Source organism: Bos grunniens, chromosome 20 (assembly GCF_055505025.1).
Source record: "Bos grunniens cultivar Pamir isolate PY7600 chromosome 20, Bosgru_T2T1.0, whole genome shotgun sequence".
NCBI classification, from domain to species: domain Eukaryota; kingdom Metazoa; phylum Chordata; class Mammalia; order Artiodactyla; family Bovidae; genus Bos; species Bos grunniens.
In genome coordinates this window covers 27,962,869-28,539,584 of record NC_141184.1, presented here as the reverse complement: position 1 = coordinate 28,539,584, position 576,716 = coordinate 27,962,869, and the positions used below count along the sequence as shown (strand labels likewise).

Below are 576,716 nucleotides of genomic sequence, written 5' to 3'. Positions count from 1 at the left end.
AATTCAAAAAAGCAAAATGGCTGTCTGGGGGGGGGGTGGCGGGCATTACAAATAGCTGCGAAAAGAAGAGAAGCAAAAAGCAAAGGAGAAAAAAAAAAAAAAGATATAAGCATCTGAATGCAGAGTTCCAAAGAATATCAAGGAGAGATAAGAAAGCCTTCCTCAGGGATCAATGCAAAGAAATAGAGGAAAACAACAGAATGGGAAAGACTAGAGATCTCTTCAAGAAAATTAGAGATACCAGGGGAATGAACATTTCATGCAAAGATGGGCTCGATAAAGGACAGAAATGGTATGGACCTAACAGAAGCAGAAGATATTAAGGAGAGGTGGCAAGAATACACAGAAGAACTGTACAAAAAATATCCTTATGACCCAGATAATCATGATGGTGTGATCACTCACCTAGAGCCAGACATCCTGGAATGTGAAGTCAAGTGGGCTTTAGAAAGCATCACTACGAACAAAGCTAGTGGAGGTGATGGAATTCCAGTTGAGCTATTCCAAATCCTGAAAGATGATGCTGTGAAAGTGCTGCAGTCAATATGCCAGCAAATTTGGAAAACTCAGCAGTGGCCACAGGACTGGAAAAGGTCAGTTTTCATTCCAATCCTAAAGAAAGGCAACGTCAAAGAATACTCAAACTACCGCACAATTGCACTCATCTCACACGCTAGTAAAGCAATGCTCAAAATTCTCCAAGCCAGGCTTCAGCAATATGTGAACTGTGAACTTCCAGATGTTCAAGCTCTTTTTAGAAAGGCAGAAGAACCAGAGATCAAATTGCCAACATCCCCTGGATCATGGAAAAAGGAAGAGAGTTCCAGAAAAACATCTATTTCTGCTTTATTGACTATGCCAAAGCATTTGGTTGTGTGTATCAAAATAAACTGTGGAAAATTCTGAAAGAGATTGGAATACCAGACCACCTGACCTACCTCCTGGGAAATCTGTATGCAAGTCAGGAAGCAACAGTTGGAACTGGACGTGGAACAACAGACTGGTTCCAAATAGGGAAAGGAGTACCTCAAGGCTGTTTGATGTCACCCTGCTTATTTAACATGTTGAGTACATCATGAGAAATGCTGGGCTGGATGAAGCACAAGCTGGAATCAAGATTACTGGGGGAAATATCAATGACTTCAGATATGCAGATGATACCATCCTTATGGGAGAAAGCAAAAAAGAACTAAAGAGCCTCTTGATGAAAGTAAAAGAGTGAAAAAGTGGGCTTAAAACTCAACATTCAGAAAACTAAGATCATGGCATCTGGTCCCATCACTTCATGGCAAATAGATGGGAAAGCAGTGGAAACAGTGACAGACTTTATTTATTTATTTATTTTTGGCTCCATAATCAATGCAGATGGTGCCTTCAGCCGTGAAATTAAAAGACTCTTGGTCCTTGAAAGAAAAGTTATGACCAACCTAGACAGCATATTAAAAAACAGAGATATTGCTTTGCCAACAAAGGCCCATCTAGTCCAAGCTATGGTTTTTCCAGTGGTCATGTATGTATGTGAGAGTTGGACTATAAAGAAAGCTGAGTGCCAAAGAATTGATGCTTGTGAACTGTGGTGCTGGATAAGACTCTTGAGAGTCCCTTGGACTGCAAGGAGATCCAAGCAGTCCATCCTAAAGGAGATCAGTCCCGGGTGTTCATTGAAAGGACTGATGCTGAGTCTGAAACTCCAATACTTTGGCCAGCTCATGTGAAGAGTTGACTCATTGGAAAAGACCCTGATGCTGGGAGGGATTGGGGGCAGGAGGAGAAGGGGATGACAGAGGATGAGATGGTTGGATGGCATCACTGACTCGATGCACATGAGTTTGGGTAGACTCTGGGAGTTGGTGATGGACAGGGAGGCCTGGCGTACTGTGGTTCATGGGGTTGCAATGAGTCGGACACGACTGAGCGACTGAACTGAACTGATGAAGTTTAAACTGCATTTTGAATTTGTAAATATAGATTTTCTTTGGTTTCTTTTAAAAACCAATACTTTATTTTCTTTTGTATAAATTTACCTTGTCTGAACTCAAACAACAAATCTGTGCTCTTCAGACAGGTTAAGTTCAGTTCAGTCACTCAGTTGTGTCCCACTCTTTGTGATCCCATGGACTGCAACATGCCAGGCCTCTCTGTCTGGCATCAACTCCTAGAGTTTACTCAAACTCATGTCCATTGAGTCGACGATGCCATCCAACCATCTCATCCTCTGTTATTCCCTTCTCCTCCCGCCTTCAACCTTTCCCAGCATCAGGGTCTTTTCAAATAAGTCAGCTCTTTGCATCAGGTGGGCAAAGTACTGGAGTTTCTTCTTGAACATCAGTCCTTCCAATGAACACCCAGGACTGATTTCCTTTAGGAAGGACTGCTTGGATCTCCTTGCAGAAGGGTAGAAGCATTCAGTTATTTTATGTACTGCACTTATTGCCTGCTCAGTGCATGCCTAGTTTAGGGGTCAACTGGAATTTAGAAAGGATTCATATGCAGAGTCTCTTCTGTAACAAAATGATCTTTATGAAATATTCTGTTTTATTGGTATGCTATCTTTTTGCTATGTAAGGTCACATATTCACAAATTTCAGGGAGTTGGATGCAGACCCTTTATCAAGGGATAATTGTTCTGACTACTATACTACACTATCCCACATGCATTCATGACATATAGAAACTCACTTATCAAAAGGTAGGGATCCAAATTATTGTTGTTGTTGTTGTTCAGTTGCCCAGTCATGTCCAACCCTTTTCGACCCCATGGACTGCAGCATACCAGGCCTCTCCTTAAATTCCCCCCCTTTAAAGCTGGGTACTCCTGTGACTCACATGGAAGTTGAAATAGTTTCATATGTCAACTTGACTAGGTTAAAGGATGTCCAAAGGTAGCTAATAAACACTATTTTTGGATCTATAAAGATGATTCTGAGAAGAGATTAACATTTGAATCAGTAGACTGAGTAAAGAAGTTTGTCCTCCCAGTTCCAATATCTGGATATTGCTTGTCAATTCCTGATTTCTTGTTTGAATATGATCATCATTTTTAGTACTATTCTTCCTTAATATATATGTGAAGTGAAGTGAAGTTGCTCAGTTGTGTCCAACTCTTTGCGACTCTGTGGACTGTAGCCTACCAGGCTCCCCGTCCATGGGATTCTTCAGGCAAGAATACTGGAGTGGGTTGCCATTTCCTTCTCCAGGGGATCTTCCTGACCCAGGGATCAAACCTGGGTCTCCTGTATTGGTGGCAGATGCTTTAACCTCTGAGCCACCAGGGAAGCCAATATATATGTAAAGAAAATTAATTTACTCATCTTCAACCAAATTTATTGGGATTCCAAAAAGTTATGTAGAATTAATTTATAAATCTTCATAAGGATAACTGGAATTTTGGGTATGATGTACCTAGTAACAACTCTAAACTATAAATGCAGTTTAAAATGAATAAATGTTATCTATGAAATATTGTAGATACTCTCAAAGCTAAGAAACAGTAAATATCTGTCTAGTACACTCAATAATAATTCTGCATTTCCCCCAGCTCCCAGCCTCCAGCAATCTCTGGTGTATTATCTGCTTCTATGAGTTTATCTATTTTATATAACTCAAGAAAGTGGAATCATGCAATATTTGTCCTTCTGCAACTGACATTTCACTTACCCTCCAAGTTCATCTATGTTGTCATAAATGTCAGGATTCCCATCTTTTTAAAGGCTGCATGATATCTCCATTATATGCATATATCATGTTTTATTTAATATTCATCTGTTAATGGATACTTAGATTGTTAAATCCACAATAATTTAAAAAAAGTGTAATACTGGCATTAAGACAGATATATAGACCTTTGGAAAGGATTTATTGTTGTTTAGTCACTAATTCTAAGTGTTTGACTATTTTGTGACCCCATGGACTGTAGCCCACCAGGTTCCTCTGTCCAAGGAATTTCCCAGGCAAGAATACTGGAGTGGGTTGCCATTTCTTTGTAAAGGGATCTTTCTGACCCAGGGATCAAACCCATGTCTCCTGCATTGGCAGGCAGGTTCTTGACCACTGGGCTACCAGGGAAGCCTTTGAAGAGGATAGAGTCCAGAAATGAACTCATGCATATATAATCAACTAATCTTTGTGCCACGGACTAGGAATGAGGAAAAGATCGTCTCAAATGGTATTAGGAAAACTGTATATCTACATACAAAACAGTTAGGCTTATACCTCACATAAAAATAAAGGCAAAATGAATTAAAGACTTAAACAGAAGACCTGAAACTGTAAAACTCTTGGAAAAAAGCATAGGGGAAAATCTTGACTTTGGTATAGGCAATGGTTTTTGGTTAGGATGAAAAATATAAGCATTGAAAGAAAGTATAGCAAGTGGGACTATATCAAATGAAAAAGACATTTTCCTTTTAAATGGTGAATTTGGATCTCTCTCTTTTTTAATATTTATCTTCCATTTTCCTCTTTATTACCTTTATGTATTTCTTTACAATCTTTATTTTATTTTTAATATATGTTTTTATATGTTTGCCATCTTTTTCACCTTCTCTATCATTTGAGGTTTCTTTCTACTCTACTCGGAGAAGGCAATGGCACCCCACTCTACTGGTTATTTTTCACACTTTCCTATGTCTTAGCATGTCTAGTAGCTTACTCTTGTTGAATGTCTCTGAATCTTTTAGACTTCCTTTGATAAATGCTTGGCTCTTTATTTTGGTGGGCTTTTGAGTTTCTCCCAGGTCTGTGTGTTTTTTATGAGGTTTATTTTAACATTTTAAGATTTTCTAAAAGAGCACTTACTTTCTGAGTAATGTATTTCCCTTACTTAGATATGATCCTTCTGGAATTTCTAGTAAATGCTGCATTTGATTGCTGAAGACTCTGATCTGGGGTTGACAGAAATTATTCCCAGCCTTTTGTGACCTCTGGGAACATTTCAGCTCCTATCTAGTTGCTCTACTGAATCACTTTCTAGAGTTTGACCCTCTATATGAATAACTTAGTTTTCAATAAAGATCCAAGGGAATACAAGCTTTTGAAACTCTTTTCTTGACTGCTTTCTTCTCTTCAGAAACCTGTCTCACCACCTCCAGCTATATCCATGAACTCTGATCTGGATCGCCTCATTTTAGTAAGACTGGCACAATTTATTGATCTCCTTTACCACCCCAGGGTGGTAGTGGTAAAGAATTTACCTCCTTACGTGAAGCCTGGACAGTTCAAGGGTTTACCTAATTTTTCCTTTTCACAGCATCACAGCCTTGTGCTCTGTATTTCAACTGTCTGAAAAAACTTCAGTATATTTTCTTAAGTTTTCTACATGTTTAAGACAGGAAGCCAAATTCAGTCCCTTTTGCTCCATCATTGCCAAAATGGAAAGGAGTAAAGGTAAACAAACCTATTGAGTCTACTCTCATAATTTAGTAATTTTAGTCCTTTTAATTTCAAAATATAAAACACATAAATGTAATAAATGATCATGACACATTTCATAAAATAAATTAATGCTATATGTTAAGATCAATTAACCCATTTTAAAATTAAAATATCTATGAATCTGAATATTTCATCTACTAGATAAATACAAACATACCAGTGTAAACAAATATTTGTGCCAATTATAGTTTATTCATTTACTCTAGGTATATAAGTTCAGTTCAGTTCAGTTCAGTCTCTCAGTCGTGTCCCAGTCTTCGCGACCCCGTGAATTACAGCATGCCAGGCCTCCCTGTCCATCACCAACTCGCGGAGTTCACTCCGACTCACGTCCATCGAGTCATTGATGCCATCCAGCCATCTCATCCTCTGTCGTCCCCTTTTCCTCCTGCCCCCAATCCCTCCCAGCATCAGAATCTTTTCCAATGAGTCAACTCTTCACATCAGGTGGCCAAAGTACTGGAGTTTCAGCTTTAGCATCATTCCTTCCAAAGAAATCCCAGGGCTGATCTCCTTTAGAATGGACTGGTTGGATCTCCTTGCAGTCCAAGGGGCTCTCAAGAGTCTTCTTCAACACCACAGTTCAAAAGCATCAATTCTTCAGCACTCAGCCTTCTTCACAATCCAACTCTCACATCCATACATGACCACTAGAAATACCATAGCCTTGGCTAGATGGACCTTTGTTGGCAAAATAATGTCTCATCTTTTCAATAACCTTAAGCTATTTAGAAAAAATATTCAGTCAGATGCAGCCAAAGTTTAGATTTTTTTCCATCAGATAGTTTTAGAGAATTACGTTCATCAACTGGCAATTTTCTTACTGTGTAGAAACTATCCAATTATAACAAAACCACAGCAAAATTAAAATGTGTTTCCTTAAAAGATTCACTTGAGAATTTAGCAATTTAAAATTTTATCTGTCAAATAAGATAAAGAATGCCATACCCTTTATAAAATTCTTCTGCTTGTAAAATAATTAACTATGAGGTTTAAAATAATATTGACCACATAAAATTAATTTGCCCATTAACAGACATGTAATTACTTTTATCTTGTTCTAAGAGAGCACATTTTCAAACATCTAAACTGTACTCTAGCCATTGAATAATGGACAGGTTAATTTACATAGGTTAATTTTTCTTCATTAATACATAATTGTGATAATTAAAGACTGTTACTGAAGCTGCTGTATCAGATATCTATCAATTTAGGGAGAAAATACTAAACATCGCATGTGAGTGATATTTGAATTATATAAAATGAAGCTATAGGTATGACCTAAATTAAATCCCTTTATGATTATATAGTGAAAGTGACAAATAGATTCAAGGGATTAGATCTGATAGATAGAGTGCCTGAAAATCTTTCGATGGGGGTATGTGACATTGTATAGGAGGCAGTGATCAAGACAATCCCCAAGAAAAAGAAATGCAAAAAGGCAAAATGGTTGTCTGAGGAGGCCTTACAAATAGCTGAGAAAATAAGAGAACCTGAATGCAAAGGAGAAAAGGAAAGACATACCCATGTGAATGCAGAGTTCCAAAGAACTGCAAGGAGAAATAAGAAAGCTTTCCTCAGCGATCAATGCAAAGAAATAGAGGAAAAGAATAGAATGGGAAAGACTAGGGATCTCTTCTGGACAATTAGAGATACCAAGGGAACATTTCATGCAAAAAGTATCCTTGAGAGTGAAAGTCATTCAGTCGTGTCCAACTCTTTGCAACCACATGGACTGTACAGTCCATGGAATTCTCCAGGCCAGAATACTGGAGTGGATAGCCATTCCTTTCTCCAGGGGATCTTCCCAACCCAGGGATAGAACCCAGATCTCCCGCATTGCAGGCAGATTCTTTTACCAGTTGAGCCACCAGGAAAGCCCATTTCATGCAAATTTGGGTATAATAAGGGACAGAAAAGATATGGATCTAACAGAAGCAGAAGATATTAAGAAAGGTGGAAAGAAGACACAAAAGAACTACACAAAAAAGATCTTCATGATCCAGATGACCACAATGGTATGATCACTCACCTAGATCCAGACATCCTGGAATGCAAAGTCAAGTCAACCTTAGGAAGCATCACTACAAACAGAGCTAGTGGAGGTGACAGAATTCCAATTGAGCTATTTCAAATCGAAAATGTGATACTGTGAAAATGCTGCACTCAGTATGCCAGCAAATTAGGAAAACAGTCCTGACACAAGACTGGAAAAGATCAGTTTTCATTCCAAACCCAGAGAAAGGCAATGCCAAGGAACGTTCAAACTACAACACAATTGCACTCATCTCACACGCTAGTAAAGTAATGCTCAAAATTCTCCAAGTGATGCTTCAACAATATGTGAACCAAGAACTTCCAGATGTTCAAGCTGGATTTAGAAAAGGCAGAGGAACCAGATATCAAATTGTCAACATCTGTAAGAACATAGAAAAAGCAAGAGAGATCCAGAAAAACAAACAATCAAACAAAAAAAAAAATCTACTTATGCTTTATTGACTATGCCAAAGCCTTTTACTGTGTAGATCACAACAAACTGTGGAAAATTCTTAAAGAGATGGGAATGCCAGACCACCTGACCTGCCTCCTGAGAAATCTGTATGCAGGTCAAGAAGCAACAGTTAGAACTGGACATGGAACAACACAGGAGTTCCAAATTAGGAAAAGAGTACATCAAGGCTGTATATTGTCACCCTGCTTATTTAACTTAAATGTAGAGGACCTAATGTGAAATGCCAGGCTGGATGAAGCACAAGCTGAAATGAACAATGCCTGGAGAACCATCAATAACCTCAGAAATGAAGATGATACCACCCTTATGGCAGAATGTGAAGAAGAAATAAAGAGACTCTTGATGAAAGTGAAAGAGGACAGTGAAAAACTGGCTTAAAACTCAACATTCAAAAAATGAAGGTCATGACACAGTCCTATCACTTCATGGAAAATAGATGGGGAAACAATGGAAACAGTGACAGACTTATTTTGGGGGGCTCCAAAATCACTGCAGATGGTGACTGCAGCCATGACATTAAAAGACACTTGCTCCTTGGAAGAAAAGCTATGACCAACCTACACAGCATATTACAAAACAGGGACATTACTTTACTGACAAAGGTTTGTCTAGTCAAAACTACTGGTGTTTCCAGTAGTTACGTATGGATGTGAGATTTGGACCATAAAGAAAGGTGAGTGCTAAACAATTGATGTTTTTGAACTGTGGTGTTGGAGAAGACTCTTGAGAGTCCCTTGGACTGCAAGAATATCAAACCAGTCCATCCTAAACGAAGTCAGTCCTGAATATTCTTTGGAAGGACGGAGGCTGAAGCTGAAACTTCAATACTTTGGCCACCTGATGTGAAGAACTGACTCACTGGAAAAGACTCTGATGCTGGGAAAGATTGAAGGCAGGAGGAGAAGGGGACGACGGAGGATGAGATGATTAGAGGGCATCACCGACTCGATGGACATGGGTTTGGGTAGACTCCAGGAGTTGGGGATGGACAGGGAGGCCTGGCGTCCTGCGATTCATGGGGTCGCACAGAGTCGGACGTGACTGAGCGACTAAACTGACTAAACTGATGCACAGCATAGTGCATAACATTTTACAGCTTTTCCCTCCTACAGCAGACTTTTATGGAGGAATTTATCATTTCTTCCTCATTCTTTGTCTTTTATTGAACCGCATGTCTTTCATGCAGTGTTACCTATTTCACACTCTCCTAGTCTTCTAAAAAGTAGATCCTAATCCTCAAGCATGTTTGAGCCTTACTGTAAAGATCTGTTATTTCAATTAAGTATTGTTTTTAATTTTTATTGGAGTACAGTTGATTTACAATATGGTGTTATTTTCAGGTGTACAACAAAATGAATCAGTTATACATATCCATATATGCCCTCCTTTTCAAATTATTTTCTCATATAAGCTGTTAAACAGTATTGAGTAGAGTTACCTGTGCTATATAGCAGTCCCTTGTTAATTACCTATTTTTTATATAGTAGTGCTTATATATCATCCCAGTCTTACAATTTATGTCCCCCTCCTTATCACCAGATAATCATGTTTATTTTCTACATCTGTAACTCTATTTCTGTTTTGCAGATAAGTTCATTCATATCCTTTTTATATAGATTCTACATATAAGCAACAGCATATAATATTTGACTTTGTTGAAATATTCTGTTCCAAACAACAACCTTCAACTCTTCTAGTTTGAATAATTGTTTTTTTAAAAAAACTAACATAGTCGTCGGCCCTTTGGCAGATAGACGAGAGGGTTGCTTGAGTCAGCACTTCTGCCTACTATCACTCTTCTCTCTCCATATTGATGAGAGATCTTACAACATTTTAAAATATGTACAGACATGCGATGCCCTTCCGTTTCTTGGATCTCTTCTGAGAAGATGGGACATTTTCCCCCAAAAAAGGCAGAAACTCTTGCTATCTATATCAGGATTTGGTTTACAAGTCCAGTGCTGATTTTTGTGTGTGTGTGTGTCCTTGTTGGACCCAATCAATCACTGGAAATGAATTGGATACTATGGAAAGTTCTGTGGCTGTCATTCTGCCCATAATTAAGTAAAGGGTCATGGAAGTGAAAATATATAGAGACCCAAAGGTTAGGAGGATTAAAATCATGCATAGAATATGCTCCAGGAGTGGCATGAGTGGTGGAATTGCAGGGGAGAGAGAAAGAGAGAAAATGTGTGCGTGTGTGTGTGTGTGTGTGTGTGTGTGTGTGAGATAGAGAGAGACAGGATACAGGAAAATGGGGAGAGAGAAACACAGTTGGAGTTGTTTGGCTGATTTGATTGTTGATTGAATTATTTTTGAAATGTGAAGAAGGAAATGAATAGCATTGGGGAGCTATGGTATAGAAGAGCAGGGAAAATGTTAAGAAAGAATACTGGAAGAAGTCTGACTGTAGTTTTTATTTGGTTGTTGTTTATATAACAACCAACTATTTCTTTGGTTCTCTAGAGAAACTTATAAAATTTGCATTAAAGTTTTGTTGAAATGTTATTTCCTAAAGGATATGTGATATTTTTATACTGGTTGTGTCACTAATGTCTTTGACTTAAAGTAAGAAAATAAAAATTATCTTAAATGCCTAGAAGTGAAATTTCTGAGTCAGAGATTAGGCATGTGTTTGATTTTATTGAAAGCTGTCAAACAGTTTTTCCAAATAATTAAATGAATTTACATCTTTGTCAGCAATGTGAAAGTTCCAGTTGCTGGAAGTTCTCACCAACATTTGGTATCACCAACCTTTTAGATTTTAGCCATCTTGTTGCTTTATAATATTATCTCATGATTTTCATTGCATTTCTTACATTTAACAGTATGAAAAACCATTGAATATACTCATAGCCCATTGAGGTATCTTCTTTACGAACTATATACTTATTCCAATATTTCCCATTTTAATGACATTATTTGCCTTCTTTTTACTGATTTTGCCTATGTAAAAATTGCAAAGATATCGTCCTAAGATAGCTTTGAGAAGCTTTAGTTTGACACTTATCTTTCAGTCTCAGATCTGCTACACATTTTTATACATTGTCTGAAATAGGTATAAAGATTTATGCTTTTCTACATATTTGTTCAGGGTTTCTTCCAGCATTATTTGTGTAAAACATTCCATACTCAATGTTGAACATAAGATTAAAAGTTACTAAACTAGTTTAAAAAAAATACAGGTTAAGGTAATGCATGATTTAGAATAGGAGCTGACATGAGCCAAATTTTGTGATTAGCAAAATTTTAAAGCAGCTATGTTAAACATATTCAAATATTCAAGGAAAATATAATTGTGATAAATTCTATGAAAAATAATAGGTGAAAGGATAAATTTAAGAACTTAAAATTATGTTTTTCCTTCTGGCTTACTTCACTCTGTATAATAGTCTCCAGTTTCATCCACCTCATTAGAACTGATTCAAATGTATTCTTTTTAATGGCTGAGTAATACTCCATTGTGTATATGTACCACAGCTTTCTTATCCATTCATCTGCTGATGGACATCTAGGTTGCTTCCATGTCCTGGCTATTATAAACAGTGCTGCGATGAACATTGGGGTACACGTGTCTCTTTCCCTTCTGGTTTCCTCAGTGTGTATGCCCAGCAGTGGGATTGCTGGATCATAAGGCAGTTCTATTTCCAGTTTTTTAAGGAATCTCCACACTGTTCTCCATAGTGGCTGTACTAATTTGCATTCCCACCAACAGTGTAAGAGAGTTCCCTTTTCTCCACACCCTCTCCAGCATTTATTATTTGTAAAACATAAATACAGTATACTAACGCATGTATATGGAATTTAGAAAGATGGTAACGATAACCCTGTGTACGAGACAGCAAAAGAGACACTGATGTATAGAACAGTCTTATGGACTCTGTGGGAGAGGGTGGGAAGATTTGGGAGAATGTCATTGAAACATGTGAAATGTCATGTATGAAACGAGATGCCAGTCCAGGTTCAGTGCACGATGCTGGATGCTTGGGGCTGGTGCGCTGGGAAGGCCCAGGGGGATGGTATGGGGAGGTTGGGAGGGAGGAGGGTTCAGGATGGGGAGCATGTGATTTTTTTAAAAAAAAATAAAATAAAATAAACAAACAAACAAAAAAAAAAAAGGGAAAAAAAAAAAAAAGAACTTAAAATTATAATATGGGAAATGAAAACTTCCTAGAGGGTCCTTAATAGCAGATTGATGACAGCAAAAAAATAGTTTCAGTTAATAGAAAGGCAGATCAGTAGTTGTTTTTCAATCTTAAGAATACAAAGTCACAGTCATCAAGACAGTATGGTACTGGCACAAAGACAGAAATATAGATCAATGGAACAAAATAGAAAGCCCAGAGATAAATCCACAAACCTATGGACACCTTATCTTTGACAAAGGTGGCAAGAATATACAATAGAGAAAAGACAATCTCTTTAACAAGTGGTGCTGGGAAAACTGGTCAACCACTTGTGAAAGAATGAAACTAGAACACTTTCTAACACCATATACAAAAATAAACTCAAAATGGATTAAAGATCTAAACATAAGATCAGAAACTATAAAACTCCTAGAGGAGAACATAGGCAAAACACTCTCCAACATAAATCACAGCAGGATCCTCTATGACCCACCTCCCAGAATATTGGAAATAAAAGCAAAAATATACAAATGGGACCTAATTAAACTTAAAAGCTTCTGCACAACAAAGGAAACTATAAGCAAGGTGAAAAGACAGCCTTCAGAATGGGAGAAAATAATAGCAAATTAAGCAACTGACAAAGAATTAATCTCAAAAATATACAGGAAACTCCTGCAGCTCAATTACAGAAAAATAAACGACCCAATCAAAAAATGGGCCAAAGAATTAAACAGACATTTCTCCAAAGAAGACATACAGATGGCTAACAAACACATGAAAAGATGCTCAACATCACTCATTATCAGAGAAATGCAAATCAAAACCACAGTGAGGTACCATTTCACACCAGTCAGAATGGCTGCGATCCAAAAGTCTACAAGCAATAAATGCTGGAGAGGGTGTGGAGAAAAGGGAGCCCTCTTACACTGTTGGTGGGAATGCAAACTAGTACAGCCACTATGGAGAACAGTGTGGAGATTCCTTAAAAAACTGGAAATAGAACTGCTGTATGACCTAGCAATGCCACTGCTGGGCATGCACACAGAGGAAACCATAATTGAAAGAGTCACGTGTACCGCAATGTTCATCACAGCACTGTTTATAATAGCCAGGACATGGAAGCAACCTGGATGTCCATCAGCAGACTAATGGATAAGAAAGCTGTGGTACATATATACAATGGAGTATTACTCAGCCATTAAAAAAAGAATACATTTGAATCAATTCTAATTAGGTGGATGAAACTGGAGCTTATTATACCGAGTGAAGTAAGCCAGAAAGAAAAACACCAATACAGTAATACTAACTCATATATATGGAATTTAGAAAGATGGTAATGATAACCCTGTATGCGAGACAGCAAAAGAGACACAGATGTATAGAACAGTCTTTTGGACTCTGTGGGAGAGGGCGAGGGTGGGACAATTTGGGAGAATGGCATTGAAACATGTGTAATATCATATGTGAAATGAATCGCCAGTCCAGGTTCAATGCATGATACAGGATGCTTGTCGCTGGTGCACTGGGATGACCCAGAGGGATGGGATAGGGAGGGAGGAGGGAGGGGAGTTCAGGATGGGGAACATGTGTACACTCATGGCGGATTCATGGTGATATATGGCAAAACCAATACAATATTGTAAAGTAATTAGCCTCCAATTAAAGTAAATAAATTTATATTAAAAAAGAATACTAAGCAAAAGTATTTAGAAAAATAAGAGGCAGAGAGTTTGCTGCTGCTGCTGCTAAGTCGCTTCAGTCGTGTCCGACTCTGTGAGACACCATAGACAGCGGCCCACCAGGCTCCCCCTTCCCTGGGATTCTCCAGGCAAGAACACTGGAGTGGGTTGCCATTTCCTTCTCCAATGCATGAAAGGGAAAAGTGAAAGTGAAGTCACTCAGTCCTGTCCGACTCTTCGCGACCCCATGGTCTGCAGCCTACCAGGCTCCTCCATCCATGGGATTTTCCAGGCAAGAGTACTGGAGTGGGGTGCCATTGCCTTCTCCATATAATATCAGATAAAAGGACAATAGGGTAGAAATATTCTGAAAGAAATAATAACCTCTATTTACTAAATTTAATAAAATACAAAACATACAGTCATGAATCTCAGCCAACTCAAAATAGCATAAATATAAAGAAAAGAAAGGGGCATCAAGCCTTATGCTAAAAGCTGAGAAAAACAGAGAATAACGAATGCAGACAGAGGACAGAAAAATTCTAGTCAGAGAAACATTGCTACACATGATATCCAAAGTCTTATCATAAATAACAGAGGCCAGAAGACAGTAGATTAATATTTTTAAAGCAATGAACACCAATTTCACAAACTCAATCAACCCAGAATTCCATGTCCAATATAATTATACCAGTACAGTAGTTCAGTCTCTTTATTATTTACATTATAGATACAGGATTGTATCCCTTTTTCTAGTTAATTAAAGTATCTTTTATTTTTTATTTGTATTTAGTCTTCAGCAGTTTTATAATGATGTTCTTTGGTTTGGCTTTTTTTGTATTTCAGAAACTTTGGACTAGTAAAGCTTAATGAGGACAAATATTGGTGTTTTCATCACTTTTTGAAAACTGCCGTCTATTACCTTGAGATGTTGCATGTCCTCATTTTCTCTTTCCCCTTTCTCTGAGATTCCAATCATATATGATTCATGGAAATATTCTCTTTTTCCACATTGTTTGTATATGACATTCACTATGTTTTCTAGCATTTTTTTTGTCTTCATGCTTAATTTGGATCTTTTCATCTCATCTATATCCAAGATTACCAAATGCCTTATTTTTTTTTACCCTGTTGACTCCAACCATTAAATCTTTAATCTATGTTTTTCAATTTATGAGTTTAATTTTTTACTGTTTTATATTATCTAGATTTTTATCTTTTAATTTTGTAAGCATGATCCTTTACAGTCAATGTGTGATATCCCTAACTGGAAATCCAGAGAATTCTTTTTTTATAGTTTTTTATTTCTACTTTCTTGGCTTTTAATCATTTTCCTTGTTTACTCTTATTTCTGTGCATTTCTCATTTTACCTGAGAAAGTGTTCTGATAATTTGTCCCTTTGATAACATTTTGCTAGAGCAAGGATTCACCTATTCTAATAGGTAGCCAGGCTAGTGGTAGAATCACTTTCATATTACCATAACCAAATCAAGGATTCAGATAATTGACAGTGAGAATTCAGTTCCTAACAACAAATTTTACTCAAAATCTGGGTATTTGCCATGGATCATTCCTCTTGTTGGGGTCCTGAACTTCAGTCTTTCTCCTTTGTTGAGTGTACTGGAAACTTAGCTCACATTCTCAGCTTCTCAGTCACACCATTGGAATAAGAAGATGTCTACTGTGTCTAGCAGCTCCGTTCTGTGCTCACCTCCATGCATTAGTTCCCTATAGATTGGGGCAGCTTTCTCATATATTTGATTAAATGTGCTTTTTCCATTTACATTCAACTCTGTTGGCTTTCAGCAAAACATTTGACACCAGTCACCTACCTATTCCATCATTTCTGGAATGAAAACTTGACTTTTACATATGCTTATATTTGCAAAACATTAAGATGAGCTAATTGTTGCTCTTAAAAAATTGAAACATGCACATACCATACCACACACATATACACATACACACTCCTAAATGTTTCTATTAACTCTGGGGACAGTAAATCACATGGTTAGGAAGAACATAGAAATAAAATTATTTTTGCAATTAACAATTTGATTTAGAATATTATAAAAATAATGTGACTTAAATGTATAAATAGGGTTTGATCATTAATTTTCACATAATAAATCACTGCCTTTACCAATATTTTTGTGATTCTTTGTGTGGATTTATAAATAAGATGGCATGTATAATTAAATCATTGTACAATAAATTTTATTTTTTGTAACCAACAGCCATTGAAAACCATCTTATTCTTTAACTTTTTCTTTAGTAAGATTATACCATTACGTGTAAACAAATTTACTGTTAATATGTCCATCATATAAAAAATAACATGAAACATTGTCACACTTGTCATCTCGAAAGTCTAATTTCCCATTATTGTAATCTCATATCCTATGCCTATGACCTGAGAATTCATAGTGTTAGTTTCATAGCACAGGGAAATATTCCATTTCCAGGATAATACCATTCCCTGAGAATTCGTATGGGACAAGTCCAGAACAAGGAAGCCATCATCAAGATTATGTGTACTCTATACAGTGGACTACAGAATTCAGACAATTTGCTTATATAAAATGTCCTCTTGAGTGACAATACAAAGACAAGAATAGAAAGAAGGGAAATTGTAAATTTGTATTATGAAAATTTATAGTGGATTGTAGTTTATACAGAACAAACATTGTTAGTGCTAATTTTACAGTATTCATTCATAATGGGTTACCAAGGAAAGGGTAAAAATAAATAAATAGATCTTGTGTTTATAATAGGAAATGGCAGCCTGCTTCAGTATTCTGGTCTAGAAAACTAAATGGACAAGAGGAACTGGTGGGCTACAGTCCATGGGTTGCAAAGAGCTGGACTCTACTGAGCACGCATGCACATGTATGTATAATGCTATTTTAGTTCAGAACCTAGTCTCCAATTTTCATGTAGTCAAATGAATCATTTTTTCATTTATAACTTTATCTTTTTTTTACCACTGAATATTATAAAAAATATCCTTCTATATTTCAAAGCCAGTTAGTTCCACAGTAGACTTTATTATTTATGTACTATTATATAATTGCTTAAACCACTGTAAATGTGAAGTGAAATGTTTGTAACTAAATGAATTCCATGATCCTGTAACTCAAGAGTAATACATGCGGAAAAGTCAAATGACCTAGAAATGTATTTACATTCTGACAATGAGAGTATTAATGAAGTATAAACATTTTCTTCATTTTAAAGGCATTCTTATTGGTTAACTGCACAATACTCTTGTATCTTTTGTAGAAAGACTGTTTTTCCTAACAGAGTTTGGGATTAAGTCAATAAGAATGGACCAGTTCTTATGTAAGGGAGACGTAACTGATTACATTAACATGTGCCATATGGTTTTGAGACCACTATAGTCATGAGGATGTAAATGAGGCAAAGCAGAATAATTTGTTATCACATAAAAGAACAGAAAATTCCCAGGAATTTTTAAATCATAGAACTGAAAAAATAATCTTATAAAAATGGTAATTGTAAGCTAGAGCAATATTGTTTGTGTACAGCTAACATCTACAATTAAAAATGTCTCTTGATGCCAGCATCATCGTAGTGATCACTTTGTATGTCAGTGCCCATGTGGTGTGTATTTACTGTGGCCTGTGTTAGGAACCCATGTTTGCAGACATCTGACTGTGAGCACAATGATAGCAAATCATCTCTACACATTCAATGCAAACAAGATGCCAAGAAAAGAACTCTTGCATATGCAGTTCCACGCAGATTCAAAGGGTTTAAATCTATTTACTTTTTCAGCTGTGATCTAAATGATAAATTCTAAGCAAATCTCTCAACTGTGATTTAACTGAATGATGAAAACTTTTCTTGGGAGGAATCCATGATTTATAGAGCTTAGTACCAAATAGAATTTCTTGAAAGCATGAGGATTAATCATTTTTTGTAGATTTGCTTTTTTTGTTGTTGTTGTTTAAAAGCATGTACTTCTTTTCTCCCACCCCAGGCAAACTTCCTTGCTACTCATTACTCACTGCTGTGTACAGGTGCCCCCTGGTTTAAGCATCTTTCATAGCACTAGCAATAGATAGGGTAGACATTCAATGGTATTGACTAAATGTGATTGTGAAAAAGCTGACTGGACTTAATATAGTGGGGGGAGCGTAAAATATGTTCTCTCTTTCTGATCACTGGAGTATATCATTTTCTGCTACTTGCTATTCTAGGGGACACTTTTTTCTATAGTGGAATAAGCCTTCATATTTTGGAAGCCTAAAGGGAAGAATATATGTCCTAGAATCTAAGACGTCTTTAATTTCTAGCTTAGAAGTGGTAGATTTAAGAATTGTTTTCTCTTTGCATGGTTTTGTATTTACAGCAGATGTAATTTTTAACATGGAGTAAATAACAAACCACATATGAAATTTAGGTAACCATAGTAGGTGGCTTATTAAACAAGATGAATTGTGAGGATGTTAGGAGAGCTCAATGATCAAAACGTCTCTTCTCTCAGGCTAATGCTTTTTACTAGGCTTGTGCTTTTAAACATAAATAAGGCAATGGCACCCCACTCCAGTACTCTTGCCTGGAAAATCCCATGGATGGAGGAGCCTGGTAGGCTGCAGTCCATGGGGTTGCAAAGAATCGGACACGACTGAGCGACTTCACTTTCACTTTTCACTTTCATGCATTGGAGAAAGAAATGGCAACCCACTCCTGTGTTCTTGCCTGGAGAATCCCAGGGGTGGGGGAGCCTGTTGGGCTGCCGTCTATGGGGTCGCACAGAATCATGGGGTCGCACAGAGTCAGACACGACTGAAGCGACTTAGCAACAGCAGCAGCAGTATATCTATAGCCTATTTGGACATCCCTAGTGGTTCAGCAATAAAGAATCTGTATGAAGTGCATGAGACACAGGAGATGTGGGTTTGATCCTGGGGCTGGAAAGAAACACTGGAAGAGGGCATTGCAACCCACTCTAGTATTCTTGCTGGGAAAATCCCATGGACAGAGGGGTCTGGCTGGCTATGGTTCATGGGTTGGCAAAGAGTCTGATATGACTGAGGCAACTGAGCATGCGTGCATGAAAACCCTGTTTAGAAATCATTTACTCTAATGCTGGCACTACAGATTAAGCAATTGTACAGATTAAGAAATTTTAAAGAGAGTAAGTATAGAAGCCAATAGACTTGGGTCTTGCCAGAGTCATCCAGTTTTTGTTTAGGCCAGTTGATCAATTGATTTATATGCTTTTCCATTAGTTTAAAACTTTTACCATTTCAATTCACAAGGAAATATTATTGAAGAGTTTAAGACATCGCAATAGTGTGAAAACCAATGCCTTGTTGTTGTGGTTCAGCTACTAAGTCATGTCCAGCTCTTTGTGACCCCATGAACTGCCAGCTCACCAGCTTCCTATCTTTCTCCATTTCCTGGAGTTTGTTCAAACTCATGTCCATTGAGTCGGTAATACCATCCAATCATCTCATCCTCTGTTGTCTTTCTCCTCCTGTCTTCAATCTTCCCTAGCATCAGGGTCTTTTCCAATGAGTCAGCTCTTTGCATCAGGTGGCCAAAGAAGACTTAGCCCTTCCAATGAATATTGAGGGTTGACATACTTCAGGATTGACTGGTTGGGTCTCCTTGCAGTCAGTTCTTCGCATCAGGTGGCCAAAGTATTGGAGCTTCAGCTTCAGAATCAGTCCTTCCAATGAATATTAAGGACTGATTTTGTTTAGGATGGACTGATTGGATCTCCTTGCAGTCCAAGGAGACTGGATTCCTCCTTAAATAGGAGCTCATATTTATATCATAGAAAGGCCACTCTAGCTGTAGCTGTAGAATGCATAAGGTAGGGACCAAGAAAGGTCAGGAACACCAGATAGGAGTCTCTGTAGCAGTCATAGTGAGCCTATGTTTGTCTGAAGAGAATACGACAGTGGGAAAGAAAGCTGTGGTTAGTTTTAAGAAGTATTGAAGCAGAAAAATGGATAGGAATCTGTTTAATTGGGTACAGAAAATGAGAGAGAGTGTGGAATCATAAATATTTTCTATGTTCTCATGTTTCTGATTTGAATGCTAGAAAGTGGAACTATTCACTGGATAGAAAAAGATACTCACTGGATAGAACAAGGTTCATGGTTTATTTGAGGTGAGATAATGAAGTTCTGAATTATCTTAAGACCATCCAAGTAGAGATGATAGGATCATACTGAATTTTGTTCTGAAATTCTGTGGCCTCTTATGCCTGGAATTCATTAGCTTTGAGGCTTTCAGTTAAAACTCTACATATAAGCTTTCTATGTTAAAAATAAATTACCAAAAACTTAGCAACTTTAAGAATATCCACTTATTTTCTCACAGTTCCATAGATCAGATGATTGTGCAGGACTCAAATAGTTCTCTATCAGGGTTTCTATAAAATCTTTATCCAAGCCAACATCAAGATATTGGCCAGGGATACAATTACATCTGAATCTCAGGGATCTCCTTCAATAGCACAGTTTATGACATCATCTAGTTTCTGAAGGTTGTGGGACTGATTGTTGTACCCACTATCTTCCCAACTGTGAATCTTCCAAGATGTCATCTGCCATTTCCTTCTATATGGCCCTCTCAGGACAATTTCTTTCCTTCAGGCCAACAGGAGAATCTTTTCATTTCGATGAACTCAAAGTCAGCTGATAAGGGACCTTAAACATATCTTCCAAATCCCTTTGACTACATAACATAATCAGGAGACTGATAGCTCATTGTTTCACAGGTCTGGCCCATGCAAAAAGGGAAAGGATATACAGCAGGAGGCAGGAATTCTGGGGGCCGACTTTGATTCTGCATATAACATTATGGGTGGGGCAAGTTCCCTAAGAGGCAGAGCAGAGTCAGAAAGGTGAGGATTCAGGAAGAAGCCTGAGAACACAACGCATTAAGGATGATTGATAGGAAAAAATTCTGCAGAAGAGATTGTGGTCTGACAGTACAATGAGACAAAGGCAGATAGATATATGATTAGAACCTCTAGCCATACATCCTTAAAGTTGTTAATTAAATTTGTACCTCACTTAACTGAACATTTCTTTGAATATCTGTCGTCCTGTCACTAAATCATGACCAATGTATGATGCTGTTATGAAATATTAATTTGACTGATTATAATTTAGAATTCAAAAGAGTATTGATACCAACTAATAACTGCAGTCTCTTCAGACCATGAAAAGCCTGTATTTGACTGCCTCTGAAGCTATACATAGCATTACACAGAAACTGAAAATGTATAGAAACTGCATTGATATTGTCACTTAAGGATTGGTTCCCACAAGTGATATATATCATATTTCTGTTGAATGGCCTTCTATATTGTATGCTTAAGAATATATTCAATCTCCGTTATTAGGCAAAGACCCCAGAGAGCACACTTCACTTCTTACCCACCTTTTGGGCCTATACCTCATACAATGCCATGAAAATACTAAGTACTTATATACTTGGGATTTCCCTGGTGGCTTAGATGGTAAAGAGTCTGTCTACAATGCGGGAGACCCAGGTTCGATCCCTGGGTTGGGAAGATCCCCTGGAGAAGGAAATGGCAATCCACTCCAGTACTATTGCCTGGAAAATCCCACAGACAGAGAAGCCTGGTAGGCTATAGTCCATGGGGTTACAAAGAGTCGGACATGACTGAGCGACATGGCTATAGGGCTATACTTGTTGAAAAAACAAATGAAAGGAAAAGAAAGTTGTTTTGCCTGGTAATAAGACTTCTAATATATTCCTGTATTAGATATTTTCTCTTGCAAATTTATATCATATTTATTTAATTTTAGATGAAATAACATGGATGTAAAAGTGAACTATTTTTATAGAATGCTGCTAATGACAATAGATAGACTCTTTAAAGCATTAAATGAATTCAGGGGACATTTAACAGGATTAATCTTTAAGAAAAGATTGACCTGAAAAAGTGTTCAGTGTCTGCTCAGTGTCACTTCACCTGGGAAAGAAAAGGCCCATTTAAACTGACAGAAATTGATGCAATGGCCCAAATTAGTAAAATAAGGCCAATTTTAAATCAGGTTAAAAGAAGATTTTTTTTTTAATATAAAAAGTTCACTTTAAAAGGGAACAAAAAAATTTCAACAATAGGATAGGAGCCCAAATACAGTTAAATGTACATCGAAAGTTTCACAAGAAGCTAGGAAAAAAATTTCCATTATGTATCTCCAGAAAATACAGAGTATCCGACACAATGAAATGGAACTGTACTGATAAATGTTTTCTGGAAGATCTATATCTCAAATTCACAGAACCTAAATATCATATTATTTTAACTAAATAATAATTATTTTAAAAGATTGGAAAAACCTAAGCAAAATAAAATAAGGTCGACATGCTGCTTAAAGAGTCTTAAGTAGTTAACCATGTTCACTCAAGTGTAATGTTAGAAAAATATATTAGCAATGATTATGATGAGCTATTATTAATTTTTAAATTGCATGATTTTCTAATTAAAATAATAATATACCCAGTAAAAAATGGTATGTTACTAATTCTGCTTCATATATATTTGCCTTACATATATTAAATATATGAAGAATACAAATGTATTAAATATATCCAGGTTATGGCTCAAATAGCATACTGAACTTCTGAAATTATTAGTTTCATTCTGGGTAAGTTCTCTGATTCTTTTGAGTCTGATCTGAATGTTCTGCATCATTCTATATCAGTATCAAAGAACATATAAAATTATTAATTACCTCATCTGGCTATTGCTTTTGATTTATTTATATTTTTAGCACCAGAGATATTTATTTTTATTTTTTATCATTATTACTACAGTAGTATTACAAAAGTACTATTTTGACATGCCTACTTTAGTTTTCATTGGTTCTCTTACCTCTGAATACATACTGGTTAAAAGACCAATTATTTTCTACTCTGTTTCCAAAATTCTGAATAACATGTGGAAAAAAATCATGATTTGTAAATTCTCCTTAAAGTATAATTTCTTATTTCTGAATAACAGTATTTAAAATTAAAGTTAAAAATTCTGACCCAGATACATATTTGAATCCTGGGAATGAGCGTTTCATCTTTCTTCCCTGAAAAGGTAAAACTTGGATGTTCATTAATTTTTAATAATTTATAGTTATTAATTTGTCAGTGATTGCACATATCTACTTGGAGGATGTTCAATTCTATTCGCTAAATATAGCTATATTATCCTCTTTAATGACGGCAGCATAAATATTTCATGAAGTTAGAATTTCTTGAAGAACTGTGGGAAAAAAAAAAAAAAATTGTGCTTGTGATTCTGAAGGTTTGTGTCTTCTCCAATAGTTGAGAAGTTCTTTAACTTCAGAAGTTAGCCCTAAGGCCAGGTCTTGACCTACTTCAATTGTTGTTATGCTTTAATGGATTTTACACTGCAACATAACTTATATAAGGTTGTGTGTACTCTCTGCTATGTGAATGCTATGCATTTATAAGATGTGCCTATGAACAGTAATTGATTTTTCTTATTCAATACCTCAGATTCAGTCAAATTATTAAAAAACTTTGAATATGTTTAGAGAATCAATGATGAAATTTTCATTTTAAGTTTATGAATTATATTATTTTTACATACTGCTCTATTATAGTGCTACATTTTGCAGTATAATACAACTTTTATCTGGAAAGGGATTAAAACTTTCACTGAATTTTAAATAATTTTAATGAAGTTATAAAATCTCATGTGTTCTTTGAAGTGTCTTTTAAAAATAATCCATTCCTCATTCACTTCAGAAATTTCAGTGATTACAAACATATGTATGGTAATTAAAATGGTGATGGCACTTTATCTTCGATGTTTGTTTTTCTGTGATTAATATATACATATATATATATATCATAAATTTTTCTAAGAACACATTGCCATTTAGTTTTTCATCTCTTTACTCATGCTTTCTGCACAATTTATTATACAATGTAGCACTTATTAACACTATAGATGCATGACTTTTACTGGTAATATATTACAAAATGTGTTCTCAAATACATATCTCTAGGTTAAAAGGCTGCAGTTTGATGAAAATTTCCTCTCAGGCAGGTACTACTATTGGACGGCTTATTCTCTATACATTGCCATAGCTAATGGCTGTATGTTAATACAATTTTATGAAAAGTAGAAAGATAAACTTTTATAAATTCAGTGTAAGAAATAATCATAATATTCATGTGGGATATAATATAGTAAGATTTTAGTCACACAAATACATCTGTAAAATGATGATTTTAAAGACAAATAATTTGGATTCATGTGAACACTGAAGACAGGAGCTCTTGTATTCATCTTTTAATTAAGAAGATGCAATTTGTGGGTTTGTAATTTTTATATATCAATCTATACTTGGTATGGATTATATAGTATTTTGGGCTTCCCTGATGGTTCAGTGGCAAGGAATCCTCCTGCTAATGCAGAAGATGTGGGTTTGATCCCTGGGTTGGGAAGATCCCTGGAGAAGGAAATGATAACCAGCTCCAGTATCCAAATCACGATGGTGTGGTCACTCATCTAGAGCCAGACATCCTGGAATGTGAAGTCAAGTGGGCCTTAGAAAGCATCACTAGGAACAAAGCTAGTGGAGGTGATGGAATTCCAGTTGAGCTATTCCAAATCTTGAAAGATGATTCTGTGAAAGTGCTGCACTCAGTATGCCAACAAATTTGGAAAACTCAGCAGTGGCCACAGGACTGGAAAAGGTCAGTTTTCATTCCAATCCCAAAGAAAGGCAATGCCAAAGAATGCTCAAACTGCTGCACAATTGCACTCATCTCACACCCTAGTAAAGTAATGCTCAAAATTCTCCAAGCCAGGCTTGAGCAATACGTGAACCGTGAACTTCCTGGTGTTCAAGCTGGTTTTAGAAAAGGCAGAGGAACCAGAGATCAAATTGCCAACATCTGCTGGATCACGGAAAAAGCAAGAGAGTTCCAGAAAAACATCTATTTCTGCTTCCTTGACTATGCCAAAGCCTTTGACTGTGTGAAAATCAAAATAAACTGTGGAAAATTCTGAAAGAGATGGGAATACCAGACCACCTGACCTGCCTCTGAAGAAATCTATATGCAGGTCAGGAAGCAACAGTTAGAACTGGACATGGAACAACAGACTGGTTCCAAATAGGAAAAGGAGTACGTCAAGGCTGTATATTGTCACCCTGCTTATTTAATTTCTATGCAGAGTATATCATGAGAAACACTGGGTTGGAAGAAGCACAAGCTGGAATCAAGATTGTCAGGAGAAATATCAGTAACCTCACATATGCAGATGACACCACCCTTATGGCAGAAAGTGAAGAGGAACTCAAAAGCCTCTTGATGAAAGTGAAAGTGGAGAGTGAAAAAGTTGGCTTAAAACTCAACATTCAGAAAACGAAGATCATGGCTTCTGGTCCCATCACTTCATGGGAAATAGATGCGGAAACAGTAGAAACAGTGTCAGACTTTATTTTTTCGGACTCCAAGATCACTGCAGATGGTGACTTCAGCCATGAAATTAAAGGACGCTTAATCCTTGGAAGGAAAGTTATGACCAACCTAGATAGCATATTGAAAAGCAGAGACATTACTTTGCCAACAAAGGTCCGTCTAGTCAAGGCTATGGTTTTTCCTGTGGTCATTTGTGGATGTGAGAGTTGGACTGTGAAGAAGGCTGAGCACCGAAGAATTGATGCTTTTGAACTGTGGTGTTGGAGAAGACTCTTGAGAGTCCCTTGGACTGCAAGGAGATCCAACCAGTCCATTCTGAAGGAGATCAGCTCTGGGTTTCTCTGGAAGGAATGATGCTAAAGCTGAAACTCCAGGACTTTGGCCACCTCATGCAAAGAGTTGACTCATTGGAAAAGACTCGGATGCTGGGAGGGATTGGGGGCTAGAGGAGAAGGGGACGACAGAGGATGAGATGGCTGGATGGCATCACTGACTTGATAGACGTGAGTCTGAGTGAACTCCGGGAGTTGGTGATGGACAGGGAGGCCTGGCATGCTGTGATTCATGGGGTCGCAAAGAGTTGGACACGACTGAGTGACTGAACCGAACTGAACTGAATGTTCATTTGTATACAGATTCCCAGGTAGTGCTGGTGGTAAAGAATCCACCTGCCAATGCAGGAGATATAAGAGATATGGGTTCAGTCCCTGGGTTGGAAACATTCCCTGGAGGAGGGCGTGGCAACCCATTCTAGTATTCTTGCCTGGAGAATCCCAGGGACAGAGGCGCCTGGCATGCTACAGTGGACAGGATTGCAAAGAGTCGGACAAAACTGAAGCGACTTAGCAGCAGAAGCATTTAAAAGTTTAAAATATAAGATACTATGTTCAGTTGGCTATCAACAACTGTAGTCTGGTTTTCTGAAAGTAGCCCTTTCTTCAAAATTACTTCTTTATCTTGCTCAAGAATTATTTTTCTCTGTTACTTAAATTTCTTGTTATATTATTCTGTAGCTTTTCACATAAACTTTCCTTCAATGTATTATAAATAAGCCATGACTTTCCAATAGAAACACTATATGCTTAGAGAATCCTTCATTGTCTTTAACTACTATAGGAAAAGAATCATAAGAACCATGTTTTCTAATTGTTTGACCTTTTCATTTCTATCACAGTGTTCATATAGTCCATGTAGTATACATTATGATTAAACATCTTATTTTTTCCTACTCCACCATTTCTTAGGAAAAATAGCACTGACAAATTCAATACTCTTGATTGATTCTTCAAAATTATCTGTAACCCTCTCAATATTTCAGCATCTTTCCTTTGAAACTCATTCCAAGAACTTTAATGGTAACATTTGAAGTTATGTTGATATTAGCTATTTACCTTTTCCCATTATATTCAGTTATTAGTGCTCCTGATTGTAATTTTTCATTCCATTCTGCCAATATTTCAGAGACTTCAATTAAGCTGTTGATGATTCTCTCAATTCTTTGACCTTGCGGGTCTTTGTATACCTCAAGTAGCTTTGGTATCTACATTTAGAGTTAAATCTAACCTTAGATCTCACCATTGTTTAAAATCACTCTATCTCCAAGCTCTTTTACGTAGAAATTATAACAACCGCCTAGTGTAGTTTTTTTTTTTTTTTCTTTCTTCACCATTTTTCATTATTTACTCTTAATTTTCAAAATATTCTTAGCATTTGTCTTATTTAATTGCCTTTCAAACAGTATTTACTTCTGACACAGGTCAACCACTTTTGGTGGGGTCAAACTTACTGTTTTATTTCATTCTTATCTTGTGTGTGTGTGTCACTCAATCGTGTCTGACTCTGCGACCCCATGGACTGTTGCCAGGCTCCTCTCTCCATGGGATTCTCCAGGCAGGAATACCTGAGTGGGTTGCCATTTCCTCCTCCAGGGGATCTTCTCAACCCAGGGATTGAACTTGGGTCCCCTGAATTGCAGGAAGATTCTTTGCCATCTGAGCTGCTAGGGAAGTCCATTCTTATCTTAGGTAACTGGATTCTGAAGGGAGAAAAAAAAAATCTTTAAAAGATTGAATGACAGATGTATCCTCTCACGATATTTTGGCTCTTTTGCCTCTCATAAATTCCTTTATTAAATTCAAAATTATGGTTTACATTCTGAAAATATTAATTCACAACTTTTGTTCTGTCTTCAATCCCACAAATCCATCTGACTTCTTAACACTGCAAAAATAGTGAATATTGCTTTATGAAGAATATTAAGACAATTGTTAAAGTTCTTTCAAACTATACTTTTAGTACCTTACTAATACCTAGAACTTTCTCCTTTTGTCTCTCCCATTAGATCTTTCCTTGAAGAAGTGATGGTTTAATTGTCTCCCACATAAATCATAGTAATAATTCTCTATTACTATTCCCAGTCAAATTGCTGCTTCCCAATTATGATTTATGCCTTCCTTCTTTATTAGATTATCAAGGTTGTTCCTTTCTGATGGAATGTTCTTTTTCCCCTTCAAATTATACAAATTACGCCATCTTAAATTTCCTAACGCCAGTTCTATGAAGTCTTTTATAATCTTTCCTATTGCAAAATGCCTCTCTTTTTCTCTGAACACATATTGAATATTTTTGTTTTCTATTTATGAAATTTTACATGTGATGGTATATGTGCTGTGCTATGCTTAGTCCCCCAGTCATGTCTGACTCTTTGTGACCCCATAGACTGCAGCCCTCCAGGCTCCTCTGTTCATGGGGATTCTCCAGGCAAGAACACTGGAGTGGGTTGCCATGCCCTCCTCCAGGGGATCTTCCTTACCCAGGGATCAAACCCAGATCTCTCACACTGCAGGTGGATTGTTTACCAGCTGAGCTACCAGGGAAACCCATGATGTTGTAAACATGTATAAATATTTTAGATTTAAAAACCAGACTCTGTGCCTGACTACCATGTATCCTTGTTTAGCTGATGGGTAATTTCCCTTTTGGCTTCCCTCGTGGTCCAGTTGTAGAGAATCAACCTGCTAATGGAGGAGACATGGATTTGATCCTTGAGTTGGGAAGATCCCCTGGAGGAGGAAATGGCAACCCACTCCAGTACTCTTACCTGGACAATCCCATGGATGGAGGAGAGTGGCAAGCTATAGCCTATGGGGTCACAAAAAGAGTTGGACACGACTTAGTGACTAAACAACAATTATTTTCTTTTAGCATGCTAAATATTAATAAAGTGTAAGTAAATATTATTGTGGAATATTGTGTGTGAATTATGTTTCACTGATAGAAAGATCTTAAATATTTAAAATTATTTAGGCAAAGTAATAGTATCCAAATGCCACATTTAGTAACTGTAGCTTTAAATTCCAAATGTGCAATAAAATTAGTTGAAGTATAAAATATGGATGATAATTGGGCTGATGATTAATCTTTCATTCTGAAATACTTAATAACTACTTTCATGAATGATAGGAATCACCTGGTGTTATTTTTCAAGTAGTAAAAGAGAGACATAACTTTAATTTCTTATCTTTATTGAAATTCTTTTTAAGTTTGATTTCAGGGATTTATCTAAGAGCCAAAGGTTATTATTTTGTTTCAAAATTTGGATTGCCCATAGTCTTTAAGTACATAGAGGAGCAGACTTGAATGCTGTTGCACTTGCTCTGTTCTGCTCTTAATGGGAAGAGGAGCCAATTAATATGTCTACTATATTTCTTAGATTTTGACATATGTGGTTTCGGTACTGTGGTAGGCAGAATTCTAAGATGTTCCCTGGTGACTCACATTGTTATATAATATTCTTCCTTTGACTCTGTAGTTTGGCACCTGTGAAAGTGATGATAGTTTATTCCTGCAATTGCATTACCTTGTATGGTAAAGATGAGGGGGTTTTGCAAATGCAATTAGGGTCAACAGTCTTATGCCTGGAACTAGGTGTGCTTTCTGCTGGGCTTTTGACAGTGTGGGGTGAGGAGTTAATCAAGTTAAGAGTTGGATTGGGTTTCAGTTTGTGGTTGATAAGGTTACTCAGTTCATCATTGTCTTCAGGTTCTTCAGTGATAGTGTATTTAAGGTGGGGCTGGCTTGCCCTTTAACTTTCTTTCTTACCCTTTAACTCCTACTCTACCATTCCAGCTTTCAGCTCTTGTTTGTACTTTGCTTGTCTTAGACCTGCAGCATGGCCCTGATCTGTGGTGTTTCTGTTAGATGTTCCTGGTGTAGCTCAGTCCTGCTGCTGCTGCTAAGTCGCTTCAGTCGTGTCCGACTCTGTGTGACCCCATGACTCTGTGCAACCCCATAGACGGCAGCCCACCAGGCTCCCCCGTCCCTGGGATTCTCCAGGCAAGAACACTGGAGTGGGTTGCCATGTCCTTCTCCAATGCAGGAAAGTGAAAAGTGAAAATGAAGTCGCTCAGTCGTGTCTGACTCTTAGCGATCCCATGGACTGCAGCCTACCAGGCTCCTCCATCCATGGGATTTTCCAGGCAAGAGTACTGAAGTGGGGTGCCATTGCCTTCTCCGAGCTCAGTCCTACCCGTATGCTTTTGTCCACTCCAGAGGTAGAATGACTGCTTTTGGTAAAATGATCTCAGTTGGTGTTTATTAGTACCTTAAGGATGATAGTGTTGCTGGCATTTCCCTAAGAGTTTAACACTTTCAATTTTCCTGTGTTTTTAATTGTTAATGTAAACTCTGTGAGGAATCGACAAGAATAACAATGACCCTGCCAGTCAGAAGGTGATAAAATGACTTTTAGTGATATGGATAATAGGAATTGTTCTGCCTAGTGTGATTTATTTGTGATTTCAGCCTTTATGCTGAAGGGAATACTTCCCATGTGCTTCACCTGACATCCTGTTCTTCCTCTTAAGTATAATTCTAAGAAATATCATCTTTTAAAAATGCCTTTCTCCCTTATAGGGCTTATCTTTATTATAAACCCAGATATGCCATGGAAATCAGCAATGAGTTGGCCACAATCACCTGCTTTTGAAAATTTTCTTTATAGAATCATCAGCTTTCATCCAAGCAACCCCCAATATTTTAAGGAAATAACTGAGAACTTTTACTTTCAAATTTTTTCTGTTTTTACCTCAGTCTTGAATGCTTAAAGGAAGCATCACATTCTCCTGATATTTTTCTTCTTTGAATTTTAGGACAATAAAAATGCTATCAGGGGTACTGCAGCCCACAACAATGAATCAGATCATGCATTACTGCCATAGGATTTATACTGGAGGTGCTGTCTCTGACACACTATACAGCATATTGAAAAAGGGCAGAAAATAAGAATATTGGAACACTGGCAATAAAGTCACACTATTAATTGAGTTTTCCATTAGCCACCAGGAAACTAAAGGAAGAGCCCCCATTCTTATTCTGTATTAACTCAAGTTAAAGATGCTATTTGAGACCATCTAGATGGCTGAGAAACATATTGTCTCCATACTTTGCTAACAGTTGAAATTAAGAGATGTACTTGAATTCATTTAAGATATGTCAGTTTTCTCAGTGTGGGCTTCTAGCTCTGGGATTGTCTTCCTTAATACTGAGTGGGCTCCTTGGCCTTGTTCAGCGGTTGCTGAGGCAGGTAATTACACTTTCAACAATCAGTCATCTGGATGCTATGCCCATGGAGAGGAGAAAATGAGACATTGGACGAACCTAGCCACTACCTCAGGCTTCCCTGGGTGCTCATTGGTGAAGCATTCGCCTGCCAATAGGAGACACAGGTTCCATCCCTGGGTAGGAATATCCCATGGAGAAGAAAATGGCAACCCACTCCAGTGTTCTTGCCTGGGAAATCCCATGGACAGAGGAGCCTGGTGGGCTACAGTAACGGGGTCACAAAAGAATAGGACATGACTGAACAACAACAACATCAACTTTATCAAGTAGCTCATAACATAGCTTCTTTTGTCATCCTCAACAAACAAATTACTTTTTAGGTTTATATTTTTCCTAACTACTGTCTATCTAAATAATGTTATAATTCCTCTTGTAATTTTCTAATAATTCCTTAGATTTGGAGGGGTGGGGGGCAATGAGGAATTGAGCATGGGGGCTACATTATAATGTTTACACTTCCTTCTCAAAATTAATTTACCTTTCCTTTAGAATTGCTTTCTATATAAGAAAAATGGACCATCCATGTGATCCTCTTTGTAGTTATTGCTAAACAATATTGTCCTCTTCATTCATATTATCTTTTATGTATTTATAATGAGTTCAAGAAGACTATTTTGAAAGAACATGTTGGTCTCACATTTCTATAAATAAAGTCCAAATGTTTCCTGAATCTCATTTATCTCGGGAATAAATTGATTCAACAAAGTTATGCAGATTTCCCCATTTATATTACCATGTCTCCTAGTATCTTATATCTTATTTTTTTATATCCAAGGTTATTGCCACCTTTATGGTTCAGTAAGTGAAGGCAGCCTTATTCAGAATTTCAATAAGGACATCAAGGGAACATCTAGACTCTCTTGAAACCATAGTTGCATTCATCTCCCAGTAATAGCCAATCCATCATAAGGGCTTGTCCTATCTGACCTCATATATGTCTTGTCTTGGGAATTCCAGATTGGCCTGGTAGTTTGTCTGAGTCTCTTGCCATTCTCAGGTAAAACTAAGAGGACTATTAGAGTTATTGTCAAATCAGGATTTAAAAGACATAAACTTAGTCTTTACCTAATTTTATAAGCTTTCCTATGTTTTAATTTCAGAGATGAAAACTGTGACAGAGAATATAAACATTCATCACGGAAAAAAGAAAAGCAAAGTAAGGTTTAAATGACTTTGTTGATTCCAAACTATATTTTAGCTACAGGTTAATTATCATATTAATGAATTTAATTGAATCATTATTTCCTTCAGGTGGGTTTATGTGTATAGCCAGCTTTAGTAAAAAAAAAAAAAAAAAGAAAATGAATAATTATCAAGGTTAAATAAATAGACAAATACTGTGAGGTAAAACAGAGTTTGAGTGTCTAAATTATTTGGTGTGATCACACCCACTGACAACAAAGTTCTCTTCTTTGTGTGAATAATTAGGCAGGATGCCATTTAAACTACATGGTGCTAAATGAAATGGACTTTTGTTTTTATTTCTGGCAAATGTGATTTAAGTCAGATGATTTAGTGATGAACAAACAAGATAAAAAGACAAAAATAATGACAATAATGTTTCAGTGCCTTGATTAATACTTGTGGTGGTTCTATTCATCATATTGAAGTTAAAAGTATCCAGAATATCACTTCATTTTGTGCCGTGAGAATTGAGGCTAAAGTCTTTTAGACAGAACAACAATTAGAAGATCATGCCATGCTAACCTCTGCTTGAGGATAACTGGAAGAGACTTAGAAGCAACAGAAAGGAACTCTACTAGACGGTTATTTGTTAAGGGGAAAGCAGTTCAGTTGATTTATTACAGGTGGTGAAAAATTTCAGTTCAGTAGGAACATGCAGGGATGATGTTTCTTCTAACACAAGAATAGTCTAGGATTGACTCAAGGTCATGGCCAGGAAAGGCCATCCTTTCCTCACACAGAGTGACAAAAGGAACACTTTCAAATGTATTTGAGTTTGGAGATCCATGAGGAGAAGCTCAGACGCTGCTTATTTGGATAAATCTTTTAAGGTTTAATGATAAATGTGAAAACCTTAAAAACATTGTCTAAACAGATAAAAAAATCTAATCGTATTACCCATGCTAAAGAGATTACCCTGACAAATGAGAAAATGTTTTCATCAAAGACCTGTAGAACACGTTTTATATATTCACAAACATTGGCAAAATTCTTAGAGTTTTAAAAAAAGTTTTATTATAAAGGTATTTTATTATTTGAAATGGTGCTTCTCAGTGGCTAAAGGTTTGTGATGTTTCAGAACACTATAAATTGCTAAAAATCATCAGCTCCAACACTGAAGTCAAGAAGGTATTACAGTTGAATGAATCTTTAGTAAGTACATTGAAATAAATGTTAGCCAAAACTCCAAACTTGTGCATTGAAAGCTTTAATTGCATTACCTTCAGAGCATGATTTCTGAGGAAATGTCAGTGTCGATACAGACTTTACAATAGCATATATTCTTAGGATTTCATTTGGATACATTACCAGCTTTCAAACTGTATGAAATATAGTTTATGTCTTTTGAGTTTTTTTTTTTTTAAGTTTTGACTTCCTACATTAAAAGAGGTTGAAAATAACTATGTAAATAGGATCCAGCTGAATAGTATATGTACTTTTTTTATTCCTAAGGGTCACATTCATGACATAGCACTGAATTTATGTTAAAATATTGTTCTGAGAGGAGTGTTGACATAAGATAATGTGATTTATGCTTCCCATCCATCATATTGACAGATTGTAGACAGATGTCGCTGTTTGTCAAACATGGGACAAAACAAGGCAAAACCTCATAATATCATTAAAACTGTTTGCCTTTATCACCATCTCATCCATCTTTCATTCCTATGAAAATTTTAGCTTTAGAAATAATGATTGATTCAATAGGAAATTTTAAAATATGTTTTTGTTAAACAATTTTCCCCTGAAGACACTTAACACTTGTCACTCAGTTGTCATTCAAATATAGTGTGATAGTTTAATATCAGTCAAATAAATATATAAAATGTATTACATATGAACAGAATGAACATGGCTTGAGAGATTTTGTTTTAAATAAATGAAACAAAATAAATACCAGGGAAACAAATGTCCATCAAGTGATTTTTTCTTTCTCAGCAAACCTTAAACGCTGGTGATAAAATGGTAACCCTTCCAACTCTCTGAAATTCTCTTTTAAACATTCAGACAGTGTTTTATGTATATGAGCTGAATCTCTTTTTTTGTGATACGTACAAATGTGCATTAATAAATCACTAAATGTACAGTATCAGGCCCATGAGGCAGGTGGGAGAACGTTTGAAGCCATCTTTTATGAATAGCAAATACCTATATCATTTGTTATATAAGACAGCATCAGAAAGGTCATTCATAAGACACTAGAAACCATTTTCTTTGCTTCAATTTGTATAACTTTTGCCTTATAATCATTTTAGCTTCACATACATAGGGTACATGTACACACCCTTTTATATTGCTTGCTTCAGGTTTTGGATTGGGTTTTCACATGGAGAAGTTTCATTATACTACCTGGGTGTTCATAAATTTATCCAATACAACTCAAGGAAGCAGAATATTTTCCTACTCTCTAGGAGAGCTATCAATCTTGGAAACCTTTATCAATTACTGCTTTCATGTAATGCTTAGTATAAACAGTACTTTATTGGTCTCTGAAGATCATATAAAAAAGGCTTGTGAGTTGGACTAAGCTTTCCAGGTGATTGCATTTTAACTGAAAAAACATGCGCAGGTGTAATCTGAAAGTTTTAAAAACAATTTGAGTTAGCATAGTATCAGATGAATATATAAACTAATTACACTAAAGCTTTACTTACAAGAGTGATGCATAGAAAGTAGCAGTGGTTTTACCTAGAATAACTATTCAAATGTAGATTTCTTAGAATCTGAATCAAATAACCCCAAATTGCTGTTTGAAAATCACAGTCATAAGGAAAGAAAATATTAAACCTTTATATGACTAGAATTTAGTTCTCTGTGAGTAAGCAATTAGGGCCATCAAATTCTGAGGTTCAGTATCAGAGGTTTTCCCTTGTATACAGACCTCAGGACTCTTCATCTCAAACTAGCATCCCAGTCTCCTTGTTATCAGAAATACCTGGGAGAAGACTTTTCAAATATTAAAATTAAAAAATACAGAAATGCCTAATAGGAAGTAGTATCTACATTACTATCAGAACAGACAGGTGGTTATGTTTGAAGGCAGACTAATTACCTTAATTAATGGGGGCTTATTGTTTGAGTACATGGAATATACTGAAAAAGTAAAATTGTATCAATAAATGCACCACCGATTATCATGGATATAGTGTGTACATAAGAACGTATTAGAATTCAGACAGAATGGTTAAGGCTGTCTTTTATTTTTCCCACAGATAAACTGCTCCTGACTGTAAGGCACCATTATGAAGCCCACCCATATCCTGTCTCTTCCAGTGTTTCTACTTCCAGAGATAACTTCCTCTAACCCAAGTCTTGATTTACTCATGGCTTCTGCGGTCTCAAAATATTGCTCCTCACTGTGTGCTTCTTTTTTCAGCATTATTGTATTTATTAAGAAAATGTATAGCGTATGTTGAATGGTTACTTTATGCCAAACACATCTACCTACATGGTCTCATTTACTATAATTAGTGTTTTGAGTCAGAAACCTGAAACTTAATAAAGTTAGCTAATATGCCACTTATTACAAATGTAATATTGCTGAACATATGTCACTGATTCCAGATTTAGTGCTTAACCCCAACCAGCTCTTTCTCGTCACAATATGTCCTTTCTTTTTTTGTCTGTCATAGAAAGGATAGGATATGTTTGGACACTACTCAGAAGAGAATTGATATTAAAGAGATTTTGTTAACTGAACTATGTTCATTGGCCAGAAAGGACCTACAAATGGCTTTTACCAGTCCAATCAGTTGTCACCTGGAAAGTATGTTCACAGATTTCAAGACATGATATCCCATTTGTAAAGCTCACCTTCATACAGCTGATGTAACACAGATTCAGAAGAAAATATAATGTGAGATGTTGATTTGAACTGAAATACTTTAGACTTAAGAAAAGCCTAGTAGTCATTACAGTGTGCATTTAAACTAATTTCTTCTGTTTTCGAATTTGTGTCATGAATTTTATAGTGCATATTTGGAGTTTTACTGTGCATACAGTATTATAACACAATTTTAGTAAAGATCCATGAGTGATCTTATATATAATTTCCTCAACATTTCTCAAAAAATATAGGAATAACATATAAAGTATTTTAAAATTTCATTAAAATATTATACCCATACTGATAACAAGAACACAAGATTTTTTGCTCCAGAACACAGGACAAATATATTTGTATATTCTAGAGTTTTCCTTGTTGATGGGATTTCACATTGATTCAACTCTCATAAAATGTGAAATTTCAGTCTTTCACCTTCAGAATCTTTAACTTCTGGCATTGTTAAATCTATTAATTCTTTCTAGTATAATTTGTATCAATTGAGTCTATTTTAAAAATCTTTCCCTATATCCAATCTAAATGTATCCTCATGTATTTTCTTCTAATAAGTTTAGGATTCTCTTTTCACATTTGGGTTTTTATCTCTTTCAGAATATATTCAGTATGTGGAACTATGTCTTTTTATTTCAATGTAACTTTATTTCTTTTATTTCAGGACAAATTTCTATATACTGAAGCATATTTTCTTTCACTTATTGTTTTTTATATATTATTTTGTCTATATTTGTCTTCATTTCTATCTTTTGTTCTTATACTTTCTTTCCATTCTGAGTATTTTTCATCAGGTCTAGCTAGCACTTAATGCATACTTTTCCAGGTTATTCATTTTATTTTTACTGTTTTTAATATTGAATTATTTCTCTATTTGTTATATTACTTTTTTCTTTTGAATGACTCTCAGCTTCAGCGTCTCATTTTTTATCAACCTTTGTCTTACAACCTTTCCTCTTCTGTTTTGATCCTTCTGACCTCTTCTTTCAGATTTTACTTTTAAGTGTTTATCTTGTCTGTAACAAATTTTAGGATACAAAATACTGTGTGAAACTCATGTGTTTCTTAATCTACTTCTTTTATTATTCTTTGATTTTTTTTTGCTGTTTAAGCACTTTTAGAAAAGTTTACTGTTTTTTCTGAATAGTACTGTGGTTGAATTCTTTAGGTCACTCCTTTGAAAGTGGCTTTTCACATTATCTTCCAAATAATTGTGGGATGTGTATGTGTGTGTGTGTGTGTGTGCGTGTGTGTGTGTGTACGCGCATGTGCATTCCTGGTGAGAGGGGAAAGGGAAACAGTATCTCCTCTGTTAACCTGCCACATCCATTTGGGATTCTCCCTTGGCTTTCACATTCATGTGCTGGCTTACAGCAAAAACTTCCTGTCTATTTTTTGTCTCCAGCTTCATTTGTAGAGTTCTTTCTATGCAAGTAAGTTAGGTTGTAACGATATGCATTTCTTTAGTTGTGATGTCTAAGTCAGCCATATCTTTATTACCTAGAAACTTGTTAGAAATTCACATTTGCACCTGCTGAATCAGAAACAATGTGTTTAGGGAAAAACTTGTGTTTAAAGAAGTCAAGTGATTTTCAGATCAGATCAGATCAGTCGTTCAATCGTGTCCAACTCTTTGTGACCCCATGAATCGCAGCACGCCAGGCCTCCCTGTCCAACACCAACTCCCAGAGTTCACTCAGACTCACGTCCAACGAGTCAGTGATGCCATCCAGCCATCTCATCCTCTGTCGTCCCCTTCTCTTCCTGCCCCCAATCCCTCCCAGCATCAGAGTCTTTTCCAATGAGTCAACTCTTCGCATGAGGTGGCCAAAGTCCTGGAATTTCAGCTTTAGCATCATTCCTTCCAAAGAAATCCCAGGGCTGATCTCCTTCAGAATGGACTGGCTGGATCTCCTTGCAGTCCAAGGGACTCTCAAGAGTCTTCTCCAACACCACAGTTCAAAAGCATCAATTCTTCGGTGCTCAGCCTTCTTCACAATCCAACTCTCACAGCCATACATGACCACAGGAAAAACCATAACCTTGACTAGACGGACCTTTGTTGGCAAAGTAATGTCTCTGCTTTTGAATATGCTATCTAGGTTGGTCATAACTTTCCTTCCAAGGAGTAAGCGTCTTTTAATTTCATGGCTGCAGTCACCATCTGCAGTGATTTTGGAGCCCAGAAAAATAAAGTCTGACACTGTTTCCACTGTTTCCCCATCTATTTCCCATGAAGTGATGGGACCAGATGCCATGATCTTCGTTTTCTGAATGTTGAGCTTTAAGCCAACTTTTTCACTCTCCACTTTCACTTTCATCAAGAGGCTTTTTAGTTCCTCTTCATTTTCTGCCATAAAGGTGGTGTCATCTGCATATCTGAGGTTATTGACAAGTGATTTTAGTGCATAGTAAAATATGAGAACTCCTGATAACAACAGAATTATCTGCAAGGTTTTGTTTCCCTCCTCTCTGGTAACTTACCTGTTCTAGAGTGTTTAATGTATGTCCTGCTCTTGAACTCTTTCATGTACCCACTCAATGCTCTTCAGCTCAGTGCAGCCTCTCTATGTCCAACTCTTTGTGACCCCATGGATTGCAGCACTCCAGGCTGCATCACCAACTCCTGGAGCTTGCTCGAACTCATGTCCATCAAGTCATGATGCCATCCAACCATCTTATCCTCTGTTGTCCCCTTCTCCTCCTGCCTTCAATCTTTTCCAGCAACAGGGTCTTTTCCAATTAGTCAGTTATTTGCATCAGATGGCCAAAATATTGGCGTTTCAGCTTCACCATCAGTCCTTACATGTTATCACTCATTTATTCAAAGATTGAAGGCCATATTTCAAGACAGTGAAGCACACTTTGGAGAATATATATAGCGTGCTCAAGGTCTAAGGAGACAGTGTCAGCTTTAGGATAGCAATCTCATCAAGGTCTAGATTCTCCCACAGAGTTTGTGTTTGGGGTCATAGCATGTATATTGTCTTACATAACATGAAAGGTTTTTTTGTTTGTTTGCTTTCTAGTTTATTTCTTATTTCCCTACAACTTCCTTGTAGTTTAAATTAACAGTCCTTGGAGAGAAAATACAATGAAAATAAAAGAAAATAAAAGATAAACTTCAAGTGCTTGCTATTCAAATCCAAAAGTACAAAGAAAAGAAAAACACCAAGGCACATTTACTTTTTTGGATCAAAAACTGAAATAAATAGGACTATACTTTAAGCTTAAAGTAGCACATTATTACAAACATGTGCCATAAATCAACTTAATATTTAAATTTAATTGAGTCAAGAATAATAATTTTAAAGTATATTTTAAGGTAAAATTTGTCCATAATATTCATACATATATCCTGTAAGGTAGTCTCTCACTATAGTTAAAATAATACTAATAGATCTTAAGTGAAACCATAAGTAAAATCATGGAATGACCTTTTTTAGCAGAACTGCAATTTTAATGGGTAACTCTTTATGAACAATGAAGAATCATCAAATGGTGCTATTCCAGGAATAACATTTTCTTAGCTAGGATAAGAATGAGGTTAATATCTACTAGTCAACAAATATTGGAGACTTGGCAGTCTGTGGATTATATTTGTGGAATTAGTAAATAATATATACTTATAATGACCAGAATGTCAGTAGGCTTTAAAAATTGATCAGAGACCTGCTATTTCTTGTTAATGAAGTGACTTTGATGTTAAGATGCTTTGCTTTGTCTTTGAGTCAAAGTTAAAAAAAATCACAATGCTATAAATACTCTTTAATAAATAATAATCATCATAAACTTCTTAGCAGTTTATCCTTGTAAAGCTAATGTTTTCTGGTAACAGAAGTCTTCATAGTCCTTTAGCCATTGATTCATTTCAATAATTAGTAGTGACTTTGATAGTTAATCCTCAAAGCATGCATTTCATATTAATATTCTGACTCTTTTAAGCAGAAAATTAACAAATTTTGTAATCCAAAGGGAGAATGAATTCACAATTATTTGGCAAACAAAATGTCTTCCCAGTAGCAAATCCATGAATATATCTCTCAGTCAAGATTTTTTGTTGGCCATTTATCATTACTAGCTTACTGAGTTTTATTTTGATCCTCCTGTTCACTTTCTCATTCTTTTTTTTTTTTTCTCTTTCTCCTGTATTTGCTTTCACTACTATTGTTTATCAAGTTAGTTTTCACATGAGACACTTTCAAATCATTAGAAAATATGCAACTACAGTTATATAGAAAATAGTAATTTCTTCATTAGTACCCTTCCCTCCAAAATCTCTTTTTAGACCTTTCATAATAATTGGCTGCCTTTCCTTGACTGTGGGCTTCCCTGGTAGCTCAGTTGGTAAAGAATCCACCTTTCATGCAGGAGACACCAGTTTGATTTTCTGGGTGGGGAAGATCCACTGGAGAATGGATAGGCTACCCACTGCAGTATTCTTGGGCTTCCCTTGTGGCCCAGCTGGTAAAGAATCCGCCTGCAATGTGGGAGACCTGGGTTCGATCCCTGGGTTAGGAAGATCCTCCTCCAGTATTCTGGCCTGGAAAATTCCATGGACTTTATAGTCCATGAGGTTGCAAATTGTTGGGCATGACTAAGTGACTTTCATTTCACTTCACTTCCTTGACTGCAGTATGTACTAGAACCTGTGCCAAGGACTTAACTATCTCATTTAATCCTACAATTTCCTTTTAAGGAATGTGTTATCTTATCCACTTAATGATAAAGTAATTCATAGTGATTAACTCAGTGTATAATGCTCTATTAGGATTTTAAGTGTGATTCTATTTTAAAAAGCCTTCACAAAACAAAGAAATAATTTTTACAAAGAAAATTGTATACAGTTTTCTAAAAACATGAAGAGGCATTTCCAAGTCAACTTCTTTTTGCATTTGTGCAAATAATTTTTTTGAGATATAGTTTTCCTTTGAGGCTGTTTCTTGAAGTATCCTTTGTTCTCTGAAAGAAGACAAATTCTTGCTTATAGCTCTTTGATGTTCATGATATATCCCATTGGGGCCCTAAACTATGAGACTGTTTTGATAAGAATGTATTACACCATACTAGAAAGGCTGCATCAAATTAAGAATGTCTTACACTATTCTAAGGACTTTACATTTTTTCTAAGTTTTTACAACTTTTTACATAAAAGAGGATACTCCTAATTTAAAACATTAAACTTTTATTCATTTAAAAATCTGTAGGGCTGTCTTTGATAGAAATGAGAGGCTTAATTGAATTTCAGCTAAAGTAAGTCTTCTATCTCTTTTATACTTTACTAGTTAAAACTTAAATTCAGCAATAAAAAGGCCAGAGTAACAATAGTTCCATTTAAGCTGGACAAATAATTATCTCTGCACTGTGAATATCATCAAATCTGAATATTTCATGACATCATTATTGCTATTTTCCATTCCACTTAGTTCCATTCACTGCATTAAAGTGTATTTTTAGCTCCTCTTATGACTATATGAGTTCACAGTGGTTCACTATTTAAATTGCTATGGAAACATTAACCAAGTGAGTGGAAGTCAGAGGGCAAGAATATGGAATAGAAGAGGAAGAAATGTCGATGCAATGTAATGCAGGTGCAAGAGTGTCAGTGCTTACACTATGAGGAAAAGACATTAAATATGTTGAAGACGTGCCATGTTCTCTCAACACTGGCTGTTAGTATTGTGGACAGTCTTGACTGGTTTAGATCTAAATTGGGGGCAAAGATCTTTCTCATCTTCAACAGATGAATAAGGGAGTATAACAAGATAGTCTTTCTACTGTTCTCTATATTAACTTCTTCTCTGCTCCACTTGTCAGCTGGATGCAGCATATTCATCACTGTATCAACTTCTGATTAGACAGGGCCAATGCTATTAACCTTACATGTTCTGATGGATAGATCAGATAGACATACAGATAGATAGATGGAAATAATAATTTCTAATTGCTAATTATATTTCTTGATATTAAAAAATAAAGAAATCAAACACACCTAAATAAAGACACCTATATGTTAGATAGATAAGTAGTTTATTGTAAATATAAAATAATTATTTTTGTTGATATAATTATTTTTTGATACATATCATTGCCTCAGGAGTCCCTCAAAATAAAGTTTCTTCTACTTGCTTAACCATAAAAATACACATATTTTTATTTTAGAAGGTAACTGAATTTGCTCATCAGAGTGACTTTGGATATAGCGTGCATGCATGCCAAGTCACTTCAGTCATTTCTGACTCTTTGCAACCCTATGGACCATAGTCCACCAGGCACCTCTGCCCATGGGATTCTCCAGGCAAGAATACTGGAGTGGGTTGCCATGTGCTCCTCTAGGGGATCATACTGATCCAATCCAGGGATCAAACCCAAGTCAGTCGGAAATTTCAGAGATTATTTCTAAATGAAAACAGAGATCTACAAATATTTGGTTAAGCTTTGGAAACTGTTAACACTTCATATCATCATCACATTGCAAAAATGATGTGAACAAAAACTCCCAGAAATCCACCAGAACTACTCTTGTTTTCAATGAGTATTGATGTAGAAAAGAATGTAATAGAGAAAGGTTTGATTGAGCATGGGACTTTCCAGGTGGCGCTAGTGGTAAAGAACCGAGCTGCCAATGCAGGACACATAAGAGACAAAAGACACAGATTTGATCTCCAGGTTGGGAAGATCCCCTGGAGTGAGGGAATGTCAACCCACTCCAGTATTCTTGCCTAGAGAATCCCATGAACAGAGGATCTGGTGGGCTACAGTTCATAGGGTTGCAAAAAGTCAGACATGACTGGAGCAACTTAGCAGGCACGCAGACTGATTATGCTTCAGAATTTGTTTGCTTAACAATGTAGTACATACTTGGTGCATGGTGAAAAAAGAATATTAATTACAAGTAAATTCATCTGCTAAGAGAAGTTTTTAATATTAAATAAATCTGGAATCTCCTTGTAAGAATGATTCATAGCTAAGTCTGAATGAGGTAGACAATAGTCTTTATATGGAAGGCATTACTGAAGCTAGATGTCTTTGTTTGGGCTGCTATAGCAGTAGTGTTATACAGACTGCTTGGATAAACACAAATATTTATTTTTCACAGTTCTGGAGACTGGGAAGTCCAAGATCAAAGTGCTGACGGTTTCTGTGTCTGGTAAGGATCTGATTCCATAAATGACCCTCCTCCCACTCTCTTTACATGATAGAAAGGTGAGGGAGTTATTTGTCTTTTATCAAAGCACTAATTTCATTCATGAGGGCTTCACCCTCATGACATAATTAACTTTCAAAAATCCTGTCTTCAAGTACCATCACATTGCAGGGTCAAGATTTCAACATATGAAATTTAGGAGCATGAACATGGCTATGTTTAGTTTATAAATACTGTACCTACTTGAAGAATGGCTGGAACATCACTAGTGATCAGGGTGATATGAAAAACAATCTCTCAAGAAACATTAAAAGAGAAAAACACTAAAGAAGATTGTTAACTTGACTAAAATGTCTATCATGTGTCAAGCAGTTTGCCATTGCTGTTTATTTTAATACTATCTGTAAACCTATGTGGGCTTCCCTGGTGGCTCAGCAGTAAAGAATCCACCTGCAATGCAAGAGACAGATTTGATACTTGGGTCAGGAAGATTCCCTCAAGGAGGAAATGGCAATCCACTCCAGTATTTTTGCCTAGGAAATCCCATTGACAGAGGAGCCTGGAGGGCTACAGTCCACAGCATCACAAAGAGTTGGACTCAACCGAGCACAGACTCATGTAATCCTATGTAATAAGTATTAGTTTCTTCACTTTTCAAGTGAAAAGTGGAAGTTTAAGAGCTCCAGTAACTTGTTCAATTTAGTGAGTGCATTGCTAGGAAGTGGCTGCAGCATGTTCTATCTCTGTGGGTCCTGTCCTCCTTCTCACTAGGAGGACTCCTTTAAATAGTTTGGCCACCTGAAGAGAAGAGCCAACTCATTGGAAAAAATTCTAATGCTGGGAAATATTGAAGATGGAAAAAGAATGTGATGGAGAATGAGATGGTTGGATGGTATCATCAACTCAATGGACATGAATTTGAGTGAACTCGGGAGATAGTGAGGGACAGGAAAGCCTGGCAGGCTGCAGTCCATGCAGTCGCAAAGACTCAGACACAACTTCATAGCTGAACAACAACAAAAACTATCCCTCAAAAAAAAGGGAATTGGGAGGAAGAATGCACTTTGAATATCAAAGTGAAAAACTGTAATTTATCAATTTATCATGTGCTTATTGGGTATATAATGGCCAAGAACACGGTCCCTCCTTGTAAGGATCTTGCTATCTTATCAGAAGAAACATACATATAAACAGTATGAGAACATACCAGGTATTCTGATTACGAGTACATGTTTTTATTTGTTTTAAAAATAATCATTCTAATGACCACTTAGTACATTTAGTTTTACTGGAAATACATTCTATAATATCAAACATATTAGTGTTATTGACAATAAAATGATTATTCTATTTAATGTGATTTAATAGAGTGACCTCTGGTTTTTCATGAATGTTATTAATAACACCCCCTGGATTCCCACAGGAAATAACCAAAGAATTAAAATAGAAGGATGGAAATTTTGTAACAAGATTGTGTTAGCTCTTTGCCTCCAATCTACTTGGAGGGAAAGAGAAAAGACATTATTTCCTATCACTGATACAATGAGTATTATCAGAAATTTCCTTAACATCTCATTACCTATTTGACTTTAAGGCAATTTTACATTCTTTTCCCCTCTGTTTGGAAATGGAAACATTTCTGTTATTACATTATTTAATTATGGAGTGTTACTTGCCTGACTGAAGAAGAAAAGAATATTCTTGTTCATCTGAAAACCAATGTACCCAACATATAATTCTTCTAATTTGAAATAATTATACTACACAAAGTGTGAAGCCATTTATTATATTTAATTCATCACATCAATTTTCCTTTAAATTGTTTAGATTATAATATGCCTTGCAAGAATCATTTCTGTAATATGTGACAAAATTTTAAACAAAGAAGTGAAAAATGTATGCACTTTATTTACTTCTGAGCAAGCATTTTAACAAAGGGAATTCCCATATATTTTTACAAGGAAAAAAAGGCAGTAAAGGGAACATTGGAGAAGGAAGCTATATGACTCCTTTAGGAATATAGAAGTTGAAAATGTGTTAAATCTCCTAATTACTTGCTTTCCAGTTACTTCTATATACCTTCCAAATGCTAGTAGCAAAAAGTCACACTTAGAATGACTAATTTGGCTTAACCACTCTATTCTTAGACTGGACATAGTTGCAGCTCAGAACTAAATTACTGAGGTGGAGAATTGCAAAGCTTTTCTTATCTCAGGAAATACACTTTGTCTAATTCTGAAGGGAACATGTGAACTGAGCAACTAAAATGTTTCTCTGGTAAGCACGTATATTTAAAAGGCATTTAGGTAGATTCCCTGATAGCTCAGTTGGTAAAGAATCCGCCTGCAATGCAGGAGACCCCAGTTTGATTTCTGAATCAGGAATATCTGCTGGAAAAGGGATAGGCTACCCACTCCAGTATTCTTGGGCTTCCCTTGTGGCTCAGTTGGTCAAGAATCTGCCCGCAATGTGGGAGACCTGAGTTTGATCCCTGGGGTGGGAAGATCCCCTGGAGAAGGGAAAAGCTACCCTCTGGCCTAGAGAATTCCATGGACTGTGTAGTCTATGAGGTTGCAAAGAGTTGGACATGACTGAGCGACTTTCATTTTCACTTTAGCTAGATTGATTAAACATTTTAATAAATATCTGATTTTGTGACATGAACTAAGTAACAGGAGTAACACCACTGTATTAACAAATGCTAGTTATTCTTGCATATTATAAACCATTTAAGATAGAGAAAAAAATATGAAAGCCCAGTGTTTCTGGACCTCCCATAAGTTATTTCACTGTTACTCCTGGAAAATCAGCACTACAGCACACTATTCAGGAGCATGATGTCTGTGCATGTGTGCTTAGTCACTCAGTCATGTCCAGCTCTTTGTGACCCATGGACTGTAGCCCACCAGGCTCCTCTGTCCATGGGGATTCTCCAGGCAAGAATACTGGAGTGGGTTGTCATGCCCTCCTCCAGGGGATCTTCCCAACCCAGAGATTGAACCCAGGTCTCCCACATTGCTGGAAGGTTCTTTACCAGCTGAGCCACCAGAGAACACAACCCTGATAATGCCTTTGTTCCCATACCTAACCAGCAGTGATTTCTTGGAGCACTCAATTTCTATTATGTAAAATGAGCCTAGTAATGGTTTCTATCTCCTAAAGTTTGGGGGAGGACAGATGAATTTTGAACAGCATCATCTGCATAGCCAGCAACAAGAAGTATATTTTGGCCTATATTTTACTAAAAAGGAAATCTCAGACATCTAAATCTATAGTAACAATAAAATGAATTGTCATTTTCAAATCCTCTGTAACACAGCCCAGTTTGATTGGTGAAATCTTTCCTAACATTACCTAAGTTAGCTAAACTGTATGGATTTAACTATTGGCCAGAAACTCAGGATACTTGTTCTCAGGTCCAGCCTCTGGAATTGTAGAGTTTAGACTATGACAGTGACATTCCTCTATTTTCAAATTGAGAAGTCTCCAGGAAACCTTGATATCTATAAAATCAGGTGACTCTATGGTTCTATGCAGAGGTACCATTACATTGAAATATATAACAGCTTTTGCAGTAAGGCAAGGGAGATGCTACTGTCCAAGTCTAGTGAAGATATACCATGGTAATCAAGACTTCTCTTATGCTTTCTAGAGTACAAAAAAACAAACAAAAAAAAAAACCCATGAACTTAGAATAATAATTCACTTCGGGAAAAAATATGCAAGGGAATGTGAAAAATTAAATATTCTCTTGATTACTTTTTAATATTTTCTAGGGTATTTTTGGAAAAGGCAATGGCAACCCATCCCAGTACTCTTGCCTGGAAAATCCCATGGGAGGAGCCTGACAGGCTGCAGTCCACCGGGTCGCTAAGAGTTGGACATGACTGAGCGGCTTCACTTTCACTTTTCACCTTCATCCATTGGAGAAAGAAAGGGCAACCCACTCCAGTGTTCTTGCCTGGAGAATCCCAGGGATGGGGGAGCCTGGTGGGCTGCCGTCTATGGGGTCGCAGAGTCAGACACGACTGAAGTGGCTTAGCAGAGAGAGGGTATTTTTATTTATTTGATATTTATTTATTTGATTTATATTCAAAATGATTCAATGGAACAATTACCCTTTTTTATTATAAAAAAAGAGTGATTCAATAATTGGACTGGCCACAGTATATAATTAGAAAAATTATTTTAGAAAAATTTAAGTAGCAAATGTATTGAGATCCTTATTAGGCTAGGAAATGACAGACTATAATCCAGAGACCCATTCATATGAGTCAGTCTTCACATTTATTCAAATAATAAAAATGTCTTTAAGTTAAAAAAATGTTGTGAAAGAACAATGAAAGACTTCCTTCAACTATGTAATTGATTAAAATGCAAAATAAGTTTTGAATAGTCTTCAGTAGAGAGGTATATATAATTATATTATTTTCAGCTTTAGTCTGATAGTTTTTGGTTATATAAAATAATCAGTATGATCCTCTGTACCTGACAGATAATTCAACACTCATTAATTTTGCATTGAAATTCACTCAGAGACACCCATGCAAATGAATAAATACTATGAAGCATCTTTTTCTTATACAGAGGTAGAAAGTCAAAGACTTTTTTATATACTCCTACATCCTTTTCTTGTCTTCATTAGATGAAATAAAAATGAACTGTTATATATTGCAGCTAGAGAATTCTGAAGAGTGACTAGTTGTACTACTAGTCACTAGTCAAACATTTGTTCTCTCCAATATAAAATGTAAAAATGTAGAAAACAGTAAAATGAAAGAGTCATATAATTTTTGCTCTATTGTTTTGTTTCCTGTTGAGATGAATGCTGCTGCTGCTGCTAAGTCGCTTCAGTCGTGTCCGACTCTGTGCGACCCCATAGACGGCAGCCCACCAGTCTCCCCCATCCCTGGGATTCTCCAGGCAAGAACACTGGAGGGGGTTGCCATTTCCTTCTACAGTGCATGAGAGTCAAAAGTGAAAGTGAAGTCGCTCAGTCATGTCTGACTCTTCGAGACCCCATGGACTGCAGCCCACCAGGCTACCCCGTCCATGGGATTTTCCAGGCAGGAGTACTGGAGTGGGGTGCCATTGCCCTTCCGTTGAGATGAATAGGAAATATCTAATTAATGTATACATATGACAAGATACTTTTTTTCCCTAAACATGTACGATTGAATTCATATCATTTTTTGAATAGTGTAGCCTTTTTTCACTAATTTGAAAGGCCATGCTTTTTATATAAAACTCATTGTTTATGCAAGAATCTATGTCTGGGTTTTTTTTCTGAAAGTCCATTCTTGAACTTGGATTTCACTCCGGATTTTCTGAGTTTTCCACTGCAGATAACCTATGAGCTCAGTTCTACTCTTTATTCTTTCTTATTGTGGTTTTGTTCATTTGTTTTGGCTTTCTCATCATTTTTTTCCCATGGATTTAGAGCCAACATATATAATTTCATTAAACAGATTTTTAAATGTATTATATTTAATTAATATAATTGCCACTTTTAAATGTTTTTTTCATTCAAAAACAGCATTACTGTTGATCATTGAAGTATTTCTTGTGAACTAGAGCAAAATTTGCATTTTTGTCCATGTATAAATCTTGTACTTTCAGTTAAATTGATTTTTATATATTCATATTTTCATTTACAAATGAGGTATTTCTATTAAGTTTCAGTTCATTTCTGATTAATGTGAACATTCTCATTATTTAAAGTTAATTTTGTTCCTATGTGCCTTATTGAGCTTACACATTATAGTGGTTAGAGTATACACTGAGCAACTAGGCTACTTGTGTTCAAGTCCCTGATCTGTCACTTTCTCCTGTGTAACTTTAGATAAAATGTGCCTCAGTCTATTCATCAGTAAAATAGGAGCAATAAAAGATAACTGCTTCATAGCATTGCTTTTATAACCAACAAGTAATTTATTGAGACCATCTGGCATATATATATATATATATATATATATATATATATATATATATATTGCTTTTTACATTTGGATGAATGTCAAACCTTTGAATTTCTAGGCATAATATTAATACAGCTTTCTCATGGCATGTGCGCTCAGTCATGTTCAACTCTTTGCAAACCCATGGATTGTAGTCTGCCAGGCTCCTCTGTCCATGGAATTTTCCAGACCAAATACAAGAAAGTGAAAGTCACTCAGTCATGTCCAACTCTTTGGGACCCCATGGACTGCACAGTCCATGGAATTCTCCAGGCCAGAATACTGGAGTCAGTAGCCATTTCCTTCTCCAGGGTATCTTTCCAAGCCAGGGATCGAACCCAGCTCTCCCATACTGTAGGCGAATTCTTTACCAGCTGAGCTGCCAGGGGAGCAAGAATACTGGAGCAGGTTGCCATTTCCTCCTTCAGAGGATTTTCCTGACCAAGGGATCAAACACTTGTCTCTTGCCTCTCCTGCAGGCAGGTTCTTAAGTTGAGCTACCAGGAAAGCTGGGTAAGAGCATAAAGAATAAAAGCAGAATCATCCCTTTCTTTTAAATAATAAGTATTGTTCATTATTTATCTTATTGCTTCAGTTTCTTGCTAGGACCCAGGAAGTGACTTTATGCTTGTTACATATTGTGGTTTAGTTGCTAATTTGTGTCTGACTCTTGCAAACCCATGGACTGTAGCCCTCCAGGCTCCTCTGTCCATAAGATGTTCCAGGCAAGAGTACTGGAGCGGGTTGGCATTTCCTTTTCCAGGTCCTCTTTCTGACCCAGGGATCGCATCTGGGTTTCCTGCACTGCAGGCAGATTCTTTACCAACTGAGCTACCAGGAATTGCATATAACACTGTTTGTTGCATTTTCTTTACATATAAAATAGTTTGGTTAACATATGGAATTTACCTTGATAACATCTCTAAACATTAATTGCCTGAATTGCCTGGGGAAATATAGTCATTTTATTCAAAGGGTACCCAAACTGGACTACAGTAACAGATTTCTTAAGAAAAGCTGGGCCTATTCAGTAAGTCCATTTTTTTTCCCCAGAATATTCAGGACTCCTTTTTGTTTAACAGGGAACAGACACCAGTCAAGTATGTCTCCTAGCATCACTCTTTATTCTTTGGATGTGCAGAAGGAACATACTAAACATAAGTTTTAATTGAGTATTATAACCAACCACAAATTTCCAGCAAGCGACAGTCATTTTGGCTTCCATAGTTTATTGCCTTTAAAATACACATTGATTTTGCCATTGGTATCTTGGAAATCTCACCATGTCTTATAATCAGTTGCATCCTGGATTCAGAAAGTATACTATATATCTTGAGATTTTTCTCTTTTGTTTTTATTTTAATACAACTTCCAATAATGTAAATTTATTCACTTATTTTTTTTTCCCCTAAGAGGATCACAAATTACATAAATGGGTTTTAAGTTCAGTAGGAGAGGCCTAGCATTAACATTCTTTTCTGTTTAATTCTCAGACACTTCATTCCTTTTCCCCTTAGAGTTAAATTGAAATAGATTATCTGGTCATTCCAGAGGTCATGGAACATTGTTATAATCCCTCCATTCTGGTAACTTTGGTATAAAGGTTTCATTCTCTGCTACAGGGTAGCTTGATGATGCCAGGGCAAGTTTATGACAAGCTGTGGTTAATTGTACTGAGAGAATTTTCTTCTATGGCAAGGAGGTTTAGGTCTTATAATTTACTACTTACATAGGTTTAGAATTTTAGTGTGTCATAACGCACATTTCATTTGTCTTTCAGATGCATACTTGAATGTCTAATTTTAGAAGCACATTTATTTGATTAAGCTTTACAGTGTACATGATAAGCACACTCAAGTAAATCAAGTTCTAGGTACTTAAACATATGGAAGTTCTTCCATGTAGGGAGAGTCATCAGACAAGATATTTTCTCTCCCTTTATGTCCATGATTTTATCAGGGTTATGGACTTTTATCACATTTCTTTCTTATCTTGCATTGCATGAAAAATGGATAGCAATCAATTGTTATGTGTTATGAGTGATTAAAGGGCTTTATTTTCTTCAACAGGTATGAGGGGCCTCAGGTTCCATGAATTCATGATATTGTCTGGGGAGATGAGAATAATGCAATTATACCATAATCCTACATGTTATTGATCTATGTTCACCTGACGGCCTTAGTTCAGCTGACCTTTTACAATTTTCTGTATGCAGAGCAGGGTTCTTATGTATATATAAAAGAAAGATGAATACAGAGAAGTTGACCTTTGTGTATCTTAGTGGTGGACTAGAGGAACCCTGCAGGTTATGTGCCCAATACTGTCTTTGCTTGGGTAGGTCTCATCATACATCTTGGTTAAGCAAGAGTTTACTCCAAGTTTACTCCAATCTTGGTGACAGACAGGGAAGCCTGGCATGCTGCAGTCCATGGGGTCGCAAAGAGTTGGACAGGACTGAGCAACTGAACTAAACTGGGTCATGATTAGAGCTCCAAACACAAGATTATTATAATTATACCAACTGTGGAGCTACCTCTGTTTGGTAGAACTATTATCGACCAAATAAAAGTTCCTTGTCTCTCTCTTGGGTAATGACCTATGTAATAAGTGTGCATGATTGGTAGTTGTGAAGTGTCTAGTTCTCCATCCAGCTGGCATGCAAGACTCAGATTTCCTCTGTACTATTAGGAGATATCCAGACCAAACTGAGACTGTACCATATCACAGATCACACATATAAGGACATATCTGGCCCAGTGAACCTTGGCCCAGATTTCAACCAGGTGTCCAAGGCAGTTCTTGGTCTAAAAATTTTTGATACAATTTATGGTAATTATTTTATGGTCATATTTCAGCTTTACCTAGCAGTGTACCTGCCCACAGTAGATGTTCAAAAATATTACCTGTAGTGGATTAATCACAGGATTGCTAACAAAAGAATTCCTATAATTCAGCAAGAATTACATTGTTAGGTACCTTTTAAAAAATGTTCTGTTTTGTTTTTATATTTTCTAATCTATTCATTTTTGGTAGTGAGTCATTTCTTTATTAAACTTTGAATTTACAGTCCTAGCAAAATGACTATTTTTTCTCTGTGAAGTTAACATTTCACTCAAGCTTTTCTTCATAGAAATGTCCCTAAATGCTTCAGCATTCAAGAAATCTATTGGCTACACATGATTTTACTTCTTATAGATATCTACAATTTGTTCCTGACTCCAAACATGGGTTGATTCTAGAGGAGATACTGAAGTTGGGAAAGGAATTTTGGCTCCCCCAGTAAAGTGTCTACTTTTACAAATGACTTTAATAATTTTTGAAAATAATAATTTCCAATGTCCATTATACCAATCCATTAGGTTTACCAAATACAATGCATTTTCCATTACATATCACACAGCCTCCTGTGTTAAGTGAATGCATGAGTGGGTGCTCAGTCACTTCAGTTTTGTCCGACTCTTTGCTACCCCATGGACTGTAGCTCACCAGGCTCCTCCATGGAATTTTCCAGGCAAGAATACTGGAAACGGTTGCCAATACCTCTTTCAGGGGTTTTCCTAACCCAGGAATAGAACCTGCATCTCTTATGTCCCCTGCATTGCAGGAGGATTCTTTCCCACTGAGCCACCAGGGAAGCCCATGTTAAGTGGATACCTTGCTCAAATGTTACAAATCATGGAATGTTTATGAACAAATTATGTTAAAAGATTATTGAAGAATTGTACAATCCACAGTTTTCTGAATAGGCAGAATTCTCAGTACTATATGAGGTAGAGTGATAAATTGGGGGGCATTTTCCATTTTGGCAAAAAAAGGTCTGTCAATATTATTGACTCATTGAAGTCCAAGAGGTACTGATTATTTGTCTTTCCTGAAAATGTTACCAACATTAGGGAAGACAGATAACCAAACGCCCTGGGATCTCACTATAATATTGCTAGACTTCTAAAAGTATAAAGGAGCCATAGCAATACATTCTAGTTCCTGTGGACAGGAACTAGATATATATATATATATATATATAGATAGATAGATAGATAGATAGATATAGTGATAGAGAATTTTTCTTTAAATGTTATTTACTATTCATAATCATCTTTAAATTTATCCCTTCTCCAACTCAAGGAGTGACATATTTTCAAATGTAGTCTAACACATACTTCTATAAATGATCTCAGTCGCTTATGTAATTAACTGGTTACACTATAGATAAGAGAGCCCCTGTTAACTGCTTATTCATATTTGATGACAGTATAGGTCATAAGTGGATCAAAAACACAGTTGAGCAGTTTGTTGAAAGTATAAGACACTACTGTGTAGGAGTTCACAGGTCAACGAGAAGTGGCCAGATGAGATGCCCCAAGGCATGGAATGCATTCTGTTGTCCTTGCTGACACTGGAATCTAACTCAGTCAAGAAAATAATTTACCAGATGTAGGACCTCAGGATAGAACACAGATCTAATTATCACCACAATCAAAGATAATGCTAATGTCACTCAAGTGGAAACAGTTCCAGCACTCTTTTCTACTAAAAGGTGAATTGTGTTTGCTGACCCATTTTGGAAAAAAAAAAAAAACTTAGGTTTTTCTACAGTACTTTTAGTGTTTAAAGCAGCTTTTTGGCTACTTAAGCCTCCATTTCAGCTCTGTGAAAGTAGCAAATAATGCAATCTAAAAGAGTGCACAAATAATGTTGCTGATATGGTTCAATGCTAGAATAGGCATTTGTGAGACAAACACAACAATATCAAGAATAATGTTTGATATTAAGGAATATTGGTGGCCCACAGTTTTGTTTTTTGCTGTTTGTGTAGCAGGTACAGTGTTTAAATTGGTCTATTTTTTGTTTGTTTCCTTAAATATGATTTTGGTGGGTAAACTAAGGCAAATCAACTGCCATTATTTTATTATTGAATAGATGCCAATGAATATTATGTTATTGTTTTAGAAACATAAGCAATAGGGCTTTGTAATGGGACTATAAAAATAAAGACTGCTGAAGGATATATTATTTTATAGTGAATTCCCTTTTAGTTAATATTGTGTTAGTAAGACCTGCATTATGGAAGAATTGCAAAGCACTGAAATGAAAAAGTTTTTCTTTTCTTTCTCTCACATTTTTAAAATACAAACTTGTCAGGATTTTCTATTAGAAGAAGGCTATAGATGGTCTATGCTCTAGATTTTAGGATACTAATCCTAGCTTATTGACAATATAAAAAAATGCTTTAATTTCTTATGAAACATACTTATTGCCAGCTTCCAGGAAAGTAATTCTTAATTGTCTCTACAATCCTGTTGGTGATCTAGATGTCATCATCTTTTCAATTTTTTTCTGGAAAGGTTGTTTTCTATTTATATTTTAATTGTAGTGATCAATACCATTCAATGATATGAAATATAAATTTTAATATAACTCCAGTTTGAATAAGGACACAGAGGTTGAGTAAAGGAGAATGTTTCATTTTTGAGAGGGAATATTTGATCCTACATTGTTATACTGTAGTTATTAGTGAAACATTTCATTATAATTTTAAAATATTATTCATCTGAATTATATACTTCATTGTATTATGCAAGGCATAGCTAACCCAGATACTTAAGACAGAAGAAGGCAAACATAGGGAAAATGAATTCATATAAACTTAGATTTGTTAATAAAATTCTAAAATCAAGTCCCACTGAGTTAGAGAAGAGTGACAAACCTTATTATAAATATTTACCAAGTCTTTGTCCATGAAACAATCTTAATAAATTTAAAAGGATTTAAATTAGAGAAGTCATATGGAATACATTTTCTGTCTGCAATGAAGTTAAAATTGAACTTAATAAATTACCTCAAAATAATCAAACACTTGGAAATAAAGAAAAGTATTTCTAAATAAACCATGTGTGTAAGAAGAAAGCACAAAGGAAATGTTTTTAACTATACAAAAATAAATAGAAAACATATCCAAAGTTGTAGAACATAGCAAAAACAGTCCTTACAGAGTACGTCTTTAAATATTTAATTTAGAAAAGAAGGGTCTAAAAATTAATGTTCTCATATTGTACCTGAGGAAGTTAGAGAAGAAGATGAATTAAACTCAAGAAAAATGAATGCAAAATTTTAAAAAGGAAGGAAATCAATTAAATTGAGAAATAAAAGCTAGAGTAAGCAAGTTAAAAAGTGGATTTTTGAAATTAAGAAAATTAACAAATCTTTATGTTAAACAACAACATAGATAACACTATTGTTAAATATCGAGAATTATAGGAAGAATATCATTATGGCATAATCAGATATTGTCATTATAATAAGGGAATATTATGTACAGCTAATGACACTAAATTTAAGAATTTAGGTAAAATTTACTAATTTCTTAAAGGCACAACTTGCCAAAGCTTGGATGGGATAATTAGAATATGTATATGGCCATATAGTTTTTAAGGAAATTTAATGTATTATCAAAAATCTTATCACAAAAATAAGTCAGAAAAATTTTACTTTACTAGTTGTTCCTATCAAATACTTGAAGAAGAAATAATGCCTACAAAATGTAAAGTCTTTCATAAAATATAAAGGAGAAAACATCTAACAAAGTATTTTATAAGGCTAGCATATCTCTGATACCAAAACCTGACAATGTATTTTATGAGAGAGCAACAGACTAATTTACAGACTAATATTTCTCATTAACCTTATACAAAAACTTGCAATAAAATATTAGCAGTTTGAATTCAGAAGTGTGTGTGTGTATACATGTATAATCTAGAAGTATAAACATCAAGAGATATAAAATATATATGTCACATGACTAAATAGGTTTATCTCAGAAAGGCAGGGTTTACTTTTAACATTTAAAAATAAAACAATATAATTGAAGATGTTAAGAAGAAGAAAGAAAAGATATAAAACAATATAATTGAAGATGTTAAGAAGAAGAAGAAAATGATACTATAATATCCATATATGTAAAAAATTGATTTACAAAAGTCAACACTAGTTCATGATAAGAACCTTCAGCACACGGGTATTTAAAGGATCTCAATTTATCATCTAGAGGCCATCTATGACAAACATACAACTAACATTATACCTAATAGTGAAATATTGTACATTATTCTCCTAAGATCCAGAAGCAGATATAAATATCCATTGTCCAGACTTTCATCAAAATTGTGTTAGAGATCCTAACTAATGACTAAGTCATGAAAAGAAAATTAATAACATTAAGATTCATTTCAATATTTGGCAAAACCAATACAATATTGTAAAGTTTAAAAATAAAATAAAATTAAAAAAAAATAAGAGCAAACATTAAAAAAAATAAAATGAGCAAGTAAAACAATCTTTATTTTAAAAAGACATGATTGTTTATATTATATGTTACCAAAGAACCTACCAAAAAATAACTAAAATAAGTGGATTTAGGGCCAAAACAATCCATGGACTGTAGCCCACCAGGCTCCTCCATCCATGGGATTTTCCAGGCAAGAGTACTAGAGTGGGTTGCCATTTGCTTCTCCAGGGGATCTTCCCGATCCTGTGATTGAATCTGGGTCTCCCACATTGCAGGCAGACGCTTTACCATCTGAGCCACTAGGGAAGCTCAAAACAATCTTAGAAAAATAATAATAGGGGAAATATACTAATTTTATTTTGAAACTTGCCACAAAGCTATAGTAATCAAGAGAATGTAGATATCATATATGGATAAACATATGTATGGTAAACATATCAAAGGAACAAATTTCATGGAGGAATTCATTAACTCAAAAATTAAATGATAATTTTTATAGCATATGATGTCTGAAAAGCTTTTAAATTCATATGAAAATAGGAAATGTTAACACTTTCTCACACACAGAGAAAAATATTAATTTGAGATAGAAAATAGATCATAATATAAGTAAAAACTAACAATTTTAAGAAAATGAAGGAGCAAAACTTTAAGAATCTGAGGTAGGCAAAGAAAAAAAAAAACTATAAATTAGACCTTAGCTTTTATTTTATTTATTTTTAAATTTTATTTTATTTTTAAACTTTACATAATTGTATTAGTTTTGCCAAATATCAAAATGAATCCACCACAGGTATACATGTGTTCCCCATCCTGAACCCTCCTCTTTCCTCCATCCCCATATCATCCCTCTGGGTCATCCCAGTGCACTAGCCCTAAGCATCCAGTATCGTGCATCGAACCTGGACTGACAACTCGATTCTTACATGATATTTTACATGTTTCAATGCCATTCTCCAAAATCTTCCCACCCTCTCCCTCTCCCACAGAGTCCATAAGACTGTTCTATACATCAGTGTCTCTTTTGCTGTCTTGTACACAGGGTTATTGTTACCATCTTTCTAAATTCCATATATATGCGTTAGTATACTGTATGGGTGTTTTTCTTTCTGGCTTACTTCACTCGGTATAATAGGCTCCAATTTCATCCACCTCATTAGAACTGATTCAAATGTATTCTTTTTAATGGCTGAGTAATACTCCATTGTGTATATGTACCACAGCTTGCTTATCCATTCATCTGCTGTTGGACATCTAGGTTGCTTCCATGTCCTGGCTATTATAAACAGTGCTGCGATGAACATTGGGGTACATGTGTCTCTTTCCCTTCTGGTTTCCTCAGTGTGTATGCCCAGCAGTGGGATTGCTGGATCATAAGGCAGTTCTATTTCCAGTTTTTTAAGGAATCTCCACACTGTTCTCCATAGTGGCTGTACTAGTTTGCATTCCCACCAACAGTGTAAGAGGGTTCCCTTTTCTCCACACCCTCTCCAGCATTTATTGCTTGTAGACTTTTGGATCCCAGCCATTCTGACTGGTGTGAAATGGTACCTCATAGTGGTTTTGATTTGCATTTCTCTGATAATGAGTGATGTTGAGCATCTTTTCATGTGTTTGTTAGCCATCTGTATGTCTTCTTTGGAGAAATGTCTATTTAGTTCTTTGGCCCATTTTTTGATTGGGTTATTTATTTTTCTGGAGTTGAGCTGTAGGAGTTGCTTGTATATTTTTGAGATTAGTTGTTTGTCTGTTGCTTCATTTGCTATTATTTTCTCCCATTCTGAAGGCTGTCTTTTCACCTTGCTAATAGTTTCCTTTGATGTGCAGAAGCTTTTAAGGTTAATTAAGTCCCATTTGTTTATTTTTGCTTTTATTTCCAATATTCTGGGAGGTGGGTCATAGAGGATCCTGCTGTGATGTATGTCAGAGAGTGTTGTGCCTATGTTCTCCTCTAGGAGTTTTATAGTCTCTGGTCTTACGTGTAGATCTTTAATCCATTTTGAGTTTATTTTTGTGTATGGTGTTAGAAAGTGTTCTAGTTTCATTCTTTTACAAGTGGTTGACCAGATTTCCCAGCACCACTTGTTAAAGAGATTGTCTTTAATCCATTGTATATTCTTGCCTCCTTTGTCAAAGATAAGGTGTCCATATGTGTGTGGATTTATCTCTGGGCTTTCTATTTTGTTCCATTGATCTATATTTCTGTCTTTGTGCCAGTACCATACTATCTTGATAACTGTGGCTTTGTAGTAGAGCCTGAAGTCAGGTAGGTTGATTCCTCCAGTTCCATTCTTCTTTCTCAAGATCACTTTGGCTATTCGAGGTTTTTTGTATTTCCATACAAATTGTGAAATTATTTGTTCTAGGCCTGTGAAAAATACCGTTGGTAACTTGATAGGGATTGCATTGAATCTCTAAATTGCTTTGGGTAGTATACTCATTTTCACTATATTGATTCTTCCAATCCATGAACATGGTATATTTCTCCATCTATTAGTGTCCTCTTCGATTTCTTTCACCAGTGTTTTATAGTTTTCTATATATAGGTCTTTAGTTTCTTTAGGTAGATATATTCCTAAGTATTTTATTCTTTCCGTTGCAATGGTGAATGGAATTGTTTCCTTAAGTTCTCTTTCGATTTTCTCATTATTAGTGTATAGAAATGCAAGGGATTTCTGTGTGTTGATTTTATATCCTGCAACTTTACTATAATCATTGATTAGTTCTAGTAATTTTCTGGTGGAGTCTTTAGGGTTTTCTATGTAGAGGATCATGTCATCTGCAAATAGTGAGAGTTTTACTTCTTCTTTTCCAATTTGGATTCCTTTTATTTCTTTTTCTGCTCTGATTGCTGTGGCCAAAACTTCCAAAACTATGTTGAATAGGAATGGTGAAAGTGGGCACCCTTGTCTTGTTCCTGACTTTAGAGGAAATGCTTTCAATTTTTCACCATTGAGGATAATGTTTGCTGTGGGTTTGTCATATATAGCTTTTATTATGTTGAGGTATGTTCCTTCTATTCCTGCTTTCTGGAGGGTTTTTATCATAAATGGGTGTTGAATTTTGTCAAAGGCTTTCTCTGCATCTATTGAGATAATCATATGGTTTTTATTTTTCAATTTGTTAATGTGGTGTATTACATTGATTGATTTGCGGATATTGAAGAATCCTTGCATCCCTGGGATAAAGCCCACTTGGTCATGGTGTATGATCTTTTTAATGTGTTGTTGGATTCTGATTGCTAGAATTTTGTTAAGGATTTTTGCATCTATGTTCATCAGTGATATTGGCCTGTAGTTTTCTATTTTTGTGGCATCTTTGTCAGGTTTTGGTATTAGGGTGATGGTGGCCTCATAGAATGAGTTTGGAAGTTTACCTTCCTCTGCAATTTTCTGGAAGAGTTTGAGCAGGATAGGTGTTAGCTCTTCTCTAAATTTTTGGTAGAATTCAGCTGTGAAGCCGTCTGGACCTGGGCTTTTGTTTGCTGGAAGATTTTTGATTACAGTTTCAATTTCCGTGCTTGTGATAGGTCTGTTAAGATTTTCTATTTCTTCCTGGTCGAGTTTTGGGAAGTTGTACTTTTCTAAGAATTTGTCCATTTCTTCCACGTTGTCCATTTTATTGGCATATAATTGTTGATAGTAGTCTCTTATGATCCTTTGTATTTCTGTGTTGTCTGTTGTGATCTCTCCATTTTTGTTTCTAATTTTATGGATTTGATTTTTCTCCCTTTGTTTCTTGATGAGTCTGGCTAATGGTTTGTCAATTTTATTTATCCTTTCAAAGAACCAGCTTTTGGTTTTGTTGAATTTTGCTATGGTCTCTTTTGTTTCTTTTGCATTTATTTCTGCTCTAATTTTTAAGATTTCTTTCCTTCTACTAACCCTGGGGCTCTTCATTTCTTCATTTTCTAGTTGCTTTAGGTGTAGAGTTAGGTTATTTATTTGACTTTTTTCTTGTTTCTTGAGGTATGCCTGTATTGCTATGAACTTTCCCCTTAGGACTGCTTTTACCATGTCCCATAGGTTTTGGGTTGTTGTGTTTTCATTTTCATTCATTTCTACGCAAATTTTGATTTCTTTCTTGATTTCTTCTGTGATTTGTTGGTTATACAGCAGCGTGTTGTTCAGCCTCCATATGTTGGAATTTTTAATATTTTTTCTCCTGTAATTGAGATCTAATCTTACTGCATTGTGGTCAGAAAAGATGCTTGGAATGATTTCTATTTTTTTGAATTTACCAAGGCTAGCTTTATGGCCCAGGATGTGATCTATCCTGGAGAAGGTTCCATGTGCAAGCAACATTACAAATATAGAAAAGTAAACCACAGATTTCAATCTTGACCATCTGGCTGAAGAACTGATGCTTTTGAACTGTGGTGTTAGAGAAGACTCTTGCGAGTCCCTTGGACTGCAAGGAGATACAACCAGTCCATTCTAAAGGAGGCCAGTCCTGGGTGTTCATTGGAAGGACTGATGCTGAGACTGAAACTCCAGTAATTTGGCCACCTCATGTGAAGAGCTGACTCATTGGAAAAGACCCTGATGCTGGGAAAGATTGAGATCAGAAGGAGAAGAGGACGACAGAGGATGAGATGGCTGGATGGCATCACTGACTTGATGGATATGGGTTTGAGTGGACTCCAGGAGTTGGTGATGGACAGGGAGGCCTGGCGTGCTGTGATTCATGGGGTCGAAAGAGTCGGACACGACTGAGCTACTGAACTGAACTGAAACCACAGATTGCCAGAACATATCATTATATATATATACGTGTGTGTATATATATATATATATAATCTGACCAAAGTTTTCAAACCAGAATCAATATTGAATTCATACTATTCTAGGGTAAAAATGTAAAAAAAAAAAAAAAAACCCACTAAACAATTTAAATATAGGCAAAATATTTGAATAGATAACTTATAAGAGATTCCAAATGGAATGCAAGCCCATGTAATGATGCTTAATATCATTAAGCTGATGGAAGTATAGGTGAAACCATCATTTTTGAAAACAGTTTGATAGATTTATATAAAGTTACATACACTTACGTTTTGATTCTGAAATCTTCCTATATATTTACACAAGGAAAAGGAAAATATGTCTGTACAAACTCTTCTATATGAATTTTATTGGGGGTTATATCTAAAACAGCCAAAATTGGGGGGGGGCAGGAAACAGAACTTTTGGGGATGCAGGAAATATATTTCTTAATTGGGGGTACTGGTTGCATTTATTCATATATTTGGCAAAGCTTATAAAATTGTATGAAAATGTACATTTTAGTTTATACGAATTTATACATAAACTTTCAAAAAGTGAAGTTCATTATTTATGTGTTACCAAAATGGACTTGGAAGGAGAAATCTAGATGATCACCAAGTTTCAAATCTACATGTGTATTATCAGGAAGGAAGAACCATTTATAAACTGTAATATTACTATAATGACATGTGGCATTAATTATACTTCCTTATGAAAACATTTCAGAGAAATGAAGGCCAATGTGTATAATGATTAAAAAGAAAAAACATCCTTATATCCATAGTTTTCTCCCCAAACAAAAAAGCAGTGTTTATATTAGTGGATAATCTATATTTCATCTGTGCTTTGAAATTTCCTAATTGTAAATCAGTTAGAGTGTTAATGTACTAATGTGATAGAAACTTGATATTCTTTGAGAAAAATTACTAAGGTAGTTATCACATATTTAAAAGTTTGCCTAAATTTTATAATGTGGTGTTTTCACACACACAAAAAGAAAACATTAGATTTTGTCCAGTAGCTTCATTGTCAAAAGAAAAGTAATCAATAAAATTTGACTGTCCCTTCTTCCAAATAGAATCACTCTCCACCAAAGGCCAATCCATGAGTTTCTGTGAGGTCTCAGTGGAAGTGTTCTGAAAGCTACCAACAGTATTCCTATATAAATATACAACACGGTATATTTGATTGAGAGAATGACTATTTGAATTTAAGGTACAGTCAATAAATCTAAGTGTTTTTTTTTTTTTTCCCAGAGTTTTATGGGAAGTGCAGTGTCCTTGGATGGTTGAAAATGCTGTGAGAAATTAAGGCAAAAAATAGTTTTTGAGATTGAATCCTATCATACATCTTATCCATTGCTTACTCTCACAGAGCTGAACACAAGAAGCAGAAGTATTTATTCCTGTTCACCAAGGTGGAAATCACAAGCAATGACAGCCCACACTCTATCATGTATTCTCAACCGCAAAAATGAGTGCTCCATCAGTAACTACCAAATCAATGAGGTGTGTGCCAGTACTTTCAAGAGGCAAAAATTGCTGCCCAAGGAGAAACATATATTGCAAATAAGCTTGATGAGTTTGTTCACAGATTTAAAGTTCTGTGTTATATCAGCAAAAGAAAAGAATTGGTGGTTAAGAGAAGAATTTAAGGACTTCTCTGGTGATACAGTGGTTAAGAATCTACACTTACACTACAGGGGACATAGGTTCCAACCCTAGGCAGGGAACTAAAATTCTGTATGCCTTGCAGAGCAACCAAAAAATAAAATAAAATATTTCTTTTTTTTTTAAGAGAGAGAAGAATTTATTGAAGATCTTGAAAATGAAAATTTTAATTACTTAAAATTTTAAATATCAGTAATTGGGTTAAGTAGCAGAATGTATAAACCTGAACAAAAATTAATCATGTGAAAAATTAGAGGGAAAAATTTTCCCAGAACACAACCCACTGGGATAAAATGTAAAGTAAATAGGCAAAGGATAGAGAGGTGGAGAATATTAATAGATACAGAGGTGCTAACTTCTCTCTGGCAGTTTCAGAAAATAAAGGTAAAGAGAGTGATGTGATTATTGAAGACATAAAAGCTGAGAGTTTCACACAATACAAGGAAAAATGGGATCATCAGATTACAAGACTTTATTGAGCACCAGTTAGGTTAAAGCTAAAACCACACATTTCAAAACATTCTGAAAGTGTTTTTCTCAAGACAGGGAGAAAATCCTAAAAGCTGGTAGAATAAAGACAAAAATTACCTAAAGAGCAGTTAAGAGTAAAACTGACTTCAGAATTAGTATCATCAGTATTTGAGTTTACAAATCAGAGATATATTCCAGAAATTTTAAAGAAAATATTTGACTTTATAAATTCATCAAATTGTTTTTCAGTGCATGATTTGATGACTAATACAATTCTAAATAGACTACTTAGCAAATGTATCTACATCAGAGTCTCCCTGTAAAACTCTGGCAAATGTATTCCATTGAAGATAAGTAGCTGAATACAGAAGGAAGAAAACAAATACAAAAGCAGTGTTAAGCAAATAAATTAATGAACTCATTTTTGTACAAATAAGCATTTAAGGCAAACCATTCAATATCACAGTAATCCAAGTCTATGCCCCAACTAGTAACCCTGAAGAAGCTGAAGTTAAACAGTTCTATGAAGACCTACAAGACCTTTTAGAACTATCACCCCCAAAAGATGTCCTTTTCATTATAGGGGATTGGAATGCAAAAGTAGGAGGTCAAGAAACACCTGGGGTAACAGGCAAATCTGGCCTTGGAATACGGAATGAAGCAGGGCAAAGGCTAATAGAGTTTTGCCAAGAGAACACACTGGTGATAGCAAACACCCTCTTCCAACAACACAAGAGAAGACTCTACACATAGACATCACCAGATGGGCAACACCAAAATCAGACTGATTATATTCTTTGCAGCCAAAGATGGAGAAGCTCTATACAGTCAGCAAAAACAAAACCAGGAGCTGACTGTGGCTCAGATAATGAACTCCTTATTGCCAAATTCAGACTTAAATTGAAGAAAGTAGGGAAAACCACTAGACCATTCAGGTATGACCTAAATCAAATTCCTTATGATTATACAGTGAAAGTGTGAAATCGATTTAAGGGACTAGATCTGATAGAGTGCCTGATGAACTATGGAATGAGGTTTGTGACATTGTACAGGAGACAGGGGTCAAGACCATCCCCATGGAAAAGAAATGCAAAAAAGCAACATGGTTGTCTGGGGAGGCTTTACAAATAGCTATGAAAAGAAGAGAAGTGAAAAGCAAAGGAGAAAAGGAAAGATATATGCATCTGAATGCAAAGTTCCAAAAAATAGCAAGGAGAGATAAGAAAGCCTTGCTCAGCAATGAATGCAAAGAAATAGAGGAAAAGAACAGAATGGGAAAGACTAGAGATCTCTTCAAGAAAATTAGAGATACCAGGGAAACATTTAATGCAAAGATGGGCTCAATAAAGGACAGAAATGGTAGGGACCTAACAAGCAGAAGATATTAAGAAGAGGTGGCAAGAATACACAGAAGAACTGTGCAAAAACGATCTTCACGACCAAGATAATCACAATGGTGTGATCACTCACCTAGAGCCAGACATCCTGGAATGTGAAGTCAAGTGGGCCTTAGAAAGCATGACTATGGACAAAGCTAGTAGATGTGATGGAATTCCAGTTGAGCTATTTCAAATCCTGAAAGATGATGCCGTGAAAGTGTTGCACTCAATAAACCAGCAAATTTGGAAAACTCAGCAGTGGCCACAGGACTGGAAAAGGTCAGTTTTCATTCCAATCCCAAAGAAAGGCAATGCCAAAAAATGCTCAAGCCACCACACAATTGCACTCATCTCACACGCTAGTAAAGTAATGCTCAAAATTCTCCAAGCCAGGCTTCAGGAATATGTGAACCATGAAATTCCAGATGTTCAAGCTGGTTTTAGAAAAGGCAGAGGAACCAGAGATCATATTGCCAGCATCCGTTGGAACATGTAAAAATCAATAGAGTTCCAGAAAATCATCTATTTCTGCTTTATTGACTATGCCAAAGCCTTTGACTGTGTGGATCACAATAAACTGGAAAATTCTTCAAGAGATGGGAATACCAGACCACCTGACCCACCTCTTGAGAAACCTATATGCAGGTCAGGAAACAACAGTTAGAACTGGACATTGAAATACAGACTGTTTCCAAATAGGAAATGGAGTATCTCAAGGCTGTATATTGTCATCCTGCTTATTTAACTTATATGCAGGGTACATCATTAGAAACTCTGGGTTGGAAGAAGCACAAGCTGGAATCAAGATTGCCAGGAGAAATACCAACAACCTCAGATACGCAGATGACACCACCCTTATGGCAGAAAGTGAAGAGGAACTAAAAAGCCTCTTGATGAAGGTGAAAGAGGAGAGTGGAAAAGTTGGCTTAAAGCTCAACATTCCAAAAACTAAGATCATGGCATCTGGTCCCATCACTTCATGGGAAATAGATGGGGAATCAGTGGAAACAGTGTCAGACTTCATTTTGGGGGGCTCCAAAATCACTGCAGATGGTGACTGCAGCCATGAAATTAGAAGACGCTTACTCCTTGGAAGGAAAGTTATGACCAACCTAGATAGCATGTTCAAAAGCAGAGACATTACTTTGCCAACAAAGGTTCATCTAGTCAAGGCTATGGTTTTTCCACTGGTCACATATGGATGTGAGAATTGGACTGTGAAGAAAGCTGAGTGCCGAAGAATTGATGCTTTTGAACTGTGGTGTTGGAGAAGACTGTTGAGAGTCCCTTGGACTGCAAGGAGATCCAACCAGTCCATTCTGAAGGAGATCAGTCCTAGGTGTTCATTGGAAGGACTGATGCTAAAGCTGAAATTCCAATACTTTGGCCACCTCATGCGAAGAGCTGACTCATTGGGAAAGACTCTGATGCTGGGAGGGATTGGGGGCAGGAGGAGAAGGGGACGACAGAGGATGAGATGGCTGGATGGCATCACCGACTTGATGGACATGAGTTTGAGTGAACTCCGGGAGTTGGTGATGGACAGGGAGGCCTGGCGTGCTGCGATTCATGGGGTCACAAAGAGTCAGACACGAGTGAGCGACTGAACTGAACTGAAGCTTTTAAAAGAACATAGTTTTCTGCTAACCTAGAAGTAAAATGTAGACAGGTCGGAGGGCTAGAGGACATAAATCCTTGATGAGGTACTTTCCCAAGAAGGTAATGTTCTTTACAAGTGTATTAGCATGGTTAGGTTTGGATGAGAGTAATAAAAGAAATGCAAAACTGCAATAGTTTAAACAAGGACAACATCCATTTTTGTCAGATGCAAGTCTGTAGTTAGACAATTCAGGGTGTTCAGGATGGCTCTACTATACTTTCCCTGGGACCTAATCTCCTCTCTTTTGCCCTAACCTACTATCCAACATTCCCAATTCACCTCATGGCTTAAGTTGTTGGTTCTATTCCCAAATATCCACCTATAGTCCATCTGAAAAGGGGGAAGAGAGATGAGGGCATAGGATACTGGCCATTTGTCTTTTAATGAAGCTGAAATAAGATGTTTGGCTTCACTCTGGCAAGACTTTAGTCAAGCAGCAGTGACACAGACCTGCTTCTGACATGTAGGTGCTTATTTTCCAGCCTAAAAATCAGGGGGCACATTACTAAGGAAAAGATGAACAGTTATCACAGAACCAACAGTCCTATCTACCACAGGGCAAGTGCCAAGGAAGATAAAAAATTAGAAGAAAACTAATTAATCCAGTGGGAGACTTGAAGACAAAGACAGAAAACAACAGCATAAAGCATGATAAATAAAAAACACAGAGTATGAATATTTCCCCATGTACATGTCTAAGTTTTTAATGTTACTTGTTTTTCCTTCAGCATTTATCACTGCTTATCCCCCACCTTTTGTATCTTCACGTAAATCCTGGAACTATATTTTCAATTCTCTCTATTACACTGTTATCAGTGTGGGATCATCATCAATTTTTTCTTATCATTCCTTTAATAGAGTAGGCACCAATTAAGTGTCAGAGACATTGGGCTTGAGAAGGACAGCTCTCTGATTACTAAGAAAACAACAGAGAGTGGGCCATGCTATTTTAACTGCTGTAGCATAAAAGGGGTGATGTGTGTGTGTGTGTGTGTGTTAGTTGCTCTGCTAAGTCGCTTCAGTCGTGTCTGACTCTGTGCAACCCCATGGACTGTATTTCACCAGGCTTATCTGTCCTTGGGATTTTTCTAAGCAAGAGTACTGGAATGGGTTGCCATTCCCTTCACCAGGGGATCTTCCTGACCCAGGGATGGAACCCAGGTTTCCTGCATTGCAGCAGATTCTTTAATGTCTGAGCCACCAGGAAAAAGTATCATCAAAGGTGACTTTTTCTCAAAGTACAAATTATAAAAATTTCTAATCCAGTGGATAAACAAGTCACATGGTTTAGATTATTAAGTAGATGTTGGGCGTAAATAGGAACAAAAGCTGTTGCATTCTTTGTCTTCAGGAATGTAGATAAACCATTGGTTTTTCCTAACATACCCTAGCTTTAGGAGCTCATGACTTTTCTCATTAGACACGGCAAATAAAATTTAATTTTTCTTGGAGGGGAAGTTATAATTATAGAGGTTGAAAAATGAACAGATTTTTGAATAAATAAAATTTCTAGTGAATTAAATAAAAGTAATGAATGATGGCCGACTCAATGGACATGAGTTTGAGTGAACTCCGAGAGTTGGTGATGGAGAAGGAGGCCTGGAGTGCTGCGATTCATGGGGGTTGCAAAGAGTCGGACACGACTGAGCAAACTGAACTGAACTGAACTGAATGAATGATGGAATTGTTGTTCTGTCCTGTCAGACTCTTTGTGATCCCATGAACTGCAGCACACCAGGCTTACCAGTCCTTCACCATATCCCAGAGTTTGCTCAAACTCATGTCCATTGAAATAATTGATCCCATCCAACCATCTCATCCTCTGTCACCCTGTTCTCCTCTTGCCCTCAATCTTTTCTAGCATCAGGCTCTTTTTCAAGGAGTCAGCTCTTCTCATCAGGTGGCCACAGTATTGGAGTTTCAGGGTCAGCATCAGTCCTTCCAATAACTATTCAGGGTTGATTTCCTTTCGGACTGACTGGTTTGATCTTGCTGCCCAAGGGACTCTCAAGTGTCTTCTTTAGCACCACAGCCTGAAAGCATCAATTCTTTGGCGCATAGCCTTTTTTATGCTCCAAATGTCACATCTGTACATGACTACTGGAAAAACCATAGCTGTGACTGTATGGACTTGTTGGCATGCTAGCACGATTATGCTCAAAATCCTTCAAGCTAGGCTTCAGCAGTACATGAACAGAGAACTTCCAGAAGTGCAAGCTGGATTTAGAATGATGGGATAGGTCTGCACATTTTTGCAGCACATCCCTGTAATGTGTATGTGTTTATATAAGAGCATGTGCATGTGTGTGTAGGCGGGGGTGGGTGGATGTGTATTTTCCTATGCATATATAATCTCTACTCTAGAGAAAAAATATAACTCAGATTTTTATGAATAAAAAGGCTTATGCATTCCTGCTTTTGGCAGTGTAGTAATAACATATTTCTATTACACACAGTATATTCTTTACTAATCCTGTTGAAGGTACTGCAGTTGATGATTTCAATTAGGAAAGATACTGAGGCAAGGCTTCCAAGAAAACCTTTTGCTATCAGGGACATATAGAAACCCTCAAAGTTCAAAAGACAGGCAGCCAAAACATAGTTGTGTTAACAGAGAGTGCGTGTAGTTATAGCACACATGAAATAGAAGAAAAGGAAAGACGTAGGCTATGTGATGGGGGTTCTGAGTTTGTCCTGATTTTGGCAGTGATTTCAAGAGTGAATCTATCTATCAAACTCAGTGAATTGTATAATTTAAATGGATATAGTTTATTGGCCTTTAATTATTCCTCAATAAAGTTTAGAAAAATAAAATAAAAATTTTACTTTCCCACCAAAAAAGCTTTCCTCGGATTACACAATAAGATCATAGAAAAATTAGAGATTTCCCACTTATTATTAGCTCTAAAGTGGCAATAAGGTGATGATAATGGGATGGGGAGTCCACCAGTGTGGACTTTGCTGATATTGGCAGCAGGAGGAAGCCAGCACTTCAGATAGGTCTTTAAATTGAGCATTACCCAGGTCACTTCGCTTATGTTGTAACTCAAGAATGGAAAATATTCATGTACTTGTCATTTCTACGAGGCGTATTTCTTTTTAAAGTAATAAAAATTAAAATACACAAGCAGTTGTTCGCTCAGCTATATTTTTATTCGTTCCATGTACTATACCATCATCTTTCCCATAAGTCCTGCTTTTCCTTTCCATTCTATATAATTCACTTTAACATATATAAACAAATAGATTTAGAAATAATTATGTTTACACTTCATGCAAAAATGCGCTCAATAAAGGACAGAAATGGTATGGACTTTACAGAAGCAGAAGATATTAAGAAGTGGCAAGAATACACAGAAGAACTGTACAAAAAGATATTCATAACCCAGATAATCACAATGGTATGATCAACTCACCTAGAGCCAGACATTCTGGAATGTGAATTCTATTGGGCCTTAGGAAGCATCACTACGAACAAAGCTAACAGAGGTGATGGAATTCCAGGTGAGCTACTTCAAATCCTAAAAGATGATGCTGTGAAAATGCTGCACTCAATATGCCAGCACATTTGGAAAACAGCAGTTGCCACAGGACTGCAAAAGGCCAGTTTTCATTCCAATCCCAAAGAAAGGCAATGCCAAAGAATGCTCAAACTACTGAACAATTACACTCATCTCACACATTAGTAAAGTAATGCTCAAAATTCTCCAAGCCAGGCTTCAGCAATATGTGAACCGTGAACTTCCTGATGTTCAAGCTGGTTTTAGAAAAGGCAGAGGAACCAGAAATCAAATTGCCAACATCCGCTGTATCATGGAAAAAGCAAGAGCGTTCCAGAAAAACATCTATTTCTGCTTTATTGACTATGCCAAAGCCTTTGACTGTGTGGATCAAAATAAACTGTGGAAAATTCTGAAACATGTGGGAATACCGGACCACTTGACCTGCCTTTTGAGAAATTTGTATGCAGGTCAGGAAGCAATGGTTAGAACTAGACATAGAACAGACTGGTTCCAAATGGGAAAAGGAGTAGATCAAGGTTGTATATTGTCACCCTGATTATTTAACTTATAAGCAGAGTACATCATGAGAAATTCTGGGCTGGATGAAGCACAAGCTGGAATCAAGATTGCTGGGAGATATATCAATAACCTCAGATATGCAGATGACACCACCCTTACAGCAGAAAGTGAAGAAGAACTAAAGAGCCTCTTGATTAAAGTGAAAGAGGAGAGTGAAAAAGTTGTCTTAAAACTCAACATTCAGAAAAGAAAGATCATGGCAACCAGTCCTGTAACTTCTTGGCAAATAAATGGGGAAACAGTGACTGACTATTTGTTTGGGCTCCAAAATCACCGGAGATAGGGACTGCAGCCATGAAATTAAAAGACGCTTACTCTTTGGAAGGAAAGTTATGATCAACCTAGACAGCATATTAAAAAGCAGAGACATTACTTTGTCAATAAAGGTCCATCTAGTCAAGGCTATGGTTTTTCCAGTGGTCATGTATGGATGTGGGAGTTGGACTGTGAAGAAAGCTGAGTGCCGAAGAATTGATGCTTTTGAACTGTGGCATTGGAGAAGACTGTTGAGAGTCCCTTGGACTGCAAGGAGATCCAACCAGTCCATCCTAATGGAGATCGGTCCTGGGTGTTCATTGGAAGGACTGATGCTAAAGCTGAAACTCCAATACTTTGGCCACCTGATGCGAAGAACTGACCTCTTTGAAAAGATCCTAATGCTGTGAAAGAGTGAGGCCAGGAGGAGAAGGGGACAACAACGGATGAAATGGTTGGATGGCATCACTGACTCAGTGGACCTGAGTTTGGGTAAACTCCGGGAGTTGGTGACGGATAGGGAGGCCTGGTGTGCTGCGGTTTGCAGGGTCGCAAAGAATTAGATGAGACTGAGCAACTGAACTGAACAGAACTGAACTGATGATTACAATTATGACTACGTTATATATGTAATGTACTTATATTCCCTGGATGTTTCTACTGAGAATTCATAGAATCCATGATTATACTGAACATTCAGATCTAAATTTCTACTTAGCATCCTTTACTAAAATCAACCATTATTCCTGACAGAAATGCCTAGTTTCAGGACTGTAGTAGAAATGAATCTAGACTATCTTGTGGGGTCATAAAGAAAAAATATGTTCAAAGAAAGTTGAGACACATCAAAGTGAAAAGAAAGCTCCTTTAAAGGGGAACCTCCCTGGATAAATTGGCTTCCCTGGTGTGTTAGATGGTAAAGTACCTGCCTGCAATGTGGGAGACCCGAGTTCAATCCCCTGGAGAAGGGAATGGCAACCCACTCCAGTATTCTTGCCTGGAGAATCCCATGGACTGAGGAGCCTGGTGGGCTACAGTCCATGGGGTTACAAATAGTCTGATGCAACTGAGCAACTAACACTTCCACACTTTCTAGCATCGAAGTAATTAATGATGCTGCTGCTGCTAAGTCACTTCAGTCATGTCCACTTCTTGGTGACCCTATGGACTGTAGCTTGCTAGGATCCTCTGTCCATGGGATTATCTAGGCAAGATTACTGGAGTGGGTTGCCATGTCCTCCTCCAGGGGATCTTCCACATCAAGGATTGAACCCACATCTCTTATGTCTCTTGTGGTTAATAATAGTGGTGGGTTAAATCCCATGGAATAAAATAGGAGTTGAAGACTCCATACATATATAAATAAATATTTATGGTAGGACTGTCATAACAAAATGCTAGATACTCAGTGGCTTACTTAGAAGAAATATATTTCCTCACAATTCTGGTGGCTACATGTTCAAGATTAGTATATTAGGTTGGTTTCTTCTGAGGCCCTCTCCTTGACTTGTAGATAATAGTCTTCTTCTTATGCCTCACATGGTCTTCCCTCTGTGCAATGTCTGTGTACTAATCTCTTATGAAGACACCAGTGATATCTGATTAGTACCCACCTATACCACCACATTTTAACTTAACTACCTCTTTAAAAATCCTATCCACATATACAGTCATATTATAAGTGAAAGGTTAGGACTTCAACATATGAATTTTGGAGAACACAATTCAACCCATAACAAATAAGAACGAAGGCTCATTAGCAGAAAGAGCCTTAGCATGATCTTCCTGTAAGAACACCAGTCATTACCTAATCCAATGTGAGTCCATATTAAGTAGTTGTATCTGCAAAGACCTTGATTCCAAATAAGGTCACATTTGATACTTCAGGTGGACATGAATTTATAGATAACCCTGTGTAACCCTTTAAAAAGACTTTCCATTGAAATTAAGGCTATGTTTTTCCATTGGCTTTGCAAATGTTAAAAATATATACAGTATTTTTTATGTTAAATCAAGATAATAGTGAACTGTTTTATAAAAGAGGACTTCAACATTATATCATGTTCCGCTCACACTCATTTTAAATATTAGTAAATATTACTAGAAGCTTATATATTCCAATAATTTATATAGAATTAATTGCTTCTAAAATATATGTTATAAATATTTTTTTGTTTTAATATTTGGAAAGTTTTTTTTCAAATTTTATGTATTCTGATGGTTCTTCACACTAATGTCCTCTATACAAAAATAGATTAATATTACTAGATTGCTATATTCTATAATAACTTTTGGTAGAATTCTTGGGCCAAAGTGATAACACACTATATAAAATGGTGCAGAAAGTTATATTTCATCATATTTCTTTAAACTTCTTTGAATGTGAAAATATGCAATATCTAAATTTAAAGTTTGTCATTAAAGTAATAAGATTAATTCTTTTACTATGATTCATTATTTAGAAATTTATTTCATTTTTTGCAACAAAATTTTTTGATATGCTCATGTTGAAATAAGTCCTAGATATATTTTGTTTTTAAGGCATAATTAAATAATCCATATTACATATAAATAATATTTCTATATTTTAGGATTATTTATCACATTAAATTATTTGTCAAAGCAAAATAAAGTTAGGAAACAATGAAAAATAAAAATGTTCTCTTTCAAGCAAAATGATGTGTTTAGTTCAGCTTGAGTAGAATTAATTATGTAGCTAACAGCACATGTTCTACCCAATAGATACCATCAAAGTTCACAGCTAATCAGTGGAAAAATAGACAAACTGTCTAGATGTTTGTTTTCATTTTTTATCGATATTTTTAAAATTATAGTGCATAAAACAACAGCAGATTTATTTTTCACTAAATGTCAAATGAGTGAGGATTATTTATTTCAATTGACTGGTGAATAATGAAAGAAAAAAGCTGATTAGTGAATGCATTATTTTGCAGAAAACCATTCTGACATAACAGAAACACAGTAATTTACACCATACTAATTATGAAAAATTTGACAATTAACATAATACACAAAGTAATTGGAGGCATTTTGCCATTTATTATTGAGAGACACATATTTGATTTATCAATATATCATTGAATTGTGTGTGCATTCACACTCTTCCATTGAAATGTATTTTTCTAGTGTAATTTTCCTTTTTATTGAATTAGCACCCAGGGAATATTTAGTAACTCTGAATGATATTCTCTATACTTTATTTTTACAATAAACAACTTTATCAAGCACATAATTAGTTGGGAATATATCTTAAATAACATATTTAGAATGAGCATTTAACTTTTAATTCCTAAGACTCTATGCAAATTTATGTTACTCAGCACAGCTTGCTGTTAAATACCTTTTTCTTTTAAATTAAGAAGATTTGGTCATGTATATAACATTATAATGCACCTTAATCTAATTTCTCTGTGTTAAAAATTGCTCTGCTATATACCTCTGTTAATTAAGTTATCCACTAAACTTCAGAAACACATGATAAATGCAAAGTTTAGAAAATATTAAGGTCAGGGTTTTGAGAAAGTTTTCTATTGTTTTTAAGTTGAAATGTTATAAATGAAACTTACTGTGAAATCTGGAAAGTATTCATATTCCAAAGAAACATCTCTTAAAACAATACTGCATATGAACTGCAGACTTTATAATTTCAATTGTTCAATAAAAGAACACATAGATGATATTTCTAAATGTAAGCTTAATCCTGTGCCAAACTAAGTAGGAAAACCAATTTTTAAATGTGATCAAATTAAAGTTTTGTTATGTTTCAAAAGGAACTCTTGAATACAGAAAAAAAAAAAAAAAGGAAAAGATCTGTTCCATGCACAACATCAAAACTTAATTTTTGGGAACTTTCATTCCAGGTAGATGGAATAGATGGACTTTTCCTTATCCTTCTGCTGAGTACAAGTAAAAACCCTGCACATTACGTACACATCAAACATAAGACGGCTTTGGAAAGTATTCTTTGGAAATAGTCTCCTAATTTGTTTCATAAAGGTGGTGATTTTTCTTCAATTTGTATAGTTTATTGACTGATGTTTTTAAAAGAATTAAGGCTTTACAAATCTTCAGATGATTTATGAAATGATTAGAACATCGATAACTATCTAACATTAGATAATATTCAAACACTTAAATTTTCAAACGGATTTTAGTTATAGGTGAAATGAGGATTTGTAATCATGCACTGAATAATTTCCTCATCATTGATTGTTTGAGAGAGTAGGAAACCCAGGTCATCTATACATTCATTCCCCAAATATTTATAGTGTACCGTGTGCCTTTCATATGCTACTTGTTATGATGAGTTCAAGTACAATGGCAAAGAAGAGATGCAAAATCTTGAGGTCAAGCTGTATATAGGATCATAAGGGATTGAGTCTGAGTTAAATGAGGCACAGATGGCAGACGCGAGTGAAATGTTGAAAGAAGAAAGACTGGGCCTAAATTCCTGCAGATTGTGTCCTAGAACTCATGGGTTGGGGTTTCCTGAGAGAATAACTCTTACAAAAGGAAAGAGAGTAGTTAGGTCCCCCATGGGATGAATTAGAGGACTAGGTACCCCAGTTGACAGCAGTAAGAACAAAGCCTCTTGATACTCATGGGTTTTAAAATACATATGAAAGCTTTAGGATTTGCTGCAAAATAATGCCTGCTGCAAAACTGAGTGAAATTCTGGCCCTTTATAAGAAATCTCTACCTTTACACCTCCAGCCTCCATTCACTGGCACCCTATTTTTCAGCTACTCTATGAAACTGAGTTTTAATGTTTTATAGAAGAGAGTACCTCACACTGCCCTTTCCCGACTTAATCACTGAAGGAATAATTTCATTCTCAGATCTTGAAAAACATATTTATTCTTGCTCCTAGAACAATCAGTTTTCTCAAGGAACTTTGAAGAATACACTGCTTTGAAAGATGATTATAGAATGTACCACATATTTTAAATATTCAGCTGATAGTATAGCTGATAATAACCTTCAAGTTTTTATCATTAATTTTAAATTGTCTATTAGAAAAGAAATGCATATTCAGCATAGGTAGGGCATCACTGCTTTATTTACACATATTTCAAGGTAATATGAAAAAGTCCACTCAAGCTTTAATGGCCAGTTGAAAGAAAGGGCATTTTAGATAAGATCATATGGAAAGAGAATACAAATTAAAAGCTGTAATATCCTCCACACTACTCACAAAAAAACCCTCCTACTAAACATGTTTTTCTACATTTAATTCTTGGAATATTTAAGCCAGTCTTGGACAAAATGGTAACATAAAGCTGTCAAAAAAGCTTCTATTCAGGCCAGTAATTTTAGTGGATTTTGTTCCCCCACACAGCAGTTAGTTGGTCTTAATTATGGAGTAATATAAATTATTTTTCACATGATACAAATTAGGTTTGTTTTTTTTTAAATTTGAAAAAAATACAGAAGTGAAATTGGTAAATATGGTAGTAATTGGTTGAGCAAGAGACTATTTATAATGAAAAGTGAAAATGGTTCAATTGAGTCCAACTCTTTGTGACCCCATGGACTGTACCGTCCATGGAATTCACCAGGCCAGAATACTGGAGTGGGTAGCCTTTCCCTTCTCTAGGGGATCTTCCCAACACAGGAATCAAACCCAGTTCTCCCGCATTGCAGGCAGATTCTTTACCAGCTGAGGCACAAGGGAAGCTAAAGAATACTGGAGTCTATCCCTTCTTCAGCAGATCTTCCCAACTCAGGCATTAAACCGGGGTCACCTGCACTGCAGGTGGATTCTTTACAAACTGAGTTATTAGGGAAACCCCTTATAATGAAAAGAAAGCATTAATTGACTGCTTTTTCCATAGTCTTCTTTTCTTTCTTATTTATTAATACCAAAACTTGAGGAAAATATAACAAATGCCTCTGAGATCTTACCTCAAAGAATAAAACTTAACAAGGTATTAGTTCTTGATGATTATTAAAACTGCATTCACTTTGTTGCCTTTCTGTAGTTCATTCTTGTACTACCCAGCCCCAAATCAAAGTTGATTACATTATATTTGTAGTAAATACTTTTATGTATTTTACTAAATGCATATATAACTAGATGTAAGATATTCAGGGTTTTTTGTCTTAAATGTTATACTCCATTTATTGTGGAAGAGTCTATGGGTATTCCTAATGATCTACAGTGTTTCCTTTCAGGGAAAGGAAATACATCTACATCAGTCTCCAAGTGTGCAGTGCTGCCAAGCACTTTTCCAGCCCACTGAAGTCAGCTTGGCTATGAGACCGACTATCTCCAAACTAAAAGCTTAAATGACATTGCATGACTCTGTTCTTGCTGAGTCACAAATCAAGGTAAGGGCTGCTGCTTCAGTCAAGGACTCAGGATAGAGGACGTGTCCCACAGAATGACAAGTGACCAGGAACTGATATGTGACATGAATGAGATATAAACTTTGTTGTTACAGTGACACTGAGATTTAAGCTTGCTTGTTATCACCTCATAATGTGGGAAAAGATGATTAATACACTGGTGTTTCTCAACTTTATGTTTTTCACTCAAGATAATGGCTTTTGAGTATATTTTGATATATATATATATATAGTTTTTGTTATATATATATATATTTTTTGATATATATATATATATATTTTTGTTATATATATATATATATTTTTTGATATATATATATATATAGTTTTTGTTCAGGCTGGCCAGCTAAGAATGTTTTTGTTGTTCAGTCACCCAGTCAAGTCTGACCTTTATGACCCAGTCAAGTCTGACCTCTTTATGACCCCATGGGCTGCAGCACACCAGGCCTCGCTGTGCCTCACTGTCTCCTGAAGTTTACCCAAGTTTATGTCCATCACATCGATGATGCCATCCAGCCATCTCGTACTCTGATGCCCTCTTCTTCTGCACTCAGTCTTTCCCAACATCAGAGACTTTTCCAATGAGGCCTCTGCTTGCATATGATGACCAAAGTACTGAAGCTTCAGCTTCCACATCAGACCTTCCAACGAATATTCAGGGTTGATTTTTCTTAAGACTGACTTGTTTGATCTCCTTGCTGTCCAGGGGACTTGCAGGAGTCTTATCTAGCATCACAGTTCACAGGCATCAATTCTTTGGTTCTCTGACTTCTTTATAGTTCAGCTTTCACAGACCATACATGACCACTGGGAAGACCATAGCCATGACTATAAGGACCTTTGTCAACAGAGTACTGTCTGCTTTTCAACACATTGTCTAGGTTTGCCATAGCTTTCCTGACAAGAAGCAATCATCTTCTGATTTCAGAGGCTGCAGTCACCATCCACAGTGACTTTCAGAGCCCAAGAAAAGTAAATCTATCACCACCTCCACTTTTCCCCTTCTATTTGTCATGAAGCAATGGGGTCAGATGCTCTGATCTTAGTTTTTTTTAACATTTAGTTTTAAGCCAGCTCTTTCACTCTCCTCCTTTACTCTCATCAAGAGGCTCTTTGGTTCCTCTTCACTTTCTTCCATTAGAGTGATATCATCCATATATTTGAGGTTGTTGATGTTTCCCAGCCTATCTTGATTCCAGCTTTTAACTCATTCAGCCCAGCATTTCTCATGATGTGCTCAGCATATAGGTTAAACAAACAGGGTGACAGCAGACAATCTGTCGTACTCCTTTCTTAACCTTGAACCAATTAGTTGTTCCATTCTGCTGCTGCTGCTGCTGCTGCTGCTGCTGAGTTGCTCCAGTTATGTCTGACTCTTTGTGACCCCACAGACTGTAGCCTACCAGGCTCCTCCATCCATGGGGATTTTCCAGGCAAGAATACTGGAGTGGGTTGCCATACACTCCTCCAAGGGATCTTCCCTACCCAGGGATGAAACCCATGTCTCTTATGTCTCCACCATTGGTAGGCAGGTTCTTTACCCCTAGTGCTACCAGGAAAGCCCTGGTTGTTCCTACAGGGTACTAACTTGCTTCTTGACCTGCATACAGGTTTCTCAGGAGACAGGTAAGATACTCTGGTATTCCCATCTCTTTAAGAGCTTTCCATAGTTTGTTATGATCCACACAGTCAAAGGCTTTAGCATAGTTGATGAAACAGAGGTAGATGTTTTTCTGGAATTCCCTTGTCTTCTCTATGATCTAATGAATGTTGTCAATTTTATCTCTGGTTCCTCTTCCTTTTCCAAACACAGCTTGGACATGTGGAAGTTCTTGGTTCACATAATGCTGAAGTCTAGCATGCAAGATTTTAAGCATGGGAGATGCTTAAAACTAAGATTTACTGAAATCTCTACTTAATGGAGAGATGCTTAGTTTTAACATGGGAGATGAGTGCAATTGATGATTAGTACATTCTTTGTACTACCTTTCTTGGGAATTAGGATAAGAATTGGTCTGTTCTAGTCCTGTGGCCATTGCTGGTTTTCCAGATTTGCTGATATATTGAACGCAACACCTTGATGGCATCATCCTTTAGTGTTTTGAATAGTTCTACTGGAATTCCATTGCATCCACTAGCTTTACTAACAGCAGTGCTTTTTAAGGTTCACTTGACTTCTCACTCCAGAATGTCTGGCTCTGAGTGACTGACCACACTATCATAATAATCCAGTTCAAAAAGATCTTTTTTCGTATAGTTCTTCCATGTATTCTTTCCATCTCTTATTGATCTTTTAAGTGTCTACTAGGTCTCTACTGTTTTTGTCCTTTATTATGCCCATCTTTGGGCAAAATATTCCCTTGATATTTCCAGCTTTCCAGAAAAGATATCTAGTCTTTTCCCTTTTATTGTCTTCTTCTAGTTTTATGACTGTTCATTGAAGAAGGCCTTCTTGTCTCTCCATGCTATTCTTTGGAACTCTGCATTTAATTGGGCGTACCTTTCCCTTTTCCCTTGTCTTTTGCTTCTCTTCTTTCTTCAGATTTGTAAAGCCTACTCAGGTAACCACTTTGCTTTCTTGCATTTTTGTTTCTTTGGGATGGTTTAGTTCACTGACTCCTGAACAGTATTATGGACCTCTGTCTGTAGTTCTTGAAGCACATTGTTAACTAGATCTAATCTCTTGAATCTATCCATTACCTCCACTGCATATTCATAGGGGATTTTATTTAAGTCATATCTGGCTGGCTGAGTGGTTTCCCTGCTTTTTTTAGTTTAAGTCTGAAGTTTGCTGTGAAAAGTTGAGGATCCGAGCCACAGTCAGCTCCAGGTCTTGTTTTTGCTGACCGTATACAGCTTCTCCATCTTTGGCAACAAAGAATGTAACAAATTTGATTTTGGTATTGACTTATTGGTGATGTCCATTGGTAAAGTTATCTCTTTTGGAAAAAGGGTATTTGTTATGACCAGTGCCTTATCTTGACAGAATTCAATTAGTCTTTCTGCCCTGCTTCATTTTGTTCTCCAAGGTCAAAGTTGCCTGTTATTCCAAGTATCTCTATACTTCTCACTTTTGCTTTCCAATCTTCAATGATGAATTAGTTCAGTTGCTCGGTCGTGTCCAACTCTTTGCAGCTCCATGGGATGTAGCACACCAGGCTTCCCTCTCCATCACCAAATCCCAGAGCTTGCTCAAACTCAAGTCCATTACTCAAGTCAGTAACGTTAACCAACTCTCCTCCTCTGTTGTCCCCTTTTCCTCCCGCCTTCAATCTTTCCCAGCATCAGGGTCTTTTCTAATGATTCAGTTTTTCGCTTCAGGTGGCCAAAGTATTGGAAATTCATCTTCAGCATCAGTCCTTCCAATGAACATTCAGAACTGATCTCCACTAGGATTGACTGGTTTGATCTCCTTGCAGTCCAAGAGACTCTCAAGAGTCTTCTCCAACACCACAGTTCAAAAGCATCAATTCTTTGGCACTTTGCTTTTTTTATTGTCCAACTATCACATTCACACATGACTATTGAAAAAAATCTTAGCTAGGACTATATAGACCTTTCTTGGCAAAGTAATGTCTCTATTTTTAATATGCTATATAGTTTGATCATAGCTTTTCTTTCAAGGAGCAAGCGTTTTTTTTAATTTCAAGTCACCATTTGTACTGATTTTGGAGCTGAAGAAGAGAAAGTCTCTCACTGTTTCCATTGTTTCCCCATCTATTGCTGTGAAGTGATTGATGGGGCAAGATGCCATGATCATTGTTTCTTGAATGTTGAGTATTAAGCCAGCTTGTTCAATCTTCTCTTTCAGTTTGATCAAGAGGTTCTTTAATTCCTCTTCACTTTCTGCCATAAGGATGTTTCATCTGCATATCTGAGGTTATTGATATATCTCCTAGCAATCTTGATTCCAGCCTGTGCTTAATCCAGCCTGGCATTTCACTTGATGTACTCTGCATATAAGTTAAATAAGCAGGGTGACAATATTCCACCCTGATATACTCCATTCTCTATTTGGAACCAGTCTGCTGTTTCATGTCCAGTGCTAACTGTTGCTTCTTCACCAACATACAGACTTCTCATGAAGTAGATCAAGTGTCCTTATATTCCAATCTCTTGAAGAATTTTCCACAGTTGTTGTGATCCACACAGTCAAAGGCTTTAGCATATCAATGAAGAAGTTAGATGGTTTTACAGAATTCCCTTGCTTTTTCTATGATCCAATAGATGCTGGCAATTTGATGTCTGGCTCTTCTGCCTTTTCTAAATACAGCAGAAAATCTGGAAGTTCTTGGATCATATACTGTTGAAGCCTCACTTGGAGAATTTTGAGCATTATTTTGTTAGCATGTGAGATGAGTGCAATTGTGCAGTGGTTTGAACATACATTGTCATTGCCCTTCTTTGGGATTGTAATGAAAACTGACATTTTCCAGTCCTGTGTCTACTGCTGAGTTTTCCAAATTTGCTGGCATATTGAGTGCAGCACTTTCACAGCATCATCTTTTAATATTTTCAAATAGCTCAGCTAGAATTCCATCACCTTCAGTAGCTTTGTTTGTAGTGATGCTTCCTAAGATCCACTTGACTTGCTGTCCAGGATGTCTGGTTCTAGGTGAGTTATCACACCATTGTGGTTATCTGAGTTATGAAGATCTTTTTGTATAGTTCCTTTGTGTACTCTTGCCACCTCTTCTTAATATCTTCTGCTTCTATTAGGTACCTTCTGTCCTTTATTGTGCCCATCTTTGCATAAAAATTTCCCTTGGCATCTCTACTTTTCTTGAAGAGATCTCTAGTCTTTCCCATTCTATTGTTTTCCTCTATTTCTTTGCACTGATCACTGAGGAAGGCTTTCTTATCTCTCCTTGCTATTCTTTGGAACTCTGCATTCAGCTGAATGTAACATTCCTTTTTTTCTTTTGCCTTTCACTTCTCTTCTTTTCTCAGCTCTTTGTAAGGCCTCCCTATACAACCATTTTGCATTTTTGCATTACTTCTTCTTGGGGATGGTTTTGATCACTACCTCGTATACAATGTTATGGACCTCCACCCATAGTTCTTCAGACACCATCTATCAGATCTAATCCCTTGAATCTATTTGTCATTTCCACTGTATAATCATAAGGGATTCGATTTAGGTCATACCTGAATTGTCCCACCACTTCATGGGAAATAGATGGGGAAACAGTGGAAACAGTGCCAGACTTTATTTTTCTGGGCTCCAAAATCACTACAGATGGTGACTGCAGCCATGAAATTAAAAGACGCTTACTCCTTGGAAGGAAAGTTATGACCAACCTAGATAGCATATTCAAAAGCAGAGACATTACTTTGCCAACAAAGGTCCATCTAGTCAAGGCTATGGTTTTTCCTGTGGTCATGTATGGATGTGAGAGTTGGACTGTGAAGAAGGCTGAGCGCCGAAGAATTGATGCTTTTGAACTGTGGTGTTGGAGAAGACTCTTGAGAGTCCCATGGACTGCAAGGAGATCCAACCAGTCCATTCTGAAGGAGATCAGCCCTGGGGTTTCTTTGGAAGTAATGATGTTAAAGCTGAAATTCCAGGACTTTGGCCACCTGATGCGAAGAGTTGACTCATTGGAAAAGACTCTGATGCTGGGAGGGATTGGGGGCAAGAGGAGAAGGGGATGACAGAGGATGAGATGGCTGGATGGCATCGCTGACTCAATGGACATGAGTTTGAGTGAACTCTGGGAGCTGGTGATGGACAGGGAGGCCTGGCATGCTGCGATTTATGGGATCGCAAAGAATTGGACACGACTGAGTGACTGATCTGATCTGATCTGATACCTGAGTGGTCTAGTGGTTTTCCATACTTTATTCAATTTAGGTCTGATTTTGGCAATAAGGAGCTCATGATCTGAGTCACAGTCAACTGCTGGTCTTCTTTTTGATAACTGTATAGAGCTTCTCCATCTTTGGCTGCAAAGAATATAATCAATCTGATTTCAGTGTTGACCATGTGGTGATGTCCATGTGTAGAGTCTTCTCTTGTGTTTTTGGAAGAGGGTGTTTGCTATGACCAGTGTGTTCTCTTGGCAAAACTCTGTTAGCCTTTTCCTTGCTTCATTCCATACTCCAAGACCAAACTTGCCTGTTACTCCAGGTATCTCTTGACCTCCTACTGTTTTATTTCAGGCCCCTATGATGAAAAGGACATCTTTTTTTGGTGTTAGTTCTAGAAGGTCTTGTAGGTCATTGTAGAACTATTCAACTTAAGCTTCTTCAGTTGGGGCATAGACTTGAATTACTGTGATATTGAATGCTTTGCCTTGGAAACAAAGATCATTCTGTTGTTTTGGGGATTGAATCCATGTACTGCATTATGGACTCTTTTGTGGACTATGAGGGCTATTCCACTTATTCTATGGGATTCTTGTCCACAGTGGTAGATATAATGATCAACTGAATTAAATTCACCAGTTCCAGTCCATTTTAGTTCCCTGATTCCTAAAAGGTCTATGTTCAGTCTTGCCATCTCCTGTTTGACCACTTCTAATTTACCTTGATTCATGGACCTAACATTTCAGGTTCCTATGCAATATTGTTCCTACAGCATTGAATTCTACTTCCATCACCAGTCACATCCACAAGTAGGCATTGTTTTCACTTTGACTCTGTCCCTTCATTCTTTCTTGAGTTATTTCTCCACTCTTCTCTAGTAACATATTGGGCACCTACCTGGCGAGTTCATCTTTCAGTGTCATGTCTTTTTGTTTTTCAATACTATTCATAGGGTTCTTAAGGCAAAAATACTGAAGTGGTTTTCTATGCCCTTCTCCAGTGGACCACGTTTTGTGAGAACTCTCCACCATGACCCATCCATCTTGTGTAGCCATACATGGCACGGCTCATGGGTTCACTGAGTTAAACAAGGCTGTGATCCATGTGATCAGTTTGATTAGTTTTCTGTTACTGTGATTTTCATTCTGTCTACCCTTTGATGGATAAGGATAAGAGGCTTGTGAAAGCTTCCTGATGGAAGGGATAGACTGAGGGGGAATTAAAATGTCTGAGTAGAAGGGTGTGCATGCATCTTCTCCTGGGAGAGCTCCAAAATTGCTACTCACTGCTAAACAATCATCGACAGAAGAATATTGGATCCCAGCAAAAAAAGATACCACACACCCAAGGGCAAAGGAGAAGCCCCAAGATGGTAGGGGGGGTGAAATCACATTTAGAGTCAAAGCCCATACCAGCCAGAGATGCTTGATGGGTTCAAACAAAACTTGTGCACACCAGGATCCAGAGACCCCACAGACTGAGCCAGACCTGTCTTTAAATGTTTGAGTGTCTCCTGCAGAGGCATGGGTCAGCAGTGGCCTGCCACAGAGATGGGGGCTCTGGCTGCTGAAGACCTGGTTGGCACAGTATGTCTTGTTAGTCCTCTTGGAGGAGGTTGCCATTAGCCCCTCCCTACAGCCATGTAGCAGATGAACCACAAACTGGAGAACAATTATACCAAAGAAGTTCTCGCAGTGTTAGAAAAGTTCTAGGACCCACAACAGATCTGCCAACCTGGGGATCTGGCAAAGGGATTGAGAACCCCCAGGGAATTTGACTTTGGAAGCCAGTGGGATTTGATTATAGAACTCCTACAGGACTGGGGAAACAGACAAAACAAACCTTGGAGGGCACAAACAAAAACCTTGTGCACATGAGGACCCAGGAGAAAGTAGTAGTGACCCCACAAGAGATGAAGATAGACTTGCCTGTGAGTATCCAGGAGTCTCTGGTGGAGGCATGGGTCAGCAATGGCCTACAGTGGGGTCAGGGGCACTGAATACAACAGTACTGGCATAAGTCCTTTTGAAGGCCTCAGACCAAACAACAGGGAGGGAACACAGCCCCGCCCATCAACAGAAAACTGGATTAAAGATTTACTCAGCGTGGCCCTATCAGAACAAGACCCATATTCCCACAGCAAGTCCCTCCCTATGATGCATAGAATACGTTTTTAGTGTTATTCTAGGAGGTCTTCTAGGTCTTCATAGAACTGATCAACTTCAGCATTGGTAGCAGGGGCATAGACTTAAATTAATGTTGAATGGCTTGCCTTAGAAACAAACCAAGATCATTCTGTCATTTTTGAGGTTACACCCAAGTACTGCATTTTGGACTCTTTTATTGATTATGAGGGTTACTCTGTTTCTTCTATGGGATTCTTGCCCACAGTAGTAGATATAGTGGTCATCTGAATTAAATTCACCCATTCCCATCTATTTTAGTTCACTGATTCCTAAGATGTCAATGTTTATTCTTACCATATCCTGCTTGACCACATCCAATTTTCTTTGGTTCATGGACCTAACATTCCATGTTCCTATGCAACATTGTTCTTATAGCATTGGATTTTACATTCATCAGCAGACACATCCACAACTGACCGTCATGTCCATTTTGGTCCATTGCTTCATTCTTTCTGGGGCTATTAGTAATTCTCCTCTGGTCTTCCCCAGTAGCATATTGGACATCTTCAGACCTGGGGGACTCATCTTGTGGTGTCATATCTGTTTGGCCTTTTATATAATTCATGAGGTTCTCATTCCAAGTAAACTGGGGTGGTTTGCCATTCCTTCCTCCAGTGGATCATGTTTTGTCAGAACTCTCCACTATGACCCGTCGGTCTCGGGTGGCCCTACATGGCATGGCCCATAGCTTCATTGAGTTATGTAAACCACTTCACCACGACAAGGCAGTGATCCATGAAGAGCAGCTAAGAATAGCTTTTAGTTGTTATTATTAATAAATTATACAACTTTAATGATACCTTTCCACTTAATTGGTCTTACAAATTTTACAGTAAAACAATTTTGAAACTGTTTTATTTCCTCTTTCATCTTAGAATTTTATAAAGTTATTAAATCTTGAAAAAAGCTTACACATACACACTCACATACTCACAGGGATTCACAATCTTAATTGAGATAATTTTGAAGTCCTGAGATTAATATTCCTAGTCATTGGCATTCCAAATATGGAGAGGAGTACTTGACATAAATGCTCAAGCAGAATTTTATAGTTTTCTTTTGAGTTCTGAATGGTAGGTATGACAGCATTTCCAAAAATTGGGGCAAGTTAGACATCACTCTTTGTAAAGAAAGAGGCTGAGTTTTTCTTTTTTCCTTTTTTTTTTCCGGAATTTTTCTAAAAGTCAAGACATATAACCTTACCATCCATAAGACTTGATATTCAAAAGAAAAGGTGGCTCTATTTTATTGATATGAATTGTAATGCAAGGAATCTCAAACTTTACTTTCTGCCACAGAATAATCTAATATTTCAAAAACTAGGACAGACCTCAGCAAACTTTTTCACCAAATATTTCAGGTTTTGCAAGCCAAGAGACAAAATTGATGTATATATATATCTGTCTCAACTATTCAGCTTTTCCACTGAAGTATGAGAGCAGTTACAGAAAATACAGAAAAGAATGAGCTTATCTGTGTTGTAATAAATCATTATGAACATAAAATTTTGATTATTCTCCTTTTGATTCTTTTTAACCAAGTTAAAAGGAAAAACACCAATACAGTATACTAAAAAACATTCTTTACTCATGTACTGTAAGTACAAAACAGATAGAAGACTGGATTTTACCTATGCACTGGATTTTGCCAATCCTGAATGAGAAACACAAGCAATGAGTGACCCTGCAATAAGGATAAAAGAACTGTAAGATGAAGCAATGATTACTCAGAATCTAGCATACGTGACACAATCTATACAGAACTTTGAGGCTGTTGCTTTCTCACATGTGTAACCAAGCGGCTCTATTTCCCCATACTGGGCATTTACTATCGAATTTCTGACAACAGTTTGGAAACCATCTTAGTCTAGCTCTCATGAACATCCATCTCCACCAAAACAAAATTTCTACTCAAGGAAATGATCTATTAGGATTTTCAAAAAAGAACAGTCACCTCTCACATTATTTATTTTTTATTTATTTATTTTAATCAGAGGCTAATTACAATGTTGTAGTGGTTTTGCCATACATTGACATGAATCAGCCATGGGTGTACATGTGTTCCACATCCTGAACCCCCCTCCCAACTCCCTCCCCATCCCATCCCTCAGGACCATCCCAATGCACCAGCCCTGAGCTCCCTGTCTCATGCATCGAACCTGGGCTGATGATCTATTTCACATATGGTAATATACATATTTCAATGCTATTTTCTAAAATCATCCCACCCTCGCCTTCTCTTACAGACTCCAAATTCTGTTCTTTATCTCTGTGTCTCTTTTGCTGTCTCACATATAGGGTCATCATTACCATCTTTCTAAATTGCATATATATGTGTTAGTATACTGTATTGGAGTATGTCAAAGCTGTATATTGTCACGCTGCTTATTTAACTTATATGCAGAGTACATCATGAGAAACGCTGGGCTGGAAGAAACACAAGCTGGAATCAAGATTGCCGGGAGAAAGATCAATAACCTCAGATATGCAGATGATACCACCCTTATGGCAGAAAGTGAAGAGGAACTCAAAAGCCTCTTGATGAAAGTGAAAGTGGAGAGTGAAAAAGTGGGCTTCAAGCTCAACATTCACAAAACGAAGATCATGGCATTGGGTCCCATCACTTCATGGGAAATAGATGGGGAAACAGTGGAAACAGTGTCAGACTTTATTTTTCTGGGCTCCAAAATCACTACAGATGGTGACTGCAGCTATGAAATTAAAAGACGCTTACTCCTTGGAAGGAAAGTTATGACCAACCTAGATAGCATATTCAAAAGCAGAGACATTACTTTGCCAGCAAAGGTTCGTCTAGTCAAGGCTATGGTTTTTCCTGTGGTCATGTATGGATGTGAGAGTTGGACTGTGGAGAAGGCTGAGTGCCGAAGAATTGATGCTTTTGAACTGTGGTGTTGGAGAAGACTCTTGAGAGTCCCTTGGACTGCAAGGAGATCCGACCAGTCCATTCTGAAGGAGATCAGCCCTGGGATTTCTTTGGAAGGAATGATGCTAAAGCTGAAACTCCACTACTTCGGCCACCTCATGCAAAGAGTTGACTCATTGGAAAAGACTCTGATTCTGGGAGGGATTGGGGGCAAGAGGAGAAGGGGACGACAGAGGATGAGATGGCTGGATGGCATCACTGACTCGATGGACATGAGTCTGAGTGAACTCCGGGAGTTGGTGATGGACAGGGAGGCCTGGTGCGCTGCGATTCATGGGGTCGCAAAGAGTCGGACACAACTGAGCGACTGATCTGATCTGATCTGGTACTGTATTGATGTTTTTCTTTCTGACTTACTTCACTCTGTATAATAGGCTCCGGTTTCATTCACCTCATTAGAACTGATTCAAATGTATTCTATTTAATAGCTGAGTAATATTCTATTGTGTATATGTACCACAGCTTTCTTTTCCATTCATCTGCTGATGGACATCTAGGTTGCTTCCATGTTCTAGCTATTGTAAACAGTGCTGCAATGAACATTGGGGTACACATGTTTCTTTCAAGTTGGTTTCCTTGGTGCGTATGCCTAGCAGTGGGATTTCTGGGTCGTATGGTAGTTTTATTTCCAGTTTTTAAAGGAATCTCCACACTTTTCTCCATAGTGGCTGTACTATTTGGCATTCCCACTAACAGCGTAAGAGGGTTCCCTTTTCTCTGCACCCTCTCCAACATTTATTTTTGGTAGACTTTTTTTTCTTTCTTTCTTTCTTCTTCTTCTTTTTTTTTTACTTTACAATATTGTATTGGTTTTGCCATACATCAACATGAATCCGCCACGGGTATATAGGTGTTCCCAATCCTGAACCCCCTTCCACCTCCCTCCCCATACCATCCCTCTGGATCATCCTGGTACCCATTCTGACTGGCGTGAGATGGTACCTCATTATGGTTTTGATTTGCATTTCTCTGATAATGAATGATGTTGAGCATCTTTTCATGTGTTTATTAGACATTTCTTCTTCAGAGAAATATCTGTTTTGTTCTTTGGCCCATTTTTTGATTGGGTCATTTATTTTTCTGGAATTTAGCTGCATGAGCTGCTTGCATATTTTTGAGATTAATTCTTTGTCAGTTGCTTCATTTGCTATTATTTCCTCCCATTCTGCAGGCTGTATTTTCACCTTGCTTATAGTTTCCTTCATTGTGAAAAAGCCTTTAAATTTAATTAGATCCCATTTTTTTACTTTTGCTTTTATTTCCATTACTCTGGTTAGGTGTGTCATAGAGGATCCTCCTGTGATCTATGTCAGAGACTATTTTGCCTATGTTTTACTCTAGGAGTTTTATAGTTTCTGGTTTTACATTTAGATCTTTAATCCATTTTGAGTTTATTTCTGTGTATGGTGCAGATAGTGTTCTAGTTTCATTCTTTTGCAAGTAGTTGATGAATTTTCCCAGCACCACTTGTTAAAGAGATTGTCTTTTCTTCATTGTATATTCCTGCCTCCTTTGTCAAAGATAAGTTGTCCATAGGTGTGTGGGTTTATCTCTGGGCTTTCTATTTTGTTCCATTGATCTATATTTCTGTCTTTGTGCCAGTACCATACTGTCTTGATGACCGTGGCTTTGTAGTAGAGCCTGAAGTCAGGCAGGTTGATTTCTCCAGTTCCATTCTTCTTTCTCAACATTGCTTTGGCTATTTGAGGTTTTTTGTATTTCCATACAAATTGTGAAATTATTTGTTCTAGCTCTGTGAAAAATACCGTTGGTAGCTTGATAGGGATTGCATTGAATCTATAGATTGCTTTGGGTAGTATACTCATTTTCACTATATAGATTCTTCAGTCCATGAACATGGCATGTTTCTCCATCTATTAGTGTCCTATTTGATTTCTTTCATCCAGTGTTTTATAGTTTTCTATATATAAGTCAAAACCGAAATCAGATTGATTATATTCTTTGCAGCCAAAGATAGAGAAGCTCCATACAGTCAACAAAAACAAGACCAGGAGCTAACTGTGGCTCAGACCATGAACTTCTTATTGCCAAATTCAGATTGAAATTGAAGAAAGTAGGGAAAACCACTAGACCATTCAGGTATGACCTAAATCAAATCCCTTATGATTATACAGTGGAAGTGAGAAATAGATTTAAGGGCTTAGATCTGATAGATAGAGTACCTGATGAACTATGGAATGAGGTTCGTGACATTGTACAGGAGACACAGATCAAGACAATCCCATGGAAAAAAAATGCAAAGGAGCAACATAGTTGTCTGGGGAGGCCTTAAAAATAGCTATGAAAAGAAGAGAAGCAAAAAACAAAGGAGAAAAGGAAAGGTATAAACATCTGAATGCAGAGTTCCAAAGAATAGCAAGACGAGATAAGAAAGCCTCCTTCAGTGATCAATGCAAAGAAATAGAGGGAAAAAAGAGGATGGAAAAGACTAGAGATCTATTCAAGAAAATCAGAGATACCAAAGAAGCATTTCATGCAAAGATGGGCTCGATAAAGGACAGAAATGGTATGGACCTAACAGAAGCAGAAGATATTAAGAGAGATGGCAAGAATACACAGAAGAACTGTCCAAAAAAGATCTTCACAACCCAGATAATCAGGATGGTGTGATCACTGACCTAGAGCCAGACATCCTGGAATGTGAAGTCAAGTGGGCCTTAGAAAGCATCACTACAAACAAAGCTAGTGGAGATGATAGAATTCCAGTTGAGCTATTCCAAATCCTGAAAGATGATGCTGTGAAAGTGCTGCACTCAATATGCCAGCAAATTTGGAAAACTCAGCAGTGGCCACAGGACTGCAAATGGTCAGTTTTCATCCCAATCCCAAAGAAAGGCAAGGCCAAAGAATGCTCAAACTACGGCACAATTGCACTCATCTCACACGCTAGTAAAGTAATGCTCAAAATTCTCCAATCAAGGCTTCAGCAATATGTGAACCGTGAACTTCCTGAAATTCAAGCTGGTTTTAGAAAAGGCAGAGGAACCAGAGATGAAATTGCCAACATCCGCTGGATCATGGAAAAAGCAAGAGAGTTCCACAAAAACATCTCTTTCTGCTTTATTGATTATGCCAAAGCCTTTGACTGTGTGGATCACATACACTGGGGAAAATTCTTCAAGAGATGGGAATACCAGACCACCTGATCTGCCTCTTGAGAAATTTGTATGTAGGTCGGGAAGCAACAGTTAGAACTGGACATGGAACAACAGACTGGTTCCAAATGGGAAAAGGAGTACGTCAAGGCTGTATATTGTCACCCTGCTTATTTAACTTATATGCAGAGTACATCTAAGAAACTCTGGGCTGGAAGAAACACAAGCTGGAATCAAGATTGCCAGGAGAAATATCAATAACCTCAGATATGCAGATGACACCACCCTTATGGCAGAAAGTGAAGAGGAACTCAAAAGCCTCTTGATGAAAGTGAAAGTGGAGAGTGAACAAGTTGGCTTCAAGCTCAACATTCAGAAAACAAAGATCATGGCATCCGGTCCCATCACTTCATGGAAAATAGATGGGGAATCAGTGGAAACAGTGTCAGACTTTATTTTTCTGGGCTCCAAAATCACTGCAGAAGGTGACTGCAGCCATGAAATTAAAAGACGCTTACTCCTTGGAAGGAAAGTTATGACCAACCTAGATAGCATATTCAAAAGCAGAGACATTACTTTACCAACAAAGGTTCATCTAGTCAAGGCTACGGTTTTTCCTGTGGTCATGTATGGATGTGAGAGTTGGACTGTGAAGAAGGCTGAGCACCGAAGAACTGATGCTTTTGAACTGTGGTGTTGGAGAAGACTCTTGAGAGTCCCTTGGACTGCAAGGAGATCCAACCAGTCCATTCTGAGGGAGATCAGCCTTGGGATTTCTTTGGAAGTAATGATGCTAAAGCTGAAACTCCAATACTTTGGCCACCTCATGCAAAGAGTTGACTCATTGGAAAAGACTCTGATGCTAGGAGGGATTGGGGGCAAGAGGAGAAGGGAACGACAGAGGATGAGATGGCTGGATGGCATCACTAACTTGATGGACGTGAGTCAGTGAACTCCGGGAGTTGGTGATGGACAGGGAGGCCTGGCCTTCTGCGATTCATGGGGTTGCAAAGAGTCGGACACGACTGAGAGACTTATCTGATCTGATATATAATTCTTTTGTTTCTTTAGGTGGATATATGTGTTGACTTTATATGTGTGTTGATTTTATATCCTGCAACTTTACTATATTCATTGATTAGCTCTAGTAATTTACTGGTGGAGTCTTCAGGATTTTCTATGTAGTGGATCATGTCATCTGTAAACAGTTTTACGTTGTTTAATTTGTGGCTCTAGCTTCATAAATGATGCTGTAAGTAAACAAGACTACTTTCCTATCCTATAAATAAATACTGACCACCTCTTTGCCATATATAAAATCCACTTATCTTAAAAAATTATATGGATTATTCATATACACTTCATTGTTTGTTATTGAAAGCAACTCATATTTTATCTAGGGGCAGAGGGTACGAAGTGGTATTTGGAAACTATAAAGCTTTGTACAATCTCTTTATGTGAACTACTATTCACAAGTCTTCAGTTCAGTCAGTTCAGTCGCTCAGTCATGTCCGACTCCTTGTCACCCCATGAATCGCAGCACGCCATGCCTCCCTGTCCATCACCAACTCCCGGAGTTCACTCAGACCCACGTCCATCGAGTCAGTGATGCCATCCAGCCATCTCATCCTCTGTCGTTCCCTTCTCCTCCTACCCCCAATCCCTCCCAGCATCAGAGTCTTTTCCAATGAGTCAACTCTTCGTATGAGGTGGCCAAAGTACTGGAGTTTCAGCTTTAGCATCATTCCTTCCAAAGAAATCCCAGGGCTGATCTCCCTCAGAATGGACTGGTTGGATCTCCTTGCAGTCCAAGGGACTCTCAAGAGTCTTCTCCAACATCACCGTTTAAAAGCATTAATTCATAAAAGGAATCCAAATTGGAAAAGAAGAAGTAAAACTCTCACTATTTGCAGATGACATGATCCTCTACATAGAAAACCCTAAAGACTCCACCAGAAAATTACTAGAAATAATCAATGACTATAGTAAAGTTGCAGGATATAAAATCAACACACAGAAATCCCTTGCATTCCTATACACTAATAATGAGAAAACAGAAGAGAAATTAAGGAAACAATTCCATTCACCATTGCAATGGAAAGAATAAAATACTTAGGAATATATCTACCTAAAGAAACTAAAGACCTATATGTAGAAAACTATAAAACACTGATGAAAGAAATCAAAGAGGACACTAATAGATGGAGAAATATACCATGTTCATGGATTGGAAGAATCAACATAGTGAAAATGAGTATACTACCCAAAGCAATTTATAGATTCAATGCAATCCCTATCAAGCTACCAACAGTATTCTTCACAGAGCTAGAACAAATAATTTCACAATTTGTATGGAAATACAAAAAACCTCGAATAGCCAAAGCAATCTTGAGAAAGAAGAATGGAACTGGAGGAATCAACCTACCTGACTTCAGGCTCTACTACAAAGCCACAGTTATCAAGACAGTATGGTACTGGCACAAAGACAGAAATATAGATCAATGGAACAAAATAGAAAGCCCAGAGATAAATCCACGCACATATGGACACCTTATCTTTGACAAAGGAGGCAAGAATATACAATGGATTAAAGACAATCTCTTTAACAAGTGGTGCTGGGAAATCTGGTCAACCACTTGTAAAAGAATGAAACTAGACCACATTCTAACACCATACACAAAAATAAACTCAAAATGGATTAAAGATCTCAACGTAAGACCAGGAACTATAAAACTCCTAGAGGAGAACATAGCAAAACACTCTCTGACATACATCACAGCAGGATCCTCTATGACCCACCTCCCAGAATATTGGAAATAAAATAAAAAATAAACAAATGGGGCCTAATGAACCTTAAAAGCTTCTGCACATCAAAGGAAACTATGAGCAAGGTGAAAAGACAGCCTTCAGAATGGGAGAAAATAATAGCAAATGAAGCAACTGACAAACAACTAATCTCAAAAATATACAAGCAACTCCTACAGCTCAACTCCAGAAAAATAAACGACCCAATCAAAAAATGGGCCAAAGAACTAAATAGACATTTCTCCAAAGAAGACATACAGATGGCTAACAAACACATGAAAAGATGCTCAACATCACTCATTATCAGAGAAATGCAAATCAAAACCACTATGAGGTACCATTTTACACCAGTCAGAATGGCTGCGATCCAAAAGTCTACAAATAATAAATGCTGGAGAGGGTGTGGAGCAAAGGGAACCCTCTTACACTGTTGGTGAGAATGCAAACTAGTACAGCCACTATGGAGAACAGTGTGGAGATTCCTTAAAAAACTGGAAATAGAACTGCCTTATGATCCAGCAATCCCACTGCTGGGCATACACACTGAGGAAACCAGAAGGGAAAGAGACACGTGTACCCCAATGTTCATCGCAGCACTGTTTATAATAGCCAGGACATGGAAGCAACCTAGATGTCCAACAGCAGATGAATGGATAAGCAAGCTGTGGTACATATACACAATGGAGTATTACTCAGCCATTAAAAAGAATACATTTGAATCAGTTCTAATGAGGTGGATGAAACTGGAGCCTATTATACAGAGTGAAGTAAGCCAGAAGGAAAAACATAAATACAGTATACTAATACATATATATGGAATTTAGAAAGATGGTAACAATAACCCAGTGTACGAGACAGCAAAAGAGACACTGATGTATAGAACAGTCTTATGGACTCTGTGGGAGAGGGAGAGGCTGGTAAGATTTGGGAGAATGACATTGAAACATGTAAAATATCATGTAAGAAACGAGTTGCCAGTCCAGGTTCGATGCACAATACTGGATGCTTGGGGCTAGTGCACTGGGATGACCCAGAGGGATGGTATGGGGAGGGAGGAGGGTTCAGGATGGGGAACACATGTATACCTGTGGTGGATTCATTTTGATATTTGGCAAAACTAATACAATTATGTAAAGTTTAAAAATAAATAAATTTAAAAAAAAAGCATTAATTCTTCAGCGCTCAGCTTTCTTCACAGTCCAAGTCTCACATCCATACATGACCACAGGAAAACCATAGCCTTGACTAGACGAACCTTTGTTGGCAAAGTAATGTCTCTGCTTTTCAATATGCTATCTAGGTTGGCCATAACTTTCCTTTCAAGAAGTAAGCGTCTTTTAATTTCATGGCTGCAGTCACCATCTGCAGTGATTTTGGAGCCCAAAAAAGTAAAATCTGACACTGTTTCCACTGTTTCTCCATCTATTTCCCATGAAATGATGGGACCCAATGCCATGATGTTCGTTTTCTGAATGTTGAGTTCTAAGCCAACTTTTTTCACTCTCCTCTTTCACCTTCATCAAGAGGCCTTTTAGTTCCTCTTCATTTTCTGCCATAAGGGTGGTGTCATCTGCATATCTGAGGTTATTAATATTTCTCCTGGCAATCTTGATTTCTGCTTGTGCTTCTTCCAGCCCAGCGTTTCTCATGATGTACTCTGCATATAAGTTAAATAACCAGGGTGACAGTATTCATTCTTGACGTACTCCTTTCCCTATTTGGAACCAGTCTGTTGTTCCATGTCCAGTTCTAACTGTTGCTTCTTGATCTGCATACAAATTTCTCAAGAGGCAAGTCAGGTGGTCTGGTATTGCCATCTCTTTCAGAATTTTCCACAAGTCTTAGTGTATCAAAATTTTCTTTCTATTTTGTGGACATTGCTTTCGATTTGGAATATCTAAAGTACATATCATTTCTCCTTAAGTCAGAACCAGCTGTTATAGTAGTCAGTTCTGGGATTTTGCTTAGTTCTTTTTATGTGTTGTGCAATTTCTCAATATTGGTTTCTCCAAACCAATATTACCAATATCAGACTTCTAATATTTAAACAAGATCCTCCCCATTTCAAAGTATAATAACTATTGTTTTCATTGCAATGGTGAATGGAATTGTTTCCTTAATTTCTCTTTCTATTTTCTCATTATTAGTGTATAGGAATGCAAGGGATTTCTGTGTGTTGATTTTATATTCTGAAACTTTACTATATTCATTGATTAGCTCTAGTAATTTTCTGGTGGAGTCTTTAGGGTTTTCTATGTAGAGGATCATGTCATCTGCAAACAGTGAGAGTTTTACTTCTTCTTTTCCAATTTGGATAACTTTTATTTCTTTTTCTGATCTTATTGCTGCATTCCTATACAGTAATAATGAGAAAATAGAAAGAGAAATTAAGGAAACAATTCCATTCACCATTGTATCAAAAAGAATAAAATACTTAGGAATATATCTACCTAAAGAAACTAAAGACCTATATATAGAAAACTATAAAACACTGATGAAAGAAATCAAAGAGGACACTAATAGATGGAGAAATATACCATGTTCATGGATTGGAAGAATCAATATAATGAAAATGAGTATACTACCCAAAGCAATCTATAGATTCAATACAATCCCTATCAAGCTACCAACGGTATTTTTCACATAGCTAGAACAAATAATTTCACAATTTGTATGGAAATACAAAAAACCTTGAATAGCCAAAGCAATGTTGAGAAAGAAGAATGGAACTGGAGGAATCAACCTACCTGACTTCAGGCTCTACTACAAAGCCACAGTCATCAAGACAGTATGGTACTGGCACAAAGACAGAAATATAGATCAATGGAACAAAATAGAAAGCCCAGAGATAAACCCACACACCTATGGACAACTTATCTTTGACAAAGGAGGCAAGAATATACAATGAAGAAAAGACAATCTCTTTAACAATGGTGCTGGGAAAACGGGTCAACCACTTGTAAAAGAATGAAACTAGAGCACTTTCTAACACCATACACAAAAATAAACTCAAAATGGATTAAAGATCTAAACATAAGACCAGAAATTATAAAACTCTAGAGGAGAACATAGGCAAAACACTCTCCGACATACATCACAGCAGGATCCTCTATGACCCACCTCCCAGAATATTGCAAATAAAAGCAAAAATAAACAAATGGGATCTAATTAAAATGAAAAGCTTATGCACAACAAAAGAAACTATAAGCAAGGTGAAAAGACAGCCTTCAGAATGGGAGAAAATAATAGCAAATGAAGCAACTGACAAACAACTAATCTCAAAAATATACAAGCAAGTCCTGCAGCTCAATTCCAGAAAAATAAACGACCCAATCAAAAAATGGGCCGAAGAACTAAATAGACATTTCTCCAAAGAAGACATACAGATGGCTAACAAACACATGAAAAGATGTTCACCATCAATCATTATCATAGAAATGCAAATCAAAACCACAATGAGGTACCATTTCACGCCAGTCAGAATGGCTGGGATCCAAAAGTCTACAAGCAATAAATGCTGGAGAGGGTATGGAGCAAAGGGAACCCTCTTACACTGTTGGTGAGAATGCAAACTAGTACAGCCACTATGGAGAACAGTGTGGAGATTCCTTAAAAAACTGGAAACAGAACTGCCATATGACCCAGCAATCCCACTGCTGGGTATACACACCGAGGAAACCAGAATTGAAAGAGACACATGTACCCCAATGTTCATCGCAGCACTGTTTATAATAGCCAGGACATGGAAGCAACCTAGATGTCCAACAGCAGATGAATGGATAAGAAATCTGTGGTACATATACACAATGGAGTATTACTCAGCTATTAAAAAGAATACATTTGAATCAGTTCTAATGAGGTGGATGAAACTGGAGCCTGTTATACAGAGTGAAGTAAGCCAGAAAGAAAAACACCAATACAGTATACTAATGCATATATATGGAATTTAGAAAGATGGTAACGACAACCCTGTATGCGAGACAGCAAAAGAGATACATATGTATAGAACCGTCTTTTGGACTCTGTGGGAGAGGGAGGGGGGAATGATTTGGGAGAATGGCATTAAAACATGTATAATATCATATAAGAAACGAATCAGCAGTCCAGGTTCGATGCAGGATACAGGAAGCTTGGGGCTGGTGCACTGGGATGACCCAGAGGGATGGTATGGGGAGGGAGGTGGGAGGGGGATTCAGGATGGGGAACACGTGTACACCCATGGCAGATGCATGTTGATGTATTGCAAAACCAATACAATATTGTAAAGTAAAAAATAATAATAATAAAATTTAAAAAAAAAACTATTATTGAAAAGACACCTTAGATCTTGCTGTTCTACTTTCTTTTTGTATCCCATAGAAGTTTCACAATCTACTGTCCAGTGAGGCATGGCCCTATGGAACCTTTGGTTCAATTTTATAATTTTTACAGAACCAGAAAACTGCCAGTCCAACTCCCTGCCATTTATTTGCCAATCAATACAATCGTGTATTGGGCTTCCCATGTGTCTCAGTGGTAAAGAATCTGCCTGCCAGTGTGTTAGATGCAGAAGATGTGGGTTCAATCCCTAGGTTGGGAAGATCCCGGGAGGGAGAAATGGCAACCCACTCCAGTATTCTTGCCAAGGAAATCCCACGGACAGAGGACCTGGCAGGCTACACTCCATGGGATTGTGACGAGTTGGAAACTTTTCAGAAATTGAGCATACATGCACAATTGTGTAATACAGCTGTTCTAAAGTTCTTAGTAAATAATGATGGGGTGATGAGTCTAGTATTGATTGGCTCATGTCATAAGTTCTCATGGAAGAAAAGAGTGCTAAAATTGTATGTATGGTGCAAATATGAAAGGGCATGTCTTTAATCTTCATGTCCCCCCCCACCCCGATTTATTTCCAAATAATGTTCCAAAAAGTAGTTAATATCCTGGCTACAAAGACCAACTTATTAAGGCAAATGCAGGATGGAGATGTGTTTGTGTGATTAAGTATTTTAATAAAACCTTGTAAACTACAAGTAACTACAAAGGAGTTATATATAATGTGTAAGTAAAGAAATAAGTGAGACATATACAAACATCTTGTTTTTTTTAATTTTTTTTTTGCATTTGAAAATTATCTTTAGGTTTATTTATTTGTTTATTTATTTTTAATTTTATTTTATTTTTAAACTTTACATAATTGTATTAGTTTTGCCAAATACCAAAATGAATCCACCACAGGTATACATGTGTTCCCCATCCTGAACCCTCCTCCCTCCTCCCTCCCCATACCATCCCTCTGGGTCGTCCCAGTGCACTAGCCCCAAGCATCCAGTATCGTGCATAGAACCTGGACTGGCATCTCCTTTCATACATGATATTTTACATGTTTTTTTTTTTTTAATCCGTGTAACTAATTATTAAAAGAGATGGGCTGGAATTAAAAAAAAATGTATCATACTTATTTTCATCAAGCTACAAGAAATATGGGGGAAAAAAACAATTTCTTTAAACTGAGGTAATACTGACATTAATTTGATATCTAGGGGTTGTTTTTCCAACTTGAAAATGTTTTTGTTATCCATCTGCAAGGGGATACTGTGGGCAAGACCTGATAGATTTCTGGTCCATTTTGTTTACCTTGCATAACTCCAGAAAGCCTCAAATCTTACTTAGCTGGGAATGCTGCACCCTCTTTGTTCCCCTAAGAAAGTCTAGGTCAGTCACAATGCTGTGTGTCTATTTTCCCAGGGTTACCTCATTACTGATCCCTCTCACCCGGAGTGGGTCCACTGTGGATTTGTAAAAAGATTATACCACATTTGGTGATTAAAAAGAGAAAGAAAAAAAAAATTGGCTCTGACTAATGTTTTGCACTCATTAGTAAGTTTTGCTTTTCCATGAGGAGATTGTTAATTTTGTTTTTTCCTCAAAGATAATGATTCACGTTTACCAACATCACTTCTGACTCTCAACTAAAGGTAAAATTTCCCTGTAGCTCAATCAAGATGCTGGATCTTCAAGTTCCTGGAAGACAAGCTTTTTGGATTTGATCTCTGCAGCAGTAATGTGCAGAGTAAAAAATATCATATTTCTCACACACAAATGGTGATTTCACTAATTATTTAAATCCAGCCTCCAGTTGGCATACTCCAGTATGCTCTGGAGATTCTCCTCCAACTTATTATTTGTAAAATCTGCTCTCTTCTGCCAGATAAAACTTGAAATGTCTCCATCAATTTGAATTCAAATAAAGGATATCACTTTTTTTCCCTGATAAATGTATTTTATCACTTTAGTATTTAAATATGGATTTGGTCTCTTAGCAAGATGGGATGTGTGATAAAATAGAGGGAAAAAAGCAAAGTGCTGGGAAGGATTTTTCATTCCCTGAAGGAAACAATCTAGAGTTCATAGTTAGAGGAAAGAAGTGCAAATGTACCATGGAAACTCTCAAACTACTAAACTATTTAAAGTGAAATACTAAAACAGTGTATAATAGGTGTATTTAAAAATACACACACATTTTTAAAATTCTCACCTAACAATATGAAACAGGTTTTATCTTACTATATCTAGTAAGACTGATTTTAACAAACTTAGTTTAGTTAAATTTGCATTTATTGCATACAGTGATTAACATTGTTCCTCTCTTTTGAGTTTTAAGATGCAACTGGGGACCCAAAGACAACTTGCTGCAATAGAGAACACAGGATTTTTGAAAAAATAGTATTATTCCCAGTAAATGTATATATGTGAGTGTTCAATATGAGAGCACAGATAAGCTCTGTGAGATGGACTCAACATTAGCATACACAGCTAGGCACAACTTACTACCAGATACTATTAGAATTGCTTCAGCACTGTAGTTCTTGTTACAAATGAACTTAACCCATGCATTAGCACATATACAATGGCATTGCATATAATTTTCTACATATCTGCTTAATCCTATGTTTTTAGCTAATATACTTTCTACCAATAATTTTATGGGCTAACATTAGAGAAAATAGTGCATGTATATATGTTTGTTTTTTAGTGGATGCTACTTATTTTCTGGTTAGCACACACCTCACCAGTTTATCCCTCATGTTTCCCATATTCTGACAAATGCTTTCTTCCAGGCTCTAACCATATGGATCCTGAACAACCTTCTTGCTTTCATATGATCCTGACACTGGGTATGATTGATTACAACAGCTTTTCCTTGATTTTTTTTTGCCAAATAGGAGGCAAATTTTTTAAAAAAACAACTTCTGAACCTTTTGGAAATCCTATAAACCCATGAGAAGAAAGCTTTTCTGTTAGTCAAGAGAATGATGTTTGAATGCTGAAGTCACGACAAAAGTCTAGTCCCCATTTCTAGTTAATACCAAATCTTAGTGGTAACACCACCCTCCTTGGGGTTAGGTTTTTCATCTCCTCCATCAGCTCTGTAAGGTAACGTTATTTTCTGTGGTCCAAATTGATGTGAATAGAATTTCAATAACTTAAAGATAAACTAAATTGCTTTTTTCAGGGACCAAATGCTGTATGAAATATGTGTTAACCTTGTGGGGACTATGTTTTCTTTCCATAATAAAGAATGAGAAGATTTTTGTTTGGGGGACTTATAATAACAGTAAGAAAATATTGAAAAAAAAAATTGAAGTGCTATAGGGAATTAGTGAAATACTTTTAGTTAACATAAAAAATATTCAAGCATGGATAAAACATATCAGAAATAGATTATTAACATATTTTATTAGATTATTTGTTCCTCTATGAAATACATATTGAGAACTTGTTGCTTGTTGTTTAGTCACTAAGTTGTGTCGGACTCTTTTGCGACCCCAAGGACTGTAGAGCACCAGGCTCCTCTGTCCATGGGATTTCTCAATCAAGAATACTGGAGTGGATTGCCATTTCCTCCTCCAGGGGATCTTCCCGACCCAGGGATCGAATCTGCCTGAGACCTACTAAAGGTATATTGACATAAAATTGTCTTGTTATGTCCAAGGAACCTCCCACAGGTCAGTGGAAATGTAGTAGGCTAAGGAGAGGTGTCAACAAATAGGATAAAAGACAAAACTAAACTTTATGCCATATTAAGTGAATGTTGTGGGCTGTGAGAGGTTTTGAAAGTGTAAAGAACTAAATACTTCATTTTCAATAGCTTCCTTGATATTCCGTGTTCATACTAGAGTCAATAACTGTGTCAAATATTTTACTTACTTTTTATCAATTGTTCTTCCCAACAACCCAAGAGGGGATATTATTTTTCCCTCATTAGAAACAATAAAACTGTGATTATGTAACAAACTGAGGGTCACACAGTTAGGAATTGGAAAACTTGGATTTGAAATCCAGGACCTTTTTTTCCTACAAAAAAAAAATCTTGGTTTATTAACATTGTTGTCTAAAAATAAATATAGTTTTATTTAGCTTCTCCCTTCAATATTTTCCTGACTTTTCCCTACACACACTTCAAAAAGTAAACTACACTTCCTTACTGCTGATTTTCTGTCCAATCTAATGCACATTAACAATTTTACTCATCGATAGAATAGCACTTATTTTGCTAGCACACATATCTATCACTGTTTGCCCCTAAATTGATTCTCATAGAAAGTAAGCACTTTATGCCTACAAAAATGATAAATAAATTGATCACTAGATATATTTCACTGCATTTCCCATTATTTGTATTTATGTTTATCAATTCTCTACTTGACCATTTGCTTCTGAAAGTAGGAACCAAATAATCAGAGATTACTTTTAGGTTGATTACTGAACCTAAAAGTTTAGGAAACAAGAATAATTTTAGAAAAAGCATATTATGAAAAATCAAGAGTGTTAGTATAACAAAGATGTTGGATGGGTTCTACTAGTAGCCTCTGTAAATGCCTATAAATCCCTCTGCTTGCGCCAGCAGAGTCTTTATAGTCCTCCTTATCATGGATCTCCCTGGTGGCTCAGATGGTAAAGAATCTGCCTGGAATGCAAGAGACCTGGGTTTGATCCTTGGGTTGGAAAGATCCTCTGGAGAAGGGAATGACAGTCCACTCCAGTATGCTTGCCTGGATAATCCCATGGAGAGAGAAACCTGGTGGGTTACAGTCCATGGGGTTACAAAGTCGGACAGGACTGAGCAACTAACATTTTCACTTTCACTTTATCATGGATAAGGAGAAGACACCTCCATTAAAATGAGACAATGGCCTGCAGAAGAATGGGAAATAGACCAAATAAGAAGCTAAAGTTCAGAACTAGTGTGAAGAAATGAAGTTGAAGAGATGGACTCATCTATGGTCTCAAGATATGAGACCAGATGAACGTAAGTGCTAACATAAAATACCTAGTAATGTAACCCTAAAGAAACTGTAGAGATGCATAATTCTGTAAGGTAGAAGTTAGTGAAGAAGATCAGATAAGAGTCATTATTTGCATCTTTATCCAACTAGACAAATTAAAAGAAAAATACTACAATCTTATCTATATACCAACAAAGCAATAACAAAAATGAAAACAGCTGAATGAAACACAAAACAGCAGAAAAGTATCTCAAATACTCTGTGTAGAGAGGACAATAGAAGAAATTAAATAAAAAAAGAATAATTTTTGTGGGGGTAAAATTTCACCCACATTCTTATGTAATCTTTTTCTCCTTGAAGAGTGATGACAAAATGACCAAAGATAAATTAAGATTTTTGTCAATTTACAGTTGAAAAGAAGTCAAAATTAGTTACATTGTTGGAGTTTACTCAGAAGGCTAATTTAAATCATATTGTGTTTTTTTTTAATTCTGTATTGAAATGTGTGTGTGTGTATGTAAACTGAATGCAGTGTAATCTATTTAATAAATAGCAGAAAAATGAAATATAATTTTTGTGGGTAAAATATAGTAATGAAGAAAAGCATGAGATTCCAATATATATTACCAACTTTTCATTTTCACAGCACTGGAAATACTATATCAAAGTGACTAAATTATATTTTAAGGAACATAATTAGAATAAGAAGATTATTATATTTAATAATTAATTTTCTTCACATAGACAAAAAGTTTTGACTACAGAAAGTATCATTAACCACAAATAATAGAATGTTCTTGTAATTTCTACTGCTGAATGACTTTATTAATTTAGCACTTTATGGATTTCATTATTGGAGTCAAATATAAAGAACAGTCTTCTCTGAGATATTTATTGTATTTGGGGAAAATGAAAGTTACTTTTTAAAAAAAATCTCTTCAAGTAAGTTGTAGAATTTTGTCGTAATTTTCGCAGCTCTATAACTCCAGTTCTTGCTTGCCTGTCACAGAACTGAGGTTAAATAAATCCCAAATGACTGGAGCCCTGCAGGCCCATCCCATAGAAATGATTGTGAGATGTATCTATTAATCATATAAGTCCAATTCTGCTTCAGGTATCATGTGGCAGTTGAGTGTCAGCAAAGTAAAAGCATACAGCTGACAAGATCAGTCTTTTAAAATTAAAATGTAGTTTGCTACTGTTTTTCTTTGTGATTGAATGCAGTGTTACAATTTATAGAAAGTGAAGTTTGATTTCTTATCAAATAGTCAACATTTCTGACCTTAACTCAAATTAATTTTTGCTTTTCTCCCCAATATGATACAGGTAGCAATAATCAGTGTAAATTGCAAAGCCCTGGGGCCCTCTATTTTTCAATTATGTGGATTTCCAAGATCAGCAATAGTGATATAACTGCATTTTAAAAATAGTGTACACCAGGGAAAGAGCTAATCTTCCCATGATAATAGTTAAAAACTCATATACGAAAACTTTTAAAGTTTAAAAATCTTTCCCATAAATTTCTCTTCTGGACCTCAATAAGCCCTACCAGCTAGAACTGGGAACTTATCTGTATCATTTATATAGAAAGAAACTGGTAATTGTATCAGTTAAGGAACATGCTAAATAGTACAGTGAGTCAGTAGTAGAGCCCGAACTCAAACTTGCATCTTGTTTTCAAGTTTATCCAGTAAGCAAAACATTTTAAAATCAAAAGAGGTCAGAGTCTGAAATTACGAATTTCTGCCTTTGAATTCCACACTTGCCATTTAGCTCTAGAGAATGTATCATAACCACTCGTAATATCTACTTCCTCGTAGATATAGCTGTACAGTATGGAGCTAATAATACTAAAATTTAAAAGTCTGAGGTGGGGGTTACAGGATGTAAAATAACAGTTCCTTGTTAATAATTATTTGCATGTTGTTTGCTTTAATATTCACCTCCTTCCAGCTACACTGACCTTCTCTAATAGTATTGCTAGTATTTGCTGAAGTAAAAATTTGCTAGATAGATTTCTGTGAAATGATGAGAAAATCCAAATGTGCTTTCTAAATGGTATATATTAGGAAAAAGAACAAAATAAGAACTGGGAGATCTAGATTCTTGCCTCCTTTCTGGTTATAATAATTAATTTCATGTATCAACTTGCCTAGGCCATGGTACCCAGGTTTTGATCAAACACTAGTCTAGATGTTACTGTGAAGGCATTGATGGGTCTCATCCAGTCAGTTAAAAGTCTTGAAAGAAAGACTGAGACCCCTGGAGAAGAAAGAATTCTGCCTCCACATTGCTTTTAGACTTGAGACTGCAATGTCATTTCTTCTCTGGATCTCCAGAGAACCCTGAAAAATCTTAACACGTATCCAAGGATTCAAACCAAAATAAATAGTGAGTTTGGAAGTGCTTTGGAGCACAGAGGGAAAAAAACATTATGAAAGTAAGAAGCATGAAATTCCAGCAGAGCTTTTTAAAATCATAAAAGATGATGTTGTTAAAGTGCTACACTCAATATCCCAGCAAATTGGGAAAACTTGGCAGTGGCCACAGGACTGGAAAAGGTCAGTTTTTATTCCAATCTCAAAGAAGCCAATGTCAAAGAATGTTCAAACTACTACAGAATTGCACTCATTTCACCTGCTAGCAAGATAAATATCAAACCTTCAAGCTATACTTCAACAGTACATGAAATGACAACTTCCAGATGTGCAAGTTGGATTTAGAAAAGGAAGAAGAGTCAGAGATCAAATTGCCAACATTTGTTGCATCACAGAAAAAGCAAAAGAATTCCAGAAAAAAAAAAAGTCTACTTCTGCTTCATTGATTACACTAAAGCCTTTGACTGTCTGGATCACAACAAACTGTGGAAAAATCTTAAAGAGATGGGTATAACAGAACAACTTACCTGCCTCCTGAGAAATCTGTATGCAGGTCAAAAAGCAACAGTTAGAACTGAACATGGAACAATAGACTGGTACAAAATTGTGAAAGAAGTATGGCAAGGTTTGAATATTGTCACCCTACTTATTCAAATATTATGTAGAGTATATCATGTGAAATGTTGGGCTGGGTGAATCACAAGCTGGAATAAAGACTGCGAGGAAAAATATCAACAACCGCAGATATGCAGATGACACCACCCTAATGGCAGAAAGCAAATAGGAACTAAAGAACCTCTTGATGAAAGTGAAAGAAGAGAGTAAAAAAGCTGGCTTAAAGCTTGATATACAATAATTGAAAATCATGGCATCTAGTCCCATCACTTCATGGTAAATAGATGGGGAGAAAATGGAAACTGATAGATTTTATTTTCTTGTGCCCCACAATCACTGTGGACAATGACTGCAGCCATGAAATTAAAAGACATTTGCTCCTTAGAAGAAAAGCTATGACAAAACTAGATGGTGTATTTAAAAAATCAGAGACATCACTTGCTGTCCATATAGTTAAAGCTATGGTTTTTCCAAAAATCATGACAGAAGTGGTCCACTGGAGAAGGGACTGGCAAACCACTTCAGTATTCTTGCCTTGAGAACCCCATGAACAGTATGAAAAGCAAAAAGATAGGACATTGAAAGATGAACTCCCCATGTCGGTAGGTGCCCAATATGCTACTGGAGATCAGTGGAGAAATAACTCCAGAAAGAATGAAGGGATGGAGCCAAAGCAAAAACAATACCCAGTTGTGGATGTGACTGGTGATGGAAGTAAAGTCCGATGCTGTAAAGAGAAATATTGCATAGGAACCTGGAATGTTAGGTCCCTGTATCAAGGCAACTTGGATGTGGTCAAACAGGAGATGGCAAGACTGAACATCAACATTTTGGGAATCAGTGAACTAAAATGGACTCGAATGGGAGAATTTAACTCAGATGACCATTATATCTGCTACTGTAGGCAAGAATACCTTATAAGAAATGGAGTAGCCATCATGGTCAACAAAAGAGTCTGAAATGCAGTACTTGGATGCAGTCTCAAAAAAACATAATGATCTCTACTCATTTCAAAAGCTAACCATTCAGTATGACAGTAATCCAAGTCTATGCCCTGACCAGTAATGCTGAAGAAACTGATGTCGAACGGTTCTGTGAAGACTACAAGACCATCTAGAACTAACACACAAAAAAGATGTCCTTTTCATCATAAAAAACTGGAATGCAAAAGTAGGAAGTCAAGAAATACCTGGAGTAACAGGCAAATTTGGCCTTGGAGTACAGAATGAAAGAGGTCAAGGCTAATAGAGTTTTGCCAAGAGAACGCACTGATCATAGCAAACACCCTCTTCAAACAGCACAAGAGAAGACTCTACACATGGACATCACTAGATGGTCAATACTGAAATCAGATTGATTATATTCTTTGCAGCCAAAGATGGAGAAGTTCTACAGAGTCAGCAAAAACAAGACCGGGAGCTAACTGTGGCTCAGATCATGAACTCCTTATTGCCAAAATTCAGATTTAAATTGAAGAAAGTAGGGAAAACCACCAGATCATTCAGGTATGACCTAAATCAAATCCCTTATGACATTACAGTGGAAGTGACAAATAGATTCAAGGGATTAGATCTTATTGACAGAGTGCTTGAAGAACTATGGACAGAAGTTTGTGACATTGTACAGGAGGCAGTGATCAAGACAATCCCCAAGTAAAAGAAATGCAAAAAGGCAAAATGTTATCTGAGGAGGCTTTACAAACAATCATGAAATGAAGAGAAGGGAATGGTAAAGGAGAAAAGGAAAGATATACCCATTTGAATGCAGAGTTCAAAAGAATAGCAATGAAAGATAAGAAAGCCTTCCTCAGTGATCAATGCAGAGAAATAGAGGAAAGCATTAGAATGGGAAAGACTAGAGATCTCTACAAGAAAAGTAGAGATACCAAGGGAAATTTTCATGCAAAAATGGGCACAATAAAGGACAGAAATAGTATGGACCTAACAGAAGCAGAAGAGATAAAGAAGAGGTGGCATGAATACACAAAACTATACAAAAAAGATCTTCACAACCCAGATAACCACGATGGTGTGATCACTCACCTAAAGCCAGACATCCTAGAATGCAGAGTCAAGTGGGCCTTAGGAAGCATCACTACGAACAAAGCTAGTGGAGATGAAGGAATTCCAGTTGAGCTATTTCAAATCCTGAAAGATGATGCTGTGAAAGTGCTGCACTCAATATGCCAGCAAATTTGGAAAGCTCAGCAGTGGCCACAGGACTGGAAAAGACCAGTTATCATTCCAATCCCAAAGAAAGGCAATGCTAAAGAATGATCAAGCTACCACACATTTGCAGTCATTTCACATGGTAGCAAAGTAATGCTCAAATTCTCCAAGCCAGGCTTCAACAGCAAGTGAACCGTGAACTTCCAGATGATCAAGCTGGATTTAGAAAAGGCAGAGAAACCAGACATCAAATTGCCAACATCCATTGGATCATTGAAAAGTGACAGTTCCAGAAAAACATCTTCTGCTTTATTGACTATGCCAAAGCCTTTGACTGTGTGGATCACAAAAAAAACTGTGGAAAATTCTGAAAGAGATGGGAATACCAGACCACCTGACCTGCCTCTTGAGAAATCTGTATGCAGGTCAGGAAGCAACAGTTAGAACTGGACATGGAACAACAGACTGGTTCCAAATAGGAAAAGGAGTACATCAAGGCTGTGTATTGTCACCCTGTTTATTTAACTTATATGCAGAGTACATCATGAGAAATGCTGGACTGGAAAAATCACAAGCTGGAATCAAGATTGCCGGGAGAAATATCAATAACCTCAGATATGCAGATGACACCACCTTTATGGCAGAAAGTGAAGAGGAACTCAAAAGCCTCTTGATGAAAGTGAAAGTGGAGAGTGAACAAGTTGGCTTAAAGCTCAACATTCAGAAAACAAAGATCATGGCATCCGGTCCCATCACTTCATGGGAAATAGATGGGGAAACAGTGGAAACAGTGTCAGACTTTATTTTTCTGGGCTCCAAAATCACTGCAGATGGTGACTGCAGCTATGAAATTCAAAGATGCTTACTCCTTGGAAGGAAAGTTATGACCAACCTAGATAGCATATTCAAAAGCAGAGACATTACTTTGCCAACAAAGGTCCGTCTAGTCAAGGCTATGGTTTTTCCTGTGGTCATGTATGGATGTGAGAGTTGGACTGTGAAGAAGGCTGAGCGCCAAAGAATTGGTGCTTTTGAACTGTGGTGTTGGAGGACTCTTGAGAGTCCCTTGGACTGCAAGGAGATCCAACCAGTCCATCCTGAGGGAGATCAGCCCTGGGATTTCTTTGGAAGGAATGATGCTGAAGCTGAAACTCCAGTACTTTGGCCACCTCATGTGAAGAGTTGACTCATTGGAAAAGACTGTGATGCTGGGAGGGATTGGGGGCAGGAGGAGAAGGGGACGACAGAGGATGAGATAGATGGCTGGATGGCATCACTGACTCGATGGACGTGAGTCTCAGTGAACTCCGGGAGTTGGTGTTGTACAGGGAAGCCTGGCGTGCTGTGATTCATGGGGTCGCAAAGAGTCGGACACGACTGAGCGACTGATCTGATCTGATCTGATCTGAAACAATAATTCTTACTCATATAAGAATTCCTCTTACCTTGGTTTTCAAAAAGCCGTTCCATGCACTTTAATCTCAGCAGATGAACTCATTTCCAATCCTATAGGGGAAAAGCACAGACATAGAAGCAATCAGAAAAGACATTCCACACGTCCCTATAGCAGATCAGGCAGGCCTTCTGTATTCCCTTCTGTAACCAAGTGAATATCCCCCAGGCCTGTATTTCCAGTCAGCATACCCGTTCCTGACAACCACTGGACCCTGAACTATAGTAATACTCCGCCTCTTCATATTTTGTATCATCAATATTTCCAGATCTATGGATTTTTTTCTCTAAACATACACATTTGCTGACATATTATACATCTTAAAACAATAATAATAATAATAAAAGCCTCCCTTCAAACCACATACTTTTCCAGTTCCTTTCTGATTTCTCCATTTCCCTTTATAATAAACTGATTTTAAGAGTGACTGAAGCCAGTTGTATCCATTATTCTCAACTTCCATTTCCCATTGAACTCATTCCAGTGTGATTTTCTTTTTCTCCCTGCCACACCTATCTGTTCTCCACATAGCAAGCAGAAAGAACCATTTAAAATGTAACTCAAGTTTTATCATTTCCCCACTAGAAACGCTGCACAGTTAGAGTAAAAGCCAGAGACAGCAGGGCCCATTTCACTGGCCCTTTGATTTGAATGGTTTCCTTCTCACCCTCTGGTTCATCCTCCTAAAGCCACTCAACTCCTTACTCTCCCCAGATACACTAAACACCTCCTGACCACAGGACATTTACACTTGCTCTGTCCTATTCCTTGAATCTTTTTCAGCCAGTTATCTTCATGGCTAACCCCTCTTCTCTCTAATTCTACTTTCAGTTAACCTCATCAAAAAGGTCTTCCTTTCCCACTCACTGAAGTCATGAATTTAGGATAAATGGTTTACTCTCCTAAGGTATCTAACGGAACTCACAATGGTTTATTCAAACTCCTCTCCCCCATGACAACCACAAGTCTATTAAACTCTTTATCTGTGAGTCTGTTTCTGTTTTGTAGTAGGTTCATTTTTTTGCCATGTTTTAGACTTCACATGTAAGTGATATATGATACTTGTTTTTCTCAGTCTGACTTACTTCACTTATTATGATCCAATGGAATACTCCTCAGCCATAAAAAAGAATGAAATGTATATATAGGTGCTCTGTTTCTTTAGGTAGATTTATTCCCAAGTATTTTATTCTTTTCATTGCAATGGTGAACGGAATTCCATTTTTCACAGAACTGGAACAAATAATTTCACAATTTGTATGGAAATACAAAAAGCCTTGAATAGCCAAAGCAATCTTGAGAAAGAAGACTGGAACTGGAGGAATCAACCTGCCTGACTCCAGGCTATACTACAAAGCTACAGTCATCAAGACAGTGAGGTACTGGCATAAAGGCAGAAATGTAGATCAATGGAACAAAATAGAAAGTCCAGAGATAAATCCATGCAACTATGGACACCTTAACTTTGACAAAGGAGGCAAGAGTATACCATGAGAAAAGATAATCTCTTTAACAAGTGGTGCTGGGAAAACTGGTCAACCACTTGTAAAAGAATGAAACTAGAACACTTTCTAATACCATATACAAAAATAAACTCAAAATGGATTAAAGATCTAAATGTAAGACCAGAAACTATAAAACTCCTAGAGTAAAACATAGGCAAAACAGTCTCTGACATAGATCACAGCAGGATCCTCTATGACACACCTCCCAGAGTAATGGAAATAAAAGCAAAAGTAAACAAAAGAGACCTAATCAAACTTAAAAGCTTTGGCACAACGAAGGAAACTATAAGCAAGGTGAAAAGACAGCCTTCAGAATGGGAGAAAATAATAGCAAATGAAGCAACTGACAAAGAATTAATCTCAAAAATACACAAGCAGCTCCTGCAGTTCAATTCCAGAAAAATAAATGACACAATCAAAAAATGGGCCAAAGAACTAAACAGACATTTCTCCAAAGAAGATATACAGATGGCTAACAAACACATGAAAAGATGCTCAGCATCACTCATTATCAGAGAAATGCAAATCAAAACCATAATGAGGTACCATTTCATGCCAATCAGAATGGGTGCTATCAAAAAGTCTACCAAAAATAAATGCTGAGGATGTGGAGAAAAGGGAACCCTCTTACACTGTTGGTGGGAATGCAAACTAGTACAGCCACTATGGAGAATAGTGTGGAGATTCCTTAAAAAAATGGAAATAGAACTGCCATACGACCCAGAAATCCCACTACTGGGCATATACACCGAGGAAACCAGAATTGAAAGAGACACATGTACCCCCAATGTTCTTTGTAGCACTCTTTACAATAGCCAGGACATGGGAGCAACCTAGATGTCCATCAGCAGATGAATGGATAAGAAAGCTGTGGTACATATACACAATAGAGTATCACTCATCTATTAAAAAAATGCATTTGAGTCAGTTCTAATGAGGTGGATGACACTGGAGCCTATTATACAGAGTGAAGTAAGTCAGAAAGAAAAACACCAATACAGTGTACTGACGCATATATATGGAATTTAGAAAGATGGTAATGATGACCCTATATGTGAGACAGCAAAAGAGATATAGAGATAATAAACAGAATTTGGACTCTGTGAGAGAAGGAGAGGGTGGGGTGATTTTAGAAAATAGTATTGAAACAGGTATATTACCATATGTGAAATAGATCACCAGTCCAGGTTCGATGCATGAAACAGGGCACTCAGGGCCAGTGCACTGGGATGACCCTGAGGGATGGGATGGGGAGGGAGGTGGGAGGGGGGTTCAGGATGAGGGACACATGTAGACCCATGGCTGATTCATGTCAATGTATGGCAAAACCCACTATAATGTTTTAAAGTAATTAACCTCCAATTAAAATAAATAAAATTTTAAAAAAAGAATGAAACAATGCCCTTTGTAGTATTTTGAATAAAAAAGTGAATGCATGGTTTCCATGGCTTGTGTCAATATCCCTATTGCTCAATAATTCCTCTTATCCTAATATTCTTGTGCAAACTACACTCTCTCCTGCTTCAACAATGTTATACGTGCCACATTCTCTTCCTTGCCCTCAATCTGAAAACTGACTTTCTTTCTCCTTCTTGAATTTCTGGTGAGATTTGGCCAACGTGGTGACAATCAATGAGAGCTCCTTCAACACCCTACTTAAAAGAGTTAACTCCACCAAGACTTCTATTCCCTCTGTATCTCTTGCAATCATTTTATTTTATTTTTATGATCATTTTTTTTTATTGTTTTGTTATTCCCATGATAAGAACCATGGCTTGGTACGTATACAGTTTTTGGTTCTATTGATTTTTCTCATTTTTTAGGTTTTTTGTCAATTTCCCTGATTGATTTCTGCTTTTATTTTCATTAAATTTTTATTTTTCTCTATTTGGATTAGGTTACTCTTCTTGTACTAGTTTCTAAAGGGGAAATCTTAGACCATGTCTTTGAGACCTTTCTTCTTTTCTGATATAGGTATTTATTCGTGTCCATTATCATTTATGCACCCTCTTAACCCCAAATCCCACAAATTTTGATTATTTTTATGTTCTTTTAGTTAAAAATATTTTACTTATATTCCTGAGGATTACTCTTTTACCCAAGGATTATTCCAGTGCATTGTTTAATTTCCAAATATTTTAAGTTTTCCAGATAGACTTTTGGTTTGATTCTGTTAATGGCAGATGGTGTGCTTTGTATGACTTAATTTTTCTTAGTAAGGTCTGTTTTATGCACAAGCACTTTGCTCTCTGGGGCAGCCTTCAGTGATTTTACACTGTATTCAGATTCTCAAAGCTTCTACGTTATTACTGTGACCTGTTCAGAGCATGTGCAGCTCAGAAGGAAGCTGAGACTTGGGTCTGCTCAGGTGCAGAGGGCAGCATAACCCACTTCTCATCTCCTTGCTCCTTCCTTTCCAGTTGACAAAGGCCTCTTTTCCTGGTGACTTTGGTCAGGAATATTGATTTAGCTCAAGATTTTAGCCCCTTATATGGTTGTGAACATTCATGTAACTGATTTCACTTTCAGGGGAAAGTAGCAAGAGAAAGTAGGAGAAAAAAACAACAGAGATTTCCCTCCACTGTCTTCAGACTGTGTGCTGTGCTCAGTCACTTCAGCTGTATCCGACTCTTTGTGACCCTATGTACTGAAGTCCTCCACGCTTTTCTGTCCATGGGATTCTCCCAGCAAGAATACTGGAGTGGGTTGCCAGGGGAAGATCCAGCCAATCTTCCTGATTCAGAAATTGAACCTGCATCTCCTGTGTCTCCTGCACTGCAGGTGGATTCTTTACCACTGAGCCACCGGGGAAGCTGACTTCAGACTATAGGATTCCATTTCCTAGTTTTTCTTGCTGTAATAAATAGAAAGAATGTAGGTGTCTGTAAAGATGCCCTGTCACCAACCCTGATACAACATCAGTGGGGTTTTGACTTTGGGCATTCTTGAGTGGGGCTGGAAGAGAGAGAGATGAGGAAAACAAGGAATTATTCTCTACTCTACACTTGGTGTCTTACAGAGGTCTTTTCCCACAGACTTCGGAACAGAAATAAATTATTTATCTCAGAGTTTTACTGCTTGTGCCTACAAACATATCTGGAAATTGTCTGTAATACTTTCAGGTCAAAGCTAGAATCTGTAAAGGAGAAAGATCAGAACAGGCATTATGCCATTCAAGAGTTGACTTCACACAACATTATGTCTATTATTATTTACTTTTCAGAGTCTTCAGGTGGCTTCTTTAGGTATTTAGAGTTTTTAGTTGTAATCAGTGGGCAAAATAATATAAGCTGGCTAACTCCATCTCCACTGAAATGTGAACCCTGTGTAGAGTTCCAAATGATGGAATCAAATATTGAATCAAATATTACTCAGAGTTTGGTTTGGTTCAGTCGATCAGTCATTTCCAACTCTCTGTGACCTCATAGACTGCAGCACGCCAGGCTTCCCTGTACATCACCAAATCCTGAAGCCTGCTCAAACTCATGTCTGTTGAGTCTATGATGCCATCCAACCATCTCATCCTGTGTCGTCCCTTTCTCTTTCTGCCTTCAATCTTTCCCAACATCAGGGTCTTTTCAAATGAGTCAGTTCTTCACATCAGGTGGCCAAAGTATTGGAATTTCAGCTTCAGCATCAGTCCTTCCAATGAATATTCAGGACTGATCTCCTTTAGAATGGACTGGTTGGATCTCCTTGCAGTCCAAGGGACTCTCAAGAGTCGTCTCCAACACCACAGTTCAAAAGCATCAATTTTTTGGTGCTTGTCTTTCTTTATAGTCCAACTCTCACATCCATACATGACCACTGGAAAAACCATAGCCTTGACTAGACGGACCTTTGTTGGCAAAGTACTCTCTCTGCTTTTTAATATAGACCCAATACAAATCACTTAAGTCTAGAGGAGACTACTATGAATAAGATGCTTCATTCTCTATTCTGTGAATAAAATATCTGAGTTTAGTTGAATTCAACAGATGCCTATCAAAAGTTAACAAATTAAATCCATCTTAAAAGCTCTGTACAGTAATTTTAATTGAGAGTATATATTTAAATTTTCAGTGCTAAGAGCTACATGACACATAATAAAATACTTCCAGCATAAATTTCCAATATTCCCATCTGCTTGCCTCCTTTGCACTAACGCTTTATCTCTTCTACTTAGGTCATTTTTGAAGGGAGCTCTCTAGCCTAACAAAATATATTAGTCCCACACCAATAATTGGGAAATGCCACCACTTCAGAAAGTAATTGTATGAATAGGGGTAATAATTACTATGTATCAAGGGTCTTCTGTGTTCACAAACTGTGTAGTGATCTTAATGTGAATCATTTTATTTAATCTTCACATCAGTGATAAAATTGAGACAAAATGCCTTATTTTACAAATGAGGACTCCAACAGTCAATACACTGAAATACCTTGCCTAAGGTCATTCAGCTAGTAAATGGGAGAGATATTATAACCTAATTCTGTCAAACTTAAGCTCCCTCTCCTTTTAAAAAATGACTGCAATGGCAATCCAAATCTTATCAAGCAAATCTTATGAAAATGTATGCCAACAATGCAATTTTATTAAGTCAAAATCATGAATTAGAATGAAGATGAATTAAGTAGATCCTATAATTACAATGGATAGTGAAATTATACCTAGGGAGTTTGGAAGAGGGTTTGAAGTGAAATTCAGAGGTTGTGTAATGACAGATATCAAATGAAGGAGGGTCAGGGTAAGGAACAGCTGTTTTATTATAATTATTTATTTTTCCAAATATAAAATAATATAAATGAATCAATGTTTTTTCCTGTATACATGTGACTGACATCTAACCTATGGGCACAGAATTTTGTATATATTGGGAAATGCACATCTAAGTACTTTGTCATATGCTCTTGGATGCACATTTAAGAAACTCCATTAAGGTTCACAAGCAATTATGATATATCATAGCAATGTTCCCCAGCCTTTTTGGCACCAGGGACCAGTTTGGTAGAAAACAAGGTTTCCACAGACCATGGTGGGGATGGTTTAGGTATTATCCAAGAATATTACCTTTATTGTGTACTTTACTTCTATTATTATTACATTGTATATGTAATGAAGTAATTATACAACTCACCATAAGGCAGAATCAGACCAGCAGTCATTAGATTCTAATAAAGAGTGCACAACCTAGATCTCTTGCACGCACAGCTCACAGTAGAGTTTGCACTCCTATGAGAATGTAATGTCACCATTGATCTGACAGGAGGCAGAGCTGAGGCAGTACTGCAAGTATGGGGAGCGACTGTAAATACAAATGAAGCTTTGCTCGCTCACCTGCTGCTCACCTCCTGCTGTGTGGCCTGGGTTGGGAACCCTGCAGTATAGCACCCTGCGACCATGAGAGCTAGGATAAAAAGTTTACTCTCCCTAGGCATCTAACAGAACTCACACTGGTATATTGACCCCCTGCCACATGGTCACCACAAGTTTGTTCTTTATGTTTGTGAGTCTGTTCATAGACAAATTCATTTCTGTCATATTTTAGATTCAACATTCAAGTAACATCATACAGTATTTGTCTTTCTCTTTCTGACTTAAGAAGGGATATATTTCCCTGCCTCAAGTTCTACAGCTCTTGTGGAACTTTCCTGGAATACAACTACACAAAAAATATAGAGGCTAACTCCCAAACAATAAGCTATAATCATTCCAGTTAGGAGTCCACTATTTATTTTTTCTGGACTGTTAATTTGAAAGTGGTATAAATGTGGAATGGCTTTGTAAATAGGGTGTATGTTCTGAATAAATGTGAAATCATTAGTCTAAATAAAATAATATCTAGGATTTGAGAACCATTGAACTTATTACTTTGTCTTAGTTATTTCCATTTATTTTAATATAGTATGTCTGTTTTTATTCATTATTACTGGCAAGTTCTATAGAGCTCCTGAGTCACCGCTTCCAGCATACAGTTAAAAGGGGCTTACTGGAAATACTGAGTAACTGTATAATGAGAAATTGTTTTTCACCCTAAACAAGAAGCAAATTGAAACTCTTCCTACCTTAGTGTATTTAAAACATCACTCCTAGACTGAGAAGTAAACAAAATAATCTGTGACCACTTAACTATTAAACCAAAGTGTCCAATAGTGTCCAATGTATATGTTGTCAAAAATATCAAATTTATGACTTCATTTGCATGAAATATGTAACATCATGCCTCTCTAAGCTTGTTATACTCGACTAACATTAAAAAGAGATAGAATAGCTATTGGGTATGCACTGGTACATGGAAATATCTTCAAGATATTTCTTGAAGCCAAAACAAGGCATACAAGAAAATCTTAAATTTCTAGTTTTGTAAAGTTTCAAAATATAAATTATGTAACATAAATGTTGCTTATATCTACAAAAGAACAGTGAAAGTCTTGGTAATAAAATAATAGAAGTAGTTGGTCATAGAGGATAAAATAGGTTAAGATTTGGATGTGTCTTCTCAATGTATCTTTCTCATGAAGCAATTTCACTGAAGAAATAATTATAATTCTAAGTGATGCTATAAACTGCAATCTCCAATTATTTATTCCTTGGACTTATCTAATGAATCTTTAAGAGCAGTCATTCTAAGTAATTTTGTTAAATTTATATTAATTCTCTTAAACATAATATTGTGCAACATCACATATCCAGTATATGAGGGGATAGAGTCATATGCTAAGCAATAGAAAAAGTAAAAACTATTAAACGATACTTGCTTAATTTTCAAAAGTTACAGTTATTATATAGAACATAAAATAGGTCCTCTTCAAAATCAAATTTAATAAATGATGCCAGGTAACACTTGTGTATGTTTAAGGCTGTAATATATGAAGTAGTCAATATTCATGATTATAGAGAAGCCAAGACCACGGTTTGCAAATTCCTGACTGTTGCAAAAAGTGCCAATTCATGCTGACATTCCCATCAAACCAGAGAAACAAGGGGACAGTTGTAGAGACTACTTCTTAAAAATTAAGTCTTTATAATTTGAAAAATTGTCATTCTGAAATTGCTATTTCTAGTTTTTTGATATTTCTTTTATGTCCTATTGGGTGATAAATAAATCATTTTGGTTTTTGTTTTAGTATACTAACTCATAAAAAATACAACTTTATGTGACTCCCTGGCTCCTCATTTTTCTAAATGGTTCATATTCCCCAAAGTCTGGGAATCACCATCCTACTGAAATTGTAAAATACCAAGCTGTAGCAACCAGGAACTATATTCATAATGTTGCACAAATAATAACCATATTTATGATTATGTACAGATTTGGCTTCAGCTAAAGACTTCCAACTCCCTACCTGGAAGTTATATTATTCCCCTGAAACGAAAGGAATTTAAAACCTGCCTCTCACTTTTGCATGATGCTAAAAGCATAAGCAGCGAAGAATGAGCTCAGAGAGTTACAAAGTTGCAAGGTTACAAACATAAAGCAAAAGTCACTTTTTTCTGAGCAAATTAGAGGAAGTTTATGTCTTTAGTAATATTGTTAGATAAATTCTCCATTTAAAACTGAAATTCTGAGTGTGCAAATAATTGAATGCTTTTGTTTAAAGAAATAATTATTCCTTTGAACACAGAATCACAGAAAAGTTACATAACACCTGAAAGCATTCAAAAAATCCCAGACCAGAGCAGATTACACTTTTTTTTTCCTAAGGGTTTAAATTAATACCACTCCATAAGAATTCTGATTTATTAACAGAAACACAGGTTATATTTAGTTAATTGTTTATTATTATCTTCTCATGGCTGTTATGAAATATATTGTAGTCGATCTTAATATACCATTTGGTTTGAAGGTATATGGATGGGATTTGAACAGAAGTGCAGTCTTCTTTAGTGTGATGTCAAAGGCACAGTGACCCTGCCAGCTGTCTGGCCCTCCTCTAAAGAAAGGGCACTTCATTTATTCATCAGTTCATGTCTCAAGCTGTCTAGTTGGGATGTGAACACACTGACAGAAAAGTACCATGAAATTCTTCCATCTGGGAAAGAGGGTAGACTGTTTAAGCTACTTCATGTGACCCCAAAGCTTCTGAACTTCCAGTTAATTTTATTGCATCATTTTATATAAGCTATATGAATTTTATTAATATGACTTCATTAAATTCTGAAGTTCTGGTTCAAAGTCACTCTAACTGTGACAAAACCAGCTTTAATAATTAGAAACAAAAGTTTCTTAAAGTGGGTTTCCCAGGTGGTGAGGTGATAAAGAAACTGCCTACCAATGCAGAAGACACAATAGACAGGTTCAGTCACTCAGTTGGGAAGATCCCATGAAATAGAAAATGATAATCCACTCCAGTATTCTTGCCCAGAAAATTGCACAGATAGAGGAGTTTAGCAAGCTGCAGTCCATGGGGTTGTAAAAAGTGAGTCGTAACTGAGCACACACACACATTCACTCATTCATAAGTGAATTACTTCTGTCATGACTTTTTCATGTAAATAAATCTTTTTATATTACACAAACTTTGAAAATCTTGTTACCATCAGTCATTGAAAATGTAGAACAAATTCTATGTGGATTCCCAAAGCTGTGTGTTATTAGGGCAATTTATCAATATAATAAATTGAATGTGTATATACTATAGAGTGGAGGAGGAAATGGCAATCCACTCCAGTGTTCTTTCCTGCAAAATTGCATGGACAAAGAAGCCTGGAGAGCTAAAATCCATGGGGTTGCAAAGAGTCTGACATGACTGAGTGACACACACACACACACACTGTAGAGAGTATCTTATTTATTGTTATATTTAACTAATTCTTTGTCCCAATAGAGTCCAAATAAAAGAATACTGTCAGCTTAATTTGGTACAAACAAGCTGATTCAGGGGTTATAATGTGGACATTTCTGTATCTGGAGTGGTCATATCACAGAAATTAAAAACAAAACAAACTCTTACAAAATGCTTCCTTTGCCAGAATTTTTCCTTTCTAGTTACACTTAATATTAAATTGGTATCATTTTGGATGAGATCAAGCATGTATTAATAAGATAAGATATTTGAGAAATTTTGGAAGTTTTCAAAACTTATTAATTTTATAGAAAGACTCTACTATGGCACATATTATGACCATGAATAAATGTCTATGCCATAAACTATATGAGTTAGCAAAAAAAAAATAATGTGAAGAAATATTGGGGGGAAAAGTTTAATGAAATATTTGGTGTACTTTGTCCTTGTTCTTTTCACTCTATTCTTAGCAACACATTCCTTTTTTTTCTATTTATTGCATTCTGACCTTTTTTATTTTCTCTGTAACTTTGGCTGTGTTTTGATATATGCTGAAGATTCAGTGACTGTTTTCCTGGGAACTTGAAAGCCACTCAGAGGTTATTAGTCACAGTCCACAGGAGAATAATCCACCATTTGCATTTAGTTATTCACACTAGTATGTAGTTTTCATGACTCATAAAATTACTTTGGGGGAAAATGCTTTCCGCTTATTTTTCTGAGTAGCCTACAACCTAGAGTCCATGACTTTACTGTTATGTATCTTCCATTAGCATGAATTAAATAAACTTGTTTTTCAAGAAGGGACAATGTTAGCCGGTTGTGAAGAGAGCAATGCTTTTTCCTGTTTGGTACCGTTATACTCCAGAAATTCTTAATAACACATGGTGAAAGTCCTATTAGTTGCAACACAGCAAAAGCCTTCACAGAACTGATCTGATGAAAAGGTTTACCGGGTTCATGGAGTTTCTTCTTCTAAAATGTTCTCACATGCTCATCTGCACATCTCAAACTCTTGTGTATTTTATCACTGTACAAACACTACTCCTGAACAACTTTGGATGCTTCATGAAATTCTTGAGTGAATTAAAAGTCCTAGATTTCAAAACATTTTAAGGGGACCATTGGGCTTCCCTGATAGCTCAGTTGGCAAAGAATCTGCCTGCAATTGCAGGAGACCTCAATTTGATTCCTGGGTCAGGAAGATCCACTGGAGAAGGGATAGACTACCCAACCCAGTATTCTTGGGCTTCCCTTGTGGCTCACTTGGTAAAGGACACACCTGCAATGCAGGAGACCTGGGTTCTATCCCTGGATTGGGAAGATCCCCTGGAGGAGGGAAAGGCTACCCACCCCAGTATTCTGGTCTAGAGAATTCCGTGGACGGTATAGTCCATGGGTTCAGAAAGAGTCAGACATGACTGGGTGACTTTCACTTAGAATAATATTTCACTGTATTTGAAACCTATTTTATAAATGGGTTCCTAGAGAAGAAAATTTTTCAAATTAAAATGTGGATAATAGATTGTTATCACTCTATAAGAGCCCAAGTAATTTTTCCTCATAATGTAATTCTGTTAAAATAATTGTGATCTTTTGTAGACAAGAATATCCTTTATTCATTTAATTGTTCCTTTAAGAATATTTGAGAGCTTATTGCATCAAGTTCTATGTGCCTGCTATAAAGAAAAACTTCAAATGTCATAGGCTCTATTTTTAATGCAGTTTACACTCTGGGGCTGAAATATACAGATAAATATCTTTAAATAGCACATTTTTTCTGAGACATATTGCTCACTAATTTAAGCATTATACCTCATTCCAATCACTGTATTGGTTACCGTGAATAAGAATGACCGATTTTTAATTTAAACAAGAAAAACAAACTTAAAAATTACTGATTATATGCTACAAAATACAATGGATGCTAAATGAGGACATCATTAACTCTGTTATTATCTTTGTTGTTCTTTTAAACATTTACAAAACATATATGCCTGGCAAAGCCAAATGAAGAATATAGTGTCAAATGTGGAATACTGGAAAGTGAACTGATCTGAGGACAAGAAACTGAAGTGTTATTCCTTACTTTCATACCAAATATTTCATAGCTTCTGCTATGAAATATATGATCATAATGCTATAGGAAGGACATACCCAGTACGCTTGATGTTTGGTGTGTATTTGACCAAGCTCACTAAAATTTCACTAAATGAATGTTACTAAAATTAGTTTGTAGTAAAACAACAGAATGGGAAAGACTAGGGATCTCTTCAAGAAAATCAGAGTTACCAAAGGAAAATTTCATGGAAAGATGGGCTCGATAAAGGACAGAAATGGTATGGACCTAACAGAAGCAGAATATATTAAGAAGAGATGGCAAGAATACACAGAAGAACTGTACAAAAAAGATCTTCATGACCCAGATAATCACGATGATGTGATCACTGACCTAGAGCCAGACATCCTGGAATGTGAAGTCAAGTGGGCCTTAGAAAGCATCACTACGAACAAAGCTAGTGGAGGTTTTGGAGGTTTGGAGGTTTGGAATCCCAGTTGAGTTTTTCCAAATCCTGAAAGATGATGCTGTGAAAGTGCTGCACTCAATATGCCAGCAAATTTGGAAAACTCAGCAGTGGCCACAGGACTGCAAAAGGTCAGTTTTCATTCCAGTCCCAAAGAAAGGCAATGCCAAAGACAGCTCAAACTACCGCACAATTGCACTCATCTCACACACTAGTAAAGTAATGCTCAAAATTCTCCAAGCCAGGCTTCAGCAATATGTGAACCGTGAACTTCCTGATGTTCAAGCTGGTTTTAGAAAAGGCAGAGGAACCAGAGATCAAATTGCCAACATCTGCTGGATCATGGAAAAAGCAAGAGAGTTCCATAAAAACATCTATTTCTGCTTTATTGATTATGCCAAAGCCTTTGACTGTGTGGATCACAATAAACTGTGGAAAATTCTGAAAGAGATGGGAATACCAGACCACCTGATCTGCCTCTTGAGAAATTTGTATGCAGGTCAGGAAGCAACAGTTAGAACTGTACATGGAACAACAGACTGGTTCCAAATAGGAAAAGGAGTTCATCAAGGCTGTATATTGTCACCCTGTTTATTTAACTTACATGCAGAGTACATCATGAGAAACACTGGGTTGGAAGAAGCACAAGCTGGAATCAAGATTGTCAGGAGAAATATCAATAACCTCAGATATGCAGATGACACCACCCTTATGGCAGAAAGTGAAGAGGAACTCAAAGCCTCTTGATGGAAGTGAAAGTGGAGAGTGAACAAGTTGGCTTAAAGCTCAACATTCAGAAAACAAAGATCATGGCATCCGGTCCCATCACTTCATGGGAAATAGATGGGGAAACAGTGGAAACCATGTCAGACTTTATTTTTCTGGGCTCCAAAATCACTGCAGATGGTGACTGCAGCCATGAAATTAAAGGACGCTTACTCCTTGGAAGGAAAGTTATGACCAAACTAGAGAGCATATTCAAAAGCAGAGACATTACTTTGCCAACAAAGGTCCGTCTAGTCAAGGCTATGGTTTTTCCTGTGGTCATGTATGGATGTGAGAGTTGGACTGTGAAGAAGGCTGAGCGCCAAAGAATTGATGCTTTTGAACTGTGGTGTTGGAGAAGACTCTTGAGAGTCCCTTGGACTGCAAGGAGATCCAACCAGTCCATTCTGAAGGAGATCAGCCCTGGGATTTCTTTGGAAATCATTTAGTTTCATGCTAAAGCTGAAACTCCAGTACTTTGGCCACCTGATGCGAAGAGTTGACTCACTGGAAAAGACTCTGATGCTGGGAGGGATTGGGGGCAGGAGGAGAAGGGGACGCTAGGGGATGAGATGGCTGGATGGCATCACTGACTCAATGGACATGAGTCTGAGTGAACTCTGGGAGTTGGTGATGGACAGGGAAGCCTGGCTTGCTGCGATTCATGGGGTTGCAAAGAGTCGGACATGACTGAGTGACTGATCTGATCTGATCTGATAAAAGCTTAATCAGGACGATGTGTTTTGAGCCTGAATGAAAGACAGCCAAATGACATTCTTCATGAAGTAGGAACTCAGACACCAGTAATGCTCATGGGTCAAAGAACAGCAGAATCAAATTAAAAGAGTCTGCAGTTGCTTTTTCATGTTAATTTCGTATATACTAAATTTGAAATTTATGACAGAATTTTATTAGGAATGTATGTATAAATGGCATATCTAAAACAGTAAAAATTAAATCAACTTAATAAGTTCAATTTAGAGTTTGCAAAGACAACTGTTTTTTAACCACTGTGCTAAATAATTTTTAAAATAATTTGTGAAATTTTTTTTTCTTTTTAAATTCTGGTGACAAAATAGGAAATGGAGATTGTAAGAAGATGCTCTTTCACTATTTTTTAATTAAATTTATTTATTTTAATTAGAGGGTAATTACTTTACAATATTGTATTGGTTTTGCCATACATCAACATGCATCTGCCACGGGTGTACACGTGTTCCCCATCCTGAACCCCCCTCCCACCTCCCTCCCCATACCATCCCTCTGGGTCATCCCAGTGCACCAGCCCCAAGCATCCAGTATCGTGCATCATACCTGGACTGGAGACTCATTCCATATATGATATTATACATGTTTCAATGCCATTCTCCAAAATCATCCCCCACCCCCCTCTCCCACAGAGTCCAAAAGACTGTTCTATATATCTGTGTCAACTAATTTCCACAGAATTGAATGCAACATTTAAATTTATTCAGAAAATTTGATTAAGAAAAATAAAAATGTACACATTTATAGTATAGATGTATAGTTTGTAACATATACGTGTATAAATTAGTTTGTAATTTATACATGTATGCAAGATCACATGGTTATTTTTACCAACCAAGTCTTATTATGTTTTTTTCCATAGGCTTAGCTTTTAATATGTTTGGAGAAGTAATGTTAGTGTCTTTATTATAGGATCTAAACCAAAGGGGGTTTAATATTGATCAATTCACTTGGCCAAGGGGGATACTAACAACAGTCTCTTCTACAATTGGCTTCATTCTGATGTCAATGGAGCTCTGGTCAGCCAGGTCTAATTGGATTTTCTACATAAATCAATTGATCAGAGCTTGTTAAGACTGCCAATAGCAATTCTCCTACTTATTCTCTTTGTCCTGCTCTGGCATTTATGGCCTGTTAAACTTGTGCTCAAGCAGAGATGACTGACAGATTCTGATTGTACAGGAGAGATTCACTCTCGAATCTACAAAAAGCAGGATTCAAAGTAGTTTATTTCTTTGTTTTTTTCTTCTTTTGTTTCCAAAAGAAACTTTCTGTGTAAATTTTAGTTATTGCACAAAAAGTCTAGTGCTTCTGAGTGAGTGGAGATGGGTGTGTTTTAGAGATCTTGAACTGTGTCACTAACCAGCTGATTCTGTTAGTTTCTCATTGTATTTTTGTTTGTTATCCATAAAATAAGAATTATATATACATGACTCTTAGGATGTTATATTATGTGATTTGAAAATATATAATACCCAGTGCTTTGTTTTATATAGATATTTAAAAATATTAATTTCATATGGATCCCTCTTCAAAGTCTTAGTTCTCCCTGAATGAATGTATAATCTCCATCTATTTAAGTAGAAATTACATACTCTCATTAACACTTAGAGCAGAGAGGTAAATTATTCACATAACACAGGCATTGTGGTTTAGTCAACAGCTCAATAAAAAATCTAGAGCTTCTCCATGTTTTTGGATAGGTGTTTTATTCTCTTATATACCTGTGGCAGATTCATTTTGATATTTGGCAAAACTAATACAATTTTGTAAAGTTTAAAAATAAAAAAAAAATAAAAAATAAAAAAAATAAAAGCTTTTAAATAAAATCATTTTTTTAAATCAAAAATCAACCTAGGATAAATGAAAAAAATTCCTAGAAAAAATGTGCTATATTCTAGAATGAATCAGGAAGAAATAGCAAATGTGAACAGCTAGATTACTAATAATGAAATTGAATAATTTTTTTTTTTTAATCCCAACAAACAAAAGTCCAGGACTGGATGTCTTCACAGGTGAATTCTACCAAATATTTACAGAAGAGTGAATAGCTATCTTTCTAAAACTGCTCCAAAACTTGCAGAGGAAAGAACATTTCTGAACTCATTTTAGGAGACTAGCATCAAACTGACATCAAAACCAGACAAAGATATTACATACACAAACACACAGAAAATCAAAGGCCAATGTCATTGATGAACATGGATGCAAAATTCTCAAAATATACTAGCAAACCAAGTTCAAAAATATATTAAAAGTTATAAGCTATGATTAAGTGGGACTTAACCCAGAGATGCAAGGATGCCTTAATATTCTCAAAACAAATAGTGTGATATACCACATTAACAAATTGAAAAATAAAAACCAGATGATCATATAAGTAGACGCAGAAACATATTTTGACAAAATCAAACAATGATTTATTATAAAAACTCTCACAAAATGGGTACAGATGGAGCATACTTCAATATAATAAGGTCATGTATAATAAACCCATAACTGGCATCAAATTAAGTGATGAAAAGCTGAAAACTTCTTTTTTTATCAACAAGTAAATGATGCCTGCTCTATTCACTTTTATTCAACACAGTATTGGAAGTCCTAGCCATAGAAATCAGACAAGAAAAACAATAAAAGGAATCTAAATTATAAAAGAAGAAATAAAAGTCACAGTTTTTAGATAACATAACACTACACATAGAAAATACTAATGACCACCAAAACAGTACTAGAATGCATTAATAAATTCAGTAATGTTGCAGAATACAATATTAATATACAAATATAGGTTGTATTTCAATAAACTAGAAATAAACTATCACAAAGAGAAAGCAAGAAGGAATTCCATTTTCAATTGCATGAAGATGAATAAGATATCTAAGAATAAGTCTAACTCAAGAGGTGAAAACTATCAGTCACTGATTAAAGAAATTAAAGATGATAGAAATAGATGAAAAGATATATGGGGTTTATAGATTGGAATAATTAATGTTGTTAAAATGAACATATTACCCAAATCCATCTACAGATTCAATGCAATCCCCAATTAAGATAATAATAGCATTTTCCATAGAACTAGAACAAATAATTTCAAAATCTGTATGGAAACACAAAAGACCCCAGGGCTTGAGAAACAAGAACAGACCTGGAAGTATCATGCACCCTGGCTTTAGACTATACTACAAAGATACAGTAATCAAAACAGTATAGAACAGGTGCAGATACAGACACATAGTTCCAGAGAATAGAATAGAGTCCAGAAATATGCCCATGTACTTACGGTCAACATGACAAAGGAGGTCAGAATATAAATTGGGAAAAGACAGTAATTTAAATAAGTGGCACTGGTAAAACTGGATTGCTATTTGTAAAAAAGTGAAAGTAGAATATTCTCTAACACCATACACTAAAACAAGCTCTAAATGGATTAAAGACCTAAATGTAAACCTGGAAATCATAAAATTCCTAAAAGGAAAGAGGCAGAATATTCTTTGACACAGATTGTAGCAATAGTTATATATATATATATATTTAAATCTGTTTCTTAAAACAAAGGAAACAAAAGCAAAAGTAAACAGATGGGACCAAATTAAACTTAAAAGCTTTTACAGAGCAAAGAAACCCATTGACAAAATGAAAAGATAACCTACTGGATGAGAGAAATATTTGCAAATGCTATGTTCAATAAGGTGTTCATAACTAAAATATATAAATAGCTCATACAAATAAATATTTAAAAAAATAAAAATGGGGGAAAGGCCTAAAAAGACTTATTTCCAAAGAATGCATGAAGATTGGCAACATTTACATAAAAATATACTCAACAACACTAATACTCAATTCAGTTCCGTTCAGGCACTCAGTCATGTCTGGTTCTTTGCAACCCCATGGACTGCAGCACGTCAGGCCTCCCTGTCCATCACCAACTTTCAGTGTTTACTCAAACTCATGTCCATTGAGTTGGTGATGCCATCCAACCATCTCATCCTCTGTCGTCCCCTTCTCCTGCCTTCAATCTTTTCCAGCATTAGGTTCTTTTCCAATGAGTTAGCTCACTGCATTAATGGCCAAAGTATCGGAGTTTCACCTTCAACTTCAGTCCTTCCAATGAACACCCAGGACTGATATCCTTTAGGATGGACTGGTTGGATCTCCTTGAAGTCCAAGGGACTCACAAGTCTTCTCCAACACCACACTTCAAAGCATCCATTATTTGGTGCTCAGCTTTCTTTATAGTCCAACTCTCACATCCATACATGACTACTGGAAAAACCATAGCCTTGACTAGATGGACCTTTGTTGGCAAAGTAATGTCTCTGCTTTTTAATATGCTGTCTAGGTTGGTCAAAAGTCTTCTTCCAAGGAGCAAGCGTCTTTTAATTTCATGGCTGCAGTCACCATGTGCAGTAATTTGGGAACTCAAAAAAATAAAGTCAGCCACTATTTCCACTGTTTCCCCACCTATTTCCCATGAAGTGATGGGACCAGATGCCATGATCTTAGTTTTCTGAATGTTGAGCTTTAAACCAGTTTTTTCACTCTCCTCTTCCACTTTCATCAAGAGGCTCTTTAGTTCTTCTTCACTTTCTGCCATAAGAGTGGTGTCATCTGCATATCTGAGGTTTATATTTCCCCCAGAAATCTTGATTCCAGCTTGTGCTTCATTCAGTCCCGTGTTTCTTATGATGTACTCTGAATATAAGTTAAATTAGCAGGATGACAATATACAGCCTTGATGTACTCCTTTTCCCATTTGGAGCCAGTCTGTTGTTCCATGTCCAGTTCTAACTGTTGCTTTTCTCAAGAGGAAGTTCAGGTGGTCTGGTATTCCCATCTCTTTCAGAATTTTCCACAGTTTATTGTGATCCACGTAGTCAAAGGCTTTGGGATAGTCAATAAAGCAGAAATAGATATTTTTCTGGGACTCTCTTGCTTTTTTGATGATCCAGCAGATATTGGCAATTTGATCTCTGGTTCCTCTGCCTTTTCTAAAACCAGCTTGAACATCTGGAAGTTCACAGTTCATGTATTGCTGAGGCCTGGGTTGGAGAATATTGAGCATTACTTTACTAGTGTGTGAAAAGTAAAAGTGAAAGTGAAGTTGCTGAGTCCTGTCTGGCTCTTTGCAACCCCCATGGACCATAGCCTACCAGTCTTCTCCATTCATGGGATTTTCCAGGCAAGAGTACCAGAATGAGTTGTCATTTCCTCCTCCAGGGGATCTTCCCAATCCAGGGATCAAACCCGGGTCTCCTGCATTGCAGGAAGACGCTTTACCCTCTGAGCCACCAGGGAAGCATTTGAGATGAGTGCAATTGTGCGGTAGGTTGAATATTCTTTGGCAGTCCTGTGGCAGTCCTGTGGCCACTGCTGAGTTTTCCAAATTTGCTGACATATTGAGTGCAGCACTTTCACAGCATCATCTTTTATGATTTGAAATAGGTCAACTGGAATTCCATCACCTCCACTAGCTTTGTTCATAGTGATGTTTCCTAAGGTTTACTCGACTTCACATTCCACAATGTCTGGCTCTAGGTGAGTGATCATGCCGTCATGATTATCTGGGTCATGAATATCTTTTTTGTATAGTTCTTCTGTGTATTCTTGCCACCTCTTCTTAATATCTTCTGTTTCTGTTAGGTCCATACTATTTCTGTCCTTTATTGAGCCCATCTTTGCATGAAATGTTCACTTGGTATCTCTAATTTTCTCGAAGAGATCTCTAGTCTTTCCCATTCTATTGTTGTCCTCTATTTCTTTGCATTGATCACTGAGGAAGGCTTTCTTATCTCTCCTTGCTATTCTTTGGAACTCTGCATTCAAATGGGTATATCTTTCCTTTTCTTCTTTGCCTTTCACTTCTCTTCTTTTCACAGTTATATTTAGATAAAATATAAATGAAATACAATCAAATAAAATGAAAATCAAAACCACAATGAAATATCACCCTACACGTGTTGAAATAATTGTCATTAAATGACAACAAATATCAAATTTTGGTGAGGATATGGAGAAAAGGCAACACAGTTTGTTGTGATCCAAGGAGTCAAGGCTTTAGAATAGTCAATGAAGCAGATGTTTTTCTGGAACCTCCTTGCTTTTTCTATAATCCAGTGAATGTTGGCAATTTGATCTCTGGTTCCTCTGCCTTTTCTAAATCCAGCTTGTACATCTGCAAGTTCTTGGTTCATATACTGTTGAAGCCAAGCTTGAACCATTTTGGGCATAACATACCAGCATGTAAAATGCCTACAATTGTGTGCTGTTTGAACATTCTTTGGCATTGCCCTTTTTTAGGAGAGGGCTTCCCTGGTGGCTCAGCTGGTAAAGAACCTGTCTGCTAGTGCAGGAGATGCAAGAGATGCAGTTGCAATCCCTGGTTTTGGGAAGATCCCCTGGGGAAGGAAATGGCAACCCACTTTAGTATTCTTGCCTGGAAAATTCCATGGACAGAGCCTGGTGAGCTATAGTTCATGTAGTCACAAAGAGTCAGAGATGACTGAGTGCACAAACACACTATACACACACACACACACAAACGCACACACATACACACAGAGTCTTCGGGACTGGAATGAAAACACGTTTTCCTGTACTATGGCCACTGCTGAGTTGTCCAACATTGCTGACATACTCAGTGCATCAGTTTCATAGCATCATCATTTGAAATAGCTCACCTGGAATTCCATCACCTTCACTAGTTTTGTTTGTAGTAATGCTTGACTTCCCATTCCAGAATGTCTGGCTCTAGGTGAGTGACTGCACCATTGTGGTTATCGGGTCATTAAGATCTTTTTCATATAGTTCTTTTGTATATTCTTGTCACTTCTTCTTAATCTCTTCTGCTTTTGTTAGGTCCTTACCACTTCTGTCCTTTATTTTGCTCTTCATTGCATGAAAAGTTCCCTTGGTATCTCCAATTTTCTTGAAGAGATTTCTAGTCTTTCTCATTATATTATGCTCCTCTGTTTCTTTGTATTGTTCATTGAAGAAGACCTTCTCTCCTTGCTATTCTCTGAAACTCTGCATTCTTTCCCTTTCTTCCTTGTCTTTGGCTTCTCTTCTTTCATATGATCCAGCTATTCCACTCCTGGTATATATCCAAAGAAAATGAAAACAGTAATTTGAAAAGATATATGCACCCCAATGTTCATAGCATCATTATTTACAACAGCCATGCTAAGGAAGCAATCTAAATCCCCAAGAAACAGATAAACAGATAAAGAAGATATATGTATATAAAAATAAAGATAATTTATAAATATGTGTGTATACATTTATAATACTTTTAGCCATAATAAAGAGTTATATTTGCCATTTTCAGCAACATAGATGACTCTGGAGGGTATCATGGTTGTTGAAATGAGTCAGATAGAGATAGGCAAATACTGTATGTTATCTCTCTTTTTTTAAAATTTTATTTTATTTTTAAACTTTACAATATTGTATTAGTTTGGCCAAATATCGAAATGAATCCACCACAGGTATACCTGTGTTCCCCATCCTGAGCCCTCCTCTGTCCTCCCTCCCCATACCCTCCCTCTGGGTCGTCCCAGTGCACCAGCCCCAAGCATCCAGTGTCATGCACCAAACCTGGACTGGCGACTCGTTTCATACATGATATTATACATGTTTCAATGCCATTCTCCCAAATCTCCCCACCCTCTCCCTCTCCCATAGAGTCCATAAGACTGATCTATACATCAGTGTCTCTTTTGCTGTCTCGTACACAGGGTTATTGTTACCATCTTTCTAAATTCCATATATATGTGTTAGTGTACTGTATTGGTGTTTTTCTTTCTGGCTTACTTCACTCTGTATAATAGGTTCCAGTTTCATCCACCTCATTAGAACTGATTCAAATGTATTCTTTTTAATGGCTGAGTAATACTCCATTGTGTATATGTACCACAGCTTTCTTATCCATTCATCTGCTGATGGGCATCTAGGTTGCTTCCATGTCCTAGCTATTATAAACAGTGCTGCGATGAACATTGGGGTACACGTGTCTCTTTCCCTTCTGGTTTCCTCAGTGTCTATGCCCAGCAGTGGGATTGCTGGATCATAAGGCAGTTCTATTTCCAGTTTTTTAAGGAATCTCCACACTGTTCTCCATAGTGGCTGTACTAGTTTGTATTCCCACCAACAGTGTAAGAGAGTTCCCTTTTCTCCACACCCTCTCCAGCATTTATTGCTTGTAGACTTTTGGAAAAACCTAAAAAATGAACAAATGAATACAACAAACATAAATAGACTCATAGATATAGAGAAGAAACTAGTAGTTATCAAAAGAGAGAGGGAAAAAGGAAAGGACATGATAATGGTAGGGGATTAAGAAGTACAAAGTAATGTGTACAAAACAAATAAGCCAGGAGGATATATTGTGCAACATAGGGAATATAGTCAATATTAACTTTAATGGAGTATAATTCATATAAATTTTGAATTACTATGTTGTTTACCTGAAACTAATATAATTTTGTAAATCAACTATCTCAATAATAAATTGAAATTTCAAAAAAAATTTATAGACTAAGAAACAAGGAAGCATTAATTTTTCTTCTTTAAATTACTTAAACAAGACTGAATATTTCTGAAAAAACTAAACATGTTCATTAGTAGTTGGAATATATTAAATGTTTATAACCTAACTTTTTAATTCTTGCCGTTCTGTTTGAGAAAAAAAGCATACCCCAAAGCTAAATTTTTGTTGCTTAATAATGGATAGTGACTTCACTTTCACTTTTCACTTTCATGCATTGGAGAAGGAAATGGCAACTCACTCCAGTGTTCTTGCCTGGAGAATCCCAGGGATGGAGGAGCCTGGTGGGCTTCTGTCTGTGGGGTCATGGAATCGGACACAACTGAAGTGACTTAGCAGCAAAGAATAGTAAGAGTCAGTGAGATGTTAAGATAACACTAGAACAAAAATTATACATTAGGAAAATTTTCATAGGTAAAACATATTTCTTCTGCCATTCTAGCTTAACTTTAGGCCACAAAACTAACAAAAAGAAGTAACTTTCAAAAAGAGTAAAGAATACTAAGATTACTGTTGTCCAACCCCAAATCATGTTAATGGCACCAAAAATTGTAAAATTTTTCATTAGAATGTATCACTTCAAAATTACTAACAACAGTAATAGAAGTTACACAGTCATTAGCAAGAGAATAGTTGCTGTTTTATTTGTATGATTTATTGTGATTCCCAGTTTTGGTAAACAAAGGTGTAGTTGATATTGAGGTGGTAGTAAACCGATGGTCAGAGAAGTTATAGGGTTTCCCAGGTGGCTTAGCGGTAAAGAATCTGCCTGCCAGTTCGGAAGACAAGGGTTTGATCCCTGGGTTGGGAAGATTCCCTGGAGAATGAAATGGCAACCCACTCCAGTAGTTTTGCCCGGAAAATCCCGTGGACAGAGGAGCCTGGTGGAGTATAGTCCACGGGGTTGCAAAGATTCAGACATTACTGAGCATGAACACATATGTTAGTCTATTACATTTATGTGTTTTAGAGACTTAGATTCCGTTCCTTGTAAATTTAGTACTACAACACATCAAAGTATTGGACTTCAATACAATATGGTATTCTTGTTCGAACTTCTTTAAAGAAAAAAAAAATTTTTTTTGGAGTATACTTGATTAACAATTTGAGCCCTCTGAGCATCACTGGCTGGTATGGGGTTTGATTCTAAATGCAATTTTCCCCCTCCAACCATCTTGTTAAGGCATCTCCTTTACCCTTGAACCTGGGGTACCTTTTTTTGGGGATCCAACATTCTCCTGTCGGTGGTTGTTCAGCAGAGAGTTGCAATTTTAGAGTTCTCGCAGGAGAAGATAAATACACATCCTTCTCCACCATTTTGTTTGTACTTGCTCCTTGGAAAAAAAGCTATGATGAACCTAGGCAACATATTAAAAAGAAGAGACATTGCTTTGCCCACAAAGGTCTGTCTAGTCAAAACTATGGTTTTTCCAGCAGTCAAGTATGGTTATGAGAGTTGGACTATAAGGAAGCTGAGCACTGAAGAATTGATGCTTTTGAACTGTGGTGTTGGAGAAGACTCCTGAGAGTCCCTTGGACTGCAAGGAGATTCAACCAGTCAATCCTAAAGGAAATAAGTCCTGAATAGTCATTTAAAGGACTGATGCCAAAGCTGAAATTCCAATACTTTGGCCGCCTGATATGAAGAACTGACTCATTTGAAAAGACCCTGATGCTTGGAAAGATTGAAGACAAGAGGAAAAGGGGACGAAAGAGGATGAAATAATTGGATAGCATCACCGACTTGACGGACATGTGTTTGAGTAAGCTCCAGGAGTTGGTGATGGACAGGGAAGCCTGGTGTGCTGCAGTCCATGGGGCTGTAAAGAGTCGGACACAATTGAGCAACTGAACTGAAATGATGAAGAATATTGCATTAGGTTCAGGCAACTGAACTGGACTCTACAACAAAGTGATTCATTTATACATATATGTGTATCTATAATTTTCAAATTCTTTTACCAAGTAGGTTGCTAAAGAATATTGAGCTTATTTGGACTTCTAGCCATTATTTGCATCCTGGACTCTGGAATTTGTACCTGATGCAGGTTAGAGAACCTAAACACTGGAACACCTTAAGATTCTGAGAGGCAGGATGGTGGCCAATCTCTTATCTGAATTACTTGAAGATAGTTAGCAGCTATTCTAAGCTTTTGTATTTCTATCTGTAAAAAAGTGATATAATTTTACTTCAGTGATTTGTGAAAATATATTTTAACTCTCTGGAATTACTGTTGCACATATTAGTTGGTAAATAAATTTGCTATGTGCTTCTCACATGACTGATAAATAGGAAAAATATAGGTAGGATTAGCTTCACAAGCCATCTTTTCAACTTTTGTATTAAAAACTTCCAATTCCCTCATTTTATCCCTAGCCATTTAAAGTATGATCTTTAATTAATGTTTTCTTTAATTTTGTGTTGGCAATTATCTTTTCCCTAGAACACTTATATTTTCCTAGCAAGCTATACTTCTTAAAGAATGAAATTGAAGTTTTAACTCTCCTACATTTCTTCAAGATTGATTATACTAATTTTAATTTAATTTTGATTTTAGGCTAACTTTAATAATGTTTCCTTTAGAAAACTGTGTAGGAGAATTCTTTTTTGATGCTCCTCTTGAATGTTGCTTATTTTCTTCAGACATTAGGTGATAATTAATTGTTTACATTTAAAAATTAACTGCATGTTTTAAAGCTAATTTTAAACAAAATTAATAAGCATTAATCCTCAGTCCAAATGGAAATATAGTGTCTTCCTGTATTTGTGGTAAATGGAATTCTGATTATAGGAACGAATGCCCTGATGAGTGTATCTTCCAGATGTGCTATTTTAATGCCTCTCCTGTTGCCATTCTTTTTCCAGAGTCATTGCTTTCCTCTTCTGGTCTCAGCTCCTCTCTGCTCAGATAGCTGTAGGGCAGAAGAATAGAACACTCTGCTTTTCTATATTTCAAGTTGGTACACAATCTCTTCTTGCCTCTAGGGCTTCTGCTTCTGACTGTAGAATTGTTTCTGGATTTTGATGGACAAGTGTTTTCTCATAATCTTGTCGTCTTTGTACATGATCATGGGTCTCTTAGCCCTGATGTGTATTACCATCAACATGTTCCAATATGCTTTACAACTTCTGTAAATCATTCTCTGTCTTTATTTCTTACAGCCATTGCTTCTTATTTTCCAATTCTCTTATCAAGTTTCTTTTATTTTTGCACTTCTTCTTATTTAGTCCCTCGTGGCCTAATCAATGTGGCAAAGTACAAGGATATTTCCATCAGAGAAAGACATAGATTAATATGACCAGGTATATACATGGAATCCAGATGATGCCGCAATTTTTTAATTGTTTTTAATGTCTTCCCTCAGTGTACACATCAATTCTCATTAGTTTACATTCCTTCTCTCTGTACTCCTTATTCTTTCTTTAACTCAGAATAGTTTTCTCAAATTTTTAACATGTCTCATCTCCCTCTCAGATCTCACGTCTTCCTCTCAACACCAACTCAAGCTGTCCATCAATAAGATTTTAACTAATTTTTTTCTTCAAAGAGTGAGAAAAGGAAACAGTTTCAGGTTCTTCAGGTCTGTCACTGGGGGTTTGAGGAGTGAGGTGAAAGTGAAGAAAAATTATCCAACCAAATTAGAGCCATTATACCTAGATAAATCAAGCATTTATACTGCTTATGTCAACTATTGTTAATGTTGCTTTTGTTTTGTTAACGATGGTAGAATTCATGTTGCAGTTTTTTCATCTTAACAAAAGGCATCTTCTGTTTTTCTAGCTTGAGGTGAACCAAGACATTGGTAGATGTTTTAAAAAAATGTTGGTCCTGGAAATGGATGAGAACTTTAATAAAATTCATACTGATACGCAATTTCAGTGAGATTCTTGAAAGCAAAGCCACTAAACCATTAGCCCTATTTATTGAGTCAGTTTTTTGAACTATATTTCATCTTGAAGTTGTAAAAGAGAAAGATAAATAAAATGAAAATCATATGCATATTTGAATAAAGCAATATTAACTAGGTACAATAAATCTATTGTGAAGTTTATAATACTAGAAAATATTTTACAAAGAATACAACATTTTTACAGCATGTTATAATGGCAAAACTGTCAACCAAACTATTCGAAAAACTCTTTTGGGATGTCTCATAATCAGTCCCAATTTCACTCAGCATATTCTTCCCTATGTCTCAGACTATGTGTTTCCTTCTTTTACTGATGGAATTTTTAAATATCATAATTAGTTGGATTCAAGGATATAGTCGAAAAGCAAAAGCATCAGAAAACATCTCACTGACAGGTTTTGCAACTGAAAAATGCAGATATTCTTCCAATTTAGAAGGTATTACTTCCTGTTTATTTATTAGTAGTATAGATTCCTGATAAGGAACAACTCACAGAACAGTTTTGATACCCATATTTTTCTCTGGTAAAAGCAGAACCCTTCTTACATCATGACAAGAGCATCATGTTGCCCACAGTTTAATTATGTAGCAATTATTGGAGGGCTTTCCCCATATCATTCAGTAGCAGACAGGTAGGAAATGTTAGTGTTTACCTACAGGAAATGTTTTTTCCATTTAAAAAATTATCAATGTGAATTATTTGTTTTACTACTGAGTCATTTTCTATCTGTCTTGAATCCCTCAAAGGACTTCTGAGATTCACTATATTGTTGACATTTGCAGCAAATATTTGGTATGGTCTCATTCTATGTACTGCTTTTCAGATAAGAAAATTTCATTTTGCTCATATTTACCGTAACCCAGCTATCAACCACTTGGACTTTATAAGACTACTGCTTATTTTGAAACACTCATTATTATTTGAAAGTATATAAGTGGCATACTAAGCGGTTCAATATCCCATCTTTTAATTTTATAATTAAAATGCATTCAAGCTGTGCTTCTGAGTTTTCCTAATGCCCTAAACACTAAATTGGAGTGTATTCTGAAATCATACATTAAACAGAAAATCTTTGAATTAGTAACTTAAAGTTTAGCTTTATACACCAAGGAGTTTTACTCATTAGCAGGTAATTTAAATTCTTTTTTCTCCCCACCTCTTTTGCCCCAGGGAATGCTAAGCTTGTTTTTCAAACCTTCCTCCTGAAATGTGAGGGGGTAAAAATTGTACAAAAGTCAGGATTCGAAGTCACACAGGCATCCTTTAGCAGCCTTGATCTCTCTAGTTGAACTTTTTGTATCAATATTCCATGAAATGATAACTGACTTGTGACTGGCAAGGCAGTCCTGAAAACTGTCTGCAAAGAGCTTATGTGCTTATTAGGGGTTGTTTCCCTTTTACTTCCTTGGTTGGTTTATTGAGACCACCATGATAAGGCAACAAAGAATTTTTATTAAACACCTGAAGCTTATTTGTTTCACAATTCTGGAAGCTCAGAGATTTAGATCAAGGTACAGCAGAGTTGGTTTTTTCTGAGGCCTCACTCCTTGGATTGTCTTCCTCTTTGTTCTTCCCATCATATTCTTCCCCAGGTCTGTGTCCTAATCTCCTCTTCCTATAAGGACATCAGTCATACTGGGTTAGGGCCCACCCTAATGACTTCATTTTAACTTAACTGCCTGTTTAAATACCTTATCTCCAAATAACTGTCACTATCTGAGAGACTGCAGGTTAGGATTTCAACATATGAATTTTGGTGGAAGACTCAGTTCAGCCCATAGCACACGCAATAAACTTTCTCATTACTAAAGAAAATATCCTCATGCAACCTCACGCCATGGCTAACTGTGATGGAGCAATAAAACTCACAGTCACCTGGCTCACTCAGGTAGCTGTAGGACTAACAAACCACAGGTGTTTATGACAACTCAAACATTGCAATTTCTGCCCAGTTGTGAGCATGGACTCCTGACCTTTAGCATCTCTTGCAGTCTTGAGTTCCCATTATCTTTCTTCTCAAAATAAATGTATAATGTGGAAATGGTAATATTTTCTACAAATTCAACATGGATTGGGGGTGACATAGATGGTATAGAAAAATGAAGATTGAATTTGCCTTGTGAAGTATTAATAGGCTTAACTATCTAATACAAAAATACATGACTAAGTGCTTTTTTCAAGTTTTTGCTAAGCCAGATATCTGAAGAATGCTCAAAGTTGTTTTTACTGATCTATAAATGCTATGGGTTTTGCTGATGGAGTAGCATATTTTGCACAGCCTAAATTCTTGCACACAAATATATAATTTACAATCACTCTATTCTTGGATTTTTTTTCCCACCTAGTAGATTTTTCCAATAAATAGCAGCACAGGCTTTTGTGTTCTAGTTTATGTATGTTGGCTGTACATATTAAGTTGCTGAGATGAGCATTATTCTAAATTTTAAATTTAGATACTGAAAAATAAAGCATGATAATGTTTTAAATAGAGTAGCTAAGAAATTCTATATTTGTCCCTCTATTAAGAACCATTCCTCTGAAAACTCAATGAGGTGGAGGAAGTTTGCTTTAGGATCAGCTCAAATAATTATGCTCCTGTGATTCTTGGGGCTTCCGTAATCAATATGCCCATATGGGGTCTGTCCTTTCCCACTGATGTTTTAGATTTATAATTTGTCATGGCTTTCAGACTGCAATAATACAAACAACAATAAATATTTCTACCATAAAATATCAAGGGGCTGCACAAGGCAGTGAGGATCAAATTATTATCATTTCAAAATGATACTGTGCAGTCGCTAAATTGTGTCTGGCTCTGCGACTTCATGAACTATAGCACACAAGGCTCCTCTGCCTTCCATTATCAGTAGGAATTTGCTCACATTCATGCCCATTGAGGAAGTGATGCTCTAACTATCTTATTCTCTGCCTTACCTTTCTCCTTTTGCCTTTAATCTTTCCTAGCACCAGTGTCTTTTGCAATGAATCGGCACTTCATATCAGGTAGCCAAAGTATTGGAGCTTCAGCTTCCGTAGCTGTTCTTTCAATTAATATTCAGTGTTGATTTCCTTAAGGATTGACTGGTTTGATCTACTTGCAGTGCAAGGGATTCTCAAGAGTCTTTTCCAGCACAACTTTAAAGCATCTATGGTGTGGCACTCAGCTTTTTTATGTCCAACTCTCACACCCATACATGACTACTTAAAAAGCCATAGCTTTCACTATACAAACCTTTGTCAGCAAAGTGATGTCTCTCCTTAATACACAGTCTAGGTTTATCATAGTTTTCCTTCCAAAGAGCAAGCTTCTTTTAATTTCATGGCTGTAGGCACCATCCACAGTGATTTTGAAGCCCAAGAAAATAAAGTCTGTCACTGCTTTCATTTTCCCACTTCTATTGGTCATGAAGTGATGGGGCCAGATGACATGATCTTAGTTTTTCTTTTTTTTTAATGTTGAGTTTAAAGCCAACGTTTTCACTCTCCTCTTTCACCCTCATCAAGAGGCTCTTTAGTTCCTTCCTCTTCACTTTCTGCCACTAGAGTGGTATCATTTGCATATCTGAGGTTGTTGATAATTCTCCTGGAATCTTGATTCTGGCTTGTGATTTATCCAGCTCAGCATTGTGCATGATGTGCTGTGCATATGAGTTAAATAAGCAGGTGACAGTATACAGCCTTGTCATACTCCTTTCCCAATTTTGAACCAATCCATTATTTTATGTCAGGTTCTAACTATTGCCTCTTGACTTGTATATAGGTTTCTCGGGAGACAGATAAGGTGGTCTGGTATTCCCATCTCTTTAAGAATTTTCCAGTTTCTTGTGATCCACATGGTCAAAGGCTTTAGTGTAGTCAGTGAAGCAGCAGATGTTTTCCTGAACTCCCTTGCTTTCTCCCCGATCCAACAAATGTTAGCAATTTGATCTCTGGCTCCTCTACCTCTTCAAAATCCAGCTTGTTCATCTAGAAATTCTCCATTCATTTACTGCTGAAGCCTAGATTGAAGGATTTTGAGTACAACCTTAACTAGCGTGTCAAGTGAACACAATTGTATAGTAGTTTGAACATCCTTTGGCATTGCTCTTCTTTGGGATTAGAATGAAAACTGGCCTTTTCCAATCCTCTGACCACTACTGAGTTCTCCAAAGTTGCTGATATATTGAGTGGATCACTTTCATAGCATCATCTTTTAGGATTTAAAATAGCTCACCTGGAATTCCATCACCTCTACTAGCTTTGTTCATAGTAATACTTCCTAAAGGACTTCATATGGCAGGATGTCATCACCATTGTATTGACCTCACCATTGTGGTTACCCAAGTCCTTGAGGCCTTTCTTGTATAGTTCTTCTCTGTATTCTTGCCACCTCTTCCTAATCTCTTCTGTTTATGTTAGGTGCTTACCACTTCTGCCCTTCTTGATGCCCATCCTTGCATAAAATTATTACTCAACCTTCAGGTATTTATCCTCTAGCCTTGTGAAGCCCAGCTACATACCCTCTGCTAGAACACTGGATTTCACCAGGGTCATTGGCAACTGGATTTTCAACACAAGTCATGTTATATTCCTAGAGGATTATAGCATCAATTCAGGGGACCATTTCACTTTAAAACCCCAATATTGTAAATATATAATTTGCATCAAAAGAATTCCCTTAGGATGAGCCCAGGAAGTCATGCTCTTGTGATTCTGAAGGTTGCCATCATTGGCGTTCCCTTTGCATACATTACATGGATTTTACTTTAGTTACATCTTTGACTTTAAAAGCTTCACCCCTACTCCACATTCACAATTCATCGCCACGCCAATCGCTGCAAATGTCCTAACATAAAGCTGCCCTGTAGTAGCATGACTCTTTCTATTCATTTGATTTTCTCATCCAGTAAAATATCCACTACTTAGGATTATTTTGCACATAGCTTTCCCTTCAGTAATAGTCCCACCTGCAAGTTCCACGTTTGGCCAGTCTTAAAGCTTTGGTCAGTCCGAGTATCTCTGTCTATAGTTCCTGTGGTCAGTCTCCATGACTAGAGAAAGTAATATTTTTCAATGATTTTATGACAGTTTTCTATCTTTTATCCCTGAGATGTTATTAGTAATCTTTAAAAATTTTCACAGGGGGTCTGCCCCTTTCCTGTGTTCTCTCTACTCTCTCAGGGAGAAAAACTTGTCTTATGTTTTACAAATAAATGGAGATTATTGGGTGAGAATCCTTCAGATTTCTTACCCTCAACCTAAAAACAGATGGATATATACACTCTGCCTTATTTCCAGTCTCTATTAAACCTTGTTTGTCTTATCAATGGTTGGTCCTGTGTGTGCCCTGGATCCTTACCTCCCTTTCCCTTAAAGGAATTTTTCTCCATCAACTATCTCCTCTCTTGTCTGCATAGCCAGTCTTACCTTCTCTCTTGGAGCTTTCCCCCACTAAGGAGACACCCCTAGGTCTCTCTCATCTTTAAAACAAAATCATTCTTTAACTCCATTTTATTCTGTAATTATATCACTTCCCTTCCTATTCACAGATGAGTTTTTTTTTTTTTAATAAAGTAACTGCCACTTTTTCACTTTCTAAAACTCATTAGCACAGAGTAATCTGCCTACCTAACTCCTTCCATCTGCTTTTTCTGAAGCTGTCAGTACCCATGTTAAGTGCCAAATCCAAAGGTCATTTATAAGTACACATTTTCCTTATCTGTGGTGTGGCATTTTTCAATGCTAAACATTCTTCATTTTTAACAATTTTCACATGCTTGGTAACATCATTCCAGTTTTCTCCCATTTCTCCCCTTCACTTTTCTCCCAGTGTCAGTTTTTTGCTCCTTTTACACCTGTTACTGAAATGTCAGTCTTTCTCTCTTCCAGTTATGAATTTCATATGCACTTAAATAATTCTACATTCTTCGAGTTACCTGTTGTATACTCATGCTTCCTCTGCCACCAGTTCACTGATTATTCTTAAATTTTAGCAGCCAGCTCTAATTCCTCTAATGTTTCTTATTAGAAAATTACTTATTCCTCTAATATTATCTATTAGAAATCTAATACAAAGTATGTGAATTGCACACAGACATCCAAAACTCTGTATGACCAAACAAAAGTCATTTTGTCTTCCCCCAAATTTCTCATTATTTTTCTATGTGCTTGGCTTTATAAGCAGTATCATCGAAGCATAACAGGTAGACTTTAGAAGTCCAGATGAAGGAGTAAGGCAACTTACAGCCACATTCCTGTACTGCTGGTCAGCTACTTAACCACTCTTAGTTTTCTCTTGTGTAAAATGGACATCATAATTTTATCATCTTTGCTTGTAAATTCTGAAGATTATATGAATAATGTAGGAAATATCCTTAGCACACAGCCTGGCATGTAATAAACTATCAAGAAACATTTTCTTTGTCTATCCCCTATTATAATAAGAATAAAAGCCAAGAATTTAAGTATAACTAAAAATAATTTGGAAGTGAAAGCATTAGTTGCTTAGTCATATCCATTTCTGCAACTCCATGGACTGTAGCGTCCAGGTTCCTCTTTCCATGGAATTCTAGTCATTCCCATCTCCAGGGGATCTTCCCAAACCAGGGATCAAACCCAGATCTCCTGCACTGCAGGATTCTTTACCGTTTGAGCCACCAGGGAAGCCTGAGTCAACCTAAATTCTCATTGGAAGGACTGATGCTGAAACTGAAGCTCCAGTACCTTAGCCACCTGATGTGAAAAGCTGACTCATTGGAAAAAACCCTGATCCTGGGAAAGATTTAAGGCAGGAGGAGAAGGGGATGACAGAAGATGAGATAATTGGATAGCACCACCGATTCAGTGGACATGAGTTTGAACAAACTCTGGGAGATAGTGAAGGACAGGGAAGCCTGGTGTGCTACAGTCCATGGGGTCACAAAGAGTTGGGCATGACTTAACGACAAAAATAATTTAAGCAGTCATCTAAGTTAGAAACCTGGGACATATCTTGTACTTCATCCTCTCTTTAAAGCTCTTGTGCCATCAATCACTTACCCATTTTTACATCCATAATCCTGTCTTTATTTATTATCACCTCTGTATTCCCTGGGCCAACATTACAGGTCAGTCTCATATCTGGCTTGGACTGCAGTCATAGTGTCTGAATTGATCTTGGCATCTCCTTCTGTTCACACCTCTCCAGTTTCTACTGCCAAGTAATCTTTGTAAAAGAAGCACATTTAATTATATTATTCCTCTGCTTAAAAAATATCCATTATAATCAAGATAAAATTCTTAGTCTGGCATAATCCTATTGACCCACTATGATCTAGCCTCTCTCAATATGTTCTATTTCTTGTCACGTTCCCAGTGTAACTTGTATTTTCAATTATATTAAATTACTTCCTGAGCTTTGAACACACTGTAGATTTGCAGTGCTCCATTTCATTTTTTTTTTTTTTCTCTTCTTGGGACTACATTTCCCTTTCCTCAAATTTTTAAGTACACAGTTCATTTAAAATTCAATCATTGGCAGATCTTTGGAGTTTTTCTTTTCTACCTACACTATGTTTACTTAATACTTTAAGTTGCCTTGCTCTGTTCTATCGCTTAATGTATTTTTTAAAGAAAACTTTATATCAGTGCTATAAATTAAAGATTATTACTTTTTCAATAAATAACTGGTAATTATTAACATTAATACAATGAAAACAAAATAATTGTATTACATTCTAGCTAGATCCCATGGCTTAGCAAAGAAGTAGTAAACTGAGATATTGCAACCATTTTCCAAATGAAGAATAATGCTGTATATTACAAATAATTTTCATAAGATGTAAAATCTGGGAAATGAAGTCTGATTGTGTAACCTATTGTATACTGGAGACAATTTATTCTCCTTTTTTCTAATTTCAGCAAGTAAATTTTTCTTATCTAATATTGCTGCTTGCTTATTTTTCTAGTGCAACATCTTTTCTTCCTATTGCTTTAAAATTTCCTTATCTGCTTTAGTATATTTATTAGTAGACTCACCATAAGTCAATTTACATAGGACTGTCCAATTTTGTAACTGCTTTCAAGTGTGATTACTAATACTGTCTATTTTAATTTCCCAAACTACACCAATATGTATCTTACATTATATAGTTGCATTTTTTCTAATGTATCTGTTTTTAATAAGAACTGTGATCCAATATTATTTTTATTTTGAAGTAACTGTTTTCCTCAAATGTCTAGGTATTTAGGCCCATGAGTTTATAATTAGTTGGTGTCATTGACTATTTATCAATCAATGTGTAAGGGAAAGGACCAGATAACCATATCTGTCACTGACTTTAACTGGACCTGACATAAAAAGCCCCTAGCACCAAAAAGCACATTCAGTTATTTCTTACTCTAAGTTCACAACTCAGGGTTTTATCGTTTCCTCCAGTAGAGAAGTGACTTTCCAGTTCCAGTTCCAGTTCAGTCACTCAGTTGTGTCTGACTCTTTGTGACCCCATGAATCGCAGTACCCCAGGCCTCCCTGTCCATCATCAACTCCCGGAGCCTACTCAAACTCATGTCCATCGAGTCGGTGATGCCATCCAGCCATCTCATCCTCTGTCATCCCCTTCTCCTCCTGCCCCCAATCCCTCACAGCATCAGGGTCTTTTCCAATGAGTCAACTCTTCGCATGAGGTAGCCAAGGTATTGGAGTTTCAGCTCAGCATCAGTCCTTCCAATGAACACCCAGGACTGATATCCTTCAGAATGGACTGGTTGGATCTCCTTGCAGTCCAAGGGACTCTCAAGAGTCTTCTCCAACACTGACTTTAGGAAAGACTATTTTGGATTTTAATTCATGAGTCATCATGATTTGGAGAATAACAGTAAATAAATTTACTTCCTGAGTTAACTCAGCCCCACCTATTTCTCTCAGCTACTTAAATCACAATTCAGTGAAATCTGATTTTATTGGAGGACATGTGGACCAGAGCATTAAGTAACTGCCTGATGGACAGCGGTTAGCACTTTGTCCAGAGCCAGTGGTGAGATGGGGCTGAGATGGCAGAGACTCAGATACTCACCCCACACTTGGGTGGGAGATGATGTTCACAGACCAAAGAGGAGGTGATGTTAATAGATGAGACACCAGGACTCCACCTCATAGCATGCTATATATTAACCTTCCATAGGGAGGCCTGCCTGCTTCTTCCTCCAATTTAAAGCCACTACTCCAGCCACACCAATTCAAACACAGATCTCTGTCACTTCCTGGCTTCCTTACTGCCTTCTATTTTCTTAGTTTCCTTAGGAAAGTTCCTCTAGGCATTGATCTTTAAGGAGATATTTAAGAGCAATGATGAGTTCAGCATTTTCAAAGGAATCACGATCAAATAACTATCTAATCAGGACCTGTTTTAATTTTTCCACATCCTAAAATACATTAATTAAATGAAGTTTGGATGGTGACTACCAAGACTCTCTTAGAGCTATGGCAGTCTGCTATCAGTGGGCATCCGCTGCTATGTCTCTAAAATGATGCAGAATTTCCCACATGACACTCCTCTGACTATCTTTCTGAATATTTCAAAGTTCCAACAAGACTTGAATAATGACAGATTTCCATCACAAAGAAGAGTATTATGCTTATTTTCCATCATTGGGTGGCCCATTACCACATATTTAATGGCTTTCATTATCTCATAGTTCTGTTGGTTAGAATCCTAGGTACTCTGTGAGTAGGTCTTCTGTTCAGGGGCAGGTCACAGGCTGAAATCAGTTCCAACTAAGTCTGCTCTCTACCCAAAGGTCAAGGATCTCTTGTAAGCTCATAAGTTATTGGCAGATTTTTTTTTATTGTTATGGTGGTAGGACTGAGGTACCTATTATCTTTCTGACTGTCAGTGGAGGCTGTTCTTGGCTCCTAGAGTGCCTGGCATTCTCTGCCGTGTGGTCCTCTTCAAAACATAGCACCATGCTTCCCTAATGATGGCATGAGGTCTATCTGACTCCTTTTAAGGATATTATTTTTCAAAATAATATCGATTTCAATTTATTCAAAATCAATTGATTAAAGATCATAATTATATCAGCAAAATTCCTTCTGCCAGGTGACATAAGATTATCACTGAAATGGTATGCTACCAGATTCACAAATCTCACCAGCTACACTTCAGGCTAGAAGGTTATATAAGCCAGGTACACTAGGGGGCCATATTAGAATGTTATTACATTGCACAGCATGAAATGCATATATCACATTAATTTTAGATGGTCAATAGCTTAGGCTATTAAGAGTAAATAGCAATTTCTACACCATCCGGTAATAATTTAAGGTGCAGACTAGTAATATTCAAGCCCTTCCAAAATGTAAATTAAAACAGACAAGAATTAAAGACCAGTGAGTAATTTAAGAAAGTCTTTGGGCAAGAATTCAGCCCTAGAGTAAATATTAGCACCTTAAACTAATTAATAGATAAGCAGTAATTTACTTTTCCAATTTACTTCTTTTGAGGTCAGAGCAGGTTGCTTTGCAAACCTATGATTTAATTACAAAGGATCAAAAAGCTGTAAATAATAAAGCCCCTTATAATAATTATATATCTGCATGATAGATTCTTCTCATTTTTGCCAGTCTTCTCAACAATACCAAATCTACCTTTCAAAATCTCTTTAACAGTTGCTTTAAAATACACAAATTTCTGCTAAATCATCAGAAGAACATAATACATTTTACGTTGGTCTTTAATATCAACTCCTAAAGGAGTAAATCTAAATAAGACTGATCATTTCTGGACAGTCTGATAAATGCCCCAATTTTATAATATACATAGGGTAATGCACATTGCATTCTGTCTCGAATGCTGCAATAGAAATTCTGTCTATTCTGAGGCTTTGTTAAATATGTTACAGTAGGATTAAACTGGAGCATAGAAACCTTGTCCAATGCACACCTCACATTGACCTGGCATAATGGGTGCACAGACGCTGGAAATGTTGATAGTAGTTCAAGCTAGTGACTTATTTAAGCATATGGCTTTTGAAATCAAAGTGTGATCCTGATCTACAAACAACACTCAAGGTATATTTGTTGGTTTGGTCATTTGCTTACAAACTTTTTAATTTCATGTTTATTTTAGATTAGAGTATAGTTGATTTATAACGTTGTGTTAGCCTCAGGTGTACAGTAAAGTGATTTAGTTATACATATCCATTCCTTTTCAGATTCTTTCCCCATATAGATCATTACAGAATATTGAGTAAACGTCTCTGTGTTATATAGTAATCCTTATTAGTTATCTATTTTTATAAATTGTAGTATGTATTTGTTAATCCTGAACTTCTAATTTACCCCTCCCTTCAACCTTTCCCCTTTGGTAACCATATGTTTATTTCTAAGTCTGTGAGTCTGTTTCTGTTTTATAAATAAGTCCATTTGTATCATTTTTAAATTTCCACATATGTGATATCATGTGGTATTTGTCTTTCTCTAACTTACTTCACTCGGTATGATAATCTCTAGGTCGATCTGTGTTGCTGAAAATGACATGATTTCATTATTTTTAATGACTAATATTCCATTGTATATATGTACCACACATTCTTTATCCATTCCTGTTGGACATTTAAGTTGCTTCTATGTCTTATTTCTGTTTGTTTGAAAAGGGTTTGTTAGTCACTTAGCCATGTCTGACTCTTTGTGACTCCATGGACTGTAGCCCACCAGGCTCCTCTGTCCATGGGATTTTCCAGGTAAGAGTACTGGAATTGGTAGCCATTCCCTTCTCCAGGGGATCTTCCTGATGCAGGGATCGAACCTGGGTCCCCTGCATTGTAGTCAGATTCTTTACCATCTGAGCTTATGGGAAGCCCTATATCTTGGCTATTGTGAATAGTGCTGTGGTGAACACTGGGATGCATGTATCTTTGCAAATTATGGTTTTCCTGAGATATATGACCAGGAGTGGGATTATTGCTGGATCCTATGGTAGTTCTATTTTTGGTATGTTAAGGAACCTCCCACAGCATAGGAGGGTATCCTTTTCTCCACATCCTCTTCAGCATGTATTTCCTGTAGACATTTTCATGATGGCCATTCTGATCAATGTGAGATGAAAATTAATTGTAGTTTTGATTTGCATTCTTCATTGTTTAGCATATTTTCCTGTTGCTTTTTGGCCATCTGTATGTCTCCTTTGGTAAAATGTCTATTTAGATCTTTCCATTTTTATTGAATTATTTTTAATATAATAATGATATTAATATATATTTAATATAATGTTATATATACTTAATATAATGTTTTATATTAAGCTGCATGAGCTCTTTGTATATTTTGGAGATTGGTCCTTTGTTAGTGGCATCATTTGAAAATGTTTTCTCCTAGTCTGTAGGTTTTCTTTTCGTTTTGTTCATGGTTTCCTTTGCAATGTGAAATCTTTGAAGTTTAATTAGATACCATTTGATTTTTTGTTTGTTTTTATTTTTAGTACTCTATGAGGTGGATCCAAAAAGATATTGCTGTTATTTATTTAAGAGAGTGTTTAGCCTATGTTTTCCTCTAAGAATTTTATAGTATCTAGTCTTAGATTGGAGAAGGCAATGGCACCCCACTCCAGTACTGTTGCCTGGAAAATCCCATGGATGGAGGAGCCTGATAGGCTGCAGTCCATGGGGTCGCTAAGAGTTGGACACGACTGAGTGACTTCACTTTCACTTTTCACTTTCATGCATTGGAGAAGGAAATGGCAACACACTCCAGTTGTTCTTGCCTGGAGAATCCCAGGGACGGGGGAGCCTGGTGGGCTGCTGTCTATGGGGTCACACAGAGTCGGACACAACTGAAGGGACTTAGCAGCAGTCTTAAATTGCTTTCCTGGTGGCTCAGTGGTAAAGAATTGGCCTGCAATCCAGGAGACCTGGTTTCATGCCCTGTGTCAGGAAGATATCCTGGAGAAGGGAATGGCAACCCATTCCAGTATTATTGCCTGGAGAATTTAGGTCTTTAATCTATTTTGAGTTTACTTTTGTGTATGGTGTTAGAGAATGTTCTAATTTTATTCTTTTAAATGTAGCTGTGCAGGTTTCCCAGTACCACTTATTGAAAAGATTGTCTTTTCTCCATTGTATTGAATATATTCATGCCTCCTTTATTGTAGATTAATTAAACATGGTTGTGTGAGTTTATTTCTGGGCTCTCTGTAGATCACTGATCTATATGTTTAGCTTTGTGCCAGTACCATACTGTTTTGATGCTGTTGCACCATAGTGTGGTCTGAAGTCAGAGAGCCTGATCCCTCCATCTCCGTTTTTATTTCTCAAGATTGCTTTGGCTACTCAGGGCCTTTTGCTTTTCCATGTAAGTTGTAAGTTTCTTTGTTCTAAGTCTGTGAAAAATGCCATTGATATTTTATATGGATTACATTGAATCTGTAGGTTGCCTTGTGTAGTATGATCTTTTTGACAACATTGATTCTTCCAGTAAAAGAACATTTTATATCTTTCCGTTGTTTGTGTCATTTTCTACTTATTTTATCTGTGTCTTATAGTTTTTGAAGTATAGGTCTATAGTTATTTTATTCTTTTCAATGCAATGATAAATGGGATTGTTTCCTTAATTTCTTTTTCTCATCTATCATTGTGAGTGTATAGAAATGCAACAAATTTCCATGTATTAATTTTGTATTCTACAATTTTACCAAATTCTTCAATGAGCTCTAATAGTTTTCTGGTGGCATCTTTAGTATTTTCTATGTGTAGTATTATGTCATCGGAAAACTAAAAAGTTTTAGTAAAAAGTTTAGTAAAAAGTAAAAAGTTTTACTTCTTTTCCAACTTAAATTCTTTTTATTTCTTTTTCTTCTCTGATTGCCATGGCTAGGACTTCCAAAACTAAGTTGAGTAATAGTGGCAAGAATGTACATCCTTCTCATGTTCTTGATCTTAGAGGAAATTCTTTCAGCTTTTCACCATTGAGTATGATGTTAGCTCTGGGCTTTTCACATATGGCCTTTATTATGCTGAGGTAAGTTTCCTCTATGTCTACTTTCTAGTAAGATTTTAATCATAAGTGGGTGTTGAATTTTGTCAAAAATTTTTCTGCATCTATTGAGATGATCATATGGTTTTGCTTCTTCAATTTGCTAATGAAGCATATCGCACTGATTGATTTACAGATATTAAAAATAATCCTTACATTTCTTGTATAAATCCCACTTGATCATAGTTCATGATCCTTTTAATGTGTTGTAGAATTAAGTTTTGTAGGATTTTGAGGAGCATTTTTGCATCTATGTTCATTAATGCTATTGGTCTGTAATCTTCTTTTTTTTTTTCTCTGTTGTATATATGTCTGGTTTTGGTATCAGGGTGATGGTGGCCTCATATAATCAGTTTTGAAGTGTCTTTCTGCTGCAATTTTTTGGAATAGTTTCAGAAGTGTAAGTGTTAACTATTCTCTAAATGTTTGATAGAATTCACCTGAGATGCCATCTGGTCCTGGACTTTTGTTTGCTGGAAGCTTTTAAATCACAATTTCAGTTTCATTACTTATGATTGGTTAGCTCATATTTCCTATTTTTCCCTGGTTCAGACTTTGAGATTGTAACTTTCTAAGAATTTGTCCATGTCTTCTAGGTTATTTTATTGGTTTATAGCTGATTGCAATAATCTCTTATGATCCTTTGTATTTCTGTGGTGTCAGTTGTAACTTCTCCTTTTCATTTTTAAGTTTATTGATTTGAATCCTCTCCTTTTTTTTTTTCTTGATGAGTTTGACTAAAGGTTTATCAAATTTGTCTATATTTTCAAAGAATCATCTTTTAGCTTCATTGATCTTTTATATTACTTTCTTTGTCTCTATTTTATTTATTTCTTCTCTGATCTTCATGATTTCTTTCAATGTACTAAATTTGGGTATTATTTGTTCTTTCTCTACTTGCTTTAGGTGAAAGGTTAGGTTGTTTGCTGCTAAGTCGCCTCAGTCGTGTCCTACTCTGTGCGACCCCATAGACGGCAGCCCACCAGGCTGCGTCATCCCTGGGATTCTCCAGGCAAGAACACTGGAGTGGGTTGCCATTTCCTTCTCCAATGCATGAAAGTGAGAAGTGAAAGTGAAGCCACTCAGTCATGTCCGACCCTCAGCAACCCCATGGACTGCAGCCCACCAGGCTCCTCCATCCATAGGATTTTCCAGGCAAGAGTACTGGAGTGGGGTAGGTTGTTTAGGTTGTTTATTTACTTACATTAAAAAAAAATTTAATTATAAGGAAATAAAATTTTCCCTTTGAATTTCTTTTCTTCACTCCTTAATTCCCTCACTCCTTTCTTCCCTTCTTCCTTTCTTTCTGCCTGCTTACTTTCTTTTCAGTTTGGTTTGCAAAATATAGATCTAGAAATAAAGGCACTTGCATTGAATTTCAAGCACTACATTGCCCTCTGTTCTTTTATTAAAACAAATGTTGGATGAAAAATATTAAATAATATTTAATAGTCTTACGCTACATGAAAAACTATGTACACTTGAATACAATTAATATAATCTTTCATTTTACATTGGGTCCTTGTATAGTAGCACGTTTACTCAACTGAAAATAGAAACATTACTAGTAAGTACTTGCAATATGTGGATGAGTAAGGTCTAATGTTCCTAAGTTCTTTATGAAATTTCTCTCTGTGCTTGAAAATAATCATAAATATCAGTGAACATTTCATTTAGGGACTGCTATTGAGGGCTGGAGCATGGATGCTTTTGAACTCTGGTGTTGGAGAAGACTCTTGAGAGTTGCTTGGACTGCGAGGAAATCAAACCAGTCAATCCTAAAAGAAATGAGTCTTGGATATTCATTGCAAGGACTGATGCTGAAGCTCCAATACTTTGGTCACCTAATGAGAAGAATTGACTCATTAAAAAAGGCACTGATGCTGGGAAAAATTAAAGGCAGGAGGAGAAGGGAACGACAGAGGATAGATGGTTGAATGGCATCACTGACTCAATGGACATAAGTTTGAACAAGTTCAGGGAGTTGGTGATGGACAGGGAAGCCTGGCGTGCTGCAGTCCATTGGCATCACAAGAGTCAAACAGGACTAAGTGACTGAACTGAACTGATACAATTTTGATACATGTTTCAGGTTATATTGTTGGAGGTAACAGAAGGAGCAAAGAAGGAAATGAGAGAAATGTGGGAATCAGGGAGACAGAATTCAAATTTTGTCTATTTTTGTTGTCGTAGGCAAATTGACTATCACTTTGGACTTGATTCCACTTCTGTAAACTGAAATAATGAAAAGACATTGCTCATAAAGTGATGTAGTTGTTAGAGGATCAAATGAGATACATAAAGTGTTTACTGTAGAACTGGGATATAATAAATATTCAGTAAGAAGGCAGGAGAAGAAGGGAGTGACAGAAGATGAGATGCTTCGATGGCATCATTGACCACATGGATATGAGTTTGAGCAAACTCCAGGAGATAGGGAAGGGCAGGGAAACTTGGCATGCTGCAGTCCATGGGGTAGCAAAGAGTCAGACGTGACTGAGTGACTGAACAAGAAAATGGTAATACTTTAATGCCCAGAATAATAGTTTCATAATCCAGTGAGTATGGGCAATATCCCATACTTTATTTACCTTTCTTGGCAACTCACAAGGCACAGTAGCTAATGAAATGCTTTGGGGAAACTTATGGTCTTTTTCATGTATTTATTTAAGCCTAACATTATATGGATTATTTGATGGGGAGCTGGTATGTATGTGTGTGTATGAGGGAGAGATTAATGTTTCATTTTATTGTCATTCTGGAATAAATCGCTCTATTACTCTATTTCTACATTATCATTCCATCATCATAGATAAGAGTCTTTCTGTTATATTAAGCCAATAACAATAAAAATAATTTGAACTGGCAAAGTTAACACTACATGTGAAAGCATTTTCTGTTGATTAAAGCAGTTCTTGAAATTCTATAGTCAGAATATTTTACTTTCTTTTTTCTTCATAGTAAAGTTGTGGTGTTTTTTCCTTCTGGTTCTTGAGATATATCTGTTTGGAAAAATTACAGTCCTAGAGATTTCTTTACCGACTTCTGGAAACCTTCTAAGTATTCTTAGTACAGATTAGACTTACATTATTGATCATTTAAATTGTCATAGACATTTCTCATGAATATACCAAATTTTGAAGTTTTTCTATCAGGGTTTGCTAAACAATCTCTTCATTTATTAAGTATACCCCATTCTTCAATTCAAGGTCAGTTAATTATTTAATGTTATAATAAAGCACTCTGAGAATTTATCAAAACTATCAGTTATAATTTTAAATATTTTAAGGTACATGTACTTTTCAAATCAAACACTTGAGGAGAATTCTAAATTTAGGAGAAATGCAGGTATATTTAAAGCATGATTTCTGTTTTTGAACTATGAACCTGGAATTGAAGAAGGGATAAGGAAAAGCATAAGAAAAGATGTGTACTTGCAGCTAAATGACAATGATTTAATCAAGTAGGAAACTCTCTTTCCAGATGTTACCCTTGGAGCATATTTGTAGCAGCTGTGCACATTTTCTAATATTACAGGAGCAGCAAAATGTCCTTATTTTAACTTGCCTCTTTTCCCAGAGACAACATTGGCAGGTAGAAATGGCTCTCTGAGCACAACTGAATGAACAGCTTTTAAAATGAAGAATATGGAGGCGGGGGAGAGGGGAGGAAGCAGAGGGTAATGTTAAGGCTTAGTGGCAGTTTTCAGGAAATCAAAGGCAAGGAGTTAAGAAAATTTGCATTCTTTTAAGTAGTATTGTATTTATTTTCTTCTCAGAGTTTAAGAATACATAGGTTTATCAAAAGCAGCACCCCCCCTTTCGGTTGTTATTATTGTTTCCTTGAACATTCTAATTTCATGCCAAGACAAAATTCAGGACAGACTCCTACATACAGATAACAGGGATACAGGATGTTTATATCCCTCATCTGCCACTTCCCCCCTCTTTTCTTTGCCCCACCATGCCCCTTTCTTCATATGCCATGTGGCACATAATTGTTATTCCCTCAACAAATCTGCTCACAAAAAGATTTTATTATTTTTTTCATGAATTTATGTCCAAATGTTATCTTTGTAAAGTTTATTTGCATTTTAAACCTTATCTCAGACTGTGGAAGCAAAGAATTTAACACTCTGTTAAGGGGATTTTAAGCATCACTTGGCAGACTGGGGTATGTTTTCTGTGAGCAAATCCTTTTTCTGCTTCTCAGAAATTGTATTCTCTGTAGTTGCTTCTCCAGGTGGGAAGGCAAAGTAGCTCAGAAATAAAAATCACTGGGTTTAGGGACAGGCAGACGTGCATTTGGATCCCTGCTTCTGCCAGTTACCTTTTGAGTAATCTGGGGAAGTCGCTTAAGCTGTCATTTTTCACTTGTTAAGTGAGTTAAGTAATCAACTCTACCTCATAAATTTTCTGTGAGAATTGAATAGGTTATTGACAAAAGTGTATAATTAATAAATGCACCTATTATTATTGCATTAGCTTGGTTTTGGTTGAAGAATTAGAGTATTTGATTTACCCTTAATTATTACTATTTTTAATAAAACAATAAGGGTTGTATTAACTCTCACGCAAATGTTAAAACCTCTTAAACTATCCATCACCTTAGGTGGCTGCTTGTGTCCAGTATAAGACCCTTGGAATTCTCAATATTTCCACTTGGGTGCCCACCTGCCACATTATATTCAGCATTTTCTCTGTTCTTCTTTGCATTGGGATCAACACTTAACTATAGCTGCATGGCCTCCTTCCGACAACAAATAATGCCTGAGAACAGAAATACCTCAGATTCAGCAAGAATAAAACAGATTAAAGAGCAAGGAAAGTCAGCTATAAACTCACAGATTAACCTTGCATCACCAGCATAAAATTCAAATTTCATACTTTTTCACCATTCAGGATTGAGATTTTAACTCCATAAACCAAGTCCTGTACTAGCTGGCTTTTTGGACATGGCAAACCTGTGATGATATCCACTGATCCTTTCAAAACTTTCAATTTTCAAGATAATAATACCTGCCTATCTGATAACACCTTAATATTAACCCTATCCTATGACTATTTTTTATCCATTAAACAATTCATGTTCATTCAGAATTTATTGGATAACAACATTATGTTCTTCATGCGTCAAGCACTTAATGTGCTCATCCAGGATATGGGCCTTTTTAGAATAATCTGTTGGAGATAAATTCTTTATTATTTCCCAGGCCATGTTTCATTCTAACAATACCCTCATTCTCTAATCATGCAATAGCAAAATTGACCATGTATTAAATCTGGCAAATTCTTCCTCAGTAATGGTTCCAGTAGCTCTCACATAATTTTTCTTTATTCTGATTACCATTAAACTCAGATTCTTACCACTTTATTCTCATATGCATTCATTGATTCATTCTTTAGGTCAACCCCAAATTATTTAATCTGAGTAAAGGATGTATTTTGGTCACTTTCAACCTTGCCATTCATATCCAAATTAAAAAATAGATAAACATGTGAATATATCACATATTAATTCAGTTCAGTCGCTCAGCCATGTCCAACTTTTTGAGACCCCATGAACTGCAGCACTACAGGCTTCCCTGTCCATCACCAACTCCTGGAGTCCACCCAAACCCATGTCCATCGAGTCGGTGATGCCATCCAACGATCTAATCCTCTGTCTTCCCCTTCTCCTCCTGCCCTCAATCTTTCCCAGCATCAGAGTCTTTTCAAACAAGTCAGCTCTTCACAGCAGGTGGCCAAAGTATTGGAGTTTCAGCTTCAACATCAGTCCTTCCAATGAACACCCAGGACTGATCTCCTTTAGAATGGACTGGTTGGATCTCCTTGCAGTCCAAGGGACTCTCAAGAGTCTTCTCCAACATCACAGTTCAAAAGCATCAATTCTTTGGTGTTCAGCTTTCTTTATAGTCCAACTCTCACATCCATACACGACTACTGGAAAAACCATAGCCTTGACTAAATGGACCTTTGTTGGCAAAGTAATGTCTCTGCTTTTTAATATGCTGTCTAGGTTGGTCATAACTTTCCTTCCAAGGAGTAAGCCTCTTTTAATTTCATGGCAGCAATCACCATCTGCAGTGATTTTGGAGCCCAGAAAAATAAAATCAGCCACTGTTTCCCCATCTATTTGCCATGAAGTGATGGGACTGGATGCCATGATCTTAATTTTCTGAATGTTGAGCTTTAAGCCAACTTTTTCACTCTCCTCTTTCACTTTCATCAAGAGGCACTTTAGTTCTTCTTCACTTTCTGCCATAAGGGTGGTGTCATCTGCATATCTGAGGTTATTGATATTTCTCCTGGCAATCTTGATTCTAGCTTGCGCTTCCTCCAGCCAGCATTTCTCATGATGTACTCTGCATATAAGTTAAATAAACAGGGTGACAATATACAGCCTTTTATAAGGGCTGACGTACTCCTTTAATAAAAGGGTGACGTACTCCTTTTCCTATTTGGAACTAGCCTGTTGTCCCATGTCCAGTTCTAACTGTTGTTTCCTGACCATATTAATTGGCATCCTATTAATTCCTTAGGACTTCCCTGGTGGCTTAGATGGTGAAGTGTCTGCTTACAATGTGGGAGACCCAGGTTTGATCCCTGGGTCAGGAAGATCCTCTGGAGAAAGAAGTGGCAACCCATTCCAGTACTCTTGCTTGGAAAATCTCATGGATGGAGGAGTATGGTAGGCTACAGTCCATGGGGTCACAAAGAATTGGGCATGACTGAGCGACTTCACTTTTTTTTTTTTTCCATTTTTTAATTCCTTGTAGAGAAAAGATCTAAAATTAGACTTATTAAATTATAAGAACTCTTTTATTCTGCTAGTAAGAAAAGATCCTCATGCTGGGAAAGATTGAAGGCAGGAGGGGAAGGGGATGACAGAGGATGAGATGGTTGGATGGCATCATGGACTCAATGGCCATGAGTTTGAGCAAGCTCCAGGAGTTGGTGATGGACAGGGAGGCCTTGTGTGCTGCAGTCCATGGGGTCACAAAGAGTTAGACATGACTGACCAACTGAATTGAACTGAAATGAAGAGAATATTAACTATAGGAGCTATTATAAACAGGATACATGTTTTATAACATGAGTACAAAATAAGAAATCAAATTTTAGTTATCGCTCATGGAAAAATCCAGCCTATTAGTATTTTATAACTTGAAAGTCTTCAGAGAACCCAACTTCTATTTTATTCAGTCATTGTGTTGCATTCAATTTGCATTCTCTGGACAAAAATAAATTACTATATGAAGAATATCAGTTGAAAACTCAAGGTAAAAAAGAACAGACAGATGTTCATCAACGAGTAAGAAAACCACATTTAAGAGATAGCTTTCTATTTAATAATGCATTTAATAACTAATAACTGAACAACTTATGTATCAGACACTAGACTAGAATCTTTCTCTACATAGCATTCTAAGAAGTTACTACCATTGGAAAAAGTCATTGAGAAAGAACTAATTTTTAATTATCAACATGTATAATTTATTTGCCAATAAATCAAGCTAGATATTTTTGAAATATAGTATCAGTTTCTGTTTAAAAATATATGATAGTATTCCTCCTGAAAATTTGGACCAGGAAATTATTTCATATTTTGTTTTTGACATAATATTTAGCATGTTTTTTTTTTATCAGAGAAAATATATTAAAAAATAATAATCCAATTTGCTAATGTATGTATTTAATGCACTCTTTATATATGTTTTTAATTTTGACATGTTTCAGGTACTATGACATATTCTAATTGAAATAATACTATTAGAAAATATTGGTTCTCTGAGAAAACATACAAATAATTATAAAATAATGGATTAAATATAATGATAAGCCATATTCATAAATCTATCAGATCACAAAGAAGGATTTCCTTTCTGATGAGATTGATGAATTAGACAAATTGTTCTAGATAATATGATAGCTAAATCAAAAGATGAGCTGGAATTTGTCAAGTATAAGTAAGGAGAGGGTGATAGGACATTTTAAGCAGATGGAAGAGTGTAAAAAGACTTCAGATAAAAGAGGAAATTGACTATGATCAAAATTAAGTATATTCAGCACAAACTATTTTCATCTCAATATATTTTGGCATGCATATTTTGGAGAAAAGTGTCAGATTATCAAACACCTTTAATTTTGGCCTCATCTTATAATCTATTGTAGTGTGACATACTGGGAGAGGAAAGAAAATGGGGGTGCGGAGGAGAAAGATAAGAAGATGGGGTAGGAGGAAGAGGAGGGAGACAGATAGGAGGAGAGAAGGAAGGAGAAGAAGAAATCTTAGGGAAAATGTGTGAAATGCAAGTGAATCTTCATAAATATAACCACATCTTCATTAGCTAATTGTAGTTATATTGCAGTGAAGATGAAGTCGCTCAGTCGTGTCCGACTCTTTGCTACCCTGTGAACTGTAGCCTACCAGGCTTCTCCATCCATGGGATTCTCCAGGCAAGAATACTGGAGTCGATTACCATTTCCTTCTCCAGGAGATCTTCCCGATCCAGGGATCAAACCCGGGTCTCCCTCATTGGAGGCAGACGCTTTAACCTCTGAGCCACCAGGGAAGCCCTATATTGCAGTAGATTCACTAATATATCAATACTTTGGCCACCTCATGCAAAGAGTTGACTCATTGGAAAAGACTGATGCTGGGAGGGATTAGGGGGCAGGAGGAGAAGGAGACGACAGAGATGAGATGGCTGTATGGCATCACCGACTCGATGGCCATGAGTTTGGGTGAACTCTGGGAGTTGGTGATGGACAGGGAGGCCTGGCCTGCTGCAATCCATGGGGTCGCAAAGAGTCAGACACCACTGAGCGACTGAACTGAACTGAACTGTTCTTTCTTTATTTTCTTCATATTCTTCAAAGGTATTTTATTATACTTAAAAAAATACAAAGCAAATACTAGTCATTAGTTCAGATGTCTGGTAGTACAAAAATATTTTCTGTTATTGTTCAGTCACCCAGTCATGTCTGACTCTGTGACTCCATGGACTGCAGCGTGCCAGGCCTCCCTGTCCCTCACATCTCCCAAAGTTTGCCCAAGTTCATGTCCATTGCGTCGGTGTATTACACAATTGTAATTGTAAATTACTTAATTGTAAATTAAGTGTAAATAAATTATTCCAGATTAATGTGTGCATCTGTTTCTAAAAAGTCTTTGTGATGGTCCGACATGAATAGTCCACAATGCCCAATAATTACTCAGCTAAGGCACCATTAAGGATGTGAAATTTATTTATAATGTCTCTCTGAAGCCAGATTTTCATGACAGAATTTTCATCGACAATTAAAGTAATGATTGTTCCAGTCCAGATAAATATATTTTATCACAAAAGCAAAGCTAAGAGAAATTTACTGGAAAAATTCCATTCTGTATCCTGATTGATGCTTATAAAACCTTATTTAACTGATAGAGTGGATAATTTTTAATGGTAATAAAAGCACAGTACAAACTATTTAAGCTCAGAACCTCTTACTATCAGGCATTATATCTACTTCTTCACTTTCAATTACTGACAAAAATTTAAAGCCTTCTTTTCCTGATAATTCCATACTCCCTAACAACAAAAAAAGTAATTTCCATTTATGCAGTTTCTGTCCAAGTGGAGTCTAATATTTTATTGCTTACTCAATTTTTTTCATTTTATTCAACCCTTACTTCTCAAGAAAAAGATATTTCTTTACGTACTGCTATTGTATCCCAACTTCTGTGTTTATGCCCTTGATAGATGAAATCATGCAAAGCACAGGTCTCTCGGTCTCCGTGGACAGTGCTGTCCTCTAACTCCTCAACAAATACAAAAGGATGCTTTTTGGTTCTCATCATTGTGATTCTCGCCAAGATCATGTTTACAGCAAGTACCTTTTTATCACTTTATCTAGATAACTGAATTAGTAAATTCAAAGAGGAAAGCTTTATTTATTGATATACATAGGGAAAATGCTGCATATTGTTTTAACAGTATGTTTCTAAGTTAGAAACTCTGGAAATGAAGAATATCTAATATTTATGTAAATGCTTATTTACGTTCATGGAAGTAAAATTAAAGGAAATAAACTTATTTCCTCACCTAGTGTATTTCATAAATTATCCATTCTTCCTGTGTTTGTGTTTTTGTTTTTAATATGGGTGGAGGGAAGGAGTACAGGATAGTAAGTTATAGTCTAAGTGATTAATAAGGTGATTCAATGCTTCAACAAATGTTTGCACTACAGTATTAACAAAACTGAAAGATAAATTATTTTGTTATTAGTTTATTTCTGCTAACTTGAGACTCATTTCTCAATTGCATCGATGAATAAATTCAAATTAACATGTCATTTTTCAGTGAATGGGAAAAATACATTTAAAAGGACACACATTAGAATAGTATCCTTAATTTTTCTGTGAATAATGTAATTAAATGAATAATTTAATCTACCTACCTAAATGAATAATTTAATCTACCTACCTAAGTGGTTGATTTTAAGATGCACATTTTTCAATGTACTATAAGAATTAGTATCCAATGTCAAATTATGTTTTTAAAAGTTTTAGCATCAAATTTTGATTTTTGAAAATAATAACCAAAGAAAGAGCATGATATTCTATCTTTCCCATTTATATCTTAATTTTTTTGGCCCTGTATACCTAGCATGATGTTTCAGTAGGATATACATATTTAATAACTAACACAAGTTGATATTTATTGCTAGCACAGTTTTATTAGTAGGTGTGTGTATGTATGTGTGTGTATGAGTAACATAGGGATTATTTTATTCTAAATATCTGACATTTTTTACTAACTTTTAGAATGTAAGCTAGGTTGAGTCACTTAAAGTATATGTTCTCAGTATGCTCACCTCATTTCATCTTTTGCATTGATGAAATTTACTCCTTGTAAGAAGTGCATTTATAGAGTTGCAAAAATCTCTAGAATCTCCAGAAAAATTTAGACAAACATTAAATCGAACAACTGCGATATTGTCAGCACATATTTTGTATGTTGTCATATAATTTATAAATATATGAGTTAGCAGAAGTTGTTAACATTGGAAGGGGCGTTACTTGTGTATGCCCAGAATTGTGACTAAGCTTAAAGTTTTAAGACTAAAAGATCTAAGTCCCCTTCCTTCTAAATTCAGAAAGATTTCATTGGTTGAGGCCAACCACATTTCTAAATGTTCTCTGATAATAATCACCATTTCACTAAAAGTCACCCTTCCAATATCTTCACTCCTACAATCCATGCAATCTTAAACCCCCCAAAACAAAAAATATATCTGGGGAGAAGCGTATCAGTCAGCTCTTAGGGAGTGCAATGTGTGTAAAGAGAGAGTAACTTCATATGGAATAGATTGGCATTTCTTCCCATGCACAGCCAGATGCTTTCTCAGAAGAGGGTGGAAAAGGGAGTTGTGACTGCCCCACCGAGAAGCTGGTATCAACCTTCATGTGTATCTTCCTCATAAGTGTGAAAGAGGGCAGTCACCCCATAGACAAAAGGCCTAGAGTAGTAGAGACATCTCATTAAAAGGGCCAGTGAGGGCTTTTGTCGAGAGTAAGGATCCTGTCTGGTGCCTGTTCCCTACTTTGCCTGTGGAGTAAGCACATGGTGGAAGGAAGGAGAAAAGTTGTCATTGAAAAGCCAACTGTATGACCACATTCATTACAAGACTCTGCTGGTGGAGAGAAGAGATTTGAATTGAATATGAGGCTAAAGTTTTCATAAAGTCCAAAGTAATAACAGTGACAGCTTAATAATGAATAACTGAGAAGCTGTGGAAGTAAACTGAGATGCTGTTAACAAAATGAGCACCTCCAGCAGAAAAATGGAGGCAGGTTGGAGGGTATTTATCATAGATTAGACAGTTACTGCCAAAATGAAAACTTTTCAGGTTTTTCCCTTAATGAACTGACCCTCTTCAAAAAAGAGAATTACACATATCAAATTAAGTACACATATTTCTATTAGTATGATGTCCAGCAAGTGATATGTTCATCTTTTGTGGATCTATATTCTGCTTATTTATGTCCTTTTCACAGCCCATGTATCTTCACTATTATCCCAAATGCTAATTTCCAAATCTTATCATGGTAAGATATTATTCAGGTAAAATACTTCATATGAATTATTATCTTAGTAGCTGTATTTTGCATAAATATAAAATATTTCATATAATTCTTGTATAGAAAAGTGAGAAAAGTGTTAGTTTCTCAGTCTTGTCCAACTCTTTCGACCCCATGTACTCTAACCAACCAGGCTCCTCTGCCATGGAATTCTCCAGGCAAGAATACTGGTGTGGGTTGCCACACCCTCCTGCAGGGGATCTTTCCAATCCAGGGATCAGACCTGGTTCTCCTAAATTTTCAGGCAGATTCTTTACCATCTGAGCCACATTCTACATAAATATGAAATATTTCATATGATCCTTGCATAATCCTTACAAAAAAGATCTATTTCTCCTTATACTGAAGCATTTTATAGTTTTCACTAACCATGGAATCAACATAATGATAATTCTCTCTCTCACTCATAGAAATTCTAAATTAGTGAGAAACAGTCTAACATATTTTTCATTATAGTTATTACTATCATTATTATCCTGCACAACACTAACAGACCAATAAGTGTGTCTCCACAGTTGATGTCAAGAAAGCACTCCTTAGAGATAATTGCAGTAGGACTTTGAAAGGATATTTCCTTTCTGTTCTCCAGCCTGTCTGTGAGGCAGCTTCTTCCCCTCAAATATAATGCAGAGTTCTTTATTTTACACAAAATCTAGTTGTTGAGATGGGCATTTCAGATCTTACAGTACACGAAAGAGCATGTAGCCCAGTCTTCTGAGTTCATTAGTGTGATATTGAAAGAATCGGGGCTACGTTGGTGGTATTTCATCCAAGCTATGACTCAGGACATAAGTCAGCCTTCATCCTCCACATCTACATGTTCTATTAATCCCTTTTTGGTTCTCAGCCAATGCAACTTAGAACCCTGTTTTATACCCAGGAGAATATACTACACAAAATCTTTACTTTAAAACCTGAAACATTTATGGAAATAAATGAACTACAACCAAATGAGAACCAAAGCCTATTTATTCATAACTTTCTAGGGCAAGAGAGTCAACCACCATCTTTTGCATTTTGTCAGAGATTCAAAAGCAGGCAGAGGCATAGGAAAGCTGCAGAGTGTGCCTTAATTGGAGGCAATTGGCATGAAGAAGCTGTAGGGGTAATGTCTGAAAGCTGGAGCATAGAAAACAAGATGGAGACATGCCATGAGTTAGGATTTTGAGAAGACTTCTTTCGTCAAGGTAGGGAGTGTGGAGAGCATCAATGAGAAATGTATGCAAGCAAGTAATAATGAAGTATGCACTGTGACATAGTCACTCTGAAGTAGTGATGGAGAAAAAATAGGGGGCAGCAAGCCTCCAGAAAGTGGGCCAAGAGTGATTCACTTATATAATTTGCATTTTAGCAACCCCATCTCTCTAAATGATCTAGTTGAAAACAAATATATTTACTAAGAACATGGCATTTAAGGAAATGATATGACCATTTTAAACTTACTTCTTTATGAAACCAAAAAGACAAAAAAAAGTCCTTTATGAAAAACAAAACTCCATATTATCCTCCATGTGATGCTTTTTCTATTTCCATTCCCCCTTCTTTATTTGTGAGGTTTCTGTATCTAGTCTGTTTTTTTTTAAAGACACTTACTTTCCTTTTGTATACAGCCTCCCTGAAATCCAGAGGGGCATCACTTTCCCACAAGCCAAAGGAATAAGATCATCATTGCTTGATGCCCTTAAATAAATGCATTAGTCAAAATGACAACCCCATTGGCAATCAATAAAGACAAAGAAAAAAATGGCTAAAGCAAGTGTTGAGTTCAGAAAAGCAGTCTAGTTAAGCAATTGCTCACCTAATGGAACAAGATTAATAGTGATTGATTTCAAGTACACCTTACAGAGCATATTTGTCTAAACATTCATCCATTCCTATCTCCATTCACCCTTCCCCTTTTTCTGTGTCACTTTTACTGATGACTTAAAGATTTAGTGAAAGAGCTAATTATAAAGTCTTGGTTTCTCAATACAAATCAAAGTTTCTAAATATATTATTATCAGTGATTTGTGTTAAATAAATTTATACTTCATAAGAATATTACTTAATACTTGAAAATATTGTAATTATATAAATTCTTTTTTTTTTTTTGGCCTGTGTGTCTTCTTTAATGTTTACTACATTCTTTTTGTAGAAATCCCAATAACATTAAAAAAATTTTTTTTGCATGCAAGTTTATATTGTATCATCCTCATGCATACAAATGCTCTTATAATGGCAAGGATAATATTAATGCTTACTGTGACCGCATGCTTGGCATTGTACTAAGCACTTCACTTGTCTTATCTCAGTTTATTTTCACAACAACCCTACAAGAAAGGTCCCCCTAAGATGTTTATTTGTGAAATACCACACAAACCTCTCATTTAACTGATGAGAAAACTGAAGATAACTTGCTTGAGGTCACACAGCCAGTAAATGGTGGTGAGCTGGGACTCAAACCTAGGATTTCTGGCCCCAAAGCCATTTTCTTAGAGCAATCACTCTGAGAGCAAATCTCAAGATCTAATTCACCTGAGCCTCTGATTTCTCAGTCAGTTTAATGAGGATATTGGATGATACTATCTCCTAGTTCTGAAATGATCTGTTAAACAAAGCCCTGCTAACTTAGCAGGAAAAAGGAGTGTTCTGGAGCCCTTTTCCATCAGCTTGCAGTAAGCCCTGTAAGGGACAGCTTTGATCTCCATTCAGTAATAAGAATAAGAGTCCAAGATCTACAATCAGAAATTAGTCTCTCTGTGTGAACTCCAGATATGCTTGGAAATAAGTGTATCCAAGCATTCTTCCTGTATGTGATGAATCTGAGAAAGTCTATCCTCCTAACTAAAAAAAAAAAAAAAAAAAAAACCCTTCATGAATTCTATTCATCAGATACAAGCCTTTCTTTTGCGCATATCATAGCAAATTCCTCATCAGTCCAGTTCAGTCGCTCAGTCATGTCCGACTCTTTGAGACCCAATGAATCGCAGCATGCCAGGCCTCCCTGTCCATCACCAAGTCCCGAGAGTTTACGCAAACTCATGTCCATCAAGCCGGCGATGACATCCAGCCATCTCATCCTCTGTCATCTCCTTCTCCTCCTGCCCCCAATCCCCCCCCGCATCAGGGTCTTTTCCAATGAGTGAACTCTTCGCATGAGGTGGCCAAAGTACTGGAGTTTCAGCTTTAGCATCATTCCTTCCAAAGAAATCCCAAGGCTGATCTCCTTTAGAATGGACTGGTTGGATCTCCTTGCAGTCCAAGTATGTGTACTTGACCAAAATTTCTAGAGGAAAATGAAAAAGCCCCTTCCCCCTTACCTCTTCACACCTCAATTTAATTCACTTATATGTGTGTATATGTGTGTTCAGTCACTCAGTTGTGTCCAACTCTGCAACCCCACAGACTGTAGCCCACCAAGCTCCTCTGTCCATGGAAATTTTCAGGCAAGAATACTGGAGCAGGTTGCTATTTCCCGCTTCAGAGGATCTTCCTGACAAAGGGATCAAACCTGTGCCATTTGTGTCTCTTGCACTGGCAGGCGGATTCTTTACCACTGCACCACCTGGGAACCGTGACTCACTTTTGTGCATATTTTTAAAAAGCCAGCTTTTCTAATAATACTTCTCTGATCCTGGTCATCTTGTCTCTTTAACTTTATCTTTTCTTTGAAACTTTTTTTTATTTCTTAAATTTTTTCTGTTTATATGTTCATTCATTCAAAATTTTATTTTTAAAAATATTAAACATATATGAGATATTAGGCTTTACATAGAATCTGGTAATGAAAGACAGTGGTTTAATGGCTTCTGTCATCATTTTGTTATATGAGCTTTTGATAATTAATGTAATACAGTATTATGAGTTTGATAGAAGTTTGCAAAATAAGTATCACAGAGATATCAATACTTAAAATGATCCAAAATATTGGTAGAGTAAGAGTTCTACATTTCGAGAAGATTTCTAGAGCCAGTGACTTTTAGACTTTTTGAATAAGCTTTCTTGAACTACTTAATAAGTCAATAGTAGAAGAGAGAGTCCAAGACAGAGAAATATACTTATGTAAGTGATAAATCCTAGAATTTAAGAAGGAGACACACCAGAAGTGGCACAGGCTACATGACAAGCCTCAAATGTTTGCATTTGGTAGCAGGAATTTCAGTATTGTGTTACAAGATGTTTACAAGAATCAGCCATGGTTCTTAAGTAACAGCAGCCAATTTCGGTTCATTAAAACAGGGAGGTATAAAGAGCACAAATCCTCCTGGATTCACCAGGAAATCTAGAGAACAGATCTCAGAATTTGAAAGGAGGAAGAAAGGACAAGATCCTATCAATGCTACTGCCTCTTGTGCTTTGAATGCTGCAGCTTGAACCACGATGCTGAACCTAAAGAAACTAGAGGTTTGTTCTTGCTGAAAGCACCTTATAACCACAAATCGTTTTTTATACATTTTGCTCTTTGTATCACTGATTTTCAGTTCAGTGTCTGGATTATATGCACCTCATGCTTCAGCCCATGCCATATCCTTGCTGCTGAGGATGATGGGAAAGAAAATATCTAGCTTTCCCAACTTCCTTAGAGAGAGTATGATAGTTAATTTTCTGTGTCAACTAGGTTGGAAATGGCACCCTGATATTTGGTCAGACTCATTCTAGATGTTTCTGTGAAGGCATTTGTTTTTAGAAGAGATTGACATTTAAATCATTAGCCTTAGAATATAGCAACCATTTCATCATTGGGTTGGCCACATCTAATCAGTTCAAGACCTTCATAGAAAACAAAAACAAAAATTCACCTTACCTGAAGAAGAAGAAAGTCTCCCCGGAGACAGCCTTTAGACTTGAACTACAATTCCTCCCAAGGTCACCAGCCTGTCAGCCTGCTACTCATATTTGGGATTTGCCAGCCTACACAGTTGTGCATGTCAATTTGTTCAACTATGTCAATCTCTCCCTCTTCTTAGGTAGAGAGCTAGATGATAGTTAGCAGATAGATAGATATCCATTTATATCTATCTACATAAACATATAGTTACATACCTATCTAATTATTATCTATCTTTCTATTTGGTGGCTCAGAGGGTAAAGAGTGTGCCTGCAGTGCAGGAGGCACAGATTCAATCACTGGGTCGGGAAGATCCCCTGGAGAAGGAAATGGCAACCCACGCCAGTATTGTTGCCTGGAAAATCCCATGGGCAGAGGAGCATGGCAGGCTACAGTCCATGGGGTCAAAAAGAGTCAGACACAACTGATCCACTTCACTTTCTTTTCTTTCTGTCTATTTACATCCTATTGGTCTGCTTTTCTGGTAAATCCTAACACAGTGTACCGTGTTAGGTACACTTGACTCACCAAGACTTATAAGGAAGGGAATCCCATAAACATAGTAAGTGTTTCAAAGGTTCAGTGGCCAGAAGTTGCACTGGTCAGCGTAGAAGTGGTTATGTTGTGGTTTAAAAAAAATCCTAATATCTGAGTGTTTTTAAAAGCATAGGGACACTTCTTGCTGTTTTGAAGGGTACTTGACAGGTGGCTGGGGGTATGACTGGGCTCTTCCACTGTCTTTTTTACTCTAAGAACCAGGTTAACAGAGCGACAATGCAACCATTTTCTGGACACTGCCAATCACTGTGGCAAAGGTAAGACAGAATGTTGTAAAAACACATAGGTTCTTAAATCATTGCCCAACCTAATATTTTCCACATACCTTTGTTGACCAAAGTAAGTCATACAATCACATTTGAACTCGTAGAGCCAGAACGTTATTATCCTTTTCAGTGAGAGTAAATATAAGAAGACAGTATTTCAATCTGACCCAAATGTACATGTTTTTAATGCAATAAGATAATTTTCAGAAATGTCACTTTGATATTTGAGGAAATAGGATTGGTGAGGGCGAATTCAGTTTAGAAGGCTATTGCAATAATACAAATAAGACATGGCTAATGATACTTAATGTAATAGAGGTTATAAAAAAAAATAGGGGAAAAATGAAGAAATATTGAGAGTCATTGCTGCTGCTGCTGCTAAGTCACTTCAGTCATGTCCGACTCTGTGCGACCCAGTAGATGGCAGCCCACCAGGCTCCCCCATCCCTGGGATTCTCCAGGCAAGAACACTGGAGTGGGTTGCCATTTCCTTCTCCAATGCATGAAAGTGAAAAATGAAAGTGAAGTTGCTCAGTTATGTCTGACTCCTATCGACCCCATGGACTGCAGCCCACCAAGCTCCTCCATCCATGGGATTTTCCAAGCAAGAATACTGGAGTGGGGTGCCATTGCCTTCTCTGTGAGAGTCATTAGAGGATGAGAATAAACAAGGCTTTCTAACTTATTGCTTGTGGATTATATATGTGAAGTGGTCAATGATGACAGTTAGGGGTTTGAGTAATTAAATGAGTTTGAGGTTGCTTTTTTTAATATAGCATTATCTAGTGGAAGCTGATTAATATAAGTAGCCCCATTCTCTTAGACAAATTGCATAAGAAAAGTAAAATATTTTGTTTGGCTGGTATTGAGTTAAATTTTGAGTATGAGACACCTATAAAATATCCAAGAAGTTATATGCAGTCAAGCCTGTCTGGAGCTGTAGACTTAAAAATATCAGAGAACATTTGATAGTTATTCATGGAAATTGTATAGATAAAGAAGAGAAGAAGGCTGAAGACAGAAATTGATATTTAAGGGTCCCAAATCAGAAGATAAGCAGATGTAAAGTGAAACACTTGCAAGAAAAAAATAAAACAATAACCAAGAGGAAATTGATAGATATAGAAAACAAATCAAAATGGAATGGAGTCAACTTTAAGCCAAGGGAAGAGAGAACATATTTCAAAAAGTGAGGGAGAAAAATTTTTGTTAGTAAGATGAAAAAGAGCCGAAAAAGATTATTTAATTACTGTCTTAGGGCAATTCTTAAAATACACCTATAGTGTGGTCCTGACTATTGACTAGGGTTTCACATTAGGCCAGAATGTTGTTAGTGGAATCATCCCGATTTGCCACAAATCTGATTCTTAAACTTAACTGTTATTATAAAAATAGTGTGTGCCTTTGATGTACATGGCTAGACCCTTTGGGTATGTGTTGACATGCCATAGAGAAAAAACCTATTAGCCCTTGAGAAGGACAAGAGTGACAAATTGATGGAGATAGGTCGGTTCAGTTCAGTTCAGTCACTCAGTCATGTCCAATGTTTTGCGATCCCATGGACTACAGCACACCAGGGTTCCCTATCCATCATCAACTCCCAGAGCTTGCTCAAACTCATGTCCATTGAGTCAATGATGACGTCCAACCATCATATCTTGTCATCCTCTTCTCCTGCCTTCAATCTTTCCCAGCATCAGGGTCTTTTTCCATGTGTCAGCACTTCCAAACAGGTGGCCAAAAAAAAAAAAAAGGTGGCCAGAGTATTGAAACTTCATCTTCAGCATCAGTCCTTCCAATGAATATTCACAGGTTGATTTGCTTTAAGATTAACTGGTTTGATCTTGCAGTCCAAGGTGCCCTCAAGAGTCTTCTCCAACACCACAGTTCAAAAGCATCAGTTCTTCAGTGCTCAGCTTTCTTTGTGGCCCAACTCTCACATCAACACATGACTAATAGAAAAACCATAGCTTTGACTAGACAGACCTTTGTTGGGATAGTAATGTCTCTGCTTTTTAGTATGCTGTCTGGGTTGGTCATATCTTTTCTTCCAAGGAGCAAGTGTCTTTTAATTTCATGGCTGCAGTCACCATCTGCAGTGATTTCGGGGCCCAAGAAAATAAAGCCTGTCACTATTTCCATTTTTTCCCCATCTATTTGCCATGAAGTGAAGAGTTGGATGAAGCACTAGCTGGAATCAAGATTGCCGGGAGAAATATCAGTTACCTCAGATATGCAGATGACACCACCCTTATGGCAGAAAGTGAAGAAGAACTAAAGAACCTCTTGAAGAAGGTGAAATAGGAGAGTGAAAAAGTTGGCTTAAAGCCCAATGTTAAGAAAACTAAGATCATGGTATCTGGTCCAATCACTTCGTGGCAAATAGATGGGAAAACAGTGGAAACAGTGGATGACTTTATTTTTGGGGGGCTCCAAAATCACTGTAGATGGTGATTGCAGCCATGAAATTAAAATACGCTTACTCCTTGGAAGGAAAGTTATGACCAACCTAGACAGCATATTAAAAAGCAGAGGCATTTCTTTCCCAACAAAGATCCATCTAGTCAAGGCTATGATTTTTCCAGTAGTCATGTGATGAATGTGAGAGCTGAACTATAAAGAAATCTGAGTGCAAAAGAATTGATGCTTTTGAAGTGTGGTATTGGAGAAGACTCTTGAGAGTCCCTTGGACTGCAAGGAGATCCAACCAGTCCATCCTAAAGGAGATCAGTCCTGGGTGTTCATTGGAAGGACTGATGTTGAAGCTGAAACTCTAATACTTTGGCCACCTGATGCAAAGAACTGACTCATTTGAAAAGACCCTGATGTTGGGAAAGATTGAAGGTAGGAGGAGAAGGGGATGACAGAGGATGAGATGGTTGGGTGGCATCACTGACTCAATGGACATGAGTTTGGGTAAACTCTGGGAGTTAGTGATGGACAGGGAGGCCTGGCATGCTATGGTCCATGGGATCACAAATAGTTGAACACAACTGAGTGACTGAACTGAACTGATGGGACCGGATGCCATGATCTTTGTTTTTGGATGTTGAGTTATAAGCCATTTTCTTCACTCTCCTCTTTTTCATCCTCATTAAGAGGCTCTTTAGTTCTTCTTTACTTTCTGTCATTGGAATGGTGTCATCATGTCTGAGGTTACTGATATTTGTCCCAGCAATCTGATTCCAGCTTGTTTTTCATCCAGCTGTGTATTTTGCATGATATGCTCTGCATACAAGTTAAATAAGCAGGCAGACAATATATAGCCTTGACATACTCCTTTTCCAATTTGGGACCAGTCCATTGTTCCATTTCTGGTTTTAACTGTTGCTTCTTGACTTGCATACAGATTTCTCAGGAGGAAGGTAAGGTGGTCTGATATTCTCATTTCTTTAGGCTTCCCTAGTTGCTCAGATGGTAAAATGTCTGCCTGCAATGTGGGAGACCTGGCTTCGATCCCTGGCTCAGGAAGATCCTCTGGAGAAGGAAATGGTAACCCACACTGGTACTCTTGCCTGGAAAATCCCATTAAAGGAAAAATCTGTAGGCTACAGTCTATGGGGTCGCAAAGAGGCAGGCACGACTGAGAGACTTCACTTTTGAATTTTTCACAGTTTGTTGTGATCCACATAGTCAAAGGCTTTGGCACAATCAATAAAGCAGAAGTAGATGTTTTTTCTGGAATTGTCTTGCTTTTTGTATGATCCAACAGATATGGGCAATTTGATCTCTGGTTCCTCTGCCTTTTCTAAATCCAGCCTGAACATCCGGAAGTTCTCGGTTCATGTACTGTTGAAGCCTTGTTTGGAGAATTTTGAACATTACTTTGCTGGCATGTGAGATTAGTGCAATTGTGCGGTAGTTTGAATATTCTTTGGCATTGCCTTTCTTTGGGATTGGAATGAAACTGACTTTTCCAGTCCTGTGGCCACTGCTGAGTTTTCCAAATTTGCTGGCCTATTGAGTGCAGCACTTTCATATCATTATCTTTTAGGATTTGAAATGGCTCAAATGGAATTCTATCACCTCCACTAGCTTTGTTCATAGTGATGCTTCCTAAGGCTCACTTGACTTTGCACTCCAGGATGTCTGGCTCTAGGTGTGTGATCACAGCATCATGAATATCTGGGTCATTAAGACTTTTTTTTGTATAGTTCTTCTGTGTATTCTTGCCATCTCATCTTAATATCTTCTGCTTCCTTTAGGTCCATAATATTTCTGTCTTTTATTGTGCCCATACTTGCATGAAATCTTCCCTTTGTATCTCTAATTTTCTTGAAGAGAACACTAGTCTTTTGCATTCTGTTGTTTTCTTCTATTTCTTTGCATTGTTCACATAAGAAGACTTTCTTATCTCTCCTTGATATTCTTTAGAACTCTGCCTTCAGATGAGTGTATATTTCCTTTTCTCCTTTGTCTTTCGCTTCTCTTCTTTTCTCAGTTTTTGTAAGGCCTCCTCAGGCAACCATTTTACCTTTTGCATTTCTTTTTCTTGGTGAGGGTTTTAATCACCACCTCCTGTACAATGTCACGAACCTCCATCCATAGTTCTTCAGACACTCTATCAGATCTAATCCCTGGAATCAATTTGTCCCTTCCACTGTATAATTGTAAGGGATTTAATTTACATCATATCTGAATGGTCTAATGGTTTTCCCTACTTTCTTCAATTTAAGTCTGAATTTTGCCATAAGGATTTCACGATCTGAGTCACAGTCAGCTCTCAGTCTTGCTTTTTGCTGACCCTATAGAGCTTCTCCATCTTCACCTGCAAAGAATATAATCAATCTGATTTTGCCATTGATCATCTGGTGATGTCCATGTGTAGAGTTGTTTCCTGTGTTGTTAGAAGTGGGTGTTTGCTATGACCAGTGCCTTCTCATGGCAAATGTGTTAGCCTTTGCCCTGCTTCATTTTGTACTCCAAGGCCAAACTTGCCTGTTATCCCAGGTATCTCTTGACTTTCTACTTTTGCATTCCAGACCCCTATGATGAAAAGGACATCTTTTTTGGGTGTTATTTCTAGAGGGTCTTGTAGGTCTTAATAGAAACTTTCAACATCAGCTACTTTGTCTTTAGTGTTTAGGGTATATACTTGGGATTGCTGCTGCTGCTGCTAAGTCGCTTCAGTCGTGTTCAACTCTGTGTGACCCCATAGATGGCAGCCCACCAGGTTCCTCCATCCACAGAATTCTCTAGGCAAGAATACTTGAGTGAGTTGCAATGTTGTGATATTAAATGGTTTACCTTAGAAGCAGACTGAGATCCTGAGAACTGAGATATGTGTGCATGTTAGTGTAAAAATTTATACCCATGAACATATTTTGTAACATTCACAGAACAGAAATTTTTACATAGTTATATATCTAGTTTGGTAAATATAGAAAGAAGGTAAATTTTAACATGTTCTAGGTTAAACAACCATGTGAAAGTGAAGACATTATTTATTATATACAGAGGTATCTGGATATAAAAATATGAAATCAGCTTCTATTTAAAAACTATATTTTCATGCCCAACCATGAAGCGAATTCATATATGACACAGAAGATTTGTTCCGAAGGCACACATAAATATGGCATTATATAAAACTAGTGTTTATATCAAATTAAAGCATACATTTAATTTTTGACTCCATAAGACATTAAGTAGCATCCAAGTATTTTTAGCCCATGTATGCCACACTAAATTAATATTTCCATTAAATGTAATGTAATATGTGAATCAGAGTGCTAGCCACTTAGAAACATAAATGTTGTAGGAAACTTATGCAATATGATATCAAAATTGTTTTAGTTTACTGGATTTTCATTCATATAGTATAAAGTGATTTCTATTAGATCAGTCATCAGAAGAAAGCAAGGGTTATTTTATAGAGGGCTTTCCACTGACATATGTTCACTTTCCTATATACACTAATGCAGAAATGGCTCCTATATTCTAGTTGATTCCTGCTGTTTTAGAGACTTTAAAGGAACAAATCAATTTCTGCAGTGATAGCGAAAAGAGAAATAAAAAGTAAAGTATATTTATGTGGCAAAAAAGCAAAACAAAACAAAACCAAACCCTAAAATTGCTTTCATTGTTTTTGTGTCAATACCAAATTAAAGGAATGAACTTGCTGTATATGTGGAAAATATTTCTTTTTAGTGCTTCTTGCTACACTTAATAAAATATGAGAAGAAATAAAAAAGAATCAGGAGAACTGCATAATATTGCTAATAGCTTGTTCTCTGACCTTGGGCAAGCAACTTGACCTCCTGGTGACTCAGCTTTTCCATCTGTAAAACTGAATGGTAATTAATTACCTCATTTATTCTGTGCTCAATAGTTTGCCATTTATATAAGCCTTGTTCAGCATCAAGGACATTTCTTCAAGGCGTCCTTCTTTTCATGACTCGATGTATATTTTCCACATTTTAAATAATGATTAATGTGATAACTATAACAAAACAGGGAGGGGGAAGGATAAGTCATCTACTTCTGCCCAATAGCTGATAGTCAAGCCGTAATAAACATGCTTTATGTGTTTTCCTGTGTGTGTAAGGTTGTAGACGAAAGGCATAGAATAGAACAAACTACATCTAATTAAATATCACTTATCAATTATTTTTTGTGATTTATGCATTTTAATTCCGCTCCTAAAATATGAATAAACTCTCTCAAATCAAAATCAAAACCATCAATGATGGGAAACACCATCTGTTGTACATACCCATTTTACCAATTGTTTTTTCAGTGTTTATTCATGAGGTCAACTACTTACCTCACTCTTACACTTTGGAAAAATGCAAACAGATGTTCCATTTTTCTCTTGATATCATCCCTTCTGATTAATGATGGTAAAGTTCAAGTCTGTGAATTTTCCTTGGCCTGCTTTCTATCTTTCAAATAACTTTAAGTCTTGCTAGCTTCTTGACACCACTTTTATCATTCAGTAAACACATTGATTACTTGACAAAGAAGATTTCAGCTAAATTGAACATTTTTGAGGTCGATTTGAACACTGTCTCACTATTAGAAGAGCTAATACAATTTTAAGCATATTTATTTTGCTCACATCAGGTATACTAGCCTACAAATGCACTTTAAAACTAGAGAATGAAAGTCTTCAATGATTCTTAGAGCCCCAAATCTACAGTTATAATTAACATCCATGATGACTAATTCTAGAATTGTGTACAAGTTATTGACGAATGTATTGCTTAGATTTAATGCATAATTAAGAGCTTTGATAATTGTGGTTACTGATTTGTATATCTAAGTGACATAATGAAGTGCTTAAATAACAAAATAATTTAAAAGGAGAAGTTGAAAATTAACATGGAGGAAAGGAAATATTTCAAGTCATGGAAGCTTAGTCCATCCTCAATCAAATATAAGCCATGAAACTTTCTTGTGAGACTAATAAAATACCACCATGATACACACTACCAGTTGTTTAAAGTAATTAACATATGTGTGTATTTTTATAGCAAAACTACACAAATAAAATAATGCTATTGCTTTAGTGTGCCTCATAAGGTGTCAAAAGCTACCCTATTAGTAGCCTTCTAAACAGAACCTGAATACATGTATAGTGAACATGTACCCATTGTTCTAGTTTACTATACGTGGCAATGTTGCCAAACAGCTCATAAGAACATATCATCATCTCTTTTCTCCAGGCTCCAGTAACATTTTTCTTGTTGTCTTTAACGCCTTTATCTAGTGTCATTTCCAGCTTGTAGAGTTGGTCCCATTGAGGCCGTTGAAACTTCTGCCATCTGTTCCAAATCAAAAGCAGTGCCCTATGGTGACAATGTTAGGCAAAAACACTTCTTTCAGGTACTAGATTCTGCTTTGGTTTTGTATTTCTTCATAGCAAACTAACTAACCTAACTGCTTAAAATAGCAACTTAAAAAATTACATATCATGTTTTTCTAGACCAGGCATTTGGGTAAAGCTTGGCTAGTTAGTTCTTATGTGATGTCACATAAGAAAACTTTGTGGTATTAACTTGGCAGATAGGCCCAATTGGAAGGTGCACAGTGTCTTCACACATGTGTTCTGTGGCTTGGAGAGGATGGCTGGAAGGCTGAACTCATCTGGGATTGACAGAGGCACCTATATGATTTTGGTGGACACAAGGAAGTTGGTTTCTTACATGACAGCTCATAAACTAACAGCCTGTGGCTATTCCCTGTGACTATAGATATAGCAGCAGTCAACTCTGTCTTGGTAAGGAGATATTTAACTAATCTAAATGGATTTGGAAGAGAGATGCAATGAAATGGACTTATTTGAAATTGTAGTCAGTAGTTTAGGGAATGAAATAGAAAATTAAATAAACAAACATCTGTCATATTTGGGAGAATTTCAAAGAAATGATAGTGCTAAACCAAGAGTAATAATAATTATTAACAAATAATTTCTCTTAGAGGTACTACATAACAATAAAAATTTATTTTTAAAAAGTTGGTTCTGCCTCAATGTCAGGAGAAATTAAATTTGATTCATAATATACTAAACAGGATTCCAATGGAATAAATGGCACACTTTCATTAGGATGATCCAAGAAATTTTTAATAAAGGGACTGTTTTCAAAGATGTGTGTGAGGGATTGGGAACTTATGAGGGGTAATGAAATAGCTTAGGAATAGTAAGAGCGAAGATGCAATTACTTTAAATCCTTGAAATGACAAGGAGAGGGAGTGGGTACAAGAACCTGAAAACTGTAGACAGAGACACCGTGAATAGGATTGTTCACTGTATTTGAGGAATAGAGTTGTTCACTGTGTTTGAAGAATACAGTCAGCCCAAGTTCCTCACCCTGCGAGAACCATGGAAGTTTTAAACACAACCTCATCCCCCTCTGATTTCCTATTCAGTTTCTCCATTTACCAATGCAACTGAAAGCCAAAAAACAATGATACAACTGATGGTCTTATCATGAAAGAAAAACAAAAAGAAACTAAACAAATACCAATCAAGGGGCATTCTATGAAATACCTGAATAAGACTTTCTCCAGATGTCAAAGCCATGAAAAACAAAGAAAGGTACGGAAGTATTACAGTTAAGTGTAGCCTAAGAAGGCATGGTCTCTAAATGTAATGTAGTATTCTATTTATTTTTCATTTTAATTGGAGTATAATTGATTTACAACGTTGTGTTAGTTTCACAACTACAGCAAAGTGAACCAATTATTCAAATACATTTATGCAGTCTTTTTTATTCTTTTCCCATATAGGTTATTAGAGTATTGAGTAGAATTCCCTGTGCTACACAGTAGGTCCTTTTTAATTATCTATTTTAAATATATTAGTGTGATTCTGTCAATCCCAATTTCTCTTATCCCTCCCCAACTCTTTCCCCTTGGTAAACATGTTTATATTCTAAACCTATGACTCTTTTTCTGCTTTTTAAATAAGTACATTTGTACCACTTTTTATAGATTCTACATATAAGAGGTATCATGATGTTTGTCTTCCTCTTTCTGACTTACATAATTTAATATGACAATTTTTAGGTCTACCCATATTCCTGAAAGGACATTATTTCATTCTTTTTTAATGTCTGAGTAATACTCAATTGTATATATGTTCCAGGTCTTCATTATTCATTCCTTCTTTGATGGTCATTTAGGTAGCTTCCATATCCTGGCTATCATAAATAGTGCTGCAATGAACACTGAGGTACATGTATCTTATTGAATTATAGATTTATCCATCTATATACCCCAGAAGTGGGACTGCTGGAACATATGGTATATCTAATTTTAGTTTTTTTAAGGAGTCTCCATACTGTTCTCCATAGTCTCCATACCAACTTACATTCCTATCGGCAGGGTAGGAATGTTCCCTTTTCTTCACACCATCTCCAGCATTTATTGTTTGCAGGTTTTTTGATGATGGCTCTCCTGACCAGTGTGAGGTGATACTTCATTTTGGTTTGCATTTCTGTAATACTTAGTGATGCTGAGCGTCTTTTCATGCACCTCCTGGCCATCTCTATGTCTTTTTTTGAGAAATGTCTAATTTGATCTTCTACTTATTTGTTTTTTAATTGGGATGTTTGCATGTTTGATATTTACCTATATGAGCACTTTGTATATTTTGAGATTAATCCTTCGTTGGTTGCTTCCTTTGCAAACATTCTCCCGTTCTGTGGATTGTTTTATTTATGGTCTCATTTGCTGTGCTTAAAAATTAAATTTTCAGTTTAGCTAGGTCTCATTTATTTTATTTTTTTTTATTTTCATCACTCTAGGAGGTGCATCAAAAAAGAGCTTGCTGCAATTTATGTCAGAGAGTGTTCTGACTATGTTTTTCTCTAAGAGTTTTACAGTCTCTGGTCTTACATTTAAGATTTAGGTCTTAATCCATTTTTGCTTTATTTTTGTGTATGGTGTTAGAGAATGTTTTAATTTGATTATTTTACATGTAGCTGCACAATTTTTCCAGCACCTCTTATTAAAAAGCTTGTCCTTTCTCCATTGCATATTCTTGCCACCTTTGTTTTAGATTAGGTGACCATAGCTACTTGAGTTTATCTCTGGACTTTCTCTCTTGTTCCATTTATCTATCAACATATTTCTGTATTTGTTTCAGTAACACTCTGTTTTAATTACTCTAGCTTTGTAGTATAGTCTGAGGTCAGGGGGCCTCATTCCTCTAGCTGTTTTCCTTTCTCAAGATTACTTTGGCTATTCAACGTCTTTTATATTTCCATACAAATTATAAAAATTTTTGTTCTAAGTCTATAAAATATGCCTCAGTAATTTGATAGGAATTGCACTGAATCTCAGAAAAGGCAATGGCACCCCACTCCAGTACTCTTGCCTGGAAAATCCCATGGATGGAGGAGCCTGGTGGGCTGCAGTCCATGGGGTCGCTAAGAGTCAGACACGACTGAGCGACTTCACTTTCACTTTTCACTTTCATGCATTGGAGAAGGAAATGGCAACCCACTCCAATGTTCTTGCCTGGAGAATCCCAGGGATGGGGGAGCCTGGTGGGCTGCTGTCTATGGGGTCGCACAGAGTCGGACACGACTGAAGTGACTTAGCGGCAGCAGCAGCTGCACTGAATCTGCAGATTGCTTTGAGTAGTATATTCATTTCGAAAATACTGATTCTTTCAATCCAAGAACATAATATATCTCTCCATTTGTTTGTGTCATTTTGATTACTTTCATCACCATCTTATAGTTTTTTGAGTACATATTTTTTGCTTTCTTAGGTTTATTCCTAGGTATTATAATTTTTGATGTGATGGTAAACATAATAGTTTCCCTAATTTCTCTTTCTGATTCCACTGTTAGTGTATAAGAATACAAGAGATTTCTATGTATTAATTTTATATCCCACAACTTTACCAAATACAATGATGAGCTCTAGTAGTTTTCCAATACTTTGATCACTTGATGTAAAAAGCTGACTCACTGGAAAAGACCTTGATGCTGGGAAAGCTTGAAGGCAAAAGGAGAAGGGAGTGACAGAGGATGAGATGGTTAGATATCCTCAACAACTCAATGGACATGAGTTTGAACAAATTCTGAAAGATAGTGAAGTATAGATGAGTCTAGTGTGCTGCAATCCATGGGGTCACAAAGAGTCAAACACGACTTAACAACTAAACAGCAACAAGTGGTTTTCTGGTAGCATCTTTAGGATTTTTTATGTATAAAATCATCTCATCTGCAGACAATGACAGTCTTCTTTTTTTTTTCAATTTGGATTCATTTTCTTTTCTTTTTTTTTTACTTCATTTATTGTCATGGTTATGACTTCCATAACTATATTGAATAAAAGTGTTAAGAGTGGATATCCTTGCATTGTTCCTGATCTTAGAGGTAATACTTTCAATATTTCACTGTTGAGAATGATGTTTGCTGTGGGTTTGTCATGTATGGTCTTTATTATGTTGATGTAGCTTCCCTCTGTGCCCACTTTCTGGATAGTTTTTTCTTTTTTTTTTAAATAAATGGGTGTTGAGTTTTTTCAAAAGCTTTCTCTGCTCTGTTGAGATGATCAGTTGGTTTTTATTCTTCAGTTTATTAATGTGGTATCTCACATTGTTTGATTTGTGTATATTTAAGAATTCTTGCATCCTTAAGATAAACCCCATTTGATTATGGTGTATGATCCTTTTAACGTGTTGTTTGATTTGGTTCACTAGTATTTTGTTGAGGATCTTTGTATCTATGTTCTTTTCTTTTATTCTTTCTTTCTTTTTTGTTATTTAATTTTGTTTATTTCCTCTTTGCTCTTTATTATTTCCCTCCATTTTTAACTTTGTTCTTTGTCTAATTCCTCTACATGGCAGATCAGGTTGTTTGAGATTTTTCTGTTTTACTTGCTTCTTGAGGAAACCCTGTATTGCTAGAAATTTTCCTTTTTTAGCTTTTGCAATATGACACAGATTTTGTAAATTTGTGTTTCCACTTTCTGTCATAGTATTTCATGTTTTCTTCATTCACCCATTTTTTTAGTAGCACTGTTGTTTAGTTTCCATGTGTTTATGCTTTTATCATTTTTCATTATGCAGTTGGTTTCTGCTGCTACTGCTAAGTCGCTTCCATCGTGTCTGACTCTGTGCGACCTGAGACGACAGCCCACCAGGCTCCCCCGTCCCTGGGATTCTCCAGGCAAGAATACTGGAGTGGGTTGGCATTTCCTTCTCCAATGCATGAAAGTGAAAAGTGAAAGTGAAGTCGCTCAGTCATGTCTGACTCTTAGCGACCCCATAGACTGCAGCCTACCAGGGTCCTCCATCCGTGGGATTTTCCAGGCAAGAGTACTGGAGTGGGGTGCCATTGTCTTCTCCGTTTCTAGTTTCATAATATTGTGTTTGAAAAAAATGCTTGCCATAAATCCTCTAAAATTTGTTGAGACTTGTTCTGTGGCCCATATATGGCCTATCCTGTAGAATATTCCATGCGAACTTGAAAATAACGTATATTGGGCTATTTTTGGATAGAATATCTTATAGATATTTATAAAGTTGAACTGGAATATATTGTCATTTAAGATGACTGTTGTCTTATTATCCTTCCTTTGGATTATCTGCCCATTGATATAAACGGAATGTTAACATTGACTACTATTATTGTAAATTTCTCCCTTTATGTCTGTTAGTATTTTCTTTATATATTCAAGTGCTCCTAAATTGGGTGCATACATATGATGACTGTAATATCCTCCTCGTTTATTGATCTTTTATCACTATATAATCCCTTTCTTTTGTATGCCAGGAGTATTGTTATCCAGAAAAAGTAATTTCTGCTTGTATGAACTACCTTTTAGTATCATCTAACTTTCAGTCTGTGTGGATCTTTAGCTCTGAAATGAGTATCTTATAAGCATCATATGGATTGGTCTTATTTTTATATCCAGTGAGCTCCCTATGCCTCTTTTGACTGAAGCATTTCATGTTTTGATATTTAAAGTATTTATTAGTGTGTGTACTTTGTCACTCAGTCATGTCCAACTCTTTGTGATCCCATGGATTGTAGCCTGCCCGACTCCTCTGTCCATGGGAATTTTCCAGGCAAGAATACGGGAGTGGGTTGCCATGCCCTCCTCCAGGGAATCTCAACCCAGGGATCAAACCCAGATCTCCCACACTACAGGTGGATTCTTTACCATCTGAGTCACCAGGGAAGTATATACTTACTGGGGGCTTCCAGGGTAGCTCAGTTGGTAAAAAATTTGTCTACAATGCAAGAGACTCCATTTCAACTCCTGGGTTGGGAAGTTCCCTTGGAGAGGGGACAGGCTACCTATTCTAGAATTCTTGGACTTCCCTCGTGGCTCACATGGTAAAGAAACCACCTGCAATGCAGGAGACCTGGGTTTGATCCCTGAGTTGGGAAGATCCCCTGTTCCCTGGAGGAGGGTGTGGCAACCCACTCCAGTATTCTTGCCTGGAGAATCCCCATGGACAGAGAAGCCTGGTGGTCTACAGTCCATGGGGTTGCAAAGAATTGGGCATGACTGAGCCACTAAGTTATTGTTATCCACACAGTCAAAGGCTTTGGCATAGTCAACAAAGCAGAAATAGATGTTTTTCTGGAACTCTCTTGCTTTTTCCACGATCCAGTGGATGTTGGCAATTTGATCTCTGGTTCCTCTGCCTTTTCTAAAACCAGCTTGAACATCAGGAAGTTCACGGTTCACATATTGCTGAAGCCTGGCTTGGAGAATTTTGAGCATTACTTTACTAGCGTGTGAGATGAGTGCAATTGTGCGGTAGTTTGAGCATTCTTTGGCATTGCCTTTCTTTGGGATTGGAATGAAAACTGACCTTTTGCAGTCCTGTGGCCACTGATGAGTTTTCCAAATTTGCTGGCATACTGAGTGCAGCACTTTCACAGCATCATCTTTCAGGATTTGAAATAGCTTAACTGGAATTCCATCACCTCCACTAGCTTTGTTTGTAGTGATGTTTTCTAAGGCCCACTTGACTTCACATTCCAGGATGTCTCGCTCTAGGTCAGTGATCACACCATCGTGATTATCTGGGTCGTGAAGATCTTTTTTGGACAGTTCTTCTGTGTATTCTTGCCACCTCTTCTTAATATCTTCTGTTTCTGTTAGGTCCATACCATTTCTGTCCTTTATCGAGCTCATCTTTGCATGAAATATTCCTTTGGTATCTCTGATTTTCTTGAAGAGATCCCTAGTCTTTCCCATTCTGTTGTTTTCCTCTATGTCTTTGCACTGATCACTGAAGAAGGCTTTCTTATTTCATCTTGCTATTCTTTGGAACTCTGCATTCAGATGTTTACATCTTTCCTTTTCTCCTTTGCTTTTTGCTTCTCTTCTTTTCACAGCTATTTGTAAGGCCTCCCCAGAAAGCCATTTTGCTTTTTGGCATTTCTTTTCCATGGGAATGGTCTTGATCCCTGTCTCCTGTACAATGTCATGAACCTCATTCCATAGTTCATCAGGCACTCTATCAGATCTAGGCCCTTAAATCTATTTCTCACTTCCACTGTATAATCATCAGGGATTTGATTTAGGTCATACCTCAATGGTCTAGTGGTTTTCCCTACTTTCTTCAGTTTAAGTCTGAATTTGGCAATAAGGAGTTCATGGTCTGAGCCACAGTCAGCTCCTGGTCTTGTTTTTGCTGACTGTATAGAGCTTCTCCATCTTTGGCTGCAAAGAATATAATGAATCTGATTTCGGTGTTGACCATCTGGTGATGTCCATGTATAGAGTCTTCTCTTGTGTTGTTGGAAGAGGGTGTTTGTTATGACCAGTGCATTTTCTTGGCAAAACTCTATTAGTCTTTGCCCTGCTTCATTCCATATTCCAAGGCCAAATTTGCCTGTTACTCCAGGTGTTTCTTGACTTCCTACTTTTGCATTCTAGTCCCCTATAATGAAAAGGACATCTTTTTTGGGTGTTAGTTCTAAAAGGTCTTTAGGTCTTCATAGAACCGTTCAACTTCAGATTCTTTAGCATTACTGGTTGGGGCATAGACTTGGATTACTGTGATATTGAATGGTTTGCCTTGGAAACGAACAGAGATCATTCTGTCGTTTTTGAGATTGCATCCAAGTACTGCATTTCAGACTCTTTTGTTGACCATGATGGCCACTCCATTTCTTCTGAGGGATTCCTGCCCGCAGTAGTAGATATAATGATCATCTGAGTTAAATTTACCCATTCCAGTCCATTTCAGTTCCCTGATTCCTAGAATGTCGACATTCACTTTTGCCATCTCTTGTTTGACCACTTCCAATTTTTCTTGATTCATGGACTTGACATTCCAGGTTCCTATGCAATATTGCTCTTTCCAGCATCGGACCTTGCTTCTATCACCAGTCACATCCACAGCTGGGTATTGTTTTTGCTTTGGCTCCAATCCCTTCATTCTTTCTGGAGTTATTTCTCGACTGATCTCTAGTAGCATATTGGGCACCTACTGACCTGGGGAGTTTCTCTTTCAGTATCCTATCATTTTGCTTTTTCATACTGTTCATGGGGTTCTCAAGGCAAGAATACTGCAGTGGTTTGCCATTCCCTTCTCCAGTGGACCACATTCTGTCAAATCTCTCCACCATGACCCGCCCGTCTTGGGTTGCCCCACGGGCATGGCTTAGTTTCATTGAGTTAGACAAGGCTGTGGTCCTAGTGTGATTAGATTGACTAGTTTTATCAGACCACCTGATCTGCCTCTTGGGAAATTTGTATGCAGGTCAGGAAGCAACAGTTAGAACTGGACATGGAACAACAGACTGGTTCCAAATAGGAAAAGGAGTTCGTCAAGGCTGTATATTGTCACCCTGTTTATTTAACTTATATGCAGAGTACATCATGAGAAACGCTGGACTGGAAGAAGCACAAGCTGGAATCAAGATTGCCGGGAGAAATATCAATAACCTCAGATATGCAGATGACACCATCCTTATGGCAGAAAGTGAAGAGGAACTCAAAAGCCTCTTGATGAAAGTGAAAGTGGAGAGTGAAAAAGTTGGCTTAAAGCTCAACATTCAGAAAACGAAGATCATGGCATCCGGTCCCATGACTTCATGGGAAATAGATGGGGAAAGAGTGGAAACAGTGTCAGACTTTATTTTTCTGGGCTCCAAAATCACTACAGATGGTGACTGCAGCCATGAAATTAAAAGACACTTACTCCTTGGAAGTAAAATTATAACCAACCTAGATATCATATTGAAAAGCAGAGACATTACTTTGTGAACAAAAGTTTGTCTAGTCAAGGCTATGGTTTTTCCTGTGGTCATGTATGGATGTGAGAGTTGGACTGTGAAGAAGGCTGAGCACCAAAGAATTGATGCTTTTGAACTGTGGTGTTGGAGAAGACTCTTGAGAGTCCCTTGGACTGCAAGGAGATCCAACCAGTCCACTCTGAAGGAGATCAGCCCTGGCATTTGTTTGGAAGGAATGATGCTGAAGCTGAAACTCCAGTACTTTGGCCACCTCATGCGAAGAGTTGACTCATTGGAAAAGACTCTGATGCTGGGAGGGATTGGGGGCAGAAGGAGAAGGGGATGACAGAGGATGAGATGGCTGGATGGCATCACTGAGTCAATGGACATGAGTCTGAGTGAACTCCGGGAGTTGGTGATGGACAGGGAGGCCTGGTGTGCTGCGATTCATGGGGTCGAAAAGAATCGGACACGATTGAGCGACTGATCTGATCTGATCTCATCTGAGCCACTAAGTGCACACACATGTACTTATTGCCAGTTTATTTCTTGCTTGCCAGTTGTCTTTGTTATTCATTCCTTTATCTTTTTGTTTCTTCTCTTGTAATTATGTATTTTCTTTAGTACTATGTTTCTGTTCCCTTTTTTCTAGTTTTTATAAAGCTTTTGTGTGTTTTGACCTTTGGCTACCATGATATTCATATTTGTTGACTTATAACTCCATTTCCTTGTTTTAAACTGATAGCCATTTAAGTTCAAACACATTCTAAAATTTATTTAACATCCTTCTGCCACATTTGATGTTTTTGATGTCATTTTTGACAAATTCTTATTTATCTATCTCTCCACTGTTTATTTATTGGAGAAGGAAATGGCAACCCACTCCAATGTTCTTGCCTGGCGAATCCCATGGATGGAGAAGCCTGGTAGGCTGCAGTCCATAGGGTCGCACAGAGTCGGACACAACTGAATCGACTTAGCAGCAGCCACTGTTTATTTTAGTTATAGTTGCTTTCATACTTTTTTGTCTTTTGATCTTTGTATTAGCTTATTTAAATAGTTAACCTTCAGCCCTTAATATATATTTGCCTCTCTCAGTGGTATTTTTCTTTCCCACTCAAAGGTTCTTACTTCTTGTTATTGTCTTTTCTTTTTCACTTAGAGACGACCCTTAATATTTATTTTAGGGCAACTTTAGTATCAATGATCTCTTTAAGTTTTTGCTTGTCTTTATCTTTCTTTGCTTGTTCTTTAGCTCTTCTTCAATTCTAATTGGTAATCTTGCTGGACAATATATCCCAAATTGCATATTTTCTCCTTATTACACTTTGACTATACGTTACCAGTCCCTGTGGCCCTGCAAAATTTATGCAGAAAAATCAGCTCATAACCCTATGAGATTTCTCTTGTACATGACTGCTTTTCTCTTTGTGCCTTTAAAATATTCTCTTTAACTTTTGTCATTTTAATTATGCTAGGTCTTGGCGTGGCTCTGTATGTTTATCTTGTTTGGGACTCTGTATACTTCCTGTAACCACATATCTTTTTCCTTCTCTAGTTTTGGGAAGATTTCAGACATCATTTCCTCAAATATGTTTTTATTCTCTTTTCTACCTTTTTTCCTTCTAGGTCCCCTATACTGTGAATGTTAGTATACTTTATGTTATCCTAGACATCTCTTGAACTGTTCTCATTTTTAGTTAGTTCTTTTTGCTGTTCGAATTGGATGATTTTCATTATTCTATCTTCCAGATCTCTTTACCTTCTTACTATTTATTCCTTATAGTATGTTTTTTGTTTCAATTATTGTATTCTGTTCTGACTGGTTCCTTTTTAAAATTTTTTCTAGTTCTTTGTTAAAATCCCCAGTGTGTTCATCTTGTCTTCTCCTCATTCAGTTAGCATTCTTATTACTAATGATTCAGATCTTTGATCTCATAAAATATTTATTCCTGTTTATTATTTTTTTTTCAGGCTTTCTTTTCTGGTTCTTTCAATTTAGACCAGTTGCTCTGCCTTCTAATTTTCCTTAATTATTTCTGTCTCTATGAATTGAGATACAATAGTTATCTATTGCCATCTTAAAAGAGTATCTTTATGTGGGAGCATGCTTATACTATCTATATGTGCCCAGTGCCTTTGGTAGGAGAGCTGGATTTGACATGAACACAAGTCATGTCTTTCCTTCAGGTGTGCTGGCAAGTACTGCCTTGATAGGGAGAGGAGCTAAAGATGGAGAGGTTGGGGATGGAGTCAGAATGTGGCAAGGCCTCCCCTTTGCTCAGTGATATTATGCACTATTAGAATATGGTCTTATCTTAAGTTGCTAGTACAGATTCCCTGAGGGGTCAGGGGTTAGACAGGGGTGAACTGTCTCTGATCATTTTAAGTGTGTGCTCTTCCCTCTCCCAGCACCAGGACTCTTGACCAGAGGGGAGGAGTTCTGGAGCATGAGGGGCCTATGCAGGCTCTTTTCTAATAATGACACTTCAGCTGTGGTGGTTCCGGCTGCCTCTGATGCACCACCCATGAAAGTGCCAGCAATGGCTGCCCCTGCCGCACTCAGACTTAACTTTGGGTCTGAGTTTAACTTATCCCTCACAGCTGATCACTCCCATAGCTTATGCTACCATCACTCTGATGTAGAGTTATGCTGCAGGGTAGGTGGGGCCCAACTAAGCTCTCAGTGTGTTGGTGCTACTTCCAACATGCTGCCTGAGTAAGCACCAGCAATGGCCAGACCCATCATTCTCGGATGATTCCCCAGGTATAAGTCAACCCTGTTGACCACAACTAAGCTCTCTCCCCAGTTATGGCAGCCCTTGCTTTAGTGCAGAGCTCTGAGGTGACATAAGCAGGCCTGGAGTGTTTGCTCTCCTCAGGCTGGGGTACACAGTTGGGGGAAGTCAGGTAGCCACTGGAGCATTCCTCTGTCCACTCTCTGTCCAGATTTTGGAGCAAGCCAGAACTCATGCTCCTCATGAACAGAGTCCAGGTTTCACACAGCCCTCCAGTTAGTCTCAGATGCTTTCTGACCAGCCAAGGGAGCTAGTCTTCCCTGTTTTGGACCTCCAGACTGGGGTACCCAATATGTAGCTAGATTAGCTCATCCCCCAGGGTGGATCTCTGCCCATGCGATCTCCCTTTTCCACCAAGTCCCCCACTCAAGGCCACAGGTCCTGACCTGATCACTTCTCTTCTCTTTACCCAACTCCATGAAGGTTTTTTTTTATAGTTTTAGAGTATAGGAGTCTATCTTCCAGTTTCTAGTTAGCTTTCAGTGAGAATTGTTCCACTTGTAGATGAATTCTTGATATGTTCCATGGGAGAGGTGAGTTCCACATCCTCTAACTCCACCATCTTGATTGATCTCCCATAATGGTGTACAATTTGTAAAAAAAAGAAAAAGAAAAAAAAAAAACACCACAAGAACAAAGTCACCAGTTTTAGCAGCATTTACAAATATTTATATTTTGGTGGCACTGTACAATTCTCTTGATATTAATTTGCATTGGCAATGTGCGTCACTCTATGTTTATAGATTTGTTAATACAATGACTAACTCCACTTTGCAAGTTAATTCCTGGGGAAGTTGACAGACATCAGATAAATTAAACAGCATACAGACAAAGCTTAAATAAATAAATAAATACACTCTGTTAAAATATGACTGCAATGATTATTCCAATAATATTATGTAAAGTCAGTTGTCATCTCTCTGAATCTTAAAGTAACTATAAGAGCTATGGAAAGAATACATTTCAGAGACAGAGAAAAAAGGGGCCATGTATTTTAACACATTAACTCTCAAAACAATGTGTTACCTATGTATTTTATTGTGACACTGATTGTTAGAGTTCTCTTGCTGGTATTCTGACATTAGAATTGTTTAACAAGTATCCTGGGAATTAGAGGATATTCCTCAGTACTCACACACAGCCTTCTCTGCTGCATACATAGCAGTGTTTCTGCATCGCCCAGACTGACCCAACATTAACTAAATTGGATGTCAGTTGTGTCAACATGCTCTAACTGCCAGTGACATTGTCATGTGGGCTCCTGAGATGAAAGACAAAACACCATGCAAGAAACAGAATACAGGATTTAAAAAAGCAGGTGGACTGCAAAGGATTTGTCTTTTATTTTTGGATTTATTATATTCTGATATGTTAGTGCTTTATTTAAACAGCTGACCTAAGCTTTCTGTAAAACATGGAATTAGAGACAGTCCTTCATTCATAGACTCACAGAGAGCAAAGAGCAGTGCAATTAAAACTGTGGCTGAAAACTTGCAGTCTTGACCTTTCCTTAGATCCTGTATAACATAACATATACCTACATATATAACATAATATATACCTACATAATAGCTACCTACCTCTTAACGGCACATAACTAAATTTTAAGAGGTATTATCATAGAAGTGATTTTCCTTTATTTGCCATTTCCTAAAGAGTGTTAACATTTAAAACATAGTGATGGGTATAACTACACATTTATTTTTTTAATTAAAATCAAGTTTGTTTATAAAATAAATTTAATGTAGCCATGTTGTAAGCATAAAATATATAAACTGCCAAAGCTTACTGATATCCTGTGATAGAAATGCTATATCCTTATTAAAATGGCTAGCAGTGTCATCTAGACTAGATTTCATTCTGCTATTCCTGAACAATTTAATAAGGACAAATGAAGAAACTCATCAATTTTAATCCATTCTTCAAGACCCAGTTGAACTTATGCTCACTTTAGTAAGCTCCTCTGGAGTTTGTAATATTGTTATATTTATAAATTTGTTAACAATTCTGGCCTATGCCATGAAATTAGCATTACTAACATGTTTTTCCTGTTAGATTGTGTGCTCTCTCTTTTTTGTGTTTATTGTTTTTTATTGAAGTATAGTTGATTTACAATGTTGAATTAATATGTGGTATACAAGAAAGTCACCCAGTTTTTATATATATATGTATATACTTATATACATATATATACTTACATATACTTATATATATATATACATGAGTATATATGTGTGTGTGTATATATATATATACACTTTTCCATTATGGTTTATCATAGGATATTAATTATAGTTCCCTGTGTTACACAGGAGGGTGTTGTTGTTTATCCATATATGTATAATTAGTATGTTGCTGCTACTGCTGCTAAGGCGCTTTAGTCGTGTCCGACTCTATGCGACCCCATAAAGGGCAGCCCACCAGGCTCCCCCATCCCTGGGATTCTCCAGGCAAGAATACTGGAATGGGTTGCATTTCCTTCTCCAGTGCATGAAAGTGAAAAGTGAAAGTGAAGTCGCTCAGTCGTGTCCGACTCTTTTCAACCCCATGGACTGCAGCCTACCAGGCTCCTCTGTCCATGGGATTTTTCAGGCAAGAGTACTGGAGTGAGGTGCCATTGCCTTCTCCTATAATTAGTATATATACCCATATATACTAGTTTGCATCTGCTAATCCCAAACTCACAATCCTTCCTTCTCCCACCCTGACCCCACTGACAACTGCAAGTCAGTTCTCTTATCTGCGTCTGTGAATCTTTTTCTATTTTGTAGATATGTTCATTTGTGTCATGTTTAGATTCCAAATATAAATCATAGTGTATAGTATTTGTCTTTCTTTTTTTTTTACTTACAGATTATGTGCTCTCTTGAAGAGAAACAATATGTATATAATGAACCAAAATAAAAAAAAAATTAAATTGACATAAGTGTGGCCATCACACTTATCAGTATCTATTTCCCCCTTCCATTAATCACAAAATTCACAATTTTAATCCATTACACTGTTGACCAGAATAAAGTACTACATTTCCCAGGATTTTTACAGGCTAGTATGATTATTTGTTAGTGTATGCATAGTGAAATATCAGAAAAAAGTGATGCGAGGAGTTTTCAGGACATAGTTATAACAGGAAACTATTCTTCCACTCTGATCCTAGAAGTCTGTACTGATGGCTATAGTTCTAGCAACCATTCTGATCCAAGAAGTATGTGAGGAATGGTAGGAATGCTCCTATCACAGCAGAATGGCAGGAGCTACACATTTCTATAATTTTACATAAATAGGTATATGGTTAAGAAATTGCTTTATATATAAAAAAAGAAATTGCTTTATATCAAAATTATCTTTACTTTTTAAATTGAATAATTGTTTTTATTCATCCTTAAGTATGAAGAATTAGTTTTCTTATGAAGTGGTTAAAAGAATTTGGGGGTGTATATTTCTATGCATATGTGTGTGTATTTTCCTAACTTAATTGTTTGCTTCCAGAGAAGAAAGCCCACTAATGAGTCTGTTAGTTCTATAATTTATGTCCTAAAAATGACTGACTACATAATATTTCAATTATCATTTTTATACTATTGTAAACAGAGCTGAATAAACCATGTGTACATTGTGTCTGCACATACATTTGCATTTTATAGATCCACAGTTTTATTTTGAAACAGAGTTGTACAGAAGAAGAAGTAAGCTGAAGAGGAAGCAAATCGAAATTAAAAAAAAGGAAAAGCCACAAAATACAAAACACGTTTGAAGAAAATATGATGTATAACACAATCCATGTGAAAATAACTTCAAGAAACTCAGGGAAAAAAAGGGCATGAGGACAATGAATTATATTAAGTAAGAGCAAAAATGACGGATTAGTAAGTATCAACATGGTAGATACTCAGATAGGAGAAGAAAGGGATTAGAATGCACAATTTCAATGAGGACCACAAAGTATTCCCTGTGCATGTATATATAAAGTGCATCCAGAAATGAAAATTAATGTCTTAGAAAATATTTGTTTTAACATATTTTATTGTTACATATTTACAAAATAATGACATCCTTAAAAGTTAGATATTTGACTATTGAACAGATCCAGAAATTAAGAGACTACACCAGGGTGTGGTTATTGTTGTTATTGTTTAGTCTCTAAGTTGTGTCCTAGTCTTTTGCAACCCCATGGACCCAGTTAGGCTCCTTTGTCAATGGGATTTCACAGGCAAGATTACTGGAGTGGGTTGCCATTTCCTTCTCCAGGGGATCTTTATTTCCTTGGGCTCCCAAATCACTGCAGATGGTGACTGCAGCCGTGAAATTAAAAGAAGCTTGCTCCTTGAAAGAAAAGTTATGACCAAACTAGACAACATATTAAAAAGCAGAGACATCACTTTGCTGACAAAGGTCCATCTAGTCAAAGCTATGTTTTTTCCAGTAGTCATGTATGGATGTGAGAGTCGGACCATAAAGAAGGCTGAGCACCAAAGAATTGATGTTTTTGAACTGTGGTGTTGAAGAAAACTCTTGAGAGTCCCTTGGACTATAAGGAGATCAAACCAGTCAATCCTAAAAGAGTTGAGTCCTGAATATTCATGAAAGGACTGATGCTGGAGCTGAAGCTCCAATAGTTTGGCCACCTGATTTGAACAGCCTACTCACTGGAAAAGACCCTGATGCTAGGAAAGATTGAAGACTGGAGGAGAAGGGGGTAACAGAGAATGAGATGGCTGGATGGCATCACCAACTCAATGGACATGAATTTGAGCAAGCTCCAGGAGTTGGTGATGGACAGGTAAGCCAGGCATGCTGCAGTCCATGGGGTCGCAAAAGAGTCAGACATGACTGAGCAATTGAATTTCACTGAAATGAAGTGAGGGAATCTTCCCAACCCAGAGATCAAACTGGCATCTCCTGCATTGGCAGGTGGATTTTTTTTACCACTGAGCCATCTAGGAAGCCCCATGTGCAAGGTACTAACACTATTGATATGCTTAGAATTATTCTGCCAGGCAGTATATGATCACATAAAATCAACCAAATCTTCAAAGGAGAGGCTCACAGGTTGAATTTTAATTATAACCTCAAATAGAAAAAGGCTTTAATTTGGTCATAATATAACTAAGCCAGTAGTAGTTCTTCTGGGGGGCCAAATAGCAGTTTCCCCTCATCACACTTAGGGTGACTAGAAAATCCTCCAAAGAGAGACAAATATATGTTAAAATATTACTTTATTATATAATAATGGTTTCTGAAGTAAGTCAACACATGTTCAGTAATAATGGAGTAATTATGCATCAAGCACCCATATGTGTAACAGCAAGAATTAATAGGGCATCAAATTAATTGGTTCTATATAGAGGTGCTTGCATTTCTCTATCAGTTCAGTTCAGTTCAGTCACTTAGTCATGTCCGACTCTTTGTGACCCCATGGACTGCAGCACATTAGGCTTCCCTGTCCATCACCAACTCCTGGAGTTTACCCAAACTCATATCCATTGAGTCAGTGATGCCTTCCAACCATCTCATCCTCTGTCATCCCCTTCTCCTTCCACCTTCAAACTTTCCCAGCATCAGGGTCTTTTCAAATGTGTCAGCATTTCTCATCATATTGCTAAATTATTGGAGTTTCAGTTTCAACATCAGTCCCTCCAGTGAATATTCAGGACTGATTTCATTTAAGATGGACTGGTTGTATCTCCTTGCAGTCCAAGGGACTCTCAAGAGGAGTCTTCTCCAACACCACAGTTCAAAAGCATAATTTCTACGGGACTCAGCTTTCTTTATAGTCCAACTCTCACATCCATACATGACTACTGGAAAAACCGTAGAGTTGACTAGATGGACCTTTGTTGGCAAAGTAATGTCTCTGTTTTTTAATATGCTGTCTATGTTGGTCATAGATGGTGATTGCAGCCATGAAATTAAAAGACACTTACTCCTTGGAAGGAAAGTTATGACCAACCTAGATAGCATATTCAAAGCAGAGACATTACTTTGCCAACAAAGGTCCGTCTAGTCAAAACTATGGTTTTTCCAGTGGTCATGTATGGATGTGAGAGTTGGACTACAAAGAAAGCTGAACACCAAAGAACTGATGCTTTTGAATTGTGATGTTGGAGAAGACTCTTGAGAGTCCCTTGGACTGCAAGGAGATCCAACCAGTTCATCCTAAAGGATATCAGACCTGGGTGTTCATTGGAAGGACTGATGCTGAAGCTGAAACTCCAATACTTTGGCCATCTGATGTGAAGAGTTGACTCATTGGAAAAGACCCTGATGCTGGGAGGGATTGGGGGCAGGAGGAGAAGGGGATGACAGAGGATGAGATGTCTGGATGCCATCACCGACTACATGGACATGAGTTTGGTTAAACTCCGGGAGTTGGTGATGGACAGGGAGGCCTGGTGTGCTGCGATTCATGGGGTTGCAAAGAGTCAGACACTACTGAGCGACTGAAATGAACTGAACTCACATTGGTCATAACTTTTTTCCAATGAGCAAGCGTCTTTTAATTTCATGGCTGCAGTCACCATCTGCAGTGATTTTGGAGCCCCCCAAAATAGTCAGCAACTGTTTACACTGTTTTCCGATCTATTTGCCATGAAGTGATGGGACCAGATGCCATGGTCTTAGTTTTCTGAATGTAGAGCTTTAAGCCAACCTTTCCACTCTCCTCTTTCACTTTCGTTAAGAGGCTCTTTAGTTCTTCACTTTCTGCCATAAGGGTGGTGTCATCTGCATATCTAAGGTTATTGATATTTCTCCCAGCAATCTTGATTCCAGCTTATGCTTCATTCAGCCTGGCATTTTGCTTGATGTACTCTGCATATAAGTTAAATAAGCAGGGTGACAATATACAGCCTTGACGTACTCCTTTTCTTATATGGAACCAGTCTGTTACTCCATGTCAAGTTCTAACTTTTACTTCCTGCATACAGATTTCTCAAGAGAAAGGTAAGGTGGTCTGGTGTCCCCATTTCTTTCAGAATTTTCCACAGTTTATTGTGATGCACACAGTCAAAGGCTTTGGCAATGTCAATAAAGCAGAAGAAGATGTTTTTCTGGAACTCTCTTGCTTTTTCGATGATCCATTAGATGTTGGCAATTTGATCTTGGCTTCCTCTGCCTTTTCTAAAACCAGCTGGAACATCTGGAAGTTCATGATTCATGTATTGCTGAAGCCTGGCCTGGAGAATTTTGAGCATTACTTTAACAGGGTATGAGATGAGTGCAATTGTGTGGTAGTCTGAGTATTCTTTGTCATTGCCTTTCTTTGAGATTGGAATTAAAACTGATCTTTTCCAGTCCTCTGGCCACTGATGAGCTTTCCAAATTTTCTGGCATATTGAGTGCAGCACTTTCATGGCATCCTCTTTAAGGATTTGAAGTCAATCAACTGGAATTCCATCACCTCCACTAGCTTTGTTCGTAGTGATGCTTCCTAAGGCCCACTTGACTTCACATTCCAGGATGTCTGGCTCTAGGTGAGTGATCACATCATTGTTATTATCTGAATTGTGAAGGTGTTTTTTTCTACAGTTTTTCTGTGTATTATTGCCACCTCTTCTTAATATCTTCTGCTTCTGTCAAGTCCATACCATTTCTGTCCTTTATTGAGCGCTTCTTTGTATGAAATGTTCCTTTGGTATCTCTAATTTTCTTGTAGAGATCTCTAGTCTCTCCCATTCTATTGTTTCCCTTCAGTTCTTTGCACTGATCACTGAGGATGGCTATCTCTCCTTGCTATTCTTTGGAACTCTGCATTCAGTTGGGTATATCTTTCCTTTTCTCTTTTGCTTTTTGCTTCTCTTCTTTTCACAGCTATTTGTAAGGCCTCCTCAGACAGCCAATTTGCTTTTTTGCATTTCTTTTCCATTGGGATGGTCTTGCTCCCTGTCTCCTGTACAGTGTCATGAACCTCCATCCATAGTTCATCAGGCACTATGTCTATCAGATTGAGTCTCTTAAATCTATTTCTTACTTCCACTGTATAACTGTAAGGGATTTGATTTAGGTCATACCTGAAAGGTCTAGTGGTTTTCTCTTCTTTCTTCAATTTAAATCTGAATTTGGCAATAAGGAGTTCATGATCTGAGCCACAGTCAGCTCCCAGTCTTGTTTTTGCTGACGCTGTAGAGCTTCTCCATCTTTGGCTGTAATGAATATAATCAGTCTGATTTTGGTGTTGGGCCATCTGGTGACGTGCATATGTAGAGCCTTCTCAGGTGTTGTTGGAAGAGGGTGTTTGCTATGACCAGGGTGTTCTCTTGGCAAAAGTCTATTAGCCTATGCCCTGCTTCACTCTGTACTCCAAGGCCAATTTTGCCTGTTACTCCAGGTGTTTCTTGACTTCCTACTTTTTCAATCCAGTCCCTTAGAATAAAAAGGACATGTTTTTTGGGTGTTAGTTCTAAAAGTTCTTGTAGGTCTTCATAGAATCATTCAATGTCAGCTTCTTCAGCATTACTGGTCGGGGCATTGACTTGGATTACCATTACCGTGATATTGAATGGTTTGCCTTGGAAACAAACAGAGGTCATTCTGTCATTTTTGAGACTGCATCCAAGTGCTACATTTTAGACTCTTCTGTTGACTATGATGGCTATTCTACTTCTTTGAAGGGATTCTTGCCTACAGTAGTAGATAATGGTCATCTGAGTTAAGTTCACCCATTCCAGTCCATTCTAGTTTGCTGATTCCTAAAATGCCGACATTCACTCTTGCCATCTCCTGTTTGACCACTTCTCTGTATCTATAAGCTCTTTTCATCATAGTTTGTTAGTGGGAGGTATAAATGCCTGCATAAAAGACTAAAGTAATCTGCCTGTGATTTATTTTTGCTACTCTACCATCTAGTCTGATGCAATGCTTCTCCTGCTAATTGTAGTTTCATGGCATTACTTGATGAAATAAAGTTCTTGTTTTTGTTACAATAGAGACCAGTTCCTCTTTAATTAGTCCAATGGCTTATTCTACTCAGTCTATATCTCAGAGATCAGTGGTGGCTCAAGGATGAGGTAAATAATTGCACTGCTATCAAGGAGATTAGTAGTGCCCTGAAAAGACTTACAATTTTATATGTGTTGTATTCTATGTAAGCCAACTTAATTAGAAAAAATGAAAAGGAAATAATAGCTATAGTGCAAATACTACATGCTAGGCACATTCTACAATTTCTCTCATTACTCCAAAACTCTTTGAAGCAGCAATCTTACTTTATAGGGGAGGAAACAGAGGCCTCTGATTATGAAATTTTGTGCCCCATCTATAACAAGGCGAGAACAGTATTCCTTCATCCTTACCAGTGTTTGAAGATAAAGGAGACACTTTATGCAAATTCTGAAGACAGTGATTTTTTGTTTGTTTGTTTTTAAGAATTGATTTCTTAAAAAGATTTAAATAAATTTTGTCTCTTGGGAGACCATGCTCTTTGCCTTACAATAGGTGTAATGGAAAATTGTGAACAGGCCATTTACAATGCAGGGTTCCTTGTTTAATTTACTTTCTAGAACATTATGTAATAGAGCTAGCTCATTTGAATAATTTCAGTTAAAGGAAAAGAGGTTTTAAGTTTGAGACTGATGGCTCCCTGGTCCCTACAAATAATGACTAATGACCTACTCATGTGCCTGTTCACTGATTGAGCCTTCTCCTGCCCCAACTTCCCCATCCCAGGATGAGACCACCAGGTTATGTGGAAGCTGCACTGTAGACTCTTCACTTGGGAAGAACTGCCTAGAAACCATAGCTGGGGCGTTAACCAGCAAGGTTGCTTCAGACAATTACATGCAAATATTTTTTAAAATTGAAGAACATATAATTTTAATTACATATAAATGTTTTTAATTTATCCTTATCAGCCATGAAATGCATGTAAATTATATAACATAATGCACATGATTGTGAGGGAAAAGCAATGAAATAGCAAGACTATAGTGACTTACTAGGCAATAAGAATATGATGACTAGTCATGGAACGTTGCTCCTCTTCCTTTCCCCTCCTATAAGCAGGATAATCATAAGTTTAAATTTTTTAGTTACATTTTCAAAAAATTGATTCTTTTGAACTGCGGTGTTGGAGAAGACTCTTGAGAGTCCCTTGGACTGCAAGGAGATCCAACCAGTCCATTCTAAAGGAGATCAGTCCTGGGTGTTTATTGGAAGGACTGATGCTAAAGCTGAAACTCCTATACTTTGGCCATCTCATACGAAGAGTTGACTCATTGGAAAAGACCCTAATGCTGGAAGGGATTGGAGGCAGGAGGAGATGGGGACAACAGAGGATGATATGGCTGGATGGCATCACCGACTGGATGCACGTGAGTGAACTCCTGGAGTTGGTGATAGACAGGGAGGCCTGGCGTGCTGCAATTCATGGGGTTGCAAAGAGTCGGACATGACTGAGCGACTGAACTGAACTGAACTCTTACATATACATACTTACATCATCTGTTATGAATGCCTGGCCATCAAACACTGCTAGTAAATATCAGTATTCCAGGATATCAGCTCTTTCCCCTCTATAAAGAAAACTAATGCATAATACCCATGATCCATATGATTGAGTTACATACCCATGGATATAACTTTTTCCTGGTAAATTCACATGTCAGTGTTCTTAATTCGAAATAATAAATATCAAAAGAAGAATATTCTTATTATGAAACAGTTAAATGCTCAATTTTTTGTGTCAATTAATTGACATCTGCAGTACAGATTTGTTAACATATATGATGGATAGCTCAATATTAAATTAACCCTTCCTTTATTGCTCACTAAATTATTTTCATCACTTCCTATACATTATTATGTTTTCACTTTGTATTACAATACTTGATGGCTAGATAAAGCAGAATATTAAGTCATTTGTTTTTCAGTTAATAGTTTTAAAACTTCCATATTCAACAGTTTAAATTATTTCCCCTAGGTGCTTAAAAATGGAAATATATTTAATAACCAACAGCTCATCCATCTCACTCAGGAATCTTGAAATAACATATTGACAATTCTATTATAAATTATCCTCTGTTAAAAGGTATTGCTGCTTGATAATATATTTCCTTCTCCCTGTGAAACAAGCTATTTAATAGCCATTAGGTTTGTTTTTGTGTTTTAGTGAAATTCCAAATGCCTAACTTCAGGTGTTATAACTTCTCTAGTGTGTTCAACCTCCTAGATTCAATCCCAGTTAACTTCCCCAAAATGTTAAGGTTGATACTGATTTTCATGACACCTTGAGAGTTTAAATGTTTCTCCTTCATTTCATCAAAAGGACATTTGTGGATACATGAGCTGTCCCTAAATGAAACTGTTAGATAAACACTTAATATAATACAGCTTCAAAGATCCATATTCACTGTATAAGTTTTCATTGTCTTTAACTTATCATTTACTCCATGGCTTTATAGTCTATAAAAAATAGTCTACCAAGGTTGGCAGACAAAGAAGTGTATCTGCACCACTGTTCATCTTGAACTTTTCAAAAAATATGTTTAATCCCACAACATATAAGAATTTATTTAGGTTTAGGTGAATAAAGTTGGCACTGTGTCATCAAAGTGAAAGCAAATGGTGCATTAGTTGGGAAGGATCACTAGATTTGTTTTCTTGAGTTATTTTGATTTCCTAGGAGAGTTCATATTCTAAAGCATGCAAAATATGTGTTATAGGTTTTAGAGAGAAGTCACTTGATTAACCCGTAGCCCTTGTATTTGTTAATGAATTAGGAAATTCTTTCCCAGTGATTTATTTTGAACTAAAGAAATCCTCCAAAGCTACCTAACTTAGCTAGATTTCTTCATGTGTGAACTTTATGTAATCATGAAAATTTATCCTGAAATTTATATATAACTATGGATTCTTCAACAAAATATTGATTATATGTCAGGTTTTGTTCTAAACATTGGGGGTACAATTGTGAGCAATGAAAAGAAGAGCTCTTTTCTCTCCCTTTGGCCCTTATCAGTTCAGTTCAGTTGTTCAGTCATGTCTGACTCTTTGTGACCCCATGGACTTCAGCATGCCAGGCTTCCCTGTCCATTACTAACTCCCAGAGCTCACTCAAACTCATGTCCAAGTCAGTGATGCCATCCAACCATCTCATAATTTCAAAAAATAACAAATGATGAATAAAAGTTAACAGGTAATAGGACAGACACTGGAGGTGGGTTATCCTTTAGAGTGATTGAGTAAGTCATTTCAGAGGAAACATTATTTGAGATCTTAATGGTGAAAAGAATGATCCAATGAGTTCTGTGGGCAAGTGTTCAGTAGAGGGAAAGAGTGAAACACCCTTAGGTTGAACAAGTTTGTATTGTTTAAGGGAGAAAAAAAAAATCAATATATCTAGGTGTTATGAAGAAGGAGAAAGTGATGGAGAAGGCAAATCCTGGTCACAAAGAATCTTGAGGCCCATTGAAAGCTTAGCTCGAAGCTACCAAGTGGAACAATGGCAGAGGAGCAAGAGTGTGATTACATGTTTGAAAATACTTTTGATGGTTAGTGGAAAAGAAATTTGGAGTAGCAAGGGGAAAGCAAGGAGAATGTTGCAGTTGTTGAGGTCAGAAATTATTCAGAGTTTTGAAGACTAAATGGAAGTAAACATGGGAAAATGACATCTGTAAACAAACCTTTGGAGAAATGGTACAAAGAAGGGCATCAGAGGCTGAAAGGAAGTTTAGGGTAAAAAAATATCTATTTGGAGGCTTCCCCGGTGACTCAGTATGGCTTCCCTGGTGGCTCAGAGGATAAAGCATCTGCCTGCAATATACGAGACCTGGGTTCGATCCCTGGGTTGGGAAGATCCCCTGGAGAAGGAAATGGCAGCCCACTCCAGTATTCTTGCCTGGAGAATCCCATGGACAGAAGAGCCTGGCGGGCTACAGTCCACGGGGTTGCAAAGAGTTGAACACGACTGAGCGACTTCACACACACTGGTGACTCAATGGTAAAGAGGTGGGAGGAGGGTTCAGGATGGGGAACACATGCATACCTGTGGCAGATTCATTTTGATATATGGCAAAACCAATACCATATTGTAAAGTTAAAAAACTAAATTAAATTAAAACAGTAAAAAAAAAAAAAAAGAAAGAAAGAAACAGCCTGCCAGTGCAGGAGACACAGGTTCAGTCCCTGCCCCAGGAAGATCCCACACACCACAGAGCAACTGGGATTGTGTGCCACAACTACTGAGCCTGTGCTCCAGATACCATAAGCTGTAGCAACTGAAGCCCATGTGCTGGCCTAGAGCCCATACTCCACTAAAAAGAAGTCCCCACAATGAGAAGCCCGTGCAATGCACCTAGAGAGTAGTCCCCACTCTCCACAACTACACAAAGCCCACACAGCAACGAAGACCCAGCACAGCCCTAAATAAACAAATAAAAATTCTGCTTTAAAAAATACCTATCTGGGTTTAAAATAACAAGACACATCAGAACAGGCTATGATCATATGTATGCTAATGTGTGTTTTCTAGTTAGCAGGGATAAATTAGTGTTGTGAGAGAGTAGTGAAGATCTTGAAAATAACATTTGAAAGTTTACTTCAGTGTTAGTCACTCAGTCATGTCCAATTCTCTGTGACGCCAACTAGGCTCCTCTGTCCATGGAATTTTCCAGGCACGAATACTGGAATGGGTTGACCATGCTCTTCTCTAGGGTATCTTCCCCACCTAGGGACTGAAGCCAGTCTTATGCATTGCAGGCAGATTCTTTTACATCAGAACCACCAGTGGAAAACTTATTTAACCCAAGCACAAATCCCTGTCTTGAGAGGTTCAAGAACACTCCTTTTGTTAAAAAAGACAGAAAAGAGATTGTAAGTGTGGATACACACACAGTGTATGGTGATTGACACTCATGACATAGTGAATGGTTTGGCATTTGGAGACAGTGTCGAAGTTTCTGCATGTCTACTGAGGAGAAAGGCTGTCTCAACCAGTCACCTGCCAGGCTATAGCTGTCTGCCAGGTATGTGTTAGTCGCTTGTAAAAATGAGGTTTGAAGTTTTCACAGTCAGTCATTTGGAGACAGGCAGCTGTAGACATACCAAGTGATTTTGTCTTCAAAGGCTGTTCTTATAAATTCATTTCTAGCAGAATCTAATTAACTTGGGAGGTCTCACTCCATCCTCCTGTGGTTAGTATTTACCCAGCTAAGCTAAGATTTCTGGTATTGTACTTCACTGCCCCTCCTGCCCTCTTGGCATGTCAAGTTAAGAGTGTAGCTTTCAGTCTCTATTCTGAAATAAGTAACAGAGAAAAGTAACAGGAAGAACAAATGCATATTTCTTCATAAATGTCTTCCTCTAAGTTCACAATGAGGGGCAGAACCAATTCAGCTGAGCCACCATTAGCAGGACATAAGTGTGTGTACTTGAAAGGATCAGGCTTTCTTAATTACTCTAGCTGCTTCTCTGCCATCTCTGATACAGTTTCCTAAAGGGCACAGTTATTGTAATGTGTCAGATTTTTCAGATTATTCAGTTTGTTCAGGTTCATGATATTCTAATCATGATCCTCTGTGTATCTATGCTACTGGCAGAGAAGGCAGCGAGTTATGTACCTCACTGAAAGCAATCTGTGTAAGTTTTCAGACTGGCTAGCTGGCACCAAGGATTTTCTCTTTCATAATTGTCCTGTAGACCCATAGGTAAATAGTCCATTTTTCATCTTGACATATAAAACAAAAACTTGAATATTCTAAATCATCTCTTACCACACTCTTACATACACATGTTTACATTTTCTGTCATGAATACCTGGCTACAAAATACTTCTAAGTAAAATTAACATTCTAGGACATCAGCTCTTTCCCCTGTATGGAGACAACTAATGCCTAACACCCATGATCCACATGATTGAGAGCCACACCCATAAATTTCCTTGGCAAATCTTGACATTCCCCAAGCCCCTTAATACCTGCCATGGAAGGCACAAACTCTTCAGTAGGTACAACTTCTAGAAGTAGCCTCTTAAAAAAATATATTAGGTAAACCAATGGATGTACCAGATGAAGAAAACGAAGCTGAGATAATTAATTCCCAGTTTTCCTGGGAAAGTCTCGATCTCTCCCTGTTGTCCAAGCATCATTAATAATAAAGACTAGGCTTACACTTGAAAAAAAAATAAAAAACATTTTTAGGGTAAAATATATGGTCTAAGGAACTTGTTCTATGACATATAGCTAACAGATGGCAGAGCAGGTTTCTGGCTCAGATCTAACTCAGGAATATGTTCCTCCTTCTACAGTCCAATAATCATGCAATCCCAGGTCACTATTTTTTTTTTTTTCCGTTTTCCTTTGTTTTATTTATTTATTTGCTGTTGTCTATTTATTTTTTTAATTTTATTTTATTTTTTGACTTTACAATATTGTATTGGTTTTGCCATATATCAAAATGAATCCGCCACAGGTATACATGTGTTCCCCATCCTGAACCCTTCTCCCTCCTCCCTCCCCATACCATCCCTCTGGGTCGTCCCAGTGCACTAGCCCCAAGCATCCAGTATCATGCATTGAACCTGGACTGGCAACTCGTTTCATATATGATATTTTACATGTTTCAATGCCATTCTCCCAAGTCATCCCACCCTCTCCCTCTCCCACAAAGTCCAAAAGACTGTTCTATACATCAGTGTCTCTTTTGCTGTCTCGTACACAGGGTTATTGTTATCATCTTTCTAAATTCCATATATATGCGTTAGTATACTGTACTTGTGTTTTTCTTTCTGGCTTACTTCACTCTGTATAATAGGCTCCAGTTTCATCCACCTCATTAGAACTAATTCAAATGTATTCTTTTTAATGGCTGAGTAATACTCCATTGTGTATATGTACCACGGCTTTCTTATCCATTCATCTGCTGATAGACATCTAGGTTGCTTCCATGTCCTGGCTATTATAAACAGTGCTGCGATGAACATTGGGGTACACATGTCTCTTTCAATTCTGGTCACTAATTTAACCTCTTTAACCACAAATTCTGTAACTACAAGATAAAAGGGTTGTATGTATGAGCTCTGTCCCTCAGCCATGTCTGACTGTTTGCGACCCCATTGACTTTAGTCCACCAGGCTCCTCTGTTCATGGGTTTCTCCAGGCAAGAATACTTGAGTGGGTTGCCATTTCCTCCTCCAGGGGATCTTCCCAAACCCAGGGATTGAACCCGCATCTCCTGCATCTCCAGCATTGGCAGGCAGATTCTTTACCACTAGGTCACCTTGGAATTTTGATAAAAGGATTAAAACATATTAATTGCAACTTCAATTTCTCTTTTAAGACCTTTGCCATTTCTGCATCTTATTAGCCATATCAGTAAAACATAAATCACAGTAACCTCAGTCATTGTTGCTTATTAAGAAGTTTTTTTCTTCTGTGGGACTGTATCTCTGACGGTTAAGTTTTAGATGAAGTGGATACTTGCTTTATGATTAACTTTGAATTCAATATATGGCTAAACTAAACATATTCCAGTTTAGATTTAATAAGAATAAAAATTGTATTCAAAACAATTTTATTAAGTACCTATCGAAGGCAAACTGGTGTTTAATTTTTGGATATTAATTATTTCTAATTTACCTTCAATGACAGCAATCCATTCTCCAATTGTTTCCACTCTAAGGTAAATGTTGGGGTGAGGGTTTTTTTCCGAGAGTTTATACGTCTCTCCTGTTTTGTTAGTTTACCTAATTTATGAGCAGGAGCATAAACCTGTAGTCATGTATCAAAATAAGATTTTTGAATTTTATACCTCTTTTCAAGTCATCGAAGAACAAACAAATTCAAATTTCGCATATGAAAGTAGCTAGAACTTTTGCAATAATAAATGATTGGGTTGAAGTTAGCATCACATATCTTAAACACATAATTAAAGTGTGATATTTTATCTGACACAATTAGCTTTGTGCATGTCAGTTCATCCTAATTAACTTAGTTGAGTTTGACAGCTATCAGCATTTCTTATCTTTGTGCCCTTGTTATATTCTGGCACATTAAATTTAGTCTTAAAACATAAAAAATATGCCACCATAACTCTGGTAAACTGAAGCCTCTCTAGAGCATTGAAATGACAGCCACAATCTCCTTCATTAAGAAGAAGATACTTAGAGGATAAAAATATGTAAATTTAAACAGTTTTTCATTGAATATTTTTGCATGAGCTATCTATTCAGTAACTTTCAAGAAAACCTTTTTCTTATGATTTCAATACAATGCTATTATAGTTTTATCTATTTGATCATGCTATATACAAAGAAATTAAAAAGTATAGTGATAAAACCCATTTCTGTGCATCCCTCTGCACAGAAAAGGTATGAATAAAATAACAAATTTTAAAAAATTATCTTCAGTAATAAATATATTTTGAAATGTCTATAAAAGCATGCTAAATAATTAACAAATCAACTGATTAATTTTTCAAATTTAAATGCATTTTAATATAAAGTGAACTTTTTTCATCAGTTATGTGGAAATTAACTAAAGAAACCATTAATTCAAGTTACCCCTAAAAGCTGACCAAGCTCTATTATTATTATTGCCATTCTTATTTTATTTTTCTCAGAAAAACCCACATGGTTTTAGTGAAAACTTTCATATAGCAAGGAATTCCAAGAAGCACAACTATGAGTCTGGTTGAAGCTCTATTGTCAAGTATGTTTCCCCAATATGGTGCTCTATTTATGTTTTTAATTTTCTTTTAATTAAATAACTTGGGAGGCAAGTAATCAAAATCTAAACATTAGTTAAATGAAATTGTCACGTTTTGGTGAGGAGTTTACAATATGCCAGATTCCTGAATTCCTAGAAGAATCTTGAGAAAATAGCTTGCCAATTGTTAATTGCTGATGCTTCCTCTATGAGTGGTACATTCATGGATTATCTGCTAAATGGATAAAATCATACGATCAGAATCTCTATCACTGGTGAGATTAAGATGATAAAGCTTAGCTAAAAAATTAGAATTTGACAATCATCTTCAGAAGTGTTGCTGATATTTGAAACATACCTGCAGATCACATAGTTTTTATTTACCTTCATTTCTGGGGAGATTTTTGCTTGTTTGTTTTTTAAGAGAGAGATACTCAACATTTAAGCTTCAATTTTGCAATAATTTTCCTTGTAATGTAAACTCTACAACTATATGACTAAAACGACTCTGTGATCAATGGGCTTCCCAGGTGGCACTAGTGGTAAAGAATCTGCCTGCCAGTGCAGGAGACTCAAGAGACAAGGATTTGATCCCTGGGCCGGGAAGATCCTCTGGAGTAGGAAATGGCAACCCACTCCAATATTCTTGCCTGGAAAATTCCATGGGCAGAGGAGCCATGGGACCGCATAGACTTTAGGATGCAACTGAGCACATATTCCTTGATCTTTATGTTACACTTCCAAAGAAATGTGTTAACCTTTCAATTTAACTCCATTTAAATTTCTTATGGAAATTTAATTCAGAAAATATTGGATTCTCAGTAAATTTTCTCACTTCAAGAAGAAAAAAAAATTGTGTTTTGTAGATGTCCTATTTCTGAAATGAAAATGGGTACATTTAGATAGCTATTGAGATCCACCATCCTAGATGTTCTGATGTACCCTAACAATAAAATTGTCAATTTATATAATGATAAATTGTCTTGAATTGCTATTTTACTAAGAATATTGAGAATATATATTAATTTATTCTAGAGAGGACTAACTGTACTTTTCAGAAGAACACATCATTCCAAATATTATCCGTTATGCTCAATTAAATAGCTCCATTTAGATTAATTTGTTCTTAATACCTTTTCTATTAAAAGAGTTTATCTTATATACCTAGTACCCTGACCAAAAAAAAAAAAAAATTAGCAATTATAAATTCTCCTACAAAATATGTACCAACTTTGACAATCATACCCTTCCTGGTATGACAATCATACCCACTTTGTAAAACAGATTGATAATTTCTCATAGAGCTAAACATATGTTTATATTATGCAGCTATACCATTCACATGTATCTTCCTAAAGAATCGAAAACTATGTTCACAAAAAAATTATATGAATATTTATTAGTAACTTTTTCCCTAATGATGAAAAACTAGATATAGTTCAAATGTCTTTCATCTGCTAAATGGATAAACTGTGGTATAACCCTACAATTGAAGACTACTGGACAAGAAAAATAAATGAATCACAGAGAATGTATAATAGCATGGTTGAATCTCAGGTGAGAGAATCCTTACACAAAAAGGTTCATTCTGCATAATCTCATTTATATAAAAAGCACTCTAGAAAAGGTAAATGTATATGGATAGAAAGCTCAGTGGTGGCATGTAGCTGGATAACACAGGAGGAATAACTGCAAAATGGTCGTGTGATGGGATTTTGAGCTTTCCAGGGAGCGCGCAGAAGACTGATTCAATCCCTGGGTCAGGAAGATTTCCTAGAGGAGGAAATAACAACCCACTCCAGTATTCTTGCCTGGAGAATTCTGTGGACAGAGCATCCTGGCAGGCTACAGTCCATAGGGTCACAAAGAGTTGGACACAACTGAAGCAACTTAGCACACCAAAAGGATTTTGACAGGTAATGGACTTTTTGTATATCCTGACTATGGTGATAGTTACATAATTGCATACAATTTCAAAACAATAAACTCTACATTAAAAACTGAATTTTGCTGTGTGCACATTATAACTCAATAAAGCCTAGTAAAAATATAGTTGTCAATTATCATTCTGTTTGAACTCCATATTATTTGCTCTACTTGTAGCAAAGGGTTTTACTGCTTTAAGCAAGTTGCCAAGTAAATAACTATTTTTGAAGAATTATTGGTAATTGTATGAGAATGTCATTCTAATACAAATGTCATTTGTATTAGATAGTCATTCAAAGACTATCTCAATTACTCTCAAAAGTTAACTTTTGAATGATTACAAGCAAAATGTTGGAAATAAGCATTGTATTTCATTACATTAATGAAATAAGAAAGTTTTCCCTATCGAACAAGGAGAAAAAACTTTCTTATGTGAGAACAAAAATCTGCTTACTGGCAGTGGCAGTTACCATTGCAAAAACTTTTTATTTTTATATTATAATTAAAAAAAAATGAAGCATAAAGGCATTTTCCTAAAAGGAAGGCAGAAAATGGAAATCATGTTTGTACTACTCAGTGTCATTCATTTCATTTCATTTGACTTTGCTTTATATTCATTAAAGTAACTGACTTTTCCTGGGCTTAAGGATTTTATATGGGGGTGGGGGGCTTCGTCTCTTTTTAAAATAGTTTTGTTTGAAGTGATTTCATTTCTGTGAAAGAAGAAAAAAGCTGAGATAATTACAGCAGTCTGCTTCACAAGCTCAAGGGTTTCAACTTTTCCATAGTTACTTCTTGAATTAGTTCTATTATAAAAATAAAACCCTTCACAGATCATTGTCACTAGTGTTATTGCCTTAAAATGAATCACTTCTCATCTTTTCTTCTTAATATTTGACAAGGCACAACTGGCTTTTCTTTTTTTTAAAGCTTTTCAGATCAAACTTTAAAATATCATCTTAAAAAAGAAATCTTAGTAGAACTTTCTCAGTAGAACAAAAGTAAAACAATTGTCTCCCAAACTGGGCATTTGAAAATAAATTAATTATTAGGTTCATAAGAAAAGTTGTGGTGATTAATCATTTTATATTTATGTGTTAGACTGTCTTAATTATCTCTACGAATCTAAGGCAGAATGATTCCTAATTGGATAATCTATTACCCCTTGAGAATTTATAACTTATAATTAATAAGTACATATTGGTTTTTAATATGGAGCATATCAGAATAAATAGAGTGTGAGAAATGTTTCTTCTGGAATCCCAATTTCAATAAATATAATACATTTATCATTTTATTACTATATAATGGACTAAATATCACATCATATTTAAAGAAGAGTTGATTATTTAGCCTGGTTTATTACCAACCATATTTCTCCTACTCCTTCAAATTGTGAAACCTGCTTTTACAAAAGAAAATGAAAAAGAAGAAGCATAGGCACTAACTGCATGTCTCCTTGGGTCTTATGAAGACCACAGGAGAGACTGTGATTTACTGCTCCTATGCCCTTTCTCCACATCTCTTTTATGTAATAGGTTGAATGGGGTCTCTCTCAAAAAACATGTTATTAATGCCCAGTACTTCAGGATGTGATCTTGTTTGGAAACAGGGTTGTTGCTGAGGCTACTAAATTAAGATTAGGTCATACTGGAATATGATGGGCTCTTAATCCAATCTGATTAGTATCTGTGTAAGAAGATGGTCATGTGAAGACAAAAACACACATGGGAATGTCATATGAAGATGAAGGTAGAGATTCAAATGATACATTCTATAAAAGCAATGAATACCAACAACGGACAATCACCACTAGAAGCTAAGAAGGAAAATACTCATTGAACATCCAAAATACATAAACAGCTCATACAACATCCAAAAAGCAAACCCAATTGAAAAATGGACAGAAGACCTGCATAGACATTTTTCCAAACAGGACATGCCAGTGGCCAACAGGCACATGGAAAGATGTGCAACACTGTTAATCATCAGGGAAATGCAAATCAAAACCACACTGAGATATCACCTCACATCTGCCAGAATGAATATCATCAAAAAGAACACAAATAACAAATGTTTGTGAGGATGTGGAGGAAGAGAAACTTTCCTAGGTTGTTCATGGGAATGTAAATTGGTGCAATCACTATAGAAATAATATGAAGATTACTCAAAAATCTAAAAGTAGATCCTACAGTACAGCAATTCCACTGCTGGGTTTTAAAAACAAAAATGAAAACACTAATGCAGAAAGATACATGCATGGTAATGTTCACAGTAGCATTATTTATAAGTGCCAAGGTGTATAAGCAACATAAGTCTCCAGTTCAGTTCAGTCACTCAGTCGTGTCCGACTCTTTGCGACCCCATGAATCGCAGCATGCCAGGCCTCCCTGTCCATCACCATCTCCCGGGGTTCACTAAAACTCATGACCATTGAGTCGGTGATGCCATCCAACCATCTCATCCTCTATCGTCCCCTTTTCCTCCTGCCCCTAATCCCTCCCAGCATCAGACTCTTCTCCAATAAGTCAACTCTTCGCATGAGGTGGCCAAAGTACTGGAGTTTCAGCTTCAGCATCATTCTTTCCAAAGAACACCCAGGCCTAATCTCCTTTAGAATGGACTGGTTGGATCTCCTTGTGGTCCAAGGGACTCTTAAGAGTCTTCTCCAACACCACAGTTCAAAAGCATCAATTCTTCAGCGCTCAGCTTTCTTCACAGTCCAACTCTCACATCCATACATGACCACTGGAAAAACCATACCCTTGACTAGATGGACCTTTGTTGGCAAAGTAACGTCTCTGCTTTTCAATATGCTATCTAGGTTGGTCATAACTTTTCTTCCAAGGATTAAGCTCTTTTAATTTCATGGCTGCAGCCACCATCTGCAGTGATTTTGGAGCCCCAAAAAATAAAGTCTGACACTGTTTCCACTGTTTCCCCATCTATTTCCCATGAAGTGATGGGACCGGATGCCATGATCTTCGTTTTCTGAATGTTGAGCTTTAAGCCAACTTTTTCACTCTCGTCTTTCACTTTCCTCAAGAGGCATTTTAGTTCCTCTTCACTTTCTGCCATAAGCGTGGTGTCAACTGCATATCTGAGGTTATCGATACTTCTCCATCAACAGATAAATGGATAAAGAAGATGTGGTATATATACAATGGAATACTGCTGCGATACTGCTGCTGAGTCGCTTCAGTCGTGTCCGACCCTGTGTGACCTCATAGATGGCAGCCCGCCAGGCTCCACCATCCCTGGGATTCTCCAGGCAAGAACATCGGAGTGGGTTGCCATTTCCTTCTCCAATGCATGAAAGTGAAAGGTGAAAGTGAAGTTGCTCAGTTGTGTCCGACTCTTAGCGACCATGGGGACTGCAGCCTACCAGGCTCCTCCGTCCATGGGATTTTCCAAGCAAGAATACTGGAGTGGGGTGCCATTGCCTTCTCCGACAATGGAATACTACTCAGCCACAAAAGAATGAAATTTTGCCATTTGCAAAAACATTAATGGGGTTGGCTGGTATTATGCTAAGTGAAATAAGTCAGAGAAAGACAAATATTGTATGTTATCACTTATATGTGGAATCTAAAAAATTCAACAATGTATCAAAAATAACGAAAAGAAACAGACTCACAGACATAGAGAACAAATTAGTGGTTACCAGTACAGAGAGGGAAGTGGAAAGGGGCAATACAGGGGTAAAGAGTCTAAGTGGTACAAACTATTATGTATTAAATAAGCTACAAGGATTTATTGTACAATAGAAGAAAAATGGGAATATATTCAGTAATTTTAATAACTATAGGATATAAACATGTTCTATTTTTATTTTAAAAATTGTGAATCACTATATTATATACCTGAAACTTATGTAATATTTTATATCAGCTATACTTCAGTAGGACAAAAGATCAACCTCTGACAAATAATAAAAGAAACAAATATGGTGATTTAAAAAGGTATATGAATGTATATATTCCTAGGAATATTCCTGATGTAAAATATTACATATGTTTCAGGTATATAATATAGTGATTCACAGTTTTTTTATTTTAAAAATTATATAGGTGTATGAGTGTGTATATTCCTAATCTTTTTAACTTTCTTTAAAATATTGCTGAAAGTGAAAGTTGCTCAGTCATGCCTGACTCTTTTCGACCCCATGGGCTATAGCTCACCAGGCTCCTCTGTCCATGGAGTTCTCCAGGCAAAAATAATGGAGTGGGTAGCCATTTCCTTTCCAGGGGATCTTCCCAACCCAGGGATCAAACCCAGGTCTCTCTCATTGCAGGTAGATCCTTTACCATCTGAGCCACCAAGGAAGCCCAAAATATTGCTGAAAGGCAGCATTAAATAATCCTTCCATATATTGAATATGCATAGCTTACATGTAGATAACTGTTTTCTCTGAGACAATGAATTTACTCTAAAGGATTTATATACACACACTCACACATACACACATATACAAATAGTACTTGACACATAAAGAAATATATTTGTTAATTGGAACAAACTTTAGTTTCGATAAAATTTCTCTAGATTATCTACATGAGTCACTAATTCTGTTGTTTTTAAAACAAAATTTTTTTAAAAATAAAAGACCATTAAACCACATGAGAAAGGACAGCACACTGTTTTCATTTCCTTGTTTTCTCTTAAGACCAGGTGGAAGATAGAAGATAGAGACAGGTTTATGTACTGTTGGTTTATCTACTTTATCGTGTTTAGGAATACAAGTTTATTAAATCATACCATTCTCATAGCTGGGTCTTATTGAATAGTAAACTTCTAATTTTTGTTTCAATAATTATATTTATTATTTAAATTCTAAAACCTAGCAATAGTTTAGTCCCCATTATTTAAAGAAATGATTAAAATTCTAAGAGCAAAGTTTCTACTCTGAGGCTTACATTAACTTCATTTACTTTGCAATTATAATCCAAAAGATCTGATAATCAAAATTAGACTTAGGAAATAGCTAAAAAATATTGAAAAGAGTGTATATCTTAGCACTCTTTGAATTCAAAGTTCAATCAAGAACAGTGTAAACTTAGGAAAAAAAAGTAATTTTCCTAAACCCACAGTTTGTTGATCCAAAATAATATATATATATATATATATATATATGCATAACACCAAGTCATATTAAAAGGGAGATGTGATAATTATTATAAAATGCCTGGTATACAGTTTCTGCCCCATTCATATCAATTCCTCAGCCAACTAATATGAGTATATATATGTTTATGTTAAACCCTAATTTCTCTCAATGATACTGTGCTGGTCAGGCCTCCCGAGAGAAATTTCTACTTGTGGAATTATTACTGGCTTTCCCCCTATGACTTCTGCTTACTCAATATTGAGATCATCTTATTACTTCTCGATTGTTTACCAATGATTTTATCTTTTATGCCAGTAATTTATAAGTATTAAAAATGATATCCAATGGACCTTATTGCTATCAATGTTAAACAATTAAAATGAAATGTCTTTCATGATCATTTCTACTTCAATTATTTGAAATTTCCTTCAAGTAACTACAATCAGTGCTCTTGACCAGATCATCCAGGATCCCCTTAGTGGTTCTGTGCACCAGATGCTCATTGAGTCAGATGCCCTCAAAGATAACTGTGCCAGGAATTTCATTCCTCCCACCCCAAAACTGATTGATTCAGGATTGAGAAAGCAATTGTGAAAGTCCAGCTCCCTCGCTTCAGTAGAGAACAAACCAGTGACTTTTATAATCCCGATTCCTGCTTCATCAGCACAAGCATCACCTTATATTTTCTTTCCTCTTCTCCACCCTGCTTTCCTCCAGTCTCTTACCAATTTTTGAAACATTTTTAAAATAAATCGTTTCTGTAAGAATCTAGCCACTAATCATATTGTTAAAATATTGTGATCTAATACAACATGTTTAAAGAGAAATGCTCTCTTTAAATTATAAGCCATAACCAAACCCTGCAAAGTATATCTTTCTGCAATGATCTCAGTGATTTCATATTTATCTTCCAAAAAATTTGAAGAGAATATTTGTAAAATATGTTCATAAATGTGTGCTTAATATAGATGACGGGATTTTACTTCACAAGGAAGGATCTCATTATTATTAGCCACTGGCAGAGGAAGCATAAATTATATCCATTGCACAACTAAAAATTTAAAAAATAAATTTAACTTGGCTAAAGGTTCCTGGAGGCCTTGTTTATATTTATTCATTATTGACTTTATAAATTAGGTAGCTCCACCTTCTTTTTTTAAAAAATTCTTTTGTGTCACTCCCTTTTACTGATATGGTATAAATATTTGCTGTATTCATGTCAGACATAAAGCACAGAACAAGGATTTGTGTTTATGGATTCATTTATAAATGTAAAGTGAATATAAGTTCTTCAATAAAGGAATTATATAGAATCGATCAAAATATTTTAAGAAGTCCTCCATTTTTTCTTTTTCATAAAATATTTTTATATAATGGGACAAAGACAGTAAAATTTTAGATATTCATAATAAACATAACTATTTAGCTAAAATTCTATCATTTTTCATATTTCATATTTTCAGTAGACACATTCAAAATAACAACAGCTGAAATGGAAATACATGTGAACATATCTTCAAATATATCTCATATAGCATATTAATAAACCTGTTGCTTAAAGTACAGAATTCTTTGAGTGCCTTATTTTAAATTTCTATTTTAGTAATAGATCTTTTAACAAGAACCCCTTGAATTCATCAGTCTTAAATAATTTTCTGGATTAAAAACATGAAAAACTAATATTGATGCTACTTACCTCGAAAAAAAGGTGTGATTTTGGTGTAAAATCGCCTATTTTAAGTATAAATGCCAAAATTTGAAATAACTTTTAGAGTGAATTTGGTTTGAACTCTAGGTTTGCATTACAAATTATTTTTTACAGAGCATGTCAGAAACTAACACGCTGTGTGATTAAGAAATTTAATCAGGGAATTCCCTGGTGGTCCAGTGGTTAGGTCTCATCACTTTCTGGTCTGGGAACTAAGAACCCGCAAGCTGTGCTTCAGTGAGTCTGGTGTGTAGGTAAAGCTGTATATCTGAAAAGTTCCTGTTTGTTTCAATTTATGTTGCCTTCCTCATGAGCAATAAATTAAAGCCTGTGAATGTTAACATGCAACGCTGTTTTTAAGTTAAAGATAACAATTTATTTTTATTTTTATTTTATTTTTTAACTTTACAATATTGTATTGGTTTTGCCATATATCAAAATGAATCCGCCACAGGTATACATGTGTTCCCCATCCTGAACCCTCCTCCCTCCTCCCTCCCCATATCTTCTCTCTGGGTCGTCCCAGTGCACCAGCACCAAGCATCCAGTATCATGCACCGAACCTGGACTGGCGACTTGTTTCATATATGATATTATACATGTTTCAACGCTATTCTCCCAAGTGGAATGCACAATTTATATGAAGTAAAGGAGATCTTAGGTGGTCTAAGTGGGATGTTGCATTAACTTTGGTCTCAAAGAATGAGATAAGTTTCAAAAGGCCAATAAAGAATGTGTACTTAAACATTTCATCAGACAATTTAGTAGATTTTCTATCAATATAAATCTGAATGCTCTTTTAACTCTTATTTCCAATTTTAGATGTATCTATCCTCTAAACATACTCATATGCCCAAAGACATATTAACCAGTTTTATCATTACCCTCCTAGACTATATAAATATCAGTTGAGCAGAGAATGGATAAATGAAAAAACTGTAACTGTATAACGGAATAAATAAATTAGAGATAGAATTCGAATGAGGATATTTGTGTGATACATTATTTGTTAAGGAACTTTCTAAATAATATACATCATGACATTCCATGTCTGTAAAAAGAATCATGTTAAACCAGCATATCATTTTATGTATCTGTAGATCACTAAAATGCATTTCAATACGAGAATATACCACAACCTGGTATTGCTAGCTCTGAAGGGAAGCAGGATTACAAGAACAATAGAGTTTGCCATATGACAGTGATAATTTGTTATTTTACTTCTTACTGACTATAATTCAGATCAGATGAGATCATTCCCTCAGTCGTGTCCGACTCTTTGCGACCCCATGAATCGCAGCATGCCAGGCCTCCCTGTCCATCACCAACTCCCGGAGTTCACTGAGACTCACATCCATCAAATCAGTTATGCCATCCAGCCATCTCATCCTCTGTCATCCCCTTCTCCTCCTGCCCCCAATCCGTCCCAGCATCAGAGTCTTTTCCAATGAGTCAACTCTTCCCATGAGGTGGCCTAAGTACTGGAGTTTCAGCTTCAGCATCATTCCTTCCAAAAAAAATCCCAGGGCTGATCTCCTTCAGAATGGACTGGTTGGATCTCCTTGCAGTCCAAGGGACTCTCAAGAGTCTTCTCCAACACCACAGTTCAAAAGCATCAATTCTTCGGCGCTCAGCCTTCTTCACAGTCCAACTCTCACATCCATACACGACCACTGGAAAAACCATAGCCTCGACTAGACGGACCTTTGTTGGCAAAGTAATGTCTCTGTTTTTTAATATGCTATCTAGGTTGGTCATAACTTTCCATCCAAGGAGTAAGCGTCTTTTAATTTCATGGCTGCAGTCACCATCTGCAGAGATTTTGGAGCCCAGAAAAATAAAGTCTGACACTGTTTCCACTGTTGGCCCATCTATTTCCCATGAAGTGGTGGGACCGGATGCCATGATCTTCATTTTCTGAATGTTGAGCTTTAAGCCAACTTTTTCACTCTCCACTTTCACTTTCATCAAGAGGCTTTTGAGTTCCTCTTCACTTTTTGCCATAAGGGTGGTGTCATCTGCATATCTGAGGTTATTGATATTTCTCCCAGCAATCTTGATTCCAGCTGTGCTTCCTCCAGCCCAGCGTTTCTCATGATGTACTCTGCATATAAGTTAAGTAAGCAGGGTGACAATATACAGCCTTGACGTAATCCTTTTCCTATTTGGAACCAGTCTGTTGTTCCATGTCCAGTTCTAACTGTTGCTTCCTGACCTGCATACAAATTTCTCAAGAGGCAGATCAGGTGGTTTGGTATTCCCATCTCTTCAAGAATTTTCCACAGTTTATTGTGATCCACACAGTCAAAGGCTTTGGCATAGTCAATAAAGCAGAAATAGGTGTTTTTCTGGAATTCTCTTGCTTTTTCCATGATCCAGCGGATGTTGGCAATTTGATCTCTGGTTCCTCTGCCTTTTCTAAAACCAGCTTGAACATCAGGAAGTTCACGGTTCACATATTGCTGAAGCCTGGCTTGGAGAATTTTGAGCATTACTTTACTAGCGTGTGAGATGAGTGCAATTGTGCGGTAGTTTGAGCATTCTTTGGCATTGCCTTTCTTTGGGATTGGAATGAAAACTGACCTTTTGCAGTCCTGTGGCCACTGCTGAGTTTTCCAAATTTGCTGGCATGTTGAGTGCAACACTTTCACAGCATCATCTTTCAGGATTTAGAATAGCTCAACTGGAATTCCATCACCTCCACTAGCTTTGTTCTTAGTAATGCTTTCTAAGGCCCACTTGACTTCACATTCCAGCATGTCTGGCTCTAGGTCAGTGATCACACCATCGTGACCATCTGGGTCGTGAAGATCTTTTTTGTATAGTTCCTCTTTGTATTCTTGCCATCTCTTCTTAATATCTTCTGCTTCTGTTAGGTCCATACCATTTCTGTCCTTTATCGAGCTCATCTTTGCATGAAATGTTCCTTTGGTATCTCTGATTTTCTTGAAGAGATCCCTAGTCTTTCCCATTCTGTTGTTTTCCTCTATTTCTTTGCATTGATGCTGAAGAAGGCTTTATTATCTCTTCTTGCTATTCTTTGGAACTCTGCATTCAGTTGGGTATATCTTTCCTTTTCTCCTTTGCTTTTCACTTCTCTTTTCACAGCTATTTGTAAGGCCTCCCCAGACAGCCATTTTGCTTTTTTGCATTTCTTTTCTATGGGAATGGTCTTGATCCCTGTCTCCTGTACAATGTCATGAACCTCAGTGTATAGTTCACCAGGCACTCTATCTATCAGATCTAGGCCCTTAAATCTATTTCTCACTTCCATTGTATAATCACCAGGGATTTGATTTAGGTCATACCTCAATGGTCTAGTGGTTTTTCCTACTTTCTTCAATTTAAGTCTGAATTTGGCAATAAGGAGTTCATGGTCTGAGCCACAGTCAGCTCCTGGTCTTGTTTTTGCTGACTGTATAGAGCTTCTCCTTCTTTGGCTGCAAAGAATATAATCAATCTGATTTTGGTGTTGACCATCTGGTGATATCCATGTATAGAGTCTTCTCTTGTGTTGTTGGAAGAGGGTGTTTGTTATGACCAGTGCATTTTCTTGGCAAAACTCTATTAGTCTTTGCCCTGCTTCATTCCATATTCCAAGGCCAAATTTGCCTGTTACTCCAGGTGTTTCTTGACTTCCTACTTTTGTATTCTAGTCCCCTATAATGAAAAGGACATCTTTTTTGGGTGTTAGTTCTAAAAGGTCTTTAGGTCTTCATAGAACCGTTCAACTTCAGATTCTTTAGCATTACTGGTTGGGGCATAGACTTGGATTACTGTGATATTGAATGGTTTGCCTTGGAAACGAACAGAGATCATTCTGTTGTTTTTGAGATTGTGTCTAAGTACTGCATTTCAGACTCTTTTGTTGACCATGATGGCCACTCCATTTCTTCTGCGGGATTCCTGCCTGTAGTAGTAGATATAATGGTCATCTGAGTTAAATTTACCCATTCCAGTCCATTTCAGTTTGCTGATTCCTAGAATGTCGACATTCACTCTTGCCATCTCTTGTTTGACCACTTCCAATTTGCCTTGATTCATGGACCTGACATTCCAGGTTCCTATGCAATATTGCTCTTTCCAGCATCGGACCTTCCTTCTATCACCAGTCACATCCACAGCTGGGTATTGTTTTTGCTTTGGTTCCATCCCTTCATTCTTTCTGGAGTTATTTCTCGACTGATCTCCAGTAGCATATTGGGCACCTACTGACCTGGGGAGTTTCTCTTTCAGTATCCTATCATTTTGCCTTTTCATACTGTTCATGGGGTTCTCAAGGCAAGAATATTGAAGTGGTTTGCCATTCCCTTCTCCAGTGGACCACATTCTTTCAAATCTCTCCACCATGACCCGCCCATCTTGGGTTGCCCACGGGCATGGCTTAGTTTCATTGAGTTAGACAAGGCTGTGGTCCTAGTGTGATTAGATTGACTAGTTTTCTGTGAGTATGGTTTCAGTGTGTTTGCCCTTTGCTGCCCTCTTGCAACACCTACCGTCTTACTTGGGTTTCTCTTACCTTGGGCATGGGGTAATCTCTTCACGGCTGCTCCAGCAAAGTGCAGCCATTGCTCCTTACCTTGAACGAGGGGTATCTCCTCACCGCTGCCGTTCCTGACCTTCAATGTGGGATAGCTCCTCTATGCCCTCCTGTGCCCGCGCAGCCACGGCTCCTTGGACATGGGGTTGTTTCTCCCGGCCACTGCCCCTGGCCTCGGGCTTAGGGGCGTGGGTAGCTCCTTCCACCAGTTGCCTCTGGCCTGGGGCGTGGGGGCGTGGGGTAGCTCCTCCCGGCCGCCGCCCCTGGCCTCCTTGACTATAATTATCAGTGATTAAATATCAATTTATTTTATTCAAATAATATTTAGCTATTAAAATACTATAAAGGATCTATAAAAATAAATTCCCTGACCAGATAGATTTCCTACTATCACTCAGAAAGAAAAGAACTAACCCTCTCCCTTCCATCACTAGCATAGAAATGCATAAAGCGATTGTCTTTCTGTTTCTGTCTTTCTGTCTTTCTCTACCATTTTTCTGTAATCAATCTAAATACTTTCTAGAAATTTCAGGCAGTCCTGGTATTACAGTAAAGTGTACAACGAATTGTGAAGGTACTTAACACCAATATCTTATCATCTTTCATTTATATCTTTCATTTCATCTTATCATATCATCTTATCATCATCATTCTTTAAATCATGATGGCCCTGGAAAAGCAAGCATTACTCTATCTTTATTTGCAGAATTGTAGTGTTTTTGAATTCTTATTCCATATCAATATGCTCCTTAATGTCTGATGAATTATCCAACTAATCTGTTTCCCTTCTCTCTCACCATATTTCTGCTTTGCTCTCTGAAATTATCTTGGCATTATTCAGTAAACATTTTGGATCTGGTTCATACCCTTCAACTTTCTCCAAATACTGCCAAAATGCAAAGGACATTTCAGAATTCATTAAGGTAAGCTTTCCAGAAATGTATCTTGAAAATTACTGGACTTTATCCAATGCCACAAGATAAGAAAAGGAAATGAGTTATAAATGTTGTTAAAGGAAGATATATAATGATGATCTACATAGAAAGTCCAAGAGAATTAATCAAATAACTATTAATGCATAAGATAATTTCATAAGGGAACCAGAGTAAACATTGAGTATAAAGAATAAGTAGCTTTCTAGTAATGATTTGTTGGACATGACACCAAAAGCACAGGCAACAACAACAAAAATAGATGTCAATGTTAAAAACTGTATAAATCAAAATATTCTATCTACATGGTAAAAGGCAATCTAAAATGAAAGAAAATATTTGTAAATCATAAATCTGATGAGATTTATATCTAGACTATATAAAGGACTCTTACAACCCAACCCCACCAGCAACAAATGCCCAGAATGGTATGTTATGCAACGAAGCAACAAACCCAGCTCTGTTGACCTACTCATGTTTTTCTAGTGGTCACTGGCTGCAGAATCAGTTCAGTTCAGTTCAGTCACTCAGTTGTGTCCAACTCTTTGCGACCCCATGAACCACAGCATGACAGGCCTCCCTGTCCATCACCAACTCCTGGAGTCTACTGAAACCCCTGTCCATTGAGTCGGTGATGCCATCCAACCATCTCATCCTCTGTCATCCCCTTCTCCTCCTGCGCTCAATCTTCCCCAGCATCAGGGTCTTTTCAAATGAGTCAGTTATTTGCATCAGGTGGCCAAAGTATTGGAGTTTCAGCTTCAACATCAGTCCTTCCAATGTACACCCAGGACTGATCTCCTTTAGGATGGACTAGTTGGCTCTTCTTGCAGTCCAAGCGACTCTCAAGAGTCTTCTCCAACACCACAGTTCAAAAGCATCAATTCTTCGGTACTCAGCTTTCTTTATAGTCCAACTCTCACATCCATACATGACCACTGGAAAAACCATAGCCTTGACTAGATGGACCTTTGTTGACAAAGTAATGTCTCTGTTTTTTAATAAGCTATCTAGGTTGGTCACAACTTTCCATCCAAGGAGTAAGCGTCTTTTAATTTCATGGCTGCAGTCACCATCTGCAGAGATTTTGGAGCCTAGAAAAATAAAGTCTGACACTGTTTCCACTGTTTCCCCATCTATTTCCCATGAAGTGGTGGGACCGGATGCCATGATCTTCATTTTCTGAATGTTGAGCTTTAAGCCAACTTTTTCACTCTCCTCTTTCACTTTCATCAAGAGGCTCTTTAGTTCCTCTTCACTTTCTGCCATAAGGGTGGTGTCATCTGCATATCTGAGGTTATTGATATTTCTCCTGGCAATCTTGATTCCAGCTGTACTTCCTCCAGCCCAGCGTTTCTCGTGATGTACTCTGCATATAAGTTAAATAAGCAGGGTGACAATAAACAGCCTTGACGTACTCCTTTCCCTATTTGGAACCAGTGTGTTGTTCCATGTTCAGTTCTAACTGTTGCTTCCTGACCTGCAATACAAGTTCTCAAGAGGCAGTCAGGTGGTCTGGTATTCCGATCTCCTCAGAATTTGCCACAGTTTATTGTGATCCACAGAGTCAAAGGCTTCGGTATAGTCAATAAAGCAGAAATAGATACTTTTATGGATATCTCTTGCTTTTTTGATGATCATATCATAAAAAAATATCTCTTGCTTTCCTACTAGGGTCAATGTACAAATTTCCTCATTGTCTTTATAGTGTCAAAAATCACAAACAAACTAATTTCCTATTGTTAGTTTGTTACATTCCTTCTTGCAACTTGGCAGCAGCATCCTCCCTCTGTTTTAAAGTCACCTTTTCTTTGCTAAGGAGAAGGCTGTGTTTTTCCTTTTCCTTATGCATAGGGCAGTATTTGCCCAATGGTATTACTCTGGAAATGCTTGGGAGGCAGAGGAGAGGCAGAAATCCTTTTATTCTCAGAAGTTGGTTGTAGCCAGATGCCTAGGGAGACGAAAGATTTAGAGCAGTTTCTCTGTGAGTGCTGGAGAGCTCCTGGTGGGCTGCTGCCACCGTCGATATTTAGTGGAACCTCTCCCAGAGCCTCTTGATTATGGTGGCAGTTTCCACATCGGTGCTTCAGGCTGAGATTCTCAGTGTCTCCTTCTGTAACCTACCAGCCTCATTTCTCTAGCTTCCCATTACATCCATGCTGTTACCCCAGGTCTTCCTATTATAACCCTTTATCTGGATTACAGAGTGCTTCTGTTTCACTGGCTGAATACAGATTGATGTAATTAGAAAAGCAGTTAAATAAATTATGGTATGCATGAGGTACTCCAGCAGTAAAAAAAGATGAAGTAGCTCAGTGAATATTAATTGTTAAGGAAGAAATGTTACAAGAGTACACACACATACTGTACTGTACTGTGCCATTTAAGGAAGTATTTATAAAATTGTTCACAGTAGTTATCTCTAGAGAGATTCTTGGAGGGATGGGTGGGATGAATGTGGTATTCCATTTTACTCTTTAGTTACTTCTGCACCATTTGTATCTCTTAGATAAAAATCCTAATGATATATTATTTTTGTAATCAAAAATAATAACAACAAAAAACCAGAAAAACAACAACAAAAAAATGCCTGATACATCTTAATCTTAATGATTGCTGTCTCCTACACAGTAAATTCTAATGTTCAAGACTACAACTTGGATTTTTATCATTGAACACACATGTATCCCTCAGAAAATGTATACCTCAAGATAGCATTGTTGTTGTTGTTCAGTTGTGACATTGTGTCCAACTCTTTGGAAATCATATGGATTGCAACACACCAGTCTCCTCTGTCCTCTGTCTCCTGGAGTTTGCTCAAACTCATATCATTTGAGTTGGTGATGCTATCCAACCATCTCATCCTCTGTTACCCCCTTCTCCTGCCCTCAAACTTTCCCAGCATCAGAGTCTTTTCCAATGAATTGTCCATTAGCATCAGGTGCCAAAGTATTGGAGCTTCAGCTTCAGCAGCAGACATTCCAATGAATCAGTATCAGTATCAGTTCAGTCTCTCAGTCGTTTCCGACTCTTTGTGACCCCATGAACTGCAGTTCGCCAGGCCTCCTTGTCCATCACCAACTCCCGGAGTTTACCTAAACTCATGTTCACTGAGTCAGTGATGCCATCTAACCATCCTCTGTCGTCCCCTTCTCCTCCTGCCTTGAATCCTTCCCAACATCAGTGTCTTTTCAAATGAGTCAGCTCTTCGCATCAGGTGGCCAAAATATTGGAGTTTCAGCTTCAACATCCGACTTTCCAATGAACACCCGGGAATGATTTCCTTTAGGATGGACTGGTTGAATCTCCTTGCAGTCCAAGGGACTCTCAAGAGTCTTCTTCAACACCACAGTTCAAAAGCATCAACTCTTCAGTGCTCAGCTTTCTTGATAGTCCAAATCTCAAATCCATACATGACTACTGGAAAAACAATCGCCTTGACTAGATGGACCTTTGTTGACAAAGTAATGTCTCTGCTTTTTAATATAGTCACACTTGATTTTTTTTAGGATTGACTGATTTGATCTCCTTGCTGTTCAAGGCACTCTCAAGAGTCTTCTCCAACATCACAGTTCAAAACCATCAATTCTTTTACGTTCAGCCTTCTTTATGGTCCAACTCTCACATCTGTACATGACTACTGGAAAAATCATAGCTTTGACTATATGGACCTTTGTTGGTAAAGTGATGTCTGTGCTTTTTAATATGCGGTCTAGGTTTTTCATAGTTTTTCTTCCAAGGAGTAAGCTTCTTTTAATCTCAAGGCTTTAGTCACCATCCATGGGCATTTTGGATCCCCCAGAAAAGAAAATCTGTTACTGCTTCCACTTTACCCGCCTTCTATTTACCATGAAGTGATGAGACTGGATGCCCTGATCTTAGATTTTGCATATTGGGTTTTAACCAGAGTTTTCACTCTCCTCTTTCACCCTTGTCCAGAGGCTCTTTAGTTCCTCTTCACTTTCTGCTATTAGAGTGGTATCATCTGCATATCTGATGTTGTTTATACTTCTCCCAGCAATCTGATTCTAGTTTTTGATTCATCCAGCTTAGCATTTCAGATGATGTCTGCATTAGAGTTAAAAAAATAAGGTGACAATACACAGCTCGACCTACTCCATTCCCATTTTTGAACCAGCCCATTGTTTCTAATGGGCTTCCCTCGTGGCTTAGCTGATAAAGAATCCACCTCAAGTGCCAGTGACTGAGTTGAACCTGGGTTGGGACGATCCCCTGGAGAAGGGAAGGGCTACCCACTCCAGTATTCTGGTCTGGATAATTCTATAGACTGTATAGTCCATGGGGTTGCAAAGAGTCAGGCACAACTGAATGACTTTTGCTTTCATTGTTTCTAAGACACAATTCTATCTGTCCATTTTGGCACTGAGTTCGTTCAGTTCAGTCGCTCAGTCGTATATGACTGTTTGCAACCCCATGGACTGGATCATGCCAGGCCACCCTGTCCAACACCAACTCCCAAAGTTTAATCAAATTCATGTCTATTGAGTTGGTGATGCAATCCAACCATCTAATTCTCTGTCATCCCCTTTTTCTCCTGCCTTCAATCTTTCCCAGCACCAGGGTCTTTTCAAATGAGTCAGCTCTTCACATCAGGTGGCCAAAGTATTGGAGTTTCAACTTCAACATCAGTCCTGCCAATGAATATTCAGGACTGATTTCCTTTAGAATGGACTGGTTGGATCTCCTTGCAGTAAAAGGGACTCTTAAGAGTCTTCTCCAATATCACAGTTCAAAAACATCAATTCTTCGGCACTCAGCTTTCTTTATATTCCAACTCTCACATCCATACATGACCACTGGAAAAACCATAGCCTTGACTAGATGGACCTTTGTTGACAAAGCAGTGTCTCTGCTTTTTAATATGTGTCTACGTTGTTCATAACTTTCCTTCCAAGGAGTAAGTGTCTCTTAATTTCTTGGCTACAGTCACCATCTGCAGTGATTTTGGAGCCCCCAAAAATAAAGTCAGCCACTGTTTCCACTGTTTGCCCATCTATTTGCAATGAAGTGATGGGACCGGATGCCATGATCTTAGTTTTCTGAATGTTGAGCTTTAAGCCAACTTTTTCACTCTCCTCTTTCACTTTCATCAAGAGGCTTTTGAGTTCCTCTTCACTTTCTGCCATAAAGGTGGTGTCATCTGCATATCTGAGGTTCTTGATATTTCTCCTGGCAATCTTGATTCCAGCTTGTGTTTCTTCCAGCCCAGCGTTTCTCATGATGTACTCTGCATGTAAGTTAAATAAGCAGGGTGAGAATATACAGCCTTGATGTACTTCTTTTCCTCTTTGGAACCAGTCTGTTGTTCCATGTCTGGTTTTAACTGTTGCTTCCTGAACTGCATGCAGATTTCTCAAGGGGCAGGTCAGGTGGTTTGATATTCCCATCTTTTTCCGAATTTTCCACACTTTCTGGTGATCCATGCAGTCAAAGCCTTTGGCATAGTCAATAAAGCAGCGTGTGTGCTTAGTCACTTCAGTCATGTCCTACTCTCTGTGACCCCGTGGACCCCATGGACAGGCTCCTCTGTCCATTGGATTCTCCAGGCAGGAATACTGGTATCGGTTGCCATTTCCTTCTCCAGTGATAAAGTATGAAATGAGTGAAGTGAGTGGAGTGAAGTCATTCAGTCGTGTCCAACTCTTTGAGACCCCATGGACTGTTGCCTACCAGTCTCCTCCGTCCATGGGATTTTCCAGGCAAGAGTCCTGGAGTGGGGTGCCATTTCCTTCTGCACAATAAAGCAGATATAGATGTTTTTTTCTGGAACTCTCTTGCTTTTTTGATGATCCATCAGATGTTGGCAATTTGTTCTCTGGTTCCTCTGCCTTTTCTAACACCAGCTTTAACATCTGGAGGTTCACGGTTCATGTACTGTTGAAGCCTGGCCTGGAGAATTTTGGGCATTTCTTTACTAGCGTGTAGGATGAATGCAATTACGTGGTAGTTTGAGCATTCTTTGGCATTGCCTTTCTTTGGGATTAATGAAAACTGACTTTTCCAGTCCTGTGGCCACTGCTGAGCTTTCCAAATTTGCTGGCATATTGAATGCAGCACTTTCACAGCATCATCTTGTAGGATTTTAAATAGCTCAGCTGGAGTTTCATCACCTCTACTAGCTTTGTTCGTAGTGATGCTTCTTCCTAAGGCCTAATTGCCTTTGCATTCCAGGATGACTGGCTCTAGGTGAGTGATCACACCTTCGTGATTATCCGAGTAGTGAAGATCTTTTTTGTATAGTTCTGTTTATTCTTGCCACCTCTTCTTATTATCTTCTGCTTCTGTTAGAACCATACCATTTTTGTCCTTTATTGAGCCCATGTTTGTATAAAATTCTCCCTTGGTATCTCTAATTTTCTTGAAGAGATCTATAGTCTTTCCCATTCTATTGCTTTCCTCTGTTTCTTTTTGCTGATCACTGAGAAAGTCTTTCTTATTTCTCCTTGCTCTTCTTTGGAACTTTGCATTCATGGATACATCTTTCCTTTTCTCCTTTGCTTTTCACTTGTCTTCCTTTCACAGCTATTTGTAAAGCCTCTTCAGACATCCATTTTACCATTGAGATTAACCCACAATTCAATGTTACAGAGACACAGATGACAAATTTCTTCAAATGTTCTTAAATTCATCATTCTTCTTGTTCTGTTGCCTTTTTCTTTCTATTCAACTCCTTTTACAAAGACACTCTTAATACCTTAAGATGCTTATATTTCTTTCTTATTTTTCTATTAAAATTCAAGCCCCTTAAGTCACTATTCCAATCTGATTTTTTCACTCCTCGACAAATAAAATGCATTCTGTTGAAGGATATAATCCAAGTTTCAGACAGTTTTTATTTGTAGCTAATGAACTACAACCATATCTGTCTTCTCAATGTACAGTCACTATTTTAATTTCCTTTAATATTCTCTCTTTCTTTCCTGTCACATATAATTCTAAACTCTTATTTCCTCACTCAAAGTTTAGCATGAGACTCTATTATTTCATTTCATAAATATCTGTTATTTATTCTCTGAAAATCAAAAATGTAGCCACCAAATGAGAGTTCATATATTCTCACCTACTTACTGTCAAATACAAACTGACACTTATCAAGAGCGTTGTCAACTGAACAGCAAAGGCATCTGCCATGTGCCTCTATGGAGTACTCTGTGCTACTATGGCTGTTGACTTTCAACAACCGCTGAGGGAGTTCAATGCATAGTGTGGCATTCTGTGCTCCAGGGAATCTGGTGGGACAGGTCTTTACATGGTTGGATGCTTTTAGGAACAAATTTTATGATCTCAATCCTTGCATCTCCTCATATCTAGAGAAGCACCAAATGCCTTCATGGTGACATCAGATCTTCATGACTAACAAAAAACCTTTTCTAAAATGAGTACTTAATGGTATTGAACTCCCCCTTCACCAAAACCTTATATATTGACCTTCCCCTACTGCATCTGGGGAGTAGTCTCTCAGAGCTATCCGAGTTGCTGCCTCCCAGGCCGCACTCCTTATTTTGCTCCCGATAAAACTTAACTCGAAACTTTCAAGTTGTACATCTTTTTTAGTCAACATTGCCCAAAATATATTTATAACAATTCAAAATTGCTCTCCTACAGTGTCAAAGGGCAACTCTTTCCTGCTCCTCCACTAAGACCTCTCCATCCTACTTGATTTTCTACAGTTTGTTGCTCAGTGGTTTTCTTTTCTGGACTCCTTATTCTTTCAATGATGATTTCCCCTAAGCACATTCAGATGCCTCCCCATTATAGGACCTTTGACCTTAGGCATTATTTTAATTACTCTCGTAGTGGCTCTGTTGCATTTTAGCCACACTTCCCAGAGAACACTAATTGCTTTCTTCATTCCTTTATTGCTAATTGACCGACATCTCTATCTACCAGCACCTGGTAGGCATCCTCATTAATTCTAAGGATAATAATGATGATAATAACTGATATCTACTGAATGCTTACTATATTCTAGCATCTTAAAGCACTGTATGCATTAAAATATTTTTGTTCTTTCACAGCCTTAAAAGGTAATTGCAATTATAATTCTTAGTTTAAGATTTGGAAACTGAGCTATAGAAACTTTGGATAACTTGCTTAAAGTACACAGTTAATAAGTGAAAGAACAGAAATTTAAGCCCAAATGGTCAAATCCAAAAGTCAACTTCTTAACCATTTGTCACACTACCTCTCAACTACACATATTAGTAAAATAATTTTATCCTTTAAGTAGGGAGGGGACTGTATTTGATTGATGACTCACAGGAATGGATGATAGTTTATTTTTACTATGTAAACATTTTTACATATGATACATTAAAACAATAATCACATCGCAGTGGTTAGTTTAAGGATCATCTTCAAGATTCTAACTGGTTCTCTTGCATTGGGTTTTTATCTTGTCTGAATGGGAACTAAAACTTTCCACGTGGAAATTTCACCCACTGCATGTAAACACCTCATTTTACTTTTGGAGGAGTGATGTCACTCCTAGAGTCATTACACTTTCCTCTGTTAGTGCAGTTTACAAGCTCGGTGGACATCAGTGGGATGAAAACTGACTTTCAGCAAAATACTGCTCTCCAGAAATTCTCTAGGTGGGCAACATTCTGGTGCAACTCTGAACAATATCTAGACATTACTCACATTACTTTCTGCCTGTTATCTAAAGATGGGACTCTATCTTCTGAAGGCAGTAAGACTCTTCAGCAGATTAAATAAGAGTAACTCACTAGGCATTTAGTGTCCACTGACAAACACATGTAGTAAATATAGAGTGACTTTCTACAATAGTCATGTATTCTGATGGATTTTATTACTTTCTCTAAAGAAACAATATTATGGATTAATAGTGAAATCCAATTAAAATTTGGTATTGCCTCACTTGGCTAAAGAAATATACTCTGTCTATGGGGACATATGAATTAACTGTAAGTAAAGAGAATTCCTAATCCAAAAAAATTTAAGCTTTGCTTTTTTGAAAATACACCTGTGAATCATCTTCTAGAGTGTGCTGTGAATTTAGCACAATTTGCTTAAGAAAAATAGCAATAGTATTTTGTTCCATCTGTTCCAGACTGTAGGGGAAATTATTATATGCTTGTGCCAGATGTATTAAGCAATATTTGGAATTTTCTTAAATTTATGCCACAATAATAATATTCAAGGGAGAATTTCATTTTGATTCACCAGCAAAGAGTAGACTGTTTGAAATTACATCCTTTATAAACACTTTTCATAGTTGTCTCCCATGATTTACTCTCTCCTAGTGATACTGTAAATTGAGAAGCTTATTGTGCAGTTTTGATTTTTCCTATTATAACATCAATATCCAGAAGCAACTATATCCAGAAACAAGTATCTCTTCAAATTAATATCTGTTCTCTTAAATATTTGTGTAACAACCTCTTTTTATCATTTGCTTATCAATCTACTAATTGCTTTCTTAAAAAGGCCTTTCTTAACCATTCACATTTCTAATTTTTTGTTTCTTCATTACAATTTAAGTTCTGGGAGAGCAGAAACTTTCATCTCCATATGATACCTTCAGTGAATGTCCAGAAAAATGTTTGTTACAAAATGTGTGCTCAGCATTGATTTGGTGAATGGAAGAATCATCTGAACTACATTTTTTAAAGCATGGGGCTAAAATCTGAACTGTTTATGAAATAATGAAATAACATTGATCAGTTTGCCTTTCTCAATAAATATTGATTAGGTAAATAAAATGTTAAAAATGGTATTTACTGTGAAGATTAAGAAAGGACCCTGACAAACACATGTGATGATTTCCAATTGCCAGGATTCTAAAAATAACTTTTAAAATATTGTGCAGGGTTTTATACCACATTCTTAAATAACATTACTATATAAAGATCTTATTTTTTCTATTTTAAACTTTAATTAAAATATACATTACCACAACAGATAAGATTTGAGACTAAATTTGTACAACACAAAATACAAGATCTGACTAACAAGTTAGTATAAATAAAAAATAAATCAGATTTTCTGTTGCTAATGGAAGTATTATAGAATTAAAAGTAATTAGTTATTTTAATTTTCAAAGTGTTTTGTTAAGATTTCCAATTTAAATTAAAATCTCCTATACCATGAACAGTTGTGTAAAGTATTATGCTTATATTTTCATTTAATGAAATAGGTACAGTGATTGTGAATTAACAAGAACCCCATTGCCATTTTTATTACCTGCTTGGCAAATGCCTGTAGAAGTTTAGGTTCTGAACCCAAAAGTTAAAATCCTTACAGGATGGAAATTATTTCCTGTTTTCTATTTTGCAGGATAGCTGCATTTTCTATGGAAGCAGTAAGTAAACCATTATTCAATCATGTATAAAAGTTCTTATTGCTTTTCTCTTCTCTTTAGCACAACAGGATTGAATGAAAAGCTGAAACAAACAACAACCAAAAGAAAGAAGACATGACATACTTCTTTTGGGTATGACTTTTGGGTATACCGTAGTTTCACACGTAGCACTTTTAACATGATGATTATTGTAAAAATTTTTTGTTTGTTTGTTTTACTTAGGGTAGATTTCTGCAGACCTGAAGGCTCCTGGGTACATGCACTTCAGTTCAGTTCAGTCATTCAGTTATGTCAGACTCTGGAACCCCATGGACTGCAGCACGCCAGGCCTCCCTGTCCATCACCAACTCCTGGGGCCGACTCAGTCTTCTGTCCCTCAAGTCGCTGATGCCATCCAACCATCTCATCCTCTGTCATCCCCTTTTTATCCTGCCTTCAATCTTTCCCCAGCATCAAGGTCTTTTCCAAAGAGTCAGTTCTTCACATCAGGTGTCCAAAGTATTGGAGCTTCAGCTTCAGCATCAGCCCTTTCAATAAATATTCAGGATTGATTTCCTTTAGGATTGACTGGTTTGATCTCCTTGCAGTCCAAGAGACTCTCAAGAGTCTTCTCCAACACCACAGTTTGAAAGCATCAATTCTTTGGCTCTCAGCTTTCTTTATAGTCCAACTTTCACATCCATACATGGCTACTGGAAAAGGCACAGCTTTTCTTAGAGGGAACTTTGTTGGCAAAGTAATGTCTCTGCTTTTTTTTTTTTTTTTTTTTTTTTGTATTTTATTTTATTTTATTTTTTTATTCTTCCAATTTTATTTTATTTTTAAACTTTACATAATTGTATTAGTTTTGCCAAATATCAAAATGAATCCGCCACAGGTATACATGTGTTCCCCATCCCGAACCCTCCTCCCTCCTCCCTCCCCATACCATCCCTCTGGGCCGTCCCAGTGCACCAGCCCCAAGCATCCAGCATCATGCATCGAACCTGGACTGGCAACTCGTTTCCTACATGATATTTTACATGTTTCATTGCCATTCTCTCAAATCTTCCCACCCTCTCCCTCTCCCACAGAGTCCATAAGACTGTTCTATACATCAGTGTCTCTTTTGCTGTCTCGTATGTCTCTGCTTTTTAATATGCTCTCTAGGTTGGTCATAGCTTTTCTTCCAAGGAGAAGTTATACATATATATTTATTTGTGTATGTATATACTAATGGAGTTACCTGTGTTATACAATAGCTACTTATTGGTTATCTATTTTATATAAGTAGTGTGTATATGTCAATCACAATATTCCAATTTATCTCTCCCCTTCTTCTTTCCCCCTTAGTAACTGTATGTTTATTTTCTACATGTGTGACTCAATTTCTCTTTTGTAAATAGGTTCATTTGTACTATTTTAAAAACAGACTTTGAATTGTAAGTTGGAATTTAAAAAAAATTAACTTGCTTTAATTTGTTTACATTAGAAAATATGAAGCATGTGACTGTGTTTTTCCAATACCTTACAATATATAATCCCTATCAATAGATCCACCAAACCCTAGGCAGTTTCAAAATCTGCATATGAGAAAACAGACTTTACTCACATGAGTAATCATTTTGCTAAAAGAAAGACTGCTAGATTAAAAAAAAAATCTTGTTCATCTTGATCCCTGATTTTAGCCTGGTTTCAGGAGCACCAAAGCAGAAATTTGCTGTAGTTACTATAACTTTATCAACCATTGATGAATATTCTTAATGCTATGGGATCTGAGCCAATCAGAAGAATGTTATACCTGACAGTGAGATAGATAGGATCTTTATGTAAAGTGTGATTAAGGATATCATTTTGCAGAATTAATTGTATGAACCCTGGGCAACCCCATGTTCCCTTAGCTGAAATTATTAATTACAATTATAGAGAATTCTCAGTCTAAAGGGGCTTCCCTGATGGCTCAGCAGGTAAAGAATATGCCTGCAATGCTGGAGCCACAAGAGACTTAAATTTGATCCTTGAGTTGGAAAGATCCCCTGGAGGGGGAAGTGGCAACCCACTCTAGTATTCTTGCCTGGAAAATTACATGGACAGAGGAGTCTGGCAGGCTATATTCTAAAGGGTCAAAAAGAGTTGGGCATAGGTGAGCTACTAAGCATGTCTGCATGCTCAGCCCACAGAATTTGGCAACCCTACTACACTACCCAGTCCCTTTTTCTAATAACACTTCCTGTCCCTGCTATCAATATAGACCTTCTTGGCTTGGATCCAGCCCCTTATTAAGCTCTTGGAAGAATCTTCTCACCTCTGATGGAAACTCTACTTCTAACTCTACTTGCTGGCACTTTTTTTGTTCTGAAAGACATTTCTGCTTTCATTATGGTAGATGACACTGCTAACATGTCCTACCCACCACTCTATAGACCAGAGGCCACTCACTATTGCCACCAACACACATCAAGACCTAGTTCACCCTGTTCCTTGGAGTTAGGAACAGTAAAATTTGGCTTGGAGAGACCAGTGCTTAGCTAAAAATGATATTCTTGATTTCATTTCTGTCTGCAGTCAGCTTCCTCCCCTTCTCTATGGGTTCAACTTCAATGGCAATAGTGTGGCAGATGATTCTGCTACAGTTATGACAGAGTCTAAGATGTTATAATGTTTTTGAATTCCAGGATAAGACAATTATGTTTTGAGAGGCAATGAAAAGCTATTGTAAAATTTTGAAGAGGACAGTAAAATGAGTAAAGGTTCTCTTGAGCACATTTGTTGAATAGTATGAGTTCGCAAAATGAAAAATGGAGGCAGAAAATCATTTATGTTTTTTTTTTAGATTCTATTGAGTAAAAGTGAGTAACTCTATTATCAACTCTAAAAATAGTTACTGGTAAAGAGGATTTTATAATTTTATGTCCCTTTATGGAATATTTCAGAGAGGCAAATTTTCACAAATATTTGATTAAAGTTTTTTTTTTTATTATTTTTGTTTTATTTTAGTAAGAGCACAACATGAGGTTTACCCTCTTAAGTTTTTAACTGTATAATACGGTAGTGTAACTATAGGCAGAGAAGATCTTTAGAACACATTCATCTTGCATAATTGAAACTATATACATTGATTAGTAATTTCCCATTCCTCCCCATTCCCTGCCTTGTCCCAACCCCTTAAAACTACTATTCTACTCTCTGATTCTATTTTAACTATTTTATGTACCTCATAAAAGTGGAATTTTGCAGTGTTTGTCCTTCTATGCCTGACATTTCACTTAGCCTTAGGTCTTCAAAGTTCATCCCTGCTATTTTATAATGAGGAGTTCCTCTTTCTTAAGGCTGAATAATATCCCATTGTATGTAAAGACCAGATTTTCTTTACTCATTCATCTGTCAAAGGACATTTGGGGTGTTTCACCATCTTGGCTATTGTCAATAGTGCTGCAATGAACACTGAGGTGCTAATATCTCTTTGAGATTCTGATTTCAATTATGTTAGATAAACCCCAAATGTGAGATTGATGGATCATATAAGAACTGTATTTTAGGAACACCTTACACTGTTTTTCACAGATGCAGTACCATTGTGCATTTGCATTAACAGTGTGCAAGGGTTCCCTTTTCTCCACATTCTCAGCAACAATTGCTACTGTTGCAATAATCGCATGACTATTTCTTCATAATAGTCATGCTAACAGGTGTGAAATAGTATCTCATTATGGTTTTGATTGACATTTCCCTGATTAGTGATATTGAGCATCTTTTCACATACCAGTTGGTCACTTGTAAGTCTGTTTTTGGAAAAATGTCCCTGAGTTGTTACCACATTTTAAGATTTTTCTTTTAGGGGGGCAGTTTTAGATTACCAACAAAACTGAGAAGAAAGTACAGAGTTTTCTCATGTATTCTTTACCCTACACATGCTAAACCTCCTCCCATTATCAGTACCACTCACCAGAATAGTACAGTTCTTTCTAAGAATGAATCTACAGTGATACATCAAAATTACCTAAAGTCTCTAGCTTACCTTAGGATTCACTCTTGAGCTCATGCATTCTCTGAATTTAGACAAATGTAAAATGACATATATCCATCATTATAAATATCCTAGTAAATATTTTCACTGCCCTAATAATCCTCTTGAGAAATCTGTATGCAGCTCAGGAAGCAACGGCTAGAACTGGGCATGGAACAACAGACTGGTTCCAAAGAAGAAAAGGAATACATCAAGGCTATATATTGTCACCCTGCTTATTTAACTTATATGCAGAGTACATCTTGAGAAACGCTGGGCTGGAGGAAGCACAAGCTGGAATTAAGATTGCCGGGAGAAATATCAATAACCTCAAATATGCAGATGACACCACCCTTATGGCAAAAAGTAAAGAAGAACTAAAGAGCCTCTTGATGAAAGTGAAAGAGGAGAGTGGAAAAGTTGGCTTAAAGCTCAACATTCAGAAAACTAAATCATGGCATCTGGTCCGATCACTTCATGGGAAATAGATGGGGAAACAGTGGAAACAGTGTCAGACTTTATTTTGGGGTTCCAAAATCACTGCAGATGGTGATTGCAGCCATGAAATTAAAAGACACTTGCTCCTTGAAAGAAAATTATGACCAACGTAGACAGCACATTAAAAAGCAGAGACATTACTTTGCCAACAAAGATCTGTCTGGTCAAGGCTATGGTTTTTCCAGTAGTCATGTATGGATGTGAGAGTTGGACTATAAAGAAAGCTGGGTGCTGAAGAATTGATGCTTTTGAACTGTGGAGAAGTTCTTGGAGTCTTCTTGGAGAAGACTCTTGAGAGTCCCTTGGACTGCAAGGAGATCCAACCAGTCCATCCTAAAGGATAAGTCCTGAATATTCATTGGAAGGACTGATGTCGAAGCTGAAACTCCAATACTTTGGCCACCTGATGCAAAGAGCTGACTTATTTGAAAAGACCCTGATGCTGGGAAACATTGAAGGCAGGAGGAGAAGGGGACAACAGACGACGAGATGGTTGGATGGCATCACCGACTCAGTGGACATGGGTTTGGGCAGACTCCGGTAGTTGGTGATGGACAGGGAGGCCTGGTGTGCTGTAGTCCATGGGGTCACAAAGACTCATACATGACTGAGTGACTGAACTGAACTAAACTGAAGAATCCTCTGTGTTCTGCTTATACACCCCACCCAACCCCCAGCAACCACTGATCTTAATATCCCCATACTTTTACCTTTTCCAGGATGTCATATAGTTGGAACTATATATTTAACCTTTTTAGATTGGCTTTTTTTTTCCACTTAATGATGTGCACTTAAGAGTCTTCTATGCTTTTTTTCATCTCTAGCCCACTTTAAAATTATATTATTGATTTTTGTTTGCTTGATACTGAACTGTAGAAATTTCCTAAATATTTTGGAAATTAATATGGTTTGCAAATATTTTCTCTGATTTTCTAGGTTGACTTTTCACTCTGTTGACTGTTTCCTTTGACACGCAAAAGCTTCTTAATTTAATGTGTCCTTACCCATCCATTTTTGCTTTTATTGCATGTGCTTTTTGTGTCATATCCATGAACATTGCCAAGACCAATGTTATGAAGCTTTTCCCTTATGATTTTTTTCTAAGAATTTAATAGTTGTAGGTATTATATTTAATTATTCCAACCCTTTGGTGTTGGTTTTTGTGTGTATTGTAAAATTTTTTCAAATTCATTATCTTGTATGTGGATATATAATTTTCTCAACATCATTTGTTGAAGAGATTATTTTTTCTCAATTGTGCATTTTTCAAAATTCTGTTGAAGAATGGTTGACTGATTTATTTCTGGGCCTATGTTTTAATCCACTGGTGTATATGTGTGTCTTTATGGCAGTACCATACTGTATTAAGTATTGTTCCTTTGTAACACATATTTTAAATTAGGATTGTGATGCCTCCAGCTTGAAAATTTCTCAAGATTGCTTTGGGTACTTGGGATCTTTAGGTTTTCATATGAATTTAAAAATCATTTTTTTTTCTATTTCTGTAAAATCTTCATTGAGATTTTGGTAGTGATTGCATTGAATCAATAGATAAGTTAGAATGGATATTTCTATAATAATACATCTTTTAATTTATGAATATATTTTTGGTAGAATTCAGCAGTAAAACCATCTTGTCCTAAGCTTTTCTTTATTTGGAGTTTCTTGGTTATTGATTTGATAAGCATACTACTTATATATCTGTTCAGACTTTTTGTTTCTCCAGGATTCACTTTTGGTAGGTTATATGTTTTGTCACTGTGGATGGTGACTGCAGCCATGAAATTAGAAGACAGTTGCTTCTTGGCAGGAAAGCTATGTCAAGCCTAGACAGTGTGTTAAAAAGCAAAGACATCACTTTACTGAAAAGGTCCATATAGCAAGGCTATGGTCTTTCCAGTAGTCATGTACAGATGTGAGGGCTGGACAATAAAGAAGGCAGAACACCCAGAAATTGATGCTTTTGAACAGTGGTGCTGGTGAAGACTCTTAAGAGTCCCTTGAAAAGCAAGATCAAGCCAGTCAGTCTTAAAGGAAATCAACCCTGAATGCTCTTTGGAAGGGCTGAAGCTCCAATACTTTGGCCACTTGATGGGAACAGCTGGCTCACTGGAAAAGACCCTGATGTTGGGAAAGACTGAAGGCAGAAAGATAACAGGGTGACAGGATGAGATGGTTAAATTGCATCACCCATTCAATGCACATGAAATGGGCAAACTCCAGGAGATGGTGAGGAACAGGGCAGCCTGGTGTGCTGCTGTCCATGGGTTCACAAAGGGTCGGACACGACTTGGTGACTGAACAACAACAATATGTTTCTAGGAATTTATTCATTTCTTCTAGGTTATCCAGTTTGTTGGCAAATAATTGTCCATATGCCTCATGTTTCGATTATGATTTTATTTATTTGAGTCTTCTCTCTTTGTAGTTAGTTTAGCTAAAGTTCTGTCAACTTGTCACAAAATTATTATAGTGGCCTTGGTAAGCATCTTCAATACAGCTATTTTGAATCCTTTGTTAAGTAAATGATATATTTTCATTTTATTAGAGATAGTGTCTGAAGAGTCCATTGTTTGAAAAACATTTTCCTGTTTATTCACTTTTTTAACTCTCTATATTGTTGTCCATATATTACACAAAATAGCCACCTCTCCTAGTCTTCATGGATTAGTCTTGTACTAGAGAAGAGCATCATCATGTAGCCTGCTCAGAGATTCTCAAATTTTTGTGGTAGTCCAACCCACTTTCTCTGCTCCCACAAAATGCATTTTAGATGCTCCCAGGCATCAAAAGTATGCTGGTCCCATAACAACTGTGAGACAAGAGAGACTGAAACCGCTTCCTCAGGCAGTCCCCAGTAAGTTGGATTATTGTGTGTTCATTGTACCTCTTTCCCTCTCCTGGGATAAGCTGAGAGCAGGAGTTTTTCAACTGCTAGCTCTGTGCTGGGCTGGAGGGAGTGGTCTGGTACTATCAGTTTGAGCCACCATCTCTCTTCTCACTGACCTAGGGTGGCTACAGTATACCGTTTCCTCTCAGTAGTCGGGGGCAGGTGAGTCCTCACAGTAGCCACTGGAAAAATGGGGGCATTGGACACACAATACAACTCTTTCTTCCCAAGGAGAAGCTACATCTGTGGTTTCACACAGATTGTATAGCACTTTGTGGGAATAAGAATAATGGCAAGAGGGTGTCTGGAATGTCCCTATCTTTTCTGAATGAACTCCTTGGTTTTGATGTGGTTGGTTTTACACTCACCTAGGTTCTGGTTTCACACTGATGACCAGGTCTTGGATTTCTCACAAAAGGAATATGTTTGTGAATTATTGTTGAATTGGTGTGCTCATGACAAAAATGAGGGTTGAAGGCTTCCTATCCCTACCATTTTGAAATGTTAGTGATTTTTGTTTATCTTTACATATTTTTCCCCAAATTACTTCACAAATGTGAAAATATACAGTGTGTTTATTTTTGTTTCATGTGTATGTGTGTGTAAAATCTGTATTAAAGCATATTAATTTTTAAATTTTAGAACATTTACTGACTTTTTTTATTTTTTTTAATTTTATTTTATTTTTAAACTTTACATAATTGTATTAGTTTTGTCAAATATCAAAATGAATCTGCCACAGGTATACATGTGTTCCCCATCCTGAACCCTCCTCCCTCCTCCCTCCCCATACCATCCCTCTGGGTCGTCCCAGTGCACTAGCCCCAAGCATCCAGTATCGTGCATCGAACCTGGACTGGCAACTCGTTTCTTACATGATATTTTACATGTTTCAATGTCATTCTCCCAAATCTTCCCACCCTCTCCCTCTCCCACAGAATCCATAAGACTGTTCTATACATCAGTGTCTCTTTTGCTGTCTCATACACCGGGTTAGTGCAAGCCAGAAGGAAAAACACCAATACAGTATACTAATGCATATATATGGAATTTAAGAAAAATTTTTAAATAGCCTCATTATAAAAAGTAGTCTGGGAGTCACTAAGATTCAAAATTTCCATAGTTTATTTCAGTTTAAAATTATTTTTGAATATAAATTCTCATTAACCATTCAAATCTTACACAAAAAGCAAGGGGAGATTATAGCTAAAGAAAATCTGTGTAAAATATTTGGACTTATACTATAATTAATGGCTACTTTTTTTTTTTTTTAGTTGAGTTAAAGCAAACTTAAAAGGCTTTAAATGTCACAAAAGTTGTTAAGAAGAATAATCGTGAATGGAAGGAATATAGTAGAAAAAAATTCATATTCATTAAGGGAAGTAACAGAAGAAAATTATCTTTCAGTGTCAGAGAAAACCCGGAAGTAGTAAAACACTGACAAATAAAAACATTAAAGGATCAACTGTAGAAATTCTGTCCTTAGTATGAAAATGAGATACTCTCCTAGCACGTTTTGTGTGGCATCTATATTTCATTCCAATTTGATGCATCCCAATACCTATCTACCTACCCTAGTTCTAGAGAATATACTTATTTAACAGCTTCATCTATCTGCTTCTGATGATAGATGTAGACGACCTTTACTCAAGTAATTAACCAAATGAAAACTTAAATTCATGTCATTATTAGATCTTCTACACTAAAATTAAAGTAAAATTAATCTCTTTGGATTAAGCGATTAAATGCTTAAATAGCCTAAATAGTAACTAAGAAGACAAGATTATTTCTATTACAATTTAACCACACTTTCTCTTACAATAGATGTATATTTTTGTGAAGTAGCAAGATACATCAAAGAGGTGTATAAGCAAAGAGAAAGCATTCAGGAATTTAATAACTGACAGACCAGTAAATATTAAGATAACAACTGCATCCTAAAAAATATTCACTGGTACTCCATAAGATGCTTTTAAAGGAAAGATACTAGCTTTCCAAAAAAGTATGCCCTCCTAGATGTATAAGAATGTCTTACTGATGCTGGCAGTTGTATGTGGTTGTGAAAGAGAGAGAGAGAGCTGTCTTGAAATGCTTTTGATCATCTTTGATTCCACAATTTTGGAGTTCCGTTCTGCTCATGGCACTTCTTTCTAATGTGACATTTTGCCTGATGTCTTTTTCAGACAGTTACCGCTTCACAGGTTGTTACTATGCAAAGAACATTCATAGGGAGGCAAAGGTGGTGGCAGATATCCTTGAAATACCTGTTGCAATATTCGGGGAAAAAAAGGATGACATGGTAGCGAAGAAGATAAGAAAATTGCCCAGTTACATGGTAAGTGCATTTGAATTCAGATTAGCCTTACTTCAAATGTGCACTTCTGTTCCCTGTGTTTGGTTCAGCACTGCTATAACTCAGCCTTGGAACAGTGAGTGAAAATTTCTTTCTTGACATTATGAAGGACATCAGACACATTGAGACCAAATGTTAGGGATAAAAGACCCATCTTTGGTTTTGACAGATTTCTGACACCAGTAAAAACCATAGCTGTGTTAGTAAATTTTAAATATTTACTTTTATTGTCCTGGATAGATCCATATAGAGCAAGGAGAATGAGCATTGCTATTACAGTGACATTTTTAAAAACGAGGAAAAAAATAATGGCTTGGTACTGAGTGAAAGAAATCCACAATTTCCAGTCATCTTTAAAACATTTTTTAGCATGTGGGAGTGATTCTTTCACAAAGGGCATACTACTTGGGATCTTTCTTACTGTTCTGTGAAGCATGGAGACATGGCAGTTATTATATTTATTTAATTTTTGAAAAAGTAGATAACATTCCTACACTCCAGATGAAATTTCAAATCAATAGATTTGAAGTGAGTAGATCATTCTTGAGAGAATTTGGAAGATGCTGTGAATAATGAGGAAACATTTTCAAAATATATCCTGACAAAGTGGAGCAATGCTAGATAAACAGAATAAAATACATTAATGAATTGTTTTAGTTGTTCCCAGAATATAAAAAGTAAAATGTTTGATGTATTAAAATCTTCTTATATAAACTTAAGTGTATTTTTATCAATATTTTGTTTCTTAAACATGAATACTGAATATTTTTCAACTAATTTTACATTTTACTAGGACTCAGGATCATCTTCTAGAAAATCAGTCATTGGAACATTTATCATGAGAGCATAGATATGAAATGAAAAGAATGTCTGCATGTTTGCCTGATTCAGTTGATACTTAAGCCTCACATTTCCTTACTTTAGACAGGAATCAAGCGTGGTATTACATGTGCTTGTGTGCTGTGGGTGTATATGTACAAAATCAGTACTTGGTGGACCACAGCAGATCATCAGATAAAATTCCTTATATTCAAAAGGCAAAACAGTTTATAAAGGACACACACACAGGCACAGACGCCTCATACTAGAAAATGTTCTTGGAGAACATCAATTGTTCTCAGTGGTTATGAAAACTCAGATTATGAGTTCTCATCTCATAATCTCAGTGATGATGCAGTTCTCAGAATTTAAATCTTACGATTAAACAGAAATTCTCCACTAACATTGTTAGGAATTTCAAATTAGCAATGAAAGTACTGACTCTGGTTTTCATAGACTTCTGTGATTTTAGTCACAGATGAGAAATATATATTTAATCTCAGTCAAGTAAATAGTGTTTAATGACATCATATTTTCCACGGTTGTATGTGCTATAAAATTCTAATGCAAACATAAATTATTATTTCAGTTTACTATTCTGAAAACTTATTGAAGAGTCCCATTTCACCCATCACTGGCCCACACACAAAATTTTTCTTCATCCTCTCCTCCTCTATTACTGGTTTAATCCCTCCATTTTCTCATAGACAAATTCATTAGAAAAGAACTCTACCTCCTGTCATCATTTCCTCATTATCCATCAGTACAACTCATTACAATCTGGCTTTATCTTATCAAGATTCTATTGAAACTAGTCTCACTAAATCTCTGGAATTTCCTAACTGCCAAGACAATCCTTTAGTCTTGATTTTCCTTAATTTCTCAGAGTATCTCCTTCTATTAGACATAACCCACCTCTTGAAAAGACTTTCTGATGAATTTCTTGAAAAGGACATTCCTGATTCCCTATTATTGTGATAATTCATGTTACACTCGCTTCCTCTTACACATAGTCTTTAAATTTCATTTCCAAGATCTCCATGAAGATTTTTTCCTTGTATTTACCTGTCCATTTCATGGGACCATACCCATTTGTTTCTTTCATTTATTGCCAAACTCAGGGAAATTCAAATGTCAATATATAGCCAGAAGTCTGGTCTTCTAACCTGAGACCCAATATACTGAACCCTTTGCTTAACAAGGGCCTGTGGATCATCCCAAAACCTCAGAGACATTTTTTTTTTTTTTCTTTCTGATTTTCAAAGGATTTTCTGTCTTTTCAAAATGATTCTCCTCTGGGTAATCTGTAGTGCTATGAACAGAAACCGCCTCAACTGTTGTCCCAACTAACCAAACCAGGAGCTCTCTCTTCTCAGTGCCTGTGCCCTGTTATCTGGTCAAGTCACACAGTTCTGTGGATTTTAAATGTGTGCTACTCATTCTTCACTCTTCCAGCTTCTCTGTTGTTTCTTCTTTCAGTTTCTCATCTTTTCTCTGAAGATTTCTTAGCGGGACCACTGTTTTGAATCTGGATTCTCACTGACCTTCTTTAACAACTACAATAATTTTAGGTTTTAGAGAGACAGAAAGAAAACTTGGTAGAGAAGAGAGGGGTATGGAGAGAAAGGCTTCTGCTGCTGCTGCTGCTGCTAAGTCGCTTCAGTCGTGCCCGACTCTGTGTGACCCCATAGACGGCAGCCCACCAGGCTCCCCCGTCCCTGGGATTCTCTAGGCAAGAACACTAGAGTGGGTTGCCATTTCTTTCTCCAGTGCATGAAATTGAAAAGTGAAAGTGAAATCGCTTAGTGGTGTCCGACTCTCCGCGACCCCATGGACTGTAGCTACCAGGCTCCTCTGTCCGTGGGATTTTCCAGGCAAGAGTACTGGAGCCATTTCCTTCTCCAAGGCTTCTGCTATAACAATACAATAGTTTCATTTCTAAGACTGTGGATTATCAGCAATTATATGAAAAAAATTTACATTTTGGGAAAAAATATGTGCTTTTAGAAAATGAGTTTCTAATTAGTAAAATCTCCGTTTCCACATAGAAATTTGAATGAAAGAGATTTTTCACATCTGTATATCCACACTGAGAAGATCTTCAAATTAAAACAGCAAATATGTATCCTGGGGGGGGGGTCCTTATTTGCTGGAATAAATATATTAGTAAGATCCGTGGACTATGTTCTTGAAGGTCATAAGGTCCCCAGAAAATATGCATTAGAAAATGTGTGTTGTTCTACTAATTACCAGGTTTCTGTTTGCTAGGCCAAGCATGCCAGTTTAAATAGAAAAATAAATTGTTTAGGGGAATTCAGGAAAAAAAAAAAGTTAGCAGGTCTTCAAATGATGAAAGATGGAAGTGATAAGTTACATTGCAGAGAAAAGGAACTTTGCTGCTAGAACAGAGATTCCAAATTAGAAATGTCATGAAAGTTTCCCTGGTTTAATAATATGAATCTTTCCTCCTAGTCACTCTCCTTCCAAAGAACTGTTGACATAACACAAACTTTAGTCTTTCCTCACTTGATCTTATTATATCAGTTAACTCTATGTGTTCTTGAGGTATAGGACAAACAAAATGGCAACATAAAACCTAGCTTTCTCTCCTCTCAGTTCATCCTCTGTGGTCCTCTGTTTGAATTACTCTCATCTGATGTCTTATTGTCTGATCCTTCCATTATACAGTATTCTTCTTACAGGACAGAGGCTATACATTCATCATCTACCACTCTTTCCGCAAACTCCCACTTGTTTCATCTCTTCAGAATCTAAAATAATGCTTTAGACACAGCACATCCGCAGCTTTTAAAACAGTATTTTAAAAAGGGACAAAATACTAAGTATCTTAATTTTTAAACCCCATCTTCTCTAAGAACTCTGTTCCTATTACCCATTTTTTATGGAATAAACCAGAAAATAAAAGAGACATTTTAAAGTCTTTAGAATTAACTTAGGGTTAAAATCAACCTACTAGAGAAACAGAGAGACTTTAAAATATACCTCTTTATCTGCTTAAGGAATAAAGCAGCCTGAAATCAAATGCTATTTGCCTAGTTTTTGAGGAATTCTTGCCAAGTTTGATGTAGAAGAATAAACTTTTCTAGGAGCTGTGGTAAGCCTTCGGAAAGAGTATCTCTACACTCCTTTATCTTCTAAACATAACCTTAAAATAAAAGTGGATTAGCTCTGTTTCCTGCAGCCCCACTATTTCATTGCTTCTAGAGATAGATCATTTGCCAAAAGACTTTAAGATGTTCCACAGGTGTTATTTTGTATCCTGAAATTTCTCACTATTATTTATAGCTACAAACATTGCATTCTCCAAAATATTTTTGAAGTCAGAATTTCAGTACCTTGTTAAGGGTTGTCAACCAAGAAGTGTCACTATCACAAATTATTGCTTTATAAATATTCTTAAACAAATGTGCCTTGTGATTATTATTTAATCAGAAAATAATATGTTATTGGATGGGAATTCTATTATTTATTTTCTGATTTTATTAAAGAATCACATTTCAAAATATAAAGACTGGTTTCTGCTCTAATAGGTCTGTTACAAACATTGTCATATATTAAGGTTTATTCTAATTCCAGACCGATACATGGACATTGCATAAAATAAACAGCTTTTTTTAAAACAGACTGAACAAAGTGCCTTGCAGCACGAATGAACAATTATCATGTTTCTTCATCTCCTGGAAAAGTTCTTACTGTAGCTGTAAGCCCCAGTGAGTTATAGTTCTCTTATACACACAAAAAAAGATAATGGTTATAAGTCTTCTATGTGAGTTTCAACTTTCACCTCTCTTTCTAAAGTTAAAAGTTAGCTTCCAAAGCTTTTAGAAGGCTGCTGCCCTTTGCAAACTGCATTTCTAGTACATCAGTCTTATTGATTTATTCATAGTAAATGTTACCCGCTCATTCTTTGTGTGTGAAAATGAAGAAGGCTACATAAGTGCTTCCCAAACCCTGGCAACCATCTCAGACGTAACTTGGCTAAACAGTGAAAACGTATTCTTTCTGATTAGAACAATGGGCAGGCTGGAGAGGGAAAATGGGGCTCTCAGTGCCAACTAGGATAGGTCATAAATTCTAGTTTACCACCAATATCGAATGTGAAATATTTTACCATTCCAGGAACTGTTGCTTCCAGAAAATGATAGAGCCTCTCCACTAATGAAGGCATTGATCCTGAACTGAACCATGAGTGCATGATGTAAATTGGAGGAGTCTTTTTGGAGAAATCCATTTTTGAGTCTCAAAGTCCTTCAGCTTAATATAAATGAATGCTTATCAAAAGAAACAAATGAGGTAGCTTAACTCTACTACCCAAAATACAAATTTACAAAGAGGAAAAAATAATTAGACCTCTTATTGTTATACTAAGATATCTCATCTCCCTTTATTTACATGTTTATTCATTCATTTTATTTCAAACTTTTTAGCCCTGAATTTGCAGTATATATTTTATTCCATGTGACAATTTATGCTGAACTAACTGACTTACTACCTAAAGGTTTATAAAGTAGAGAAAACCTGAAAAACATTTTTTGACCAGTAATAAAAAAAAAAAATATGTAATAGGTTCAGTTCAGTTCAGCTGCTCAGTCGTGTCCAACTCTTTGCAACCCCATGGACTATAGCACGCCATGATTCCCTGTCCGTCACCAACTTCTGGAGCTTGCTCAAACTCGTGTCCATTGAGTTCGTGAGGTGATCCAACCATCTCATCCTCTGCCATCCCCTTCTTTTCCTGCCTTCAATCTTTCCCAGCACCAGGGTCTTTTCCAGTGAGTCAGTTCTTTACACCAGGTGGTCAAAGTATTGGAGTTTCAGCTTCAGCATCAGTCCTTCCAATACATGTTCAGGACTGATTTCCTTTAGGATGGATTGGTTGGATCTACTTATAGTCCAAGGGACTCAAGAGTCTTCTCCAACACCAGAGTTCAAAAGCGTCATTTCTTCAGTGCCCAGCTTTCTTTGTGGTCCAACTCTCACATCCATATGTAACTACTGGAAAAACCATAGCTTTGACTAGACATAATAGGTAATAGACTAGATGTAATAGGTAAGTTCACCTTTTTATTACCTTTATTGCCTATCCATTAAAAAGAAAAGCAAGAAGCTAAGATGATTTGATCTGAGTAGTTTGATCCCCATCACCCATTCTCTAGTTCAATATTTAGAAAGATAACAATCAAACTTATGAGAGAAACAAATGATGATGTTATTATTTTCTAGAAAGCAAATACGACCAGAAAATTCTCTTTATTGTTAGTGCTGACCCAATTAGTCAGTAATGTGGCAGTGGGGCCAGTGTGTAGTGAAGGATGTTCTAAGCTGATTCTTCATGCCTCAGTGTTAAATATAAATCACCAAGGAGCACCTAACATTTGAGCTAAGCATGTAATAGGAAATGACAGTGACATGTCAATATGCTAAATGAACAATAGAGACAACGTTTGTAGGTGAGGGAAAAGCGCAAGAACATATGTAAGGGGGAAAAACATGGTCCTCTAAGGAAGAAAGAGAAAAAGAAAGGAGACAAAAAACAAAGGTAGGAGGAAGGAAAAAGAAAAAAGAAACCTAAAAGGAAACTCAGGAAAAAAAAAAATATATATGTTATAGAAGATTTTTTTTTTAAATAGAGAATCTGACAGAAAAATTAAGGAAATCCTATTGGAAAGGTAATAAAATATCAATAACTAGAGAAATATAATTTTCATTTTTTTGCTTTATAATATCAGGATAAATATGTAACTTACCCAGTTGTTCAGTTGAACTAATTTGAAGTTCTCAGCTAAAAATTCCAATAACTAATATAAATAATGTTAACTATAATATTAGCTGGAATAACATGGAACAACAGACTGGTTCCAAATAGGAAAAGGAGTATGTCAAGGCTGTATATTGTCACCCTGTTTATTTAACTTATATGCAGAGTACATCATGAGAAACGCTGGACTGGAAGAAACACAAGATGGAATCAAGATTGCCGGGAGAAATATCAAGAACCTCAGATATGCAGATGACACCACCCTTATGGCAGAAAGTGAAGAGGAACTTAAAAGCCTCTTGATGATAGTGAAAGTGGAGAGTGAAAAGTTTGGCTTAAAGCTCAACATTCAGAAAACGAAGATCATGGCATCCGGTCCCATCACTTCATGGGAAATAGATGGGGAAACAGTGTCAGACTTTATTTTCTTGGGCTCCAAAATCACTGTAGATGGTGGCTGCAGCCATGAAATTGAAAGACTTGCTCCTTGGAAGGAAAGTTATGACCAACCTAGATAGCATATTCAAAAGCAGAGACATTACTTTGCCAACAAAGGTTCGTCTAGTCAAGGCTATGGTTTTTCCTGTGGTCATGTATGGATGTGAGAGTTGGACTGTGAAGAAAGCTGAGTGCCGAAGAATTGATGCTTTTGAACTGTGGTGTTGGAGAAGACTTTTGAGAGTCCCTTGGACTGCAAGGAGATCCAACCAGTCCATTCTGAAGGAGATCAGCCCTGGGATTTCTTTGGAAGGAATGATGCTAAAGCTGAAACTCCAGTACTTTGGCCACCTCGTGCAAAGAGTTGACTCATTGGAAAAGACTCTGATGCTGGGAGGGATTGGGGGCAGGAGGAGAAGGGGACGACAGAGGATGAGATGGCTGGATGGCATCACTGACTCGATGGAGCTGAGTCTGAGTGAACTCTGGGAGTTGGTGATGGACAGGGAGGCCTGGCATGCTGCGATTCATGGGGTCGCAAAGAGTCGGACACAACTGAGCGACTGATCTGATCTGACAATATTAGCTGAGTTTTTTTTTTCCTGAAGATTTCCATTAAAGTCATCCTTAAAAATTAAATTCCTGGGACTTTTCGCAAGAAATGGAGGGTAAATTACAACCATCTGTGGTTGTGCAGTGTTCATCCATGTGTCCTGTTACCACACACAAAAAGTCATGTCCTCTTAAGTAGAAAAGAAACATTTTGCATAGAACCAGCTTTACATATTCAAAGGACTACAAAAGAACATGTATACATTTAAGTTGGCCTCATTCTGGAAAATCTCTGTGTGGTCTGATACAAAGGACGATGTTCCTGTCACAACTGAATGCTTATAACACTTTTATTTGAAGAAATTCTTTAGAATTGAATTTATACAATATTTTAATTGTACGAACAGATTGTTGATACAGAGTTTTTTACTTACATACATTGTCCATCATTACTAGAATGCATAATATTATATATCACTATTCTCTACTCATGAATGTTAGACTTTAAAAGAATGCTTTACCTGAATGGTGATTTCTTTAAACTTTGTTTATCTCATATATTATTTGTGAAAGTGAACAGTCGTTCAGTCGTGTCCAACTCTTTGTAACCCCATGGACTGTAGCCCACTAGGATCCTCTGTCCATGGGATTCTTCAGACAAGAATACTGGAATGGGTAGCCATTACCTTTTCCAGGGGATCTTCCTGACCCAGTAATTGAACCCAAGTCTCCCTCCCTACAGGCAGATTTTTCACTGTCTGAGCCACTAAGAAAGCCCATTTGGACATTAATAATAAGCTAATAATCAATAAAGAAAAGATAAAGAAAATTATAGGAAAAGTAAGGAAAACATATTCTTCAGGAACTATGCTCAAATGAAATGATTTTTAAAATCACTTAGGATAATAAGTTATGATATTGATAAGATTTTATGTATGCATGTTTTAAAAATCATTCATTTGAAATCAAGAGGGAGAGGAAGGATAAAAATCTGTTTTCCTCTAAGATAGCTTTTTAAAATTATGGATTATTCATTATTTAGGCTAGTTTTCTTTTTATTTATGCAGAATTCTTATCTCATGATAATCATATACTATATCAACATTTTGAATTCTTACTATGGGAATGATACTAAGATCTAGTCAGCCCCCAAATATTTTTACAATACTTCCATTCATCTTTTGGGATTCCCTTGTGGCTCAGTTGGTAAAGAATTCGCCTACAATGTGGGAGACCTGGGTTCGATATCTAGATTGGGAGAAGGGAATGGCTACCCACTCCAGTATTCTGTCCTGGGGAATCCCATGGACAGTATAGTCCATGGAGTTGCAAAGTGTCAGACACTACTGAGCGACTTTCACATCATTATCCATTCATTTTTGGCTGTACTCGCCCAAATCTGTTCCAAAACTTTTCCATTTTTCTCAGTTTCATATTCACTGACATTAATCAAACATATTTACTGAGAAATCAAAGTTATCTAAAGTGATGTCTGTCCTCATTCTCTACTACATAGCTCCTTCTTCCTACCCTCTAGCCTCAGGCCAGAAAGCATCTGCACCACTGCCAAAAACTAATTTCTCTACTTAAGTTTCAGTTACAGACCAATACAAGCCCTGTATGCTTCAGTTCTCATTCTCCTTTATAAGTTTTAATTTCATCAAACAGGTAACTTTTAAATTCATCAACCAACTAACACAGAGATGACCACGGAACACTGATGCTATTATTTTATCTTTAAACTATGGCCCTCCTTTTAAATGACTAATATCTAAGGATTAGTATCTCACAATCACTGCCTTTGCATGCTAACTTTATTCTTTCCTTAACTACTCCCATCTTCCAAATTCCTTCCTCTCAACTGTCAAAAAATATCAGGGATTCACAAAACTAATAGTTGTTTCCAAGCCTGCATTTTCCATAATTTCCCTGAAGCCAATTCTGTTTCTCCTTACTCACTGAAAGACGGAACGCTTTATGTTTTATTTCTCAGTCTGCACTTCTACTTGCCTTGCTCATGAGTGAATGCAGTGTGTGCATTTCCAGTTGTCTGAGGTTACTTGCATATGCTTGCCTTTTCTTATTTTAACACAATACATCTACATCTAAATTTAAGATTATAAAATGATGTCTTTACACTAAGCCCAATGAAAGGATCAAGTCCTAAGTACCAAGAAACTATTTCACCCCCTTCCTGAATCCTGGGACCCAGAACAGATTAGGAGGAGGGCTTGCTGGAACCACACCCTCAGACCACACCTCCTCAGCTAGGAGAAGAAAGGCCCCATTGTTCCTCACATTTATCACCTGTGTTCTCTCGAGGGCAGTGAGTCCTGGGGGCTTTTCGGTGGTAAAAGTGACCTGCTGCGGGACACGGAAACCCCAGCAAATCGGGACACCGCCCCCACCCCACCCCCACCGCAAGTTCTGCAGTAGTAGTTGTGGGTCGTCCATCCCTGTAAGTGACTTTACTGAGAAAGATGGTGTCCAGAGGGGAGCGGCCACCCTGGAGCCATGCACATCTCCAAAAGCGGTTCATTGTAAGAGGTGCTAGTTTCTTGGGAAGCATCTGAGTAGTCTAGTCTGCGAACGTTTGTCTCTGGTGCGATGGAGACTGTCTTCACTGGCTCCTTGTGTTCCAGCCACCTGCAGACAGAAGCATTGCTTGACTCAGAAACACAGCCACCTTCCGCCTTTCGCTGGAGAGAAGCTCCCTGTCAGTGCATTGGAGGCGGTGATGCGCTCCACGAGGGTCGCGGGGAACTGGATCTGCCAGCACGTCCCACGCAGCGTGGCCTGCGGCTCCTCCCAGACCCGCGGGGCCGCGCCTCAGTGCCCAGGCTCCGGCTTCAGCAGGACAGACTCAGACATGTTAGCTCGTGGGTGGACACCAGGGCGACTGGTCGGTGATGCCCAGTCCATCCATTTCCACCAGGAAATAGTTGAGCATCTGCCTCCTTGGACCTGGAGAAGCAGGACACGCGGGTGGAGTGCTTCTTGCTCCGGGCGTGGATCTCCGCGGTGTACTTGTTGCGGGGCACTGGGCGGAGGCCTCGCTCCATGGACTCCAGGTAGCTCCTTGCAGGAACAGCACCAGTGACTCGGGAGCTACTGCCTTGGCCCACAGGGTCTTCCCACCACGGCCCACCCAGCAACAAGGGCTGACTCCTTTTCCCATCATCCCCAAGATGGAGGGGCATTTCCAAAAAAGCCCCCAAGGAAACTGGAATCCTGACCTTGCCTTCGATATTCAGATCACCTGCAGCCACTTGAAGCTTCTCTTAAATGTGTCAGTACTTGTAACCTGCATTCGGTACATCAAGGCCAGCGGAGGCCACCCGAATGCCCGGGCTCCTTGTTGCAGGTAGGCTTTAACCATATCTCCGCGGGACACTGTCTGAACCCACCTCACTTTGTTCTTAGCCAGCATCTCATGGGCAAAGTTGGTCTGGGAAATGGTACCCCTGCTGGTGCTGAGCGGATGCAGTAGGCTCCTAAGAACAGAGATGACACAAGGTGAGTAGATGCTCCCAGTCCTTCCTATCCTTGAACCTCCTCTCCTCTTCATCATCTTCAAGGGTCCTCCCCTTGGGTTTATCATGGTTTTTAGTCCTCTGCTTCCTACTTGAGGTGTTAAAATATTAAGTACCACCTAGAAGGTTCCAGAGTCTGACTGGATTCTGGACTAGATGTTTTTCCAACAGCAATCCATTGATCCCATCAAAGGCAAGTGTTACCAGCTGGCAATTGCAAGCTTTATAGTTTCCACCTCCAGCCTAGGCAAGACGGACATGAAGCAGGTGGACAAAATTTAGCCCCCTCCTCCCACCTGGGTGAAGAGACCTGGTTTCCAGCCCCAGCCTAGGACCTGAAGCCTCTTAGAATATGACCCAGGTCCTGGAAGGACTTTCTTTCTTTCTTTTTCTTTCCTAGTTGAAGTTCTTTTTGTTTTTAGAGCAACTAAAAACATTTAATATGAAATCTATTTTAAAAAGGAGCATAGTAGAAGTGAAAAGCTCAAACATGATTCACTAGATTATGACAATACAGTTAGGAGCTGCTCAGGGAATAAATAATCCTTGAAAAAAGGTCAAAAGACGTGACCTAATCTGAAAATCAAGCACAGAAGTAAAAAATGAAAGAGAGAAATAACAGATTCCATGACCTTTGTGATGATATCAAAAATGGTCAAACATGTATGTCATTCAAATGCAGAATGAGAGGACTGAAAGAAGGACAGAAGCACAGTTGGAAATTTAACACCAGTAATTCTTAGAATTTGGTGAAAAGCATAAATTTATAGATTAAAGAAGTACAGTGAACTGCCAAAGCAATAAGTAAAAGCAAAATATTTAACTTACAAGAATCCTGTATAAAAATATGTAAAGTACTGTTAAAACTCAACAATAAAACGGCAATATAAGAAATGGGCAAAAACCTTGGATAGTTCACAAAGAAAGATGTAAAGTGTGAAATAAAGATGAGAGAAAAGTTCAACATTATTCATAAGGAAAACTTTAAAGTCAAATACACACACACACACACACACACACACACACAAGAAAGGCTAAAATTTAAAAGTCTGTTAACAGCAAATGTTGGTCAGGATTCCTAACAACTAGTTCTCTCATATGTGTTGATAAGAATGTAAATAATACACCTTCTATTACAAAAAAAAAAAAAAAAGTTTTGTTGCCTATTACAAAGGTATATGTAAAGTTATATACCTACCTACCAAGATCAGTGAAATTCCATGTCTACAAATAGTCTGACACAAGAATATCTAGAGCTGCTTTATAGAAGAGTGAAAAATGTGAAGTGGCTCTGCTGTCTGTTCATAGGAAAATACATAAATATTCTGTGGTGAATTCATATAACAAAAATACTGCTCATCAGTAATAATAAACTAACACATATAAAAATAGATTCCTCTTGCAAAAATGTTGGCAAATGAGTCCAATTCAAGAAATTATGATTTCTTGAAATGCTGTATGATTCCAAATGCTATATGATTCCGTTTGTACTATATTCTAAAACATGGAAAACCAATCCATGATGGAAAAAAAATTAACATTGTTTACCTCTTTAGAAGGTGAAAGTATTGATGAAAAACAGCCAAATGTTAACTTTATGAGGTGATGGAAATATTCTGTCTTAGTATATGCATTTATCAAAACTCAATAAATTATTCATTTAAGCTTTGTTCATTTCCCCCTAATTAAATTTTACTACCAAAAAATAAAAAGAAATTAAACAAATATTGAACTCTTGTTTGTAGGTTTCCTTTTTATTTGTTGTTTAGTAGTATGTTACCAATTTTGAAACTGTATTCTGTTTGCTGAGTTAAAGCAAATGTATAATGAGGGCCAGATTTCTCACTGGTTTGGAAGGGAGTTAAAAATGTTAAAAATAAAAATATATCTAGAGGGTATCCTAATGTGTTGGATAAAATGAGAGACATCAATAAGAGCTCATTAGCTGCGTTGTTGTTCAGTTGCTGAGTCACGTCTGACTCTTTGAGACCCCATGGACTCCAGCACGCCAGGCTTCCCTGTCCTTCACCACCTCCCAGAGCTTGCTCAAACTCATGTCCATTGAGTCAGTGATGCCATCCAACCGTCTCGTCCTCTGTCAACCCCTTCTCCTCCTGCCCTCAGTCTTTCCCAGTATCAGGGTCTTTTCCAATGAGTCAGCTCTTTGCAGTCGATACAGAAATATGTGTATGTTCAAGTTCTGTTCACTGGTAAGGCGTAGAAGCTATGAATATACTCAGTGTCCAGTTTTATTTTCTAAGAACCGTTGCCAATAAAAAAGGAACAAGGAGTGTAGCTAATAATAGGGCTGAGCCAGAGAAAGTGAGATGCATGTCTGGGCTATCCTGCAGTTCCAGGCATTAAAGCAGTAGAGAATCACAGAGGCAGGTCAGGGGAGGGCCACATACTCTCAGAGCAAGAGATAAAGAGTGTTAAAGTAAAAGAGGATAACTGTCAATAACTGATGAGTGTGAGAAAAGCATGAAGCGACTTATCTGTAAATTTGAAATTAAAACAAGATGAAATGTAGTAAAATATATTGTAGTCAATGTCTTAAATGAAACTGGAGCCTATTATACAGAGTGAAGTAAGCCAGAAGGAAAAACACCAATACAGTATACTAATGCATATATATGGAATTTAGAAAGATGGTAACAATAACCCTGTGTACGAGACAGCAAGAGAGACACTGATGTATAGAACAGTCATATGGACTCTGTGGGAGAGGGAGAGGGAGAGGGTGGGATGATTTGGGAGAATGGCATTGAAACATGTAAAATATCATGTATGAAACAAGATGCCAGTCCAGGTTCGATGCACGATACTGGATGCTTGGGGCTAGTGCACTGGGACGACCCAGAGGGATGGTATGGGGAGGGAGGAGGGAGGAGGGTTCAGGATGGGGAACACATGTATACCTGTGGTGGATTCATTTTGATATTTGGCAAAACTAATTATGTAAAGTTTAAAAAATAAAATAAAATATAACATTCAAAAAACTTAAAAAAAAATAAAAAGGATTGAAAGCCACTAGACCGCTCTAGCCTGTATAACTGAATTCACCCCTAGAATTCTGACTGCGTCCTTCTTTTACTAATACTTTCACTATGAATGATGCCTATTTCCTACATCCCTGTCACAACCAGTCCCTCAGAGTTCACCTGTTTTTTCTCCATGTGACTTTTTAGCTGACCATCTTTACACCTGACTGGGTGGACCACTCAGGTGTAATTTATAAGTGCTTCCCTTACATTATTCTTACTTTTTGGTATGTCTTTTGTTTTAAAGCTTTTTAAGCTCTAAAAGGCAGAAATGCTATTTCTACTGTTGCCAACCCTCAGAGCTAACTACTTTGTATGAGCCAAGCAGGTGCTTAATATTTTCAGTGTGATTGTTTTTCATATGGAAAAAAAAAAACATATTAGAAAATTAAGTTTTTTCAGGGTTTGGGTTACTTATAAAATTTGGAAATTGAAACTCATTTCATTACTGCAGTTGTGTTTTAATTTGTGAGTTACTTTAATAGTTCAAACATCAGTCAGTTCATGACATTGCATTTGCTACTCTGTCTTATAGGATATAGCCTCTATTATGCAGTCAAAACATTTTCACACCCTGATTCTATTTTAATCACATTCATCAAAATTATCCAATTTCCCGGTCCTTGCCAGATATAACACGGTCTTTGTAGGCAGATAACATTATTCTATGAAAGACTTTATCTTTAGTGGATTCTGTACTGACAAGAGGAGCTAGGGTGAACAGATGTGTTCAAACTCCAGTGACCATCTGCTGAGCCCTGAGCAGTCCTCCTGACAGAGGAGCAGTCTGCAGAGTGCTTACTCATAAAACACCCATTTTGTGAATGAAATGGTTTTAGTGGTCTCTGAGGCCATTGCTTTGTCACTCTCTGTCAGTACTAAAATTAATGTGGAAATAAAAGTAAACAAAGCATCTTTCCTTCCTGTGTTTCCAAAAATTTATCGACTTGTTTAAACATCTAACTCTACTGCAAGCAAACATGGTTTTATTATAATTGCATTTAAATCTTGATGGAAAACAGCAACTTCTCATCAAATAGCTTTTCCTTTTTCAGATTATATATACAGGCTTACAACTGAACTCTAGTCTACTCTTCAAGTAGAAGACCAGTCTTTTTTTTTTAATTTTATAGAGGTAATTTTCTCCTCTAGACATACTAACCAGAGAAGGCAATGGCACCCCACTCCAGTACTCTTGCCTGGAAAATCCCATGGATGGATGAGCCTGGTAGGCTGCAGTCCATGGGATCACAAAGAGTTGGACACAACTGAGCGACTTCGCTTTCACTTTTCACTTTGATGCATTGGAGAAGGAAATGGCAACCCACTCCAGTATTCTTTCCTGGAGAATCCCAGGGATAGGGGAGCCTGGTGGGCTGCCGTCTATGGGGTCGCACAGAGTCGGACACGACTGAAGTGACTTAGCAGCAGTAGCAGCAGCAGATGTACTATCTGCCACATACTGATTTTGGCTTATAGTGATATCACCTGCTAAAACCTGCAATAGTCTGCTAGAGCTAATCTAACATAATACCACAGACTGTATGGCTTAAATAACAGAAATTTGTTTTTTCACAATTCTGGAGGTTAGAAGTCCAAGATCAAAGTTGGTTGGTTTCCACCTGGTGCTATATAGGAAGGGTCTCTTCCAGGTCTCTCCCCTCAGCCTACAGATGGCGCTCTCTCACTGTGTCTTCCCATGGCTGTCCTTTTGTACATGCCTGTGTTCTGTCCCCCTAAACTCCTTCAGAGCCTTTCTCATGTGAGTTATTTCCCTGGATCTAGACTTCACCTTAATCCCATCACTACTTAGTCATTGTATGGGACCACCTTACTCAATTTCTCCTCTTTTATATATTTAATACTTCACCATTTAATGGACTTCTGTTATAAGCTCAATATAGTATTAATTGCTGGAGATATAATAAATAAAAAATATATTATGAGGGTACGTTTACCCTCATAATATATAATTGGGAGATGACGTCTGGTTGTATTTCTATAGGTATGTGTTGCAGGTGGTATTATACAGTGACTGAAAGTGGTAACTGGTGAGTGTCTAAGAAAACTGCTTTAGTTGTAGTTGGTGTTAGCCATTCAGTCATATCCAACTCTTTGCTACTCCATGGGCTATATAGTCTGCCAGGCTCCTCTAGCCATGGAATTCTCCAAGTAAGAATACTGGAGTGGGTATCCATTCCCTTCTCCAGAGGATCTTCCAGACCCAGGTATTGAACCCGGGTCTCCCACAGTACAAGGCAGATTCTTTACCGTTTGAGCCACCAGGGAGAAAGAAAGAGGACTCTAAAAATGCCTCCTCAGAGATATTTTAGTTTAGCAAGAGAAGAGCTGCCATCAGCTGAGGTGAGGAAAACAGCAACTGGAACAGGTTTGGAGTCAAGGAGGTCAGAATATCAGTTTTGGAAATGCCAAATTTGATAGGCTAATTAGAAACATTAAAAAAAAAAAGCTAATAGGCTCTCACATGTATTATTAGGCTGAAATTCCTATAGAGGTCTGGTGGGAGATCAAAACTGAAAGTGACTAGGGTTGTATAAGATTATCAAGAAAACAAGTGCAAAGAGATGACTAAGTCAGTGCACATCAAACAGGAGGGCTTAGAGGAAAAAGAATATTGCAGAAATTCTTTTCCTGGAGTAAAAGAATTTTTACTTTTTCTCTCATTTACCCTTATAATTTTCCCTGGAGGCTCAGATGGTAAAGAATCCACATTCTGTGCAGGAGACCTGGATTCCATCCCTGTGTTCAGAAGATCCCCTGGAGGAGGGCATGGCAACCCACTCTAGTATTCTTGCTTGGAGAATCCCCATGGAGAGAGAGGCTACGGTCCATGGAGTTGCAACATGACTGAGTCAGACATGACTGAGCGACTAAGCACGACCTTCATAATATATAGTTGGGAGATGACTGAGAAGGAGTAAATTGAAAGGACAGAGGGAAGTCAGGTGACGGGAGTGTTCTGGAAACTAGTGAAGGAATTCAAAACCAGGTCTCTTGGATTGCAGGCAGATTCTTTACCACCTGAGCTTCCAACGGATCTGAGACGATTGGAATTGCCAAGGGAAACTTTGCAGAAAGGGGAAAACTGGCACCAAAGTTGCATTTTATCAGTGTGTAAGTAGTGATTAAAATAATTTAAACCACTGAAAATCTTGAAGGATTTCTCCAGCTGTTCTGAGGAGGAAGATGAGAAAAGGGCTAAAGTTGGAATCTAGGGGGTCCAGCACTGGGCAAAAATATAACAAAGGCTGTTCCTAAACTTTAGGATTTAAAAAATTCTTAGGTTTTATGATATTTCAAACTAAAATTTGATTTCTAGTGTTTGGCAGGTTTTAACAGCATAGAACCTATTTCCCTTTCCTAAAACTCAAAGGTGTATAGGTGAAAGCTTGTGTAGAATAAGTTCAGTCTGATGCTTTGGTATCAAATGTACACTCCAAACTTTTTTCACTTTACCTTTTAACTTTATCTTCCTCAAGGCTCTCTTATAAATGCTGAGGTACAACACCCCTTCTCAAGTTTAAATCATTGCCCTGCATTTTCCTTTCATCCCCTACTTAAGGACATTTAATGCAGGCTGCTTTCCTCACATTTCAGAAGCCTCCATCACTGGCATATTCACTTTGGGACCTAGCTTCTCTCTACAAATTAAACTGAATTTCCTGTTATTGCTAACCCTCCTCCAGGGGATCTTACTGAGCATGAAGTTGCATCTACCTGTAACTCCTACATTGCAGGCCAATTCTTAACTCACTGAGCCACCTGGGAAGCCCACTCTTTGACCTATATCTCCTTATTCTCTCTGTTTCTATGTGTTCAGTGTTTTTATGTTTTAATGTAGGTGAGATAGTACTGCATTTATATTTCTTTGATAAACAGTTTTCTTATAATGGATCTTAAGGCAAATCACCAGAGGGAAACAGAACAGTCTAAACAATTTAGATATGGGCAGTGGCAAAGATTAGAGTGTTTTTAAATCAGCAGTTCTTGAACTTCAATTTCTGCCTTGCACTTCTGATAGCAAAATGAAGGTAATTCTGGCTTCGGATTCTAGCTTCATATTTTTGAGACTAGGATCCTCCTATTTCTCTCACCCTCAACCTTATTATCCCACTACTCAAGCAATGTAAAGTGATCTTGTAAACTTTGCCCCCTGTATCCATTATGGCTGAAAAGAAAATTGAATTTAACTCTGATGACGCAAATTAGACATAATGAAGCTGGTGGGGGAAGTGGGGGGCTCTCTCTCTTTCTCTTTATTAAACACTGAGACTCAAAGGAAATAATTTCTTTCCTAAGTATTGTCTCAAGTCCTACCTTCTTATGGTTCAGGATTTATTTTCTTTAGTCAGATTTTCTTCTCAAGAAGAAGTGGTAGGTGAGGTGAGATATAGGTGTGCAGTGAGGTGCAAAAACTAAAAATATCTCAGTAGACCTTTGACGGAGAGAGATCTTTGTGTGATTAGACAAAGAGCAGTTCTTTACAGTTTTATGATTCTCTTTCCTAGTCAGATTGAGGTATTTATGAAGAAAAAATGATTGTCTATTTCTTTAGATTTAACTGATTTATAGTTATTTTAAGTATTGAAAACATGCTTACAGTCAACTAGCAAATGGTTATCCGCCATGTTACACAAATTCTAGCCCTGGACCAGTCAGTCTCAATTCTTCAAACCTATCAGTCAGATATTACTAATTCTAAGACACCTAGGGGTAACTGTATGTGTACATACCCGTAAGTACAACAACTACGTGGATAAGAAAAAAAAAAAGAAAAAAACAACTGAAACCCTCAAGGCCTGTATCTACTGGATCAGCAGTAATACCTCTCCATATAGTTTATTAGTAATACCTCCCATATAGTTTTTATCTTTTTTTTATAGCTGGATCCACTTCATTCCTGGACTTCCCATGTGGCTGAGTGGTAAAGAATCTGTGCACAATGCAGGAGATGCAGGTTCAATCCCTGGGTCAGGAAGATGCCTTGAAGAAAGGAAATGACAGCCTACTCCAGTATTCTTGCCTGGATAATCCCAATCCAAGGGGTTGCAAAAGAGTCAGGCACGACTGGGCAACTAAACAACAGCAACAATACTATATATGTATATATATATATATATATATATATATATATCTCCATCCCACTTAATTCCTAACACCAAAATAAAGGCAAATGAATTAAAGATTTACATATAAATAGTGAGATATACTTGCTTCATGTATTTTTGTATTGTTTGAATTCATTTAACAACACACTTTTCAAATAATTTTTAATACGGTAAAATATACATAAGATTTACCATTTTAACCATTTTTAAGTGTACGTTTCGGTGGCATTAGTACATTTACCTTGCTGTGCAGTTATCACCACTATCCATTTTTTTCCCAGAAATTTTTATATTCCCAAATTGAAACGCTGTACCCATCAAACTGCTCTCCATTCTATATTCACCCAATTCTACTTTTTGTTTCTATAAATTTTACTACTCCAGGTAATTCATATAAGTAGAATTGCACAGTATTTGTACTTCTGTGGCTTATGTCACTCAGCACTATTTTTTTTAGCATAAATATCTTTATGATACATCCATGTTGTAGCATGTGTCAGAATTTCCTTCCTTTTTTGAGGCTGAATAATATTCCATCCTGGTTTGTCTATCCATTCACCTACTGATGGGCATGTGGGTTGTTCCCACCTTTTGGGTATTGTGAATAATATTACTATGAACATAGGTAGATAAGAGAGAAGAGACCAGAAAGTTCCTCCTCCCAGTATCACCCTACTCCATCCCTGTCCATAAGTCAGGAAGAGAGTTCTCACCAGAAACCAAATTGGCCAGAAACTTGAACTTGTAGTATTCAAGAACTATAAGAAAGTACATTTCTGTGTGTGTGTGTGTGCACAGTTGCTCAGTCCTGTACTGCTCTTTGCGACCTATGGACTGTTGTCCACAAGGCTCCTCTGTCTATGGGATTTTTCAGGCAAGAATACTGAAGTAGGTTGCCATTTCCTCCTCCAGGGGATCTTCCCCACCTTCAGTTCAGTTCAGTCACTCAGTCATGTCCGACTCTTTGAAACCCCATGGACTTCCCTGACCATGATACTTCCCTGACCATCACCAACTCCGGGAGCTTGTGCAAACTCATGTCCAGGGGATCTTCCCCACCCTAGTTTAAACCATATGGTTTTGATCTTATTCCACTCATTATTCTATGATGAAACTTTGTATAAATTTTGTGTAAATTTTCATTAGAATTAGTTTTTCGTGAAGTCTTTAAAGAGGAATGATTATGGTTAAATGCTCCTTAAATTAATGTTCACTTATCTATTTCTCAATAAGACAAAATAAAGCCTAATCAATCTGCTGCTGTAAAAATTAATGTCTTAGGTTTAATGATATAGGGGCAGTTCCTCCTGATAATTGCATTTATGTCCTTCTTTAGCTTTATTCATACCTTACTTGTATATTGAACTAGCTTCTAAAATCTACCACTGAAAAGAATGTGAAAGCTCCTGAATTAAGTTCTCTAGGGCAGCCTGTTCACTTTCTCCAAAGGGGAATGAAGTATGTGTGTGATTGTGAAAGGATAATGCTCTTTATTTTTGTGTGAAGTAAATTGCATTTTGTGGTAGAGACAGGAGAATTCAGTCCTTTCAGAAATTGGCTGGACAAATTAAATCAGAATTTTGTTCTTGCCACCTCTTTGATTTCCCCAGTCCTTCTTAACTTTTCCTTAATGAATGTTATCCTTTGAGCTATAACTCATCTGCTACAGAACATGCCAGTTCAAGTAAGGGTGGTAATTTCCTAAGGGGACTTGACTCAGAGAAATTCCAACAAAAAAACTAATTTTAAACTTAATGTTTGTTATAAATCACACCTAAGAAACCAAGGGGGGGGGGTTTCCTTTTAAATGCTATTGAGACCAGAGTAAGCTAGAAAGGAGTTTAGTAGCTGGAAAAGCAAGGTTGACACTCAGAAGAAAACGTCTAGTGTTTATTTTGTGCTATTCTGTGGTAAGTTAAGAAGTCTTTTCATTTCTCCCCCCTTAATATATAACTTATCAGTAATTTTATTAGGTGAACATATGAGCTGCTCTTCTCTTCAGAATGCTGCCAGTAAGGAGGGAGAAGGGTGGTAATGCTTAACCAGCAAAAGAAAAATAAAATCCAAGACGTCCTTTAACTTATTTTAAGATGAAGCAAAAAGAATCAGATGGTGTTTTTTTTTTTCTTTTTCTTTTAAACAATCACATTATTTTTGTAACCTGAAATGAGAAATTCTAACCACTGAAGAAGACAAAAAGAAGACAAGACCCTCTTCCAGAAACACATTTGTAATTAAATTGCTAAGAATCAGTAACACATCTCCTTTCCCCTCCTCTAGGCATTCCTTTTGAAGATCTTTCATCAAATGTATTTACTGCAAGGAAAAAAATGAGGCTGGACAAGTGAGTATTTAATACTCATTTTTTAAATATTTAAAACTCATTAAATAAATATTTATTTAATGTTTTAAATATTTATTTAAAACTCATTAAATATATATTTAATAATATTTAATCATTCATAATTTTTCTAGTCTAGTAAAACTTCCCTTCAGAAGATCAAGTGAAGGATAGCACATCATGATAGGAAGGATTTCAAAGCCTGTAGTCAGTGTCAACATTAGAATCATGGTATAGGACAAAACCTCTGGAGTTTATGCACATCTAGTGTAAACCTCATTCTTGTTTTGATTAAAAATGTCATACATTGACATTTGGTGTTTTTACATGTACAGATGCAAGGTAGGTGGTTCCAGCCTTTAAAAAAAATGTATATGCAATGAATAAGTGCTATATTGAAATACAGTAAAATGAACATGCATGTTACTACTCATTTCTATATTTACATGTTTATGCTTAAACATATATAAGAAGCTGTACCGGCAGATAGAGATGCTGTTTCTAAGGACTGACAGATTTCCATGTATTAGTTTTATGTCTCTGGGAATGTTGCTTAGTCTTTCTAAAACGTATGTTTCAGTACACACACACACACACACACATACACACACACACACACATACACACACACATGCCACTGCTGCTTCTGTACTGTGCTCAGTCGTGCCTGACTCTTTGCGACTCCGTGGTCTGTAGCCCACTAGGCTCCTCAGTTACCCAATATGTGAAACCCCCCCATCCCCTGCTTCTGGCAACCACCAATGACAATGATAGACCCACAGACGATGCTAAATACAGGTTTCCACCATAGCTAATTTTGAAATTTTGCAATTATCAATATTGTAAGGGCTTATAGGAGACAGTCTTCACAGGGAATTTCTAAAGTTGGATATACTAATAATCCCTTCTCTCCCCTATACTTATTAATGTTGACATGATTTTTAAAATGCACACTCCTCAGTGCAATGCCTTATTTGATGCTCAGGTGTGAGTCCTGATTAGGTTAAGCTCATCCTGGTAATATGGTAATCATTGGTATGTACAGCAGCATCAATTTGGCACTGACAGCAGAGAGCAAGTCCTCTGGTAAATTCTAGGAAACTTTTTCTCATTATCATAAAAAATGAATTTCTACCTACAGCAAACATTGTCCTATTTGAATGTGACATCTGAAAATGAAAAAGTCATCTTTTAGAAACATGAGGAGAACTCACTTGAAAAAATATAAAGACATGATCATGAAATCAAAGTGTGAAGATAAAAATAACCAACTCAGGAATAATTCTTCCTCTATATATTTTACTATGAGGGATCTTTTTGTTCTTAAATTTTAGTTCCTTTGGGTGGGATTTATCTTATTTTAAGGGGAAAGTAGTTTCACCCATTCATCAGAAGCAAGGGGCTAACTTCAGTATTTGACTTTTGGAGGCTGGTCATTTCATTTACGGGACTTCCCTTGTGGCTCAGCTAGTAAAGAATCTGCCTGCAATTTGGGAGACCTGGGTTCCATCCTGTGTTGGGAAGATCCTGTGGAGAAGGGAAAGGCTACCCACTCCATTATTCTGGCCTGGAGAATTCCATGGACTGTATAGTCCACGGGGTCTGTATAGTCCACAAAGTGACGACTGAGCGATTTTCACTTTCATTTCTTTTATCAGGCGTAAAACATTTTTAAAGAGTTGTTGGGTATGTCTCAGAATAGAGACTATATAATTGTCAAGCTGTAGCATTAGGGAAAGTGGAAAGCCAAATTCAAGACATTGGTGTTTCTTGGTCAATTCATACCAAGCATCTATATGCTTTTTTAAATTATTATTGTAAAAGTAAAGATAATATTCTGACTGAAATAATGTCCAATCTTTGGTAAGTAAAATATTTCATATGTAACTATATATTTATAATGTTCATTATCTTGACGAATGTTACTATCATGAAATGTTCTGATAATTTTGTGGTCAAACAACTTCCACTTAAGATGTGTGTATATATGTGTGTGTGCATTGTGTGTGTATTACTTTTAAAAATACCTACAGACTTTTGTTCACAGCAACTAGGTAGATTAAGTACCCATCTTTATACTAAAAACAAGAATGGTGACTAAAATATGTTTAACTTAATCACTTGGAAAGGAGGTGTAGAATATTCGGAAGCTAAAACCTCATTGTAAGAGAGATGCAGAGAGTTTACCAAAGCATTAAAACTTTCTTTTGCCTTGAAAACATTTGATAAAACTTTTAACTTTCAGTCCACTGTGGATAAAGTCCATAGCCTACTGAATTGTGTGAATGCTCATAAGAGACCCTTTGCTCCATTAAACTTGGATACATAAGACTTAATCCTTACTGAAACAGTTAACTATAATTGCCCAACCTTATTTCTAAAGTATACACAGTTCATGACTTCAAGGAGAACAGGGGAACATTTGTTTGTTTGTTTTCTTTAGATTTCATAATTGCAAGTCAACATCCCAACAGGTTTGCATACCAAATTCACACTGTCTGGATATCAGGCAATCTCAGGTGAACAAATTGTTGGAGGTCACGTTGCTTCCATGTGAAATGTAGAAATGGGAGCAATTTCTTTCCAGAGTAATTACCTTCAATGCTGGCCTTAAATTTTTCCTCAAACAGGTCTCATAATAAATGAGCTCATGGTGTAAACAATCCAATCAAAAAATGAGCAAAGGACCTAAATAGACATTTCTCCAATGAAGAGAGACAGATGGCCAAAAGGCACATGAAAAGATACTCAACATCACTAATTATTAGAGAAGTGCAAATTAGCATTACAATGAGATATCACTTCACACTGGTCAGAATGTCCATCATCAAAAAGTCTACAAAAAATAAATTCTGGAGAGGGTGTGGAGAAAAGAGAACCCTCCTACATTGTTGGTGGGAATTTAAATTGGTGCAGCCATTATGGATAACAGTATGGAATTTCCTTAAGCAAAGTAAAAATAAAGCTACCATATTATCCAGCAATCCTACTCCTGGGTATTTATATGGAGAAAATCATAATTCAAGAAAATACTTCACCCTGATGTTCATTGTAGCACTGTTTACAATAAACAAGACATGAAGCAACCTAAATGTCCATTGGATAAACAAGATGTGGTATATATACACAGTAAAATATTCAGTTCAGTTCAGTTCAGTCACTCAGTCGTGTCCAACTCTTTGCGACCCCATGAATCGCAGCACACCAGGCCTCCCTGTCCATCACCAACTCCCGGAGTTCACTCAGACTCACGTCCATCGAGTCAGTGATGCCATCCAGCCATCTCATCCTCTGTCATCCCCTTCTCCTCCTGCCCCCAATCCCTCCCAGCATCAGAGTCTTTTCCAATGAGTCAACTCTTCGCATGAGGTGGCCAAAGTACTGGAGTTTCAGCTTTAGCATCATTCCTTCCAAAGAAATCCCAGGGCTGATCTCCTTCAGAATGGACTGGTTGGATCTCCTTGCAGTCCAAGGGACTCTCAAAAGTCTTCTCCAACACCACAGTTCAAAAGCATCAATTCTTTGCCACTCTTCACAGTCCAACTCTCAAATCCATACATGACCACAGGAAAAACCATAGCCTTGACCAGAGGGACCTTTGTTGGCAAAGTAATGTCTCTGCTTTTGAATATGCTATCTAGGTTGGTCATAACTTTCCTTCCAAAGAGTAAGCATCTTTTAATTTCATGGCTGCAGTCACCATCTGCAGTGATTTTGGAGCCCAAGAAAATAAAGTCTGACACTGTTTCCACTGTTTCCCCATCTATTTCACATGAAGTGATGGGACCGGATTCCTCAGCCATTAAACAAAACTAAATAATGCTATTTGCAGCCAAATGGATGGACCTAGAAATTATCATGCAAAGTAAAGTAAGCAGGACAGAGAAAGACAAATATATGATATCACTTATGTGTGGAATCTAAAAAGAAACTGATACAAATGAGCTTGTACACAAAATAAAAATAGACCCCCATACAGAGAAAACAAAATTATAGTCACCAAGGTGGAAAGGAGGAATGATAAATTAAGAGTTTGGGATTAATGTATCCACACTACTATATGTAAAATAGATAACCAACAAGGGCCCACACAAATTATACTCAATATTTTTAATAACCTATAAGAGAAAAGGGTCTGAAAAAAATAGATATGTTTATATATATATATGACTATAAATATATAGGTATATGAAATTTGGCATATAAAATACACAAAACATAGTTTATTGAAATAGAAAAAAAATGTGATAGAGTATATCAAAAGGGCTAAAATAATATCATCATTCACAGTTACCAATATAGACAAATATTTAAAGAGGATTAAAGAAAAAATAAGGAATGTCAAGAAAATGAAATAAAATGGTGTTCTGCAAATGTAAACATAAAGATATATTAAATAAAATTTATATCACTAGAAAAACTTAAAGTTATTTCTCAATAATTTCTAAAAAATGACCCTAAAGAAGAACTTACTAACATTGTAATAATATATTCAGTTGAATCAATATTACAGTTGTTTCCTAGTTGCTAAGTCATGTTTGACTCTCTTATCTTTTAACAAATTAACAGGCCTAGATTTTGTTTTCAGTGAATTCTACCAATTTCATAAGTTTCAGGCTTACTCAAACTATTGTAGATCCTTTATCTTATGAGAAGTACAGCCCTGACCTAAAGACCCATGAAGACATAAACAAATGTAAAAAGTTATGCTAATTTCATTCATGATTATGAATATAAATATATTAAATTAGACATTTGTGTTAGAATCATGAATCTGGAAATAAAATTTGATTTATTTCAGGATTGCAAGGTTTATTTAACATTATAAAATTAGATGATCTAATTCACTAGCATGTTAGCAGAATAGTAATTCATAATGTTTACATAATAGGCCACAGAATAAATAAATTTTTTTAGAATAAGTAAACAATTTCATAAAATTTCTCCATCTGTGACAAAAAGTTAATCTAATTATTAAAGGGTATTTCCATTGCCTGATAACCTTATCAGAATAATTAAATTGTATCTTGTATTTAAAAATATTACAAGTTGATGTTGAGCTCACTTAACAGTTCACTATGGATTCACATTGTTGAGCAGCTGTCTCTTAGTGACCTCAGGGGTCAGTTGCTTTCTCTCTCATCGTGTGTTTGTTTTTTAATTGGAGTATGATTGCTTTACAATGCTGTGCTAATTTCTGCTGTACAGCAAAGTAAATCAGCTAAATGTATACATATATCCACTCTTTTTGGACTTCCTTCCCATTTAGGTCACCACAGAGCACTGAGTAGAGCTCCCTGTACAATGCAGTAGGTTCTCATTTGTTATGTATTTCATATATAATAGTGCATGTATGTAAGTCCTAGTCCATCCCAACCGCTTCCCTGCCTGACTATTGTATATAGTGCTGCAGTGAATATTGGGGTGCATGTATCTTTTCGAATTGTGGTTTTCTTCAGGTATATGTTCAGAAGTGGGATTTCTGGGTCATAGAAGATCTGCTGGAGAAGGAAATGGCAACCCACTCCAGTATTCTTGCCTGGGAAATTCCATGGGCAGAGGAGCCTAGTGGGCTACAGGCCATGGGGTCACAAGAATTGGATATGACTTAGTGATTTAACCACAACCTCCACCATGGGGGTTCTATTTTTAGTTTTTTAAGGAATCTCCACACTGTTCTCCACAGAGCCTATACCAATTTACATCCACACCCACAGTGTAATGTAAAGAACTTTTCTCTACACCCTCTCTGGTATTTGTTATTTGCGGATATTTGATGATGGCCATTCTCACTGGTGTGAAGTGGTACCTCATTGTACTTTTCATCTGCATTTTTCTAATGAATAGTGGTGTCATCATATGCTTATAAAATAAGATGAACTTGTATTATTCAAAATGGGATATCTTTAACAGTGGCTGGGAGGGCTATTAATCATTCTGTTAAAATGCCATGTTTAAGTCATTGTTGCCCCAGACAAACTAGTCTAGTTGGTCATCCTTCAAAAGGATCCTTCTTGGTCATAGCAATTTCTGTCTTTAGGATGGGTCATAGAATATGAAAGAATACAAAGATTTAACCTGAGAAATTATTAGTGGGCCATCTTGAAATTACATGTATGACTTTTAAACAGCTTTATGTGTTGAAATTTTTCATACAGCTTATGGAACTGCAAGCTTGACTAGGAAATTTGGTCAAACATTTGTTCATAAAGTAGGAGAGGATAGATTTTCATCAACAGTCGTTGGTCTTTGCTACATATAATATATCTAAAAATTTGAAGCAAATATACTTAATCCTGAAATACTAAAAGAATGGTAACTCAAGATCAAAATAAAAGCAAGGTTACACAATCTTATTTAATATTATTTTGGAAATACTACCCAGAGATGAATGAGATATGAGGTACAAAGATTGTAAAAGTATTCAAAAGTGTTGTTATTTTCCAATAATATGATTATTTTTATAGAAACCCCTAAATGCTATACATAAAGTATTGTGTGTTAGTCTCTCAGTCGTGTCTGACTCTTTGTGATCCCATGGACTGTAGCCCACCAGGCTTCTCTGTCCATGGAATTCTCCAGGCAAGAATATTGGAGTCGGTTGCCATTCCCTTTTCCAGGAGATCGTCCCAAACCAGGGATCAAACCCAGGTCTCCCGCATTGCAGGCAAATTCTGTGGAGAATTTAACGTGGATCCTGGATACAAAATTGACATTAAAAATGCCACCATTACCCCAACAGTAAATATAATTAAAAATCACATAGATGATTTGCTTCAAAGCATAAACAAAATGAATATACCTAACAAAAGCTGTATATGACCAGTAGAGAAAATATTTTAATAAACCTTTATAATAGGATCACAAATAGTCGGATACGACTGAGCGACTGAACAACATCAACAAAAAAGACCTACATAGACTGAGATATATAACATGTTATAGATTAGAAGAATTTAAATTAAGATGTCAGTTCTTAAGAAGTTGTCCAATAGATTTAATCTGATACATATTAAATAAGATCCATAATAAAATAAAGTTAAAATCTGCAAAGAATTTCTCTCAACAATCTGAATCATACACACACACACACACATACACACACAAGCGTGTGCATTGTGTACATGGAAAAGCAAATAGCTAAAAATGACTAACATATCACTTACTTTTGGTAAAATATTGCAAAGATAATTTTTCATAAATTACACGTAGGTACATTTGTTATAATATTTTATTATGCTTTGTAGTTTATTTGCTCTTCCCAATATTTTCAGTCAGTTCAGTTGCTCAGTCATGTCCAACTCTTTGTGACCACATGATCTTCAGCACAACAGGCTTCCCTGTTCTTAACCATCTCTTGGAGCTTGCTCAAACTCCCAGTATTTTAGAGGAATAATAAAAATGTTGACTAGCTTAATAGGTCAAATATTCATGTAAAACTTTGCATGAGAATTCTGCAAGTGATTTGACCAGAAAATAGTCAAGGATTCAGATTGATATTTTTCATCTGTAGAAACTAGAAATGCAAATAGAATTCTGTTTCACAGATCATTTATCACCTAATGTTGTTCTCTTGAGTTACAGACTTGTATACCAAACTCACACCCGTCTCTACAAAGAAATTGTGTGCAAACTTAAATTTGCTTAAAATTGAATACATTATGTGTCCATCTTCCCTTTTCCTCACACAAGACCTAATTCAACCACATCTCAAAGTAAATACTGGGATATCATTCCAAAATCTTTCTTTTGCTTCTCCCCTCCTACCATCTCTCCTGCTGTATAAAAATCAATCACTGCCAGAAAATAGTGAAATAAATAAAATATTTTGTCATCCTATCTGCCATTTTAAAATCCCTACTCACTAATTCAGGCTATTATCATTTCCTGATGATTACTGAGACTCCAATTTGTCTGCATAGTTATGTCCCTTTATCAGTATTTCTCACTGTGTATTGAGTACAGTTTCTAAGTCAGAATTGATTAGGTCACTCCCCTTTCAGTTTTATAGTGTTCCAGTGTTTTCAGGAAATACAGTGTTGTTGTTCAATTGATAAGTCATGTCCAACTCTTTGTGACCCCATGGACTGCAGCATTCTAGCATTCCTATCCTTCACTGTCTCCTGGAGTTGGCTCAAATTCATCTCCATTGAATCAGTGATACTATCTAACCATCTCATCCTCTGCTACTCCCTTCTCCCTTCCCTTCAATCTTTCCCATTATTAGGGTCTTTTCCAGTGAGTTGGCATCTTTGCATAAGGTGTCCAAAAAGTTGGAGCTTCAGCTTCAGTATCAGTCCTTCCAGTGAATATTCAGGGTTGATTTACTTTAGGATTAGTTTCATCTCCCTGCAATCAAAGGGACTATCAAGGGTCTTCTCCAGCACCACAGTTCAAAAACATCAATTCTTTAACACCCAGCCTTCTTTATGGTCGAATTCTCACATCTGTAGATGACTTCTGGGAAAACCATAGCTTTGACTACATGGACCTTTGTGGGCAAATTGATGTCTCTTCTTTTTAATATGCTGTCTAGGTTTATCATAGCTTTCCTTTCAAGGAGCAAGCATCTTTTAATTTTATGGCTGCAGTAACAGATCTGTCATTGTTTTCACTTTTTCCCCTTCTGTTTGCCATGCAGTCATGGAACTGGATGCCATGATTTTAGTTTTCTTAATGTTGAGTGTTAAGCCAGCTTTTTCACTTTCTTCTTTCACTTTCATGAAGAGGCTCTTTAGTTCCTCTTCACTTTCTGCCATTAGATTGGTATCATCTGCATATCTGATTGCAGATGATCCTGGCAATCTTGATTCCAGCTTGTGATTCTTTCAGCCTGGCATTTCACATGATGTATTCATCCAAGAAGTTAAATAAGCAGGGTGACAAACAGCCCTGATACACTCCTTTCCCAATTTTGAACCAGTCCATTGTTCCACAGCCAATTCTAACTGTTGCCTCTTGACCTGTGTACAGGTTCATCAGAAGACAGGTAAGATGACCTCGTACCCCCATCTCTTTAAGAATTTCCCACAGTTTGTTGTGATCCACACAGTCAAAGGCTTTGCTATAGTCAGTGAAGCACGTGTTTTCCTGGAATTCCATTGCTTTTTCTGTGATGCAGCAGATGTTGGCGATTTATTCTCTGGTTCCTCTGCCTTTTCTAAATCAGCTTGTATGTCTGGAAGTTCACAGTTGAACCACTGAAGCCTAGCTTGAAAGATTTTGAGCATACCTTGTTATCATGTGAAATTGTATGGTAGTTTGAATATTCTTTGGCATTGCCCTTCTTTGGGACTGGAATGAAAATTGATCTTTTCCAGTTCTATGGCCACTGCTGAGTTTTCCAAATTTGACATATTAAGTGCAACACTTTAACAGCATCACCTTTTAGGATTATTAGGATAGCTCAGCTAGAATTCCATCAGCTCCACTGGCTTTGTTCCTAGTAGTGTTTCTTAAGGCCCACTTGACTTTCACACTCCAGGATGTCTGGTGCTAGGTTAGTGAACACACTGTCTTGGTATCAGGTCATTTAAGACCTTTTTTTGTATTCTTGCCACATCTTAATGTCTTTTGTTTTTATTAAGTCCTTGTCATTTCTTCCATTTATCATGCGCATCCTTGAATGAAATGTTTCCTTGATATCACCAGTTTTCTTGAAGAGATCTTTAGTCTTTCCTATTCTATTGCTTTTCTTTACTACTTTGCCTTGTTCATTGAATAAGGCTTTCTTTTTTTTTTAATTTAATTTTATTTTTAAACTTTACAAAATTGTATTAGTTTTGCCAAATATCAAAATGAATCCGCCACAGGTATAAGGCTTTCTTATCTCTCCTTGCTGTACATATTTCCTGGAACTCTGCATTCAGTTGGGTAAATCTTTTCCTTTCTCCCTTGCCTTTAGCTTCTCTTCTTTCCTCAGCTATATGTAAAGCCTCCTCAGACAACCACTTAGCCTTTTTGCTTTTATTTTTCTTTGGAATGGTTTTACTCACTGCCTCCTATACAGTGTTATGAACCTTCCTCCATAGTTCTTCAGGCACTCTGTCTACCACATCTAAGCCCTTGAATCTATTCATCACTTCCACTGTATAATCATAAGGGATTTGATTTAGGTCTTGCCTGAGTGGCCTCATAGTTTTCCCTACTTTCTTCAATGTACGCCTGAATTTTGGCATAAGAAGCTCTTGGTCTGAGCCACAGTCATCTCCAGGTCTTGTTTTTGCTGACTGTATAAATCCAATTATATAGATAGGTTGGTGTAGATTAGACTGTAGAATCAAATAAATTCCCCAAAGTGTACAATAGCTGGTGACAGAAGATGTTAAATTTCTTGCTTATGAATCAGCCTCATGAATGTTAATGTTTTTTTTCAGGCAGATCTCCTCTGTACACTCACTGAAGGACCCACATTCTTCGCATCTTCTGGCTCTTTATAGTCTGCTTACATCCATCAGAAAACAAATCATGGGTAATATAAAAAGGCACTACCACTTTTGAAAAGCCTAGAAATAGTGTTCATTTTCTGCTGGCTGGAAATCAGTTCTACAGTAGCATCTATTAATAGCTGCAAAGAAGCCTGAAAAATGAAATCAGGCTGTGTACTCAGGAGAAAGAGAAGAACACTGGGTTTTGGTAACCACTTATCTGAAGAATTTTGTGATCTGGTCCTCTGATCCTCCTTGCCTTACAATATCTCTTTCTATTTCTGGCCTCCTCTGAATCTCTTCTCTGGCTCTGATGAGTTACTGCAATCCCTGACATTCACTTTCCTCAAGCATTTTTTATGTATTGGCATTTTCTTTTTCTTTCTTTCTTTTTTTTTTTACTTTATATTGGAGCATAGTTTATTAACAATGTTATGTTAGTTTCAGGTGTAGAGAAAGGTGATTCAGTTATACATATACATGTCTCTATTCTTCTTGAGATTCTTTTCCCATTTAGGTTGTTACAGATTTGAGCAGCATCCTCTGTGGCATTTTATGACTGAGTTTCACTTTCCACCCAAAGACCCATTGTTAGGAGCTGAGTTTTGTCTCCAAAAGGTCATATTTCTTAGTCCCAAATCCAATACTTTAGAATATAACCAATCTTGGATGTATGCTGTTTAAAGAGGAAAGAAAGAATGTGAAGTCACTCAGTCATGTCTGACTCTTTGTGACCACAAGGACTGTAGCCTACCAGGCTCCTCCATCCATGGGATTTTCCAGGCAGGGGTACTGGAGTGGGTTGCCATTTCCTTCTCCAGGGGACCTTCCCGACCCAGGGATCAAACCCTGGTCTCCTGCGTTGCAGGCGAACGCTTTTACTGTCTGAGACACCCGGGAAGTCTGTTTAAAAAGGGGGTTGAGTTAAAATGAGGCTCTTAGGAGTGGAGACTAATCCAGCATAGCTAGTGTCCTTATAAGAAGAGGAAGAGAAGCTAGGAATGCCTGCAGAGAGAAAAATGATGTGATGACACACCAAGAAGGTGGCCGAGGACAGAGGTCTCAGAAGAAACCAAACTGTCGCTATAACCCACACCTCTGTCACTTGTGTGACTTTCTTCATGGGCTGACGGAGATGTGATGTATGAGTGTATGGGCCAGCCTACATCAAGTGAAGGCTGAGGCAAGAACAGGGGAAAGAAACTAAGAAAACAGTGTGAAACTCAGACATCTAAATCACTGTAGAAAATTTCATGCGGAGAGAGAGGACCATATTTCAGAATAGCCAGAGCATAATGTGAGCTGATGGATAAACTCTGTTGAGTGAAAGCTAATTGTTTCTACAAACTTTGAACATACACATGGTTAGCTGATACTTTTGCACAATACCCAATACTGATGCATAGTTTTTGCGAACTTCAATTGTAGTTTTGTGGAGTGGGACCCTGAGAGCCCGGCAGTATGCCTTGAAATAACATGCTTGTATTTTGCCCAAGCAAGCATAAATTTAAGATAGACACAGATTTACTAGGACTGGTAATTTAAATGTTGCATCCATTAATGTTATTTAAGAGGCTTGGTAAATAATAGCTAACCCATTTGTCCCTCTTGTCACCAGAGCTGTCTCGATCTGCTGAGTAAACAGGATCTTTGAAATTTTGGTTGTGAATATTTCTATGCTACTATATTCTATGGCTTAGAACACAGATAATTTTTTCCCTGCCCGCTCTCTTAAGCAGATAAATGCATGATCTCAAAAGTTATTAGCATATCAATGTCTAATTGACTGTAATAAAAAATGAAAAATCCTAATAACATTCCTATATGTCATTCTCATAGACCTCAATTATTCAGAAGTTTCATAATGCTGCTGCTGCCTAGGAGAGTATAACCCATTAAATATGCAACTGGGCTAAAATATAAAAGTTTCTCAAATGCTCATAGGATGAAATCATGGTGGTGTTTTAAAATTTAATGTTGCTTAACCTGCAACACAATGAATTCCTCTGCCCAGATATAAAGTTTATGGTGTGAAAGTCGAAATTAATCCATAGTGTTTTGTAAAACTGGTCACACCAAAATTTTTATTTTTCTTTCTTTGTTCAGATTTTGATTTCTGCTCTAAATATACAGTTTGCTCTTACAAAGATGTAAAGTTTGGAAAGAAGAATGGACATATAATAAAATGTTATTCTTATCACAGACAAAGAAGATCAAAAAATATAAAATAAGGAGAAACTGATCAAAGTTAGTCGCTCAGTTGTGTTCGACTCTTTGTGATCCCATGGACTGTAGCCCACCAGGCTCCACTGTCTATGGAATACTCCAGGCAAGAAGTACTGGAATGGGTTGCCATTTCCTTCTCCAAGGGATCTTCCCATTCCAGGGATTGAACCTGGGTCTTCTGCACTGTAGGCAAATTCTTTACCATTTGAGCCACCAGGGAAGCTCCTTGTTATATATTTCAAGCTCTATCTACCTATCTATAATCTGTCTTTATAACTTTGCTCTTCAATAGAAAAGAACCAAGAGTAACCCAGACACATTTTATTATTTTTTTTTTTACCTGAAATTTTTTTAAAATTTTATTTTATTTTTAAACTGGATCATTTCTATAGTTTGTTACCCAGACACATTTTAAAAATAATTAAAAAAAACTTTAAAGTACTTCAAAGGTAATTTCTTCATATGCTTTATGAAAAAATAAACATATTAGTTATTACATGTTAACATTCAAATTTTTATCTTCTAAGAAATATGTTAGTTTATCATTTTAAAATAAGCCACATTTTTGTTATATATATATATACTTGCTTGCTAGTGCTTAGTTGCTCAGTTATGTCCAACTTTTTGCTACACTTTGGACTATAGCCCTCCAGGCTCCTCAGTCCATGGGATTCACCAGGCAAGAATATTGGATAGGGTTGCCACACCCTCCTCCAGGGGATCTTCCCAAACCCAGGGATAGAAGTGGCATCTCTTGTGTCTCCTGCATTATGGGCAAATTCTTCACCATTAGGGCCACATGGGAAGCCTATATGCTTGGTATTTTATAAAGTATAGGCTATTTTACTTTATAATAAATACAGATATATACAGGGTTCTCAGGTAGTGCTAGTGATAAAGAATCCACTTACCATTGCAAGAGATCCAAGAGATGCAGGTTCGATCCCTGGGCCAGGATGATCCCCTGGAGGAGGGCATGACACCTACTCTAGTATTCTTGCCTGGAAAATCCCATAGACAGAGGAGCCTGGCAGGCTACAGTCCATAGGGTCACAAAGAGTCAGACACAACTGCAACAACAGAGCATGTACACAGCATGGATATATACATTAGGAAATATGCAAGTTTACTTCTTATAGTAATAAAAATCTAATTTAAAAAATTTTAGAAGAAATGTTATTATATAATATCCTTGGAGCTTTAACAAGACTATAGATAATTTGTATTTTAAATATTTTTGAAGAGCATTATTTTAAAAATGATCTTAAACCAAGAATATGATTTATCATATATAGAACCCATTCTTAAAAAACAATCAGAACATTTTTAGAATTTATAACATTTTATATCACTGATTTCCCTCTTTAACCTTTTTGTAGATATGAGCATTTTTGGAAAACATTCTGAGGATAGTTATGTAGATGAATTGCTTTGGGCATCAACACAAAGTTTAGATTTTTCCATTTCCTTCCTTCCTTCTTTCCTCTCTCCCTTCCTCTTCATTTCTGTCCCTCTCTTCCTCCCTCCCTTTTTCTTTTTTTTTTTTCCTTTACCTCTGCTCTTTTCAATACAGCCTGGAAGTGTAGATACAGGGTAGGAGATGAAGATAATGTAATCCATTCAGGATTTGGGAGAGTTCCTAATTTAAAATGCTCAAAAATAAATTTTCTTTTTTTAATGTAGTTTATTGTATAATCAACTGAGAATATATTAAAATGAGCTAAGACAACAGTTGTTAGTGGTTTATATGGAAAGGATTAAGTCATAAAATAGTTAAATGTACATTTTAATAACAAAGTGCATGCCTACTCAGTAGCCTCAGTCGTGCTGGACTCTGTGACCCCATGGACTGTAGCCTGCCCGGCTTCTCTATCCATGGGATTCTCCTGGCAAGAATAGTGGAGTGGGTTACCATACCTTCCTCAAGGGGATCTTCCCGACCCAGGGTTCAAACCGTCTTCTTCTGCATCTCCTACATTGCAGACAGATTCTTGACTGGTTAGCCACCGGGGAAGCCCTTAATAATAACATTGATCTTCATTTTCTCCCTTCTTAAAACGCAGTGTTGGAAAACAAAAAAAAAACACAATATCAATCTCCTCTCTTGGGTGGGGTAGTGATACTGGTAATTTTCAGATAAGCTGGCCTATGTCTTCCTTTCAAAAAATAGTACCAATCAATACTCTTTTTATGCATTTCTGTTTGTTTCTGTTTGTGTTCTATGTGTTCACTTCTTTATTGTTCTATGAGTTGAGACATTTCAAAATGAGTAATTCATAGAATCTGTTGACAAAATATATAAATTGCCAAAACGCACATGTGAGTGTGTGTGCACACACAAACAGAATATTAATATTTTTACTTAACATTATATCAAAGGGAAAAAATTAAAAGTCAGACTAATGTGACTGAAATATGACGAAAGTGTACATACCTTCCTGTGTGCTTACACACAAACACATGTGCACACACACTCCCAAAATTTAGCCTGTGAAAGATATTGGGTTAAATGGAGCAAATCCAAAGGACTGAATCCCCAGTTCAACTATTTTTTCTCATGGCACATGTGGAAGTAATATACCTACTCTACCTTCAAAGAAGCAGTCATGTAAATCACTTCTTTATTGTTCTATGAGTTGAGACATTTCAAAATGAGTAATTCATAGAATCTGTTGACAAAATATATAAATTGTCAAAACGCACATGTTAGTGTGTGTGCACACACACACACGCAATCTTTTACTATACTAAAACATGTTTGAAATAAAGACGTGGTTTTAACACTCCCTGAAGATCTGAGAATACTTTAAAATTCAAAGGAGAGAATCTAAGTATTTTTAGATTAGAAAAAAAGTTGGTGGTAGAGGACAAATTTACAATTTAAAATAATTTTAAGTACAAACATTTTAAAGGTCTAATTGAAAGCTGTCTTTAAAGAGATCTGACAATGAATCAGAAATTTTCATTGTAAGTTGCAATATTACTATCTCATACAGCATTACACATGCTTTCTACTTATTTCTTCAAATTAGTTACTGATCCTCAACAATAGCCCCATTTATATTTGTGGAAATGTTTACATATTCTTTTTATTTTTTATTTTTATTTTTTAAAGGGGCCAATATTTGAAGAAAATATGTTAGTTTACTCAGTCTAATTTTTGTTGTTTTGAAATAAACCTTTCTGAAATTTAGAAGAGTTCTAGTTTTATAGAAAGGCTGCAAAAGAATGGAGTGTTCACACATCCCACACCCATTGTCTCCATCTATTAATAATTCAGACATATATACATACTATGTTTGTCACAATTAATGAAGCAGTACTGATACACCATAATTATTAACTAAAGAAACTACTTTGTTCAGATTTCCTTAGGTTGTGTAATGTCATTTTCCTGTTTCAGGATCCCATCCAGAAAACTACATTGTTTTTTGTTATGTTTCAGACTTCCCTTGTTTTGATGACCTGGACAATTTTGAAGACTACTGATGAGGTAATTTTTAGAATGTTCCTTAATTGGAACATTTGTGAAACTATTTATCATGAATGGTATAGGCTTTTTCAAATACTTTCTCTGATTAATGAATATGATCATGTAAAAATTTTCCCTTTAACTTGTGGATATTGTAGGTTAAATTTGTAGAGTCTAAATTCTGAAACAGGCTTATATGCTTAGAATAAATCCCACCTGGTCTTGGTGAATAATTCCTTTGATACTTTGTTGGCTTTGTTGAGGATTTTGTGTGAATTTTCTGAAAGAGTTTGGTCTGTACTATTCTCTCTTGGAATATTTGAATCAGTTTTGTTTTGGAGTTATGCTTGCATCACAGAATGTGTAAGGACTGATTCTCTTGCTTTTATTTTCTTGAGGAGATTTTGGCAAATAAAAATTTTCTTCTTAAATATTTAGTAGAGTTAGTGAAATCATCTAAGTTTGGTGCTTTCTATTTGGAAGATTTACAATTATTGATAAAGTTTTGTTATAGGTTAATGTTATCTGTCTCTCCTGGTGTGAATTTTGGGTATTGTGACATTGGCCTATTACATCGAAATTTTCAATTGTATTTACATTTATTCATCATTTTCCCTTGTTAATGTTTTAATGTCCATGTATTAGTAGTGATAAACCATTTTTCATTTCTGATATTTGTAATTTGTATGTTATCTATTTTTTTGTTGGTTAGTCTGTCTAAAGATTTATCAGTTTTATTAATGTTTGCTAAAAAAAGATTTTGCTTTCTTGTATTTCTGTTTTTTTTTTTCTCAATTTTGTTGAGTTCTGCTCTAACTTTATTATTTCCTTTTAAGTCTGGTTTTAGACTTAATTTACTCTTCTTTCTAAAGATTTCTAGTGCAGAGCTTATGTTATTTTTATATTTTCTCCTTTCTAATGCATATATTTATTTAAAAGTGTGTCTTTTAATCTGCAGATATTTGGGGCTTTTCAGGTGTCTTTCAGATACTGATTTCTATTTTAATTCCATTGTTACTTGAGCACTTAATTTATGTGATTGCTTGTTAAGGGTTTTTATGGCCAAGAATATTGTCTTGTCTTATAAACATTCCATGTGAGATAGAGGAATAAGATGTATGTATTATACTGTCATTTGTGTGTTATATTCTATAAATGTCAATTAGATCAGGTTGGTTGATAATGCTTTCAGTTTGTTTATATCCTTATTGATTTAACTCATGTTCAACCAATTGCTGAAAAAAGGGTATTGAATTCTCCAGCTGATGTATAATGCAGTTGTCTATTATTTCTTTAAATTTGTTAACTTTAGCTTGATATATTTTGAAGCCCTTTTGTCACAGGCATAGCCATTTAGGATTATAATATCATCTTGGAGAATTGGCCCCTTTATCATTATATAATACTCCCCTTAAACTTGATATTAGTCCTTGTTCTGAAGTTGAATTTGTCTGAGGTTAGTATAGCTGTGCCAGCTTTCTTTTGATTATTGTTAGTATGGTATATTTTTTCTGTTTTTTTTTTTTATTATTTTTTTTTACTTTTAACTTAGTGGGTTCTTTATATTTTAAGTGGTTTCTTTTACACAGAGTATATTTAAGTCGAGTTTTTATCTCCTCTGAAAAATATCTGTTAGTGGTGTAGTTAGGACATTCAAATATAAAGTGCTTATTGATATTTGGTGGCTGTGTTGTTTAGTTGCTAAGTCATGTCCGACTCTTTAGTGACCCCATGGACTGTGGCCCACCAGGCTCCTCTGTTGATGGGATTTCCTAGGCAAGAATATTGGAGTGAGTTGCCATTTCCTTCTCTAGGGGATCTTCCTGACCCAAAGATCGAACCCATATCTCCTGCTTAGCAGGTGGATTCTTTACCACTGAACCAGCAGGGAAGCCAATGTTTATTGATATATTTAGGTTAATATCTCACATAGTACAGAACACTGCAGTGCTCAGTCATATCCGACTCTTTGAGACCACATGGGCTGTGGCCCATCCGGCTTCCCTGTCCATGGAATTTTCCAAGCAAGAATATTGGAGTGGGTGCCGTTTCCTCCTCCAGTGAATCTTCCCAACCCAGGGATTGAGCCCTTGTCACCGGCATCTCCTGCATTGGCAGGTGAATTCTTTACTACTGAGCCATCTGGTAAGCCAATGATCACCTTCAAATGCACTGCATTGCTCTGTGTATAGCGCAGGTAACTTAGAACTGGAAATTCCCAAGTCCTCTCTCCTCTCCCTGTGACACTCCTGTCGTTCATTTCACTTACTTGTGTGATATACTCACTCAATACATTATTACTATTATTTCTCTAAGCACTTATTTTTTAGATCAATTAAGAATATGAAAAATAAAGGATTTATTTTGCCTTTATGCATTTCTTCTCTGGCACTATTCCCTTCTTCTCCATGCCATTTCTTCTCTTTCTCTGGTGTTTCTTCATCTGAAAGCCCAGTTGGGAATGTTACATCTTTTGACATTCTCACAGTTCTCAGGTTTGCTATTCTGCGTATTTATGTATTTTTTTTTCCTTTGTCCTTCAGTTTGAGACGTATCTATTGACCTATCTTCAGGTTTATGTATTAGTTTACTAATTTGCATGGAATCTACTAATGATCTCATGAAAGGCATTCTTCATTTCTGTTGCTTTGCTTTCTATTTCTATCATGTCGTTTCATTCTTTCTTAGGATGTATACCTCTGCTTATACTTTCTGTTTTTGATGCATGTTATGTACTTGCTACTTTTGTGTCTGAATCCCATTTTGGTGATAGCCTGGATTTCTCTGATATTCCTACTCAGAAAGAGTATGTATCTGTAATCTTCTGCTAGAGCATTGAAATTTTCCTGGTGTGGGTAAAGTGTGAGTGGATGACAGACTTCTATAGTCTTTTGAATAAATTGCCATCTTTTCATGGACCTGTAGCTTAGGACTGTGACCCTCATAAGTGTTTATACAGTGGCATGGCTTTTTATGGCTGGTTCTTTTTTCCTTTCCCTGACTGAAACATTCTCATTCTGTTTACTTGAAGCTCACTGCTATTGACTGTTTTGCCTTTCCTGTTAGGTGAGACAGAAAGGCTAGAAGATAATAGAGTGGAATAAAACTCCCCTTCTCCTAGCTACCATAAGGTACTAACCAAGTTTCTTCTGCTAAAGAATAAACCTTTGTTATGAAGAATGCCCTGGGAATATTTCACAGTGATACTCTACTCTCCTTACCACAGCTGCGAAGGACTCTTTTTTCACTCTTCACCGTGAGAATCTGGTGAGGTTCCTGGAAGGAACATCCATGAAGCTGTGGGCCCTTGTAAAGCTCTCCTCCCTTCACTTTCTCACCTGCATGCTAGTCCACACTTATCTTCCCTTAATTCAACAAAATTATCATTTACGTGTTCCTACCAGTTTATGGCTCTGGTGGCTTTTCCCCCAGGTAAGCAGCTCTAGGTTGCTTTATTACTCTTGAGGTACCTGTTCTCTAAATCTCAGGAGAACATATTATTCTTTGACTGTATTTCTGTGGTGGACCCAAGAAAAGTCATCGATTTTCAGTTTGTCCAGAGTTTTTTCTTAACACAAGGGCAAAACACACAAATTCAAGCTCTTTACATGTTAAAGCTGATACCAGTCAATTTGGTGACATAAAAATTAGTCTTGTTTGGTTAAGTCATTAACTTCTCTGACTGCATATGCATTTGCAAAATATGAAACAATACATCTTGTATAAGTACAATGTGAAAGTTAAATTCAGTGATTGATATGAAAGATTTTTGTCAGTACTATAAATTACAAAACATATGTCTTGATGTTGGTGTCTTTTTATTGCATTCTAAGTTCAGAATAAGCTCTTGTATTATCATAAATCTATTGAGTACCAGGATGAAAAACCTACTTTTCTTAACCTGATGGTTTTATACACTATGCTGCTGCTGCTGCTGCTGCATCACTTCAGTCATGTCCGACTCTGTGCGACCCCATAGACAGCAGCCCACCAGGCTCCCCCATCCCTGGGATTCTCCAGGCAAGAATACTGGAGTGGCTGTGGTGGATTCATTTTGATATTTGGCAAAACTAATACAATTATGTAAAGTTTAAAAATAAAATAAAATTAGAGGAAAAAAAAAAAAACTTATAAAGTTGAAAAAAAAAAATAAAAACAAAACAAAACAAAAAAGAATACTGGAGTGGATTGCCATTTCCTTCTCCAATGCATGAAAGTGAAAAGTGAAAGTGAAGTCATTCAGTCATATCGGACTCTTCGCGATCCCATGGACTGCAGCCTACTAGGCTGCTCCGTCCATGGGATTTTCCAGGCAAGGGTACTGGAGTGGGGTGCCATTGCCTTCTCCATTATACACTATAGTATGCTGAATAATGGCCTCCCCAAAAGTCCATATCCCAGTATGTTACCTTATATGACAACAGAGACTTTGCAAATGTGGTTAAAGATCTTGAGATGGGGGATGGGTAGGGGGTGGATTATTCTAGGTTAACCAGGAAAGTATGATGTTAATCAAATAAGTCCTTCTAAGAGGAAGGTAGGAGATCAAGAGACACTGGAAAAGATACGGCAATGTGATGATAGAAAGACAAACTGGACTCATATTCAGAGAAAGTGACCATGTGTCAAAGAATACTGGAGGCTAGTCAAAGCTAAACATGACAAAAAGATTCCCCTAGATTCCAGAGAACACCAGCCCTGCCTACACCTTGACTTTAGCTCAGTGTTACTGACTCCAAACTTCTGATCTCTAGAACTCTAAGAGAATAAATGTGTGCTCTTTTAGGGCACTCAGTTTGTGATGATTTTTTATAGTGGCAACAGGAAACTAATACATACACCCAGAAATAAGTAAAAACACAGTGTGATAAATGAGTTCTGGGAGATTTCCTGAGCCCCAGAGGAATTTTCCTAAGGGTCAGTGATTTGGGAAACTTGAGCTCACAGAGTTTGGAAACAAATATCTGCACTTGGAGAAATTCCTCAAACAGGACCTGAAGTGAACACTACAATAATATTCTAACAAATGGGGCATGTTCCCTTGCTCTTTCTTGTTCTCTCACTCAAGCTCACATTTTCCCTCTCTCTCCCTGTCTTTTTCCCATCCTTCCTCCTCTTGTCCTCCTTTCTTCCAACACACACACACACACACACACACACACACACACACACACACACTACCTGCTTTCTAAATCCTCCCTGTAAGTGGGGTTAAGCACTGGACTCATACAGTGTGATTCCTTATAGGGATTAAGTAGGGTGATGCTAAGTCAGCTAGTTGCTCCCACCATTTTACCTTTGGAAGCCTGGATACATAACCCAACTACATGCAGAAATACTAAGGCTGAGTATAGAGGTCAAATGTTTTTATATATTGTACTTGAAAAAAAAAATGATATTGTTGCAGAAAGGGGGACCCCTTCCAGGGCCCAAAACTGGGTTCTTGCCTAATACTGGAAATGAATTGTCCAAGGAGACACATGTGCTGACAAAGCAAGAGATTTTATTGGGAAAGGGTGCCTGGGCGGAGAGCAGTAGGCTAAGGGAACCCAGGAGAACTGCTCTGCCGTATTGCTCCCAGTCTAGGCTTTTATGGTGATGGGATTAGTTTCTGGGTTGATGATCTTTAACTGGTCATTCTGACTCAGAGTTCTTCCTGGTGGCGCACGCCTTGTTCAGCCAAGATGGACACCAGCAAAGATCCTGTGAGGTGGTCGGACATGTGTCTCCTTTTGATCTTTCCAGAACTCTTCCAGTTGGTGGTGGCTTATTAGTTCCGTGTTCCTTACCAGGATCTCGTGTCATGAAACAACTCATGCAAATGGCTACTATGGTGCCTGGCCAGGGTGGGCAGCTTCAGTCAGTGTGCTTCCCCTAACAATATGAGTAACATGGTGTACTCTAGCATGTCAGACCTTCAGTAATTTTGTCCCTAGATATTTTGATAGTTAAAAAATGCACAGTTTTCCCTGCTCTGCTTTCCTCAGGACAATATTTTTTAATTCTTTAGTGGGAGATCTATCAAGTTTTATATGAATGATCAAAAGCCCTGGAAATTATATATACACACACACACACACACACATAGATATAATACCTCTAATAAAGCAATCACAGAGGTGTGAGATGTCTACAAAACCTGTAGATTGCAATTCTGTGACTTCTGTTTATTACTGAGTTCAGAAGATGAATATAATTGTAATGTACTCCACTTACATTATACTTGAGTACAACACTTCCAACAAAAATATCTGCAAGATCAACACATCAAACCCAGTGTATTTTTTTTTTAATTACAATAAGGCATTCTTGAAGGATGACTAGTGCCTCTAAGGAATGAAATGAAGATTAGGCAAGTGTGTGTTTAAAATGGAGGCCCAAGAAAGGTTACATTCTCTATGCATTTATTCTCCACAGGGTGCACAACCCCCTAAGAGTAAAACAAATAGTTTCTAAAGCTGAAAGTCTTCCATTTGAAAAGAAATGCTTAAAATAACAAATTGTGTTTGTTTTACCATCACATTTTCTTGACATATAGAAGAGTTATATTTCCTCATCACATTTCAAAATAAAAGAAATCTTCTTTTGACAAAAATTATATTTTGTCCCTGCAAGGTGTGTTGGACTAGAAATATAGGACACAAGAATAGGCTGACATTAAATTATGTTGAAAATAAAGGGGGAAAAAGGATTGAAAAATAATGATGTTTTAATGTAATAGTTCATTTAGCCAACTAAGTAGCTCTTATACAAATACTAGTATTAGTAATATCAGTATGCCTTCTTTTTTAAGTTTTTCATTTTTAAAAATGTGTAGTTTTCTTTATTTTTGGTTGTGCTGGGTCTTCATTGCTGTGTGCGGGCTTTCTCTTGTGGTGTATAGGCTTCTCTTTGCAGTGACGTCTTTTGTTGCAGTAGTTGTTATGGCTCATGGGCTCGGTAGTGGCAGCTCATGGGCTTAGTTGTCTCGGGGCATATCCAATCTTTACAAACTAGAGATACAACCCATGTCACCTGCATTGGCAGGCAGATTCTTAACCAATGGACCACCAGGCAAGTCCCAATATGTCTTTCTTTTGCTAAGCATTGTAGATTTAAATAATAGTTACCAAATGCATTGTTCACTATTCTTATTGGCATTAGTGAAACGTATAGTATATCTGTACCTTGGCTTCTCTACCCTTGTAAATATCTTAATTATCTGAATACTTTTTTTCTTTCTCATCAGCACCTATACTACCTACTGCATATACATTGTTAGTATTATCATAGTCTCTATGTAGCTAAAGAGGAATACCATAGTTGGAAGTATATATTTTTTGTTAAGCTTTTCTGTTTTCTTTTTTTTTTAATTTATTTATTTTAATTAAAGCCTAATTACTTTACAATATTGTATTGGTTTTGCCATACATCAACATGAATCCGCCACGGGTGTACACGTGTTCCCAATCCTGAACCCTGTTCCTACCTCCCTCCCCATACCATCCCTCTGGGTCATCCCAGTGCACCAGCCCCAAGCATCCTGTATCCTGCATCGAACCTGGACTGGCGATTCATTTCTTATATGATATTATACATGTTTCAATGCCATTCTCCCAAATCATCCCACCCTCTCCCTCTCCCACAGAGTCCAAAAGACTGTTCTATATATCTGTGTCTCTTTTGCTGTCTCGCATACAGGGTTATCGTTACCATCTTTCTAAATTCCATATATATGCGTTAGTACACTGTGTTGGTAGGAGAAGGCAATGGCACCCCACTCCAGTACTCTTGCCTGGAGAATCCCATGGACAGAGGAGCCTGGTAGGCTGCAGTCCATGAGGTCACTAAGAGTCGGACACAACTGAGCAACTTCACTTTCACTTTTCGCTTTCATGCATTGGAGAAGGAAATGGCAACCCACTCCAGTGATCTTGCCTGGAGAATCCCAGGGACGGGGGAGCCTGGTGGGCTGCTGTCTATGGGGTCATACAGAGTCAGACACGACTGAAGTGACTTAGCAGCAGCAGCATACTGTATTGGTGTTTTTCTTTCTGGCTTACTTCACTCTGTATAATGGGCTCCAGTTTCATCCACCTCATTAAAACTGATTCAAATGTATTCTTTTTTAATGGCTGAGTAATACTCCATTGTGTATATGTATCACAGCTTTCTTATCCATTCATCTGCTGATGGACATCTAGGTTGCTTCCATGTCCTGGCTATTATAAACAGTGCTGTGATAAACATTGGGGTACATGTGTCTCTTTCAATTCTGGTTTCCTCTGTGTGTATGCCAGAAATAGTTCATTTAATTAATGTTCCTGCATATTTATTATTTTTAAAATTTTTTCTTGTGCTTTTCCTCTGAATTTTCTTTTTTTCTAGCTGGAGTACATTTCTTTAAGAGTTCTTTTTTTTTATTTTATTTTATTTTTAAACTTTACATAATTGTATTAGTTTTGCCAAATATCAAAATGAATCCGCCACAGGTATAGATGTGTTCCCCATCCTGAACCCTCCTCCCTCCTCCCTCCCCATACCATCCCTCTGGGTCGTCCCAGTGCACTAGCCCCAAGCATCCAGTATCGTGCATCGAACCTGGACTGGGAACTCGAGTTCTTTCAGTGAGAGATAAGCTATTCTAAGGTTTCATTTTATAATCTTCATATCATTTTGCCTCTCGTTGTGAAAGGTAGATATCTGGGTATAAAATGCTGGACTAACAAAACCTTCCAGAACTAACACCAAAAAAAAAAAAAAGATGTCCTTTTCATTATAGGGGACTGGAATGCAAAAGTAGGAAGTCAAGAAACACCTGGAGTAACAGGCAAATTTGGCCTTGGAATACAGAATGAAGCAGGGCAAAGACTAATAGAGTTTTGCCAAGAGAATGCACTGGTCATAGCAAACACCCTCTTCCAACAAAACAAGAGAAGGCTCTACACAGAGACATCACCAGATGGTCAGCACCAAAATCAGGTTGATTATATTCTTTGTAGCCAAAGATGGAGAAGCTCTATACAGTCAGCAAAAACAAGACCAGGAGCTGATTATGGCTCAGATCATGAACTCCTTATTGACAAATTCAGACTTAAATTGAAAAAACTAGGGAAAACCATTAGGCCATTCAGGTATGACCTAAATCAAATCCCTTATGATTGTACAGTGGAAGTGAGAAACAGATTCAAGGGATTAGATCTGATAGAGTGCCTGAAGAACTGTGGGTGGAGGTTCGTGACATTGTACAGGAGACAGGGATCAAGACCATCCCCAAGAAAAAGAAATGCAAAGAGGCAAAATGGTGGTCTGAAGAGGCCTTACAAATAGCTGTGAAAAGAAGAGAAGCGGAAGGCAAAGGAGAAAAGGAAAGATATACCCATCTGAATGCAGAGTTCCAAAGAATAGCAATGAGAGATAAGAAACTCTTCCTCAGTGATCAATGCAAAGAAATAGAGGAAAACAATGGAATGGGAAAGATTAGGGATCTCTTCAAGAAAATTAGAGATACCAGTTCAGTTCAGTTCAGTTTATTGTCATTCACACAGTCCAAGGGAACATTTAATGCAAAGATGGGCACAGTAAAGGACAGAAATGGTATGGACCTGACAGAGCAGAAATATTAAGAAGAGGTGGCAAGACTACCCAGAAGAACTGTACATACAAGATATTCATGACCCAGATAATTGGGATGGTGTGATCACTAAACTAGACCTGGAATGTGAAGTTAAGTGGTCCTTAGGAAGCTCAAAATTCTCCAAGCCAGGCTTCAGCAATACATGAGCAGTGAACTCCCAGATGTACAAGCTGGTTTTAGAAAAGGCAGAGGAACCAGAAATCAAATTGCCAATATCCGCTGGATCATTGAAAAAGCAAGAGAGTTCCAGAGAAACATCATTTTCTGCTTTATTGACTATGCCAAAGCATTTGACTGTGTGGATCACAATAAACTGTGGAAAATTCTGAAAGAGATGGGAATACCAGACCACCTGACCTGCCTCATGAGAAATCTGTATGCAGGTCAGGAAGCAACAGTTAGAACTGGACATGGAGAAACAAACTGATTCCAAATAGCAAAAGGAGTATGTCAAGGTTGTATATTGTCACCATCCTTATTTAACTTCTATGCAGAGTACATCATGAGAAACATTGGTCTGGATAAAGCAGAAGCTAGAATCAAGATTGCTGAGAGAAATATCAATAACCTCAGATATGCAGATGACACCACCCTTATGGCAGAATATGAAGAAGAACCAAAGAGCCTCTTGATGAAAGTGATAGAGGAAAGTGAAAAAGTTGGCTTAAAGCTCAACATTCAGAAAATGAAGATCATGGCACCTTGTCCCATCACTTCATGGGAAATAGATGGGTAAACAGTGGAAACAGTGTAGACTTTATTTTTTGGGGGGCTCCAAAATCACTGCAGATGGTGACTGCAGCCATGGAATTAAAAGACGCTTACTTTTTGGAAGAAAAGTTATGACCAACCTAGACAGCATATTAAAAAGCAGAGACATACTTTGCCAACATTGGTCCATCTAGTCAAGGCTATGGTTTTTCCAGTAGTCATCTATGGATGTGAGAGTCGGACTATAAAGAAAGCTGAGCACCAAAAAATTGATAATTTTGAACTGTCATGCTGGAGAAGACACTTGAAAGTCCCTAGGACTTCAAGGAGATCCAACCAGTCCATCCTAAAAGAGATCAGTCCTGAGTGTTCATTGGAAGGAGTGATGTTGAAGCTGAAACTCCAGTACTTTGGCCACCTGATGTGAAGAGCTGACTGATTTGAAAAGACCCTGATGCTGGGAAAGATTGAGGGCAGGAGGAGAAGGGGATGATAGGATGAGATGGTTGGATGGTATCATCGACTCGATGGACATGAGTTTGGGTAAACTCTGGGAGTTGGCAATGGACAGGGAAGACTGGCGTGCTGCAGTCCATGGGTCACAAATAGTTGGACACGACTGAGTGACTGAACTGGACTAAGCTGAACTAGGAAGCATCACTACGAACAAAGCTAGTCGAGGTAATGGAATTCCAGTTGAGCTATTTCAAATCCTTAAAGATGATGCTGTGGAAGTGCTGCAGTCAATATGCCAGCAAATTTGGAAAACTCAGCAGTGGCCACAGGACTGGAAAAGGTCAGTTTTCATTCCAATCCCAAAGAAAGTATTGCCAAAGAATGCTCGAACTACCACGCAGTCGCACTCATCTAACACGCTAGGAAAGTAATGCTCAAAATTTCCAAGCCAGGCTTTACCCATACATGAACCATGAACTTCTAGATGTTCAAGCTGGATTTTAAAAAGGCAGAGGAACCAGAAATCAAACTGCCAACATCCATTAGATCATCGAAAAAGTGAGAGAACTCCAGAAAAACATCTGCTTCTGCTTTATTGACTATGCCAAAGCCGTTGACTGTGTGGATAACAACAAACTGTGGAAAATTCTTCAAGATGGGAATGCCAGACCACCTGATCTGCCTACTGAGAAATCTGTATGCAGGTCAAGAAGCAAAAGTTAGAACTGGACTGGTTCTAAATAGGAATAGGAGTATGTCAAGGCTGTATATTGTCACCCTGCTTTTTTAACTTCTATGCACAGTGTTTCTATGTACCTCATGAGAAACACTGGACTGGATGAAGCACCAGCTGGAACCAAGATTGCTGGGAGAAATATCAAAAACCTCAGATATGCAGATGACACCACCCTTATGGCAGAAAGTGATGAAAATCTACAGAGCCTACTGATGAAAGTGAAAGAGGAGAGTGAAGAAGTTAGCTTAAAAATCAACATTAAGAAAACTAAGATCATGGCATCAGGTTTACCAGTTCAGTTCAGTTCAGTCACTCAGTCTTGTCTGACTCTTTGTGACCCCATGGCCTCCCCATCCATCACCAACTCCCAGAGATTACTCAGACTCATGTCCATTGAATCGGTGATGCCATCCAACCATCTCATCCTCTGTTGTCACCTTCTCCTCTCTCCTTCAATCTTTCCCAGCATCAAGGTCTTTTCAAATGAATCAGCTCTTCTCATCAGGTGGCCAAAGTATTGGAATTTCAGCTTCAACATTTGTCCTTCCAATGAACATTCAGGACTGATTTCCTTTAGGATGAACTGGGTGGATCTCCTTGCAGTCCAAGGGACTCTCAAGAGTCTTCTCCAACACCACAGTTCAAAAGCATCAATTCCTCGACACTCAGCTTTCTTTATAGTCCAAATCTCACATCCATATATGACTACTGGCAAAACCATAGCCTTGACTAGATGTACCTTTTTTGGCAAAGTTATGTCTCTGCTTTTTAAATGCTGTCTACATTGGTCATAACTTTTCTTCCAAGAAGTAAGCATTTTTAACTTCATGGCTGCAGTCACCATCTGCAGTTATTTTGGAGCAAAAAAAAAATAAAGTCTGACACTGTTTCCACTGTTTCCGCATCTATTTGCCATGAAGTGATGGGACTGGATACCATGGTCTTAGTTTTCTGAATGTTGAGCTTTAAGCCAACTTTTTCACTCACCTCTTTCACTTTCATCAAGAGGGTCTTTAGTTCCTCCTCATTTTCTGCCATAAGGGTGGTGTCATCTTCATATTTGAGGTTACTGATATTTCTGCCGGCAATCTTGATTCCAGCTTGTGCTTCATCCACCCCAGCGTTTCTCCTGATGTACTCTGCATGGAAGTTATATAAGCAGGGTGACAATATATGACCTTGGATACTCCGTTTCCTATTTGCAATTAGTGTGGTGTTGTTCATGTCCAGTTCAGGTTCCATCACTTCATGGCATGTAGATGGGGAAAAAATGGAAACAGTGACAGACTTCTTATTTGGGGGCTCCAAAATCACTGACTGCAGATGGTGACTGCAGCCATGAAGATAAAATACTCTTGCTCCTTTTAAGAATAGTTATGACAAACCTGATTAGCATATTAAAAAGCAGAGACATTACTTTGCCAACAAAGGTCTGTCTAGTCAAGGCTATGGTTTTTCCAGTAATTATGTATGGATGTGAGAGTTGTACTGTAAAGAAAGCTTGGCACCAAAGAATTGATGCTTTTGAACTGTGGTGTTGAGAACACTCTTGAGAGTGCCTTGGACTGCAAGGAGATCTCACCAGTCCATCCTAAAGGAAATCAGTCCTGAATATTCATTGGAGGGACTGATGTTGAAGCTGAAATTCCAATACTTTGGCCACCTGATGCAAAGAACTGACTCACTGGAAAAGACCCTGATGCTGGGAGAGATTGAAGGCAGGAGGAGAAGGGGATGACAGAGGATGAAATGGTTGGATGACATCACCGACTCAATGGACATGAGTTTGAGTAAACTCCAGAAGTTGCCAGTGGATGGGGAGGCCTGACGTACTGCAGGCCATGGGGTCGCAATGAGCTGGACACAAGTTGGCAACTGAACTGAACTTAACTACCTTTTGTTTTTATTTTTGTTTTTTTTTGCCGCTGTTTGACTATATGCTTTTCAATTATCCCTTAATGATACTCTGCTAATTTTTTTTAAATAAAGCTATACATTGGTAAGCATTATGTTCTTTATTCTTTGTTTTATGAAGTTTCATTAGGATTTCTGTAGACAAAACTGCTTTTTATTTTTTCTGCTCACAATAGAGCTTGTTTCAAATATGAAAACTTGTGATTTTCTGTAATTCTGGAAATTTCTAAGGAATGTCTTTTCAAATACTGCCACTATATTTTTTCATTTCCTTGTTTCTGGAAGTCCTGGTATATGACTACTAAATCCTATCATTTGTGCTTCTAATTTCTTGCTATTCTTTCAATCACATACATGGGTATACAACTATATTTGAATGGTGTGTAGAGTCCTTTTGGTGTTACTCAATACCATTTATTAATTCATGTATCCTCCTATTGACAGTATGTAATAGATCACTTATCCCATTTCTTAATTTTTAAATTGTATTTACTTTTAAATTCAGGAAATTTATTGCACTCTTTTGCCAAGCCCAAGGATGTTTCTCTGATTGAACAGGACTAATTTTGCTTTGGTTCTAAAACTAATTTTATCCTAAATGGTGACTACTTAAAATATCTGGACGACTTTCTAAGTAAAAGTCTAATAAGCAATAGTGAGGATTTATAATTGTGCTGGTTAATGCAGTTTTAAAGTGTAAAGAAAAACCAGATTCTGAATGTTTTACAAGGAGTTCTGATGATATTAACTCCATCTTTTGTCTCATGTTTTGTTTATTTGCTAGTTTTCTAAATATTATTTTTTATCATTATTGAGGCATAGGTGAGGTAGTATAATTGAAGGCTTTTTAAGTATACATGATGATGGTTTGGTATACATATGCATGTGAAAATATACCTAGCATTTAGTTAGTTAACACATCCAATACCTTAGGTGTGTGTGAGTGTGCATGTGTGTATATACACACATTCAGTGAAAACATTTAAGTCTTTCTTTCAGCAAATTTCAATTGCATAATGTAGTGTTAACAACTATAGCTGTTTAATGCATGTGATATATTAGATCTTCAGAACTTATTTATCTTATAGGTAACAATTTGTATCTTTTTAAACAACATCTCCCTATTCCCTCTACCTATTAGTCCCTGACAACCACTTTTCTAATCCACTTTTTCTGTGAGTTTGGTTATTTTTTTAGTTTCCATGTGTAAGACATACCTCTCAGTATTTATCTTTCTCTCTTTGGCTTATTCTTTTAGCATAGTGCCTATAAGATTGACCCATGTTTTCCCAAATGGTAGTATTTCCTTCCTTCTCATGGCTCAGTAGTATTCTGATATATGAATAAAGTCCATCCTTTTTAACACATTCACCCTTCTCATGGCTCAGTAATATTCAGATGTATGTATAAAGTCCATTTTTCTTACACATTCACCCATTGATGGACATTTGGATTGTTTTCATATCTTGGTTGTTGTGAATAATGCTGTAGTAAAAATGGGAGTACATGTATTTCTTCAATATCATATTTTCATTTCTTTGGAGGATGTATTTAAAGTGCAGTTTGGGTCATATTGTAGTTCCCTTTTTCATTTTTTGTTGTTCAGTTGCTCAGTCATTTCCAACTCTTTGCAACCCCATGGACTGCAGAACACGAGGCTTCCCTGTCCTTCACTAACTCCCGGAAATTGCTCAAACTCATGTCCATTGTGTCGGTGATGCCATCCAACCATGTCGTTTTCTGTTGTCCCTTTATTCTCCCACCTTACATCTTTCCCAGTATCAGGGTCTTTTCTAATGAGTTGGCTCTTTGCATCAGGTGGCCAAAGTATTGAACCTTCAGCTTCAGCATCAGTCCTTCCAATGAATATTCAGGACTGATTTCCTTTCGGATTTACTGGTTGGATCTCCTTGAGGTATAAGGGACTCTCAAGAGTCTTCTCCAACACCACAGTTCAAAAGCATCGATTCTTCAGTGCTCAGTTTTCCTTATGGTCCAACTCTCACATCTGTACGTGACTATTGGTAAAACCATAGATTTGACTAGACAGACCTTTGTTGGCAAAGTAATGTCTCTGCTTTTTAATATGCTATCTAGGTTGGTCATAGCTTTTCTTCCAAAGAGCAAGTGTCTTTTAATTTCATGGCTGCAGTTACCATCTTCAGTGATTTTGGAGCCCAAGAAAATAAAATCTCTCAGTGTTTCCATTGTTTTCCCATCTATTTGCCGTGAAGTATTGGGGCCAGCTGCCTTCTTTTTTTGAATGTTGAGTTTTAAGCCAGCTTTTTCACTCTCCTCTTTCATTTTCATCAAGAGGCTCTTTAGTTCCTCTTCAATTTCTGCCATAAGGGTGGTGTCACCTGCATATCTGAGATTATTGATATTTCTCTCTGCAATCTTGATTCCAGCTTGTACATCATCCAGTCCAAAATTTCTCATGATGTACTCTTCATATAAGTTAAATAAGAAGCATGACAATATACAGTCTGGACATACTCAGGAACCTTCATATTTTTTTTTTCTTCCGTAGTTGCTGCACCAATTTACATTCTCACCAACAGTGTATGAGAGTTCTCTTAATTTCCTCACCAGCACTTGCTCTCTGTTGTCCTCTTCATGAAAGCCATTCTGACAGATGTGAGGTGATAACTCATTGTGGTTTTGATTTGCATTGCCTTTATGATTAGTGATGTTGGATATCTTTTCATGTAGCTTTTGGCCATTTGGATGCATTCTTGGAAAAAATATCTATCAGTTCCTCAGCTAATTTTTGAAATTTATTGTTTGTTTTCTTGTTACAGAGCTGTATGAGTTCTTTATATAGTTTTAACATTAACCCTTTATACAGTATATGGTTTGCAAATATTTTCTACAATACTGTAGTTCATATCCAGACATTCTGGGTCTAAAATTTGTGATGTGAACCATTATGGTATCTTGTGTCAAAGGCTGGCTATTTGTTCTAATTGGGCTGATTTTATATTCAGGGGTTGCTTATCAAGGCCATTGTGGGAGACTAGAAAGGAAAGTAAATTTAGAGTCAGAATATTTTATATAAAGCTGTGGTCTTGACCATTTTATTTAGAATCACCTCTATAGTGAAGTGAAGTGAAGTTGCTCAGTCATGTCCGTCTCTTTGCAACACCACTGACTGTAGCTCACCAGGTTTTTTTGTCCATGGAATTCTCCAGGCAAGAATATTGGAGTGGGTTGCCATTTCCTTCTCCAGGGGATCTTCCCAACCCAGGGGTCGAACTTGAGTCTCCTGCATTGGAGACAGACACATTACCATCTGAGCCACCTGGGAAACCCCAAAATCACCTCTATAAGGTTAAGTAAATCCTAGTCCCTAGGCCTTGCCTTCAGAGATCTGATGATGTTTTATATATGCAGAACATTCCAGATGATTTTATGTTGCCATGGGTGGGAGGACTGGCAGAGGAATGGAGAAAACCACAGGTATAAATACTTGTCTGTACTAATTACATACAGATTTTAGATTTGGAGATTATAATCCTATAATGCATTAGCTTCCTAATCTGTGAAATGGAAATGACCAAAACCTATTTTATTACTTTGCATGATTTTGGTGATGAATAAATGAAACAATGTATTTGTGACACATTTTACCAATTAGTGAAAAAGTGTTAATCACTCAGTGGTGTCTGACTCTTTTCCACCCCATGGGGTGTAGCCCACCAGGCAAGAATACTGGAGTGGGTTGCCATTCCCTTCTCTAGGGGATCTTCCTAACCCAAGGATCGAACCTGGGTCTCCTTCATTGCAGGCAGATGCTTTACCATCTGAGCCACCAGGGAAGCCCCAATTAGTACATACATGCAAATAAGTTACTGTTCTTAACGTAGCTTCAAGATCCTTTTATCACAAAATATCACTGTTGGTCGCAATTATGTAATTCTAAAGCAACAAGATGTAATACTTAAAACACAGTCAAAGAAGGTCAGTACTATACCAAAGTTGAATTTGAGCTCTGCTAGACATTCCTCACTTTATCTTCAACATAAATATTGCAATAGCCCCTGTTGTGGCTACATTTTTGAAGCTTTTCCCTTGTGTGTGTGTGTGTATTTTTTTTTTTTTTACAGCAGACAAGATTTGTCTTGCAAGTGTGATGCTTCCCCATTGAAATATAGTCTATGGAAGTAATGGGCAGATAGTTGTGTAATACATGAACTTGGTAGTTAGTTGTTCTTAAACTTAACTTGCTATGATTACCAGTGCCAGTTCTAAATATGACTCTGAAAATATTGATGTAGTAGCGATTATTATCACGTATTTAAATTCCTTTTTCTCAACAATTGACAAGTAAAGCATTGGAGGAAACTACAAAGGAATATTTATCATTTCAATGAACTTTTGAATGGTGTTACTTTTAAAGAGTAGATATATTCTATTATCATATAACTAATCCATTGTTTTACTATTTGGTGTTTCCATTTTCATCCACAATTTATCCTTAGGATAAATGATAAACAATTTTTCAGTGCAGATAAAATAAAAACTATAATCTTGCCTGTTCCTTGGCTCATTGAGCAAACCATCATTAATTTTTGACATAAAATCAAAGAATATCCACTCATGAGATAGTGTATACATTTCAAAATTATACCTACATTATTATCTATATATTTAAAATGAAAGATTGTGAATGTTGTCCTATCTCTGTTCAGTTAAGAATTTGTTGTTGCTGTTCAGTCTCCAAGTTGTATCTGACTCTTTGCAACTTCGTTGCAACCTCATGGAAGCATGCCAGGTTCCCCTGCTCTTTACTATCACTAGGAGTTTGCTCAGATTCACGTCCATTGAGTCAGTGATGCTATCTAACCATCTAATCCTCTGCTGCCCCCTTCTCCTTTGCCTTCCATCTTTCCCAGACCCAGGGCCTTTCCTAATGGGTCAACTCTTTGCATCAGGTGGCCAAAGGATTGGAGTTTCAGCTTCAGCATCTGTCCTTCCAGTGATTGACTTGTTTGATCCCCTTACTGTCCAAGAGACTCTCAAGAGTCTTCCCCAGTACCACAATTTGAAAGTGTCAGTTCTTTGGCTGTCAGCCTTCTTTATGGTTCAACCCTCACATCCATAGTGGAAAACTATAACATTGATTATATATACACCTTTGTCAGCAAAGTGATGACTCTGCTATGTGGATTTGTCTTAGTTTTCTTTCCAAGGAGCAAACATTTTTTTAATTTCATGGCTTCAGTCACCATCCACAGTGATTTTGGTGCCCGAGAAAAGAAAATCTGTCACTACTTCCACTTTTTCTCCTTCTGTTTGCCATGAAGTGATGGGACTTGATGCCATAATCTTAGTTTTTTGAATGTTGAGTTGAAAACCATTTTTTTTTCACTCTCTTCTTTTTCACCCTAATCAAGAGGTTCTTTAGTTCTTCTTTACTTTCTGTCATTAGAGTAGTGTCATCTGCTTATCTGAGGTTGTTGATACTTCTCCCAGAAATCTTGATTCCAGCTTGTGATTCATCCAGCCCAGCATTTCAAATGATATACTCTGTATAGAAGTTAAATAAGGGTGACAATATACAGCTTTGACAAACTCCTTTCCCAGTTTTGAACCGGTCCATTGTTCCCTGTACAGTGCTAACTGTTGCTTCTTAACCTGCATACAGATTTCTCAGGAAACAGGTAAAGTGGTCTGATATTCCCATTTCTTTAAGAATTTTCCACAGTTTGTTGTGATCCACATAGTCAGGGGCTTTAGCATAGTCGATGAAGCAGCATTAGAAGGTTTTATGGAATTTCCTTGCGTCTCTATGATCCCACAGCTGTTGCCAATTTGATCTCTAGTTCCTCTGCCTTTTCTAAACCCAGATTTTACATTTGGAAATTCTTGGTTAACATATTGCTGAAGCCTAGCTAGAAAGATTTTGAGTATAACCTTGCTGGCATGTGAAATGGGTGCAATTTTATTTTAGTTTGAACACTATTTGGCATTGCCCTTCTTTGTGATTGGAATGAAAACTGATCTTTTCTAGTTCTGTGTTCACTGCTGAGTTTTTCAAATTGCTGACATTGAGTGCAGCACTTTCACAACATCATCCTTTAGGATTTTAAGAAGTTCAGCTGGAATTCCGACACATCCACTAGCTCTGTTTATAGTAAAATTTATAAGGCCCATGACTTCACACTCTAGGATGTCTGGCTCTAGGCTAGTGACCACACCATTGTGGTTATTTGGGTCTTCAAGACTTTTTTAGTATAGTTCTGTATATTCTTGCCACTTCTTCTTAATCTCTTCTGCTTCTGTTAGGTCCTTGTCATTTCTGTACTTTATCATGCCCATTCTGCATGAAATATTCCCTTGATATTTCCAGTTTTCTTGAAGAGATTTGTAGTCTTTTCCATTCTATTGCTTTTCTTGATTTCTTTGGATGGTTCATTCAAGACAGTTTTCTTATCTTTCTTTGCAATTCTCTGGAACCTTGCATTCAGTTGGGTATAAATTTCCCTTTATCCCTTTCTTGCTCTTCTCTCCTTTCTTCAATTAAGTATGGTGACCATTTTATCATCTTTCTAATCTTCAAGTTAGAAGATGTACCACTTGTGTTTAGAACACCACCATTGCAGATGACAGACTGGTTTTATTTGAATGCAAAATACGCAGATATACAATTTTCCATGTCATTGCTATAACAGGAAAAATGTGTCATGTGTAATTAATAACTTATGTGAACCACATTTCTTTACACTCTTCTCTACCTGTATCTAGCCCTTGGCATTTTGGGTAAAGCAGTTGATTCCCTGTGTATCATTCCTCCCAAGCCCATTAACTAATATTTTGCAGGGCAACCTAAGAGCATGATAAGAACTATCAACAACATAGCCTCTGCTTGTCTAACTGATTCAGGTGTGTGCTACTTCATGGCAAAGCTTACCTCTTTCACCATCTCTTCCTCAGTTCTTGATGTGTTGAAAACTAGCCTTTGGTTTTATTGCATGCCAAGTCACTTCAGTCATGTCCGACTCTGTGCAACCCCATAGACGGCAGCCCACCAGGCTCCCCAGTCCCTGGGATTCTCCAGGCAAGAACACTGGAGTGGGTTGCCATTTCCTTCTCCAATGCATGAAAGTGAAAAGTGAAAGTGAAGTCTCTCAGTCCCTCAGACCCTCAGCAACCCCATGGTCTGCAGGCTTCCAGGCTCCTCCGTCCATGGGATTTTCCAGGCAAGAGTATTGGAGTGGGGTGCCATTGCCTTCTCCATTTATTGCATGACAATGGCCAATATGAAGACTCCCCCCCATTATTTTTTGAAAATGCATATTCTGTTGGCCTATAGCCTTGTGCTCTTCCTGGGATTAACTGAAGACATTTCCTTACCAATTTGAAAGCTTACTGAGCTGATTTTATGAAAGTGATTCATTCAATGTGTGAAGTACATGATGCCATTGGTCTGTCAGAAATGCGGGTTTCTGATTTGCTTTCATGAGCAATTCATTGAAGAATGTTTCTGGGTGTTGCTGTTGTTTTATTTTGCTTTATAAAATGTGCTGATCATAATATTTTAGATAAGTGCATGAATCATGCTTGACTAAATTGCTGAAAAGCAAATGGGAGATGGCAACAAATACATGAACATTTTGTGAACAAGATGCTCCCTGTGTTAAGCTATTTCCTATGTAAATTATTCTTTGTTGGCAGTACGATTTTGTTCAGTTTCAAATTACAATGGTACTATAGAATTTTATAGTTAGCAGTTGCCTTTGAAAACCTTATTTTTAACAATAAGGAACCCAACAGCAAAGAAACTATTCAATTTACGTAAGAAATATGGTTAATAACAGACTGAGAACTAGTACTCAGGTCTTGTCATATTCTGTTTAGTTTTCTGCTTTAACTTTAAACTGCTCATCCAAGTTATCAATTTTAGAGACATATATGAGTTCCTGTTTCATAATTACTGAAATTTCACATTTATTTCATTTGCTTGTTGCTGTTGCAAAGCATACGTACAAAAATAAAATCAAACAAACAAATATTTTTCTAGCGAAACTAACATTTGGTTCAGGGCAAATGTTTCTTATTTTCTGTTTCATGTAAAACAAACGTTAGCTTTGCTTTATTTTGTGTAAATGGCATGTTTTTTAACACATCAATAAAATTTTATTTAATTTATGTGCCACAGCTGTCAACTACATGCAAATCCTGTTAGTGCAGTGATATGGAAACCTTTCCCTGAAATCTCGTTAAAAGTACCTCTGGGAATTCATATTCATATCCATTTAAAAGAGTGGATGAACAGAATCTGCCTAACGTAATTTGGGAGAAAAATCAATAAGATTCTCTTATCAACTGTCCTCTTTGCTTTCTGGTTATTGTTAGCACAGTAAGTATTGAGAAGGAACTATTTCTAGTCTTTAATTTGTTCTATTTATTTTCAGAATTGTATTATACTTCTTTTAGAAAGTAAAGACAGATGTTCTATGAATTTTGGATACAGACCCATTACTTCAAATATTACTTGAAGGTTAAATTAGCTATTTTTTCCCTATACATCAGCCATTTCATAAGTTATCTTAGAGATGAGATGGTAAAATTAACCTCTGATTTTATGGGACACTGGAGTTTACAGAGAGTGGGACATTACTCAGGGCTGCTCAATACAGAGCAGAGATTTTAACCCAGGGATATGACACCTCTGTGCACTTTCTCACTCTACTTCACAGTCTTTGATGACATACACATTTTTGATCCCTTCAGAAATATTTTATCAGTTAAATAGCTTGGTTGATTCAAATTGAAAGCATCTGTTGATTAAAAACAGGCAAATAAATATATTTTAAAAAATTAAAATCAGTGTTAATAAGTGCACATAAATAAATACTTTTAAAGGCAAATTGATAGCAAAGTGACTGTCTTGTTTGAAATTCAACAGATATTATTGACTTAGCTTATGATGCTGTAATAAAATACCATAAACTGGGTGGCTTATCAACACAGAAATTTATCTTTCACCATTCTGCAGGCTGGGAACTCCAAGATCAAGGTGCAGTCTGATTCAGTGTCTGGTGAGAACTCTTCCTGGTTGCCAACAGCCATCTTACTGCTGTGTCTTCCCGTGGCAGAAAGCAAGCTACCTCTCTGGTCTCCTCTTATAAGGACACTAGTTCCATTCATGAGGGTTCCACCCTCATCATCTAATTATCTTCTAAAATTTAGCACCACCTCCAAATATCATCACACTGGGGCTAGGTTTCCAACATGTGAACTTTGGGGGAGACACAAACATTCAGTCCATAACTTTATGGACAAAGCTGTAGGTGAGACAAGTCCTTTTCTCTCACACTCTGAAGTGGTTTATAGAATCATTTAGGGACACAGTCAACAAATACGTTTGTGAGGGATCAAATAGCTCCTCTCAGAAGCAGGTGTTCTGATGATATGGGCACACAGGTGATTGAGCTGAAGAGCAGGAGAGATACTAATTATATGAACTGAAAAGCTAAATAAACATTTATAGGTGCAAATAGAATCTATTAAAGTAAAATATGTGAAATACTTAGACTTCTATCTCACCACATTGATAATCCCTATCCAAATAATGTTAAATGGACTATTTGGAGTGTAAAGTAATGCAGTTATAACGGCAGTTAGTTACCCAAACTAAAATTCAAATTTTAGGACTTAGGATTTGTAAATCAGTTCTAGAACCCTCCAAAATGCTTTGATTCTATATCTCCCTATGCCAAAATAGCCACTAAATTTACTGAAGGCTGAACGAAAGACAGTTTTGATCAGACAGTTTTTGGAGCAGGATATAAAACTGTTTTAGGAGTAGAAAAAGGAGGTCTTTAATGTTGTGACTGTTTATTATGTTCTTTTGATTATATTGCCACTCAGATCGAAAACATAATCTTGTGGATATAAACCCGCAAAGTTGTCTCCTGTTATAATTTCTGACAGTTTTCCTTACTAAATTAAATGCTGCTATCAAATAAATATATTCCATTTCAATTACTTAATTTTTATATTTATCCTTAAGAAAAACAATGTCAAACATTTGATCCTTTTAAATGGGCTCATTTAAAAGGATTGTTTAAAAGGCTCATTGTTTCTGTACATCAAATTGAAATAGATTAACTTTAAAATATAGTTTCATTTTTTTTTAATTTTATTTTATTTTTAAACTTTACAAATTGTATTAGTTTTGCCAAATATCAAGATGAATCCGCCACAGGTATACATGTGTTCCCCATCCTGAACCCTCCTCCCTCCTCCCTCCCCATACCATCCCTCTGGGTCATCCCAGTGCACTAGCCCCAAGCATCCAGTATCGTGCATCGAACCTGGACTGGCAACTCGTTTCATACATGATATTATACATTTCAGTGCTATTCTCCCAAATCTTCCCACCCTCTCCCTCTGCAACAGAGTCCATAAGACTGTTCTATACATCAGTGTCTCTTTTGCTGTCTTGTACACAGGGTTATTGTTAGCATCTTTCTAAATTCCATATATATGCGTTAGTATACTGTATTGGTGTTTTTCTTTCTGGCTTACTTCACTCTGTATAATAGGCTCCAGTTTCATCCACCTCATTAGAACTGATTCCAATGTATTCTTTTTAATGGCTGAGTAATACTCCATTGTGTATATGTACCACAGCTTTCTTATCCATTCATCTGCTGATGTCCTGGCTATTATAAACAGTGCTGCGATGAACATTGGGGTACACATGTCTCTTTCCCTTCTGGTTTCCTCAGTGTGTATGCCCAGCAGTGGGATTGCTGGATCATAAGGCAGTTCTATAAGTTGTAATTCAGAACTAGATTTCTTTTTTTTTTTTTTTTTTGGTTTATTTTATTTTTTAACTATACAATATTGTATTGGTTTTGCCATATATTAACATAAATCCGCCACAGGTATACATGTATTCCCCATCCTGAACCCTCCTCCCTCCCCATACCATCCCTCTGGGTTGTTCCAGTGCACCAACCCCAAGCATCCGGTATCGTGCATCGAACCTGGACTGGCGACTCGTTTCATATATGATATTATACATGTTTCAGTGCCATTCTCCCAAATAATCCCACCCTCTCCCTCTCCCACAGAGTGCAAAAGACTGTTCTATACATCAGTGTCTCTTTTGCTGTCTCGTATACAGGGTTATTTTTACCATCTTTCTAAATTCCATATATATGCGTTAGTAAAAAGAACTAGATATTTCTACGTGCATTTCCCCTAACTTACACACACACACACAATTTAAATGTTGGCTTTTTTGTTTGTTTGTTTGTTTAAATTCTGCTGATGAGAAGGAAGAAAGTACAGTTAAGTGATTGTGAGTTTTGGGGGCATAAACTTTGGTACTATCAACTAATCACTATGCTCAGTCATCTGTTCTGACTATGTTTTAAAATGTAAAGGGATTTCTATTGTGCTACCTTCTTTGTTTATCTGAAAGTTATATTCAAATTCTTAGCTTTCTAAAAATCAAGTACATATCAAAAAGAGGAATATCCTATCCATCACCACAGTTTTTATCTTCAACAAAAGAATGTATTTTTTTTCCTAATAAGATATTCATAGGATCTCTTAAATTCATTTATTGAGATCTAGATTAAATCAAAATATGACAGTAGCTTTGAGTTTTTTGGATGACTACATCAAAGAATGAATGATTAGAAATCCTAATGTGCTATACTATTCCATATCTCATGTTTTAAAGAGAGAGGAATGCCATAATCTATACTTTAATTCAATAAGATTTGAAGCAATGATACATACTGCTGTTTATGGTTCAAGCAATACAGTCGCAAAATTCCTACTTGACAGGGATTGGAACACCATCCCATTTCTTATTGATTTAAGTTTAACAATAGATGGACCCCTCATAAGCAATGAAAACAGTGAGGGCGGTAGAAATGTTACCTGAGGAGAGAATGTGTCAAATACTCTTAAGTAAATTAAAACATTTGAGATTTTGTTTTGTTTTGGTAAATGATATTTTTGTAAATTTTTTGAAGTCTCCACTTCATAATGAAAAAATAATTTGACTACCTAGGCACACTATTAAGTCTCCTAAAAGTTTTGGTGTTTGGAACTCTCTGGTTATACTATGCATATAATGAATTGTCTCCCTTGATGTGATAAATTATGCATTAGAATAATGGACAGATCAATCAGTGGAACTGTATAAGTGAAACACACAGCTTTTGGCAAAGCAAGTTCTGCATGTTTACATTTATCACCCAAATGCCTTGACTTTGATGCAGACCTTTGAGATGCATTTATTAATCATGATTTCATTAAAATTTTTGGCAAACTAATGACTTTTATTTGTCAGAAATATTGCTGATGATATACTGCTGGTGTCCAGAAACACTCATCTTCTTTTTGGTACTTAACCTTCTGTGTGATTGTTGAACAATAACTTGCAAGAGACATCATACTTTAGATTACCAGAAAGGTCTTAGTGTCAGAACTAATCAGATCCTGTATTTGCTGATAGTGGAATGATGTGACTTTTTCAAGTACAGTTCCAGTTAAAGTTCATTTACAATACCTCATCTATAGAAGAAGGAAGAGTTCTACTGTAGGGGAAAAAATTCTTTTACTGTTAATATGAATGGTATGATTAATGGTGCAAATTATTACTCTTTTAATATATTTCAATGACTGTGAAAAACTTGAGTTTGAGTAAACTACTAAAATAACCAAGTGCATTTCCTTTATGACCTATTTCTCATCTATAAATAAAAACATCTCTTGTGATATAAAATCTAAGCAAGTTACTCTGTGGGGAAAGAAAATTGAACTTTTCCATTATCCTAAATAATTTACAATCTACTTAGCTAGACAAAAATTATTATGGAAAGTGATGAACTCATAAAATGTACTCTATATTTGTAAAATACCTACAAACACTAAAACAGAAAATGGGAAAATGAATAATATAAAACATACTACTGTTGCTTTAGAAAAAGACAAAGATCTTTGCAGTTTTTTTCTACAAATTATATTTAGTGGATGAAATTTATAATTAAACTAATAATCTGAAGTTCTTTGGGAGAATCTATTTCCCAATGTTTAGAACACAATTATTGAAATATGCTATCGAGTCAGTTTTAGGTTATGATATTAACTGTAAGTATTTCTATTTCCATGAAAACATAAATTATTATAGCTTCATTTACTGGAAATTACTTAAAGAGTAGTTCAGTTAATTTTTTATGTAAAAATAGGTGCTTTGTGTGGTTATATATTGCTAATTAAAATCACCCAGGTGAAAAGGTTCTTGGACTCCATGTTACTTATCTAAGAGTTCTCAATCTGGTATTGGTAACCACATATTTTTCTGACTAACTGGAAATAAACTTTACTTATTCTCAGGACCATGGCTTTTACCAAAGAAAGGCAGGCCAAGGCCTAAGCTGCCCATCACTAAAATTCCCCAGAATTCATCAACTGAAAAAGAAGAAGGCTTGTAAGAGCAAAGTTTCTTGCTGAATACTGTTTTTCTCATACATTCTCTTACTGTTGATTTACACAAAATGCAGTATTTCCTTAGCTCATATTTCTTGATGTTACACATAGATGTAAACCAGAAGAAACTTCTAAAGTTTAAGTGGGTTTACTCTGAAGATAGATCTTTGTTTTCTTTATGATAATAGTTTTAACACATTGCTGTTGGTGCCAAGTCACATCAGTCGTGTCGGACTCTGTGCGACCCCATAGATGGCAGCCCACCAGGCTACGCCATGCCTGGGATTCTCCAGGCAAGAACACTGGAGTGGGTTGCCATTTCCTTCTCCAGTGCATGAAAGTGAAGTTGCTTAGTCATGTCCGACTCTTAGTGACCCCATGGACTGCAGCCTACCAGGCTCCTCTGTCCATGGGATTTTCCAGGCAAGAGTACTGGCGTGGGTTGCCATTGCCTTCTCCATAACACATTGCAAGTTATAAATTATTTGTGTGTATGTTTGTATGTGTGTAGGCGCTCAGTTGTGTCCAACTCTTTGTGACCAATGGACTGGCTATAGCCCACCAGGCTCCTCTGTCCATGGGATTTTCCAGGCAGGAATACTGGAGTGGGTTGCCTTTTCTTCTCCAGAGGATCTTCCCAAACCAGGAATCGAACCTGGGGCTCCTGCATTACAGACTGATTCTTTACCAGCTGAGCTACCAGGGAAGCCAGTAGATATATATGATTTTCAGTTTTCGATTTGGATGAAATATACAACATCTTGACTCCATAGTTCAGTTTTTCCTACATAAATCTATTCTTTTTTGTGATGAAAGTATCAGGTCATTAAGAAATTAAATAAACGAAGCATCAACAAGAGAGGTTAGGAAAGGTTTCATTCCAGGTAAAGTGTCATTTTATTTGTCAAATTTTAGAAATCAAGAAATCAGCTGTTGCCATATATATAAAGAAAAAATATTTAAATATTGTATGTCTTCAATTTCAGAGTGTGCAGTCTTTTGTGGGGTATCATACTATGTGTAAATATCATGGAAATGAAAAGAGTAAACTTTAAAATTGTATTCTTTTTTAACATAACTTTTATGCTTTCAGCATATACAATGTAGTAAAATTAAAACTAATCACCTTAGCCTGAGTTACATCTTACTATTTTCACGTATGGATGTGAGAGTTGGGCTGTGAAGAAGGCTGAGCGCTGAAGAATTGATGCTTTTGAACTGTGGTGTTGGAGAAGACTCTTGAGAGTCCCTTGGACTGCAAGGAGATCCAACGAGTCCATTCTGAAGGAGATCAGCCCTGGGATTTCTTTGGAGAGAATGATGCTGAAGCTGAAACTCCAGTACTTTAGCCACTTGATGCGAAGAGTTGACTCATTGGAAAAGACTCTGATGCTGGGAAGGATTGGGGGCAGGAGGAGAAGGGGACAACAGAGAATGAGATAGCTGGATGGCATCACTGACTTGATGGATGTGAGTCTGAGTGAACTCTGGGAGTTGGTGATGGACACGGAGGCCTGGCGTGCTGCTATTCATGGGGTCGTGAAAAGCCGGACATGACTGAGCGACTGAACTGAACTGAACTGATAATATGTGTTAAATAAAACAAGTTGTGAAAAATATACATACAAAATGTATATGTGACATACACATAAACATATGATGATGATGATCTAGTTGCTAAATCGTATCCGACTCTTGTGACCCCATGGACTGTAGCCTGCCAGGCTCCTCTGTCCATGGGACTCTCCAGGCAAGAATCCTGGATTAGGTTGCCATTTCCTTCTCCAACATAAACATATATGCATGTGTATATACACATATATTGACAAAAAAATATTCTTGAATGTATTGGAGTTCTATAGCTCAGAATGTTAATCAGGGGTTATCTCCGGGTAATAGAGAACTGATTTGGGGTGATTATTTTTTCTTTTATTTCTCTACACACATGCAATTCTTGGGCTCATTTTCATGAACATGAAATACTTGAGCAATAAAATAACATAACACAAACCAAAAAAAAAAAAAATGTAATGGCATAAGAAACATGAAAGTAGGTTGTTATAAGGGTCGTTTATGTAAACTCTTTTCATGGAAAAAAAAAAATTTGACCTGGGCCTGAACTATGGATCGCATTCTGTCAGACCTCTCCACCCTGACCCTCCCATCTTGGGTGGCCCCACACGGCATGGCTTAGTTTCATTGAGTTATACAAGGCTGTGGTCTGTGTGATCAGGTTGGCTAGTTTTCTGTGATTATGATTTCAGTGTGTCTGCCCTCTGATGCCCTCTTGCAACACCTACCATCTTACTTGGGTTTCTCTTACCTTGGACGTAGGGTATCTCTTCAAGGCTGCTCCAGTAAAGTGCAGCCACTGCTCCTTACCTTGTACAAGGGGCATCTCCTCACAGCCACCCCTCCTGACCTTGAACATGGAGTAGCTCCTCTTCACCCTCCTGTGCTCGTGCATCCACCGCTCCTTGGATGTGGGGTTGCTCCCCTCGGCTGCCAGCCCTGACCTCGAGCGTGGGGCAGCTCCTCTTGGTCCACTGGAGAGGGAACAGCAAACCACTTCAGTAATCTTGCCTTAAGAACACCATGAGCAGTATGAAAAGGCAAAATGATAGGATACTGAAGGAGGAACTCCCCAGCTCGGTAGGTGCCCAATATGCTACTGGAGATCAGTGGAGAAATAACTCCAGAAAGAATGAAGGGATGGAGCCAAAGCAAAAACAATACCCAGTTGTGGATGTGACTGGTGATAGAAGCAAGGTCTGAAGCTGTAAAGAGCAATATTGCATAGGAACCTAAAATGTCAGGTCCATGAATCAAGGCAAATTGGAAGTGGTCAAACAGGAGATGGCAAGAGTGAATGTCGACATTCTAGGAATCAGCAAACTAAAATGGACTGGAGTGGGTGAATTTAACTCAGATGACTATTATATCTACTACTATGGGCAGGAATCTCTTAGAAGAAATGGAGTGGCCATCATGGTCAACAAAAGGGTCCAAAATGCAGTAATTGGATGCAATCTCAAAATGACAGAATGATCTCTGCTCGTTTCCAAGGCAAACCATTCAATATCACAGTAATCCAAGCCTATACCCCAACCAGAAATGCTGAAGAAGCTGAAGTTGAACAGTTCTATGAAGACCTAGAAGGCCTTTTAGAACTAACACCCAAAAAAGATGTCCTTTTCATTATAGGGGACTGGAATGCAAAAGTAGGAAGTCAAGAAACACCTGGAGGTGTTTGGCCTTGGACTACGGAATGAAGCAGGGCAAAGGCTATAGCAAACACCCACTTCCAAAAACACAAGAGAAGACTCTACACATGGACATCACCAGATGGTCAACACTGAAATCAAATTGATTATATTCTTTGCAGCCAAAGATGGAGAGGCTGTATAGAGTCAGCAAAAAGAAGATCGGGAGCTAACTGTGGCTTAGATCATGAATTCCGTATTGCCAAATTCAGACTTAAATTGAAGAAAGTAGGAAAAACCACTAGACCATTCAGTTATGATCCAAATCAAATCCCTTATGATTATACAGTGGAAGTGAGAAATAGATTTAAGGGCCTAGATCTGATAGACAGAGTGCCTGATGAGCTATGGACGGAGGTTCATGACATTTTACAGAGGACAAGGATCAAGAGAATCCCCATGGAAAAGAAACGGAAAAAAGCAAAATGGCTGTCTGAGGAAGCCTTACAAATAGCTGTGAAAAGAAAAGAAGTGAAAAGCAAAAGGAGAAATGGAAATATATAAGCATCTGAATGCAGATTTCCAAAGAATAGCAAGGAGGGATAAGAAAGCCTTCCTCAGCGATCAATGCAAATAAATAGAAGAAAAAACAGAATGGGAAAGACTAGAGATCTCTTCAAGAAAATTAGAGATACCAAGGGAACATTTCATGCAACGATGGGCTCGATAAAGGACAGAAATGGTATGGACCTAACAGAAGCAGAAGACATTAAAAAGAGATGGCAAGGATACACAGAAGAACGGTACAAAAAAGATCATCACGACCCAGATAATCATGATGGTGTGATCACTGACCTACAGCCAGACATCCTGGAATGTGAAGTCAAGTGGGCCTTAGAAAGCATCACTATGAACAAAGCTAGTGGAGGTGATGGAATTCCAGTTGAGGTATTCCAAATCCTGAAAGATGATGCTGTGAAAGTGCTGCACTCAATATGCCAGCAAATTTGGAAAACTCAGCAGTGGCCACAGGACTGCAAAAGGTCAGTTTTCATTCCAATCCCAAAGAAAGGCAATGCCAAAGAATGCTCAAACTACTGCACACTTGAACTCATCTCACAGGCTGGTAAAGTAATGCTCAAAATTCTCCAAGCCAGGCTTCAGCAATATGTGAACCATGAACTTCCAGATGTTCAAGCTGGTTTTAGAAAGGCAGAGGAACCAGAAATCAAATTGCCAACATCTGCCAGATCATCGAAAAAGCAAGAGGGTTCGAGAAAAACATCTATTTCTGCTTTATTGACTATGCCAAAGCCTTTGTGTGGATCACAATAAACTGTGGAAAACTCTGAAAGAGATGGGAATACCAGACCACCTGACCTGCCTCTTGAGACACCTATATGCAGGTCAGGAAGCAACACTTAGAACTGGACATGGAACAACAGACTGGTTCCCAACAGGAAAAGGAGTATATCAAGGCTGTATATTGTCAGCCTGCTTATTTAACTTCTATGCAGAGTACCATCATGAGAAACGTTGGGCTGAAAGAAGCACAAGCTGGAATCAAGATTGCCAGGAGATATATCAATAACCTCAGATATGCAGATGACACCACCCTTATGGCAGGAAGTGAAGAGGAACTAAAAAGCCTCTTGATGAAAGTGAAAGAGGAGAGTGAAAAAGTTGGCTTAAAGCTCAACATTCAGAAAATGAAGATCATGGAATCTGGTCCCATCACTTCATGAGAAATAGATGGGGAAACAGTGGAAACTGTGACAGACTTTATTTTGGGGGGCCCCAAAATCACTACAGATGGTGACTGCAGCCATGAAATTAAAAGACGCTTACTCCTTGGAAGGAAAGTTATGACCAACCTAGATAGCATATTGAAAAGCAGAGGCATTACTTTGCCAACAAAGGTTTGTCTAGTCAAGGCTATGGTTTTTCCAGTGGTCATGTTTGGATGTGACAGTTGAACTGTGAAGAAGGCTAAGCACAGAAGAATTGATGCTTTTGAACTGTGGTGTTGGAGAAGACTCTTGAGAGTCCCTTGGACTGCAAGGAGGTCCAAGTAGTCCATCATAAAGGAGATCAGTCCTGGGTGTTCATTGGAAGACTAATGCTAAAGCTGAAATCCAATACTTTGGCTACCTCATGCGAAGAGTTGACTCATTGGAAAAGACCCTGATGCTGGGAGGGATTGGAGGCAGGAGGAGAAGGGGATGACAGAGCATGAGATGGTTGAATGTCATCATCACCTTGATGGACATGAGTTTGAGTGAACTCCTGGAGTTGGTGATGGACAGGGAGGCCTGGCGTGCTGCGATTCATGGGGTCGCAAAGAGTCAGACACGACTGAGACTGAACTGAACTGAATTGAACCGAACTATGGATCAGTAGGCTCCAGGTTATTTGCAAGAATGTGCTTCTTACCCTGAGGCAGAAAATGCACTTTATCTTATCTCCAGGAAGCTGACATAATATTTGTTTTTGGCTCACATCCCCAAAGTACCCTATTTTACTTCCATTCTAGTTACTTTAGTCTGCCTAAGCTGAAAATATGTTTCCCTTTTCAACACAAGTGCTATTTTAATAACTCCCCTCAAGATCCAGGAAGAGAAAGAATTATCAGTCAGCTTCCTCTATGGCTTTTGTGGGGAAGAGATGAGCCTGTTAAAGACTCTGTGGTGATACCAAATGCATAAGGTCATTGACAGGGATTAGAGCAAGAGAAGGAGACGAAGATTCTCTCTTGAGAGTGTGGAATCCAGAGGCTATGGATGAGGCTTGGGGACTCACATCATTGTCTGCCACATATTGTTGAAAGTGGAAATCTTGGGATGAAGCTAGAACTTTACTTCTTTGGAGCAAAAACTGCCATGGAAATTGAACAGCAGAATCCCTCATTTATAAATACAAAAATTGGTGGCTAGAGAAGGTATGTTTTATATGACACATTTTTTTTAAAAAAAGTAGTATACGGTGAATTTACAAAAAAAAAAATCTAAGCCTATTGCTGTTTCATAATATCCATCCAACTAGTTCAGTTTAAATAACATTTATTTATCAAGTGTCTATATTTTGTGCCATTAAGTTCCTGATTGGAAATTGACAATGAGCCACACACACACACACACAAAACTCTCAAGGAAGTTACTTTATGTGAATTATATTGACAGATATTTGTGTAGTAACTATTAAATAGAATTTTCAAAGAATAAACTCTTTTGTTTCATAGTCTTTAAAATGCTGTGAATATTTTCCTTCAACCAGATGGTACGTTAAATCACCAACAGTCAGAAACTCATTTATCCATTTTCTTCTAAGCCTTAGGCTAGTTGAAAAAACAAGACTTGCAATAAAATTACACTATAATATCACACGTTTAAATTTTTTAAAAGTTCTATTTCTCAAGAAGTCCAGAATTGTTTTGCAGTAAAACCACTGTTAAAACCAATATGATAACCAAATAGTTGATAAAGACTTGATTTCATGGAGATTTTCCCCCATTGAGCATTTTACTTCCATGCATAAAAGACAAAATGATGAGTAATGAAGAATAACATCCTTGGAAGAAGCTGCATTGCTTGAGAAAATACAAGAATGCAAATTAAAAGCATGTCTCAGTTTTACACCTCACAAATTATGGTGGTGGACACAAATACCCTGGCTCCAAACAATGAAAATTTGGTCACTGTGAATCAAATGAGGAAGCAGAATATCCAAAGCTGCATTTTAGCTAGGCAATTTTATCTATAAACTGTTCAAACTGCGTGGAAAGGATGATCTCAGAATTGAAAGCAATGATTTTGTTGTTAATTACTTTAATATTTAGTTTAATTTTCTGTTTTCCTCATCCTCTAAAGATGATTATAATGAACTGTCCCTACTCTTTTCCTACCCCCAAACCTATGAAAACAAAGATTCACAATTCTAAAGAATGGCTGGTTTATAATGATGAAAGGAACAGAATTGTGAATTCGTTTCCCACTTGCCATTGACACATTAGCCCAAGGATATTGACCTCATTTCTGATATTGTGTGTGACTTTGTATGTTCTACTTTTGTGTACTTTCTTAGATAATAAAACCAGAGTATTCCAAATGCTCCAAAGGAAGACTTGGTAACATATTTACAGCATGCAGCCTGGATAATAATATGAGTTTTTGGATGAGACAGTGTCAAAGAATGTTATTATTGTGAAGAAAAATAGAGTTGATCATTATCAGAACCACTGATGCTACTAGAAAAAAGTGGAAGGAGTATAAAATTTTAGTTGCGTCTGTATTTTACTTTCTGTAGATGAGCATGTTATATAGGAACAAACTATTCATTTTAAGATTGCTAAGCATTTTGGTTGAACTGAAAGAAACAATACAAATCAAGGAACTGAGAAATGCATCCTTAAGAAAATGATTTATATCTGGGATATACTTAATTCTAAGGAGTACCTGATCAAGGGTTATTCCCATACTACTTTTTAAAGTAATAATAACAGATGGAGTTGTGGCAATGATTCTACATCAAAAGACATAATATTATTTCCCTTAATAATTTTTAAACATCCTATAGGAAAGCAGAGTGAACAGTAATATCTCTTAAGACTGACCATGTGCAATATTGTTTTTGACTTGTTTACCCAATTTGGCAATGTTATCCCTGCTGCACATGCCGTATGCGGTCCACCAAATAACAGTAACGTTAGGAATGCTTCCTGATGATGAACTTAATGAAAATGGGAAGCCAGAAAACTATGGGAGTCATATTCTGAAATACAATGGATATAAATGTTCTGTAAATTAAGATAAAGAATTTCACCTAAGATAGTGGTAGAACCTAGATGAATATTTTATTAGTAAATTAACTACATATGCACAAACATCTAAATGATAGGCTATGGGGGTTCAGACACTAATTTTTAGTTTCTTCCTAACTATGACATTTTAAAACCCAGCACTAACTCTGTTCTCTTTTGTTTTGAATTTCTCTTCTATTGCTGATCCTCTTGGGCCTGATTCATGCTATTCATGTCCATATCATCATGTTCTTGGCCGACCACACCCTATATTAGTATCCATATTACTATGCACAGATAATTCTAAGTCTCTAAATATTCAAAGTTTAAAATAATTATATGTTTTTCAGTCATACTTTTCAAAAGGGTTATTTTGCTCTAACTACCATTTTTTAAACACTACCATCTGTATTTGTGTGTGTGTTAAGAGGGACAAGTCATGATAATTCTCATAATAAGACCTCCTAAATCTCAGCATCTTAGAACAATTTCTAGTTAATTCCATAGTTTCATGAAGGTTGAGTGGCTCTCTTGGATATCTCCTCCATCCTTTTTTCCAAACATTGCATTTCATTTTTCTTTTAATACATAGAATGCCATCCCTTTTGCCCTAAGACTGGTAACAGAAAATTTCATCTCTCGATCTTCACAGATCAAATCCCCAATCTCCAGTTTATTCATAGGTTTTCCCATTAAGTCCAGATAATTCTTTCCAGAAAAGTGACCTATGAATAATTATAGAAAAATTGTTGCGTGCATATGCACACGCACACACACACACACTCTCTCTCTCTCTCTCTAAATATACATGGATGTAATGAGAAAAAATAACCAGAATGAAATCCCCTACTTAGAAAGGGAAGGAATGAAAGGCATGCAAAGAATCTGGCTCACCTGATTCTTGAAATCTGCAGTGTCTATATACTAATAGAAGTATCGAGGCTGCTTCTCCCATTGTGTGGCTCTGTCATATAATTATTCTTCAAATTCACCCCTGAGGACTGAGGCCAATATATATGCAGGAGAATAGACAACATTTAAGAAACCAGGCTTAACATGTCATATTCCTGTGGCCAGAACAAAGTCACACTTAAAGTTAACTGATAATTTATTCTTCTTGTGTGACTAGTGGAAAAGTGAAGTGTTTTTTAGAAAATAAAATTATGTCTGTTATACCACAATGGCTCATGTTCCTTCTCCCAGTAGTCTACACTTCTCCTTTTTTAAATCTGGAATCAACATATTGATCCACCTGTACTGTACTTTCTTCGTAAAAATGAGAGTAATATTTTAGTAGAACTCTTTCTTGCTAAGTAATAATTTCAGGATTGAATCTAAGCTGCAATAAATCCTACCTTAGAGAAAAAAAATATGATGCTTTTTGTGTAACATCATCAATATCTTCTCTGACTACAGTGGCAAAGGGGATTTCATAGATTGGAATTGAACTGTCCTTATCTAGAAAACAACAGAACTGGTTAGACATAGGTTTCTTACCTGAGTGTATTATCCAAAATTCAAATTATCTAGAATTATATTTTGGAGAAGGCAATGGCACCCCACTCCAGTACTCTTGCCTGGAAAATCCCATGGACGGAGGAGCCTGGTAGGCTGAAGTCCATGGGGTCGCTAAGAGTCGGACATGACTGAGCCACTTCACTTTCACTTTTCACTTTCCTGCATTGGAGAAGGAAATGGCAACCCACTCCAGTGTTCTTGTCTGGAGAATCCCAGGGACGGGGGAGCTGTCATCTCTGGGGTCACACAGAGTCGGACATGACTGAAGCGACCTAGCAACAGAATTATATTTAAAAAAATTGTTACTTTAGTCTTTTGAGTCAGATAAATGTGCTCTTTCTATTTTGTAAGTGTATTTTTCACCCAGTTTTGATTATGAAAAGCCATATCTACAATTTGGTCCAAGATAAGCTGAACTATATTAGAGTTTTTAAGAGTTTACTTGATTAGATTGATTCCAATCTTACAGTGGACAAATCAAAAGTGGTTAGCAGTGTTCTGCCAACAGAAGTTGGGGAATAGTGCAGTGCATGTGAGTTTGTTCAGTTGCGTCTGACTCTTTGGGACCCTATAGACTGCACCCCACCAGGTTCCTCTGTCCGTGGGATTGTCCAGGCAAGAATACCAGAGTGGGTTGCCATGCCTTCCTCCAGGGGAAGCTGACCCAGGGATCCAACCCACATCTCCTGTGTCTCCTACATGGAATGCAGATTATTTTTTTTTTAATTTTTATGCTTGATTAGAAGATAATTAATTTACAATAGAGTGATGGTTTCTACCATACATCCACAATAAGTCAGCCATAGGTATAGGTATGGCCCCTCCCTCTTGAGCTACCTTCCCACCTCCCTCCCCATCCTACCCCTCTGCTGCTGCTAAGTCACTTCAGTTGTGTCCGACTCTGTGTGACCCCATAGACGGCAGCCCACCAGGCTCTTCTGTCCCTGTGATTTTCCAGGCAAGAATACTGGAGTGTATTGCCATTTCCTTCTCCAATGCATGCATGCATCCTACCCCTCTAAGTTGTCACAAAGCACTGGCTTTGGATTCTCTGCATCATACAGCAAATTCTCACTGGCTATCTATTACTGCTGAGCCACTGGGGAAGCCCTTCATAAGGCAGACCCAGAAGCTAAGTGAAGACATTGCTTGATTAGATATAGCTTAGGCGCCTTATTTGGGAAAGCCTAGTTTGCTGAATAGTCGGTCCAGAATATTCATTGGCAAGACTGATGCTGAAGCTGAAACTCTAATACTTTGGCCACCTGATGCAAAGAAGTGCCTCCTTGGGAAAGACCCTGATGGTGGGAAATATTGAAGGTGGGAGGAGAAGGGGACGACAGAAGATGAGATGGTTGAATGGCATCACTGATTCAATGGACATGAGTTTGAGCAAGCTCTGGGAGTTGGTGATGGACAAGGAAGCCTGACATGCTGCAGTCCATGAGGTCACAAAGAGTCAGATACAACTGAGCAACTGAACTGAGTTTGCTATTTGTGATTGGCTGTTCTTAAATTTTGTTTTTGGGGTATGAATGCATTTACACAATTGACTGTGGATTAGGTTTTTGTTAGCTTATATAAGTCACCAAGGGATTAGAGCCGCCTCAGTCTAATGACGTCTTGTTTAATTGCTTTCAGTTCAGTTGCTCAGTTGTGTCGCTCTTCATGACTCCATGAACCGCAGCACACCAGGCTTCCCTGTCCATCACCAACCCCCAGAGCTTACTCAAATTCATGTCTGTAGAGCTGGTGACGCTGTCCAACCACCTCATCCTCTGTTGTCCCCTTCTCCTCTTGCCTTCAATCTTGCCCAGCCTCAGGGTCAATTGCTTTAACATGTGCAAAGATCTAGGCACAATATTAACAACAACAAAAATAGATGAACTCATTATTTTTAATTTTTTCATATTGAACACGTGTTTATGTGTAGAGGCATTTCCTAAGACATTTAAATACCTGTGCTACCCTATGAAATGTATGCTCTTCTGTGTTGAATCATAAAAACAAATGAGTGTAATCTACTGAACTAACAAAAATGTATTCTTAGACAACAGACTAGGGGTCATTATTTGATGTCATCCAATTACATACATTGTCTAGCACTGGCTTTTCTGAATTGAGCAGGTGTCGCATCTTCCAAGTAGGGAGTAAGCATCAGGACTAAGTGCTGTAAAAAGAACAGTAACAACAAAAATAAGTCATTTTTTTACCTAGTTGGAGGTTATAATCTTGGAGAATGCAATGTTGAAATTAAGCTTTATTTTGATATTCTGAAAGTAGAATCATAACCAGAGAAGGAAATGGCAACCCACTCCAGCACTCTTGCCTGGAGAATCCCATGGTCGGAGGAGCCTGGTAGGCTGCAGTCCATGGGGTTGCTAAGAGTCGGACACGACGGAGCAACTTCACTTTCACTTTTCACTTTCATGCATTGGAGAAGGAAATGGCAACCCACTCCAGTGTTCTTGCCTGGAGAATCCCAGGGATGGGGGAACCTGGTGGGCTGCCATCTATGGGGTCACAGAGAGTCGGACACAACTGAAGCGACTTAGCAGCAGCAGCAAAATCATAACAGGTCTTAATCCTGTGCTAAAATTTCTCCACAGTGCTTTTAAATGAAACATTTTTGCATTTTCCAAAACACTGATATAAAAAAATTATAAATAATATTTAGATAAGTAAATATCAAAGATAATATGAAAATTAAGCCTATTTCTTTATATTTATATTTCTGAATATATGTATATTCAGTCCATTTGAGCCTAGCTTAAAATTTTCATCTAATGTCCATCAGACAACCTCAACCAATTCTGAATAAGCTCACCTGTGAGCAAATATAAACTCTGGTAGTAGCATGAGACAGATTGATTGTCTTAACCCATGATTTGGATAATAAGTCCTTGAAATTACTATACTTCTTTGAAACAAGATCTCCTAAGATATTTATATGTTGTCTACTTAGGAGAGTTTACAGTTTTATGTGAAATAAATAAAATCAATAATTAGCCTTATCTTTTTTCCTATATACTCATTTAGACTCTAGAAATTTTAATATTTTAAGATTTGTCACTCAAAATCCTTAAGTTTCAGGAAATAGAAGAATAGCTTGGGCAATGAAGGGAAGTCTGTTAGGAAAATAAAAGGGTGAGGAACCAAGGAAAATGGTACATTTTCTTTTTCATGCATATATTCCTTCTCCTTTCCTTGCTCAGTCCGTGAAAGAACTTTTCTACTTCACAGCACACATGGTATGCAAAAGGCAGCTGAAACATGGCTTATAGCTCATATTCATTTTATGCAATCCAAGCTAACTAGAGCAGCTAGGGAAGATGATTCACAAGAAGAGGGTTTCCAATAATATCCATACAAAACAAAACAAAAAGAAAGAAAAAAACTCATGTTAGTTTTCCATAGAAATTTTGAAACTCATTATCAAAAGCAAATCTAATTTTAGTCTTCAGTTATTTTTCTTCATAATACAAACTTTAAAGACTGCGCAGATTAATTTACAGCTACATATATGCTATATATGCAATCCTACATAGAAACACCTTTACATGTCAGTTTTATTATTTCTAATCAATAAGAGCTTTGAAGGAATTTTCCTGGGATGAGAAACAGAAAGTTTAGTTGAAACTAAAATTAAATAAAAGAAATGAAATCTATTCTAGGCAAATTCTAGAAGCAGTATATGTATTTTATTGAAAAACTCATAGCTCAACAGATTGTTTTGTGTTAATCTACCATATTATTTCAACAGAGGTACCGGTTTCAAAAAACTGCTCCATTTAAATGCTAATGTAGATACTGCTATGGAGATCTCTTAAAGATTATGGGTTCTGAATACTCTGAATTATGGGTTATAGAACATTTGGCCTTTATAGATAAAATTCTTTGACTTCAGTTAAAAAGCTGTATCTATAAATGGAAAGTGACTTTGTCACTCTGTTGGTTCCTAATATTATTAAATATTTATTAAGATTCAGTAGTACACTAACCATTTATAAAGTAAGAATAGAATGCTATTTACTTTAATAAACCTAGTATCTGAAGTCTCTTAAGGGAGATGGATATAAGGTGCACATGCTTCTGTACAGCTTTTCTGGTTATAGATTGTGATTCACAATCACAGTAGCTCAGGTCTGTCATCTTTTGTTTATTATTATGGAATTAGTAATAATCACTGCGGATGGTGACTGCAGCCATGAAATAAAAAGACGCTTACTCCTTGGAATGAAAGTTATGACCAACCTAGACAGCATATTAAAAAGCAGAGATATTACTTTGCCAACAAAGGTCCATCTAGTCAAGGCTATGGTTTTTCCAGTGGTCATTTATGGATCAGAGAGTTGGACTATAAAGAAAGCTGAGGGTCGAAGAATTGATGCTTTTGAACTGTGGTGTTGGAGAAGACTCTTGAGAGTCCCTTGGACTGCAAGGAGATCCACCCAGTCCATCCTAAAGGAAATCAGTGCTGAGTGTTCACTGGAAGAACTGATGCTGAAGCTGAAATGCCAATATTTTGGCTATCTGATGCAAAGAACTGACTCATTGGAAAAGACCATGATGTTGGGAAAGATTGAAGGCAGGAGGAGAAGGGGACGACAGAGGATGAGATGGTTGGATGGCATCACTGACTCAATGGACATGAATTTGAGTAAACTCCAGGAGTTGGTGTTGGACAGGGAGGCCTGGCATGCTGCAGTCCATGGGGTCGCAAAGAGTTAGACACAACTGAGCAACTGAACTGAACTGAACTGAACAGAATTAGAAAAAACAAATGCTTAAAATTTCTTATGTCCATGATGGTAAACTCCTTAAACTGAAGACAGGTACATCTTTGAGACTGCCCTTACTGCTAGCACAGTTTTGCTTTTCCTAATTTTTATTTTGATGTATATTCTGCTAAAGAATGAAGATATCCAAATTGATCAAAATTCAGTACATATATTTATGGTTCACATGAAGGTGCTGTAATTTCTCTGTAGTATATTGAATCACCAACATTTAGAACCTGATGAGATTTTTAAGATACACTCTTTCACTTTGCCAGAAAAAAATTATGGCTTTGAGAACTTAACATCCATTGACAATGCAATGCTTTTATCAACCTGTCGGTTATGAGGACAGACAAGTTATCTTCCTTCTATTATTGAAATATTTTGTGTACTTACATGGTAGATAGCTCACCTTTTAAAGTGAAACATTTCTCCTTGAATTTCATGAGTAAATGCTACTGTTTAATGTTAATAATACAGAAATACACACAGACCAAAGACTAGAAATACTTTTCTACTGCTATTATTTCTAATCAGATAATGGGAGAGGGGTAATGACCCTTCCATACTCCTGTGTGGTGAGAGATGACTCAACACTTTCCTAACAGTCTCCTATTTGAATTACTATGAAATTGGTGCAGTGGAGCGTGATACCATCTGGCCTCCACATGACAGGAAATGCGTATTTGCCAGTTAAATTTGCCTCTGTTCTTTTCTTATCAGGCTGTGTTCTGCCCAGTGAAACTGCTTGGTATCCAAAGGCAAATAGAAAAAAAGAAATCACCTATTGTACTTTATAATGATAATGATGATGATGGATGTGGTGGTGGGAATGATAATTCTGTTATATAATTGATCTAGACAAAAAAATTCATATATGGAGAGGTATAGCACCTATGTTCAAACACTGTGCATCTTACTGTAGCATCCTCACTAATTCCATCCCATTTATAGAGTGTACTTTCATTAACACTCTCATCAATATTTATGACCTATATCCTATATACTTATATATATATATATATACACACACACACATATACATGTGTATATCTATGTATATACACCATATGTTTAGAGAGTTTGGAGTTAACTTGAAGATCTAAAAAAATAAACTATTGAATTACAGTTTGAGATCTCCATTTTTATATCACTGATAGCATCTTTGTGTATTGTCTTCTGTCTTCAAGCGATCACTCTTAATATGGTTATTATACACTGTCTTTAAGATTTATAGGTGAGAGATTCTGTTTAATATAAAATATTATGGCTTCCTTAATTTATTTATGCAAAGTAATAAGCAAAGACCATGGTGGATTTTCCAATACTTTACACTTTCAGTCATTTTACTTAGAGTTTTCCATTTACATTTTAAATTATTTTGGCTTAATTTAGTGACCCAGTTGCATACTTCATAGTATTCAGGAAAAAATCAGTGGTCCAAAAGTCTTCAGATCAGATCATATCAGTCACTCAGTCATGTCTGACTCTTTGCAACCCCATGAATCGCAGCACGCCAGGCCTCCCTGTCCATCACCAACTCCTGGAGTTCACTCAGACTCACGTCCATCGAGTCAATGATGCCATCCAGCCATCTCATCCTCTGTCATCCCCTTCTCCTCTTGCCCCCAATCCCTCCAACCATCAGAGTCTTTTCCAATGAGTCAACTCTTTGCATGAGGTGGCCAAAGTACTGGAGTTTCAGCTTTAGCATCATTCCTTCCAAAGAAATCCCAGGGCTGATCTCCTTCAGAATGGACTGGTTGGATCTCCTTGCAGTCCAAGGGACTCTCAAGAGTCTTCTCCAACACCACAGTTCAAAAGCATCAATTCTTCGGCGCTCAGCCTTCTTCACAGTCCAACTCTCACGTCCATACATGACCACAGGAAAAACCATAGCCTTGACTAGACAAACCTTTGTTGGCAAAGTAATGTCTCTGCTTTTGAATATGCTATCTAGGTTGGTCATAACTTTCCTCCCAAGGAGTAAGCACCCTTTAATTTCATGGCTGCAGTCACCATCTGCAGTGATTTTGGAGCCCAAAAAATAAAGTTTGACACGGTTTCCACTGTTTCCCCATCTATTTCCCATGAAGTGATGAGACCAGATTCCCTGATCTTCATTTTCTGAATGTTGAGCTTTAAGCCGACTATTTCACTCTCCACTTTCACTCTCATCAAGAGGCTTTTTTACTTCCTCTTCACTTTCTGCCATAAGGGTGGTGTCATCTGCATATCTGAGGTTATTGATATTTCTCCCGGCAATCTTGATTCCAGCTTGTGTTTCTTCCAGTCCAGCGTTTCTCATGATGTACTCTGCATATAAGTTAAATAAACAGGGTGTCAATATACAGCCTTGACGTACTCCTTTCCCTATTTGGAACCAGTCTGTTGTTCCATGTCCAGTTCTAACTGTTGCTTCCTGACCTGTATACAAATTTCTCAAGAGGCAGATCAGGTGGTCTGGTATTCCCATTTCTTTCAGAATTTTCCACAGTTTATTGTCACCCACACAGTCAAAGGCTTTGGCATAGTCAATAAAGCAGAAATAGATGTTTTTCTGCAACTCTCTTGCTTTTTCCATGATCCAGCGGATGTTGGCAATTTGATCTCTGGTTCCTCTGCCTTTTCTAAAACCAGCTTGAGCATCAGGAAGTTCACAGTTCACATATTGCTGAAGCTTGGCTTGGAGAATTTTGAGCATTACTTTACTAGCATGTGAGATGAGTGCAATTGTGCGATAGTTTGAGCAAAATTATATATTGTTATGAACTGACTCTAGGTTAGACTAGATTAAAATGGGAGATTATTTGGAAATCTCCTACCATAGTGCAATCTCTCTACAAAGAGAGTTGCACTTACTTTATCTTCAGTGTAACCTGAAATATGAATTGCTCTATAAGGGTAGTCCTATTAGATGCAACATAAATAGTTAGGTATTTGAGACTGTTCAAAGAGGCAGTTCAATAATTGAAGACAATCATCTTCTTTTACTTTCTCCGCAGAAGATACACAAGCTTCCTCTAATACTAAATGTCTGTATTCTCCTCAAATTTATATGTTGAAATTCTAACTCCCCTTTTGGCTATATCTGGAATTGGCACTTTTAAGAAGTTAAGGTGAAATGAGGTCACAAGGCTGGGTCCCTGATCTGATAAGATTAGTATCCCATGAAGAAGAAATGCCACAGGACTCCTCACTCTTTTCCATCTCCTGTCTTTCATAAGTAAATTCCTTTTATTTCTAATTGAAGTATAATTGTTTTGCAATGTTACAGTCGATTCTGCTGTATAACAAAATGAATCAGCTTTATGTGAATATATATATACGCTGTGCTTAGTTGCTCAGTCATGTCCGACTCTTTGCGACCCCATGGCTTATAGCTCACCATGCTCCTCTGTCTATGGGATTCTCCAGGCAAGATTACTGGAGTGGGTTGCCATGCCCTCCTCCAGGGAACTCCCCAACCCAGTGATTGAACCCAGGTCTTCCACATTGCAAGAAGATTCTTTACCGTCTGAGTCACCAGGGAAGCCATGTGTATATATATATATTTCTTCCCTCTTGGACCTTCCTCCCACCCCACAATACCACCCCTCTAGGTCACCACAGAGCACCACGCTGAGCTACCTTGGCAACGCAGCAGCTTCCCGCTTTCTATCTGTTGTACGCACAGTAGTATAGTCGTGTCAATAATACTCTTCGGATGCCTCACACCCTCCACTTCCTCCCTCCTTCTTCCTTCCTTCCTCTCTGCATGTCCATTCTCTATGTCTGTGTCTTTATTCCTGCCCTGCAAATAGGTTCATCTGTACCATTTTTCTAGATTCCATATGTATAAGCATTAATATATGATATTTGTTTTTCTGACTTTGTATCACAGATTCTAAATTACCACACCCCAAATCTGTGTAGGGGACCAGGTTCAGATTTCACCTGGGAAGCTCCTGAAGTGGTTTCCCATGAACAAGCATACCTAGAGACATGCCTCTTTCTTTTAAATCCTCTACTTATTTTTAATTATTCAATCAAATCTTTTTGAAATCAAAGGTTAGAAGTCAAATAGTTAATACTTAAATGTCCCTCCAAAGCTTTGTAATAGAAAAACTGAAACGAGAGATTTTTATTTCCAGGTTTAGAATGGGATTAGGGCTGTTGAAAATTGTTGGATTATCTTTTCAGACAAATGGCATACTTGTAAAAAGATCCTGGAACTAATTTATATAGTAAAACATTCCTGAACTCAGTTGTATATTCACTCATTCCACTCCATTTCAGACTAGACTCTTGCATGTGGACAAGATAGGACTTAAAGCAGAACTAGTCTGGCAGGCCAGCATGAAGCTGTTACTGGGTGAAACTGAATGCTTAAACATTTCAGTTAGATAGTTGTTTTATGTTGTTATCTTTTACTAAACAGCTTCTGAAACTATTTTCTACTTCTGAAATAGAGTCATTTAAACAAGAAGAAAGTAGATCTTTACTCTTACTAAGGCACTGACAAATCTTAAGCAACCTGAAAAGTTTTGATAATCTATATGAACAATATTTTTTGAGAATAATTATTTAGAGAGATTATAATATTGGAGAGCTCCTAAAGCGGTCATTAAATTCTTAACCTTTACAAGACAGAAAGGTGAAATAAGATTTCAATATATTGACTAGAGAGCTCTAGGCTGTTAATGCCCATGCTATAGCTGTGGCATTATATGAGACCTTATCATCTTTATTCCCTATTAAGCTATAATTAGTATGACTGTACCATTAGGATAGTAAGGATTAATTACACAGGCTGTAAGTATGCTTTGTAAATAAACGATCACTTATTTATAGGTGCAGTTAATGTGAATTGATTCCCCAGCTCATTGTGGAATCAGTGTTGAATCTTGACATTAGTCAGGTAAAAAAATTTTTTCCTCAAGGATACAGCCTGAATTAGTGAATGGCTTAATATTTTCTGATTTTGCACAGAACTACTTTTACAAAATTCGAAGGATTATAATTTAGATTAAGCTATTTTAATGGTTTCTGGAGGTGAATTTTTTTTCATCTTGTGTTGAGGTTCTCTCTGGAAGTATCTGCCTCTGGAGAAATTAGATTCCATTAACTGTCTGATTCATTTAACCTGCAATTCTCAGAAAACAAACACAGTGGCCATCACCAGAGGCTGAATATTTGAAGAAGAGACCACTTTGGTTTTATAAGCCTGGGAATTTTTTTTTTTTTTTTTCATCTGCTCAGAGTCCTTAAGTAAACACTACCTGACTATTTACTCTGTACCACAGAAGGACGGTAAAAAAATGCCTCCACTTTTTGGAACTTACCCAAATTGAAGAAATAAAGTTTCCATAGAAATACAGCTGACTTCAGTCAGCTATGTGCTCCAACTTTTTCTCCCTCTAAATATGTTTTTCTTCTCTGAGATACCTATCTCCTTTATGCATACTGTTACCTAATGGTCCTTTATTTTACCTGACCACCAAAATCCATAGAGAAAGGGAATGTTCCATCGTTACAACTTGCATAGGTAAGGTTTGAGATTTTGAAGCTGTAATTGTGCATGTATCAAACACTCCCCTTTCTTCTTCTGCATTAGTGTATGGCATTTGCATGCTTTATTCAGTCCCCCAAGTAATTCAACTTTGGGGTGAAAAAAAAAACAGATGTTAAATAGATATTAGCAAATTGAATGTATATTGATTGACTTTTTAAAGTGAAGTGAAGGCATTAAACATCAAGAAAACATCAAAGATTCTCAGGACTGTATGTTTAGGCCAGGTGAAAAATAGTTCATGTCATTCTCTTGGTTCCTTCTGCATTCTGCTTCACATAGAGCTGAAGAAAGTTAAAAAGCCAACATTCTGCTAAAAAATAATTACCTGAGACTTCCCTTGTGGTTCAGTGGTTAAGACTCCACACTGTTAACACAGGGGGCCTGGGTTTGATCCCTGGTCAGGAAACTAGATCCCACATGCCACAACTAAGACCCAGGGCAGCCAAATAAATTATTAAAAAGAAAGAATGTTAAAAAGAAATCTTCATGCAAATAGCTTGAATAGATCTAAGTGGACCTATATACTCATTTACATGTTGTGAATTTTCACTAAAATTATACTTTTTTAAATGTAACAAAAGTTTAAAAATCCTGAAAGTAACTGGCTTTGTCACATGGATAGTTTCTCCTCAGTAACCACAGCCTTCACATATACACTGCATAACCTGAGAAGATCTTGAATAAGTGATGAAAGATACTTTACACCAAAAGAAAGAAAAAATTTTTTTTAATATTGTACTCATATTGTTTTATTCATTTTATAAACTTTCTATGGGATTCTTTAAAATTAGTACAAAATAAAAAACTAAGTAGGCTAGAAATATGAGAACTGCAAAGTCAAGACCATGGTGTAAGAATTTCTATGTTAGTTCAGGGTACTTGAGTTTTGAGAATGAGATAAAGCCAAAGTGTAGAGTTAAGGGCTCGGACACAACTGAGCGAATTCACTTTTACTTTTCACTTTCCTGCATTGGAGAAGGAAATGGCAACCCACTCCAGTGTTCTTGCCTGGAGAATCCCAGGGACGGGGGAGCCTGGTGGGCTGCCGTCTATGGGGTCACACAGAGTTGGACACGACTGAAGTGACTTAGCAGCAGCAGCAGAGTTAAGGGCACTAAGGTGTGCAAGCTATTGCCTCCCCACGATCTTTTATCATAAAACCTCCTAAGACCATTGAGAAGACTGATCCCTTCTACTAAATCACCGGTGGATACTGTTGACCTGACTTGGTAGTTAAACTGTGGAAATTCTAACAGTTTACATAAGGTATCTCATTAGAGAAATTTGTCTTCTGTGACAGCCAGATAATATTGTGACCATGAAATAATGGGATATAAAATAGTCTGTCTTCATATACTTGGTAGTGAATTTTTTATAAACATCTCTCTGTTGTGTAGTAATGTGAAAACAAAACAGAAATGGTTGAGGGGGGGTGGCTAGATGTCACTCCTGGTTTATTGATTACTGTTTTATTAAAATTGGCCAAAAAATCTCTTTGGATTTCAGCTTTGTATTATATGAAAGAGAACTTAAAATAGCCTTTATTTTTCTTTTTATTTTTCAGGGATTTTGTAAGTAATAAAGGTGTTTTGTTTTGTTTTTTTACATTTTTTACTTTTTATGAACACTACTACTATGTTTTCCATCTTCACTTTTTTTTTATTTTATTTTATTTTTAAACTTTACAATATTGTATTAGTTTTGCCAAATATTGAAATGAATCCACCACATGTTTAAAGTGGGTGCATATGTGTAAATAACATTTTAAAAAAGGTTAACATCTAAATGTTAGGCAAGAGAAATATTAAAAAAAAAAAAAGCTCAAAAGGAATATTTGTTCATTTTTCCTCGTGTAGGCAGGTCATTTGTGTTAATCTTTTAAAATCTTTTTGTTTTATATAATACAGTACATTCATTCTTCATGCCCAAGTCACTCAAACTGAACATGATTTTATTGAGTGTTTGTAGCATGTAGATACTGGAATAGGCTGGCCTTTTTAAAATTTAATGTCTGCACTTAGTCTGTAGTTATGCTTCCTATTTTGATCGAAATGGTGTTGTGTTTTTGAAATCCTGACACTGGTATTTTGATCACATCAGGTATCTTACTTCTTTTCTATCATACCAATGTTTGCTTGACAAAGATTGTTGTTTCTCACCTCGCATAGCTGTATACTCCACTTGCCGTATCACTTCAGGTCATTACAATTTTAAACACAGGGGACCTTGACAAATCCATGCATGAAAGGTATGTGTCTTGTTTTTTGTTTTTGTATTCTTATGTTCAAGTCCATTAGATACATGTTATCCCTCGTGAACTTGGAAATATGGGGATATCCTCTTTCATACTCCCCCCAAAATCTCACTGGGTTTAGAGATTGTGGCATTATTAGAAGGTAATTTTTCAGCATCAGTAACATTTTGGAGGCTGATTGTCCTCAAATTCAACCTTTAGGAAAGGTGGAATATTTTCCCTTTTGAAAAGAAAGGTAACTGGTATCAAAATTTTAGTAGGTTGCTTGCTTTTCAAATATTTACAAATAGCATCTCTAAATGGTAATACTAAAAACAAACAGACAAACAAACAAAAAACCACCAAAACACTATATAGCTATCCTGAATGTGGATTGCATATATCATCATTAGTGTCCTATGATGTTTTCCTGATTAGGGGAGCTTGTCCCTATGTTCTGGTTGATTGAGCTGTTCTCGTCTCTCTGAAGGTGCAGTGTTCAGTAGTAGGTTTGTGGGTGTCTATGGGTTCACTGTGTCTTTGGGCAGTCCTTTTGGCTTTGGCAATGGTAGACACATCTTTTTCTGCAGCCATGTAGAACCCCACTAGGGCTTCCCAGGTGGTACTAGTGGTAAAGAACTCCCCTTCCAATTCAGGAGGAATAAGGGATGCAGGTTCAATCCCTGAGTCAGGAAGATCCCCTGGAGGAGGAAATGGCAACCTGCTCCAGTATTCTTCTCTGGGAAATCCCATGGACAGAGGAGCCTGGGGGCTACAGTCCATGGGGTAGCTGAGTCGGACATGACTGAAGTGAATTAGCACACACACACACAGATAAGGTCCAGAAATGTATGTGGTTTGGGGGGTGATCATCTCCTGGAGTACATGGCAATTCCAATATGTACTGGAATCAACCTTGAAAAAAGTAATTTGTTCATAGATGTTGTATGTTCATAAGAAATGCTAAGATATGCATTTAATAAGTGGTTACCATGTTTCCTGTACTAAATGTTTTATACAAGGTATATAATCTTAGGTACTATGCAAAAATAAGTTTTATTTTATAGAACCTTTTAAACATCTGTTTTTAAATGAAAGACTTTAGGTATTAAGAGCTGGCTGAAATTTTCACAGCCGAAAAGATGTAGTCCCTAGATTCAAAGTGAAGAAGAAATTTTGTCCTTACCCACTTAAGCACAGCTTCCTTCATGCCTGAAGCCTGTTTTCCTTATACACCTTCCTAGTGGAACAGACATACAACAATAAGTAAACTAGATTCACTTACATTTTTAAAGATTTTAACTTCTCTCAGAATATTTCAATATACGTACCTGCAGTGTATATGACAGTGATGCATATGGCAGAATAAACATCTGTATCTTTAGGACTATGTCAGTATTGAAGTGAATATCTATATTCATGTGCTTGGCCTACTTCATTTGTCTCTCCATCTAGAACTGGAGTTGACATGCCTGTTTTACATATTCCATTTATCTGTTTGATTGTTATTTGTCAGTTTCTCTGTCTAGCAATCTACTTGAATATGCATCTAATGTGACTACATATATCATTGTTCAACCTCAGAATGCTTGCTACGTCCTATTTCATTTTTCAACTCTTCCCTCATCTAAAAGATTTAATGGTTTCTAAAATAATGGCAATGGAAGCAATTCATACTCTAATGGAATTAATCTGATATACTTGAGAATATAGTAGTATGTATTCTTTCCTCTTTCCCCTTATTATTTAATATTAGATATAGTATTAGATATAATACTGAATATTAGATATAGTATTAGATATAATACTGAAATCAGGAGTGATGTATTAAGTATACACTTACTATTAATATTTATTTTCATTATAAACATATATTCAAAAGTGTATAGGCATGTTAACCTCAAACAATTTATGTCACTTTGGTACCATATCTCTCTGGTCCTTCATATCCAATTCATGGGTTACAATACAGTGCTTTAAAGGGCATAACTTATGTCCCAGTGCTTTTTCATAAGATTCTAAGAATTTGATGTAAGAACATTTAGCAGAAGCAGGAGAAAATTCTTGTTAATAGCTAGCTTGGGTAATAGACCCACTAGGGTGAGTAACTCTGTTCCAATGATGACTTACAACCTTGGACAAAATACTTAAATTTTCTAAAACTCAGTTTTTCTCAAACAGAAATCACACAAGTTGTTTCAAACTGTCACTGTGGAATTTCTGCTTCTGGCTATAAGGCAATAATTGCCACCAGATTACCTGCAAAAAAAAAAAAAAAAGAAGAAAGAACATATATACCAAAGGACTAATTTTCAAATATTTGACGTAACCTAAAAACAAATATTCTTTTTATTTTATTTTATTTTTAAACTTTACAATATTGTATTAGTTTTGCCAAATATTGAAATGAATCTGCCACAGTTATACCTGTGTTCCCCATCCTGAACCCTCCTCCCTCCTCCCTCCCCATACCCTCCCTCTGGGTCGTCCCAGTGCACCAGCCTCAAACATCCAGTATCGTGCATCGAACCTGGACTGGCGACTTGTTTCATACATAATATTATACATGTTTCAATGCCATTCTCCTAAATCTCCCCACCCTCTCCCTCTCCCACAGAGTCCATAAGACTGATCTATACATCAGTTTCTCTTTTGCTGTCTCGTACACAGATATTCTAAAGATAGAGCTGACTTATTGTTAAATTAGCTATCTGTCCCCCCAGAAAAACTTGAAATTTATTCTCAACATTATAGCATTAACAATGGATAGCATACAACAAAAAATTACTAGATATACAAAGAAGCAGGATAAATCTAACTGTATTACAAATATATGCAACAAGCACATTGACTGAGGTGACAAAAGTAGTGCTGACCTAAGTAACTTTGAAAAGGATTGGAGTCTGTAAATCCAAAGGCAAATAACTGTACATAGACGCTGTACACTAATTCATGATGTTGCTTACATTGAGAGTGCAGGTTAATAATATTGACACTCTAATCATGCATGCGGGACTGAAAAAAATGTGTAAATTAATGCCATATGGTGGGAGCTAAAGTTTTCACTTGTGGAATGGAAATTTATAGATAAGCCTGAACAGGAAGTTAAAATGAGGCCTGGGGTAATGAATTCTAGTTGGAAGCATCAGAATGAATTTGTGCATAGCTTAATATAGATACAGATGGTTACGTATAGAAGTATATATAGATAAGTGAAAATATGTAGCAGTATACAGGAGTATATTTCCATGCTCTTTCAGCTGAAAGAGCCTGGAAGTAAAGACTCCAGAATCAACAAGTATTCCCAGCACTCACATCTTGATTTCTGATACCGTTCTCCAACAAAAGGAGCCAAGATTTCTGGAGAAATGGCTGATTTAGTATTGTTTCCCATAATATGCAAAATATAAAGGATGAGAATGGAACATGTTACAAAAAAACATTGACCCAACTGCCACACACACATTTGTGGGAATATGGCGAAGATCCATAGCTGGTTCAACTGAAAGAACTCACAACATTTTGAGTGTAAAATAAAATAAAATTGCATAATGACTCCATGTAAAACATTTGAGTCTAAACTGATATGAGTAAATGATTTAAATATATAAATAAATGGGGAGAATAAAAAATCTCATGTGTAAAACAATTCCAGTAATGTATAGACATAGTCTGCCTTCAAGGAGTTTGTGCATAAATCCCCACCTCTTAGTGTGGGCTGCCATAGGAACCTTCTTCCGAAGAGAACAATACAGGAAGTGAGGAAAAAAGAATTTTAGGGTGGAGGAACCTGGCAAATACTGTCTCAGCCTTGTGATCAAAGTCAGCATAAAAAGTGTTAATTTATGTTGATAGTATGTACCCTTATTATGGTGTGATGAAAATGGCACTTGACCTGTGTTTTCTTCTTCTCCAAACACATGGCCCTACCATAAACATGAGAAAAATATCCGAATCCCAATACTGTACCTGAACAATCCTCCTAGAAACCATCCAGATCAGAAAAAAATGACGGTCTAAGAAATTGTCACAGATGAAAGGAGCCTAAGGAAAAAAATTCAATCAAATGTAATGTCCTATCTTGGATGGAATCCTAGAACAGAGAAAAAGGCATTATGTAAAAACCAAGGAGTTTGGAATAAGCTATGTATTCTAATTAATAACAATATATCAGTATTAGTTCATTAATTGTAATAAGTGAAGTGAAGTGAAAGTTGCTCAGTTGTGTCTGACTCTCTGCGACCCCATGGAATTCTTTAGGCTGGAATACTGGACTGGGTAGCTTTTCCCTTCTCCAGGAGATCTTCCCAACCCAGAGAACAAACCCAGGTCTCCCGCATTGCAAGTGGATTCTTTACCAGCGGAGCCACAAGGGAAGCCCAACAACTAAAACTGTAACAAGTGGACCATAATAATGTAACATGTTAGAAATAGAAAAAATGGGTAATATGTACACAGAAACTTTCTGCACTGTCTTTATACTTTTTCTAATCTGTTTTAAAATTAAAGATTTTTTTTAAATATTAAAAATAAAACAGAAGATTTGTACATATATTATCAACTAACTCAACCTGATTTTCTTGGTGCAACAATACAACTAAAACCTGAAGCATATGTATTTTTTTTTAAGTATACATGAAGCATTCACCATAATAAACTCTATGCTAGACTTTGATATTCACCTCAATTTGAAATGACAGAGATATGTACACATGCATTCTCTGGCCTCAGATAAATTATTTTATTGATTAAAAACCCAGAAAGATATCTTTAAAAATATCCAAATATTTGGAAACTTAGAAAACATTGTAGTCTATGTATGTGTCAAATATGAAATAACAAGGCAACTAGAATTTATTTGGTTGTGAAGATTTATGTATCTTTATTATCAAATATACGACTTACCAAAACTTGGGGGTGCAGTTAGAGAATCTGAGAGAAAAAGATATGTACCACAAAATTACAGTATGAGAAAAAATAATATTACAATAACTGATATTGATAGAGTAAGGGCTTATATCAATAGACTATGTAAATAATCAGATCAGATCAGATCAGTTGCTCAGTCGTGTCCGACTCTTTGAGACCCCATGAATCGCAGCACGCCAGGCCTCCCTGTCCATCACCAACTCCCGGAGTTCACTCAGACTCATGTCCATCGAGTCAGTGATGCCATCCAGCCATCTCATCCTCTGTCGTCCCCTTCTCCTCCTGCCCCCAAATCCCTCCCAGCATCAGAGTCTGTTCCAATGAGTCAACTCTTCCCATGAGGTGGCCAAAGTACTGGAGTTTCAGCTGTAGCATCATTCCTTCCAAAGAAATCCCAGGGCTGATCTCCTTCAGAATGGACTGGTTGGATCTCCTTGCAGTCCAAGGGACTCTCAAGAGTCTTCTCCAACACCACAGTTCAAAAGCATCAATTCTTCGGCACTCAGCCTTCTTCATAGTCTAACTCTCACATCCATACATGACCACAGGAAAAACCATAGCCTTGACTACACGAACCTTTGTTGGCAAAGTAATGTCTCTGCTTTTGAATATGCTATCTAGGTTGGTCATAACTTTCCTTCCAAGGAGTAAGCGCCCTTTAATTTCATGCCTGCAGTCACCATCTGCAGTGACTTTGGAGCCCAGAAAAATAAAGTCTGACACTGTTTCCACTGTTTCCCCATCTATTTCCCATGAAGTGATGGGACCCGATTCCATGATCTTCATTTTCTGAATGTTGAGCTTTAAGCCAACTTTTTCACTCTCCACTTTCACTTTTATCAAGAGGCTTTTGAGTTCCTCTTCACTTTCTGCCCTAAGGGTGGTGTCATCTGCATATCTGAGGTTATCGATATTTCTCCCGGCAATCTTGATTCCAGCTGTGTTTCTTCCAGTCCAGCATTTCTCATGATGAACTCTGCATATAAGTTAAATAAACAGGGAGACAATATACAACCTTGACAAACTCCTTTTCCTATTTGGAACCAGTCTGTTGTCTCATGTCCAGTTCTAACTGTTGCTTCCTGACCTGCATACAAATTTCTCAAGAGACAGATCAGGTGGTCTGGTATTCCCATCTCTTTCAGAATTTTCCACAGTTTATTGTGATCCACACAGTCAAAGGCTTTGGCATAGACAATAAAGCAGAAATAGATGTTTTTCTGGAAGTCTTTTGCTTTTTCCATGATCCAGCGGATGTTGGCAATTTGATCTCTGGTTCCTCTGCCTTTTCTAAAACCAGCTTGAACATCAGGAAGTTCACGGTTCACATATTGCTGAAGCCTGGCTTGGAGAATTTTGAGCATTACTTTACTAGCGTGTGAGATGACTGCAATTGTGCAGTAGTTTGAGCATTCTTTGGCATTGCCTTTCTTTGGGATTGGAATGAAAAGTGACCTTTTCCAGTCCTGTGGCCACTGCTGAGTTTTCCAAATTTGCTGGCATATTGAGTGCAGCACTTTCACAGCATCATCTTTCAGGATTTGGAATAGCTCAACTGGAATTCCATCACCTCCACTAGCTTTGTTCGTAGTGATGCTTTCTAAGGCCCACTTGACTTCACATTCCAGGATTTCTGGCTCTAGGTCAGTGATCACACTATCATGATTATCTGGATGTGAAGATCTTCTTGTACAGTTCTTCTGTGTATTTTTGTCACCTCTTCTAATATCTTCTGCTTCTATTAGGTCCATACCATTTCTGTCCTTTATCGAGCTGATCTTTGCATGAAATATTTCTTTCATATCTCTGATTTTCTTGAAGAGATCCCTAGTCTTTCCCATTCTGTTGTTTTCCTCTATTTCTTTGCATTGATTGCTGAAGAAGGCTTTCTTATCTCTTCTTGCTATTCTTTGGAACTCTGCATTCAGATGTTTATATCTTTCCTTTTCTCCTTTGCTTTTCACTTCTCTTCTTTTCACAACTATTTGTAAGGCCTCCCTAGACAGCCATTTTGCTTTTTTGCATTTCTTTTCCATGGGAATGGTCTTAATCCCTGTCTCCTGTACAATGTCACGAACCTCATTCCATAGTTCATCAGGCACTCTATCTATCAGATCTAGACCCTTAAATCTATTTCTCACTTCCACTGTATAATCATAAGGGATTTGATTTAGGTCATACCTCAATGGTCTAGTGGTTTTCCCTACTTTCTTCAATTTAAGTCTGAATTTGGCAATAAGGAGTTCATGGTCTGCACCACAGTCAGCTCCTGGTCTTGTTTTTGCTGACTGTATAGAGCTTATCCAATTTGGCTGCAAAGAATATAATCAATCTGATTTTGGTTTTGACCATCTGATGATGTACATGTGTAGAGTCTTCTCCTGTGTTGTTGGAAGAGGGTGTTTGTTATGACCAGTGCATTTTGTTGGCAAAACTCTATTAGTCTTTGCCCTGCTTCATTCCGTAGTCCAAGGCCAAATTTGCCTGTTACTCCAGGTGTTTCTTGACTTCCTACTTTTGCATTCCAGTCCCCTATAATGAAAAGGACATCTTTTTTGGGTCTTATTTCTAAAATGTCTTGTAGGTCATTATAGAACCGTTCAACTTCAGCTTCTTCAGCGTTACTGGTTGGGGCATAGACTTGGATTACTGTGATATTGAACGGTTTGCCTTGGAAAGGAACAGAGATCATGCTGTCATTTTTGAGATTGCATCCAAGTACTGCATTTTGGACTCTTTCATTGACCATGATGGCCACTCCATTTCTTCTAAGAGATTCCTGCCCACAGTAATAGATATAATGATCATCTGAGTTAAATTCACCCATTCCAGTCCATTTCAGTTCCCTGATTTCTAGAATGTCGACATTCACTCTTGCCATCTCTTGTTTTACCACTTCCAATTTGCCTTGATTCATGGACCTAACATTCCAGGTCCCTATGCAATATTGCTCTTTACAGCCTCAGACCTTGCTTCTATCACCAGTCACATCCACAGTTGGGTATTCTTTTTGCTTTGGCTCCATCCCTTCATTCTTTCTGGAGTTATTTCTCCACTGATCTCCAGTAGCATATTGGGCACCTACTGATCTGGGGAGTTTCTCTTTCAGTATCCTATCATTTTGCCTTTTCATACTGTTCATGGGGTTCTCAAGGCAAGAATACTGAAGTGGTTTGCAATTCCCTTCTCCACTGAACCACATTCTATCAGATCTCTCCACCATGACCCGCCCATCTTGGGTTGCCCCATGGGCATGCCTTAGTTTCGTTGAGTTAGACAAGGCTGTGGTCCTAATGTGATTAGATTGACTAGTTTTCTGTGAGTATGGTTTCAGAATGTTTGCCCTCTGATGCCCTCTTACAACACCTATCGTCTTACTTGTGTTTCTCTTACCTTGGCGTGGGATATCTCTTCAGGGCTGCTCCAGCAAAGTGCAGCCATTGCTCCTTACCTTGGACGATGGGTATCTCCTCACTGCTGCCCTTCCTGATCTTCAACGTGGGATAGCTCCTCTGGGCCTTCCTGCGCCCATGCAGCCATGGCTCCTTGGACGTGGGATGTAAACAGTAGAGAATATCAATTAAACCCAGATCTTCAGAGGCACCAATAAAATTCAAAATCCTTATTTAGACTGAAACTACAGTGAGGAAATATATTAATTTATGAGTACTTAAAAATAAATGATAAATAATTATTTGTGATTCAAGATTAATATTTTGCCAGATTTGGAGGGTTCAAAGAGGACCCTCATTTGTGGGCCTCAATTCTTGGTATGGACACAAAGAAGAATCTTATGAGATTATAAGTAATCATTATGGGTAATGAGAGGTCTTACCCCTGGCAAAAACAAGTTTATTGAAGAAAGAGAAGGGTGAACAGAAAGAACACCTCTGGTAGAGGTCGGTCAGCCAAGAGAGGCATTGGCACTGAAGTGATGAGGTAAAGGGGTTTTTCAAGACAGGGCCTTTACATATTCATCTAGACAGGTATGGACTGATAGTGTTGATTGACAGTTGCGAGTTGCATGATGACACGCTGTTTTGCACATGGCTTTTACATAATTCAGTAGTTGTAATCAGATATATGTATCTATAAAATATATATGAACGCTTAATGATAGTGTGATCACTCACCTATAGCCAGACATCCTTAAATGTGAAGTCAAGTGGGCATTAGAAAGCATCACTATGAACCAAGCTAGTGGAGGTGATGGAATTCCAGTTGAGCTATTTCAAATTCTCAAAGAGGATGCTGTGCAAGTGCTGCACTCAATATGCCAGCAAATCTGGAAAACTCAGCAGTGGGCACAGGACTGGAAAAGGTCAGTTTTCATTCCAATCCCAAAGAAAGGCAATGCCAAAGAATGCTCAAACTATCACACACTTGCACTCATCTCACATGCTAGTAAAGTAATGCTCAAAATTCTCCAAGCCAGGCTTCAGCAATATGTGAACCGTGAACTTCCTGATGTCCAAGCTGGTTTTAGAAAAGGCAGAGGAACCAGAGATCAAATTGCCAACATCCGCTGAATCATCAAAAAAACAAGAGAGTTCCAGAAAAACATCTATTTCTGCTTTATTGTCTATGCCAAAGCCTTTGACTGTGTGGATCACAATAAACTATGGAAAATTCTGAAAGAAATGGCAATACCAGGCCACTTGACCTGCCTCTTGAGAAACCTGTATGCAGGTCAGGAAGCAACAGTTAGAACTGGACATGAGACAACAGACTGGTTCCAAATAGGAAAAGCAGTACATCAAGGATGTATATTGTCACCCTGCTTATTTAACTTCTATGCAGAGTACATCATGAGAAACGCTGGGCTGGAATTAGCACAAGCTGGAATCAAGATTGCCGGGAGAAATATCAATAACCTCAGATACGCAGGTGACACCACCCTTATAAGTGAAGAGGAACTCAAAAGCCTCTTGATGTAAGTGAAAGCGGAGAGTGAAAAAGTTGGCCTAAAGCTCAACATTCAGAAAACCAAGATCGTGGCATCTGGTCCCATCACTTCATGGGAAATAGATGGGGAAACAGTGTCAGACTTTATTTTTTGGTGTTCCAAAATCACTGCAGATGGTTATTGCAGCCATGAAGTTAAAAGACTCTTACTCCTTGGAAGGAAAGTTATGACCAACCTAGATAGCACATTAAAAAGCAGAGACATTACTTTGGCAACAAAGGTCCGTCTAGTCAAGGCTATGGTTTTTCCTGTGGTCATGTATGGATGTGAGAATTGGACTGTGAATAAAGCTGAGTGCTGAAGAATTGATGCTTTTGAACTGTGGTGTTGGAGAAGACTCTTGAGAGTCCCTTGGACTGCAAGGAGATCCAACCAGTCCATTCTGAAAGAGATCAGCCCTGGGATTCCTTTGGAAGGAATGATGCTAAAGCTGAAACTCCAGTACTTTGGCCACCTCACTTGAAGAGTTGACTCATTGGAAAAGACTCTGATGCTGGGAAGGACTGGGGGCAGGAGGAGAAGGGGACGACAGAGGATGAGATGGCTGGATGGCATCACTGACTCAATGGACACGAGTTTTAGCGTACTCCGGGAGTTGGTGATGGACAGGGAGGCCTGGTGTGCTGTGATTCATGGAGTCGCAAAGAGTGGACATGACTGAGCAACTGAACTGAATGAACTCCCGACTGCCTCAAGGTCACTTGAGGACATAGCCTGGCATTGGAGAAGCCCCTGTGGTTAGTTTGTATACTCTTTGCCTAGAGTGTGTGCTTAAGAGTTGGAAAAGTCTCTGGTTATTTTATAGAATATCTGTGAGCTCCCCTGGGTGTGTCTGGGATGGGATTTAGAGATAAGCTTGCATCCCTTTCAGCTTGACTCATGCTTAACTTCCTAAGAAATATATAGCCTTAACAAATAACTAGCTATTTTATAAATATATAAAATAAATATTTTACATATTATTTTTTATAATAATTTTTAAAGGTTGTATATGTAGGATTAGTTTATAAAATTTAATTGTATTTTATTAAAAACAAACATGGAATATAGAATCAAAAATGTAATCCTTAAATGATCAATTTATTTCTAGTTTCAATAAAAATAAATACAAAAATAGCTGAAAGAAATGAAAGACAACCTTAAGTAATGATGATTTGTACAGTATTCATGCATTTGCGACTTAAATATTGATATGTATACTGTCATAGTGATGTGTAATTTGAAAGAAATCCTACTCAAATACACTGTCCTTTTTAATTAACAATTGAGAAACTGATTCGAAAGTTTATATGGAAATGTAATGGACCTAGAATAGTGCAGATTTATTTGGAAAAGAACAGTATTAAAGGGCAGCTGAACACCGAAGAATTGATGCTTTTGAACTGTGGTGTTGGAGAAGACTCTTGAGAGTCCCTTGGACTGCAAGGAGATCCAACCAGTCCATTCTGAAGAAGATCAGCCCTGGGATTTCTTTGGAAGGAATGATGCTGAAGCTGAAACTCCAGTACTTTGGCCACCTCATGCGAAGAGTTGACTCATTGGAAAAGACTCTGATGCTGGGAGGGATTGGGGGCAGGAGGACAAGAGGACGACAGAGGATGAGATGGCTGGATGGCATCACTGACTTGATGGACGTGAATCTCAGTGAACTCCGGGAGTTGGTGATGGACAGGGAGGCCTGGTGTGCTGCGATTCATGGGGTCACAAAGAGTTGGACATGATTGAGTGACTGAACTGAACTGAACTGAAAGGGCAAATATTTTTAAAAAAGGGACACATCTTGCCTGCCTTAATCAATTGATGTAAGCTATAACTGATAATATGGTATCCATTGGAGAAGGAAATGGCAATCCACTCCAGCACTCTTGCCTGGAAAATCCCATGGATGGAGGAGCCTGATCGGGGTATAGCTCCATAGGGTCACAAAGAGTCGGACACGACTGACCGACTTCACATTCACTTTTTTCATGGTATCCATGCTGAGCGCAGACATGCAGATTAATGCAACAGAATAGGGAATTAAGAAATAGATGACTCCTTCATACCTGTATATTCAATTAATGCCTGAAATGTACAAGAACAGTTCAATGAGAGCAAAAATATTTTCAACAAACTCTTCTGGAATAAGTTGTTCTACACGTGAAAAAGAAACAGAAAGAAAACTACCTTACACCTTCCAAAAAAGGGCTGTACTTGAAGAGGGAGTTAACAACCATGCATCTGTTGAAGGATGTGACAGGATGCCTCGGTGTTTCAGTTGGTAGCTAAAATAAAAATACTTCTGAAATAACTTGAGATCTGTGCTTTTTTGGGACTGTGAGATCTGAATATTTGCTACCATCTGACCACAACCACATGACATGAGCAATGCCAGACAGGAATCATCCATTTGAGAGTTGTCAAGACACAAGACCGTGTGTGTGTATTCAGTCTCTCAGTCATGTCCAACTCTTTGTGACCCCATAGACCACAGACCTCATAGAATGTCCATGGGATTTCCCAGGCCATCTTCTACTCCAGGGCATCTTCCCGACCCAGGGATTGGACCCTCATGTCTGTCTCCTGCAAGCAGCTGGATTCTTTGCCACTGAGCCACCTGAGAAGCCCCACAAGACCATGAGAATTTATATATATATATATATATTTTTTTTTTTAATTTTAAGCCAATTGTACATGAGTAACATGACTGGTTACTCAACATAAGATGAGTGAAATAGAAGAATTCTCCTCCTACAAGGGGAAAACAAGCAAAAAACAACAGAAGCAACTGCAAAGATCATGTACACAAAATTTTAAACATCCAAGAAATAGCTCATAATAAAGGAATTCAGGTGGCAACAGAGGGTTAGTGACCTCAAGAACTTATGACAATAGATAATCTGAAAGAATACATATTATGTAATAGAGCTAAAATAGGGGCAATAAATCAGACTGTCCTTGCATTTTACCTTGGAGATAGTATTATATCCTAATCAAAGCTGAGACTCATATGAATTATGAACAGTAGTGGATATACTTTATAAGGGATGCAAAGTAGATGACTTGAAGTAAAATAATATTTAATAAAAACAGTATAATTTACATTTAGAAACCAGGGTATAACTGAAAGTTTTTGGGCTAATCTAATGAACTTAACTATAATAAGTACTTTTACTAGTAGCTTGTTTTATTTGATAGCAATAAACTATGCTAGAATAACAATTATATATTTAAGTACATTGCCATTAACTTGCACTAGTTTGAATTATATATTGAAGAGAACATGCTAATTTGAGAATATAGACTCTATTTAGCATAATACATTGTTTCTTGAGGAATGATATTCTGTATATTAGAGAACTAGGTTATAAACAGATAATTAAATGTGAGAATTAATTTTGTTTCATGGGGCTCAATTACCTTATGTGAACAATGTAAATCATTTACGTTTGTTTTTAAATATAGCATGCATATTCAAAAAGCCCATGATTATAATCTATGAATAATAAGTAGATATATTTTTAGTCAAATAAGCTACTATGCAGAGGAGTGCTAACGTTGCTTATCTTCACAGTGAACTTTCAGTTCCAGGTCAAGCTGCAGCAAAGCATCTGCTGTGGCCATATGTTATCTCAGTAAATTGCCACCAGGTGAAATTCTTTACGAGACACACCAAATTCTAAAAACTATCACAGGAGATGCTATACATAAGGCTTTCCCCCGTTTGGCCTCCTGGTCCCAATGGGGGAGATAATTCCACATTTCAGCTAATATTATTTTGGTTCCTGCCATGAAGTTGGAAGATATTTCTTGCAGTATAGAATCTCCTACCAGCATCTGGAAAGTGAGCATAAGATTGAAAGTCAGAGAAAGAATTTTACTCACCATGGGAAAATATTTTTGAGGGCTGGAAAACAAAAGTGTGAAGATGACAGTATTTTCCTTTTACTATTACTCGTGCTGTGCTTAGTCACTTAGTCTGCCCAGCTCTTTGTGACCCCATGGACTGTAGCTCACCATGCATCTCGGTCCATGGGGATTCTCCAGGCAAGAATATTGGAGTTGTTGCCATGCCCTCCTCCCAAGGATCTTCCCAACCCAGGGGTCCAACCCAAGTCTCCCGCAATAGAGATGGATACTTTACCATCTGAGCTACCAGGGAAGCCCAGCTGGCCTTAAGTTTCTCACTTTCAGAGACTCCCAAAGAAGGATTAGAATTTTCTGTTGTTTTGAGGCACCCATGAACCTTCTTGATTCAGTAGGGTGCTTTCAGTTCCTTAAATTCTTAGTTTTATATTGTACTTAGTTTGTTGTGTCTGTTTTTTATGAACATAGATCATTTTATTTGGTTTTAAGCAGAATGAAGTCTCAATTTTTCAATAAACTATATTAAAATATATTGAGATGATATAAAAAGTACAGTATTAATATGTTTACCACAAATCATTTTAAAATAAATGCAAGTCTGTATTTTCATATTTTTCTGAAATATTTTTCGTATTTTTAAACAACAGTTTGGCATAGAAGAAGGATGGAGAAACTGAAGTGTGAAAAATATCAGTGTAGCTAAAAGCAGTCTCCAAATAGAATATAGTTTAGCATTTTACCTTTAAAATGTGCATAAAAACCATGCATCTGGACATTAAAACTCCATTAAATAGCTGATTTTAAAGAGTTAGAGCCCTTTCTAATCCAGTCACCTGGAAGAAGGGAAGTTTATAATGTTTGTGTCAGATTTGGAAAAATGACCTATGGTAGACATAGTCTAAGACACCTCAAGTTTTCTGTCTCCTGATATATGTACCCAATGTAATTCCCTCCTCTTGAGTGTAATGAACCTGTGCATGTGGTGGGATGCCTTCCTTGTAATTAAATCAGTCAGTTCACTTTAATTTAAAAGAAAGCTGAAGCATCAGAAAGATGCTCGTCTGTTGGCCTTGAGAAAGCCAACTGCCATGCTGTGAAAGCCATGGTACAGAAGACAATGAGTGGCCTCTTAGAGCTGAGGACCTCCATCCTTTAAAAGTATAAGGAAATTAATATTGACAGTAGATGTTGGGTTTGGAAATGAACTTCAAGCCTAAAATTGGATTCTGTTCCCTACCAAAGCCTTGATTCCAGCCTATGGAGATGCTGGGTAGTGGTCCCCACTATTTGAACTAGTTTAGTACTTCAAGGCAGGGACTGTTTTGGAGTAGTGGATAGTGGGGTTCAGCTTCTACAATGTCACTTTCATGTAAATCGGGGTGGAAGAGATTCATTATCAATCTGGAGAAATGTTTCTCCAAACCAATTAAGAGTAAGGATTGGAAAGAGCCCCTGTAGTTCCTTGGAACCCCTTCATTGAGAACTGGGAAGTTGGAAAGGCTGGTTAAGTGAGCTGAGGCAGTTAAAGTACTTAATTTGTAAACAGTCTCTTTTCCAGTGGTCTAGCTCTTTGCAAATAATAGCACAAACTAGGAGGGTTTTGGTTTCATTTAGAATTGTTCATTTACTGGAGTTGAAGATTAAGACTTTCGATGTTTTTTGTGTGTTTTTGAGGTGATTCATCTAGAGTGTGAGAGAATTAATTTGCCATATTCACTAAATCTGGAGTGGGCATGGTTTCCCATTGTCTCCTGACAAGTTTTACCGTAAGGGAGTGATCCTGGTTCACTCTATTCATAAATATTTGGGAGAATGGCATTGAAACATGTATAATATCATATATGAAACGAGTTGCCAGTCCAGGTTTGATGCATGATACTGGATGCTTGGGGCTGGTGCACTGGGACGACCCAGAGGAATGGTACGGGGAGGGAGGAGGGAGGAGGGTTCAGGATGGGGAACACGTGTATACCTGTGGCGGATTCATGTTGACATATGGCAAAACCAATACAATATTGTAAACTTAAAAAATAAAATTAAAAAAATAAATATTCATGAACTTAAAAGATCCCTGGGTAAAATAAACATCTGAAGGAAAATCATATTTTTCTTTAAAAGCAAGCTGAAGTTCGTATTAGTCGTGAACAGGTTCATCAGATTTTTTTGTGTATGAGTGTGCAAGTGTGAATTTTGTTCCAAACAGGTTTTGATAAACCTTGAGGAATTGCTCAGTGAAGTCACCCAGTGATTGCCCAAGCCTGATCATACAATAAATCAGTGGACTGATCTCCCAGTTGTAATTCTAGAGACTTTTCAGGATTTTCCCAGTTAATGATTTTCATCCAGTGCTGGGCCTGGCCTTCACTGGCAAGCATATGGGCCAGCTTATACAAGTCAGAGAATCAGATTGATAAGCTTGGATGAATATTAAATTCCTGAGCAAGTATGTAAGGATATTTGGTTGTTTTAGAAAAATCTTTGACTATGGCTCACAGATCATCTTTAGTCCAGGGAATATAAGAAATTAAGAGTTAAAATTCTGGGTCCTCAGAAAACTTAATTTTAAAGGGAGAAGTTCTTATAAATTCAAAAAAATAAAGTAGAGAGAATTTTTAAGAAAGGAAAAGGGGTATTTGAGGGTATAGAAGAGGCATAGGTGGCATAAAAAGGAAGGAGGAAGGGATCTTCCCAACCCAGGGATTGAACCAGAGTCTCCTGTGTTTCCTGCATTTCAGATCAGTCGCTCAGTCGTGTCCGACTCTTTGCGACCCCATGAATCACAGCACACCAGGCCTCCCTGTCCATCACCAACTCCCGGAGTTCACTCAGACTCACGTCCATTGAGTCAGTGATGCCATCCAGCCATCTCATCTGCTGTCATCCCCTTCTCCTCCTGCCTCCAATCCCTCCCAGCATCAGAGTCTTTTCCAATGAGTCAACTCTTCGCATGAGGTGGCCAAAGTATTGGAGTTTCAGCCTTAGCATCATTCCTTCCAAAGAAATCCCAGGGCTGATCTCCTTCAGAATGGACTGGTTGGATCTCCTTGCAGTCCAAGGGACTCTCAAGAGTCTTCTCCAACACCACAGTTCAAAAGCATCAATTCTTCGGCGCTCAGCCTTCTTCACAGTCCAACTCTCACATCCATACATGACCACAGGAAAAACCATAGCCTTGACTAGACAGACCTTTGTTGGCAAAGTTATGTCTGTGCTTTTGAATATGCTATCTAGGTTGATCATAACTTTCCTTCCAAGGAGTAAGCGTCTTTTAATTTCATGGCTGCAGTAACCATCTGCAGTGATGTTGGAGCCCAGAAAAATGAAGTCTGACACTGTTTCCACTGTTTCCCCATCTATTTCCCATGAAGTGATGGGACCGGATGCCATGAACTTCATTTTCTGAATGTTGAGCTTTAAGCCAACTTTTTCACTCTCCACTTTCACTTTCATCAAGAGGCTTTTGAGTTCCTCTTCACTTTCTGCCCTAAGGGTGGTGTCATCTGCATATCTGAGGTTATCGATATTTATCCCGGCAATCTTGATTCCAGCTTGTGTTTCTTCCAGTCCAGCGTTTCTCATGATGTACTCTGCATATAAGTTAAATAAGCAGGGTGACAATATACAGCCTTGATGTACTCCTTTTCCTATTTGGAACCAGTCTGTTGTTCCACGTCCAGTTCTAACTGTTGCTTCCTGACCTGCATACAAATTTCTCAAGAGGCAGATCAGGTGGTCTGGTATTCCCATCTCTTTCAGAATTAAAGGCCTGGAATCTGGCCACTGGGATCCAAAAGAGAGAGACAAGATAGTGGTCGTGTGCAGCGGCTGAGCCTAAGACAAGGAAGAGAAGCCCGAGGCTTTAGGAGCCTTTTTATCTTTCTTTAATCATTTGTCTGTCTCAGTTAATCTTTAAAAAATCTTTTATTTTGCATAGAGGCATTTTGAGGATCCTGACCATGCTTGGAAGCCTCAAAAATATCAATCACCATCAACATTCCAGTAACTTCTAGAAATTTTAAACTATTATAGTCTGGTTAGTTTTACAGATATTAAATTTGGGGATTTCAAAAGTTACCCATAATGACCACTGATATTCTAAATTGGTTTTGGTCACATTGGCCCAATTTTTTAGAAAGGCTCATAAAGAAGGACCACAGGTTTAATTATAAAATCAAACAGAGCCTTGTAGCTAAGGGCACCGTCAAAATACTTAGATAAGTGGAATCCCATTTCTGAGAGGATTTTCTCTAGAGTAAAAGTTTTACAATAGCTCACATAGCTTATAGCCCAATAGTTCAATGCAAACAGCTTGCAAGCTAATCCCAGACAATTCTAAGGAAACAGCTTGGTCAAGAAGAGTCAAGTCAAAGGTTTTTCAGCCAACTTCCATAGAATAACCCCAATTTCATAGGAATAGGCCAAAGGCTGGACAGCTGGCACAATTTTAGTTAAACAGTCTCGGTTTTAAAAGGAATGGGCTAAAGATATTTTTAGCCAGCTTTAGTTGATGAAATCTGTGGTCAAATCAGTTCAGTTCAGTTGCTCAGTCATGTCCAACTCTTTGCGACCCCATGAATCCCAGCATGCCAGGCCTCTGTGTCCATCACCAACTCCCGGAGTTCAAACTCATGTCCATCGAGTTGGTGATGCCATCCAGCCATCTCATCCTCTGTCGTCCCCTTCTCCTCCTGCCCCCAATCCCTCCCAGCATCAGGGTCTTTTCTAATGAGTCAACTCTTCATGTGAGGTGGCCAAAGTGCTGGAGTTTCAGCTTTAGCATCATTCCTTCCAAAGAAATCCCAGGGCTGATCTCCTTCAGAATGGACTGGTTGGATCTCCTTGCAGTCCAAGGGACTCTCAAGAGTCTTCTCCAACACCACAGTTCAAAAGCATCAGTTCTTTGGTGCTTAGCTTTCTTCACAATCCAACTCTCACATCCATACATGACCACAGGAAAAACCATAGCCTTGACTAGACAGACCTTTGTTGGCAAAGTAATGTCTCTGCTTTTGAATATGCTGTCTAGGTTGGTCATAGCTTTCCTTCTAAGGAGTAAGCGTCTTTTAATTTCATGGCTGCAATCACGATCTTCAGTGATTTTGGAGCCCAGAAAAATAAAGTCAGCCACTGCTTCCACTGTTTCCCCATCTATTTCCCATGAAGCGATGGGACCAGATGCCATGATCTTAGTTTTCTGAACGGTGAGCTTTAAGCCAACTTTTTCACTGTCCTCTTTCACTTTCAACAAGAGGCTTTTTAGTTCCTCTTCACTTTCTGCCATAAGAGTGGTATAGTACTAACAAGTACCCACATACAGAAGAAGGCTTTAACCAAAGACAAAACCTTTTTTAAATAGATCCCAAATCAAGCTTGGAGAGCTTCAAATGCAAAAAGAGTGTGTACTTGAGTCATGGAGAAAAAGATGTGCACTCAACCTCCAGAGTCAATGAGAAAAAGAGTGATGATGAGCTTACTTGTAGGTATCACACCTGTTTGCTCACCAGCACTGGAACATTTGTGGGTCTTCACTGGTCCCTGTATTGACCACCAGAATATTGACTTGAAACAGAGAGACTGCCAGATATTTCTCCAGCAAGCATACATTTATTCAGGATCAACGGGGAATTGCAAGTATCAGCAAGCCATGTGCAGGACAATGAAAGGAAATCTCTTTTCTAGAGAGGAAAAGGAAGCTGGGAGGGCTGGACTAAACAAAGAGAACATGGCTTTTTATTGACTGAGTCCTTGCCAGGAAAAAAAAAAGGGCTTTTTCTTCTTCTTGGGCTTTGCTATTGTTGTAGGGTATGAGAGCGTCTCCTCTGGTGTCCTGGTTGAGTCTTAATTGAAGTTTCTGTTTATCATTTTTTTTACACTGATATACATTTGGAAGGCATGGCGTCTGTATTTTGAGGTTGAAAATGTAGTAACTGGATCACTAACACACATGCATTATATATTATACATTATTATCATTACATATATATAATGTGATATAAATATTAATTCTCTCTGGCAAGATCATAATAATAACAATCTTTCTAAGATATTTAAATCATCTAATACTATGTGAAAGGTAAAAAAGTGTTAGTCATTTAGTCATGTCCGACTTTACCACCACAAATGCTGTAGCTTGCCAGGTTCCTCTGTCCATGGAATTCTTCAGGCAAAAGTACTGGAGGGGGTAGTCATTTCCTTCTCTAGGGGAATCTTCCTAATCTGGGGATTGAACCCAGGTCTCCTGGGTGCATTGACGGCAGATTCTTTACCATCTGAGCCACCAAGGAAACTCATGTGAAATGAATCCCTTCACAGTATCTAGCTATCTATCTGCTGCTGCTGCTAAGTCACTTCAGTCATGTCCAACTCTGTGCGACCCCATGGACAGCAGCCCACCAGACTCCCCCATCCCTGGGATTCTCCAGGCAAGAACACTGGAGTGGGTTGCCATTTCCTTCTCCAATGCATGAAAGTGAAAAGTGAAAGTGAAGTCGCTCAGTCGTGTCCGACTCCTTGCGACCCCATGGACTGCAGCCTACCAGGCTCCTCCATCCATGGGATTTTCCAGGCAAGAGTACTGGAGTGGGGTGCCATCGCCTTCTCTGAGCTATCTAGCTAACCCTGCTCAAAATGCAACAATTCAAACTATTAGTCATCTTATGTTTAAGAGGGAAAATATTTGTGTATGATCCGAGTCAGAAGGCAGGAGGGCACCACTTAGTTTTGGTTGTAAAGCCACAGTGCATGGATTAGAAATGTCAGCTTTACCTCTTACTGCCTGGATATTCCTAAACAAGTTATTTGATCTCTCTGTGCTTCAGAATCTAAATCTATAAAGTGGGGATATTATTGACTTCTTATGTGTTAATTCTTTGAAGGCTGCCTGAATTAAAGTATGTAAAAATCTTTGTTTCTCACACATAATTAATGTTTATAATTAGCTTTACTATGTCAGGAGGACCTGAAGTACAGTATACAAAATTACTACAAATGTTCTTAAAAATGGAAACTAAAAATGAAGGTTTGTGTTTCAGGCATGCTGCGCTTCATTTATTTATTGCTTGGCCAGAGGTATAATTTAGTCAAGGTCTTTAAAGAAGATGGTGTTGATTTTTAATTTAAAATTAGCAACGAATTTGCTTTGTTTGTTCTATTCAACATTGTATTTCATGTTCTTAATTCCCCTTCAAGTTACTTTATCTGTGGTTCTTTTAACTACCCTAGTTGGTTTTATCATGTGGTCATATTGACAGTTTGCTTAGTTGTTTATAAAATTGCCAAACCGAGTTCATGAAAGGAATAATGAATACTCCATATGACATTCATTATTTTGATTTTCAATAATAGTGTAAATTGCATCCACAGTTTGTCACTAATTTCACTTTGAAATTAAACAGATAGTTTCTCCAATGATTATTCTGTCTTCTTATTGATAATAACTGGTCTCTTACATGAATGTCAAATAATGGTTCTATTTTATATCCATATTTTAAAATTTTTATCAAATGCAGACATCAAGTTATGAAATTGATGATCTTTTTTATGAAAATTAGCATTGATTGAACATAATAGTGGAGAAAGTCCATATTGTCCCTGCGGAAGGCAGGATCATGCATTTCCTCACCCCTTAGGGTATCCACTGGAGAAGGCAATGGCAACCCACTCCGGTACTCTTGCCTCGAGAATCCCATGGACAGAGGAGCTTGGTAGGCTATAATCCATGGGGTAGCTAAGAGTCGGACACGACTGAGCGACTTCACTTTCACTTTTCACTTTCATGCATTGGAGAAGGAAATGGCAACCCACTCCAGTATTCTTGCCCGGAGAATCCCAGGGACAGAGGAGCCTGTTGGGCTGCCGTCTATGGGGTCGCACAGAGTCGGACACGAATGAAGCGAGTTAGCAGCAGCAGCAGCAGGGTATCCACATCCTGATCCCAGGAACCTGTGCATATGTTCTGTTACATGGCAACGGGTAACTAAAGTTACTTGTGGAAATAAATTTTTTGCGCAGCTGACGTTAATGTAAGATTATTCTATATTATTGGGATGGACCCAGTGTTACCACCAAAAAAGTGGAATCGAAATGCAGAATGGAAAGTTAAAATAATGCAGTCTGAGAAGGATTAAGTCTGCCCTTTGAATTTGGAAAGGCTTAAAGGAAGCCTCAAGAAGCTAGAAGTGAAAAAGAAACAAATTCTCCCCTAGACTTTCTGGAAAAGAACTCAGTCCTGCTAAGCCCTTGAAGTTGCCAGAGGAAGCCTGTGTCAGACAGGCTTCTACAGAGATGTGAAATATCAAACGTCTTAAGTCACTCTTTGCAGTGTTTGTTTCAACAGCAGTAGAAAGTCAGTGTGGAGCCATCTTCTGAGGGGGGCTCTCCTTGCTGTCTCAAAGTCCGAGCAGACTGGGTGCAAACCGAGCACCTAGGACCACAGACAACACTTCAATTTCAGACAGTGTACTTGGCAGAAGAAGAAGATTTCCTGAGCCTCTGTGAAAGAAATGATATGAGTGTAACAACCAGTCTACAGACATGACTGCATACAGCCATTGATGCCAATTTTATAAAATCCCAAGCTACTTCCTTTGCAGGAAAAAAAAAAAAAAAAAAACGTTAGCTTAACATACCACATGAATCTATTTTATATACTTTGATAGTTTTCACAGTAGTTTTACATTTTACTCAAATTGTGATCAATATCCTAAAATTTTCTATTTTCTGCTTTACAGCTTAGAGATAGAGTCCCTAGATCCATTGTTCGAAATGCTATATATAATGTATATATATAGATACAAATTTACATATTTAAATTATACATATATATATATATATATATATATAGTTATACATATAATTCAGCCTTTTGAAGAAAGGGGAAAAATGGAGATAACATATGGGTTTAGTTTTAAAAATATATGCCTGTATTCATGTATGTGTTTGCCCTATTGAATTAAAATGTGCCTTTTCCTTCCATCCTCTCACAAGAACATTCTTGCTTTGCTTGCTAGCATTTGAAGAGGAATGAAAGAATTAGTTCATGAGGTGTGAAGGAACAGGAAATTCCTTCCTAAAGTTGTCCTGCTATCTTTCTGGCCACCTGGCCCATGTTCTGACACAAAAGAGACCAGTTTAGTTTATTATTTAAAGCTGCATACACCAATTCTTCGAAAGAAGGCTAAAAAAAAAACTAAAGAAAGTACTTCACTGCAGACAGGAAATTACTGTGACCATGACTCTATGTTTCATTAACGGTGAATTTTCAAGTGTCTTTTTATTTATTTTTTTTATTTTTGGGGGGGAGTCAAGTCATTTATTTGTCTTTTACATGAAAACAAAATTGAGGGAGGGCGAACAAGAGGGGAACTAGCTGGCTGCTCAGATTTTTCTGGAGTCGGAATGGGGCAGCCAGCCTTGAGACAGAAATTGGGTCCCCGCAGCAACGTGGCAATGGCGACTGGACCTAAAGCCGGTTACTGAAGCACCGTTTTCTACTAAATCTTAAACCAAGCTAAGCAAGTTAAGGTTACACTGGAAAGCAACACTGTCTGGAGTATTTTTCTTAAGAGCACAGAGAGGAGTTGACATGCAGCAAGGCGACGGTAGGGCAAGCAGCGTGGGCTAGGCTAACCTAGGAGCAGAGGATCAGTTCACGAAAAGCGAGCGGGTGAACTCGACGTAGTCAAAAGCAGTGGGGAGTTCTCGGCCCTTGCCGTCCACGTAGGGCTTCATGTGGGAGACGCAGTAGTTGGCTTGTTCCCGAGTCAGGTTCTGGTACAGCTCCTCCTTGGTCACATAAGGCTTCCCTTCAGAGCTCAGGGCCCGGAAGGCGCTCTCAATCTCCTCGCTGGACTTGACGTTCTCGGTCTCACGGCTGATCATAAAGGCCATGTACTCTTTCAGGGAGACGTGGCCGTCCCTGTTAGGATCCACAGTGTCCAGGATGGCCTCGAACTCGGGGTCGGGCTCCCCTTCCTCCACCAAGTGTCTTTTTATATCAGAGCAGCAGGTTATGTTGAACATGAAACCCCAAAGAGAAACTATGATATGTTTAAGGATTGCTACTTTGCGTTATTGTAACTATTCAGAGCTATTTGGTTTCTTTCCAGAATGACAACATGGTACATATTAGAAACAATGACCTAAAATATAGCACACCTTTTTTTTTTTTTTTAAAAGGTTTACTTTTAATTAAAAAAAATACTTTTTCATCTATCAGATAAAGCACTGACTTATGAGTAATTAATTTTTCTCTTTTACCTCTCTTCCCTCCCTTAAAGAAACACTGTTAACCAACCTCATGCTGGATTGTTGCTCCCTGCTGCACTAAAATGTGGCATATAACATGGAATTGATAAACTTAAAATTCTTACAAAATGGGGACATTAGTAAGGGTCAACACATACAATTCTTACCACGTGAAGGCACTATTTTAAACATTGTTTAGGTACTGATTCACTAAGTTGTCACAAACAGTAGGAATACTACACTTGCATTTTATGCAAGACAGGTGAAATAAGTTGTCAGAGTCATGTAGTGGATCTGGTAAGCATAATAATCTTGCTAACAAAGAAATTTTCTTTTTTGTGCTTTTATCCACAGCTTAGATTGAAATTAATTTGGCTTTTTGGTTGCAAACAACAGAATAAATTCAAGAAAGAAGAGGCAAGAGAATGTGTGTGTGTGTGTGTGTATGTGTGTGTGTATATATATATATATACACACACACTAGCATAATAGCATCTCATGGAACACAAATCTTGTTATTGTTCTGTTGTTGAGTCATATCTGAATCTTTGTGACCCCATGAATTAAATTATAGAACACCAGATTCCTCTATCCTCCACTATCTCCTGGAGGTCGCTCAGATTCATATCCATTGAGTCAGTGATATTATCTAACCATCTCATCCTCTGTCACCGCTTTCTCGTTTTGCCTTCAATCTTTTCCATCATCAAAGTCTTTTCCAGTGAGTTGGCTCCTCCCATCAGGTGGCCAAAGTACCGGAACTTCAGCTTCAGCATCAGATCTTCCAAAGAATATTCAGGATTGATTTCCTTTAGTATTGAGGGTTTGATCTTGCTGTCCAAGGGACTCACAAGAGTCTTCTCCAGCACTGCAGTTTGAAAGCATCAGTTCTTTGACTCTCAGCCTTTTTTAGGATTGAACTCTCACATCCATACATGACTTCTGGAAAAACCATAGCTTTGACTATACAGACCTTTGTCAGCAAAGTGATGTGTCTACTTTTTAATACACTGTCTAGGTTTGTCATAGCTTTCCTTCCAAGGAGCAAGCACCCTTACAAACATAGGAGGTCTTAATAAAGACATTTGGAGCCACGCAGTAATAAGCACTAGGAATCACATTTCCACCTTTCACTTCTTGTCTTTTTCTTCTGCTGCTTTAGTCTTTCTTCTTGCTAGACTAATATTTTCTGTTCCCTTATCTTCATGGTCAATAGAAACTGGCCACCACATAACTCTCATGATCAATGGCTCTTCATTTCATGCCCAGTCCATATGAGGTTTGTCTTAATTATACATTCTTATGCTGAGAAATTAGATCAGCCAAACTTAGCTTAGATGTCCATATTGTCATATCAAAACAGTTCTACTCTTGATGACTACATTTGAAGTACCTTGAATATAAGAAGTAGAGGAGAGGAAGTTGAGTAGAAAATATCATAATTTTAGTAACTGGAATCTTCCAATGTAAGCTAATGCTTTTTTAGTATTTTAATATGCTAATGTATACATTGTATATTATTAATTCAAACTCATGCAATACTACCAATGCGAGGCTGATGATCTCTTTCTATGCAAATTATATGAATAGACAAAAGTACATGAAAACTAGAACAGGAAGCTCTTTGAATTCCACTCCAGCAAACACATGCAAAGGTTGTCTATAGAGAAGCTCAATAGTATGACTATATATTATTATATTAAATTGATTAATACTTGATTGATATATACTTTTGTAATGGATTTTTGGATAAATATTGCTAAGTGTGAACAATCAATTCATTTAAATCCCATGATTCTTTATTCTCTATTATTTGCTTATATGAAAGTTCTTGATTTCTAAAAACAGAGAAAAGATTTTCCAGTATTACATATATATGATAAAAACAATCAGATATAATCTGAATTTGTGATATTTATAATATAAACTCAGACATACTCTGAATTTATAATCAGACCATTTATAGTACCTACTTCTACACAAGTATCACAAGTATATGAACTGTGTCTTCCTGACAAGATATCATTGGGCACTTACTATGAAAGAACTAAATTCTGCTAAACTATAAATGTTATAGATTTGGGGTTTTACACCACGCTATAGAAGACTTTCAGTGGTCAAAAATAGTACTAAGCTTTTGGGGATGGTAGGGTTCTCTGTGGGGCTCTCTTTAGTTGCTATGTCATGTCTGACTCTTTGCAAGTCCAGGTACTGTAGCCCACCAAGATTCTGCTGCTGCTGCTGCTAAGTCGCTTCAGTTGTGTCCAACTCTGTGCGACCCCATAGATGGCAGCCCACTAGGCTCCTCTGTCCCTGGGGTTCTCCAGGCAAGAATACTGGAGTGGATTGCCATTCCCTTCTGCAAGGAATATTCCTGACCCAGGGATCTAACCCACATCTCCTGCTTGGGAGGCATTTCCTGCTTGGCTGGTAGATTCTTTACCACTGAGCCACCTGGGAAAAGCCCTCTCTATGGGGGTGGGGAGATTAATTAGATTTCCATACCAGCAGGAGATAAGACCATTGTCATGGGATGGGTCCCATGTCAATAGCACACCCTTGATCCCACCAGAAGGAAATGAAAGTTCTTTCTAAGGGAAAGCATGATTGATTTAGGCCCCAGATTTCCACAGTCACATCTCTCTCTCTCTTTCTCTTTCTCTGTTACTCTCACACACACATACACATTCTCTCACTCACTCACCATGAATGAGAATCTGTGGGAGCAAAAAAGTCACACAAAATTTAGACTTTCATGGACTTGAATGCTGACATTTAAGCAATAACTAACAATTGATTAAACTATATGAAGAAAAATTTTAGAATTATTAAACTGAGCCAGCAACAATAAATAAGGGAGAAAAAACAGAAAGAACTATATGGAGTACATTATTTTTAAAAAATAAATAAGTGAAATGAAACAATATATTGTTCCAATGTAAACATGTGATAAAGTATAAAAAGGCCAAGGATGATAAGTCTAAAATCCAGGATGTTATTACCTCTTTTCTGGGAAGGGGACCATTAGGGATTTGAAATCCTGAATGAAGGAAGTGTTGGGTGGAGAGTGACAGAATTCCTTAGAGTAAGGTTGCAGTTCTTAAATGGCCAGTAGGTTCTCAAGTACTCTGTATTGCTTCAAAATTTATATGCATGCCACACATATTTTGTATATATATATATTTGTTGTTGTTGTTCAGTCACTTAGTTGTGTCTTAATTTTTACGACTTCATGAACTGCAGCATGCCAGCCTTCCCTGTCCTTCACCATCTCCAGGAGTTGGCTCAAACTCATGTCCATTGAGTGGAGGATGCCATTCAACTATTTCATTCTCTGTCATCCTCTTCTCTTCCTGCCCTCTATCTTTCCCAGCATCAAGGTCTTTTCCAATGAGTCAGCTCCTCGCATCAAGTGGCCAAAGTATTGGAGCTTCAGCTTCAGCCACAGTCCTTCCAATTAATATTTAAGAATGATTTCCTTTAGGATTCACTGGTTTGATTTCTTTGCAGTCCAAGGGACTCTCAAGTCATTATATATATATATATATATATATTATATATATATATATAGGCTGTATATTGTCAACCTGTTTATTTAACTTATATGCAGAGTACATCATGAGAAACGCTGGACTGGAAGAAACACAAGCTGGAATCAAGATTGCTGGGAGAAATATCAATAACCTCAGATATGCAGATGACACCACCCTTATGGCAGAAAGTGAAGAGGAACTCAAAAGCCTCTTGATGAAAGTGAAAGTGGAGAGTGAAAAAGTTGGCTTAGAACTCAACATTCAGAAAATGAAGATCATGGCATCCTGTCCCATCACTTCATGGGAAATAGATGGGGAAACAGTGTCAGACTATTTTTCTGGGCTCCAAAATCACTACAGATGATGACTGCAGCCATGAAATTAAAAGACGCTTACTCCTTGGAAGGAAAGTTATGACCAACCTAGATAGCATATTCAAAAGCAGAGACATTACTTTGCCAACAAAGGTCCATCTAGTCAAGGCTTTGGTTTTTCCTGTGGTCATGTATGGATGTGAGAGTTGGACTGTGAAGAAGGCTGAGCACCAAAGAATTAATGCTTTTGAACTGTGGTGTTTGAGAAGACTCTTGAGAGTCCCTTGGACTGCAAGGAGATCCAACCAGTCCATTCTGAAGGAGATCAGCCCTGGGATTTCTTTGGAAGGAATGATGCTAAAGCTGAAACTCCAGTACTTAGGCCACCTCATGGGAAGAGTTGACTCATTGGAACAGACTCTGATGCTGGGAGGGATTGGGGGCAGGAGGAGAAGGGGACGACAGAGGATGAGATGGCTGGATGGCATCACTGACTCAATGGACATGAGTCTGAGTGAACTCCAGGAGTTGGTGATGGACAGGGAGGCCTGGCGTGCTGCAATTCATGGGGTCGCAAAGAGTTGGACATGACTGAGCGACTGATCTGATCTGATCTGATACACACACACATACATATATATAATATTTTAAAATACTGAAGAAAACTTCCAAAAGGAATTATATAAGCTAATATAAAATTTTAAGTACTGTTTTATAAAATAACTTTAAACTTTGTACTTTAGATTACATGTTAACACAAGGTCTAAATTGATATTTCCCAGGGAGCCATATATCCTGATGTCCTGAAAATTTCTCTCCTTTCTCCATCTTCCACTTCTTCTCCTCTCTGTCCTCCTTCTTTTTGGCAGTAACCCTGAGAAAAGTTTGTGTCTGCATTTGCTTCAATTTTAAATTTAAACAATATAGTATATTCTGCAGTATTTCAGTAGTTACCTTAGAGCTGTATGGTTACTTACAACTATGATGGCAACAATCAGACTTAATTCAGTAAATGGATTTACTTTATGATTTGTGAGTCAACAAATCATTTTACTTTTTAATGGTTTCAGGTTAATGAGAAAACAATGGAGGTTGAGGGAAAAATGAAATATTCTTGCTAAGCCAAGGCCATGGGACCTTGTGGTATACTTACTTTAGAGTAGTTTGAATAGTAAAACCAAAGTTGATTCCAGAATGGAATCATCACATACCTGAAACTAAAGTAAGTATACAGAACTCAAAATGTCCTTAACTGTGTGACAAAACTCTTTTTGTATTTTAAGAAGTGATTTAGTTTCAGAAAAACATTATCTGCTGCATTGCAGTTATTATCTAATTCCTCAGTATTTAGTGTAATAAATTTAATTAGTAATTTTTAGTGTTGTAATTTTATAAATGATATAATAGTTCCTTGCTAGTTTCATGTTTGAGTATATTTAGTTAACTTTATGACTACATAATTTGTCATCACTGAAACACAGCTTTTTTAAATTAAAAGTATGACTAATTTATATGGTTGAGATCACCAGATTAAATCTGCAAAAGCTCAGTTAATTTTTAAGATTGGTATATTACTGTTGACTTGAATTCTCATTTGAAAGTCCAAGGGACTCATAATTAATACAGTAAAAATGCAAAGTTCAAACCCAACTGTAACATACCAAAAGCAAATTAAACCAATAATATTAGGTAGTAGGGAGGAAGGAAAACATGTTCATGTTCCTACATTGAACATCATGTAACGTCACTTTTAAGAGATTTTTCTACAAAAATTTGGAAGACATGTGAACTTCTTATTGGAAAGATATTATAATTAGTTCTGTAAAATATGACTGTTTGATATTCCTAAACAGCATTCCAGTTCACTGCATTTAGCTTGTTACATTCAAGATATTAATGTTTATTTTTATGAACTGTTGGATGAGTGAACAAAGGAACAAATAAGTGAACAAACTCTTCAGGAATCTATTTTATGTCTTCAGCATCACTCTCTTTCAACAGAAGATGTATTCCAGGATCCTAAGTGTCAGAAACTGATTGTCTCTTCTGGTCTATGGCCTGATTCTTTCATACTTCCTTTAATCTCCTGCTGTTTTCTTCCTCAAATGCTTCTTATAAGTGCATCTAGGTTTAATGATGATCCAAGGTACCTTCTGAAGCTAGTGTCATTTCATTATTGTATGATAAAGGTTTTTTAAGTAGAACAGCTTAAATTTGACTAATGTGCAATAGAATGACATTCCAAAGATGAATCAGCATGTGAAGCATCTACAAAGAAAGTTTAAAATAATTAAAATACGTGTTCTTAGTGTCTTGAATCTTCTCATCTTAAGTATATAAGAAATGAGAGAAAAAGAGAGGGTTTTAGGGAAGAAGATAGTGAAAGGAAAATATATTTTTGTATATAAATGTGAGGGTGCTATTTTTCAAATCCCCTCCTCCAGGTAGGATGTGATATTCCTTTCTGCCTCTTCTCCTTCTCTCTGCTTAAACATCCATGTGGGGTACAGGCTGTCACCGGGATCTACAGAAAGTCTGATACACTACTCCTGCATTTGGGAGGCAGGGTGGACCAGGATCTGACTCTCACTGTGGGACTCTTGCAAAAGAAAAAGGCCTTAATAACTCTTTGGATAGTGATGCTATTTTAGGGTCGACCTACATACACTCCCTGGATAAGTCCTAACAATGGATGAAGGCCTGTAGGGTTCTCTCCTACCTGATGTGAACTGAGCTGAGAGCAAGTCATCCTGTCCAAGAGCGCCACCTGGAGTCACGGAGGGAACAAAGCAGCAAGGAACTGAATGTGCATAGTCACAGCTCAGGGAAGAATGGCAAAGGGCTATGGAGAACAGAAGTCAAGAAAAAGGTAGGAGAGAGAGAACTGGACTGCAGCAAATGTCAGAAGAAAAAGAAAAGGAAACTCTTGCAAAATATATCAGGACCTTAGAGCTGAATGGTGGTTAAAGAACTGTTTTTATCTAGAAAAGGGGCAGGGAAAGAACTGTCTATGAGAGAGGTTTCAGTAAACAAATAGAAAAGTCAACTCCCCATTTTTAATCTTAGAGGCATCTGACCTGAAATAGGCTGGTGTTAATATAATTAAGTCATAAAACATATGCTATTAAATAGAAATTCTGAGTGGTGATGGATATCTTGGACTCAACATTATGATTACTTACTGAATTGTGTCTGTGAAAAACAGTATGAAGTATCCTTAGAACAAATTTTATCTGAGTGGGCAGGAAAATCCTGACAGTTACCACACTGAGTATATTTTAAAGGAGCAGTGGGTGATAAAAGGAAATTTGCATTTTGGATATGGCAAAAGGAGTTGTTCAACCTCCAGGTTACATAAGAAAATGTAAAACTTTCCATAAAAAGCTAATTCTGTTCTCTAATACTGTCAAAGTAAGTGGCTGTGTTCTTTGACAAGGTTGCATTTGATATTATTTTTATTTCCTCTATTTCTTTTGGGTTTATTATCCAAATCCTGTGTCTTGATCAAAGCTTGGAGTGAGGGGAAAATATCACTATCCCACGAAAATTCTGTTTCTAAGAATATATATGAAATCTCAGCAAACATTTGTTATATCGCAACTTAACTTTTAAACATTTTAACAGTTAAGTTGAAAACTTAATATTATAGCAAAGAACAACAGTTTCCTCACTGTCACCTGCCAGATTCTTGTTGGAGATGGTGTAATGCACTTTTGAAGTATTGTTTAGTGCTCATTTTCAGCTAAGGTCAGGGAGAAGTAAGAGTGTGTATGTGTGTGTGTGTGTGTGTGAGTGTGTGTTTCTTTATTACCTCCTTAATGATGAGTGTCTGAAATTGTCTTCTCTTTAATTTAAGGATTTGGAGATATCTTCCATGGTGAGATGCAGTTTCATTTAAGCAATCTGACAAGTCGAAACTTTATACATCACTTGCAGAGGAAGCCTGCTGAATACGTTTCCAAACAGATCTAATGCTGTCACTTTCAGATGTTTCTTTTAAATTTCTTCTATATTTTTTCAATTTGATGTTTTACAGAATCACCCAAGTACTTAGGCAGTTAGTACTTCATGCTTCATTTTTATCACGAAAACAAAATCATCTGGATTTTCATCTACACTTCTGCTTTCTTTGCACACCCACTAAATTTAGCATCTTTCCTACAACAGATATAGCAGAGGGCCTTACAATAGGTCTCATGAAAGAAATGCACATATTTTGAAGGTATATCAATATCATAATTTATCAGCAGCTACCAACAGTTGAACAACTTTTTGTGTTATATGTCAGCATCAGTTGTTAATGAGCTCTGCTATGTTGGTATTGCTATTTACAAAATAACATATTTAAGATTTCTATTCTCAAGCAGCCTTTTCACACTGAAATAACAGTTATTACATTTGTGTAAATATAACAATATACTTACAAATTTGTTTCCATGTCATTAGATTTATTTAGGGCTAAAAAAGAATGAGGAATATAGATTGGTTACCAGTTGGCTTACAAACAGTATTTTTATTTTGTTGTGATATAATCATTTTATGAATATATAACTGCAGCATGTAAGCAAAACAACATATTATATGCTTTTGATACTTGGAATTATCTTTATCGTATTTATCCAATTGTTGTGACAGTAAGATAGTTTTCCATTCTATAAAGATTTTTTCAATCATATTGCCAAGTTGTTAGTTTAGTAACATCCTGAAATATTGCATCAAGCAAGTGATCAGCAACTCAGTTAAGTTAATCATAAATCCATGACACTTTCTACATAAAAAAGCTCTTATCTGATCTGTTGTAAATAGCACAGTTTATTCTATAAGTTGGGTAAGAATTTGTATATCACTGTAGTAATATGAACAAAATATTATGAAAACACAAGGGAACAAAGGAAAAATGATATATTGGTGATAGAAAACTTTTGAGGGTAGGGATATTTTAATCTAATCAAAAAGAATAAGATTTTTCCTGACTAAAAGCTATACATTGATTTGGCTTCTGTCCTTCCTCCCTCTAGCCCTCTTTTTTCTTTCTTTTTATAAACTGGACCATTGGTTTGAGTTTTTTGAAGTTTTCAGATAACCATGAATAGCTAGAGATTTTCCTTCATGATAGTAGCATGTGTTATGAATATTAGGCACAATATCTCAAAAAGAACATTGAATATTCTCATTTCTTTTCATGGAATGTTAAAGAATCGATTGTTTAAAATTTTACTAAACATTATTTATATTGTACAATAAAAATGATAGTCTCTGGTGACTGTCAAATTGTGCCCGAATCCTGGCCTTGTTACATATCAGTTATGTGATCATATGTTATTTTCCTCCTGTTAGCAGTGGAAAATCATGGCATTTACTTCATAAGAGTTGTTGTGAAGGTAGCCCTAGTCCCTGCTGTCGTGAAGAATCAGGAAGCCAAGAAGGTGGTAAACCACCTGTTTGAGGAAAGGCGCAAGATTTCTGTCGCTGGAAAGGACATCCAGCTTAAAAAGGCACTTCACTGATTTGTGAAATGGCCAAGATGCACAGAGGTGGAGTGACAAAACGCTATCCTCAGTAAGCAGTGGAAAGTGCCTCCTGCAGTGAACCAGTTCACTCGTTTAACCACGCCTTGGAGAGCTGAACGGCTACACAGACGCTTAAGCTGGCCATCAAGTAGAGTCCAGAGACAAAGCAAGAGATTGTTAGCCGTGCTAGAGAAAAAAGCTGTGGGCAAAGGGATGTCCCCACTAAGAGGCCATATGTCCTTCAAGCAGGATTTCAGACTGTCCCCACCTTGGTAGAGAACAAGAAAGCTCACTGGTAGTTATTGCACAAATGTGGACCCTACTGGGCTGGTTGTCTGCCTCTCTGCCTGTGTCTTAAAGTGGGGGTTTCCTACTGCATTATCAAGGTGAAGCCTAGGCTGGGGCATATAGTCCACAGCAAGATTAATACTACCATCACCTTCATACAAGTTAATTCTGGCTAAGCAGCTGGAAGCTACACTATCAGGACCAATTGTACGGACAGATACGAGAGGTTCCCCATCACTAGGGGAGGCAGTGTCCTGGGTCTGAAATGGCAAAGGACAAAGAACTGCCCACCAAACTGGGCCATGTGTATACTATTGAGTTTTCTGTACTTAAATAAAAGTCCTCCTTCAGCCAGTGTTGACTGAGAGAAAAAAAAATAGCATGGTGCATATCCATTAAAATGTATGGCTTACAGCATGTTAAAATAAGCCATTGATTTCTGACTTTTGGGTATATACTATCTTTGATAGTCAGTTCCCAGGTTCTTCACTTTAGATCAAGAATTATACCCTTCTCCCTATTATCTTTTTCACATAGTCTTCACAAACGCTAACACTGCTTTTCAATATCATTTCAAGAAAGTACTTATTTCTCAACAGTCATTCAGTATAAAGAGGTGCAATAGACTCTTGCCTCTAAATCCTGTCTGCATGTTAAAAAATACTAGAAGCTAATGTTTCCTTTCAATAAAACCAATGTCACCTTGTTTTTCTATAGTCCCATTAAAAGGTCTCTATCAGCATCTTTACCAAAGGTGCTTCCCTGTCCTTGTATTTGTGCTTCAAATACTTTGCTGATTGTGCATTCACTCAAATGATATTTTTAGTCCCATTTATAGTAGTTCTGCATCCTTTATACTAAGGTGTAAACCTATTTTGCCCCTAAAAGTAAAACATTTGGGAAATGTTAATCCCAGACACTCCTCGTCACTATTCTCTTTCACACTTCTTTTGCATCATGTCTTTAGAAAAGAGAAAACTTGAATATGTGTGTTGTATGCATGTATATGGGCTTCCCTGGTGTCTCAATAAAGAATCTGCCTGCAATGCAGGAGACCCGGATTCAGGGGTCCAGAAGGTCTCCTGGAGAAGGAAATGGCAACCCACTCCAGTATTCTTGCCTGGAGAATCCCATGAACAGAGGAGCCTGGTGGGCTATAGTCAGTGGGGTTGCAAAGAGTTGGACCCGATTGAGAAACTAAGCACAGCACCTACATATATCAATGTAGATAAATTAAATCTATAGGTTTCAAGAAATTTATGTTTAATGAGAAGAGACAAAAAAATATCCAAGATGTTGATACCATTACACGTCACTCTGTAGACTGGTAATAAATGCTATGGGGCTATAGGAAGCAGAGAGGACAATAAGTAATGATGAGAGTTGCTATTGTTCATTAGAGCTGATAAAGCAGCCCTCTCAGATGAAGTGGCTTTTAAACAAAACCTTGATGAAAGGGAGGGAAGAGCTATGTAATGTTTGAGGGGCCAACATTCCAGGTAGAGAGAGGAAAGAGCAAGTGCAAAGCTTGCAAAGGTAGGAGGATGTTTAGGAAAGTATTCAGAAAATACAAGGAGAATAATACAACTGGAACTGAGTAACTATGAAAATGATGGCAGGTTAAGATGTAATGTCAGCCATGTGGAGAGGTATGAGGCAGTGCTGCTTGGGTGCATTGAATTGAGCACTTTCACTTTTGACAAATGTGTGTCTGTGTGTTTGACAAATGTGTGTCTGTGTGTTTATATATATATATATATATATATATATATATATATATAGTTGTTGTTTAGTTATGAAGTAGCATCCAATTCTTTGAAATCCCATGGATAGGCTCCTCTGTCCATGCCTTTTCCGAGGCAAGAATACTGGAGTGGGTTGCCATTTCGTCTCTAGGGGATCTTTCTGGCCCAGGAGTTGAACCCGGGCCTCCTGCATTGGCAAACAGATTCTTTACTGTCTGAGCCACCAGGAAGCCACATTCATATTTATAATAGGGAATTGAAATATGACACCCCCAAATATGCCTGTTATTTTGAGCTGAAGGCATTTGAAGTTCAACCAGTAGGAAAGAAGTCTTCCTAGAGCTTCCCTTATCTGATTAAACTCTTTAGTTATGATGACTGCCATATACATCCCCTCTCCTGTAAAGTTGCAAGATCATGATGAACAGAAAGAGTTGGCACTGAAATGGACCAGTACAAATACTACTGCATTAGTTTCCCCCATATGTTTGCCTTCCCACAGTTTATCACCTTGGAAGCCTAAAATCTTTCCTTTTGTCTTGTCTCTTCTCTACACATTTATTATTAACATTCTAAATAAACTAAATTTCTAACCATTCCTTTGAGTTACTCATCACTGAGTTTCTCCTGCATGTATGCACACTATACAGGATAATATGCTCCGTTTGTCTTTTCTCTTATTAATTTGTCTTTTGTCAGTTTAATTCACAGGGCCCCAGCCAGAAAAAATAGGAGGGTAGAGGAAAAGGACTTGACCTTTTGTAGGACTCAACTGAACAACAATAGCAAATAGTTTTTGCTATCTTTAAATGAAAATCATAGTTTGTTTAACCATATGCTGTGCCGCTGTGTTTTGTCACTCAGTCGTGTCCAGCCATTTGCGACCCCATGGACTGTAGCCCGCCAGGCTCCTCTCTCCATGGGGATTCTCCAGGCAAGAATACTGGAGTGGGTTGCCATGCCCTCCTCCAGGGGATCTTCCCAACCCTGGGATCTAACCCAGGTCTCTGGCATTGCAGGCAGATTCGTTACCATCTGAGCCACTGAGGAAGCCTAACCTATGCATATATAATGCTTTTAAAGCTAATGTACCATCCTTACAGGGTAATATGAAGAAAAAAATAAAACTAAAATAACTTATAAAAGTGCATTTCAGTACAAAGGCACAACTGTACTTTAAGACACAACAAAGCTGCTGGATGCTTGCCTTCATATGTAGAGTTACTGTGACTCTTGTAGCCATACTTGTAGTCTGAATTGGCAACTCAGCACTACAGACACTTTAGGTTATGGCTATGTGATTGCTCAAAAAGTGAACAGTGCTTTGCAAAACTGAAGAAAGCTCAGACCTAACTTCACCTGATTTGCATAAGTTTTGTCTTCTCTGTAATGGAAAAGTAATTTACATCTAAAGTGGTGTTTGGGTCTGAGCCAGACAATAAAAAGTACTGGAACAAGCAGGGTAGTTCTTCATTGTGTGGCATTGTCTTTGAATTTCAGAATGTCCTACTGTCTGGTATTACCAAATAGTGTGTCACAGTCAGTGAGATAAATAAAGCACTTTGAATAATTCCAATTTTCTCCCTTGCATCTTGGTAAAGATCTTGGTTTTATTCTTTCCTAAGTGTAATGAGCAACTATTGCAGTCTTTAGAAGAAAAATGCCATGATCAGATATATATTTTAAAAGAATCATCTTTTGATTAAATGTTAAGTGCCAGGACATGAGAATTAAAACTCACAAATCAAATAATTTTATTTTATATGCTTTTTGTTTGTTTTGTTTTTATTTTACCCTCAGTGTTTCAGAATAACATATTTTAGGGAAAATACTGAATTCATTTGAAACAAAAACATTTTACCAATTATCAAGTTTAAACATTGTCATAGGGAACATCAGTTTGACAGAGTTCAAGGCTGAAGAAAATTGGGCAGATAGTCCAGAACTGCAGATTTGGTGTTCATATATTGAGTTCTAGTAGTGTCTGTATTACTAACTGTTATGGAAAGTGGACAGTAGCTTCTCCGTGGGCGGGCCGCTCACCCCCAGGAGCCTTGGTGATTCTGTGTCTTGACCCGCTCCTTACCCAGCTCACTCGTGATAACTCCTTGAAATGATCCACGTGACAAGCCCAGTGGAGCCCCAGCACCCAGGAGGTGCTCATTCAACAGAAAACCGAAGATAGCCATTTTCAGTTTTAAAAATAAATTGGACCTTATAGTAAAAAAAAAATTTATACTTCTCATAAGTATAAATCCAAAATTGTATTCTACCTCTAATGACCCCACATTATAATTAATGCTATATTGGGGGGTAACATCATGTTCTTTCTCATTCAACAATGAACCAAAATAATGGGGATCATTTTGGCTTAAAATGAGTTTGTTTTTCCTTCTCTCCCACACTGCTTATGTCTCTGGATACAAGCTTTTCCACCCCATAATTCATCCTGAGAGTAAACTGGCTGGGGTAGCCAGGAAGACTGCTCAAATCAAAGAGATATGTGGTCCCAATGGAGACAGTACTTCTCTCTGAACCTTATATCATACTCAGTTGATTCAAAAAATGGTTGTTTAAGGGAGATGTTTTTTCCTAGGCCCAATTCATCAAATATATTAGAAAACTTTTCACACTAAAAACCTGTGCTTAGCAATAAATCACGCAATAGTATCTGTAAGAGAGGAAAAGAAAAGCTGCTTTAATTGTTTCCAGCCGTTAAATCAGTTAAGACGGACACACCAATTTAGGAATTTTAACAGTCAAATCTTATCTATGAACAATCTACTAAGTTCATCAAGTTTATCATTAACACTGTATATGAAAGTATTTGATTTGATGTTAATGAACAAGTATTAACATACTTCCCAGGGATACTAGTGGTAAAGAACCCACCATCCAATGTAGGAGACACAAGAGACACGGGTTCGACCCCTGGGTCGGGAAGATCCCCTGGAAGAGTTCATGGCGGCACACTCCAGTGTACTTGCCCGGAGAATCCCAGGGACAGAGGAGCCTGGAGGGCCACAGTCCATAGGTTTGCAAAGTCAGACACCACTAAATCTTCAGGCATGCATGAAGATTACTAAAAATGTGGGTCTAGAACCAAACAACAATTGCACATATAGTGTTGGGGAATGTATAGTAGTATTTCATTTAGAAGCTGGGACTTTCGAGTTTGGCTGCTGCTGCTGCTGCTAACTAGCATCGGTCGTGTCCGACTCTGTGTGACCCAATAGATGGCAACCCACCAGGCTTCTCTGTCCCTGGGATTCTCCAGGCAAGAACACTGGAGTGGGTTGCCATTGCCTTCTCCGTCAAGGTTGGCCTATCTGAGTTTAAATGTTAGCTCTACCACTAACCAGATGTGTTACCTTAAGTAAGTTATCTTTCTTTTCTATATTTCATTTTCCCTATCTGTAAAGGGATTTCTAACTACATGTTTGTTGCGTGAACAAGATAACCCATGCACTTAAAATACTTAAAATGTTTGTTGAATAGGAACTCATAGATAAAAATTTGGCATTATTGCAGTAATTTAGAAGATAAGCTGTACTAGATATTTATGTTTCACTTTAAGAAAGAGGAGCAAGATTTTGACACAGGGTAACTGGGAATATATAAATGTTCGCTTCATGGTGCTGAACAAATACAGATTTCCTATGATATAATGAACTGTGATACTTCAAAAATTTCTCTCTTTTAAAGTGGAAAAGTTCACATCTGAGCTTTAATTTCTATTAAATTTTTGGCAGAATAGGCAGCTTTTATTGCTACAACAGGGATTAAGCACCAGATGTATTTGTTGACAGCATGTAGATTCTTAAAGAAACTCATATATATGGCTCTAGTTTATGCCGTTTTATGAATATCCTAATCCTTATTGCCAAATTCAGACTGACATTGAAGAAAGTAGGGAAAACCACTAGCCCATTCAGGTATGACCTAAATCAAATCCCTTATGATTATACAGTGGAAGTAGAAATAGATTTAAAGGACTAGATCTGATAGATAGAGTGCCTAATGAACTATGGACTGAGGTTTGTGACGTACAGGAGACAGGGATCAATACCATCTCCATGGAAAAGAAATGCAAGAAAGCAAAATGGCTGTCTGGGAAGGCCTTACAAATAGCTGTGAAAGAAGAGAAGCAAAAAGCAAAGGAGAAGAGGGAAAATATAAGCATCTGAATGCAGATTTCCAAAGAATAGCAAGGAGACATAAAAAAGCCTTCCTCAGCGATCAATGCAAAGAAATAGAAGAAAAGAACAGAATGGGAAAGACTAGAGATCTCTTCAAGAAAATTAGAGATACCAAGGGAACATTTCATGCAAAGATGGGCTCGATAAAGGACAGAAATGATATGGACCTAACAGAACAGAAGATATTAAGAAGAGGTGGCAAGAATACACAGAAGAACTGTACAAAAAAGATCTTCATGACCCAGATAATCATGATGGTGTGATCACTGACCTAGAGCCAGACATCCTGGAATGTGAAGTCAAGTGGGCCTTAGAAAGAATCACTACAGACAAAGCTAGGGGAGGTGATGGAATTCCAGTTGAGCTATTTCAAATCCTAAAAGATGATGCTGTGAAAGTGCTGCACTAAATATACCAGCAAATTTGGAAAACTCAGCAGAAGCCACAGGACTGGAAAAGGTCAGTTTTCATTCCAATCCCAAAGAAAGGCAATGCCAAAGAATGCTCAAACTACCACACAATTGCACTCATCTCACATGCTAGTAAAGTAATGCTCAAAATTTTCCAAGCCGGGCTTCAACAATACGTGAACGGTGAACTTCCTGATGTTCATGCTGGTTTTAGAAAAGGCAGAGGAACCAGAGATCAAATTGCCAACATCCGCTGGATCATGGAAAAAGCAAGAGAGTTCCAGAAAAACACCTATTTCTGCTTTAATGACTATGCCAAAGCCTTTGACTGTGTGGATCACAATAAACTGTGGCAAATTCTGAAAGAAATGGGAATACCAGACCACCTGACCTGCCTCTTGAGAAATCTGTATGCAGGTCAGGAAGCAACAGTTAGAACTAGACATGGAACAACAGACTGGTTCCAAATAGGAAAAGGAGTATGTCAAGGATGTATATTGTCACCCTGCTTATTTAACATATATGCAGAGTACATCATGAGAAACACTGGGCTGGAAGAAACACAAGCTGGAATCAAGATTGCTGGGAGAAATATCAATAACCTCAGATATGCAGATGACACCACCCTTATGAAAGTGAAAGTGGAGAGTGAAAAAGTTTGCTTAAAGCTCAACATTCAGAAAACGAAGATCATGGCATCTGGTCCCATCACTTCATGGGAAATAGATGGGGAAACAGTGTCAGACTTTATTTTTTGGGGCTCCAAAATCACTGCAGATGGTGATTGCTGCCATGAAATTGAAAGATGCTTACTCCTTGGAAGGAGAGTTATGACCAACCTAGATAGCATATTCAAAAGCAAAGACATTACTTTGGCAACAAAGAACCGTCTAGTCAAGGCTATGGTTTTTCCTGTAGTCATGTGTGGATGTGAGAGTTGGACTGTGAAGAAAGCTGAGCGCCAAAGAATTGATGCTTTTGAACTGTGGTGTTGGAGAAGACTCTTGAGAGTCCCTTGGACTGCAAGGAGCTCGAACCAGTCCATTCTGAAGGAGATCAGCCCTGGGATTTCTTTGGAAGGAATGATGCTAAAGCTGAAACTCCAGTACTTTGGCCACCTCATGCGAAGAGTTGACTCATTGGAAAAGACTCTGATGCTGGGAGGGATTTGGGGCAGGAGGAGAAGGGGACAACAGAGGATGAGATGGCTGGATGGCATCACTGACTCGATGGAGGTGAGTCTGAGTGAACTCCAGGAGTTGGTGATGGACAGGGAGGCCTGGCATGCTGCGATTCATGGGGTAGCAAAGAGTCAGACACGACTGAGTGACTGAACTGAACTGAACTGAATATTTAGAAACAAAAAGACAGTGACCATTGTTAACTTGGTTCAGTTCTTTTGCTCTGTCCTGTCTGACTCTTTGCGACCCCATGAACCACAGCCTCTGTATCCATCATCAAATCCCGTAGTCTACCCAAACCCAGGTCCATCAAGTCAGTGATGCCATCAAACCATCTCATCCTCTGTTGTCCCCTTCTCCTCCTGCTCTCAATCTTTCCCAGGATCAGGGTCTTTTCAAATGAGTCAGCTCTTCGCATCAGGTGGCCTAAGTATTGGAGTTTCAGCTTCAACATCAGTCCTTCCAATGAATACCCAGGACTGATCTCCTTTAAGAAGAACTGGTTGGATCTCCTTGCAGTCCAAGGGACTCTCAAGAGTCTTCTCCAACAGCACAGTACAAAAGCATCAATTCTTCGGTGCTCAGCTTTCTTTATAGTCAAACTCTCACATCCATACATGACCACTGGAAAAATCATAGCCTCGACTAGGACCTTTGTTGTCTAAGTAATGTCTCTGCTTTTTAATATGTGTTTAGGTTGACCATAACTTTCCTTCCAAGGAGTAAGCGTCTTTTAATCTCATGGCTGCAATCACCATCTGCAGTGATTTTGGAGTCCCCCAAAATAAAGTCAGCCACTGTTTCCACTGTTTCCCCATCTATTTCCCATGAAGTGATGGGACCAGATGCCATGATCTTAGTTTTCTGAATGTTGAGCTTTAAGCTAACTTTTTCACTCTCCTCTTTCACTTCCATCAAGAGGCTCTTTAATTCTTCTTCACTTTCTGCCATAGGGTGGTGTCATCTGTATATCTGAGGTTATTGATATTTCTCCCAGCAATCTTGATTCCAGCTTGTGCTTCTTCCAGCCCAGCATTTCTCATAATGTACTCTGCATAGAAGTTAAATAAGCAAGGTGACAATAAACAGCCCTGACATACTCCTTTTCCTATTTGGAACCAGTGTGTTGTTCCATGTCCAGTTCTAATGTTGTTTCCTGACCTGCATACAGGTTTCTCAAGAGGCAGGTCAGGTGGTCCGGTATTCCCATTTCTTTCAGAATGTTCCACAGTTTATTGTGATCCACACAGTCAAAGGCTTTGGCATAGCCAATAAAGCAGAAATAGATGTTTTTCTTGAATTCTCTTGCTTTTTCAATGATCCAGTGGATTTCGGCAATTTGATCTCTGGTTCCTCTGCCTTTTCTAAAACCAGCTTGAACATCTCTAAGTTTATAGTTCACGTATTGCTGAAGCCTGGCTTGGAGAATTTTAAGCATGACTTTATTAGTATGTGAAAAGTTAAACAGCTCTATGAAGACCTACAAGACCTTCTAGAACTAACACCCAAAAAAGATGTTCTTTTCATTATAGGAAACTGGAATGCAAAAGTAAGAAGTCAAGAAACACCTGGAGTAACAGGAAAATTTTGCCTTGGAGTACAGAATGAAGCAGGGTAAAGGCTAGTAGAGTTCTGCCAAGACAACACACTGGTTATAGCAAACACCCTCTTCCAACAACACAAGCGAAGACTACACATGGCATCACCAGATGGTCGTCACCGAAATCAGATTGGTTATATTCTTTGTAGCCGAAGATGGAGAAGTTCTACAGTCAGCAAAAACAAGACTGGGAGGTGACTGTGGCTGAGATCATGAACTCCTTATTACCAAATCAGACTGAAATTGAAGAAAGTGGAGAAAACCACTAGACCATTCAGGTATGACCTAAATCAAATCCCTTATGACTATACAGTAGAAATGAGAAATAGATTTAAGGGACTAGATCTGATAGACAGAGTGCCTGATGAACTATGGACGGAGGTTCGTGACATTGTACATAAGACAGGGATCAAGACCGTCCCCATGGAAAAGAAATGCAAAAAAGCAAAATGGCTGTCTGGGGAGGCCTTACAAATAGCTGTGAAAAGAAGAGAAATGAAAAGCAAAGGAGAAAAGGAAAGATATACCCAACTGAATGCACAGTGCCAAAGAATAGCAAGGAGAGATAAAAAAGCCTTCCTCAGCCATCAATGCAAAGAAACAGAGGAAAACAATAGAATGGGAAAGACTAGAGATCTCTTCAAGAAAATTAGAGATACCAAGGGAGCATTTCATGCAAAGATGGGCTCAATAAAGGGCAGAAATTGTAGGGACCTAACAGAAGCAGAAGATGTTAAAAACAGGTGGCAAGAATACACAGAAGAACTGTACAAAAAAGATCTTCACGACCCAGATAATCACGATGGTGTGATCACTGACCTAGAGCCAGACATCCTGGAATGTGAAGTCAAGTGGGCCTTAGGAAGCATCACTATGAACAAAGCTAGTGGAGGTGATGGAATTCCAGTTGAGCTATTCCAAATCCTGAAAGATGATGCTGTGAAAGTGCTGCACTCAATATGCCAGCAAATTTGGAAAACTCAGCAGTGGCCACAGGACTAGAAAGGTCAGTTTTCATTCCAATCCCAAAGAAAGACAATGTTAACTTGCTAGTAACAATTAATTCTACAAAATCCCAGAATGGAAATCAGGAGGTGAAGAAAAAATTGCAGTTAAGAGCAGAGTAAGTTAGTTTGTTCACACAGTTTTTCGGGAAATTTTAAGTTAAACCTTACTTATATAGTTAAATGTCATCCAAAATCATGATAGAAAGATATACAAAAAAAGAAATAAATAAAATTAGTGTCAAAATAAATGGTGTTGTCTTTGCAGACTCATATTAGCCTATGAATGCAGGAAAATAAAAACCTGCTATAACAGTATTAGAACTATAGAAGTACTATTAATCAAACTGATTTTTTTAGGGGCAAATGCAGGGACTAAAGTGTTATTTTTATGGTTGTTAACTCCGTTTTATGTTATTTGTCCATTAAGTTTTTAAGGAATTGTGCTTCCAGCTTATTTGCGTAGCGCTATTGTTCTATATCCACACTGTCAGCTGTTTCTGTTTTTTCTCTGAATGATGTTCTCATCTGTTAGTATGGATGGAGTTGTCAGCAGCAACAGTAGCAGCGGAATCACTATGATGTTCTGGAAACCTGTGTAAAGACAAAAGGGTCTGAGAGTCTCAGAAGGGCTGAGGATTTTCTCTTTAGTTACCATTTACAAAGACATGTTGTTGGCAATATGGATTAGGTGTTTACTATGTATCTTGTGACTTTTTTAGGCAAGGGATGCAAACCTTAATGAAACCAAGTCCACAGTTCCTGCAGCAGCTCCACCATGGAGTAAATTCATGCTTATACTGAGGTTGCTGAGACCACTGTTCTCTCCTCTTCCTTGTTATTAGTGTTGGTAATTAATTTGAACAAGCCCCTTCATCTCCACTTCAGAGGGAAAGGCATGAGCAAGTACTGGTTATGAAAACGGAGATGAGATTGCTCAGTGGCTGAGTCATGCCCAACTCTTGAGACCCCATGGATGATAGCCCACCATGCTCCTCTGTCCATGGGATTTCCCAGACAAAAGTACTGGAATGGTTGCCACTTCCTTCTGCAGAAGATGAAATTAGAGTACTATTAAACCAAACAACTTCCCTATAAACTCATGTTTCTTTGAGAAAGATATTTACCTTTGGTGGTGTCACATTCAAGTGTTTCTGTTGATAAGAATCTAAAAATCAGTGTAGACCGTGGTGGAGTTCTAATGGCTTTAAAGCAAAGTTTTGAAGTACCTAAAATCAGATAAATGAGGTATATTAGGAGTGATAATTTTTTCTGAAGATAACTGGTCTCTATACATGCTCTGCCTTAAAATTAAGCCTGAACATGTGCATATTATATTTTCTATAACATATAATATCAAAATATTACTTTTATATTTTGAAAATAAAAAATAAGTGGGTATGCGAGGTATATAAATGTATTCAAAGGCTAAGTACATGCAATAGTGCATAAAATATATGAACTTCAAAATTCTATTAATGTAAATATACCTGATTGATATAGTTTTTAAATATAATATCTGAAATTTCTTTAAGATATTTGAGGTAGTTTGCCTGCCTTATGAAAATTATCAACTTGGGAAACTATCCTATGTGTTACTAAATGTCAGATGTTTAAAACAAAATATCTGCTTAGTTTATTAAAAGTCAATTAAGCAAACTTATTTTAACCTTCTATTAATACTTCAGTGAAGCTGCACTGCATAAGGGACAGGGTTTTATTACCTAGGTGGAAATGGGAACCTGAAAGCTACTAAGCACTATAGATTTCCCAGTGTATCAGAATTATAGAAACACCTGTGTCAAATAACTCTGAGTCGATCCACTCTAAAAATATAGAGTGCTTAATAGTCCCGAGAATGAAATTCACTGCCAACAAGCCACAGGTGTTCACTGCAGGAGGCCATAAAAAATGTGAAGATGAAGGATGTGATGACATTTCCCAACATAATATATATATATATATATCCCCAAATGAACTTATGCATTTATAATTCAGTTGGTTTTTAAAAATTGTTAATGTGGCATTTAGGTTATTTTTAAAAATAAAAAGCTGTTAAACTTCCAAAATGTGCATAATATGTTAGTTTATAAAATTGGATGCAAAGGGATAAAATCAAGCTAGAATCAGAGTTTTAATTTTTAAAATGTTTTATCTTATTCATGATAGCACTTGAATTGCCGATTTCCTATATTGAATCTAAAGTTTATGCAGATAAGTAATTATATGAATGAATCTTCATCAAAATACAGCTTTTTAAATTTTATTAATTCAAGTAGCAGCCTTCAGATAGACTTTGCTGTAATAAAAATTATAATCATGTTTCACCGAAGATTTTGTTATTTTTCATATAAAAAGTTATATCTAAATTGAACCATAATCATATTGTTCCATATTTCTTTAACATCTACACTAATTTTTCTATTTAATTTCATTCAACATGAAAATAATACTTAGTAATGCATTTCACAGGCTTTATTAATGCCTTCCAGACATTCATGTTTGTTAACTGAACGCACTTGATTATCCATGCTGATGGAAGACCACAGAAGCATGGATAATTGAAAATAGTAGGTAATTCAGAAAATTGCGGTGCAGTCAGATGCACGTTCATAGAAACATATTCACACGTTTATTCAAATATATCCCCTTTGTCAGTTCTGTAAGTAAATGATCCAAAGTAGTTGATAGGGTTTCTGCCAAAGCACATGCAGATAATAAATTGCATGTGCCATCGTCTCACTCAACACAGAACGGGAAGAATGTCTGTATTTCTGCCTCTAGAACCTTATGTTTCCATGTAGGCAATCCAAACTCTCCTCTAGGTTAGTTCTATCTGAGATGGTCCAGTTAATACGATGGCACTACCAGTCTAGAGGGAAAAGTATAGGTTAAGGTTATAAACCAGTTTGACCAGTAGATCTGACCAGTAGATCAGAGTCAGCTCAATGGACTATAGAGCAGAATCAGAAATACCCCACATTCTGACATTTTAAAAGTAAAGTTCATTAATAAGTTTATGTAACTACCTCAAAAAAATGGCAGTGTTGTAAATAAGATAGAAGTTTACTTCTCTTTTGTGTTAGGCATGATATGCTAGGAATGGCAAGGTGATGTTTCTTTGCTCAGTCAGGTGAGCTTTGAGGCTTCCTGTACTTTCTTGCTCTGGTGCCTACTGCCAGTCTCCTCCTGACATGACCAGAGATAGTTTACCACAACCATATCCACTTCTCAGCCCACAAACAGGAGAAAAGGAAATGGAGGACAAGCAATTTCCATTCAGTGAGGGTGACCTGGGAGGAGCCAGTATCATATTTTCCAGAACTTAAGCAAGTGCTCCAGGCTGGCTCAATGAGGCTGTGAATATAATCTCCAACAAGGGGCTCATTTACTCAACTAAAATGTAGGAGTTCAAAGACTAAAATAAGAAGAGAAAAATGAATGCTTGAAGATAATTGCAGTCTTTCCTATAAGAGATAACAAACAGAAAATATTACAGTAAATCATAATGAATTAGTCAGGTTATTTATCCCCCAGAAATGGTTAAAATCAGGTCGGATTCTGAGGAAAGAAAATGAGACTACTCCTATTGATAGTATGAAACTCCCTATGGAAAGACTCTAGAAATGTTAAAAGGTCCCATCTTCCCTGTTGAGACAGTGACCATTACTATTTATAATAACTGAGAATATAGTGATATTCTGAAAAAAAACTGAATTTCATATTACATAGAAAGCCAGAAGTTAAAGGGAAAGTAGTGTCTGTATTTTTCAGTGTTTTCCAAGGTATGTTCCCTTGGATAGTAGTTCAGTGAAATAGTTATTGGAAAATTTGTTTTCTTATCAAATACTTTTAGCAGACATTGACTACTGTATCACCAACTAGACAATTTTAAGGTCTAAGCATATGTTTTTCCAGTAGTCATGTATGGATATGAGAGTTGGATCTTAAATGGCTGAGTGCTGAAGAATTGATATTTTGGAACTGTGATGCTGGAGAAGACTCTTTTTTTTGTTTTGTTTTCTTTTTTTTTTTTTTAACTTTACAATATTGTATTGGTTTTGCTATATATCAATATGAATCCGCCACAGGTATACACGTGTTCCCCATCCTGAACCCTCCTCCTTCCTCCCTCCCCATACCATCCCTCTGGGTCGTCCCAGTGCACCAGCCCCAAGCATCCAGTATCGTGCATCGAACCTGGACTGGAGACTCATTTCATATATGATATTGTACATGTTTAAATGCCATTCTCCCAAATCATCCCACCCTCTCCCTCTCCCACAGAGTCCAAAAGACTGTTTTATACATCAGTGTCTCTTTTGCTATCTCGGGGTTATTGTTACCATCTTTCTAAATTCCATATATATGCATTAGTTTACTGTATTGGTGTTTTTCTTTCTGGCTTACTTCACTCTGTATAATAGGCTCCAGTTTCATCCACCTCATTAGAACTGATTCAAATGTATTCTTTTTAATGGCTGAGTAATACTCCATTGTGTATATGTACTGCAGCTTTCTTATCCATTCATCTCCTGATGGACATCTAGGTTGCTTCCATGTCCTGACTGTTATAAACAGTGCTGCGATGAACACTGGGGTACACGTGTCTCTTTCAATTCTGGTTTCCTCGGTGTGTATGCCCAGCAGTGGGATTGCTGGATCATAAGGCAGTTCTATTTCCAGTTTTTTAAGGAATCTCCACACTGTTCTCCATAGTGGCTGTACTAGTTTGCATTCCCACCAACAGTGTAAGAGGGTTCCCTTTTCTCCACACTCTCTCCAGCATTTATTGCTTGTAGACTTTTGAATCACAGCCATTCTGACTGGCATGAAATGGTATCTCATAGTGGTTTTGATTTGCATTTCTCTGATAATGAGTGATGTTGAGCATCTTTTCATGTGTTTGTTAGCCCTCTGTATGTGTTCTTTAGAGAAATGTCTATTTAGTTTTTTGGCCCATTTTTTGATTGGGTCATTTATTTTTCTGGAATTGAGCTGTAGGAGTTTCTTGTATATTTTTGAGATTAGTTGTTTGTCAGTTGCCTCATTTGCTATTATTTTCTCCCATTCTGAAGGCTGTCTTTTCACCTTGCTTATAGTTTCCTTTGTTGTGCAGAAGCTTTTAATTAGGTCCCATTTGTTTATTTTTGCTTTTATTTCCAATATTCTGGGAGGTGGGTCATAGAGGATCCTGCTGTGATGTATGTTGGAGTATTTTGCCTATGTTCTCCTCTAGGAGTTTTATAGTTTCTGGTCTTATGTTTAGATCTTTAATCCATTTTGAGTTTATTTTTGTGTATGGTGTTAGAAAGTGTTCTAGTTTCATTCTTTTACAAGTGGTTGACCAGTTTTCCCAGCACCACTTGTTAAAGAGATTGTCTTTAATCCATTGTATATTCTTGCCTCCTTTGTCAAAGATAAGTTGTCCATATGTGCGTGGATTTATCTCTGGGCTTTCTATTTTATTCCATTGATCTATATTTCTGTCTTTGTGCCAGTACCATACTGTCTTGATGACTGTGGCTTTGTAGTAGAGCCTGAAGTCAGGCAGGTTGATTCCTCTAGTTCCATTCTTCTTTCTCAAGATTGCTTTGGCTATTCGAGGTTTTTTGTATTTCCATACAAATTGTGAAATTATTTGTTCTAGCTCTGTGAACTCTTGAGAGTCACTTGGACTGCCAGGAGATTGATACAGTCAATCTTAAAGGAAATCGACTCTGAATATTCTTTGGAAGGACTGTTGCTGAAGCTGAAACTGCAGTATATTGGCCACCTGATGTTAAGAGTCGATTCACTGACCCTGATGCTAGGGAAGATGCAAGGTAGGAGGAGGGGGTGGCAGAGGATGAGATGATTAGATAGAATCACCAAGTCAATGGACATGAATTTGAGCAAACTCTAGGAGATAGTGGAGGACAGAGGAGCCTGGTGTGTCAGAATCCATGAGGTCACAAAGAATAACACAATATTTTGTGACTGAACAGCAACAGCAAGCATATTAATAGATATAGCATCATATGCTTCTGCTGCTAAGTCACTTCAGTCGTGTCCAACTCTTTGCAACTCCATAGATGGCAGACCACCAGGCCCCTCTGTCCCTGGGATTCTCCAGCCAAGAATACTGGAGTGGGTTGCCATTTCCTTCTCCAACGCATGAATGTGAAAATTCAAAGTGAAGTCGTTCAGTTGTGTCTGACTCTTTGCGACCTCATGGACTGTAGCCTACCAGGCCCCTCTCTCCATGGGATTTTCCAGGCAAAAGTACTGGAGTGGGTTGCCATGTCCTTCTCCAATAGCATCATATAGTAAAGTGGTAATCAGGGGCTTCCCTGGTGGCTCACATGGTAAAGAATCTGCCTGCAGTGCAAGAGACCCAGGTTTGATCCCTTTGTCAGGAAGATCCGTGGAGAAGGGAATAGCAACCCACTCTAGTATTCTTGCCTGGGAAATCCCATGGACAGACGAGCCTAGAAGGCTCCATTTAAATGCCTTTATTCCAAATATATTAACCACATAATTATTATTCAAGTGCATTTATCAGTGTATTTTCAAGTAGCTTTTTAAGGAAATCAATTTGATCCAAACTCTTTATTTTACAAGATATTGTAACAAATGAGGACTAAGTATTTATATACTTTAATGTGAACTAGATAAGTCAATTAACCTAAACACTCCATGCAGTGAGGTCTCAACTTTTAGTATAAACTATTTATTGATTTAATTCAGAGTTCAGCAAACTGTGGTTCATGGACTAATTCTAGCCCATTGCCCATTTTATAAATAAAATGAGATTGAACTTTTATACTTATTCATTCACTCATTGTCTGGGGCTCACTTCTCAGTGCAGTAGTAGAGTTTACTAGTTGTGATAGGGTTTGTGTGGCTCACAAAGCCTCTAATATTTACTGTTGTTTTTCGTTTGCTTTTACAGAAAGACCATAGACTCCTGATTTAATTCGTTCTGAAATATACCTTAAATATGAGTTAATATGGCTTCCCAGATGGCACAGTTGGTAAAGACTCTGCCTGCCAGTGCAGGAGACACAAAAGATGTGGATTCTATCCCTGGATTGGGAAGCTCCCTTGGAGGAGCAAATGGAAACCCACTCCAGTATTCTTGCCTAGAAAACATGGACAGAGGAGCCTGGTAGGCTACAATCCATGGGGTCACAAAGAGCCAGACACTACTGAGAGCTCACACACACAGATCTCAAGTACCCCAGTATAGAAATCCATCAAATATTATATGATGACAAGATCTCTAATAATGTCCACCAAACTCTATCTAAGAAAGGGTATGCCACATTATTTAAATGTACCTTTTCCCTCTTTTTCCCTAACAGTTACATATTACGCATACATCAGGCATATTCCAGTTACTTTGCATATACATGTGTGTGCATGATCAGTCACAACCAACTCTTTGTGACCCTATGGACTGCAGCCTGCCAGGCTCCTCTGTCCATAGAATGTTCCAAGCAAGAATACTAGAGTGGGTTGCCATGCCCTCCTCCAGGGGATCATCCCAACCCAGCGATCAAACCTGCATCTCTTGCATTGCAAGTGGATTCTTTACCCACTGAGCCACCTGAGAAACCCTTTAAATATATATACTAACTCATTTAGTAATCACAACAACTGTAAGTATAGTGCTTCTCAGTCTGTAAACACACAGTTATAAGGAAGGAAAAGTGTTTTACAGAACAGAATGTGTCAGACAGTGCAGTGGAGGTTCTGAAACAAGAGAAAGTGAGCGAAACTTCTTAAGTTTTCATTTCAAATGTAGTATTAAGAATAGGAAACAAGAGTGTGTGAATCAACCCAGGAGAGCATCTTGTCTAAAAAATTTTATCACAATTATAAAAAGGATAATAGAAATCACATGTCAAATACTGCTGCTGCTGCTGCTGCTAAGTCACTATAGTGTAACCATCATTACTATCCATCTCCAGAACTCTTTTGCAGAACTGAAACTCTATATCTATCACATACTAAATACCTACCCATTCTCCCCTTGTCCCTGCCCCTGACAACCACCACTCCATTTCTGACTCTGAATTTAACTACTAAGGCTGCTGTTGCTAAGTCACTTCAGTCGTGTCCAACTCTGTGCAACCCCATAGACAGCAGCCCACCAGGCTCCCCTGTCCCTGGGATTCTCCAGGCAAGAACACTGGAGTGGGTTGCCATTTCCTTCTCCAATGCATGAAAGTGAAAAGTGAAAGTGAAGTCCCTCAGTCATGTCCGACTCCTAGTGACCCCATGGACCACAGCCCACCAGGCTCCTCCGTCTATGGGATTTTCCAGGCAAGAGTACTGGAGTGGGTTGCTATTGCCTTCTCCATCAAATACTGACGTATGGTAAATTCAGAGCTAATACTCTCATTTCAGTTTACTCCAGTATCCTTACCTGAAGAATTCCAAGGATAGAGGAGCCTGGAGTGCTCCAGTCCATGGGGTCCCAAAGAGTCGAACATGACTAAGCAACAACACTTCACTTTCATTTTTATTTTCTGGCATCTGATATGGTGAGATCATACTGTGAAATTTCTCAGTGGCTCCATGATGGTTTGAATCTTCACAAAATTCTGCATGGTGTATAGTTAACTCAAACTATGTAATTATTGTTTGTAATATTTCACAATATTACATTATTAATTGTAATAGTAATTATTATTGTAATAATAAGCTGGCATTATTAAGAATAGTTTAAATAAAATAGTGTTTTAGGAAATTATACATGTGCACAAACATTATGTGAATAGATTGGCATTGATAAAATATCAAATTATCTTAAGGGGTTATCTAGTCCAGTATCTTAATTTATTCAGAATGTGTAGGCAGATTTATAAAACTATACAGCTAATCCCATCATTATGACTTCCAAAATATTATAAAGTCTATATTCTGTGAACCATTTATCAGCTCCTTTGTTTTTGAGGCAGAGTTAGCAGTAGGTGGATTTTCCACTGTGTGAGAGTTGGGACCCTAATCCCTATATTGTTCAAGGTTCAACTCTATTTTACCTGTACATGAATGCAAAAGTTATTTTGCTTTTAGCTGCATTAAAGGAATGCATATCTAGATCTATGCCCACCAGTGTCTTTCTGTCAAGACAAAATGCCATCTTGACAGAAAAATGATGTTTTTGCAAAATGCCATCTTCTATGATAGAAAGTGAAAGTGAAATCGCTCAGTTGTGTCCGACTCTTTGCAACCCGTGGACTGTAGCCCACCAAGCTCTTCCGTCCATGGAATTCTCCAGGCAAGAATACTGGAGTAGGTTGCCATTTCCTTCTCCAGGGAATCTTCCTGACCCAGGGATCGAACCCAGGTCTCCCACATTGCAGGCAGATGCTTTAACCTCTGTGCCACCAGGGAAGCCCTTAAATACAAGGTTATTTTAATTCAGAGTCTTTCCTGGTGGCAAATGCATTGCTCAGTCAAGATGGATGCTAGCAAGAGGGATTCCAGAGCCGAAAATAAAGCTGCTAAAACTGGTTGTAGTAGACAAATGATATTTTTGTCTTAAGATCCAAATGCATACATGCCCTTATAAAAAAGTTATTGATGCTAAATAGAACTACCATCTATATCTCAGCTTCCAAATTCCTTAAATTAGTGGAACCAACCAAGCCAAGGTCAACTGAGAGACACTTGCCTTTTGTTCCTCTCCTCCTCTCATAATCCTAGCATACTTCTTTACTTAGAACTAAGAACACATTAACATTTTCATGCTTCTCTAGGTCAGGCCATTCTTTCATTAGAATTTTTAACAATATGTCTCGGAATAGGAAATAAATAATCTGATGAGAGAACCTCCCACGTGGCTCAGTGGTAAAGAATCACCTGCCAGTGCAGGAGATGCAAGTTCAATCCCTGGGTAGGGAAGATCCTCTGGAGGAGGAAATGGCAACCCACTCCAGTATTCTTGCTGGAAAAATCCCGTGGATGGAGGAACCTGACAGGTAACAGTTCATAGGGTCGCAAAAAGTCAGACACAACTGAGCATGCACACAATCTGATGAGAAATGACTCTTGGTTAAGAGCAAACCATTTGTACTCTTAAGTTTGGTTGTCTCGCTTTACTATGAGCTACTAAATTTTCATATATTTTGGGTCAGTAATTTTATAGTGTGGATAATATGTATTAGCTTTTACAATTGCCCTTCTTTTCCTGTTTTACTAAGACAGTATATTTGTGTCTGTCTTCCCATTCCTATACTGAAAGCAGTATGTGACTTCTGTATTTCCCCATTCATCAGTGTGTTTCTACAGAAATCTTCTAAGAGAGTCAATCTATGATTCATACTGCACTGATCTTTCAGGATTATTCTTCCTATTGCAGACTTTGTAACTGAAAGATAATTCAGTTTTCAGTGTTGATTCTAAAAGAACAAAACATGAATTATTTCTTTAGTTTCATAAGCACTAATTTTCACAACAGTTATGGAGAATAAGATAAAACATAGAAATATAGTACATTTAGGATATTTTAAATCCATAGGAATTAGAGCAGGTTTTATGACTGTGTCAGATAAAAAAAATGGTATCAAAATATTTGTTGGTCCTTTACAGCATTTTTAATTTAAAATAAAAAGTGCCTTTGAAAACAGCAATACAAAATTAAATGTTAACCATTTAGAATAGGGATTTGGCAGTGATATCGAGAGAATTAAGAAAGTACATATCGTCATAATTAAATAATAATTCCATTTCAATTGTGCCCTAAAAATAACCCAAAATGGAACACACACACACACACACACACACACACACACACATACACATACATATATATATACACATATATACTCACACACACAGATATATAAATTGCATTCTAATACAGATAGTATGATTAGTACACACTTTAATTTTCTGGAGCTCCAGATAACATGCGGCAACAATGAGAAAATATTAAAGTATAATACAGTTCATGTGCCATGCTGTGCTTACACTCAGTTGTGTCCGACTCTTTGTGACTCCATGGAGTGTAGCCCACCAGGCTCTTCTGTCCACGGGATTCTCCAGGCAAGAATATTGGGGTGGTGTGCCATGCCCTCCTCCAGGGGATCACCCCAACCGAGGCATCGAACCCAGGTCTCTTGCATTCAGGCAGATTCCTTACCATCTGAGCCACCAGGGAATAGCTATGCTCAAAAATGACTAATTTCTCTATAGTTAAGAAGTAGAAAACTGTTGTCACAATATTATGTAAATGGTAATCCCATGTGAGGCACATGATTTTCAGCAAAAACCTTGGAGTAGTTTGATTTCAGTACGGTTAACTATGACCAGATTTCCCATCATGTTACTGAGAATTCAGTGAGACCCATCATTTTATATCAGGATCTGGGCTGTACTTGTTTAAAATATAGAGAAAAATTCTGGCACCTCTCTGGAGTTGATACTTTTATAAAACTTTTCAGTAATAAGTTAGAAAGAAGGAGGCGGTAGCCACAAAATGGGAGCTGTGCCAAGATGTTCACTGGTTCAGTGAAAAGATCTATGATGTTAATTATGTGATATGAGACCTGAAAATTTCACTCTTATTAAGGATTGCACAAGACTGGGGTGAAGAGGCAATTTTCCATAGTGGAAGCATAACCAGACACACACACACACACACACAGCACATGTTCTCATTCAAGGTGAATATACAATAAAGAACCTCTTCAAAGAGCTTGAAGAATGCTGCCCACTAAGTTACAGTTATCATCAATTTGTCTGAAAATAAGGAAAAATAATTTAAAATAAGTGTGTTTAGCAGTACTCTTACCTGGAAAATCCCATGGACAGAGGAGCCTGGTGGGCTGCAGTCCATGGGGTCACTAAGAGTTGGACACGACTGAGCGACTTCACTTTCACTTTTCACTTTGATGCGTTGGAGAAGGAAATGGCAACCCACTCCAGTGTTCTTGCCTGGAGAATCCCAGGGACCGGGGAGCCTGGTGGGCTGCCATTTATGGGGTCGCACAGAGTTGGACACGACTGAAGTGACTTAGCAGCAGTAGCAGCAGCTTCCTCAAAGTGATAATGGAAAAAATAGCATACACAAAAATAATAAATCATACTATGGAAATAGCAGATAATAATCAAAAACATTTTATAAAAATAGACAAAAATATTAGGAGTGAAAATTACAGTCATTGATATTCAAAGATAGTATCATAGTCTTTGGGATGAATTTTAGAAATTATTTGATAAAAGAAAGCATTAGAAATATGGAAGATAATGTAGGTTAATTTACCCAGAATTATACACAGTTAAAGAGATAAAATAATAGGTAATATGTTTAAAACATTGAAAAATAGTTCTAGAACTCAAAATTAGGTTACATATAAAAATTACAGTATTTGAAGACATTATAACTGACTTTTCTAGAATTGTAGAAAAACTCACTTAAAATTCAGTGTGGGTCAATTAAGATAAATAAAAATAAATACAGTCACTTTCTAAGGAAAAACCTGAATGTTAAATAAGAAAAGAAACTTTTAAAAAGCTATACAAAAGACATCAATTACACATCAAAGAATAACATTCAACAGTGAATTATCTTCACTTTGACAACAATAATAATGAGATGACCATCAAGCTAGAATTCAAAATCAAGCCTAAGGAACAGTCAAGATTTGGGGTAAAATTACATTTTCAGACATACAAAAGTGAACACAGGCTAGAGCACACATAATCATGCTGAATCACCTACTAAAGAATAGTTTCCAGTAAGAATAAAATTAAACACAAAAGGAAGGAGTGAGAAGCAGAAAACAATGGTCATAAAAATCAATGTATGATAAAGGGATGGGATTGACGTGGTGGTAGTTAAAATATGCTAACTTTATTTCATTTATAAGATGATAAAATTCCATGTCACTTTAGAGTTTGCGAGTTAATGTGTTTCTGTATGTTGAAAAATTATGGGTAATTACCAAGATGCAAAATTACATATGTAAGCTGTCAAGCTAGTAGAAGACAATACATGAAAAGAAATGAAGAAAATCTTACTGATCTAATAGAAATGAAGAAGCCCAGGTAGGTGGACAAACATGCCAATAAAAAGCTATGGAAAAGCAATAGAACACTCAATCTAAGATAAAATATATCATATCCCTAATTACAGTACATCAAAGATATTGTATTCACTTCAAATTGATATTTTTAAACTTGGCTTTTGTTGTTTACTTGATCAGCTCATAAGATAAATTAGTACTAAATGTTATACCTAAAACTATGAAAGTTAAGTCAAACAATAGATAACAAAATAAACTATGACTATTACTATAGTATAGTTTATCAGTTTCCAAAACTGTGTTATTTTAGCAAATTGCCACAAATTTAGTGGCTTCAGTTCAGTTCAGTTCAGTTCAGTCGCTCAGTCATGTCCAACTCTTTGCGACCCCATGAATCACAGCACGCCAGGCCTCCCTGTCCATCACCAACTCCCGGAGTTCACCCAGACTCACGTCCATTGAGTCAGTGATGCCATCCAGCCATCTCATCCTCTGGCATCCCCTTCTCCTCCTGCCCCCAATCCCTCCCAGCATCAGAGTCTTTTCCAATGAGTCAACTCTTCGCATGAGGTGGCCAAAGTACTGGAGTTTCAGCTTTAGCATCATTCCTTCCAAAGAAATCCCAGGGCTGATCTCCCTCAGGATGGACTGGTTGAATCTCCTTGCAGTCCAAGGGACTCTCAAGAGTTCTCCAACACCACAGTTCAAAAGCACCAATTCTTTGGCGCTCAGCCTTCTTCACAGTCCAACTCTCACATCCATACATGACCACAGGAAAAACCATAGCCTTGACTAGATGGACCTTTGTTGGCAAAGTAATGTCTCTGCTTTTGAATATGCTATCTAGGTTGGTCATAACTTTCCTTCCAAGGAGTAAGTGTCTTTTAATTTCATGGCTGCAATCACCATCTGCAGTGATTTTGGAGCTCAGAAAAATAAAGTCTGACACTGTTTCCACTGTTTCCCCATCTCTTTCCCATGAAGTGATGGGACTGGATGCCATGATCTTCATTTTCTGAATGTTGAGCTTTAAGCCAACTTTTTCACTCTCCACTTTCACTTTCATCAAGAGGCTTTCTAATTCCTCTTCACTTTCTGCCATAAGGGTGTTGTCATCTGCATATCTGAGGTTATTGATATTTCTCCTGGCAATCTTGATTCCAGCTTGTGTTTCTTCCAGTCCAGCATTTCTCATTATGTACTCTGCATATAAGTTAAATAAGCAGGGTGACAATATACAGCCTTGACGTACTCCTTTTCTTATTTGGGTTAACCCATTCCAAAAAATTAATGAGGCCTATCAATTGGAGAAATAGAGAAAATGAACTAACAAAAATTAATAATTTTATTTAAAGCTTGATAAAATATTAAATATTTAAAAATACTGTATTTGTAAATACATGTGTATATTCATATAAAAATATATAACATGTACACATAAACTTCATAATGATTGCCCCTAGTGAAATAAACATGGAAGAAGGAAAAAATAAATATTTCTGTAAATTTTAATTCATTTTTAACAAATATCAAAATTATTAAAACATTAAAACATTTTTAAGAGTTTTAAAATTCACCGATAAGATTTTCTTCATTTGTTTATATGTTGTCATTTCCTAGCTTGATAGCTACATATTTAATTCTGTATCTTTGAAATTACTCATAATTTTTCAACAAACAAACATATTAATGCACAAACTCTAATAAAATTGATGTGAAAATTAATTTTTAAAATTTGCTGAAATAAATTTGGAAATATATTGTCTTTAAAACTTTTAAATTTGTTGATTTCATGATTAATAGAAGCTTCTTATTATTTGGCTCCTTTATCACAGTTGTTTTTAATATCATATATTAAAACAATGTAAATATTTAAATATGTTTTAATGGTTATATAAATGTCAAAGAGTATCATAACATTGAAGATGATGAAGAAGTTTCTATAACATGGAAAAGTCTTATGTTTGCAATATATGTATAAAAGATTACAGAATTAAATTCACAAATATATTATACTAATTTAGAAGAGTTCCTATTTCAAAACTTTTACTCGTATACGTTATCCTATTTAATTTTTACTGCCTTCTGAGTTAAAATACCTACATTTTTGACACCAATTCTACAGATGAGGAATCTGAGGAATAAAATAACTGAGTAGTTGAGCATTATTTCAAACCTATTCTGGCTGACTCTGATCTTGAACTCTTAATTTCTGTATAATATTGTCTATAGACCAAACAAGAATTGCAAAACATCTATTTTTAAGAAAATAGCTATTATTAAGCAATAAGTCAAAAGTAAATGGTAATTGTTTTCAGTTTGTAGGCCTATGGATGATTTTTTTTCTGTATTCTCAAAATACTATATAATGAAATGACATTCTGTATTTTTTTAATGATGAAATATTGACATATGTGAGTACAAAAGTGATATTGCAGAACACCAGATATTTCATTTATGGCATATATGATCTAAAGAAAAAGTAAGTTCTTTGGAAACATCCATCTTAGGAATGATGAAAAACTTAGAAAGTGTCATATTTAAATAACCGTTGTTTTTGTTCAGTTGCTATATCATGTCCAACTGTTTGCAATCCCAAGGACTACAGCTTACGAGGCTCACCTGTCCTTCACAATCTCCTAGAGTTTTCTCACACTCATGTCCATTGAATCAATGATGCCATTCAACTATCTCGTCCTCTGTTGCCACCTTTTCTTCCTACTCTCAATTGTTCCCAGCATCAGTGTCTTTTCCATTGAGTTGGCTCTTTGCATCAGGTGGCCAAAGTATTGGAACTTTAGCTTCAGCATCAGACCTTTCAATGAATATTCAGTTTTGATTTCCCTAAAGATTATCTGGTTTGATCTCCTTACTGGGACTCTCAAGAGTCTTCTCCAGCACCACAGTACAAAAGCATTAGTTCTTTGATGCTCAGCCTTTTTATGGATCAACTCTCACATCCACACATGACTACAGGAAAAACTGTAACTTTGACTATAAAGACCTTTGTCAGCAGAGTGATGTCTTGGAGTTTCAATATGCTGTCTAGGTTTGTCATAAGCTGCTATTGTCTTATTAAAAGAAGTTCATTTTCTTGTGACTCCATGAACTGTAGCACTCCAGGCTCCTCTGTTCACGGGATTTCCCAGGCAAGAATACTGGAATAGGTTGCCATTTCCTTCTCCATGGGATCTTCTCTACCCAGGGATAGAACTCACATCTCCCACATTGCAGGCAAGTTCTTTACCACTGAGCCATAATTATAATTAATGGATATATTTACAAAATAGCTAAAATTTACTTTTCTATCTAATTTTGTAACAGTATAATTTCTGACAGAGTGTTAGACAAGGATGGGCCATACACAAGGAATAAAACATGGGATGTGTACATGTCAATGCTCTGTTATTTTTTTTCTGGAAGTTTTTTTACACTGGCAAGATAAAACATTTAAATAACTTCAAAACAATTTGTGATCAACTTTTACAATTGAAATAGTTTAATGTTTACATATTAACGTATATGATGATATACAGCAATCTAGAGAGCTTGTGAGTCTACAAACTATTATTTTAATAAAGAAAGAACTAATAACCAGAAGCCAGTGTACAGAATGACAGTAACTATTAATACATACCTCACAATAATTATTTTAAATATATTGATAAAATAGTCTAATTAAAAGAGATAAGGGCAGCAGAATGAATTAAAAAAAAAAAGATTCATTGAATGCTGCCTCAAGGATATCTTCCTAGACATAAAGAAACACAGAGACTGAAGTGAAAAGATTGAAAAATGTATTCCATGAAAATAGAAAAAAAATAACTGGGATATCAATACTCATATCAGACAAATATAGACTTTAAAACAAAGACTAACAGAAGACAAAGAAGGGAGTTGACAATGATGAAGTGGGTCAGTCCATCAAGAGGGTATAAAATTTGTAGTAATTTATGCATCAATATGCCTGTGTTCATGTTTAGTTGCTCAGTCATGTCTGAATCTTTGGAATCTCATTGACTGCAGGCTCCTTTGTCCATGGGATTTTCCAGGCAAGAATACTAGAGTGGGCTGCCATTTCTTCTTCCAGGAGATCTTCCCAATCCAGAAGTTGAACCTGCATCTCCTGCATTGGCAGGCAGATTCTTTACCATTGAGCCACCTGGGAAGCCCCATGAACCAACACAGGAACACCTAAATATATAAGGCAAATATTAACAGATACAAAGGGAAAATAGACAGCAATATATTAATAGTAAGGGACTTTAATACCCATTTACATCAATAGGTAGATCATCCAGACAGAAATTCAATAAGTACACTCTAGCATAAAATGACACCTTAGATCATATGAACTTAATAGATATATACAGACCATCCCAAAGTAGATGAATTTATATTCTTTTCAAGTACACATGAGAATTTCTCCAGGATAGATCACATATTAGGCCACAAAAAAGTTTTAGTTAATTTAAGTGGATTGAAATTATATCAAGAATCTTTTCTGATCACAGCAGTATGAAAATAGAAACCAACTACAAGACTCTGATGCTGGGAGGGGTAGGGGGTTGGAGGAGAAGGAGAAGTGGACGACAGAGGATGAGATGGCTGGATAGCATCACTGACTCGATGGACATGAGTCTGAGTGAACTCCGGGAGTTGGTGATGGACAGGGAAGCCTGGCGTGCTGCGATTCATGGGGTTGCAAAGAGTTGACACGACTGAGCGACTGAACTGAACTGAACAAGAATAAAACTGGAAAAAACTCATAAACATATTGAAATTGTACAACATCATACTAAAATATCAACAAGCCAACCAAGAAATTAAGAGGAAATAAAAGGATACCTTGAGACAAATGAAAATCAAAACACAACTCTCTGAAATCTATGGGACACAGCAAAAGCAGTTCTAAGACTGAAGTTCACAGTGATATAGGCCCACATTAAAAAACAGTAACACTCTCAAAAAAACAATTTAAATGTATATGTAAAGGAACTGAAAAAAAGAGAAATCAAATCCAAAAGTCAGTAGAAGGAAGAAAATAAAGATCAGAGTGGAAATAAGTGAAATGAATAATTAAGTAAGAAAAAGAAAATATTGATGAAAGTAAAAGTTGGTTCTTTGAAAAGATAAAATTGACAAAATTTAGCCAGACTCATCAAGAAAAAAAGATAAATAGCCTAAATAAACAAATTAAAAGTGAAAGAGGATAAATTAGAGTTGAATTACAAAAATAAAAAGGATCATAAGAGAATACTATGAAAGTATATGCCAACAACTTAGAGAACAAAGTAAACAAACTTAGAGAACAAAAAAAACAAAAAAAACAAGTAAACTTCTAGAAACATAAAATCTTCCAAGACTTAATAATTACAAAGTAGAAAATTTGTATAGTTTAATTGTTGTTGTTGTTTAGTCATTCAGTAGTGCCAACCCCTTTGTGATTTTATGTATTGCAGCCCATCAAGCTCCTCTGTCCATGGGATTTCCCAGGCAAAAATACTGGAGTGGGTTGCCATTTCCTTCTACAAGAGATCTTCCTGACCGAGGGACTGAACCCACATCTCCTGTATTGGTAGGCAGATTATTTACCACTGAGCCACCAGGGAAGCCAAAACTAATATAAAGCTATGACAAAACTGGATGGTGTATTAAAAAGCAGAGATATCACTTTGCCAACAAAGGCCCATATAATCAAAGCTGGTTTATCCAGTAGTCATGTACGAATGAAAGACTTGGACCATAAAGAAGGCTGAGGGTAGATGAATTGATGCTTTCGAACTGTGGTGCTGGAGAGAACTCTTGAGTGCCTTGGATAGCAAGATGAAGCCAATCAATCTTAAAGGAAATCAACCCTGAATATTCATTGGAAGAATTGATGCTGATGCTGAATATCAATATTTGGCCACCTGATGCAAAGGGCCAACTCATTGGAAAATACCTTGATGCTAGGAAAGATTGAGGGCAGGAGGAGAAGCAGGCAGCAGAGGATGAGATGGTTGGATGGCATCACTGACTCAATGGACATGAGTTTGAGCAAACTCTGGGACATAGCAAAGGACAGGAAAGCCTGGTGTGCTGCCTTTCATGGGGTCACAGAGTCGATCGGACATGACTGAACAACAGTGTTAATTATAACTCAGTTTTTTTTTTTTTTTTTAAAGTAAGCACTCATGTCAAAGACCTTGTTTAATTGATTCCATTCTGCTTTATTTGTCTCACTTACCTTATGAAACTGTTGCAACCAGAAAAGCCGCTTTAATGTAGTCCATTGATGAGGTTGCTGGCTTTATATTCTTATTACAATGATAACCCTGAATGTTCATTGAAATGATTGATGCTGAAGCTAAAGCACTGATACTTTGGCCACCTGAGGTGAAAAGCCAATTAATTGTAGAGGACCCTGATGCTGGGAAAGATTGAGGACAGGAGGAAAAGGGGGTGACACAAGATGAGATGGTTGGATGGCATCACTGACTCTATGGACATGAGTTTGAGAAAACTTCTGGATAGTAAATGACATGGATACCTGTCATGCTGTAGTTCATGGGGTTGCAAAGAGTTGGACATGATCTAGCAACTGAACAACAAGCCTCCTGCATTAGTCAAAATAACCGTTTAAGTGGTCTCACCTACTTATGTATCAGTACCTTCTGCTCTCGATTGCTGTTGTTCAGTTGTTAAGTCTTGCCCAACTCTTTGTGACCCCATGGACTGCAGCAACACCAGACTTCCCTGACCTTCACCATCACCTAAAGTTTGCACAAACTCATGTCCATTGAGTTAGTGATGCCATCAACTATCTCATCCACTGCTAATCTAGATTAGCAGATTTTAATTACAGTATCACTCTGAATTTGCCTCATTGTCCAGATTTCAAGGAGACAATTTGCCCTGTGGCCTCTGTTCTACAATGTGCATAAGAAAAATAATTTAGTTTTAGTCTCTACTGCTTTTCTTGTTTTAAATGATAGAAGTGGCAATTTCCAGATTTATTCCATGCCATCTCTGAAAGCAGAAGTCACAATATTGTTTCAGTAGCATATATACCTTACTTGGACATGTCAGTACCTTAGACTCCTAAGCCACACTGAATTTCTCTCACCCGGCAGTTCCTATCTTGATTTCTTCCATTTAGCACATAGTTTTCATTCTTTGGTTTGCTACTTTGGTTTCCATTCATCCACCTGTATTGCATCTTAAAAAATTGTTTGTATTATTGTTACATTATTGTTTTTATTACTTAGTATTTGTGAATTTATACTATTTCTCCTTCATTATCACTTAGTAATTTTTTAGTAGTAGGGATTAGCTAACATGCATCTGCTCTTTTATATTTTGTAAACTGGTCTCTTTTCTGTTTCTTTATTTGCTGAATGTGTACTTAGAGCTAACTACATGTAGATTAGGACATGGATGGTAACAAAATTTAGTTCCTGGTTTTATAGTTTTGTATCCCTGTGAGGGCAATAGATGGGAAAATTATAAATTTTATACTAAATAAACAGACTTGATGTGTGAAAATTTTTTTCCTATTATTTTTGAACAGTTCACATGGGCTACTTATTTTACCCCTAGATAGTCTTCATCCTGTCCAAAGATTTTAAATCATACAGATATTAATTTCTTAGATTCTTAGATGTCATAGACATCAATCATAAATTCAATGTTTTTACACTGATAAAAGTGATGTCTCTTCTAGTTGGCACTACATTTCTAACTTCCGTCAATCAAGAGAGTCTTTAAACTGAATATAAAGGTATTATATTTCTAAAAAATTGAATTCAACACTACTGTGACCCTTTGAAAGTGAAAGTGAAGTCGCTCAGTCATGTCCGACTCTTTGCGACCCCATGGAATGTAGCCTGCCAGGCTCCTCCTCCGTCCACTGGATTTTCCAGGCAAGAATACTGGAGTGGGTTGCCATTTCCTTCTCCAGAAGATCTTCCCGACACAGGGATTGAACCCAGGTCTCCCACATTGTAGGCAGACGTTTTACCGTCTGAGCCACCAGGGAAGTCAGGCCCTGTGACCCTTTAGGGCCTGACTAAATTGCAGAAAGCTTTCTTACCAAAGTTCATGCCTTCCTGGGGCATTCTGTATGATAACGGAGCAACACTGGAGTGTTAAGATGCAGCATCTTAGCCAGGCATCAGATAATTCTGATGGGAAATAGTTACTCCAGAGCTCCCTGTGGGATTGCTGTCATGGACTGAATGTTTGTGTCTCCTCAGAATTCATATGTTGAAATTGTAACCACTGATATGATGATATTGGAAAGTAGGGCCACTGGTAGATACTTAGGTCATGAGCATGGAGCCATGGTGAAAGGGAATAGTGCCCTTCTCAAAGAGACTCATGAGAGCTCTCTTGCCCATTCTGACATGTGAGTATACCGTAAGGAAATGGCCTTTACAACACAGAAGAGAAATCACACCAGAATCTGATCATGCTTGCACTGTAATCTCAGACTTCTACAACTCCAAAACTACGAGAAATAAATTTCTGTTGTTTTTAAGCCATCCGGTGTACGGTATTCTGTTTTAGTAGCCCAAACGGACTCAGGTATTGGCCAGGGTTTTGTGGGTTTGAGTCATTATTTGACTTCTGTTTTTGTCCAATTCTACTTCGCGCACTTCCTTTCAAAGATGGTGTTCCCTGATGAAGATCTTATACCTCAAATTCAGCATCTCAGCATAAGCTAGGAAACTAACTTATGACAATAACTTAAAGAAATTAAAACCAAGAAAATTTTAAGTATGTGTATTGACAATTATCTCTTCTTAGCACAAATTGCTTTGAAGCAGCAGTTTCTTACCCACTCATTGTTTACAGCATCACTTTTACTTGAAGGGATAGATTAACCTTGGGCTAATGACAAGATTATTTATGCAATAGAAAAAGGGTCAGTTCTGTCTCTTTTATTGCACTTGTGTTTGCATAATAAGAGTTCATCAAACCATAGTCCCTTAAATAGAATCTACATAAGACACTTCAATTTTGTTAGCATTGGGTTAGCAGCTAAACTTCAGCTTATATTAGAAGTGTCCAAAATTTGACTTAATTGGGTGCACTCATATCAAAAATGTACAACTAAGTGAGAGCACCATGCTTCACTTTTTCTTCGTGGATTTCTACTCACACCAGAATAATGAAAGCAGAGTGTATGAGAAGTATAACCTGGATTAGTATTTAACTGAGGACATTATTGTAAATGTGCCCTTGATTTCTTCCCTTTCCATTAAAACATATACCCATAAAAATTTTAAAATTTCTTTTCAAACCAAATTTGCATATGTTGTGTGTCCTCTGGAATGCATTCAATTCCAGTTGGACACCAATAATAGGTTAAAGGTCTGTGAAATAAGAAACTGTAGGTATCTTCTTGTTGTTGCTCACTAGCTAAGTCATGTCTAACTCTTTGTGACCCCATGGACTGCAGCACACCACGCCTCACTGTCCGTCACTATCTCCTGGAGTTTGTCCAAGTTTATGTCCATTGAATGGGTGATGCTATCCAACCATTTCATCCTCTGCCACCCTTATCTCTTTTTGCCTTCAGTCTTTCCCAGCACCAGGGTGTTTTCTAATGAATCAGCTGTTTGCATCATGTGGCCAAATTATTGGTGCTTCAGGTTCAGCATCAGTCCTTCCAGTGAGTATTCAGGGGTGATTTCCTTTAGGATTGACTGGTTTGATCTAATTGCAGTCCAAGGGACTCTCAAGAGTCTTCTCCAGCACCACAATTCTAAAGTATCAGTTCTTCAGTGCTCAGCCTTCTTTCTGGTCCAACTCTCATATCTGTACATGACTACTGGAAAGACTATAGCTTTGGTGGACTTTGTAGGCAAAGTGATGTCTTTGCTTTTTAATATATTGTCTAGATTTGCCAAAGCTTTCCTTCCAAGAAGCAAGAGTCTTCTAATTTCCTTGGCTGGAGTCACTATCCACAGAGATTTTGAAGCCCAAGAAGAGAAAATCTGTAGCTGCTTCTACTTCTCCCGCTTCTGTTTGCCATGAAGTGATGGGGCTCAATGCCATGATCTTACTGTTTTGCATAATGAGTTTTCATCCAGCTTTTTCACTCTCCTCTATCACCCTTATTAGGAGGCTCTTTAGTTCTTCACTTTCTGCCTTTAGAGTGGTATCATCTGTGTATCTGAGGTTGTTGATATTTCTCCCAGCAATCTTGATTCCAGCTATGATTCATTCAGCCCAGCATTTCACATGATGTACTCTGCAGATAAATTAAGTAAACAGAGTTACTCTATATAGCCTTGTCATAATCTTCCCAATTTTGGACTAGTCAGTTGTTCCATGTAAAGTTCTAACTGTTGCTTCTTGACCCACATACAGGTTTCTCAGGAGACTGGTAAGATGATCTGGTATTCTCATCTCTTTAAGAAATTTCCACAGTTTGTTATGATCCATGCAGTCAAAGGCTTTCACGTAGTTAATGAAATAGAAGTAAATGTTTTTCTGAAATTCCTTTGTTTTTTCTACGATCCAATGACTGTTAGCAATTTGATCTCTGGTTCTTCTGCCTTTTCTAAACCCATCTTGTACATCTGGAAGTTCTGAATTCATGCACTGCTGAAGCCTAGCTTGAAGGATTTTGAGCATAACCTTACTAGCATGGGAAGTGAGAGTAAATGTCCAGTAATTTGAACATTCTTGAGCAATGCCTTTATTCAGAATTGGAATGAAGTCTGATCTTTTTCCAGTCCTGTGGCCACTGCTGGGTTTTCCAAATTTGCTGACATATTGACTGCAACACTTTAATAGCATCATCTTTTAGAATTTGAAATAGGTCAGCTGGAATTTCAACACATCCACCAGCTTTGCTAGTACCAATGCTTCCTAAGGCCCACTTGCCTTTACACTCCAAGATGTCTGGATCTAGGTGAGTTATGGGGAGGGAAGAGGGAGGAGGGTTCAGGATGGAGAACACATGTATACCTGTGGCGGATTCATTTTGATATAAGGCAAAACCAATACAATATTGTAAAGTTAAAAAAAAAAAGACATTTTTTTATATAATTCTTCTGTCTATTCTTGCCACCTCATCTTAAACTCTTCTGCTTTTGTTAGGTCCATACTGTTTCTATCCTTCATCATGCCCATCATTTCATGAAATATCCCTTTGATATCTCCAATTTAGATGAGATCTCTAGTCTTTCATATTCTGTTGTTTTCCTCTTTTTCTTTGCATTGTTAATTGAAGACGGACTTCTTATCTCTCCTTACTAGTCTCTGGAAGTCTGCATTCAATTGGGTGTTCCTTTCTCTTTCTCCCTTGCCTTTCACTTCTCTTCTTTTCTCAGCTATCTGTAAAGCCTCCTCAGACAACCACTTTGCCTTCTTGCATTTCTTTTATTTATTTTTTTGACTGGTTTTGGTCACTGCCTCCTGTACAGTGTTAAGGATCTTTGTTCATAGTTTTTCAGTCACCCTGTCTGCCAGATCTAATCCCTTGAAACTATTTGTCATCTCCACTGTATAATCATAAGGGATGTGACTTAGGTGATACCTGAATGGCCTAGTGGTTTTTTTTCCCCCACTTTCTGTAATTTAAGCCTGAATTTTGCTATAAGGAGCTGATGATCTGAGCCATAGTCACCTCCAGGTCTTGTACTTGTTGTCTGTATGGAGCTTCTCCATCTTCCACTGCAAAGAATGTAATCAGTCTGATTTCTGTATTGACCATTTGGTGATGCCCATGTGTAGAGTCATCTCTTGTGTTGTTAGAAAAGAACGTTTGCTTTCTCTTGGCAAAACTGTGTTAGCCTTTGCCTTGCTTCATTTTGTACTCCAAGACCAAATTTGCCTGTTACTCCCAGTATCTCTTGACTTCCTAATTTGAATTCCAGTCCCCTATGATGAAAAGGACATCTTTTTTGGGTGTTAGTTCTAGAAGGTCTAGGTCTTCATAGAAATGGTCAACTTCTGCTTCTTCAGCTTCAGTGGTTGAGGAATAGACTTGGATTGCTGTGATGTTTATGGTTTGCCTTGGAAATGAACCAAAATCATTCTGTCCTTTTTAAAATTGCATTCAAGTACTGCATTTCAGACTCTCTTGTTGATTTTGAGGGCTACTCCATTTCTTCCATGGGATTCTTGCCCACAGTAATAGATATAATGGACATCTGAATTAAATTTGCCCATTCCTGTCCATTTTAGTTCACTGATTCCTAAGATGTTGATGTTTACTCTTGCCATCTCCTGCTTGACCAGGTTTAATTTCCCTTGATTCAAGGACCTAACATTCCAGGTTCCTGTGCAATACTGTTCTTTACAGTATCGGATATTACTTTCACCACCAGACACATCCACAACTAAGGGTCATTTCCTCTTTGGCCCAGCTGCTTCATTCTTTCTGGAGCTATTAGTAATTGCCTTCCACTCTTCCCCAGCAGCATTTGGGCACCTTCCAACCTGGGGTGGCTAATCTTTCAGTGTCATATATTTTTTGCTTTTTGTACTGTTCATGGGATTCTCATGGCAAGAATACTGTAGTGGTCTGCCATTCCTTCCTCCAGTGGACCATATTTTGTCAAAACTCTCCCCTGTGTCCCATTTGTCTTCGGTTCCCCTGTGTGATATGTCTCATAGCTTCAATGAGTTATGCAAGCCCCTTTGCCATGACAAGACAAAGATCCATGAAGGGGGTAGGTATATTTTATTGCTATTATTTTCAGTTCCTTATGTAGTATCTGAAAAACATTTCATACCTATATAGATACATAAATACAATATGTAATAAATATATGAAATAATAAAAATATATACATATGAATATATACTTTACAACTGATGGGGGGATTTATAAAAATGTTTATAATTCCCAAGTCATAAAATGATTCATATTATCATTTTAAAATATTTTATCCTTAGAAAAAAGAGTTTTTATCAGTTTTCCTGTGAACTCTTTCTTGAACTTTTCAGCGGCAGTTAACTACACCTCCCTCCAAAGCCCCTTCTACCTTCCTCTCTATCTGCATTAATAAATCTATTGGATTTAATGCCATAACTCTTTATATGTTTATCTCCCCTCTCTTCTGTGAACACCTTGAAAGCCATATCTTTTTATTAACTTCCAAACCCTAGTGCCTAGCAAAGAGACTAATGCAATAACATTTCATAATAGTTTGTTGAATATAATTAAATATATTAATATGTTAACTTTTTTCCCTTAAGTGAGTTAAATTATTCAAGTAAAATACAAAGGTATTAAAGAGAATGCCTGAAATGCAAAGTACAAAACCAAACTCATATAATGCTTGTAAAGTAGGTGGATTTAACAGATTATTTTTGTCTCAGCAGGCATCAGCAAAAGAACATTAAGAAAATATAAAGGAGCATTAATAGTCTGCTGTATTTGTGTAATATTTTGTCTTCCTATACAACTGAACAATGTATGAAAATAAGAATCCACAGTGATATTTTAAAATAGCATTACTTCTCTGAGTTATCTCAAACTGTTAGTATTATGCTTTCTTTTTCTTCATTTTACTTCCAAATTCAAGCTAAGATCTAGAAAGGAAACCTAAATAGATAGTAAATAAATTAAGGACAGATTTTTTTGAAAAGATTTGCAGGGAAGAAAAGCAGCTGGAAGCTCTGCCTGTTTGGTATTCAGCTTCTGTCCTAGCAAAGTACCTGTTAGCTTGCCTTTCCATTATCTTTCCTCTCTTCCTTTAAGACCAGTTATTTACTTAATCATACTCTATAGCCTCTGTTTGTTGTTTACATATTATATGGGACTTTGTTATTTCTATTTTTAACAGCCAGTCTCTTTGAGTAATCTCAATATAGATTTTTTGAAAATAAGTCATATTCTCTCACCAGATGATAAGGGCCTTATGAATAATTTAGACCCTGGAACGAGCTTAGATGTGGAGAGATTGTAACTTACTATGGACACGCTCAGATTGCCCATGTGTAAATTGAAACACACTGAATATAGAAGCAATCATCATCATAATATGATTGTTATAAAAAATCATTACCTTTCATGCTGGAAATGTCAGTTAAATGTCAGTTTAGAAAATATAGAACTCCAGCTTGTGCCCTCACTACATGCCACTTAATTCACCTATTTGAGATGAAATGACATTCTACTAAACAGCTATCATCTTGCAACTAATGTACTTTTTTTGATTGACTAAAATGACTGAATGATGTACAGTTTATCAGCTAGAGTATTTCAATTATTCCTTTTTCTTCTAAACCTGTAAGACCAGCTATGCAAATTACAACAATAACTACAAGGGAAGTAAAATACCAGAGTAAATATGCATTTTCATGAATCCTTCTGTCTGGTTATGCATAGTAGTGAGGTTTAGCTGTTTTGGAACTTTGCTTATGTGGAATTCACCTTTAAAACTTTACTTCCTTATAAAGTATAAGATGAAAAAGTCTCCAAAACTATTAGGTAAAGCAAGTGTCAAAAGAAAATACAGAATCCTTATTATCAAAATCCTTCTGTTTAATCTCTAGAAAGAATTTGATTTTTGGAGGTAAGTTGCAACTAGTACCTCTTAAATAAGGATGTTTTCAAATAATCTTACTGGTAAGAAAGTATTGTCAAATTCTTACTAGATAGTCCTCAGAATACTGCATAAGGCCTGTTGAAGTTTTAACTTCATAGCCTTTCATGCAGGAAATAAACATTGCTTCCAAAGAAGTCCAGCCAGGCACAGTGTTTAATGAGGTAAATAAGACTCTATTGCATGCAAGTTCAGTGGAGACACATTAATGGCTCTGGAGAGGAGAGATAACACAGCCATTAACAGCACCACCATGAGTTCATACAGCTACAAGCAATTTAACTAAAGGAAATCACATGCTTTACAACCAGTGTGTCTCACAACTGGAATCTAAATCCCAGGTGTTCTCACTACTCATATAAATTAGTCTGTGTATTGAAAAAAAGGGTAACAAAAGGAATTGTCATCTTTTTTAAGATACTAGAATTTAGAGGGTTGTGAGGAGAAGGCACAATGAGTAGAGTGATATCAGTGTCTGCATTTCTTTGGCACATTTTCCGAGATAAGGTCCCCACTTTGTTCACCAAAAGTCACTGAAAACTACTAAAGAAAAATGCTATAACTGTGAAGAAGGGATGCCATTTTGGTCTTAGGAGGACACTGAGGGACACTTACCAATCCTTTTATATGTCCCATTAGCAGCCAGATTCATCTTCTATTATAGGGAATGGATACTGAAGAATTTCATCACTTCTCTCAATATATTTATATTGTCTCTATCCTTGGCCTCATTGTCAAATTCACAGATATAGTGGAAGCTAGATATGAGCATGATTTCCTTCCGTTTATTACCCTTGTCTCCTTCTAAACTTGTTGCAATCTGTTTTGTCCTTTTTGTCTGATCCAGTGGTTCTCAAAATTTATTATGCAGAAAAGCTACATGAGGAATTTTTTTTTTTTTAATCCACAGAGAATGCTGGACTCCAAGTCCAAACTTTCTAATTCAGTAGATCTAGGGTGGGGCTTGAAAAAAATTGTTCTACTAATTTCCAAGGAAATGCTTATGCTGATGGTTTAGGTAACACTTTGAGAAATACATGTCTAAGAAAAAAAGCAAAAGCTGAACTTCATTCTATTGAAGTTTAACTTCATCAACTGCCCTGCATTACAGTGCATTTTATCTTATTTTAATCAGTTGTTTCCTCTCATTTTTATTTAATTTATCCTTCAAAATATAATCATATGTAAATACCTCCAATTTTGAAGACCTTTTGATGACCCTGTGTTTATCAAACTAGTAGCCACATAATTTTATTATGACCACCTTGTTTAATGTTTCAGCTTTATTAACCTAACACTTCTCATTGCTGTATATTCTTGATTCAATCCATGTTATTGTTCTACATAACTTCTTTACAGATTCAACAGTTTCCTAACCATTTTAAAAATTCATTAACCTCTTCAGCTCTGGCCTTTCTGTTCACCTCCTCATCTTGAGATATTACCGTGTCTTCTGAACCTCTCACGGCTTACCATATTTCTCCCTGCTTCTTGCAATCTCTTTACTGAAAGCCACTATTTCTTTGTTTCCCTGGGATGGCTTATAAATAACAGAAATTATCACTTACATTTCTGGAGACTGGAAAGTCCAAGATCAAAGTACCAGCAGATTTGGTATCTGGTGAGAGCCTGCTTCCTAGTTCATAGATGCTGCCTTCTCTGTCTCTGTACTCTTTGGTAGAAGAGGGAACTCTCTGGGGTCTCTTTTATGAGGGCACCAATCTCAGGCTTGAGGGCTCTTATCTAATGATCTAACTACCTTCCAAAGGCCCCACCTCCTAATACCATCGCATTGGGGTTAGGATTTCACTGCAACTCCCTTGCCTCCTTTCTGCTGGTGATAACCAAGATTTCCTCATTATAATTGTCATTACCATTCCACATACAATAAGGATGAATTAATTCACATTCGAAAGTTTAGCAGATACTTATCCCATGAATCAAAAATCTGCCTTTGTAGCCTAGAGCCCTCTCCTGAGGTTCAGATCTGTACAACAAAATTCTTATTGGACATAACTACCCAGATATACTACAAAAACCGCAAACTCCTTGAGAATTTAAGAAGATGGTAATTTTATCTTTATATACCAATTGCTAGATATTTTTAAACTTTCATTAAAAACATCTCCATCTAATGAGTCAGACAATAAGAAATTTAGGAGTTCTTTTTCTTAACGTGTGATCAGTCAACAAACCTTCCCAAAGCTGCTTCAGTTCTTGTAGAAGTTTGGCTCCTACCTTCAACTTCCTCCAAATCATGCTATACTGCTGCCAGTGCAAATTTTCTGAAACAAAACTCTGATATATTTATTTTTACTCCCTTGTACAAAATCTTTCCTATGCTCTCTTCATCTCAATAAGATTCAAAAGGTCTGCCTACATATCTATACTTAATAAGAGTCTGTTCTCCACTTGGAGTTTACATCCTCACCTATTAATTTAATTGCAGATCCCTAAAGTGTGTTTGGAGAAGGCAATGGCAACCCACTCCAGTACTCTTGCCTGGAAAATCCCATGGGTGGAGGAGCCTGGTAGGCTGCAGTCCATGGGGTCACTGGGAGTCGGGCACGACTGAGTGATTTCACTTTCACTTTTCACTTTCATGCACTGGAGAAGAAAATGGCAACCCACTCCAGTATTCTTGCCTGGAGAATCCCAGGGACAGAGGAGCCTAGTGGGCTGCCATCTATGGGGTGGCACAGAGTTGGACACGACTGAAGCGATTTAGCAGCAGCAGCAGTAAAGTGTGTTAGTCTTTGTTGTTCGTGGTGTTAGCACCAATTGGAATTTCTTATATTTTGCTATCTTATGTTCACATTTCCTTTCTGAAAAGTTTGCTGACCCCCTTAAGTATTATAATTTAAATGTACTTTAGAAAATATCATACCATTTGGTACTTTTTAAAAATGAAAGTTAAAGTCGCTCAGTCATGTCTGACTCTTTGTGACACCGTGGTCTATACAGCCCATGAAATTCTCCAGACCATGCCAGAATACTGGAGCGGGTAGCCTTTCCCCTCTCCAGGGCATCTTCCCTACCTGGGGATCGAACCCAGGTCTCCTGCTTTGCAGGCAGATTCTTTACCTACTGAGCTATTAGGGAAGCCCAAAAGTTGCTTTATTATTTTCGACTTGTTATTTTATAAGACACAAGTTTTGGCTTTTATGTTTTGTATATCTAGAGTCTATTACAGTGCCTGATAAATAATAGTTGCTCAATAGATGTTTATTGAAATGAACTCAGATTAGATAAGAAGGAGTATGGAACTGTTTGAAAATTAAGGGGACAGCAAGGCTATTGCCTGTAGGATCAAAAAAATAAACATAAATATCACCATAAAGCCATGCAAATGTTCATACCAGTTACATTTATCATAACTAATAATTGGAAACAGTGTCCATCAACTTGTCAATCAATTAAAAAAAGTGGCATAACCCTGGGATGCAATTATTGTTCAGCAATAGAGACACAGCATGGATGCATCACAAAAGGCAAAAATGATAGTGATCTAATGAAGCTAATAGAATAACACGTATTCTATGATAACATTTACCTTAAATTTTAGAACAAAAAAGCATAAGGAAACTTTCAAGGTGATAGAAATATTATGTATCTTGATTGTGATGCTAATTTCATGGGTGTATTTATCTGTCAAAGTAAAGAAACTATACACATAAAATGGATGCATTTTGTCATATGTAAATTATAACTGGATTTTGTGTATGGTGATATATAAAGCCAGTTTTAGATCAGATGTTTCAAGCTCAAATTCTATTAAAGATAAGTCAAGAAATATGCATGCATGGAGATAGATCCAGGTCAAAGACAATATAAAATGTTATGAATTGTTTAATTGGACATGATATACTGTTATCTTAAAACTTTCAAATTTAAATACCATGAAATATTTCTCTAGTCAAATGAAATATATCTCCTTGATGGAGACAGTCCATGGACAGTGGCTGGAAACTCCTATGTGAGATAAAATAATAGTTTTTCCAAGAGCAAGCTGAAGCAAAGAAAAATAACATAGAAAATTAAGCTAATTTATTACAAAGAAGATGAAAGGTAAATTTTACCTTTTGGCATTTCTTCCAGTAAAACAGCTCTGCTGTAAATTGACCTGGTAAGATAAATGATGAGTTCAAAAGTATAAACTACTCTCTGGAAAGATATTGCCAACCTATGCCAGGTGAATTAATTATTCCAGTAAAATTTAAGAGCCGTGTGTGTGTGTATGTGTGTGTGTGTGTGTGTGTACTAGTGTATGAGAGAGAGAGAGGTACATATATATTTTCATAGCCAAAAACACATAGATATATAAATGACCTTTTGCAAAACTCTCTTGTGACAAAACATTCAATTTAGCTATTGAATTTCTTGATAAATAAGCTAAAGAGCTTTGAATCTTCTTTTCTGAATTAACTGCAGTTGAGGTAGACTTCAGTGTCAGAGCATTTTTAAAGAAGTCAGCATCAGGTCACTAAACCTGAGTTTCCTGATAACAGAGTGAAGATTCTTTAGTTGAGTCAACATTTTGTCATGAACTTAATGTTTCCAGTTCAGAGGTTCAGGACTGTGTTATCAAGATGTCCACAGAAACATGAAGTCCACGTTGTCAAACTCTAGTGGTAATCAGGTGCAGCAGAGGGAACATTATGGAACAGAATCATGTAGGAACACAGCATACACCAGAGACAGATCATCACTTAAGAAGCAGCTTGCCCTAAATGCCTGATAAATGTGTGTGCTCAGCTTAGTGCCCTTGTTAGCAGATCCTCATTTGTAGATTAGTAAAGTCTTGACTGTGTGCCAGGATCACATAAAGGTCTCTTACAAATATGAGTATGTGGCATAAACACTTCAACTTTTGCTGAATCTGACTCTGTAGGGTGAGATTCAGCCATCTTCATTTTTATTTTTAAAAAATCCCCGATGTGATTCTGATGTCCCTACAAGTTTGAGAAGCTCTTGCTAATTCCCTTTTCATGTAGTTTTATGTTTCTCTGACACTAGTGTTCTCTTTTCCACAGCTTGACCTAGGCAGGCATCTTAGCTACATATTTAACTTTTTATTCCTGTGTTGAGTTTGATTAAAGCATTCTGGTAAATATGCTGTATTAAGTGGATTGATATAAAGTAATGCTATAATTGTTGAGGTCAGGTGCCTAACAGTTGTGCCCAGACAAGAGACCAGAAATCAGTATTAAAACATCCATCATTCTCCACTCCTGAAGTTATTTTAGTTGAAGCCTCATTTTGTGTGTGTGTGTGTGGGTGTGCTCAGTCCTGTCTGACTCTTTGTGACCCCACGGACTGTAACCCACCAAGCGCCTCTGTCTATGGGGTTTCTCAGGCAAGAATATTGGAGCGAGTTGCCATTTCCTTCCCAATCCAGGGGTTTTCCCAATCCAGGGATTGAACCCATGTCTCTTCCATCTCTGCATTGGCAAGTGAATTCTTTACCACTTCACCACCTGGAAAGCCTCATAACCTCTTGCCAAGACGACTGTTTTAATTACCTAATTGGTGCTCCTGTCTTTTGTGGTTGGTATTTCTGGAAGGTAATTGCTCAAAATAGGAAAATTATATTCTCTTCTTGTCACATGTCTCATTGACACCATACCAACACCACCAAAAATAAAATTCTAACATGCTCTTGAACTCAAATACAGACTAGAATGAAACTTAGATTTCCCCTAAGTAACAGCTGTTTCAGGCACAGCCCCAGTTCAAAATCTTTGCCTACTGACTGAAATACAAATATGATTCAAAGCCTCCAACACCAAAGAATACATCTATATATTCAGTTCAATGGTGCTTTGTTCCTGTTCATATAAGACTCTCCAGCCATATATATGGAATTTAGAAAGATGGTAACAGTAACCCTGTATACGAGACAGCAAAAGAGACACTGATGTATAGAACAGTCTTGTGGACTCTGTGGGAGAGGGAGAGGGTGGGATGATTTGGGGGAATGGCATTGAAACATGTATAATATCATACATGAAACGAGTCACCAGTCCAGGTTCGATGCATGATACTGGATGCTTGGGGCTGGTGCACTGGGATGACTCAGAGGGAGGGTATGGGGAGGGAGGAGGGAAGAGGGTTCAGGATGGGGAACACGTGTATACCTGTGGTGGATTCATGTTGATATATGGCAAAACCAATATAATATTGTGAAGTTAAAAAAAAAAAAAAAAGACTCTCCAGCCAAGTTCATTGTCTCCACAACAGCTCTTGGTTTTCTGATTCCATGTTCTTTCTGGAATAGTTTTCCCCATCAAAATAACTCTCTAGCTACCAAAGGGACCTAGTGACCCTCATCTTGCTACATTGTTCTTTTCTTATATTGTTAGTTAATTGCTCAAAATAGGAAAATGATACTCTCTTCCTGTCCCATCTCTCAATGACACCATACCAACAACAAAAATTAAATTCTAGCATGCCCGTGAAGTCAAATACAGACTAGAATGAAACTTGAGAAGCAGTTCTTACAGACAGCCACCTTATATTTGGCCCTCCGTAGCCACAGGTTCTGCATCTGCGAACTTAAACAACTGTAGATCAAAAGTTTTTTTTTTTTTTTTAAACTCCAGAAAGTTCCAAACAGCAAAGTTGAATTTACTGCACTCTTCAGTCAACTATGTTCATAACACATACATTGTATATCCAACTATTTATATAGCAATTACTGACTTCCTTTGTGGCTCAGAGGTAAAGGATAATGAAATCTCCTGCAGTGCAGGAGACCCAGGTCCAATCCCTGGGTCTGGAAGATCTCTTGAATAAGGGAGTGGAGACAGGGATCAAGACCATTCCCATGGAAAAGAAATGCGAAAAAGCAAAATGGCTGTCTGAGGAGGCCTTACAAATAGCTGTGAAAAGAAGAGAAGTGAAAAGCAAAGGAGAAAAGGAAAGATATAAACATCTGAATGCAGAGTTCCAAAGAATAGGAAGAAGAGATAAGAAAGACTTCCTCAGCAGTCAATGCAAAGAAATAGAGGAAAACAACAGAATGGGAAAGACTAGAGATCTCTTCAAGGAAATCAGAGATACCAAAGGAACATTTCATGCAAAGATGGGCTCGATAAAGGACAGAAATGGTATGGTCCTAACAGAAGCAGAAGATATTAAGAAGAGATGGCAAGAATACACAGAAGAACTGTACAAAAAAGATCTTCACGACCCAGATAATCAGGACGGTGTGATCACTCACCTAGAGCCAGACATCCTGGAATGTGAAGTCAAGTGGGCCTTAGAAAGCATCACTACGAACAAAGCTAGTGGAGGTGATAGAATTCCAGTTGAGCTATTCCAAATCCTGAAAGATGATGCTGTGAAAGTGCTGCACTCAATATGCCAGCACATTTGGAAAACTCAGCAGTGGCCACATGACTGGAAAAGATCAGTTTTCATTCCAATCCCAAAGAAAGGCAATGCCAAAGAATGCTCAAACTACCACACAATTGCACTCATCTCACATGCTAGTAAAGTAATGCTCAAAATTCTCCAAGCCAGGCTTCAGCAATATGTGAACCGTGAACTTCCTGATGTCCAAGCTGGTTTTAGAAAAGGCAGAGGAACCAGAGATCAAATTGCCAACATCCGCTGGATCATGGAAAAAGCAAGAGAGTTCCAGAAAAGCATCTATTTCTGCTTTATTGACTATGCCAAAGCCTTTGACTGTGTGGATCACAATAAACTGTGGAAAATTCTTCAAGAGATGGGAATACCATACCACCTGATCTGCCTCTTGAGAAATTTGTATGCAGGTCAGGAAGCAACAGTTAGAACTGGACATGGAACAGCAGACTGGTTCCAAATAGGAAAAGGAGTTCATCAAGGCTGTATATTGTCACCCTGTTTATTTAACTTGTATGCAAAGTACATTATGAGAAACGCTGGACTGGAAGAAACACAAGCTGGAATCAAGATTGCCGGGAGAAATATCAATAACCTCAGATATGCAGATGACATCACCCTTATGGCAGAAAGTGAAGAGGAACTCAAAAGCCTCTTGATGAAAGTCAAAGTGGAGAGTGAAAAAGTTGGCTTAAAGCTCAACATTCAGAAAATGAAGATCATGGCATCTGGTCCCATCACTTCATGGGAAATAGATGGGGAAACAGTGGAACCAGTGTCAGACTTTATTTTTCTGGGCTCCAACATCACTGCAGATGGTGACTGCAGCCATGAAATTAAAAGACGCTTACTCCTTGGAAGGAAAGTTATGGCCAACCTAGATAGCATATTCAAAAGCAGAGACATTACTTTGCCAACAAAGGTTCGTCTAGTCAAGGCTATGGTTTTTCCAGTGGTCATGTATGGATGTGAGACTTGGACTGTGAAGAAGGCTGAGTGCTGACGAATTGATGCTTTTGAACTGTGGTGTTGGAGAAGACTCTTGAGAGTCCCTTGGACTGCAAGGAGATCCAACCAGTCCATTCTGAAGGAGATCAGCCCTGGGATTTCTTTGGAAGGAATGATGCTAAAGCTGAAACTCCAGTACTTTGGCCACCTCATGCGAAGAGTTGACTCATTGGAAAAGACTCTGATGGTGGGAGGGATTGGGGGCAAGAGGAGAAGGGGACAACAGAGGATGAGATGGCTGGATGGCATCACTGACTCGATGGAGGTGAGTCTGAGTGAACTCCAGGAGTTGGTGATGGACAGGGAAGCCTGGCGTGCTGCGATTCATGGGGTCGCAAAGAGTCGGACACGACTGAGTGACTGATCTGATCTGATCTGAACCCACTCCAGTGTTCTTGTCTGGATAATTCCATGGACAAAGGGACCTGATGGGGTACAGTCCACAGGGTTGCAGAATCAGACACGACTAAGCAACTAACACTGCTATATAGCATTTACATTGTATTAGGCATTTTATGTAGAGATGATTTAAAGTGTACTGGAGGATGTGCTTAGGTTATATGTGAATACTGTGCCATTTCATATGACACTTGAGCACCTGCTGGTTTTGGTATTTGAGGGACTCCTGGATCCCATGCCAAAAGATACTGAGGAATAACTATATTTACAGAAATATAGGGATATGAAGTTTGTGTTGGATTCCCTGGTACCTCACCTGGAAAAGAATCTTTCTGCAATGCAGGAGATCCCAGTTTGATTTCTGGGTCAGGAAGATCCACTGGAGAAGGGATAGATCACCTACTCCAGTATTCTTGGACTTCCCTGGTGGCTCAGTTGGTAAAGAATCCACCTTTTTGTGAGCAAAACCTACCAACCAATAACAACAAAAATCCTGAGGAATACTTAAAAATGGTTTGAATTTAGTAATACAATTTCATAAATAAGAGTGTATTTGTAATGCCTATTTGAAAACTGTTACATTCCTATTTTGTCTGGCTGCTTCATGAAAACTTCAACTAATCATTGACCCTATTTAAAGTCAGGTGAGGGACCAGATAGACACTGCTATAATATTGAGAAAATAATCTAAATGAGGGGATTTAGGAATTTATTCTGTACATACTGTATTTTCATCCTCAAGGAACATCTTTTAAAAGTACTTTGACGTCTCTTTCAATATATGTTTGACATGTACATTTATCTGGAAAATAATAACGTGTTGAAATGCTCTTTGCTGACTGAATGGTCTCTAGGCTGAGGTTGCTCAGGAGAATTTGTGTGTATGGGCTTCCTGAGAATGAAAATATGCAGAGGTTAAAGAAGATAGCAGCAGAACTAATGTCAGTGGCAACGCCTGTCACTGGAATGTCAGCTCTCTGTCTCTGCACCTCACTTTAGTGATCGGAGATCTTAACCACTCTAGCCATTCCATAGCATTTCACACTTTATGAAAAAGATCACATGTGTATTTTTTTGGAGAGCAAAAAGTAGCAGGTACCCTAAAAACAAGCTTTCCAGTGGGTCAGTGGTAAAGAATCCACCTCCAGTGCGGAAGCTGTGGGAGACGTGGATTCAACCCCTAAATCAGGAATATCCCCTGGAGGAGGACATGGCAACCCACTCCATTATTCTTGTCTGGAGAATCCCATGAACAGAGGAGCCTGGTGGGCTACAGTCCAAGGGGGCACAAAAAGACACAACTGGGGCGACTTATCACACACCTACACACCCTAAAAACAGTGTTAACTGACATGTTCTGGAGATTAAAAGATCAGTTCTTTGAAAAGGTCACATTCTACTGTGTCTGTGAAGTTTTGAGCATGGGGTGCTATGTGAGCGTAAAGACCATGCTGAGTTAGTGAAAGCCAAGTTGATTGACCATGATACTCCATCCATAAAATTCGCTGAATACTGTTTCTTATGTTCTTTTGAGCCCATGTGTACACTTTGTTACATGGACAGTTAAAGCAAAACAAATCATAGATTTGAGTGATGAGCAGAGCACACGATGGCCACCAGATGGTCCAGTGTAGGGAGCAGTGCTCTCTGTGTTCTGCCACGGAGAGCCTGGAGATTCAAAACTGTAGGCAGAGTTTGGTGGGACCTTTGGGATCCTTCTGGGGCTCCTGTTCCAGACTCAGATAAAAGAAGCACAATAGAAACTTCAAAAGGTTTCGGGTGTTTTAGGAAATTCCTGTTTTCTTTGAGGAATGTAATTGCCATTTACACTAGACTTTAAGGCGAACAAGACATCTGTAGTTTCTGGCCTTTATAAATATAGACAGGCCCTGAAGCAATTCCAGCAGGAAAATCCTGGAGGATACCGCCTGAGATCTTCCACTCACATGCACACCCAGACCTGCCATAAGGTCGCTGTAAGTTCACACTTCTCTGTTCACAGGGTGACCCCTGTGAAGACTGTGTGGGGAGGAAGGATTCTAAACCTGTCTGTGCATTCCTCTGCTCTGTGCCTGCACCAGCTGAGAGGAGGCTGCTCAGAGTCATGGATATCTCATCCAGAAAATGAAACAAACCATCCTATAACAGGATTTGAGGACTTGATGGGATATGAAAAGGATAATTCACTTGGCCTCAGCATTGGGACTTCTCTTTCAGGCAACAGAAATTCAGTTGTACTTTCTGCTGTGTTTGTTCCATTTTATCTGTTCGCTTCTGCCGCATTAAATTCTCATCCAGGGTGACCAGGTTCTCTTGTCACAAGAGTCTGAGCTATTGCAGAGATGAAGGCTTTTATGCTCTTTTATATACTTATCTGTACTGTTTGATTTTCTAAAGCCATGTATATTCATTTCTTTGTGTCAATAGGAGTTTTGTGAATGGTGATTTCTAAGCTGTTTAAAATACGCTTCTTATAATTCTCTGTACCAGAAACACTGAAGTGGTATTAAAATAAACAGATGCAAGAGCAATATTGTAGAAAGAATTTTGGAGATAAAGTGGAGGAGAGGAGAAGAGAATGTAGGAGTCATGGATAATACATAGAACAAATCAAGAAAGACAAGTATATTCCATAAGCTTTGAAATGTAGGACTATTACTAAAAATAATAACATCATGAAACACAGGAAGGAGAGTAATAGGAAGTGGGGGTTGATGTATCTGAAATAGAGATAGAAGCATATGTTCTGGTTATGGAAGTAATCACTATATAATCTTAAAAAATAAAACTCATAAAATTGTTACCTTTGAGAGCAGGGGTTCTTAACTGAGAAGCAAATTTTGCCTCAAGATGATATTTGCCAATGTCAGGAGACATTCTGATTGTCACATCGTGAGGGAGAGGAATGATACTACTGGAATATTTTGGGTAGGGGACAGAGAATCTGGCAAGACATGCTATACAGCCCAGGACTGTTGCTAAGTCGCTTCAGTCGTGTCTGACTCTGTGCGACCCCATAGACGGCAGCCCACCAGGCTCCCCCGTCCCTGGGATTCTCCAGGCAAGAACACTGGAGTGGGTTGCCATTTCCTTCTCCAATGCATGAAAGTGAAAAGTGAAAGTGAAGTCACTCAGTTGTGTCTGACTCTTAGCGACTGCATGGACTGCAGCCCACCAGGCTCCTCCGTCCATGGGATTTTCCAGGCAAGAGTACTGGAGCGGGGTGCCATTGCCTTCTCCGATACTGCCCAGGACAGATCCCTGCAAAAAGTATAGTGCATCCCACAGGGTCTGTAGTGCCAAGGTTGAGAAAGCCTATAATAGAGAGCAGTGTTAGGATAACCAGCAAAGAATAACAGGAAATCTTTCATTTTTATCTGTTGGTAATGTTAACATTCTTATTCTGATTTTTCTTTATTACTTCCGTTTCATCTTCTTATTAAGGATTCAATATTTTCCAGAAAAAAATTATGAAAGCATACACAGATCTAGACATTGAGCTGAAATTTTATCTGAAAAAAAATCTCAGCAAAACCAAAGATTAAAATTAAATAAACACATATATAGAGAGACAAGAGCCAAATTGGTCTCCGAATTAACCTCTAATGATCTTTCATTTATCCTCCACCATACTAAATCCTAGAAGGTAATCTCCCCAGACCAACTGCATTTTAAGGAGGAAAGTTTGAATTCTAAGAATTCACCCTTTTTCCTTTCATATGTAAACATAAGAGAATTGGATTCATAGGTTGTAGCTCACTGTTTTGTTTTTCAGAAATGGGCAAAGTGTGGCAAAACTGAGTCTGTGCCAATTGGTCTTGTTACATGGTTCCAGGAGATTCCTTAGTAAACATGCTATGCCTTTGATGAGAATCCAGGGAAGTAGAATGGGCCATGCCCTTAATCTCCCTTCTAGGAGTTGCTTCTTTCACCATGTGGCCCCAGAGAAAGGTATTAAGGAAATCTTTTATGCATGTTGGGAAAACTGATCTCTCCCTAGCTGATAAATGAAGAGATACAGGATATCGTGGGCTCACCACTTGTTGCCATAAGGAGTCAAAGTAGCTTTTAGGAAAGCATGTTGTTTATTCCAGGAATTTGCTGAGGTTGACCTGCAATGATAAAATGCCTGCTTGCTTCTTGTCAAGAGAAACCAGAATGTGAGCTGTCATCTCAAGCAGCCTAAAATAGTAGGGCCGGGAGAGAGGGTCGGCCAAAGGAGCAGCCTCCGTTATAGAGTTTGACATGGCAACATGTGTGTGTTTTCCTTTGGGTCAAGAGACAGCTTAAAACACAGCTGCACTAAGATAGATGCCTGCTGGGATAAGGAGACCCCAGGAGCAAACCAATCAAGCCAAGGGGTCTATGCTGCTGCTGCTGCTGCTAAGTCGCCTCAGTCATGTCTAACTCTGTGCAACCCCATAGACAGCAGCCCACCAGGCTCCCCTGTCCCTGGGACTCTCCAGGCAAGAACACTGGAGAGGGTTGCCATTTCCTTCTCCAATGCATGAAAGTGAAAAGTGAAAGTGAAGTCGCTCAGTCGTGTCTGACTCCCAGTGACCTCATGGACTGCAGCCCACCAGGCTCCTCTGTCCATGGGATTTTCCAGGCAGGAGTACTGGAGTGGGGTGCCATTACCTTCTCCAAAGGGGGTGGGGTCTATAGCCCTTGCCAAAAATTGGCATGTGGGGATGGTGGAGCTCACAAATTCACTAAAATAATCAGTAAAATGTCTAGCATTTGAGTACCTGTCATGACAGTGGATGGTCATAAACAAAAGGGACCTCCAAATATTCAAGTCATATTATTCTTGGTCTTCTTATTCCCTGTCCTCTAGATCTGACCCTGAGAGGCAGAAATCAGACTCTGAGGGGAATATGCCAAACAGAACCATTTCCTTTTTTACCAACAAAATCTTTAGGCTATAGAGAACACTTTAGTGAGGGGATATTACCTGAGGTGTATGAGATTGGAGTACAAACCCAATCAAATATCTTCAGTACCCCCTAAAAAAGACATGATTCAAAACCCCAAAATATATAAAAAATACTAGGACAAGAGAAAAACTAGGCTGTAAATTAGGTCTGTGTGTGTGTGTGAGAGAGAGAGAGAGAAAAGAGAGAGAGATGGGGAGGTAAGCTGCAATTTCAACTGGCATACCAAATTCAATTAAAAAAAAAAAAAAAGATGCTGAGAAGTCATGACATGACTCATAAATTACTTTCCTAGCTACATCCTTGGCTGGCCAGAAGCTGTGTGTTCACCAACAATGAGGCAGAGTTTGAGGGGAGCCAAGAGTAATTGCCTCTTACTCCTGGGACTTGTCAGAGGGGCACCAGCAGTGGGGAATGTGCTGAAGAACACCCTGAAAGCACTCACAGGAGAAAAGGTCAACTTTAACCCTTGTCAGGCCCAGAGACGGAGAAGGCGATGGCACCCCACTCCAGTACTCTTGCCTGGAAAATCCCATGGATGGAAGAGCCTGGTAGGCTGCAGTTCATGGGGTAGCTAAGAGTCAGACACGACTGAACAACTTCACTTTCACTTTTCACTTTCATGCATTGGAGAAGGAAATGGCAACCCACTCCAGTATTCTTGCCTGGAGAATCCCAGGGACTGGAGAGCCTGGGGGGCTGCCATCTATGGGGTCCCACAGAGTCAAACATGACTGAAGCGACTTAGCAGCAGCAGCAGCAGCAGGCCCAGAGAATTCAATGCTGTCTTACAACAGGTATAGTTAGGTAAGAAAGTCCTACTTCATTTATTTTTGGTGTATCTTTATGCATCAGTCTCAAAGAGAGAAAACCACAGCTAGTTGCAGAGGAGGATCTTAATTTAGAAAGAAGCTGTCCATCTCATCCCACCTTCCCAGACTAAACTTTAGAGAAACTAAAGTTTCTCTGACAGCTCCATTACACAATTGAGTCTGTTTTCAACCTGAGCAAAGGAATAGCCTCAACATAAAAGAAGAGTGAGGTGGACATTGTATATGCTGATTCCTTGTCATGAATTATGCTGGTTCCACATACTAAAATGACGTGGGGTGTGCTTGTGTGTCTGTGTGTGCGTGTGTGCATGCATGTATGTGTCTGTGTGTGTGTGAGAGAGAGAGAGACAGAGAGAGAAAGAAGGAATTGACTGATTGATTACAGTTCTGGTCTTTATATCATTTAAAAACATGTTGAAGAAGAAAGATGTAGCAAAAAATATTGAAGTGATTAGTGATTAGTTCTTTAAGCTATATCAAAAATCTGTGGCTTGCTGGCTAAATCCTACCAATCACTTGCTTTTATAAATAAAGTTTTTGGGATACAAATATGCTTCTTAATTTATATATTATCTATGATTGCCTTTGTAACCCAAAGGCAGAATTCGTAGTGACAGAATCTAATTGACTGGAAGAGCATAAATTATTTACTGTCTGTTCATTTACAGGAAAAATTTCCAATCCTCCTGCTATAAGAGATTAAAAGCAATAAGAAATTCTCAGTTAAAATTGTGAGTTGGATATGTGCACATAATTTCACTCTCTCTCTGAAACTTCACTAAAGTGATTAAGGGAAGCAGGATTAAAAAGAAAGTGAATCATAAAGTCAGGCAGGCAGGGAGGATAGAGGAGTATGTTATATATCAACAAAATATTGTAAGCTAGGAAACAGATGGTTTAGTGGTAACAGAATTAGCAGAACCAATAATGCTGAGTTCTGATCAGGAAAGGAGGTAAGTTGAGAAGCTGAGAAGTATTTCATAGCGCAGAACCCTTAAAAAGTCTTATAAAATGGTAGCAATAGAAACAGGGGAGTTGGAAATACTATAATGTTTGGCTGAACTGAATGATAAGACAATAAAGACGTGTGATCCTTTTATGTATATTAATAATGTATTACTATTAGGCAAGATTCTGGCAAGATCACACCAATTTTTGTCAAAAAAATCTGTCCTATACACCAAAGTGATTCAGCTCTGTATATGCATATATTTTTTATATTATTTTCCATATGGTTTACCACAGGATATTGAATATAGTTCCCTGTGCTATACGGTAGGACCTTGTTGTTTATCCATTCTTTTGTTTTTTTAACTTTGGTGTACAGCAAAAATTAACACAGCATTATAAATCAACTATATTTCAATAAATAAATAAATAATTGCATTGTTATACATCTGCAAAAAAAAAAAATCTGTCCTAGTAATAGAAATTCTCGTATCTCTGGAAAGCTAAAAAAAAAAAAAACATCATTAGGATTGTCTTTGAGGAGAAAATCTAGGTATTTGGGGGAAAGGATCTGAGGAAGGTTTATTTTTATTGGTTCAACTGTTCATAAACTTTGAATTTTTCCATGAGAACTAATATATCATGAGCCAGGAGTCAATGATATAAAAGGCACCTCCCCCAAATATTTTTTTCTTTTAAACAATATTTCACTACTTTTTAATGATAAACCAAAACTGGATGTACTTTTGTCTGAATTCCTTGTTGAAAGGACTTATTAAACAATAGATTTATGTGACAAGGCTGAAATCAGAAGACTCTTAGTGTCCATTGAGGTGTTCCCCCTCCCCCCACCACCTTCCAACACACATGGCTCACTGTGAAGCTCTGGGAGTTACAGAATGGCTTGGTGAGGGGGTAGAAGAGCTCAGCGAGGGGGAAGCAAACAAGGCCTCTGCTGGGAGATGAGAGATATAACAACTGGAGACAAAGATGAGTTTCTTTCCAAGCAAAGTTCTGAAAGAAACTCATATATCCACCCTGTCCCCAGGTATCACATCTCCCAGAACCAGCTTTACATCTGCATGTTAAAAGGCAGATCTAACGTTAGATAAACGGTATTCTATAAAGGAAATCCACAACATGTTTTCATGCTTTAAGAACAAACATTCTGGAATCTGATGAAGTCAGCAAAGCCAGAAAGGGTTTCTCTGAACACATGATCTTAGAATTGATATTTTAAGAATGAGTTGTGCAATGGCACGAGGGGAGTTGGATGAGGCAGTCAGAAGGTAGAAAGTTGCAGTTATAGATACATAAGAACCAGGGACGTAATGTGCAACATGATAAATATTATTAACACTGCTGTATGTTATATATGAGGGCTTCCTCAGTAGCTCAGTGGTGAAGAATCTGCCTGTAATGCAGGAAATGCAGGAGACAGAAGTTCAAGCCCTGGGTCAGGTAGACCCCCTGGAGGACGGCATGACAACCCACTCCAGTATTCTTGTCCAGAGAATCCCATGGACTGAGGAACCTGGCTGGCTTCAGTCCATAGGGTCGCAAAGAATCAGACACAACTGAAATAACTGAGCATGCACATATGTTATGTAAAAACATAAAGCCTAGGAATTCTCATCACAAGGAAAAAGACATTTCTCTAGTTTTGTATCTATATAAGTTTGATGGACGCTCACTAAACTTATTGTGATAAGCAGTTCACAATGCAAATCAAATCATTATGCTGTGCATCTTAAAGAGTGCCATATGTCAATTATATCTCAATAAAATTGAAAGAAAAAATTAAAACAAAGCAAAATAGCAACAACAAAAGGAGGGCTTGGCACTTAGCTTTTAATGCATGTTAGTTTCGTCTTCCTGCCATCTGTTAAATATTCATAGTGATTTGTTAAAACATTATGCCTTTGATTAATAGGTGAATGTATTGATCACCCAATGAAAGATTTTATATATGTAAAAAAAGAGTGAGTATTTTATACAGAGTTAGAGCAGGTATAATAATTTTTTATAAAGGGAACAACTTGTATAAATTATTTATGGCAGAAGACAACATGGCAGTTTTGGGCATCTCAAAGAAAGCCCAAATGCTTGCAGCAGGCAAAATAGGGCAGGAAATGGTGCCATTAGGCTGGGCAGGAACCCAGGTGCTATACGCAAACCATCGGAGTAATGTGAAAGACTTTCTCTTTACCTTGAAAGCAGTAAAAGCCATTGGATATTATGAACAGTAAAACTGCATAGTTTGAATAATCTTTATAAAAGACACTGAAAATTGAGAATGGATTATAAAAAGACAGGTGTGGAGAGTGGATTTTATTTAAGCACTGTAGTAGATCAAGGAAGATACAGTGATAACGTGGATTTTTTGAACAAGGTGGTAACTCAGAGCCTTACAAGATTCAGAATGCGGGTATGAAAGCTGGAAGTTTGATGGTGACATTTCTAAGATAGGGACTGTTGGAGAATGTTTGTTGAGCAGTTACATTTTGTACATTGGGGAATGTTGGGTAGATAAGAAAGTCACAGATCCTCCATTCACAGTATTAAATAAAAAATGAGGAACAATTGTGTTATGGACTTTATTACAGTACAGGAAACTAGTACACCGTTTTGCAAGGTGTCAGGAAAGGCCTGTCTATAGAGTGAAACCTAAAGAGAGGCCTGAAGGATTAGAAAGAGGTAGCCTATGAAATCAGAGAAGGCAATGGCAACACACTGCAGTACTCTTGCCTGGCAAATCTCATGGATGGAGGAGCCTGGTAGGCTGCAGTCCATGGGGACGCTAGGAGTCAGACACGACTGAGCGACTCCACTTTGACTTTTCACTTTCATGCATTGGTGAAGGCAATGGCGATCCACTCCAGTGTTCTTGCCTGGAGAATCCCAGGAATGCGGGAGCCTGGTGGACAGCCATCTATGGGGTCGCACAGAGTCGGACACGACTGAAGCGACTTAGCAGCAATATGATAAAAGAAATGGAAATAGTTTTGTACATTTAAGAAATAACTTCATCTACTGCTGTAGGTTGAATTGTATCCCTTAAAAATGTATGTTAAAGTTGTGTGTGTGTGTGATAAGTCGCTTCAGTTGTGACTGAAGTTTGCAATCCTATTTACTGTAGCCCACTAGACTCCTCTGTCTATGGGATTCTCCAGGCAGGAGTACTAGAGTGGGTTGCCATTTCCTCCTCCAGGGGGTCTTCCCCACCCAGGGATCGAACCTGCATCTCTTATGTGTCCTGCATTGGCAGGTGGATCCTTTACCACTAGCACCACCTGGGAAGCCCTGAATTCCAGAATATGACCTAACTGGAAAATAGGATCATTGCAGATGTAATTGCCTCAGATGAGTTCGTACTGAAGTGGGTGAGTCCTTAATGTAAAATGACTGGTGTTCCTTTAAGAAGGAAAGACAAGCATGCACGGAGGGAAGACATTATGAACACAGAGCAGTAGGAGGAGGATATCATGTGGTGACAGAGGTGGAGACAAGAGTGATGCAGCTGCAGGCTGAGCAGCGGCAAGGTTTGACTGGTGCCCCTGGAAGCTGCAGAGAAAAAAGGGTTTTACACAAAGCCCCAGAAGGGTCATAACCCTGCCCACACTTGATTTTGGCTCCCGGTGTCAGAAACTGTGAGAGATTACACTTCTGTTGTTTTAAGCCATACCTTGACTGTGGTATGGCAGCCTTAAGAAACTATATCATTTTCTGGAAAATTAATTTGTTACTCAATAAAACCACCTAAATCAGGACTCACTGGTGGCTCAGATAGTAAAGAATCTGCCTGCCGTGCAGGAGACCGGATGGGAAGATTCCCCTGGAGAAGGAAATGGTAACCCACTCCAGTATTCTTGCCTGGAGAATTCCATGGACAGAGGAGCCTGGCAGGCTACAGTCCATGCATGGGGTTGAAGAGTCAGAGATGACTGAGCAACTAATACTTCTTTTCTTGAGTAGAACACTGAGTTTATGTCCAGATTTTAATTAAGCCGTTCTTTCATACCTTCATAGACTCAAGTATGTTTGTCCTTGAGTCTGTGTCTGTCTCTGTGTGTTTGTATGTCTGTGTTTGGGTGGCTCTGCAGATGTGGAGCAGAAAGAGAAGTCAGAATCAGGGAGATGAGTCTTTTTCTGTTTTTCTATTGGAACTCTATTATAAACTTTTCTATATCTCCTATTTATGTGGTGGAAAGGGTAGACTTGTACATTTCAGATATTTTAACATCAAACTGACAATACTGGTATGAAGACCATACTTTACACATCTGATTTATAGTTACCAAAACCCTAATTTTATAGTTCTTTGAAACATGAGCTAGTTTTAAGATTTACTGATCAAAACATAAAGAAATGCAATCATATTCAAGATGGGAAGTGTCTCTGTGACAAATCAAACGGTCCCTATTTTATAGACGTTCAAAGACTTCCCACAAACTCAGTTTATTTTCCTTACAAGTTTGAAGATAACTTAGCCAAGGAAAATGAATGTTTCTAAGCTTCAGTGCTTTACTACAATTAAATTTTTGCTGACGGTAGAGTGTGATCACTTTCTTTCCTCTTTAATAAACACCAAGTGGAGCAAACAGAATTACTTTCCTAAACCTCTTTGGTGAAATGATGATAATGGATTCAATTCCTTGATCAAGGCAGTGATAAAATAAAGCTAATTTTTTTTATCTTTCCATGTATTCTCCTCATTTCTCCCTTCCTCTCTTGTTTCTCATTTCTTCTCTCTTTTATCTTCTGCCCTCTTTCTCTCCCCCTGCCCCTGTAAGCCTTCCTTTCTTTTCTCTCTCATACTTTACCTATCATCACTTTCACTTTTCTTATGTGTTCTTAGTAACATGTGACGCTATTTTGGAATTTACAATATTGTGCCAGTCCTGTATAAGTAAATCAGAACATCTTCAAACCTTTTTTCTGTTATCTTAAAAATATGTTTATCAACATAATATTGGTTATAGATATGCATAGTGATTTAGTACATTTCAAGATTTGTTATGCAAATAGATCTGTTGCTTTAAAATGTAAATAGTACACCCTGAAATGCATTAGGAAAGCCCTATAAGCAGTAGAATTTGTATGTTTTTGTACTTCCTAAAAATAAATATGTCTTATTTTTATACTGACAGTGCACTGGAATATACAGTTACTATTTTAAATGACTCAATGACATAGGTTTACAACCTAATGAAATTATTTCCAATTTTAAAAAGTGTTTCTACATTAATGTTATACTTAGGAAGTTATATTGAGTGTTTGTGTCTGTTTCAGCAATAGGCGGGCCTCTCACTGTTTTAGAGTTTAGTGACCCCAGCAGACAACCAAACAGAACAGTGTAAGGATTCATGCAAGCGGATCCCAGAGGAACAAACAAAAACACCAGATTTCTCAAGATCATCTGAGGTGGCCACAACAATCATAAAAAGCAGTTCTTAGGAGTTTGTTTGGTTGAGAGTCTGTCAAGCAGCGTGATTAGTAATGAAGATAAAAATGCAAGAGGTCCTTTGATAGTTACCTGAGCTTTAGCATCCAAAGGCCCACCTGGAACTGCTGAGACCTAGAAGAATGGACCCCAAAATGGCAGAGAAGCCCAGCAAGTAGAGAGAGGGCAGATATCAAGATAATTCCCCATCCCCACCAAAATTGCCCCATAGCCACTGCCAAGGTTATGACATTCCCAAGATGAGATGAAGGCAGGCTTTGTGGATTTCTCAAGCTTGCCTTTCCCAGGTCACTGAAGATGTTCCAACAAGAACCTGCTGACCACACCAAGAAAGTTTTTCATTTAAAAATGTTCCAGATTCAGGGGTTCTGGAGACTGATTACTCCTCACCACCACCCAGATATTGATAGTGATGTGCTACCATGAAACCGAATGTCACAAGCTGGTCCCAGCAACTACTAAAGAGTGGTGTCATCAGCACTGGACAAGAGCTTAGAAGGCATTGTGTGTGCTGTGCTGAGTCGTTTCAATTGTGTCGGACTCTTTGGAACACTATGGCTGCTCTGCCAGGCTCCTCTGTCCATGGGGATTCTCCAGGTGAAAATACTGGAGTGGTTGTCATGCCCTCCTCCAGGGGATCTTCCCCACCCAGGGATAGAATCACCCACATCTCCTGTGGTTCCTGCTTGGCAGGCAGATTCGTTCCCACTGAGCCCCTGGGGAAGCCCATAGTGGTTTTATGGCTTTGATAAGAGTCTTATCAACCTGGGCCTCCTGTATTTCAGGCAAATTCTTTACTGTCTGAGCCACCAGGGAAGCCCATAGAAGACGTTACTTCATCTCATTCCACAGACCCCTCCTCCAACCCTCTTCGCGGTTAGTGGCTGCTACAATTTTCAATATGTAACAAAATTTACAGGATGCAGAGGGTAAAGCTCTTTTAAGAGAAAAAGTCTTTGAGTATGGGGTTGTGAATTTCTTCCCCACCATTTTGAAATTAGGTATGACTGCCTGACTATTCTATCTGATGAAATGACAATGCAAATTATCTGTGCCACTTTAAAGCCAAATGATGACACTGTTGGTACTTGTCTCTCAAGCTGTTTCTTGCACTGCAGTGGTGACTGAAGAGACTCTGATATCCAGATGATGCAGTTACATGATGATGGAGCCTTTGTCATCATGAGTTCAGAATTACTATGAAGAGCTGATATTTATTGACAGCTTGCACTGAATATGTAGCATGGATTGTATGTGTGTGTGTATGTTTGGTCTTAACTTACTGTGATTAATATATTATCCAAATTCTGAAAAAAATGGGGACTATATCAAAAGAGATGAAGTTCAAAACATTACACTCTTTGCTGATAAAGGTTAGATTGTAAGTGATAATCGACTTTTTAACTCAGCCCTAAAATTAAGTATCAGTAGATTAGCCTCCAGTCATAGACAATGCTGGCCCTAATGCAGACTCCCTATCAGATCAGTATTCATGGGGAAGAGGCAGCCCACATTAGCTTGGGGCTTCTCTTCCATTATCAACCATTGTTCCTGTGAGTTCATTTTGGGATCCCTGGTGAGAAATAACAGATTTAGCCCCCAGAATTCTCAGAAATAAATTTCTGTGTTGTGCTTAGTTGCTCAGTCATGTCGCACTTTTTGAGACCCCATGAACTGTAGCCTGCCAGGCTCCTCTGTCCATGGGATTCTCCAGGCAAGAATAAGGGAGTGGGTTGCCATGACCTCCTCCAGGGGATCTTCCCAACCCAGGGATTGAATCCATGTCTCCTGAATTGCAGGTGGATTCTTTACCACCTGAGCCACCAGAGAAGCCCAAGAATATTGGAGTGGGTAGCCTATCCCTTCTCCAGGGAATCTTCCCAACCCAGGAATTGGACTGAGGTCTCCTGCCTTGCAAGCAGGTTCTTTGCCAGCTGAGCTACTAGTGAAGCCCAAAATACAGTACATTTTTTTGGAACAGTACATTGGAACAGTACATTAATTGTATTAGCTACAAAGCCTAAGTCTGAGGCTAAATAACTAAGTTTGAAAATTACTGTTTTTTCAACCTCCATTTCCTAATTATATCTGAAATAGCTTACCAGTAACTTGAAAAGAGATTGACAAATTATGATGCTTCCGTAAATAGAGACTCTAATAGTAATATGCCAATGCTAATATTTTAAATATTAATCATTTTTAATTTTAAAATTCCCAGGACAACTGAAGATTAAATATACTTGTAAATTTATGTATAGATATGTTAAATCCAAAGGAATTAATATATGAAATATTAGTTTTCTTGTTAAACTGACTTTATGTATCCAGTGACCAAAATTTCTTAAGTTACAGATCAGAAACCATGATTGCCAGTCCCCTTCACTCCATTTTCTCAATTTGGCAATTATCAACCTAAAATAGTTTCAGTAGCTGGGAGGAGTTGAGGCTCTATCAGGAGACTCACCTTAATTCTTACAGGAATTGGAATAGTTAACTTCAGGGAATGAGAAATTCTATTCATTTGCTGTGTTTTGAAGTCTTCCATTTATAAAGACCCCAAGAGTTAACAAAACATTTGTTATTAGTAGTTTTGCTACATAGCAGACTGCCCTTGAACTTAAAAGCTTAAAACAAAAATCATTTACTTAGTTCACAATTTATGTGCTGGCAGTTTGTTCTGGGATCAGCTTTATGGTTCTCCCAGGTCTGCTTGACTGACCATGGCTAGTTTATCTCATTGAACAAAGCAGGTCACAATCTTAAGACCAGAGTTAGTGTGGGAAAAAACATAAGACTCCACTGCTTGATGTGAGTTGCTGCAAAGTTTTGTATCTGGTTTTACAACCTATTACAATTTAGAAGATTATCAAAGTCCAGTCAGCAAATTTAAAGAACATGCTAATCCCTGATCTCTCAAGTGGTTTCCAAATCAAATTTTGTTCTCAAAATAGAGAATTTTATTTGCCAAAAGAAACATAGCAAAGACTCATGGAAAGAGAATGAAGCTAAAAAGAGGGGAAAAGTCCTGCTACTTTTATCCTTACCACATTAGTTTATGTTGTCAGTCCAGACATGCACTATTCATTCCGATAGCCATTAGCCAACTAGTTACTTGTGGCTATTTGAATTTAAATTATGTAAGTGTGGACTGAAAAAAAAAAAAAACAAAAAAAACCACAACCTAAACACTGAGAGCTAGATTTTATTCCATGGGAATGTTAGTACTCCAGCCAGGGAGACAGTCTCTCAGGTGACCCTGAGGGAACTGACTCTGAGGAGACAGGAGAGGAGCCAGGCTATATACAAGTTTGCAGCAAAGAGCAGATAATCTGAATTTTAAAAGGTTACTGCTACTTAAGAGAAAACTAAATCCCTCACATAAAGAGATTTAGTGATATTCTATGTATGGGAAGATACAAGTGTCCAGGCTTGCTGAAATCATTTCTTTCGTATGGATCTAGCTCTCTGGGGCAAATCCTACTTTATTGGTCACATTCTAATTACTTGTTTACCACAAGAGATGGCAAATGTGGCAGATGGCCACCTCTCACATCCCCCCAGGTCCTCAGTGCTTACCAGAGAGGAAGTAGTTGATGGCTTCCAAATAGCTGGCTTTGTTTCACCTGGGCTCAGAAACTTGCATTTGGAAAAGCCTTGTTTACTGGTAGAGCAAAAATACTCCATTTCACATGAAAGTGAAAGTGAAATGTTGCTCAGTCATGTCCCACTATGTGACCCTATGGGATGTAGTCCATGGAATTCTCCAGGCCAGAATACTGGAGTGGGTAACTTGTCCCTTCTCCAGAGGATCGTCCCAACCCAGGGATAGAACCTAGGTCTCCTGCACTGCAGGCAGATTCTTTACCAACTGAGCCACTTGGGAAGCCCAAGTTAAGATAAATTTGATTTAAAGTTCAGCTCCTCAGTCATATTAGGCGCTTTTATAGTGTTCATTTGGAGAAGGCAATGGCACCCCACTCCAGTACTCTTGCCTGGAAAATCCCATGGACGGAGGAGCCTGGTCGGCTACAGTACATGGGGTCTCTGAGTCAGACATGACTGAGCGACTTCACTTTCACTTTTCACTTTCATGCATTGAAGAAGCAAATGGAAACCTACTCCAGTGTTCTTGCCTAGAGAATGCCAGGGACAGAGGAGCCTATTGGGTTGCCATCTATGGGGTCTCACAGAGTCCGACATGACTGAAGCAACTTAGCAGCAGCAGCAGCATAGTGTTCATTTTCCCTGATAGCTCAGTTGGTAAAGAATCTTCCTGCAATGCAGGAGACCCAGATTTGATTCCTGGGTGGGGAAGATCCACTGGAGAACGGATAGGCTACCCACTCCAGTATTCTTGGGCTTCCCTTGTGGTTCAGCTGGTAAAGAATACACCTGTAAGGCAGGAGACCTGGGTTTGATCCCTGGGTTGAGAAGATCCACTGGAGAGGGAAAGTCTCAGTTCAGTTCAGTTCAGTCGCTCAGTCATGACTCTTTGTGACATCATGGACTGTAGCAAGCCAGGCATCCCTGCCCATCACCAACTCCCGGAGATTGCTCACACTCATGTCCATTGAGTCAATGATGCCATCCAACCATCTCATCCTCTGTCATCCCTTCTCCTCCTGCCTTCAATCTTTCCCAGCATCAGGGTCTTTTCCAATGAGTCAGTTCTTTGCATCAGGTAGCCAAAGTAATGGAGTTTCAGCTTCAGCATCAGTCCTCCCACTGAATATTCAGGACTGATTTCCTTTAGGATGGACTGGTTGGATCTCTTTGCAGTCCAAGGGACTCTCAAGTGTCTTCTCCAACACCACAGTTCAAAAGCATCAGATTTTCGGCACTTAGCTTTCTTTACAGGCCAACTCTCACATCTGTACATGACTACTGGAAAAACCATAGCTTTGACTAGATGGACCTTTATAGCAAAGTAATGTCTCTGCCTTTTTGGAGAAGGCAATGGCACCCCACTCCAGTACTCTTGCCTGGAAAATCCCATGGATGGAGGAGCTGGTGGGCTGCAGTCCATGAGGTCTCTAAGAGTTGGACACGACTGAGTGACTTCACTTTGACTTTTCACTTTCATGCATTGGAGAAGGAAATGGCAACCCACTCCAGTGTTCTTGCCTGAAGAATCCCAGGGATGGGGGAGCCTGGTGGGCTGCTGTCTATGGGGTCGCACAGAGTCGGACATGACTGAAGCGACTTAGCAGCAGCAGCAGCAATGTCTCTGCCTTTTAATATGCTGTCTAGGTTTGTCATAACTTTTCTTCCAAGGAGCAAGTGTCTTTTAATTTCATGGCTGCAGTCACCATCTGCAGAGATTTTGGAGTCCAAGAAAATAAAGTCAGTCCCTGTCTCCATTGTTTCCCCATCTACTTGCCATGAAACAATGAGACCGGATGCCATGATCTTAGTTTTTCTGAATGTTGAGTTTTAAGCCATCAAGAAGCTCTTTAGTTCTTCTTCACTTTCTGCCATAAGGGTGGTGTCATCTGCGTATCTGAGTTTATTGATATTTCTCCTGGCAATGTTGATTCCAGCTTGTGCTTCATCCAGCCTAGCATTTCTCATGATTTTCTCTGCATATAAGTTAAATAAGCAGGGTGACAATATACAATTTTGACATACTCCTTTCCTTATTTGGAACCAGTCTGTTGTTCCATATCTAGTTTGAACTGTTGCTTCTTGACCTGCATACAGATTTCTCAGGAGGCAGATATTCCCATACATACATACATCTGGTATTCCCATATCCTTAAGAATTTTCCACAGTTTGTTGTGATCCACACAGTCAAAGGCTTTGGCATAGTCAATAATGCAGACATAGATGTTTTTCTGGAACTCTCTTGCTTTTTCAATGATCCAGCAGATGTTGGCAATTTGATCTCTGGTTCCTCTGCCTTTTCTAAGTCCAGCTTGAACACCTGAGATTTTATGGTTCATGTACTGTTGAAGTCTGGCTTGGAGAATTTTGAGCATTACTTTACCAGCATGTGAGATGAGTGCAATTGTGTGGTAGTTTGAACATTCTCTGACATTGCCTTTCTTACCCACTCTATTATTCTGGCCTGGATAATTACATGGATTCTATAGTCCTTGGGGTCCCAAAGAGTCCGAGAGGACTGAGCGACTTTCACCTTCACTTTCAACCACATAAGGCTAATGGCTATCATATTGGGCTGCAGAGAATAGAATAATTTCATTCTTAAGAAAGTTTGCTTGGACAAACATGGTCCAGAGACTTGAGCTTTGAACATGTAATCAGTTGATAGTATACTTTTCAATTCAAAGGATTTTCTCAAAGCCACACTCTTAAATATGTTTGTTTGTTTGTTTGTTTTCTTTTCCTCTAAGGAACTAATTCATTCAGAGATTATAAAAATAAATGCACTATAAATTTAGAATTTCTTCCCTATGAGGGAAGTGACTCTTATGACATCTGTCTGACATCTTTGTCCTGTATTATTGAATGACCATGCCTGACTTCAAGGACATCAGAAGGACAATGTAAATGTGTACTCAGAGAAAGGAAGAGCAGAAAAAAATCTGTGTATAATCTATTAAATCTTACAAAGTTTTGTACATTTCTTATTAAGATTATTCATGAGTATTTACCCTTTTTTGTTACTACTACATATGGGGTCATTTCTTTTATTATGTATTTAATTGTTTATTTTTATTTAGGTAGAATATTGATTTGTGTATGTTAATTTCACACTGTGCTATTGTTTTTTTCATACTTTTTCTATTGATTTATTAGTACATTATACTATATATTTATAGTATATAGTATATTTATTAGTATATTAGTATAATATGTACTTAGACATTATGCCATTAGTATATTGTCACTTGCAAATAGAGGTAGTTTTGCCTATATTTAAAACGATTACCTCCAGAGAACATGGATGTGATTTGGTAGCCATCAGTCTTAGCCCCTACCTACCCTGAGCACTGAGGAACTCTGGATGTGGAAACACACAGGATGCTGGCCCCAGATAGCTGGAATGTATATGAAAGGAATGACTTCAATGAGCCCAGACTCTTGCATCTTCCTATACATAGAAAAGAGCTCAATTCCTTAACTTGGGGTATCTGGTTTTAATTCACAAAATTATTTTTGATGTTCAGACTCCCTGCCTTTTGTCGCAAACTTCTATGTGTCCTGACTCCTCTCCCCTCCTCCTCGGAGAAGTTTCTCCGGGATACTTGAGATGCTATCTCCCAGATTTGAAGTCATGAAAATTCCCATTGAATAAAACAACTCAAAAAATAAATAAAATGAAATGACCACCTCCAGTTGCATTATCTTATTAATTACTTCCTCCAATACTATTATAGCCCCAATATAGCGCCTCCAATACTATTATATCAGGAGTATATGTGTAATGAAGTGGTCATGAGAAATGTTCCTAGTGGGTGAAACATCAAACAATGCAATTGTTTATCCACCTTGCCTAGAATAAAATATGGTCAGAGGTTTGTATCTTAATTTATCAGAAGCAGCCAACAATTTTCCTTGATGGTCAAGGGCACGAATGGAGCAATATTGGAACATATAGGACAGAAACCTCTCAAGAAGAATTTTATGTATGAACTTATTAAAATGAGCCAAGATGGCAATAATATTAATATCCCATGTTGATGTTCATCAAAAGACATCCCTTAAAGAGAAGTAACAGGTAACCAATACAACTTTACCTCTCCATGTCTATCAGCCTATCGGCCTGTCTGTCAACCTGTTTTTCCAGCCACTCTGTGCTTGCTCAAGGGCCCTATATAGTGCGTAGATACAGGGTGGGAATAGAAACTGTGTTAAACTCAAGAATATGAGTTATCCCTGCAACAGGTCTGGCCATTAACTAAGTGGCTCCCATCCAACAGCAGAAACCAATGCTGAATCTGTTTCATTATTCTCCTGGGTGAAGTAGCCTTCCATCTGTTGTTACGTTGATTACATTGGAATCCTTCCATTACAGAGGGACAACAGTTTGTCTTTACTGGACTAGACAAGTAGGCAGGGAATGGATTTGTTTTTCCTTTTCAAAGTGTTTCTGGCAGCATCACCATATGCAGACTTATGGAATACCTTACTCACTCTATTGCTGTCTAACGCAATATTGCTTCTGAAAAAGAAATGCATTTCACATGGAAATAAAGCCAACATTGGACTCATATCTATGGACTCAGCCTGAAAGAACAATGCAATGGCCTACAAGGATGTAGTTGTAGTGTACAGGCAAAATAGAAGTATTAGAATCATATCTTACAGGAACTAGGATATGTTTTGAAGCTACCACCAATATATGTTTCTCTTTCCCTTATAGCCAGAGTATGCAGATCTGAAAACCAAGTAAGATTGACTCCTATTGTGTTTTATTTATTTTTATCATCTTTACTGAAGGTTAATTTCTTATTTTTAATTCACATTTTTAACAAACTATAGTTGATTTACAGTGTTGTATCAGTTTCAGGTGTATAACAAAGTGATTCAGTTAGACATATACATGCATTTATATATATATGTGTATGTATATATACACACATATATATGTATGTATATATGGTATTTTCCAGATTATTTTCCATTATAGGTTATTGCAAGATATTGAATATAATTTCCTGTGTAATATAATGAGTCCTTGTTACTTATATATTTTATATTAATATATAGCAGTATGTATTTGTTTAATTACAAACTCCTAATTTATCCCTCCCTCCTTTCCCTTTTGGTAACCATTATTTCATTTTCTATGTCTGTGAGTTTGTTTCTGTTTGGTGAATAAGTTTATTTGTATCTTTTTTAGATTTCAAATATAGGTGATATCATATATTTGTCTTTTTCTGTCTGATACACTTCACTCAGTATGATAATCTCTAGGTCCATGCATGTTGCTGCAAATGGTATTATTTCATTCTTTTATGGCTGAATGTTATTCCATTGTATACATATGTCACATTTTTGTCCCTTCATCTGTCAATGGACATTTAGGTTGCTTCCATATCCTGGCTGTTGTAAGTAGTATTGCAATGCATATTTTGGTGCGTGTATCTTTTATAATTATGGCTTTCTCCAGGCTTCCCAGGTGACACAGTGATAAAGAATCTGCCTGCCAAGCAGGAGCTGCAAGAGACATGGGCTTGATCCCTGGGTCAGGAAGATCCCCTGGAGAAGGAAATAGCAACCCACTCCAGTGTTCTTGCCTGGAGAATTCCAGGAACGGGGAAGCCTGGTTGGCTGCCGTCTCTGGGGGTCGCACAGAGTCGGACACGACTGAAGCGACTTAGCAGCAGCAGCAGTAGCCAGTATTCTTGCCTGGAAAAATCCCATGAACAGAGGAGCCTGGTGGGTTAACAGTCCATAGGGTTGCAAAGAGTTGGACATGACTTATTGACTGAGCATGCACACTGGATATATGCCCAGCAGTGAGATTACTGGATCATATGGTAACTCTTTTTCAGTTTCTAAGGGAATTCCATATTGTTCTCCATAGTGGCTGCACCAATATACATTCCCACCAACAGTGTAGGAGGATTCCCTTTCCTCCACACGCTGTTAAGCATTTATGGTACAATATTATTTGTAGACTATTTGATATGGCTGTTCTGACTGGTGTGAGATGATAACCTCATTGAAGTTTTGATTTTCATTTGTCTAATTAGCTATGTTGAGCATCTTTTTCTTTGTCTTTTAGCCATCTGTCTGTCTTCTTTAGAGAAATCTCTGTTTAGGTCTTCTGCCCATTTTCCAATTGGATTTTTTTGTTTTTTTAAATTGAGCTGTATGAGCTGTTTGTATATTTTGGAAATTAAGCCCTTGTCGGTTGCATCATTTGCAGATATTTTCTCCCAGTCCATATGTTGTATTTTTGTTTTATTTATGGTTTCCTTTGCTGTGCAAAAGTTTGATTAGATCCTGAAGTGTAATGTCAGTTTGATAAACTATTTCCTTTGATACTATATGATTTTATGAGTTTCAGGAGATATGTAAATCCAAATATCCACTGCCACAGTCAAGATAGAAAATTTTCATGAACTCTAAAATGTCCTTTATGTCTCTTTGCAGTCATGCCTCAGTCTACTCTTGGCTTAAAGCAAATGCTGATTTCTTTCTATAACTACAAGACAACTTGAAATTTCTAGAATTTTATGTAAATGGAAAATACAGTGGGAACTGTGTTTTCAACACACACACAAATTTAGTTTAATTAATGTTGGGGAAATTTTAGTTTAATTAATGGGGAAACAATGGAAACAGTGACAGACTTTATTTTCTTGGACTCCAAAATACTGCAGATGATGACTGAAGCCATGAAATTAAAAGATGCTTGCTCCCTGGAAGAAAAGCTATGACAAACTTAGCACATTAAAAGTCAGAGACATTACTTTACTGACAAAGGTCCATCTAGTCAAAGCTATGGTTTTTCCAGTAGTCGTGTATGGATGTGAGAGTTGGACCATAAAGAAAGCTGAGTGCTGAAGAATTGATGCTTTTGAACTGTGGTGTTGGAGAAAACTCTTGAGAGTCTCTTGGACTGCAAAGAGATCAAACCAGTCAATCTTAAAGGAAATCAGCTCTGAATATTCATTGGAAGGACTGATGCTGAAGTTGAAGCTTCAGTAATACTTTGGCCACCTGATGTGAAGAACTGACTCATTGGAAAAGACCCTGATGCTGGGAAAGCCTGAAGGCAGGAGGAGAAGGGGATGACCGAGGAATAGATGGTTGGATGGCATCACCAACTCGATGGATGTTAGTTTGAGCGAACTCTGGGAGTTGGTGATGGACAGGGAAGAAGGTGTGCTGCAGTCCGTGGGGTCGCGAAGAGTTGGACACTACTGAGTGACTGAACTGAACTGAATTAATGTTACTGTATTTATTCATAGTTTTCTCTCTTTAAATTTCCAAATAATATTTCACATATTACAGAAAAACAATACTGTGTTGTCCATTTTCCTATTGGTGGACAATTGCTTTATATACAGTTTGGAGCTGTATTGTATTGACAATCTGTGGATATTCATCTGCAGTTCTTTGTGTAGACATCTATATTAATTTACTTTGGGGGAATTGACTGCGTGTAGTGTAATTACATGAGTATATATTTTTGTAATTGCCAAGTAAGTTTCCCACAGTGAGCGTGTATGAGCATTACTGTTATAAATCCTCACCACCACTTGGTATTGTCAATATTTTTACTTTTAGCCCATGTAATACATATGCATTGGCATATCATTTTGGTTTTCACTTGTATTTTCCTGATAACTAAAAATGCAAACATCTTTTCATGCAATTATTGGCCTTTGAATACCTTATTTGGGAAGTTCTTGTTCATGTATTCTGTCAATTTTTCTTTTCCTTTTTTTGTAGTAAAGTCATCATCTTTAGTCCCATCTTTCTCATACTAAGAAAGGAGAATTTCTTAAAACATATTTGGATGTCATCAATAAAATTACCTCAGTTTTTATTATAAGAAGGGATTTAGAATTCATATTTGTTAATATAGATATTTGAGATTATAGCCCAATTTTCAAATTGTATACTTATGAAAAATTCCGGAGAAGGCAATGGCAACCCACTCTAGTACTCTTGCCTGGAAAATCCCATGGACAGAGGAGCCTGGTAGGCTACAGTCCACGGGGTCGCTAAGAGTCAGGCACGACGAAGCGACTTCCCTTTCACTTTTCACTTTCATGCATTGGAGAAGGAAATGGCAACCCACTCCAGTATTCTTGCCTGGAGAATCCCAGGGACAGAGGAGCCCAGTGGGTTGCCGTCTATGGGGTCACACAGAGTTGGACATGACTGAAGCGACTTAGCAGCAGCAGCAGCAGCATGCTATATCAGCCTGTCAGTATTTCGATTTAAGTCGTTTATCTTCTTGTTATTGAGTTGTAAATATTATTTATATGTTCTCAATATAAGTTCTTTGTTAGTCATGTGTATCAATGATATTTCTCCTGTTCTTTTATATTAACCATATATTTGAAAAACAAACTGTTTTAATTTAAAAGTCCAAATCATATCACTTTCTTTTATGATTTATATGTTTCTGTGTTATAACTAAGAAATATTTTCCTACATCAAGTTCGAAAATATTTTCTCCTGTGTTTCTTTTTAAAATTTTTATTATTTTATTTCTTACATGTTGGTCTCATTCATTTTTATTGAATTATTGTATATGATATGAAATAAGAGGCAGAGTTCTTTTTACTTTTAATACATATACCTAGCTATTCTAACACTTTATATAAATAATTTAGTCATTTAATTGTCTTAATACTTGTGTTGAAAATTAATGAACCATATATATCTGTGGGTCTAATTTTTATCTTTTTTGGGTGGTGTGTTTTATTTTTTGGATTTAACTGACATCCTAACTTAGTGGGATGGAGAATATTTTGTTAAATGTGCTATTTTATTAAATTTTTTAATACTATTTTAGACGCTATTTTTCAGTAATATATATGCTGCTGCTGCTAAGTTGCTTCAGTCATGTCTGACTCTGTGTGACCCCATAGACAGAAGCCCACCAGGCTCCCTCATCCCTGGGATTCTCCAGGCAAGAACACTGGAGTGGGTTGCCATTTCCTTCTCCAATGCATGAAAGTGAAAAGTGAAAGGGAAGTCACTCAGTCATGTCAGACTCTTCAGGACCCCATGGACTGCAGCCAACCAGGCTCCTCTGTCCATGGGATTTTCCAGGCAAGAGTACTGAAGTGGGGTGCCATTGCCTTCTCCGACATTAATAAGTTGCCTAGGACTACTACTTTAATTGAATCCTGTGATTTTCTGAAGCAATTATTTTATTGAGATTTGGCACACTTTTCTTTTTGCAGAAGAGGTATAGTTTCTATTATTGATATGGATTTTTATCAGTATTATTTAAATATCAGTATTATTATTGATATGAAAGTTTGGTAACTACCTATATTAGTCATTATCAGAGTGTCTCTGGTTTGGATTTTCAGCTATCTTATCCCTGTGGCCACAGGAGATGATATAGGTTCCTTTAGAGTCCAGTATAGGAGCTGTCAGGTTTTTCTTTTTTTTTGTATATATAAATTTATTTATTTTAATTGGATTCTTTAATGCAAAGTTTGAGCTGGGAGTTTGAAGCCCTGCTGCTGCTGCTGCTAAGTCGCTTCAGTCGTGTCTGACTCTATGAGACCCCATAGATGGCAGCCCACCAGGCTCCCCCATCCCTGGGGTTCTCTAGGCAAGAACACTGGAGTGGGTTGCCATTTCCTTCTCCAATGCATGAAAGTGAAAAGTGAAAGGGAAGTCGCTCAGTCGTGTCCGACTCTTGCGACCCCATGGACTGCAGCCTACCAGGCTCCTCCATCCATGGGATTTTCCAGGCAAGAATACGGGAGTGGAGTGCCATTGCCTTCTCCGGTTTGAAGCCCTAAGATCATTCTATTATTTCTCCACTTCATTCATAGATGTTAGAAGCAGCCAGCCAATCTTTTGTAAGTCTTTAAGTTAGAGTAAAATGTATGTAAGGTACTGAATAGGTGATCACCCAGAACCTTATCTTCAGTGGGTTTCATTAGGAATAACCAGTAGTGATATTTTGTATTATCTCCATTGCCACACCACACCATGGCTCACCAGTGCTACCAGGTGATAACTAATTATTAAAACACACATGCTAAAAAAAAATAAGGTTAAATTTTAAATATTTAAGTACTCTGAAAAAACAACAAAACTTAAATTTTCCAAATTTGAAGACATATTTATCTAAAGGTTTTTATTCAGAGTTATATATTCCATCATGACACTCATTTGCCTTTAAAAAATAGGCTTTTATACATTTTCTAATTATGTTTTATTTATCAAATAATTTTTATTGGCTCTTGTACATCTGAAACTTTGAGCCAGGTACATCATTGAAAATATTATTAGACTGCACAAATCAGGGAGTGTAGAATTGATAATGCCCAAAGAGCATGATTATTAACAGTGCAAGTTTTCAGCCATTTATTTTAAGCAAATTACTGCATTATTTTAAATAAGAAAAAAAAAATATGACTTTTCCCCCTTAGGTTTCTATAGGTTGGATTAGCACAGTAAGATTTAAAACCGGTTTTAGCTACACTCCCAGCCCATCCCACATTTAAAACCTTGATGTCTTTTATTCTGGAAGATTGCTGACTGTCCAGGTTGTAGGACCTCCCACCATTCCCAGCATTAGCATCCCCTCTGAGTGTCTTCTGTAGATGGTTTGGTTCACAGTTCTAATGGCTTTGTCTTTCATTAGCTAATAATCTAGTTTATCTCATTTCCTGGTGGCTCAGATGGTAAAACATCTCCCTACAATGCGGGAGACCCGGGTTCAATCTCTGGGTTGAAAAGATCTCCTGGAGAAGGAAATGGCAACTCACACCAGTATTCTTGCCTGGAGAATCCCATGGATGGAAGAGCCAGGCAGGCTACAGTCCAAGGAGTCGCAAAGAGTTGGACACGACTGAGTGACTTCACTCACTCACTCATGGGAGTATATGGTTGTCACTTCAGACTGTACCCTCTTACCATTACCAAACCCAAAGGGTCTGTACTGTGGATGGAAGTGCATCCTGTTCAAAATTCAATGATTGAAACCCTGATCCCCAACATGACTGTTTGGAAATAGAGCTTTTAGGAGGTAGTTAAAGTAAGATGGAGTTTAAAGAGAAGGGTCTTAATCTGATAGATTGGGAGGATTTATAAGAGGAAGAGACAGAGATCCCTGTCTCTGTGGACATGCAGCTGAGGAAGGTTACATGAGCACAGTGTTAAGCAACGCAGTTTATGGTATTTTGTTGAGGCAACCTTAGCAGAATAAGATTGTGTGTATCCTGGAACAAGTGTTATATGTCTGCAGTCTTGGCAAGCCCCTGTTCCTTACCTCTAAATCCACATCCTTTTATATCTAGGTCCTGAGAATACTATGTCCATCCTATTTTAGCCACTGATCTTCATGGAGTATGGAGTTTGATGTAATTTACATGAAGACAAAACCAAAGCAGACAATGAATACAGTTTCATACACAGATATACAGCGCTGGAAATACAACATAGTTTTTCCCATGAGCTAACTCTATCAGACACCAGGCCTTCAGTCCATCAGCTACTAATAATTCCATCTGCCTGGAGTGGTGATTTCCTCAGCCACTTTAATAAACAAGCTTATAGCTTTTCTCACAAAGTTTTCAGGCAACTTTGGCCTCTTCCAGCACTTCTGAAAATGGTAGATAGGGGCCTATCTACCCAGTAGGCACAAGTAACTGGTAACAATCTCAGAAAATTTCTGTGTACTTAGAGGTAGGTGGTTGATACCACAGTGATAGCTTCCCTTTATCAGGTGTTTATCAGAACTAAAGTCTATCCTTCCAGGAAATTACATGTACTTTAATTTTATAGTGAATAAGATTAGCATATCTACATTTAGGAGCCACTAAATATAAAGAAGCCAAAATATATGTGGCTTAATCTGATTCCCCTTATAGTTTTATATATATATATTTTAAATCACAGTAATTGTCTTTTAATGATTCACAGAGATATGTAGAAATAGATTTTAGTGTTAGAACATTTTTCTATTTAAAAACCTTAAAACACTATGGGTGATTTGGGAATTGTTTCCGCTTTTTTTTTTCCCCCCCTTAAATCTTCTTAAAATCCTAAAAGCACAGTCTGTCACCAATTTCATATAAAATCTAACAGCATTTGCTGTCTATAAGAAAAACAAGTTAGGATCTGTATATAATACAACTATTAACAATTTCTTTCTATATGTTTTTATTGTTCCTATGTCCTCAACTGAGTCATTTATACCTAATCTTAATGTTAAAATTAAAAGATGTTCCTAGTGTAGATGACTAAGGTGATTCTGTTATTATCCTAAGATAATGGGGAAACAGTGGAAACAGTGTCAGACTTTATTTTTTGGGGCTCCAAAACCACTGCAGATGGTGACTGCAGCCATGAAATTAAAAGACACTTACTCCTTGGAAGGAAAGTTATGACCAACCTAGATAGCATATTCAAAAGCAGAGACATTACTTTGCCAACAAAGATCCTAGTCAAGGCTATGGTTTTTCCTGTAGTCATGTATGGATGTGAGAGTTGGACTGTGAAGAAGGCTGAGTGCCGAAGAATTGATGCTTTTGAACTGTGGTGTTGGAGAAGACGCCTGAGAGTCCCTTGGACTGCAAGGAGATCTAACCAGTCCATTCTGAAGGAGATCAGCCCTGGGATTTCTTTGGAAGGAATGATGCTAAAGCTGAAACTCCAGTACTTTGGCCACCTCATGCGAAGAGTTGACTCATTGGAAAAGACTCTGATGCTGGGAGGGATTGGGGGCAAGAGGAGAAGTGGACGACAGAGGCTGAGACGGCTGAATGACATCACTGACTTGATGGACATGAGTCTGAGTGAAGTCCATGCTATGGATAGGGAGGCCCGGCGTGCTGCGATTCATGGGGTCGCAAAGAGTCAGACATGACTGAGCGACTGAACTGAACTGAACTGAACTGAATGTAATTTGATAACTTTGTATTTTTTAAGCTTATTTCAATAACTTGAGTAACAAATGAAAGTTAGCTCATAAATTATTCAAAAAATTATAGAACTGCATATCCATTGAGCAATCAATAAAATAGCAGAAAAAGGAAGATATATACTTTAATACATGGTGCAATAAGTGAATTTCTTTAAACTTCTGTTACTGTCTTAACACAAGTATTAATAATTTTCTATTTACAAAGGTGTAACATTCAAAGTATTGGGATTCATTCTGCTTTATTTTCAAAAATGTATTATTATTTTAAAACATTTTTGTTAAAAGACTTTTTCAGAGCAGTTTTAGGTTTATAGAAAAACTGTAAGTGCAGAGATTTTCCATGTGCTCCTTGCCCCGAACATGCATAGCTTATCGCATTCTCAGTATTCCCTACAAAAATGGTACATTTGTTATAACTGATGATAAACCTATATAAACAAATCACAATCACCCAAATTTAATAGTTCACCGTATGTTTCACTTGGTGTTGTCCTTTCTGTGGGTTTGGGCAAATGTATTTTGATATGTAGACATCAGTATAGTGTCACACAAAGTATTTTTGCTGCCCTACATATCACCTGAGTTCTGCCTATTCATTCCTTCCTGACAACCACCGATAAGTACTGAACTTCAGATATCATATAGTTGTAATCATACAGTATGTGTTCATTGGCTTTTCAAACTGACTTTTTTCATTTAGTAATATACATTTTTGCCGGGGTCCAGCCCCGGTGGATCCAGGGTATTCGAAGGGGAGATGGCTTCGGTGATCAGGATACGATAGAATTAAATATGTAAAGAGTGGTTAAATAAGGATAGCTCAGCGAAGAAATTCAGTGAAGAAAAGAGTCTGAATAACTTGGTTTACGTGGAAAGCCAATAAAATTCCAAGACAAGGAATTTGCGTCACCTACATAGGCCACAGGCGTCCTCCTGTTATCTATCCCAAAGGAGAGGAGACACTAAGGCCTCCCCGGTCAGATCTTAGAAGCCCAGGCAACAATAGTAGGCTTGACGAGCCTCCACGCTCCAGATGGAAATTCAGCCAGAAGGTGAGAGAAAGAACGACATGGGGAGACCAAGTTTCAGTGAACAAGGCCCGCACTTTATTTTCCAAAGTACTTTTTATACCTTATATTGTGCATAGAGGATAATGGGGGACGGTCAGCAGTCCTTGATCCTTATCGAAGCCAGGCTTTCAAACTTATCATATGCAAAAGTTTAGGTGATTTACATCATCTTCTGGCCAGGGGGCCTGTTAACATTTTATGACCCTTTCTTCAGAAAACTTATTATTCTCTAAAGGTGATTATTCTAAAGTCAGGCGCCACCCTCCGAAAGCATTAGATAAAGTTGCATTCCTATAGGGCAAAGTTGTGGTGGGCTATAACAAGAAAAGAATTAACTCAACGGTCCAAGGTTACAAACATTAAAGCTACTACTTACATTCCTATACACCAATTATATTAATCAATACACTCCCAGGGACACAGTAGGTAAGGGATATGGAAACTTATCAGCAAACATTGGCCCAACAAGTGAAAAACCCTTCACCAATACAACTTCTAATCAATCTTTTAACTGCTCAAAGGAATCTGTATTTAGACAGTTTAGAACATCTCATGCCTCTCATGGTTGGGAGGCTGTGAACAATCACATGTGGCCGGAAGAATCTGTTCAGGCAGGCTAGAGGACTTTCAAAGGAGTTTGTAGGTTTAAACACTCTTGTCATGCCCAGGAACTTTATTAACTAGAGCTGTAAGTTAACTCTTTTTCAGAGAGAGGTGGTGGGGGACAGCCCCCTGTAAATCAGAGGTGTAGGTGAGAGCACAAAGCATTAAAGTAGGCAGACTCTGGTTTTGGGGGTAGGTGCTTGAGAATTTCCAGGGGGACTCCTGAGGCTCGATCCCGCCTCTGTGTATGCCGAGCCTCCTTCCTCATGACCTTTGCCATGGGCGGAGTGCCTCACGCTGGCTCCCTGCGCATTTTAGATTCCTTTGATAAGTCTTCTTGTGGCTTGATACCTCATTTCTCCTTAGAGCTGAATAATATTCCATGGTCTGGATATAATAACATAGTTTATTTTTCCATTTAATTATCAGAGGATATGTTGGTTGCTTCCAAGTTTGGACAGTTATTAAAATGAATAAAACTGCTGAAAATATTCATGTGTAGGTTTGTGTGTAGAGTTGTCGGAATCTGGGTAAATACCAAGGGCACAGTCATTGGTTCATATGGTAAGAGTATCTTTAGTTTGATAAGAAAACTGCCACTCTTCCATTTTACATATCTCCTGCAATAAATGAGTCTTCCTGGTTCTTCACATCCTTGCCAGAGTTTGCTGTGGGCACATCTCATTGTATAGTGTAGTTAAAGGTGTGTAATGATATCTTCTTGTCATTGTAATTTACATTTCTCCGATGACATAAGATGTGGACTGTCTTTTTATATCCTTATTTGCTATGTGTAGACCTTCTGGGTGAGTTGTTTGTTAAAGTCACTGGCCCAATTTTTTTTTTTTAATCATGTTTGTTTTAGTATTGATTTATAAGTGTTCTTTGTGTGTTTTGGATAATAGTCCTTTATCAGATGTGTCTTCTGCAATTTTTTTTTTCCCATTCTCTGGCTTGTCTTCTAACTCTCAAAATTTTCTTTCATAGATCAGAAAGTTTTAATTTTCTGGAAGTCCAAAATATAGTTTATTTCTTTCATGCATCATGCTTTTGGTTTGTGTCTAAAAAGTCATTGCCATATCTAGGGTCATCTTGGTTTTCTATGTTGTCTTTAGGTGTTTTATGATTTTTCATTTTATATTTTGGCCTATGATCCTTTTTGAGTTAATTTTTGTGAAAAGGTGTAAGGTCTTTGTTTAAATTCATTTTCTTGCATGTGGATATCCAGTTGTTGCAACACTATTTTTTAAAACATTTTTTGATGTGGACCATTAAAAAAAATCTTTATTACAATATTGTTTCTGTTTTATGTTTTAGATTTTGGCTGGAGGCTTGTGGGATCTTAGCCTCCCGATCAGGGATCGAACCTACACCCCATGCATTGGAAGGTAAAGTCTTAACCTCTGGACAGCCAGGGAAGTCCCTAAAGCACCACTTGTTGAAGAGACAGTGTTGCTCCATTATTTATTATTACTTTTCAAATTAAATTTTTATCATATTAAAAAAAGTAAGCATCTAATCTATCAAAGAATACTAAAAAGCTTATCTCAGAGTTGTCATTTTTGAATCATTTCCAGAGGAAACCATTTTCAGTGTTTTTAGTTACACTGCAATATTTGTCTCTCTAGACAGACAGATAAATAGTTTATTTATATTCTGCTGTTACTTGGAATTTTATGTCATCTTTTTTTTTGACTTCTTGTATAATGTTTAAAATTTTTCGTGTCAAACTTCAGTTGTCTTCCAGCTCTCTCCTAGTATTTCTTCAACCCCTATAAAATTGATGCTTTCCAACCATGATGTTGGAGAAGACTCTTTAGAATCCCTTGGACAGCAAGGAGATCAAACCAGTCAATCCTAAAGGAAATCAACTCTGATTATTCATTGGAAGGACTTATGCTGAAGCTGAAGCTCCAATACTTTGGCCACCTGATGCAAAAAGCTGACTTATTAGAAAAGACCTTGGTGCTGGGAAAGACTGAAGGCAGAAGAAGAAAAGATGAGATGGTTGGATAGCATCACTGACTCAATGGACATGAGTGAGCAAGCTCCGGGAGATGGTGAAGGACAGGGAAACATGGTGTGCTGCAGTCCATGGGGTCATAAAAGTAAGACACGACTGAGCAACTGAACAACAACTTAGTTAAAAGATACATGATTTATCATTTACCTTGCAAAAAAAATTATGTATGTATATGTTTGTATATATACTTTCTTAAATGTTTCAAATATTTATTAATACGTTTTCCAGAATTCCAAACAAGTGAAATAAATTACAAGGTTTTTTTTTCCTGAAATATAGGTCTGTCTCCTTTTCTAATCATAAATGTTCTTATAGTCTGCTCCACAGCTGTTATCCTAGGATTCTCTTCCCTTCTAGTTTAGATTTCAGATTTCCTGAATCCCACGTCTTACAAAATCTTAGATTATTCTTGTTCATATATTCTGCTCAAGCTAATTCTCCAATAGTATTCTAAGAATGATTCAAGAAAGTTAACATTTTGATTCTCTTAATGTTGCACATACTTCTCCTTTAGAATTCTCAAGGCGTAGCTTCATGTCCTTAAATATATTTAGACTTGCTATTGAGCAGATCAGTTCTCTTCAGATTTCTGTTTCTTGGCATGTAATTTGTGCTCTCTCGCACTTTCACGTTTTTTTAAAGCTATCACTTGTGTTATTATTTTCCATAGGATATTCTTCAGTGGTGGTCATTTTTTAAAAGTTATGCTGAATCCTAAGCTGACCCTTTGACTTTAGAGACTTGTTTCACATTTGTGGAAATTTTCCTCCATGGTTTATTTTTGTAATTCCTCACTATCCATTTTTACTTGCATTAATTTATCTTTCTCACATTTCTCCTTAGTTGCTGGATATTCTGGTCATAACTTCTCGTTTGCTATCTTTTCTCTCATTTTCAATCTCTGTCATTTGAGGGGGTTTTTAAAATCATTTAATGTTTCTATTCTATTAATTTTGTTTTCATTTAAAATAGACAATTTGAGGGCTTTTTGCTTCACATTTAATTTTCATATCACATAGTCTCTTCTTCATTTTTAAAAATATCTTCTCTTAATGATCTTAAAATGTCATCTGTTTTTTAAAGTTTTCTTCTGTTCTCTCTTTGTCCTATGATACTTTGGTTATTTTCCTTCCTGATAGAGTCTTTTCTCAAGTATCTGGATATTCTTGGTTGTTCATTTACCATTTGATAAATAGTCACTAAAATCATAAAGAAAGTTGAATATATGTGTTTGGGAATGGATTGGGGCTTATGAGAAGTGGGGCTACTCAACAGGAGGTATTTATGTTGTTGTTCAGTTATTCAGTCTTGTCCAACTCTGCAACCCCATGGACTGCAGCACATCAGGCTTCCCTGTCCTTCACCATCTCCCAGAGCTTGCTCAAACTCATGTTCATTGAGTCAGTAATGCCATCCAATCATCTTGTCCTCTGTTGTCCCCTTCTCTTCCTGCCTTCAATCTTTCCCAGCATCAGGATCTTTTCCAATAAGTCTGCACTTCATATCAGGTGGCTAAAGTATTGCAGCTTCAGCATAAGTCCTTGCAGTGCATATTCAGAGTTGATTTCCTTTAGAATTGACTGGTTTGTTCTCCATGCAGTCCAAGGGACTCTCAAGAGTCTTATCTAACACCACAGTTTGAAAGTATCAAATATTTGATGCTCAGCCTTTTTTATGGTCCAGCTCTCACATCTGTACATGACTATTGGGAAGACTATAGCTTTGACTATACAGATCTTTGTCAGCAAAGTGCTGTCTCTGCTTTTTTAATAGATGTGTCATATGCTTTTCTTCCAAGGAGCAGAAGTGGCTGCAGTCACTATCTGCAGTGATTTTGGAGCCCAAGAAAATAAGATCTGTCACTGTTTCCATTGTCATTGCCATGAAGTGATGGGACCAGATGTCTTGATCTTAGTTTTTTGAATATTGAGTTTTAAGCCAGTTTTTTCAATTCCCTCTTTTACCTTCATCAAGAGGCTCTTTAGTTCCTCTTTGCTTTCTGCCATAAAGGTGGTGCCATTTACGTATCTAAGATTGTTGATATTTCTCTTGGCAAATTTGATTCCAGCTTGTGACTCATCCAGCCCAGCATTTCACATGATGTACTCTGCATATAAGTTAAATAAGCAGAATGATAACATACACCCTTGACATACTCCTTTCCCAATTTGGAGCCAGTCATTGTTCCATGTCAAGTTCTAACTGTTGCTTCTTTACCTGCATACAGATTTCTCAGGAGGCAGGTAAGGTGGTCTGATATTCCCATTTCTTGAAGAATTTTCCACAGTTGTGATCCACACAGTCAAAGGCTTTTGCACAGTCAGTGAAGCAGAAGTAGATGTTTTATGGAATTCTCTTGCTTCTCTATGATCCAATGGATGTTGGCAATTTGATCTCTGGTTCCTCTGCCTTTTCTAAATATATTCAATGGTTTTGAATCTCCTTGTCTTTCCTTTCAAATATAATCTGCCTGATTTTTCACTTATCTCATTATTTTATTTCATTATCCTGGCTATTTTTTCTTATCTTTCTCTAATGTTTCTATTAAATTTCCAGTTTCTATTAAATTTATATTAAGTTCTCTCCTCTGAGTATAAAGTAACAATAGGAAATGAGGTCAGAAGGCAGTAGGGCCAGATTGTGTAGAATTCTACATTTTAAATTCTTGGAAATTTTAATTTTACTCTGAGTGAAATGGAGAAGGTACAGGATTTAGAGTAAGGGGTGACATGACCTTACTAGAATTTTTAAAAGAACATAAAATTAGAAGTACCGTGCATAGAATTGTGGTAGGAGAAATAGGAGAGGAAAGGAGGAGGAAGCCAACTGGGTGGCTATTAAAATAAACCTAGTGAGTGTCCAGTGTGCTCATTGAAAATGCAGAGAACTATCTGGATTTTAGGTTTTATGTTCATAGCTGTGTTTAGGAGTTTATTATGTTTCTTTTGCTGAAATAATACAAAAAGATGGATATTTTAGTTTATCAGTAGTGATTGAGTCGTTCAGGAAGTTTTCTGCTGCTCTCTTACTCGCTGTGTGAAGTAGTATTACATCAGTTTCACTTTCAATTGTTGATAAAATCTTTCAGGACATCCTTAATCCCTATAAAGAGCCTTCTTTCTGACTGAATAGTTCTTGGAGGCAACATTTTTATATCTCTCGAGTCTTAAAATTTTATAATCAAACTTTCAGCTTTATCTTTAGATCATGGTTTTCTGTAAGTGTCCTGGACATGATATTAGATAGGAAAACGTTTCTAAATTTTAGCCTGATTTACTATTTTTAAGAGACTGAGAATCTTTGATTCCTGTAAGTCTTAGCTCCTTTTAATTTAACATTCATTCATTTAGTTTATCACTCCCCTCATATTTTGCTATAAGTAGCAAGAAGAAACATAGACTTTCAGTTGTGTGCCTGGAAATCTGAGCTAGATTGCCTAGTCTTTTAGGTACATTTTCTACCTTCTATGTTACTGTGGAAATAAGGCTGCTGGATGTTTGGCCTCTTGCTAATAACATTGATCTGTGCTCCTATGGTTTGTGACAAGATTTTTCTCACTTTCTGTTAAGCCTTCACCAGAACCTCATCAGAGCCCAAATTCCATGAGTGGTGCATTCACGGCCAAAGTTTTCACTTTATCGTTCCTCAGAATCCTTACAGTCTATTCAGCTTCTGTCCACTGCCATTTTCAAAGTCACCCCCACAATTACGGTTTTGCTGTGTGGCATTCCACTTGTCATACAGTACAAAAAAAGAACTAAATTAACTGCATGTTGGCAACATACCAGTTGTCTATTGCCCCATACCAAATTATTCACCAATTTTGCATATATGCGGATTCATTGTGATATTTGGCAAAACTAATACAATTATGTAAAGTTTAAAAATAAAATAAAATAAAAAAAACACTAAATATAAAAATGTATTGCATCATAATCCCTTTGGATCATGAAACTAGGGCAGCAATCTGGGATGGTTCTGATTCAGAGCCCCTCATAAATTTGTGTTTAAGTGATCAGCCAGGCCTCAGTAAAGCTTCTTCCAGGCTCTCTCATGTGGTTGTCAATAGGCTTCAGTTCTCACTGGCTACAGACTACAGACTTCATTATTTTTGCTTTATTAGTTTCTCCATAGGTTCCCTGAATATCCTCCTAATATGTCAAAAACTTTCAGTCTTTTATTATGTAATCTCCAAAGTGACCGGTGACATGCCACCTATTCTGTCTTATGCTGTCAGAGACTAACAGTCTTGGTTGGATGTGGCAGATGTGAGCAATAGAACAAGGAGGTCATTGAGGGGCATCTTTTAGGCTAACTACACACTCAGTAAAAACTAAGCTCCTCTTAAATTTTATGTAGCAAACCCCAGAGCTTTTCTTGATAAACAGGTGACTACTTCAAAGCAGAAGACCTTTTGATACTAACTCAATTTCTCTTAATGCAGAAGAGTCCAGCACTGAAGACATCCAGTGAACTGCAATGTATGGGCTATGGAACATAATGGACAGATTTTTTAATGTTAGTTTATTTTCAAAATACTGTTATTTAAGAATAAAATATACAGCCCCTATCAACAAAGCCAAGACATTTTAGAATTAGAATGTCTGCCTCAGTTTTCACAGTAGTCAATGATAATGTAAGCTGGCATACCTATAAATATTAAATACAGGCTGATTTTCCTTCTGGTCATATGCATTTCGCTATTCCTCAGGGGTTTGCTTTAGACTTTAAGAAGCATTGCTTTTTAAAAGCAGCTGCCATTTTTATGAGAACAATTTTTTTTTCAACAAAGTAAGCACTTTAAGGGAAAACTAACATAAACTGTGCCATGTGTACAAGTCTGGAAGTGAAGCAGATGTTTTGGTTTAAAACACTGAAGATACTTAGTGTTACTCATTGCATTTAAATAAAAAGGTATATACTTCATAATTTATAGGCAAGCTGGTAAAATTTTAAAATAAAATATTTTTCCCATTCAAAAACTATCTGGTATTTGAATTACATCATGGTGTCAGCTTTTTGGTTTTTTAATTAGAATCCTAGGTCTTCCATAGAAAGAATGTGGGTATTGGTATAATCAAAAACTTGTTGGATGAATTGGTTTAGGGCATTATATTGAATATAAAAAAATGTTAATTTTTTAAAACCTCGAAAATTTACATATTGCTGGATTCCATCTATGTAACATTTTCAAAATGATTAAACTATGGAAATCAAGAACAGATTAATGGTTGCCCAGAACTCAAGTCATGGTCAGAGTAGGTATTAGAAGGATAGCACTAGGAAATTGCTCTGTAATGATGGGAGAGTTTTTTATGTTGATTCAGGTGATGACTGTGTTAATCTATAAATGATAAATGTGGTAAAATTGTGTAAAACTAAACACACACACACACACACACACACACACACACGAGTGCATGTGAAAGTTAGTAAACTTCAAATAAGGCCTCTAGACTATTCCAGTTAGTCAGTGTCAAATTCCCTGTCTTGATATTGTACTTAGCTGCTGCTACTAAGTTGCTTCAGTCCTGTCTGACTCTCTGGGACGCCATAGACGGCAGCCCATCAGGCTTCACCGTCCCTGGGATTCTCCAGGCAAGAACACTGGAGCGGGTTGCCATTTCCTTCTCCAATGTATGAAAGGAAAAGTGAAAGTGAAGTCGCTCAGTCGTGTCTGACTCTTAGCGACCCCCTGGGCTGCATACAGCCCACCAGGCTCCTCCGTCCATGGGATTTTCCAGGCAAGAGTACTGGAGTGGGGTGCCATTGCCTTCTCCGATTGTACCTAGAGCAATGTGTTATTGTTTGGAAATTTCATTGAAGAGTATACCCAACTTGCTCTGGATTATATTTTTAATTTCTATGAGACTAAAATTATTTCAAGATTGAAAGTTAAAAAATTAAATTAGTTAATTAAATGGATTTCAGAGTAGGACTTTCATAAAAACGTTTTACATTCTTTCATAGGAATATATGGGGCCTGTAAATACCAAAATTCCAGAAAAATTAAATGAATAATAAAATCAAATTTAAATGAAAAATATGTAATTTAATAAAATACTAGCAATTACATTTTGATGTTGATATTTTATAAATAAGAACACGATATTTAATTACAGTGACTTATTTATTTCACTTTTATAATACTTTAATGAAATGATGAAAGTCTTTACATTGTAAATTAACTATGAAAGTCATGCAAATAAATTAAAGGTATTATTCTTCAAGGTTATACAATTTTAATGTTACCGTATCTTTTTCTGTTATAGCATCAAAACCAAAGATGTATGAATCCTTTATCAATATTCAGGAATTTATTTAGTAGCCAGGCATCATGTTACAGAACAGAAAATTTAATTATTTAAAACCTGAAAATATGGGGTTGGTGACTACAACGGTATATTTTTTTCTCTATGTATTTTTAAAATCAGCATGGCCATATTATTCTTGGGAATATGAAGAATAAAATTTTATTTAAACTCTTGGTAATTAATTAATATTGCATTTTAAAATGGACAGCCTTTTAATATTGCATCAATTTCTCTACTGGGAGACTTTAAAATTTTTACAGAAGGATGTTTGATTTGCAATGTTGTATTAATTTCTGCTGCATAGCAGTGACTCAGCTATACGTATATATATTCTTTTTCATATTCTTTTCCATTCTGGTTTATCACAGAATATAGTTCCTTGTGCTATACACGAGGATCTTATTGTTTATCTATACTATATGTACTAGCTTTCATCTGCTAATCCTAAACTGCCAGTCTTTCCTTTCCCCACTTCTCCTCCCTGTTAGCAACCACAAGTCTGTTCTGTATGTCTGTGAGTCTATTTCTGTTTCATAAATATGTTCATTTGTGTCATATTTTAGTTTCCCCATATAAGTGATATCATATACTATTTGTCTTTCTGACTTACTTCATTTATTATGAAAATCTCTAGATTCTTCTATGTTCCTGAAAATGGCATTATTTCATTTTTCATGGATAAAAAAAAATGAAAAGTACATACATATTGCATTGTATGGACTTCCCTGGTGGCTCAGACGATAAAGTGTCTGTCTACAATGCGGGAGACCTGGGTTCAATCCCTGAGTCGGGAAGATCCCCTGGAGAAGGAAATGGCAATCCACTCCAGTACTATTGCCTAGAAAATCCCATGGACAGAGGAGCCTGGTAGGCTACAGCCCATGGGGTCGCAAAGAGTCAGACACAACTGAGTGACTTCACTTTCACTTGCATTGCACATATGCATACACACACACCACATCTTATCTATTCATTCATCTGTCAATGTACACTTAGGCTGCTTCCGTGTCTTGACTGTTGTAAATGGTGCTGCTATAAACACTGAATTATAGTTTTGTCTGAGTATATGCCCAGGAGTGGGATTGCTGTATCATATGGTAGTTCTGTTTTTAGTGTTTTTGTTTTTGTTTTTTTTTAAGAAACTTCCGTAGAAGAAACTTATCCATAATGGCTGTACAAACTTACAGTCCTATCAACAGTACAAGAAGGTTCCCTTTCTCCACACTTTCTCAGTATTTATTATTTTTAGACATTTTAACCATGGCCATCTTGACTGGTGTTTGGTGGTAGCTCACCGTAGTTTTAATTTGTATTTCTCTAATAATCAATGATGATGAGCACCTTTTCATGTGCCTGTTGGCCATCTGTATGTCTTCTTTGGAGAAATGTTTACTTAGGTCTCCTCTCATTTCTTTTTTGTTGACTCGATTGCTTGTTTTTTGTTATTGAATTGAATCTCAAAAATCTGATAGACTTTTTTTTAATAATTTGAAATGTGTGTTTAACCATAAATTATAAAATATTAAAGAAAATATAGAAACAATTTCCATTGAATTGTCATACACGTTTTATTTTTCCTTATTATAGACAGGAGTAAAATGAAATATTTGAAATGTTTTTAAACTGAACATTTGTAGTGTGAATGTAAATTATGCTCTTTGAGCATTTTCACTTTTATATTCAATAAAGCAATCATGTTAAGTTCTAGAAAATACAATATGATGTTAAACTGAGATATGACCATTATAAAAGAATATACACAATTTTCTCTTTGCAAAGAGAAATAACAGAGAAGCTATTAAAATTAGCACACATTTATTATAGTTCAAATGAATGCTTAAAAATGTCTCTCCGTGAAAAATAAAACAGGAGAAATAGAGATGAAACAACACTTAAAGAGACTCATTACTGGACATGAATATATGACTTAGAAAAATATCTAATTACACAATTTAGAAAACAACTTGATATGTCAAAAAGAATGGATTTAAATATTTGGGAGGGAACTGATTTTTAATTAAGTTATGTGTGGAAAACTGGCTGTTGTTCAGAAGAGGAATATCAAAGTAGAGCCATGTAGCCTAGCATTTATCAGCAAATTCACAGATGGGGTAAGCATTTTTTAAAGAATAAGAGTGTGGTTGTATTGTCTAATACTACAAAGTGATTCTGAGTCATATTATGCAAAAGTAATATTTTTTAAAAGATGCAAGGAAAGCAGTTACCATAATATTGTGCTCTCTTAGCTCTGGGATTCAGCGGGCATGAGCATATTCTGGGGCCTCAGAGTGTTTTACCTAAAACTATCTATCCCTCAGTGTAGAGGGAGCTGTGATCATCACCAGCAGTATCTTGGGTTTAATACTACACCCTGACTCCTAGAGATCTAGCAGAGACCATTCCCCATCCTCATTCTTCCAACCTTTCCAGAAATTGTATTCACAAATAACTTTATGTAATAAAACTTTCTCAGGGACTTCCCTGGTGGTCGAGATAGTTAAGACTCTGCACATCCACTGCAGGAGTGCATGGGTTCCATCCTTGGTTGGGGAACTAAGATCCTACATGCTGTATGGTGTGGAATATCTAGATTGTTTTATATTTTCCTCACTGAAACTAATTACAGTGATTATTATCTGAATGTATGATTTGAATTAAGGTATGGGAGTGCACTCAACAGTTTGAAATGAAATGTCATTTCTGAGTAAATACACTTTTGTTCAACTTGTGATTTTTTATGAAACGATGTATTCACTTGATTTTCATCAAATTTTGGCATAAGTCTGTTTGGTCAATGGTCTCTAATTTAATTTTGGATGTTAGATATCTGAAAGTGTTCAGTTATACAGATGTCTGAACAAATTATGAGCCAAAGCAATTTCAAATGTGTTGAGTATATTTCACTATATAAAAACTAGGATTATCCTGTCAGAATTGGCCTACCAAATTTAATTTCCTCTCCAAACCTTAATACTACTCTCTCACAAACATAAATCTGATGATAAAATGTAGGAAAACAAAATAGTGCTATTGTTTTCCCTCCTAAAATATATCACCTAGTGATTGCAGGATTCTATTTTTATATGATTCTTCATATAAAAATGAAGGTTTATTTTTTAGAGGTTCTATTAATTCTGCAGAGAAATTTTGTTTTAGATGCTGAATCCTTTATTTCTTAATCATTAGAGAATTTTTGCCATATTTTAATATAAATCTATATTAATGATAATCTTTAATAGTTAAGTAAATTATGTTATTGGATGCTACTCTATTTTAGAATAATTATTAGGCAGTGACCCTAACTGTAATGATTTAGGGGCTATACTTTGGTCAAGTCTACCAAGCTCATGGGATAGCAAGCCAAATTTTCATTGGCTTGGGCTGTATCAGATATGACTAGCTTTCAATTATCCACATGGAGATGCTTCTTTGTAAGTGTAAAATATGCAAGTAGCCAACAAGATGATGTGATTCTTTGGAACCAAAGGGAATGAGTCTTAAAATTTAAGACCCTCATAAAGGTAAACTTAATGTAATGTGTAGCCCCTGTTTCTGCTGAAATTTGGAAGAATGAGTTTATTCCTTCCACAAATTCCTATACTCATGTTGTCCTAAGTAAGATGCCCTAGTGTAGACACTACTTAAATCAAGCTCCAAATCATGTATCTTTTCCAAAAGCACCTACTGTAAGAAAATGATTATGCTCAGAAAACAATCTGAGGCATGATTATGACCACAATTTTGTAGATATTTGTGTCAGTTTTGTCAAAATAAATGCTTATAGTAATTGCAGCTTCTGTGGTATTTAGAAGTGGGAAGAAAATTGGGGATAGCCCTAAAAATATGGTGCTTCTTCATTTGTGTATTTGAGACTACACCAACAACAAAACAACTACAGTTTGGTACCTACAGAGTACCAAACTCTTAGGTTGATTAACTGAGTTTAATGTTCACAACATTTTCATGGGGATTTAATTTCCCAAATTTGCATGTGAGAAAAATGAGTCTGGGTAGTGTGGCACCAACTAGTAGTAATTTACTAAAATCCAAGTTTTGTTTAATTGTATGCTTTGTTTTGCTTGGTTTTTCTGACTAACTTTTCTAATTTCCTATAAAGATCATTGTGTCCATGTTGGATCAATGGAATTTACATACAGCTGTAGAGGTGATGTGTGCCATTTCCAGTCCTAGTTTAAACAAGTGTCCCACAAGCCTTTTGTTATGGCTTCCCTCCCCCTTTTATAGCTGAAATAGAGATCAAGAAATCAAGAAAAGAAAATCAAGGAAGCCATATTTTGAAAATGAGCACAGCACTTTACTCAGCGTAGCTGTCTGAATTACTGTGGGGAAGAGACCTAATCCTACACTTGTTCACTCATTCCTCACTAGTAAGAATTAAAGCTCTGCTGTGCTTGAGTTCTGCATTTCTTGCTTTCTGTTTCTTATTACAGTTAGCCCTCTCCAACTAATTAGTTAGTGTTAATGTTATTCGCTCAGTCGTGTCCGACTCTTTGCAACCCATAGACTGTAACTCACCAGGTTCCTCTGTCCATGGAACTCTCCAGGCAAGAAGACTGAGTAGATTGCCATTCCCTTCTCCAGAGGATCTTCCTGACCCAGGGTTCTAACTGGGTCTCCTGCATTGCAGACAGATTCTTTAGCAGCTGAGGTATCAGGGAAGCCCCCAAATTCAAGTCATAGAATTTAAAAATCCCAATTTCCCCATACCAAACAGAATGTTTTCTGTGTGTATGAATGTGTGTGATGATAAATAAGCACAGATAAAGCAGGATCCTTCTGACTATGATCGCTCACTAGGAACATAGGTGTTTCTGAAGAGACTGATTTATAACCAGTAGGCTTTTGTAAAGTACACATATGTTTTTAAAGCTGTTCTTTCATTTGCAAGTTACAACTGCTATGTAGAACTATTTATAACTCTTCTAGAACTACTTGGCCTCATAAAAAATATTATTACTATGGTTTTACAGATTTCATAGTATGGGTCATTCTTCTTATTTTCTTCTTTGCACTGGAAACCATCCATGATTTTGTAGGGAAACAAAATTTGCCACCCCAAAATGTGTCTCCTTGGCATGAGGATTAATTTGGGCTGATTATTTTTAAGAAATGGAAGTCTCAGGAAGTTTTTCTTGTTAACTTTCATCTTAATGACCTAAAAAGAATTCAGATAAAGGGCTTGTTCTAGGAATAGAACTATTGCCAAATATATCTGTAAAGAATATGGGCTAGGTGTGGTGGGGGAAATTCCCAGGACCTAGAGATCAATATTCTACTGGAGTAGAGCAGATAAATAGCTACGAAAAGAATGAAGAGGTTGAGCCAAAGTGGAAACAATGCCCAATTGCGGCTGTATCTGGTGGTGAAAGTGAAGTCCGATGCTGTAAAGAACAATATTGCATACGAACCTGGAATCTTAGATCCATGAATCAAGTAACCTCGATGTGGTCAAACAGGAGATGGCAAGGGTAAACATGTTAGGAATCAGTGAACTAAAATGGACAGGACTAGGAGAATTTAATTCAGATGACCATTACATCTACTATTGTGGGCGAGAATTCCCTAGAAGGAATGGAATAGCCATCATAGTTGACAAAAGAGTCTGAAATGCAGTACTTGGTTGCAATCTCAAAAATGACAGAATGATTTCCATTTGTTTCCAAGGGAACCATTCACCATCACAGTAATCCAAGTCTATGCCCCAACCTCTAATGCTGAAGAAGCTGAACAACTCTTTGAAGACCTGCAAGACCTCCTAGAACTAACATCAAAAAAAAAAAAAAAAAAGATGCCCTTTTCATCATAGGGGACTGGAATGCAAAATTAGGAAGTCAAGAGATATCTGAATAACAGACAAGTTTGGCCTTAGAGCACAATGAAGCAGGGAAAAAGCTAACAGAATTTTGCCAAGAGAATGCACAAGTCGTAAAAAACACCCTCTTCCAACAACACGAGAGACAGCTTCTGGTCAGTACAGAAATCAGATTGATAATATTCTTTGCAGCTGAAGATGGGTAAGCTCTATGCAGTCAGCAGAAAACAAGATCTGCAGCTGACTGTGGCTCAGATTGTCAGCTCCTTATTGCAAAATTCACACTCAAATGGAAGAACATAGGGAAAACCACTAGACCATTCAGGTATGACCTAAATCAAGTCACTTATGATTATACAGAGGAAGTGACAAATAGATTCAAGGCATTAGATTTGATAGACAGAGCGCCTGAAGAACTATGGACAGAGGTTTCTAACACTCTATAGGATGTGGTAACCAAAACCTCCACAAGAAAAAGAAATGCAGTAAGCAAAGTAGTTGTCTGAGGAGTCCTTCCAAATATCTGAGGGAAAAAAAAAAGGCAAAGGAGAAAGGGAAAGATATAGCCAACTGAATGAGTTGCAGAATTCCAGAGAAGAGCAAGGAGAGATAAGAAAGCCTTCTTAAGTAAATGCAAAGAAATAGAGGAAAACAGTAGAAAGGGAAAAACTAGGTATCTCTTTAAGAAAATTGGAGTTACCAAGGGAACATTTCATACAAAGATAGGCATAGCAAAGGACAAAAATGGCAAGGGCCTAACAGAAGCAGAAGAGATTAAGAAAATGTGGTAAGAATATAAACTCTACAAGAAAAGCTCTTAATGACCCAGTTAACCATGATTATTACAGAAAATTGAATTAAAAATTTAGTATGGCCAAGGACTTCCCTGGTGGCTCAGATGGTAAAGCATCTGCCTGCAATGTAAGAGACCTGGGTTTGATCCCTGGGTAGGGAAGAGCCCCTGGAGAAGGAAATGGCAGCACATTCCAGTACTCTTGCCTGGAAAATTCTGTGGATGGACTAACCTGATGGGCTACAGTCCATGGAATTGCAAAGAACAGGACATGACTGAGCAATGTCATTGGTTCACTGAGCATGGCCCTGCCCATCAGAACAAGATCCAGTTTCCCCCTCAGTCAGTCTCACCCATCAGGAAGCTTCCATAAGCTTCTTATCCTTATCCATCAGAGGGCAGACAGACTGAAAACCACAATCACAGAACACTAACCAAACTAAACACATGGACCACAGCCTTGTCTAACTCAATGAAACTATGAACCATGCCATGTAGGGGAACCCTAGATGGATGCGTCATGGTGGAAAGTTCTGACAAAACATGGTCCTCTGAAGAAGGGAATGGCAAACCATTTCAGTATTCTTGCCTTGAGACCCCCATGAGCAGTGTGAAAGGGCAAAAAAGATAGGACACTGAAAGGTGAACTCCCAGGGTTCGTAGGCACCCAATATGCAACTGAAGATCAGTGGAGAAATTACTCCAGAAAGAATGAAGAGACAAAAGCCAAAGCAAAAACAACTCCCAGTTGTGGATGTGACTGGTGATGGAAGTAGTCTGATGCTGTAAAGAGCAATATTGCATAGGCACCTGGAGCTCAGTTGGTAAGGAATCAGCCTATAATGCAGGAGGCCTGGGTTTGATCCCTGAGTTAGGAAGATCCCCTGGAGAAGGGAAATGCTACCCACTACAGTATTCTGGTCTGGAGAATTCCATGGACTGTATAGTTCTTGGGGTTGCAAAGAGTTGGAAATGACTGAGCAACTTGCACTAGAATGCTAGGTCCATGAATCAAGGTAAATTAGAAGTGATCAAACAGGCAATGGCAAGAGTGAACATCAACATTTTAGGGATCAGTGAACTAATGTGGACTGGAATTGGTGAATTTAGCTCAGATGACCATTATATCTACTACTGTGGGCAAGAATCACTTAGAAGAAATGGAATAGCCATCATAGTCAACAAGAGTCCAACATGCAGTGCTTGGATACAATCTCAAAAATGACAGAATGATCTCTGTTCCTTTCCAAGGCTAACCATTCAATATCACGAATATCCAAGTCCATGTCCTGACCAGTAATGCTGAAGAAGCTGAAATTGAATGTTTCTATGAAGACCTACAAGACTTCTAGAACTAACACCCAAAAAAGATGTCCTTTTCATTATAGGGGACTGGAATACAAAAGTAGGAAGTCAAGAGATAACTGGACTAACAAGCAAATTTGGCTTTGCAGCACAAAATTAAGCAGGTCAAAGGCTAACAGAGTTTTGCAAGAGAACACACAGGTCATAGCAAATACCCTCTTCCAACAAAACAAGAGAAGACTCTACACATGGACATCACCAGATGGTCAGCCCCAAAATTAGATTGATTATATTCTTTGCAGCCAAAGATGGAGAAGCTCTATACAGCCAGCAAAAGCAAGACTGGGACCTGACTGTGGCTCAGATCATGAACTCCTTACTGCCAAATTCAGACTTAAATTGAAGAAAGTATGGAAGACCACTAGGCCATTCAGTATGACCTAAATCAAATCCCTTATGATTATACAGTGGAAGTAAGAAATAGATTCAAGGGATTAGATTTCATACACAGGGTGTCTGAAGGACTATGGGTGGAGGTGGGTGACATTGTACAAGGGGCAGTGATAATGACCATTCCAAAGGAAAAGGCAAACTGATTGTCTGAGGAGGCCTTACAAACAGCTATGAAAAGAAGTGAAAGGCAAAGGAGAAAAGGAAAGATATACCCATTTGAATGCAAAGTTCCAAAGAATAGCAAGGAGACATAAGAAAGCCTTTGTCAGTGATCAATGTAAAGAAATAGAGGAAAACAATAGAATGGGAAAGACTAAAGATCTCTTCAAGAAAATTAGAGATACCAAGGGAACATTTCCTGGAAAGATGGACACAATAAAAGAGAAATGGTATGGACCTAACAGAAGCAGAAGATATTAAGAAGAGATGGCAAGAATACACAGAAGAACTATACAAAAAAGATCATCATGACCCAGATAACCATGATGGTGTGATCACTCACCTATAGCCAGACATCCTGGAATGCAAAATCAAGTGGGCCTTAGCAAGCATCACTATGAACAAAGCTAGTGGAGGTTTTGGAATTCCAGTGGAGCTATTTCAAATCCTAAAAGATAATGGTGTGAAAGTGCTGCACTCAATATACCAGCAAATTTGGAAAACTCATCAGTGGCCACAGGGCTGGAAATCATCAGTTTTCATTCCAATCCCTAAGAAAAGCAAAGCTAAAAAATGTTCAAACTAACACACAATTGCACTCATCTCACAAGCTAGCAAACTAATGCTCAAAATTCTCCAAGCCAGGCTTCAGCAATATGTGAAATGTGAACTCCCTGTTCAAGCTGGTTTTAGAAAAGTCACAGGAACAAGAGATCTAACTGCCAACATTTGCTGGATCATCGAAAAAGCAAGAGAGTTCCAGAACAACATCTATTTCTGCTTTATTGACTACACCAAAGCCTCTGATTCTGTGGATCATAACAAACTGTGGACAATTCTTAAAGAGATGGGAATACCAGACCACCTTACCTGCGTCCTGAGAAATCTGTATACAGGTGAAGAAACAACAGTTAGAACTGGACATGAAACAACAGACTGGTTCCAAATTGGGAAAGGAGTACATCAAGGCTGTATATTGCCACCCTGCTTATTTAACTTATATGCAGAGCATATCATGTAAAATGCCAGGTTGGATGAAGCACAAGTTGGAATCAAGATTTCCAGGAGAAATATCAATAACCTCAGATATGCAGATGATACCACCCTTATGGCAGAAACTGAAGAACTAACGAGCCTCTTGATGAAAGTGAAAGAGAAGAGTGAAAAAATTGGCTTAAAATTCAGCATTCAGAAAACTAAGATCATGTCATCTGCTCCCATCATTTCATGACTAATAAATGGAGAAACAATGAAAACAGTGACAGACTTTATTTTCTTGGGCTCCAAAATCACTGCAAATAGTGTCGGCAGCCATGAAATAAAAAGACACTTACTCCTTGGAAGTAAAGCTATGACTAACCTAGACAGCATATTAAAAAGCAGAAATGTTACTTTTCTACATCTAGTCAAACTCATTGTTTTTTCCAGTAGTCATGTATGGAGGTGAGAGTTGGACTTTAAAGAAAGCTGAGCACTGAAAAATTGATGCTTTTGAACTGTGGTGTTGGAGAACACTCGAGAGTCTCTTGCATTGCAAGGAAATCCAACAAATCCATCCTAATGGAAATCAGTCCTGAATATTCATTGGAAAGACTGATGCTAAAGCTGAAACTCCAATACTGTGGCCACCTAATGTGAAAAACTGACTCATTGGAGAAGACCCTAATGGTGGGAAAGAGTGAAGGCGGGAGAAGGGGATGACAGAGGATGAGACTGTTGGATGGCATCACTGACTCGACGGACATGAGCTGCTGTAAGCTCCTGGAGTTGGTGTTGGACAGGGAAGCTTGGCGTGCTGTATCCATGGGGTCGCAAAGAGTTGAACATGACTGTGCAACTGAACTGACTGAACCATAATGATGTGGTCAAGCACCTAGAGCCAGACATCCTGGAGAGTGAGGTTGGTGGACATTCAGATCAGTCACTCAGTCGTATCTGACTCTTTGCCACCCCATGAATCGCAGCATGCCAGGCCTCTCTGTCCATCACCAACTCCCGGAGTTCACTCAGACTCATGTCCATAGAGTCAGTGATGCCATTCAGCCATCTCATCCTCTGTCATCCCCTTCTCCTCTTGCCCCCAATCCCTCCCAGCATCAGGTGGCCAAAGTACTGGAGTTTCAGCTTTAGCATCATTCCTTCCAAAGAACACCCAGGGCTGATCTCCTTCAGAATGGACTTGTTGGATCTCCTTGCAGTCCAAGGGACTCTCAAGAGTCTTGTCCAACACCACAGTTCAAAAGCATCAATTCTTTGGTGCTCAGCCTTCTTCACAGTCCAACTCTCACATCCATACATGACCACTGGAAAAACCATAGCCTTGACTAGACAAACCTTTGTTGGCAAAGTAATGACTCTGCTTTTGAATATGCTATCTAGGTTGGTCATAACTTTCCTTCCAAGGAGTAAGCGTCTTTTAATTTCATGGCTGCAGTCACCATCTGCAGTGATTTTGGAGCCCCAGAACATAAGTCTGACACTGTTTCCACTGTTTCCCCATCTATTTCCCATGAAGTGATGGGACTGGATGCCATGATCTTCGTTTTCTGAATGTTGAGCTTTAAGCCAACTTTTTCACTCTCCACTTTCACTTTCACCAAGAGGCTTTTTAGTTCCTCTTCACTTTCTGCCATAAGAGTGGTGTCATCTGCATATCTGAGGTTATTGGTATTTCTCCCGGCAATCTTGATTCCAGCTTGGGTTTCTTCCAGTCCAGCGTTTTTCATGATGTACTCTGCATATAAGTTAAATACACAGGGTGATAATACCCAGCCTTGACATACTCCTTTTCCTATTTGGAACCAGTCTGTTGTTCCATGTCCAGTTCTACTGTTGCTTCCTGACCTGAATACAGATTTCTCAAGAGGCAGATCAGGTGGTCTGGTAGTCCCATCTCTTTCAGAATTTTCCACAGTTTATTGTGATCCACGCAGTCAAAGGCTTTGGCATAGTCAATAAAGCAGAACTATATGTTTTTCTGGAACTCTCTTGCTTTTTCCATGATCCAGCAGATATTGGCAATTTGATCTCTGGTTCCTCTGCCTTTTCTAAAACCAGCTTGAACATCAGAAAGTTCACGGTTCACATATTGCTGAAGCCTGGCTTGGAGAATTTTGAGCATTACTTTACTAGCACGTGAGATGAGTGCAATTGTGGGGTAGTTTGAGCATTCTTTGGCATTGCCTTTCTTTGGGATTGGAATGAAAACTGACCTTTTCCAGTCCTGTGGCCACTGCTGAATTTTCCAAATTTGCTGGCATATTGAGTGCAGTTCTTTCACAGCATCATTTTTCAGGATTTGAAATAGCTCAACTGGAATTCCATCACCTCCACTAGCTTTGTTCGTAGTGATGCTTTTTAAGGCCCACTTGACTTCACATTCCAGGATGTCTGGCTCTAGGTGAGTGATCACACCATCATGGTTATCTTGGTGGTGAAGATCTTTTTTGCATAGTTCTTCTGTGTATTCTTGCCACCTCTTCTTAATATCTTCTGCTTCTGTTAGGTCCATACCATTTCTGTCCTTTATCGAGCCCATCTTTGCATGAAATATTCCCTTAGTATCTCTAATTTTCTTGAAGAGATCTCTAGTCTTTACCTTTCTGTTGTTTTCCTCTATTTCTTTGCATTAATTGCTGAGGAAGGCTTTCTTATCTCTCCTTGTTATTCTTTGCGGCCAGGAGAAAAATCAACAACCTCAGATATGCAGATGATACCACTTTAATGGCAGAAAGTGAAGAGGAACTGAGGAGCCTCTTGATGAAGGTGAAAGAGGAGAAAAATCTGGCATAAAACTCAACATTTGAAAATGAAGATCATGGCATGCATCCAGTCCCATTACTTCATGACAAATAGGTGAGAAACATGTGGGAACAGTGTCAGATTTCATTTTCTGGGGCTCCAAAATCAATGTTGACATTGACTGCAGCCAAGAAATTAAAAGACACTTGCTCCTTGGAAGAATAGCTATGTCAAACATACACAGTGTTTTAAAAAGCAGAGACATCACTATCCCAGCAAAGTTCCATACAGTCAAAGGTATTGTATTCCAGTAGTCATATATAGATATGAGAGTTAGACAGTAAAGAAAGCTGCATGCCGAAGAATTGATGCTTTCCAATTGTGGTGCTGGAGAAGACTCTTGAGAGTCCCTTGGACAGGAAGGAGATCAAACCAGTCACTCTTAAAGGAAATCAACCCTGAACATTCATTGAAAGGTCGAGGATAAAGCTGAAGCTCCAGTATTTGTCCAGCTGATAAGAAGAGCTGACTTATTGGAAAAGACCATGGTACTGTGAAAAATTGAGGGCAAGTGGAGAAGGTGGTGACAGAGGATGAGATGGCTGGATGGCTTCACTGACTCAATGGGCAGGAGTTTGAGCAAACTCAGGGAGATAGTGATGGACAGAGAAGCCTTGTGTGCTGCAGTCCATGAGGTTACAGAGTCAGACATGACTTAGCGACTGAACAAAGCAACAAGAGGTCAAACTCCAAGACATGTCCTGTTATCTCTGCAAAGCCCAGCAAACTCTTGTTTACCAAACTTTGCTTTCCATATTGCTGTGAATTGACTTTCTCCTCTTTGAAGTCCCAAACCATTACCCAAACATCCTCTTTTTTTGAAGATGACATTTAAGGTGAATGTTTCCACCATGGGGAAACTCCCCCATGGGAGTATACATAGATATCTCCCATGTATGCATGTTATGAAATTTTTGTTTGATTTTTTTTCCTGTTACTCTGTCTCATGTCAATATAATTCTTAAACCAGCCAGAAGAATGTAGAAGGATAGAGAAAAGTCTCCCCCTCAATGCAATTCCACTTTTTTTTTTTTTAAGTCATTGAGTGTTAGTCTTCTGAGGGCATGAGTTTTAGTAGTGTAGGTTATCAAGCATAGATAACAGATTTGACTAGACAGCTACTAGGAATGTTTCTTTTTGCTACTAATCTACAGAATTTACATGATGTTTATCTTTCATGTAGTCTCTCTTAAGTTGGAGATGATGCCATCTATTGGTTGTGTGATAAGGCATAAATAGAGAATTTTTCTAAACAGAGAAAATGAGTAGGTTTTCTATTAATACCAAAACAAGAATAAACAGTAGTCTAGGGCCCCTGTTCCTCAGTGATTCCTCCTAGCAGGGTGATGTTCTCCATACCCAGAGGTCACGAATCCATTCAGCCTTTCCTTGAGCTCTTTTTTCCCCCTTATACGGCTTCTTCTCATGCATCCTCTATATCCCAGGAGGAATGACTCTACTGAAACACAGATCTGATCAAATGTTCAAGTAACTTCTCTTCTAAGGCCTCTAATTGCCACCAGTTACCCTTAGGACGGTAAAGCATCTGCCTACAATGCGGGAAACCTGGGTTCGATCCCTGGGTCCGGAAGATCCCCTGGAGAAGGAAATGGCAACCCACTCCAGTATTCAAGCCTGGAAAACCCCATGGACCGAGGAGCCTGGTGGGCTACAGCCCATGGGGTCGCAAAGAGTCGGACACGACTGAGTGCCTTCTCTTCACTTCTCTTCTTCACCCTTAGGATAGAGTCTAACCTTCTATCTTCATAACTGCTACATTCCAAACTTCTAGGGAAAAAAAAGTTGCAAACCAATTTTAGATTATCTGTAATTAACATTTAAGTAAAATTTGAATTTATTCACTTCTAAAATAATTAAATTGGAATAAAAGTTGAAATCATACAAGATGGTGGAGTCCTACGAAGGTTGGATACTGGCGAAGTTATGAGCAATGTATTAAAGTCTCCCCGATAGAAGTGTGTGGGATAACAGGACTCCAGGTGCTCCAAAGGGAATAGCACAAAAATGTTCTTAAAGTGGCAATGAGGAGTAAGATAATTTTACCTCCAGATTCCACAGACTCAGCTTGAGACCAGAAAATTCAGGGAATATTACATTACAAGATGAAGATACACTGAAAAGTTTATGTTTGGGGGAGATTGGGTTTGTTGTTGTGTGTGTGTGTGTATTAATAATGGAGCATACTTTTCATGGTCTAGAGCCTAGTGCATATATCCCCTTGATGTTATGATAAACTTCAAAATGACCACAGCATTACTCAGCAATCCCCTTCCATCTCCTCCTGTCCCTTTGTTTTTCATTTCCATTAATATCATTATTTAGCATTTCCCAGTGATTTCACCCATTAACTAGAATCATCTCATTCCTGGTAGGATTTTAACTCCTCAGTATTTCTTCTTTCTCAGCACTTCTTAGCTGTGTCCCTCTGTTTCCATCCATAGTATTTATGCCAGTCAGGTTGTTTTCATTTCTCTAGGGTATTACACGGAGAAGGCAATGGCACCCCACTCCAGTACTCTTGCCTGGAAAATCCCATGGATGGAGGAGTTTGGTGGGCTGCAGTCCATGGGGTCGCTAAGAGTTGGATACGACTGAGTGACTTCACTTTCACTTTTCACTTTCATGCATTGGAGAAGGAAATGGCACCCCACTCTAGTGTTCTGGCCTGGAGAATCCCAGGGACGGTGGAGCCTGGTGGGCTGCTGACTATGGGGTCACACAGAGTCGGACACGACTGAAGTGACTTAGCAGCAGCAGCAGCAGGGTGTTACAATTTCCCACATATTTCTTGACTTCATGGGGAAAGTCTGCAGAGGGATTAGCAAATACCCCTGGATATTATTCCTGCTTGAGCTAATGACCATGGAAAGCTTGATGGCCTACATTCTTTGATTTGTAAATCAGAGTTAATAATATCAGAAAAAGGAAATATGGTAATTAGCTAAAATAATATACATAAATAGTAGCTATTATTCTTATCACTTAATTTTGCCTGTGTGTAATATACTTCACATTCAAAAGTGAGAATGATAATTAGGAAAGACAAATCTGACTAAGTCAATGCTTTATTTAAATATTCTCAATGATTCTCTATTCTTTTATAGAATCAAGCAAACTAAATATATGTTTTCCATGGTTAAGCCCTCTGTCTCTTTCACATCATAATTTTTTTCTTCCCTCCAGAAATATATGTTCTAAAAAAATGAGATTTCTCAGAATACCCCATATATAAGAAGTGCTTTCCCTTTTTTGTGCACTTTGCTTATTGGTACTCTATCAGACACCTGCTTCCCCCCTTATTTGCCTGAATAAATCTATGTATCTTTAAAGACTGAGTTACTCAAATACTTCTTAAACTTTTTCCAGGTCTCTACGGTGGCTACTTAGCCTGTTCTAAAGTACCTCTTACATTATCCATGGATAAACATTTATATATTTAAATATACAGTACGTTTTTAGCTGAATTTATTTTTGCATTTCTAGCTCCCCCTCCCAATATTCACATTTATCTTTCTTTTCTTTGTATTCATGATTAAAAATCATGCTACTAACCTTAATTATATGCTTCCATGGTGGCTCAAATGGTAAAGAATATGCCCTCACTTCAGGAGACCTGGGTTCAATCCCTGGGTTGGGAAGATCCCCTGGAGAAGGGAATGGCAACCCACTCCAGTATTCTTGCCTGGACAATTCCATGGACAGAGGAGCCTGGAGGGCTACAGTCTATGGGGTCAAAAAGAGTCAGACACAACTGAGCAACTTTCACAATCTTAATTATGCATTCTAGAGTTTAGTCCTTCCTCATGTACACTCCCATAATCCACATCTATCAGCACCAAAAAAGTACTTAAATGAAATTTGTTGGTTATTACATATTTTTATAATACAGTTTCTGAATGCCATTCTGATTTAATCTTCTTGAGAAAGTTTTTCAGAATGATATGTAAAGTTTTATTCCTTAGCCATAGTACTATCTAGAATTGTTCAGAAAGATGGAACACATTTGGTACAGGGTGAAAGACACAATTTGTATCATAGTGTGGCAGAGGCTATAATGCAAATCTAGACTGGAGAATAGCTGAAAGTCTCAGTAACATGTTTAAACATGTCTTCTTCTCTCCAGATTAATCATATATTTCTCAAAGAACATGAGTATGCCTCATGGCTTGCTACTTTTTTCAGCATTTTAGTATATATAATCGATAATTTATACATGTCAGCTAATTACAATATGTACAGGTTCTATGGATCTGTAAATCAGAGAGGAGGCGTAAATAGCATGAGACAGCAGAATGGTCAGTAAGAACTGTTCAAGGAAGTGATGGGAAAAACACAGATTTGAGATTCTTAATTAACCTTTTATCCTTCATATGATTTACATAACTCTTTCTACTTTACTGTTTATTCAGGGTGTATGGTGTACAGCACTGTACCTAGCCTCCAATAGACACTGACTATATATTTTTTTCTTTTCCTTCTCCTACTTCACCTGGATCCCCAGATAGTTGAAGTAAAATTATGATAAATACATTTATCTCACAAAGACCTTAGTACTTTGCTGACTTAAAAGTATTTTATGAAATCTATAGAAATACATATTACTATTATATGTTTTTATGTTGTTATATAATTATTGAATATTTGCGTATGGAATAGTTTTCATAAGTTTACTGGAAATTGATTAATCAATTCAGAAATTTGGCTGTCTGTATATAAGATAAATCCTAATATCCAGTCATAAAATATTGATAAATTGAAGTTTGTATTAATTATAATAGAAAACATTAGATTCATAAAACATTTTGACTTTAAAATTAAATGATAATGAGATGTGAACCATTACTAAGTAAAGATAAGACATTTATTGTAACTTAGGAATTCACATTTCTTATTTTTGAAATTACTGTGGTGAGAAGACAAAAAACGCTAGAATATACATAATTTAAATTAAATGGTTACATATATTTAAAATCACATGTAATCAAATGCACCACTTATGGTAAACCTTACTAAATGTCAAGTTTAATTATAAAACTGAAGAAAAAATAATTATTAATGAATATAATTTTAGAGGCTTTTGACAATTTGAGAATCTCTCAAATTTTACTTAAATCAACATTCTAATTGTCAATGCAACCAGCTGTCTTAGATTTCAAGAAAATATATTTACTACTAACATTTTCAGTAATCTTTTTAAAGTCAACAATAGCTGTAGAAAATGTACCAGAAAGAAGAGAATATCATATAAAGGAGAGATTTTTTTGTCCTCAAAATATGTAAAATTTTTTACAGATTTTTTTTTTTTAATCTAACATTAGTTAGCTCAATAATGTGATCTTCCTGGGACCCTCATTGGTAAAGAATCTGCCTACCGATGCAGGAGACATGACTTCTATCCCTGGGTCCCAGATCTTCTGCAGATGGAAATGACAACTCACTCCAGTATTCTTGCTTGGGAAATCCCATGGACAGAGAAGCCTGGTGGGCTACAGTCCATGGGGTCACAAAAAACTTGAACATGACTTAATGACTAAACAACAACAATATTTTGCTGTTGTTTAGCAATAATCATCAATAATTTATGCATAGAAAAAAAAAACTAAGAAAGTTCATGTATTAGTTATCTCTTGCTGTGTAACAAATTATCACAAGCTTAGTGACATAAAATAACATAGTAATTATCTCACAGTTTCTGTAATCTGAGAGTCTTGACATGGCTTATCTCAGTCTTAAGCAAGGCTGCTATAAAGGTTTTGCCAGGTCAGGGCTTTCGTGGGGAGACTTGAACAGTGACAAATCCGCTTCCTTCTTACTCAGGTTCTTGGCAGTTCTTACTAGCTTCTCTAGGACTGAGTCCAAGGCTTCTTCTTGACTGTCGCCTAAAAGTCATGGTGAGCTCCTAATGGCTGCCTTGAACTGCTAGGGGCTACTAGCAGTTTTTTCCAATATGAAAAAACTTCCCATCATGGCCCCTGACTTCATCAATCCAGCAAGGCCTGGATTTGAGTAAGTCTGCTAGCAAGGGCTTCCCAGGTGGCACTGGTATGCAGGAGATGTAAGAGACATGAGTTAGATTCCTGGGTCAGGAAGATCCCCTGGAGGAAGGCATGACAACCCACTCTAGTAGTCTTGCCTGGAGAATTCCATGGACAGAGGACCCTGGCAGGCTACATAAATAGAGTCATAAAGAGTTGGACATGACCGAAGCTACTTAGCACACACATACTAGCAAGATACCATTTATACAGTGTAACACAATCATGGGGCTATCATCTTGTCACTATTATGTTCTATTAATAAGAAGCAAGTCACATGTTCTGCCCATACTTAAAGGGGAGAGAATACAAAAAGAAATGAATACTAGAAGAGATGAATGTTGGGACCGATCTAGAATCCTTCCAATGAACTATAGAAACAGTAAAAATATAATTTTTATGTTTTTAAGTCAAATTTCTGGCCAATAACAGTGAGTAATCTGTTCTAGACATTCAATTCACTGAACAAATTTATCTTTCTTAACACCTTCCTATTAAAGATTTTGGAAGCCATAGTTTATCCATAAATAGTTGAAGGAATGAATAAATGATGTACTGCTTGTTTAGTATAGTCTTACATATCACTCTACAAATTATCTTTCTTTATAAATATATGGAAAGTTAATAAATAGGGGAGAACATAATCTTAATGGCTTTCTGGTTCCCCTCCTTTTTTTGTGACAAAATTTCTCCTTTTCCTCTAAAAAATTACGGTGTCATTGAATTATGTTATGAGAATATACATCTAATGAAGTTTTTCCCCATACTCTCATCATATATAATCTGTATATAATTCAGATTTTTAAAATATTTTCCCAATATAATAGGTTCAACTGGGTTGTTTATGAAAGACAGAGATATTTCAAAATCAGGAACCCAATTTCCATTAAACCATGATAAGTAATGGTCAAAGCAATAATACTTATAAGTAATACAAATGATATCAATAGCATATATGTTGGTGGTCAGAACAATACATTTTAAACTGTGAAGTGTAATTACTCTCCAGACATCACCAACCTAGCTATGACCAACATAGCCGTGACCAAAAAGCTATTACCAACCTGCTGATGCTGCTAAGTCACTTCAGTCATGTCCGAGTCTGTGTGACCCCATGGACGACAGCTCACCAGGCTCCCCCGTCCCTGGGATTCTCCAGGCAAAAACACTGGAGTGGGTTGCCACTTCCTTCTCCAATGCATGAAAGTGAAAAGTGAAAGTGAAGTCGCTCAGTCATGTCCCACTCTTAGTGACCCCATGGACTGCAGCCCACCAGGCTCCTCCATCCATAGGATTTTCCAGGCAAGAGCACTGGAGTGGGTTGCCATTGCCTTCTCCAATTATCAACCTAGATAGCCTATAAAAAAGCAGAAACATTACCGTGCCAACAAAGGTCCATTTAGTCAAAGCTATGGTTTTCCTAGTAGTCATATATGGATGTGAGAGTCGGACTATAAAGAAAGCTGAGCGCCAAAGAATTGATGCTTTTGAACTGCTGTGTTGGAGAAGATTCTTGTGAGTCCCTTGGACTGCAAGGAGATAAAAAAAAGTCAATCCTTAAAGAAGTCAGTCCTGAATATTCACTGGAAGGACTTATGCTGAAGCTGAAACTCCAATACTTTGGCCACCTGATGAGAAAAACTGACTCATTGGAAAAGACCCTGATGCTGGGAAAGATTGGAAGGCAGTAGGAAAAGGGAACGACAGAGGATGAAATTGTTGGATGGCATCACCGACTCAATGGACATGAGTTTGAGTGAGTTCCAGGAATTGTTGATAGGGAGGCCTGACGTGCTGCAGTCCATGGGGTCCCAAAGAGTAGGGTACGACTGAGTGACTGAACTGAACTGAACTTTCCAGCCAAAAAATAAAAGATTGTAGTGCAGATATAATTAATAAAGCATTTTTATCTTCCACCTGTGCCAGATTTTTATCCTCAAATGTGTAAGATGTATAGACAACAATTCCATAGACCCCAAGGCCCAACCAGTAACTCCCTTACCACATGTTGCTATGAAAATTCATTGTAAGAACCAAAAATAAAAAGAGATTTCTTAACTGCTGCATGTGATCTTTGGTCAAGCAAAGCTTCATTTGGTACCTCTAAAGTAGGAGCAATATGGGGAAGAACATGTTAGAAAAAAATGCAAATAACAATTTTAGTAATCTATATAGATATAGAACATTGACTTGCTCATATAAAATTGGGAACCCTGAGAATAAATTGACTTCAAATCTATGGTTTTCTTGTAGATAGATGATTCTTGCTTAATTTAGTTTCTTTATTCAATAAATGCTGTGAAATTTTTGCTGCAACATGTTTATAAAAGTATATATTTTTATATAATTTATTTTCAATTTTTAGGAATAAGTACAAACATTATGTTGTTATTTTGAAAAATGTTAGGAATATGCACCATTGGAATTATTGGATAGTTAAGAACACTTATAGCCTCTTCCTGGCTTCCACTTTTCTTCCTTTTACAAAATATTTTTCAACCTTCAAACTTTAATGATTATTCTAGAATGTAAAAAAAAATTATTTAATTTTTGTTTTAGGAATTAATATTTTAAAATATCTTAATATGAACAAAAGGAAATTAAGTACATTTATGTATAATTCATGCAAGTAAAATTATTTAAAATATCTCTTTTGATTCAAAATAGGTGTTGGTTAGCCACTGGCAGTAAGTATTTGTAAACTTAATCAGCGGAACTTTATAGTTTTCCCTCCTCTCCAGAAATTCTTTGCTTCTAGCTGGAAAAAATGTTTCTTGACATTATACATAAATTTCACCTTATTAAACTTTTTTTCCCTATTAAGACCTTTTGAAAATTTGTCAATCTATTATTGTTGCATATGCATGAGTAGCATCATACTAATAACTGGCAGAATAAAAAGAAGTCTGGAAACTAATATTTCACATTTCAACTTTTCTTAAGTCAAATTTATTCTCTTAAATATGTGTAAAGTTCTTGTCACTTTCTCATTAAATATTTCTGCAGTGCCATTAAAGCTTTCACACATGAGAGCAGTGCTATCACAGGCCTGACAACACATGTTCTTCAAATAATGATGACTGTACTGAAATTTGGCTTTTTAAAAAACTGTTTAAATTATCCTCATCATCTTCAGTATCACTTGGAAATGAAGAAATGTTTAGGAATGACTTTCTGAGTATCGTATCACAGTGAGAGACATTATTTCAATCTATGGACACAGTTATGATGTGATGAAATGAATCTTTGTAGCCTACCAAAACTCCTGTCTTGAAATTTTGACCCTCAAAAGTGGTGGTATTGGCAAATGGGGCCTTTGGGAGGGAATGAGTCATGAGGAAACTCTCATGAGTGGGATTAGTGTCTTTACAAGAGAAGACCCCAGTGAGCTTTCTCACTCTTTCTACCACATGAGGATATAAGGAGAAGTGGACCGTCTGGAACCTGAATGAGGCTTCTCACCACAGTGGAAACCCAACCATGCTGGCACCCTGATCTTGGATCTCCTGACTCCAAAACTGTTAGAAATAAGTGTTGGTTGTTTAAGCCACCCGGTCTATGGTATATGCATTCTGAATTGACCAAGACATAGGAATCTGAGTAATTATTGATTCCTATTATGATATCTTGATATTTGGGTCTTTCTTTGCAAAGAATTTCTTTTAGAAATAGACATCTTATGGGTGATTCATTTTCAAACTCAGCTCATTTTTTTTAAAACCATACCATATTATATTTTAATGATCAAATATTTGTAAACTGGCATATAGTTTGATATTTATCATGAAATTAAGTAACAGTTTTAAATTTTATGTCATTATATTTGCCCAAATTTTAAATAATGTGCATGTTTTAGAATTGAGATTTTTAGCTGTCTGTGCTACTGTACTGATGCAATAGATAGCTGGATAACTTACTCTTGATAATAATATTAGTTCCTCTGAATTATCCTTGTTTATAATAAACAAGTATTATTCTTGTTTCTCAAACATGCATTCCAAATTTAGGATCTTTGCAATGGTTGTCCATTTACCCCAATGTTTTCCTCTTTATTATCTGTCAGGCAAAATCTTTTACTTCAGTCAAATCTTTGTTCAAATATCTCTCTTACAAAAAAGTTCTATATTAGCCCTATTTAAATTTGATCCTTGTATCTTTTCCATCTTCTGCCAAGTCTGGTACTTCCAATTCATCTTAATTAGAAATATGAATTTATTTTTATCATTACCATAACATTACCATCAGTTATTATAACATGTGAGTTATTTACTTAGTAACTATATTGTACTCCAGAAGACAAGAATAATTTATTTTTTCTACTGGCGTGTCCCATGCTCCTATAAGAGGCCCCAGCATACAGTAGGGGATGAATATGGGTAAATGAATAATTGAATCAATTTAGGAATAAATGAAGGAATCAATGAGTCCCAGACTCATTAAGTGGCATACTAGAATTTTTTTATTAAAAGTGAATGCAGATTCATATTTTGTTATACTTTTCAAAGAGTCAAAGTCAATGGCCATATGTAAACCATATAGATCACAGAACAATTTTGGATAGCTGAAAGAAAAGAAAAATATTATCAACAAGAATAATTTCCAGTTAAAGAGTAGAAAGAATACACAAATTTAGAGAGTGTATAAGTGACGTATTACTTCTGTTGCTTTATGTCAATGTATATCATTTAGTTTCTACATTTAAAAAAAATTAGGCCACTTTATTGCTATTTACTTTTACTGAGTAGAACTTTGAGTTATATTTCAGAATTTATGTACCTAATTTTTAAAATTTTAAGCTTTGTAAAGTTTTCTGTTATGATCTTCTGTGATGTTTAGCAGATAACACACACCCTTCTTTTCTTTCTTTAGAGGCTGTGTTTAGATGAAAGGCCACCTTTTTAATTAAGGTGTTTCCCAAGGTGAAAGCACCTAAGGTATCTAAAAGCTTTCTAGAAGTCAATAATGAACTTGATTTCAAATCAGCCTTGAAAACCCCATAATTTGGTACTATATTTAAGAAATACTTTTACCCCAATAATAAGTCCAGCTCAGCCTATGATTATTTTTTTCTTAATTCTTTCTTTTTTTTAATTCAAGTAGTTGATTTACAATGTCATAATAATTTCCGCTGTATGGCAAAGTGAATAAGTTATGCATATATATGTACATTATTTTAAAAATGATTTTCCAATTTGGTTTATCATGGGATACTGAATGTAGTTCCTTGAATGTAGGACCTTGTTGTCTATCCATTCCATATGTAATGGCTTGCATCTGCTGACCCCAGCCTATTGTTCTTGACTGCAGGAGTGGATCATCATTTTCCTCCACTGAATATTGAATACAGTATTGGGGATTTTAGAGTCTAGTTTTATTTTATTTTTAAAAAGATATAAGATATCTTTAAACAATATGATGGCATTAGATTGGTGAAATGAGAAAGGAGTCATGAGTGAAAGAAGGAGTTATATTTTCTATCTCAAGAGCTCTCACAGATAATTTGTCCATTGAGTGAAATCGCAGATGGAACTGTACACACTTTAATCTTTATTTCTCTTTGAGGCTCTTTCCCTGCTCCCCATTTTTAGATGTACAGACTGTACCATTGAAGTCTGTGTTAAGGCAGACGACATTTGATTCTCTGTCCCTCTGGAAAATGTATATGTTCTTCGGGGGCTGTCGCTGAAGGCTCTGCTTGTGCGCATGCTCAGTTGTGTCTGAATTCTTTGCGACCCCATGGACTGCAGCCCTCCAGGCTTCTCTGTCTACGTGGATTCTCCAGGCAAGAATACTGTAGTGGATTGCCATCCCCTTCTCCAGAGGATCTTCCCAACTCAGAGATCAAACCCAGTCTTCTGCATTGCGGGCAGATTCTTTACCATCTGAGCCATCAGGGAAGCTCTTCCCAACCCAGGGATAAAATCTGCACTTCCCGCATTCAGTTCAGTTCAGTTCAGTCCCTCAGTCATGTCCAATTCTTTGCAACCCAATGAATCTCAGCACGCCAGGCCTCCCTGTTCATCACCAACTCCCGGAGTTCACTCAGACTCACGTCCATCGAGTCAGTGATGCCATCCAGCCATCTCATCTTCTGTCGTCCTCTTCTCCTCCTTCTCCCAATCCCTACCAGCATCAGAGTCTTTTCCAGTGAGTCAACTCTTCACATGAGGTGGCCAAAGTACTGGAGTTTCAGTCTTAGCATCATTCCTTCCAAAGATATCCCAGGGCTGATCTCCTTCAGAATGGACTGGTTGGATCTCCTTGAAGTCCAAGGGACTCTCAAGCGTCTTCTCCAACACCACAGTTCAAAGGCATCAATTCTTTGGCACTCAGCCTTCTTCATAGTCCAACTCTCACATCCATACATAACCACAGGAAAAACCATAGCCTTGACTAAACGGACTCTTGTTGGCAAAGTAATGTCTCTGCTTTTGAATATGCTATCTAGGTTGATCATACCTTTCCTTCCAAGAAGTAAGTGTCTTTTAATTTCATGGCTGCAGTCACCGTCTGCAGTGATTTTGGAGCCCCAAAAAATAAAGTCTGACATGGTTTCCACTGTTTCCCCATCTATTTCCTATGAAGTGATGGGACTAGATCCCATGATCTTCGTTTTCTGAATGTTGAGTTTAAGCCAACTTTTTCACTCTCCACTTTCACTTTCATCAAGAGGCTTTTGAGTTCCTCTTCACTTTCTTGCCATAAGGGTGGTGTCATCTGCATATCTGAGGTTATTGACATTTCTCCCGGCAATCTTGATTCCAGCTTGTGCTTCTTCCAGCCCAGCATTTCTTATGATGTACTCTGCATATAAGTTAAATAAGCAGGGTGACAATATAAAGCCTTTACGTACTCCTTTTCCTATTTGGAACAAGTCTGTTGTTCCATGTCCAGTTCTAGCTGTTGCTTCCTGACCTGAATATAGGTTTCTCAGGAGGCAGGTCAGGTGGTCTTGTATTCCCATCTCTTTCAGAATTTCCCACAGTTTATTGTGATCCACACAGTCAAAGGCTTTGGCATAGTCAATAAAACAGAACTATATGTTTTTCTGGAACTCTCTTGCTTTTTCCATGATCCAGCAGATGTTGGCAATTTGATCTCTAGTTCCTCTGCCTTTTCTAAAACCAGCTTGAACGTCTGGAAGTTCACGGTTCACGTATTGCTGAAACCTGGCTTGGATAATTTTGAGTATTACTTTACTAGTGTGTGAGATGAGTGCAATTGTGCGGTAGTTTGAGCATCCTTGGCATTGCCTTTCTTTGGCATTAGAATGAAAACTGATCTTTTCCAGTCTTGTGGCCACAGCTGAGTTTTCCAAATTTGCTGGCATATTGAGTGCAGCAGTTTCACAGCATCATCTTTCAGGATTTGAAATAGCTCAACTGGAATTCTATCACCTCTACTAGCTTTGTTCATAGTGATGCTTTCTAAGGCCCACTTGACTTCACATTTCAGGATGTCTGGCTCTAGGTGAGTGATCATACCATCGTGATTATCTTGGTCATGCACTTCCCACATTACAGGTGAATTATTTGGCCACTGAGCCACCTGGGAAGCCCATATAGGTAGGCAACAACCTGCAACTAGGAAGCAAGCTCTCACCAGGCACTAGTATTCCAGCACCTTGATCTTAAGACTTCCAGAACTGGGAGGTATATGATTGCTGTTTAAACTACCTTGTCTCTGGTACTCTATTATGGCAGACCAGTCTAATTCAATCAGTGGCTTGTATCCAGTTTTACATTTGATTTAGCAGTTTGTTAGTATGTTTTAAAGTTAAAAATATATGAACTCTTCGTCACTTCACCTTCCTTCATCCTTGGTGAAAAAGTCATAGGTCTAGGATTCAACCCTTTGGGAGTACCAGCACAACTCTATGACTCTATGTGTCCAAGTTGTATAGTGCAGTACGATCTATAGAGTCAGAAAACTCCATTTAAAGTGAACGTGCATCAACAGATTATTGAAAATAATGAGCTATATTTTTTCATGGAATAATATACCTTTTTAAAAACAGAAAGTTTCTTCTGAAGTTACTGACTGAAAGAGGCTTCTGTGATAATTTAAATAACAAGAGTTAGTTGCAATGAAATATATATACAGTATTGTATCTTAATGCAGAGAAGGCACTAGTGACCCACTCCAGTACTCCTGCCTGGAAAATCCCATGGAAGGAGGAGCCTGGTAGGCTGCAGTCCATGGGGTCGCTAAGAGTCAGGCACGACTGAGCGACTTCACTTTCACTTTTCACTTTCATGTGTTGGAGAACAAAATGGCAACCGGCTCCAGTGTTCTTGCCTGGAGAATCCCAGGGGTGGGGGAGCCTGGTGGGCTGCCATCTATGGGGTCTCATAGAGTCAGACACGACTGATGCGACTTAGCAGCAGCAGTATCCTAATGTAAATCACAAATGAATAAGCAAAGTCCCAAACTTACATAATTTTGTAATTATGAAGGTGGATTTCGAGGGAGGTATATTGAACTGGTAGCACTATTTACAGAAAGGAAATGGGAAAGGGAATGTAGAGAAAGAGCTGGAGTTTATAACAAAATTGAAAGATCTCAAAAAATACAGTCACACAGGTATTGTTTAAAATGGCAAAACTTTTATGTATATACATATATACATAAACACACACCCACCTTTTTATATACATACATACATATGTGTATGTATGTATATGTATACACACACACATGCCATGGCAAGTTGGATGGATTAATCTTGTTACTTTCAAGCACAGTATATTTTGTGATTAACTAAAAACTCTTGTACATTTTTTTCTAATTAACACAGGTCTGTGCTGATGGAAAAAAAATAAACCATCTTATGTAGTGTCATTTCATTTATTTCTGTGTATGAATGGATAATATCTAAGTTTTTATACTAAAATTTATTTTAACTTATTTCTTAATTAAGAGAACATTAAAAATGAAAGCAATAAAATATTATTTCACTAAAAATGTCTGGAGGATGTATGAAAATTGAGTAAAATTCTTTTGGAACAGCAGTGATTCAGGGTTAAAAGGAACTGGTGTTGCTATATTTAGTTAAAAACATGGTTCAGTTTCAGACAGTGCAATCTGGGCCTCCTTACATCCAGAAATTTTAGTTCTTATATGCCAGTTGGAGGTGGTCCATCATGGAATCTAAGGGTAAATGTATATAGTCATTGAATCTTACTTTCCTAGATTCTGATTACTAGGTGAATCTAAGGTGGACTGTGCATTTGGTATGGATGAAATATGGTGTTGTTTTGTCCTCTTACTTGAGACCTAATTACTGTTTATCTTGAGAATATGTATATGTAACAGGTTGCACCTACTTCGCTATATCAAAGGGTTTACTTTATTTTTGCCTTTGCAAATCTTAGCAGATTGCTTGTGATGAGCATCACAGTCTGGTAGAGTGCTTATTCAAAGGGAATGGAGAAAGTTTTTTAAAATTTTATTTTCCCTACACTTTGCCTTAACAGAAGAGAGAGAGAGAAATGGAGAGATAAGACTAGACAAAGGTTAAAACTGTTATAAATTATATGTTAACAAACACACAATATTTAGCACTCTGTGTGATTGCATATTGCTTGGCTGGTAGGCAGCGTGGATATGAATTGATTGGAGGCCAGGCTTCCTGCTGTGCTCCGCTCCATGCACCAAGGTGGCTGCACTGATGTGCCAGTAGAAAGGCAGAAAATAGTCTGAACTCTTTTGCAAGACCTACAGAGTGGCTGAGCATGCAAGGATCATTTCAACATGATAATTAAAAAACTGAATTGATTCCCAGACAAAAATGGGCAAATACAGAACTCTCAAATTAGAAGCAATGGCATAGCTTTCCAAAGTGAAGCCAGCCATGTGCACCATTCCTAATGGCAGAATGTTAGAATATCTTGTGAGAAGAAGCAAGCTTAATATTTGAGAAATCTGTCCCAAGGCTATATTGTAGAAGAACAACTATACCTCTATTGTGGATAATATACAGTACTCTCAGTTGAAACAAGTGAACTTAAATATGTATATTTAAGTCACTTTAGTTGTGTCTGACTCTTTGCAACCTTATGGATTGTAGCCCACCAGGCTCCTCTGTCCATGGGCTTCTCCAGGCAAGAATACTGGAGTGGTTTGCTATGTCCTTCTCCAGGAAAATTTTTCCTGACCAAGGGATTGAACCCATGCCTCTTAGTCTACTGCATTGGCAGGCAGGTTCTTTACCATTAGTGGCACCTAGGAAGCCCACATATATATAATATACGTATATAAATATGTTAACACATACATATACTCACACAATATTTCACTAGCTTGGCATATGTCATAAACAGAGAAAATAGGAGGGAACAAAATTAAACTGAAAGAAGGAACCCTGGGTATATGTTTTCCAACTGAACCCTGGACCAGGAACTGCCATTTGATGATGGCACAGGGTTGTAAGACAGGAGATAAAGCTCAGGACTGAAGGAAATGGAAGATTTAATAGGCTATTGTTGTATAAAGCTGGGGCCACAAAGGACTACATCCAGTGTGTAGAGATGAACAAGAAATAATCCCTGCCATGCAATACTATTTGTCTGCAGTGGAATTATCAAAGACAGGATGGAGAGAAAAGTTTTCCCCAGAGAAGTGGAATCAGAAATGAGCCCTCCCGTGGGTTTACAGCCCGAATTCACACTAATTCTGTGAAAATCCTCCTAACAAGAATCGGTATCAAATGTATATTTTCTCTAGAGGAAATTAAATTCAATCCCAGCCTTAAATGAAAATAAAATCCCAAGGAGAAAAATCATTCACAGGAAAAGACATTTTTGAGAAAAAGGCAGCACAAAGAAAAAAAATTATAGCTGAGAATTATCAGAAACAAGAGAAAATAGAAAGACATTCACACAGTTCAAATGTGGAAATTATGACAAAGTTATTTAATTGCTTTAATTAAAGCATTTAATACATTTAAATGTTTAATTATTTTAAAATGTATTAAAATATATTTAATTAAATATTTAATTAAAGCATTTAATACATTAAAGAGAAGATTGAAATATTAACAGGGAATAATAAATGATGAAGAATGATCAAACTGATATGAAAAAGAACCAAATACAGTATCAGTCAGTGAAAAATGTAAACATTAAAGCAAAAATTTAGTTGAGGGACTAGAGAGTGTTATGAATTAGAATATTGTTTCCATTTATTAACCCCGTGTCCTGCCTTCCTTGCCCTGTTAATGTTGCCTTATCTATGTGACTTGTCTAATGTTAGCAGATGTGATGTAAAATAAGTTATAAAGATGTGTGCAAAATGCAAATTCACATAGTAAAAACATATCCTAAGTAATCATTATTACTTCTTTCTAGACTCCAGAATAAAAATAGGTGGAGGAGACCTGAATTTAACCAAGGCCTGAGTGCAGCTGGTCAGCCAAATTCAGGCTAAATCATCCAAAACACAAATACAAATGTGAATAATAATATGCACAGATCTAAAAAGGTGATGCTTAATGCATGTTAATGCTGTATGTATCAAAACCTAGCTAAGAAAAGGATATGTTAAACATAACAGAAAAAAAGTGATTATTTTTGGTTAAAGTTTAACGCAGAAAGGTTAAGTATAAGCAAGGGGATGGTGTTAGAAAGTAGACACAAGGAAGCATTAAATCAAGAGAAAATGTGGCATATAAAAACTCAAAAGTAGATGATAATTATCTGGAGTATTTGAAAGAGAGCAACCTCAGATTAAAGAAGGTCAAGGAATCATTAGCAAGAAAAATAAAAGAAAAAAAACCTGTACTCATAACAGTATTAATAATTCAATAAAGCACAAAAGTAAAAGACATAATCTTTTTAAAAGCCAAAGGGAAATACAGATCACCTATTTAAAAAAAAAAGTTGATTTTTCATTAATGAAAATCAGACTGCTTTCTAACCTATCAGCTATAGGAAAGTAGTAGAAAGACCATTATTAATGTGTTAAGGGAACATTTGAACCTTCTCTCTTTAAAGAAACAAACTAACATTAAAAACATTTCTGCATATATAAGCACAACGATATTACCACAAAAGTTTCTACACCAAATAAAACTACAAATAATATATTCTCAGTCAGTTCAGTTCAGTTGCTCAGTTGTGTCTGACTCTTTGTGACCCCATTGACTGCAGCACACCAGGCCTCCCTGTCCATCACCAACTCCTGGAGTTCACTCAAACTCATGTCCACTGAGTTGGTGATGCCATCCAACCATCTCATCCCCTGTCATCCCTGTCTCCTCCTGCCTTCAATACAAGGGAAAATAAACTAATGGAACCTAATCAAACTTACAAGCGTTTGCACAGGAAAGGAAACTATAAAGAAAATAAAAAGACCATTAATGGAATGGGAGAATATTTGCAAATAATCAAATGAACCAACCAAATTAATCAACAAAGGCTTAATTTTCAAAATATACACACAGCCCATACAGCTCAGTAAAAAAATAAAAATAAAAAATAAAAAATGGGCTGCTATTGCTGCTGCTAAGTCACGTCAGTCATGTCCGACTCCGTGCAACCCCATAGACGGCAGCCCACCAGGCTTCCCTATCCCTGGGATTCTCCGGGCAAGAACACTGGAGTGGGTTGCCATTTCCTTCTCCAATGCATGAAAGTGAAAAGGGAAAGTGAAGTTGCTGACTGAAAGTGAAGTTGCTGACTGAAAGTGAAGTCTGTCTGACTCTTAGCGACCCCATGGACTGCAGCCTACCAGGCTCCTCTGTCCATGGATTTTCCAGGCAAGAGTACTGGAGTGGGTTGCCATTGCCTTCTCCAGAAGACCTAAATAAACAGCAGGCACATGAATAGGTGCTCAGAGTCGCTAATTATTATAGAAATCAAAATCAAAATTATAATAAGGGATTACCTTACACAGGTCATAATGGTCATTAATAAAAAGGTCTTCAAATAACAAATACTGGAGAGCATGGAGAAAAGGGAACCCTCCAATACTGTTGGTGGGAATGCAAATTGATATAGTCACTGTGGGGAACAGTTGGAATTTCCTTAAAAAGCTAAAAAAAGAATTACCAGTGATCCAATCTTACTCCTATGCAGATATCCAGAGAAAATTCTAATTTGATAAGATACATATATCCTCAGGGTTCATAACAACGCTATTCACAATATTTATCATAGCCAAGATGTGGAAGCAGCCTAAGTATCAACTGGCAAATGAATGGATAAAGAAGATATATATGTATATATGAGTATGTGTGTGTGTGTGTGTGCATGTGTGTGTGTGTAGACGGAGTCTTCCCAACCCATGAATCAAACCTGAGTCTCCTGCATTGCAGATTTACCATCTTCCAATGGGAAGCCCATTGGAATATTACTCAGACATACAGAATATTTAAATGACATTTACAGCAATGTGAATGGACCTGGAGATGATTATACTAAGTTCATTTACTTCAAAGTCATATGACTTTGTCATGTATGTCATAATGTCATTTATGACATTTTCAAAGTCATAAATGATACCGTATGATACCATTTATCTATGGACTATTGAAAAATAATAGAAATGAATATATTTATGGAACAAAAATATGGGCAAATGTAGAAGGCTATATGGTTCTGAGAAAAACTAAGCACTCAATATTAATAGGACTATGTTTACTTGAGTAATCAAAGACCTGATAAAAAACAACATAGATTTTCTATTTCTTCCTGGTCGAGTTTTGGAAAGTTGTACTTTTCTAAGAATTTGTCCATTTCTTCCACGTTGTCCATTTTATTGGCATATAATTGTTGATAATAGTCTCTTATGATCCTTTGTATTTCTGTGTTGTCTGTTGTGATCTCTCCATTTTCATTTCTTTCTTTTTTTTTTACAATTTAATTTTATTTTATTTTTAAACTTTACATAATTGTATTAGTTTTGCCAAATATCAAAATGAATCCACCACAGGTATACATGTGTTCCCCATCCTGAACCCTCCTCCCTCCTCCCTCCCCATACCATCCCTCTGGGTCATCCCAGTGCACTAGCCCCAAGCATCCAGTATCGTGCATCAAACCTGGATTGGCAACTCGTTTCTTACATGATATTTTACATGTTTCAATGCCATTCTCCCAAATCTTTCCACCTCTCCCTCTCCCACAGAGTCCATAAGACTGTTCTATACATCTCTTTTGCTGTCTCGTACACCGGGTTATTTTTACCATCTTTCTAAATTTCATATATATGCGTTAGTATACTGTATTGGTGTTTTTCCTTCTGGCTTACTTCACTCTGTACAATAGGCTCCAGTTTCATCCACCTCATTAGAACTGATTCAAATGTATTCTTTTTAATGGCTGAGTAATACTCCATTGTGTATATGTACTGCAGCTTTCTTATCCATTCATCTCCTGATGGACATCTAGGTTGCTTCCATGTCCTGGCTATTATAAACAGTGCTGCGATGAACATTGGGGTACACGTGGCTCTTTCCTTTCTGGTTTCCTCAGTGTGTATGCCCAGCAGTGGGATTGCTGGATCATAAGGCAGTTCTATTTCCAGTTTTTTAAGGAATCTCCACACTGTTCTCCATAGTGGCTGTACTAGTTTGCATTCCCACCAACAGTGTAAGAGGGTTCCCTTTCCTCCACACCCTCTCCAGCATTTATTATTTGTAGACTTTTGGATCACAGCCATTCTGACTGGTGTGAAATGGTACCTCATAGTGGTTTTTATTTGCATTTCTCTGATAATGAGTGATGTTGAGCATCTTTTCATGTGTTTGTTAGCCATCTGTATGTCTTCTTTGGAGAAATGTCTATTTAGTTCTTTGGCCCATTTTTTGATTGGGTCATTTATTTTTCTGGAGTTGAGCTGGAGGAGTTGCTTGTATATTTTTGAGATTAGTTGTTTGTCAGTTGCTTCATTTGCTATTATTTTCTCCCATTCTGAAGGCTGTCTTTTCACCTTCCTAATAGTTTCCTTTGATGTGCAGAAGCTTTTAAGGTTAATTAGGTCCCATTTGTTTATTTTTGCTTTTATTTCCAATATTCTGGGAGGTGGGTCATAGAGGATCCTGCTGTGATGTATGTCAGAGAGTGTTTTGCCTATGTTCTCCTCTAGGAGTTTTATAGTTTCTGGTCTTACATTGAGATCTTTAATCCATTTTGAGTTTATTTTTGTGTATGGTGTTAGAAAGTGTTCTAGTTTCATTCTTTTACAAGTGGTTGACCAGATTTCCCAGCACCACTTGTTAAAGAGATTGTCTTTAATCCATTGTATATTCTTGCCTCCTTTGTCAAAGATAAGGTGTCCATATGTGTGTGGATTTATCTCTGGGCTTTCTGTTTTGTTCCATTGATCTATATTTCTGTCTTTGTGCAAGTACCATACTGTCTTGATAACTGTGGCTTTGTAGTAGAGCCTGAAGTCAGGTAGGTTGATTCCTCCAGTTCCATTCTTCTTTCTCAAGATCGCTTTGGCTATTCGAGGTTTTTTGTATTTCCATACAAATTGTGAAATTGTTTGTTCTAACTCTGTGAAGAATACTGTTGGTAGCTTGATAGGGATTGCATTGAATCTATAAATTGCTTTGGGTAGTATACTCATTTTCACTATATTGATTCTTCCAATCCATGAACATGGTATATTTCTCCATTTATTAGTGTCCTCTTTGATTTCTTTCACCAGTGTTTTATAGTTTTTTATATATAGGTCTTTAGGTTCTTTAGGTAGATATATTCCTAAGTATTTTATTCTTTCTGTTTGGAAATAGAACTGCCTTATGATTCAGCAATCCCACTGCTGGGCATACACACTGAGGAAACCAGAAGGGAAAGAGACACGTGTACCCCAATGTTCATCGCAGCACTGTTTATAATAGCCAGGACATGGAAGCAACTTAGATGTCCATCAGCAGATGAATGGATAAGAAAGCTGTGGTACATATACACAATGGAGTATTACTCAGCCATTAAAAAGAAAACATTTGAATCAGTTCTAATGAGGTGGATGAAACTGGAGCCTATTATACAGAGTGAAGTAAGCCAGAAGGAAAAACACCAATACAGTATACTAATGCATATATATAGAATTTAGAAAGATGGTAACAATAACCCAGTGTACGAGACAGCAAAAGAGACACTGATGTATAGAACAGTCTTATGGACTCTGTGGGAGAGGGAGAGGGTGGGAAGATTTGGGAGAATGGCATTGAAACATGTAAAATATCATGTAAGAAACGAGTTGCCAATCCAGGTTTGATGCACGATACTGGATGCTTGGGGCTAGTGCACTGTGACGACCCAGAGGGATGGTATGGGGAGGGAGGAGGGAGGAGGGTTCAAGATGGGGAACACATGTGTACCTGTGGTGGATTCATTTTGATATTTGGCAAAACTAATACAATTATGTAAAGTTTAAAAATAAAATAAAATGTAAAAAAAAACAACATAGAAAATAAGTGTTTATTTTGACAAGATATAAGATCTTTGGTTTTTTCCTTGGCTGATTACCTGAAGGTAAAGAAAAAGCCTTATAATCTCCCATTATGAAGATCAGGCCAATAGGATAAAAAAAACACTGTCATTTTAACAGAGAGAAAACCAAATTGCAGCCTTGCACCAGTTTACTTTTGATATTAAAACTTCTTTAGTTAATTCAGTTCTTCTGAATCTTACCCAATCTTGACCACACATAAAATTCCTTTCTAAAGATTCATTTTCTCACAAACCTTAATAACTTTCTCTGTTTTAGTTTGTCCCTTGTTTTCCTTCCCATTTAGATATAATCAGCTTTAGAACAAAATCAGTCTTTTTCCTTAACCAAACATCTCCATACCTTTCCCATTTTCTTACACCAAAACACATTTCTATTTCTCTTATTATATCTAGTAGCTCTAGTTCGTTCATGTTAGTCTCTAAGTCGTGTCCAACTCTTTGCAAACCAGTGGACTGCTTCCCGCCAGGCTCCTTTATCCTTGGAATTCTCCAGGCAAGAATACTAGAGTGGGCCACCATTTCCTTATTCAGGTTATCTTCTCTACCCAGGGGTCGAACCTTAGTCTCTCGAATTGTGGATGAATTGTTTACCCTTTGAGCTACCAAGGAAGCCCATTAACTACATATGTTAATTGAAATATTAATTTTTAGTGAAAATAAGTAAATAATTGTGAATTGTATTAATATTTTGTGGCTTGGTGAACTTATAAATACATTTTATAATTTCTAGGAACATATGCTACTTCTAGTACACGTGTGCTAAGTCACTTCAAGTGTGTCTGACTCTGTGTGACCCCATGAACTGTAGCCTGCCAAGCTCCTCTGTGGGATTCTCCAGGCAAGAATACTGGAGTGCATTGCCATTTCCTCCTCTAGGGGATCTTCATGACCCAGGGATCAAACCTGCAACTCTTGATCTCCTGCACTGGCAGGCAGGTTCTTTACCACTAGCACCATTTGGGAATCCCCATTTCATAGTACAATCTTTCAATAACACACAATATATTTACTAACTTGTTTAGTTGCTAAGTTGGAGTGGTATCCGACTCTTTTCTGACCCTATGAACTGTAGCCCACCAGGCTCCTCAACTGATAAGATTTCCCAGGTAAAAATACTGGAGGGGGTTGCCATTTCCTTCTCCAGGGGATATTCCTTCTGCAGGGATTGAACCTGCATCTCCTGCACTGGCAGGTGGAGTCTTTACCACTGAACCACCAGGGAAGCCCTTAATTACTAATAGAACCAAAGGTCTCTGTATTGAGACCAAAAGTAGGTAAAACTAGAGTTGTTCAGCAATTAACGTTTCAGCATTTTATCTTATTTGAAAATGACCTAGAAAATCAATGAATCCCCATCATTTAATTTAGCAAAACTCAAGGGTGTAAATTACCAAAGAGATTTAGGAAACTTTTCAAGTAGAGATACCATGAATAATAATTGTTTAAAAGTTCACCTAAAAACTCATATCTCATTTACATACAGTTTATTCATTTGTTTTTAATAATCATATTTAGATTACTCATAACATTTGGGTGAGACGTTAAAGCAATTAGTTATTTTTAGTCATTATCTTTTTTATTTTCGGTTGAAAAATTGTATATTACTGATAATGTAAGCTTATTTGATATTTAGTAAACCTAGATAGCATATTCGTAGAAGGCAATGGCACCCCACTCCAGTACTCTTGCCTGGAAAATCCCATGGACGGAGGAGCCTGGTGGGCTGCAGTCCATGGGGTCGCTAAGAGTCGGACACGACTAAGCGACTTCACTTTCAATTCTCACTTTCATGCATTGGAGAAGGAAATAGCAACCCACTCCAGTGTTCTTGCCTGGAGAATCTCAGGGACAGGGGAGCCTGGTGGGCTGGCGTCTATGGGGTCGCACAGAGTCAGACAAGACTAAAGAGACTTAGCAGCAGCAGATAGCATATTGAAAAGCAGAGACATTACTTTGTCAACAAAGGTCTGTTTAGTCAAGGCTATGGTTTTTCCAGTGGTCATGTATGGATGTGAGAGTTGGACTGTGAGGAAAGCTGAGCACCAAAGAATGATGCTTTTGAACTGTGGTGTTGGAGAAGACTCTTCAGAGTCCCTTGGACTGCAAGGAGATCCAACCAGTCCATTCTGAAGGAAATCAGCCCTGGGATTTCTTTGGAAGGAATGATGCTAAAGCTGAAACTCCAGTACTTTGGCCACCTCATGCGAAGAGTTGACTCATTGGAAAAGACTCTGATGCTGGGAGGGATTGGGGGCAAGAGGAGAAGTGGACGACAGAGGCTGAAACGGCTGAATGACATCACTGACTTGATGGACATGAGTCTGAGTGAAGTCCATGCTATGGATAGGGAGGCCCGGCGTGCTGCGATTCATGGGGTCGCAAAGAGTCAGACACGACTGAGCAACTGAACTGAACTGAACTGAACTGAAACCTAGTTAAAATAAAAGTATTATTCTTAACTTTGATAACCCTAAAGACATGTCTGGGCTTCCCCAGTGTTAAAGAATTGCTTCCTTGGCTTCCTCAGTGGTAAAGAATCCACCTACTAATGCAGAAAACACATATTCAATCCATGGGTCTGCAAGATATCCTGAACGAGGAAATGGCAACCCACTCCAGTATTCTCGTCTGGTAAATCCCATGGACAGAGGAGCCTGGCAGCCGACAGTCCATAGGATTGCAAAGAGTCGGACACAACTGAGCAACTGAGCACACACAAAAGATATACCTATACAAATTAAAGCAGCAAACTTAAAACTAGCTTTTATTTACTGAAAGTTTCCTAGATCATTTGAACTTGAAAAACATTTGGGCTAGTTTTCATTATATTTTTTATAAGTTGTATATAGTGCTTGTTTAAGTCAGTTAAAAAATGTTCTTTATAAATTAATTTTGGCAATGTCATTTAGAGGTAGAAAAAAAATTTAGAGGTAGAAAAAAAATCACATCTATACATACATTTAAATAGACACAGCACATAGTTTTATTTTAAAGCTTTATTTATGGATTAGGTATAATAGAAAACTCACTAGTTTATAAATAACAGTTGGAATAATTTAAATTCACTAGCTCAGATGGCTAAAGTCTTTTATTATTTGTGAAGAAGGCTTTTAAGTTCTATATTCATCCTTGATAAGCAATTATAAGGAGGCTGTTGGGCAAGAGAGTCCTTTTAGAACTTGGTGTTTAAAAAGGCCTCTTTTCCGTCTTTCCTTTTTATCTTCAGGTTTTACTGATTGAGCTAATCTGGGCTTAGTCTCAGGTAATATGGGCTATGTTTACATTTCAAAAACATGATAAGATTTATAACTTTTAAGGGACAGAGAAAGAAAATGTAAATTTTGTCCAGTCGAGTTTTGGAGTACATTTATCTGTTATCATAGGTCATAGCATAATTTTTTTTTTCTCAAGTACAGAGCAGTTTTGCTCTAATAGTCTGATGTCTTATAACATCTATAAGCATTTTGAGAGGATAGGAGCAGCCTTGGGACTAGTAAAGTTAGGTGGGTTTCGACTTGCTTCCAGAGTTGTACTTCTGGTTTAGCAAAAATTTGGAAGATAAAAATAATAGTTACTAACCCTTGTGTGGTGATTACCAACTGATTTATTTTCTGATTATTTACAGGAAGGCCTAGGGAATAGCTGAGGCTATGTGGCAGTTCTTAAGAAGGCAAATTTATGTTGGATTTTTGTTTTAAGTCTAATTTTTGTTCTTTCAACTAAATAAAGGATTCCCTAAGGCTAGCTGTTATACTCCCCCGCCTTTTAATTTGATACTCTCTTTAGTCCATGAGGTCACAAAGAGTCAGACAAGACTGAGTGACTGAACTGAACTGAATTAAGGGCCGATATCACAGCTATTCAAGTATATATGAGAATATATATTTTAAAAAAAAAAATATATATATATATTTAACATATATATCTCTAAGAGAGCCTGAAGTATATTTCTTTTAAATACACCAATATAAAGGACCCAGCATCTAGCCATGGATTCAGTTCAGTTCAGTTCAGTCGTTCAGTCGTGTCCGACTTTTTGTGACCCCATGAACTGCAGCACGCCAGGCCTCCCTGTCCATCACCAACTCTCAGAGTTCACTCAAACTCATGTCCATCAAGTCAGTAATGCCATCCAGCCATCTCATCTTCTGTCGTCCCCTTCTCCTCCTGCCCCCAATCCCTAACAGCATCAGGGTCTTTTCCAGTGAGTCAACTCTTCGCATGAGGTGGCCAAAGTACTGGAGTTTCAGCTTAAGCATCAGTCATTCCAATTAACACCCAGGACTGATCCCTTTTAGGATGGACTGATGGGATCTCCTTGCAATCGAAGGGACTCGCAAGAGTCTTCTCCAACACCACAGTTCAAAAGCATCAATTCTTTGGTGCTCAGCTTTCCTCACAGTCCAACTCTCACATCCATACATGACCACTGGAAAAACCATAGCCTTGACTAGATAGACCCTTGTTGGCAAAGTAATGTCTCTGCTTTTGAATATGCTATCTAAGTTGGTCATAACTTTCTTTCCAAGGAGTAAGCGTCTTTTAATTTCATGGCTGCAATCACCATCTGCAGTGATTTTGGAGCCCAGAAAAATAAAGTCTGACACTGTTTCCACTGTTTCCCCATCTATCTCCCATGAAGTGATGGGACCAGATGCCATGATCTTCGTTTTCTGAATGTTGAGCTTTAAGCCAACTTTTTCACTCTCCTCTTTCACTTTCATCAAGAGGCTTTTTAGTTCCTCTTGACTTTCTGCCATAAGGGTGGTGTCATCTGCATATCTGAGGTTATTGATATTTATCCCTGCAATCTTGATTGCAGCTTTTGCTTCTCCCAGCCCAGTGTTTCTCATGAGGTACTCTGCATATAAGTTAAATAAGCAGGGAGACAATATGCAGCCTTGACATACTCCTTTTCCTATTTGGAACCAGTCTGTTGTTCCATGTCCAGTTCTAGCTGTTGCTTCCTGACCTGCATATAGGTTTCTCAAGAGGCAGGTCAGGTGGTCTGGTATTCCCATCTCTTTCAGAATTTTCCACAGTTTATTGTGATCCACACAGTCAAAGGCTATGGCATAGTCAATAAAGTAGAAATAGATGTTTCTCTGGAACTCTCTTGCTTTTTCAGTGATCCAGGAGATGTTGGCAATTTGATCTCTGGTTCCTCTGCCTTTTCTAAAACCAGCTTGAACGCTACTAAGCCATGGATTAGTAGTGTCTTATATTAATTTCAAATAGCACCTCAAGCCAGTAAGCCTTTTAATGGAAAGACCATGAAGTAACTTTCTAGGCCCAGAATGAATCTTTGCCATGGACCTAAGCCATATCCCTGGAGAGGGAACAGATGATGCAACTCCTGAGATCTAAAAATTTACTCCCAAGGAGAGTTTAAGAAAGCAAAGGCCTCAGTTGCACAGGGCATGAGGATGGTATAGTGAAAATGGTGTCTCCACTCTTTCACAGAAACATGAGCAGCCTCCAGTTATAAATCTGCTAATGTGTGACCCCAAGCCTGTGCTGAAATGGACTTTCCCCAAAACTAACACGGCTCAGTGAATGTTGAGATGACAAAAACCCCTTATGGATTGAGATCCTTCATGACAAATTCCTCTGAGGGCTGGCACGGCCAGACAGAGTATGCTGTTTTTACTTCTTGTCTCAGAACCCTACTCTATTCAACTGGCTCCCAGGTGCACCATAGTAAATGTGCCTTCTAGCTGGTACAGAGCAGAGGAGCAGAGCGAATATTCTCAGTGGAACAAAGCCAGTCTCTTAGGCCACTGAACATGGTGAAAGAAAAAACGTCATCTGGTTTTGACATAGCAGACCCACAGAAAGGTTTGTCAAAATAGACTGTGATCTGATGAGAAATGATCTCACCAATCTGGGAGGCTGGATGGAATAGCAGGCTTACATAAGACTTTTGCCTATTCTACTGCCCCATGGTTCTTCCTCCTGCTGACAAAGAGCACAACTGACAGAGACAGAGAAAAAGTTACCATCTTTGAGAGGAAAGACTGAATTAAAACCAAGAATCCTAATATACCAAACACCAGAGTTGTTATGTAGTGAGAAAGGCAATGCCAAAGAGTGCTCAAACTACTGCACAATTGCACTCATCTCACTCGCTAGTAGAATAATGCTCAAAATTCTCCAAACCAGGCTTCAGCAGTACGTGAACCGTGAAATTCCAGATGTTCAAGCTGGTTTTAGAAAAGGCAGAGGAACCAGAGATCAAATTGCCAACATCTGCTGGATCATCGAAAAAGCAAGAGAATTCCAGAAAAACATCTATTTCTGCTTTATTGACTATGCCAAAGCCTTTGACTGTGTGGATCACAGTAAACTCTGGGAAAATTCTGAAAGTGATGGGAATACCAGATCACCTGACCTGCCTCTTGAGAAACCTATATGCAGGTCAGGAAGCAACAGTTAGAACTGGACATGGAAAAACAGACTGGTTCCAAATAGGAAAAGGAATAAGACAAGGCTGTAAATTGTCATCCTGCTTATTTAACTTATCGGAGAAGGCAATGGCACCCCACTCCAGTACTCTTGCTTGGAAAATCCCATGGACGGAGGAGCCTGGTAGGCTGCAGTCCATGGGGTCGCTAAGAGTCAGACACGACTGAGCGACTTCACTTTCACCTTTCACTTTCATGCATTGGAGAAGGATATGGAAACCCACTCCAGTGTTCGTGCCTGGAGAATCCCAGGGATGGCTGAGCCTGGCGGGCTGCCGTCTATGGGGTCACACAGAGTTGGACACTACTGAAGAGACTTAGCAGCAGCTTATTTAACTTATATGCAGAGTACCTCATGAGAAACGCTGAGCTGGAAGAAGCACAAGCTGGAATCAAGATTGCCGGGAGAAATGTCAATAACCTCAGATATGCAGATGACACCACCCTTATGGCAGAAAGTCAAGAGGAACTAAAAAGCCTCTTGATGAAAGTGAAAGAGGAGAGTGAAAAAGTTGGCTTAAAGCTCAACATTCAGAAAACAAAGATCATGGCATCCAGTCCCATCACTTCATGGGAAATAGATGGAGAAACAGTGGAAACTGTGTCAGACTTTATTTTGGGGGGCTCCAAAATCACTGCAGATGGTGATTGCAGCCATGAAATTAAAAGACGCTTACTCCTTGGAAGGAAAGTTATGACCAACCTAGATAGCATATTAAAAAGCAGATATAGGGAGGCGCCAAGATGGTGGAGGAGTAGGACGGGGAAAACACTTTCTCCCCCACAAATTCATCAAAAGAGCATTTAAACATCGAGTAAATTCCACAAAACAGCTTCTGAATGCCGGCAGAGGACATCAGGCACCCAGAAAAGCAACCCAACTCTTCGAAAGGAGGTAGGAAAAAATATTAAAGACAATAAAAGAGACAAAAGAGGGAGGGACAGAGTTCCGTCCCGGAAGGGAGTCTTAAAAAGAGAGAAGTTTCCAAACACCAGGAAACCTTCTCACTGCCGAATCCGTGCCGAGCTTTGGAAGCACAGAGGGCAACATAACAGGGAGAAAAAATAAATAAACAATTAAAACTCGCAGATTGCGAGCCCTACGGTAACTCCCCCAGCGGAGAAGCAGCGCAGACGCCTGCATCCGCCATTAGCAAGCGGGGGCTGGGCAGGGAGGCGCGGCGCGGGCTGCATCGCTGAGAGTAAGAATCTGGCCTGAATACCCTGAGCACTATCTGAGAGAAATAATTTGGGCTAGCAAACCAGACTGTGGGATATCTACCATGCGAAAAGCCAGCCCTAACCTAAGACACCGCCAGCCCGCGCACGGAACAAAGGACTAAACAGAGATAGCCAGCTGCAGACCTTCCCCCTCCGGTGACAGGCAGCCAGAGCCGGAAGGGGGCAATCGCAGCCCCAGAGAGACATTATCTATAAAACTGGCTTCTTTGCTAACTAAAACTTATTGGGGGTCTGGACGGTCAACATCTGCCTGAGAAGGTGTGCCGGTTTTACACCCAGATAACCGAGTGGCGGGGAGGCGATAAGTCGCAGCATTGGCGCTCGCCAAACACCTCATCACCTGAGCTGCTCGGACCTGGGAAGAGCACAAAACGCAGGCCCAACTGAGTCTGCGCCTCTGAGGACTACCTGAGTGCCTGAACCTGAGCGGCTTGGACCTGGGAGGTGCATGCAACCCAGGGCCAGCCTCGGATTGTTCCCGGCGGAACAACCTAGAGCCCGAGCAGTGTGGGCAGGGAGGCTACACGCGCCGTGAGCGGGGGCAGACCCAGTGTGGCTGAGGCACTGCGAGCGCACGCCAGTGTCATTTGTTTGCAGCATCCCTCCCTCCCTCCCCACAGCGCGACTGAACAAAGAGAAGAAATACAGCTCCACCCACCAGAACACAGACACAAGCTTCCCTAACCAGGAAACCTTGACAAGCCACCTGTACAAACCCACACACAGCGAGGAAACGCCACAATAAAGAGAACTCCACAAACTGCCAGAATACAGAAAGGACTCCCAAACTCAGCAATTTAAACAAGACGAAGAGACAGAGGAATACCCAGCAGATAAAGGAACAGGATAAATACCCACCAAACCAAACAAAAGAGGAAGAGATAGGGAATCTACCTGATAAAGAATTCCAAATAATGATAGTGAAATTGATCCAAAATCTTGAAATTAAAATGGAATCACAGATAAATAGCCTGGAGACAAGGATTGAGAAGATGCAAGAAAGGTTTAACAAGGACCTAGAAGAAATAAAAAAGAGTCAATATATAATGAATAATGCAATAAATGAAATTAAAAACACTCTGGAGGCAACAAATAGTAGAATAACAGAGGCAGAAGATAGGATTAGTGAATTAGAAGATAGAATGGTAGAAATAAATGAATCAGAGAGGTTAAAAGAAAAACGAATTAAAAGAAATGAGGACAATCTCAGAGACCTCCAGGACAATATTAAACGCTACAACATTCGAATCATAGGGGTTCCAGAAGAAGAAGACAAAAAGAAAGACCATGAGAAAATACTTGAGGAGATAATAGTTGAAAACTTCCCTAAAATGGGGAAGGAAATAATCACCCAAGTCCAAGAAACCCAGAGAGTCCCAAACAGGATAAACCCAAGGAGAAACACCCCAAGACACATATTAATCAAATTAACAAAGATCAAACACAAAGAACAAATATTAAAAGCAGCAAGGGAAAAACAACAAATAACACACAAGGGAATTCCCATAAGGATAACAGCTGATCTTTCAATAGAAACTCTTCAAGCCAGGAGGGAATGGCAAGACATACTTAAAGTGATGAAAGAAAATAACCTACAGCCCAGATTATTGTACCCAGCAAGGATCTCATTCAAGTATGAAGGAGAAATCAAAAGCTTTTCAGACAAGCAAAAGCTGAGAGAATTCTGCACCACCAAACCAGCTCTCCAACAAATACTAAAGGATATTCTCTAGACAGGAAACACAAAAATGGTGTATAAACTCGAACCCAAAACAATAAAGTAAATGGCAACGGGATCATACTTATCAGTAATTACCTTAAACGTAAATGGGTTGAATGCCCCAACCAAAAGACATAGACTGGCTGAATGGATACAAAAACAAGACCCCTACATATGTTGTCTACAAGAGACCCACCTCAAAACAGGGGACACATACAGACTGAAAGTGAAGGGCTGGAAAAAGATTTTCCATGCAAATAGGGACCAAAAGAAAGCAGGAGTCACAATATTCGTATCAGATAAATTAGACTTTAAAACAAAGGCTGTGAAAAGAGACAAAGAAGGTCACTACATAATGATCAAAGGATCAATCCAAGAAGAAGATATAACAATTATAAATATATATGCACCCAACACGGGAGCACCGCAGTATGTAAGACAAATGCTAACAAGTATGAAAGGAGAAATTAACAATAACACAATAATAGTGGGAGACTTTAATACCCCACTCACACCTATGGATAGATCAACTAAACAGAAAATTAACAAGGAAACACAAACTTTAAACGATACAATAAACCAGTTAGACCTAATTGATAGCTATAGGACATTTCATCCCCCCCCCAAAAAAAAAAAAGAGACTGCTCACTATGGCAATTATTGAAGCTGACTTAGGGTGACATAGAGGCTTATTTCCCTTTACCCTTCTGAGTTCTTAGCTGAGGATCTCTGTAAGAAATGACAGAATAGCAGGACAAAATCAAACAGAAGTTTATTAACATAAAAAATAAAATAAAATAAAATAAAAAGGAAGCAAATTCTAACACAGATTACAATATAGATAGACCTTGAAAATAGCTAAATGGAATAAGCCCAGTCACAAAAGAACAAATACTGTGTGATTCCACTTGCATGAGCTATCTCGAATAAGCAAATTCATAGAGTCAGAAAAAAAAACAATAATAAAAAATAAAAATAAATAAATAAATATTAATAAAACCTCCTAAAAAATGCAAAACACCTTAATAAAAAAAAAAAAGAAAGAAAAAAAAAATAAAAAGCAGATATTACTTTGCCAACAAAGGTCCGTTTAGTCAAGGCTATGGTTTTTCCTGTGGTCATGTATGGATGTGAGAGTTGGACTGTGAGGAAAGCTGAGCACCAAAGAATTGATGCTTTTGAACTGTGGTGTTCGAAAAGATTCTTGAGAGTCCCTTGGACTGCAAGGAGATCCAACCAGTCCATTCTGAAGGAGATCAGCCCTGGGATTTCTTTGGAAGGAATGATGCTAAAGCTGAAACTCCAGTACTTTGGCCACCTCATGCGAAGAGTTGACTCATTGGAAACGACCCTGATGCTGGGAGGGATTGGGGGCAGGAGGAGAAAGGGACGACAGAGGATGAGATGGCTGGATGGCATCACTGACTCGATGGATATGAGTCTGAGTGAACTCTGGGAGTTGGTGATGGACAGGGAGTCCTGGCGTACTACGATTCATGGGGTTGCAAAGAGTCGGACACAACTGAATTACTGAACTGAACTGAAGAAACTAGCTCAACAAATACTTTCTCCTGATAATCTAAATTGAGAGAGGACGAAAAGAGACTTTCTTTCCACCAGATTTTGTAAGCAGAGATCCAGAAGGTTGATATGGTAAGAAATCTTACCTTCTATTGATGTTTGTTGGACACCCCAGGATCTCTCAGCTGAGTCTGCCTTAGGGCAGAAAGTGGGGTCCAGCCAGTCTCCTTGGTTGGTTTACCAACTGCAGTGGTGGACAAAATTTCCCCCTCAGGAGTTCTTGTGGCTGGACTAACAATAAAATTGACACAATACAAACTGAAAGAGAAAAAGAAACAGATTTTAATTTGCACAGGAAGTCTTAAAGTAATAGGGCCTAAGAAGTGGCCAAAGCAGGCGGCTTTTATACTTTTTAGACAAAGAAATAATAATACACTTGCAAGGAATTGACCGGACATATAAATTTTAGGCTTAGATGCTTAAATAGTAAAACATCTAAACATAATTTAGGCTTAAGTAGTAAATTAAAAAAATAACAGGATTTGATTATACAGGCTTCTTATCTGAATTTCCTGTCTCTGGAGATGAGTTGTCCTTTTAACTTCAGATGCAGGAAATGTGCCTTTCACAGATTTTCATTTCTTGCTTTCAGGGAGACAGAGAAGTGAGTCAAAGTGTTTCTCTTGCATTGGTGATTTTAGAAGAAACTTTAATTCAAAATAACCAATATGCCATCCAGGCATAATTGGGGGCAGCCCTACTTGGGCTTCAGCAAATGTTATGCAATTACATGTATTAAAAAGGATTATGAGAATATTATAAGTACCTTATATCAATAAATTAATTCAAGGACAGATAATTAATATCTTCCAGAAAATAGAAACAGAAGAGTTTCACATTTATTTTGTGAATCTAACAGACTTTGATATCCAAATTAAACAAAGACAAGAAAAGGAGCCATACTTAGGGATTTTGATTTTCAAAAAGTGAAGAAAAGTTGTTTAGATCAGTGTGAGAAGTTCAAAATTTGGATAAATGAGAAAGTATCTACTAAAGGGGACTTCGAACATAGCACAGAACATAAGGCACATTTTGAGAACAGGTGGCAGGCAATTTGTAGATCAAAGGTTATCGAATTTCCTTATGTTTCCTAATAACAGTAGCTATTACATGAGCAAAACTACTGATAATGAGAAATCTTTTAAAAAATGTATTCATAAGGGATCTCAAACTGGCCATGCTGGTTGAATTGTCTTCCTGGGAGGTTTTGTGAGATCATCTCAGAATTTTAAAACATGGATGTGAATACCTTTAGGCAAGGTTAAGTGCTTGCCTGTTGAGAGTCAATGTGTTTTATTGATTTTATGTCTGTAAAAAACACATAACATGAGATCCAGCCTCTTCACAAAATGTAAGTGGAGAGAAAAGTGTTTTTAATTATAAGCACAGTATCATACAGCAAATCTCTAGAACTTTTTCATCATGCATAACTGAAACTGGATACCCATTGAATAACAATTTCCCTCTTCTCCAGCTCCTGGTAACCATGTTTCTACTTTCTGTTTCTATGAGTTGACTACTCTGAATATCTTATATAAGTGGGATCATATGATGGGAACTCAAAAAACACCAAAGCTCTGCCTGATACTATTGGAGAAAACTTTAAAAGAAGACAGTAAGAGGATTCACTTAGGAATCTTACAGTTAAATCAGTTATATCTCAATAAAACTGAAATAAAAAAAATATAAGTAAAATTAAATAACAAAAAAACCCAGGAGATTCCTGAAGGTCTAAATTGATTCATTTTATTTTTTTTTTTGATTCATTTTAGTATTTAAAACAAATAGAGGCATTGGATAGGCAAATGAATCTTATTTAACTTGGAAATAATAATAAATAGAAACTACTAAAATGACATTTAAAAATCTATGCATATACATTTACTATTTATATAAAATAATATATCAACTAGGCTCATAATTGCTAATTTTAGTGTGTTAATATACTTGGAAATATATATCAATATATTTAGATTGAGATAGAGAAGTAAATAACATCAGTTTTTTCTATGTATCTTACTGTTGTTGTTGTTATTTAATTACTATGTGGTGTTTGACTCTTTGTGACCCCATGGACTGCAGCATACCTGGCTTACCTGGCTTCCCTGTCCTTCACTATCTCCCAGAGTTTGCTCAAATGCATGTAAATTGAGTCGATGATGCCATCCAACCATCTCATCCTCTGTTGTCCCCTTCTCCTCCTGCCTTCAGTCTTCCCCAGTATCAGAATCTTTTCTAGCGGGTTAGCTCTTTGCATCAGGTGGCCAAAGTCTTGGAGCTTAAGCTTCAGCCTCAGTCCATCCAATGAATATTCAGGGTTGATTTCCTTTAGGACTGACTAGTTTGATCTCCTTGCAGTCCAAAGGACTCTCAAGAGTCTTCTCCAGCACTATAGCTTAAAACCATCAGGTCTTAAGTGCTCAGCCTTCTTTATGGTCCAATTCGCACATCTGTACATGACTACTGGGAAAACCATAACTTTGACTAGATCGACACTTGTCAGCAAAGTAATGTCTCTGTTTTTTAATATGTTGTCTAGGTTTGTCACAGCTTTTCTTCCAAGGAGCAAGCATCTTTTAATTTCATGGCTGCAGTCACCATCTGCAGTGATTTTGGAGCCCAGGAAAAGAAAATCTGTCACTGTTTCCACTGTTTCCCCATCTATTTGCCATGGAGTGATAGGACGGGATGCCATGGGATGCCCATAATTAGCTTTTACATTTAAAGATTACAGAATGTTTTGTACAGGATTTAAGCAATGTGGGTCTCACACACACACACAAATTTGTTTACTGAACACTTTCATACAGTCCTTTAGTAAGTATTTACTGAACACTGGGCATTTCACTTTCCAGTCCCCAGGAAGAATATAGACATACTCTCAGTGTGCTCATGACACAGGTGAGGGGACAGATGCAGACATGTGGCAACTTATTAGAATATTCTGACAAGATGGAACATAAGTCAAATATTGTGAGTGTGTGTGAGTGAAAGATGTAAACAATCATGGTTAAAACTGTTACTGTACATACAGGGAGATATTAAATTGACTTTGCAAAAACAACAATAGCCTGATACCTATTCAATGGATTCTAGAGCTAGTGTGTAAAAATTTGTAACTTAACATTTAATTTATAATAATTAAAACTGTGTAATAAATATACCAATAAATTTCCAGGAACCTATTCAGAGTAATTCTATTAAGCATATACTGATTATTGTTTTACTGAATAGCATCTAAAAATACAAAAAGATTTAGCTTTGAGGAGACTGTTGTGTATTTTGTTTTACATACATAGGCTTCTTTTGTACGTTTTGCTTAGGAATTTTTTTCACATTTAGACTATTTTTAATATTTTTTCATGCTACTACGTATATATCTTTCTCATTCTTTCTAATTGCTGCATAGTATTTTGTAGTTTACTGTATTAAATTTATCTAATCTTTTCAAATTTGATGATCATTTGCATTGTCTTCATATACTAATATTTACAAGTAAAATTAAATGAAAGCTTTTGTCTGACTCCTTGTGTCTGTCTGCAGCTATTTCTCTAGGAGGGTAACCAAAATGTGGAATTTTTACTCTAATTGTAATTTTTTACAATGTCCTTTGTTTCCCTTCAGAGAAGGCAATGGCACCCCACTCCAGTACTCTTGCCTGGAAAATCCCATGGACGGAGGAGCCTGGTGGGGCTATAGTCCATGGGGTCGCTAAGAGTCGGACACAAGTGGGCGACTTCACTTTCACTTTTCACTTTCATGCATTGGAGAAGGCAATGGCAGCCCACTCCAGTGTCCTTGCCTTGAGAATCCCAGGGATGGAGGAGGGGCCTGGTGGGCTGCCATCTATGGGGTCGTACACAGTTGGACATGACTGAAGTGACTTTGTTTCCCTTAAATTTTCAGTTTTCTTTGGGATTTGTCTTGATCCTTCTCTTCTTGGCTATTGTTATTGGTGAACGTTTTTTGCATTGTCCTTTATACTAATAAGTAAAGAATTATAATTTTAGGTAATAGTGCATGAGCTTTAAGATGTGCATTTTTAAGTTACTTGGCCCAAACAAATGATTCTCTGAAGTAGAAGGCTGGCTGCAGGGTGATACAAATGAACGTAATTTATAAAATATCAGGCTTTGATTAAAAGATGAGCATATGAGCCAGAATTTACCTTAATTGCAGGTTTAAAATCAGACCCCAGCTGATTACAAGTCTCTGATTTGTTCAAATCCATCACCCACTGATAAGATTTAGGACAAGATGTGATGTAGCTTCATGATAAACGTTTGGAGGTTGATGGAGGAAAAGAGAAGAGTCAATAATGCCTAAATTTTATAATTTTCTACAGTGCTCAAAACAGGCTCCCCTCTGGGACCTCTTCTGATTCAGTCCTTTAGGTAAAACTCAGGACCCTTAACTCAGCAGTAATATTGTATTTCACACAATCTTATGAGCTCCGTTTGCTGAGAGCTGCATGGTGTTGTTCATTATCACTGAGAAAGGCCACTGTGGTGTGGTAATAAACAGAGGAAGGCATGTGCTAGATCTAAGTGGCCTCAGATTTATTTCTGGAGCTTCAGAAGCATGGTCAGTGAACCAAATAAAACAATCTGTGGTTTATCTTTGGGCAGCACAGCTGTACCAGCAAATATGAAACAAAGTTCTCTGAAAAAAATTTTTTAAAAGTCTGAATAGTTACTCTACAAGTGGTTCTCAATCTTGGGTGTACCTTGAAATCATCTGCAAGACGATTTCAAACGATTGATTGCCAGGCCTCTCTGGGACTATTTGATTCAGAATCCCTGATGATAAGTCCAAGTATTGGTGTATTTTATAGTTACCTGATGATTCTAATGTGTGGCCAACTTGGGAATTGCTATGGATTTGTGAATAAAGAACAAGCTTCCTAGCTTGGAAGAATTTGGAAATCTATATCACGTAATTATGACTGCTCTCCATGTGAACAATTTACTCTGTCTCCCTTTGGAAAATTGCTCTCTTTATTGGATTTGGGGTATGTGTTTGTGCATGTGTGTGTGTGTGTGTGTGTGTGTCCTTTTTCCACTATTATTGTGGGGGATTAAAATTGTAACAGTTTTTGCAGTTTTCTCATACACTGGGATCCTGAGCCCACATCAAGGTAATTAACTTTTATGAAGCTAAATTTTCTAATTTTCTCCTGGGGAAAAATACTTGCGGATAAATACTTCTCTTTCAAGACCTTTGCATTTCTAGAGGGATATGGTAAGGGCAGACTGGCTTAGTTCATCTCCATAATAATACAGTATTTCTATAATTAATGTAATAATTGATTAAAACAGATCTTAAATTAATTACTGTTTTAATGTCATATAGTATACCTTTTCTGTAAATCAGAGAAACTACAATGTATGTGCATACACGAATATGGCTTCCTATTCTGGAGCTTATTTTTTCATTATACAACACTAGCCAATTTATATTTTTTTTAGTGTGAAAAAAATAAAAATATTCACCGAACTTTCTGGATGGGAGTTGATACTCCACCCTGTGTTATCTTGTCATTACACTTATCAGTGTATGTATTTACATTTCTAAATTTTTACTGTAATTTCAGTATTACATTCAATTTAGAAATGCATATATCTGGGTCCACATTCTTGAAAGGAAGACAGTCATAATTAATTTTGTTTTACTGATTATAAAACACATTTACTAAGAATTTATTAATATAGTTGAAATGTAATGTGGTTTTATCTCAATTCCAAACCCATGGCAGAAATATTTATAGATAAAATTATGATACTTGTTAATAACTGAAGTATAAGATGTCAGAATTATCTATAAAGAGGCCTGCAGCAAGCATCATCATAGTTTATGATGAAATTTAGAAAATATTCCTCTTGTGTTGGTCCTAATCCTTTCCACTTTTCAACACTATAACAATGGTCATATTCATTGCATTAGGACAAAGAAAATAAATTACTTTAATGGTAGTGTTTTAGTATAAATTCCCCCAAATCTAGAAATAAATGATTAAGCTGTTTAGAAAGTAAGTATAAATTCAGAAAACATATAGCAAAAAAAAAAAAAAATCAAATGCATTTCTCTTTTTCAATAGCAGTTAGAAAATGAAAACAAAAAATACTTAAAATAGGATTGATCATATAAAATATCTAGGTAATATAAAATATCTAGGAATAAATCTAAGTAAAAGATTGATAAGGCACTTATGGAAATAATTATAAAAATTATATTTAAATATGAACAAAGTCTTAAATGAAGATAGATCCATATTCAAATTTATCTACAGGTAAACTATTAACAGGACTTCCCAGGTGGGATAATGGTAAAGAATCCTCCTGCTAATGCAGAAAACAAAAGAGACATGGGTTCTATCCCTGGGTTGGGAAGATCCCCTGGAGTAGGAAATAGCAACCCACTCAAGTATTCTTGCTTAGAAAATTCCATGAACAGAAAATCCTGGGCTACAGTTTCCTGGCTTGAATCCACAGTGTTGTTATGAGTCAGATGCAACAGAGCAACTGATCACATATGGCATTAACATGCAATCCCTATATAAATGTTATTTGTTTTAAACAACTTGATAATCTCACTAGATTTATATCAAGGAACAAATATCAAAAGTATTCACTTCTGAAGAAGAAGTGTCAGTTCAGTTCAGTTCAGTCGCTCAGTCGTGTCCGACTCTTTGCAACCCCATAAATTGCAGCACGCCAGGCCTCCCTGTCCATCACCAACTCCCAGAGTTCACTCAGACTCACGTCCATTGAGTCAGTGATGCCATCCAGCCATCTCATCCTCTGTCGTCCCCTTCTCCTCCTGCCCCCAATCCCTCCCAGCATCAGAGTCTTTTCCAATGAGTCAGCTCTTCTCATGAGGTGGCCAAAGTACTGGAGTTTCAGCTTTAGCATCATTCCTTCCAAAGAAATCCCAGGGCTGATCTCCTTTAGAATGGACTGGTTGGATCTCCTTGCAGTCCAAGGGACTCTCAAGAGTCGTCTCCAACACCACAGTTCAAAGGCATCAATTCTTCGGTGCTCAGCTTTCTTCACAGTCCAACTCTCACATCTATACACGACCACTGGAAAAACCATAGCCTTGACTAGACGGACCTTTGTTGACAAAGTAATGTCTCTGCTTTACAATATGCTATCTAGTTTGGTCATAACTTTTCTTCCAAGGAGTAAGTGTCTTTTAATTTCATGGCTGCAGTCACCATCTGCAGTGATTTTGGAGCCCAGAAAAATGAAGTCTGACACTGTTTCCACTGTTTCCCCATCTATTTCCCATGAAGAAGTGTAAGTATGTCTAAAAATATATCAAGAAATATGTATCAAAATTAGTGAAGGTAAAGAAGTTACCCTCATATGAGCCTGTCGGCATAGATACTTGGGTTTCCTTGCAGTGTGTTGAGGGACTGAGTTCCAAGAAGCACTATTCCCAAATGAAGATAGAATCTGAAGATCACATAAAGCCCGATTTTAGAATTAAGCAATGTGACATCTCGTCTCAGTTTTTTGTTAGGCTAGCTCACAGGATTAGCTAAGATTCAAACAGAGAGAAAATAGGCTGTCCTTCCTGAGGAGAGTTTGACAAGGTCACTTGACAGAAAAGCTTGTAGAATGAGAGTTAACTACTACACCCGATGTGCAAACACTGTCTACTTCAATATCGTGCTCTCTGACCTGCATCACTGGGGAAGTACTGGGCTTTTCAATACTAAGTTGGGACAAATGATAATTCCTTAGGTGGGGGAACAGCATAAAACTTTAGAGGTTTTGTTCTAAGTTAGACATCATAATTTTTGACACATAATAAATAGCACACGATCAGATCAGATCAGTCGCTCAGTCGTGTCCGACTCTTTGCGACCCCATGAATCACAGCACACCAGGCCTCCTTGTCCATCACCAACTCCTGGAGTTCACTGAGACTCACGTCCATCGAGTCAGTGATGCCATCCAGCCATCTCATCCTCTGTCGTCCCCTTCTTCTCCTGCCCCCAGTCCCTCCCAGCATCAGAGTCTTTTCCAATGAGTCAACTCTTCGCATGAGGTGGCCAAAGTACTGGAGTTTCAGCTGTAGCATCATTCCTTCCAAAGAAATCCCAGGGCTGATCTCCTTCAGAATGGACTGGTTGGATCTCCTTGCAGCCCAAGGGACTCTGAAGAGTCTTCTCCAACACCACAGTTCAAAAGCATCAATTCTTTGGCACTCAGCCTTCTTCACAGTCCAACTCTCACATCCATACATGACCACAGGAAAAACCATAGCCTTGACTAGACGAAACTTTTTTGGTAAAGTAATGTCTCTGCTTTTGAATATGCTATCTAGGTTGGTCATAACTTTCCTTCCAAGGAGTAAGCATCTTTTAATTTCATGGCTGATGTTTGTAAATCCATATGAACTGACAAAGGACAGTAACCAAAAATAAAATTATTCAAAATCATTAAGACATAAAATCTTAAAAGTGTATTAAAGAAATTAATAGAAATTTCACAAAGTATATAATAAATGCCTTATAAATATATAACAGGATGGTCACCCTCAGTCGTGGGAGTCCAAATCAAAACTGTAATGTTAATTATTTTTATATTCTTGAGATTAGAAAAATAATCAGAAAATACCAAATATTTACAAAGATACACATACACACAAACACACATACACATCCCAAGATATATACCAAGATATATTTATAAAGGAGGGTGCACACTCTAAGTTCTTTTTTCCTTGAATATTTCTTTTTCTTTCAAATTAAAAAAAATTTATTAGATACCATGTGATTCCACACAGAGTTTTGAACAAAGTTGTGAAAAACATGACTAGATTTGATCTTTATTTCAAAGCTTAGTTCTAATAGCATTTATAGTTCAAAGGCTTTTGGAGTTGTATCTTTTCTTGTTGCTTATTCCAAACATACACATCCTTGAATCACTGGACCTTCTTATTCTCTTTCATTTCATCATTCACACAAGCAAGTTCTTTTCTGTGTTCATCCCTTTCTGGTAAAATGTTTTCAGATGTAGCCAACTGAAAGCAATGCACATTATACCACTAAAATTCTGTTTTCTAAACTTTTCTGCCATTCATGTGTATATCATCTGTCCTTTCAATTATTTTCATGAAATGTTTTACCACTTTGTTACATGGATTTTCATCTTTCCAGCTTCCAGTAACTCTTCCTGCATTCCCCATTTATATAATGCTCTACAAACATACACACACATGAGCTGTGTGCAGTAAATATACATAATTAACAATTATAACAAAAAATAGGAGGTTTATTAGTAAAAAAGAAAAGAGTGATTATTTCTGTGGAAGAGAGTAAAAGTGGTACTAATAAGAAAAGCACAGTGTGTTTCTAAGATATGTGATAAATGGTTTGTCACCTGGTTGCTAATTAAATGCATTTATTTATATTTATAATCTCATTCTACTTTTAAACTTAACAGATACATGTTTTGATATATGTAGTAACATTTTTTGTAGTTAAAAAATACTAACTGCCTCAGTTAGACTAGGAAGCTAACATTGCTTAAAGAGACTGACTTTAAGAAAGATTATTCGTTTCATTTAAGTAATTAACCTCCAATTAAAATAAATAAATTTATATTTAAAAAAATAAATAATGTACAGTCAAAAAAAAAAAAAAAGAAAGATTATTGAAATCTGGATATGTCACATAGAAGGTAACTATTTGGGAAGGATTCCTAATGAAGAAGAAGTTGAAAGTTGAACAGTACTTGCAGAATATCAAAGCATATTAAAGAATCATTGGAAAAATCTAGAAAGCTAGTGAATATCAGTGTCCAAATGTGAAGAAAATAGGAAACTCATGTTTTTAGGAAAATATGACATCACTTCAGAATTCTAGTTTTTATTTTTTTTAATTAATTAATATTAGTGACTGGCTTTTGACATTGAGTGCTGGGTGCAATATGATAAAATAATAATGTTTTATGTGGTATAATAAAAAATATATTGGCCTTTGTCCCATTGCCCTAGCACAAAACTCCTAAAATGCTCAGAATTTCTTGAGTGACAGGTGCGTCTTTTTTTACTCCTAAGGAGCCACTTTTCCAGCAGCTCTGAGTTTATATTAATAAAGTGAGTTAAAATGCGGCCCCTAGAAAGTGCACAATGGGGGCTGGTCATCAGAAAGGCCAAGTAATTAAAGGGTTGGAAATACCAGCGGAAAGCATGGATTCCTGGGAAAGGGGGCAGTGCTACAGATTAAGGTCTGTATAAACTCTGGAGTGAGAGGAGTTGATGAGCTTTCAAGCTGGTGAACATGTACACTGCTGAGAGGGTGATGCACCCAGTTCCTGGGATCCAGAGGATTTTGCATTTGGGACCCTCCAGATGTTGCTCCATGTACCTCCTCATCTGACTTTTTGCACACAGTCTTTGTAATATATTTTATAATAAACTGGTAAACATAAGGAAATGTTTCTGAGTTCTATGAACTACTGTAGCAAATTAATAGAACCCGAGCACAGACTTGTGAAATCTTGTTTATAGCCAGTTCATTTAACCTGTGGCATTGAATGCTATCTCCAGTTACACAGTGTAACTGAGTTAAATTTGTAAGACATGGTGAGTCAGTGTCCACTAAGAATTAGATTAATTGCTTGGTGATGTTGGGAAATAAATATATTAAAATTATACTTAACATTGCAAGTAGTATATAATGAATTAACATTGTGTGTATATCTATATATATACAGACACACATAGATATATAAAGAATCTGGCTACAATATGGGAAACCTTGGTTCCATCCCTGGGTTGGGAAGATCCCCTGGAGAAGGGGAATGGCTACTACCCACTCTAGTACTCTGGCCTGGAGAGTTCCATGAACTGTATAGTCCATGGGGTTGCAAAGAGTCGGACATGACTGAGTGACTTCCACTTTCACTTTCATATATATATATAGCAGTGACAGACAATTAATATGTGTTATTGTGCTTTTGTTCAGGGTATCAAGTTTTCATCAAACATATATATGAAAGAGAAACAGCTTATATTTTTAAATGTTCATATTTTAGCTGATTTTGTTTTTGTAAATGGAAGACCATGTAAATGTGGTAAATATTTAATGGTATGAAATAATTCTATTGTTCATACAAGCAAATGTCTAGTATTTGAGTAACCCAATTAGACTGTTGATGCAAGTGCCTGCTTCTTTAACAAGCCCCGTAGCTATTCCACAAGAGAAGGTGAGGAAGGTTGGGAATGTAAATATAATGCTGAATATACTTCAAGAGCAGGTAAATCAGAAACTCTAAATCTATAATTCATCACATGAAAAAATAACTCCTCTCAGAACTAAGAGTAAAAATTTGTTCTGTCAAAATCAGTTCTTGTATTGAAAGTACAACAACAGCTATACTAAGTAGTGTCAAATATATAATGTTTCTTTTATTGCCTTTACACTGATTTTTGAAGATTTGGAAAGATTGCTTGCTTTGATATATAAAAAAAAAGAGACAGACATTCATGCATACGAAGGAAAAATAATTAGTTCTTTCTCTGTTGTGGTCTTAGTCATGAGGCGATTTAAATTTTTTTGATTGGTGCAGATAGATACCAGCTAAATCAGCAGCTAAAGGGACCAAAATTAAAGAGACAGACAGTACCAAATATTGATAAGGTTTATTGAGCTGAAAATACCAAATATAGTTGATGGGAGTATAACTTGGAAAATTCGCTTTCTAAAACTGTTTGGCATTATAGCTGAAGTACACATTTTTGAGGTATATTAAGAAACATACACTTCCAGGTTTATATTCAACATAAATGCATGTATGTTGTACACTCATTCATACATATGTTCATATACACATACAATAACTTTAGTAACAGCATCAATCATTATGGTCTCAAACTGGAAAAAAAACACAATTGCATGTTATCAAGCAAGTGAATAGATTAATAATAGCAGATTCATAAAATTGAATAATACAGTCAGTTCAGTTCAGTTCAGTGGCTCAGTCATAACCAACTCTTTGTGACCCCATGGACTTCAGGGATGCCAGGCTTCCCTGTCCATCACCAACTCCTGGAGCATCCTAAAACTCATGTCTATTGAGTTAGTGATGCCATTCAACCATCTTATCCTCTGTTGTCCCCTTTTCCTCCTGCCTTCAGTCTTTCCCAGCATCAGGGTCTTTTCCAATGAGTCAGTTCTTCACATCAGGTGGCCAAAATATTGGAGTTTCAACTTCAACATCAGTCCTTCCAGCGAATATTCAGGACTGATTTCCTTTAGGATTGACTGGTTGGATCTCCTTGTTGTCCAAGGGACTCTCAAGAGTCTTATCCAACACCACCGTTCAAAACCATCAATTCTTTGGCACTCAGCTTTCTTTATAGTCTAACTCTCACATCCATACATGACTACTGGAAAAACCACAGCTCTGACTAGACAGACTATTGTTGGCAAAGTAATGTCTTCTGCTTTTTAATATGCTGTCTAGGTTGGTCATAGCTTTTCTTTGAAGGAGCCAGAGTCTTTTAATTTCATGGCTGCAGTCACCATCTGCAGTGAGTTTGGAGCCCAAGAAATTAATACACTGCTGTTGCTGCTGCTAAGTCACTTCAGTCGTGTCCGACTCTGTGCGACCCCATAGACAGCAGCCCACCAGGCTCCCCCATCCCTGAGATTCTCCAGGCAAGAACACTGGAGTGGGTTGCCATTTCCTTCTCCAATGCATGAAAGTGAAAAGTCAAAGTGAAGTCGTTCAGTTGTGTCTGACTCTTGGTGACCCCATGGACTGCAGCTTACCAGGCTCCTCCATCCATGGGATTTTCCAGGCAAGAGTACTGGAGTGGGGTGCCATTGCCTTCTCCGAATTAATACACTGGACAACAGTAAATCATCGATAGCTTGACAAAAGAAGCAAAAGTGACTTATCAAACCAATATTGGGCAACAGAAGAAAAGCCAGGCAATGTTAACACATGTATTATTCCTTTTACTATAAATTCAAAAGAAAGCAGAACCATTCTAATTTGTCAGTGGTCAAGATTGTAAATAACCATGGGAAGGAGAGTAGGATTGGAGGCAGAACACGTGAGATTTTACTTTTTTCCTTTCGTATTAATTACATGGATGAACACATCATGATATTTTATGAAGTTTACCTTCTTCTATGTGTACTGTTCTACAATAAGCAGTTGTTTTGTTGTTTTTAATGCCAGCACTAGAGAAATCATTACAGGATCATTTCCTGATCATTTGGATTAATATTTTAAATCTCTCTTTCTCTCATATAATCAGTGTCACTGGATACTCAGGAGTGTTTCTAAATTGTTTTCTTAGCAATGAAGGATATTGATCTGTAATTTTATTTTCTGGTAATATACTTGTCTAATTTTTTAAATCAAGGAAGTGCTGTTATTAAATAGATTCTGTTTTCTCAAAGGAGTGGATATTATAGTAGTGATATTCTTCCTTTTTTTTGTTGGAGTATAGATGTTTTACACTGCTGTGTCAGTTTCTGCTGTACAGCAAAGCAAATCAGCCATATGTATTCATATATTCCCACTTTTTTTGAATTTCCTTAAAGTTTAGAATTAACCTGTTGATATACATAATATAGCTTGCTAGAATTTTTATTGAGACTGAATTGAATCTATAGATCAATTTGGAAAGATCTGGTATCGTGACAATATTGAATCTTGTTATACATGAACACAGAATATCTCTTGATTTATTTGATTCTTATCTGAACTTGTTCATCAGTTTTGCATTTCTCCAATGACTGGTGATATTGAGCATCTTTTCATATATTTTTTGGCTATTTTTCTCCAGGTCTGTAATGATTAGCACTTAAGAATTTTTATTTTATATGTGAGTATAGTTGATTTATAACATTTTGTTAGTTTCAGGTGTACAGCAAACAGATTTACTTACATATATATATATATATATATATATATATATAAAACCATTCTTTTTCAGATACTTTTCACATGGAGGTTATTACAGAATAATTAGTAGAGTTCCCTGTGCTATACAATGGGTCCCTTTTGATTATCTATTTTATTTCTAGTGTGTATATGTTAATCCAAAACTCCTAATTCATTCCTCCCCCTCATGTTTCCCCTTTAGTAACCATAAATTTGTTTTCAAACTCTATGGGTCAGTTTCTGTATTCTAAATAAGTTCACTTGTGTCGTCATTTTATTTTATTTTTGTTGTTGTTGTTGGGAAATTCTAGCTTTTATTATTAATTTTTCTTTTTTTTTCAGCTCCAAACAATATTTTATTAGCATTTGGTAAAAAAAAAATACAATTTGGTAATAAGTAATTTTTACTGATTACAAAGAAGTTTACACACCCTCACTTATATTTCCTAATAAAATTTTGATGATGTGCTTTGCAATTTTCAACTTTCTTTTTTTTTAAATTAAATTTATTTATTTTAATTAGAGGCTAATTACTTTACAATGTTGTTTTGGTTTTGCCATACATCAACATGAATCCGCCACGAGTGTACATGTGTTCCCAATCCTGAACCTCCCCTCCCACCTCCCTCCCCATACCATCCCTCCGGGTCATCCCAGTGCACCAGCCCCAAGCTTCCTGTATCCTGCATCAAACCTGGACTGGAGATTCATTTCTTATATGATATTATACATGTTTTAATGCCATTCTCCCAAATCATCCCACCCTCTCCCTGTCCCACAGAGTCCAAAAGACTGTTCTATACATCTGTGCCTCTTTTGCTGTCTCCCATACAGGGTTATCATTATCATCTTTCTAAATTCCATACATATGCATTAGTATACTGTATTGGTGTTTTTCTTTCTGGCTTACTTCACTCTGTATAATCGGCTCCAGTTTCATCCACCTCATTAGAACCGATTCAAATGTATTCTTTTTAATGGTTGAGTAATACTCCATTGTGTATATGTACCACAGCTTTCTTATCCATTCATCTGCTGATGGACATCTAGGTTGCTTCCATGTCCTGGCTATTATAAACAGGGCTGCGATGAACATTGGGGTTTAGATTGCACATGTAAGTGAAATGATATTTCTCTGTCTGACTTACTTCACTCAGTATGACAATTTCTAGATCTATGTATGTTGCTGCAAATGCCCTTATTTCATTTTTATGGCTGACTAATATTCCATTGTACACATGTACCATATCTTCTTTGTTCATTCTGCTGCTAATGGAAATTTAGGGTGCTTTATTATTTTGGCAATTATAACTACTGCTACAGTGAATATTGGGGTGGATGTGTCCTTGCAAATTATGGTTTTCTCTGGATATATGCTAGGGAGTGGGGTTGTTAGATCATATGTTTCTTATTAGATCATTAGTTAGATCATTAGTTTTCTTAAGGAATCTCCATACAGTTCTCTATAATGGATGTACTAATTTACATTCCCACCAACAGTGTAGGAAGGTTCACTTTTCTCCATATCTTATCAAGCATTTATTGTTTGTATATTTTTTGATATAGGCTATCATGAACTCCTTACTGCCAAATTCAGACTTAAATTGAAAAAAATAGGGAAAACCACAAGACCATCCAGGTATGACATAAATCAAATCCCTTACTATTATACAGTGGAAGTGACAAATAGATTCAGGGGATTAGAACTGATAGAGTGCCTGAAGAACTATGGACAGAGGTTCATGACATTGTACAGGATCAAACCACACACAAGAAAAAGAAAGGCAAAATGGTTGTCTGAGGAGGCCTTACAAGTAGCTGAGAAAGAAGAGAAGCTGAAGGCAAAGGAGAAAATGAAAGATATACCCATTTGTATGCAAAGTTCCAAAGAACAACAAATAGATAGGAAAGCCTTCCTCAGTGATCAGTGCAAACAAATAGAGGAAAATAACAGAATGGGAAAGACTAGACACCTCTTCAAGAAAATTAGAGATACCAAGAGAACATTTAATACAAAGATAGGCACAATAAAGGCCAGAAAGGGTATGGACCTAACAGAAGCCAAAGGTATTAAGAAGAAGTGACAAGAATATAAAAGATCATCATGACCCAGATAATCATGATCATGTGATCACTCACCTAGAGCCAGACATGTTGGAGTGTGAAGTTAAGTGAGCCTTTAGAGAATCCCGTGGACAGAGGAGCCTGGTAGGCTGCTGTCCATAGGGTTGCACAGAGTCGAACACAACTGAAGCAACTTAGCATACATGCATGCATTGGAGAAGGAAATAGTAACCCACTCCAGTATTCTTGCCTGGAATACTGGGGCAGAGGAGCCAGGTGGGCTGCTGTCTATAGGGTCACACAGAGTTGGAGATGACTGAAGCAATTAGCAGCAGGAGCAGCTAATCGGAAGCATCACTACAAACAAAGCTAGTGGAGGTGATAGAATTCCAGTTGAGCTATTTCAAATCCTAGAAGATGATGCTGTCAAAGTGTTGCAGTCAATATGCCAGCAAATTTGGAAAACTCAGCAGTGGCCACAGACCTGGAAAATTCCATTTTCATTCCAATCCCAAAAAGGCAATGCCAAAAATATTCAAACTACCACACAACTGCACTCATCTCACACACTAGCAAAGTAATGCTCAAAATTTCACAAGCCAGCCTTTAACAGTACGTGAACCGTGAACTTCCAGATGTTCAAGCTGGATTTAGAAAAGGCAGAAGAACCAGAGATCAAATTGTCAACATCTTTTGGATCATCAAAAAAGCAAGGGAATTCCAGAGAGACATCTACTTCTGCTTTATTGACTATGCCGAAACCTTTGACTGTGTGGATCACAATAAACCATGGAAAATTCTTAGAGACAGGAATACCAGACCACCTTACCTGCCTCCTGAGAAATCTGAAATCTGAATGCAGGTCAAGAAGCAACAGTTAGAACTGGACATGGAACAGACTGGTTCCAAATCGGGAAGGAAGTACATCAAGGCTGTATATTGTCACCCTGGTTATTTAACCTCTATGCAGTGTACATCATGAGAAATGCGAGGCTGGGTGAAGCACAAGCTGGAATCAGGATTGCTGGGAGAAATATCAATAACATCAGATATGCAGATAATACCACCCTTATGACAGAAAGTGAAGAAGAACTAAAAAGCCTCTTGATGAAAGTGAAAGAGGAGAGTGAAAAAGTAGGCTTAAAACTCTACATTCAGAAAACTAAAATCATGGCATCTGGTCCCATCACTTTATGGCAAATAGATGGGGAAACAATGGAAACTGTGAGAGACTTTTTTTGGGTGGCTCCAAAATCACTGCAGATGGTGACTGCGGTCATGAAATTAAAAGACACTTGCTCCTTGGAAGAAAAGCTATGACCAACCTAGACAGCATATTAAAAAGCAGAAACATAACTTTACCTACAAAGTTCCATCTAGTCAAAGCTATGGTTTTTTCAGTAGTCATGTATGGATGTAAGAATTGGACTATAAAGAAAGCTGAGCACTGAAGAATTGATGCTTTTGAACTGTGGTGATGGAGAAGACTCTTGAGGGTCCCTTGGACTTCAAGGAGATCCAATCAGTCATTCCTAAAGTAAATCAGTCCTGAATATTCATTGGAAGGACTGATGCTGAAGCTAAAACTCCAATATTTTGGCCACCTGATGTGAAGAACTGACTCATTGGAAAAGGTCCTGATGCTTGGAAAGATTGAAGGCAGAAGGAGAAGGGGATGACAGAGGATGAGATGGTTGGATGGCATCACTGACTCAATGGACACGAGTTTGAGTAAACTCTGGGAGTTGGTGATGGACAGGGAGGCCTGACGTGCTGCAGTCCATGGGGTCGCAAGAGTCAGACATAACTGAGTGACAGAACTGAATTGAACTGATCTCTCTAATTTCTAAGAATGAAAAAGAGATGTTGTGGTCCTGATAGAATCTTTAACGGTTTCAACATATTGTTTCTTCTTATATTGAGCGATAAATGACCTGTACTTTCAATAAAAATTTCCAAGGAAAAATCTTAAGATATTTAGAAAACCTTTAATGGTAGCTAATAAAGTTTTGAAACAGAAGATTGATAAGGCAGCATATTCTTCCACAAGTGAAATGCACCATAAAGGTATAATAATTAAAACAGATATTCATGAAAAGATTAGTGAACCAAAATAAGGAAATATCACAACATATAAAAATATGTTTCCAATGAGTTAAATTAGTTATATATATATATATATATGTATAATTTTATTTCATACACAAATACATGCATACACGTTAGAGATATGCATGGGTATGTGTGCTCATGAGTTTGTTTGACAAAAATACCTTGCACTGAGGAATATATCTCTAGACAAAAATTTTTGAAAGTGATGATGGAAAAGGTTTTAGTTTAAAATCAAGACAATACAAACAGGATGGAAATAGAAAGACAATAACTTCTGTAAGTGAAGCAAAGCAATGCCAGGGGGAACCCCTCACATCATAAAAAGTAACAGAGATAAAGACAACAATAGGATAAAAGTCTTGCAATACACATATCACAAAGTATTCAAATATGTATAAGCAATTATGCAAATTAATAATAAAAGTAATAAAACAGAAAAATGGTAATTTCATAAAAATTAAAACAGGCATATAAAAACATTTTAATTAGGACAATAAATATCAGTTCTATGAATATCCTTGTTGACACCTTGCAATATGCTTTGGAGGTACAGTTGTGTTCTCATCCTTTGTTGATGAGAATGTAAAATGGTGAATACTTTCAGAGAGTAATTTGGCATCACTTAACAGAAATTCATCTGTACAATACTTTTAGCTTTACATCTAAAACTGTTCTTCAGATTTTTACTCAAATAATGGAGCTGATGTAAAAGGATATTCAAGTCACTTCTGTATTTTTAAAAACTGTGATTTTCCTAAAAGTCTTAAAATAGGAATTTTTGATGATACATTGACAGAATAGTAAATACTTATTAAAAAGGAGAAGGTACTCAGATATATACCATATAAGTGATATTACTGAAAATATGTATAGAGAAACCACATCCAGGTAGAATAAATATGAACTCAAGAAGTAAGGGAAGTAGCTCAGTTGTGTCCACGTCTTTGTGACTCCATGGACTGTAAGCCATCAGGCTCTTCTGTCCATGGAATTCTCCAGGCAAGAATATTGGAGTGGATGTCTGTTCCCTTCTCCAGAGAATCTTCCTGACTCAAGGATCAAACCCAGGTCTCCTGCATCGCAGGCAGATTCTTTACCATCTGTGCCACCACGGAATCCTTATAAGTAAGGGAGGGGAAGAAATGAGGAAACAGATTTGAGAGTATTTGGGTATTAAATACAGCAGAATGTGATTGTTTACAAGGGCATGAGGAAGAGGGATATTCGAAAGATAATTTTTACATTTCTGTATTGAATTACTGGATCTATAATGTAAACAGAGAATGTAGGAGGGAGATAGATAAGAACTAATGTGTGTATGTATGTGTATTCAGTTGCTCAGTTGTGTCTGACAGAGAATAACTGACATTTACTTTGCTTCTACAATGTACCAGTCATTGTTCTAAGTATTATCTCATTTAAACCCCACACAAAGCACCTGAAATGGGTACTGCTGGGGTCTATTTTACAGATATGAGACTGAGGCACAGAGAGCTTAAGAAACACAAAATCCCACAATTTGAAAGTCACACAACAGCACAGCCAGTACGCAGCCTAGGCAGTCTGCCCCCAGGACCTACTCTTTGAATTTTTAACTAAATTTCGGCAGAGTCAGTTTTGATCACGTTGAGCTGAAGTTGCCTGTGTGATACAGAAGTGGACTGAGAAAGTGAGACAGAAGCTAATACAGTCTCTGCTTAAGGGTGAGTGTGGGATTTTTTTCTAAGATGGTCACTAGAGGAGTGTATGGTGGGCAAAAAGCTAGATTAAATGAAGCACAAAATTCATGGAACAATATGAAGTGAATACAATAGATTCCAAGAACAAGGGATAAGAGTCAGCTTCAGAACTGGAAATTTTGAATATGATTATTTCTCTCTTGGGACAGCAAAACAGTGACCCTTGTCTTTGTTTCTTTATTTGAATACTTTTATGCCTCTATGTGTCATGTCTCTCCCATTTGTATGGTGAGAAATGGATATAGCTGGGTTATAAATCCTCCCGTTTTTTAAAAATAGATAAATGAAATGGTAGAGAAAAATGAGGACACTTCTAGTTTTTTTCACTGTAGTCTATTTGTCTAGACATATTTTTCCCATTGACTAAAATTTAAATTAGCCTCAGCTGATGTGATTGAGCCGTTACTATTTCAACTACAATGGTACTCACTCTGCCCTCTGTGGAAGGTAGTGTAGGACCACATCACATATTGCATCCCAATTGCAAAGTAACATTCTCTCTAGCTGTTTATTCGACTCTCATCTGCAAGAACAGCCCAGGTGCTTTCTTCTCATTATCCTTCAAGATTTGTGCTACGTGAGAAAAAATAATCACCCACCAGCTACAGATATACAATTTGGGACATAGAAATGCAGTATGATTACATGGTATGAACAGTTGTTAAGAAAATAAGTTCTGGAATCAGATTTGCCTGCTTTTAATTTCCAACTTGACCATTTACTGACATATAACCTTGTGTCTGTTATTTCACACCTCTGTGCCTTGTTTCTGCATTTTGAAGAGAGAGTCCATCAGAGCTAACGAGGAGAGTAAACAAGCTGGGTTAAAACTCAACATTTGAAAAAAAAAAGACTAAGATCATGGCATCTGGTTGCATCACTTCATGGCAAATAGAAGGGGGAAAAGTGGAAACAGTGACAGATTTTATTTTCTTGGGTTCCAAAATCACTGCAGACAGTGACTGCAACCATAAATTAAAAGATGATCACTCCTTAGAAGGAAAGCTATGACAAACCTAGACAGCATATCAAAAAGCAGAGACATCACTTTGCTGAAGGTCTAGTTGTCTAGTCAAAGCTGTGGTTTTCCCAGTAGTCACGTATGGATGTGAAAGCTGGACCATAAAGAAGGGTGAGCGCTGAAGAATTGACGCTTTTGAATTGTGGTGCTGGAGAAGACTGTTGAGAGTCCCTCGGATAGCAAGGAGATCAAACCAGTCAACCCTAAAGGAAATCAACCCTAAATATTCATTAGAAGGACTGATGCTGAAGCTGAAGCTCCAAAGAGCCTGATACAAAGAGCCAACTCATTGAAAAAAACCCCGATAATGGGAAAGGTTGAAGTCAAAAGTAGGAGGGTTGGCAGAGGATGAGATAGTCAGATAGCATCACTGACTCAATGGACATGAATTTGAGCAAACTCCAGAAGATAATGAAGAACAGGGGAGCCTGGTGTTCTGCAGTCCATGGGGTCACAAAGAGTTGGACATGATGTAGTGACTGAACAACAACAACGATGAATAATATAGCCAGGACTCTTCAAAGAGCTGTGAGGTGAGGTGAAGTGAAGTGAAGTGAAGTGAAAGTCACTCAGTCATGTCCAACTCTTTGCGACCCCATGGATTTTACAGTCCATGGAATTCTCCAGGCCAGAATACTGGAGTGGGTAGCCTTTCACTTCTCCAGGGGCTCTTCCCAACTCAGGGATTGAACCTAGGTCTCCCGTATTGCAGGCAGATTCTTTACCAGCTTATCCACAAGGGAAGCCTCAAAGAGCTGTATATCTGTTAATCCACTTTACAGATATCTCATGTGGGAGATGATACTCATATTCTTATGGAATATGAATGACAAAGTGACTTTCTCAAAGTCATAGAACTAAAATTTGTTGGCACCAGGAAGACATCTTTGGGGCAGAACTTACCTGAGCTTCAGCTTAGTGAACTGAATGAAACCTGCAAGGAGAATATTCTTGTTTAGCAAATCTGAAGGCTTAGTGAGTTGTTTATAAGCAAGGCTGACCTTGTATCCCTTGCTTCCAAATCCCTCTGAAGGAAGCTCTGGAGAGAGACTGTGCAGTTACAAAGGCTTGCTGAATTATATTTGTCTTTAGACTTTTTTTGTTAATTAAAGAGATGAGGTGCTTTGCTTCATTTGAATAGAATCAAGCACATGCTGGTGTCTGCTAAACTTGAGTTTGTGTGTATATGTGTGTTTACATTATTTTAGCTAAAATTTCCCTCTGGAACATTCCATGAACTCTATCCATTCCAGTTTTGTTTTGTTTTCTTGGTCAGATCTACCCATGAATCACTCTCTAATCTGGCTGCCTTGCAAGTAACAGTTCTAGGATGACCAAAATGGAAAGCTTCATTGCTTAGCAATCATGTGGCTTCCCGCACTCCTACCTGGTGTCTCCTTTTGCCCAAGGGCACTGGTGGCTTACAGTGTTCTGAGGGAGTGGGGCTGCAGCTACTTTTTTCCCCATAATATGCTTTAGCTTATCGCCCCATGTCCCCTGTCACACAGCGACACTAATTAAGCTTTACAAAGTTACACCTGCAGGGAGCTTTCACACAGGATTCACATTAGAAGAATCCAGGCAAATGTGTTTCTACAGTTCCTGAGGTCTTCTCCTATTTAATTTGCCAGGATGATCCTACTTGGGAATCAAGAGACCATATAAATATAGGTCAAACAATAAGACACCCACAATGGGGAATGATTGATTTCTGAAGAAGCATCACTTTGGTCCCCACAATATCTTTTTTTTTTTCCATTAGGATATGGATACATTTCTCATTCTCATTTCTGTTTAAGCTGCCCAATATTAGACAGATTTTTCCTCTTTTCTTATGAATTAAGCAGCAATTGCATTTGCTTCTCACCCAACATCAACTTCATGTGACAAATGATCTATAATCAAAAAATTTCAGGGGACAGGTTAATTAGTTGATTAGTGCTTTATTACATAGTGGGGCTATATTTATTTCCCAGGACTTGGAAAACTGCACTCTGCTCTTTGAGGTCTCACTTCCAAATTCTTGATGCTTACAATTAAATTCTTTCTCTCATAGCGATTGCTGCCTGCAAAGGACAAAAACAAGCTGAAACATAAAAAGGAATTCACAGGTTTACCTCTTAGCAGGCAGGGAACATGTATCACCCAACCCTGTTAAATGACCTGATCCATGATCTGGTAATTCAGGAACTGTGGTTACTCTGTCTCTTTGACACACCATGACTCATGGTTCTATCTTGCTGTTAATGTCCAAGTCACTTATGTTACAGAAACACATTCTTGGAAGATACCCTCTTTGGCGCAGACTAGGTCAGCTGTTCATCCTTTTTTAAACCATCCATTGATAAAAGGCAGAGGCATTTATACTTAGATGGAGGACATGTCTATCCCTTCAGCAGAAACCTCAGCTGATGGAGAGTTCTCAGAGAAAGTAGGATAAGCTGGAGAAGTGTCCTCTAATGGTAGAGACATTTTGCATAAGAGTGAAAGAGGATGTGACAAGAATGTGGGGAAAGTATGTACAGCATTATTATTATAGCAAACCCAAGGATACACCAAACTTAATTTCACAAAAAAAGGATGACTGTAATCAGAGACAAGAGAAGGAGTGGTCTGTGGGTATATAATCCAGTTGTTGAGGATATAAATAGAAGATTTGGGATCATATAGATTTAGGTTGGAGTCTCAATCGCTCTGGTTACCAGCTGTTTGAATCTGGGAAAATTCTTAACTTCTCCAAAGCTTAGTTTCCCCCTAATAGACTATGGAGACAATTTTTGGAATAAAAGCAAATATTCTTAATAAGATTTTATTAGATTAAATTGCCACAATGTACACAACCTGAAACAAGGGGTTTGGGTTGTAAGAAGTGGTCAGAAAAGGTTAGCTAAATAAAATTTTTAAATAGTTATATTGTGATCTGAAAAATGAGTATAGTAGAGGTAAGCAGGAGTTACGAGCAACAGAGATATTGGAGAAAACAGAGTGAAAAAATATCATTTATACTTGGCAATTACTACTCCCATAACCAGAAAGGTTATTGATTATGGTTACTGCTAAATGAAAAAGTAGGAAGGGAAGATGCAGATGGAGAATATTATGGTCCTGTTGGGCCCTATAGCTTACAATTAGGGACAGAATGAGGTACAGAAAAGAGAAGTCAGCATATGTAGACAGCATATCACAGCTACTTATGAGATTAAGGAAGTAACATATATGGTATTTGACCTAAAAATAGAATTCAATAAAAATATTTTAAAACTATTCTCCCAAGTGTTTAGACAGAAATTTTGAAGATATAGAAAGGTATATACAGGGGCTCCTGAATAAGAATTCTACCAACAGTCTGCCAGCTATGAGGGCAAGATCTATATATCCGTGATGCCTAGCCTGGTGCCTCATATATAATTCATTTTTTAAAAAGAAGAATCCTTCCACTTTTCCTTCCTTATGTTTATTCACCAAATGTTCATTTTGCATTGAGTGTCTGGAGATCCGTTATGTGAAAGATAAGTAGGATGTAGAGTTTCTTCTTCACACATCACTCTAGTGCCTGCTGTGTATTTTGAAATACTATTAGCTTGAGTTCACAAAAACTAAGGGGAGGACTAATTTTGTGTAAAACAATTGAAAAATGCTTTCTCGGGAAAATGACATTCAAAATGGGCCTTAGAATTTGAGTGGAAATCTGTGAAAGAGAAAGACTTATTTCGGTAAGAGGGAACCACTAAAACATGTTCAAAATGAAAAAAAGAAGTTTCCTCATTTGAACTATGCTCCCCTGTGGTTATTTAAAAACCATACGATGTCTTCAGATTTACTTGTTATATTGGGAATCTATTGATGTTTTGGTCACTTTTTATACATTTATGTATTTCCCATAGAGATGGAATGTTGAATCAATATGCTATAAACATAGCAATATTCTGTCTAACTGTACTCCTTGTGTGGTTTTAAGATTTAATGAGGAATTAGGCTTTCAGGAAGAATAATTGCTTTAGATTGCATAAGATGTATTTAATGGTTTAACACACTATATTAAATTACTCATCTTTTGAAATTTGAACTAGAAAGTTGAAGATGAATCATTAATGATAATTAAAAGAATATTAATTTTAACAGATTTATTATGTGTGATCCTTTACCCCTGTATACATACACACATTTATGTACTTTATAAACACCAAGGGACTATAGAGTGATCTAATCTAGATTAAAGGGTGAAAAATAGAATTTGGGGAGTTTGAGATCATAAATATAAATAATCATAACAATTCATTCTTGTCTGATGCTGTTAAGGCTCCTGTATCTTTAGGTGCCTAGCTCTAATAATGACATGGAAATTCTCATTTGTTGGTGGTGACATTTTAAGTGAAAAAAAAAAAATTAACACTAAAGATTTATGGAAAACTATTAAAATGTTAACCAACTTGTGTAACAAAGACAAAAGTGGAATACAATTTCACCCAGATTTAAAACTTTATTTCCACATGATAGAAACTTCAATTGCTTTGTTTATGAACAGAAAAGACACACAGGTCAGAGACCTCATTTGTGAACCTAATGAAAGCTAAAGATGCTGTTATCCTTACTTATATCCCCTGATTCTTTTTACAAGTGTTTTCCTAACAGACTTTTAGTATTCTGGAAGCAAGGATTACTAAGTCAATACTTCTCAGGCCACAGAAAGGCCTGTCCTAAATTGGTGATTTGAACCTGAATGTGATTTCTTTGAATTTTTCCGTCATTGGTGGATGTTGGTGGCATGGAGAGGGGGTAGAACTGGGGCCTGGAGAATGAACAGTGATTCAGTAGTCCCCTGAAATATATAGAATTTCACTGTTTTTCAGGAAGTGATAGTTTTAAATAAGTCATATTGTTCATAGAACTGTTCAATTAAACAGTTTTGTCATTCAGTTGCTCGGTCATGTCTAACTCTTTGCGACCCCATGGATTGCAGCATGCCAGGCTTTCCTGTCCTTCACCATCTCCTGGAGCTTGCTCAAACTCATGTCCATGAGAGTCAGTGATGCTATTCAACCATCTCATCCTCTGTCATCCCTTTCTCCTCCTGCCTTCAATCTTTCCCAGCATCAGGGTCTTTTTATTGTCAGCTTTTTGCATCAGGTAGCCATCATATTAGAGATTCAACTTCAGCATCAGTCCTTCTAATGAGTAAATACATAATGTACAACTTTCAGGCTATCATTTTTTCTCAACCCATTAACTGTTTCACGCCATTCTCTTCTTGCTCACATGGTTTCTGAAAAGAAGTCATGTGGAATCTGTATCTTTGTTTGTAAGATGTTTGCCCCATAGGGCTTCTTTCAGGATTTATCTCTGATTTTCTCTAGTTTGAAAATGATATGCCTAGGTGTAGTATCCTGTTGTTCTCTGAACTTCCTGAATATCTGGTTTGATGTCTGACATTAATTGGGGGGAAATCCTCAGCCATTGTTATTTCAAATGTTTCTCTAATCCCTTTCTCTCTCTCTTCTCTTTCTGTTACTCCCATCAGAGTAACAGATGGGAGTCACACCTTTTGGGTTACACCTTTTGTAGTTGCCCCACTGTCCTTGGACATTCTCTTTTTTTTCAGTCTTTGTTCTCTTTGCTTTTCAGTTTGTGAGATTTGTATTGTGATATCCTCAAACTTGGGCTTCCCTGGTAGCTCAGCTGGAATAGAATCCATCTGCAATGCAAGAGACCCCAGTTGGGTTCCTGGGTTGTGAAGATCCCCTTGAGAAGGGACAGTCTACCCACTCTATTCTTGGGCTTCCCTGGTGTCTCAGATGATAAAGAATTGGCCTGCAATGCAGGAGACCTGGGTTGGATCCCTGGGTTGGGAAAATCCCATGGAGGAGGGCACGGCAACTCACTCCAGTATTCTTGCCTGGAGAATCACCATGGACAGAGGAGCCTGACGGGCTGCAGTCCATGGCGGTCATGAAGAATTGGAAACAATGGAGTGTCCCAGCATGCACACACAACCTCAAACTCAGATTCTTTCCTCAGCCATGTCTAGTCTAATAAGTCATCAAAGATAATTTTAATTTATGTTACAGTGTTTTTTTTTTTTTAAACCTCTAGCATTTTGTTTTTATTCTTTCTTAGGTTTTCCTTCTCTCTGCTTCTACTGGCCAAATGCTTTTGCATACTGTCTACTTAATAGAGCCCTTAGTGTATTTAATCATTTGTTGTTGTTGTTCAGTCACTCAGTCGTGTCCGAGACTTTGTGACCCCATGACTGCAGCACACTAGGTTGCCCTGTCCTTCACCATCTCCCAGAGTTTGCTCAAACTCATGTCCACTAAATTCCTGATCACATCATTCCCACATCTCTGCCGTGTGGTTTTTGCCTTTTACCATACTTTGCAGTTTTTTTCTTAATAGGAAAACATGATGTAGTGAGTTAATAAATTGCCTTTAATAGACCTTTAGTGATATGATGGTGAGGTTTGTGGGGAGGTAAAACCCTCTGTTGCTGCTGCTGCTGCTGCTAAGTCGCTTCAGTCGTGTCCGACTCTGTGCGACCCCATAGACGGCAGCCCACCAGGCTCCCCCGTCCCTGGGATTCTCCAGGCAAGAACACGAGTGAGTTGTCATTTCCTTCTCCAATGCATGTAAGTGAAAAGTGAAAGTGAAGTCACTGAGTTGTGTCCAACTCTCAGCAATCCTATGGACTGCAGCCTGCCAGGCTCCTCTGTCCATGGGATTTTCCAGGCAAGAGTACTGGAGTGGGGGGCCATTGCCTTCTCCAAAAACCCTCTGTAGCCAATGATTAATTCAGTCTTTTAGTGATCATATGCCTCTGGACTGTGAACTTCACAAGTGTTTCCTAATTTTTTTCTCCTCCTCTTAGGTGCAACAGGATGACCAGAGTGAGCTGAAGTTGGGTGACCTCTACCCCCCACCACCAGATAGTTAGATTCAAGTAACTCTCCAGCAGGTTGATAGCTTCAGCTGAAGGCAGGCCCTGTTAAGAAGAATGTGGCCCATATATACAATGGAGTATTACTCAGCCATAAAAATGAACAAAACTGTGTCATTTGCAGAGATGTGGATGGACCTAAAGACTGTTACAGAGTGAAGTTAAGTCAGAAAGACAAAAACAGATATAATATATTAATGAGTATATGTGGAACCTAGAAAAATGGTACCAATTAACCTATTTGCAAAGTATAAATAGAGACACACACATAGAGAATACATGTATGGACACCAAGAGGGGAAAGAGAGGGTGAGATGAATTGGGAAATTGGGGTAGACATATATACACTATGTATAAAATAGATAATTAATGAGAACCTACTGTATAGCACAGGAACCTCTACTCAGTGCTCTGTGGTGACCTAAATGGGAAGGAAATCCAAAAAAGAAGATATATATGGGTGTGTGTGTGTGTGTGTGTGTAGCTGATTCACTTTGCTGTACAGCAGAAAATAACAGAACATTATAAAGCAACTATACCCTGATAATTTTTTTTAGTTTAAAAAGTAAAATAAAATTAGAAGCCCCATTCCCCTACCTCCCCCAAATAAAGAAGAATATAGTGCTCTGATTTATTTTAAAATGGTTTCTTTACCCTTCCCCTGTTATAAACACGAGGAAATTTTTTCTCAGATTAGTAGACTGGGAACCTGGCCAAGCTCCTGGAGATAAATTTCACAGTGTTTTGGGGCTCCTAGGACTGAGTCTCCTTGGAGTTTTTAACTCTCAAACTTGTCCACCTGGTGCCTCCAGTACTTTGTCAGTTAGAGCTCAAGTTTTCACGAGGAAGCCACAAATTCCTACATTTGCCTGCTGGTCTCTCTAGTCTTGGGAGTAGCAATTTGTTCTGTGCCTGCCCTTCTTTTATGTATCCAAGAGACTTGTTGATTTTTCAGTCTGTCTGGCTTTTCACTAATCAGGATGGTTGGTGACTTCCAAGCTTCCTATGTGCAGAACTGGAAACCGTAGGTCTGCTTGTTCAACTTCTGTGTACAGGAGACTTCTCTGTGTTCAGGGGATGAAACGATGAGTGCATGCAGCTTTGTTCAGATTTTCTGAGACGTAGAGGACTGGGTGAGGATGAGTGCAGACACAGGTACTTCTTTGGATGCAACAGATGTCAGCCTCACTCCCCACTCCCTACACACCATTCTAGATTTTCTTGGAAATATCTCAAAACACTGGGACATAACATATTGAAGTCTAGACAACTTTCATATGGCTGGGCTGAGATCAGCGCTGCTCGTTACTGCGTATATAACTTTAGGCAGAAGTCTTACCTCTCTAAGCTTCATTTTCTTCCTTGGGAACATTGGAAATGCACTATGGTTCCTTATGCCTGTTTGAGGATCAAATCAAAGTACTCGAGTAAAAGCACTTTGTAAGGATCTAAAGAAATATCAGTTATGACTATGCTTTCTGGAAATGGCTTTGTACATGACAGTAACATTTTTAAATACCCATCTGATTAAATAAAATCCTACACTTAATCCTGAGTATTTCACTGTAATGTCCAGAGATGTGCTCTACATATGCAGAGCTTTGTGACTGTTTAAACATATCCTATCATATCTCTAATAAGTGGAACTAACTAAAGGCAGAGAGGTTTACTCAAGAACAGATCATTAAACAGACCCTTCTCATGTGATCGTTGACCAATGGTATTCTCGCATTCTGTAGTGTCTCCTGGTTTTGAAATCATTTTCATGTTGTGCCACTTTGTCTAGGCTATTCTGCAAAAATCCCTCCTGACAGTGCAGCATCACAGGAAAGTATGTTGTTTCCTTAAGCAAAAAGGACGGAGCCGTGACTGGCCAGCCTTTACAAGTGCCAACAGCATTTCTTTCTAAAGCACCTGCTGTTACGCATCAGCCTCAGCCAGCAAAGGACACAGACAATGATGGCAATTCTTTTTTAACTATTATTATTCCTTTCCAGTATGTGAAAGCAGGGTAATGAATTTTATACAGACAGCATTAATTTATGGCATGCGGACCAGAACTTACTTCCTTAACCTCCAGACTCGTGAATCGTAAATATTACTCTGGAAGCTAAGAGAACGAGTAGCTGCTATAGAAAGTAATTGACAGGCAAAGCCAAAAAAAAAAAAACAAAACAAACCTCAGTTCAGAAGGTGTTTACTGTCATAGAGCCCTGGATGTGAAGCAGAAAATGAGATACACACTTGGAAAAAGAAAACTCGTTACTACAGACTTGTTCATCTTTGTATCAGATCCTTCCATCCATTTTTTCTATTTCCCTAATCTCATTTGATTTCTAAAAATGAAATCTGATTTTGTAAGAAATTCCACGTTCTGTTTATATACAGGCAAATCTGGGTCAACTAGGCAGAGTTTACCCCCTGCCCTTCTGTAAAATGTGTGCAATTAAATACTTTTTCTGTGGTTCTTGTTTTGAGGTTCTGGGGATCATCTGTGAACATCCTTTAGTTTTATCCTCAGAAATTTTCAAGTTTTCAGTACCAGTCTTTGTCCCGGGGCTCTGATTTCTTCCACACATATGCCTTATGCAGATAATATTATATTTATCTCACAAACTTTCTGAGTTAAAACCATCCCCTAAATCAAAGTGCTAACCACTCCCCAGGTCTCACATCTTTTATTGATCTACTCCTGTCTTTACCACCTCTCTCTTTGGGGAGCTCAGACCTCCTGCTCACAAATGGAATTAGATGTCTCTTTATCAAAAAACCCTGCTTACTTCCTTGGTTCTTTTTATCATGTTCTAATTCTTTTGTCAGTTCTCCTCCTAAGATAACCTTATGCTTTGAGAATTCTCAAGTCTTCCCTCTTCTGTCTCTTCTGTCTAGCTGATTTTAAGACCTCTTTAAGTTCTCTTTCCGGTCATGTTAAACAACTGAATGTTAGAAAAGAAAAAGAATTCCTTCTATTCCACAGACAGAGACAAGGATTAATTTGTAAACAAGGAACGTGATATTTATTTCTTTTATCTTTACTTGAAAGTTTAAGCAGTAATAAAATCCCTACTACTGAAATTTTAACATTGTGAGTTTTGTTATTACTGCTATTATTATAAACATGGAAACATGGACAGATCTGCTGACCTATGCTATGTTTGTTCTTTAGTTGAACACACTATAAAGGATTACAGTGTACTAGTGATTGCAATGTATAGTTGCAAAAATATATAGATAAATAAATGTTGATTGAAGGAAAAGAAAGCAGGGCCTGTCGACAGATCCACATTTTTCATTAATGGCAGCAATAGATTTCCTCCCATGATGGTGGCAGAAAAGAAGTGAAGAAATGGGATGTGACCTTGTGCTCTTTCTTGTCAGCAGCTCTAGTGCCTGGGAAAATCTTGTTACATTTAAAGCCTGAACTCACAGATTTTCTATTCTCAGAATGTCTTCTAGACTATTTTTCATATTGCTTTGAGTTCTTGAGATGATACAGTTACTTCACTGTTTCTTTGACTGTTATAGTTTCATGGTGCTTTCTTCCTTTTGATTTTTATGTGAAATAGTATATATTACACACATGCACACACACAAACACACACACACACACAAACACACACACATACGTTACTTTTGAATATGTCTGTCTGCTAAAAAAGGGCTTTAAGGCTTTCTCCTTATGTGATAAACATTCCATCCCACCATTACAGCCTTTGGCAGAATATTTACCCCCAATTCTTACAGATGTCCTATCTCCTTTTCTCAAACTTATTAACACAAAGCTTAGGGTACAGGGGTTTTTTATTTCCTTATGATTCATACTGCACAAGCCTTCTGGCTAATTTTGTACTTCCAGAACTAGACATAATGAATCTTCCTCACATCGTCTGTTGTGTTCAAACAAATTTAGAATGAACCGTGAAGACTTAAAAGATTACGAAGAACATTCATTGCATGTGTGGATAAAATAATGGTCAGATAAAAATGATATCAATATCTGGAGTTAAGAAACTTTCTCTTTGTCTTCCTCCTAACCTCCTTCTATCCACTCTCACCCCTGGCAATTATCTGCCACTTCTACTTGGTGCTGATCACAGGATGTAGATACGGGTCCAGTGGTACCCTTAGGCACATTGTGACTTAGGGAAGCTGCAATGTCACTTTCCTCCTCAACCTTGACCTTGGCTCAGCTGTGCAGATTTCTAAATTTTGTGTCCCAGAACGATATAGACAAGTAGGCTGGGCCTGCGGTTATCCTCACAGGGTGGATGTAATGACATCAATGTTGTCTTTGCTCTTTGCCTAAGTCTAACATTTGTGTGTCAGGGTGTAACTAAATTCCTGCCGGTCTTTCTCCTCCAAAGCAAGCAGGAAGCCTCTCTCTCTAATTGCCCAGTAACAGTGTCTTACTTCAGTGTCTTGCCTGTACTTTTACAATCTACTTTTCCCTTTTCCCTGAATCTATAATCCAGTTTTCATCCTGCAGTCATCCATTCTCCTGGGCGAATCACAAACTCATTAGTACAATGAGAAAGATCTATTTTAATTTGGCACTAACTGACTTTTTGGCACAGTACCCACCAACAACCCAGGCTTCTATGACTGATTTATAAACACCACATATATCTCTTTGTCCCTCTCATTCCTGTGCTTCCCTATGTCTGTAATTTATTTCCTCAATTTGTCCTTTCAGTGAACCCTTGATTACTTTCAAGATTCAGGTTAGTTATTACTTGTTCTGCAAATCCTTCCCCAATTCTGTATTTCTGTCTAGGGGAATTTAGGTGATCTTCTGACTCCACACAAATGCAAACCAGAATATAATTATATTAGAGCATTTATCACATTCTATTGTAAATGTTTCTCTGCTACAGCAATATCCAGTTTACTATGAGCAATAAAAAAGAATGTCTTTTAAAAACCTTTATATCCACAGAGTTATACTTGTGCTTACAACACTGGGGCTACTAAGTAAATAGTCTTTGAATTCACAGAGGATAGCATATCAGTACTAAGAATTTGATTGTCTTGGATATCAGTTAATTTTGTGGCAGTAACAGTAGAGCACACAAATCTTAATAGCTTACAACAGCAGAATTTATTTTTCACCCACATAGTATTTGGGTGCCTCTGTCATCCTTGGCTGCTATAGATCTGCTGGGCTCTGTTCACCACTCTATTTCCTATGTTTTCCCATTCTAGAACCAAGAATAAAGGGCAGTTTCTACTTGGGCCACCCTTCTCCTGTGGCAGAATGAGATTACCGGTAGCAAAACAGATTCATTTAAAGGTTCAGTTCATATGTGGCTATTATCACTTTGCTCCATGATTCTTTACCTTCAATCACTTGGCTAATGAGTAATGAGTTCAGGATGTAACTCCTCCCACAGAAGGAGCAGTAGGTAACATGGCAATGGATAGAGATACATATATGTCTAAATATATATACACATACTCTATCTAATCTTAGAGAAGTGAGAGCAAATAATGAGCAATAATAATGTAAAGTGATGTAGTTTGTACTCCCGGTCACGAATGATCACTCTTTTGCTTTTTATACACAAAATAGACTGCCATTCTCTCCAAGGAGCTCTCAACACTTTCATCCATTATAGTATCATCTCAATACCAGAATTTCATGATATATTCCACTGTGTTTACGTGTCTTGATTCAGAGACTTCTGAACTAAAACAGTGAGTATCCATATGGCCATAGGGCACACAGAGCCACGGAGAACATAAAAGATGAAACAGAGACAATAAGCCTCAGTAATACACGTCAGTCACTGGCTTATAGCGATTCTGAAATACTGCTATATAAACATAACAGGCACTTTGTATCCTGAGAGTATGGTCCTAGTTAAACTCCCTTGTATTGCTTTCCAGTCCACTGATCTCCCTGGATTTTTTCCTTGGAAGTCTTTCCCCCAAATTCCTCCTTGGACCCATTTGCAGAGTCATCTGATGGCTGACCAGCTATTTCAGTCTGATTTTATCCAGATAATTTTTAAAATTAACTGTAAAACAATACAGCTGGTTTATCTTTTGGCAGTTATGTTTCAGTAACACCCAAATGTATAGGTAGAAAAATCTGTGTTTAAATTAGACTTGATGTCATAACAAAACATCAGTGATTTATAATAATAGACATTTGTCTCTCTGTAGATTGTTGTTTGTCTATACATTTTAATATATTTTGCCAGCTATTGATTTAGCTACTGAAGCTTTGCTAAGCTCTGTTCTTTTTAAAAGTTCTTATAGGAATATAGTTGATTTGCAGTGTTGTGTTAGTTTCAGATATACAGCAAAATGAATCAGTTATATATCCACACTTTTTAAATTTTGAATTCTTTTCCCTAATATGCCATTACAGAGTATTTAATAGAGTTTCCTGTGCTATATAGAAGGTTCTTATTAGTTACCTTTTTTATATATAGTAATGTGTTACGTGTCAGTCCCAATCTCCCAATTTATCCCAGCCGCCCCCCCATCCCCTGGTAACCATAAGCTTGTTTTCTACATCATGACTCTACTTCTGTTTGGTAAATAAGTTCATCCATACCCTAATTTTTTTAGATTCCACATATAAGTAATATCATACGATATTTATTTTTCAGTGTCTGACTTACTTCACTAGAATGTCAATCTCTAGATCCATCCATGTTGCTGCCAATTACATTATTATTATTATTTTTATGGTTGAGTAACATACCACATCTTCTTTATCCATTGTTCTGTTGGTAAACATTCCGGTTGCTTCCATGCTCTGGCTATTGTAAATAGCACTGCAATGAACATTGGGGTGCATTTATCTTTTTGAATTATGGTTTGCTCTGGTTATGTGCCCAGGAGTGGGATTCAGCTCTGCTTTATCACCTTCATTTTACAACTTAATTCAAAAGAACAACACTTATATTTATGAATTATTTATTTTCACTGTAGAAGGAAAAGAACAAGACAGCTGGTAGCAATAGGTGACATCACTTAATGGCTTCTACATCAGACTGGCACAGTGTCACTTCTGCTAACATTCTTTTGGCCAAAATAAGTCATGTGATCAAGCCCAGACTCAGTGAGTAGAAAAGCAAATGCCTTACAGGTGGGGCTGTAAGGCACGTGGTGATGAACAGGAACACAGAAACCTCCCAGGTGGCACTAGTGATAAAGAACCCACCTGCCAATGCTGGTTCAATTCCTGGGTCAGGAAGATCCTCTAGAGAAGGGCAAGGCAACACACTCCAGAATTCTTGCCTCGAGAATTCCATAGACAGAGGAGCCTGGTGGGCTACGGTACATGGTGTCACAAAGCGTTGGATGTGACTGAAGCAACTTGGCATGCATACACATAAAGGAGAAAGGGATAGCAGAAATCCATAAGACAATCCACCCTACTGTGTAGACTATACAGACTTTAAGATTTTGAGGCATAACCCAAATTTCAACTGGCCTGAAAATACTGTAATAGAATTGTTTTGAAAAGCAGCAATAATCATTCGTTTCTCAACTTTCTAATTATGTAGTAAATGTTTATTGGACAACTATTTAGTATAAGCCATTTCACTTGGTTTTAGTTATACAGATTAAATAGACATTATCATTGAAATAATGCAATTTCACCCAGTGGGTATACAGGAACAGGTAATTGATGCATTGTTATACCTGGCGTGAAAAGCTAAGTATATGCTATTCTAGAAGCATGTGGAAAGTGTATGTAGACCTGTGTATGTAGCCAAAACCGGATCTGCACATGAGTCATGGCATATACCTAGAGTAGACCAGGAGTGGGTAAATCTGAAAGACAAAAACACTGTAAGAGGCATTTTGAAGTATCAGTTGACCATAACATTGGCACTGAATTTTAACATTGTCTCTGAGTTTATGTATAATGTTTGAATTTAGATCACTTTGTAATTTTCTGCAATTTGGATATGATCATTTACTATATTCAAATGTAATTCTCCTTTGCTACTTTAAAATAATGGAAAGTTTTCCCACTGACTTGGAAAAATAAAGGTGCTAATGTATGCTTAATGATGACAACAATTTATATTTAAATAATGGACTAATAAAATATGGGAAATTTTCAAAAAATAGCAAATATAAAGTTTTCAGTTCTGCATGGTGTTTATTAGTTGTCTAACTTATTCCAGAAAAAAAAATTGGTTTTGTGATATTAACATATTTTCTTTTGATATTCTACATTATCGATGTTCAGGGTACTTATCAATTCATATGTGAATTGATATATATACTTTTTGCATGTGGATTGATGACAACTGGATAGTATATTCACTTAGATACTTTGAAATAAGATAAATGGTAAAAAGTATTAAAATAAATTTCTGGTACATCAAATATATTTTTGTGTATATAAAATGTACAGTGCATAGAAATTGTGTATTTTGTGTATTTACACATACAAATAAATGAGCTGTGAGGTGTATTATATACAGTGACTACTCTGAAGGTAACCATGGAGTGCCTAAAAGACCCCTGATATAAAAATCATCAAATGCTGTGCTAAGTCGCTTCAGTCGTGTCCGACTCTTCGTGACCCCATAGATGGCAGCCCACCAGGCTCCCCCATCCCTGGGATTCTCCAGGCAAGAACACTGGAGTGGGTTGCCATTTCCTTCTCCAATGCATGAAAGTGAAAAGTGAAAGTGAAGTTGCTCAATCGTGTCCAACTCTTAGTGACCCCATGGACTGCAACCTACCAGGCTCCTCCATCCATGGGATTTTCCAGGCAAAAGTACTGGAGTGGGGTGCCATTGAATCATCAAATGACTCTCCAGCTAATTAGGATTATGGATGCATATGAATAACAAACTATCTGGACCTCAGTTTCCTTTTCCTTTTTTTGGAGAGGGTGGGACAAATTGAGAGAATAGCATAAAAACATATACATTACCATACGTAAAATAGATCACAGGTAGGAATTTGCTGTGTGTCACAGGAGGCTCAACCCAGTGCTGTGTGACAACCTATAGGAGTGGGATGGGGAGGGAAATGGGAAGGGGGTTTCAGGAGGGAGGTGACATATGTATACCTGTGGCTGATTCATGTTAATGTATAGCAGACACCAACACAATATTTTCAAACAATTATCCTCCAATAAAAAAATAAAAGAAAATAAATTGAAGCCATTAGATCCTAGTGTAGTCTAACTTAGGAGCTCTATAGTCCTTTTAGTATATAACATTCTATCACACAAATATTGGGAAATGCAGGCATAGAGATGTTGATTTAGTTTTCCAGTTAGGTATGGAACGGAAAGAAATCCTAAAACTATTTCCTGACAATTTGTTAGAAGGAAGAAGACCTTTATGTTCATCTTTTAGGCACTGGGTTTTATCCACTGTCCTTGAATTGTAAGAAAGGGCAAAAGAAGAATTTCTGTGTATCTATTTTATTCTATTCTTTACTTAATATGCTTCTATTTTATAACCTTTTCCCCTTGGTCTTCTCAGAACAATTCAGCCTACTCTTTTTAATATCCCATTCATTTGGAGTCTCCTCCTATAGTATTACTCATGATTACAATCCTTTTCATTGTCCTTCACTGGGCTTTTTCTATTTCTGTTAGGTTTATCTGGAGAGTAGGTAACCACAACTAAAAACTTTATTGAAGGTTAAACTGACTATGATACATGAGCCCTGTATATAGGCAATGGGATTTATATTTTAATTCATTTTATCACCTTTATAAAGATATTAGGGCATTGTGGAATGGTATCAAATGCTAAACACAAGATCAGACTTTTTGAAGTGATAGAATTAAAATTTTTTTTAAATATAGTACCACTTTATAGAAAAGATAAGTTTCTACCTGAAGTGGGGTTATTCCATTAGCAAATATTTATCCTCAGTTTCATCATCTGCAATATTTCAATACAATTAATATTTGTTTTGTTGAGTATTTACTATGCGCAAACCATGTATGAGTGTTGCAGTTTAACAGGGAGTAAGAAAATCTCTGCTATTAGTGATGTGCACTTTAATAGAGCAAGTAAGATACCTGACCACATGTATCTAACAATAGGAATATACCCCCAATGCAGGAGAAACAACGTTTCTCTGTCAGATTGCCACAGATCATATCAATTCAGTCTTACAAACCCTGATCCTCAAAGTAGATATAAGCATCCATCATTACTTATCATATAAACAGTAAATACAAAAGAACCACCATAAAATATAGGGACTTCAGCTCTAATTTCTATACTTGATAATGATATGAGCTGATATTCATATCTCTTCTTCTTCCATCACCGTTTGGGGTTCCCTCATCCACTACTACCAGCTTGGTTGGAAGGATAACACAAATTTTGACTCCCACAGGATCTATTTCTTAGCAGCATCATATATATTGGTTTGTGTAGTTGTGTGTGCCCCAACGCTCAGTTTTGTCCAACTCTTTGTGACCCCATGGGCTATAGCCCAGGAGGCTCCTCTGTCCATGGAGTTTTCAAGGCAAGTATACTGGAGTGGGTTGCCATTTCCTCCTCTAGGGAATCCTCCTGACCCAGAGATCAAACTTGTGTCTCTTATGTCTCCTGCATTGGTAGATGGGTTCTTTACCACTAGCGCCACCTGGGGAGTCCACTTGTTTGCTTCTGCCAATCAACTCCTCATAAAACTCATGGTTACCCTCTTCATGATGGCCGGGGTCCAGCTTCCTGAAGAAGCTGACTGGTAACCCAGAACATGAGTCTGGCTCTGAACTTCACTGTTGGCAAAATGGAAAGTCAATGGTGTTAGTAGCTAGATATGCCCTGGTGAAGGGAAGTTCACTATGTCAAAACTATTCATAGACTCTACTACAGAAAAAAAATTTCCAGAAATCCACTGAGTAAACAACAGGTTGACTAGGAATAGAAGTAGGCTGACATGTGGGAGATTGATATTCTTATACATTATTTTATATCATTCTTTGCCATGAATGCCCCATGAAGGGCATTAATGTATGATACAGAAAACTTCAAACTCTGAACCCTTTCTGAGAGACTCAGATATGTACCTCTCCACCAGACACCCTTGTCATCCATCTTTCAATTCCATCTTTTCTAAGTTTCTGACCATTTAACCAATGCACTAGCTGCTGCCTCTGAATTAATTTATAGCTCAGGTTATTTCAATATATATGCAAATAGGAAATTCTAAGTGTTTCCAAAGTTATTCCAGTTAGAAAGATTTCTTTTTCACCATTGTCTTTGGGTTGTCTCCAAGGGAGGCTTTAGTGCAATGATTAATATTACCAGCTATGGCCAACAAGCCATGCATGTGTGCATGCAAAGTAGCTTTAGTCGTGTCTGACTCTTTGCAACCCTATAGACTGTAGCCCACCAGGCTACTCTCTCCATGGGATTCTCCAGGCAACAATACTGGAGTGGGTTGCCATGCCCTCCTCCAGGGGCTCTTCCCAACCCAGGAATCGAACCCGTGTCTCTAATGTCTCCTGCATTGGCAGGCAGATTCTTTACGACTAGCACCACCTGGGAAACCCAGCATGCCGTAATCATCTGTAAACCAGACCTGCACTTTTTCCTCTTCTTTTATCTGGTGATATCTCACTCTCCATTAAATGAAAGATGGAGCTAAGAGAGAATTGGTGAGGCAGAAAAAATATATACCATGGGATTCTGAGACAAATTTAAATTAATATATGTATGCATTCAATATGTGCTTGGGCCAGAACTAATACACATCAATGCCAGTTAAGAAGAGTACACTATTAAATGTAGAGATTTGTGTTTTAATGGATCGGACAACACCAAGTTAACAAAAGGAAGTTTGGATTTACATGGTCACTTGTTGTCCCAAGATCAGACATTTAGTCTCTCTAACAGGACCCACTGGAAGCCAAGACTGCTTTTAAGATAGAGAATAGTCATCAGAATTCTCCTGTTCGGCTCCTTGCAGCATACCTGTGTGACAAAAATACTTCAAAAATAATTGGATCTCTTGGGTCATAAAGGTTCAAATGACAGAGAAGCATAAAATATCAGCCTTGTGCTACTAAAAATCCTTCTTGTATCTGGATCCCATTCAAAACTGGCAATATTGTGAGTTATTCACCAATGGATTGAGCAGCATACTCAGATGGTACATGCAGTGCTTCCAAAATCAGGTTTCCTACAAGCATTGTGCAAGGAGCAACAAACTCAATTTAGAGAAGAGAACTCAACACACATCACACCAAAGGACCCAGTATAAAGAACTGGCAGGGCCTTCAACATCTGTGGTGTTTAACTTCCGCCCTTTGACCTGAATGCATTTGACTAATGCATCTGTATTTCAGATACAATTGGAATAATTTCATTAAATGTGATGGGTTAGATGGTATTCTGTACGAAACCAAGACAAGTCAAGTCTTTCTAGACTATTGTGTGAAGTATAAGTCACTCAGTCATGTCTAACTCTTTGCGACCCCATGGACTGTAGCCTGCCAGGCTCCTTTGTCCATGGTATTCTCCAGGCAAGAATACTGGAGTGGGTAGCCATTGCCTTCTATAGGGGAATCTTCCCAAACCAGGGATCAAACCCAGGTCTCCCACATTGCAGGTGGATTCTTTACTATATGAGCCACCAGGTAAGCCCAGACTATTGTGTACCAGAGAGCAGATCTTCACTGCTTTTCCTGTTCTTGGCTGTCTTTATTTTCCAGGCTGGAGAAAAAGTCCTGGGTTAATTCCTGACTGCCATGTGATAGGAATTGGCTTGGTTTCAAGTAGATAACACATACAGACCAGTACCGCTATTGGCATCAGTATTCTGTACTGGTATCAGTCAAGTTTCTCCAACATGAACTGGCTTCTTACTGCATCAGTCAAACATGTGAATTGAAGGGAAAGTGATGTAATCATAGTTCAGTTCAGTCTCTCAGTCGTGTCCGACTCTTTGAGACCCCATGAATTGCAGCATGCCAGGCCTCCCTGTCCATCACCAACTCCTGGAGTTCACTCAGTCTCATGTCCATTGAGTCGGTGATGCCATCCAGCCATCTCATCCTCTGTCTTCCTCTTCTCCTCCTGCCCCCAATCCCTCCCAGCATCAGAGTCTTTTCCAATGAGTCAGCTCTTCACATGAGGTGGCCAAAGTACTGGAGTTTCAGCTTTAGCATCATTCCTTCCAAAGAACACCCAGGACTGATCTCCTTTAGGATGGACTGATGGGATCTCCTTGCAGTCCAAGGGACTCTCAAGAGTCTTCTCCAACACCATAGTTCAAAAGTATCAAATCTTCGGTGCTCAGCCTTCTTCATAGTCCAACTCTCACATCCATACATGACTACTGGAAAAATCATAGCCTTGACTAGATGAACCTTTGTTGGCAAAGTAATGTCTCTGCTTTTGAATATGCTATCTAGGTTGGTCATAACTTTCCTTCCAAGGAGTAAGCACCCTTTAATTTCATGGCTGCGATCACCATCTGCAGTGATTTTGGGGATTATTAATGAGAGTTAAGTGCTGGAATGGTGAATCAATTATTTCTATACATTCTGGTACCAAGCAATGACTTAGAATGGTTCAACGTAAGATTTTTTGACCTTACAGTATCTTTTTACATCTTAAAAAAAAAAAAAGCATTGGATTTAAGTTGGAAGGTAATTTGCTTTACAATATTGTGTTGGTTTCTGCCATACATCAACAGGAATCAGCCATAGGCATACCTATGTCCCCTTCTCTTTTGACTTGCCCTCCTACCTCCAAGCACATCCCACTCTTCTAGGTGGTCACAGAGCACCAGATTTGAACTCCCTGTGTCATACAGCAAATTTATATAGGCTATCTAATTTTACATATGGTAACGTCTATGTTTCAGTGCTACTCTCATTTCATCCCACCCTCTCCTTCCTCCACTGTGTTCACAATTCTCTTCTCTATGTCTACATCTCCATTCAGTCAGTTCAGCTCAGTTCAGTCGCTGAGTTGTGTCCAACTCTCTGTGACCCCAGGAACTGCAGCACGGCAGGTCTCCCTGTCTGTCACCAACTCCCAGAGTTTACTCAAACTCATGTCCATTGAGTTGGTGATGCCATTCAACCATCTCATCTTCTATTGTCCCCTTCTCCTCCTGCCTTCAATCTTTCCCAGCATCAAGGTCTTATCAAGAGTCAGCTCTTCACATCAGGTGGCCAAAATATTGAAGTTTCAGTGTCAACATCAGTCCTTCCAATGAACATTCATGACTGATTTTCTTTAGGATAGACTGGTTGGATCTCCTTGAAGTCCAAGGGACTCTCAAGAGTCTTCTTCAACACCACAGTTCAAAAGCATCAATTCTTCGGTGCTCAGCTTTCTTTATAATCCAACTCTCACATCCATACATGACTGCTGGAAAAACCATAGCCTTGACTAGATGGACCTTTGTTGGCAAAGTTATGTCTCTGCTTTTTAATATGCTGTCTAGATTGGTCATAGCTTTTCTTCCAAGGAGTAAGCATCTTTTAATTTCATGGCTTCAATCACCATCTGCAGTGATTTTGGAGCCCGAAAAAATAAAGTCTGCCACTGTTTCCTCTGGTTCCCCATCTATTTGCCATGAAGTGATGGGACTGGATGCCATGAACTTAGTTTTCGAATGCTGAGCTTTAGGCCAAAATTTTCACTCTCCTCTTTCACTTTTGTCCAGAGGTTCTTTAGTTCTTCTTCACTTTCTGCCATAAGGATGGTGTCATTTCTCCTGGCAATCTTGATTCCAGTTTGTACTTCATCCAGCCCAGCATTTTTCATGATGCCCTCTGCATATAAGTTAAATAAGCACGGTGACAATAAACAGCCTTGACATACTCCTTTTCCTATTTGGAACCACTCTGTTGTTCCATATCCAGTTCTAACTGTTGCTTCCTGACCTGCATACAGATTTTTCGAGAGGTGGGTCAGGTGGTCTGGTACTCCAATCTCTTTCAGAAGTTTCCAGTTTATTGTGACCCACACAGGTAAAGGTTTTGGCACAGTTAATAAAGCAGAAATAGATGTTTTTCTGGAACTCTCTTGCTTTTTCAATGATTCAGCAGATGTTGACAATTTTATCTCTGGTTCTTCTGCCTTTTCTAAAACAAGCTTGGACATCTGGAAGTTCACAGTTCATGTATTGTTGAAGCCTGCTTGGAGAATTGTGAGCATTACTTTGCTAGCGTGTGAGATGAGTGCAACTGTGCAGTAGTTTGAGCATTCTTTGGCATTGCCTTTCTTAGGGATTGGAATGAAAACTGACCTTTACCAGACCTGTGGCCTAAATAAAATCCCTAATTATTATACAGTGGAAGTGAGAAATAGATTTAAGGCTCTAGATCTGATAGACAGAGTGCCTGATGAAACATGGATGGAGGTTCGTGACATTGTACAGGAGACAGGGAGTAAGACCATCCCCAAGAAAAAGAAATGCAAAAAAGCAAAATGGCTCTCTGAGGAGGCCTTAAAAATAGCTGTGAAAAGAAAAGAAGTGAAAAGCAAAGGAGAAAAGGAAAAATATACCCATTTGCATGCAGAGTTCCAAAGAATAGCAAGGAGAGATAAGTAAGCCTTGCTCAGTGATCAGTGCAAAGAAATAGAGGAAAACAACAGAATGGAAGAGACTAGAGATCTCTTCAAGAAAATTAGAGATACCAAGGGAACATATCATGCAAAGATGGGTTCAAAAAATGACAGAAATGGTATGGACCTAACAGAAGCAGAAGGTATTAAGAAGAGGTGGCAAGAATACACAGAAGAACTATACAAAATAGCTCTTCATGACCCAGATAATCATGATGGTGTGATCAATCACCTAGAGCCAGACATCCTGGAATGTGAAGTCAAGTGGGCCTTAGGAAGCATCACTATGAACAAAGCTAGTAGATGTGATGGAATTCCAGTTGAGCATCTCCATTGCTGCCCTGCAAATAGGTTCATCGGTACATCTTTCCAGATTCCATGTATATGTGTTAATATATAGTATTTGTCTTTCTCTTTCTGACTTACTTCACTCTGTATAATAGGCTTAGGGTTCATCCACCTTATTAGAACTTAGTCAAATGTGTTCCTTTTATGGCTAATATTTCACTCTGTATGTGTGCAACAACTTCTCTATCTATTCATCTGTCAATGGACACCTAGGTTGCTTCCATGTCTTGGCTATTGTAAATATTGCTGCAGTGAACATTGGGGTACATGTGTCTTTTTCAGTTATGATCTCCTCAGGGTATCTGACTGGTAGTGAGTTTGTTGGGTCATACAGTAGTTTTAGTCCTAGTTTTTTAAGGAATGTCCATACTGTTCTCTATAGTGGCTGTATCATTTACATTCACACCTCCAGTGCAAAAATGCTCCCTTTTCTCCACACCCTCTTTAGTATTTATTGTTTGTAGATTTTTTGATGATGGCTATTCTGACTGGTGTGAAGTGATATCTCATTGTAATTTTAATTTGCATTTCTCTAATAATGAGCCATGTTGAACATCTTTTCATATGTTTATTAGTCATCTGTGGGTCTTTTTTGGAGAACCCTCTGTTTAGGTCTTCTGCCTACTTTTTGTTTGGGTTGTTTGTTTTTCGGGTATTGAACTGAATGAGTTGTTTATATATTTTAGAGATTAACCCTTTGTCAATTTTTTCATTTGCTGTTATTTTTCTCCCATTCTGAGGGCTGCATTTTCACCTTTTTATAGTTTCCTTTTTTGTGCCAAGCTTTTATGTTTAATTAGGTCCCGTTTATTTATTTTTGTTTTTATTTCCATTACTCCAGGAAATGGGTCATAGGGGATCTTGCTGTGATTTGTGTTGAAGAGTGTTCTGCCTATGTTTCCCTCTAAGACTCATAGTTTCTGGTCTTACATTTAGGTCTTTAATCCATTTTGAGTTTATTTTTGTGTATGGTATTAGGAAGTTTCTAATTTCATTCGTTTTACACTTAGCTGTCCAGTTTTCCTGCTACCACTTATTGAAGAGAATCTCTTTTCTTCATTGTATATTCTTTCCTCTTTTGTCAAAGATATGGCACCCATAGGTTTGTGGGCTTATCTCTGGGCTTTCTATCTTGTTCCATTGATCTATATTTCTGTTTTTGTGCCAGTATCATATACAGTATCTTTTCTTCTTGATGATGCAAAAGTGCTACATATTCTGTAGCCACCATACTTCAAATTTTGAACTTTCAAATTTTCTCAGGCTAGGGATATGCAGTATGATACTCTGGTGATTCTGGACAGTGGCAGTGAGCTGATGCTCCAGGTCAGCCTCAAAATCATGAAGGTGAACAGCCGGAACACTTACAACAATTCTGTACCCTTGCATGCTAAGTTGTTTCAGTCATGCCAACTTTTTGAGACCCCATGGACTGTAACCCAGCAGGCTCCTCTGTCCACGGGATGCTCTGGGCAAAAATACTGGAGTGGATTACCATGCCCTCCTCCAGGAAGTCTTCCCGAGCCAGGGGTTGAATCCACATCTCTTATGTCTCCTGCATTGGCAGGTGTTTTGTTTCGTTTTTTACCACTGCCACCACCTGGGCAGTCCTCTGAACCCATATGACCATTCTATTTCTCACTTTCAGTATAATATTCAATAAAATGCATGAGATAGTCAATGCTATTATGAAACAGGTTTTTTTTGTTAGATAAGTTTGCCCACCTGTAGGCTAATGGTATTGTTTTGAGCACATTTAAGTTTGACTATGCTTAGCTGTGATGTTTGGTTGGTTAGGTGTCTTAAATGTGTCTTTGACTTGTGATATTTTCAACTTATGATGGGTTTATTGGGACATAACCCCATCATAAGTCGAGGAAATTCTGATATATAGAAAGGGCTTGGGTTTTCAATGTAAGACATTTAGGAAAAACATAAAATTGTAATTTTATTTTTGTTTCATCAAAGGAAAGAAATATTATTTAAAAGTTATTGTTGGTATTCTTTAAATGGCATATCATCTGTATTTTAGCAGCTTTTGTTCATATTTTACATTTTTTAAAGATGCAATAATGCATAGGGAGATGGAGACTGAGAAATTTAAAATTGTGGGAATGAATTCCAAATGAAAGACAAAGGGAAATGAAGATGCAATATTATTTTAAGTATCTATTATGCACTGGGAAGATGTTACACTACAGTTTCCAGGTCTCCCCCTCAAAAAAAAAAAAAAAGATCAGACACCAAATGGAAAATAGAGATCCTTATGAAATACATAAAAGCAAAACATAGAAGACTATAATCAGAATTATTACTTGGGTTTCTCAAAAAAAAGAGGGGGAGGGGAAGTACAGAGGTTGTGACCGCAATTGAAGGAAATGAAGGTTTTACTTAGCTTTTTAAAAATAACTGTTTGATAATTGCATAGCTTTCTTTCTGGGTTGTGTTAAGTACTTGACTTCCTAAAGAGTGAAGAGTGGTAATTACTGTGAAATCAAGTTGGATTAATGATAGAATTTCTTCACTCCATTTTTTAATTATTCTACTTCTTGTGTATTTAGGTTCAGGTTTTAACTAGTAAGCTCTTATTGTAAAACATTTAGAGACTACAAAAATATTACAATCTAATTTTTTTTATTTAAAATTATTTTTTCTATACATATCTGGCTACATACTTATTTTACCTAAAGTCATTTATTTCATAAAAAAACATGCTTTTAAAATTTATGTATTTTTAATATTTTCCTGGTGATTTAGTTCTCTAAATTTGATTTTTATTGTTTGTAGTATTTCTAAACTTACAGGTAAAGAATAATTAAATAATAAATTCTGTGTAAATAGCTTGCATTTCTAGAAATGTTTCAAATACAACTATTGGAAAAGACTCGTACAGTTTGTTTTCCAAGTATCTTATATTGTTATATTAAATCCTAAAAGCAGAATTATTTCTGGATCATAGTAACTCATTACTTTTCTTTTGCAGCTCTTAGACCTTTCTTCAATTAAAGGTATTTGAATGATATAATACAACTAAGTTCTTAAATACAAAAATATATAAAGATGTGTTCTTACTGTATTACACTTTACCTTCCAATATATAATCCATTGTTTTTATTATTCTTTTTTGTGAAAATGTGGGTGAAATTAAGATAAGAGTCTAGATTCATTTATTAGCTTAATTTTATGTTTTTATGTTTTCCATTCTGATCCTTGGCCAACAACATTATTGTTTTACATGTTACTCTCATGCATTTTAGTAAACAGGGAAAAGTATATATTTGTTATTCATCCTGAAAAAATTTTTTGTAGAGTTTAGCATTCATATTAATCCAGTGAGATCACTTTATAACTCTCTCAATGCTCTATTAATATTTGAATGTAATTGATTTAATTTTATAGAAAATTTGGAATGATATACTAATTGTATATCATTGAATGCTATATCTACATTAGCTCTCTATTATTTAGGTGAATTTTGTGCTTTTCATAGAAACTTCATTTTTAGAGCTTATTCCTAAGTTATTTTCATGCTGCTGTGTCTATGAATAAGATATTCGCTTTCCTTGTATTCTTAAATGAACCATTGTTTGTATATAAAAAGCATTGGTTTTTGTATAACAAGTTTGCAAATGCTGAAGCTACTAAGTTACTTTACTATTTTTAGCTCATTTCCCCACTTTTCCAGAAAGCAAGCTACACTATTACATATAATTGTATTTTTCTCCTTTCTTCAAATATTAATAATCATTATATCCTTTGCATGTATTTGCATTCACTGTTGTTGTTGTTCAATCGATAAGTCATGTGGCAGTTTTGAGACCTCATGGATGCAGCATGCCAGGCATCCCTGCCCTTTACTGTCTTCCTGAGTTTGCTCAAACTCATGTCCACTGAGCTGATGATGCCATCTAACCATCTCAGCCAATGTCACCCACTTCTCCTCCTACCCTTAATCTTACCCAGCATCAGGGTCTTTTCCAATGAGTAAGCTCTTTGCATGAGGTGGTCAAAGTAGTGGAGCTTCAACTTTAGCATCAGTCCTTCTTCTGAGTATTCAGGGTTGATTTCCTTTAGGATTGATTGGTTTGATCTCTTTGCAGTCCAAAGGATTCTAAAGAGTCTTCTCCAGCACCACAGTTCAAAAGCATCAATTCTTCTGTGCTCAGTTTCTTTATGGTCCAGCTCTCATATATGTACATGATTACTTGAAAAAAACATAGCTTTGACTATATAAACATTTGTTGGCAAAGTGGTGTGTCTACTTTTTAATACACTTTTCTTCCAAGGTAAGTGAGTCTTTTAATCGTATGGCTACAGTCACCATCCACAGTGATTTTGGAGCCCAAGAAAATAAAATATGCCACTGTTGCCATTTTCCCCCAATCTATTTGCCATGAAGTGATGGGACTGAATGTCGTGGTCTTAGTTTTTTGAATACTGAGTTTCAAGCCAGCTTCTTCACTCTCCTCTTTCACCTTCATCAAGAAACTCTTTAGTTCTTCACTTTCTCCATTAAAGTGGTATTACCTGCATATCCGAGGTTGGCAATCTTGATTCCAGCTTGTGCTTCATCTAGCCTGGCATTTCAAATGATGTACTCTGCATATAAGTTAAATAAGCAGGGTGACAATACACAGCCTTGATGTACTCCTTTCCCGATTTTGAACCGTTCCGTTTTTCCATATCCAGTTCTAAATGTTGCTGTTTGACTTGCATACAGGTTTCTCAGGAGTCAGGTAAGGTGGCTGATATTCCCATCTCTTTAAGAATTTTCCACAGTTTGTTGTGATCCACACAGTTAAATGTTTTAGTGTAGTCAATGAAGCAGAAGTAGATGTTTTTCTGGAATTCTTTTGTTTTTCTACGATCCAACAGTGTTGGCTCTGGTTCTTCTGCCTTATCTAAATCCAGCTTGTACATCTGAAAGTTCTCAGTTCGCGTACTGTTGAAGCCTAACTTGGATGATTTTGAGCATTACCTTGCTAGCATGTGAATTGAGTGCAATTGTATGGTAGTGTGAACATTCGTTGGCATGACCCTTCTTTGAGATTGGAATGAAACCTGACCTTTTCTAGTCCTTTGGCCATTGCTGAGTTTTCCAAACTTGCTGGCATATTGAGCACAGCACTTTCACAGCATTATATTTAAGGATTTGACATAGCTCTGCTGTAATTTTGTCACCTCCACTAGCTTTGTTCATAATAATTCTTCCTAAGGCCCACTTGACTTCACACTCCCGGATGCCTGGCTCTAGGTGAGTGACCACACCATCGTGGTTATCTGGGTCATTAAGACCCTTTTTTTTTGTATAGTTCTTCTGTGTATTCTTGCCACTTCTTAATCTTCTACTTTTATTAGGTGCCTATCATTACTGTCCTTTCTTGTGCTCATTTTCCCATGAAATGTTCCCTTGATATCTATAATTTTCTTGAAAAGATCTCTGATTTTTCACATCCTATTGTTTTTCTCTCTTTCTTCGCATTGTTCACTTAAGGCTTTCTTATCCTGCTTTCTTTGGAACTCTACATTCAGTTAGGTGTATCTTTCTCTTTCTCCTTTACCTTTTGCTTCTCTTTTCTCAGCTATTTGTGCTTTGCTTATTCACTCAGTCATGTCCAACTCTTTGCAACCCCATGGACTGTAAATAGCCAGGCTCCTCTTTCCATGGAGATTCTCCAGGTAAGAATACTGGAGTGGTTACCATGCCCTCTTCCAGGGCACCTTCCCAACCCAGGAATTGAATGCAGTTCTCCCGCATTGCAGGCAGATTCTTCCCATGTTGCATTTCTTTTTCTTCGGAATGGTTTTGGTCACCTCCTCCTATACATTGTTATGAACTTCCGCCCATTGTTCTTCAGGTGCTCTGTTTATCAGATCTAATCCCTTAAATCTATTTGTCACTTCCACTGAATAGTCAAGGGATTTGATTTAGTTTATACCTGAAAGTCCTAGTGGTTTTCCCTACTTTCTTCAGTTTAAGTCTGATTTTTGCAGTAAGAAGCTTATGATCTGAGCCATAGTCAGCTCCAGGTCTTTCTTTCCAGCTCAAGTTTTTACTGACTGTATTGACTAGAGTTTCTCAAATATTCTCTAGTAAATGACAATGAAAGGTGATGAGATTGATCTTTATTACTCATATTCATACAACTATTTATCTTTTTATTATGAAAATTACTTCTGTAGAAATGAGTTTTAATCAACTTAAGAATGTAGTATTTTCCTCCTATTTTGTTGTTGTTAAAGATTTATTTTTTTAATTTTTATTTTATTTTTTGGCCATGGTGGATCTTCATTTCTACACTCAGGCTTTCTCTTGATGTGGCAAGCAGGGTCTCCTCTCTAGTAACAGTGTGCAGACTTATCATTGCAGTGGCTTGTCTTGTTGTGGCTCCCAGGCTCTAGAGCACAGACTCAGTAGTATGAGCCCACCTCAGTAGTATGAGCAACTAACCAGCTTAGTTGCTCCATGGCCTGTGGGATTTTCCTAGACCAGGGATCGAACCCATGTCCCCTGCATTGCAAGGTGGATTCTTAACCACTGAACAGTGAGGGAAGCCCTTTCTCCTATTTTTAAATTAATAGTACCAGATGATGTTTGGAGAATATTATCAAATGCTAAGCAGAACCTGTGACTAGGTTACTCTGTCCCTTGTATTCAATATAATTTAGTAGGCATGATAAGAAGAATTTTAAAGTGGCTCCCAAGATTTTTTACCCTCTGGTGTCCACACCTTGTTCCTCATTACTATGATTATGATACATATCACTCTCCTGATTAAGATATATTATGTGACGTAGTAGACTTTAAGAAAGGGAGGTTATTAAGGTGGGCCTGAATGGGTCCATTGGAGGGAATGGTGTTTTCAGATAATCTTCTCCAATTTCTTTAGTCATTTTTTACTGTATGCAATTTTTAAATTATTCTTGAAACAATTTTGCTAAGTTTACATTAAATTGTGCTTATTTTATTGGTATTTTCAAAATTTTTTCTAACTTGAAGTTTTGGTTTACCTTAACATTATTTAAATTAGTTACCTTTCTATAAAAACCAAATTGCAAAAAATTTTTAAAATAATTTCACTGCTCATATCTTGGAAAAGTTTTTTACTGGGGGGTATCATTCTTTGAATTTTTAAAAGTTTATTTCCCAGCACGTATTTTAAAATGTGAAAAGGACATAAATGAAAATGAGGCACATGCTCTTGTACCCTGGAATTAGTGTTTGCTGATATTTATTCAGATTGATTTAATTGGTTTTCAGTAAAAAATAATGAAATACAGGTACATTTGAACTCCAATTTTATCACATCCCATTTTCCTATCACTATCATATTTTTGCAGTGAATTCTTCAGTCCAATATTCTACATTTATATTCATACGCTATATGTATAGCTTACTTCATGCTTTAAATTGTTATATCAATTATTTTTTCTTCACCTCTTTTTTTTTTTTACTAAATAAAAAGTCAGATTCAGCTTCATTGATAAATGTAAAACTTTCTAATTTTTATTTGATATTTTCCCTTGTAAGCATTGCTGCATTTTATTTATTAATCTCACTATATTAAAGTATTCATGTCATGACATTGAATATCCTTGCATTAGGGACTTGGACATTAGGCTGTTCATAAGTTTCCCTATGTGTGTTCCTAGACACAGAGTGATTGGATTGTAGACAAACTGAAAGTCTTTTCTGGAAAAAATGTCCATTCAGGTTTTCCAATATGTATTTTAAATACAATTAAAAGTTTAGAAAAATAGAAGACATACATATGACTATAAGGCACACAAAAAGATGCTCAACCTTGCTTATCATTAGAGAAATACAAAAAACAATGAGATATTACCTCAATCATCTCAGAATGTCTATCATCAAAAAAATCTACAAATATCAAGTGTTGGGGAGGATATGGATAAAGGAAACCCTTGTACCTTGTTGGTGGGAATATAAAGTGGTGCACCAGTATGGAGTTTCCCTAAAAAAGCTGAAAATAGAACTATCATATGATCCAGCAATTCCACTATTGGGGATGTACCTGGAAAATAAAAACACTGATTAAAAGAAATATATGCATCTTAATGTTCATAGCTATTTACAATAGCAAAGATAGGACAGCAACCCAAATGCCCATCAACAGACAAATGGATAAATATGCCATATATATATAAGATGAAATATAACTTGTCTATTAAAAAATGAAATTCTCCCTTTTGTAGCAACATGGGTGGACCTAGAGAATATTATGTTTAATAAAATAAGTCAGAGAAAGACAAATATGGTATTATATGCAGAACCTAAAAAGCATACAAATGAATGTATATACAAAACAAAAACAGACTCACATACAGAAAACAAACTAGTGTTTACCAGTGGGAAGGGGATTGGGTGGAGGGGCAAATTAGGGGTATGAGATTAAGAGATAGAAACTACTATGTGTAAAATAGATAAGCACCAAGGATGTACTTTGTAGCACAGGGAATTATATTTTCTTATAATTATTTTTCAGTTCAGTTCAGTTGCTCAGTCATGTCCGACTCTGCGACCCCATGAATCTCAGCACGCCAGGCCTCCCTGTCCATCACCAACTCCCGGAGTTCACTCAAACTCCCGTTCATTGAGTCAGTGATGCCATCCAGCCATCTCATCCTCTGTCGTCTCCTTCTCTTCCTGCCCGAAATCCCTCCCAGCTTCAGAGTCTTTTCCAATGAGTTAACTCTTCGAATGAGGTGGCCAAAGTACTGGAGTTTCAGCTTTGGCATCATTCCTTCCAAAGAACACCCAGGACTGATCTCCTTTAGAATGAACTTGTTGGATCTCCTTGCAGTCCAAGGGACTCTCAAGAGTCTTCTCCAACACCACAGTTCAAAAGCACAATGGAGTATGATTTGTAAAAATACCGAGTCACTATGCTATACACCTGAAATTAGTATCATATTGTAAATTAACTATACTTCAATAAGATAAGAATAAAAATATATACATACATAAAGAATACTAATGCTCACTCTCATCTTTTTTCAAACCTATCTTAAATTTACCAACAGATTCTAATCATTGATATAAAAATTAGCAAATATAATTTTTATATTGAGTTAAAATGTATTTCTTTAAAGAAAGCATGCCACTTTATAAGGAAAAATGCTTAGGATATATTAGTAATATCTAAGATTTTTTTTAACACTACCCTCACTATATATTGGGAGAAGGCAATGGCAATTGCCTCCGTCCACTGGGAGAATCCCATGGATGGAGGAGCCTGGTAGGCTGCAGTCCATGGGGTTGCGAAGAGTCAAACACGACTGAGCAACTTCACTTCTCATTTTCCTGCATTGGAGAAGGAAATGGCAACCCACTCCAGTGTTCTTGCCTGGAGAATCCCAGGGACGGGGGAGCCTGGTGGGCTGCCGTCTATGGGGTCGCACAGAGTCAGACACGACTGAAATGACTTAGCAGCAGCAACAGCAGCACTATATATTATCCTTTAAATATCTATTTGTGGATATATTTCACAATATGCAGTTTGGATCATTGGAATAATAAAAATATGTGTTTATCCATTTATTTCTTAAAGAGGAACAATCTGAGGAAAGTGTTTTTCTTGAATATTATGCTTTGTGTTTGTTTTCTAAAATGTCTTGTTTTTGTATAAATTAAGAGTCGTTTCAAATCATATAATGTAGTGCAGTGAAATGTAAACAGACATGACAAGAGACATTTCCTTCTCTGGAAAAAAATTATTGATTTTCTTCACAGTGTTTACATACATTTTTATTTCAACCAGCTGCTTTTCCAAATCTCCATCTAAGCTGATATTGCAACTAATGGCTCAGTTCTGTTTTTGTGCTACCAGGCAGTAAAAGTGTACTCTTAATGAAAAAGACACTTTTGAAATAAAATATATAAAGTTTTAAATGGTAAAATTTTACCACTTATTTTTGAAAGAGTGTTTAACTTCCTAGGTTCTGTCTCTTAAAGTAGATAGTACTGAAAGCAACAGAATAATTGATATAATGCTGTTAATAAATGAATAAGTATTCATTTATTTGTATATCTTTAAAACACAGATACATTATGGCAGAGAGTAGTATTATTTTCAAAATTCAAAGTTAGATGAATATCATCTGCAACCTGTGTGTGATTTATTTTCCAAAGGGTACAGATTACTTCTGGGTGTCTAGCTATCTATGAAAGTCTATCTTTTGACCAGATTAAGTTGAGTGTGTGTGTGTGTGTATTGGGGGGAGGGTATCATTAATAGCCACATTTAACTTCTGCTATTACAGAAGCAGAAGATATCAAGAAGAGGTGGCAAGAATACACAAAAGAACTGTACAAAAAAGATCTTCACGACCCAGATAATCACGATGGTGTGATCACTGACCTAGAGCCAGACATCCTGGAATGTGAAGTCAAGTGGGCCTTAGAAAGCATCACTACAAACAAAGCTAGTGGAGGTGATGGAATTCCAGTTGAGCTATTTCAAATCCTGAAAGATGATGCTGTGAAAGTGCTGCACTCAGTATGCCAGCAAATTTGGAAAACTCAGCAGTGGCCACAGGACTGCAAAAGGTACGTTTTCATTCCAATCCCAAAGAAAGGCAATGACAAAGAATGCTCAAGCCACCGCACAATTGCACTCATCTCACACGCTAGTAAAGTAATGCTCAAAATTCTCCAAGCCAGGCTTCAGCAATATGTGAACAGTGAACTTCCAGATGTTCAAGCTGGTTTTAGAAAAGGCAGAGGAACCAGAGATCACATTGCCAACATCCAGTGGATCATTGAAAAAGCAAGAGAGTTCCAGAAAAACATCTATTTCTGCTTTATTGACTATGCCAAAGCCTTTGACTGTGTAGATCACAATAAACTGTGGGAAAATTTGAAAGTGATGGGAATACCAGACCACCTGACCTGCCTATTGAGAAATTTGTATGCAGGTCAGGAAGCAACAGTTAGAACTGGACATGGAACAACAGACTGGTTCCAAATAGGAAAAGGAGTACATTAAGGATGTATATTGTCACCCTGGTTATTTAACTTATATTCAGAGTACATCATGAGAAATACTGGGCTGGAAGAAGCACAAGCTGGAATCAAGATTGCTGGGAAAAATATCAATAACCTCAGATATGCAGATGACACCACCCTTATGGCAGAAAGTGAAGAGGAACTAAAAAGCCTCTTGATGAATGTGAAAGTGGAGAGTGAAAAGGTTGGCTTAAAGCTCAACATTCAGTAAACGAAGATCATGGCATCCAGTCCCATCACTTCATGGGAAATAGATGGGGAAACAGTGGAAACAGTGTCAGACTTTATTTTGGGGGGCTCCAAAATCACTGCAGATGGTGACTGCAGCCATGAAATTAAAAGACGCTTACTCCTTGGAAGGAAAGTTATGTCCAACCTAGATAGCATATTCAAAAGCAGAGACATTACTTTGCCAACAAAGGTCCATCTAGTCAAGGCTATGGTTTTTCCAGTGGTCATGTATGGATGTGAGAGTTGGACTGTGAAGAAAGCTGAGCGTGGAAGAATTGATGCTTTTGAACTGTGGTGTTGGAGAAGACTCTTGCGAGTCCCTTGGACTGCAAGGAGATCCACCAAGTCCATTCTGAAGGAGATCAGCCCTGGAATTTCTTTGGAGGGAATGATGGTGAAGCTGAAACTCCAGTACTTTGGCCACCTCATGCGAAGAGTTGACTCATTGGAAAAGGCTCTGATGCTGGGAGGGATTGGGGGACAAGACTCTGATGCTGGAAGAAGAGGACGACAGACGATGAGATGACTGAATGGCATCACTGACTCAATGGACGTGAATCTGAGTGAACTCCGGGAGTTGGTGATGGACAGGGAGGCCTGGCCTGCTGCAATTCATGGGGTCGCAAAGAGTCAGACACGACTGAGCGAGCAACTGCCTTATGATCCAGCAATCCCACTGCTGGGCATACACACTGAGGAAACCAGAATTGAAAGAGACACGTGTACCCCAATGTTCATCGCAGCACTGTTTATAATAGCCAGGACATGGAAGCAACCTAGATGCCCATCAGCAGATGAATGGATAAGAAAGCTATGGTACATATACACAATGGAGTATTACTCAGCCATTAAAAAGAAAACATTTGAATCAGTTCTAATGAGGTGGATGAAACTGGAGCCTATTATACAGAGTGAAGTAAGCCAGAAGGAAAAACACCAATACAGTATAATAACGCATATATATGGAATTTAGAAAGATGGTAACAATAACCCTGTGTACGAGACAGCAAAAGAGACACTCATGTATAGAACAGTCTTATGGACTCTATGGGAGAGGGAGAGGGTGGGAAGATTTGGGAGAATGGCATTGAAACGTGTAGAATATCATGTATGAAACTAGATGCCAGTCCAGGTTCGATGCACGATACTGGATGCTTGGGGCTAGTGCACTGGGATGACCCAGAGGGATGGTACGGGGAGGGAGGAGGGAGGAGGGTTCAGGCTGGGGAACACATGTATACCTGTGACAGATTCATTTTGATATTTGGCAAAACTAATACAATTATGTAAAGTTTAAAAATAAAAAAAATGCTTATGTTTAGATCTGAAAATTGATTTTTTGATAAAGCAGATTTTAATGTTCTTTCTAATTAATAATGTTTTAAAATATATTCAAACCCTCTTTAGTATATGTAACTGTATTAGTTTCCTATAGCTGCTGTAACAGATGGCCACAAACTTGGTGGCTTAAAACAGCAGAAATTTATTCTCTTATAGTTCTAGTGGGCAAAAGGTCGAAATTATATCATTGTGATAAAATGAGAATGTCATCAGGGCCATGCTCTTTGCAGCAACTCTAGGGAAGAATCTCATCCTTACCTTTCCCAGCTTCTGGTGGCTACAGAATATGGTGGTTTATGGCTACATCAGTCCAGTCTTTGAATCTCTCTGCTCCACCTTCACATTGCCTTCCCTACGTTTCAGATCTCCTCCTGCTCTCCTCTTATAAGTATATGTGTAATGGCAGTTAGGGCTCACCTAGGTAGTCTGGGAAAAATTCCTGTCTCAGTATTCTTAAATTAATCACATCTGCAAAGACCACTCCCCCCACCCGCAGCCTTAAGAAAAAAAAAGCAACGTAGGGTAACATTCACAGGTTCCAGGGATTAAGACATGGATATCTGCCAGGCTCTTCTGTCCATGGGATTCTCCAGGCAAGGATACTAGAGTGGGTACCCATTCCCTTCTCCAGGGGATCTTCCCAACCCAGGGACTGAACCCGAGTCTCCCAGGGTGCAGGCAGATACTTTACTACTGAGCCACTGGGGAAGCCCCTGTGGATATTTTGAAGGGTGCATTCTCAGCTCACTTAGTATGAATTTTTTTTACATTTGTCAATTTCCCGATGATCTAGCTCTTTATTATGGCTTATTTTTGCCGATGCATGATGCACATAGAATGGACACAGAAACTTTACCTTGCATACTTTTGCCTCTCTTCAGTGTTTATTCTTTTCAAGTAGTCATTATCTAGAGAAACCCAGAGAATGTGCTTGCTTACTGTATGACTATGAAGCTTCTGTTTTTAGAATCTTCTCATTTACTTGAGGCACTTAATTGCTTGATTGAAGTTTTTGCTACCAGTATTTACTGTGGGTTCCTTTGTTAGCTTGCTGAAATTAAGTACCAGAATCTTAATAAATATTTAAGCTTGTTGGTTTTTTTGTTTTGTTTGTTTTCCTCTTGGTCTTTAGGATATGATTCCAAGAAACTACAGCTGCCTCATACTGTATTTTGTAGAGATACAGTAGTAGCTGAATCATAAAACAAACAATCACCAAAAAATTATGTATGAGCAAAGAATAGAAATATGTGTATTTTAACACAGAAATTGTTTAATTGCTGCGTTAACGCCATATGATAGGTAATTCTGTGCTTCAAAAAATACAGTTTGTAGAATATTTAATAGCATGGAAAGTGATACCAGTATAGTAATGAAGAATAAAGCAAGTTATAAGGGGACAGAAACATAATAATTTCAAAAGGTTTCATTATATATAGACCTTCCCCTCTTGCTTATTTGTAACCTTTATCTCTGTCAGTAAACTTCCTGGCCTCAATCATTTATTTAAAATTCATTTACTTATTCAACCCTAGTACACATATGGGCTTCCCTGGTGGCTCAGATGGTAAAGAATCTGCCTACAATGCAGGAGACCTGGGTTCCATCTCTGGGGAATAAAATGGCAACCCACTCCAGTCTTCTTGCCTGGAGAATCCCATGGACAGAGGAGCCTGGTGGGCTACAGTCCACGGGGTCGTAAAGAGTCAGACACGACAGAGAAATGAACACAACAGGACACACATAGTGATGTTTCAGCATGACTGAAGCATAATCTAGTGAGGAACAGGTTTGCCAACTAGAGTACAGTGTTTATGTAGTATTTCTCTTGTCTTCAGCCTTTAAAAAATCCAGTTAAAACACTGCTTCCCAAGTTACTTCCGTCAGTTCCTTTCCCCCTACCTCTAGTGAGATCACATCATGCATTTTTAAGGAAATATATTAATTTGTCACTATCTGCATTCTATTATGAGCTCCCCTAATATTCTGGTTGATTTTTAATTGACTATTATATTCAGTCTTTGTGGCATAAAATTATATGGGTTTTGAAAATGCATGCATGCATGCAGTCATGTGTTCAGTACCACACAAATGTTTCCATCACCCTGAAAAGTCCCATTGTGTAGCTTCTTTTTAGTAAATGCTTCTTAACCTTCCTACCATCTTAATTATAGTCCCTTTCACAGCAATCGTTTTGCTTTTTCGAAAATTCCATATAAATGGCATCATATAATACACAGCCTTGGGGTTCTGGCTCCTTTCATATAGCTAAATATATTCATTCATGAGTTGTGTGAATCAGTAGTTCCTTTAATTTTAATTACAGTTGTCCCTCAGTATCCTAGCAGGGGACTGGTTTCATGACCATGGATTGGTACCAAAATACACAAGTGCTTGTCTCATACATAAAAGAAAATAATATTTGCATATAATCTACCTATCTACTCCCATATACTTTAATTCATCTCTAGAATACTTACAGTGCCTAATGCAATGTAAATGCTATGTAAATGTTTCTGACATACAGAAAATCCAAGTTTTACTTTTTGGAAATTTCTGGAATTAAAAAAAAAAAAATCTTTTCAATCCACAGTCAGTTAAACCCATAGATGCACGTAGCCTTAGAAGTACATTGTATGGCTTGCCATAGTTTTTCTGTTGACATGTTGGACATGAGACTGCACATCTTTGTTGCTCTTGGTTTTAGGCAATTTTGAAAAACATCGCTATACATATTATAATATGGATTTTGGTATGAATATATTTTCCACTCGAGTAAATATGAAAAAGTAGGAATTCTAGGTCATGTGGTAAGTCTGTGTTATGAGAAAATATCAAACTGTTCTCCAGAGTAGAAATTTAATTTTCACTAAAAATGGATTGGGGTTCCTCTTGGTCTTCACACTGTCTGGAATTCATGCTATAACTTTTTACATTTTCTTTTCTTTGCCGTTTTAATAGGTAAGTAGGGGACCTATCTTTGTAGGTTAGTTTCTATTTCTCTTAAGACTAATATCATTAAGTGTGTCTTCTCATGTTTCTCACTTGAATATTTTCTTGGGTGAAGCATCTGTTTAGATATTTCTCTGCTCATTTTTTAATTAGGTTGTTGCATTTTGTTTTCAGTTTTCTTTATATATCTTAGATATAAATTTTTTACCAGATACTTGAATCTTTGTGGTTTGCATTTTCTTTCTCTTAATGTTGTTTTTTAAAGGATAAAGTTTTTTTTTTTAATTTCAGATAAAGTCCAGTTTATCACTTTCTCTTCCACAAATATTCATTTTAATGTCATATATAAAAATATGTGGCAAGACTCCCAGTTGTGAAGATTTTCTTCAGTATATTCTTCTAAATTTTATAGTTTTACTTTGTAAATTTAGGACAGAGATCTGTTTGAGTTAGTTCAGTTCAGTTGCTCAGTTGTGTCCAATTCTTTGAGACTCCATGGACTTAAGCATGACAGTTATTACAATTCTCATGTAAGATTTGAGATACTTATTCAAGTAATTTTTGATTTTCCCATATGGATGTCTAATTTTTCTGGTACCCTTCTTGACAAGACTATCCATTCTCCACTGAATTTACTTTGGATTTTTAAAAATTATCACCCTATATCTGTGTAGTCTTTTTTTTTTTTTTTTTGCACTCTTATCAGTTATGAGACTATTCTTTAGTCAGTACAGCAATCTTAATTATTATAACTTTATAGTAAGTCTTGAAATCAAGGTGTGAGTCCTCCAAATTTGTATGTATGTGTATGTGTTTCAAGAATAATTTTGGCCAATCTAACTCCTTTGTCATCTCATTTTGATTGTAGAATCAGCTTGTTACAAAATCTGATGTCTATAAGAGTTTGCCAGGGTTTGGGTTGCATAGTATCTATAGGTAACACAATTGCAGCGAGTAGACATTTTAACAGTATTGTCCAATCCATTAGGTTTTACTAATTTCTTGCATTAGTGTTTTATAGTAAATAACATACAGATTCTGGACATATTTTGGTGCATTTATACCTGAGTATTTATATTCTGTTTTTGGAGTGCTATTTAAATGCATTGTTGTTGCTGTTTGTATGAGTGTGTGCCTGTTAACAGACACTGTTTTTTTAGAGCACTTTTAGGTCATCAGCATAAGTGAGCAGCAAGGACACAGAATTCACATTACCCTTTGCCTTCACAAACACAAAGCCTCCTCCACTATCACCATCCTGCACCACGGTGACACATTTATTACAGTCAGTGAACAAACATTGGCATATTAGTATCAATCAAAGCCTGTGGTTTACATTTGTGTTTATTCTTGATATTGTACATTCCATAGGTTTTGACACTCCAGTGTTCTTCCCTGGAGAATCCCAGGGACGGAGGAGCCTGGTGGGCTGCCGTCTATGGGGTCACACAGAGTCGGACACGACTGAAGCGACTTAGCAGCAGCAGCAGCAGCAGCAGCATGATAACATATGTTCACAATTTTCATATCATACATTATAGTTTCACTGCCTTGAAATTCCTCTGCACTCTGCCTATTCCATCTCAGCCTACCTCTGAACTCCTGGCAACCACTGATTTTATCACCATAGTTTTGCTTTTTCCAGAAGGTCATATACTTAGGATCATATAGTATGAAGCCTTTGCAGATTGTCTTTTTTCACTTAGTAATGTACTTGCCATATCTTTTCAACTTGAAAGCTCATTTCTTTTCAGTGTTAAATAGTATTCTATTCTATAGGTATACCATTATTTGTTTATCCATTCACCTCCTGAAGAGCATTTTGGTTGCTTCCAAATTTGGCAATTATGAATGAAGCTGCTATTGGCATTCATGTGCAGATTTTTGTATGAACTGAATCTTTTTACTTCAAATTCTGATTGTATTCCAGTGGCATATAGGACTATGATTGAGATTTGTATATTGATCTTGACTCTTATAATCTTTTTCAGCTCATTTGTTAATCCTAGCAATTATTTTTATATTTGTTGAGATTAAGTTTTATTTTACTTTTTTCTTTCCAACCCATGTTCATTGTGTTTTCTTTCCTTTTGCACTGGCTAGCTCTAAATGTGTCAAGTTTAATATGAGTCATAAGTAAGAATGTTTTTGTTTTGTTCCTTCTCTTGGAAAAAATCAGTCTCTCACCAATAAATATAGTCAACTGTATCTCTAATCAGGATCCAGTCTGGCTAAAAATTAATCAACATTATTGGCCTTTTCAATGAAATGACTTTTATTTCAATGATTTATCCTATTTTTCTGTTTTAAATTTCACTGATTTCTGTTCTAAACTTCACTATTTCTTACTTTTGCTTGCTCTTAATGTGCTTTTCTTTCTCAAGTTGCTCAATGATACAAGCAATTTTGGTTACAGATTTTAGTTTTTTTAATATAAGAATTTAATGCTATAAATTTTCTTCTAATCAGTGTTATACCTGAACCCCATACATCGTGATATGTTGTGTTTTATTATTTTATTACTTCAAAATATTATAAAAAATGTCCTCTAGATTCCCTTTTCAGTCTATGGGTTATTTAGAGGGATTATTTTAGAACTTCTTTCTATTATCACTTTCAGGTTTCTTTATATTACATTTTAGGAACATATAGTGTATAATATATGTTATTTTAAACCTGGTCAAGTGTGAGTCATGGTCTTTCTCTCTGAAAGTTTCATGTGCACTCAAGAAGAATGTGTACTCTGTTGGGTGGATTGTTATATAAACGTCAATTAGAATCAGTTGGTCAGTTGTCTTTGTAGGTCATCTATAGCTGAACTAATTTTCTACCTAACTGGTCACTCAGTTACTGTGAGAGGAGTGCTGAAGTCTCCAACTATGATTGTGGATTATTTTCTCCTTTTATATCTATTATTTTTATTTCATGTGTTTTAAAATTCTAACTGAGCATCAGGTTATGACTGTCTTTAACCCTGATGATATATCTATCTCCTTTTCCCCCAAATTTTAATGATTATCTTGGGTTGCAACATACTCTGAAATAATCTGAATCCACATTTAATATTATGTGGCTTGGTTTATAATATAAGAATGTTTTATATTCCCAATTCCTCCCATCTTTTGTGCTGTTTTAATCAAACCTTTCACTTTTTCTCATGCTGTAAATAGAATACATTGTTCTAATTTTTGCTCTGAAGTTACTTTTCTTTTAGAGCTATTAAAATTGAAATATTTTATTTTCATTAACTTCATTTCTGAAGTTCATCATCTCTTTATGGAGATCCATGTTTTGATTTAATTGTGCTTTTCGTGAGTAAATAACGTATCCTCATTTTCTCTGTGGTAATCATGCAGAACCTGCAGACCTTGGCATTTTCACACTGTTTCACTATCCAACACTTTGGCCTTTAGCAATTTGTTAAACGTTTCTAGCTTAATCATGTTACTGGCTTATATGGTGTTGTCTCAAGAAAGCAATGGAGAAGGTAAGGGCAACCCACTTCAGTGTTCTTGCCCGGAGAATCCCATGGATGGAGGAGCCTGATAGGCTGCAGTCCATGGGATCCCTAAGAGTCGGACACGACTGAGTGACTTCACTTTCACTTTTCACTTTCATGCATTGGAGAAGGAAATGGCAACCCACTCCAGTGTTCTTGTCTGGAGAATCCCAGGGACGGCAGAGCCTGGTGGGCTGCCATCTATGGGGTCGCATGGAGTCGGACACAACTGAAGCGACTTAGCAGCAGCAGCAAGAAAGCAAATCTTGGCATTTGTTTCTCCCAACAAACGTCTGTCTCTCTCCAGATTTAGGGTTAGTTGTTGATATCACTTCGCCTGTGGCTTCAAAAAGAGATAATTTGTGATTTTCCCAGTAGTTTTTTCTTGTAAGGATGGGAACAACAGTCATTTCAGCTCTTCCTCTCTTACCTGAAACAAGAAGTTCAGTAACTTTATTTTGAAATAAAATACACATAAAAAAGTCAGTTTAATTCAAAGATAACAGTATCTGTTTATAAAATTTAGGTTCACATATTGAGCTTTTCTTCATTTTTTCAATATAGTAAAATTTCCATGAGGTTATCATAATCAGAAAAATATTATTAAATTATAGGATTATGAGTTTCAGTGTAGTGAATTCAAGAAGAATTAGAATGGAGGTTTGTAGGGGGCAATAGTATATTTGATAATAAGTACTTAAAATATGGTTATGAAAAACCATAGACAAATGTGTACTTTTTCCTAATTGTTTGCTATTTCAAAAATCATTAGAATGAACACAGAAGGGCACATTTTGACAAATAGTGTCTGCCTTTCACCCCCCGTCCCTCTTTGTTCCTGGCAGAGGAGCAAGAGAAATTTGGGCTTCATTGACAGCTCTTTTGAATTCCACAGTTCCAGCTCATACTTGTGGATATGGGTCTCAAGAGACCTTAGAACCCTTGGTTTTGTCAGTCGCTTCTTGCAGTGATCTAGGGAGAAATATCACTTCGCCTTCCCTTCAATTTTCTTTTTTATCTGCAAAAGGAGAATGGCAATAACTTTTTGTGTCTTCCTAGTCTATTTTGATGACTGATGATATAACATTCTGTATTCTTTGGAGCCAGAATGATAGATAAAAGGGCATGTGTGATAGAGTAAGATCATATGTAAAGTTTAAACACAAACAAAATTGAAAAAGTGTAAATACATTTCCATATGAGTGCTTCAGCCCACTATTCAGACTCATTTTGATTTAACTCTATAAACTGACTTTTATCTCCCTCACCTACAACAATTACAGGTCTTACAACCACAGCTTGTCTCACATTAAATAAACCTCAGAGGGGCTGCTTTTGCTGGTCTATCTACTGTCACAAGCTGACTGAGCATTAAAACTCCCACCTGCTGTGGAGCAGCATGTTCCCAGGTCCAACTGCCAGAGTGTGTAAAAGACCAGTGACACTGAATGGCGCCGAGGGGAGTCTTTCTTCACCTGATTGCCTCCTAGAACCCCTGAGGTGGTCTGGGTTTAAAACTGCTTCAGAAAGACAACTAGAAAATTAGGCATGTTTAATTTCACTTCAATCAATTCTGTGTTCCTGAGGTTATGAAGCTAACTATACCATGATCTGTTTTATACTTTAATTGGTTATGTACTTTAATTATTGACTCTCATGATATGGACTCTAGCAATATTTTGTGCTGTGTGAAATTCCACTACCTTTTTTTTTTTTTTTATCGAATACAGTGCTTGTCCTACTCTATAGCAGTTGGGGAAGTTTTCAAGTAATTTTTTCTGTGATAGATAAGGCAGCATGGGCCTTGAAAGTGGACAGAAGAGAGATGTGATGACAGCACCTGGTTACTTTATGTTTTATTTTGCTTGGTCTTTCTGTTCAGTTTAGTTGGTAGGACCACATCACTTGTTGACATCTCTTGGGAAATATACGAGTAAAGAAAAAAACGATGCAGTGTAAGGCCAAGAAATTGGAACCGAGACTAAAGACTAACACCAAGGAAAAGTAAATAGAGAAAAAAGTCATTTAGTATAGTGATCTTTATCATAATGGAAGAAAAATGGTGTTATGAGGAGACTATTTTCCAGGCAAGAGTACTGGAGTAGGGTGCCATTGCTTTCTCCAATTTTAGACATAATGGTGTTTAATATATGTGTATAAATAGTCACAATTTATTGTAAGCCAAATCTGCAAGTATCTAACATGAAAAATATCATATTTTCTTATGGATGCTTTAAGCAACATTGATCATATTCTTTTTTTTTTTTCCTTGCCAAAATTCAATCTTTTATTCCCAGTTTATTTTTTTTTATTATTTTTTTCTTGCTAAATTTTTTATTTTATTTTATTTTTAAACTTTACAATATTGTATTAGTTTTGCCAAATATCGAAATGAATCTGCCACAGGTATACCCACGTTCACCATCCTGAACCCTCCTCCCTCCTCCCTCCCCTCCCCTCCCTCTGGGTCGTCCCAGTGCACCAGCCCCAAGCATCCAGTACTGGACTGGTGACTCGTTTCATACATAATATTATACATGTTTCAATGCTATTCTCCCAAATCTCCCCACCCTCTCCCTCTCCCACAGAGTCCATAAGACTGATCATATTCTTTTATCTGGAAAATAGAAAGAAAAGCAAATATATTTCAACTATAATTGAAAAGTAATTTTTTTTAGTAATTTTAAATGAAAGCAGTGAATTTGCATAATTATAAAATAAGCATTAGCAATACACATTTTGAAACATAAAAGGTCAGTCCTGTGTGCACTGGCTCCACCCACATTCAAATCTCCCTCCTCAGCAGATTTGAAGTCTTCCAGTTCTTTCTTCTGATAACACACGTCCCAGTTTTCCCTCTAATATCATATATCCTTTCTCAATATTCTTTGCCGCCTTCATCTCCCTTTCACCAATTTTTGATGTTGGAAAGCACCAGCGATTCTTGCATCTCCTGTATTGGCAGGCAGATTCCTTACCACCAGCGCCACCTGGGAAACCCTGAGTTACCATAAGGCAGCTGTATTAAGATAGGCTTGAAAAGCCCTGTATTTGACTCAGGGTTCCCTAGAGAAACAGAACTGATCGGATATACAGACATACCTCAGAGACATCGTGGGTCCAGTTCCTGATCACCAAAATAAAGTAAATATTGCAATAAGGCAAGTTACACAATTTGTTTCTTGGTTTCTAGGGCATGTAAAAGTAATGTTTACACTGAACTGTTATCTATTAAGTGTGCAACAGCATTATGTATAAAAAAGTACATACAATAAAACATGCAAAAAAAAAACAAAACTACAATTGTAACTTCAAAGATCACTAATCACAGATAACTGTAACAAATATAATAATAATGAAAATGTTTGAAATATTTAAGTTACCAAAATGTGACATGGACACACTTCATGTGTGCAAATGCTAATGGAAACATGATGCTGATAGATGTGTATGGTTTCCACAAACCTTCAGTTTGTAAAAAAATGCAGTATCTGTGAAGTCCAATGAAATGGACTATATGCCTAGTACAAAATAAATGCCTATATGTAGATATGAAAGAGGGGATCTATTATGAGAATTGGCTCCTGTGCCTATGGAAGCTGAGTTCCAAGAGCTAGTCTGCAAGCTGGAGGATCAGGTGAGTCAGTGGTGTAATTCAGTCCCAGTCCAGCGGCCGAAGGACTAAAGGATCATCTCAGTATAAATAAGGTCTGGTCTGAAAATTTGGGGAGGGCCAGTAGTGTAAGTCCTGGTCCAAGGATAAAGACCCCCAGGAACAGTGTTGCCTAAGGGCAGGAGACAATGGATGCCCTAGCTCAAGTAAAAAGAGCCAAAGCTTCCTCACTTTGCATTTTTGTTCTACTCAGACCCTCAACAGATCAAAATATGTCCACTGTGCTAGTCAAAAGTGATCTTGACTTAGTCCACTGATTTAAATGCTAATGTCCTCTGGAAATACCCTCGCAGACACACTTAGAAATAATGTTTACCAGCTATCTGAGCATCTCTTAGCTCACTCAAGTTGACATGTAAAATTAACCATTCACACTCTGCTTTACAGAACCAAACTCCAGATCATTTGTCATGTGACAAAGGAGGTTCATGACAAAATATAACCTGTCTTTCAAGATCATGATATTTATTTCTAAGCCTTGGTCATTTCTTTTCTGTCTCTCAGTGTCCCAATATGCCGTGTGAAGTTATTTGTGCATATCGCCACTGTCAATTATACTGGCACTAAGATAAGAAGTAAAGTCAATTACTATGGAGAAGCAAGAATCTGTTCATGGTAATAATTTGTTATTTTGGTTTTCTTTCTTTTCCTAGATGCTGGATATTTAATGTTGGTCTCATTATTAAAGACTCAGGATAATATAGGCTTGGAAACTAAGTTCTCTGATTGGTAGTGTTTTTATTTTTACAACATTGCTTTTATAATTAAGTATGTCTTGGAAAACTCAATGGTATAGAACAGGTTTAAGTTTCACTGCCGCTGCTGCTGCTGCTAAGTCGCTTCAGTCGTGTCCGACTCTGTGCAACTCCATAGATGGCAGCCCGCCAGGCTCCCCCGTCCCTGGGATTCTCCAGGCAAGAACACTGGAGTGGGTTGCCACTTCCTTCTCCAATGCATGAAAGTGAAAAGTGAAAGTGAAGTTGTTCAGTCGTGTCCGACTCCTAGCCACCCCATGGACTGCAGCCCACCAGGCCCCTCCGTACATGGGATTTTCCAGGCAAGAGTACTGGAGTGGGCTGCCATTGCCTTAGGTACTCTGAAATCTTGTAACTTAACTTGTGCTTTTGTATCAGATTATAAAATCTGAATCTCCATGGCACTGACAGAGAGTAAGATAAACAATGCAGGCAGAAAACATTGATGTCTTCTTTCAGCTGCTTAATGACCAAAGAGAATAAAAATGAGAGGAGTAGGAAAAGAAGTAAATGAAGGCCCTCTGGACTCATTCTATTAGATCAAGCAACTTAACAGGGAGAAAAGTGATCACTTTAAGGTGAAGATGAACTTCTTGCAGCAAGTTTGATAAATTGTTATCATTCCAGGCAATTTGAGATAATGCAATCTCCATGTCTGAACAGCATAATTACTAGATACATTGTGAGCTGTCAGGAAATCAAGAGATCAATCACGCAAAGACTTGGCTGGATCCATGTGTGTTTGTTTGCACCTGGGGTAGAAATCACAACAACGGGAACAACAGAGATTAAAAAAATAATAATAAAAAATAAAAGAAGGGGGATTAAGTAATGAATATAGATGTTTGATTCTCACATTTAACCAGAAAAATGTTAGGAGGTTTATTTTTATATAACCCTATGGTATGAAATATGAATGTAAAAAATATGAACGCTATTTTTATAACTTAAAATACAAATTAATTTGAGTAAAAAGTTTTTATGATTTTTGATGCAAATTAATCTGGATTTTAACATATTTTATAAGAAGTTCCTTAATAATGTCAAACATAAGAATCGAGAAGGAAGAACATGAAATTTATGTCTAACCTATGTATATTTTGTATATTCTAATAGATAAGTAGAAGAGTATGAGATATAAAGGATTTAGTCATCTCTGAATGACACTATATGAAAGAGTGCCAAGTCAATATATTTTGTTTATAATGGTTAAGCTAGGAAATATACAAAAACCAAAGTATCATTTGACTACACAAAGATATCCTCTGTATGTGGTAAATGAAAACAAAACAAAACAGAAAACCACCATCCATTACAAGTAGAAACCCTAAATGCTGCATTATGACTTTATTTCACATGCATAACTTTCTCTAATGGTTCAGGAAAATTTAAGAGAAAAGATATTATGCTCATAAAGAATCTGTTTCACTTGCTGAACAGACTCAATCTTCGCCTTACATGGGGCAACCAAGTTAAAATGTTTCACAGCAATTCAATCTAATTCAACAAAAACTAAAGTCATCATTGTCCTCCCAGTAATCCTGATCCATCTTCATGCTTCCTGTTTTGTTTAATGGTATCATCACTCACCCAATCACTGATTTCAAGATCTTGAACCTCTTCATTAGTTTTCCTTCTTTCTCATGTCAGCAAATCCTATTGGTTTCATCTTGACAAAGTGTTTAAGTTTCTCTTTCCATCAAAATAGCAATGTCTGGGCCAATGTTAAAACATGTTTCTATTGTCCCGGTGTTTTCTTACAGCCCAACTTATTTTAAAACTTACCTTTTTCTAGTCTGCCCTTAACATTTCTGCCTTAGCAAAATTTTTCTATTTCACCTCTAAATATGTTAAATATGCATTAGTTAAGGTTGCATTTCAGCTTTATATCATAGAACCCTACAATATTTTTAATGCATATAAAGTTTTCTTTTTCTCCATAATGGAGTGGTGTGATGAATATCCTCAGTTACTCATGGACCCTGCTTTCTTCTGTCTTTTTTCTCTAGTCTCCCTCATATTACTGGAGATGATTTGCTATTTTGAACATGATGCAGACTGGCGATAGAGGAAGGGGTTAAGGGTAGAGACAAGCATTTCAGACATCACTTTTCTTCATACCCCATTCAGTTCAGTTCAGTTGCTCAATATGTCTGACTCTCTGCAGCCACATGAATAGCAACACACCAGGCTTCCAGTCCATCCTCAGCTCCCGGAGCTCACTCAAATTTATGTCCATCGAGTTGGTGATGCCATCCACCATTACATCCTCTGTCATCTCCTTCTCCTCCTACATTCAATCTTTTCCAATAACAGGGTCTTTTCAAATGAGTCAGCTCTTTGCATCAGATAGCCAAAGTACTGAAGCTTCAGCTTCAGTGTCAGTCCTTCTAATGACTATTCAGGACTGATTTCCTTTAGGATGGACTGGCTGGATCTCCTTGCAGTCCAACAGACTCTCAAAAGTCTTCTTCAACATCACAGTTCAAAAGCATCCATTCTTCAGGTACAGCTTTCTTTATGGTCCAACTTTCACATCCATACATGACTACTGGAAAAGTGGATCTTTATCAGCAAAGTAATGTCTAAGCTTTTTAGTATGCTGTCTAGTTTTGCCACAGCTTTCCTTCCAAGAAACAAGCATCTTTTAATTTCATGGCTGCAGTCACCATCTGCAGTGATTTTGGAGCCCAAGAAAATAGTTTCTCAATGCTTCCATTGTTTCCCCATCTATTTGCATTGAAGTGATGGGACCAGACACCATGATCTCGTTTTTTGATTGTTGAGTTTTAAGTCAGCTTTTTCAATCTCCTCTTTCACTTTCATCAACAGGCTCTTTAGTTCCTCTTCACTTTCTGCCTTAGGGTGGTACTATGTGCATATGTGAGGTTATTGATATTTTTCCCTGCAATCCTGATTCCCACTTGTGCTTCATCCAGCCTGGCATTTCACATGATGTACTATAAGTTAAAAAAGTAGGGTGACAATATACAGCCTTGAAGCAATCATTTCCCAATTTGGAACCAATCCATTATTCCATATCAGGTTCTAACTGTTGCTTTTTTACTTGCATACAGATTTCTCAGGAGGCAGGTTATGTGGTCTGGTATTCCCATCTCTTGAAGAATTTTCCACAATTTGTTGTGATCCACAATGTCAAAGGCTTTAGCATAGTCAATGAAGCAGAAGTAGATGTTTTTTTATGGAATCTCTTGCTTTTTCTATGATCCAAAGGACGCTGACAATTTGGTCTCTGGTTCCTCTGCCTTTTCTAAATCCAGCTTGAACATCTAGAGGTTCTGGTTCATGTACTATTGAAGCCTGGCTTGAAGAATTTTGAGTATTACTATGCCAGCATGTGAGATGAGTGAATTTGTGTGGTAGTTTGAACACTGTTTGGCCTTCCCTTTCTTTGGGATTGGAATAAAAACTGACTTTTTCCAGTCCTGTGACCACTGCTGAGTTTTCCAAATTTGCTGGTATATTGAATGCAGCACTTTCACAGCAACATCTTTTACAATTTGAAATAGCTCAACTGGAATTCCATCACCTTCACTAGCTTTGTTCGTAGTAATGCTTCCTAAGGCCCACTTGGTTTCCCCCTCTAAGATGTCTGGCTCTAGATGAGTGATCACACCGTTGTGGTTATCTGGGTCATTAAGATCTTTTATGTATGGCTCTTCTGTGTATTATTGCCACCTCTTATTAATATTCTCTGCTTCTGTTAGGTCCGTACCATTTTTGTCCTTTATTGTGCCCATCTTTGCATGAAATGTTCCCCTGGTATCTCTAATTTTCTGGTAGAGAGCTCTAGTCTTTCTATATTGTTTTTCTCTATTTCTTTGCTTTTATCACTGAAGAAGGCTTTCTTATCTCTCCTTGCTATTCTTTGGAACTTTGCATTCAGATGGATATATCTTCCTTTTCTCCTTTGCCTTTAGCTTCTCTTCTTTTCTCCGTTATTTGTAAGGCCTCCTCAGAAAGCCACTTTGCATTTTAGCATTTCTTTTTCTCTGGGATGGTTTTGATCACTGCCTCCTTTATAGTATCATGAACCTCCATCCATAGAACTTCAGGCACTCTGTCTCTTAGAGATCTAATCCCCTGAATCTACTTGTCTCTTCCACTGTATAATTGTAAGGGATTTTATTTAGGTCATACCTGAATGGTCTGGTGGTTTTTCCTACTTTGTTAAATTTAAGTCTGAATTTTGCAATAAGGAGTTCATGATCTGAACCAGAGTCAGCTCCTGGTCTTGTTTTTGCTGACTGTATAGAGCTTCCAAATAGGAAGACTGGTTCCAAATAGGAAAAGGAGCATGTCAAGGCCTATATTGTCACTCTGCTTATTTAACTTACATGTAGAGTACATCATGAGAAACGCTGGGCTGAATGAAGCACAAGCTGAAATCAAGATGGCCAGGAGAAATATTAATAACTTCAGATATGCAGACGACACCACCCTTATGGCAGAAAGTGAAGAACTAAAGAGCCTCTTGATGAAAGTGAAAGAGGAGAGTGAAAAAGTTGGCTTAAAGCTCAACATTTAGAAAACTAAGATCATGGCATCTGATCCCATTAGTTCATGCAAATAGATGGGGAAATGATGGAAACAGTGGCTGACTTTATATTTTTGGCCTCCAAAATCACTGCAGATGGTGACTGCAGCCATGAAATTAAAAGACGCTTACTCCTTGGAAGGAAAGTTATGACCAACCTCGAGAGCGTATTCAAAAGCAGAGACATTACTTTGCCAACAAAGGTCCGTCTAGTCAAGGCTATGGTTTTTCCAGTGGTCATGTATGAATGTGAGAGGTGAACTATAAAGAAAGCTGAGTACCGAAGAATTGATGCTTTTTAACTGTGGTGTTGGAGAAGACTTTTGAAAGTCCCTTGGAGAGCAAGGAGATCTAACCAGTCCATCCTAAAGGAGATAACTCCTGAGTGTTTATTGGAAGGACTGATGTTGAAGCTAAAACTCCAACACTTTGGCCACCTGATGTGAAGAGTTGACTCATTGGAAAAGACCCTGATGCTGGGAAAGACTGAAGGCAGGAGGAGAAGTGAACACATGAGATGGTTGGATGGCATCACTGACTCAATGGACAAGAGTTTGGGTAAACTCTGGGTGTTGGTGATGGACAGGGAGGCCTGGCATGCTGCAGTCCATGGGGTCACAAAGAGTCGGACATGATTGAGCAACTAAACTGAACTAGACTGAATAGAGCTTCTCCGTCTTTGACTGCAATGAATATAATCCAGTTGATTTCAGTATTGACCATCTGGTGATATCCATGTGTGGAGTCATCTCTTGTGTTTTTGGAAGAGGGTGTTTTCTGTAACCAGTGTGTTCTCTTCACAAAACTCTGTTAACCTTTTCCCTGCTTCATTTTGTACTCCAATCCTAAACTTGCCTGTTACTCCATGTAGCTCTTGACTTCCTACTTTTGCTTTCCAGTGCCATTAGTTAAATCTTAATTATATGAGCATACTTAAAATCACAGATGACTGGGTACCTGTGTGGTAGTTGTAAGAGTCTTAAGAATGCACCACTTGCTCTATTCAATATCCTGTGATAAGCCATAATAAAATATGGGGAAAAAATGTATATATGGGTATAACCAAGTCACTTTCCTATACAGCAAAATTAACACAACACTGCAAATCAGCTATACCTCAATAAAGTAAATTTTAAACAACAACAAAAAAAGAATGCACCACTTGAATTTCCCTTTAAGAGAGAAATGCATACTGGTTCTCACTTACCACAAATTTGGGGACTACCACATTGTTGAAAATAAAGCCATGCTCTCCTTGGCTTATTTGTAGCTAGTGACTTAGAAGTGAGAGCATCTTAGAGCCTGGTGTTCCTGCCCAACATGGGACTTTTCTAAAAGACAGTCTTTGATTGGGGGTATATATTTCTTAGAGCCACACCCCAGTCCGAAGCTCTTTCTACTCAGTCCTTCTTCCTTCTCTCTCTTAGTTCATAAATGTCAAACCTAAATCTCTATCTCAAGACTCTCTGGCTACTCAGGTTGCCGCTCCCCTTTATCATTCACAGGCATTTCAGAGAATTGAAAATAGCAAGCAGTAGCCAAACTGAAATCAGGAGCTCTAATATAGGATTAAACAAAAATTTTGCCCTGGTCAGATGAACTTCTTGGCCAACCCCAAATTATGATAATGAAGGGGAGACCAATAATAGGGAGCACTCAACTGTCTTTGCCATAAGTAACAAATCTTCACTAGATTTCTGGATGCTACAATAAAGTTTTTTTTTTTTTTTTTAGCTTTAGATGAATACTAATTGTTGGAGGAGGAGTAGTGCATGTATAAGAAAAAAAATATTGTCTTTAAAGCTCTATAAATGTTAGCGCCTAAGCAACTTTACTTTTGGAACCTTTTGAGTATTTACAATACAAAATAAAGTATTCTAAAAAATAAAGTGTTCTAAGTAAATAGATTCTGATATTAAGTAAGGGTCAATTCAAATGTCAAGTCTGCAGTTGATTACATGTGGGATCTTGAACAAGTTGCTAAATTTCCCTTCAGACGGATCCTGGGTCCATTAAAAGTAGATATGAATAGTTCTCCTCCATTAATGTTATTATTATAAAATACAGTGAGATAATGAAAAATATAGAAAGCTTAGCAGATTGTCTAACACAGAAGAACAATTTCTCCCTTCCCCCAGACACTATTGCTATAGTATTATTATTCTTGCTAATATTGTTGTGATTATTATTTTCTGCATCATCCTGAGCTATTGCTCCTATTATCTGAAATAAAGTCATTTTAATATGAAATCAATTAGAATTTGAAAAGTGAACATTCTATTTTTATTTAAGGCTGACTGACTAGGTGCTAACATCAAGTATCCACTAACAAGACATTTTCTGTCCGCAGTTTACACTGAAGCCTGATCAGGACTTGAACAACAAAATCAAAGTCAAGACAGTTCCGCTGGAGGATCTTTTCTGAGTCCCTCATGTATTCATTCATTGACAATAATTCATTCCACAAACATTCTTGAGTACCCAGTCCTTAAGGTGATAGTCCCTGTTGCAGATTCTTCTGCAACTCTGAAATGAAAAGAGGAAGCCCTTGGGCTGTTAATGTCCATTTTCATCACAGAGTGGTAAAAGAAGAGGGCAGTGGCACGCTGGCCTGAGGTCACAACTGCCACTGATCAGATACTAGGTCTCTTGATGACTGGATTCAGTGAATCATTTCCATGTTGCTTATTTCCAACGTAAATCACAAATGATTGTGGTATTCTACCTTCCTTCCAAAGACTGCTGCTAGATTCTATGAAACTCAAAGTGAGAACATTGTAGAAAACCATTCTTGATCACAGCTCCAAACTTTCACATCTAATTGTTGATAATGTTCTTCTCTGCCAAGTGACTGATACATCACTTCAAGAATTCTTGAGCCTCAAACCACATATCAAAGTCTTCCTTCTATTTCATGGAAAAATATAGAGAGTAAGAGTGTTTTTGTTCTTCTGAATGGTTTTGCCTAATATTTTTGAGTTGGTGGCATTATTGAGTTGCTCATCAATGACTTAATGTAAGCATGTTTAGCTTAAGTATTTTAACTTTAGAAATGGGTGTCACAGGACTTCAGTGGGGGTCCAGTGGTTAAGAATCTGCCTGCCAATGCACTGGACATGGGTTTGATCCCTAGTCTGGAAAGATCCCATATGCCTTGGAACAACTAAGCCCATGTGCCTAGAGCCTGTGCTCTGCAACAAGAGAAGCCACCACAGTGAGTATCCCATCCCATGAAGAAGGAAGAGTAGACTCCACTCACTGCAACTAGAAAAAGCCTGAACATAGTAATGAAGACCCAGTGCAGCCAAAAAAGACTGCTACTGCTGCTTGCGCTTCAATCCTGTCCAACTCTGTGCAATCCCATAGACAGCAGCCCACCAGGCTCCCCCGTCCCTGGGATTCTCCAGGCAAGAACACTGGAGTGGGTTGCCACTTCCTTCTCCAGTGCATGAAAGTGAAAAGTGAAAGTGAAGTTGCTCAGTCATGTCGACTCTTAGCGACCCCATGGACTGCAGCCCACCAGGCTCCTCCATCTATGGGATTTTCCAGGCACATAGTGGAGTGGAGTGCCATTGCTCTTATACTTATGACTCTTCTGTAAAGGCTATTGCTCTTTTTTTGTTTAATTTTTTTTTCAACAACTCTACCATTTATTTAACTTTTTTTTTAATTGAAACAGAATTCTTTAAATTCTCCACCTTATAGTTTTCAAAAGTTTCACATACATGATTTCATATAATTCCATAATAACCTTTTTACTCTCTGTCCTTATATTGGCCTTCCATTCTTCCTTATCTATCCCCACTATTAACTAGTTTGTTCTCTATGTCTGTGAGTCTGTTTCCTTTTTTTTTTTCTCCATTAGATCCCTGGTGGCTTAGATGATAAAAAAGCTGCCTGCAATGCAGGAGACCCAGGTCTGATCCCTAGGTTGGGGAGATTCCCTGGAGAAGGGAATAGCAACCCATTTTGGTATTTTTGCCTGGAGAATTCCCTGGACAGAAGATCCTGGGGAGCCATAGTCCATGGAGTTGCAAACAGTTGGACACGACTGAGTGACTAGCACACTAGTTTGTTGTATTTTTTAGACTTCACACATTCACTATTTATTTCTCTCTGACTTACACCCCTTAGCATAATGCCCTGCAGTTCCATCCATGTTGCTGCAAGTGGCAAAATTGTGTTGCTTTTTACAGCTAAGTAGTAGTCCATTGTGTGTATGCATATGTATGTATACACAACACCTTAATCCATTCATCTGTTGATGAACACTTCAGTTCAGTTCAGTTCAGTTCAGTTGCTCAGTCGTGTCCTACTCTTTGTGACCCCATGAATCACAGCACGCCAGGCCTCCCTGTCCATCACCAACTCCTGGAGTTCACTCAGACTCACATCCATCGAGTCAGTGATGCCGTCCAGCCATCTCATCCTCTGTCATCCCCTTCTCCTCCTGACCCCAATCCCTCCCAGCATCAGAGTTTTCTCCAATGAGTCAACTCTTCACATGAGGTGGCCAAAGTACTGGAGTTTCAGCCTCAGCATCGATCCTTCCAAAGAAATCCCAGGGCTGATCTCCTTCAGAATGGACTGGTTGGATCTCCTTGCAGTCCAAGGCGCTCTCAAGAGTCTTCTCCAACACCACAGTTCAAAAGCATTAATTATTTGGCGCTCAGCTTTCTTCACAGTCCAACTCTCACATCCATACATGACCACTGGAAAAACCATAGCCTTGACTAGATGGACTCTCGTTGGCAAAGTTATGTCTCTGCTTTTCAATATGCTATCTAGGTTGGTCATAACTTTCCTTCCGAGGAGTAAGCGTCTTTTAATTTCATGGCTGCGTTCTTCCATATCTTGGCAATTGTAAATCATGCTGCTATGAACAGTAGGGTGCAGGTATCTTTTTAAATTAGTGTGTTTGTGTGTTTGTTTTTTGCATACATACCCAGGAGTAGAATTTTTGGGTCATACGGTAGTTCTAGTTTTAGTTTTTTGAGAAACCTCCATACTGTTTTCCACAGTTGCTGTACTGATTTACATTCCCACCAATAGATGATCTAATACAGGGGAAAACTTTTTTCTTTAACCCTCTGATGCTATTGTATTATTGTTCTTGCTGATGTTGTTATTATCATTATTATTATTATCATCACTTTCTACAGCATCCTGAGCTCTTTTTTTTGAAAATCCTAGTGCCTGGAAAATGATCCCTCATGCACTCAGCCTGTGTATAATTAGTGTTTGCAGCCTAGGAATATAAGGTTATATTTGAGGCTTTATGGAGAAGGAAATGGCAGCCGCTCCATTGTTCTTGCCTGGAGAATCCCATGGACTGGGGAGTCTGGCGGGCTGCATTCCAAAGGGTCGCAGAGCGTTGGACATGACTAAGCAACAAAACAAAATATTGAGGCTTTATGAAAATTTTGTGAGAATTTCTGGATATACTGGGAATACCTGCTTTATAGGAAGTGTGAACAAGAACTGGCAAAATTAGGTTTGTCTCTTTTCATGTACAGTCACCTCCAATTTGTTTTATAGATTATTGAAGTCTTTTGGTGCTTAAATAACTTTTCTGATGTCTGATCTGATCTAACCTTAGGTTGCTATGAATTTGGACGAAACACTTTTTTCCCTCATCAATGGCATTCTTAGCTAAAACGAAGAGGGCAACCTTAAAAGAACCAGCTGCTCATTGAATGGGACTGTAGGTACAGAGAGCTGGTCCTTGTGATACCAGCACCATATAAAATGGTCAAATTGTCTAATATCTTTGTGCCTCACTCCTATCTTATTAAATTGGCTAATGATAATAATGATAGTAGTAGTGAGGCAGGATGTAGATTCCCCACCCCCACCAGGGTAAAGCAATTGGAGATTCATGCCCTATGGACTGAAACTAGGTGAAAATAACAGCAGGCCAATTAAGGGAGGTGGCTGGGCCCTGCCTGGACCACATACTTCTCCTTCCCAAAGTCCGGAGACCTCCCTGACCACATGTGCAAAGAAAGGCTCCTTGGAGGTCAAAGGGGGAGTGATGTCAAGAGATGCTCTACCCATACACCTTTATGGTAGAATCCATTTTGGCTAAGAGATGCGCGTGCACACATGGAAGGATCCTGATACTGAGATATACCAATATGAACTGTGAACCAGGCAAATCAAAATGATTGACCAAAGGAAAACTGGATAAATTCTCCATATAAGCAATTTAACTGCCATGAGGATATGACTCAGGGTCTCTCCCTCTGAGTCTGCCCCTGTGTCTATCTACACATCCTATATTCTTTTTCCTCTTAATAAATACTTTACTCACTTCACTACTTTCTGTCTTTGCAAAAATTCTTTCCCGTAAAGCTGAAGGGCCAGGGCCCTTGTCACTGATTACTGGTCTAGTGATCTGGTGCTTTCACCGCTGCGACCCAGCCCAGACTCTGGTTAGGAGCCCAGGTCCAACTCCAGGCCGTTTCAGGCAGAGGCCACCCAAGATCCGTAGTAACAGTAATTTGTAAGCTTGTTGTTATAATTCCATACTTAAGCTAATTATTCTCATGCCTGTTACATAGTAAGTGGCATTTATGTGTCTGGCCCTAGACAAAATTTGAATGAAAATTAAAGAAGAAAGTGTTAGTCACTCAGTGTCCAAATCTTTGCGAAGCCATGGACTAATAGCCTACCAGGCTACTCTGTCCATGGAATTCTCCAGGCAAGAATACTGGAGTGGGTTGCCATTTCCTTCTCCAAGGGATTGTCCTGACCCAGAAATCGAATCCGGGTCTCCTGCATTGCAGGTGGATTGTTTACAGCTGAGCCATCAGGGAATGAATTCTACACAATTTTATGTGTTGCTTAAGCTAGCAAGATGACAGAATTTCTCTTGATGGTGTCTAGACAAGGGCTCTCTGCCTTATCATTTAGGGATAACCCTTCCCTTCTCTATAACTTTAAGGGGACTAGCTGTGCTTAGATTGAAACAGTAGTCCTTGTCTTGTTACTTATATCTAGATATCTAAGGCTTCAACAACTAAACTCGTGTTCTGGTAAAGGCAGTTCAGCAAGCAACAGGCTCATGGCAAAAGCCTCATAATGTCAGTATCAGCAAGTTATTTTCTAGATGCATATTATTAAACTTTAGGCAGGAGGGCTTTTATTGGAGGCCAGATCAAGGGACTGAGATGTTATAGTTTTATCAGAAAGAGAAGGCTGCTGCTGCTGCTGCTGCTAAGTCGCATCAGTCGTGTCCGACTCTGTGTGATCCCATAGACAGCAGCCTACCAGTCTCCTCCATCCCAAGCAATAACAATTCTCCAGTGCATTGAACACAAAGCCTTTGTGTCTTCAAACCTAAAGCTCACTGCTACAGAGCAGTCAGACAATTATTTCATGACATGAAGAACAACCAAAAGTAATGTCATATGTTGTCATGTACATATCAGAAAAAGAAAAAGGATGGACATATTTTTTTGTTTTAGGATAATTAATGGAAGTGCATAAATTGTGAGTATGCAGATAAGTTAGTTAGGAAATGAAACATTAAAACCACAGATATGATCCCTGTCTCCCTTTACAATCACTCTCTGACTGGTAGGTAATACTCTTCTGTGATTCTATAATGATCTCAAAATAAAAAGTTAAATAAGAGGTACATGGCAAATAGTTTTTGAAAACAAGGTTTGCCAAAATTATTATCAGAAAAATCAAACCTAAAGTCAAATATTACTAATAGTGATAAAACAGGTCATGACCTGATATAAGGAGCAATTCATCCCAAATTTAAAATAAAAGCTGTCATCCTTGCATGCTTAACCCTGCAGGCTCAAAACAAATGATAAAGATTGACATAATTATCAATATATTTACAAAACCAAAGCTACATAATTTCCTGCATTTAACTTATTTTTTTTTTTCCAGCCCTTACTCCATGAAAGACACTATAATAGACAGAAATTTGACTTCTCAGTTCTTAAAAATTTTAAGCACAATATTAGATTTTGAAGCATACTTGTAATCAGTTGGAGAATCATTAAATGTCATAATTTTTCTTAAAACTGTATTCTAGCAGACATATCTCCAAATAAGTAATTTATAATACATTATCTAAATTCCTCCTGTTTTTAATCGTCATTGGAAGTGGGATTGACAGCTTATTCTTCACTCCCACACTCTCAGAAATGAAACAGACACACACACACACACACACACCCTCACCAACCTATTGGTAAACAGTGTTTTCATTTTTGCAATACTATCTAATAATCTGTAATTACTGCCTCTATTACCTAATATATTGCAGGGGTAATAGGCCAAATTTGGAATTTAGGCTATGCTCATTTGTTTAGATAGTATCTAGTCTGCTCTTTTTTTTTTTTTTTTTTCTTTTTTTCTCCCCATCCTGAACCCTCCTCCCTCCCCCCTCCCCATACCATCCCCCTGGGCCTTCCCAGTGCACCAGCCCCAAGCATCCAGCATCGTGCACTGAACCTGGACTGGCATCTCATTTCATACATGACATTTCACATGTTTCAATGCCATTCTCCCAAATCTTCCCACCCTCTCCCACAGAGTCCATAAGACTGTTCTATACATCAGTGTCTCTTTTGCTGTCTCGTATACAGGGTTATCGTTACCATCTTTCTAAATTCCATATATAGGCGTATATATAGGCCACCATCACCCTAATACCAAAACCTGACAAAGATACCACAAAAAAAGAAAACTACAGGCCAATATCACTGATGAACATAGATGCAAAAATCCTTAACAAAATTCTAGCAATCAGAATCCAACAACACATTAAAAAGATCATACACCATGACCAAGTGGGCTTTATCCCAGGGATGCAAGGATTCTTCAATATCCGCAAATCAATCAATGTAATACACCACATTAACAAATTGAAAAACAAAAACCATATGATTATCTCAATAGATGCAGAGAAAGCCTTTGACAAAATTCAACACCCATTTATGATAAAAACTCTCCAGAAAGCAGGAATAGAAGGAACATACCTCAACATAATAAAAGCTATATATGACAAACCCACAGCAAACATTATCCTCAATGGTGAAAAATTGAAAGCATTTCCTCTAAAGTCAGGAACAAGACAAGGGTGCCCACTTTCACCATTACTATTCAACATAGTTTTGGAAGTTTTGGCCACAGCAATCAGAGCAGAAAAAGAAATAAAAGGAATCCAAATTGGAAAAGAAGAAGTAAAACTCTCACTATTTGCAGATGACATGATCCTCTACATAACTTATTTTGGAAATAGAGATTATTTTTGTTCATTTGTTTCTTTTTATTATCATTATTTTGAGTGGGGAGTGCTGACTTTTCACTGTTATAAATCACTAGTACTAAAATTTCTATGACTTACAGATGAATAATAAAAAGTCAAAGTTATTATTTGAATTTTTCAAGGGCACCTTAAATAGTTAAAGCTGATTAATATTTTCTACTCATTATAAGTAGGAAAAATCAGGACTGCTCATTCTGTATTAACTATGACCAGTAGTAGTGGTTTCAGAATATATCATTCTGGAATGTTGCCTAATTTGAAATAGTACTTACATAGACACAATCCAGTAAGAATGTTACTTACCTTTTGACTCTGCAAATGTTGTTTAATCTGTTAAACTCCATTCAATTTTCTGGAAACTACATGAAGATAGTCCTATAATGTGAAACTTTTAAAGAACTACATATGATTTGATAAGTTTAGAACACATATTAAGGACTAAATTGTCTTATCTGTCTAGCTATAAACCTATCAATCATCTACCCATTGTCAATCTATTATTTATCTACAATTTATCCATAAAATCGCCTATGCCTTGATAAGCATAAATATAGCTATAGCTTTTTAAAAAATGGTAGATATATTTATTTAAAAAGGTCTCTGGCCAATTATATCTCCATCGGGAAGAATTTTTTTTATTATTTTGCCCTATTTCCAGCTTTAGTAAATATTGTCAAAATATATGTATTTTTTACAAATCTAGCTACATGTAAGCTTTTATAAATGAAGTAAAATTTCAGATTAATTCATTACTGGAGGGATTTTGCAAAAATGGAGGCCATATTTTAATTTATAGATGGTTGAGAGAGGTAACAAATATTTTCATTGGAGTATGAGGACATAATTTGATAAATTTTACATATAGTTGCTAAATTATGTGCAAAAATTATATGGACCTAACAGAAGCAGAAGATATTAAGAGATGGCAAGGACACACAGAAGAACTATGCAAAAAAGATCTTCATGACCCAGATAACCATGATGGTGTGATCACTCACCTAGGGCCAGACATCCTGGAATGGAAAGTCAAGTGGGCCTTTGGAAGTGTCACTACAAACAAAGCTAGTGGAGGTGATAGATTTCCAGTTGAGCTATTTCAAATCCTAAAAGATGATGCTGTCAAAGTGCTGCACTCAGTATGCCAGGAAATTTGGAAAACTCAGCAGTGGCCACAGGACTGGAAAAGGTCAGTTTTCATTCCAGTCCCAAAGAAAGGCAATGCCAAGAATGCTCAAACTACCGCACAATTGGATTCATTTCACACACTAGAAAAGTAATGCTCAAAATTCTCCAAGCCAGGCTTCAACAGTATGTGAATGATGAACTTCCAGATGTTCAAGCTGGATTTAGAAAAGGCAGAGGAACCAGAGATCAAATTGCCAACATCCAACGTTGGATCATAGAAAAAGTGAGTTCCAGAAAACTATCTACTCTGCTTTATCGACTATGCCAAAGCCTTTGACTGTGTGGATCATGACAAACCATGGAAAATTCTTAAAGATATGGGAATACCAGACCACCTGACCTACCTCTTGAGAAATCTGTATGCAGGTCAAGAAGCAACAGTTATAACTGGACATGAAACAACAGACTGGTTCCAAACTGGGAAAGGAGTACATCAAGACTGTATATTGTCACCCTGCTTATTTAACTTATATGCAGAGTACATCATGAGAAATGCTGGACTGGATGAAGCACAAGCTAGAATTAAGGTTACCAGGAGAAATATTAATAGCCTCAGATATGCAGATGACATAAGATTATGGCAGAAAGCAAAGAAGAACTAAAGAGCCTCTTGATGAAAGTGAAAGAAGAGAGTGAAAAAGTGGGCTTAAAACTCAACATTAGAAAACTAAGATAATGGCATCTGGTCCCATCACTTAATGGCAAATAGATGGGGAAACAATGGAAACAGTGACAGACTTTTATTTATTTATTTATTTATTGGCTGCAAAATCACTGCAGATGGTGACTGTAGCCATGAAATTAAAAGATTCTTGCTCCTTGGAAGAAAAGCTATGACCAACCTAGACAGCATATTAAAAAGCAGAGACATTACTTTGCCAACAAAGGTCCATCTAGTCAAAGCTATGGTTTTTCCAGTAGTCATAAATGGATGTGAGAGTTGGACCCTAACAAAAGCTGAGTGCCAAAGAAATGATGCTTTTGAACTGTGGTGTTGGAGGAGAGTCTTAAGAGTCCCATGGACTCTTCACAAGTCCCTTCCTGTAAAGGAGATACAACCAGTCCATCTTAGAGGAAATCCATCTTGACTATTCATAGGAAGGACTGATGCTGAAACTGAAACTCCTGTACTTTGGCCACCTGATGCAAAGAACTGACTCATTTGAAAAGATCCTGATGCTGGGAAAGATTGAAGGTTGGAGGAGAAGGGAATGACAGAGGATGAGATGGTTGGATGGCATCACCAACTCAATGGACATGAGTTTGAGTAAGCTCTGGGAGTTGGTGATGGACAAGGAAGCCTGGTGTGCTGCAGTCCATGGGGTTGCAAATAGTCGGACATGACTGAGCAACTGAACTGAACTGATGAGGCCATACTTTGGCATATTTTACATATAGTTGCTAAATTATGAAGAAGTTATAAATAAAACTTTCTATAAAATAAATACATTATAAAGTGAGGGTACTAATTGAAGTTTATTTGGGGAAATGCTGAAATATAAAAAGATGGTAAAGTAGAATGACATCTCAAAGTCTCAAAATACATGTAAAAGTATTTATATCTATTGCTCTTCCATTTATCTCTTTCTGTTACAGATTATTTATACTAACTCTTTTTTTCAAAACTATTTTCTACTAACACATATATATATGGACTCTAGAAAGATTGTGCTGATGAATTTATTTGCAAGGCAGCAATGGAGAAACAGACGTAAAGAACAGACTTAGGGACATGGGGAGATGGGAGGAGAGGTTGAAATATGGACAGAGTAACATGTAAGTGTACATTATCATATTTAAAATAGATAGCCAATGGGAATTTGCTCTTTGTCTCAGGAACTCAAACAGGGGCTCTGTATCAACCTAGAGGGGTGGGGTGGAGAGGGAGTTTGGAGGGAGGTTCAAGACAGATGGGACATATTTATACCTATGGCTAATTCATGTGATGCTTGACAGAAAACAACAAAATTCTGTAAAGCAATTGTCCTTCAATTAAAAAAAATTGTAAAAATAGCAAGATATAAAAAAACTAGATATGCAAGAAGAATGTAATGAATAGAATTCTGCCAGGAGCCAGCGTGAGGAACTCCGCCTGTGGCAAAGGTCATGAGGAAGGAGGCTCGGCATACACAAAGGTGGGATCAAGCCTCAGGAGTCCCCCTGGAAATTCTCGAGCATCTACCCCTCAAAACCAGAGTCAGCCTACTTTACTGCTTTGTGCTCTCACCTACACTTCTGACTTTACGGGGGGCTGTCCCCCACCACCATCTCTCTCCTGAATAGGTTCTTCTGGCCACATGTGATTGTTCAGAGCCTCCCAACCATGAGAGGCATGAGATGTTCTAAACTGTCTAAATACAGATTCCTTTGAGCAGTTAAAAGATTGATTAGAAATTGTATTGGTGAAGGGTTTTTCACTTTTTGAGCCAATGTTTGCTGATAAGTTTCCATATCCCTTACCTACTGTGTCCCTGGCAGTGTATTGATTAATATAATTGGTGTATAGGAATGTAAGTAATAGCTTTAATGTTTGTAACCTTGGACCCTTGAGTTAATTCTTTTCTTGTTATAACCCACTACACCTTTGCCCTATAGGAATGCAACTTTATCTAATGCTTTCGGAGGGTGGAGCCTGACTTAAGAATAATCACCTTTAGAGAAAAATAAGTTTTCTGAAGAAAGAATCTTAAAATGTTGATAGGCCCCCTGGCCGGGAGATGATGTAAATCACCTAAACTTTTGCATATGATAAGTTTGCAGGAATAAAGCCTGGCTTACTGCTGACTCTACCCCTTCCCCCATTATCCTCTATGCACAACTTAAGGTATAAAAACTACTTTGGAAAATACAGTGCGGGCCTTGTTCACCGAAACTTGGTCTCCCCATGTCATTCTTTCTCTCACCTTCCGGCTGAATTCCCATCTAGAGCGTGGAGGCTTGTCAAGCCTACTAATTATGCCTGGGCTTCTAAGATCTGACCAGGGAGGCCTTAGTGTCTCCTCTCCTTCGGGAGAATGGGAGGACGCCTGCGGCCTACGTAGGTGACGCAAAATTCCTTGTTTTGGAATTTTATTAGCTTTCCACGTAAACCAAGTTATTCAGCCTCTTTTCTCCACTGAATTTTCCTGCTGAGCTATCCTTATTCTATTACTCTTTATATCTCTAATTAATATTTAACTAAAGCTATTGTATCCAATTCGCCGACGCCGTCCCCGCTTCAAATTCCCTGGATCCACCAGGGCTGGACCCTGGCAAAATTCAGAATGGTAACTTAAAATAGTGCCAGAATACAGTACCAAACTTTTGACAAAACATGTCAAAGTTTATTTTAAAGTTCTGAAAAGAATAAACAACCCCAGGGTCATAAAAGGGCAAACAGTATGCAAAAGTAAGAGTAAGCATAATATTCTTAATGAAATAAGTCAGAGAAAGATATATGCTTAGTGTATGATATCACAAATATAATTTAAAGATAATATAAAGGAATGTATATGCAAAACATAAACAGATGCA

At 37.4% G+C, this 576,716-nt stretch overlaps 1 pseudogene; it reads left to right on the top strand.

Annotated features, from left to right (window-relative positions):
* Positions 1 to 356,970: 356,970 nt before the first annotated feature.
* Positions 356,971 to 360,100, top strand: LOC147350177 (large ribosomal subunit protein eL8 pseudogene; annotated as a pseudogene).
* The last annotated feature ends 216,616 nt before the right edge of the window (positions 360,101 to 576,716 follow it).